Source organism: Lathamus discolor, chromosome 3, assembly GCF_037157495.1.
Source record: "Lathamus discolor isolate bLatDis1 chromosome 3, bLatDis1.hap1, whole genome shotgun sequence".
In the NCBI taxonomy this organism is placed as follows: domain Eukaryota; kingdom Metazoa; phylum Chordata; class Aves; order Psittaciformes; family Psittacidae; genus Lathamus; species Lathamus discolor.
In genome coordinates, this window is record NC_088886.1 from 106,186,918 (window position 1) to 106,754,569 (window position 567,652).

Below are 567,652 nucleotides of genomic sequence, written 5' to 3' on the forward strand. Positions count from 1 at the left end.
TGGAACCATGTCCAGCCTGTCAGTTGACCCAGTAGCATGTGCTAGATGTTAAATGCTTTCTTTCATTGTACAGAGTGGGTTCAGCTGCTGTGGGAAGTATATATGTCTCTATATTTGCTTCAGACATCATTACATACTTGTAACTGCCGTGGAGGCCCTGTTGGAAGTGGTGGAAGCGTGTGGTTACAGTTCTTGCGATGAATTGCATCAACCTGGAGGAGGGAGTGATACACCAAGCTTGAGACAGTATCAAGGGCAGTCTAGCCTGCCTTAAGAGTCACCACTCAGTGAACTTACTCCCTTAGATTTCAGCTGAGCATCTGCTTCTACTGCATCTGCTTCGACCAGCCTCGAGAGTGACACACTCACAGGAGGACTGTTTTCAGGCTGGCAACCACCCCTTCTTAGACTGCTGAGAAAGCTAAAGGTTGGGCTGTGCTCAACTCAAGGAGTGACACGATGGCTCCACGTGCTGGGGCTCATCGCTGAAGGCAGCTTGTTTGGTGAGCAGAGCTGCAGACTCAACACGCACGGCTGGCTCAGGTTCTTAGCTAAATTAGTCGATTTGTATTGGCATGGGATGACAGGGCTCCTTAATGCTTCATGGATAGAAAAATTACCCTCCCACACATCTGCAACTAAATTTCTGCATGAAACCCAGCTGAGTGCAGCTCCCCAGCCTGCAGCAGCTATGATATACCTCCTAAATGAACTGATTAGCTGGAGAGGAGCTGGCGGAGTGGAAGGAAAAAGCACTTACAGAGTCATTCAGGCGATGCTTGTGTCTGGACAGCAGGATCTCTGTCACAAATCAGAGCAAATGAGCAGAGGGCCCTCCCCAGCCAGTGTGGGGAAATGAAATGTAGACACCCAGCAGATACCTGTTTTCAGATTAGAGGGTGCATTTTTGTGATTGTAGTGCTTGGACTGGTGTAAAGGAGAGAGAGAGAGAGTCCAGTGAAACTATGTATAACACAGCCAGGTAGCTGTAGTTATCAGTAGTACAGCCCCAGTCTTTAAGTGGCTTACTTCAGAGCTCTCTAGGATGCCCAGTATCCCAGTTGCCAACTGTTACTTATCTGCATAGATTTCTGCTTCCCAAAAGGCTGCATCAACCTCTAAGCGTCTCCCCTTCATTTTTCACTGCCTGTTTATTTGCTGTGATGGCAGATGGTGTCTTAGGTAACTTCATGGACCATAGTTTCTCTCTGGCAGTGCTACAGCCTCAAATACTCCTTTTCCTTTCACAAAGAAATAGGTTGCTAACATGGGCATACCTGGGAAGAGACCGAAGAGGGTGTAGGAGATTGGGGTTGGCTGTGCCTCCCAAATGAATAGACACTCTACATGCACTGGGTCTGTGGGTTACACTGCTCTGCCCCACTCATATGAGAAACTGTTGAAAGGCTGTAGCCATCAGAGGGATGTTTTCCATGCGTGCCAGAGCAGCAATGTGAATTTGAGCAGTGAGATGACAAGAAACCTGCTAAGAGAAATAAAGAAAGGATTTCCTGCCTTGCAGACTCTAAAACTCTGTTTTGGGAAGCGGGTGGCTATGAAAGACATGAGGCCATTCAAAGCATTGGGGCTGTGTGCTACTGGGCCCTCCAAGGATTTGTCAGGTGGAGAAGAAACAGCTTGTGCTTGCTTTAACTGGCTCCCAGAAGGTCTATTTCTTGTAGCTCTCTGAACCAGAGACCGGGTGAGAGATGAATATGAGTTTTCTCTGCCAGTAACTTCCAGCACAGACTGCACGCAAAATCTTCATTTAGAATGCATAAATGGCAGCAAAAGAGCCACAAGGGACCCAGATTTTAAGAGACCAGTTTAATATCCAGGTTTTAATGACTGCGCACCACAGTGGGCCCTATGCTCCTTTGCTGCTGTGTGCTCTCAAGAAGGGGATCAAAGGATGGACAGACAGACAGGAAGGGGCTCAGCAGAGCCTGCATGTCACCCTGGAGGATAAAATATTGTATGTCATGCTTGGAAAAATTGGGAGAGGTGGACCTCCCTTGCTCTGGAAGAACAGAAAGAGGCTTTGTCCTAAGGCACGTACTGGGGAGACTGCTCCCTGACAAGGGGGGTTTCTGCCTGGTGTCCCATGCCTGGAGGAACATGGAGGAGGTGAGAGGAAGCTCTGCTTCACTAGAGGGCCTCAGCAGATTAGTTCCTCTAGCACCCTCAGTGCCTGCCAGGCTTGGCAGGTTATATGCCCAAATCGAGCCTAAAAGATTCCCTCCTCACACTGCAGCTTGCCTGCCTGGGATGTTGCTCCTTGCTGTCCTTTGCTTGTTTTTTGCAGAGCCCTCGGATACCAGCTCCTGTTTCCAAATGTTTCCCTCTGGTTCTCACTCTGCCTGGCTGCACTCCTCAAAATATCTCTGTAAAAATACCCCACTGCTGGTGCCCTGGACTGCCCGGGGGTCTGCCCAGGGGATGTGACAGCCCGTTTGTACCATCCCGTGAAGAGCCTTTCTGCTGTGGGAGGAAGGAGACGCAGGCTGGTGCGAGCCCAGCCTCTGCTTCACAATCTCTTTCCTGCTGCTATAAATAACATAGGCGAGAGTCACTTCAAAGGGAAGGGCTGGCGGCGGAGAGGTGCTTTGGGGACCGAGCAGGACAGGGGCGTCCCGCTGCCAGATCCCACCCCGGCGCTTTGCATAAATAAATAAATCATGCAGCTAGGGAGAGGTGGAGAGAGGGGGCGAGCAGAGGAGGTTACTCTGGAAAGCCGCACAGCTCGCTCATCCCAGCTCCGTAGTTCGGAGGGAGTGTGTCATGTTACAGGGGAGCCGCGATCAGCCAGAGCACAACGTTGCCGGAGCAGCTGAGAATTACCTCTTTCTAATGGGGACTTTCATGTGCGAGCTCCTGGCCAGTCTGCGATGGAACTGAAACTGGCAGCTTAGAAGGAAACAAAACCCAACCAGCGAACCAAAAGACTGAAACACAGAAGGGGGAAAAGAAAAAAAAATCCTGATCAGATTTTTTTTTTCCTCTCCCACTCTTTGCTGCAGTTGGATTTTTTTTTTCTTCTGCATCCCTTTTATGTGTGTGTGGCTTGTTTTTATTTTTTAAAGATCTCTCCCATCCACTTTTGTCGTTATTGCTGTTATTTATCATTTGCTGGCACTGGGATCTCCCCTTGGACGCTCTTTTTCTATGCCTTCTGGATTGTGCTTCTTGGAGTAGGAGTGAGGCTTTATTTATTCTATTTATTTATTTATTGTTCTCAGGACAGGGAGGGAATGTTGGAGGAGAAGAGCTGGAAAGGCGTCAGCGAAGCAGCTTTTGACAGGGCGTGTGTGGCTACCCCCAGGACCGGCGACAGGGAGAGATGCTGCCGCCTCCCTCTCCTGCTGGGCTCCGGGCTGCCCGGTATCTCCCTGCTTTCTCTGGTGCTGAGCCTCCTGCTGTACTTTCGGACCTCTGATCTGCAGTCCCGAGTGTCCCACTTGGAAGCGGACAGACCCACACAGATCCCTGCCTGGCTCTCAGCAGACCAAATGGAGACCGCTATTTTGGGAAGAGTTGACCAACTGCTTGATGAGGTTGGTGTCTTTTCATTTTGCATGTACTGCAGATTTTAGGCACGTGCATGCTTGCATAGTTGCATTATCTGGTTTTGTTTTTTGTTTTTTGTTTTTATTTTCCCCTCCCTTAAAAATATACTTCTGCACAAGCGATGATGCTATGTTGAATTTCACGTGCCTTTAGGTCCCTCCCACCTTTCAAACCTGCCTGGTGTTTGCTTCCCTCTGCCCCAGCTCGTGCTGTGGCTGAGTCCCAGCACTTTGCAAAGGGGAAGGCCTCATTCCTGCTACTGGTAGGGAGGAAAGAGCCTCCAGCCTTCTCTGGTGACTGGTGACATTCCCCGACAAAAGGGAGCTAGGGGTTAAACCTGGAAATTCAGTGTGTGTTTGAGTCCCTGGAAGAGGGACAGGCAAGACATGATACTGCCAGTGTGGCTACAGAAGGAGGTAACTACAAACACAGTAATGTCATGATGGGCTTGCTTTGCTGCCATGCCAGCCCTGACCTCTTCCACAGTTCCTGGCTCAAGAAAGTGAGACACACTGGCACTGCCAGAGCATCAGTGTAGAGCATATGGCTGTGCTATGCGTGCATGAGCCCCGTCCAAAGTCCACTGAAGCCAGAGAGCTCTTCCTCTGAGGATGTGTGAGAGCTGCTGTTGAAGAGTTTCAGCAGGTCAATAAAGAGGGTCCACAAGCAGATTTTTTGTTGCCTACACCTTCTAATTTGCTATGTTGGATGCAGGCTGCCCAGGTTCCTCTGCCCTGGACAGGATGAGTAGCCTGTAGTATTCCTTGCCACATTGGGGCTTTAAAGTGATTTTGATGTGTCAGGGAGCAGATGGTGTCTTACATCTCTGAACTCTCCAGGCTTGTCCACATTGACCTGTTCCCACAGCTCTAGGAGAGGCTTGGGGCTGAGATTCATGGCTGGGGCCCATTTCTACCCACCTCTGCTTTTCTCAATTTATTCTAGCCTCGGCTTGAGACTGGCTGGAGATATTTCTCAGCTATCCCCAAAATTGTTTGTTTGAAAAAAATCTTGTGCGCTCCTATTTGCAAATGAAGAGAGGAATGGAATGAACAGTGTAGCAGCTATTGGGACCTGCCTTGTGGCAGTACTATTTGGCACGCAGGGGGACCAGGAACACCCCTAGCCCCCCAACCCTGCTTTTTAGGAGCAGTGAAGGTCTGCAGCAAGGAATTTAAACCTACAGCTGACAGGCTTAGCTACTGTTTGCAGGTGGTGTGCGAGCAGCTCCTGGATCAGCTGGGGTTTGCAGCCAAAAGTTGTGAACATCAAGTTAGCAAACACCATAGGAGCTGAAGGATGTAGTTTTGAGTGCCCTCTTTGCATGAGGGATAAGGGGGCGACAGGGCCCATGCGGCAGTAACCCACAGAAAAAAGGTTTTTAGGGAAGCAGAAGTGTTGCAAGTGACTGGACCTGTGTCCCCTGGTTGCACTCTTGCACAGGACTCCTTCCCTGCCGTGGACAGGGAGTAACGTGCAGTGGTCCCCTTGTTGCTGCTGGCACGAATCTCCTGGGAAGTCACAGTTTATCTCTACCAAGTGATTTGAGACGTGCCACAGGATGCCTCCTGGGACTGGTGCCCAGGGCCGGATGGCCCCCTGTGTCCTGCTGGCTGCAGCACCTTTCCGCCTTTTTATAGCCTGGCTTAGCAAGGAAATGGGGCTCTCATGATGCCCACATGCCCTGTTTTCTGAGCAGCCCCTCCTGAGCCCCTGGGGGTGGCCCCAGCCCCCCTCACAAAGGAGCAGCCGTGGGACAGAAACTACTGCTTGAGGAACCAGCACTTGCTTCTGGGTACCACCAGGGTTACCATCTCCCCACTATGCCACAGCTTCAAAAATTGCTTAGAGAAAGGTGCTGGAGCCTGTGAAGGAGCAGGGATGCCTTGCCCAGATCTCCTGTCTCTTTACACCTGGGAAGGTCTGCTACTCGGGAAGGAAGGAGAGCTGTGAACCCGGGGAGGGGAGACTCCCTGACTCCACTGCCTGTTTCAGCTGAGCTCCTAAACCAGCTGCTTCAGACCTCCACAGCTCAACCAGAAGCACTGGTGTGGGCCAAGTGGCTCAAGGTGCACAGCAGGGGGCTGCTGGCACACAGACAGTGGGGTGGCATATGGGGCTTTTCCTTAGGAAAGAAAATCAAATCCCCCTGGTCCTTCTTTTCATCAGGTCTAAAGTGGGTCTAAGTTGGATGGGTCTCCCAGACTGGCTTGTGAGGAACAAAGATGGATAAAACCAGGAAAGATAAAAGAGAGCAGGGAAAGGACAGGAGAAGAAAAATGAGGAAAGCAAATGACGGTGCTGAGCATGACTGGGGGGAGAGGGGCTGCAGCCGGGTTTGCCATAAGTGAACATGAAAGTGGGATATTCATTTCCCCCCCTGCTTAGACCCTCGCTGCATCTCCCTGTCACATCCTCACAGTTTCCTGGTGTTTCAGCCGTAATGGGTTTCACAGCTGCCAGCTCCGTGTTATCCACCACAAAATAAAGTAGCAAACTTTAAAGAAACCCTGGCTTTGGGAAGAGCTGGTCTGAGCTTGGCAGGGAGGTGGGAGGTTAGAGCAGCCCAAGGGCACAGGAGCACATTTCTAGTTCTCGTGGCTGTGAAGATCAGCTGGAGGGACCTGAAGAAGCAAAGTCTGCAAGAGCTGGTAGAGGAGCACTGTGGTTATGTTCAGAACTTGTACTGCTTTGTGCTCTGAGCTGGAGCATGTGATGCCCTCCAGGCTGTGCCACATTTTCTGCTCAGGTGTGGGCCAAAAGTTTCCAAGGATCTGCGAGCAGCCATGGGGGTGCTGTACAGATTGCACTGAAAAGTACAAAATGCCAAAGTCCTGTTAGGTGCCCTTCTTCCAGACAGGCAAAAATAACGCAGACTTGCAAGGAGAGGAGCTGGGTTGGTTTGCTTAGAATTTTAATTTTAAGCCAGCTGGTGGGGATGTTTTCCTGGTCTTGGAGCCCAGTTTTGGATCACCCACAGCTGACTGGGGCAGTGTTTCCATCTCAGCTCTGGATGAGCAAGGAGAGGGCAGCAGATGCTTTCCCAGAAGCAGCCTGACCACTGCTGCTTCACTCACTACTGTGTAAACCTCTGGCTGGTGTCAGCGAATACCAGAGCGGAATTTTCTACCAAACACAATTTGACTAAGTTTTCCCACAAAAACATCTGTGGGGAACAAACCAGGAGCAGGTAGTTCAAGGAGAACTTTAACTGCACGTTGGAATTCCTCTGCATTTATGGGATGTCATAAAATCAAACAGAAAGCACAAATAAACTTACTACTGGCATTTGCAGGAGAGGCAAAGCTTTCCAAAGAAGAAAACAAGGTCTTTTCCCATGCTGGCTAACATTTGGTGGTATTTCATTTGCCAAAAGCTTGTCAGAGTGGAGAGCAGGATGGATTCAGTGCTGCTGCTAGGAAGAAAAAAAAACAACAGAATTTGTGTGCTTGTAGGTATAGAGGTGTATGGTAGGTATAGAAGTGTATGTGTGTAGCACAACAGCAGTCATCCTGTAAACCTGGGGTAAGATCAGCTGCTCCTCTGCACTGTGCTGAGTGTGCTCAGCCTTTCAGGGGCTTGTGTTGAAGGTATTTGTCCTATCTTTTGTGATGCTGAAGGGATTCAGGGAGTGCCATGGATGGAGAGGGCACACTGATCCTCAGTATTTTCTGCTTCCTCACAACTTTCACAGGCTCATTTCCCTGAGACTCTGTCCTTATTTATGCAAGCAAAGGAGGCACACCTGAAAACTCCCTTTCCCTCCTGACTTAAAGCTGCTTTTTCCTCCTGGTTCAATGTCTTAAAGACACTGCTCAATTCTGCTTCACAGAGTCAGCAAGATTGCTCTGAGCATATCCCCTGCCTTGAATTTTAGATTAGAGTTTTCCATCCCCGAATTATGAGATTTTTTTTTTCTTCCAGTATCTCTGGTAGCTAAGCCCCATTTCCTTTCAGCTACTTGCAATCCTTGAACCTAGATGGTGTAACTTCCAAGCTTTTTGCTCCATCTGAGAAGGTTCACTGCTTGCTTTTGCTCTATGCCACTTGGCCCTGTGATTCCAGGAGCCGGGCCTTTAAGAAAAAACAGTGAAATTGGAGATAAAACAAGAAGAGTTAACAAAACCACCCGCCCTTGAAATCCTCCTGATGGTTGTAATAGATTATCTATTTGAGACATGTTTCTTTTAGCTGTTGGAGATAGTGGTGGGAAATGATTTCACCTCCCCGGGTGACTGCAAACAACTACCTCTGCTAAAGAGCTATTAATCTGCCTCCTTTGAAGAAATACCTTCTCTTTCACCTAATCTCAAGTGCCCACCCTAAATTGACAGGCACTTGCAAGGTTTAGGAGGCCACAGCCATGGCCCTTTAGTGTCAGGAAAGGTCTCTCTTTCACTGCTGTGTCCACCCAAGCCATCCCTGTCACGTAATGCTAGGGGTGAGTTAACTAAACTCATGTGAAAAGCCTGCACTGGCATTATTGCCTTTTTTCCAGCAGTGTTTCAGCCCAACCCCTTCTGGCCTTTCCCTCTTGCAGGCAGAGAGTTTTTCCCCTTCTCTGCACTCAGCGATGCACAGAGGTGCACAGTCCCCATGTCAGAAGTGATCAGCCCTGGGTCCAGTGCTGGCAAAGGGTTTTTTGATCACTTTCATACATGCAGGGGAAAGTGCAGCAGCTGTGGCACTGTAAAACACAACAGGCAAGAGCAAGAAGGCTATGCTGACAAACCTCTCTGTAAGAAATGTTTTCAGCATTTCTGCCAGGGCAAGAGGTAGCCAGTTACTGCTCTGATGTTTCATGATATAGGTGTTTCACAGGTGAAAAAGCAAACTCCAGATCTTAAAAAGGAGATCGTGAACACTGGATTCTCAGAGACCACACTCTTATTTTTGCTTACAGAAGTCAGCCTTGCCCTAGAATTGAATGGTTTTGTGTTGCCTGGGAATGAAAGCTTTCTCTTGGAAAGGCCAGTTTTAGAGGAAAGACCTTTCTCTTTGCTCTCCTGAGCAAAGCCAGCTTCTCATATTGGGCCAGGTGGTATTTTGCACACTGAAAATGAGGGAAGGAAAAAATGCCAGGAATACGTTGTGTTTCACCATCTCAACCCAGATTTGGACTGAGGTCTCCAGAAGCCAAGGAGTTTTTCTCTTGCAGTCAATGTTTGTTTAATAGACTGTGCAGGAAAGTGAACTCCAGTGCTCCTGAGTTCCCGGTAGGTTTTGCCTCCCACTGAAGGCAGGCAGTCTCACAGCATCATTGCCCTTTGCATTCACCAGGGATGTGCAGAGCTCCTGGGATCTAGGGAGGCACCATGATAGCCAGGGATGGGGAAAATGCCTGATTCTCGCACAGTACCAATGTTTGGGGCTGTGTGCCTAGCCCCGCTCAGCAGTACCCGCACCTTCCTCACAAGGGGGTTGCGTTCTTGAGAAGGCTATTTCAGTTGTCCCAGGTGTTTCCACTACACTCACCCGGCAGATAAAGTTGTGGGGAAATGCCATTGCCCCCATTCCTCTCCCGGTCATGCTCAAGTTCTGCTGGGTTATCACTTCCCTAGTAAGTCCAATTATGCTGCTCCTCTCCTTGCTCACCAGTAGAGCAACCCAAAAAAGTCTTGCAGCGTACCATAACTCTGGCTTCCTCACCTTGCCATTTCCCCTTGGTCCCTGGGGTGCCTCTGCACTTGACGGGGCAGGGATCTGTTGCATGTTTCTTTGCAGATTTCTATCCTATAAAGGGCCCTGCTGCAGCCAAGGGTGTTCGGACCTTCACTGGTTAGGAAATGAACCATCACCCCTCCCCTGTGCTAAGCGTGATTCCCAATTATGGGAACCCCACCCAAACATGACAGGCTTGTTGTTTTCAGACATTTTGGTTGGCACATGTGTAGATGGAAATGGGAACGCGCATATCTACATACCAGTGAAAGTGCCCAAATAAAGGCTCTGCTGTCCTATTTGTGCCCATGTTTGACCATTCGCACAAAGTATTTGAAGCTGGGCAGTGCTGCAGACCGCAGCCATGCCATCTGGGGGTTTCAGCTACATGGGAACATGCCCGAATGCAGAGATTCGCATATCTGTGATTCTAAACTGTGAAGGTAAACAGAGATAAAATGCTGTATGGGAACTGGCAATTCTCCTTGCCTGAAACCCTCTCCTTGCCTTGATATCAAATCAACTCACTATCAAAACATTTCAGTCTACCATGCAAAATAAAAAAAAAACCCTTTGAAAATATTCAAGTTCTAGTCAGTCACAACAACCCTTACTGATTTTGACTTGCAATAAGAAAGCCAGTCCTTTCAAAGTGAAAAAATGGAACTGTTCCAGCTAGTTCTGCCTTCTCTCATCCCAGACAAAAATGTGTTGCTTTATTTTTTTCCTTACTAAAATAAATTTCCCCAAAATGGATGCCTTCTTGCTGGAAGGTGCTCACTTACTTGTGAAAATCAAGTCATTTCTATATGATCCTGAGCAGGGGTTTCTGTTGAGCCCAACATAAGCCTGTCTCATTGACAATGTTGGCCCTGGTTGTGAAGTAGGTCAGACAGTAAAAGGGTGCAACTGGGATAAACCGTTGGGCTTGAGAGTCAGAAGGGAAGAGTGAATGACTCTTTAGCACAGGCACCCCGGCAGCTCAGTCTTCTCAAATCATCTAAAATCATTAACCAAGTGCAGTTCACAAGCATTAATGAATAACTTATTTGGATTGATTTGCATTTTCTTCACTTAATTGCAGTTATTTTAATAAAGTCTATGACTATTGGTGTGGATGCTGTCCCTAAAATATATTTTGCTAAGGACAAAGGTCAATTTTAATGACATTTCCAGTGAGGGAAGATGGGGTGGCCTCAGATAGACACTTATCTCCCCTTAAAGAGATATGCAGACAGGGCCAGAACGCAGACGACTGACACACCAGTGCCGTTAGAAATCCAAACACACTGAAAATTAATATTTTGACATCATTCCACCATGTGGAAATTCTTTATGGATTTTTTCTTGTTCTGCACTTGGAGAAAAGTAAAGCTTTACAGCTCTGAAGGTTTCAGGAAATGCCACTGCTGTTTTCAGGCCGCCTTCAGCCACAACTTTTCAGTGGGACCCTTCCATCTGTCCAGGTGTCTCCATGAGCATAAGGAGTCTGCTGTAGGGGGGAAGAGTACCTGCCTCAGAGCTCCATTTTTCATTTGTTGCAGGGGTCTTCTGAGAAGTGCGGCTTTCTCATGAGGACACAGTCACCTCTTTATTCCCACTGCTGGCTCTTGATTTTGTAATGCCTGTCAGGAGGACCACATTTGGAGGCCATTACGAAACTCCCCCAGCCTGCTTCCAATCAAACCCCACATTTCTTGTTCAAGACTATGAATTTTAATGCCTTTCTGTGTTCCCAAACTGTTCTGCTCTGTCTCTCCCATCTCTGCTCAGGCAGCATCCCCTAGTCCCACTTTTCTAAGAATTTGAGGCTTTGGTTTCAATGGTATTGATGAATCTTTTTGCTCCTTTTTCTCCCTTGACAGAAATTAAAGTTCCATTTGCCAAGGTTTCGAGAAGCTCGAGATACACACCAGCAATGCAACTGCCCGGCAGGTAGGGATCTGGGATGGCTTCACTTTGGAAGGGCTTTTTTTGTCTATAACTTGTTGGAAGCTTTTATAATGCTGTGGGGCATACAAACATAAATTTATGCATGCTTGTATAATAGAGTGCTTGATGTATAGGAAATCAATATGGAGATGCGTGTAACAAGTTGGGTGCATACGTAAATGCTCCTTTCTCATATGACAGACACAGCAGGAAAAAAGATAAGACATCCAGGCAGATATTTAGGTAGTCAGTAAAGAAAGAAATATACATGTAGAAGGCAAATATTCCCATTAATTTCAGACGTGAATTTTAAAGTGGGCAGAATGGCTCTTGGGAAGTGCATCTTTCTTGGTTGACTTGAGAAGGTTTGAAACACGTAGGCTAGACCCAACACTAAAGCTTAACAGCTAAACTTTGGTGAGCCAAAATGCCTCTGGGACGAGAAGATTTGAATTCCTTGGTGTTGTACAACTATCTGAGGCATCTTGCAGAACAACAGCCTTTTGTTAGAAGCAGCCATTTATCAGGGGGTTGAATGAAGTGGTCACTCAAGGTCCCGCTCACATAACATACAGAAATATTATGGGATTGCTTAATTGCATTATGTTTTTAATCATGCTAATATCAAAAGGCTTTTTGAGACATCTTCAGAAGTGGTTTCAATACAATAAATGACAAAACATTTGTGAATGGCATTTCATTCCATTACCATGAATCATACAGCCTTCTCCATTGCCTTTTGATGCATTTGACTGTGTAGCAAAACCAGAGAAGTAGCAACTACCACTCGCATCCAAAGTCAAAGTTTTGGGGGTGTTTGAATATGTATGTCCAAACTGAGTAGCTGAAGCTCATCTTCAAAAAAAAGAAGGAGGGATAGTTGTGTCTGGATGAGCATCTGAAAGTGTCATTTCCATTTTCTGTGGTTTCTCCTTTGGTTCTCTTTGGTGCCCCTATGTGAGGTGTTTGACAGTGTCTGGTGGTACACATATGTCCTGGTTTTGAGCAGCAGCAGTCATTTTTCTCCTTCTTAGGAGCTAGTGCAGTGCTGTGTTTTGATCTTTTGGCCTTGGAACAGTGGTGATAACGCCGATGTTTTCAGTTGCTGCTCGAATGTTTGGTCTGGCCAAGGACTTTCTGAGCCTCATGCTCTGCCAGGGAGGAGGGGAGGCCGGGAGGAAGAAGAGACAGGACACCTGACCCAAACTGACCAAAGAGGTATTCCATACCACAGCACGTCATGCCCAGGATGTAACTGAGAGTGACCCGGAAGGGGGTAGAGGGACTGCAGGGTTGGAGGAGGTATCGGTCGGTGCTTGGCTGGGGGGAGTGGGGCGAGTTACTGGTTGGCTGGTGTTGAGGTGTTGTATTCTTTCCTCTTGTTATTTCCTTTAGCATTATTATTATTGGTGGTAGCAGTAGTGATTTGTGTTATACCTTAGTTACTAAACTGTTCTTATCTCAACCCGTGGGAGTTGCATTCTTTTCGATTCTCCTCTCCGTCCCTCCAGGAGCAGGGGGAGGGCAAGAAGGGGGGGGAGTGAATGGACGAGGTTTGTGGTTGGGTTTAAACCACGACAACATATCAAAGTGTATTTAAGTATGATCAACAGTGGGATAACGGTGGATGAAATGATGAAGGGGGCTGTCTTTGGTGTAGGTAATGTTGTCTGGAAACCAGTACATTTACACCTGTGTACAGGCATAGGAGGTACAGTCTCTTGTCAGACTAAAATGGATTTGTAAGGTAGTAGCTCTTAAAAGGAAGAGGTAAAGCTGTGCTGGTTTGTGATGGAAAGGAACTAAAATCCAGGATCCAGACTTGTAGATCATTGGGAAGTGCCTGATTTGACTAGTCTGTATCAGGACTGTTGGATTTTTTTTTTTAGTACCAGAAAGAAAAAAAACTAAGGAATTATTTTGGTTTAAATTTAGAAGACAGTACAAATGAAATGTCTTCCTAGTATCTTTTCTCCAATGATCAGATCAAAACTGAGTTCAATTGTTTTTAAATTTCAACCTTTTTCCTTCAATGGGAATGCAAATCATAGCACTAATCTGTTTTCAAGTTCTGCCCAGACTTGACATATAAATGCCATAAAACCACAGGAATGAATATCTTCCTGGTGTTTCTGAGCCAGCTTGGAGAATGAAACTTAGACCTTGAACGCAGAGCAGGGAAAAAAGATTCACTGATTTTTGATGCCATCTGAATATGACCCCCTACACCATGAGTGTGATGGGTCAATTACCCAAGTGTTTCAGGATAAACAACTTCATACTTGCTTACAGGTACTCACAACCCTTGTGAAGGCCTCAGCACTGGCTGGTGCTGTATTTCTCATAACACTTAGGTTATAATGCTCATTTCGTTAAGCTCATAGTATTTCTGAAAGACAGCTTTGATTCAGGAGAACAATAACAAAATGTCTCATGTTCAGGCCTCCTTTTTACCTGTCAGACTTGCTTGTCTTCATCAAATATGCTATGGATACAGAAACTACTTGTAAAACTTTCCCCCACCCTGCCAGCCAGGGGGGATGAAGCTACGTCCCAAAGGTGATGTTGTGGCAGATGAAGTCTTGATTGGCTTTGGGCAATGCAGCAATGAAGGCACCCCGAGTCAGCTGTTGTCTCATCTCAGACCCTTTGCCATGAGGTGTTTCCTTTTGGTCTCCAGGCTGATGCAACACAGGCTACCTGAAAGCACTGTTTTGTTGTTTCAATGTGGCCTCTCTTCCAGCCCAAGACCTTGGGAATCCTTTTCTTCAGTGTATTTTTCCCGTGTTTTTAAAAGGCCCTAGGGACCAGGCAATGTGACGCTAGCAGAAGACCAAGGTATTCGGAAGCACCGAGAAGAATCAAGATGTTGCAAGATTTGGCACATGCCCATTGCTTCTAAACACATTATGTTCCTCACCAAAAATAAATGTTTATCAGAAGTGACATTTGAGTTCTTCCCTAACTGTGAGCTAGGTTGCTGCACGGCAAAGTAGGGGAAAAGGAAGACAAGTTCATTTACTGGCCTGTTCTCTTCGGATGTGGAGGTCCTGGGCAGTGTCACCCATTGCCGTAGAAGAGCTTCAGGAGATGGGGGGTTGTGAATATAAATGGTTTGGAAAAGGTCAGAATAGAGGAGCAAGAAGACTGTGAAGCGTGTAACTGTGTTTTGGCTATCTATCTGAGTGCGTGTGATAAGGACTGTACCAATAACATGGTCAGGAAAACAGCGCAGCTGTATTTATAGCAGATGATAAGGAAATGTAAGTTTCCTTCAGCTAGGAAGTTGCTGCTTCAGATCACTTGGGCTGGGGCTGGGTGTGACTACATGTGAGCGAGATGTCACTCCTCAGCACTGTGTTTTTTGAGCTCAGAGGTCGCAACAGGCTTCTCTACTGGTCTCAGCAGAGAGGACACAACCCCCAGGGTTAGCATAACCTTCCTGGGTAATTAATGATGCAGTTCCCTTCGTCTGATAGTTAACCTGTGTGATTCCTTCTGTCCCCACTGTCTGCCAGACTGATCTGCAACAGCTTCATACAGATTGGGAAATGGCCCCAAGGCCTCAACAGCACCAGTGACCGTACCCAGCTCTTCGCCACCCCAGGCCATGCACCACATTCGGGTCAAGTGTGGAGAGGGAGCTCAGCACAGGTTTTGATCCAAGGTCATTGTGAGCTGGGGTGAGACTTGGGGAGTTTTTCTGGGTGTGAGCAGATGCTGGTGAGACCATGGCTCTGATTTCTAGAAGCGAGCCTCCCCTTGTGACTTTTGCTCAGATGAGGGAAATATTTCTTCTTCACATGGAATTTGGATGTGGCTGACAGCTACCTGGGGCTGGAGGATCCTCTCACAGCTAACTGCCCTCCTTTGATTTCTGCTACATAATAACAAAACGCTGCAAGGGAAAAGCCTCATGTTTCAGGTTGACAAAGTGAAAACCTAACTTCTGCTGGTCTGATCCAGACCTATATGCAGATCCAGACACTGTTGGCCTGGATGGTCTCAAACGACCAGGGATTACCACCAGATCCCTCTCCCACAAGCCTTCTTGGCGGAGGTGGGCGCTTGTGTATTTTATATACTGTTACTCTCTTTATTAGACCTTTCCCATCTTCCCCTCTTCAGCTCCTATTTTCACAGTCCCCACGTGGCTGTTTTTCACTCTGCTGGCTCTCTGCTCCAGTCTTCAATATCCCTTACAAAAAAAAAAAGTCAAAAAAGTTGGCTTCTTTCCCCCTGCCCCCGCAATGCTTGTTTTGGTCCAGTTTCTCCTCCGGCAGGTTGGGAGCCTGCAGGGCTGGAGGCGGTCAGCCATGCAAGCAAGGAAGCAGCTCGGAGGGATGCCGAATGGCTTTTCCATCCCTCCCCGTGGCAGCACTCGGGGGCAGAGGAGGGACCTGGGCTGCGGGAGGAGGCAGCTCCGGCCCTATGGGCTCCTTGGGAGTGGGATTGGTGGTCAGATGGAGGTTGCACAACCCCGCCACAAATCAATGTACCTTCTGCTGTTACAGGGGCTTAGATGGCGGTGTGGGGCAGCTGCTAGGATTTTGGTATTGATCAGGAGCTGGGGTCTTCCTGGCATTGTTTGCAAGGGAATCGCAAAGGGAATTTGCAAGAGAATGTGCCCTGGACATTGTTCTACAATACTTCATCCATGTTCCTTATCTGCCCCAGCCCAGGACTCACGGAAAGCTGCTTGGCCATTTTCTTCAGTTCCAACTGACCTGACAGAAATACTGGCAGGAGCTGCCACATCTCACAAATGCTGTTTCCCTTCTTGCAGGGTGGTCAGCGAAAGCAAAGATGCAACAGTGGCCCCAGTTGCTCCCTGCAGCTGTGGGCCACATGGTGTGCACACTCAGTCCAGGCATCCTGCTCATCCTCTGCTTGCCCCTTTGGGTACACCCATCCCATGCTGGCTGGACCTCTTGGCACAGCTGCAGCTGCTGAAGGAGGCCAGCAAAAAATCAGTACAGGGCTGCAGTGGGTCTTTGGCTCCCACCCAGGAGGTGTCACCCAGAGCTGGCAGGGCTATTTGGCAGGAGGTGGCAGGATTTCCGATGTCCTGACCCCTGCCTGGCCCCGCAGGCAGCCAGCAAGCAGGAAACATTGGGAAGGGCAAGACACAGGCTGGCGGACAAGGGGTTGGTGGGGATGGCTGTAGCAGGAGAGACCTCTAGGCAGTGCAGGCTGAGCCCTGGCCCTGCATCACCCGGGCAGGAGGTTGCGTCCAAGTGGATACATCTGTTTCTCCCTTGGAATTCTTGTCTCCTCCCCAAACACCTCTGAGGAGATGAGCCAAAAACATGGGCAGCACTGGAGTCCTGCCTCCTCCCCACTTCCACACCTCAGCCGGGTGCTCTGCCTCTTGCCAGGCTGTTTTCCTGGCTTTCCTGTTTTCTTGCTGTCATTCTTAACACAATCCTTTTTCAAGTTGCTCTGACAGATCTGAATGTTCCTGTGAGATTAAAAGCCTGAACACACTGGTGAGCCCTGAGAGGTGAAGGAGATATATGGGAAGGTCACCCCAGCTATTTAAACGCTGGCAGCCATGAGCTGTGTCAGTGGTCCTGGCTCAAAGCCATGAGGAATGTGAGGTGGGAGTGTGCAATGAAACACCCGTTCCCGTGGCCCTCCTGTCAGGAGGTGCACTGAACTAATTGAAGAGTTGTGGGGTTTTTTTGACCCCCTTTCAGGATGATAAGTCAGCATGGTTTTCTATGCTGACTATGCAAAAGGTGTTCTCTGTTTTAAGTGTCTGAAGGCAGTATTTGACAACGTCTAACCAAAAAATTGGAAAAAAGGACATTTGTCTCAAGCAGTCACTCCTTGCCAAAAGCTTTGAGCTTTCTGAATTGCCTTTTTCCTTTGAATGCACTGGCAAAGCCGGACTTTGAATGCACTGCAGCCGGACTGGCTGGAGAGAGCTGAGCAGTGGAGATAGCAGTGCCTGGGCTGCTATGAATGGGCATCCGATACCACCGCAGCCAGAGCAGCATGTTGCCATGTCAGAAAATGTGTTTTGCTGGCATGGCATCCCCATGGCATGGCACATCTGGAAGAAAAATTGCAGCATAATCATTGCTTAAATACTTCTCTTTTTTCCTCTCCTTTGTAAGAGATCTCCCTGGGAATTCCGTAATTCCCTGAAATTTAAATATGTTCCCCCATCCACATTTTTTGGGCCCTCCAGAGTGTATACACAGACTTCATCCTCGAAGGTTGCTCATGCACCCTGGCCTGCTGGCTGTATTTTGGGTTGGGGTTTGTTTGGTTTAGACATACTGTTGTTTCATTTGTTTTGAAGATGCAAACCACACAACACATTCCACAGATTCTGTGAGCAGTTATGAATAGATGGGGATGAACAATTCAGGAAAAAAAAACAAACAAAGAGCTTGTTTGGTCACTTAACTCTCTTCTCTGAACACGTAGGCAGCTGTGGTCTTACACAACTGCCTGGAGCTGCCTGAGGAAGCATCCCCACCTTGGCTTTTGTCACCTGAAGGTGACTGAGGAATAGTAAGAGGGAGCAAGGATGCTCCTTACACGTCTAAGCATCAACTCATCCAACTTAGTCTGTATTTGGGATCTAAAGTGACTTTGTTAAGGAGTATTTAATTGATTTTAATGAGCCTGCTGTTGTTGCTGCAGTGCAGACTAGGAGGGCTCATGTAAGCCATTAATAGAGCTGTGAGCACTGCTCAGGCTGCAAAATGGCTGTAAGGCTAGGGCATACTAATGATGCTACCATTCCAATAGAGTTAGGAAGGCAAAAACCTCTGCCTTTCCTTCTTTATCCAAAGTATGGTTGGAAACATCAATGCATTAAAAAGGGAAGGCGCTGAGGCACAGTGTTGGGCACAAATGCTCTGCAAGAGGGTGGCCTGTTTATTTACACCCATCTGCTTGTTTGTATTATTTCATCTTACCATGTTCAGGCCTGTCTCCTGCGTGCCCCATGGCTCTTCTCTTTGCCCTTTTATGTGCTTCCTTATTTCAAACTTCTTATTTTAAGCTTCTTCTTTGTGGTTTGGTTTTTTTTTTTTTTTTTAATTTTAAACTGGCTGGAAGGTTGGAGGAAAATCTCCCAAGCTCACAGAATTGCTGCGGGTCTTTTCCTTTGGAGGCTGAGCTCTCCCCAGAGGTGTGAACAGTGAGCATTTGTGTCCAGGTATGCATGAGTCCTGGTGGTACAAGCATTAACTTTAATGGTGCTTGTATGTTATATCCCAAATGTTATATCCCAGTCGCGGATAAGCCTTGGCTGTTTGGTAAGGCCATCCTCCATCCAGAACCAGGGATAAGCAGGCCTCTTACTCATGATGCAGAGAAAGACATCAAGTGTTAAATGTGTGGAAAAGATGGAGATCTTTGAGGAAGGAATAGATGCTCATCACTGCACAAGAGCAGATACCTGTCGTAGTGGGCTCCAGCTTGAAACACTGATGCAAGAGAAAACTGTCATGGCTGTGCTGATTTATATCAGGTAGGAGTCCCTCTGTGACCTTTACCACCCCTACTAGGACACATCCGAATAACTGGTCCAGTGGTGAATGGCACCCTGCACACAGACTGGGGCCTGACAGGTTGCCTGTGGGGTGCCTGGGATGCATGTTGAGGGCTGCAGCAGGGAGCTTCTGCATATTTCACGGGTTTGTGTACAGATGTTTTGTAGAAGTGTTTACACCATTGCGTGCCTGTGCTTACAATGTATATGGTACATATGGGCATAAATCAGCGCCTTGACAAAGCAAGGCAAAATCGTCCCAGCTGGCTGGGGAAACCCGAAGAGCACATTGCACTGCTACTGTACGGCAACGGCTTTGATTCAGTGCGAGTGCGCTACCGGGGTGGAGGATTTTTCCCAGGCCTGAGCTGTGTGCACATGGCCGGGCTGGTTTGCGTCAGCTGCTGACGCATGTCCGGGCCCTGCGACGTGAGTCTCGCGTGTGCTGCCCATCCTGGCAGCTTTGTGGCGGCCAGAGGAATGAAGGCGAGTCGCACCAGTTGCCGGGCTCGACGGCGGGGCACGGTGCCTGGCGGCGTCCAAGCCCCTTGCGCAAAGCATGGGCGCCCGCCAGCCGGCGGAGAGCACCGAAAATACCAGGGACAGGACAAGGGAGATGTTGTGGGCGCCAAGTGGCTTGCTTCAAAGCTGTTTGCAAGGAGACTTCGCTCCAGTGCTAATGTTAGCCTGCGATCGAGGGAAATGGTGAGGCAAAAAGCAGGCTGCAGGCCTGGCTGGTGGCGGGGATGGTTCTGTCTGGCATTTCTGTGGCAGTGCTGAAAGTGGAGTTGTGCAGCAGGATGCAGAGGCCCAGGAGGAGCTCTTCTCTCTGGGGCATTGGGTTTCGGTGTGGTGACACCTGATTCCCTCTTGGCTCTTCCGGGCATCTGCCCACGCCTTCTCCCCATGGGGGCCAAGGGCCAGGGAGATCTACCGGTGCCCAAAGGGTGTCCCAGGGCACAGGAAGAGTGGAGGGGCGACTTTCCTCTCCCCCTGATCTCCTTTCAGTCCCTGTGCCAGGCTGGGAACACAGGTACAGCTGATGGTACAGGGTGAGAGGCAGAGTTTAAAAGAGAGAGGTTGCATCATGCGGGGCTGGGCGGGCTTTGGGAGGCAGAAACCTCATCTGTTAAACACATACCAGCCCCCATGCCCTCCCCAGCCAGGGAACATTCAATCCTCTCTTTGATGGACGTCCAAGAAAATACTTCTTCCACATCCTAAACTTGTTAGCACCAGTTAATCATCTTAACCTTCTTCCCCTCCAAACACACACTCCAACGAGTTTCCCATCGCTGGCAGCTGTTAAAGATGCAGCGACACTTTAAGCGTCAGCCTTCGCAAGGAAGCGTACAGCCATTAATTATTAAACATCCAGCTGTCCCCCAGGTGGAAGAGGAGAAACCCATATCTCATGCTCGAACTGCTTTAACGTGACTGTCCAGTGAGTTACTTTGAGGGTGGATGCACTTGACGCAGCTTTCCCCTTCCAGGAGTGGGACCAGGTCTCTGCTCCTCTGTGCACTGCCTCTTTGACATTCATAAGCATTGTGAAACATAAGCCCTGGAAAAAATTTGCCTGCATTGGAGTGATGTTCTGATGTGTCCCAGATTGACGTTGCAAAATGCTGGTGGCATGACAATTGGAGGGTTGGAGAGGCATGCTCACATGTGGAGTCTGTGCCACGCAGACACTGAGGGAGAGCTGGTTGTGGCATGATGCCTGCTTAAATGGACATCTCCCCTTCACTTTGTCTGGCTATTTCTCTGTTTTTCTACTTGGAAATCCACTTGTTGCCCGTTGCATATCTTTGCTGCGTTTTCACCAAAATAAGGTTGTGTTTCAGACAAGAGAAGGATTACTCCTTGATACATCTATCCCTGCTGCTGTGCCGGTGGCTCTGGTGGGGTGGTGATGTGCTCTTCGATGCTGTCTGACTCTTACACATATGGGTTCGTACCACTTGCACAGCCTCCCCAGACCAATTCATCCTCTGCTCTGCAAACCTTCCTGCTCTCCTCGCCCATTGTGTTCCAACCTGGCTGCCGAGGCTCGGTGTCTGTTTCTTCTTCATGCGATGTCTTGGACATGCAGCATTGCAGCCGGACTGTGCAAGCAGGAGGTAATTAAATCAGCATATTCCCAGGGGGGCGGCTGATTAACAGCACATTTTCCCCACGCTGGGGGGCTGAGACACACACGGGCTGTATCAATCCATCTCTTGCCTCACTCCTTTCCCTTAGGATGCCTGTTTTATAATTTTTGCTTTTCTTTTTTTCTTTTAAAGAGAAGATGAAGATTATATCAACTGAACTGGAATCTGAACTGACAGAGCTTTGTGCGAGGGACTTGTTTATTATGGTTCTGTATTACTCAGCATGTGTGCTATGCTGGGGACCACCCAGTAATCCCATCCACACCAGCCTTCCCTTGACATGTGGCTCACCCAGCAGCAGGTAGAGGGCCACGGGCTGTGCTTTGCCTTTGGGACGGGGTCTTCCTGAGGCTGAACCCAGTACTGGGTGGTTGGATGTAGCTGGATCCCAGTGGCTGCTCTTTGCTTTTCCTCCTCTGTCATCACAGAGGATGCTGTTCGAGGGAGGAGATGTTGCTGGAGGCGATGGCAGCTGGTAGGAGTTGTGTGTTTGTCTCGTCCCTAAAGTAGCTCAAGCACAATGGGCTGGGATTATTCCTCTCCCCCCCCCCCCCCCACTTTTTTGTTTAAATTTGGTTTTTAAATACTAGCTCCCTATTAGAGGGATTTTGTCAGAGGGAGTATTTGTCTCCCAAAACAGCAGTCATTGCCTACAGATTAACTCTCCCTTAAACCCTACCATATACAAGTGCAACGCAGATGAAAGAGGGGTTGAAACCCCCAAAGCACCCCATAGAGCTTATGGTTCTGTGGCACTGCCCTGGCCACAGCAAGGGAGCCATGTTTTAGCCCTCTGTGCACCAGGCAGCTATACACCCAGCCCTGACCTGTCCAAAATCCAGGGAGAAGCTGTGGAATTGTGAAGCTGTTGGTATCCCCTGTGCAATGTGAGTTAACATGGGCTTAAAAACAGAAGGAAAGGAGAGGGGGAAAGAAATGTGTTTTTCTGAAAGATGCAGTATTGTGTTTCTTAGTTTACCTCCAATTCATGTGATTTTTTGCTTATGGATGAACTGTGTGCTTATAGCAATTTTTTTAAATTTTTTCTTTTCTGGAAATCCAGGAGGGGATGGGGGTTATCAGGTGTGGTTGCAAATATTTCTCTCCCTGAATTTCAAAGCCATCCTGGATAGATCCCTGTGCTCTACTGTTGCATTAACCCGACTGTTAATGGGCAGGGGTCCTGGAGTTTCTTGGGATAGTGATGGGAAGTGGCTCTCAGGTCCTTTAGGAAAGGAAGCTACAAATGTGTGACTCTTGGATCGAGGGCTGGTGCAGGGCATGCATTGTCCCTGGTCACACGTGGTTTGGCATGCATTCAGCCATTGCTGCCTCCTCCATGTGGGTTTTGACATGTGCCTTTCCCATGCAGCAAGCTGCTGCAGCCCTCAGCCCTCATTCCTCTTCTTTGCTCTTTTTTCCTAGAATAGAGAGGGCTTGCTATTTTGGTAGGATGTGGGGCTCTTTCGCAGTGTCTAAAGCCCCACTAAAGCCAGATGTATGTCCCTGCAGCGCATATTCAACATCCCCTCCGTGTATTTAGAAGAAGTTTCTCTGTAAATACAATGCCTTTTTCCCCTTGTGCCTTTTTCCTTTTATCTGGGAGGAAGAGCTTCAGAGTAACTAGTTTCTAAACTTGATTGGTTTTCCTCCAGGTTACTTCTCTGCTCCAGAGGCAGGGAAAGATATCTCTTCCACTTTCATTGTAATCTCTTTTCTTCTTGAGATTATAATGGGATCTCTCTCTACCTTAAAAAAATAAGCACCTGTATGCCTAAATAAGAAAAATCTTTGAGTCTCGAACAAGACAGAGGTCCTTACAGAGTTTAGCAAACTTATTAATTGTGTCAAATTTGCCACAATGAGGAGACGAGAAAATACAGGTGCTTTCCAGACTATGCTCTATAGGGAGGCAGCGGTTGTTTGGGCATTATTTTTTGTCCGATGGCTTTCTGTGTACTGTGTGCTGTGCAAAGCATCTGGTTTGGCGCCAGATGCTTTCCTTCATTCTAGATAAAGAAAGCCATGAATCCTTTTGTCCCTGTTAGCCAACATAGGTTGCCTCCTGTAACATATGTGCATGCTACCCCAGCCTGTCTCCTACTAGGCAGAGCCCTGTGTGGGGGTAGGCAAACTAGACAAACCTCTCAGAGTTCAAGATGTGCTAAGAAATTGTCTGCTAGATTTGGATGAATGAATGAAAATTCTTCTCTTCCTGCACAATAAAACATGCTGAGCAAACCCGCTTGGGCTCAGAAACCCCATTGCATTGTTCCTTTTGAAAGGACTAGCATCAGCCCTGCTCTCCTCCACACGCTCTGTTTGGAAAAAAGGCAACACATCAGGAAAGAGCCTGAAGGAGGAGTTTATGGTGTCTCTAATTAGTCAGTTTGTTCCATCCTTGAAGAAGAGGATAAAGAGTGACAGGGATGCATTGATGGCCTCTGGAGGAAGAGTGCTGTGGCTAGGCTTATGTCCAACTGCTGATAGGGTAATTAGTGGTAACTGGGAGCTATCAATCACCTTGGGTGGAAAAATGTCTTGGTTAAAGGAAAGACCCTCCCAAACATTTAATAACTCAAAAGGGTGTGAGACAGGGTCTGGAAGACAGTACTGGCAGTCTGTGAGGTATTTGAGGAAGGAGTCTATTAAAAGATAAATTGAACACAATGGTCTTTTGTTCTTCCCCGGGTAGGTGACAGAATTTGCTGTTATAAAAGCTGCAAAATATTTTGGAAGGAGGAAGGAAGAACAAAAGAGTTAGCAGATGGAAAAGAGGGAAGAATAACAAGAATTGGGGAGGGGTGCAGCAATGCACTAGATATTAAAATCAGCTGCTAATTGCAAAGATGATAGAGGAAGAAAATGAATCTATGCAATCTGAAAAGTAAAATGTATAATCTACATTTTAAGTGCATGATCGGAGAATTTATTTAAATATTTATTAACTATAGTATGCTCCAACTTTCTACTTTTCCCCAACAAGCGCGTTATGAGAGACTGTAATTTTCAGCAGGAAGTAAAAATGCTGTGGATTTTTTAGTTTTTTTTTTTTTTTTTGTTTACCCAGCCATGATTTACTTTGGCCCATTTTTCACTGTGATTCCTTCCTAATTCTGCAGCTCTCTGAGGAATAAGACTTGTACATGGCCTGACTGAGTGCTGAAGAAGCAGTCAGCTCCTTGACGGAGAAATATCAGACTTCTTAATGACTAGCTGCAGTTTTCAAACTGCTTTGGATCTCCAGAGCTTTCAGACACCACCTTTCATATTCTTGGCATGGAATAGTATGTGTTAAAAGATGTATGGTGGGAGCTGCAGAGAAATTATCAAACGTCTACTCTGCCAAGAGTCAGGTTTTACTGGAGTGATAGCTTGTTGCATTGGCATGTGTCTTCAGACTAAGAGTTGACAGGTCTTGTGGAAATGTCCAAGTGTTTGAGGTGTACTTCAAAAACACAGAAGGGGCTGGAGGTGGGACTATGAAGGACACCAAGAAAAGCTGAAGAAGTTCATTGTGGATGAGAAGGAGACTTTTCTCCTCACTGGACCACGAGAGCTGGTCACACCAGACAGGAAGGACACCAGGTTCCTAGAGAAGCAGTGCAAGAAATCTCTTAGCCTTTGAGGGCTGATAGAGGACATGCGACATTTCAGAAAGTAAGGGCAAGGCAGAGGTGGTGATGGGCAGGGACTCGGTATCCTTCTGTGATAAGCTAAATAGACCCCATGTCTTCTGCCTTTACCAAGTTGTCTACTGTTGACTTGTGCAGTGAGCCGGAGAGCAGGTTTCTATTTGAGAACTACACTTCAGGAGGCAAATGGGCCCCTGAGGGGGACCAGTGAAAATGACCAGAGGTCCAAAAAACTTGGCCTTTGTGGAGAGACTGGGAGAATTAGGTTTTGTTTAGTCTAAAAACAAGAGAAGACTGGGGAATGGGACAGCAGACTTCAAACATATAAAAGGTAACCGCAAAAAGGATAGAAATAAAAAAAGCTGTTCTTCGAGTTTGTTGTGCATCAAAGGTCATTGACTGTCTTCAACAACAACACTGGAAATTTTGGGTAGTCTCTAAGAAAGATAATAAATATGACCTTATGAGTCAGGGCATGGGTATCGCCTGGGTCAGATCACTAGGGAAGAGTGCAGTGTCTCCATCCCCAGAGGACAGCAACAGGTTAGGGAAATATTTGCCCAAATGGGCTAGGTAGAGACGTTTTTCTTTTGGTTGCTTTGAAGATGTTCCCTCCTCAATTTCATGTCTTTCTCATTTCCCAGGAATCCTTTAATCTCTGTTTGGTTTGCTCAGGGGAAGCAGAAGGGGAAGGGAAAGGGGGATAGTCAAGAGCAGCAGTTTATGGCTGGCGGTTTGCACAAGCCTGGGGGCTCACTGGCCCTTTGGCAGAAGGTGGTGGAGTGGAGTGAGCTTGTGACCATCCATTTTTAATTTACCATCCAGGGTTCTGCACCGCTACTGGAAAACCCCGAGGGGGCCTCCAGATCTAAAGCACAAAATCCCACTGGGTGTGCTGACCCTGTGCGCTCTTCCCAGCCCTGACTTCTTTGCTTTCTGTGGTGCTAAGTGCTTCAGCATGACAGGGACAAATGCGATTGTTTGCTGCCTGGAAGGAGCTTGCTGACCCATGGATGCTTGCCAAAAATAAGTATTGTTCTGCCTGGTGTCGTCCTTCCCACTGTCTCTTCCCCTGGTGGAGCCAGGGGTGCTGTGTTTGTCCTGGGTACAGCCAGCACCATGCAGGCCATCAGCTCTTGGCCCTTTCCTGCCCTTTGTTTTTTTGTATTTATCAGATTATTTCTGTTTATCTATTGTTGAACCCTTTTCTTTGACACTTAAATCTGCTTATTGGGCTTGCTGTGGTTATGCCAACAGTACAGGTTTTCCTTACCAAATTCTTCTGGCTCTGGAGGCCGACTGGCTTCTGTTGTCCTTGCAGATGCTTCTTGAAACAAGTGGATGCTTGGAGATGCAGTTGGAGTCTATGGTTTAACTCCAGTATCAGAACCTCTTTTATTTTTTGAGAGTACTGCTTACTCAAGTTAATTTTTCTGTGAGGCTCCATCTCATTGTTTGCTTTGGGCACAGCTTCCCATGGACTTCTCCTCTTGGTGCTGTGCTTGAGGTCTTCTCCTTGGCAGGAGCTGCTGCTGGTGGTGGTGCACTGGGATGCTCAGAGTGCCTGAGCAGTGACTTTTATCCTCAACAGCTGCTGATATTAACTGCTGAATCTCGGTGATGTCATGGGTTTGATTTCAGAGGCAAGCTTGAGTGACTGGCATAACCTGGTGCCTCAGATGAGCTTTGGTCACATTTTTTGGCAGTGAAATCCAAATAGCCTTTTCCCTGTCTAACATTTCTATGATCCTTTGAAGAACCTCTTGCTGCTCCGCAGGGTGTATCTGAAAGGCCGAGAGAGAGATGTTTTGGGGACAGGGCGGCCTGGTCTTTGCAAGGGGCTCATGCTCTCTGGAGAGAGTTACACAGTCAGACTGTCTGCTGACAACACCTGAAGCAGAATTTCTGGAGGGTATGTTTTGGGTAATCACTGTTGTTTAAGATTTCTCCTATTATTTTGAAAATTTCTGTTGTCTTTAATTTTCCTACAACTAATAATAATGAATTATGGTAAGGCACACAGCAATTTTGCCTTTCATTTGCAGTTCTCCAAGTTAATGATCCCTTCACCTCCCCTTCTATCATTTGTCCCCTAATGGAAGTAGGGAAGATGTCTCTAGAGGACTATGAGTACCCTGGATTTCTTGTGTGAAAGCTGCAGCACAGACAGCCTTTAAAAAAAGGTGAAATCTACCATCTGAGCTCTATGCACCCAAGTGGGGTCTGCTGGCTCCAAAATAGGGTCACGGTGTGCTGAACGTCCATGAAGCCATGAACAAGGGGATCTCTGACACCCTGGGTAAGGTTATGCTTGGGCTGCTGACATTTTAAGCAGCATTTCAAAACTAATTGCCTGGCCACAGCTATGTTATTATCAATTAACATAGTCCTGAATGTCAGGAAGTAACTGTATAACACTTTAGGGCTGCCTTCTGGGTCTGTGAAATGGCTGGATTTCCTCACAGGGATGGATTACATGTTTACATCTCCCCTTCTGCTGGAGTGTGTAGTGAGGATGACCCAAGTGAGCGACAATGACATCTTTATGTTCCCTCTCTGTCCATCTTGTCTTGTGTATTCTACAGAGCAGAAAAAAAAAATCCTCATATGTGAGCTTTTGGAGCAGGGTGGAAGACAACCACACTATGGACACTGAGCTGCCTGAATCCAAGAAGTTAGAGAAATTAAGCAACAGCATTTGAGATCCTTTTAAGAACAGACACTTTTCCAGATGTCAGGAAATGCCCTTAAATGGATGGGATCATTTCAGCGATCCTATCAGTCCAGAGAGCATTGCAGTCTCAGAAGCTGAGGATATCTCTACCATCAGAAGGTCTCACTCCACACAGACCCTCTCTAATACTGTCCAGCTTTTAAGATCTGATATTCTGGGGTATGGGACTTTCCAGTTTAGAATAAATATGACCCAGTTACAAAAGAAGCATCCCTTCTTCTGTGCCTGAAGAGGCTACAGCAGGGAGGGTGGCTTTTTATCTCTTTGTGGGGGCGAGGGAAAAAGGCTCATTGCAGTTCTGTTTTAGTTAGTCACTGGCTGAATGGGCCATGGTGGAGAGCATGTGAGCAGAGGGCTCTGTGGCATGGCCCAGCTGTCCATCACAAATATGCCCCCTCTATATGTGCAGTAATGTAGACTCATCCAGTCTGCAGACTATGGCTGCTCATTTGCTTACTTGGGCTTCAGGAAAGGCAGAGCTTCTCTAAGGAAAGTTTCTATCTGCATAAAAACCAGGGCAACTGAGAAGGGACAGTGCAGATGGTGCTAATTTCCAGAGGCCATATGTTTGGAGGGACACTTGGTACCCCCACAAGAATTCTTTGTTTTCTCAATGTTCATTTTCAAAGGTGCTCTGGAGGTCTCCTCTTTGCAGGAGGCTGCTGCTTCCTCCCACTCCTCTACTCCTGACATGTTTGCTCCATCCCCTCCTCCGTACCCTGCTGCTCGATAAGCCCCACAGCTGGATAAACAGCAATTTCAGTTGCTCACAGCCCTCCACTGCCTTTCAGTGAGGCATCGGCACGGAGAGAAGCTTCCCGAGCTGCTCATCGTGGGTGGATGGTCGTGCTGTAGCTTACATGCCAGCACCAGCAGGGCTCTGGTCCCATCAAGATCAAGTTCAAAATACACAGGATCTGGAGGTGCTAATTACAAATGTGGACTCCCTGTTCTGTGCAAGGCAGAGGAATTTGGTGATCTGGGAGCTCTGGGTCTGTCTGTAGGCTGGGGGCTTAGAAATGGGCTTAGAAATGTTCATGCTAGCTTTGATTCCTGCTCTTTTGACTTCTTGTCCCTTCTCTGCTTGCTATTTAGAGAAGGGGGAGTTAACTCATCTCCTAAGCAGCACCACCTCTATCTCACCCAAAAAGAGTCTGCTGTAAACACAGGAGAGTAGGAACCCCCGTAGATGAAGTTAGCACTTGTGGCTGTTGAGGTTGTTTGCTCTTCATCATTTGTGGGGCATTTCGGAGTTCACCACCATCAAGGCCTGCCCCACCAAAGAGGGCAATAAGGTCTCTTTCTACACAGCTGCCCCAATCTGCTTGGGACTGCAGGGGCCAGAGAGCATGGGGAACAGCATGCAGTGGTGTTGCAGTGATTCTGTTACAGTTCATGTTGCTTTTATGAAGGGTTCTATGCAGTCTGGTTGACTTCTGTGTTTGCTCCCTTGGCTTACACAGGATTACCAGCATCCCTGACCAGGCCAAGGTATCTCTGCCAGCCCCTGTGCATTGCATGAGCGCAGCTGGTGCTGCCCGCAAGAGGCTGTCTCAGACTGGCCATCTTTGGTTAGAGTGGTTGAAAGCGGAGACATGAGGATCCCCTCTCTCATTTGCCTGCCCTCTCCTCTAATGTGCATTAGGTTACTTCTTGTTATGTTAAAGACTGAGCCTCTTTAGAAGCTCTGCTTGGCCTTCTCATTAATCACTGTGACAGAACATGACAAATCCACTTTGCTGAAGCATTATTTCACTTTGTAAAATCCCCAGTGCTTTGCAATAGCTTATCCAGCAGCACCTCCTCCCTCCCCACTATCCTTGGCACATCTTCCCTCCTCCTCCTTCAGCCTATGCAAGATGATGTTGCTTTTACAAGTGACTGTATCCGAGGGCTTCTCTGTCGCCTGGGTCACATGGATGGTCTCGGCATTTGAAGCCCAGTCCCTGGATGGTCTCTACTGATTGACTTATTGTAGCCAAGACTGTGCGCCTGCAGCTCACTGAGCTGTGTTTATACAAGACTGTGCAGGCCCCTCCACATAACCGTTAATTTTTATAGAGGGCATATAAAGAAGATGGGCCTCCAATATGCCTCCTGCCTTTGATCTGTGTGGGCTGTGTGGCTTGGTGAGACCAGAACTGCCGGCATTGCTGATTTACTCTGCTCTGTGGATGTAGATTCTGGAGCAAGCAAAAGCTTGTTTTTTCTCTCAGCGGTATTACAATACCATTACATGCTGTGTTGCTGTCTGGTCACATTTGGTCTGGAAGTGTAGGGTGGCTCAGGGTTTGTTTGCCTTTAAATTTTTCTTTCAGTATTAGCTAAATGGTTTGGTTCATGCAACCCACGAGTGCCCCAGTCTGCCCCCGTGCAGACAGGTAGGCGGGTTATTATGAGTCTATAGTGTTGCTAATGGAAATAAAGTCCGTATATTGGCAAGTTATAAGCATTGACCTTGTGACAGGGTGCTTACTCTGAAACAAAATCTCTCCAAAACAGTCCTCACAGAACTTTATTGCCATGCAGGCCAGACTTGGAAAAATTACTTTTTTTTCTCCCAGTCTGGCATAAATTAGGATTCCTGTATCCGAGTCTGACCTTGCCCTCCAAAATGAACTTTCTGATGAGAAACACTTTTGTTGTTTAGACTTGGCATACCAATCAGGACAGTGACCTCAGCACCAACACTGGTGACAGGCAATTGCTAGATCCAGCAAATCCGGGTCCCCCTGAGCCCCTGCCCTAAATTTGGGTGGAGATGTTTCGAGCTGTTGAGCTTTCTGGCTGTGAATGTTGGCTTTTTAGCGCTATCTGTCCGCCACCACGAATGTGCTAAACATTCCTTTTTTTTTCTTAACCAAAAGGTAACTTTTGGAGGTAGCCTTTTTCGATCAACCATAATGAAAGCTGAGCAAAGGTCTTCAGAGTGCCATTCACAGTGCAGTTTTAGGGTACCAAAAGCTTGATAGCCAAAGCATTTGCTGAAGTCCTCGGTATGAAAGAGTCATGCTAAGTGGGAGATTTCCAATGTGGAAAATGTTTGTTCAGACAAAGTCTCCAGTTTCTTTTGTGGACTTTCAGCCAGGGGTATTTTCAGAATGACGATGTATTCTGCAGGTGCTCACCGTGACACCCACCTCCCATGCAAAGAAGAGGTTGCTGCCTGTTATCTGTCAGCTCGCCTGTTATGTTGTTTAGTCTTACTTCCTGGCACTTCACATAAAGAGAGGGGAAAAAAAAGGAAAAAAGAAAACAGAGTGTCTATAAAGTATGGAAAATGTAGAACCCCCTGACAGTTGTACAGTGTGTCTTGCTTCTCTCACAGAGAGGAAACCACAAAATAGTCAGGACAGGGGTTTCTTTCCACACACACGCTGTATCTGTCAGGATTTTGAGGAATTTTCTGGGAACTGATGAAAGAGATGTGCTGTTTAAGCCTTGATATATACTGTACAATAGTTCTGTATGAGGGAGATGCAGTTCCAGGTTCCAAAAATCTTTCCAAAATAAAAGAAACCCAAAGGATTTGAGGAAATTCCTTCCAAGAGGGTCAGAATGGCTCCTATGGGAACAGAGCAGAAGCAAAGGGGGAAATAAGCTTGCACTAAAGAGAAAAGGTACCTGATGTGCTTAATAGCTGTAGTTTTCTCATTAACCTTTTCATGCCTTTGCAAGATCACCAATACTGATGGGAAATGCATAGGCATTTTAGCAGGAAAGGGGCTCTTTTCCTCTCCACTTTCAACTTTCTCAACCCCAAGGGGTGGGCAGGATGTGAGGGGGAGTCACACAAATAACAAGTCTCCTCGGCTCAGTGGTGTCACACTCATAGAGGGGACCCCTGTCTGCCGAAGGACAAAAAATGAGTTTAACAGTGCCAAGAGCTTGACTTGCATGGCCTTTCCAACACAGGACTTTCAGAGGCTGCCCTGTACTCCTGGTGACTGTAAAGCAGTGCTGCTAATTTTGGGGACACTAAAGTAATGAATAGGGAGTTTGTGGATGTGCATCAGCAAATGTGAGCAGCATCAGGATCAACCCCAAAAGATGGTACAGTGTGTTTATTTAGTCCTTCTTGTTAGGATTTATTGCATTAAAACAATATTTATTGGTTTTTTTTTCTTCTTCTGTCTTTCAGGTCCACCTGTAAGTACCAAGCCTCCGTGGTTTTAGAAGCTGTTGACACAGAGTTTGCAGGCCATGAATTAGCAAAGTCTTCTGTCTGTGGTGTCTGATGTGGTAGCTGCCTTCACAGTCCTGGCAACCTGGGACCTCTCAAACAGCAAGTACTGTGGGTGTTCAGGACCCATGTTATTGTGGGGTTGCTCTCTGCTGTATTGTAGCTTTTGAGGGTGATGAGACAGAGGGAGCACAGGGACAGGGACATGGCAAACATGAGGGGCACATGTATTTATTACTAGTTGGCCCCACATACCCTGGAGGAATCAGCTGTATGTGCTTCAATCCATCGGATGCCACATGCTGAATGAGACGTGTTTGCAACAAAGGGAAAGATAGATCACAAACACATGGCAGGAGCTGTAGGAACTTGTTCCCTGCTACTCTCGTGGGCTTGCTGAACTGATGGGCCTTGAAGTATAGCTGCACAATTATCAGTTTCAGAGGAAAAACTGTGTTGACAGCTTCCTTTTTAAATGTTAGCTTATACAAAACCTCAGTGCGGATGATTTAGGCTTCAGGAAAACAACTAGGTTATTGCAGTATTTTCTTACAGCTACTAAGAGACCCACAGTGAACCAGAAGAAGCAATGCAACAAATGAGGCCATGTATCGACATCTCTCAGGATTATAAAGTAATGCTATATTGTCTCTAGCACGATCCTTCCAGAGGAAATGGTTTATATTCGTGTACAATACAGTAACTATGCTGGGTTTCTGCAGAGGAACATGAGAAGTTAAACATACGGTAGTCATCTTTTGTCTGTTCATGCAAAAATGTCTTAAACAGTTTGCAGATGATGTTTTGAGGAGACGTAGTTGCTGCACAACCTATTTTCCCCTTTCATCGAGTCAAAATGCTATAGACTGAACTCCCACAGATATACAAGCACATCCCTATTTAATGACAACAATCTTACAAAAAATTGCACCTTCCAGGCCAAAAGGTCTGAAAGCATTTTACAGCTGGAATCCCTGATCCGTGCAAACCTTCAGCAATAGTTGATCCTAGGGGCTTTCAGGACTGGCTGCTGAAGTGGATGTATTTCAGTTTTAGCTTTGGGTAATTGGGAAGAAAGCGCTGCTCCAGAGGAGCTGCAATTGAAGTCCAGCTAGATCTGTCCCTACCATTCTACCCTGAGCAAGCATAGGTCAGTGCTAGAGAGATATAGGCCAGGCACAAAATTGTTGGTGGTGAGGCATTTCTATTATTGCTAAGAGAAATTAGAGAGAAAGCACAAGGTCAACACAGACGTCTCCTGGAGAGCAGTCTGCGCCTTTGCAGGGTGAGGAAGACACGCACTCCAGGCTTCCTCTGCAGCAATAAGGGCTAGAAACTTAATATCGCAATGAAAGATTGAAGCCTGGCAGAAACACATGGGACCACCAGAGAAGTGCTGACAATACGTGCTACCGTATCCTGGCTTATTGCAACCTCTGAACCTGTCTCTGCATGCAGACTTTCAGGACAGGCTGCAAGGAATACTTCAGCCAATGGAAATAACAAGAGGAAGTCAGGCAGACCGAGCATCATTAGCCAAAGTGGAATGTCTTGGGTTAACAGCACCCTTGTCTCTTGCAGGACCTCCGGGTTTCCGATCAGCTCAGTTCACTGCCGAAGAGTAAAGCAAAGTCCTCCATGCCACCATAGGAAATATTTCTTTCCTCTCCCTGCCCCCAACTCCCCCCTATATTTTTTGTGATTAAAACTGCATAGAAAAGTTTATGAGCAACAGACATGGGCTTCTGCCTGCATGGTTGTCATACACATCATGCTGGATAGTAACCCCAAAGCACTGATGACCCCACTACTCTCTCCTGTTCCTGCCTGGCAAAACACAGCATCTTGGGCAGCAGGGCTTAGCCCCCAGTGTCAGCTTGAGTTTGGGGATGGGCAAAAATACTCATTAGAAGTGCACTGAGCCCTGCTTGTAGAGTAGGATGACCAGGAGAAAATACATGGAAATGGCTGAGCAGCACCCCAGTGGTCAAAGAGGCCTTCATGCTCTCCTCTTGCCCAACAGATGCTCCCACCGTTGTTCTTGAAATCAGTGGATGCTTTGGTGAAGACAGGGGCAACCCGCAGTCATGTAAGAAATTTGGTGAGATTGGGACTAAAAGGGGCAAAGGAAGGAAGGAAATGATGAAATGATGCAATAGTCCAGAGGTTCCCAGACTCAATTGCCGTCTGGACCACATCCGAAGGAAAAGATCCCCTCACGGACATTTTCTCTCCCATTTCTGAACATGCAACATTTCTGTGGCAACTGCAACAATTCCATACATGAAAAAATAATATTTAGCAGATGGAAAATTAGGAAAAAAGTCAGGGCCCTGTAATTAGCTTGTTCTCTGTGGACTTCCAGATACCTTCAGAGCCTGCGTGGAGAGCTGTGAGTAGAGCCATGCCGAAAGGAGAGAAAACTTCGCAAACAGGAGATTAGGAAACCAAAGCAATCAGAGCTCATGGTCTAGAAGCTGTGGGGAGTTTTTTAACCATTCTGTTTCCTAAACCCTTTCATGTGATTTCATCTCTTTATCATGCCCTTTCTTCAGAGTTTGAAGCTAACTTTTGCCATTTCTATGTACTTTGTTTCAGGGCCTTACAGGAAGACCAGGGCTCCCGGTAAATACTTCATTCTTTCCTTTTTCACTCCCTTGTGCTCTGTATCTGGCAGTACTTTCATGAGTAGCCCTCCAGGGTTCATAAACTGGGAGAAGGTAGTAATCTTGCATAGCAATCCTAATGTGGAATACCAAATCCAAACAGCACATGAGACATGTCTTGTAACAGAGTAGGGACCACAGGAGCCTTGTAGGAGCAAACCTAAGGGTAACATAATCCCTATGAATCCTCCTGCATGTAGGAAACATATTATGTTTGAAGATGCCTTTGTCAGCTTGAGGGTCTGGTTGAAGAGGCACAGTGTGTAGTATTCTTGTTGGTGGGGCTTGCTAATTGCAGAAGGATTTAAAAGGCCTACGTCACTCTGTGACAAATGAAGAAGTCTGTAATAACAGTGTCTGCATCTGAGAGAGATAGATAGCTATGAGTGAAGAAGGAGCATAGGGTCTGGTGTTATAGCTGTGTGCTTTCCTGGCTATGGCTTCTTGCTCCCTGGGCTGCAGTTCACCTGGAGAATGCAACAGCCATAACAGGCAGTTTCCTAATGAGCGAAACGTAAACTGTGCTGCTGGCTCCCCCTGACTCAAGTCAGAGGCTGCTGCCTTTCGTGCTCCTCTGGTTCCAATGTGGGAGCTGCAGGCAGCTTTGCATGACCTCGTAACCAACTTACATGGTATCATCCACCTTGGAGTGCTCTTTTCCTGGCTCCCTGTCACAGACAACCTTTCATTATAAACATCTGGCATTTATTTGCTGTCCTACTGGGAACTCTCCCTTTGCTATTATTGCTTGGAGGGCTGCAATGCTGCGCAGTCACTTACCAGACACAGTACTGTCATGTACCCCTCCAGTACCAGGTACTCGTTGGAGACCTGACACAGCTCTGTCCTCATCTTAGGCTCTTCCTGCCTGGGCACCAGCCACTGCAAAGAAAGGAGAAATGAAATCAGCTTTTACCTCAAACTATGAGGGAGATCAGCCTGAGCTCAGCTATGGAGGAAAGCAGCATTTAAGGGACAAAAAGCACAGGAAAACTCAGTATTACATCCTCCAGCAGCTACAGATTAACCCCATGGCAAGATGCTGACACCAGGAGTTTTGCTTGCTGCCAGCACACAGACACAGGCAAATATTAGTGGGATTGAGAACCAACCTAAAACCCTAGAATAAGTAGCTTCCTACAATATTTCATCTACAAAATTTACAATCAAGCAGCTGCTTAGCTTTTCATCCATCTGCAAGGGATGCTTTTGCAAAGCATATGCTGCTTTTCAATTTATGAAAACATGCACTGCATGGAAAGGAATGCTGCCAACACTCAACAGCCCCCCAGCTACACAGAAGGAAGTGGCTAAAGTTTCACCAAGTAATGGTTTACCCTAGGCAATAATGTCTGAGGTTGGGATGGATGGCCAAAGGAGCCTCTGCGCATACACCCGGCAAAACAGAGTTGCGTCCATTCCCTATCCAGAGATTTCACACTACATTCACGCATTGGGACTGAACAGGGGGAAGGCACAAAGAAATGGCACCAATGGAGCTGGTGTCTCTGGCTGCAGAAACCAGAAAACCAGGTTTACAGCTACAGGGGGGCAGGCAGCCATTGGCAGGGACACTCTGTTTTATATAAGGAGATCCCAAACATTGGTGGAAACAGAACTGAGAGATAATTATCACATCATTTTTGTAAAATATGGACCAAAAGCTACATAACTGCTGAAGCTATATTTGTCAAGATCCTTTAGCAGGTAGCTGCTACCTTCCAAATCTGCACAGCCTTCAGTTTTGGTGACCAGGAATGCAAAGGGAATTGACTTAATTCTTTTTTTTAATTTTTATTTTGGCAAATCGCATAGTTAAATGTAGGAAACTGCCTTGTAGGTAAGTGGCCAAAGAAAATTGCCACCAGTCTTGTGTTCATGTGTTTATGAGGCTCTGCTCAGTGTCACCTGACCCAAAGTCATTCCCCAAACCGCTCTTTGGATTGTTCACACCATGACAATGCACTGAGAAGTATCTCAAAAGGGTAGAGGACACTGAACACAGCTGCTCATATGTCTTCTTCCAGACATGCTTTTTCCTGTGTCAGCTTGTTTTCCCACATTTTTCTTTTGCTTCTGGACAGGACTGTATTTTCTAGTCTAAGCGAATCCTATTTTAACGTGATAACTCTATAAATAAATAGCTAACACCCAGATGACTTTGGTAAAGAGAGAGTAAAATGTGACAGTTTGCTACTGCAGGAAGCCCATTCCCAAGATCTGGATTTTATGAAGCACTGGAAACTGGAATTATACTTTGTTAGGCTGAAAACTCTCGCTCTTTTGCTGCCTAAATCACCAGGTGCAATTTCTGTTGTGAGATGTGCTGGTCTGTCATATGCACATGTCAACTCGTGGCTTATGCATGTTCTTAAAGACAGGTTCAGCTACACCCAAACACACTTTCTCTCACTTGCTGTCTCACTCTCTCAAAATCCCTGGACACTTGCACTGCAATGTGAAGCCACATCTGTGGCATAGTTCATTTGTGCTGTTTCATAACCTTGCTTTTGGTCAGTTTCCAATCGCCTCTGATTTTGCCTTAATTGCCAGGGAGACAAAGGTGCGATGGGGATCCCTGGACGGCCGGTAAGCGCAAACTTGTTGTATGTGCCTTGTTCTCCTCATCCTCTTCAACTCCCAAGGTTTAGGGTGGGACTTTCAGGGTGATCCTCGGTGGATGTCAGTGTAGCAAAGCCATCTTCCCTGCCCCCCACACCTGAGGGGCTCTCCTTGTCACAGCAGGGTGGCCACTCCTGCAAACTGCATACATGCATATGGGGGGTGTTCCCATCCACTCTGCCATATTGCTCAGACCCTCCTCTGGTTCAGCAAGCACCATCCTCCCATTCCCCCAGTTGGGTGCCTCTTGCTGCCACCTCATGCCTTGGCTGGGCTTGCTAACCGCGGGCTTGCTAACACACCCCGCTGCTGCCACAGGCAGCTGCCCTTTCCAAACAGCTCTGCCCTGAACAAAAGGGGGTATCCCCTGCCTGTCTGAGAGCTATATTTTGGAACTGATCTTTGCTCAGGCATCCCAGGGTGAGGATGGGGAAGAGGGCTGGGGCAGGAGCTGAGGCCACTTTGCTTATTCCAGCTCCATAACCAGGGTTTTGGTGTGGGGTAGTGTACCCTTGCCGCTGACGCCTGTGTTTGTGTGTCTGTCTGTCTGTCTGTCTCTCTCTCTCTTCCCTCTGCACCCTCTTGCATGTGGCTGTGACGGGTGCCACTGACCCAGGGATTAAAAGGGCAACCCGGAGAGAAGGTGAGTCAGCTTCTCACAGCCCTTAGCATCCCCGACTGTCCTGATCTAGGGCCAGCCAAAGCCCCCCAGTCACAGTCATGGCTGCTGCAGCCAGCTTTGGGCTTTCACCCCCCGCCCCCCCAGCCTGCCCCTTCTTCCCCGGCAATGTGAGTTTATCTCCCAAATTCCTTCCAGGCCACTCAGCCTCCAAAGATGCTGTGTTTCTTGTTTATGACAGTTTACTAACAGTGTAAGAGCCAGCGGGCACACGCAGGGCTCCCTCCAAGGCTTCCTGGGTTTTAACCCTGAAGTTTCTTCCTTGCTGGCAGCTCCACTTGCCCTAGGCAACCCGCAGCTCCCTTCCACCTCCCAGGTTAGCCTGATCCCTGGTGCAAGCTGTGACAGGGAAGAAAATGACACAGCACACTCTTATTTCTAATAAAGTGAGATGTCTTCTTACCAAGTAAAACTGGTGGTGTAATTTAAGTCTGTGAAATGCCATCTCACAAGCTGTTTGCTGTCCAGTGAACTGCTGTTTTATACCTGCAAAGAAGTGGTAGTTTGTAAAGCATCCTACTACTTGCCCCCATATTTTGATGTGTTTGACATTTCAGCATAGTCTATTTTCCCCAGAGCTGAGTATTCCCCACCTATGAGAGTAGCAAAATAAAAGTGTTTGGCGTGTGTGAAAAACAACGTGTAGAAACTAGGAAAGGGATGTATAGTCACCTCATAAGGGGATCATCTGCTCGCTGCCATATCAGGTCCATTTGCTCCTCTTCTTAGAAGATAAAAAGAAAAACACGACAAGAAGGGGGCAAGGTAGGACAGAGATTCTCCTTCCTTGACTTCAAGCTACTGCTTGCTCATTGAAGCCAACCAACATTACCTAACAGACCAAAATTTCACTGCCTGAAGCTATCCTGCTTTTTCTCTGTGCGTCCTTGCATTTCTCTCTGGCCAAATTTTTCAGCAAGAAAGAATAGCAGATAGATACAAACAAACAAGGGAAAAACTACTCTTAATTGCCCATGCTTTCCCAAAGCCCTCTGTGAGAGTCCTAGGTCCCAGCTGTGTTTTGAAGAGAGCTCTGCTTCCTTGCAGGCCGCTTGGTTTATGGGATGCTCCATCCCAAAGCTCCCCAGGCCTGGGCGCTTCTGGAACTGCCTCTCAGGAATATGCCATGTTTTCCAAAGACAAGGACATGCCCTGCACAGTGCACGTCGTGGGTGGCTAGGAGCTGCAGAGGCAGTTGTTTTCCAGCAAGGACTTTGCTGTTTCATCCACATCACAACTGAGTTTGAGAAGCACACGAGCGAGGCATTTCTGGAGGCAGTCAGTGAAGTCCTTGCAGCTCCCATTTCTGTGGAGCCCAACACATCCCTTCTTTTCTTTCTTCTGCAGGACACAGTCCTTCTGGACTTGCAGGAAATAAACAGCAAGGGTTTCAGGCCATCTTTTGCATTTGCAATGGAGCTGAACCTGAGTTTTGCCAGAAAGTGTTTTACGTGTTTATAGTTTTCCTTGCTGTGCAGCTTCCATTTTCTGGCACATCTGAGTAGCTCCAAATGACATCTTTTCTTTCAAAGTGTGGGCAAGAGCTGGGGGAGGCTGGAACAGCAGCTACCCTTTGAGCCCTGAAGGTCTCACACCTTAAGCACCCTTGTTTTACCCTAATCTTGATGGGAATATAATTGTCTTTGCGTTTTACTCTCCTCAGTTTTTCACCCCTTTTCCTTTCCCTTGTATATCTGCAGGGTGCTCCAGGAGAAGCAGGCATGTCTATCATCGGGCCCCGTGGTCCACCTGTAAGTGGATTTCTCTCTGTTTTTGAAAGATGCAAGATGTGGGCAAGTTACAAGGAAATACTTAGGAGGGGCAGTAAGACAGCATCAGCTGGAAAAGCAAAAATTCTGTGTCATGTGGTTCCCATGCTGAGCCAGGTTTGGTTTTATACTCCTATTATGTACTATATATAATGAAATTACAGCTCATGCTCTATGGCAAATGAGGAAGCCTTCCCTTGAAGGAAACCATATTCTTGTATTTAAAAGGAAGAAGCGTATTTCCTTCTAGCAACAGGGCTGCTACCACTTTTGGAGAAAGTACACCCTTTGCCTGGCTGATCTCAGCCTTTGCTTTCATTGGCAGAAGACAAAGCCACTGATTTTGCAGAAGAGCAGGATCAGAGCTAAGCTGGTGACTTGGGAATTCACAAAGACGGGTAGTTCAGGGTTCTTCAGAAATCCTTGTCTAGTATCCAAAATCTTGGGAACTCTTCGACACCACAGTTACTGCTGGCTGGAAAGCCCCTTAGCTGGCTGGGGACCTGAGGAAAGTGTAGGCAAGATTTTGCACCCTCTTACAGCAAAAGCACCCCTGCAAGGTATAATGAATCAACCAGACAAAGCAAGAACAGGGTTATAGAAAAAGACCAACATGAAGGGTTGGAGCATTTACTTTTGAATGAAGCCTCTGCTTTTGAATGGGTGCAGCCAGTCCTCTCCACTCCATCCGTGCACAGTCTTTCCTGGAGGTTTTCATGAAAAAAGACCTAGAGGCTCAATTCTCTCCCTCTCAGTGGGCACTTCCCATTTTGATTAACCTGCAAAGAGCACCATCCTTGACCTGCAGAGAGGATGGGCCGCCAGCAACTTTTGTTTCACATCAAAGGTCAAGTGAGAGAGCCCTGGGCAGTGCAAACACTTGTCTAAGTCTGGCTTTCCAATTAACTCTCCAAAAACCCCATGATAAATGTTTCTAATAACAAGCAGGTGTGCCGGTTCCCAGGCCCACCTGCTTGGCACTCTGGAGTTTGAGAAGTGACAGAGCCAAAGCCCAGGACACAAACAGGTATCTTCAAGTGTTTTACATCCAGCAGACAGGCTCTGACCATGTGGCCAATTGAGGAGGAAGGGCTGCCAGATCTCTCAATGCCGAACTCTGAGCAAGACCACCCTGCTCCACAAAGAGCAGGTTTTGGAAGGTAGAAGTTTTTGCTGTAGCTCTCAGCCTTCTAGATAGTGTGGTTATAGTAACCGGAGAGAAAAGTCCCTGTCACTGTAGGTCCTGCAAACAGGCAGGCATCGATATTTTCTGGAAGGACACATGCCTGTTCTGCAGGGCATTTTTTAATGTCTTTTTTGGTCCTGCTGCTTTGCCTCATTGCCTTTTCTGCTCTTTGGGAAAGTGCACAACACAATGCATCTCCAAACCAGTGGAAAACTTAGATGGCAAATTATACTTAAAGTGGGCTTTTGCCTACACCAGTCAAAGCCCTGAGGTGCCAGCACTGGCACAACTCCACACTTCCACCCCAAAGTCTACTGTGAAGATGATCCAGTTTCCCAGAGAGCTGCTGATAGGTCAAAAGGATGGCTGAGCACTGAAGACAAACAAGGAAACCCTGGCCAAGGGGCCACTCGGAAAGATGTGGGATGACAAATAGTTTCCAGATTTTTGTCTGGAGGTTAAAGCTTTCACTCGAGCTCAGAGCTGCTTAAATTCTGGCCAGAGAGGGACAGTATGCCGATAGTGACAGAAACAGACGGTCTCCATGATTTGGCAGCTTCCGGGATTACATACTTCATATGATCAACATTTTAAAAAGAAGACAAGGGAAAACAGCCACCCAACAAAAACAGTCTCTTGGAATCACTCGCTGCTGAACTGTTGTTTTGGCCTGATACCGTGCAAATCACTCTGCTGTCCTCCAAGGAGAAAGAGTCTGCAGTCTACAGAGGAAGCCAAATTGTCCCATTTCCAGGTTTTCTCCCTAATTCTTTTTTTAGCACTTCTTGTCCAGGGAGGTGTCCAACAAGGAACCAAAATTAATGAATTGTAGCTAGTCTGCTTCTGGTTCTTGCCTTTTCAGAAACCAGCAGTGGACAGATCCTTTAATTTATAGCCTATCTTCCCTCCTGGTCACAGGCCAACAGGACCAGCTGGTTTTATATGTATCTTGCAAAGCAAAGCTGACCAAGTTCAACTTCGCAGAACTAAAGAAACAGTGCAAATGCGATTAGGTCCTGTATAATTTGATATAAGAACAGAACTGTTGAGTGCAACATGAGGCATTTTGTGGTAGGGGTATCTCTCAGACTCTGCAAAGACGTTATTTGGCCCTGTCCTTTGAAGGGTAAACCTCCATTGAGTCTGCAGATGGAAGAAACATAACCTGAAGGTGAAGGTTTTCCCTGCCGATGTGGCTCTGAGCTCTCTCCCAAGGGATTTTCATTGCTTCGCTGTGGCAAACCTCAGCCTTGTAACCCAGCAGGTCTATCCCCTCCTTCCCCTTCCCTTCCCCCACATGGAATCACTCTGGTTAAGGCAGAGTTGCACCCATGTGCATTTCTTTTCAGAAGTGAACTCTTTATATCCAGGTCTGTCCTAGGAAACCCTTGTGAGGCGACATGAGATACCAGCCATGGTATCGCCTATTGCCTAAGAAAGCATTTTATTCCCCCAAATGAAGCATGAGAACACATAAGAAACCTGGGCTTTTTGGCATTGTAGCATGGCTTTTGGGGAAGGCAAGATGCCACAGTGGTCACTCAATGAGCATAGTACAGGATTTACCTCCTCCTGCTGTTTCCATCTGTATGGGTGTGCTTCCAGATCTGCTGAATTCTGGTCCATATTGCTTCCTGACTTGGCTCACACATTTTGGGGGGAGATTGAGATTAAAAAATCCTTAAATAAAGCTGTATCTTTACTGGATATCCACAAACCTAGGTAACAGTGGCCTGGGATGTCACAGGTCCCAGAAACTGAAGAATTATGAAAAATTAACAGCCAAGATATTTTCCTTTTTCAGTGCTTTGAAGTGGTGATGAAGAAGCTACCAAACACATCTCAAGACAATGTTTGCTGTACCTGATTCCAAACTGATAGCCAAAACTGGGTAGTCAAAAAGAGGCAGGGGAAAGGACTTGGTGCTCATGTTACTGTCATTACACTACCTAACTCTCCTTTTTCTCTTAATTCTCAGAAGAAACAAACAAATAATCAAAACAGAAGAAAAAAAATCATCTCTTCTCCAGAATTATTTGTGAGGAAAGTGAATGCACTGGGACATGAGATTAGGGGAGGAGGAGAAGAGGGAAGGCTGTATTTAGACACTAGTGACCTGCAAGGTTTGTCTTGCACAGAGCAGCACCCTGCATTAAACACCTCCAGTTTATGGCAGCAAGAATTGCCATAAAATGAGCTCAGCCTCTGGAACATACTCCAAAAGCATAGCATATGGGCTAGGGACACCCGTTTAATTAATGTAGAAACTTCAAGGAAACTGCTTGCTGTCTAAACTGGACCTGCTCCAGCATATACTTGGCCCTGTACAAATTGGAGTGGGGATGAGAAACTTCCCCTCCTTCCCAAGGTGCTTTCCCATTGAAGGGGAATTGAGCCTTGCGTAGCTCTTCAGAGAGCTGCCAGATAAATGGGCAGAGGCTGTAGGGAAGGCTCCATAGGGAGGATTTATAGTCCATCAAAACCCACTTCAGTTCTTCTGAACTGCTTTCTCTGCTTCATCCTTTCCAGGGACAGCCTGGAACAAGAGGTTTTCCTGGATTCCCGGTAAGTGTAACTGCTAGTTTATGAGGTACGGGTGTGCAATAGCAGTAGGAAACCACATTAGTGCTTGCTGTATCTCATAATTTTTGTCTAAAATCAAGTACCTGATCTGATATCACTGGACAAAGTAATTTTTTCTTCATTGTTTTTCTTCCTCTGTTTTTTCTTTTAAATGATACTTAGGGAAAAAACCCAAACCCCAAAACCAAACAAACCACACAACTCCGAAAGGAAATTAATTTAAAAACCCCAAACCCCCAAGTGTTAAAATAACATAGTTGAAGCCAGATCTGTTCAGTAAAAGAAAACCATCCTAAGAAATATCCCCAAACAAAGAAAATAACCCTTAGGTAAGTGAAATTCCAACCTTAATTGAGCCTTTAGGTGATATTGCAGTATTAGTAAGCACCTGTGACCCAAATGGGGTCCTGCATGATGCAGGTCAGCTGTGGACCTTGCTAGGCAGAACACCCCAGTCATACCAAAGGGAAAGGACAAAAAGCGATAGGGAATTCTCCAACACTGTTACAGAGGGACAAGGGAACAGAAAACAAGCCCAGGCGAGGACAAAGCAAATTTCATTTCAGTCCTAGAGTTGCTGGCAACACTCTCTGAAGCGTTGAGGCTGCTGGAGAACTCAAATGGTTGCTATTTATTCTTATGCATTTATCCTGGACAACTAGGAAGCCTAAAGCAAACACAAACACCCCCCACTTCCCTGCTTCTGCCAGGCAGCTCAGCTGCTGCTCCAGGACACACGATGTGCCAGAGCAGGTCTGTGAGGGAGACTCTCACGCTTGGAAAATGGGAGGAATTGGCAGCATCTGAACTGTCTGACTGGGCCCCATGGCTCTGCCCTTTACAGAAAAGGGAGCTGTGAGCTGCCCCTGGGCTGAGGAGAAGCAGATTTCTCTAGGCCTTTGTGGTCTTTGGCTTTTGGAGGAACAGAAAACAAATCAGCTCAGCTCATGAGAAAGGGCTGGCTGGGACAATGTTCTGTGGAGCCTATTTCTCATCAAATACTACCTTCAACATGCTGCTGAGCTGGGTGTCACCTTTTCCCTGGGACACTTTTATTATTCTGTCAGTTTCAAAAATTCATTTTCTCCATTCCCCCAAAAGGTGGGTGCCTTTTAAAATCAAAGTCTCAAGAAAACTGCTGATTTTCAACTAGTTTACAGGATGTGGCAAAACATGAAATGCTGAGGGGTTCTTGCAGATTTCCATGAATTCCTCCTCCTTCGCCTCCCTTCTTGTGTCCAGTGTTGCTGTTGAAATGGGGTGACAGTGACCAGGTCCCTGCAGAAGCAGTTGGGAAGCTGGGCAGGTACTCAGTGGGCCAAGGACCTTCCAGGACTCGGTGGGAGGGCAGAGAGGGTCACCTCTCCTCTATGTCCTTACTCCAGTCCATGCAATCTTTCAACACATAGTGCTTCCCAGGGCAGATGGACAGAAACCCCAGTGAAAGCATCTCTCATAATGTTGTTCTTTTTTCTTTCAGGGCCCTATTGGCTTGGATGGCAAACCGGTAAGCAAACAGCTTCTCTCAAGGCTTTCTGCCCTGCCTTCTGCTAGGTCCCTCTGTCCTGCCAGCCTGCGTGTTACAGAGGATGTTTTTAAGAGGATTATTTTGCAATGTCATGCACATGCATGGATTAGAAGAAAATTAGAAGGTTGGCAGGCAGAAGGATACCACAGATGCCTTGGGGGAGATGCAGAAGTCAGGAGATTAGTGAAGTCAGAGTGTGGCTGCTTCCTTTCTAGGCAAATCTATAAAATAGCACTTCACAAGTGCAACAGCCTGGCTGCAGCAGGGAAAACCTTAGCAGGCACTCCCACCCTCAATCAGAGAGACAGAGCAGATCCCCAAGACAACAGCCCTCTGCCTAAGACAGCCTACAGCTTCATCTGATGTCGACCCTACAGCTTCTTTCTCTTTCCTGTTGTACTGCAAAGAGTTGCAGTAGAATAGGAAAGGACTCTAAAGACCTCCATGCTGTCCTTCAGGCCTCCTTATAACCAGCTTTGTAGTAGAGAGACCTAAGTTCTTCTCGTTCTTAGAGAGCTAAGCAAACTGTAGCTACTTCCCTATGAACCAAACTCACATGAAACCCGTAGCTCCAGACAGCCACTTAGGCAAGTTGACCATCACACTTCTAGCCATGCTGTAATGGAGAAAGAGCTGGTAGCGCATATCTCTCGCACCTCATTTCCTATAGCAGGACTCTGTTTTTGCCATGAGGAACATCATTCTCAAAAGAGACCCAGTAGCTTCTCTCTTGTACTGCCCTGAAAATGTACACTTGAGCCCCAGTAAGGTGCAGTAACCTGCACTCAGCCAAAGGTAGCTCTGCCAGCCCAAGGAGGGAGTTAACATCCTAGCCATGCCCCAAGGAGCCTTTGCACCCCATATTCATCCTCTAGAACTTTGTCCTCAGCATTGTGGGTAGCAAGAAGTGTTTTCCTGTTAGGTGTGGAAGCAAAGCTCTACATGCACAGTGTTGTATCTTGCTTGACAAGGTATAGTAACTGCAGGCACCTCCTGAGGCAAAGGGTTAAGTGGGTTAAGTCAGCATCTTCTAGAGACTGCAGTGGTTGAAGCTGATGCATGTTTTCTTTCTTTTGCAGGGTTACCCTGGACAGAAGGGGGAGATGGTAAAAAAAAATATATTTTTGTCTCCTGGTTTGACATGATGTTGCCTCTCAGCAGGAAACGAGCTCATAGGCAGGGTAGAGATCTTAGTTCAGCTAATGCACTAGCTGTGTCCCTAATTCTGTAACTTCGTAATAGCAGTGCTGGGATGCACATCTGTAATTTTTACATTATAGCTATCAGATTCATCATGTCACAACAGCTACTCTCTAGTTACGCATGGGATATGTTTTCCTTGCAGTTAGCAATTACGTTCTTTAAATATACTCTGGGAGCTGACATTTTTCGTGGTTGGCCTCATAGCAGAAGTAAAAGTTGATGGAAAGATTTCTGAAAACCCATCTGGCAGTTTTCAACTTATCTAACAACAACAGAAAAACACCATATTTTTTGTATTAAATATTTATTTCCCCTCTTGAAGATCTGTTTCATGTGTGCATCATACTAAAATGCTTTCGGTTGAAAATGATAAACTTAGGCTGCACTCAATGAAAACCTAAATGAGGTCTTGTTCCTCTTGACATCTCTGCTGATGAAATCCCCAAACATGAGTATGCCAAGCTAGTAGCTCTGTAGTTACCTTTGCTCACTGAAATGCTGAACTTTTTCTTCTGCTAATTGTGGTTTTTGAGCTTGAGTGTCAATATAATCCTCTGGCAAATGCACGTTGAAGATCCCCTCCCTCGGTAGAAGGGTGAGCTGACATCCCCCCATTGTGCAATCCTAGCTCAGGCGGTTGCAGCTCAGGCTTCAGTCCTGACTGCTTCTGTTTCAATCCCAGCGCGTTGACCAAGGAGATACGCTGTCAACTGAGGTCTTGGGAAAAATAAGGGTGTGTTTTCCTGGTTATTTTTCCCCTCTCCTTTTAATAATTCCCACCTGTGGTGCCGCCAGAACATGTGTGCATTTTCACTCCTCCAGAGTAACAAAGAGAACCCAGATCTCTTGGGACTTTTATCCACAATTGTTTTTAAAAGCTGAGTTTCCACCTACTCCATACACTGAGAGTATTTGTCTTCTTGTCACTGTAAATGGGAATCCATCTCGCATTCACAACTGTGTTTCTTTAAAGGGTGCTGCAGGTCCCAGGGGACAACCCGTAAGTATCCCATCTCTTGCAGTCACACCTCCTCCTAATCCCTTTCATCTTGCATGAACTGAACTTCCTAATTTACTGAGGACTTTTTTATCACTTTTCTTTTATAGGGACCCCCAGGACAAAAAGGAGAAAAGGTAACCTTAATGAGAGATATGTTGAAAATTAAATGTAAAATGTGAGGAAGGAAAGGGCTCACTGGAGTTGCTGCTGATCAGTCTGAGTGGCTAAGAAATGCAGCAAGAACAGAGGGCTCTGGGGCTAAAGGGACAAGAGGCAGAATCCTTGCTGGGTACAAATTGGCATAGCTGCACTGAATTCAGTAGAGTCACAATGATTTACACCATCTGGGTCTTATCCCCTGTGTCTATTTTGGTGCTTTCTGTTCATGGTTTAAACTTGTTCCTTTTAATCCCATTCTTTCACAGGGTCAGTGTGCAGAGTACCCACACAGGGTAAGTCATTAGCGTTATTATCATCTGTCCGCTGCCTTCCTGCATGTAAATCCTCCTTCGTTTGGATGGCTTTTTTGTTGGAAATATAGATCGTTTCATTAACAAGATGCGTCACCTGGGCCCTGAGGGCAGTGCTTGGCTGACGTGTTTCATGGAAAAGCAGCAGATGAGGTTTTCTGGGAGGGGTGTTGGTTCTTCAGTCTGTTCCTGCCCGATGGGCTCACCCCCAGTTAAATGCTGCTGTTGCTGCTTCCTTGAGACCCTCCCATGGTTCTGTGCCGGAGCAGGGAAGGTCTGTGTCCTCACCCCAAAACTCAACAAAACCTGGGATTTCTGGAAGAGTGAACACACTCACACCTTGTGCTGCTGCACCATCTCTGTCCTGCTTCCTCAGCCTCCACTGCAGGTGTGTGGCCAGGAGCAGTACGTAGTTTGCAGACCTTGGGGAAAATCTATCATCATTACTTCCTTTTTCTTCTCTCTTGTGCTGGTTGCAGCCCTCCACAGAGACAACAGGAAGCGTCATGCTTCCTTTCCAAAAGTAACTATGACCACCCCTGACCACAGTGCTCTGGCTGGTTCCTGATGAGCTGGTGCCCATGCCCAGTCCCCCAGCCTGGTGGGCTTTCTGCTTGCAAAGAGAGAAGGAGGGTTGATGCTGGCAACAGTTTAACAAAAGCCAGGATGTTGCCCCACTTGCCTCTTTGTCCTGGACTGGCTGGCATGTACCACAGCCAAGAGAGGAGAAAGTACATCATAGGGTTTGAGGGGATTACAGTGGTAAAATTTAACCAGCTCTAAAAACAACCAGAGTGCTGAAAATCCACTGGAAATGCATTGGAACAACATCATATGAAGCATCTGGAATTTGTAATCTGGGTGTACAGGGAGATAGGCTTAAGGGCTTTCTGTTTATTTTGATGGGCCTCTGAACAATTAGGTGGGCTCTGGTCTCTGGCCCTGAGGGAGCAGGGCCCTGGATGCTCCAAGTAGCAAAGACAGGAGAGAGAGCTCAGCTGGCAGCAAGACAGAAGGGAGCCATTGGTCTGTGCCAGTCCCAGTACAATAATAGCTGGTCAGCTGTGTTTATTTAGGCTAGTGGGCTCACTCGATTGTTATGTTAAAAAGAAGCTAACAACAATGCTCACCGGAGTGGTGTCCTGGCTTCCTGTTACAGCCCTTGGCCTAGGCTGTCCTCGGTGCTCAAGGTGAAAAGCAGCCTCAGGACCTGCAGCAACACTGGGAAATGGAGATGCAGCTTGTGCATCACTGGGAGTAGCCAGGCTCATGCCTGGGAGCAAAAGCATGCTGGTTTGGGGCTGGGTTGTAGGCACGCGGGGTGACATACTGCAGGGCTGGGTCAGTGAGGGAAGGATGAGTGCAAAGCCCCACATCCCAGCAAAGCCTAGCGATGTTTCCTTGGCTCTCATGGAGATAATTCTGGTCTCATGAAGCAGCAAGCTCAACATTTTAAAAAGCCCATGAGTTGTTGCAAGGCAGAAACATGCTCTCAGGAAGGGTGACTGTCCTCAGGTCAGCTCAAGGGTGGGCAGTTCTGAAGGGTCTTGTCACAGACTGCAAGTTCATGGAGCCTGAGGCACAAATGAGCCAACAGAGATGCAGTTCTCTCTCTTCCTCCCAGAATGAAAATTAGGATGAGCTTTGTTGTAAAAATCTACACATTTGATTGAATTTCAATTTGCTCTTGCTTTACGGGCTGACAAAGTCCTTTGTCAGATATTCTGAGTGAGGAAATGAAATCTCGCATCCAGGGATGTTGATTTGGTTTTGTTTTGTTTTTTTTTTTTCTTAGAAAGGAAATATAAGGTTAGGACATATGAATTGGCTCTTGTTGTGATTTCCTATTTTTATTGAGCGAGCCTGTACAGCCTGCACTGCTGTGAGGGATGAACCTGGTAGTGCACCTACATATTCTGTGTGGCTGTGTGAGGTGCTCTGAAGTGCTGCCCTGACAAAGGGCGCTCAGCTCAGGGAAATGGGGGACCAGACATGCTCTATTTGCTCTCAGAAGTGCTGTGTGTCTAACTGACCCCATTTGTGTCATGTGTCTTCGCTGTCCCCTAGGAATACCTAAGTACCACCCTTGCAGCCCTGCGCTCTAACCAGATCCTTACGCTGAAGGTTTGTGGGTAACGATCTGATGGGACCCAGTTCTGATGCAAAGGCTTGAGGATGCGGATCCAATATTGCATGCTGTCTTCTGACGAAAACTTGCCATTGAGACATAGAAGGGGCAGGGCAGGAGCTGTGTGGAAGAGGCTTCAGGTTTCTTCTCTAAAATCTCCCACTTGCACCTGAATCCATTGCTGGGTCTTGTCTCACCTCTGTTTTCAGGACGGCTTTACTCCACTTTCCTCCTTATCCTTTCCAGCATCCTCCCTGCTTCCCTGTAAGCTGCATAGTATTTCAGCACTTGAGGAGACAGGTAAAGCCAGCTCGGCTGGGTCTGGGTAGCTCGCACAAATGTGCTAAGTACACTTAGCACAGAGGTGTGGGGATTTACAGCAGCATCTCCCTTGAGAAGATTAGCACAGTCCCACATTCTCTCCTGCGCTATGGGGCCTCCTGCACTGTCTTTTAGAAAGAGAAGGATTTCCTTCAGATAAAATCAGAATAGCTGAATTTCCAGCAGCTTTTGTTGTGATAGCTTGTGGCTGTCTGGTTCATCGCATTTGAGCACAACTGCCTCATCACAGGGCAGCAATGCTGCAATATTGGGTTGCCGCTTCACTTTGCAATAGGACTGGGTCCTTACTTTCACTGCAAACATGGAGAACAGTGTTTAAAGTGATTAATGTACACTTCTTCGGTGCGTTTATTTGCTATGGTGGGAAACCTGTGGGCACACCTCTCAGATCTGAGTGCACAGCTCACATGGGGAAACATTGCATGCAAGGGCACATTTTTGTGTCTGAGCATAGAAAGCATCTTTTCCCTGTGTAAATCAAGAGCAGCTTCAATGGAAAACTGATAGGAACAGGAAAGTGGATCTGGCCAGAGGAGCATTCCTGGGCCTGAAGCCGGCATGGTGGGTGCCAGGGTGACAGCAGCATGCGTGTAAGTGGAAACTAGATACAGCAGAAGGATGAACAGATGCTTCTGAGCTTTAGTGCATTTGATTTCTGTGTGTCTAGGTCAGCTTTGTGCCCTAAGGCAGCATTCCTATCTATAAGCAGTCAGAGGATGGTATTACCGCTACACAAGGAAAAGCAAAGCATAGGCTTCAAAAGCAATACCCCGCTTAGGACTCAGGCACCAAGGCCTAGTCTTTTCCTTTGGCCATGATAAAATGAACCCAAGTAAATGAACCACAGTAAGACCTGGTTGCTGGCCCTGGTGCCTTCTGTTGACCCTTTCTACCCTTTCTCCACTCCTACCCCTGGAAGAAGGGTGATGCCTGGAGATACAATGTGTTTTTTGTAAGGAAAGATGGATAGAACTAGGAAATCACACTTGGAAAATTTGAAGAAAATTGCCATTTTGATAGTTGCCTCAAATCTGATGTTGAGAAATTAAAAGGAACAGTCCTGTCAGCAGCGAGCTTAGCAGAGCCTGTAGGGGGATGCCATGTAGTAATGCCTGAGGAGATCAGTAGAGATGAGTCAACCCCCACCCCCAGGCAAGTTTAATTTCCAGAGAAAGTGGTAAAAGCTCAGTGTGGTGGGAGCATCAGGTTGGCAAGCACAGCATCACTTGCCGGTGCTGGCACGTGACAGGTCCCCCTGTGAGCAATGAGTGGCACGGAGGAGCTCAGAGGTCTGCCGGCAGGTACCCGTGCTGTGCACCCTCTGTGCGCGGCTCTTCTGGGCGGGTATTTTTACAGCAATCTCTCTGTTCCCCTCTTCTCTGTTCTCTCCCCTGCCTGCTCTCTGACTCTCGGTGCCCTAACGGCCTCCTTTGCGCTGCGATCTTCTGGTTTGATCTTCTTCAGCTGTTGCCTCTCCTCAATTCAGTGAGGCTGGCTCCACCTCCGGTCATAAAGAGACGCACTTTCCAGGTAGACTTCTCTTTGCCTGTTTCTAAGCTGACCCCAATGCTTGCAATTAATTAGCTTGTTACCTGTCTTTCTTACCCTACATGGGCTTTCCAAGAGGTTCAGGCGGAGCTGAGGGAGTTTCTTTGAAGCAGGGGAAATCTTTGATGTGATAATGTGGCTAAAAAGAAATCCAGTGAAGCCAGTCTTCTGAACTAAAAGAAACGGGCCATGAAACTGTTCTCAGGACTGTCAACAAGCAGCCTCCTACATTATGGAGTCAGTTCCTGCATATTCAATCTTCAGAAGAGGTTAGAAACCTCTTGCTGAAATGCAGCTAATGTCTGTGAAACTTAACTGAGATGAATGAATAGGGAAATGCTTCTTCTATATGGGCTAGTCTAGTCTGAGACACTTGGGAAAATGTGTTTAAATAAGCTGTTATAATGGTTTCATTAAGTTGCATTAAATCTTTGTGTAAACACATTTATTTTGGTTTCCAGGGCCATAATTCATGTTTAGTTTAGTTTATTTTGGGAATGAATTCATAAGATGAATTACAGACATATGAAGAGTGAATAAGAGTGTCCATAGTCAGAGTTCATGTGGCTTTTAATGAGCCCACTTTGAGCTCCCTCGTTCATCAATTGGGATTAACTTTCCTGTGTGGACAAACCGCTGTAATTACCCCAGTGAAGTGTGCTGGGCACCCTCTATTAAGTGGCTTGGTTTTGTCACCCTGCTGCCTGTCTAGACAGTCAGATGCTAGCAGGGAACTGCCGTCTGCACTACAGGCCTTTACCACAAGGTGCCTAGTCCTTGCCCAGTGCTGGCAAAATCCTGACCTTATCACTTGAGCCCCTGGTCTCAATTCAGTTTCTATCGATTCAGTGTTTGCAACACACAAAGCCCCATGGATTGCTCTGGTCGGCCTTCAAAGTGACAGTCTGGAGAGCCAGGCCAAGGACTGACCTCTTGGGAAGGCTTTGAAAGCTGATGTTAGTATCCAGGATGAAGTGGGAAACTTGAATAGCTGCCCTGTGTCCTGTTCTCAGCCAGGGCTGCAAATTCCCGCTGTCCCCAGAGGCTAACTTCACTGGAGAATTTTGCCATGATTGGTTTTGCTGTTGCTGTATTCATTCTCTAAGTGTAACAAAGTGTAATCCACTCCTACAGATCTGCCAGCACCTGGCAATTCCAGGAGCCCAACATATGAATACCAAGAAAATATGTGAGGCTGCAAAATAAATGTTAGCACCATGCCTGAGAGGGGAAAATCCTGCTGCTGCCTCTGAGCACATCAGCAAGAGGGCTTTGCCCAAAGGCTTAGGCTTAGCAGAGACATGGGCTGAGTGTAGACCTGTGTTAGGAGGCTGAACAAGCATTGCATTGCTGAGCCCCAAGCAGAGTTGCTAAATGGTGTTTAGAAGAACTGAAAAATAGCTCCAGTTAATAGCTAATAGTATAGAATCACAGAGTCATAGAATGTTTGGGTTGGAAGGGACCTTAGTTGGTTGGACTTACAACCATCTAGTTCCAGCCTTCCTGCCATGGTTACTGGTCACTTCCACTAGACCAGGTTGTTCAAAGCCCCATCCAGCCTGACCTCAAACATTTCCAGGGATGGGGCAGTCACAGCTTCCCTGGGCAACCTCTTCCAGTGCCTCAGCACCCCCATAGTGAATATTTTTTTCCTAATATCTAATCTAAACCTACCCTCTCAGTTTAAAGCCATTTCCCCTTATCCTGTCACTACATGTCCTTATAAAAAGTCCTTCTCCAGATTTCTTGTAGGTCCCCTTAGGCACCAGAAACTTCTCTAAGGTCTCCCCAGAGCCTTTTCTTCTTCAGGCTGAACAAGCTCAGCTCTCTCAGCCTGCAGACACCTGATGAGAATGACACCTGATCTCCAATTTACTGTATCCATTTACCATCCGGTTAGACCTGTGGTGGTCTTTTTGTGCTGAATGCATTAATAAGAGTATAATGATGTGATAATAACATTTTGCATGTTTAGGGATCTGCATGGACAGGCACTCACTTAGACAAAGCACACTCTGTCCAAGGCAGCAAAGTGAAGGCAATGCAAATGGGAGTTTGGGTGAGCTCCTTCCAGCTGCTCCCCCTGCTGGGGCAGGGCTCCTGCTCTCCACATCTCCCCGTATCCTGCCAGGGTGCCAGCACCCCTTCACAGCCCCGTGCTGTGTTATAATGTCCTAAAATCCGGAGCATGGACTGGGCTGACAGAGAGTAGCTGAGATGGGAATAGAGGAAGGAGAATCAATGGGAGATGGGCAAAGCTCCTTTGTGTTCCCGTGGTGGGGGTGCTGTAATATGCATGTACTCTTTAGTGCACCCGTGGTGGGAGTGATGTAAGATGCAATGGGAGTGAAATCTCTGAAGCTGGGCTGCAAGGTCAGGGCAAGAAGAAATCTAGAAATACACTCCAGTGCCCCCCAAGCCTCTTGCCTTCACTGAATGCAAATTCCCTCACAAATTTAAAAGCAGTGAGACCATTTACAGGACAGTTAAATACCTGAGTATGGAGGACAGGGAAGCTCAGGAAGGATCCTGTGTCCCCTTGCATGTGCCGCAGGGCGAGCCAGGATCCACTTACTTACAAAACAGGGAAAAGAGAGGGCACCTTTCCTGCCAGGCCCAGCAGGCTTCCCAGCACAGGCTGTGGGTTGTCGGCAAGGCGGTGTCTCTCCCACGGAGAAGGGCTGTTGCTCCACATGACTGAACTTCCTATGAGCCTAGCCTGTGTTTTGGAAATTTTAAATAGAACTCATGGCAGAAGGGAGGAAATTTGCAGCTTATTACTTTCATTTATCATTCTAAAGAGAGCAAACATCCCTGTATCTGTGTATTTTACCAAAGACAGCCAGGATAAAGAGCACACTTGGTAGGAACACACATAGGGGCAGATTTCATGCATTCTCCTGCACACGCAAGTGCATGAGAGCAGTCTTAGTTTTACCCAGTAGTAGTGTATAAGGCTGTATAGAGGATAAATGCAGCAGAGACCCAACTGCACACCCATTGATTTATAATTGAGAAACAACCATGTTTGACTTCCAGCTTCCCGTGGATCCACCAAGGAGAGGTTTTCAATTTTAAATTGGGTCTCCACCAGTAGGATGTCATGGTATTTTATCTAGGGAGGGGGAATTGGAGGGGAGCCCACAAGACTAACAGCTTAGCGTGGGTGCCACAGTGCCTTAGGATTTTGCTGGATTCATCAATTATAGATCAGCAGTCTGGTATTCAAACGTGGCGCTTCCAACCCACTGTCTCCTTCAGCGCCGCTTGATCCCAAGTCGAGGTCCTTTGGGCCAGATGACATTGCTGAGGCATGAGCCACAGCCACCAAATGGCTACTAAGGGGTCTGGGGAGCAACCGGCTGAAACAGCTTTATTTCAGGGAGCTTAAAATGGCAGGTGGCTCTGCACGCACTAGCTCGTTAAATCTCACAAAACCGGGCTCTGCCTGGTGTACATAGGCCTGTTCTGGGCGGGCTCCAGAAATACCGCGAAGATCGTGTTATTTTCTTATGGTTTTGTGGCATTTCTAATTTTAGTCCTTGGCAAAACAGAGGGATATATTTGTCCAACAAATATAGCCTAGGGAAAAAAAATAGGCTGAGGTAAGACACTGTGGTTCTGCCTGGAAGTGCCAGGGTGGTCACGGGAGGCTTTGCTTCACATATGACTGTCAAGTGCTTTGGAAAGCCTCCTGAGAAGCTCAAGAGATGTTGGTCCATGACTTATAAATTGTACTTGACTGACTCAATGGAGAAAAAGATCTCTTTGAACTGCTCAGCCATCTGTAGATCCCTTTTAAAGAGAGGTCTAACAAGGTGGCCTCAAATGTCTTTTGAAACTGTAGGGTAGTGGCTCCTGCTGCTCAGGCAACCTGGCCATCCTCAGCAGGACTCTCGCTCTTGGAAACCTCTTCTAGCACTAACCTGGGACTTGTTCTACCTCTTCTGCTTCAGCCGAGCTGACCTGCTTTGGGCCTCTGGGGTGGTGGTGTGAAAGGTTTGCTCTGCCTGCTCATAACCTGTTGTTTTAACAAACCACAGGGTGAACAAGGACAAGCAGGAATCCAAGGTCCCCCGGGCCCCCCTGGTCCACCAGGGCCTACTGGACCGGCTGGACCTGAAGGAATCCCAGGGCAGCCTGGGCCAATTGGACCACCTGTAAGTACAATTACAAAAAAGCCTTCTGCTTCCTCTTTCCCTAGGGCACAATTTTCTCTGCCCTTTGTTGCCTGTTCTGAAGCCAAGATAGCCACAGACAGGAGATATGTAGGGGATGTGGATGTGTGTGGAGGAAGAAGTTCTCAGGAAGGAGGGGGAGCGGGAGGGAGAGCGGAGGTGTGCACCCAGTATTGTTGCTATCTGGACACACACATGTGAGTGGGTGACACCAAGGCTCATTTCCTCGTCCTCAGGCTCTGCAGAGGGACACAGGGAGGAAGTAGCATGAAGGGTGTAATTGTCCTGCTCACAGCAGAAACCTGGCTGATAAGCATCCCTGTGACCCCTTTGAAGCCCTGCCTCTGTCCTGTTCAGGCTGGTAACAAGCAGCCAAGGAGGGCAAGACCAGAAGCACTCTTTAAAATAATGCCATTGCTGAATGGCAGGGTACAGCAGAAAATCTTGCTAAGGTACCTCTCTCTTGTGACAGGGCATAGCTGGAGAACCTGGGAAGCCTGGCAGAGATGGAAAGGTGGGTACCAGAAACCGTTCCTGGGAGCTGCAGGGAGAAACATGACATGCTGGCCCAGCAGTTGCTGCAGCATGAAAGGAGTTTTCACCTCAGAGTTTTCAAGGTCTGCTAGTGGGACAAGCAAGTCTTGTCCCCAAAAGCACCTCTCCACACACAGTATAGGGGTCAGGTATCCTGTAAGCATCTTCAACTCTCTTTGAGCTCTGAGGAGCCAAGGATGTGATTACTAAACATTTTAATTACTATAAGCAGATAACATCAAGGGTGGTATAGAGTGGTTTTCTCCTACCTGCTCACATCAAGAAGGCAGCTCCTCATGGATATTGTGTTTATTTACATTTACATACACATGTATCTGTTATGCTTTGTGGTGCATATCAGGTGAATTGTTCAGTTATTTCTGATTTGAAAACACAAGTGGTTTGTTAATATATTCTCTCCATTTAGCTTGTCAGAGATAGCTGCAAACACCTGATTTACTCCAGAGCTGCACAGTGGGCTTGGAACAAGTTTCCCAAGTAAATGCAAAGAAACAGAAAAGATTCTAGGGCACAATGAATAAGGCAAAGCAGCTTTTTGGTCTTTGGATTCAGCAAGACCAGGCCTGGGGGGATGGAGCACTATGGGCATGAACTTATTTGTGTATATGGGTTAAGACAGTATTCATCTACATGAAGAACAGATGGGGGATGTTTGTGCTCACCAGTGCAAATCATCTCTGTAAAGAGGCATTTCAAACCAAAGCAGTCATCATCTCCCGCCACCCTGCAGTCCCTATAATGTTGTGTACATTTGCCAACTCCAGTGTTTGTTTTGATTTTATCTGCAGGGCTTACCTGGGCCTCCTGGACCAAAGGTGAGACATCTCACCTCACTTAGAGGTAGAAAAATGCTAAACAGAGGTGGACACTCCTGGCAACAAGATATGTGTACATTTTGTTGGGAGGAGGAGGGAGAAGGAGGTTACATCAAACAGCTGAGAAAGATTTCTAACCCAGCTCAGTATTGCCTTTGGGGCCTGGCCCATTGCTGACTCATGGGTTTTATCCAGGCAACACTTCTGAGTTGCATCTTGACTGAGCAAGGCACGCCTCATCAGCCCCTCTTGCAAAATTGTTTGCCACACACAGCTTTATTGGCTTCTTCCATTCTCAAAGCGTTTACCAGCGCTTCAGGAACTGATTTTGCAATGCTATTGTTAACTCCACCACAGTTTCCCATTTATTCACTTGCCAAAATGCGAAGGAGGGGGTGTTTGTTGTTGTTTTTCAGCTGCAGCCACCCACCCCCATTTGTTTTTATTTGAGATATGTAGCCAGGGTGAGGAGATGGGAAACACAGAGCTGAGGCACAGAGCTGGCGCTGGTTGTTCAGCTGCCAGTGCTTGTTGTGCCTTTCCTGCTAGGGCTCAGTCCAGTGCAGGTAACAGTGACCCACAAGTCTGAAGGGTCAGGAACCTAGTGGAGTCACTCTGAGCAAAAGGTGAATTTTCCCCATGGAATGCCCTTCCATTCCAGCATCACCCAGGGAAAAGGGCATGGATTTGACCATCTCAGGCAGAGCCTCACTTTCTTCTGTCTTTTTGCCTTTTGTAGGGGGACCCTGGGATTCAGGGATACCCTGGCAGAAAGGTAAGAGGGGAGCTGCAATATTGTCTAATGATTTAAGCTGTGTCGATGCCTTGTGGGGTCACAAATGCAAATCTGTGGACTCCTCTGGAGCCCTCTTCTGAGCTCTCCTTCTGCTGGACATAGGGCTGTAACTGGTACAGAGATCCCCTGCTGTCATCCACATTAGGAGAGGCTGGACCCAGTGATACCTTTAGCTTTCTAGTAGCTATGGGGCAGGCATCTCCCCATCTGTGTGCCTCTTTAAACCCACTTCCAGGCTGAAGGCTGTTGTGCATCCAGACCTGAACAAGAGACTGGAAAGGGCCAAATCCCTGGCTATGTGTTGCTCTCGAATACAGAAGAAAAGTCAATCCTGCTCCAGGTTAAAAGGCAGAAGCTGGCAATGCCCAAATATCTTCAGCAGCAGCTAACCAACAGTACGGTTGTCAAGTCCAGAGGGGGACAGAAAGGGAGACAGTGAAAGGACACAAAGAAAGATCAAAGGGGAGAGAGAGAATGGAGAGATACTACTAAAGAGATGTCAGCTGGAGAAAGGAAAGGCGAACGTTCCCGGCAGGCAGGAGTCCTATGCCCCATGTTACCTCCACATTGCTTTATGGGTGCTCTGTGAGCAAAAGGCAAGACCTGAGAGCTTTCTAATTAGTTCTGTATAAACTGAGAAGTTTCTGTTATGTCAGGAAGTGGAAATTATAGCCCTCACAGACCACAGCCCGCTCCTGCAGACAGACACGATTTATTGCTTCTTCTTCCAGTGAGCCATTGGTTTTTCCATTAAGAGCTCATCCTGTCCTGTGTGTGCTGGGGTGGGGGGGTGGCTCTCAGCACACAGGAGCAGTGAGGGGGTCCCTGTGATGACCTTGCAATGAGGGCCTCTCCTACTAGCTCCTCTTACATGAAACAACTTGTCTGCCTAATTTATTTACCAAGCAAAGAGCCTGCGCTGATCCCAGAGGAATGAGCCTGAGGTTGTGACCTTTCTCTGGGAAAGGTGTAAGGAATGGATGAAAACAGGGGAGAAGATCTTCCCTGACGAGTGGGTCAGGGGAAAGGGAAAAGAGGGTAAAGAGCTGAGCAAAGGTGTGATACAGGATTGTGGGACCACTCCCTTCAATCCATTTATTTCTCACCCTAAGTATCTTGATGCAGAATGGTGCTCCTCCCCCAGAGAGACCCACATGGTAGGTTGGTGTGTGGTGGGTGCCCCTGTGTGGGACATCTTTGCTGACCTTTCAGGGAAACCACAGTCTTCTTTTCTTGCTGCTCACTGCATTTCCTTCTTCCTCCATTTTCTTTCTTCTCTTCTTCAGGGTGAGGTGGGTGAGTCAGGCCTGCCTGGTGCACATGGCCTCCCTGGAGCTACTGGCCCCAAGGTAACCCTTAAACTCAGAGTCGTTTGTGCCATCTCCCAAGAACAGATAAGTGGCACACAAGCTTAGAGACATGCTAAAGGAATAAAGAAGTTCAGGGCCTGGAGGCAGTTCTCTGGAGGCAGTTCTCTAGAGGCTGATATGAACCATGTAAAGAGAAAAACTCTCCTATGTAAAAAGTGTGGGCAATTTTGGCCAGAGTGGTTGCCTGCTGTCCAGAACCAGGGTCAGGTTCAGCCCTGCACAGGCCCCCATTAAAGAATAAGACTAACCCAGCCTTTAGGGGCTTTGCATTAAGGCTGGGAGAATGCAGATACTCTGGTCCATGAAATAGTTTGATGGTTTGTCTACAACTCAAAACATGCGGGAAAGCATTAGTACGGGTGACCTCCAGCATCCAACAATGTAAATTGCCTTGCATTCCCAGGGAGGAGTGGGCTGCAGCCAGTGTTCAGGCTGGTACCATGTTATTATCAGGAGCCAGTTCTCTCTGGAGGCCTGGGTTGTGTTTGTCGCACACTCCAGCTTTCAGCTACTTTCTCTTCTGCTCTTGTAACAATTGTACTGCTTGCTCAATTTCTCTTTATGCTCACCATCCTTCTCTGTTTCTTCTCTCTCTCTCCTTTGCGGGGCAGGGTGAAAAAGGGGACACTGGCATAAAGGTAGGCATGAGAAATATGGTTTTCTAACATGGTAGATCATCTGGGAGATACTGCTCCTTGGGCTGATGAATTGTAAGGGGAAGTTGGATCTAAGGCAGCCCTGTGGGGTATTTAATGGAGTACACATCTGTGCTCTGATTAACCACAGACAGACACTCCAAGCTCAGGCAATAAAGGCAGCCTTTATCCATTTGGTGGAATTTGATTCTTACCAAAGGCATTTCTCTGACTATGAAGCTTGCTAATGATTTGTTACATCTCTCCATTTGATGGGCTAGGTTGGGGTTTCCTCATAAAATCTGGTTAGCTGACGCATCAAATCCACTCAAACTCTGCAACTCAGGCTGAGGCTTGGCACCAGGCTTTTCTGTCTGTTTCTGGACACTTTTTACAGGCTAGTATGGACTATGCCCAGATGTTATCTATTTGACTGAAATTTACTGTACCCGTATATTTAAAGTATATTACTCAATGTAGGCTGTACTTAAAACATTACAATACTGGCAAGTGTTCATGACAGTCAGAGCATACTGTGTCATGCCATACATTTTAAAGAAGAAAGACTGGTCCTGTAATATTTTGAAAGGCATTAACACTGACACATACATTTCAAGCATTTAGTACATGGCATGCACCTCATTTATCATGCAGCATATACATTTTCTATATTTTTTCCATCTGGGTGGACTATTTGAAGGCAGAAAAGGTCCCTTCCAAACTTAACATGGATGTGTTACATCAAGTTTAAAGAAATGTTTCGAAATGCAGGCTCTGGGTTGAATAGAACAGCAGCGATTGTCTTCCTACAAGAAAGCAATATCTCCTCAGAAATACTGTGGTGCATGTAAAGTCTGAAGGTTTCCACGTGTCCGTCTTCATATCAGTGTAATTCCACTGAGCACAAAGGTGTTGCTTCAGGTTTGTGCCAGTGTAAGTGAAAGCAGAATTGCACCCAGAACGCGTGTGTTTTGAGACAAGAGTTTGCTGCTGTCTCAGCAGCCAAGTGCTCTCACATTAAGCTGAACTGGATGGAAGACTGAAGTTAGAGCATGGCCTGGGAGGGAGAAAAGGCTGGAAGGAGAAGCTGTGTTCCACCCCTGCTTGTACTATCTTTTTTCACTGCTAGCTAACACAAGGACTAATCAACACTTCATTTGGGCAAAGGGGTAAGTCTCCAAAGTCTTCCACTGATGTCCCAGGGTCATCCACAGGTGAGAGCCTTCCCTGTTCTATGTAGGGAGTAACAACTTAGGGTGACCCTGGGCACATGCTCTCGCTGCTTGGGCCCTTACTGTCCCACTTCACAAAGAGTGGAGATGAAACCTGCCATGCCTTCTGTGATACTAAGTCAACTCCAAAGGGGCACCTCCCCAGAGCCAAAGTAGCCTGTTCTTTCACAGACTGACTTTCATTTGTTGTTGTCAGGATCAGTTTTCTCTCGACTTCCTTTCTTCGCTCAGATGAATGGAAAGGGATGTGCAGAGGTAACCTTAAATCAGAAGCCAGACATCACCCAGTAGCTGCTCCTGGGCATCTAACAATGCACGGATTTGTTGTCTTTGGAAATTGCTTCTTTCTGTCACCCTCCCACCTAGGAGGATTGCTTGGGATTCTGGAAGGCTCTTAATGCTTCCACCTTTGGATCCAATTACCTGGGCTAGATTCTGCCTTCTCTGAGGAGCCCCAGACAAATACTATGATTTGTAATTTAGCTGTAGTGACCAATTTTGCACAGCGTATCACTGCTTTTGCTGGCAGTGAAGAACATTTCAAGCTTGAAGAAGCTTGCTAGTTTCACACAGACCCATTGTTCTTCAGGAGCTTCCCCCCACCTAGTGTCAGATGCAACACAACATAGTTTCTCTCTTAGCTACTTTATTCTGTACTTTGGTCATATTGAGATCTATATCTGTGTCTCATTAGACAACCGGTGAATGTGACCACCTGGGTAATTGGAATAAGCATTTGACTTGCTGCCACCCAGCCCAGACATCACATTCAGCTTTACTGATGTTTTCTTTCCTTTTTTTCTTTTGAAGGGTCCTTAGGATGAGGCTTTTTCTCATGCTCTGAGGAAAGAGCAATAAAGAAACTGCCCACAGCCTTGCTCGATATGCCCCATCATAATGTGCCCTTTACAGCAAGGAGCAAAAACGGAAGGGTCTCTGTTATAATTGGCAACCCATAGCCAGTACTGCTAGTGAGCTGATCAGCATGGGGCATGCTCTGTTATGATTGGCACGCGGTGGGTATAAAGCTGCACACACCAGGTGTAAAGGAAGAAAATATGAGGGCTTTCTGTGTTGGATGAGAGGGGTTCAGCCTAACTCTTGTGGATAGACTGGGTAGTATTTCCTAAATCAGCCTAAAGCTCAAGAGACCTGGACGGTGCTGCTGAACGCCTTCCTGGAGCCCAGTGGGGACCTGTGCTGGGCATTTTGCCTTTCACATCCACCTTTGGTGGTGTTTCCCAGATTCTGGCTTGGGTACACCACTCCAGTGTTGGTTTTGGTGGGTTGCTGCTGCATGTCTATGGCACTCTGTGCAACCCAAAGGGCAATGGGGGATCCCAGAAGGATCAGACCAATAGCTACTTACTGTATTACAACAGCTTTCAAATGTGGAAGGGTTTAAAGATGTTCTGGAGAGTTGTTTTTCCTGCTTAGTCTCTGGGTTTGCCTCTGAGGTTTTCTTTCTGCTCTTTAATGGTACAGTGTCATGTTTGATGGTCCTGCTCTCTAATTAGCATTGTGTGATCCTGCCGTGCCAGTGGGGGCTGTGCAAGTGAGCTGAAGCCATCATCGGAAAATGCAGAGTAGGGTGGTTGCTCTGTAACTTGCCCCCTGTAAGGGGCTACCTCTCTCTGAGGTGGCTTTGCTTTTGCAGGGATAAATAATTAAACAGCTCTTCAGGCAGGCAATTTCTTCCAGGCAAGTTTCTGGGATGGGGAATTACTTTCACATGCAGGGCTGCTCTATGGGGCCAGCCTCTGCAAGCAGTGGGGGTGCCTCCCGGCAGAAAGCACTGATTTTCCTTGCTTGGTCTCACTTGAGAGAAAAAAAAACAACCCAAAAAAAAACCAAATCAGGGAACACAATTGGGAAGGAGGGAGGGTCCCCACTTCTCCGGTGCAAAGCATTCATAACCATAGTTTCATTTTTCTTACAGATAAGCATACCATAGTTAAGTATGCTGCATAGGATAGGAGATGCCCACACTGCCTAGGTCATGTATATTGTGGTGTTATACAGTATTTTACAAAATGCAGTTTGCAGTGTGACACAGTTACAAAAAAGTGCTTTTTTAAAAGCATATACATATATTCCTACTGAACAGCCCTTCCAAGCAAGGACTAAACACCCAGAGCAAAGTAACAGCAGTATGAAGATTGTCTGAAGATATTTTATTTTTCAGTTATCACCAGATAAAATTCAGGCTAACAATACAAGGCAACCATTTCTCCAGATAAGTTTGTTTGTCCTATAGTCACTGCAGACTGAGTGACTCCATGCCCTGCAGAATACCGTGGCATGGGATGTGGTAGGAGGATACAGAGGCAGTTGGTACCCAGCACTGCTGCTGTGGCACTCCAGCAGGGTCAGTCCTGCTGTACACAACAGGCTTGAGAGGTCTCTGCGATGGGAAATGGCACTGGTCAGAGCAGTCAGCTTGGTGAGAGTCAGGTGGGGAAATGGGCTGTGCCTTATCTCACCCAGGAGGCTTTCTCATCACCTATGCCCTGGGCACTCCTCACAGAGCCATGGGGGAACTCATCTCCTGTCTCTTTCTCTCTTTCTCTGTGATTCTTGCTCTGCTTCCAGGGGGAGAGAGGCATGCCAGGGATGCCAGGAAGACATGGCACTAAGGTACCTTGTAAACAGTGGAGTGATGCTTGTCTGCCTGTTCTCACCTATACCACTTGACTGTCCCTGATGCACAAGCATCACCTGGGTTTGTGTGTGTGTCTGTCAATTACTATCCTCAGCTGAAATCTTTCTGCTTCAGAATTGCAAAATAGAGGGCTTAATTTACAAAGGAGGTGTTGGGGGAACTGTTTTACAAAGCAAAAGGCATGCCCAGTCTGATGATGTCTTGCAACATCAGGATCTTAATGCTTTACGCTAGTGAGAGCGGCCAATTGCTGATGTTTCTAGGGAATTGGTGTTTTGTAAACTGAGGGTCCCAAGCAGCTGCTACAGCCTTCAGCAGTGTGTGTTAGCCCACTGCCACTGGTAGGGTTATACAAGTGTGAATGTGGACTAATGTAGCAACGAATCAGGGTCAGTGTGTGAGCAAGCCTGCATGTGTGTGCACTGCAGTTTCAAGATAAATACTAGAGAATAACATCATCCACATTGACTGCCATTTAAAAGCTGAAGAGTAAGGAACAGGCATCCCAAATGCACTGTGAAAGCTTAACCTAAGCCAAATGCTGCACGTAATTCCTTTCATGACTCTAGCCTGTATTCACTAAAAACCTACTGACCCCTGAGAAAATCTGGAATGCTTTTTTCCCCCTGTTTATTGCATAGAATCCCTGATTTCCATCTTCTATCCTTGTGTTTTTTAGCTTTGTCCCTGATTTCTGTTTCAGAAAGCTGAGAGGTATGATCCTGCTGCTCTCTGGCTCCCCACTCCTTGTTTGAACTTTTCCAAGCTCTTTTCACTATGAACTTGGCTCCCAGTCCTCCCCTCTGCCTCATGTGCTACATCCCAAGCGCTCTCATTTCCCAACTTCTAACACTACTTCACCTCCTCTCCTCTTCTTAGACATTTGTTATCCTTCGTATTTGTTTTTATAACTGGACCTTTCACCAGGATCTAACTAATACTAACACAGGGCATACAGAGATTTCAGAGCAAAGGGCTGATAGGGAAGACCTGTTTTTTGCATCAATGCTGTCGAGGGAAATGTGACTGTCCCTGTGGGAGCAGCTGCCTCCTAAGTTCTCAGATTGCTGGACTCTGTGGTTTCATGGTGGCGGCTTGCTCTGCACTGCAGAGTGACACCTCAATTGCAGTGCTTGGAAGTCTTTTTCTTTTCCCTAAGGTGGCTGGCTTCAGAGCTTTGCTGAAAACATTTTACTGCAGGGTTTGTTTAAAACAGAATGAGGGGAAATAGCAAGAGCAATGATCTGGGGTACAAGCTGGCCTTTCTCAGGGTGCTTGAACTGATGTGTCTGGGATCAAGTGCTGAACTAGTTGTCTGGGCCTCTATCTTTGCATTCTTCAGTTATTTGACACTGTTCTGCTTGTTGGCCTTTGCTTCACTTGCAGGACTAAAATGGGGGGCGGTGGGGAGGGGTGGAAATCTGGTTGTCTTAACTGGGTTGTGCTCATGATGTCTGCATTTGGAGGAGCTCTTTTGAAAGCAGAGCCACTGCCATAGGTGAGCGACTTACACAGGGAAGGAGGATGAGTGCTGTGTGGTGTTAACAGCGTTACTGCTGAGTTTTGGAAAGGAAAAGATGTGGATTTCTCCTTTCTACTTCCACTTGGCTGATACTGTTTTGTTTTTAAAAGCTTGTGTCCGATTAATTTCAAACAAGGTGTTCCTGTCTTTTGTCTCTGTGGCAGGGCGCTCCTGGGGTGGCCACCGCAGGGATGAAGGTCAGTTTTACACTCCTCTGCAATGGCTTAAGTAGGGCACGCTTGAAAGCAAGGGCTGGAATTAGGAGATCGTAAGGCGCAGGAAAATGATCGGACAGCTCCCACTAAAGGGGAGTATCAGAACTGCTATTGGGTTTGGCAGAGATACTAGCCCGGTCTCCAGCAGCACCTCTGTAACTTTCTGTAACTCCCTAACTTTCTGAGCAGAAAGACTGGTGAACCCGTGGTACTCCGCAGCAGTCTCAGGATGGCAACAGAGCAAAGGGCCAGGTGCAGACTCATGGGGCCAGAAGTTATCTGGGGATCAAAAATGTGCAACAAGACAACAACCTAGTATCCAGATTCCTTCCAGCTGCTGGGGAAAAAAGGACACAAATAAGTTATTTCCAGGGCTGGTGGGGATGGTTTTCCTCCTTTGTGCCACATTGATCACGTATCAACACAGTCTCCCCCTAACCCCAGCTGCAACCACAGCTTTGCTCTGCTCCTGTGCACACAGAGCTAGGAGTAGGCAAATTCCTTAATGCTGGAGATGGGTCTTGTCTTACTATGCTCTCTTGTACCTGGTAAACCTTCTCTCAAAATACTGCAAGATGGTTACTCGGCTTTATAAAAGCCACTTGTCTGAGCCTTGCTGGTTTCTTACAGCTGGCTAATGAAGATAAACTAGGCTCCAGGCATAAATACTAGTATGCATTTAGAGTATCCTCATGCCTTTATTTAAAACCCAAGGCCTCCATAGATGAATGTTCTTTCCTCCCCTCTGATAGCTCTAGCAATATTTTTACTCTCTCCTCCAGTTTTTTCACTTTATTTTCCTGTTTCTCCCCGCCAGGGTGAGCCCGGGACGCCAGGAGAAAAGGTACTCGGAGAAGGTTTTGCTTTGAGCCTGCACTTCTGGTTGGTTTGTGTATTTTTTTTCCCCTCCCAGCGCAGCTGAGGTAGCTGAGCAATGGCTCTGTAGTTCCCAGTGCCCAAATCCAGGTCCTAATGATACCTGCCAGTGTAGGCAAAATGGTAGTAGCATACAGTGATGACAAGTGAGAGGGGGGCAATACTGCAAACAAATTCCCTTCCTTCTGCCCATGTCTGTATTTATGGGAATACTCTCCATCTGACTTCTTCCTTTCCTCGCTACTCCACAAAAAATGCACAACACACTTTGCTTAGTAAGTATGTTCCTCCTTCTTTTGTCCCCTTTTGCCTCCCGGTACTTCTGTGTCCACCAGGAGTCTTCCCAAACAGGGGGGCTGTTTATCTGTCAATGTACCATATGAACTGCCCTGCACAGCCCCTCTGTCTCAGTTTAGCGTGACCTGTTTTGAGTTCCCATGGTGGGCACAGTACAAAAATACCCCATCACTCTCCATCACTAAGCAGCCAGCTTGGTTTCTGAACAGCTGGTACCTCTTGTTTGAGGCTTGCTGGGTTATGTTACAGCATGCGACAGCCATATAACAGACACATTCTCTGTCTCTTTTCTTCCCCACAAAGGGAGATCCTGGAGTCCCAGGGAGGATGGGCCCCCCAGGTTTGCCAGGGAAGAAGGGGCAGCGGGTAGGACATTGTGTGTTTGGACTTGATGTCCTGGCAGTGCTGTGCTGTGTTCCCTGTGAGCAGGAGCTGGCGGGAGCCTGCTTTGTGTGGCATTGTTGTGCTTGCAGGGGATTATGTGTTCTTTTCTGGATCTTGCCCCCTTGGTGAAGTGTGTTTGCGTGTTCCTGCTTGCAGGAGGTGGGGGTGCTGGTGCAGGCAGGGCAGCATGAGATGCCTGTGATGTAGTCTTGCTCTGGGAATGATTAAGGACAGTGCTGCATCTTTTAACTCCAGAAATAACAGCCTAAAGAGGGATTCAGTAATCTGGCCTCCCTCTTAAAGAAATCTGCTTCTTTACACTATTGTTCAGGCAGCACAAGATGCTTTCAGTAGCCAATATGGACATGTGTATGGAAAACTAGTCCTTGAATGAAAAGTAGGATACCAAAAGGAGAGCAAGGCAGGATCAGGGACTCACAGAGGCCTGAGACAGGATTAGAGACCATACCCTTACAAAAACACCAAAGACAAACCCTTTTCTTTGGGTACAAGGTCCTGCAAAAGTTTTCCTTCTTTCCAAGGAGAAAAGCATTAATTTATGGCAGCAGTGTGCATGCTGTGGTAGCGGAGGAAAGCTGAGTAGGGGTCTTACAGGTGGCTGGAGGCCAAATTACCTAAAAGAAATGGGTCACTGCACTCTAGAATTGCCTGAAAAAATAAGATTGCTGCTAGTTGATTATTTTCCATGGAGCCACCAGTGCATATCTGTTCGTGGATCATTGATGCAAGTCCCCTGCATGTCGGATGTGTGCCCTTGAGTTCTAATGAGACTGGTCTGCAGCACCAGCCTCTGCAGGCAACAGGAGGAACTCTTTGCTAACCTGCTGATCCATTGTGCTGCTGTTGTAGAGAGCTAGGCACCTGCTGGGGGAAAGAGGTTTGACTTGTTCTATGTAATCTGTATAAGATTTTAAGTCTTGGAGGTTTGAGGATTGCAGTTAAGAGCACACCTGTTTCCAATGATCCATTTGCTGTTCATGGTGGCAGAAACCTCTGATAGCACTCTGTCCTGGCAAAATGCAGACTCCCAAACAGGACACTAGCTGAAAACCATGGGTTTAGCAGCTTGATGTAATGGGCTGAATAGAATTTAACTTCAGCACAATTTAGCTCAAATATTCAAAAGATAACCCAGATGTTATGGCAAACTATGCAAAGTCACTTCATCAAGTGAATGCTGGATGCCCTCTATTGCTCCTGCCCAGTGGCGTCCTCCATACTCCATGGTGCCCCATGCAGCTCAGCCTGCAGGCCTTGCTCTCCGGGCATTGTTTTACGCTGTCATCTCCTGTCTTTGCCATTTTTGCCACTTCTGTTTTAACTGCTTTTCACAACTGGTATGTGTCACTGAGCTTGGCTGCTAACTAAAACACCACACTGCTTTTTCTTCCGAGTATGATGAGACTGGGATTTAGAGTTAGGGAACAGGAGCAGGAAACGCCCCTTCGAAGAGGTGTGGAAATGTTGTTTGTGAGATCGTAGCCAAAGCAAAGCAGTGTAATTCACAGTGGTATAAGGAGGGGTGAAAACTGGGATGGACTCAAGCAGTGAACAGTTCCTGTGAAAAGAGCTGAACTCAGGGCAAGGAAAAAATCCTGCCCTCCCACTAGAATTCACCCTGGGCAACAATATGTCTGGGTATACGGAATGGGGAGAGCCTGTACTGAAGGACTGACAGGGAAAAGGGTTTAGCAGACCAGAGTTATAAGAAGATGCACGGTGAGGGATCCTGGACCCCTCTTCCACTGACTTTCCTTCGGAGAAAAATGGCAATGATGTGCAGAGATAGTCAAAAGGGTAGGAGAAGACATTCCCTATGCTAAGCAGGTATTGCTGCAGGATGCCTTATCTATGCCTAAAATAAAATCCCCTGGGGAAGAGAAAGAGGGTTTGAAAGCAGAAGCAGCTCAGCCTTTGGCTGCTCCTCCAGGATGGAGAGTCTGCAGTCAGACCCAACAGCGTCTGTTTTGCCAACAGGGTGAGAAGGGACGAGCTGGTGACCCTGGGCTGCCAGGACTCCCTGGCATGAAGGTTTGTATCTTCTCTGATTATCTATTTTAGGAGGGATGGGGGTGGAGGGACTCCAGAGGGGAGACATATCAAAAAAAACATTATCAGGTGGTTTTATCAGCTCAATTTCAACAGTAAAAGAAAAAAGTTGTGTTCAAACTGGAGGTTGGGGGATGAGGTCTATCCATAGGCAGCTTTATGTGGCCCCGGGGAATAAGGGCCACTAAACAGCACTGCAGCCAAACGGATGACGATAGCTGTGACTGCTGGCAGGGCTCTTAGGTGGAGGCCCCAGGCAGAACAGTATTGCCCTGGTTCCTGGACAGCTGGTGGCTCTGGGGCAAGTGATGTTTCTGGTCTGATGGACCTTGTCTTGGACCCTGTCTGTCTAAGCCAACAGTTTGGCAAGTAAAATTATGGAGATGGAGAGACTGAACTGACACATGGCTTGGTCTTCCTTGCAAACAGGGAGAGAAAGGAAATGCTGAAAATGCTTTGGTGGGAGGTAAAGGAGAACCTGGCCCTCCAGGTCTGCCTGGGCCTCCTGGACCAAAGGTGAGTGGTTTTTTTCTTCCAGTGAGTTGCGTGTTGTGAGGGACTGTGCTGAACACAAGGTGTATAGGAAAGGACGAAGGTTGCATTCATCTGTGATTACCTCTGATTACATTCTGAAGGGATATCAGGTTCTGCAGAGTGTTTTGGTTCTGTTGTTTTAAATGCTGAAGGTGAGAGAATTTGTGAACTGTATTTCTGTGCGGAAAATACCCTCCTTGTACTCAAATAACTCCCCTCTAGGCTCTGTGAGAAACCAGTTGCTCAGAGTTAATGACAGCCTCTAGTCTCTGTGTCACCTGAGGCAGGATGGACACAGGGAGGCAGGACAGAGGCCCTCCAAGTCTCCTCTCCCCTTCCTCTTCTACATCCTTAAGGAGCAGCAACAGTTAAATCCTGCTCCTTGGTGAAGGACGCCAAGAACTTCCAGTCTCAGATGTACTTGGAACAACCCTCCTGTCCACTTATTTGGTTCTGAATTGGGTGCTTTCCTTTACGCTGGATACTCCTTCTGTACTGGGTAGAAGAGAAGGGCACCTAGTGTGAAGTCATGGCAGGAGATTTGGATTACCGAGGAGAAAGGGACACATGGCAGGGAGACTTAGCTGAAGCAGTTCTTCCTCCTGGAAATGCAAAGCCAGCAGTGGAATCACACCCCTTCTACACAATACAATTCCATTCCTTTCCTTTTCTCTTTCCCTCAGGGAGAAGCTGGTGACATTGGCCGGCCTGGTGCTGCAGGGTCACAGGGGCAAAAGGTACAGAGTGCTTCCACACAAACCAGCTCCAGGCTCTGGATCTGCAAATTTGTTCCTATGTGTACAAAACTTAGCTGAAAAGGACTGGCAGAGAACAATGATTCCTGGAGTTCAAGCAAGTGAAGGGATAGGCTTTGATAACAGCATGTTTTTCTTGTTACAGGGGGAGCCTGGTTCACCGGGAGACCAGGGACCCATGGGCCCAAGGGTAGGTGTCCCTGCAAGAGCACTCTTCAAGAGTTTTGGCCCTTCAAAGGGGTCTAAGGATAGTGAGGCCACACTGACAGTCTAGACTGGGCTTCTGCCTTCTTGACAGGTGGTCCCACTGTCACTAAATGTTCTTATAGCTGGGCATTGTCTAAGTTTGAGACAGGACATTTCTCCACTCCATGCCCTCATCAGAAGACACCCCCACCTTAGCGGATAAAAGTCTTCTGAGCCACTTCAAGGTGACTGCTCCACTGATTTGTAGGAGGATATGGATTTGGACACCCCAGTATGAACTCAGGCCCTTGGCATATCAGGAAAGGGCAGCAGGAAGGTGTTTGGTGCATGCTCACATCTGACAATCCAGTTCCTGGATTCTGGCCTCTACCAGGTTTGATGATCATGGCATAGTGATGGTCTAGGCTTATCTAGCTACACTTCCGTAGTGTTTCCTCTATAAAATGTGATTTTTAAGAGCTTTGTTTAATGAATTAAAAACTGGAGGCTCATGAAACAGGCCTTTGTAAGAACCCCTTCTTCAGAGTGAACCAGCTTTGAGTAGCCCATGGGAAGGGCAATCACCAGGTCTTGACTAAAGAGCTAAATTTTGCAGGGCCCCAAAGGAGAGCCTGGGAAGGATGAAATGATGGACTATGATGGTAACATCAGTGAAGCTCTCCAGGTGAGCAACTGCCCTTCTGTGCCATTAGGTGTCTGCTGGCTACTTTACTGTTTCCTAGGGGATGCAGACAACTAGGAACAATGTGGATTTGCTTCCTTGGCAGTGGCAGCAAAGGGAAGTACTTGGCTGTTCCATAGTCCTCTTTATCCCACAGCTCACTGCAAATAGTGTTCCGGTAAATACTTGTTCACCTTACTTTGCTGATGCATTAACACTGGTGGATGTAGAGGTTATGTGAACCCTCTCAAGAGCGGGCCCATGACATCAGGTAGATGGTGAATGAAAGGACTGCAAAGCTTCCTCAGAAATGTGCACTGATGATGTGTGGTTAGCAAGCCTGTGCCCAGCTCTGGATTAGCCTGACTTCCACTGGGAAAAAGGTGAACTTGTAGTATAACAGCTCCATGGGACTCAGAGCTTCTGGTTTTGCTTTTGTTCATTCTGTAGGCTCCTTGCTCATTTGGGACAGTGTTACATTAGTGGAGAACAAATGGCATCTGTGAAAAAGCTTAGCTTTCCAATGGCTGTTTTCCATTCTGATTTTCTTTTTCTTCCCTTAGGAAATACGAACTTTGGCCTTGATGGTGAGTTCTGAGCTTTGCTGCGTGGTTTTAAACAAGTAGCCATATGTCCATCCTAAGCAGATGGCCAGACAATTTAGGTGCAGGTAAAACATTTGGCTCTTGCTTTTGGGAGCTGAAGTTGGGACAGGTGACAGCTGAAGGAAGAGCTCATCTTGCCTTCTGGTCTTGGCACTTGAGTTCTTATCAGGCACTTAATTTGTCTGCTTTAAGAGGTAATACATGCTGCTCAGAACTGGGAGTGACCAGAAGGAGCAGGGAAAAGCAAAGTGGGGCTGACTTAAACAGATTAAAAAGAAGCTTTGGGTACCTTGAAAGAAAGCTTATATGAGCAATCTGTAGTGGACACTTTCTGTGATGGGATGGGAGGACATGTCTTCAGGGTTGATAGGAATAATTTGACATAACAGTCCTGCACAAAAGGGATAATTTAAAATAGAAGTGACTACAAGCCTTTTGAAGACAAAGAGAGACAAAGTAGTTATTTGAGCCAAAATAAGATAAAAAGTGTCCCTGTGTTTTGCTTCTCAGGACAAGAAAGGTGGTTAGGAAAAAAAGATGTATTTCTAAAGGGCAGTATGACAAGGTAACACAGGTGTAAGTAGCATCACTTTCTAGACCAGACTGTTCCCTAGGTCTCCTAAAAGTGGTAACTCCCAAGACTGATCAGGAGATCTGCTCAAAATACTAGGCCATCTAGCTCTGCTTAATCTGTGCTTGACATCGATGTAGTAGTGTTTCCTATGACCTTTTTTCTAAAAATATACCTTTACAGATAGGAAGGGAAAAACCTTGTTCAGTTCATCTTGGTTTCAGGAGCAGAGAGTTGTGGTCATTTTCATTTTTTTTCAATGGACATGTAAAGAAATACATACATATCAACAACTCACTTTGGACTGGCCTGCTGCTCACTCAGGACTCTCCATTGTTTGGCTTTCCAAGCAAATACAATTTTAGGAGTCCCTTGGAAAATTCCCCTGAAATTTCCCCTTAAACTCAGAAGAGCTGTTTGGTTTCAAAACACGAAAATGAAAGCCCTGTTGATAATCTGAAAATGAGTTTTTCTTTATCTAGGGACCCCCAGGACTTCCAGGTGTGGCTGGGCCTCCAGGGCCTCCAGGACAGAAGGTATTTGCTCAGTTCAGCACTCTTAGAGCTAAGGGAAACACAGGACCGGTCCAGGCATAATCTCCCATCCCAGCCCTCCCCAGTATTCCTGCTTTCCCTGTCCAGCACTATCAGACCGTCCTGCTGGCCTCTCCACTCCTCCTCATGCACAGTATCATGAAGATCTCTTTTTCCTATAATAGTAATGATGTGAAAGATGTGGAAGATGAAGGATCATTTCTACGTGTCCTTCCATTTAGGAAGAAACTATGGGAACTGATCTCTGTGCAGGGATTGTGTTGGCTGGGGACTATGTTATAGCACTGGTGCTGTGAACTGTCAAGAAAAACAAGGCTGGTGGAATTCGTAGGCAGTCACACAATGTATTGTTTCAACAGGGGTTTCTGTGTTGGGTTTTTTTTTTCCCTGTGAGTATTAGTTACCAGAGTTCCTGCAGACCATTTCTGTAATGGCCACCCTTCATCATCATAGTGCTGTGCAGAAGGAGTCAGAATAGCTGCTTTCAAGCTGCAAAAGTAACTATTCTGTGTTTCAGGGTGAAATTGGCTTGCCAGGTCCTCCAGGCCATGACGGAGAAAAGGTAAGGCGTGGTGCCTCTGTGGACTGCTCTTCTTCAGTGGTCTCATCTGGAGTTAGTATGTTCTATCTCTGTCACTGACACTGCACAGTTGCTTTTCCCACAGGCAGGGGGACAAATTATTTTGATTGACAAAAATGAGCATTAATTTATCAAAGTCCTAACTTATAAGGAGTGGCTGCGATAGCACGGCAAGTCTACTTTGTTCTGCCCATGGCTCCTCAAAGGACATTACTGTGAGTGAGAGGATGAGCAGCGAAAGAGGAATCACTTAGCAAGAGTACCTTTTATCTGTAAATGTTTCACTTTGTGTTGTGGGGATTTCTTTTAGGGACCACGCGGCAAGCCTGGAGAAATGGGCCCCCCTGGCCCTCATGGACTGCCAGGAAAGGATGGACCCCCTGGAATAAAGGGAGAGCCAGGCCATACTGGGGTCACAGGAGAAAAGGGCGATAAAGGAGAGCCAGGACAAGCTGGCTCACCAGTAAGTAAATTGAAGCTTCTTGAAGTATTGCTGGCTATCCAAGGTTATGGGGCAGGCCCTGGAACTTCTCAGATACCTCAGAGCCCCTCTGAGGTGGGTGCTAGAGGCACCTTATTGTTACTGTATGAAGTGTGCCAATACAGAAGTGAGGTCATAGCTCCCTGGCAGATGTGTTGTGCATCTTGCTGGAGTGGCTGTCCCCAGCTGCCTACCGTGCTATTTGGGCACTGTTGTCACTTCCCCAGCTTGCTACCTGGTATATTACGTAAACTGAAATACCACTATAAGCAAGCAGGCCTGACTGTCTGCAAGACAGCTGAGGTGCCAGTACACACACCCTCCTAGAAAGGCAACTGCGTGGATTAACCCCTTACCTCCCTGCCACTAACTGGGGCAGAGTGCCCAGTCTCCCAGCTTCAGTCTGTCACAATTTCTGTGTCTTCAGCACTAGTCATGAGCATTTTATGCAATGAGTTTCTGCCTCTCTTAAAGATAACTAAGGTAACACTCTTGCTGTCACAACAGCTGGCTACTGGAGAGTCACTTCAAGCACGGACTCCAGCAAACTGCGTAACTGAGCAGAACATGGAGGCAGGAAAGCAGTACTTCATCCCCACTGTGGGAACTGGCACTTCCACAATGACAGGAGGGTGTTCAATCATTTGAACATCCAATTTCAATACTAGTGAAGTCCTGCACTTCCCTGGGGTTTTCGGCATGTTCTTGGGATGACCAGAGCCAGTCTCAGCTCTTGCAGTGATGTCTCTTACGTCTGCCTGACTTAGTCTTGCAAAAAATCCACATATCTTTCTTGATCTGTAGGGTCTTGCTGGCTCCACTGGAGAGAAAGGCGAGCGGGGTTATCAAGGGATGCCAGGACCATCAGGATTGCCAGGTCCCATTGGACTTCCAGGATTAACAGTAAGAGTGAAAAAGACAGGCTACTCTTTCCTGCTTGACAAGCAGAAAACAGCAGAGAGCAACACAGAAGGGTTCATTTCCCAAAGTGCTGAGTATCTCAGGAGCCTCAGACTACTACCCTTTGGTTAGGTGCTTAGGTGTCATTGAATGTCTGCAGAGTCTCCAGTAGCAGGCAGGGGACCAGCTGGGCTCCTGCTCCCATTGCTGTTTGGAGGTGCTGGCTCTGACAGCTGCTAGAGCCTCTGTGGTTAAGTCAGCTGAGACACCCAGTTTGCTGGCAGCATGACACTATTGCTGACCTGCTTGCCATGCCATCCCTTCCTTAGAGGTGGTAGTCCAGCAGAGAAGCATTGGGCCACTGTCGCTGAAAGGCAAGCAAAGTCCTGTAGCACTCTCCTTGCACAGCCAGAAGGTACCATTCCTAGAGCCCTCCCTTTTTGTAGGGTGTCTGCTCTGGAAGCAGAGGTGCAGGAGAGCTGCAGGGAGGCTGTTTATGAAATGTGTGGTATGTTCCTACTCCTCCTTTGAGGAACTGCTGCTTGCTAGCACATGGGTGGTTCACAGAAGGCTTCCGATGGAGTGAGACTCTAGAGGGCAGCTGGTGGTGACAGGATCTGTTGTTGTGTGCAGGGAGAGAAGGGTGAGCCTGGGCAGCGTGGAGACAAAGGAAATCCAGGAGAATCGGTAGGTCATCTTTCTCATTTTTCCTTCTGCAATCTCAGCAGTAGGGGAGGGCTGATTTGGCAGCAGAGCTACTGAAAACCAGCACATCCCACCCTCTTATGACACACCCTTCACTGAGGACAGCAAGCTTCATCTTGTGGGTCTGACTTGCCAGCTACATCTAGCTCCTGATGCCTTTCCCTTACACAAGAACAGTCTTACTCATGACAAGCAATCAATAATGAATACCTAGGGAAGAACAGAGGATCATGGAAAGCATAGCAAATACTTTCCTCAGCATTTGCAGTTAAGGGATTTCCTGAACAACACTTACGTGTATCTACATATATATGTATTTTGGGTTCTTGAATTTGTCCGTCCTCCCCTCAAAGCTCACCCCTAGCTTTTGAAGCATCCTGCTGCAAGGAATCCCACAGGATATCAATACACTCTTCCACATGTGTAGAACCAGCCACCTTCTTTCCTACGTTTTGAAACAGCTGCTAGCTGTTGACCCTCTGCTTCCTTGCAGGAATGCTGGTAGAGTAGTGGAAGTGGACCTTTATCTGAAAAAAAATCACTGCTTTCCCTCCTCCTAAATATCTGCAGCTGCTGCCTAACACTCCCCAGAGTCCTGCTGCTGCTTCTCAGCCATTCTGTCCTGGGCTGCTGCCACTTCCTAATGCAGTACTTAGGGAGAGTCCAGGTTTTCAAGCCTGGTAGAGTTCTGCTACACAGGCTACCCTGTGCCCCGCTACCCCTTTGAGCAGTTCCCCTTCACCTCTGAGGGCAGCAGATTATGACAGTGACTTCTCTTGCATTGCTTTCTAGATATCTGGACCCCCTGGACCCCAAGGCCCACCAGGACCTCCAGTAAGTTCTGAGTGATTCACCTGAGGTGCAAGGCACTGGGGGAATGAGGATAAAGCAGAAACTATCTGGGGAGGATTCTGAGTGGAGAAAACAGCCAGAAACACTGCAGCCTTGAAACAGGAATGTGCTTAGTATCACTTCCAAAACCACCCCCCGGGGTAGGTCAGAGCTATGATGGGCTGGGTAGGTTAAGAGAAAAGGTTATGTTAATCTGAGATGAAAGGGAAGACAGTAGCGAGATGGGATGGATGGGATTAAAGGGATCAACTACAGAAATGGTTTTAATAGCAAGCCTGGCCCAATATCAAGTTGTTCTTGGCGAGAGCTTCCTCATTACCAGAGGAGAACAGTACATGAAGTGCCCTTTACACAAATCAAGAGGCCTTCAGGCTAAGCATTTGTGCCCTCACTGTGACAGAAAGCAAAAACTCTATACTGCACACTGAACTGTGATACCTGGATTTTAAAGCACATCCTTAAACATTACTCATATCTTGTCTCTCATCTCAAATACAGGGTCTTCAAGGTCTCCCAGGACCGAAGGTAAGGCTGCAAAACATTAAATGCTGAAACTTTACTAGAATTGTCCCAGCTGCAAGAATTCCCTTCAGTAATCACTTCCCAGCTTTCAAACGTTACTTTTCTTCCACCTTGGTTAAGAGGACCAGTCTTTCTGGATATTTCCTTGAAGGAATTGGATTAGCAGCTCTCACTTTAGGACCCAGAAAACTGGTCATTTGTAGTTTTCACCCAGAGAAGTGGGAAGTCACTGGCCCTTGGAAATCTTCCCATGAGAACATAGTTGAAATTGTTGCTGAAGAGTGAAGGACTGTACAGCGGGATGAACAGCCTGTCATATAATCCTAAGTAACTGAGCTCTAGCTTAAAATTAGCCAAGTTCTACACCCTGTAAATTCGGCTGTTAAACCACTCAAGAACTTCACTGTTCTCGCTGATGAGAAGCTTTTTCATCTCCATCTAGGTATGTTCACGCTCAGCCTGCACCATTGGTTTGCCTGCTGTAAAATGGTACCTAGATAAAAAAATACTTGGGTGGAAATGCTCAAGGAGAGCTGCAGTTTTCCCATGACACTCTTGAAAAAGACTGGAAAATCTAGAAAGTGTCTTAGTTCCTCTGGTTATACTTAGTATTTGGCTACCAGTGCCATCTGGGTGCTAAGGGGGTGGTATATTTATCCTGATGCATCTTTTCTCCAAGTGTTGGTTACAGATAGAGTTATCTATCTTGCTCATCTGTAACTCACTAGCCACTGCTATCGAGTGTCTGGGAAGCTTCCGTAGGATGCAGTTGTCTTTGGGCTGTGGGCCAAACAAATACAGGTGAAAGTCTGGCACAGCACGGGCTGGATTATAGGCAGAGGAAGTACTGCACCAGTTTCTCCTTGAACAGAGGATCTGTGTAGGCTTAATTAACAGGTGCAAGGAGAGTCCTGTGTGTGGAAGTTTTTGTCCCATCTCTGTGACCTGTAATAAGCCTTTTTGTAGTGAGTTTTTCAGTAGTGGGGAGAAAGAGCATTTTATACCCTTTGCAGATATGTCAGAAACAAGTAACTCTTCCAGGTATGTGCTCAAGCCAAACAGTGCTGCAGGGCAGTGATGCATGGCTCTATGGAAACTGGAGTCCTGTTAGAGTGAGCCAGCAATGTGATGTCTTAGAGTTGTAGAAGAGTACAGCAAGCAGGCTTACTGTTTCTGTGTGAACTTGGTTCTCCTAACACTGCTGTTTCAAAATACAACCAAGATAATGTTATAAAATGTTTTATGAACAGGAATGGGGGGAAAAAGCTTTGGGTTGCATTTTGAATTTATGAAAATAGGAGTATTTTGTTTAATACTGTATTATATGTATTATATATACGGTAATATATAAAACAAAACCTGCTTTATAATTTATAATACAGAATTTTACGAATACAGTTGGAAAAGGAATGATGAAATTATTTTTCCCCAAATGTTGAAACTGATGCCTTTGCATTACAAAAGTCTTCCCAAAAATTATTTCAGTATGATTTTTCTTCAAAGCTCATAGACCTCTATCATTCACTTCCAATGAACCCACATCTTAAAATGTAAACCCACCCTATCAGATAACTTCTGGTTACTTATTTTTATCTGACACTCCCTGCAGTAGCAGAGAGAGCAACACAGAAGTGAGCTCAGTTCCCTTTTGAGCATCTTTACCCACTGGGCCTGAATCTCCTTCTACTGCCATGGACCTAAAACACGTGCTCACACAGAGGTCATTTGACTGATACTGGGTTTCTTCAGATTGGGCAGAGAATCAGGCTAAAGCATTGCCCTGCTGTCTCTTGTATTCTGTCTGTTGTTTCAGCACTCCCTGAAGGGAGGGATGTTTGTTATATAAGTGGTGTTATGGTGGGTTTATTTTCTGCTCCATCCTTCCTTTAGGGGGAAGCAGGGATTGATGGAATGAAAGGAGAGAAGGGTGCCCAGGGTGAAAAAGGAGACAGAGGGCCACTGGGATTACCCGTAAGTATCCAGGAAGCAAGCAGCACTTTATAAGCCAGACTTATATCAGCTGTAAAAAGATCCCTCAATAGGAGACGCACGCAGGGATTTGATATGTAAAGTCAAAGAAAAAGTTGAGCTATAAATAACTGTGCCTTTGCTTTTTAAACTTAAAGCCTCAATTTCTTCACAGACCCTTCATCTTTTAATCTGTTAAATAAATCAGTGATTAATTCTTCCTGCTTCTGGCAGGAATTGGAAAAACAAGCAGTAGATTTGCTGTGGGTTCTTTGCACTTCAAGCCAATGGGGCAAAACCAGAGACAGAAGTCAAAAAGACAGGGAAAACACCTTCCCTGCCATTTGTCACCTGGGCTAAGCTTTGTACAGAAGCTTGGAGGCTCTGAATGCATCCAGCTTCTTCACTAGCCAGTACTTTCCTGTTACTTCTGCAATGAAATTGATGCTTTCTCTGACAGAGTAGAAGGAAGCTGTGTTCCCTGCTCTATGTGAACTCAGTCACATGAGACTAGTGTTGGTGCGCTGATCAGCTTAGCAAGGAACAGCAGCTTTAGACACAAACTGGAAGACTTTGTGAAGCTCTTAGCTCACATCTGCTAAAACCCTCTTCACCCACTGTCTGAGCCAACAGCTGACAATGAATTAGTGGTAACTCAGTCCCACCCAGTTGCTCTGCCAGCCCCCAGGTTCTCTCCTGGTGACAGGAGAGTCTGGTGGCAGAGCACACGGTCTCCCTCTGCTGAATGTGCTGCCTGGAAATAAGCACCACAAAGCACATCTGTTGTACTGTACGACTTTGTCATCCTGGGTTCAATCACCCTGATCCCTTTTCCCTGACATTGGCTGAAATGTGCATGTCTTTGTTTGTAAAATGTTTTCCTCTTTTAGTTGTGCTATTCAGCAGTTACCTTCTAGGGCCTGGATGCATCTCATCTAACTCTAGGCACTCAGATGAGGTTATCACAAGTGTATTCAGTGTGGCTCCATGCAGAGCCAGTGGGGAGAAAAGGGTGCTTTTGGAAGGCTCGAATGCAAAGATTGTGCCTCTGTGAAAGAGTGAGAAGTAAAAATACATTTCCCATTTTCCCCTGAGAAATGCAAATGGAGACTTTCTGTGTAAAGTTTTTCCCTCAAGCCTGTGTGGTATCAGGATACAGGAAGGAGCTCCTTTTGACATGCTGAACAGAAGATGCCCCAGCAGTTATCCTGACAAGTTTACCAGTGTGTCAGGGAATGTACTAGCTGGTTCTCCTACAGCAGTGAGCCCCATGAGAAACCAGGGTCCCTTGGCTTTTTACGTAACTTTTCCTGAGCTGTGGAGGGGGCAAGACTGGCTCAGAAGTGCCCTCTTAGAAATGCATTCTTAAGGGGATCTGAAGTTAGTAGGTTACAGGTTGCAAGCTCCAGGTCAACATTATATGTATTCGGTGTTGTTATGTTTTTGTTGGTTTGCTTGTAAGTACCATCACCTGTCCTTGAGATCTTAATTTTTGTTTATTGCAAGCATATGTTTGTCTCAAGTCACTGCTTCACTCACCTCTCCCCTCCCCTCTCATTTCCCCTTCACCCTCCTCCCCTCTCCTCTTGCCTTGTTTTTGTTAACCCTCCCCCATCTGTTCAGGGTGCTTCAGGTTTAGACGGCAGGCCTGGACCACCGGTGAGTTCCATTTCTCCATTACCCTATGTTCCTCCTCCCCAGTATTGTGATTTGTCTCGTCTCTTCCACCAGAGTCTCGTTTACACCAGGAATAACCTTCTTTTCTCCAAAGCAGGCTTGGGAGGGGCGGGGGCTAAGCTTAGACTGAGAAGTGATGTCATATACTTGTCTTTTTTGATGCTATGAGTCTGCATGGATTCTGGGATCACAGCCTACTTGTTCCACTTTATCTCAATAACAAGATGAATGAAACATCTGCATGGTTCCATGATGCTCTGTTCTCCTGTCCTCTTTATTCTTCAGGGTTTCCATTCTGTCTTTCTCCACAGTAATCTTGCTTGCCACCTTTTCACACAGTAGCTCTTCAGTTTTGTCTGAGGCATAATAATACTGTTGTGTTTTGTCCTGTCAGCAAAAAGCTTTGTGCGTTGTTTTCACACACAGCACTTAAGGCTGCATTGCCAACGGTTGCAGGTATGCTTACAGGTATTTCTCCATAACCTGGTAAGCGTCTCACCACGAGGAGAATTTGCATCCAAAAGACCTTCTGCAAGCAGGACTAGCCCTTCATCTCTTGGCAGCAGAATGCCATGCAACTTCAGCAACTCTGCCCATGCTTTCTTTAGTCCCACATACCTAGGAGTGCATGGTGGAGTGTGTTCTGATCTAGTACAGACATTTGATGGGTGGTGACACCTAATAGTGGAGCAGAAAGATGCAGGATTCCCACTTCTTGTTGCTAACTGACTGCGAGATGTGAAGGAAATAAACTCCTTGTGCCTAAGCTTCTCAGCCTGTCAAACTCATTCTGAGACAAGTAATGCCAACCTGGTTCTGCAAACCATTCTGATATTCTTGGATAACACCTGTTAAAAAGGGCCAAATATTTTTAATCCCTCTTGGGAAGTCACGCATCACCTATGTACAATCCATTTCACTTTTTAAAAAGAAAAAGCAATTTCTCCTCCTCAGCGTAGCTGGAAACAATTCAGCTGCTCTAACTTCTGAATCTGAACGGCAGCTTAAACACCAACTTGTTATGGGAAATTGCAAATTTATTTGCAGGTGAGATCTTGATGTATTTCCTGGCACTAAATGATCTTAAAATGATGTATATGTGCAGGCAATTAAGATTTCCATGATGTGCATGAACCTAAGGAGCGTCTGATTTTTTTCTCTCTTCCTTCACTACACTGAAGTTGTGTGCTGTATGAGCTACTTCTGTTCTGCAGATCTTAACTTTTCTGAAAAGCTCTCCTGATCCATGAGTCATCTTGCTCTCACTGGAGGGGTTACTTTAGTGACTAAGGATTCCAAGCTTATATTAAAACATGCAAGACCTTTTTCTTTAAAGCTGTAAGAAAAAGACTTCCGTGTTCCTGAAGCTTCCTCCTTTGTTCTTCCTAGAAGGCAGGTAATTGGCCCCCAAAATATCCCTCTACTAAGGCTCTGTGAAGGAACTGTAGAAGGACTTTTTAGCAAAGTTCTCGCCATTTTAAAAGTATGTGACGTAGGGTAAGGAAGGCAAACACCTATACCATGTAGCTAGGTGGGTGCACTGCACACTGCAAATTTGAAAGCTATACTTTATCTAGACTGCAGAATGTAGTCTGGGAGAGTTGTAGGAGACCCTCCAATGGGGAGTATTCCACAACAAGTTTAAGGGGTCTATAAAGAGTTGAAAGTGCCTGAATCTTTTTCTTAGCCAGGACTATTGTCTAACTGCTATATCACCCATATTAAAGACAAGCTTTGACTGGGCTAATTTACCAAAGTCAAAGCAATTCTCAGCAGCACTAGGAAGTAAGGTTGGTATGCTTGTGGGAGGTGGCCCCTGTGTCAAATGGTTAGCAAAAAGACTAGCTTTTCCCATTAGCACGATTGAGAGCCTGGTGGAGGGACATAAATGGCAAAAAGCGAACAGGAGGACTAGGACTGAATGATACCCCTCATAGAATGCACCTGCATTCAACTCTGCAGCATGGCATCTTTCAACTTGCATGACTGACTGGCTGCCTGCCACCAAGTAACTAAATTCTTTCATTTTTGTTCAACTCAACTGTCTCTAGGGGGGAAAGAAGGTAAGGAGATAAAGAAAAAGAAAAGGGCTTATTATGTATCTAAATGTCCTTTATTGTGCTACAGCTTTCAACCTTGTCTGATACAAACTAGGGAGAAAAAAATCCCTCCTGTAGAACTGGTAGAAATGTCTGCTGTAACAATTGTCAAAAGATAGCTTCAAAATTAAAAATAAAGCTCTTTAAAATGGTGCTGGTGTGATCTTAACATAGCAGTTCCCATGTTCTTCAAATTGCCTGTTACAACTGCTTCAAACCCATCACCACCAGTACTGAAAGCTGTAGTGGTGCTAGATGTCTTCTATTACCACTGTCCTTCCCAGCTGTGCTTTTTCCTAAACGAGCAGCAATGTCTCCTGGCTTTAATGAGGCCCTGAAATAAAAATGTCCTGATGTGTTTTCCTTCCTACAACTACAGGGTACTCCAGGACCAATTGGGGTTTCGGGACCAGCAGGACCAAAAGGAGAAAGGGTGAGTTTGCATCAGAACTGACCTATGCTCTGTAATTTCTCTGAAGATACCACATGTCTCTGGGATAGAGAACCTCTAGGTTTTTCTAGAGCTGGAAATGCTCATTCCTTGTGCATATTAGACCATCAGCTGGGCCTCCTCGATTTTTGAGTATCTCATCCTTGTGGGGTGTTTAGGTGCTTTAAAATGCATGTCTTCCATAGTGCTGCTGTAGCCACTGCTATGCTGCCTGTTTGTACTGAATAGGAATGTAACAATTTCTACTCTTTTGTCTTCATTTCAGGGTAGTAAAGGAGATCCTGGAGTTGTAGGACCAATGGGGCCAGCAGGGCTTCCCGTGAGTAATGGAGTACCAGGATTTGTTATCTAAAGTGTCCATTTCCTTGCTGTGGTTGATAGCTTCAGATACAATACAGAATTTGCCATTTCAGCTAGGTTAGGTGTTAAAGAACTAAAGTTACAAGCCTGTGTACCCTATGGGAGCAACAGAAATTGCCCTGTAGCTTCAGAGCAATGATTCACAATGAGGCAGATTAAGCTGAACAGAAGAAACTGTCAATTCACTTTGGTTCTGGAACTACCAAAAGAAGCTGCATGGGACTCCCAGGATATGTATGCTGCTTTTGAACACATCTGCTCCGTTTATCTTTGCGCAGCTTGGGTGCCCGCCTTCTACTTGTCTCAGAGGGCTCTGTCTTGTCATCGCAGTGACAAAAGCTGCCTTCAATGAGATTAATTACACTCTCTGGGATTACTTTTTGCAAAATGCGGCTAGTGCAGGAGCTCTAGTTTTGTGTAATTGGAGCTGCTTCGTTGCTTAACACAAAAAAGGAAGTTTGCTGCTTTTTTCAAGGAGTGAAAAAAGTTTAAGAGAAACTTTTTACACACAGCACTTGATGCAGCTTTGAAAGTGCTGTGTGTGAAAACTTTCATGAGAAACTTAAAGTTTAGAGAACTGCATTCTCTAAACTAGTTGGGTTTTATCTGAAGAACCCATACAGTAGTAATAGTAGTGGTATTACAAGCCGGATGGTCTAATGGGGGACAAGAGGAGGTTGTCTGCTGGAAAAGTGGGGGTTTTTTTACCATAGAGCAATCAGTACAAATGGAAAAAATAAACTCCCGGTCACACATCCTTCTTTTTGAGGGGACTGCTTGTCTTAAAATATTTCTTTTTGTGCTAACTCATTTCAGGGTTTACAAGGCCTACCTGGGGACAAAGGAATCCGGGTAAGATACCAAGCAAATTTCTTGTATGTAGTTACTAACATCTTCACACAATAACAGACTCGTTAACACCTGAGCAGCCTCAGGTAGCCAGCATGCAATTCTGTCTGCTAAACCTTCATATAAGTAACTTTACAAACTTGTTTTTAGAAGGCGATACCTGTAGCTCATATAATCTCCTGGGACATTGCAGTACATCTCTCTGAAAGCTATGGGGTAGGGGTTTTCTAACATGCTCATTGTTGTCACAGCTCTGTTCTCACTGAAGCATGGGACTTCATGTGTAGTAGAGCTAGGGCAACATGGCTTACTTTAGGAAATGCTGCTTATCTATTTAGTGATGTGTGTAGGGATTCCCATGAGAATTAATTGAGGCGAAGCCATCAAATCTTACTGTGTTAAATTCCCCCTGAAGCATGAAAAAGAAGGTTGCTCTCTAGCAAATAATCCTCCAGAGAATTTGGAAGATGGAAATTTGGAAAAGATGAATTAAATTTGCCTACATTAAAGAATCAGACATAAAGTCTCCTCAGGCATTGTCCTGAATGTGATGGTGAAGAGTTGGGTCAAAACCGACAGTGTGAATGGCTGCTTTTCTGTCATACAACCTGTGTTGTAGAAAAATACACACTTCTAAAAAGGGCTTATTGAGAAACTCCTAGCTTTTTCATCAGGTTTTCCCAAGGAACTTTTTGGCTGTTAAGGCTCAGAATCTTTTTGATAAAAACCATTTAAAGCTATAGTTGAATATAATTTATATTTGGAAATATAAATGACTTCTGGATTTGAGTCTTTGTAAGATTACAATTGTATAAATATGTCAAGCAGTTCAATGTAGCACCCATGTATATGTCTTTATGCATATAGTCTCACATACATATGCACCTTCTCTTCATAAGAATCTGGTATCACCTAAGTTTATCTGAAAACGTAAAGTTTCACAGTGCATGTGCCCGTGTCATTTCATTATATGAATTTGCTTTTGATACACAGTGGGTGTTCTCTGTCCTTTATCTGCAATGTATTTATGACCTGACTCTGCACAGAATGGGCAGTTTTGGAAAGCAGTAGCCAATTGGCATCTTAAACTAGGGGAGAAAGATCCAAGTTTCATGGGAGCTTAAAAGTTCTCCCCTATTTTAATCATTGCATTTCTGGCTTTGCTCCTTAACTTCCTCTTCACTAAGATGTACTTTGTTTTGTTCATGTGGCTTCTAAACAAAAAGTAACTTTAACAGAACTCCTAGACTTTTTCAGTTGGTTTTTCAACTGGGTATCTTATTTATTAGCTGTAGATAGGATTTCTTTGAGCCCTCAAATAAAAATTGGAGAAACTGCATCTCCTTCTAGAGGATGATTTGGAAAGCATGAGTGGGAAACTCTGCTGGCCCCTTGAAGCACACATACATTTTGCCTCACTGCAACAAATATTTCGAAACAAAAAAATGTGAGAAACTTGAGACTGTAAATGGGCATTTGCACTATCTTTGCCCGTGGAGCCTAGAACATAGCACTTTTTTGTACAGGAGCTTCCCCTCTCTCCTGCCCCTCTTCAAAAGTCGTGAACAGGCCACTGCTAGTCACAGGAGTTAAACAACAGTTTTGCTGAGTCCCCTTTATACAGCTGTTCTGTCAGCATACCACTATCCCTTTGAAGTCATTAGAGACATCTGACAAGTACCATTTAGCAGAACTGGACACAGTGCCAGTTCCCTAGGACTGGCTCTGCAGTCCGGTATCCCCAGCTGAGCTCCAGGTCTCCCCTACAGTGGGACACATGGCTTTTGCATCAGAACCTCCTCAAGAGCATGGGGCAGTCTCTCCCAAATACAGGTAAAACTATGGTGGCAATTCAGCCACTGCTGACCTGTTCCATAGGGGGGTGGGGTGCAACACTGGCCTCTTTGGAAGTGGGAGATGTGTTCATCTGAAATGCCTCTCTTTCTTTTTGACAGCAGCAGTATGCGTAGCACTTTAATCTAAAGATTTTCAGTGTTGAGGACATTAAAAATGAGGATCCACTTTGTTAAGCTCCCAAACAGTTTGCCAAAATCCTCTGTTATTTTAGGCAGAGCAGTGCTAAGTCCCAGAAATGCTCCTGCTGCCCTTTGTTCAGAGTGAGAGATGACCATAGCTGTATCTGAGAAAAGGCAGAGACAGCACCGTGGCACTAGGTAGAAATGGGAGCAGATAACCTTTCAAGTAACCCAGCTGAAAAAGTGTAAACCCTGAACTCGTGCTACCAAGCTGATATCTTCACTGTTATTTTAATGCCTGTGTTTTTTCTTGTGTGTATGTGCGTCTTCCTCGCTCCTACAGGTCCACCTTTGTCCCCTTTATCCCTTCCTCCTCTTCCGCCATTCTTCCTGGTTCCTTCCTCCGTCCTGCAGAGCAACCCATGCCACATTTTCCTGGATTATCCTCTGTGTTCCAGTGCTTGGTTCTGGGTGCCTTCTCCTCATTGCCTCTCCTCTCCCATCCATTTCTCTTGCCAGCTTTGGGTTTAACACTTTTAGTTTTTTGAAGAAGAAACAGCAACCTGTGCTGTCTGATTTTATCCCTTAATTCTTTTAACCCTCCCCACAAAGATCCTAAATTCAGTTCCCTGTGCTGCAGCTCCTTCCCATTTTATGCTCAGCAGCTTTAAGAATTTCTTCCGTTATATGTAAAGATTTGTTATAGATATTACTGACAAATACCCACGCAACACCCTGCCTTGGCTGACCTGCTGCAGGTGGGAAGTCTCCTCCCTTGGTGAAGAGGGGCAACAGGGCAACTGGGCATTCTCTCAGCACCTTTTATGGCTGGCTTTCATTGCCTTAATGCTGCCCCTCCACAAGAGAGCAAGTCTCCTCTTTGGCTGTGATTCTTTAATTGTTTCCTCCCTGTCCTAGCTCTGGTGTAACTCAACCTGGAGCCTGCAGAGAAATTGTGATATCAAACCATTGTAAGAATAGCACCTTCCTCGGGGTATGTCAGTGCTGCCAAACAAGAGGGCCAGGGACCAGTCGCTCCCCTATGGTTGTACTGCTGAGGACCATTCCTTTGGCCAGAAGGTTTTTTTTGGGAGCAACAACTCAGAGCATCCCAAAGGACAACCAGGCTGTGCAGATGCAGACTGTGAGGGCTGAGTACTTCCTTCCTGCATTCTCTGGCTCTTTTATTTAGCAATGCTGATGCACCCCAGTGCACAAACCACTGTAAGACTCGGGCAAGCACACCTATTCAAGTTAAAGCTTTGCTGCTCTGGGATACAGAACTAATTTTAAATCCTAAAAAAAAAAATTAAAACTCCCAACCTTCCTTCCCCACGAGAACCCACCCCCCAAAACAAAAAACAAACCACGCCAGCTTTTAAGGAAGAGCCAGCAACCACTGGTGGCAAAGAGTTTAATTAAACAGTTTAAGGGAAAGCTTCTAAACACTCGTTTACATTACGGATGAGAATTCAGAGCAGTAAGAAAAGTACAGTCAACACAGGGCAGCTGTGCCAGCAGAGCCTTCTTACTGCAGCAGGAGAGCCTGCTTGGGGTCTGCTTCAGGCATTGTCTGAGGCACTAGGCATTGCCCCTGTGGCATTGGAGGAACCCAATGAGACTGAGACGAGGTGGCACACTGGTGGCCAGGAGTCTTTTCCCAGGCTGTGTGCCTAGGGTCAGCCAGTTCTCAGAAGGTACGTCTCTCTCTGAATGTATACTGTGCTGAACATAAAGGCAGCCCAGAGAAGCAGTCTCATAATGACGGTATTGATGGAGGAGTTGTGCTCCTCTGGCTCACTATAGGCCTGTCCTTAAGGTTCAGACACACTTGTAATCCCTTTGATGCAGAGCCCTTACGGTCTATCAGTGTGGGCTTTTAGCAATGACCAATGTGTTTATGCAGCTAAGTAACAATTAGTAGCTCCATACATTGTTTTTCACTTAACATCTCGAAGGGAGATTTCTCTTCCTTTAAAATGTTTCCTACATGTTTATCTTTTTTTAAACTATCACTGACATTTGTTTGAAATGGATGATCCTAAAGCTTTTGTGTATTCTTTTTTTCTTGGACCAAACTATTATTTACAGGGGGAGAGGGGCAAGAAAGGCTCTAGAGGGTCTAAAGGGGATAAGGGAGACCAAGGAGCGCCTGGATTAGATGCACCCTGTCCGTTGGTATGTTCTGTTTCATCAAATGTATTGTTTTAAGATTCGTTGATGGGGAAGAAAGAAGGAAATCATAACATAAATAATGGTCTTGCAAAAGTACAACACTCAGATAAAGCCCAGCCTGGTTCCCACTGCAATCTGTGGCAAAGCTGCTTTCTTCAGTGGGAAACCACTGATCCTCTGGGCAATCAGTCTGTTGAGTGACCATAGTTATATTCCTTCCTCTTCCAGAGCACACAAAGGTTTGGGATACACGGGGGTGTCCCATGTGTGTGCTGGGAGACCAGGTCTTTCTCCTTTGTGGATAGAGCCCTGTGTCTCCTGTGCTGGCTCTTCTCTGGAGATGTTTAATGTCATCGTGTCTATGTAATGGCAAAACCTGAATGCTGTTTTTCTTGCCTTGGAATAATGGCCAGCTGATGTGGTCGCCTGGGAGTGATACAGGGCACTTGAGCTGCATTACCCAGAGGGAAAATAAATATCAGTTATTTTTAATGGGATATGTTTCTGTCAAAATATATTGTCTATAAATCTAGACAAATTAATAAATATAAGAATATGTATACATTTTCATCTAAACTCATATGCTGCAGCAGCAAACACTGCCAAAAATCATAGGAGTACTTGTGAATCATACATCTAGAAATCCAGCTGCTGGGTTTTCTAGGGAGGATAGGGAGAATGGATGATTTCAGGATAGGCGAAACACCATTCCCATCCTCTCAGATTTAACTCAGAGAAGTATCTCCTGACTTGCAGATTACAGAAAAAACAGTAAGGAACACACTACTATTGGTTCAACAAACACAACTAAAACTGCAAACATGGGCCATCTGTGTTACGGGTATGCAGCAGAGTGCCCTGCGACAGTCCCAGATGGGGACTTGGCCTCTCCTCCCATGACATGGAGGTGACTGGCATTAACTGAAATAACGATAGTGGTTGATTTCATAAACAGGGTCTCCGAGGTTTTAAAGGCGAGAAGGGTGAGCCGGGGTTACCTGGGCTGGACGGCCTGGATGCCCCATGCCCATTGGTATGGTGTACCTTCCCTTTCCTACATGCCTGTTTGCTTTTTGTATCTTGGTTGTCACTTTCTAATACCTCTGAATAGGTGCATGCCATAGAAACATCTGGCAATTCCTTCTTTACCTATTCCCACCCAAGCTGCATTACGCTTCTGTTGTCAGAAACAGCCCCTTCCCTTTGTGCTATGATTCACAGCTGCTGCCAGCATTACCTTGTGGCATGAGGAAAAACATAACAGGAATGTGAATTTATTTACAACTGCCTCAATACTTTCTTTGTCTTCGCTTCAGTATCTTTCAGTAGACTAACATACAAAGAACTGCCTCTGCACTGGCTTGGCTTTCTAGCAAGGAGCTGCCATGCTCATGTCCTTCATTAACTCTATTTTTAAATACTTGTACATGGCTAGCACAGCCTGACACTGCTCAATATTATCTCAGTCAGCCTATGCATTAATATGACTGAAAAAAAGTTATCCTAAACATATTAACTGGATACTTATCTCCCTTGATTTCTGCTAGATGATTCCTATTTGTGACTCTCCCTAGAAGTCCAAATGGTCCCATAGCATCCAAGAAACTTGAATGTGGAATTGCCTGTTCCCGTAATACATTGGAACTTGTACTCCCATGCCCCTTGGGCCCTTGTTTGGCATGACTATGTTTGCTTGAGGGTGGGCATTCCAAGCTTTATGCTTACTTAAAAGTGTTTGACGCCATTTGCAAGGGATGGGATATCAGTTGGTTCAACTAACTGGAAAAATATGTCCCAGATGAAAAAAGCCATATTCAGTTGGGAAGGTTTTCTTGGTTTCCTGAGGAAACTACCCCTGAAATTAAAAGTCTTTGTTGTTTGACCTTTGTGAAGATCTAACATTGGTCTTCCTTCCAGCACTCCATCCTTTCGAGGAGTGCTGTTGTCTCTTTGGTAGACTACCTTTCTCTTTATGTCTCTGCTCTCAGGATTCACCCCACGTGGCTGTATTAGAACGTACACTTCTTTTCATACCCATTTTTGTTAGTGGAAACTTGACAAAAAAATTTGTGAAATAGAGATGCCATTGTTTTTTCTATATATATAGTGTTCTGGCATGCAAGCTAGCTTGGGAACGTGAATAAGCATGGGTTTAGATCCAGTATGGTTAAAAGCTTAGCATACAGCTGACACATCCATGTGTGTAACTTGTGGAGGCCGTGAGCTCATGCTTTACACGTCTGAGATATGTGGAAGGAGATACTTGGTACTAATAAGCACGTTGCATTTCCATTCTTGGCAAATTCGCCTGCAACAAACACTTCCTTGTGACCCTGGTCTTCCTTTGATCCCTGAGATGTAACCCCCTGGCCTCCCATTCCTTCATACACCTAACTTCCTATCTCCTCCTGCAATGCACTACACAATCATTCCTACCACCACCAGAGTACCAATGGGAACACCACAATTTACCTGTAATTCAGTATTTCCACAGTGTGGGGGGTGAGGGAGGAAGTAGCACAAGGAGGGCACAGTCCAGAAAATGCATTTGAAAAGCAGTATGTTTGTAGCATCATGGCAACAGTCAGTTCATCAGTCCCTTGAAGGTGCATCTCCTTTAAATAGTTTATTTCTTGATACAGTACCATGCATTTGCTTTTCTGTTTGGTGTTTTTTCCCCTCTCGCCTTCACGAATGGGATGATATGCACTTCAGATCTCTCACACAGTACTTGAAGAAGTGACAACTAAGTTGTTTCAATAAAGAAATGTGCATGCATTGTGCGCTGTACAAGTTCACTCCCTGCTCCTGAGTTTTCCTGGGGAATAGCAACAGCCCACGAATCTGACACACAGAGCAGAATTTTGGGGCTTCTCATGTCAGAGGTGTATCTCCTTACATCTGACTCCGTCTCCTGCTCAAAAGCAGGAGATTAAGCGTCACTGACATAATTCCTCGCTTTCTCACATCAATTTAGGCTTCACCGAGATGAAATTAATGGCAGTAATTCACAAAAGCATTTCCCAACAAAACAGTCTCAGTCTTTCAGAAGCACAGCCCTTAAAGCATCCAACCCTCTTTAGCATTCAAATGAAACAGTCACATCCCCACTTTGGGATGTGTAGTCCAAGACTTCAGGGTTGCAGAAGTGCCAGTGGAGTTTTGCAGAAATCTCACTGACTTGGTTGAGGCAAAAGCCCCCTCTCAGGGAGTCAGCTGAGACCTCCGCAGCCAGCACCTGGTCTGCCCTGCTGCTTGCCTTCCTAATTTCACTGGCGCAAGATCTCAGAGGCAAGAGGGGGCAGCTGGGCAGTCTCTCACATGATAAATCAAACCCTTTAACAGGGCAGAAAAGAAATGGAATTTTTCTCCAGACTCCCCTTGGGACCCAAGGTCAGTGCTGCCTGTTTGCTATAACCTCAGCATTACAGGGTCAAGCCCGATGACACAGATCAGCCATCTCGTGCTTTCCAGTGCCAACTTCCTGCAGTATTTTTCTAGCTGAATGGGACCTCCTGTGTTCCCCCCTACCTTCAGGGGAGCCTAGAAAAATACCTTCCTCAGTGAAGAATGAGAATGAGCCTACAGATCTCATGTACGTAAGTCCTTGCATCACCTGCAGGCAACCCCCCATCTTCAGCCCCAGCCCCTGCTTCAAGCTACACTGATTACCTTAGCCAGAAGACAGGGTCATTCCAGAAGGGTGAGGAATATCTTTCAGGCTATTCCTCCAGCCCTGCTCCAGACTGTTTGTTGCAGCTGTAATAGTTAACCCATGCCTTCTTTCCTCAATCTTAGTGCTATTTTCTTGTCCTAAACTGCTATTTCATCCATTTTTTTTGCAGGGGGAAGATGGCCTTCCAGTTCAAGGCTGCTGGAATAAGGTAAATCCTGCAAGTGGTGTGCCTGTGCTGAGCTGGCAGTGCTACAGGTCCTGCTGATGTTTTGCAATGAGTCTTGCTAAGATCAAAAGAGGTGTGGAGGCATGCCTGAGATTTCCAGGACCACACCCCTGAAAGCAACAAGCAGAACTTGTCCTCCTTTGTATATCGCAGTTTAGCTTTATGTGCTAAAAAAGAGAGAACTGTATTTGCAGCCTTTAAGCTGCCTGGCCTTGAAGTGCTCCAATACTTGCCAAAAGATTTAGTTTCCACATAATCAACTCTATTACTAAAGGCTGGGAGCTGGCATACCCTAGGTAACCTGGGTGCCATGCAAGGCTGGTGGGAGCAGGACAGAAGTTCACACTTGTTTCATAGAGCCCCCATGGGGCTTTCAGCACCAGATCCCTCTGAGCTCCTGCTGAGGCACAGGACTTAGCGCTGCTTAGTTCGATTCTGGGCTAGCACTGAGAGGGGGTGTAATACCTGTCCCCTCCACTCTCCCTTTGTTTCTGACGGTTCAGCTATGTCAGGAGTCCCCTTCTGAGGTGCCACTCCTCAGGGTCTAGCCCACCTTCGGTACCTACTGTGTGCATTAATGCCAAAAGTCAAGCCACAGTGGTAGGAAGGAAGTGGAGGTAGACAGCCTGAATTGAACTTCCCATCCCCACTGCCCAGGGCAGTGAAAAGGATCTCTGCTGAGATCCAGCACCATTTCTTTTCCTCCTGGAAACCCCAGAGCCGGCTTCCCTAACACTGTCCTTCCATCCCTTGAAGCAGTCCTTTCCCCTGCTGAGCTGTTGCTAACAATTGTTGGTGAATTGTCACTAACACTCATTTATATTTTCTTTTGCAGTGATGATTCTAACCCTGGACTGGCCTGTGTGTGTGTTACTGTACATAGAATATTTATTTTTATACAGTGTTCTTCTCTGACATGCCAAAAGTTATGCATTTTTACAAATTATCAAAAAGCTGCATATTTTTTGTACAGAAAATATTAGATCTCCCTTCTTCCCCATGTGTCGGTTCTCTGTATAATTCCATGTCTTGCTTTATGCTTGTTTTGTCATGGAGTACAGCTGTAATATTTACATGATATTTGTGCACACATGATGAATATAGGAACTTAATAAATTATTGCATTAAAAGTGCCTGAAGGAACTGCCCTGTATAGATTTAAAGGTCATTTTCATTTTCCAAGCTGGAATCATTCATGAGTATTTCAAAATATTAAGTATTTTTTATTAAAGCGAAATAGTAACAATTTTGTTGTGACTAAATTAAGGTGTTGCTGCAAACCTCCCAGTAGCCACTGTACACTGGGAATGTAGAGATTCCATGATTAATAACTATCAAACAAGGCCTGCTTCTCGATCAGATTCAGAGCACCAAGCACAGCCCCCTGCCAGCTCCTCAAGAGGCTTCTCCTTGGGCATGCAGGAATGCTAACACCTTCTCCAGGAGCTGTGGAGTTACCTTGTACAAAGAGAATCTCTTAGTGTCTTGTTTCTGGCTAAAATGGAGCGCTTCCCATGAGCAGGAATAACTCTCAGGACAATGAGCCCTGGTCAGCAAGAAATTCTAAAATCTGTCTAAATTGCAGGCCTGCAAGTAGCTGAATTAAAGCCTATGGCAGAATACCTCGATGAGATCCTAACGGGTGTTTACTGCAGAAATCAATCCACATGGCTCTTTAAAAATGTTACCCACAGGTCGCACGCAGATTTGCAGTGTCAGTAATAATTTGTATCTGTGCATCTTAATGATCCCTCCTGACCTCCCTTTGTTAATGCCTCGAGTCTGAACTACCCATCAAGAAAACTTATACTACTAGACCAAAGTGAACATCACAATATACTTTTCTTAGAAAATGAGCAAAGGAGTGGAAGGCTAAATGTATTCCCTGAACCATGTCCCCTTTCCTTGACCCTTCAAGTAAGGGGGAAAGACAGTTTGCAACCCAGAAGTTTCTGGGTGATAGAGAGAAGTGTCATTATTTAAAGATCCCTGCAGAGACCAATTACCTACAAGCGGTAATTCATTAGTTAGATCGAGACACTGAGGTCCCGCTCTTGACACAGCCACTACAAAAGGAGCTAAGCACCCTCTCCCACAGCACCACTGTATAGCTTTTACCACCAGAGTTCCTGCAGTGTTGTACATACGGATCACAGGCTGTGCTCACAACAGCTTCCCCTGGCTGCAGCTGTGTCAGCTGAGGGGGTCACCACCACAACCACCTCCTGCACTCTGCTATTCATCTGTTTACAGACAATTACTTTTTCCCAACTGATTCCACGCAGCCTTTTAGCACCACCAGCGCGTGATGGAGGGAGAGATGTGCTTCTCTTGTCCGCAACAGCCTGCAGGGACTGCCTGTAGAAACGAGCCCAGCCCCTGACTGTTGCAATCCATTTGTCACTTTGCCCTTTCAGAAATTCATTGGGCTTTCTCTAAACACCAGTGAGGTTTCTACCAAGCTGTGTCTCTGGCCTCCCCTTCCCACAGGCTGTTCTGACTCAGATTGCTCTCACAGTTTGGAAACTCCTTGCAACTTTCAACCTAAACTAATTCATGGTATTCACAACCATTTCTTCTCATGCCGGCATTGTCCCTTGGATGAAACTTTTCCATGCATGATATTCTCATGAGATGCTTGGAGAAGCTGAAATGACACAGAAAGAAAAAGAACTGCAGAGCCGTGAGGGATTCTTGTTTGGTTTCTCAGTAATGTATCTCATTAATGTAAGACCCAGCTCCCTGTTATAAGTCTTTGCAGCTGTGAAGCTAATTGGAACAGCACTTCTTTAAATGAATGCCACACAAGTCTGGTGTTTTAATTGGACACCTGTTAACTATAAAACAGATACTAAAGACCCAAACAGGCAGCCTGGTGGTGTCTTGCTTTTGGAAGGTTATGGTAGTAGCAGCAGTGAGTTTCTACCCCAGTCTTATAGCGCTCAGCCCACAAGGTAGGTGGTTTGGATGCTTCAGCTCCTTCTTAAAATGCTGGCTCTCTTTAATCCTCAAAAACTTACAGCTCCCTCACAAAACCTGTCAGTATTTCCTGTTCCCTTTGGTGTTGGTAGTGTATTTGTAACTTACTTGTGATTGCACTGTGTGGGATTGCCTTTACTTGGGTTTGCCTGAGCTAAAAGCAAATGGAGTGTGCATCTGGTTATGTTGTCTTGACACTGCTACTGAAAGGTAAAGGAGTCTTAAGATGATATTGTACCTGGTTTATTTCTTGGGCTGGTTTTCAGCTGATATATTGGTGAGAAAGCTTTTACCTGAGGCACAGGGGACCTTGAAATGCAATTGCCAGAACTCTTGAAAGTACCTGAGTTGTGTCAGCAAAGAGGCAGGGAAGGGGAGGGATAGGTTGAGCAAAAGAAGGTTGAATTTTCTGTGCTTCCAGCTTTGCCCCAGTGTAACTCTTCTGTTACCACTGGGGATGCTCCTGACTTACAAGACATAAGAGGCTTTGGTGCCACAGCTTCTATAGCACTTACCTACTTTCTGTCAGCAAAACACAGACACACACACAGAGTGTCAACACATACTGTTATCCTCACGTCTTTTTCCTTTCTCATTATCTCAGATCATTCTGTCCATATCATTGGTTTGGTTTCAAATTAGCTGCTGGACTCTAAAGATGCTTTATGTGGGCAGTAGAATCCATGACCTTCCAAGACTTGTTTAATGCTTCCTTTGGTACACCCTGAAAAAGCTGAACATAATTCAGCAAGAAGCATTTTTAGACCTTTCTGAATATGATAGGTTGGAGGACAGTCTGCTGACTTGAAAAACTGTTTCATTTTTACTTTCCTTTGAAAACCAGCAGCTCCTTTTCCATCTTGGCAAAAGGAATTGTTAGGCTCCAGCTGTAAAGAAAACTCAGCTCTCACAGCTAATTCTCAAGGGCACTGAGGCAGCTGATTCACACTGGTTTCTTTAGGAAGCAGGTACCTAAGTGGGAGTTGTACACCAAAATGTTTCTCTGAACTCGGCCTCTGACACTAAATGCTGATAGGTGCTGCCTAGTGTGTACAGGTATTTCATCCATCCCACAATGCCTCTCTAAGTTATGCCTCTCTAAGTTTTGCCTCTGCTGGGCATTGAGTTGTGTCTCACACAGCTGACTACCAAGAGGACACAGCATTTTAGGCAGCATATACAGAGGGAGAGGGAAAGGACCTGAGATTATTTTCAGCATTTGTTTAGTAGGTGAAAGATGACTGATCTAGTGCTGGGGAAAAACTATATGTAAGATACCTGCTCACCTATCATAAGGGTCAGAAATGGTGACAAACGTTCCCTGTGGCTGCTGCAGATCATAACATGTTGTTTTCACTGTATTAGATAACCATTTCAGATGGCTGTTCCTATAGCCCCTGATACCAATGTAATCTCATTGGCCACTGGTGATGCACCAGAGGTTGTGAATCAGTGAAATTTCCCTGATCAGCTGCTCTTTCCAAACATGAGTGCTTTGCATTTCAAGAAGAACCTGAAAGGTAAAAGCTGGGCTTGCACCACCCTGAATGTGACAGCTCAGTTTCAGGGTCCGTCTCTACTAAAGCCTGTTAACTGGGTTGCTGTCACTGGTGATTATTGCTGTTAATTCTGCCTGGCCGCTTTCATGTGAAACCATTTGTCTGCCACTTCAAGGGTCAAACTCCCTGGCTGATAGCCAAAAAGTGAGACAAGTCTGAGCGTGGAGAAGCTTAGGAAACGACAGCACAATGGAAGGAGAAGAAGGACCTTCCTGAAGATTTGCTGGAGATGTTTTGCAAGTTCCTCCCTGGAGCTTGGGAAGAGTTCTTCAACTGCACCCCAGGAATCTGTGCCAGATGCTGCCTGCCGGGGCTGCAGGAGCTTGGCGTGCCAACGCTTTCTGTTTTGCTTTCTGTACTCTCCCAGAGGCCAGAGGCAGGGTTGGAAAATGACACCATTTATATTCCTTTTCTTTGGTCATTTTCACTTCTTTCTATTATTGTGGTCAGACTCTTTGGATGAAGAATTGGGCTCATTTTCCAGCAGCCGCTGTATAAATGAGTGCAAGACATGGACAATATTTCAGGGGGGATCCTTTGATGCAAGAAAGAAATCCTTCTTGAACAATTATCTTCAGAAAAGTCGGTGAACCCCCACGTTAGTTCCGAGTGCTGCTCAGAGAGGACGTGGAAAAGCTTTTTGCTACCGTTCTGATTGCAGACTTTCACCTACATCATTGATGATTCCATCTTTAACCTTTTCATCACAAACTTTCTTCTCCTGTTAATTATAAAAAAGCGATGGTTTTGGGGTTTTTTTTTTGCCAAAAAGGGAAAAAGCACACTGGATTTTGAAGGCATGAAATACTTTGTCAGAGGAGGAGAATGTGGAGCGTGGAAAAAACCCTGGTTTCACTGAATAATTCCTTTGCTTCCTGTACTTCTGCTTTGGTTTCCACCATGCACAGTGGATGCATTTTTGCCTGGAGCCCTTCAGAAATGTGATTTTGCTGGCCCATTAAAGCCCTTTTGTGGGTACATCTAAGCGGATGTACTTCCAGATGGAAAATGAGCATCCTTGAAGTCTACCGTTTCATACATACAGCGAAGGAAAATAAAGATCGGGCAAAGTGCTGAGGGGTGCAGAGGACGTTTCCCAGCTGCCTGAAGGGCAGAACATACAACTCTGGATACTTTATACCAACTGCTGCGCAAATCTGGCGTCCCTTGCTCGGCTTCCATTGCTGAAGGTTAAATTCTGTTCACATGTAAGCTATGGGGTCTTCCCACCACAGCTCTTGCAATTTATCTTAAAAAATGCTGAAATTAATTCTTAAGTGCATATCTTATGGACATGACTCGTAACGTTTCTTCTTCGCTCAGTGCATTGGGAATCCCACTTGCCCAAGCACTAAAAGGCATATTTAATTTTGAACGCGCGATTCCTTTTGGCCTAACTGATGCTATTTGCATAATTTAAGTACTCTGGTGAACCGGGGCCATTATTATTAGAGTTAATGAATGATATTATCCAAATCATTAAGCAGAACTAAATGATACGCAATTCACATTACAGTTCAGAGAGAAAGTGCTGACTCCGAGTTAAAAGTGATGTCTTTTAAATCAGAGCAAGTCCAGGAGGCAATAGCCTTCCTCCAGCCACCTCTTGTCAGCTCGGCTGGAATAATCCTGACCTTCTGATAAGGACAGCTGTAGCTGGCACCCATCTCCTCTCATTGGCGAGGGGAAGGCCTACTGTTAAATAATTCCAGGGTTACAAAGAAGTTCTACTTTCAGTTCAGCTGAAGAATTGCAGCTCTTTAGGACTTCTAACAGAGGTATTCAGCAAGTGGAGTACTGAGGCACGAAACTGTTTCAGTTAGGAACCAGGCTGATGAAAGGGTGAAGTTACTTTATTTGTATCTTTAATTTTTACCTTTTTTTGTGAGGGAAGGAGGGAGAACCTGACCAGAACTGCAGGCAGTAGGTGCGCTTTTTCCTTCTTTTTAAATGAAAACAACTAGATCTATAGTTTGATAATGTGACTTTTTATTAATGATTTTTTTGGGGGCGGTGATTTGTTTGCTCTTTAGTGTTTTCTTCTAGGTATGTTTTTAACGGGCTTTTGGAATAAGTGTGTAAAAATTCCTCACCCAAAATGTCCTAAGGACATTCCTACTGTGTTTTCTCTCCCCGAGTTCAGTAGCAAAACGGTGCTTTCTAGAGGCGAACCAGTTTTCAGTGGTGATAATCCATCCACGCAGGCCACCCCCAGGGACCAGGTACCAGCGAGCTCTCCCAGACAAAACGGTGTCTCCCAAACGCTTTTACATTTACCCAACTGAAAAGGGCTACGGCAGGGACCACTCCATTGCAAGTGGTCTCCTCCGATCTTGGGTGGTCTGTCAGGAAGCAGTTAGTCTGGCAAGAGCCGCTGTGTCCTCCTCAGCAGCGTTCTACAGCCTGAGCTCCCAGGTTTAGCTACAGAGCTCGGGAAGAGCAACTGAAAGAAACGTTTTTCCTTGAGAATGGCAAGCTCTTGGTAGGTACCTATGGAAATGGTGTTGTCTCTTCCTGTTGTTTTCCCCTCCTCTAAATCCAGCAATGCACCCCCGTTACCTTTGGGCTTTGCTTCATGCTGAGTCTACACTCAAATGCTTTGCTGGATGAGCGTCTCCTTTCACACTTTTTTGGGTTTGGGTTGCTTTTACGTGAAGGGTTTGGGGTTTTTTTCCCCTGCTTTTGTCCCTGTTGCTTCCAGATCTTTGTCCCAGACAAAACAGCTACTTTCTTTCCTGCATTTTCAGAAGACCTGTTGGTCGCATTTGGATCACTTTCCCACTTTTATTATCTGTCCTTCCTGCTGTACTTCCTGCCTTCTTGTACCCCTTTGTTGTCGACCATTTTGATCTGATGCAAACATCAGGGCAAAACATGCATTAAACCTGTGGATGTTTGCGGGTATCTTTTGGAGTTGACTGTAAAGCTTCTACTGTTTAAAACGCTAGGTAGCCAGCCCAGTTTAGCTTTGCAGATTTCTCATGACTTTGCTTGTTGAAGTTATTAAATAGATTTGTTCTTTTTTTTTAAACAGACTCGGAATTACTCAAAATGCTGCAGATTTTTTTCTTTTACAGAAAAAACTGCTAACACTTTTTTGCTGCAAAACATGACTTTGTTGACCTGCTGTCACAAGGTTTAGTAGGTCAGACATGTTAAGGATAGGTATGAGAGGACTGGTTGTGAAACTTACGGGGTGGAACTAGCATTCTTGCTTTCCAGTGCATGCTGTTTGTCAGTCCATTGTCTCTGGTGGGGGTGTGATGGGAGTGTGAAATTCCATTTTATGATAATTCCATTGTTTTTTAACAGCAATGTTTCAAAATATTGCTTCAGTAAATCTTCCCTTCTACTCTCCTGCAAAGACTTGCTTTTACTCTCATGTTGCACACCACCAGAAGTGCCACAGACCAAGCAGTTTCACCCTTTTTGGGAGTCTTCCAAAGGGACTGTGCTAGCTCCTGAAATTCCACAGCTGTTTCTGCGGCGGTATTATGTCAGTGAAAAGGAGAAATGGACGTTTGGCAGCAACACTGGGTAGGTCACCATAAGCAGAATCCTTCTCTGAGCCTGGCTCCTAGCTATTCACTTATTACCTTCTCCATTACTAATCCCTTCACTGTGCCAGCAGAGCTGTCTGTGTGGTCACAGAATGACCCTGCCAAGACCTGATCTACCTTAAAAACCAGCCCCTCAAAACAACAGAGCACCTAAAGTGAGAAAGCAAGAGGGAAAGCTTATGGCAGTGTGGCCACAGAAGCGTGCGTGGACCAGCAGCCTGTGACTGCCCTAGGGGCAGAGGCATGCAAGCGAGCATGAAGAAGGGAGGTGGAGCAGAAGCAGCAGACAAGGCACCACAGGAGAGGCCTCCAGTGGCCTTATCTAGTCTGTTTCTCAGCTGCAGCATGCACTTAGGCTAAATCATTCTTTCCTCTTTAACCAAACGGGATTACTCTGTTATTTCTTCTTGTCCCTCACAGTTTAAATTTAAATGTAGGGTAAATTGAGGCAGAATGTTGTCCTTGCCATGTTCCCTCCTGCCCCGGTAAAAGGAGGACTGGGAGCATCCGCTTCATGCAGGGTGTGGTGGCCCGACTCCATAACAGACTCATAGCTCTTCATGATGCAAAATTGACTCCAGATGGGGAACAGCACAGTAATGGGAGGGAGTTTCTGATTTATGGGGAAAGCCTGCAGATATCATGGGCTCTTCAAAGGTACAACGCACAGTGCCAGAGTTGCAGGCTATATCTACGTTACTAATTGGCGCAGTATGAGAAGAGTAGGCCTAAAGAGCAAAACAGGTCCCCACCAAGGAACTGTCTGGTTTCAGGAGGCTTAATTTTTGACTGCTCTAGTCTGGCTTAGGGGTTAGTGAACCATTAATCACTCCCATTAGCGGCTGGGACATAGGATGTGTGCTACTGGAGCTCACCTTCTGGTTCTGTTTTATCTAGCGGGAATCAATTTGGTGTATTCAGAGGCTGTTTTGTGCTGTGATCCAAAGCACAACATGTGGACACGATCTGGAGATTTGTTTTGAAGGTATGGCTCTGATCTGGAACGTGGTGCCAACACGACATGCAAGGCTACAGCCTGCAACGTGCTCTGAAGCACATCTACCTGGCACCATGCTGTGCCATGTGGAAGCCTGTCTCGCCAAGTGGGTGGGAGCAGAATGTTGTCCACCCTTGTGAGTTAGCTCTACCAAGCAAGCTGTGTGGTGCCAAGACACCCCCTTAGCATTTGGAGTCCTCAGAGCAACAGAAAACTGCTTCCCTTGTGTACTGTCTGCACTCCTGGAATGCTTGAGTCGTTGGCACTGCCCCTGTTTCTCATCTTTATAGAATCTGGACACCAAATTCTCTGATACAGGGACACTTTCTGTCAAAGATCGGTGCATCAGCCAACATCACTCAAACACGAATGGCCTAATCCCTGCAGGAGAAGGATTTCTGAAGCAATATATTCTTGCTACATACCTGGTTTCCTTGACTTTTACAAGCTGTTTTACTACTTTTCCCCCTTTGGCATAGAATGTACAATATTTAATATACCTGTAGTGAAGTGATGAGTCACGAGTAGATCTTGTCAGGGCATTGTTTCTGCATATCTCTTACATACACTGATTGTTTGAGTCATTTAAATCTGAATACACTTTTTACACTTTTTTTATATTGAACTTTTTAGCCTGTATATTGAATATCCAATACTATTTAGCATTCATTAATGTAAGTGCTGTAGTATACTTTGTGTTACCAGTAATTATTACTGTCATTGTATTGATTCTAAGACATTATTTTGACTTCTTTTGGTAGAGTTTAGCTACTTGGAATTTTTTGGCCTTCAAGAAAATTCCACAGTAAATAATTGCTAGAATGAAGAGAAGAAAGGGCTGTTCTTTCCCACCATCTTTTTACCCTCAATAGGAGCTTCTTCAGCTAAAATGAGCATTTGCTTTCTCTTTTCCACTTTTTCCTTGCTAATGTGATAGCATTGATTTGCTTTGCCTTTTAATCCTGGGAATTCTGAATTCCATGTTGACCGTTTCTATCAATATTGAAGAATCAATATTGTACAATATTGTAGAAACAATATTGTTTCTATCAATATTGTACACTGTAATTATTTTGTTTTTCTCTACTAATCTTTTCCCACTATTAAGTTTTTAGCAAGTGATATGTGTGATAACAGTTGAGAAGACATTACAGGATTAAACACTTAACATGTGCAAGGAAAGGGATTCGGTTGAACTATTTCCATCTCTATGAATGAAAAATAGCTTATGAACTTTTACGTCAGAACAAAAGCTGTGCTTTGGATACCTGTTTCTTGTGTCTATTACCTAATCCAGTGGTTGCAGTGAAACCACATCTGTCCTTGGAACTAGGGGAAATTTAAAGAACTCCCTGAATCACTGCTCAGTACTAAATCAAGTTCAGCTTTGTAAAAGCAAACTGCTGCTTAATTATAGCATCCTTAAAGCATTTCCACCTTCTTGTAAAAGATGGAGAGTTTGTACGTTTAATCAATGAGTATCCATTCATCAGGTACAGAAATAGTGCTCGTCTTATTCAGAAGTGATGTTTTATGTTATGATGAAAACTGCTACGCAAGAGCTGTATATTGCTATTTAAATACCTTAGCCTATTCACTACATCATTATGAGAATACAGATGAGAGATTCCAGGACAAAGTTGATTTAGGAAATGGACTTCTGCAAAACCAAAGGAGGGATTAAAAAACCAGACAGGAGGTAATGAACTTGTCTTGGACTGGATGGTTTTTACAATGGTAAATGTGGCACTGTATTTAAAGTGTCATCCCATCACTTTCCAAGAGGAGTCTGAATTCCCTGTGCCTTGTGTTGAAGCTTTACACCTTTGTGTTAATGCTTTAGTAAGGTTTCTATTTTAATTTGTGTGCCATACATATTCCAGTACAATCTGCATTTGTTGCATACGATGTACATACTTTCTTCTCCCTTTTGTAAAGATACCTGTTTACTTACATAGTTTCTGTCTTTTGTAAATGACAGCTAATGCAAATAATAAACCATAAATTCCCTTACTCATCGTCTTTTCACTTGGAGATGGGGTTTGGGTTAATATCCTAAGGCAATCACGCCATCTGCTGTTTGCCAGTCAGACCCAGTAACGACGGAACGAGGTGGCAGTTTCAACCGGCTCGGCAGAGGGAGAGGTCTCAGACATACTGTTACACCGGCGCTATGAAAGCAGACAGTCCCAGCCAGTGCCTGTGCTGAGGGGAAAACAGCAGTATCAGCCGAGCTCTGGTACTGGACACTGGGGAACCTGCATGGCAATAAGAGAGCCTGAACCCCTCCATTCTGTCAATAGCATTATTGGAGCTCGCTCTTAAGGTATGTATTAATCAGCCATAAAACACAAAGCTACACAAATCGAGCAGCTGAAAGAGTGAGTGCAGAGGGAACAGAGCCAAGATTATCAGATCGTGATTATCAGCTGTGTCTTTCTTGTACTGTCTTTCTTTCCTCAAAATTGACAGAATCAATAAGGTGGTGTCCGTCTACCCCAAAACCCAAGAGTTAACAGCTATTTGCTAAGGGATCCTACCTAAGGTAAAATGTTCACTCAGTTTCTGAGCTAATCCCCTCCTAATAGAGGAGGTGGTGGAGGGGAACAAATTGAATGGTTGAGCCTTTGGTGAGTGATCTGGGGATAGCAGAATCTGTCCTGTTGGCTTGTTTTTAGCAAGGCATGGCAATACAGGAGGAAGGTGACTTTGGTTTCAATTGCCATGACAGTGATTATGATGATGGCACTATACCCCACAGTGATATATTCCTCTCGTCTAATGTTAGGTATCAGAAACCTAGACATTTACATTGGAGCAAGTTTCCCTTGGCTCCTTTTTCAGCCAAAGGGGGGAATTGGGCAGCCTCAGGAGCATCCATCTCTCCCTCCCCACTCTGCTTAGAGATTAGAGACTGATAGTTACTCCTCTCCTGTACGTGTAGGTCTGTGCCTGTGTTAGCCCAGAGGGCACACATGCACTGACAGTGGTGACTCCTTGAAATGAAAGTGATTCGCTGAAAAACCTTTAGCTCTTGAGCTGCCAGACAGGAAAAGTGCATGCCTCGCTCCTGATCTCCCTTGGGTATGTATATCATGAGGCAAAATCCTCAAGCAGCCGAATGTTTGCATTATGTTAGACAGAAAAATGACCATGTTTGTATGCTCCAACTATGAAAGGCAGGGGTGTTTGAAACATATAATTTCTACCATTCTTTAGGGCTGTAAGGTCACTTTTGCTTCGTAAAACTGATGGCTCCTGGATGTATCCTGTTATTCCCTGGGAGAGTAGTAAAATTTTGCACTTGTGCAATAAATAGATGTTTTGGAGGCTTGCTGAGTACTGCCTCCAACAAACACGAGACCCAGAGCTAGGCTTATTTCAATGCAGCTTCCTTATTTATAAGTCACATTTTGAGATTTTCAGTTATTCCTGTCCTTCCCCTTCCGAGGACTGTCATAAGCAGGAAAATAAAGTCTGTTATTTTAATGATGTAAGTGAACTGGTTTAAATCAAACCCAGGAACAATTCTGAAAGCAGACAAACCAGCAGGGCTGTCCTAGGAAGTTTCTCTGGAAAGAACTTGGGAGCTTAATGGTCCCATCCAGAAAGACAATGAGCTTGTAATCCTCACCAGAGAAAGGAAAAGTGTGTCACAGCTCCAAACCATACCAAAGAGCGTAACTGCAACGGGACAAAGATCTTTACTAGCACAGGAAAAACTGATCACATGTAACTACGCAAGATCCCACTGCAACATTGCGAGAAGTGGGAAATGTGATTTAGTTTTGTGAGTGAGATGCCAGTTTGCTAAGAAAGTATCCTGCAGTACAGATCTGGAGTGATCTGTAGGAGAGCGACTTGATGAAACGGTGCAATGACACCATGTTACATATTTGCTCCTCCAACAAAGAAATGTAGCTCTACACAATGCCAAAACCAAAACAGGCCTGCATCAGAAGCCTCCCAGGCACCTTGCTGGGATGTGTCACTTTCTGCAGGAAAAGACTCTGCTATAGTAAACCCAACCATTTTGTTGCTAATAGCTTGCTTCAAGAAATTCACAGGTGTTACAGAGGCTTTTCTGGCCCTTAGATTGGCAGTGTTTGGTTACCATATTAATCTGTGGCCAAATGCATCACTCACAAATGTATTGCTTTATCCATGCACCTTTCCTTGAGCTCAGATTCTGACATAGGTTTTTTACCAGTTAATAATCAAATTTGCAGTGCCTTTGAGGCACAGAGCCTCAAGGGAATCAGCTGTGTCCTTTCTCTTACCACCCTCAGCTTCCTCAGCTACACATGCTGACTTGTTTAGTTCTTCAGAAAAGCCATGCCACATGTGCGATTGCCACCCCAGTTCTCCCTGTACCTTACTTGGTTTTGGCTACTGTTTCTCAGATGAGGAGAAGAATTTCTCAACTGAACACGATGTTGTTTTCTGGGTTCCCTTATTCTTTTATTTTCTGTGATGCTGACAGACTCGTAAATCTCCATTGACAAAAAAAGGACATGATTATTCAAATATTTGTCTTAAATTAGCATTTTTATGTGAATGACTAAGAAATAATTGAATCAAGAGAATGATCTCTGCAGCCTCCATTGATGCATTTAAGGATAAGTAGCACAGATGAAAACACTCCTTTTTAAACAATAAGGATGAAAACACTGGGGGTTTTAAGCTAATAAGCAGCATTTATCTTCTAGAATCATTGGTGTTTGGACAGGAAAGACCTCTCTCCTTGTTTATGCGTTAGCTAATCTGCGTTTGAAGACAGCTCAACCATCAGCCTACCTTAAACACAAAAATGTGTAATTCTGAAGTATATGGGATGCTCTAATTTTAAAAACATTAGTATAAGAGAGTTCTCCAAAAAGTTAGGATTTAGCTTTTCTGGCTTCTTTAAGAAGAAAAGCTCATTGTACACAACCTACTAGCATAGTAGCCCCACAAACAGTATAGAGGAGGGATTAAAAAATAGCTTGGGGGTGGGGGTGGTGTCAATACAGAAATATGGATTATTTGCAAAATTCAGCTATTACATCTGTTATTTACTGACACAATCTACACACACATCAACTTTGACTGTATTAGGTTATCCTAATGACATGACAACACTTACACTGATTTGATAAGATTCCTGGATTATATATGCCCTTAAAATAGAGCTTTCAGAGTACTTGACATTACTGTACTGTGAGGGCAACCCTGGATGCCTGCCAGCCTAAGCAAGAGTAAAGCTGTGTCTCTTGGTTCTGAAGCTATGAAATATTCATTACAATGTTTGAGACTTAACAGCTTCTGCCCAAAAGCGCGAGTGCCATAAACAGGCTGTTTTTTCCAATAGCTGGAGAATTAGTCAGTCTATAAATGCTCCATCAATAGCTATGTTGTTTATTTTGACAGACTTAACAGATTGTATTTGCACTTGGAAGTCAACCGGCAGATGGTCTCTGCACAACCTAGTGAGGGCAGGCTCCGCTCCTGCTGATCGGGAAAAGCTCTCTTCTAATCCAGCATCACAAGTTTTTGTTTTGAAGAACTAGTTAGTAACGATTCTTCCCTAAACAACTGGATCGAAGTGGCCAGAGCATACAGCTAGGGGGACCTATCTTGGACTTCTGCATTACAGGATTTGCAAAGATACCCACCCTGCCAATTCTCACCATGTGGTTTAGGTGACCTACTGCTCATCACTTTTCCATTGCAGCCTTAGTGTTCAGCACTAAACTTGGAGCTGGAGTGAAAAACCCATGCATCTTGGTGGCTCTAAATAAGCAGGTGGTTCCAAACATGCAGTTACTGCAGAACAACTCACACGGGGTATCTCTCTGTTTGAATCCTGCCTTACTCTGTTCTCTTCTACTCAAAAATTGTTTATTCTTGTGTGACAAAGCAACTCACAATCTTCCAGAAATACTTGAAGCACTTGAAACATACATGTAATGCTGTTAACATTTATGTTAAGATAAGCTGTATGCACTGGAGAAAGAAATAAAGAGGTAGAATTTACCTTACAGTTGGACAATTAAAAAACACGAAGGCAGGAAAATTGGTATTAAAATCCAGACCTCTATGATTGACTTGAAAAAAGGTGGTACACTATGAAGGTCTTTGCACTCCTCCTCTCTCACACTTGTCCAGCACTCCTGCTTCCTTCAGTCTCCTGCGGTGGGAAGGCCCAGATATGATTTGTGTGTCAATGGCGATTCCTTGGCCATTGCAAGGGCAGAGAAGCATCTGGGTTTTCTCCATCCCAGTGCTGCTTCTTTGAACACAGATTCTTCCCAGGCAGCAATAACAAACAGCAGAAACCAGCTGCAGAACAGGAGATCCCTTCTCTCATAGCTGCTCTACTGAATTAGATTCTTATTTGAAGGAACACAAAAGCTGTGTTAGGAGGCCACAGCCCCATACTCACTGGATGTGGTAAGCCTCTTTGAAATCTGTGACATTTGATGACCACGTTACATGAAAGTCAAATGTGAAGAGGAGGCCCACCTTTATACCAGTTCATTTCATCTGATCCATCTGAATGGGACATACCTACGTGGTGGATCTGAAAAACACAAAATTAAAGCTGGAAATATGCCTGAATGGAAGGGAAATGTTGCCTGTAAACAGAGAAATGATCTTGTAAACAGAATGAGTGGTCCTAATGCTGAAAGTTTGTCTCACATAGAAGACAATTTCTTTCCTTTGAAGACCTCCTACATGTTTGTGTTGTTAACATACAGCAACTATCTGATGTCAATCTGAAACAAACTGGGAATGCTCTCAAAAATTTATATCTATTTTGTCTCGCCTCAAACTATTTTTAATTACAAAGCTAAGCACCACAGGCATAACTGCTCGGATTATTGGATGCAATTATTTGTATCTGGAAATATAAAAATGTAAACACTCTCCTCCTTTTCACAGGGGTTTTACATCGTCTTTCTTTTTTATGCTTAGTACTCGAAAATCTTCTTTGTGTTCCTCTTACCCTCCCAATATGGTTCAATACACTTACATTCTACAGATATCTTTTTTCCTTGCTAAGTTCAAAGTCTCAACAGGGAAGATCCAAGCAAGACTTCTCCTTACATGTAAAATAATTCAAACTCATGCACGTGAGCTTTTCTCCTATGGTTTCAAAGCATTTTGACCCATTTTCAAAAAAGAACTGGGGAAGAGAATAGACTCTAAAGCATTAATCCACCAAAGTGCATTAGATCTCTTACTCACTGAATGGACTGCTTAAAACCAAAGTATCTTTATTTCCATTTTAAGTGACAGTCAAAATACAGCCATGTTTAGTGAAATCCTTTACCCAGGGTCACAGAGCAGCTGAGAAAACCATAGGTCCTCAGTTCGTGCCCTCTTTCTCTGGGAGATGGTGTGGTCCACAATTAACATAACCTGAAGAAATTCCTCATTGCTTTTTTTTCCCACCAAATGCAATTCCATACAGACATAAAAGTTTCCTTTGGCAAAGCCAAAAACAAACTTCGGGAAGCCAGTGAATCTTTGTGACTTTTCTGCAGGGACAAAGGGAAAGCTGAAAGCATGGATGCCTCTTTATTGCTCTGTTCTGTTGTTCCCAGACACCCTCCTGAACACTGCATGTGAGTTATGCTGATCTGGGTTAATACTCATCTCACAGTGCATTAGAGCAGCTCCCAGATATTTTTCAAGTGAAATGAGTGCAATGATGCAAAATGATTGTACAGGAATGACGATATAAACCCACTTGAATGTAAAAATATCCCTGAGATCAGTTTAAGAGGTGTAGCCCTGCGCTCTTCTGTTCGCATCAGTCTGCATCACATATTTGGCGCTGCCAACAGACACGCTGTGAGGCTCGTAATACAATCACTTATTGCGTGTCTTGGAGCTCAAGCTCTTGAATCCGTGCAACTGTGGGAAAACAAAACCCACCTCAGCTTTCATTTAGAACGCAAGTTAAGTTTGCAGCCCTCCTGGCCGAGTTGAAAAGCTTGTGACCGCCTTAAACGCTCCAATGCAACAAGACACAAAGAGCTGTCAGTACTCTTTGTTACGGTCGTTTTAAGCCAGTTCGGGGATGCTGGAACACTTGGATTAAATGCAGCGCACCAAGACGAGCAGGTCACCTTGCCTTGGGATACAGGGATGGGCGGCTCCCTTCCTAACAAAAACCAGGGAGGGCGTGCGGAGTGCGCCTCAACACCCATCCCTGCGCACCAGCCCAAGCTAGGACCCCCTAGAAACCTCTGCGCCTCCTAACTCCTTCGCCCTGTGAGGAGAAGGATGGCAAACGGCGCATTTCCCCGTTATGCTCCCGAGCACTGCAAGCCCCGCAGCTCCCGCGGACCGGGGCCAGAGGAGCCCTTTCTCTGCTGGGCGTGCGTGGGGTGGGCAGCGATGGAGGCGGCGGGGCGGGGGTGTCAGTGGGAAGGCGGCGGCAGCAGCAGCAGCCCTGGGGCCCGGGCAAGGAGGAGCGGCGCGGTGTCTGGGAGGGCGGCAGCGACAGGGGGGTTGTTGCAAGCCCGGGCTGCAGTGACTCCTCCTAGAGGCGGTATGCGGAGCAGGAGGAAACCCCTTCCACCCCCCTCTAGAAGAGCTGCCGCCATCTCCATTGAAACATACAATACGGGAGGAGAGCCGGCGGCTGAGGCGGAGCGAGGGTGCGGGCGGGGGGTGGGGGAGCCGAAAAGAGAAGGGGGAAGCGGAGGGGGGGCGCAAGGAGAAGAGGAAAAGAAAGGGAGGAAAAGAGGAAGGAAACAGCAGAAGGCGGCGGCGGGCGCCGGCAGGTGAGGGGAGCGGCGGCGCGGGGGGCTCCGGGGCTGCGGCGAGGCCCGCTCCTCTCTTTCCCTCTCCCCGCTCCCGGGCGCCCGACCCAAGTCCACCACCACCTCCTCCTCCTCCTCCTCCCGTCGCTGCTGCCGTTGTCCGCAAGCGCCCGGGGAGGCCCGGCCATGGCCGGGGCGGGGGCAGCGCCGCGGCCGCTGTGAGGGCAGGGGCGCTGGGGGGAGGGGGCGGCGTGCGCCCCTGGGGAGGGACCGCCGCGGGACGGGCCGCGACGCGACGGCGCGCCCGGGGGCCGGCCCCGGAGGGCGGGGAGGGGGGGGACGCGAGGCCTGCCCGCGGCCTCCGTTGCTCCCCTTCGCCCCGCAGCCAGGCGGGGCTGCGGCGCTGCCCGTTCCGGGGCCGCGCTGCAGGACGGCCCCGGCGGCCCTCCGCGGCGGCGGCAGCCAGCTTGCTGAGGGGAGGGTGGGGGGGGGTGAGCGTTTGCGCGGGAAAGCCAACGGCCACTCCCCCCCGCCTCCGACACGCCTTAAGGGCGCTTGCGCGGCCGGCCGCGGAACGCGCACGCGGCACGGCCGCGTGTCCCAGCCCCTTCGCCGTCGCTCACCGCTTCCCTGCCAATCAGCGCGCTCCCTCCGAGCCACCGGGCAGGCGGGGTTGGCGCGCTGGCCAATCAGCGGGAGGAGAGGGGCGGTGCCAGCCGAGGCCGGGTCGCGCTCCCGGCCTGGAGGGCTGGTGGTGGGTGCGCCCCTGGGCTCTGAGGAGCGGGGAGCGTGCCCTGGCAGCGGCGGGCTGTGCGCGGGCCGTTAACGGGCGCGGTCCTCAGCGGGCGGCACTGGGCTGCCGGCACGGCTCGGCACGGCACGGCACGGCACGGCACGGCACGGCACGGCGGGGGGCGCGGGCTTGAAGCGGCTCCAGCCGGAGGCCGGCGGCGACCGGGTCGGCCCCCCGCGAGCTGGGCAGTTCTGAGGAAGGTCGAGGGAGTGGGTGTGTGAGCCCCCCCCCACGGGGGGGACAGCCCCGCCGTCTGCCAGGACACCCGGGGCTGGGGGCTTCAGGGTGCCCGTGAAGCTCCTTGCAGTGGGGACATGCTCTGTTTGGAGTAGGTTGAGTCCAGGAGACATCCTGCTTGCCCACTTGTGCTGTGTGTGCACGTTGGTTGTGCCTTGCCAGTTTATTCGGGTAACAGGCTTCGCTTTAGCTCTTCTGAGTTGTTTTCACAACGTGGCTTTTGAATATGAATGCGCAAAGTTGGCACCTAGATGCAGCGCCTTTGGGTTACTTGTCAACTCCTAGCTGTTCATATAGATCTTGAGATGGAGATGAGGAAAGTGCAGGCACACTGATAGTCCTGCATGTCCTTAACTTCAGCCTTTGCCTGCTGAGTTCAAGTCTCCTGAGTATTTGGAAGTTCACATTTCCAGAAACCAAGCACGTGTGAATCATCTGGAAATCATGCCCAAGGCATAATTGGTGAATAAACTTGGTAGGAATGGTTCTAGTACAAAGCCTAGGAAAGATGAGGGGTGTTGGTTCTGTGGGCTAGGCCACCAAGGCCTGCATCCAGTTATGGCCAAGTGTTTAAGCCTGTCAGAGCTTCTGGTGTGGCTCCTAGTGCAGTGCCCGCTTCTGAACCTGTAGTTGTCGCAGGGAGGGCACTTGGCACACTGTGCAAAATTCACCCTGCCAAATTACGTTGTAGCTACCTGTAAAATCCAGCAGGTTAAGCTGTAATGCCAGCTGATTTGACTGGGTGTTTCCCCAGCCCTAGCTCAAATATTTAGCGATAACTGGTTGCTGGTGTGCATTTGGCAGTTGGTGTAGCTGTTTAGCTTGCCTCCGTGGTGTGTGTGTTCTGGGATGGGAAGAGGAGCAGTCTGAGTTTACTTTTCTCCTCCAGTGTTGCAACAGTTTTGGTTCTTTGACCATTTTCTGTGATTTCATTTTGAGAAACATTTAGATTCCATTTATCTTAGGCATTTTGTACTGTGCTGAACTTTCTGGTATGCATTCATGCTTTCTTGCAAGACCTTAACATATTAATGTCTGAAATTGTTTTCTGGCTAGCTTTTCAAGTTCAGTCTCGCTTGGAGGCTGCAATCTGTTTCTGTCTGCAAGTTGCTCTTAGTTCTCTGAAAATTATGTGCCTTTACTGCATAAACATGATTCTGAGATTTTGCTCTTCTGCGCTTGCATGTAGGAAGGACTGGAAAGGGATTTTAAAGTTGCTTTGGTAAAGCTTGATCCATTTGGATGTGGTGTGGGATGCAAATTGCACAATGGTGAAAGGAATATCCCAGGGCCCTCTGTTGTTTCATTGTCCACATGGAGCAGTTATTACCCTCTGCTGATGGTGGTGGTGAAAGGAAATGGAGTGGTAGTGTCTGTGATGAAGAGACCCTCCAAGTTGCCCAAAGCAGACTGCCTGAGAGAGGTGAGGAGGTAAAGCTCTTTTCCAGCAGGCAGAAAGAAAATGTTTCTGGATTCTTTGGGATCTGAAGATGATACAGCTCAACAGAGGAAAGCCAGCTTGCAAACGTCTACCCTATTTTCATGCTATTGTAGAGCTCTGTGAGATCTGGTAGCTACTAAATCCCCCATAGCAACACAGGGATGTTGGAGTCATGGCAGAGTGGGAGTGTGCCGTGACCAATTAAGAGGTTGGAAAAGTTAATTGCTTTAAATTGCCCAAGCCTCATGATGTCATGGTAGCCAGATATAGATGCAGTTCTACAACACAGCAAGGATGGACTTTTCATAAATGGCATGGCTCTATTTTTTAATGGAAGCTGTAGCTTATAGGGGCAAACTTGGAGATGATGAATCAGCTAGCAGTGAGGGAACTAATGTGGGTAGGCTCAAGTGCTTTTCAGCTGATAAGCCTTTGGAGCTTAGCTGTGTCACCCAAAGAGAACAATCAGGACAGCAGTGCTCAGCTTGTAGCTCTTCAGCTGTTGGCAGCTTCAGGGCAGTTTAGGTGAGTGCATCATGTAACTGTGTCAGGGCTGAACTGATGTCCCTCCTCCAAAGTAAACCAAATCACTGCCTGTGGAAGGAATGATTCAGCAGTATCTGAAACCCTGGGCCTTGCTGCAGACCAGGTATAGATAGCTGTTCTGTGCAAGAGAACTTGGAGATCCCAAAGGCTGACAGTCACCTGAGCTTAGTGTCCGCCGTTCAAGGTGGCTAGTGTAGATAGCTGGCAACCCCGGTGTACCACATTTCTTTGGCCAGATCCACAGGAGCTGTATTTTAATAGGTGTGATTGTGCCATAGCTTGGCTTTCTACCAAGAATTGCCTCTCACAGCGTTCAAGATGAGGCAAGAACACATTGTTGTGTATATGACTCCTGAGTACACCCTGGTCCACATGAGTTGCAAAGAAGAGAAAGAGTGTTAGCAGAGTTTTGAAACTTCTTTTGTAATTAGGTTCTCATGTAATTCTGCAAACATACCTGATCTGTTGCCTGCAGTGTGTTTGGAAAAATGTCTGGGATTCCAGAGGTTGCCTTGGCAGTCGGGGAAAAAAGCTGAGACTTGCTGTGAGAGAGAAGGGAAAAATAAAGGGGTAGACAGGGGTAGAAAGTTCAGTGAGACAACAGGAGTGATTAATTAAACAAAAAGTTACATAATGCAGTAGCATGCCCCACAGTGGTGTGCTTAGTTGTACAAATACATTTTGATTCTCTATCACAGAGATCAAGTGCAACTACTGTATTTTCTGTGGATGTAATCTAATCTCATGATGTTTGCTTTGGGGTTTTTTTTCCCAATTGATTTACAGGCAATTGAGGTTTGGTGCTACAGGAGCGAATATATCAGAGGTCAGCTTAAAATTCTTTTGATACGTGGTTCGTTGTAGTGTCCCTGCTCCCTGTAGGGATTTCAGCGCTGGACTGAACTCTGGGGTGATGAAACTGCCCTGCTGGAATTGCAGGAATCTTATCACAACCTAGTACATGCACTTATTAAGTTCCACCTTAAAATGAGTTAGTGTTGCACGTATTACTCATGAGAGAAGTCTGTTCCAGAAGTTTGCTCCTCTGATGGCTAGAAACCTAATTCCCAGTCTGCGTTTAGTCATTAATTTGAATGTCAGTTATCACAAACTGAAAAGGACACTTTATAAATGTTAATTGGTAGCTTAATATGAAATTGAGAATTTATAACGGCTCTATCACAAATTGCAAATCTCATTTAGCAAGGGGGCTGGGAGGAAGGAACCTCAAGGGACCACCTTGGACAGCCTCCATCCCCAGGCAGATCAAGCCCTGCCTGTGCCATTTCTGACATACATTCTGTAACTGTTCCAAAGTTGTCTTAGTGGGAGGATTCTGGCACCTCCCTGTCTGACCCAGCCCAGTGCTGTGCTTTCCTCCCTGCTGCACAGCTTTTCTGAGAGTCCTGCTCTTCTCCTGTCACTTTCATAGGGAGCACTTACTCCACCTTCAAAGCAGCATCTCTAAAGACTATTATCATGTCTCCCTGCTTCTTTTCACCTTCCGATTGTTCTTACTACCCTCCTTTAGATTCTCATTGCTTTTGCATGCCTGAAGTGTGATACCTGTGGTTGGACACAGCTCCTCAGTTTACTGCTGGCAGTCTCCTTGCTTGTACACCTTGATGCAAGGTTTGCCTTTTCACAACAGCTCTTTCCACCTTCCCCTCTCTGCCCTCTCCCCTGCGCCCCCCAACTTGCTGGTTCTAATGAATGGAGCTGCTTCCTAGTAATCACTCTCTGTCCTACACAACTGGTTTCTTCTGCATCAGTGCAATTAATAGATTTCTTGGGATTTTTTTCCACTTGTGTCTGTTTGAAGTGGCCATTGCCTTTAATCAGCACTTGCAAGTGGCAGTTCATGAGCTCTTTTACCACTGCTCATGATTCCAGGCTGACAGTTTGCAGGAATGGGATGATGAGCAACACCAATTTTGAGGTATCCGTGTCTGATAGGTTTACTGGTATAATCTTTTCCAACTTTTGTTATCATGCCCAGATGATATGATTGCATGCAGAAAGAAAACATTATCTGGCTGATGGACCAAGGACACACCAGGGTTTTGTAGATCCCCGAGGCCCTGTGATGATTTTATTTCCTTGATATCATAAGTGAAACCAGTGTTGAAACCAGGTTCTCTTAGTGACCAGCCCTTGACTTTGGGTGTTATGGATGAGCTGGTTTCTGGGAATGTCTGGCTTCGTATGGGACAAGTGACACTTTATATATGCACTTGATTTTAATAAGCAGATTAAGAATGAAACACAGATTTCTGTGTGTTTCTTGGTTGAATGTTGATTGTTCCCAAGGGCTTGCAGTGATGTCAAACAACTTTTCTCTTTTGTTTTTCTCTATTTTTTTAAGGCTATTTAAAATGCAGATTATGATAACTTTAGGGGATACTGTTCCATTTTATCATAATGCTTTTCAAGTCTTCCTTTGTTTCATTGAGGTGGATGAATACAATTAAGTAGCTATGCCTTCATTGACAGAAATACCATCTGTGACAGATATGCTTTTTGTTTACTTCAGAGGAGTAACCAGGATCATAAGTAGGCCACCAGGGCAGCTACTGAAATGGAGTTAAAAACAGTTTTTGCAAACAGAGTTCAAACTTCACCATTATTTGACTGCGAGTGATAGCTAGAGGTGTAACTAAAACCCATGCACACCGGAGTGGCTGACACCAGGGTTTGTTACCAGCAATCTCACTGCCAGAAAAACAAGGAGAAAATGAGATTTGTTCTATTTGCTCCTACATATAGACTAGGCTGGCTCTTAATGCAGGGAATAAAACCCTACACCTTCAGGGAGCTTCATGGACAGAAAAACCTGGTAGTCAGTCTTTTTAAGATGAGGGATTAAAGACCCCCTCTCTGTTCTGTGGAGGAAGGTTCTGGGCCTCCCGGGAGCTGCTACGAAGGTGATCCGGGGAGAATTACAAAAGTGGTGAAGTCTGTGAGCTGGCCCTCAGTTCCTGAGACCAGAGCAGCGCTAGGAGAGGTGCCTGAAGCGTAGCTGCTTGCCTGCTGCTCTGCTTCAGCCATGCGTGTGAAATTCCTCGTATAAAAGGCTTGTGAAGAAGCAGTGTGTTTGTAGGTAGGGTTTATCTTCTGTGCAAGTGTCCTGGGTTGAGCAGCAGCAGTCATTTTTCTCCTTCTTAGGAGCTAGTGCAGTGCTGTGTTTTGATCTTTTGGCCTTGGAACAGTGGTGATAACGCCGATGTTTTCAGTTGCTGCTCGAGTGTTTGGTCTGGCCAAGGATTTTCTGAGCCTCATGCTCTGCCAGGGAGGAGGGGAGGCTGGGAGGAAGCAGAGACAGGAGACCTGACCCAAACTAGCCAAAGAGGTATTCCATACCACAGCACATCATGCCCAGGATGTAACTTGGAGTTACCCCGGAAGGGCTGGTGGGACTGCAGGGTTGGACGAGGTATCGGTCAGTGCTCGGCTGGGGGGAGTGGGGCGAGTTATCAGTCAGCTGGTGCTGAGGTGTTGTATTCTTTCCTCTTGTTATTTCCTTTAGCATTATTATTATTGGTGGTAACAGCAGTGATCTGTGTTATACCTTAGTTACTAAACTGTTCTTATCTCAACCCGTGGGAGTTGCATTCTTTTCGATTCTCCTCTCCGTCCCTCCAGTAGCAGGGGGAGGGAAAGAAGGGGGGGGAGTGAGTGGACGAGGTTTGTGGTTGGGTTTAAACCACGACAGCAAGCAATACAACTTTCTCCACTTAGAGGTGGCACCAGTGTCTGGTTTTCAGCTTTTTTAATGCTGTCCATTGTGCCAGTACTTCTCAGCTGTTTGTAACTTGCTAAACTTGACAGTCAGAATGGAAATCTGCCCTGGGGTGATTTGGTTTCGTTTTGTTGGGGTTTTGTGTGTTGGTTTTGGTTTGGTTGTTTTGGTTTTTGTTTTTTTATTCATTTAATGTCCATATTATTTATTGGTTTTTATACATATATATAATCCAAGCCACTTTTCTGTGATATTGCTACACTGAAAGAGCAGTAATCAAAAGTTACAGCAAATGTTCGAGTTATCCAGGTTTTAATGAATAATGCCTCAGCTTGAACAAATACTGAGAATGGTTTTGGATTTTTTTCTTCTGGAAGAATAAATAATATATAAAGCTGTTTCGCACATGCTGAACTCCCATCCTGTTTCTTTTGTCTTGCAGCTTTTGGGTTGGAGCAAGGGGTTAAGAATCACCAGCAATTGAAAAGCACAAAGCTGCAAGATGTCGGGCCGAAGTGGGAAGAAGAAAATGTCCAAACTCTCACGCTCAAGCAGGGCAGGTGTCATTTTCCCTGTGGGGAGAATGATGCGCTACTTAAAGAAGGGAACATACAAGTACCGGATAGGTGTTGGAGCACCAGTTTACATGGCAGCCGTCATAGAGTACCTAGCAGGTAAACCAGGAATCTGATCCTGGAAGTGCTGATCACACACAAAGGAGCCAGGGATATCCATGGAATGAGATACAAACGTGTTCAGCACTTCTGAAACTCAGGCTCTGCAAGTGCAGCACTGATCTGTTGAATTTCACTTCAAATGTTCAGAAGATAAATTTGCTTCTTGAAGAGGCTGAGGATGGAAATTTTCTCCTTGAGAGGCACGATGCTTGCAAGGATTATTTTTTTATTGCTTTGCAGAGTGATGAGTCACATCTAGGTAGTTTCCGCCCAAGAGAAAACTGATGTGAATTAGGCTTTTGATACACCTGGATACAACAAGAGAAAAGAGCACAAACTCACCTTGTGCACCTGTTGTGCTTTTTAAGTGAGCAAACTCTGTTTCTCTGTCTGCATTTCTCCTTGCAGAACAGTGTTAAAGTGTTATGAAATATGGAGGTTGTTCATTTGGCTTGCCTAAGTATATAAAAAAATGTTTCAGGGGTCAAACCTTCCCACATACCCTGAGGTTTCCCTCCCTTTCTGAAATTGACCTCAGAGGAAGGGGCAGACGTCACATGGTGATACAATATACTGCATTATACTGTGATGTATATTGTAATATTTCACTGGCCTGTGATCGTATCTGCTCTTGTCTCTTATTTAATTGTGGAAAATAGCATCTTAGCCAAATGTTACAAAGCCCAGTGCAGAGAGGATTCTGGTTCAGGTTGTTTAGGTGTAACAGATTAAGACTGAGGTGCATTAGATAATCAATGAGGAGTCACAAGCCTGGATGAAATTAGCTGAGTAAATTGTGTTTCAGAAGCATAGTTGTTCCAGAGTGGCATGGAAGAAGCTTGCGTGGAGCCTGGTTGGCCATATAGCAGCATGCAGTCTTTATGTAAACATTGCTGTCTGTTGTTTTTTTTCACACATGAAAGCCTGTTCTTGTTACCAGACAATAAAAAGCACTATTTTCTTTCCAAATCTGAAATAGTGATAATTTCACTATTAAAACTAAATTTCTGACAGTGCCTAATAGCATGTTATGGAAACATCCATGTTTCGGCTGATTAACTGCAGGATGAGAATTGATTTATTTTTTTTGTGTGTGTGAGGTTACTTCTGGAGTTGGAGTAAAAAAGTGAAGTGTTGCTTACGTGAAAGAAATGCAAACAAAATGTTTAAGGTTGCATTTATGTTCACCTGCAGCTGCTTCAAGAGCTGAGTCCAGAAAACAAGCTGGTTTTAAAATAAAACACCACTGAAAAGCAGAATCAGAAGATGATGAGTGCTTCTCCCACTCATTTGATTTTATTGTTTTACTGTGTGAGAAGAAACACTGATATTAAGTTTGTTTGATCATAGAGAAAGATTAGTTCTCAGTGATTTTGGAGAAGACATTTTACTTCATTAAGAACATACATGTATTTGCACAATCCAGTTTCATACATTAAAAATGAAGTCTTGTAACTGCAGAAGTCTCTCAGTGAAGCTGGTGCAGTTGTGCTGTACTGGGGAAGTCCTTGGCTTGCAGAGCTTGCTGCAGTTTGCACCAGAGTGCTGCTCAGCAAGGGTGATTCAGGAGTTGCAGGGACTTAGGGGGAAGAGTGGAGATGGAGGATTCATCTTGCAGCTGCCCTGTTCTACCACAGTGATTTTTTTGATCTTGTTTTTGTTGCTATACCTTTCTTATATTTCCTAGTGGTGGTTCAGACTTTTTCAGGAATGTCATAAATATGAATTTCTCTATAATAAGGTGTGTTTGCTTTACTTTATCATCAATTGTGGATCGCTTAGAAGTTATCTTTGCAGACTTCGGGATGTCTGGGTATTGCAAGACGAAAACCATGTTGGAAGGGGTTTGGAAACTGCAGTAATTTCTATAACTGAATAACATGCTGCAGAGTGACTCTGCTGGCCTTCAGTCTGTAGAGGAATACTATTTTTTTTCTTTCCCACTCCACAGGCATCCATAGCATTCAAAGGGGTTTCTAGTGTAAACGTTGGGAGATACTTTTTCTGAGCTCTGGCAACTATTACAAGGTGTAATAAATTGTCAACAGCACATCTAGTATGTGCAGCACTTTGGTACAGACTGAGTTATAGTCATCGTTTTGTAACACACAGTGCAGCACTGTTTACCTGTTATCTGAACTAGAACAATGTATGTCTTGGCTCCATTTCTGGCTAGTAAGTGTGGTTTGAATTAAATCATTAATATGGTAAGGGCAGATTATGTGTGGGCCTACACTTTGCTTTAGAGAAAAAGAATGTGTAGTCAACCAGGCAAGCAAATTGCTAGATCTGTAGGCTGGAGGCCTGTATAAATTGTAAGGGAATGCTGGTTTAAGCTACTTGGCTCAGCAGAGAGAGACCCCCATCTTGTCCCAACCCTGTATATGTTGTAATAGGATGGAGTCATGTTTCTGAGCAAACACCTATTGCTTGTGGATAGTGGTCTTTCCAAACCAAAGTTTCTGTGCTCTACCCAGAGTTTTGTTTGAAAAGATAACAAAGGTGGATAGTTTCATTAAAAACCACTGTTGCAACATCAAACCCTCTATGTTTGTGTGAATATAGTCTTTGGTTTTGTGAAGCCTTTAGAAACAAAATGTGCTTTCCAAGGCTATTGTCAAAAGGGGTATTATATGCCAAATGGGTAACATTTGTTAGCTTTATCTGATACTTCCTATTGCAAATTCCAGTTTTCTGTCACGGAGTTGCAACTATGAAATGGCTTCTCAGGCTGAAAGCCTTCCTGCAGGAGAACTGCTTCAGCCTAGACTGGGGAGGGTGGGAGTGAGGGTGTCTGGTGCTGTAACTGTTTCACAGATGGAGGTTAAACCATGTTTTTCTACTATGTTAACACATTACTGAGAACTTCTCTAAATGCCTGTGTGCTTGTCTGTGTTTGAGCAGAGACTTGATGCTTTATGAAAGGGGAATGGTAGTCTTTGCCATCTCAGAGAAATCTGCTCTCTTTGGCCAAGCTGTAACTTTGGAAAAGCACAGGTTGCTTATGCTCAGCAGAGACTTCTCTGATTTTAACAACTAAAATCTCCCAAGACTTGGTCCTCCCTGAGCACGTTCCAGCCTCTCTCAGCGCCCAGTGCTGCCCAGACTGTCTATTCATTGTGTCCTTAGAGTGACAGAGCATGCCTCAACCTTTCAGCACCAACATGTGACAGGATTGCTCATGGAACATGCGGTGGCTGAGCATGCTTCAGCCCATGGCTGCAGGTGCTCAGAAGAACTTTATCTCTCACTGCTGTCCCTGGCTGTTCCTGGTCGCAGCAGAGAGCAGGGAGTGGGCTTTCTGTGGTCTCACTGGTACTGGGCAGACAGGGGAGGAAGCTTTCTGATTTGAAGACAGAAGCCACACAGGTGGGTGGCAAGAGGGTCTGGGACTGATGGCAGGGAGTATGTGAATAGGAAGGAGTTGAAGGAGAGGCTAATCCTACTTACTGTTTGTGGGGTGGGAAGGGCAGGCTGGAATTAACTGAATAAGCAAACTAGGAGACTGGGAACAGGTTCCACACTGGTGAGAGAAGGAAATGGAACAGATCATAACCTTCTGGGGAGATGATGATGATGATGGGAGAAGAATATTGATGCTGGAGACAGAGCCGTGAATGGAAAGCTGAACTGATGGCCAGTGGGAAGGAGTGTCCAAAAATCCTGACAGGATGCTGGAGGGTAAGTTGGAAAAATAGGGCATAAGTGAAGGACTGAATGGAGAGCGTGCTGAAAATGAAGAACCTAGGAAGATTGAGCCTGAGTATTACTACAACTGAGAAGTGTAGATAGGAGAAATTGAGACTGTCCAGGAAAGGCAACTGAGAAGTTTCAGGTGTGGATTGTCAAGGAAAGGAGACTAGTCTATGGAGCTGGGAAAGCAAGTCATGTCTGGGTGTATGAGGCTGGAAGGGTCAAACAGGACCAGAGCTGTCCAGGGCGTGGTACGGTCCAGCAATTCTCATGTGAGCTATCAACTGTGCATGTGGTCAGTTGATGGCCCATAGTTGTGTTGCCCTGAAGCACTGAGTCTTTTGACTAGCATCATCCGGGTGGTGCATATATGTCTTGAGCATCTTTATTCAGGATGCCACGTGATTCAGCCTGCCTCTTGGCTTATGTACAAGTTCTTTGTCACGAGCCACTGGAGCCCCATTTTTAACCCTTGTATGCAGAATTGATCGTGGCAGCACCACATCCATTATCAATGCCAAATCTGGGCTTTGGCTTAGCAGCCCCATTGTTAAAATGCCAGCTGTCACCACAATGTATCTCAAAAAGAGGTGCTTTGACCTCGACTGATGAGTATGTGAGGAAGATCTCACCAGTGTTCTAAGGCTTTTTTTTTTTTCATAATCTCTCTATGCTATTTTATATCTCAGGCTTGAAAATCATATTGCAAATGTGCAGTTTAATTCCTATCCAGAAGGTTGTGTTTGCTGGAACAGTGTTGGGCTCCATGGCCTTCAGAGTTGAAACTCCATGAAAAATGGGCCTCAAACCCATTGGATTTATGGACTTTGCAACAGACGCATGCCAGGCTATACTCTTGAGTGTGCATGGGGCTAACTGCAGTCCTCATCATCTAAATCAAACATCAACTGCATGTCCCATAATGCACCGTCCCAAAATGTAGGCAAAGAATGCAGATGCCTCTTGATTAGGAAGCAGAAGACATGTGAATGGTGTGCTGGTCAGAGGAGCTTATGGAAGGTGTCAGTGGTAAGCCATCTTCTCTAAATTAGGACAGAACACAATACCAGCAGATACTTCCTCCTTCAAAGGGTATCAACTGCTATACTCTTCTGTCTGTTGTGCTCATCTGCCATCAAGAGACAAATCAAGCAAATACTTTTCCACTTGCAAATGAAGGACAAAGGACCTCATCTTTTCATAGCAAAGGTATTACTGGTAGATTTGTATGTGGTAGTGTAACAGGAACCGTTGCAATTTAACCTGATGGAGAAGTGGAAAATAACCTGTCTGCAATCTTTCCAATTCTGCTATCGGTAATTCTCGTGCATCTTTCTTATCAGTTCAGCTGAGTACTTCACAAAAGCAGGCAGAGCTAAGCTGAACAAATAGCTTTGGCCTGGCTGGGATACTTTCAGTTCCCAGATACTGCCAAATCTGTTGATCCATCAGCTAAAGAAACCTCTATTTTTTTTTCTCTGTGTGTCACAGGATAACAAATTGTAATCCCATTCAGGTTATAGCTTGGCTGCTGCTTGGGATAGTTGGAATACAATTATGCTCTTCCCTGGTCCCAAGTGCTTATCAATCAGGAGAAAGGCTCCTTTTAAAATACCATGTGTCGCGTAGAGACACTGTCGAGTAGAGACAGTTCTGGGCATTACCCTGTTGACCAGCATTTGATATCTATCTGAGGCCCAGGTAAACTGTGGAGTGTGTAAGATGAACTAGTTTGCTTGTAACCATCTGCGTTTAAGAGGTCTGAACTTGAAGTTATGCTTCCAGTGTGGAAGGCATTTTTGTGCATTTTGAATCTTGATGGAAGTAAGATTACTTTAAAATTTTATTTTAGTTTTTAATGCCTGCTGCTAAAAGCGTATACAATAAAACTGTCTGAGAATATCAAGATGCCTGATTTCAGGATAGCTTGATATAGTACAGGACTTTATTGGAGGACCTATATTCTTATACATTCACATATATTCTTATATATGAGTGTAGGTAACATCAGCTGGAGCTACTTGAAATGTAAAGCAGTTTCTTTAGGGATCTGTTATTACCAGTAGAGGCTGTGAAAAGTGAACCCTCCAGATTTGATGTTGAACTTTGCAAGTGCCATTTTGTATTCTTAAGACTGTTAAGTCCCTGCCTCCAGCGTCAGAAAAGCATGCATATAAACCAGTCATTTGAGGGAGGTAAGGCAATTATTCACCTATGCAAACAATTGGCATCCTTTGATAAGTTATGGGTATATTCAACAATCTGCCATACATCATCTCTGCCTTGGATTCCCTTCTTTCTGGTGTCCTGCGGTAGATGGCTGGCATTTGAGTGTTCTGCGTTTTTTGCTCTTAACATTAGGCAGAGGACATTTGAGTGCACCATCAGGATGCTGCTGGCCAAAGGACCCAGAACGTGGGGGACTGGGTTGAGCGCACAGGTAGCAGGATGTGTGTGTTTTTGGCACATCTGAAAGAACTTCAGTTACTGCACAGGTAAGTATGTGTTGCCTTTTTATTTCCCTGATGCAATTTTCCTCTGCTATCAGCGCACACCTGCAAAATCCACTGGAGAAGTCTGGGTCTCTTTTCTTGCTTTATGCTGGTCTGCACAATGGATGGCAATCTGTTACTGTTTGCTGCTGTATTAGCTCCACTGGCAGAGGTCTGGGAAAAGGGTCTGAAACTTCCAGCCCTGCAGCCCCGCTGGGGTGAATATAGCTGGCTTATGCGGGATCTCTGTTCAGTCTCCTTTGAAGTCCAAGTCAGATGCTTCAGAGTTACAAAATGCTAGAGCCGAGGTTGCTGCCCTAACTTTTAATGTAGGCAGAGCGTGTGTTTGTGGTGTGATACTGTTTCTGACTGTCCGATCACACACTGCTTTTTCCTCATGGCAGTGCCCTTGCTATCATAACCACAGTTCTGTTATTTTGTACCATTTAGAGTCTTGTCTTTGCAAATTTGATAATGTCTCTTGGAAATTTGGCATGAATAATTATCCAAATTTTCAACAGACTCTGGCTGTTGCTTAAATAATTCACCACGAATATGCACATGATTTTAAAAAACAGCTTTTGCATCTTCAACATTCAGTTAAATATGTATGCTGTGTAGTAGTGAAAGGTGGATGACAAGTATGTACTTTTGTCATTCCAACTGAATGAAATTGAAAGCTTGTATGAACTGAGAGCTAAACCTCATATTGAATCCTGTGAATTTTAGCCAGAGAGCATTATGTAGATTTCAGCTAGATTTTTCATCAAAGTTCTTTTTAAGAATAGGTACAGTTCTTTATTTAGCTTACAAAAAGGAGTGAGATATCATTAAAAGGACACTGATGGGCTGTAATTTTCTTATCCCTGTTATGTAAATACAAACCCCAAAAACCAGAAGACAGGGACACTGGATACTTTTAAAATGAAAGAAGGTGTGAATAATATTTTTATGATTATTTGGAGCAAAACATTCCCTTCTTCCTTCTCAGTGTTTCAGTAGAGTTCTTACATGAGAAATAACTTCTGAGTAGGAGCCAAACTATGTACGTTAATGATTATACTGCTACGGATCAAATAAACTCAGAAAGATGTGGCTGTGTTTTTCTGTAACAATTAGAAAAAGCTCAGTGACTGTAATCACAGAATAAATATTACTGCAAATTCAGAGAAAATGCTTTTGAAGTGACTTCCTGTTCTCAGAGGTGTAAAAGAAGCATTCTACCAGTACTTCATGTTCTAAAGCTCTTACGTTGTCTCTGCTTGCATCTAAGTCAAACCTCTTATATCTTGTTCTGAAATGAAGCTTCTCACAGATTTTCAATGCCCTTTAATGCAGAATAGCAGCGTTGCCTGGCTGGTTTGTTGGCTTTCCAAGTCCTTTTTTAAATGCACCTCAGCCTTTGTCTTACCTGGTCCTGAGAATCCTTGCTGTTTTGTCAGAACTGTCTGTACTAGGTTTGGGGTTTCATTGCATGCTTTACTCTTTTATTGTTTACAGACTGTTGCTCAGTTGTGGACTGCTGATGTATATTTGTATAGGGTGATTTTTTTTTTCTGACTTGGCACTTGTAAAAACTTCTGTGACCTTAGCATATTTTCTGCGAGCTGTCCTTTAGGGAATTAGGAAGGACAAATGATTTTACAGCAATTTACAAATATATGGAGTGTGGTTTGGTTTCTGCCTTTCTGTAGCAAAGACCATTTAAAACAAGAAACACCCCTGCAAAGGCAAATGGATATGAAGAAGGAATGTAAGATGTGTATAGAGGGTGTACATAAACTGCATTTTTGTTACTTATGTTTATCTCGATGTGTTTACAGCTGAAATTCTAGAATTAGCAGGAAATGCAGCACGAGACAACAAGAAAGGAAGAATTGCCCCCAGACACATCCTTCTGGCAGTTGCAAATGATGAGGAACTGAATCAGGTACCCGTTTACATTTCAGTGCTGTGGCATGAATGAAGCTGGTATCATGGAAGTTTAGAAACAGTTTAGTCTGACACATGAATAAGAACACAATTAACTGTAGCAGAAGACAACAAGATTGTGCCCATTTCAATAAAAGCAGACAAAAAAAGGTTTTCTGATATCTCATCTTAAATTCTCTGATACAGATTTTGCTTCTTTCGTAGCCTGTGAGTCCTGCTGAAGTGGGTGAACTTGATGCCTAATTTTTTCCTCTGGGAGATCCAATACTTAAAGAAAATGTGCCATATGGAAGACCTTTTCTCAAAAGTTGTAGAAATGTGTGTTTTGTTATGTTGGCTGAGAGGCCCGTCTTGGGTAGGGGTCTGGCTCACTCACTATTGCTCCCTCCAGGGCTGCCTCCCTGACTGTATGCCCAGGCCCCATTAGCAACCAGACTGTGGTTTACAGTGCTCTGACTCTGCAGATCACTTCTGCTGAACTTAACTGTGAAGAGAGATCGTGGCATGGGCTGTGAATTGCAGCATTCAGGGATACTGGAAAGGTTCCATCAGCATCAGAGTATGTCTTCTTGTTTGGCCTCATGTGAAGATGTATGACATCATTCACAGCTTAAAAGATTCCTGCACTTTATTTGACTGCTTTAAATAATGAAAATATGGTGCCCATGAAGTCATCTAGCCCTGTTCCCAGTCAGAGGGACTGAAAAGTCAGACCAGAGGCCAAGAGAGAGGGAAAAGCATGCTAACACTACTAGCCTACTCCCTGCTCTATGGCACTGGTCACTGGCCTCTAAACTGGGGACTTGATCTAGTGGTGTCCATTAGGGAATTAGCCAGACTTTGTCCAGTATGTAATATCACAGCCAATTCCTGTTCACCTTTGCAAAGCAGGTTCTTGAGACTCATGCTTGCTTTCAGAGTCTGTTTCCCTACCAAAAGGATCTACAACCAGTCCTTTGAGTAGGACTGTGGTGCAAACATGGCTTTTCTTTTTGTTGGTTGGGTTTTGTGGGGGTTTTTTTGTTTGGTTGGTTTTTTTTTGGTTGTTTTTATTTTGTTTTGGTTTTTGTTTGGGTTTTTTGGTTGTTGTTTTGGAGGTTTTTTTTTGGGGGGGTGGCTTTTTTTGTTTGTTTCTAAGTAGCCTGCAGGCACTTATCTTCTCTTACCCTCACTCACTGCGTGTGAGGAACTGAAGACAGGTATGCAGAAAGACTAGCAGTGGAAGAGAGACCAGTGAAGTAATGGAGTTCTCAGTGATGTCCTGGCTGATCTCACCATCACTGCCAGGTTTTTTATAGTTGTGGATTTTCCACTTAATGGTTTTTGTACGTTTATTTTCTTCATGATAAAGGGGCAAGGTGCAATGCTGTAGGAAGTGTGGGGTCTACTTGCGTATGTGTAATGTAATCAGCAAAAATAGCTTGAGTGCCAACTAAGAGAATCTTTAATGTGCTTCTTTACACTGCTGCTCCTTGCAGTTGCTCAAAGGTGTGACTATTGCAAGTGGAGGTGTCCTGCCCAGAATTCAGCCTGAGCTTCTAGCCAAGAAACGGGGTGCGAAAGGCAAATCTGAGACCATCCTTTCACCTGCTCCTGAGAAGAAGGGAAGGAAGACGATGGTGAACAAAAAGAGTGGCAAGAAGGCAAAATCTACCAAGGCCCGGACACCCAAAAAGGTAAGCATGAGGCAGACATGGGATTCCAGGTGTGGAAGAGGAAGTAAATCAAAACTGACTAAGATTATTAGGAGGAATAAATTAGTGCTTCAGCATGGTTTGGGACAGCTAGAAACAGGAGGTAGGAGTTAGGAGTTGATAATAGACACAACAGGGTTATTTTTTTTCTAAATTTTAGAAGTAAAGGCAAACAGTATTTTAATCAATTTTCATAACGAAAGCTTTTAAAGCTTTGAGGGGAACTTTTTAGATTTTGCGTGTCACCCTTTGCAATAGTTTCTTGATAACAGTTTAGAATCTTTTCATCTCCGCACTGTGTGGCAGTGAACTCTAGCCTTTAAACAAAGGAAGCTGTATTTTAAAACATTTTCTACTTGAGACATGTCACACCTTCAGCCTTGTACAAGTACTGGGTTGCTGTTGAAGATTTTTCACTATCCAGAGAGCTTGTCTCAACATGGTACGTAAATGTCATTTTGACAAGCTCTTTGTTTCATGTGTTCTTAGGTGTGCTGTTGTTAATGTTTTTTTGAAAGAGTTGCAAGAAGAAACTAATCAGAACTTGACCACTGCACCTTCCCTTACAATTTGCTAATCCTCTCTCACCATACAAATTGGTTTGATTTGGTAAAGCAGTAATCAGATCAGTGCTCCAGTGCATGCATCTTGAAACACTACTCTTTTAATTAGGTAGGATTAAATGATATTAAGCTTTGACCTAAGATTTTTAAACTTGTGTGTGTGTTGATCTCACCTACCATCTTACTTTGAATTGTGCACATGAACTATTAGGAACTTGTTAAGAAGAGTTAGCTTCCCAACATACCTTAAAGCAAATACTGAGAGATGTGTGGTGTTTCTGCAGTCCTGGTAGAAGCAGATTTGCTACTCCTGGAGCTAGCCTGCATGAAGGGGTATGTCCCACAAATGGGATTTTGCATTCAAAGTTCAGTTATTAGTTATTTTGTTTTGTCATTCTTGTCATGCTTGTATGTAGGTATGATGGCTTGCTCCTGTCACTATGGATTCAGATCTATGATTTATTAGCTGAAACTTATGGGGGGTTTTAGATCATGAAGCTGTTTTTTTTTCCTTCAGATTGGACCATTCGAGTGGGTTACTAAGTTACTAAGTTTGTTTTAGTACAAACTCTGCGCTGTTAGCAGCAAAAATAAACCAGCACACCCCCACCCATAAATAAAACCTTAATTGTTAATAAAACCCCAGATGGATGTGGATGCAGTGACTCTTAATGAGACTACAAACATATGTAATGCCTCAGACGAGCCACTGATGTTTTAGCATTATATAAACAGGAAAGACCTGTTGTTACATAGTCTTTGGGGATTAAAAGGCTGTGAATAATATATTGATCTAAAAAGATGAGTTGTATAGTAACTGATAAAATCTATCAATTTCTGAATAATGGTGAAATGTTGATTTTTATTATTTTTTCCCTTTGAGAGTTCTTGTTTTTTAATTCCTTCAAATAGAACAAACAAAAGGACAATGAAAAAGAAGGAGCTTCAAATTCAACATCTGAAGATGGACCTGGGGATGGCTTCACTATCTTGTCTTCCAAGAGTCTTGTGCCAGGACAAAAGGTAATACAAAGTTATAACAGATTGAGATCATAGCAGTGGAGCCTAGCATAAATGGAAGTATGGTTTTGATATAACACCACTACAAAACCTCTACATTCTCCCTTAGTGGTCCCAGATTTATTATTTATAAAAGAGTATTTCTGGGCCAGGTCCCAGGATCACCCAGAACTTCCACATGTTGGTTTGTGCCAGAAGCCTAGGAGCTCCATCTGAAAGTGAGCTGTGGGGTGCTACTCTCTCAAATTCCAGTTCAAATTGAGACTCTCACCAGAGCTGCAGGGCATGCCTACTTCTCCATCTCAGCACAGACAGGGACACCTTAATCAGAATTAACAAAACTGCCCCACCAAAATGCCTGCATGTCGTTGGTGTCCAGCCTACTGTATGTCCCTTTGTTTTCCTCTGTTCTCACCAAGAAGAAGAGGGATTTTTGCCTTCTTTAGTTTTTGGACCCTCTGAATGAAACTGGAGCTTTTCTTACAGATCTAACTATGGAGGTATAGTCAAGATTTTTTAATATCATTATTATTTCCAATAGTAAGGTCATCTGGAAAAAGTATTTTTCCGGAAACTGCTTCTGTAAGCCCCCTCTACTGATGTCTGCCCTGTTGTCTGAAGCAGAGCTTATGGAATCAGGTGGACTGAACTCTTCTTTTGCTGAAGCAGTGGTCTAGAATGAGCCAGACACATACTAAATCCAGAAGACTGCTAAAAGCAGTTATCTGGCCAGGTAGATGAAACTTGAATCTCCTCTGTTCAGTTCTGTCCCAAGTTCCTCTAAAATCTGTGTACTTTCTTATCTAAAATGGGCAGTGCTTATTGTTCTGGTTAGGATTTAGATAGTGCAGTATACCTTGGAAGAAGTGAGGTGTGCTGGGCACATGTTTAGCAGCTGTAAAGTCTTATTCATTATTTTTATCAGTTGCTATATCTACATGCTTGGGTGGGTAAAGCATTCCTTATTTATGCCAGGAAGTGAAAGGGTAATTAATTACTTGGGTTGTAAAGCCATTATAGATCAGGATAGTGGTCAGCCCTTCTTCCAAGCCCCCAGCAGTAGTTTACTGGGGGCAAATGTTTTGAAAGGAGAAAAGCTTTTTAATATTACTATTTTTTTCCTTGAAGCAAAAGCATTTCCAGAGTTCCCCTTTTCTTTTCAAAGTGTGATGCTAGAGCATGAATTTTTCTAGCAGTCACTTCCTCTGGATGCCCTCCTATGCTCCTCCTGGGGGCATATCGTGAAATACTCTTAAGTGGTGTAAAAATTAATTAATTAATGGCTAAAAATCAGAATCACACATACTGACCATGATAAAACTACTGATCTCTGAAAGACTGAATACAGCCTTCTTTCATTTTAGTGTTTTTGTATGACAATGATTTCACACTAACATTACTTCTGTTTTTTACTCCCCCATATTATTTTACAGCTTTCTTTGACACAGAGTGACATCAGCCATATTGGCTCCATGAAAGTAGAAGGCATTGTTCACCCTACAACTGCTGAAATAGACCTCAAGGAGGAAATAGGTGAGGCTTTGCTACAAGCAGAAAAAACAGATCTAGAGTTGGAACAGTAGCTGGTCTACTAGCTGCCTGCTGAGATCCCATCCTGTTTCATCTGAATCTTCCCCAGGCCATAAAATACCACTTACAACACTTCTGAAAATCAGGCTGGATATGACTAGGTATAACAGGCTAATCACTAATTTATCTATATTTAATGATGCCTTACAGCAGTCAAAACACAGATAATTTGTTGAAGCACATGAGCAGCAAAGGTGTAAATAATAATTATTATGGTCTTTATTGGATTATTTTTACATTTGCCTCTGAAAATTCCATGTCAAAAATTAGGTACTAATAACACTTCTAATTATGTGTTTCACTGTAGGATTTTACATAATTTAGAAATACTTATGCAGAAAACCTTATACTGCTCATGTGAAATAATGAAATACTATTACTGTTGGTATACAAATATGGAAATTGAAGCAATAGGGAGTAAAAAGGATATTCAGTGAGTTGCAGAGTGTGAGGATAGAAGGCACGGACCCAGAGGTAGAGTACAAGCCGGATCCTTTATTGCAAAGGTTACACGATATTTCTATGCTTCCAGGCAATTAGCTAAGCACATCTGTGTTTGCCTTGCGGTTATATCAGGTGAAAGGTCTAGAAATCCTCTTTCCAGTTCCAACGTCCTTGTTCCTTGCCAGTTCCAACATCTTCCAAGTACCAGTCAGGGATGGGTCACTCTTAATTGCCTGCTGTAGTTCCAACCCCTACAGCAGGGAGAGGCACAGAATCTCATAGCAGGCTTTTGGAACAGTGTTTTATACAGTCAGTCATCAAGACATTCAGTGGCATCCCAGTTGTGTTTATTTCAGAAAGTAGTGGGGTGTGTATGTTAAGTTCATTTTGGAGGCTGAAAATCTGAGTCCTGAAAAACCCTTTCTTCACTGTTTTAGCCTGTAAGTCAGAGTAAGATAGTCTTCTTACAGAGAATTATATTAAAGTGATTTCCGGTAATAACATACCGGGGTTTTCAAAACCAGTAAAAAGTAAACTTCATCTATGGCTGGACAGAGTGGTAAGCATAAATAACAGCTGCTGCTGATAGAGGGAAACAGGATAATGTGCGTGCAGTGTTCTTCTTTTGAATAGAGTTTTTTCACTTTGATACTTTGAAGCCAAGGCCTTTTGCTCTGTGTCCTTGCAGGCAAGGCATTGGAGAAGGCTGGAGGGAAGGAGTTTTTAGAAACAGTGAAAGAGCTTCGCAAATCTCAAGGACCTTTGGAAGTTGCTGAAGGTAAAAAGGACAGTACTCTGTCTTTTGGAAACAGCCTATTTCATATGTTCTTTTGTCTGGATGTTCTGATCTGTCCTTGATTATATATGTGCGTGTAAATGTTCCTGTTTCGGAGCTCTTGCTGATATGGACAGCCTGCCTGGGGGAGGAGAGAGTTGGATTCCTGTGTCCTGTGCAGATTATGTCTTTGGGCTTCTAGGTGCTACCATAAGTTACAGCAGATTGATTATTTTATCTTAGGCAGTTTCTGTCTGTGGGAGTCCAAAATTTGAGGAAAACTTGTACTGCCACCTATGTGCCATCTTTCCTGTCCTGTTCATGCTGCATTCTGTAGTGGCAATCAGAAATGGCTCTCAGTCTAACATACGAGGTATAAGAACAGCGGTAGTTTATAAATTACCTTGCTTTATGCATATTTGATTATAATTCAAATAATTACCTTACTTTGAAAACAAATAAAGATGTGATGTGGTCTTTGGAACTGGCATGGTTTTTGAAAGAGCAGTTGCAGCACTTCTCCCAGGCACTACAGCTACATTACAGAAATACAAATTACCAAAGAGCTCCCTTCAAATATTTAACACATCTGTAGCACTGCATCGTTTGGGACTTGAGATTATACACCTTCCTCCTTCCTTTGTGGACAAATTAAAGCAATTAAAACAAAATAAAGGTGTTGAAGGTGGCTGGAAGGCAGGTAGAAAGAAGTTACAGTGTATCTTCTACTGCCTTATTTGGCTTGGTATCTCAATACTCAAGAAACTAAATGCTTTAAATAGTGTAGTTTTGGATATTTCTTAAGTGAGTAGCCTAGTTTTGTAGTCTCAGATGACATGGAAATTTTTGTACAAGATGTTTTGTTTCACTTTTGCATTCAACATCAAAAGTAAACTACTTTTCTCTGGCAAAATCACTACCTAACTTGGTAATAGATTCCTATTATGCTATTAAGGCAGTCCCAGGAAGGAAGATAATCTCAGTTTAATAGATAGGAAAATGTACTCTCTCAAGCACTGCATTTTGTTGCTGTATTTGAAACGATCCCTTCTGTTTTCTGGGGCAAGTGATAATAAATGGTTGTTCATCACTTCAGGTCTGCTGCAAACACTTGAGCTCCAGTCAGTGGGCTTGAATTCAAGTGCTGCTCACAGGATACCTGTGTTGTTTTCAGTCAGTTTGCTTCCTATCGGTAAAGGCCTGACGTTTCTCTTTGGTTGAAATTTCAGTAGCACAGTGAAGCATTAGACAGAACTCCTCTGTGCCTGCCACAGAATTCCTGTGTGATGGTGGACAAGTGAATAAATCCAAGTTTTTCATCCTTAGGCTTTAATTACACAGTTAATTTTGGGGTGTTTAACCTGGGATTCCCAAGACCTACATTTCCAGAAATGCTAATAGTCACAATTGCAACAAAAGCAAACTGATATTAGGCTTTCTAAAAAATTAATCTAGCTTCCTAATTGGTCGTAACTCATGGAGACTTTCAGCAAACATCTTTGATTTTTCATGTTGTTGTCTGAAATTACCCAGCTGTGAAGTGGGTCTGAGTATTACTTCCTAACACTCTGGAGCTGTAATGCTGATGCAGGTATTTGTGGAAAGCATTCAGATAAGGCTGTGACAGCACTGCAGAAATGCCTACTGGGGGATCAGTGTTACCGTGTGCAGTACAAAGTTTTGATACATTGCATAAAACAAATCCAGAGGTCATGCTTAATGAGAAAGCTGAAAAATATTATTAACTGTGTGTTAACCAAATGAACCCTATGTTCTTTGGTCTCCAAAGAAATAATGAGTGATCACAAAAGCGATGATGAGACAGTCACATTATGATTACAAGTGAGCCATTGTGGCATATTTTAATTCCTAATGTATTTCTTTAGAGAAGTGATGTAATTAGGAAAGTACGTTGGATTGAGAGGTCATTGCAGGGTGGTTTCTATTCAAAACTAAATGTTATATTTTCGTTTGTGTTAGCTGCACTTACTCAGTCTAGCGGCCTAGCAGCAAAGTTTGTCATCCACTGTCACATCCCACAGTGGGGCTCAGACAAGTGTGAAGAGCAGCTTGAAGAGACTGTAAAGAACTGCTTAACAGCCGCAGAAGACAAGAAGTTGAAGTCCGTGGCGTTCCCCCCGTTTCCCAGTGGCAGGTATGACTCTTTCTGCATAGGAGGATTCTGTGTCAGGTAGCAATGGTATAATTCACTGTCAGAGCTGCTGCTGTGATGAAGAGGTACCCTCTGGTCTGTGGCCTCCAGAGAGGGCTGTTGCAGGTTGCTGTCTGACACCATGCTTCTCCAGATTAGAGGGGCTTGAAGTGCAGTGTTTGCAAGGAATGACCAGAAAGCCTTTACAGAAATTAGCTAACCCACAGGAGAGCTGGGTGGACTTGCTGCGTTTTCTATTGTTGGGCGGTAACTTTCATTCTTCTACTATGGGCCTGCACCACCTCTGTTTTTAAGTTCCTTCATTTTGCTGTGGGGAATCCTACTAAAGCTACATTTGTATTAGTAAGTTTATATCAGCATTATACTGAAGGCAAATAACAGTGATGCAGCCTGTGCTAGGTAAATGTGGGGTGTTCACTTAAGTCATCCTAAGGATGCATATTAAACAGGCTAGTCACAAGAGATGTTCTCTTTACAAAGAAAATCTTCTCTTTGAGAAAATGTTTCTCAAATATAGTTCTGCTTTAAAAAGTGAACTATGAAACCAGCTATGAAATTACACGTTTCTTTCTCAGTAACTAGCAAATAAAATGTGCTTTACTAAGAAATTCAAAGCATTTATTCATTTATGTATTTATTTATTTTAAGCTGACACTTTGTTAATCTTGCTTGGTCTCTGATCACAAGAAAACTTACACAAGCCCTGCTAGCTGCAGAATTTGTAATTCCATATTGTAGTTCACACACATTTAATTTGAAATGTAACTACTGGTTTTGTTAGTAATGCCCAAAGAGTAGAGTATGTGGTATAGTGCAGTTGTGTTGGCCCTGTAATGAATCAAATGAAAGTAAAACTGCATTTTGACCAGTGAGATCGCACACATCACTGCATACACAGGAGGTGAAAATACAATTTTTACAGAGATATTTTACAAGTCATAATAATATTTTTATGGGTCAGGATAAAAGAATAAATAGATGGGCAGTGCAATTTTTAATGTTTTTTCTTCCTTCATACACACATCTTTTTTATAATGTTGTCAAAGCAAAATGTGATAAATGGTTTTACAGCTCTTTAATAATAAAGTTCAGCTTTCAAAACTGAACTATAGTTTTAAATGCCACTAGAAATAGTCTATACGGATCTCATGTCTCCTATGAGCAATATCTAAGAATAATCCAGTCTTGGACCATTAGTCTTAGCAGAGATCCTTCTGCTGCTTAGTTCTATTTCAGTCTCTGTTGCTCTTACAATTACTCCTGCTAACTGAAAATAGAGTAAGTCTTACCAGGTGCTGCTGGCTTACACTTTATCAAAGAACCTTAAAGTTGTCTGAAAAAAGGCAGGTTTTTTCAAATAACATGACAGCAAAACCATGAAGTATTATTCCACCTACATGTCTGCACAAGAAATCACAGAATCACAAAATGCTGGTTCTGGTGGGATACTCGATTTTGCCAGGAGTTTTCACCTTTATGATCTTGTCAGTAAAAAGTAGAGCAATGCAGTTTAGATGAAATTACTTGTGCTGTGAAGCAGATATAAATTAACTGAAAAACATTTTCAAAAAGTCCTTTTTGATAGCTTGATAGCTTGCTGCCAGAAGGGCATACTAGCTGGGTTGGTGCAGATGCTGTCCAGAGACTAAAAAGAGGAAAATGTTTGCTAGTACTCATTTGGATTACACTGGATATGGATAAGGCAGTTATTGTTGACTAGTTTACAAGCTCTTTTTTGGATGTTTATATATACATATATATATATATATAAAATATATATATATACACACACAAGTATGATAAGTATCTGAAATGAAATCACTAGCATAAAAATGAGTTAGAAGTCAGTGGTACTAACCTTAGAAAAGAAAAAACCCACATGCACATGACAGTGGTGAAAAACACTGCAAAGGCTGCTCTGGATGCTATTAAAAGCAATGCCATAATTTTTTAAGTGTAAGGATTGCTAGGCACTCGGATGACTTATCTGTGTATTCTGATGTAGACCCATCACTGAAGATCTTTAAGTATAGGTTAGACGAACTTTTTTCAGGATCAGAAAAGTTATGTGTAATCCTGCCTCAGAGGAAGGACATGGGCTAGGTTGTGCTGGCCAGTTTTTTTGGGCATGGATCTAACTTTATCTGGAGCATTATCATGCAGTAGAATCTAAACAGGAGGCATTAAACTCAAGAACAGCCAGCAGAGTTATGCCCAAAGACCCATCTGAAACCTCAGCTGTGTCTTAACTCACCTTCAAGCAATTCAGTATGTCCCAGTAAAGTCTCACATAGCAAGCACTGCATTGACACTCTTCAGTGTTGTACAAAATCAGCAAAACTACTACAAGCATTGTCAGGCAGCAGAGAAACTCCAGGAGGAGATGCAGGAGTGTGTCCTTCTCTCCAGATGTCAGTGGCAGACACACACGTGGATCACTTCAGGAAGTGATGCTTTCTAACTCAATAAATCTGTTTAGTGTTAGGTAGAAGAATGAGGAGACCTTCCTAAGTGTGAGCATACTGTAAGGCAGAGTATTTCATTAGATGAGCATCAAGTCCAAGCTGTAGAAAAGTTCTTGAAATTCTGTCCAGTATTATAGCAGTCAGAATTTTATGTAAAGAGATACACCTCTCTATAAAAAGGGCAGGAAAGAAGGACCCTGGAAACTACAGGCCTGTCAGCCTGATCTCAGTGCTGGGGAAGGTCATGGAGCAGATGATCGTAAATGGGATCATAATGGGTTAATGAAGGGCAGGTCCTGCTTGACCAACTTGATCTCCTTCTGTGATAAGGTGACCCACCTGGTTGATAAGGGGAAGGCATTGTCTATTTGGACTTCACTAAAGTGTTTGACACTGTCTCCCACAGCATTCTCCTGGTGAAATTGGCTGCTCATGCCCTGGATAGATGTATTCTTCACTGGGTTGAAAACTGGCTGGATGGCTGAGCCCAAAGAGTGGTGGTAAATGGTGTCACATCTGGTTGGTGACCAGTCACTAGTGGTGTCCCTCACCTCATTGAGGTGTTAGAGCCAGTATTGTTTAATATCTTCATTGATGATCTGCATGAGCGGATTGAGTGCACCCGCAGTAAATTTGCAGATGACATCGAGTTGGGTGGGAATGCTGATGTGCTGGAGGGTAGGAAGGCTCTACAGAGAGACCTGGACAGGCTGGATTGATGGGCTGTGGCCAGTGGTATAAGGTTCAACAAGGCAAAGTGATGGATCCTGCACTTAGGCCACAAGAATCTCATGGAATGCTACAAGCTTGGGGCAGAGAGGCTGGAAAGCTGATCTACAGAAAAGGACCTGGGGGTGCTGACTAAGAGCTGAACATGAGCCAGCTTGTGCCCAGGCAGCCAGGAAGGCCGACAGCATCCTGGCCTGTATCAGCAAAGGTGTGGCCAGCAGGGCCAGGGCAGTGATCATCCCCCTGTGCTCAGCACTGGTGAGGTGGCACCTCCAATACTGTGTTCAGTTCTGGGCTTCTCACTACGAGAAAGACACTGAGGTGCTGGAGCAGGTCCAGAGAAGAGCAACAAAGCTGGTGAAGGGTCTGGAGCACAGGTCTTATTGAGGAGCAGCTGAGGGAACTGGGGTGCTTAGTCTGGAGAAGAGAAGGCTCAGGGGGGACTTCATCACTCTTTACAACTGCCTGAAAGGAGGTTGCAGTGAGCTGGGGTCTGTCTCTTCTCCCAAGTAACAAGTGATAGGACAAGAGGTAATGGCCTCAAGCTGCACCAGGGGTGGTTTAGACTGGATATTAGGAACAGTTTCTTCACAGAGAGGTTGATCAGGCATTGGAACAGGCTGCTCAGGGCAGTGGTGGAATCACTGTCCCTGGAAGGGCTCACAAACCGTGTGGATGAGGCCCTCAGTGACATGGTTTAGTGGTGGTCTTGGCAGTCATGGGGTAATGGTTGTATCTGATGATCTTAAAGGTCTTTCCCAACCTAGCTGACTCTATGATTCTGTGTAAAGCACTGTGCTCTGTGCAATCCACTGTTGTGCAGTTTCCTTGTAGCGTGTAGATGAGGATGAAGGAACTGTGTTGCAGCTGAATGGTTTTGTGACTTGGGTCCTGGGTTCACCAGCTACTAAGAAGGAGAAAAATGACTGCTACTGCTGAACCCAGGACAACTTGAAAAAGGAGCATGAGAATTATTAAGATGGAAAAAATGCTGCTGCCAAGAAATTAGAATCTCAAGGATGTGGGCCAGGTGGCCCAAGAGATGTCAACACAGTTGAAAAGTCCACTTACTGTAGAGACTGGTAGCTTCTAGCTTTTCAAATGGTAGGTTAGAGATTATTACCATCAAAATGGATGAATTAAAGAGACTTGATCTTAATTTGGCTTGGGGTTATATTTCACCTGTTTTCACTGAAGTCTCAACCAAAGTGGTTTTAATGACAGCATGAGGAAGTCAGCTAAGTAGTTGATGTATTTCTGTTTTTCAATTTCCAACTAAAAAATAATCATCCCTTGATTAAAAATTAATCATCCCTGTAGAGAGTAACTCTGCCAGCAAGGAAACTAATACAGCAGCAGATGAATACTGCTATCGAAACCTTGGGCTTTCTTCTAGGATTTACACATAGCAAAACTGCAAATGGGCCCATCTGCCTGTAGTTGGTACAGCTATGGCTTGTTCCTTTCAGCATCACGCGTGAATAATGCTTGCACAGGTGACTGACACTCACTTGTTCTGTTTTCTTCCCCTACCACATAGAAACTGCTTCCCAAAACAGACGGCAGCCCAGGTGACTCTAAGAGCTATTTCCACCCATTTTGACGGCACCAGCTCTTCCTCCTTGAAGAACATTTACTTTCTGCTCTTCGACAGTGAAAGTATTGGCATCTATGTGCAAGAAATGGCCAAGCTAGACACAAAGTAGCAATGACAGCCAAATGAAACTTTATTTTTCAACAAACTTGAGTAGCATTAAAAGCATTAGAGGTGGGTTTTATTTTTTCAATGTGATGAGGAGGGGGAGTGGTAGTAGTGTGATGTGTTGTGACTTGATGAAGAGCTGTGACTAGAGATGAGAGGGGCTTAGTCCGATTTCTTCATGCTATCAGCATCCTCTAGCCATTTATATCACCTTAAACAATTGAGTTACCATCTCTTTTCAGGACTTTTAGTGTCCCTTGTTATTTTAGTCTAGAAGTTTTTAAAGAGTAACTTCAATTTAGATTTATAGTGCTGATTTTTTCACACACACACTTTAAAGAAAGCTCTTAAAAATGTTCTGCTCCTTTTTCCCCTCCCTTGAGGGTAGATGGTAAACTTCTGCCTCCAGCCCACAGAGAGGGGAAAAGGATCTGGAAGTGATGCATGAGGAGCTTCTGTTTTGCTTTTGACTCACAATAATCTCTGTAATTACTGAGAGTATTTCATGGTGATTTTGTTTGTTTTATAAGAAAAAAAGAAAAAGATGTGTCAAGTGTGGTTATTGTTATAAAACCTACTTCTGCCTTGGGAATTGTTCACTTTTAAAACCAAAAAAAGGCAGCAGCATCTGTAATGGAGTGCTTGCTTTATCACACTTAGCATACAACTAACCAGCTTATTTTGCTGAAGTATAGTCCTGTAAGCACAATCATTATAGCTGCCATGGAGTTGTTAACACAAAGCTGCATTATACTCTGCTGAGTTCTAGGATTACCATAATGCTTTCAAGGCTTTAGGCAGGCTTTCCTAGGCAGTGCTGCAAGCCATGTTTCCTGCATTCTGCAGAGCAGATTCCAGATCTGTAAGAGGCAGGTGCTTTTTAGAAGAGCAACAGTAGAGAAAGCCAGGGAAAAACCACATAACAAACAAACCGCTGATTTTGAAAACCACAATGTTTATTGTTACAAATCCAGATAAACCACATTTCTTGCTCAAAGCTGTCTCCACAGGGAAGTAAAAGAAACATTTGTTCCCTGATTTTTATCATGTGAACTTCTGCACACTTCATTTGCAAAGTGCCTCCTTACCCTTTACAGCAAGGCAGGGCACCCCTTTAATGCAGTATGCTAGTGGGTATCTTTTAGTGGTGGTGGAGGAGAGAGTATCAGTCTGTTCAAGCAGTAAAAGTGCACCCTCACTCTCTTCCTGTTGCTGTATTCCTTGCCGGTTTGTTACAGATCCCGTCTTAAGAGGGCATTGTCTGTCCCATTGTCTTCCAGCTCTTGTAGACAAACAGGTCCCGGCTCTTAGCAATGGTCACTATGAGACGTCCCACGTAGTAACCATTCACCTGGCCTACACCATCATTCCTGCCCATTGAAAGCAGGAATGTTAGCGACCCTGGAAAGAAGATGTAGAGGTTTAACTTAAGCAGCTTCAAACCTAAGTATCAAGCCCTACTGTGTGTAGGTGTTTCACTTTGTCCAAACCCTCCCTTCTTACCCACACTTACTGCGAAGCACAGGACTTGTGCTGTATGACAAGGGAAGAGGCCAAAGGAGAACTACTTACAGCTCTCTCCTTTCTACAATCTGCGCTACCTCTCAGTAATGGAATTGCTGAAGGATTGGGCTGTATTTGTACATACATCAGGAAAAGATTTTTTCCTCCCAAGAGGAAGTCCAAGACATAGACAAGAAAATGTAAGTAGAAAGAAATTTAAACAGGCAGAACAGCCTTTAAAAACCAAACTGCTGTCCAGATACCCATGTGGAACAGCTTTCAACATAGTTACGGTAAGTATTTACATCAGTTGCTTATTAATGAAACCCATTATCTAGCTAGATTTTTGAGACTAGACTGTTCAGTTTGTTTGCTGTATAGTTTAAGGGGAGAAAGGAGGAGAAAGTAAAGTCATCTCCTTGTTCCTAGGATTCAACTGAACAGTAAGCAATTCAAAGAAAAGGAAGTGAATTTCATGAATAGCAGACATCCACCAGTAGATTTATCAGGAAGACAGTGAAGAAAGGACTCGTAGCCATAGACTGACACAGGTAATTAACATCTGGAGTGTCTTTGGCAAGGACTAAGATGAAGCCTGAGATTCAAGTTTATATGGTCAACTCCAGTCATGAGTTCCTTCACCTCTGATCAGTGTCACATGCAAGTTCTGATGTGTACATGTTAAACAGCTGTTCCCTGCATAAAAACAGCCCTAGATCTAAGGCAGGTGCTAGGAGATAATCTTACCTGGTTTGTAGGTTTTAAGAGGCTTATGTGTCAGGCTGTTGATAATATTTGTCACTGCGATGTTGGCATGGAGCCCAGCATGGTAAGCCATCTTTGGTTCGTTCAGATCTGCACAGTCCCCAATGGCATAGATGTTCTCATAGCCTTCCACCTGGAGGTGTTTGTTGACTTTCAAAGCACCATTACTTGCCATTTTGTCCCCTGTTTTGCCAAACAGCAAATCTTCAGAAGGAGCTTTGTGTTGCCTGTGGCCCGAGACCCCAAAATGCTGATGATGTTATCAAACATGCCATTAACTCAGAGCAAGGAACTGTAAGTTTCTGATGGTCACATTTCACAGTTACGTATTTAATGTGATGTTGGAGCATTTGCTGTATCATGGGATAACCACTGCAAGTTGCATACGGTTGACTGCTAACCTCACAGTACTCAACTACAAGACACTGAAGAACTGTGTTGCTTCTCCCCACCCGGTGTTTTTTTCACTTACCAAATGCAGCAGCATATGCTGAAGAGTTAATCTTTATACCCGTGCACATAACCACCATGTCAGTAACCACCTCAGTGCCCTTTTCTGTCCTTACTACCATGTCCTTCTGGAACTGGTTTGTTGTGAGATCTTCCACATTGCTGACCCTTTCACCTGTTGCAACAGAGAGCCCTGGGTCACAAACCTGTACTAGGCTGCTGTTGCCAGCTAACCCAGAGATATCTGGCGAAACAGGAATTCAGGAGAGCCACACTTAGTCAAAAAAGTCAGAAGACATCAGAAGGAGATGCTGTGGCTAAAGAATAGCAGCTTATAAAGCTTCAAAGTCTAAGTACGTACTTAATAATAGGCGCACTCCTTTTCTGAGAAGAATCAATTTCACCTCCTGACGGACACTAGCTAGCAGCTCCACATCAGCTAGTGCAATTTTTGAGTGAATGAGGGTGACCTGTTGGGGACAAAACAGCAAACAAGTGGACACAAAGATGGAACATAGGGTATGAAGTGAGGAGCAGATACAGCTAAGCTTCCTGCCACCCTGCTTTATGCCTAAGGAGAGTGAGTTGGTGAAAAGCATCTAGTCCCAATAACTGTGGTGGCAGGGTGCTCTCAGAAGAGGAGGCAGCAGGGCTGAAGGCTGCCATTGCATGGAAACTCCTGATCTGCAGTGGTCTCGGGTACCTCAGCAGGACCACTACAGAAGAACAGTCTTTGAAACCAGGATGAAGTTAATCGTGACTAATACGCTACTACCTCTTTGTCTGGGTACTCTGTTTTGATCTCTGCAGCCATCTCTACTCCAGCAGCACCACCTCCCACTACCAGGATGCGCTCAGATTTCTCAATCTGGAAGTAAAGAGGAAACTTGTGTTATAAAAGAACTGTTCAGTGCAGGAAGTCAGATACCTTCAGCTAGTCTCTGGATAGACCTTCTGAGATACAGTGCTGGCCCAACAGCAATAAACCACCTAGTTCGTTAAGAGGAAACAAACAATAAGAACCCCATGCACTCTTTCTGCGTACACTGTAACACTGTTGAGCATTTCAGGTTTCCCCCATGTAGACAGTTCATCTTCCCCTGGGGCACAAAGACAGCTAGATGAGCTCCGTGTCCTGGCCTCTCCCTGCAGGTATTGCAGTCTCTTGTCCTTGGACACAGATGGCTCCAGATACCCATGGTGGTTGTCCAGGACAGAGAAGCTGAACAAGGGCAGGCAACACTTCCTATGAGTAAGTTGATTCCTCACCTCTTTAACCATGTCTTCATAGGTCTGGATGGCACTTTCCATATCAATGACTTTGTTGAACTTCCCAGGGAATGGCCCATCACTGCCTGTTGCTAGAATGAGATGGGAGTAGTGAAGCTCCTGGGAGGGCAGAAGATGGAAGAGGATGTTAAGACTTCATGAAAACAGAGCATAGAACACAGTTGTTGCCTCCTAGGTACTATTCACTCATTCCCTCTCCTCCAGCCCCTGCTGATAACTAGGAAAGCACTTGCCAGTGTTAGAAAGTGACCTGATCCAAGTGACACCAAGTAACTGCCTGCCTCAGGGTCTGAGAGAAGCACCATTCTTCAGGTAAGCTGAGACCTTTAAAGACATTACTGTAAGTTTACAGAAAATGATCTGATATTTGTGCTGGACACTGAAGCTACCATCACAGCTGGCTCCAGAGACTTAACTTCTCTCCTTCACCCTCTTCTGTACAGAGATAAAGTGCTCTGGCTGAAAAGTTAGTAGAGCTGCTGCCCTTGTTTCTTCCTGCAGTTAGATAAGGATCTGAGCTCTAGGGTTAATTGCTGAGCTCTAAATCCAGCTCTAAGAGTAAAAGCTCATCTGAGCACTAGATGGGGTGATTTATTTGCTGCACAACCACATCCCAACACAGCTGTAGACCACTTAAGCATGGTTAGGAGGGATGGTGCCATTCAGCACCTGTGGGTAAGATGGTCTCTTGCCAAGCTCTTCAGGGTGATTAAATGCTACAGTCTTTCCCAACACTGCCTCCTGGTCTTAGAAGAGATTGCTGGGGGTCTTCTCTAGGGCAGCATCCCATAGAAGCAAGTAATTGGTTTTATTCTTCTCTACCTGCTGGAGTTACAGGGCCAGTATTAAGCATGATCATTTGCAGATTTGTCCACTGATGGGAGAAACCTAGAGGAAAGCAATCAGTGCTTCCCCCAAGGGCTTGCGTTGTGGCTTGTTTGGGGTCAGCTATTTCAGCCAAGCTGCAGGTTACATCAGAACAGGAACCCTGTATGTGTGTGAGCCTGGGGTAACTGGATCGGTCCAGGATCTGGGGACTCAGCTGGCCTGCCCTGCAGGAGATACAGGGTGTTTGCCCCAACTGGATAGCATTCCCAGCTCTCATCCAACTCAAGGGCAAGAGTACAGTTTGTTTTTACCAGAGCACAATTCTGTTCTGCAGAAGCACACTCCTTCCTTATCTGGCAGATAAGGGTTACACTCCTCCTGCTCAGAGGCACGTTTTCTGTAGGTGCCCTGTGGTTGTGCTCATTTCTCTTTCCCTTGAGGACTCCAGCATGGATAGCAGTCTGAAACCTAAATTCCAAGCCAGTTCTCCAAACAGACATCACCAGTCGAAGCCAACAGAGCCTAGATTTGGAGTACTGCAGTCTCACAGCCATGACACGGCTGAAGGAAAACCCCTAAGGAGGGGAGATTCACAACAGCCTCCTGAAGACTGGCTCGCCACATCAGCAGGTGATCCCATAATGCAGCCAAGCTACTCATTGCAAGTTATTACACCACCCACCTCGCCATCACTGAGCAAGACTTGCTGCCTCTCTGGGTCTATGCCAACAACTTTGCCTTGGCGGAAGCTGTCCCCAAAGGTGACAGAGTAGGAGATAAAAGTCTTCTTGGCAAATCCTGTGGTAAGAAGAGAGAACAAGAGATCTCCCTCTGTGGAGGCTAACAGACCCCTCTTCCCTTCTCCCCCTCATGTCATCCTTGCCGAGACAAAAGCATTGTATGCACCTGGGACCACAGGCTAGGCTTCTGCTGTACATTATCTCTGCCCAACAATGAGCTTTAGGGTCTTTGCCTTGGTTTTGACAAGATCAGCTCCTCAGAGGCCCCATGACACCCTTGGCTAGATTGCTTTGTCTCTGCTCCCCATACGGAATTTCCTGTACCGGTTTGCGTGGTCTGGGACATTTCAGGCAGGATGTCAGTGGCTTTTTGTCACATTATCTGCCCCTCAAACCAAGCTTTTTGAGAACCTTTGATGCTTGTTCCCAGCCTTGAACGTGAGATTTTCTCCTCCTAAATCCCCAGTGACTGGAGTAATGGTGTTAGTACAGCCTCCCAAGTGTGACCCCAGACAAGCCTGAGCAGCTCACGGACAGAGTTTTATCATCCAAGGCCAGATACAGAGAGGTGTTCATTCACCCCTTCCAACTGCTGCTTAGTTTTAGCTTAGTCATCTTCTAAACCCTTGAAATAACAAACAGGGACAATCTGAGTAGTTTTTTGCTCAGGTTTCCCAGCAGACATGCAATTAGCTTCACACAGACCGTCTGTGTGTCATCCCAGAGCCAAGCATTTGTTTTCCAGACAAAACATCAACTCTTCCACCATCAACGGGGTGGCAGAAGCACTTTCAGTACACTGTTTCTCGTTAACTCCCAGAGTTCCCCCGAGCTGCTGCAGTCACTGGTGGGGATAGGAGCAATGACCCACGGGGACCCTCGGAGGGGAAAGGTCGTGGGGATGAGCTGAGCCCTTACCGCTCTCCACGGCGGCACGGAGGGCAGCCACGTTGTGATGGAAAGCATCTCTCACGTCCACCAGCACGAAGGGGACGGCCCAGGACTTGAGCAGGCTGGCGGCCGCCGCGCCGCCGAACCCGCCCCCGACCACCACCACCCGCACGGAGTCGTCCACGGACAAGCGGGAGCCCATGGTCCCCCGGGGCTGTGGAAGCCGAGCCACCAGCGGAAGAGAGCGCCCGGGCCGGCTCGGTACGGGGCAAGTCCTTCCCCCGGCGGGAGCGCTATGGCCGCACAGCCGCCTGCCCCCGCGGCGGGCGGAGTCTCGTTTGCCGGCTCGTAAGCTGCGGCTGCAGCCGTGTGAGCGGTGGGGAGGGATCGGGCGGGTTGAGGTGTGGCTGCAGCTCTCGGACCTTGGCCCCCCCGGGCAGCAGGGCAGCGCTTCCTGCCGGGGTGCGGAGTCCCAGGTACAGGGTATTTCACTTTTCACCTTCGGCGAGCCCCCCCATCCATCCTCCGTGTAAGGATCTTTCTTGCACACCGAGGGTTGTGTTTTAAGGGTGTACCCGGAGACCAGGGAAACTGTCCCAGCTGAGCCAGTCAGCTCAGGGAGCGCAGCTGCATCTTGGCAGTGGGTAAGGATGCTGTGTGAGACAGGAAGCTCGGCTAATGCTGAGGATGTGGTCAGGCCTGCCAAACCCCAGCATTAAAAAGTCATGAGCTCATCTTTAAACAAAACTCAAACACACAAAAAAGACGATTTTGTTTTGGAAAGGTCACATGGCTTCGTCTACTCACCTTGGCTTGTCCTTTTGTCAGCTATGCACGTTGGTTAAGTGCATGGTCCCTCTTCTAGAGCATGGTCCCCTCTTCTGAGGGCTGGCAGCAGAGGGGTGCCCTGCTCCTGCCCTTCTGGGGAAGAGTTCATGTTTTGTGGCCCTCAGTGACTTCGAGGGGCTCATTGGGAAACCCACAAACTGGCTGAGACTGCAGGCTGGGTGAATAATGCAGCCAGAGGATGGCCTGCTCCCTTGGAGAGAGAAGTGAAGATATGTCTGCTCCAAGTGGCAGTGGGAAAGGGAGCCCTGAGAGGGCTGTGTGGGAGGGACAGAGTGAAGATGAGCCGAGCATCACCATGGTAGAGCTAGTGGGGTGAAAGGAGGAGCAGAGAAAGCTGAGATGGTAGTGAAGGCCCCTGGAGCAGGGAGCAGAGAAGGTTTGCAGTGAGAAGGGCATCCAGATCGTGTCCTTCCGCAGCACGGAAATTACGCCGCAGACTCTTGGCTCCTGTGGCATTCCAGATAAATATAGCTGCTGGCTGCGTGGATAAATATAGCTGCTGTGCACACTGCGGTGTTGTGAGCTGGTAGAGCTGCCCCTGCGCTCCCCTTCCCCTGATCGCTTGGAACTGCTCCGCATTATTCCTTCAGCAAATGCTGGCCCGGTGCCGAAGCTCCCCCTCAGTGGGGTCCCGAGAAAAACTCCCCCCACCCTCACGGGTGGGAGATGACGAAGGAATTTGCATCTTTTCCACGGAAGGCAGGGCCCGGACCCAGGGTCGCCGCCAGAGGGTGCAGCCGGCTCGGCCGTGGGGCCATGGGGCCATGGGATGCGGGTATCCAAGTCCGCCGCGCGGCAGCGGACACGCTCCCCTCGTCGCAGGAAGGGCTGGGGGACTGGGGAAGAAGGGTGACAAAGACGGTGAAAGCAAGGGGTGTTCCTGCACCCTCTTCAGTCTGGAAGAGAGCTGAGAGAGGAGGGATGAACAGCCGACAATAAAGCCAGGAGTGGAGGAAAGCCCTTGATGGGAAAGCCTATGGCCTCAGCTGAAATAATCCAAGGGCAGGTTTGTGCTTTGTGTTACACAGGACTTGGCTGGAGGATGCTAAAATTTTCACTGGAGGAAAATATTTCTGGTTGATCCAGGTGCCTACACACAGAGACACCCATCCTGGCCAGGAATCTAGGAGTTCCGAATGTCCGGAAGCTGGGAGGTGTCCCCAGAGTAACAGTGCTCCAGGTCTGCTGCCCGTCATCTCTCCTGGTACCTGCACGGGTACTGATCTGAGGAGGCTGCTGGGGTAGCCTGGCGATGGCTACCTTTGGGAAAGGATAATTCAGTGCAAAAATTGTACAAACCTCAAACCTGCTTCCATTTCTGAAGAGATGAACTCTGCAATCAAATCCTGATTTAAGCTCTTCCCTTAAATTACAAGGACAGGCTTGCTTCACACCCAGTGTGTGTGGAGCCATTCCCTTCCTGGCTGGATTGTCCTTACCTGCATGATTCCCCTGGCATTTCATCCCGCTGGAGCTCAGCTGGATCAAAGACCGAGTCGTAGAAGATGGGCAGGCTGAGGAAGAGTCACCCTTCCCGTGTACTCCTGTCCTCTCCCCCTTCCCCTGCACCTTTGTGTCCAGCTCTGTCTCTTACAGAGGAAGTTTTTGGCTTTTCGTGCCAGGCATTTGAATACATTTCACAGCACATATCCACTGCTGGGAGAAATCAATTAATCCAAGAGTACTTTCCTGTTTTCCCTCTATCATGTGGTGCTTTCCCCCTTCAGGGATATTTGTACCAGACCTGGCACAAAGATAAAGATCCTGTTCCTGCCCTCAAGCTCACAAGGCAAATGTCTTCATCCTGCCTTCAAGACAAAGGCAAAGTGTTCCAGGTATGCGGTGGTTTGGTTGTCCTCTGCTTGCCTTCAAATTGAGACAAAATTGCTGGGGGGACAGCCCTCTACATCATTGCCTCTAGGCAACGAGGGCTGCCATCGGGTGAATATGGTCATACAACACAAGATCAGGGTCACCTTTCACAAAGAGGGTAAGCAACCTCTGAGCTGGCAAGTTGGAGATGCACCAACGAGCAAGATGAAGTCAGTGGCCAGAAGAGTACCCAAAGCAAACACGAGGGGTAAAAGGAGCCTTTGTGAGAACCTCGCATCCACCTCCAGGGAAACAGGAAGAAACTCTGAATGCTCAAAACTGTGGTCGGAGAGAGCTTTCTGCGTGCAGGTGCGTGCTCAGCATTGGTAAACGTGTTGTTTTGATGGTATTTCTCCAGCGGGCTGCAAGCAGACCAGCTGCAATAAAAGCTTGTCAGCTTTAGAGAGTGTTTTGTCTTCTGCTGGTGATCTGCACAGCAGAGGCACGTGGGGAGGCTGGGTGCAGCAATCTGCCTGCCTTGGCTTCTCCCAGGCCTTCTCCCTGGCCTTTTCATCACAGCCCCCACCTTTGGAAGAAAAAGATACAGGGAAGGGTCTCTGTGGGATGCTCCTGTCCACTTCTCCAGCTCTGAGACTGTCTCTGCGTCCTCCCCTCACCAGGTTTAATCCAACATCAGCCAGAGTTAATAGACATCCCTCCAAGTGTGATTCATCAGAGGTTGGGTACAGGGGTACTGCATGGGAAGACCTTAGGATACTGCAGTGCCCCCTGCTCTGTGCTCATCTGAACCCCGCTAAGCCTGTGCTTCCTTACCCTGCCCACCACGAGCACCAGAGCGGGTTTAGCCTCTTATAAGTTTGCAGCAGCCCTCACAGACTGGCAGAGCGTTAACATCCTCCCCTGCACTCTCCTCTGGAGTTGCTCTCCCTCCTGGCCCAGCCTGAAGGCTGTATTCCTCCTGGCCAAGCCTGAGCTGCTGGAGGGATCTGCCCCTCACTGACAATGCCTGTGTTATAAAACTAAAGGAGACTTGTCCCAGCCACAGCTTTTCCTGGCCCCAGTGCAGGAGGAAAAAATGTCCCTTGCAAACACAAAGTAAACAGATGATTCAGGACTTCACAATTAATATCATCAAACTTGCTGCGGAGTAATTGCTCCCAAGGAGACTGTTACTGTGTGTCTGGCTAGCAGCTATCTCTGCAAAACCAAAGGACAAGCGTGCTCCTCCTCTTCTGTGTCAGCAGCCTTCTGCACCACATTCCCTTTGCTCTGCCTGCAGACAGTGCCTGCGCAGCGGCCTGCGACAGCCCCAGCGGCAGCAGCATCACTGCAGCCCTCCAGCTGTGCGGCTCCAGGCTGCACTTCAGGGAAAGGGGGTTTTGTGTCTTCCCGGGGGTGAGGTGAGGGATTGCTCTTCACTGGACAAACCTTGGCACCCATCCTTGGCACCCGCTCCAGGGCTCCCCGTTTTCCCCTGGTGATACCCACATGCCTCAGGGGCCTCTTCCCCAGCCAGGATGGAATCAGGTCAGTCCAGGGCAAAGAATTGCTGGGAAAAACCAACTCAGACCAGTTCCTGGCTGCGTTTAAACATCAACACTGACTATTTTATACCTTGTAAATAAAATATAGCAAAAATGAGCTAGGTCTGTTCTCCCCCAACCAACCTCGTTTTTCATTTCCAGTTTTTGAGTGACACCAGCTTGAGAACACCAGCTGCTGGCCGCTTCCCATAAACCACAGCACCAAAGTCACCTAATTTTGGCCAGGCTGGACCAGACTTGTATTTACAGGCAGTGCCTCTGTACGTGCCAGCCCATAAACTGGTAGCAGATCCCACATGGAAAAGGGATTCAGGACAACTCCAAAGGTGAAATGCAATGGTCTCTGCTGATCTTTGTATCTGAAAGAAGAGCCATGGAGGACTGGTAGCCGACATCCACCCTGTCCCATGGCTCTGCCACTGCGCTATTCTTGTGTTCCTGGGATTGAAATGGGCTCGACATGCTCTGGTGGCAGGCCTCATCTCCCCTTTCATCAGGCACCTACAAAGGAGGGCTCTGGAGAGGCTCACCCCCATGCAGGTTTCAGAGAACCAAAGTGTGGCAAGGTTGAGCAAGGACAGAGCCAGGGCTCTCCTTCCCCTCGGAGGAAACCACTGCTCAAACAGCCCCAGCAGCCGCCTTTGGTCTGCATGCGGTACAAATCGTCCCTACCCCGCCGGAGCCAAGCATGCAAGTACCGCTTTGTGGGAATTTGTCCCTTGTGCTGTGATCCAGGCAGGTGCAACAAGGAGCTCAATCAGCTTTACCCAGCTTAGCCGGCTGGCTGTAAGGGTTGCAAAGACCTTTCTGGCAAGGCTTTGTTCCTGTGGCAGAGGAGGTGGCACCTTTCTCTTAAGGAGCAACATGAAGAGGAGTTTTGTGGCATTAATCCTTGTGGGGTGGTAGAGGTGGAGTAGAAAGGAGGTCAGCAGCTGGGTTTTCCTTGAGAAGAGGAGAGGGCTTGGGCAAGCGGCTTTGGGCTTGGGGCAGATTTTGAGAAAGAACAGCTTTTACTCCCAAATTGTGGGGAGCTTTCTCTTTCCTCCCCTCCCTCCTCCCCAGTATTTCACTACACTGAAAGCAAAGCGTATAATAAAACTGTGTCCTTAAAAAAAATCAGTCTCACAGACAGGCCGCCTTTGTCCAAAGGTGTAATTACAGGATAAATATGGGATGCAGACCAAGAAATGCGGTCTGGTCAGGCATGCAGTCTCTTAAAAAAAATGCAACAGAAAACAAGGCTGTATTTAAATGCTGAAATGTCCATGTGTGCTGTGGCCCTCGGTTCCTCACTGACCCATGGGTCCCACTGCCAACCAAGGCAGTGAAGGCATAGCCATGCTCCATGCGGGACCCATACTGAGCCCCACAACGGAGTGAAGGGCAAGGGCAGATCTGTCCCAGCGGGGCTGGGTGAAGGCACACAGTTGCTTCGACGATGAGTTTCGCTCCAGCTCTGGTGCAGAAATCCCATCTGATAGAGCTGTGAGGGGACACGGGGGATTAGCTCGTCCAATCCCATTAAATGGAGCTACAGCAAGTGGGACAGGAGAGCGGGACAGGGGTCGGGATGGCCAGCAGAGCAGCCTCAACGTCTGAAGTTTGGGACAAACCTCATCCCAAGCTGCGAAAAGGTTTTTTTATGCATTTCAGTGGGCCTGCCTGGCGGCTTGGCTTCGTGGCCCAGCAGACATCAACCGTGCCGGCTGCTGGTAACGGTTTGCTGCCTGTGCCATGCATTAAACTGCACAGCATCTAAGGTGGTATTTCAGACCTGCTTGCCTCAGTGTGCTCTCTTACTTGGTGGCAGCAGCACCTTCTGAGTCAAGCAAGAACTGCCTCTCACCAGCAAGGCCATCCATGCCAGCACGGCCCCAGTGAGCCCTGAGCGTGTCCAAGAAGGAGGCAAAGAAACAGCAGGGTGTACCTGCCGTCCAAAGTCAAGTCTGGATTAGACCAGCGGAGGGAAGCACTAACCAGAAAGATCCTATTTAGAGGAGAGCAGCGCATACACAATTTATTAAAGCTTTCAGTGGTGCTACATCATCTTGTGTCACCTGCAATAACCCTAAGGAGAAGCAGGCTTCAGCTCTGTCCCACAGGGCACGTGTCCCCTCACTGCTCTGGGCTATTTGCAGCAAATGTCTCTTTGGTGGCAGTGAGCATCACAAGCCCAGATTTCCCCCCACATACAGCTGTGGCTGAGTGGGTGAGCCCAGAGGCAGCACAGCTGCAGGCACTCACCCATGCAGGGCAGGTTATAGAAGAGCCCTGTGTTAGGGAAGCAAGGGGTTGGAGGGTGGGGTTTCTTTTGTTTGTCTGTGGTAAGGCAAGCTTGGCCCTTCTGGGAGTGGTTTCATTTCCGAAAGCTTGGAGCCCTGGAAAAGAGGATGGGGTTTTTTGCCATTGTTGTGCATGAAGGAAGGATGAGGCTGCATCTGTTCTCTGCCGTGGGTTTCCTGTGTGGTCCACCTGAGTGCAGGTACGTCCTTGCTCTAAGGCATTGCTTCTTGCTGAGGCTTTCCCAGTGCATGTTTTTAATCCTAGATCCATGCCTTTCCTCCCATAGGGAAGGGGCAGGACAAAGCTTGTAAGTGGCCAAAGCAGGGTGAGTAGGGGGGAAAAACGTCCCCCAGTCAGCATCAGAATTCATCTGCTTTGGTGTCTAAAGGACCTGCATGTTCCTCATGGCTTCCCAGTGTGTCTGGCATGGCATGGGGGTCACGGCTGTGTGGGTTTAATGGGAGCAATTAGCCCCTGTGGTAATCTGCATAGGTTGGGGGTGAGTTTCCTTTCTGCCCTGTGATGTTTTTGATGGGAAGCTGGAGGGCGTCCAGGAAGAAATGCTCATGCTTTGCTAGGAATGACAGGCTGGAGCCTGCCAGCGCTGGGGCAGTGCCTCTTTCCTCACCTCTTTCTTTGTATTTCTTTGTTTTTTCTTGCTCTGACCAAGCCCCAAGGCTCCTCCAGTCACGGTCAGATGGGACGGGGATGCTGGGCACCCTTCTGACATCCCCTTCCTGCTCTGGCAGCAGAGCAGCTACTTACCCCTTGTGCTGTTTTGCAGAGCAACAGTTAAAACTTTATTTGCTCCTCAGAAGCCAACCCCATAGGTACTTCTGCAGAAACACAGGAGAGGCATTTGCCTGTAATCATTGCCCTGGGTCCAGTGTGTTCCCCCTCATGCTGGCCAAGCTCTGCGGCCTTTTTCCAGCACGCAGCCGTGGAGCATCCATCCGACCTCGGTGACCCTGCAGCTTTCCCAGCAGGAAGCCTCCAAACAAAACCCAATTCACTGTTCTAACCCAGGGCCGCTTGTGATGAGGAGAGCTGCGTGCGAGATGAGGAGGGAGCGATGGCTCTCCATTGCCTGCAAGGGGTGAGGGCATCGCCCATGCTGCTCAGTGCAAAGGAAACCCCACTTCTGTGCGCTCTCCGCAGCCGGACGGTGTCGGGCACCCTGGGCTCACACCTTGAGCCCAGATGATCCCTGGTGTGCGAGGCGGCTGCACTCACAAACCTCCGCAGCAGGCTCATTGCGGGCGGCTGCTCGGGGCTCCGGCATGGCTGCTCCCCACCCGCCGGCCCCGCACTCCTCAATGCTGCCTCTGTTCTCACTCCTGGGTCAAAAATGCAGCTTGTGCGAGCTGGGCCCCGGCAGCGCTCATCGCGGCAGCGCATGCCTCCTGGCCAGCACACACAGCACAGCCGTGGCCAGCCGCTGGCTCTGCTGGTGTAGTTTTGCCTTTGGCCGGCAGCTCTGGCTGGGAGGAGGTGATGCGTGGCTGCTGGCCGCACCTGGAGGCTAGTGGTGACCCCTCAGGGCTCCCCCAGCTCACGGAGACAACTGCTGCCCTCCACCGAAACGCCTGGCTTCTCCCATGGGTAGCTGCTGGAACCCAAAATGCAGGGAGAGTAAAAGGATGTGCTGCACATTGGGCTAAAAATAGTCATTTCCATTCATTAAATGGGAATAGGAGGGGGCAGCTCAGTGCCAGGCTATTGCTGGGTGGCAAACACCCTGAACCCCCCCACGCCTGTATATCATCAGTACACAGACCCCCGTGCTGCTGACAGGCATTCGTGGGGCTCTTCCCAGGTCACACACAAACACCAAGGAGACAGGAGATGCTTTGGACTGCGTGCTGTTGTATTTTTGTTTTTAATTAAATAAGTCCAACCCTCTTCCAGCAAGTGCCGGGGTTCACAGTCGCTCCCGCACCGGGATGGCCGTGTTCCACTGGGAATATGGGGGGTTCTAGCCCGCTGGTCCCTGGCGGCTCTCACGGGATCATGCAGCAGGACATAGTGGACTCCAGCCAAAATCTGACCTCCACCACCTCCGCTGTGGGTGTCTCTCCATGTCTGTGAGGTACGTTGTGCTGCTCTGGTTTTTGGGCTTAGCTCCTTGACCTGCCTCCCCCTCTTCTTCACGTAATAAATAAATAAATTCACCTGGTGACCCTGGTATGCAAATACACAGGGAAAACCGGATAAAAAGCAAACCCCAAACCCCTCAAACCAACTTTGAAGAGCACCAAACCACAAAGTCATCGCAGTTCACTGCAGCCCAAGTGCCAGCCGGGGCTCCGTGTGCGACTCCTGCCCCAGCATGCCTCGGGGGCAGTTCAGTCTGTGCTGGTGTATGAAGGCACTAAACCAGTAAGGCCACTGGGGTCTGGGTCCTTGCTGGCACCACAGGGGTCTCATCCTTGCCTTGTCCTAGCTGGGGTGGTGGCAACGGGAGAGTGCTTGGTCCTGTTGCCCTCTGCTTCCCCTCACCCTCCTCTTCCTCGCTTCAGCCCCTGAGCCAGGGAGGGGGCCCTGGTGCCACCCTTGCAATTTCCCCGTTCCTGGAGGAATTGTGTAATTCAGGCTCTGCAGGACCCCGGGGTCGGCTCTGCCAGGACGCTTCGGCTCCTGGGGCTGCCCATCTCCATCCGGCAGCAGCTCCAGGAGCAGGAACCCCTGGGTCTCCTCCAGGCCGGCTGGGAGCACGGCCACAGCCCCTTGTTCCCCCCCGCTGCCGTCCCCTCCTGCTGTTATGTGACCCAGGAGGGCTGTGCCTCCTCCAGCAGGCTGAAGGAGCGGTTAGCCAGTGCGGCAGGGCTGCTGGCCAGCTTGTAGCCAAAGAGGCGCATGGCCGGGGCGCAGGCGTCCTGCACCACCTGCGCCAGCTTGAAGGGGATGCTGAACCGCCACTTCTCAAACTGCTCAGAGGAGTTCTTGCGGGTGGAGTAGACGCCGCTGCCGTCACGGGGCGCCTGCGTGTTTTTGCCGATCCACTCCTCCACCTGCGGGGTGAGGGGCAGCCCGGCGAAGCGGTACATCTCCTCTGCCTTCTGCAAGGGCGCCCGCGCCACGTCCTCGTAGCGAACCAGCATGTAGCGGCCCCGCAGCCAGCCCGGCCGCTGCAGCCCCAGCTCAGCTGACAGGCGGATGCTCTCGCAGTTGCCCCGCAGCCGCTGCACCTCCTCCTCGCGGAGGGGAGCCTCCCCTTCGGATGCCCACTTCTTCCAGGTCTCGTATTTGCCAGAGAAGGCCACCATGCGGGAGGCCAGGACGGCCCGGGGGTCCCGCACCAGCTGGATGATGCGCACATCCAGCCGGGGGTCCTCCACCAGCGGCTGCAGGAACTCCAGCTGCCGGATGCGCACCGTCTTCAGGGCTATGTGCTGCTTGCGCCGGCACGCCTCGGTGGCCAGGGTGATGTTGAGGGGGCCGCAGCGGCGGTTCTTGCAGTGGTACTTCTCAAAAACCTTCTTGGCGCTGGGTGTGCAGACGGGCTCCTCGCAGAGCGAGCGGCTCGAGCCCCGCCGGAACATGAAGGGTGTCAGGTGGCCCTCGGGTGCCGGCGAGATGAAGCTCTCCAAGATGTAGAGGTCACAGAGGAGGAGCTGCTTGAGGACATCCCGGTAGACCAAGGCTGAGCCCACCGCGTTGGCTCCCCCCGGCTCGAAGGTCACTGTCCTCTCGATGTGCCAGAGGGGCTCGAAGAGGTAGAAGATGCTGCCTTGCTGGTTGAAGAACTCCCCCACGAAGGAGGATCCGGTGCGGGTGGTGGCCATGAGCAGGACGTGCCGCCGTGGCGTGGGGTCCCCGTCTCCGGACAGCTGCAGGGTGATGTTGCGCAGGCGGGACCTCAGCTGGGAGAAGGCGGCGTCCAGCTCTCGCAGGGAGGCCAGCGAGCCGTTCTCGGCTGGTGCCGGGCTGGCCTCCGTCCCGTTGGCCTCTGCCAGGGCCTGCGGGGACTGCTTCAGCTTGTCTGACACCCTGCGGGGAGAGCCAGCACAGCCTGGAGGGCAGCGGGAACACCCCCATGCCCTGGCGGAGGGCTTCGGGGGGGCTCCCGCAGCACAGGAGCTTGGGATGTCGGGGAGAGAGAGGGCTGAGAGCATGGGATGCTGAGGTACGCACTCCCTACCTGGAGATGAAGTTGTTCTCCTTCTCAATGATGATGAGGCCAACTACGAAGACCAGCAGGACCGCGTACTTGCTTCTCATCTTCAAGCAGTGCAGCAGCTCCCGGAAATCCTGGGGCAGAGTGCGTCGGAGCTCCATGGGGAGGACGCGCAGTCCCTCCCGCCCGCCGGGGAGGTATCCTGGGCTAGCCGCCTGGCATCCTCTGCCCCGCTGGCCCTGCGCGGGCCGGCCCTGCCTGCGGGGAGAAGGAGGGTGAGCATGCTGATGGCTCTCTGAGGGCAGCAGGGAGCAGGCAGAGGTCAGAAGCTGACCCTTCCCATAAAGGACAACCAACAATGTATTGACAAGAGCAGTAAAAACTGGGGAGTTCCTCCTGCTGCTCTGTCCCATCCATGAGGAGCAGCTGCCCAAAGCCTCATCGGCTGCTCCTCCTCCTTCCCCAAATACATCTGCCTGACGGGACCCCTTCCCACGGCTCCACCAGCTGCCCCTGCCAGCCCTGAAACCCAATCCCCACCCCCCAACAGCTGCCTGCTCCCCGCTGGCCAAAAGCCTGCTGCTGGCAGAGCGGCAGCTCCTCATCCTGATCCGTGGGGCGTCGTGGCTCCCAGCCTCTGGAAAGAGCTACTTGTGGGGAGGGCTGCGGGCTCCCCCAGCATGGGGCCGCACGGCTTCCGCCTTCCCGCAGCACAGCAGTGGTGGCTGCTCAGCCATGAAACTGAAAGCCAGAGGGTTTCCAGGAACAGGGGTGGGACAGAAACGCTGCTGCTGCTGCCGACGGTCAGCCTTTTTCCAAAAGGAAAGTGCGATGGCAGGACCCTCTCTGAGAGGCACTAAACCAGCGTCCCAAGTGGGCCGTGGTGGAGATTCGGGGGGGCCGTTCACAGCCCCAGGGCAGGTCTCCAGCACATGCTGCATACGCAGATCTACACACGCAAGGCTTGCCAGTGCGTGCTAACTGGCTGCTGGTTTGCACACCCAGCATCCATCCGGCCACGTGGGTGATGCTGTTTGCTCGTCCCACTTTCTTGGCCAGACTTTCGGTGACTCAGGGAAAGTCTATTTAACTTTGGTTTGGCTCCTGCCAGCGCGACCCTGGCAGCCCATCCTGCCCCTGCTTTCAGGGGTGAAGGGGGGGAGCCTGGCAGAGCCCCGTCCTATGGGAGGCCCCTGGGGTTTGCCGGAGGGGAGATGCGCTGGCTGAGCCACGGTGCCCGCAGCCCTTTGCAGGGTGTGGATGAGGGAAGCCCTGCCAGGCATTGCATCACGCCCAGCACCGTCCTCAGCCAAAGTCTGCATTTTTCGGTGTTGATCGCCGTACGCCCCTCCCGCTGGGAAGGAAGGAGCATGAGCGGGAGGAGAGGGATGCGCCCCACAGCCAGGGCAGCATCACAGCTCACCCTGTCCCTAACCCTCTCTTGTGGGAGGACCAGGAGCTTCCCAGCTTGAGCAAACCACTCAGCTCCCAGGGTCTGGCTTTGAGCCATCTCCTTCCCAGCAAAAGAGGCTAAAAAGAGACACTCACGCCCATACACCCAGCAGACCAGGCCTTGGTAGGACACAGAGGCCCTGAACAGCTAACAGCTCCCAGCCCTCTCTGAACGTTCCCTCAGCTCCCTCCTTTCCCTGCAGCGAGCGGCACTGAGGTCCCCCCGCACACGTACGTGTGTGTTTAACAACCCTGTTAGTTTAGTTTGTCAGCACACAGCTCCATGGGGACAGGCCACCGGTTGGGCAGGTGCCTTTTGACACGCTGCCCCCCCAGTCCGCCCTCCTCAGTCCTGCTCAGTGCCCCTGTGACGACAGGACTTGTCGGAGCATTTGAGCAACCCAGAGAAGAAATAAAATACACAAAGTCCTTGGTGTGTGGCCGCATCTCTCGCGCCTGGCAGAGCTGCTGCCTTCACTGCTGCAAAGGACTGTGTTCGCGGCATCCTGGGGAGCAGTGGCAGCAGCCTGCATCCCTCCACGGTGCCGGGGACCATCGCCTTGCTGCCGAGAACACGCACGCGGAGAGGGATGGCATCAACCACTTGCTCAGACAAAATCCCCTGGCAAAGCCAGCCTGGGGTTTTCCTCCTTTAATGCCCCCAGCCAACCGACCACAAATGAGCCACAGACCTGGGATTATTCAGGGGACTGACACAGAGAGCCATTTCCAGCAGTGCTGGCAAAACCCTGATTCCAGGCCTGGGGCAGACAGAATTCATTAAATAAACAGCCGGCTGCAAACGTCCTGCCTGGGACCTGCAGGGTGGCGGCGACAGGCGTGGGGGCCCTTGTGGGGCTGAGCCGTGGGGCTGGGGGACACATGGGGTGACCTAGCACGGCTGGCTGGGGCTGCTTGGCATCCTAAAGCTCTTCCTCACTGGGGCCCGCGAGGCGCAGCCTGGCCGGGGCAGTGAACAGGCCACAAGCGTCCCTTTGTGAGCAGGAACAGAGGGGCTCTGTGTGCCCCGTGCGCTCCCCTCCAGGCGCCCACCGGGGCTCCGCCGGGCCGGGAGGTGCGAGGAGAGCGAGGCGGGGATGGGGCTGACCACCCCGGGGGGTACCGCCAGTGTCCGCTCCCGGGGGATGCACGGCGAGCAGACAGGCAGGCAAGCGCACACATCACCTCCGGTGACGGCAGGCAGCGGCTGGGCAGCGCTCTCTTACTCTGCACATCTCTGCACAAGGCAGAATGATCTCCATGAGCACTAAACCGAGGAGCCCCAGAGGGCAGAAGAACTGCCCTGCTGCCGCTCCCTGTCTTTTCCTATCCCTCAGGCTGGAAATGTTTCTCAGTTCAGCAGAGATGGCTACAGTTCCCACTGTCAAGATGATAAAAGGCTTTGTGGATCTCCCAGCTGAGTCAAAGCCAGCAAAGGGACTTTTTCTTTTGGGTGGTGGCGGGGGTTTTGTTCCAATGCGAAGCTTGGGCAGGTATCTGCCACTACTAGCAAGTTAACCTGCCACAGCAAGAAGGACGGACTCAGCAATGGAGATGCCACATCATTCAAGTCTGCTGCAGCAAGTTGGCACATCGGATGGACGCTCCCACTAGTGAGAAGAGCAGTGTAGCCCCAGGGCAAGGATGGCAAGGCCCTGTCATGAGAGGAAGGAGTGAAGGGAAGCTCTTGTTGCCCTTCTGCAGTGCTTCACAGGACTGCCTGCCTGGGAGAGTGGAGCTGGGGTTTTCAGCTCAGTTTTGGGGAAGGAAAGGTCTTTCCTGAAGCCTTGGGGCTCTTCTCTCGTCTCCCTCCTGCAGCTGCCCCAACACCTACCGGGTGGGATCCAGGAAAGGAAAGACGCCTGTGGGCTGGTGGGGGGAAGCCAGCTGGAGGTGCGACTGGATGAAGTCACATTTTCCTCCAGTGATTCAACAGGCAACAACTGAGCTCCAGACAAGGAACGGCAGTGAAACATCTACAAGCTCCCCTTTGCCTGAGATCCCTCTGTCCATCCAGCCCCCATATCTGCTCTTGTGCATCCTGCCTGGCTCCCGTGAGAGCGGAGTCCGCAGGGACCTTTGGCTGAGCTTGCTGCACCCGGCACTGCTGCCCTGAGTAATTCCCTCCACAATGCTTTGGATCATCAGATTTACAGCAGCAGCGTGGGGCAGCTAAACACAGGCGGAATAACAAAGAGATAAGGTGAAGGGGCTCATCTGATCTCCCTGCTGCTCTTTGTCTGCAACCTGAGGGAAAAAACCCTTCTGTATTTATCAACTACTTCCGCTCCCGACTTCCTCCTGAGGTTGGCCTTGGGAAAGGCACCTCTGGCTCTTCCCACTTTGCTTTCATCTCCCAGCAATTTTCATCCTGCCCCTGGCTCTTCTCCAAGGCATGGCACAATCGCCTCACCACTTCGGTTTGCCCCCTGGCATAGCTAAGGTGGCTGCCTGGGCAGGTAGTTCTTGCTTAAAAGTATGCGCATTCGAGCTAAAAAAAGGTGAAGAAAAAAGAAGTCACCTCCTGTGATGTTTATAGAGAGCTAGAATAGCCTCAAGCCTCAGCAACTTGAAGTCAGAAAACTGTCCATCAGAGGAGTAAGTTGGAAATGCCAAGTCCTTCTGGCTCGGGCAGAGACAGAGCTCCAGTGCCTGCGGCAGCCCCAACCTGTCCTGCCGTGGCACAGAGAAACCCCAGCGTGAGCAGGGGCCATGGCCCCCAGGGAAGACAGGAAGGGCAAAGATGCTGTCCCCCTGCCTTGACCAGCCCTCTGGGGACACAGCCAGGGGTTTGTTCCTCCACGTGTTCGGTCCCTCAAGTTAATGCAGGGGCCACATTCGTTTCTCTTTCCCATTCCCTTCCCGGCTCTGCCTCTCAGTCCTTCCACCTGCCTTGGATTGGTCCTCTGCTCTGCTCTGTACTGGGCACACAGGGCAAAGCCACCCCCAGGAGCTGAAGCATGCAGGTGAGGGCACAGGCAGGAGGTTAGGCTCAGGAGCGGCAGCAGCGGGTACTGGCACAAATGAGCACCACTTAGCTGGTTTTTCACTGCATGTGCTCTCAAACTCCAGGTGCACAAGGTTGTCTTTTGTCCACTATTTATTTATTATCCCCCTGAGGGGGCATGCTAAGCTCTGGGATGACCCAGATGAGCTGTCCTTGCTCCTTGTGTCCCAAAAAGTGCTGCCCAGAATAGATTTCAAGGCTGGTATTAGGCATAGTAATGCTAGTGACAGGACCAGCCCAGGCGTTGTGGCCAGCACAGACCAGTCTTTGCTCTCCCTCACCTTGGGTAGTGCCCAAAGAGAGGTGTTTTCTCCTGACCCAGCAGTGGGGAGAGCTCCTGCTGCCTGAGCCTCTAATGAATGCAGTGGGGCTTCCAGACACATCAGTGCTGGACATGGGGGTAAAACATGCACATCTGCAGGTGTGCCATGCTGCACTGCCAGGCAGGGACCGGCCTTCTGCGCGCTGATCCGGACCAGGAGTCAGCGGGACCAGCTGAGGCAGCTGAAATACCCACAGCCTTGCTGGAAGGCACGGACACCGGTGGGGTGGGCTTTGGAGCACCCCCCGCAGCAAAGGTGTGTGACTGAACCTGCCAACCATCCTGCCCAGCAGCGAGGGCGTCCGGACGGCGGACCACCAAGATGGGCAAGAGGACTGCTCTGCTCTGGAGGCACAATGCTGGTCACTGTGCATGCCATCCCCGCCCGGCCGCGCTGGGAACTGCAGATGCCCGTCCCTACTTCAGTGACCCTTCCTCTGGGGTGCAGAGCCCATGGACCCCCCCGCTGCCCCACGCTCCTTCTCCCCACTGCTCCATGCTACCCTGGAAGCTCCTCTGTCAAACCCACCTCAAAACCAGGGACACTGCTTGCTCTGTGCCCCACTCCGCTCCCTTTCACCCCTAGGCAGGCGTCTGTAACCCTCAGGGGTCTGCAGGAGGGACTGGTGGTGAGAGGTGTTCACTGGGGGAACACTGGACCCCTGCCACCCTTGGGAAAATGCAGACCACGCCTGGATCCTGGCAGCACAGGGACACCGGGAGTGTGAAGACAAGTCCGACACTGAAGCAACGTGGAATATGTGGGAAGTTGTGGAGTTGGATCCCTGTCCTGGCATGGTGTTGTAAATCCTTGACTGTGGAAAAGGAGACACTTTCCCCCGGGGATGGAAGCCGGGCTCAGGTCCTGCAGTTCAAAGGCAGTGGGGTGTGGGCAGCTCCCCCAAACGTGGCTGGGAGTGACTGCCAAAATCCTCACAGGCACTAAGCGGGGACTCTGCTCTGGCAGCCCTTTCCCCGGCAAGGTAACCCCACACCAGCCAAGTCCCGTTGGGCACCTGGGGCCATCAGGGTATCAATGCCCCAGCTCTTGCAGAAAAGCTGCTGGGTCCTGGTGGCCGGAGCCGGCAGTGGACCAGGCTGCCTCAGCAGCCCTCGGGCAAGAGGGGAAAGGGTGAGGACAACTTTCCAGTGCTCCTCGGAGAGGCTGACAGGCCGGATGATGCAACTCCGGGATAGCTCTGAGAAAGTCTCCTTTTCTCGACCCAGACGCGCTCCGTTCCGCACGGAAGCTCAGCGCTGCAGCTCCAGCGCTCGCCCTTATTTCATTTACTGGGTTTTTCATCTTCTTTTCCCCGACAGAAAGCAACGGGCCGAGCTGCTCGGGCGGTCATGTCCCGACAGCGCTTTCACAAGGCGAGGCGCTGGGATCCGGCCGCCCCGCCGGCGGGGAGGCATCTCCAGCGCTGCCCCGCTGCGGGCGCGGGAGGCGGGGGCCCCGCACCGAGACAAAGGAGCGGCCGAGGCCGGAGGGAGCACAAAGGAGCCGGCGGAGCCCGGGGCCGCCCCTGCGGAGGGATGCGGCCGCGGAGCCCCCGGCCTCCCTGCGCCCCGCAGCCCCGGGCCCGGCCCCGCTCCCCCTGCCCGGGGGGACCCGCGGCGGTGGCTCCTCCTCGCACGCCCAACTTCCCGCAACTCCCCTCCGCGCCGGGAGAAAAAGGCCCGACCCCCGCCGCCATCCTGCCCCTCGCCCCCGGGCGGCCGGGGGCTCCCGCTCCCGGGGCTCCCGCTGCCCATCGCTCCCGGCCCCCAGCTGCGCTCCCGCTCCGGCCCCGGCTCCGGCTCCAACCCCATGGCTCCCGGCCCCCGTTGCACCTACCCGGCGGCGGCCGCTCCGCGCGAAGAGCTCGCCTGGTCCTGCCGTGCGTGAGGAGGGAGGGCAGCGGGTCCCCTGCTTTTCTTCACGGCGCTGTCATCCTCCCTCCCTCCTTCCCTCCCTCCCCTCTTCCCTCCCTCTTTCCTTCCTTCCTTCCTCCCTCCCGGGGCGGCGGCGGGGGGAGCGCTCCCGGCCCCTGGACGCCGGTCCCGGGGCGGAGCTGGGCAGGGTCCCCGGGCCAGCCTCCCCGCTGCCTGCCCGCCACCTCCGCTACACGCCGCGGCTGGAAACCGGGAGCTGCCTGCCCCAGCCCCGGGTGCCCCGGGCTGGAAGGGGCCGTCTGGGTGCGGAGGGGAAAATGGGGGGCCGGGAGCACACAGACGCCCCGCGAAAGAGTCCCACCAGGGCAAAGGGGAGCTCCTTCACGGGCACCGCGGGGCGATTCGGGCCGTAGGTTCCTGTACAGCCTCCTGCCCAAAGCGGGGGTACACCGGCGTGGTCAGGGCTTCATCCTGCAGACCTCTACGGATGGAGCCGGCGCATCTTCTCCAGGCAGCCTGCTGACTGCCGGGCTGTGCTCGTGGGGAAAATGTTACTCCTTGTATCTGCTCTGAACCTCCCTGGTCCCAGCTCTCCATACTTCCATCACCTGAGGACCCTGGCTCCATCCTCTCTCCATGACCACCTTGCAGGCATTGGAGGGCTCCTTTTCCTTATCCTCAGCCAAAACTGGCTCCAGGGTCAGCACCTTTCTTCCCAAATCCCTGAACTCTGTTTTCTCCCCACACAGGAGCTGCGGGTGGGTTTACCCCATGGGATGGCCATACACTGTGGTGAGCCATACCAGTAAGCAGGAGCCTGTGTGCCCTGGAAGGGCAGGGAGTGGGAGCCTCTTACTGGGAGGAGGCAAGAAGCTTTGGGGGACACCAGCTGTCACTGTCCCCGCAGGGCAGGCATAGGGTTTAAATCATATAGAAATGCCTATTCTGGCTTATGTGCAGAAATTCACACAGCTCCCTCAGAGCTCTGTAACATTAGACACCAGGGAGCTGAAAGACATCTGGCTTTGCAGGCAGAGAGAGATCTGAAAAAGTAGTCCCCATAAAAAGTTTCAGCCCTCTTAAACATTCCTGGCATAGTTTTTCTGCTGCGTATGTGACACAGGCAAAAAATGCAGGTTTTCTTGGCATTCATGTGCAATGACCTGCATAGCTCATTAGCGGCTTCCTATTAGCAAAGGTAGTATGTACGGGTTTACATACAGAGTGCTTGCAGCAACAGTGTGTGTGTGCAAACATGCGTGTGTATTCATACATATGTAGAGACATACATTAACACAGGGATGTTGTGGACCTGCCTAGTGTTGCTTGGAGGCATGTGGGGCTGGTGGCACAGTTTGTGTAAAGGCAGGAAAGGCTGGGTGTGATGTTTACGGTATAGCCTTCATCTGTCCATACTTCTTTCTGCTTGAAGTGAGCATCCCACTGCCAGTAATTCTGCAGTCCAGCTGCAGACGGGCATGCTAACTCTGGTACACCTCCTGCAGCATCAGTGGTGGAGTGTCTCACAAGTTCTGCCTAACTGAGTCAAACTCAGGGCTTGCAGGGTCAGGCCTGTGGAGGCTGTCAGGTTAATCATATCAAACAGCGGATAAGTCTGACTGGTTGCACACTGCAGGAGTTTCATGGGGTTTGGAAACATGGTGAAGAATTTTTAAGCTCTTCACTTGTTATTTCAATTGAAACAGGGAATTCTGCCTCAGATGTTGTGGGCAGAGGAAATCTTGGAGAAATACATTTGTAATATGGAAATAACTTTCAGATGAGGGCAAAGAGAGGCTGGTGGGGAGCGGGATGTCACTGCCTTTGTAGGATGCTTTTGCAGTGGTAGCAGGGGGGGTGGCAAGAGCAGAGCAGGGTCCCTTCCCCATGCAGCTGTGGTGCGCGGCACAGCCTGAACTGAAGCCCACCCACCTGAGCCCAGGGTCTGCTCCCTGCCTCCTGTACACACGCATGTGGAGCTCCATATGGAGATCACCTTCCTGCTTCATCAATAAGTAAAGCTGGCACAGGGAAGAATAAAGTGCCTCTTCCTCCCCACAAACTGCTGAGAGAGGCAACGGGAGAGGCAGGGAGTTGTGTTTCCTCCGCCCTTCACTAGCTGTGGGATCACATTCCCTTCGTCACCCACTCCTCTTCCCCCAGGGATAACAGACACTGTTCTCCTTGCTCCTCATGTTGCACATGAGCGTGTACGCAATATACACATGCACACACGCCTGCCACGCGGGAGGAGGGAGGGGAGCGGTCCCCAGAATGACATCAGGAGCAAGGAAAGGGGGACGTGTTGCTATAGCAACGAGGATGCTCTGGGTTTTCGGGGAACAAAGGCATCTGACGCTCATTTTCCACCCAGTCCAAGCTGAGAATGTGGTGGTGACTGGGTCAGGCTCCAATTTAAAAAAGCGTCCACTGGTCCTTGCTCTGTTAAAGCCAGGGCAGTGTCTGTCTACAAATCTGCCTGTGGGTTAGATGCTACCAAATTCTGTCCCCACATCCCTTCATTCCCTGTCTGGTGGCATCTGGCAACAGGAAGGACATGCTGATGGGGCACTTGGAAACAGTCTGGCAGCTGCAGCGCAAGGGAAACCCAGTTCTTCTCTGCTTTTCTGCTTCCTACAGGTGAGATTTTATTTCCCAGGAGGTCAGGACGTGCCTTGGAAATGAAAGACAGTGGAAGGATGCCTGCTATCAGATGTTATGAGATGGAGAAGGTGCCCTGGCTTTGTTTCAAGGTTGAATCTGCAGGGGCTTATTTCGGATTTCTCCCCCCTCACCTCTCTCCCCCCCCCCCCCTTATTTTCTTTATGTCTTTGTTTATTTCCCTAGAAAGCTGGAAACCTGTTGGTAGCCTTCCTTCTGCTTTTCCTGGCCAAGTGCCCATGCCATGGTGAGCTGCTTTTCGGTATGTTCCTCAGAGACGCGATGGTGCGTGGCAGGAGGACAACCAGCCAGCTGCAAAAGGAGAGACACAAACACCCTAATTTCCTTTTGCATGAAGACCTTTGCAAACATAACCCAGAAAACAATCTCCTCCAGCAGCCAAAAGGACTGGGGTGCAGTGGTTTCAGGGGACAGGACAGCACAGGCACCTGCAAATGGCAGGATTTCCTCCCAGGAACAGTGGACAGCTGCTTATGGGAACTGCTCCTAATGGGGCTGGTCTAAGGACCTCTTATGGCTACATCAGCTGGTCTAGGGCCCATGTCAGAAAAAGATCTCTGCCTCCTCTAGCCCCTAGTTCCTCTGGCAAAGGGGATGTAGAACTGAAAGCCACATGGATGCTCACGCTGAACTAAAACATGCAGCATTGGTTGTAGTGCAGAGCCTCAGCTGGCCAGCCAAGATGTACTTCTGAAGGGAAAGGTTTGCCTCAGTGCCAGGGTGCACATATATCACACTCAGAGCTGGGAGCAGTGTGTGTGTGAGTGTATGCATCCCAGAATATGAAGGCTTCCTGTGCCCTGAAGGAAAAGCAGGCAATTTTCTGCTCAAGCTGAAGGAGAGCCCAGTTTTCCAGCTGAGTGCAGTGTGCCTATCCATAGGCACCTGACCTTCTCAAGAGAAGCATTCTCAGGTGCTTTAATGACAGCTCTAATGACACTCACTGACTATGGGCTGGCACGAGGAAGGCATCAGTATGAAAATCCCATTCTGATTCCAAGGGCCGGATGCCATTTTCAGTTTCAGAGCCACCTGTCCTTGGACTTTTCCTTTTGGATGGCCTTCCCACATAGACTTTGCAAGGGTGTTTTCATCCTCCCTGCCAAGGCTAGCTTCCTAACCAGAGTGAAGGGCTAACAGCTGAAACGTTTTCAGCTCTTATTTGGATGACCTTTCGATGACTGAACACAAACCCACCTATCGGGAGCACCCTCCCCGCGTGACTGTAAGCGGGTGTCTCAGCCTTTCTGCCTTTCCAGCGGCAACCATGCCCAAGACTGCAGAAAGCCAGCTGAAGGGAGGCGCTCCATCCCCGTTCCAGACCCGAGGGGATGCCGCTGCCCGCGGCGGGCTCCCGGCGACACCTGGCGGCCGCATGCCGGCGCCCAGCCTGCGCCCCGCAGCCCTTACTGGGAGCAGATGCCACCTCAGCCGGCTTTGCCTTGGGGGTTCCTCCACCCCGGCTCCGCTGCGTGCGGCGAGGCCGCGCTTCCTGGTCCCGCGAGCTGGAGGAGGAAAGTGAGCGTGGCCACAGACCACATCTGCTTTTCCCCTTCCTCCTTCCCCCTCTCTTTTCCAGGTGAAACAAAAGGCCTCCAGCTCCTTCCCACTCCTTGCCCAACATCTGCTTTTCGCCTGCAGTGCCGGTTCCTCTCTTGGCATCTCAGCTGCCGCCAGGAGCCCTTCTCTTAATTTCTTGCTGGCAGACCTCCCTCAGCCGGGTGTTTCAGGCCGGAGCAGTGCACCTGACACCACGATGTGCAGTGTCAGTACACCACCTTTTGAAGGAAGATGCTGCCTGCAATCCCAGTGAAGAAGAAAAAGCAAATTGCCCACGAAGTAGAACAGGGCAACAAGTCCAAACAGCAGTCCTGTCCAAACAGGGCCCAAAGTCTGGGGAGATAACAGCCAGCAAATAGCATGGAGAGGGGGATCCATAAACCAGGATCATCTGCTGGAGGCTAGGCCTAGCTCACTAAGAACATCTGAGCCTGGGTCCATTAAAGAAACTAATTATTGGCTGCAGGGGCAGCAGGCCAATGTCTCTGCAAAAGAGACAGCAGCTCTGCACTCACTGTCCAGCACAACAGCACTTTCCCATGGGCAGCTATTCAGGCCATCCTCTGCTCAGCAAATGACTCAAGGAAGGAGTTGCTGTTGTCCACAGTGAACTGATACTTGGCCGGTTTCTATCCAGTATCTGTGGCCATGGCTGCTTTCTTGTGTTTGCTTTCCTAGATGTCCTCTGTAGGCAAATCGGCTTGTGCAGCCTCAGCAAATCCCATCCTTGGAGCTCCCCAGAGAGATTTTCAGTTGATCTCTTTTTCACCCCCAGCAGGTATGCTTAAAACAAGAGGGCATAATCAGCACGGGAGCTTGGTGGGAAACTCAGCCTTCACAGCCAACGTGCTTCTGACTGACCTCCACACATCGTTCCCTTGCTGCCTCCTGCAGCCCCCTCACACAACATGTGCAAGAGCTTCAACTGACCCTGCTCTGCATTTTCTGTTCCTGTTTCAATTCTGCTTCTCTAAAACTACTGAGGGTGAAATAAAGAAGTTAGTTTATTTTTAATCATCGCAAACACTTTCCAAACCTGCAACACAGAGATGCACTTTGATGTTATGAGAGCAGCCGAGCCAGGGGGACATCGAGCAAGAAGAGAAATGGGCAAACTTTGAAATAGTGATACCAGTAGAAAATGCCTCTCATACCCTCATCCAGGAGATGGCCAGCAAGGCCAGTTTGCTGCTCTCCCAGATGAGCAGGAAGCCTTGTGCTTTCTCATTTGGCTTTTTAAGCGCCTGGCGCACAGTAAAAAGGTGAGTGTGACAAGATCACATGCAGACTGCAAGCATGTTTGTACCACTGCCGTTGGCTTTGGAGCTGCACTGCACTGAAAAAAAATGCCATCAGGTCCTGTTAGCATCTTAATAAGGTCAGCAGGACCCTCAGCTGGGTAAAATCTGTGTCTCCCTGCTTTCTACAAATGTAGAAACCCCCCCATCTGAGCACCCCACTCTCCTAACACACCATTCAAGGCAGGGAACTCTATTTAGAATCAACTAAATAAAGCTCCTTTTGCCCAATGTTCATATCTGGGAGACTGATCCTGTCTCATAGCAGGATTTTCTTTCTATACCAGGTCGCATGTGAAGACCAACCCCCTGCAAAAGGGAACCGACTCTGCTAAATGGCACCAGTTACTTACTCTGAGCCTCAGCAGGAGAGGAAATGTTTGAAAAACTATGACTTGTCCCATTTTCTCTCCTCCAAAAGAAGGAAGTGAGAACCACCTTTTATTGAGAAGTGCTCAGCACCAATAAAACCCCAGGGGTGACTCAGGTTTTTGTGTGCTCAGCACCCAGTGTGTGTTGAGCTGTTCAGCTGTGTTGCCAGCTGGGTTTTCTTCGGGAAGTTTCCACAGCATATCGGGTGTTTTGCAATGGGATTTGCAAGGTTGCACCAAGCTCTCTCCATGCTTCTCTGAAGCCTGTGCTATAAAACTAGACTTAGCTTTGCTATGTGGTGGGTTAGCTGCTACCTCCTCTTAAAACTCCCACTCAGGGTGTAATATATGGGCACAGGAATACACCAAAGTGTGTGCCAAGGATGCTCTCTGCTGCAGGGTGTCCTCTTCTGCTCCTTGCTGAGAACATCATGATGACATGGTCTTGAGAGTATGAAAACAAATTCTGGCTCCAGTGACTTATTAATATCTCAGCCAAACCCTTGGTGTCAAGATGTTTGTGAGACAGTGTAGTTTTATCAAAATGTTCCCAAATGTTGATGAAACCTCTAAGAAACCTTAGGCCAGAAGAGGGTCCTTAAGCTGAGTGCTCTCATCAGTGAGGTTTATCAATGCAGCTTATATCCTTACCTTAATGTGTGATTTGTATCTCATCTATTCTATTGCCCTGCAATTTCATGATGTGCTTAAATCTGCCCAAAGTCAAGGAAGAGGTCGTCCTGTGCTCTCTTTCTGTCCCTGGCACATGTTCGCTCTCCTGTCCTTTGTGTCACTTGCAGCAACATGAACCTGAAGACTTATCTTTAATTGCTTTTTCTTTGCAGGGTGAATTTCTAGTTGAATCAGGAGCTGGCAAGAGTGCATGGCCAAGGTGCAAGAGAGAGCAGGGCAGCCCCTTCCAGCATCAGTTCAGGCATACGCTTTCACTCTGAACATCACTATGGACCCATAGAAACCTGATTTACCTCAGTCTGGTCAAGCATATGTTCATCTTATTCTGAAAGAGCTTTCAGGTTTGAGTTTCCACAGCCACTGGCTGAAGGATCAGAGCTTGCTCTTGCATGTGACTTCTACTAGTTTGCTTGACTGCCATTTTTTCTGGGGGGGTGGTGGTGGTGGTGGTGGTAGTATTAATTTTTCCTGGAGCTCAGCCACTGTTTGCAGAAGGTCAGAGGGAGTCTTCTGACAATCCCCTAGTAGTCATGCTTTTGCCGTGTCAGCCTGCTTACAAAAGGAAGATAACACCCCTGCCTGGAAACCTTGCCTGGCCTGATCTGATGATAACCAAATCCTTGCTACTTAACACAAAATAAGGATACTGTGACCTTTGAAGCCTTGCTCACAATGGGAAAGGGCCTTTACAAAGAAGAAGCTGAAACAAAAGCCCCAGAGCAGATAAAGAACAGAGAACTGATATCTCCTCAGAAGTCAGAGGACTTCATTGGGATGTCAGTGTCACTAAGGTCAGCCAAGCCTGTTAGCTGGACCTCTGGAAGATCCACCTCTAGGAAATGGCACTGCTGCATCCTGGCAGCCTGCAAGGATGAGACATGCTTCTCTGTCTTGGCAGCTCTGAACATGGTGGGTCTCATCTGAAGAGTGTATTGTGGAATGAGAGATGGTATGTGACACAGGGCAAGACCCTCCTAGTGTAAAACCTCAAGAGGGAGAAAGACCAGGTCCACCTTGGACTGCCTTGTGTGGACACCTGTAGCAGGAAACACCACCACTACATGATGGTCCTTGAGTGCAGCAAGAGAACAATTTGACCTGCTGGTTGGGAGGCTGCCATCAGACCAGCTTTTCAAAGCAAGCTAGGAAAAGGATACGGGGGGAAACCAGATCCTTTTACTAGAAATCACTACAAATTCCACAGATCATTTGACTGCCCCAGGCAGCATCAGGAAAACCAAGTAAGAGCAAACCTGTTTGCCTTCTAAGCCTTATGGTGAAATAGGAGCAGCTCAAACCTGATAATCCCCATTTTTAGGGAAAAACAGTTTCCAAATCTCTCAGGGTTAATTAACTCTAAATTGCAGATGTGTTAGCAAGGGCAGGACATGGCTCTGAACCTTGTCCAACTAAAAGAGCACAGAGAGAGATCAGCTGCAGCTGAATAAAAACATTACAACCTGAGGGGAAGCAGCTGTTGGCTAAGTTTTAAAGGGCATCTGAAGCATGGCTTGATGGAGGGAATGGGAAATAGTGAGATTGGGCTGATGTAGGCTTTTGAGGGGGTGTTGGGTCAGTTTGACTTCCAGAAGTGGTGGATTTGACCCAGTGTGTTAAGCCAGGAACTGACATTTGCTGTTCTTTACAGAGTGGTTTCTTACATTTTTCACTTTTCTATGGGCTCAGCCATGCTTTTGTTCTGTAGCTGGCTGGATCACAGTGCCCAGGGTTGAGAGCTAGCTCCTACGCCTCTCTGCCCTTCCCTGGGGAAAGACAAGAGGGGTTTTGTTTCTTCTCTAACATTCACCATGGCAAACAAAGCTCAGCAGAATGGTAAGTTTTGATCTAGCTTTTTCCTGGCTGTAGCTGAGCTTGTGGGGGTATGTGGTGTGGACTTTCTCAGGCCTGTGATTTACAAGTTGGTGATTAAAGTAAGCCTTCATTGAACCAGTTCATCTCTGGGAAGAGGTGAAGAGCAAGTCTCAAAGGCACACATTAGATAATAACCATGGAAATTGTGATCACCATGGAAAAACAGGCTGCAGGCTAGCAATACTGCATGAGTCACAGCACTATCCATGGAATCCATAAAACATCTCTATTGCCCTGTTTGCTGTTTTGAAGAGATGCTGAAATGTTTCCTCAGCTGCTGTTGGGTAATGGTGTGAAGGACACAAGTGGGGAGGTTGCTAGCAGGGAAAGGTGCTGCTGAATTCTCCTGTGAAATTCAGAGGTGCTGAATTGTAGCTGTCTGGCCTATTTGTGCTGCAGTTCAGATGGCTTTTTTGTCCTGGTGTGAAATATGCCTTTGAAACTGAGGGTGAGGAAACAGTAAAAGAGGCTCAGGAATTGTGACATGGGATCTCACTGTCAGACTTGGAGCAATGAGAGATGAACACTGCAGGGGGCAACTTGCTCCCAGCCATTTAAATCCTGGGCTTAGCTGGGACAATGGAACAGGAGGCTGAGTCTTTGACTGTATTTTCAGTCTTTTGTACAAGAGGGCAGAGAGCAGCTATTCAGATGCCCACAACTCTGGGTGTGGGTTTTGTGCCACTGGTGGAGGCAAGGTGATGAAAGACCTTGTTGTGGTGGAAGCTACAAGCAGCTGAACTTGCCGCTTCCCCATGTCCTTGTGACTTTGATTAATACAAACTCATGCCAATTTTGGCCAGTGGTTAGCTGCTGTTGCAGACTTCACTGAAATCCACTCTCTGGCTTGTCCTCAACTGCGAGTGTGCAGCGGAGGCGAGATCACACGTGAGGAGGTGCTGCCTGATGCCTCCTGAGTGTGATCAAGAAAAGGGATTGCAGACTTTGCAACAGCATAGCAAACAGTGAGCAGGCAAGCAGCAGTTCCTGTGTGATCCTGTCCGAGTTTTGGGGCTGCTTATTAAGACCTCGGGCTATACAGTCTCCCTGATCTATTCCTACTCCTTTCCCTACACAGCAGCTAACACCCCGTTTGTTCATTGTCATTTCTGAGGACAGCTTGCTTGGGCTTTTACTTCCTGTCCACACTCTTGCTTTGTACCTTCTTCCCCAGATAGTATGTTCAGTTCAGAGCCCTTCCTTATGCTGTGGATAATGAGGGAAGAGAAAGCAAGTACTTCAACAGCAAAGGAAATTATATGAAGAAAGTCTGGGGGATGGGTGTCTTCTCAGTCTGGTTCCCTACAGAAGCCCTTGTAGCTTTTTCTCCCCTGCCAACTCTTACTTTTTTTGCAAAGCCTATAATACTTTGTGCTTTTTCTTAAAGCCGTGGCTCTCGGAGGCCCATGGTTATCTAATCACTTCTGTCTGAGCTGAACTGAATCAAAGCAGATTTTCCATCTGTTGTGAAAGGGCTGGATTGAAATAGTGTGTGCTGCTGAAAAAGCCCTTAGAGCTTCTAAGCATAATCCCTGAAAACCTGCAAAGCAGAAAGCAAATAAAAGCAACTCGGCCCCATGTTTTGTAAAAGCTTTTTGGTTTTGGCAGGTAAGTTTTGCCAATTTCTGTATGGCACTGGCAAAACTGGTGGTGGCATTTGGAGCTCCTGGTCCTGTGTTCAGAGCTGAGGTAAGCCCAGAATCAGTGGACAGGTAAAGAAGGAGGTGTTGACAGATGAGGATGGGGAATATGTTGCCTTTTACCTTGGAGTGAACACATGGAAAAGAGGGATACCTGACTTCGCTCTGTGACATCTGGGTGATGCTCAGCTTTGTTCCCAGAGGAGACAGCCATGTGGTGCTAACACTTGCTCTTTGAAAGGAAGATACTCTCCACTCTACACCAAATGCTACAGTGAAAGACAGACTCTACTCCTGTGTACTCGCTATTCCCATCAGAGTTAATGCCAAGTCCTGGCTGTGCCGTTTGGTATTTGCTTTGGAAAATGCACACCCTGCTTGACAGCATACTCTCTGGGGTGCACATAAAGCTCCTTGCAAGTGCCTCCCCTGGGAGGCTGACAGAGCAGTGGTCTTTGGTGCCATGCTTCCATACCACCTTGCTGGTGCCACAGCAGTCTACCAGGGTGTGTGCAAGGGACTGCCAGCCAGAGTTGGGTGTGGTGATTTTTTTTACCCTTAGGCTCTGAAGACCCAAACTAAAAACTTGCTTACTTTTGCAATGCTGCCCTTTGAGAGGGGCCAGCTCATAGAAGTGGGCTGGGGTGATTTTTGAACAGTTGGGAGCCTTTGTTTTTTTTCTTGGGTTTTTTTTTTTCCTTGTTTTTTTTTTTCTTTTTTCTTGGGGTATTTTTTTTTTTTTTCCCCTTGAGAGAAGTGATACCCTAAAAGCACCTTCTGGAAAGGGGATCTTCTGTGGGATAAATGAGCCTGCAAAGGCCTGGCTGCTCTAGGAAATGGTGACTAAGGAAGGTGGAGCGGTGACTGGCCGGAATAGGTAAAGGCACTTTTCTGTTCAACCGTATCTTTTCAAGCCTGCTTCTCTTACTGGAGAGGATCTTAGCTCCCAGTAAGCAGCCCAAGTCATCTGCTTTGAATCTTCATAGACAAGCTAGGAAAGAAAAGGGATAATGCTTCTCTGGGGGGCTGCTGGAGAGCTTCTCTGCTGTAGTATGAATGGGAACCAAAGGTGTCCTAAAACCCTCCTCCTCTTTTTGCTTCGTCAAAATCACAAATTCTTGTGATTTCTGATATATATTTTAAACTCCATTATTTATTTTCTTCATGGATAACCTAGATATGTATTTCGCTTTTTTTTTTTTGAGGGGTAGGATTTACAGAAAAACATATGACTTAATTCTTCTTTCCATTTATAAGAAGAAAGCTGTTTCTTCTTCAAAGGTTGCTATAGAGGTTTGTCTGGCTGCTTTCTTACTGCTTACCACCCTGAAAAAGATGACACAATGAGAGCAGAACAAGATTCTACATCTTTGTGCATACTCGTACAGCCCATGCTTAAAAGAAGTGATGATTCCCCTGTATTTCAGAAGAATCATCTGTTTTTCTCGTGACTGCTGTTGTTCTAGGTCTTGCTAGCACTGGTCAGAAATCCCAGTTCATGAGGAATAAGCATTTATGGCTGCTGACTCTCTTTGTGTTGATCTACTTGGTATGAAGTAACAGTTGCCCTGAATATGGTCTGCCTTGGAATAGGGGTCTAATCCTGCTAAGTAGTACCTAAATGCTGAGGAAACATTTAAACAGAATGCAGATTGTAACTAAAACGTAAAACTTGTGACAGCTGACAAAGGAAATACAGAAATAAGAATTAGCTGCAGTGATTGAAGGCTTTATGTTCGCTTTGCTCAAAAAATCCGGTGCACTTGATGTGACCCCTTCTGATAATTGTGGCTGTGCTGAACATGGGAAGGAGCTTGGCCTGTGATTGTGCCAGTGTAAACTGAGCTCTGCTGCAGTGCAGCTCCCAAAAGTTGGATGGTCATCAACTGCTTTCCCCCATACTGCCACAAGCATTCAGGCAGCAAACTGGATCCAGGTGGAAAACTGCCCAGGGAGAGGCACGGATCACTCCTAAAGCTGGACTGGTGGTTGGGTGGGCAGAGTGCATGGCTTTTTGTGCTGATGTGGGGCTCTGAGAGGCCGGAGAAGCATAGGGTTGCTGATAACTCCCTCAGCCTTGCTGAATCACCACTGATCACTGGCTCTGCACCCTGGGCTGACTCAGGCCACTAATCCAGTAAGAACCATCTGCTTTTTTTTGCTGCATTCGGGAGCTGAACAAGCCTGGCACAGGGGCTGATGAGCAACAGTGCTAGGAGGAGAACAACATGCTGCTGTCCCACTTGTCTTGTGCACTCCTGGTGGTGCTGAGCTGCAGTATTGCCTTCCCATTTGGAAAATGCTCTGATGCTTTCTTCTCAGAGAAGTATGTCAGGGAGGGAGCTACTTCTCTGCAGCCTGATAGTGGGGAGGAAGGGGGTGTGTGGTGAGAGTCTGTCTCTAGTCCAGCTGGGACCCACAAGGCAAACCATTTGGTGAGTCACAGGGAGGCTGCTCTTGCTTGGGCTGGAACAAACTTCAAACATGTCCAAGGCTCTTCTTGAGGCTGCCAGGCTATAATTTGTGGCTGACTTTGCTTCCCCTCTGATGGCTTGCTGCAGTCTGAGTGGAAATGCGAATGGTCCAAAAGCTAGGCTGGTGCAGAAAATGCGTTCATCTATCAATCTATCTATCTGGCTGGCTGGCTGGGTCAGGCTGCAAAACCAGAGCCTGCAGGGGCCTCTGGCTGGCTTCTCAAGATTGCCAAATAGAAATGCCTCACGTGCACCACTTATGCAAACTGGAGAATTTGGCACCAAGAGGGTGAGGCCACGGTGGAAGGAATTTGTGTGCCGTAGGCATGACAAAACTGAGCATCAGGCTTTCTGGAGCCAGCCCTGCTCTGGTGCCAGCCCAGTCCAACTAGTTGGTAGGGGCAGCGCTCCTAGATGCCAGCCCATGGCAAGTGAGTCATGTGTTTGGCTGCAGGAGAGTCCCTCACTGAGCCACAGCTTTTCAGCCTGAGGGAGGATGGGCCCTTCCTACTCCCTTTCTCTATGCAGAGCATGCATCTCCCTGAAAATGGGGCCAAAAATCAAGTTTGGGCTGGGAAGGCCCCCTCCCAACCACTGCAAAGTGACTCAGCTGTATATGACTACTGACAGGCCATGGCCCTTTCTTGAGAAGCCTCATCTGGCACCTTATCTGAGAGGTTTATCTTCAGGAGAACCCCCAAATCTGAGCAGAAGTTCAGCAAAAGCGGAACGTGGTAGGCTGATGGCAAGACTGCTGCAGTTCACAACCTCAGTGCAAGGTCTCTCTTGCAGTTGGTTCTCACATCTGTGAGCTGAACCTGGTTTCAACAGGGTGAGCTGCCCTTGGGGGTTTCCCACTCTTGCAAACAGTGCCATTGTCAATGTCAGGCAGCAAGTGCCTGAACTCTTGATGCCATCTTAGGGTTTTTTAAATCCCATTTTTAAGTGAGAGAACTAGCAGGCAGTATGGCTGAACCAGGAATGCTATGTCATGGTGCCAATTTTTCAGGAAGCTGCTGGCCACATATTATATGCTCTGTACATGGGGGGGGGAAGTAAATGCCCCAGATCCGCTAGACTTAGCGGAGCTCTGGGGAAAACTGGGCTAACACAGGTAGTCTCGTTGCCCAGACTGAGAACAGATTCATAGTAGTACCCACTGGCCAGATGCTAGTCCTTCCTTACCCTGAAGCAAAACACCTTGCCTGCTGAAATGGCTCTCCTGTCCCAGACAGTCTTATTTAACCCCCCTCTTTTAAATATTCTTCATGAAGTTGGTTTTTTTCTGTGTACTCCTAAGCTAGTAGCTGACTGCTGCTTAAAGTCAAGGTGCCTCGTCAACAATTTATGTGCACCCCGGAGATAAGAGAAGCATTCTCAGCCCTGCCTAGGCAAGGTGGCTTTAGCACCAGAGTAAAGGTTGCTTGTTTAGTCTGGATAAAATTGCCCTTGAGGGTGGTTTTCTGCCTCGTTGATTTGGTCGGGGTGCATCTGGCTTCAGCTTGGGAATTACCTAAGAGCCCTGGCTCCTCATGGGGTGGGGGGATAGCAGAGGCTTGGGAGGCTTGGAATGAAGCTGTGCTGACTGCCAGGGAGCAAAGGCCCTGTGTAAGCATCAAGCTTCTCTGCTGCATCTTGCAGACAGAGGTAACAAGCCTGCCACAGTGTCTTTTAAGAGTATAGTAAGAAGAGAAACGTGCATTACCCTGTCTGATACACACTGGCAAAGTAAATCAGAACAGATCCATTTCCTCCTAACCTTTAAACTGCAAATAAGCCTTAAATGTTATCAAGTCTGGTCCTTGACAAATGAACATGTAGGTAAAGACCTAACATGGTAATACCACGTAAACCCTTAGGTGAAGGGCAGTACCATGTAGATCCTCATGAACAAAGGAGAATGAGCCTGTGAGTTACGTTGATGCTGCAGAAGATACCCAAGCCAAGCTCTGCAGGCTGTGAGAAGTACCTAGCTTAGAGGGACCCTTTCTCCAGCAGCAATGCCCTGTTGGAGAGAGAGGAGCTGTCTAGCAGCCCTGTTGAGCCTGCCTTCTGCTTGTGAGGGACCAGCTTTGGCCCTAGGCTGACCTGGCTCGGCTTGCAGCTCCTGTAACAAAACACCGCATTTTGTTTTCTGGGTTAAGTTTGTTGCTCTAGTTGGCTAAAGCAGTGCAAAGGATGTGGCAGCAGTAAGAGGCTGGCAAGTACGTCAATTCAGGCTGTTTCTCAATTTTACATGTTAACTCCCGTTCCCTTAGACCACGCAGATACCTGGCAGGGCTGTTTCACCGACAAGGGACTCGCTCCCCGTTCCCAGGGACCCCACCACACACACCACAGCCATTTCGACCCCTGAGGCGACGCGGCGGACGAGCCATGCGCCCTGGGACGACATTGATAACGGCTGAGGCGCCCCTCCTCCTTCCTGCGCATGTGCAAGAGCCGGGCGGGGGCCAGTGCGGCTGACGAGCATGCGCCGTGGCGCCCGGCGCAGCCTTTATCTAGGGCGGAGGGAGGGCTGCCGGCTCCGCATTGCAGACGGGCGCTGGCAGCATGGCGCGGCTGCTCCTCTGCCTCCTCGGGCTCCTGGCGGCTGGTAAGCGGTGCTGCCAGCCCGGCCTCATGCCCCTCCTGCTCGCGTTTCCCCTCACGCTTAGCCCCGCGGTTCTGGGGCTGTGTTGCCTCGTTAGCAGGGAAGGAGCGGGCTGAGGGCGGTCGGCGCTGTGAGGACGCGGGGCTGGGGTGGCCTGTCCTTAAAGCTGTTTGCCTTCTCTCAGCAGGACCTGCCGGGCCCCGGCTGCCCATAGGCGGGCAGGGAGGCGAGGAAGGCTTAGGGAGGGAGAGGAAGCAGTAATAAGGGAGGGTTGGGGTCAAAGGGAGCTTTCTGCCGGGCGTGGTGGCTCAGCCCGGTGTGGGGCCTAACGGTAGCGCCGGGGGAGCAGGGCCGGCGGCGACGGGGGGGAGCGAGGGTGTTAAGGGGAGCGAGGGTGTTAAGGGCACCTTCAGGGTGGCTGTTGTGTTGGAAAAAGCTGTACGGGGGTGGGGAGAAGTCGCCCAGAAATAGCGATCAGGTAAACGCAGGGAGAAGAGGGAAATCCCTGTGAGAAATCAGCCTTTCCCACTGCTGGTAGGAAAATGACTTTCTCATGGCACTGTGGTAGCCATGATCAGTTTGCATCCATATCTGACACTGTAGTGCAACCATATAACCTCATAGAGCTAAGTAAGAGCAATTGGTAGAAGTTGTTTTTCTGCCAGCAGCTCTGTTTATCCTTGGCATTTCAGGCATAGATGGGTGTTAATCCTCTTTCAGATGGCAGGAGGTAGCTTTTTCTGTTGCGTGCTTTTAGCAGCCTCATTTCATTAAGGTCTCCCTCTCCACGTAGAAAATTCCACTATTGCTGCCTGCTGCCTTTTTACATATTGTTGCTGCGGTGAAAATGGTGGTGGGAAGAATAACTGATATTTGTCTTGAATGTCAGGGCTGGAGGTTAAAAAAAAGCAATGCTTATGTTTTGTACTTTGCAGAAGCTAGACAGAGCTGCAGAAATTATTCATAGACTGACTGGGGAGGGTAATACACTTTCAGGTTATGGCATGGAATGGCTAGCAACCCTGAAATTGGAAGGTTTAATACAGTGCTGCACATTATTTTTTGGAGAATTTTTCTTTAAATAAGATTTTTAACCCTAGAGCTTATTTGCTTATGAGTTAAACCTGCAGTATTTCACAAGTCAATTAAAAAAAAACCACCAAAAACTCAAACACCAAACTAAAACCTGACTAGCCTTTTTAAAAGCCATAGGAATAATCAGTTGGCAGACTACAGTAAATTATGGCATTGTGATCTTGTATGACTGTACACTCGGCATGTACTTAAATTTTAATATACTGATATGTACACGGTTTAATGGAGAATCTTAAATTTTTGGATCTGGAAACAAGAAAGCGAATGTGAGCTTTCACGCTCTGTCTGCCCTGCACTGAATTGACCGCCATTATTTATAGTTTCTACTGGGATTGTTTCCAAATCACTAAAGTCATCGTCATTTCTTGTGCTTTGAAAGTGAAAAGGATTTGCCTTGAAGTATTCGCCAGGTTTCCTGTTAGTGTATTTAAGGAGATAGAAAAACCAGTTCAGCAATGAGAGTTAGCTTGGTCTGCCTGTTAAAGGCATGTGTATGCAACTGAGCATAGCAGAAGACTTGTTAGGCCTGTTTTTCTTTAGGAAGTCACTGTTTTTTACACAAACACCTGTGTTTTTCACCAAGGTTCAGTTATGAATGCCATTTGGCTCGCCTACAATAGTATTGTGCAAATTTTTCTGAAGATTTTGCTGTAACAACCTAAAGCAATGTCTTTGTCTACTAAGCTAACTCATTAGCTGTATCGAACTCCAGCCACCCTTGGTGTATTCTAATAGAGTTACTTGGCTGGTTTACAGCATGGCTGGTAGGCCACAAGGGTTTTTGATTGACCTACTTACAGCACTTCTCTGCATCTCTCCTTTAAGGGAGACGCGAAGGAATTAAAGCAGGGTATACAGGTCTCAGGATCTCTCCAGACTACTGATGCGCTCTTTGATTGCTTGTCTTTGAGACCGGGAAAGAAGGAAGGCTGGGTGCACAGTTAAAGTAGAACTCCATTTCTCTTGACTGGACTTTTTTTGTGGGTGTTTTTGGTGGTTTTTTGGTTGGTTGGTTGGTTTTTGGTTTTGTGGTGGGTTTTTTTGTTGTTGTTGTTTGGTTTTGGTAGGGTTTTTTTTCCTCCTGGTAAAATCGAAGTTAAGCTGGGACTAGAAAGTATAAAGTTTGTGATTATTTCACACACTTCCACTGCTAAAATAGTAGACTTAATCTTCCCTCCTTACAAGATTTCAAGCTAATTTATAATTCATCAAGCAAACACCTGTCAGAACATCTGAGGATAGGAAAAGTGAAGGCTGAGTTAGTCTGACTTGAATTTTCAGAAGGATGTGGAGAAAGCAGATAGTTGGAGTATGTTCTGTAGTTTGCAGGCTTGTTCTGGTTGAGAATGTGGTTTCTAGCAAAAACGTTAGGCTGATGCAGCCCACTACTGTAGTTTAAATTTGGCGAATGGTGGAAGATACCTGTATCTCAAAATTATGTCCCGGTTTTCTAAGAGGAATAACAGGGAATACTGTGGGTGTGTGTCACCTTACAACTGTAGCATAATGGAGTGGTGCTTCACTAGTGCACCCGTCACGTGGCTTGTGTAAACCTGCCCTTGCACAATCTCCTTCTTGTTTGCAGAAGTATAAATAGAGTTGTTCTTGGTTGTGTCTGGAGGAGCTGTGTAAGCTGTTCTGCCTGGTCATGGTCACGCCCAGCAAAACAGATTGCATTTGCAGAGATTCCAAAGTCTGATGTGGTCTTTTTACAATCTCAGTTTGTGCTATTCAGCATACCACAAAGAAGCAGTTCTGAGAATCTGAAAACTGAGATGATGTAGAGGGTGAGACGAGAGCAGGAGCTTGTCAGCAGAACTGAAAGTATCTCCATCAGGTGATGGTAATGTCAGTTGTGATTCTCTGGGAGGTTGGACTGTGCTGTTTCAGGGAGGGTGTAGTAACATGTGGGAAGGTTTTTACTTTTCAGGAGAAGAAGGACCAGTTAACTGCTGGCTGCCAGTGGGTTTTTGTTTGTGTCTCATGTGGAACTGATTATTCAAAGCAGGTTTGGGGCAATGCCTTGGACCTGCATGACAAAAGAGGGTTTGTTTTTTCTTTTCATATTTACTTGGAGCTTCTTTTCTGTTTTCTTTCACTTTAAGTTTTTTTTTTTTTTGTCATTCACTTCATGTGGCAGCTTTTGTATACAATTTGCTGCTATTAAGATCTCAGAGTTTCTATTACAAGTTAAAAGGTGTACTTCTGTGGACTTTGAAGTGTGTGCATTTATTTCGAGGCAATGCTTGTCTTTGTGTTTGGTCACAGAGCAATGTTTAATTTCAGATACCAGTATTTTAATTCCTCTTGGAGTGAGGAGGCTCATGTTTACACTGTTTACCCTGACTAGTTTTAAATTCTGTTCTCTACTTCTGTAGAAGACTGGATATAGAGGGATTTTCTTGAAGATGCCGAGTAAATAAATCTTGCAATGAGATTTTAAAGCTTGTTTTTTTTTCCAGATGTAACTGTTTAAAATCCTTTGGCTGTTCACATTGGGATGCAAATCATTAGTATGAAGAGATCAGGCCATAACACTTCTTTCCTGCTGTCAGCTGCTTCCATCACTGTACTCCTGGGAACATTATTCTTTCACCTTGTGCAGTACATTTTGCCTTTTCCAGGCTTTCCCATCTCTAACTGCTGTCATCCCTGAAGCTGCTGTTTAACACGTCTCTTTTCTTCCCTCTGGCATACTTTATCTGCTCAGCTGTGGGGGTCTGATGTCTTCCCTTTTCCTAAGGGAGCTTCCTGTTGGGTTGTCTTCCATGTCTGGCATTCATTCTGCAGTAAAGCAGTTCTCTGGCAGCAGTGTGAAAGAAAAGTGTTACTCCCAAGATGACTATTATGTTTGTTACTGGCAGTGTCCTGAACTGCCGTTCTGTTTTCTGAAGTGTCTAGATGCTTCTAGACTTCACCTGTGCTTTGCTGGGACTGCATTGTAATCTGTGGCCAGGAACTTTGTCTTCTGATGCAGAAGTGTCTCTCTGCATAACTAGCAAACTTTGCCATTCTTTGTGGCGTGAATATATTTGTCTGGAGGAAGGGGGATGTTAATACAGAATTTCCAGAGACTTGCCTGAAGTCTGCCCCCCTTATCTGACCAACCAACTAATCAAGTAAAACCCAGAAGGCATGGATATGGACAAGTATGTTCAAAACATTTGTACCGGGATCTGCTGCAGGGAGAAATGTCTCATAGCTTCTTGGGAAATACCTTAACATACTCCATGGGACTGCTACTGCTGATGACTGCCAGATGCCCTTGAGCATCCAAATATCTCTTCTAGATTCTATTATAGAAAAATCTCAGGCTGAAGTTGGGGCTTGCTTGTCGACTTGGTAGCAGCCTCTAGTCAATGTGGAAATTACTCTTTTGCAGCCTTTATAGTAACTGGGACAGTAGAGCTGTTTTTACTGTCTCTGCTCATCCTGTTCTCTGCTGTCTTTAACTTTATGATTATTTGTACATACACATACTGCTGCTTTTACCATGAGGGAAGCAAAGGAGCATCTGAGGTAAGAGCAGTGTTTTATAGCAAAAGTAGCATACCAAAAAGAGAATGTGTTTCCCACTTTGAGGAAGACCCCAGTCATGGTGTTAACTCAAAACTTGTGAATTGTGCTAGTTACAGATGTTTAGAGCTTGATACTTCATCAGTAGATACTGCACAGGAAGATTGATTTTTAACTAACATCTGAAATTATGGTGACAGCTAGCCAGATTTCATCCATTTCTTCTGCAAATTGCCTATAATCTCTCAAATACCTTGGCCATTTTACTGCCTCATTAATTTACTATGCTAAGAGGCATAGTAGATGTTTGGCATGAATTACTAGTGTGTGATGTGGTTACAACTTTTGAAATTCTACTGAAACACGTGAACTGACCGGAGAAGCTGGGAGTATTTAGCCCTTCAGATAACTTCAGGTTGAGGTCAGTCCTTGACTTGTTGACACTTTGTAACATTTGATGAAGAGAAGTTGATCCCTCTTGACTTCTTTTAAGTTAAACACACTTCGCTTTTGCAGTTCCCAAAATAAATGGGGAAAAGTCAGTAACTGAGAATGGAATGGCAGAGGTTGGTGCATTCATTTGGTCTGTGAGTATTTCTGGGACATAATGAATGGTCAAGTGGGAGAGCCTAGGAAAGTGCATCCCTTCTGATGAATAAATTAATATACTTGGAACAAATTAGACTGTCATAAAAAGGCATGAGGGCTGACAGCTCCTCAGGTTATCTTTCACATTTGAGTTCACCCTGTTAAAGTTAAGAGCAGGTCATTGCTTTCCTTTTCTTGCCAACTGCAGATTTTGTTTGTAAAAATGCTGTTTGCACCAAATTTTTCCTAGCAGTTTGGTTTGCAAGATGCTTGTGTCTTCAATCTGCATTTGTTCCGGATGGTAATTTTCTGGTTTATCCTCTGGCTCTTTAGGGAGCATATAGAATCGCTGTTTGTAAGGCTGTAACTGCTTATAGAAGGTGTTAAATTTTAGTGTGATCACGAAAGTCTCATTAGTAGATACAGCACAGCTTTGGAGGGGATTGCTTAGGATGCTTTTTCTGAGAATTTCAGGAAGAAATTCAATCTGGCTCTTGCTGGAAGAAGAGTAACACAAATGCTTCAGGGAAGGGAAGGCTATTTTCAGGAAAGGTAATTACCTAACAATTTTCCAGTAGCTGTCCTTGAAGACTGGTGATTCAGCCATTATAAGCTTTCTTTTAGGTTCCTGTTTCCTGAAGAGGAGAACTGAACTGTGCTTTCACATGCAAGGCTCTAAGCTTTCCACGTAGAAAAGGTAGTATGGTCTGAGGGGGCTATCACCTCTACTTCACTAGCTTCTGACCACATGTTAGCATTTCCATTCCAGATGCCTAGTGTCGAGGAAGGAAGTGGTAGTTAGCATTTGAAGAAGTTTCTGGGATACACAGACAGTTGCTTAAGTATATAGGATAATAACCACTGTTGAAGTGAGTTTCAGGCTTCTCTTTATCTTCACAGCCTTTAAACTGTATTTTGTGTGAATTCTTGGCAGAGTCCCATGTGATGTTCAGTAGCTGTCACTTGTCAGGACTGTGTTACTGTTCTGGCAGTGTTAGGTTGCTGGCCTGGGCCTCAAAGAAGAGGTTTCTCCTTCCTTTTCTGCTGTTACCCTTCAGCTTTTGGAGTATTTTGATTGTGTTGCTGAGCTTCAGGCTGTGTTCCTGTGGCAACACTTATTCTGGGAGATCACTTCTTTTGTCAGACTCTGTGTCAGGATGGGTATGAATTGCTCTTATTTTTGTTTTGTTTTGACAAGCTGCAAATATGCACAAGGACTCTGGGGTGCCTGTGGGCTGTCAGCTTGGTTAGAAGCCCAAAAGCTGAAATCTTACACATCTGAAAGATGTACCCTTTATACATGGATTGTGTTTCTATGCCACCTTCTCCTTCCTCCTCCATTTTCTTTCTCTGCTTAATTTAGAAAAAACTTGGTGGAGCAAAGACCTTTTCTTCTGAAACTGAAGAAACCACATCTCTGAAGTGGTTCAAAAACGGACAACCAGTGAAGAGGACAAGTAAAGAAACACCCTGGTCTTTACAGATAAACTTATTTGGTGCTCTAAAAATAGTGGCTTGCAAGAACATCAGGGAAGGGGGGAAGTTTGGGTGAGCATGACATGTGACTGTTGAGAGCTAATCTACAGAGAAAGGAGAAATCTATTTAAAAATGGATGACCTTAAAATAAAGAACAATGTATAAAACAAAGGGATGCCAGAGATAACTAAGAAGGTAATCCCATTTGGTTTATCCAGCAAGCATTAAGAGTTGTGTGAGATTAACTGACAGTGCTTTGTTTTCTCTTGGGTTGCTGCTGTGGTGGGGATGTGAAACACTACATTGAGGTGTCACTCTTCTTGCAGCAGAGGCTATTTTGAGAGAACGGGCAGGATAAATGTAAAGACTCAAAACTTCATTCTGTTATGAAACAGCACATGGTCTTAATGCAGTTCACTGGTGTGTTTGCTTTTGTTGTAACAGAAGGAAAAATGCTGTTTCATAATTAAATAGGAAAATAGGCTGAAGACAAAGTTTTGGGAGCAGTAAAGGGTTTCAGGTTATTCTTTACTGAATCTGAAAGATCTGAATTAATGCAGAGTTTTCTAGTTTTGTTTTTCTTTCCTGGGACATTCAGAAAGGAAGGGCGGATACTGTTCAGTGCAGGTGCATCCTTTCATGTTAGACACTGAGTTATGTAATACAAATATTTCAACATAATATAGAATAAGCTAATACAAGCTCAACTATATTTGTCACTGTAGAAGATAAAAAGAAAGAAGCCATGCTTAGTTTGTGTTGTCTTTGTTCAGTAGCTGCTTTCTAAAACATGTGGCCCTAATAAATTTGCCTAGTCGTTGTTTGACCAGAAAGATCTGTATGGATGACATCTAATGTAGAGCTGCCTTTCAGGAGGGAAAAACTTCCCCAGTGTCATTTGTAACTGAAAGGACGCTGCTGTTCCTCCACTTTCTGTAGATGAATGTTCATCCTCGTGGCATAGGTAATGCAGGTTTCCTGAATTTGTTGGCTTTTTTAATGGAAAAGTTACGTAGGCATATTGGAATTTCATAGAATCATAGAATAGGTAGGGTTGGAAAGGACCTCAAGATCATCTGGTTCCATCATCTTGCTCTGATGTTGTGCAGGAGTGAGAATTTCAAGTAATACCAGCAGGAAGGTGTTTGGGGTGCTTACCTGCATCCTAAAACTAGTTTTCTGTGTTCACTGACTTAAGTTTGATGCTGCTTATTCTTTGCTGTCCTTGCTGGTCTCAAGCTCTTCTGAGATTTTTGTCTTTGGTCCCCCTGTAGAGGTTTACAGGTAACATCAGTGTCCCTGTTCTCAAATAGAAGTGACTGTGTGCTCAGTGGTAGTGCTTTGAGCAGAATCTGAATGAAATATGGCCATGTATGGTGCTTCTCAGAAGCTGCTGCTTCTCAGAATCTGCTCCTTCCAGACTGGCATGACATGATGCAGCAAAGCAGTGCAATCACTTGTCAAGTAGTTAACATACTGTCAAAAATCAATTAATTTTAACCCTTCCCCCCACACCAGAATTATCTGCAACCTGCACTTTGCTCACCTTAAAGATTTCAAGAGTACTGCCTTGCTCTTTGGCTTTCTTTTGCCTAAGTCTTGTAACCTGACAAAACCCTGCTGCTCTACTGATATCGCTTGCTGTGTCCTGGCAAGTCAGCCTTAGTGACTGACTCTGTGTAAGCATTGATTTGATACAGAAACCACACAGCAGAGAATTTGTTAAAGGCACAAAGCCAGAAAAGCTGGTAAGTAAGCATAGTTCAGAAGCATAGTATTTCTTTTGTCCTGCACCAGGTCAGATGCTACAAGAAAAAAAAGGAACTGTTAGACCTTCTGCTGAAGCTGGTAGGGATCTGAAAAGTTACACAGTGACAGGATCTTAAAAGTAAAAAGCCAAACAAAACCTAAAAGTTTATTAAGAGCTAGGTAAAACCAGTACAAGTTATGGCATGAATTCCTCAGTTTGTTTTTTAAATGGCCTGCTAGACTGAGAGTTTGAGAAACTGCTTAGAGTAACTATTGTAGTTTTATAGTTTAGTTTTATGGTGTGGTTCAAATAGGGGAGGGGCAGTAATTTTTGCTCTGATTTACAGAACTAAAGGCATAGGTTAAAAGCTAGACTTGCAAATACTCGAAAGCCCTTAATTCCACTGTTTAAAGTCAAGGTCTTGCTTGACTGTAGCCAGAGCTTGACTCTGCTTGCAAAGCCTTTCTACCACAGTTCAATACCAGTATCTGAAAGGGAAGAATAACTTTCCCTCAACGAAGTGTATATTCGGTTATTGTCATCCTGCCAGAGCTGACAGCTATTTGGCTGACCAGTCTGACTTGAAACTGAGCTATTCTTAGTGCTTCCAGATAAATAATGCTGTAGTTTAGAATAGGCTGTCTGTAAATATTTTGCTAACCATACATTATTAGGAGTTTCAAAGTCTTATTCCTAGTCTTATAAGCAGCCCTAGTGTGCTGTCTTGCTGAAGAATAATACTCAGTCTAGGCTTTTTGCTGGGAGAGTGGCAAACTTCTTGTGTAGGAAATTTAACATGCAAAGCACATTTTTCTTAAATGGGTCATTCCTCTGAAATCCAGTGTAAACACGCTTTATAAATTGACAGCTGAGAGAGCTGCAGAATGCCACCTATAAGGCAGTGTTTATCTTCTGTTTGTGCAGTGGCTATGTACCTAGTAGATGCACTGGTAATTCAGCCATTAAGTTGATCCTCTAATAACTACAAACTAATAAATAGAATCATAGAATAGTTAGGGTTGGAAAGGACCTTAAGATCATCTAGTTCCAACCCCCCTGCCATGGGCAGGGATACCTCCCACTAAACCATGTCACCCAAGGCTCTGTCCAACCTGGCCAACACCCCCAGGGATGGAGCATTCACAGCTTCCCTGGCAACCCATGCCAGTGCCTCACCACCCTTACAGTAAAGAACTTCCTCCTTCTATCCAGTCTAAACTTCCCCTGCTTAAGTTTTAACCCATTATCCCTTGTCCTGTCACTACAGTCCCTAATGATAGTCCCTCCCCAGCATCCTTATAGGCCCCCTTCAGATACTGGAAGGCTGCTCTGAGGTCTCCACACAGCCTTCTTTTTTCCAGGCTGAACAGCCCCAGTCAGCTTTCTCAGCCCGTCTTCATATGGGCGGTGCTCCAGTCCCCTGATCGCCCTTGTGGCCCTCCTCTGGACTTGTTCCAAGAGTTCCATGTACTTCTTATGTTGAGGACATCAGAACCGTACACAATACTCCAGGTGAGGTCTCACAAGAGCAGAGTAGAGGGGCAGGATCACCTCCTTCGACCTGCTGGTCACGCTTCTTTTGATGCAGCCTAGGATACGGTTGGCTTTCTGAGCTGCGAGTGCACACTAAAAGGAAATAGGAAGGGGATTGTTCTTCTGTCATAACCTTCCTAGAAGCTTTGTAGGAATGAAATGGCCTGATTCCTGCTACTTGCTTGGCAGTGTAATTGTACAGCATTTTGTGATGTGTAAACAGCACTGATGTGAGGATAATGGCTCCTGAACAGCACCTATACAGCTAATAGGTTTTAGTGTTTTGGTTCTGTTGTTTGGGGTGTTTTTATAAACTTTGACAGCAGTGCCTTGTAGGCATAGACTATGACAGGTTTCCTTGGAGCCTGTCTGCTGTAAGACTTTTAGGAGTTGTATCTTTATTCATAGGTTAGTGCAACATAGGAGACTGGCTGCTGAAGAATTTGAGCCTACTGACAGATGGGATGGTTTATAAACATAGGGGAAATTCAGTGTCTCGCTGTCCAGGCAGCACAATAATTAAAGCCAGTTAAATTAAAAATTAAAATTAAAGCCACAATAATTGAAAAGCCAGTTAAAATGTGCAGTTGTGTTTTAAGCCTAGCTGGTAATTCAGAGCCATGCAGCTGCTTGCTCACTCCATTTTTCTTCCCCCCTCCTCCACTCATGGAGGGATGGGGAGGAGAATCAAAAGAATGTAACTCCCACAGGCTGAGATAAGAGCAGTCCAGTAACTAAGGTATAACACAGACCCACTATACTCCTGCCACCAATAATGATAAGGGAAATAACAAGGGGAGAGAATATAAAACTAAAAGTGGAAAGCGAAAAAAAACAAACACAAGTGATGCACAATACAGCTGCTCACCACCCGCCAACCAATACCCAGCCTGACCCAAGCAGCGATCTGGGCCTTGGTAACCCCCCCCAGTGTCAGTACTGGGCATGATGTGCTGTGGTATGGAATATCCCTTTGGCTCGTTTGGGTCAGGTGTCCTGTCTCTGCTTCCTCTTGACTTCTTGTGCCCCTCCTCATTGGCAGAGCATGAGACTGAAAAGTCCTTGGTTGGCGTAAACATTACTTAGCAACAACTAAAAACACTGGTGTTATCAGCGCTGTTCTCAGACTAAAGTCGAAAACACAGCACTGCATCAGCTATGAAGAAGTACTAAGAAGACATTTTACAAATTGCTTTTTACAAAAGTTGCTACAGCTTAACCTAGGACAAGTTGGTTAACTTGCCCTATGACTTACTAATAGTTCATATCTACATGTCTTTAGGAAGACTGTCCGGAAATGGTATTCTGTGTTTTACTTCAGAACTTTGTAGTTTGCAAGCCAGTTTCACATTTGCACTGGCAGGTAATGTCCAGACAAGGACCTGATGTGCGCTTTTCTTTTTCTTTTCTCCTCCTTTCTCACCCCACAGTTTTTTCTGTACGTAGTTTTGGAACTGACGAAAAGGAAACAAAGTCCTAATAGATTTAATGGGTTTCAAAACTGTACCATAGAACATGTCTCACATTGTTTTCTGTCTTTTGCTTCTTTTGCCTGTCTTGAAACTTTATGGTAACTGTTTTGGTCTGCTCCTGGCTTGTAAGTCCTCCATGTAATGTGTGTTGTTGTGGCTTCTGATCCAGTTAGTTTCCTGGAGCTCACTTGTATGAGGAAAAGGGTGGTTCACCTGGGAAGACGAATGCAGGCAACAATTACAGTTAGACTGCTGTTTCAGAGTGGAAGTGATGCAAGGGCAGTAGGACAGGAGAGCAGAGAAGTTGTAGCTTCGGGAACCAGCTGTCTGAAGTGTAGGTCTTTGCAATGAGCATTTTCTCTGTTTCATGTGGCAGTTGTATGCTAAGCAAAATTCTTTGGATTTTCTTGTGGTTCTTTTTTTTTGTTTGTTTTTGTGTGTGGCTTTTTCAAAAGGTAGGTAATGGGGGAATGGACTGCTGAGGTGCAGACTCAAGCACTTCAATAGAGAAGTTCAACTGTTAAGGTTTTTCTGAGTTCTTTGGCTGCATAGTCTTTATTTTGGACTCATTCTTACATTTCAGGACAGAAACTACTGGGTTGAAATGTGCTTAAAAATGTTAGTGTACTGGAGAGGTGGTGGTTATACAATACAGCATTAACCTGCTTGTTTTGCACTGAAATCATTCAAATGTGCAACTGTGAAAGAACAATTCTTTTTTTGGCAGCTGTGGCAAGCCCTGTTTTGTGGCAGAAGGACTGTGTGAAGGGTCCAGAGGTATGGTGTCAGAGTGTTCGCACAGCATCACAGTGTGGAGCGGTGAAACACTGCCAGCAGAATGTCTGGAACAAGCCTACCGTAGTAAGTGTTGACTACTGAGACTTCTTCTCACCTGTAGTTGAGTTTCCATATGCTGATGAAGATTGTTTAAGTCTCTGATCAGAGTTAAGTGCTACATCTGTCTATGTCTTGGATACGATGCCTTAATTTGGGTCCTAGGTAAAGGTTGCTTTCTACTTCTCTGACTTGCACAACTTGTCTGCTGACTTTTCTTGTGACCTGTTGCACAATCTCCAAGTGATGTGTGGAAAGGAGCTAGTGTAATTGAGACTTGTTCCTCTAGTAAACTGGCTCCTAATTCATAGAGCCTTTTCTTATCCTTCATTTGAGCAATGCCAAACTGGTAGGCTTATTACAAAAAAATATATGCTACTTTAGGTCTTTTAAGTTAATGTTCCACAAAAGATGCAGCATATACTAAGTTGTGAAAGCAATAACAGTAAATAATACATTTAGTGTGGCTTTTTAAGTTGCATTTGTATTAAATATGAGTGCTGCTTTACTAGATGTAGCTGTAGTTTGCGGTATTTGTTCACAATTTTCTAGGGGGCAAAGGCATTGTACTTAAAGATGCATTCAGTCTACCTTGGCTATATCTGCGTCAAGATATGTTTCAGTTTGTGGAGAAGTAGGGAAAGGGAGGAATGTCAATGGCAAAGCACAACTAAAATGTGTGAAATATCCTGAAAAGTTCTTAGATTTCTAGTAAGTGTGAACTCTGAAGAGTAAGGCAAAAGAGGTTCAGGAGAATGATTCTCAAGGCAGTATACTTTATACTTCATGGGAGGTGGGACTACGTAAAATGAGCAAGTGGTAGCATGCCTGATTCTTCATACCATGCTTATGTACTGAAGAAACTGGAGCTGAACCCAGCTGCAGCCCTTATTTCTTTCTTAATTTCAATTCCAAACGTGATACTTGTTCTTTACATTGTTATTTGCACACTGCATTTACAGGTACTTAAGTCTGTCTTAAACTAACTCTACTTCCTTTTCCAGAACAGTATCCCCTGTGACTTATGTAAGGAACTTGTGACAGTAGCTGGCAAGGTTTTGAAGGATAATGGCACTGAGGTAAGTACAGCTCCCCTTCTCCTTGCCCCAAGGCATTGTTTAATTTCAGTGTCTTAAGATCACAAGGTGAGGTGATGGAAGGGGGGTAGGCTGTGTGATTTTTTTTTTTCTTATTTTTTTTTTTCCCCCAACCTAAGCAGCGGATGTTGAGAGTGGCCAGAGCACACGGGGGGAAAAGGCTTTTAAACAGCCTTTTCTGCCTTAGAAATTAGCAAATCCTCTCATGGTCTAACATCCCTGATTGACTGTAGAAGCTTAATAAATTTTTTCTTGTGCCAGTGGGCCATCAGTCTTCAAAGCTGGGATACTGCAGTCCCTAGACTACACCAAGTAGACTTTATTCTGGTTGTGGGTGCTTCTTCCCTTTTTCTCTTGTGAACCTGGGAGTACTTTATATAAACAACTCACTGTCCCATTGGTCTGTAATTTCACTTCCTCTTCTTAAATGTAAGTGGTCTGTGCTGGCAAGACCATGTTGTGCCGGCCGTGCAAGCCGTATTTCATTTTCACTTTGTCAGGGTCTCATTGACCCAGGCTCCAAGGCTAGGGAGAATAGAGCTGCAGTGTAAAACTGCACCCTGGTTTTGCTTCCCAGCTGCTTGGACCTTGTGTGAGTTCAAGGTGCTTTTTTTTTTGGGGGGGGGGAGGGGTTGTTATGCGTTTTGGGAATCAAAGAGCATTTGATACAGACATAAATATATATTTTGATAGTCTATAGTCCACCTGATCTTTTACAGGATGAGATCCGCTCTTACTTGGAAAAGACATGTGAGTTTCTTCCTGACCAAGGCCTGGTCTCTGAGTGCAAAGAAATTGTGGATTCATACCTACCTGTTATCATGGATATGATTAAAGAAGAGCTAGTAAGTAGATAAGTTTGCAACTGTTGGAATTAAAAGTTTTGTTCCTGTCAATGCCTGAATTTCTCTTTCATAGAATTTCTCTTCCAAGATTGTGCATATCACTTTTCAGTCTTGTATGGATCACTGGTGTTGCAATTAATGGTGTAAGTTTGAAAACTGCTTCCTTGCTGTGAAACACTCCATGTTTCAGCTGAATGACTTTATGCTCTGAACTTCATGTAAAAGTGCCGTCAGTCTAGGGCTTTATGTATGTATTGTATCTCCCCTAGGATAAACCTGAAGTTGTATGTAGTGCCCTTGCACTGTGTCAGTCTCTTCAGAAGCACCTTGCAGCAGTGAAACTTCAGAAACAACTCCAGTCAAATAAGATACCAGAGCTGGATTTCTCTGAACTGGCATCGCCATTCATGGCTAATGTGCCTCTTCTCCTTTACCCTCAAGACAAACCCAAGCAGAAGTCAAAGGTAAGGGTGCAGTGCTATTCCAGTGTGCAATTGAAGCTCTGAAGCAAAAAACTTGCACTTCAGTGCTACTTTGCATAACAACTTGTTGATGATTCTCAGTAAGAGATTGCTGTACTGGGTACTTAATAGGCTGATATTCCTCACCTGGGTAACTGTCTTCTATTGAATTTTGTGCTGCTCCATGAAGACAACTACCTTTTTCCTTGACCTGTGGGTTTAAAGCTAAGTAAGATGATAGCTGTAGCCCCTGTGGACCATGGGTATAATCCTGGATTAACAATCACAGTTTATAAAGACAAGTCTTGTGCTAGGCTGTTCCCATCCAGGACTGTATAAGTCAAGCAGGCCTTACTGGAAAAAATTTCTTCTGTGAGCAAGTCTGACACCAGTGTTTAAAGGAGGAAGAATTCTCTGGCATTCTGAGTAATCTCCTATATGTCCCCTTTGGGGGAAGCATGGTCCAGAGGTGACAGATTGAATCAGGACAGAACAAATAGTTGACAAAGGGGAGTAGATGAGACAATGAACTTGTGAGTAGAGACTGCATCTTGATAGCAAGTCTAGATACAGGAGTTAAACAGTCAAGTGAGTGGAAAGCAAGCTGCAGTGGGTGGAGCATGTAAGATACATGCCAGACTTGGAAACCTTCCAGCTGTGGTCTGTAACCAAACAAAGAGGTTTTGAAGATTGGATATCTTAACAGGTATCTTGGGTTTCAGAGCTAAGTAGGTACCTAATCTCCATCTAGTGGCTGGTGCAAATACCAGCAGTAGCTTGTCTATTTGTGTTAACTTCTGCTTTTAAGTATTCTATGGAATATTGATTAAGGTTTGTATATAGTTTAAAATAGCTTTTAAAACTTGGTAGTAGCAGAAGCTTCTAAACTGTGTTATGTGAAGATATGTCAACTTGTTTCCTTTCACTCTTTGTCTAGGGAAGTGGGGATGTATGCCAAGATTGCATTAAGCTGGTTACTGATGTTCAGGAAGCTGTGAGGACAAACTCATCTTTTGTGAAGTCTTTGGTTGCTCATGCTAAAGAGGAGTGTGACCGTCTGGGACCTGAAATGTCTGATATGGTAGGTGCTTTTTTTGTTGTTGTTTAAAAATGTGTTCCTGTGTGCACACATTAAACAGTTTGTTCAGTGCTTTCATCCTCTCAGCATAATCTCTATTTAATGTAACTAGAGAGAGTGTGTCACATGTAGGATATGTTACATGGTATAACAGTAACAGTGAAATAATAAACTTTCCGGTCAAGAAAGCTGGGCGGGGTGGTGTGTATGGGACTGGGGAGGAGGAAAAAGACTTGAGAGTCCTGCTAGCCCTTCAGGGCCTTTGTCATAAAAATGATCTGACAGGGTAATGTGGTTGTATCAACGAGGGGGAGTGCTTTTGCCCTAAGAGGAAGAGAAAAGGACTTATCAAATAAGCAGCCATGTGTGCAATGATTGTGTAACCTGAAATGCCATCTTATATTTGGGACAAGGTCTGAAAGACAACAGGGTAGTTAAGTAGGTTAAAGTTAGTTAATACCTTGAAGCATTAGAAAAATCTAAATTAACTTTACAGCTTAAATGATTTGATACTTACAAGACTTTCTTTTCTCACTTCCTGCAGTGCAAGAACTATATCTCTGAATATTCTGACCTGGCTATCCAAATGATGATGCACATGGTAAGATCAGTAGAACATAATATTTTTTTCTTGGTTCATTTTTCTGCTTTGTGTAGCTAATATATGGAAACAGGAAATGTTTACTGCAGTAGAAGTCTGAGGAGAACCTTTGCAATATAAGTCTTGGTGTTAATACTTTGGACTTGGCATTTAATTGAATAGTAAGTTCAATCTTAGAATGCTTTCTTTAGTGCTTTCCTCTTCTTTCACAACCGCTTTAGTGGTGCAAAAGCAATTTTATCTGTTGAAACACAGGAGATGCATGACATATGTTCCTTGATACTCTTATCTCAGTCCTGTGCTTACACCACTGCCCTTCTCCCCACCAAATACTGTTAAGCATATTAGAGTTGGTCCTTGTCACAGTACAGAAAAATTGGTTCTTGTCTTAAAGATAATGTGTCTATTTAAAGCAGGACTAAATGCCCTTCTTCTTGAATTGCTGTCTCTAAACTCCTTATGGAAAGGGTAGGAGCCATGGAGAGTGAGTGGTACTGCACCAGCTCGTCTCCTGTAGCAACGTGTAAAATATTTTATCTCTGACCACCTTCATAGCAACTCTTTATACAGTGATCTCAAAGCCTTTAAGAAAAAACGTTAAGCCTGCCTTTAGAGAGTGCAGTGCCTGGATGCCCCAAGTAACATAACAAATTATAGGTGAATTTATTAATAGAGGATGCGACAGACTTGAACCTGAATTTGGCAACATAGTGGCTGTTGTTATTGCTTTTTTTTGTGGAGTTTTCTTTTCTTTTGGTTGGTTTGTTTAAAGTTTCTAAAGGCTACTTAGAATTTTACACTGCTTCTTAAGCATTTGGAGGAGAAGCAGATCTTCGTTCCAAATACAGTTAGTTTCTCATTTTAAGCATTGCATTGCAGTGTGGTGTTAATACCTGAAACTGGAATGTGGCCCCAGCTTGCATCTGGCTGAGTGTTCATACTCTTTGGAAGTAGTCTTGCCCATGGTGCTTTAATAACTTTGAATGGATAATGCTGGTTAGCATTGTGCAACTAAATGAGTTGCTGTAGCAATGCTAAGGATCTTTCGGATGGGGGACCATGTTGTATTCCATCATTTTCATGGACAGTATGTACAGTTCCAAGTGCCTGACATTTTTTTTCTCTTAACTTATCTTTAATTTCTCCTTTCTTCCTCTGTCTCCAATCTTCCCTGTCAACAGAAGGATCAGGTAGGTGAGCAACTTGCCTGTGGTGATAGCCTGCTTGTAGTTCATTTCTTGCTCTCAAAGGGCTTGTAGTTCACTTCTTGCTTGAATAGCTGTTCACATGGTGTGATTGTACTCAGTGTTGACAGATACAAGGGATATTTATGTAATTAAATAGGAAAGACTATAGATTTCTCCTCCAGTGGTCATTCCTACTTCCAACTCCGGATACCAGCTTGTGCTACTAAGATTTCAGCTTGATTAGGCTTTGGGCACCAGAGCAGAAAATATGCTCACTCTTGTACAAGAAGGATAGATGTAGAAGAAGCATGCCAGTGGCTCCTGTCAGCTTCTGGTTTGAAGTCTGGGCTCAAAAGGCCTTAAGTGAAGCTGTCCCCAGGTCTTTTCTTGCTTAACCCTTAAATCTTGGAGAATGGTATAGATGTTTGGAGTACATGAATTGAAAAGAAGATGCGGGAGGCCTTTAGGCTCCTACTTTCTAGAGCTGTTTGGGCTTTTAATTTAACCAGTCCTGGGAGACCTTGTGTCTGTCATCTCTCTGTGAGAAAGCATGCTGTGTGTATGTGGGTGTTGCTGTAACATTAATATCTGTAAATGCTTCTTACAGTGCATGAACCAAAGGGCTTGACTTAAAGATACTGCCTGGAGTAGCCTGAAGCAGCACTGTATCTTTGACATACTGCTTTTGCCTGTGCATGAGGTTGTGGCATGATGTATTAACTGTTGCATAAGCTTCTGCTGTAAGAAGCTTGATGCCTGAGTGACAGGTTATGATCTTCTAATTATTTGTAGGACCAAAGGTAACTTTTTTAGCTTAAGTATTCAGGTGTGAAAATTCAAGTTTTGCATATTAGTTTGAACAGCCTTTCTCACTTTGTGTAGGTATTATGTGGCCTCCTTAGAGCAGTTTACCTCATGTCCGGCATTTACGTTTTGCATTTAGTAATTGTCTAATTAGCTGCAGACTGAACCTCCACTTCTGGGGAAGAAGAGGGGGCAGTGAGTGAGTGGTTCTGAGTTACTGCCTGGGCTTAAACCACAACAGTAGTATGTTTTTTAAAACCTTTGAGAGAGGGTTTGTTTCTGTTCACTCTTTTCCCTCTTACTGTGATAAGAACACTTGAAATAGTTACCTCTAATGCTTGTAAAAAGGGTTAAGCTTAGGTTTTAACATGGTTAATCTTTGTTTCTTATAGGCTGTTTTCAGTAATGCAGAAATGTGTTTCTTTTTGCAAAATGTGATGTTACTGGATGCTTTAAAGAAGGTAGTTTGTGGATGAGAAAAGGAGTCCTTTCTGCTGGCATTTCTTTCAGCTTTTGGGTGAATTCTGGAGTCAGGATGATTAGTCTCTTCTGTGATTACTTTAAAGCTTTCAGGGGAGCAGCTTCGTGGATGCAGATCTAATGTGATGCTGGTGGCCTGTTCTGGTGTTGGTAGCTCTTAAGTCAACTCCTTTGAAGGGCTTGCATAGCTCACGATAAATGGGGTTTTCAAATGAATGTGGCCTGACCTTTTCCTCATCAAGGGAAAGATGCTAAACTTCATCTGGTAGTTGTCCTGCCTATAACCATATCAAATGCTTTGGTGATACTTGAAGTAGAAGTAGTTATTAAACTTCTAGTTATGTTGGAGCCTTTTAAAACTTTGTGCCTACTCATAGGCTCCATAGAAAGGGCAGAGTCTTCTAGGCTTTTAAAAATTGCTTATACATCTCTTTCCAGCAACCAAAAGACATTTGTGCCATGGTTGGGTTCTGTTCTTCTGTGAAATCTGTTCCCCTTCGGACTCTGGTACCAGCTCAAGTGGTTCATGAAGAAAAAATGAAAACAGTGGAGGTAAGGTAGACTTTCTGTGCTCAACATCTTTACCTTCCTTTTTGCTTTAGTGTAATGACATAGGTGAAATAGAAGAATACTAGCTTTTATGTGTAGAATAATCTGAGTCTCCCTGCATATAAATTCCTGGCTGCCTCTTGTTTCTGATGCTGATCTGTGAAGTAGGAGAGCTGATTAATTTGTTAGAATAGCAAAGCCTGTGTTAAATTGAAGCTGTATGGTGATGGTTAGGATTAAAATGGGAACTCCTTTTCCAGTAGTAGTGTACAGTAGGCATTCTAAATGATACCTCAAATGTTAGAGGGAAAACTACTGAATTTTAATTTTTCTCTACATTTGGAGTTATGCTTTGATAACTTTTAAAAATGGGGTAGCATTTTGCATGTGCGGATGAGTGATCAATGTTTACAAATATGTAAAGGGTAGGTGTCAGGATGATGGAGCTAGGCTTTTTTCAGTGATATCCAGTGATAGGACAAGGGGCAATGGGTGTAAACTGGAACATAGGAAGTTCCACGTTAACATCAGGAAGAACTTCTTTACTGTAAGAGTGACAGAGCACTGGAACAGGTTGCCCAGGGGGGTTGTGGAGTCTCCTACACTGGAGATATTCAAGGCCCGCCTGGACAAGTTCCTGTGTGATGTACTGTAGGTTACCCTGCTCTTTCAGGGGGGTTGGACTAGATGATCTTTTGAGGTCCCTTCCAACCCTTGGGATTCTGTGATTCTGTGATTCTGTGATCACAGAATGCTGAAGCTTTTGAGCTTGGAGGAGCACCTTAGCTTCCCATGGCCTTTGAGCAAGACTCGGGCTGAGGGTTTTTAGGAAAGAGGAGTCTCTTGAAGTCAGTTAACTTCTGATTAACAGGCTCTGAACAATTTCCCTCAAGTCCCTCAATTTCTGTGTTTTTTTTCTAGAAGCAAGAGTTGTGTTACCAGTGTATTCTAATAAACACTTCACATTTTCCTTGACTCCAGTCACTGTGGGGATGTTTATTTCTCCATGTCTACTAAATTCAGCTCCCCTCCTTATAAAGCCTGTGGATTGCAGTCTTAATTGTCATGACTGTTCATTCAGAAAGGGTTTTTACTGAGACCTTTTAAGGTTGGTTTTGGGTCCTGTCTGACCTTCTGAATCCAGCTCAAACTGGCCAGCTTGGTAAATGAGTAAGTGTGCTGCACCTAAATGTGAATGCTGTTAAACTGATCTTTTACAAATTGTTCCTGTCAAATGGTCAAGTGCTGATTTATTGTTTTGTGTTTCTTCTGTGTGTGCTCAGAAAGTCTCAGTTCAAGAGAAAGCTCTTTCCTTGTGTGAGATATGTGAGACCATGGTGAAAGAAGTGACTGGCCTTTTGGAGAGCAACAAGACAGAGGTGTGTAAGTGGTGGAAATGGTACTTCTTCCTAGGCTTTGGCTAAAGTGGGGCTGTAGGGTGAAGGAAAGTTATTTTCATTGTCTGCTTTCATGAGAGCAAGATTTCCATCCTGGGTGGGACAGAGGAAGAAAATATACAGTAATGAATTGAGTGAAATTTTTGTTCCTCATTTGCCATATATGCTTGATTATGCTTCAGGAGGAGATTGTACATGAAATGGAAGTGGTCTGCTACCTATTCCCAGCAAGTGTCAAGGACCAGTGTAAGGACTTCATTGATGTCTATGGCCAGGCTTTGGTCGACATGCTCTTGGAGGCAACAAATCCTGAAGCTGTGTGTGTTATGCTGAAATGCTGTGCTGTCAACAAGCCTCCTCCACCACCACCAGGTTGGTAATGAGGAGTCAGTGGTGTTGCAAAATGAGCTGATTCACCCATGATGGTATCTCATTTGAGAACATGTGCTTTAGTACTTTGCTGCCTCCTTTCTTCTGTCTAGGGGAGCTACCTAACCACTAATGTATGATTTTGGTGGTGTTTTTTTTTGTTTGTTTTTTTTTTAGTTGTAGTGAAACCTGCAGGTGGCTTCTGTGATATCTGCAAGATGGTGGTAGCTTATGCAGACAAAGAACTAGAGAAGAATGCCACAACAGCTGAAATTGAAGCTTTACTGGAAAAAGTCTGTCACTTCCTGCCAGAGTCTGTCAGTGATCAGGTAAAAAACTTTGTGCGGGAGGCAGGCTAAGAAACAGTGGTCTGGTTGATGGTTGGGAACTGTTGTGATTGATTTTGTTTGGTTTACATAGGCACTACAGTGATGATGTTTACATCAGTTTTCAAGTGTTTCACCTGATGGTCTGTTGTGTTTACATGTGTGCTAGTGATAATCATGCTTATTTTGTTTTCTGAGTCCTTCACCTGATACTCTGTCTACATGCTAATTTTAGGTGCGTCTCTCAAGTGTGTCTACTTCTGCTATAAATGTCCAGGTACTCATAATAGAGGTATCTGTGTTTGACCAACTGCCTTGGTCTGTAGCTGGAGACAAACTGTCCACAGGTGCAGCCGGGACTAACTTATGTTCAGCAGCCTGATCTTACCTAGGTTTCTCTCTTTACTAGTTAACGCCAAAGCATAGTAGCTTCTCATGGGCAGCAGAGCGAAAAAGAGGGAGCAGGCTTCATCTGGGGCAGTCAGGTGACCACACAGGCCTTGCTGTGTGGCAGCCTGCCTTCCAGTCAGGACAGGGCAGATGGAGGTGAACGGAAGGACAAAGCATCCTCTAGTGTATTTTATGGGAGTAATCAGCCTTCCTCTGCTAGAGGCTGAAAAAAGTTTGGGGTGTGGGAGGTTTAGGTTTTTGCACTTCCCATCTGTGGCTGTTGGCAGACCTTTGAATAGATGGAGACTTCTAAGGGACTGAATTGGCTGGATGGGTTGTTGTACTAATTTGCAGTCAGTAAAGGTTTGCCTGGAAGTGTTCTGAGAGCAGTGGGTGGGAACAGCTGAAAGGGTTTTTTGGTTTTTGGTTGGTTTTGTTTTTTGTTTTTTGTTTAATCAATACTGATCCTGTTCAGGGGATTAACAAAGTAGTTGGAAGTAGGCTGGCATAATTTAATTCCAGTGAGACAGCAAAAAGCAACACCTGTTAGGCCAGCACTATCAAGATTTACCTGGAAATCTTTCTGGTGGTTGCTGAGTGTCAGCCAGTTGCAACTGCTTATATGCATAACTTAAAGCAGCTATGAAACAGCTATTCCTGCTAACTGCTGTGAGGCTGTTTAATAGCTGTGGTTCGCTTATTAATTGGTGCCGTTAGTCTCTGCTGAGAATGCCAGTATCTTCTGTGCTGTGGAGAAGGCCTCTCCACTAGAGGGCTGACTGTTACTCCCGGGAAGCATTCCTGCTGCTGCCAGGTCTGAAGTGGATAGTAACTACTTGGGCTAAAAGTGCTTAAGAGTCATTGCTGCATTGCTGCTGTCCTGTCCAGGATGTTTGTCTCCAGCTTGTTCAGTGTGCTTTCCTCAGTACATTTACAGCAGTAATGCTCACAAATAGAGACTAAGCTTTGCAAATCAAAGCCTGTCCTGTCTGGTTCTTTTCTGAAAGTCTGTCCTGCTTGGTTCTTTTCCTTTTGACCCCTTTCTCATCATAATGTATACAGTTGCAGGCAGGTATAAGGTAGCAACAAATGATGTAGTTGTGTGACTAGTGCAGTGCTGAGTCCTTTTCAATCTGCAGAGCTCCAGCCTCTGCTTCGTTAGTTTGCTACTGGGATGTTTAGGGTAGTGTACAGGCCTGCCTGCTGAAGACCGTATCTTCCTCTTCTAAGGCTTTAACAGAATTTCTCAATCTGTGTTTTGTTACAGTGCGTTCAGTTTGTGGATCAGTATGAACCTGTGGTTGTGCAACTCTTGGCGGAAATGATGGATCCCACTTTTGTTTGCACTGTGAGTATTGCATATAGTTCTATTGAGTATAGGCTCCAATAGTCTTGCCTGCTCTTCTGTATGCCTTTCACTGTCTAGCATGCACCAACTCTGCTGAAATAACAATCGTCACGCTGAATGCTTGGAGCAAATATGGTTGTGCAAAGCCTAAGGCTTACTGAATGGACAGCTGTCTGACTGCCAGCCTTGTGCAAGAAAGGATAGAGAAAAAGAGCTGCCAGTGGTTATCTGCTGTTGAGGTTCAGTAGTGGTGTGCTTTCAGTGTGATGAGAAGTTAAATGACATTTATTGAGAAAGCTTCCTTTCTAGAAGCTCTGTTTCTCAGAACTTTATACAAAGAAGCCTCTGTGGTAACTTAATTCTTCCTTGTGTCAGATTACTGCTTCATGTTCAGCTGCAAACATTACCGCAGTTGTCAGTGGAGCATAGTGCTGTGGGAGCTCCGGAAGCTCAGTCAGGTAGAAGCTCAGATGTAAGGCTGGAGCTGAGATCTCTTGGTGCAAATAGGAAGATGCTGACCACTGCTGTTGTTTTTGCAGAAACTTGGAGTCTGCGGATCAGCTAAGCAGCCTCTCCTGGGGGATGATGCTTGTGTTTGGGGTCCAGGTTACTGGTGTAAGAACATGGAGACTGCTGCTCAGTGCAATGTATGTAAAGCAGGATTTTGCCTCAAGTTTTTTATTGGTCCTTGATAGCTACTTATAAGTGACTTTTCCAGCTTCTACACCACACTTTCAAGTGGATGAACTCCAGCTTCTGGAAGCAAAAGGGTACTAGCTAGAGATGGTTGAGTTTGAATAGAGGGTCTTCCATAGCCCTTAGCTTTATTAAAGGTGGCTTCCACTTACTTTTGTTCTTATCCCCCACCTGTCTGCTAGCATTTCAGAATCTATAGTAATGTATAGTGTGAGCTTTATATTTAGTCTGTGTTCCTGTGTCCAACAGATCATGTCACCACCTCTCATCAGGCTCTAAAATTTGGCTTCCAGTGTTGTGGTCTGATGCTTTCTTTGTCACGCCTTAGTGGCTAAGGGTCATCAGCATTCTTTCCTGAAGCTTCTAGGTGGGGAGGAGGATGTTGTTCTAGTCCTCTCTGGAAACACTTATTTTCAGAGAAAGAGTTTTGCCCCCAAGATCTTGGCTCAGGACAGGGTGTTGGTTTGCATGTGTAGATGCACACTTGTTTGCAACAGACTTTTTTTCCACTAATGTATGCTATTTCTTTCCCTTTAGGCTGTTGATCACTGCAAACGTCATGTGTGGAACTAGAAGAAGAATTTCCAGTTCTGAAAGTTTGCCATGGCTCTTAAAAATGTGGGCCGAGGTTGGCGGAGAGCTGTATCTCAAATGTCCCTCCTCTCTGCCTCATTAACAATTTGACCTTCAAGTTCTTTTATTGTAACTCTTCTGTAGCAGTGCTGCCCTTGAAGGATCAGATCTTCATTGTCGACTTAACAAAGATATTTTTGATTGTACAGTTTAACTCTATGCTCCTAAAAAATAGTCAGTGTGTTGTAGTTTTTTAATTGATAGGCTGAAGTGTTTTTTAGGTGCTGGAAAGAATGGCAGAGAAGGTGAAATGAGACAAGGCTATTATCTTTTAATTTAAAAAAACGGTAAGATGGTGACTAAATTTTAATGTCTTTCTATAGTCAGCATTGGGAAGATTACATGCTTTGCATTTTTAACATCTGGCTGGAATGGTCATTTTCAGTGTAACCCTAGGGAACTCTTAAAGGATAATGCTGAACCTGGGAATCTGTTCGGCTGGAATTTTCAAAGCTCTGCGGATGCAGAGAAGGGCCTTCTTGTGCCCAGCAAACTTTTGAAGTAACTGGTACCTAAAAAGATGCATTTGCATTTGAGTGACCATGCTTATAGCTTGTTGTAGTGCTATAGTTAAGGAAACCCTCCTTCAACCTTTGATCATGTCCTTTTTATTTCCTTGGACTACTTGATATAAGCATGGGTGTGCTACTGTCAAGCCCTGTGGGATTTCAGTCTTTTGAAGCATGCTGATGTACTTAAGGAATGGCTCCCTTTTTTCTTACCCTTGTTGCTCAATTCTGCTTAGTCTTGCAGCTTCCTACATGCAGCCAAATGGGTGCCAAGGAGGTGGAGTGAGCTGGGTCGGTAGAAGATGGAGGTGGGGAAAAAGTAAGCAGGGGCTGTGCATATGTCAAAAGCGAGTTCAGCATAGAGGGCAGAACGCAGGGAAAAATGGGTTTTATTGTAAACCACCGGTGTGTTACTCAATCTGTTTTTGTTCTTGTGGCATATTTTGGTTATCTAAAATTTCAGAGGCACTATGAGGCTCATGGGCAGTTTCCATTGCTGCCACCCATTCTGACTTGACATTCACCTTTCTGAGTAGTCTAAAGTATAATTTTTTTCCCCCAGAGCTTCCATGTCTGTTGGGAAGTGTGTCTGAGTAGCAAGTGGAGATGGCAGAGTTAAGAGCACTGTAGTAGGTATTTGGCAGCTCTGCTGGCATACCTGACAACCTGCTTTTCACGCCTCTGCAGCATCCCACTGAAATGTCCTGAACTTCTGAACAAAAGCCTTTTGAGACAGGCTGCTACCCTGGAAACAAGTCAGGCCCTTGAGGTGTGTAGGGGCCTCGAATGAGAATCATGCTTACATTGCTTGAGATGGACCTTGTACTCCTTAGGAGCATTTAGTACATGGTTCTGGTCAAGTTAACCACCAAAACAGAGGCACCACAAAGTAGCTCTGAGGAGGCCTTTCAGAAGGAGAAGCTTGGCAGAGGTGGAACTTTGAAAATTCCAGTCCTGTTCAGAAAGGAGCTGGCAACTGCTGCTGTTCTCTGTGGTGTCTTGGGTGAGGCAGGAGCTCCGGTAACTGCTTTAGAAGCAAGCAAGGTAATTTTCATGCTATTTTAATGAAAAACCACTTGACTGCAGCTTTTTTAGTTACTACATGTACATGCTAAATGTCTGGGCAGTGTTGACAGATAGCAGTACTGGCTTGTCTTTCCTGTTTGCATTTGTACAGAACACTGAAGCACTCGTGGCTCTAAAAAGGAAAATAATTTACCCTAAAAAAGTAAAATATCTGCAGCTTTCTGTCTTGGCAGGCTTGTGCAGTGGTTCTAGTGGTGTATCCCAGATGGGGTGGATATGCCAGATAGGAGGAAAGGGGCTCCCTTCAGCATTGCTGCCCTGAAGGTACAGGTTGGGTTACACTACAGCATGTAGTATGGTATTTGATCTTTTAAACTAGATGGTGTTCTCTTAACATGATGGATTGAGACTTGCTCTTCCATGATGGCAAGGTTTTAATTTTCTTGGGTTTTTAGTAGTGGAGGATTATGCTAGCAAGCTGATGGTAGGGGTGAAGTGGGAGAAATCCTGTGCTACTGCTGGGAGTCTCTTTAGTCTTGTTTCCTGTGGACCGTGGCACCTGACCTGCTTGAGTTACTCTGGGGGGACACGTGCTTTCTAAAGAACATTGTCTTGATTTTTGCACAAAAGCTTCCTTAATGAACAATAAAAACATCTGTAAACCGATGTGTTTCATTTCCTTACTGTGTGCTAGTTGCTGAAGGGTCTTGCTGGCTTCCTCTTTGCTGCAGAGTCAGGAGGAGGCACATCCCGAAACATCAATAGGAATCAGTCTGAATGATAGGACTCTAATTCCCATTGAGTTGCCATTGCCTTGCAGTATGCATGTCCCATCAAGCCTTTGCTATATTGAGCACAGTTGCAGGTTAGAGGCTTGCCAGGGATTGCACCGCTGTTCTCTTCCCTGGACAAACACAATGCCTGATGTGAGGCAACAGCCCTGTGTTGCAATTCCTCTGCCTGGTGTGGGCTGGAGGGAGTTCTTGCTGAAGCTGCTTGATACCAGGCTTCAGTGCTGACTTGCATTTAATGTGGCTGCTTCCCTTTTGTCTTCATTCCTTGCTTTGTTTTGAATAAAATGTGACTTTTTAGATGTTTTAAGCAAACTATGAGGCTACTGCTCAATACACAATTAATTCAGTTGTCCTAAATGTAATGGTCTTTAATATCTTCACTACTGACTTTTTTCTGTAAGGGCAGATGCATTCATCTCTTATGAATGCATCATAAGGGTGAATTTTATGAAGAGCATGGGAAATAGCTGCATTGCATGGTGTTAGGACAGTTCTCTCCCTGGTTGTGTCTATGTTTTGCAGGCAGGAGTGGTTAGTGTTGAGCAGCAGGTTCTGGGCTGGTTTTGACTTCCCAGGAATACCTGCCTTGCTCTGGTCCCTCCCTCTACTTGCAGGCTGGTGATGGTGATTTTATAATCAAGCCATAAGGAGAGGGGTGTGGTAATTGCCCTGTGTGGGTGTGGGTTCTCACTACTTCTCCCAACCCATCCAAGATTCCTCAGTCTGGGAGCAGCACAGGAGAGGAACCAGCCACTGAGGACTATCTTAGGAACAGCATGGAGAGCAAATGGAGTGGCTGGGTGCTGCTGATCCTTTCTGTGTGCCTGGGCTCCTACCAAGGTAAGGCCAGGCATGGGGGTAGGACTCAATGAGAGCCCAGAAAACCCCTCAGAACCCCAAAGCTGTTTGCAGCTGTGGTGTTTAAGCTCCATAGCATGCTTCCTCCCACCTCTGTAGTGATGGAGTTAGGCTAGAGGAGAGTTGAGGCTGGTGGCACTGCTGGCTGCTTGACCTCTTGCCTACTTGGACATGAGCACTGCAGCTTCTGCCCTTAGTGATGATGTCAGGGCAAAAAGTGGTCTGTTCCCTCCCTTTGGACAGCAGGGCTTCAGATGGAGCTGGTGTTCTGCAGTGGTATAGAAGGGAGGACACTTGATGGGGTGTCTCGGCAGCAGTGGGGGAGAGGGCACTGGGACCTGGCTGTCTGTGTGTGATGTGGGAGAAACTCACACCAGACTTTGTTCTCCTCGCATGATGGAGTGACCATGGTGCCACCTGAAACTGTCCCCCTTGTCACTGGGGCTTTGAGTATCTGTGAGCAAATCCTCCTGCAGATGATCTTGTGCTGCTGTCCCCTAGGCCTCCCACAGAAGAGCGAGGAAGTGATACCTGGCTCACTCCCTGCCCCTCCCCAGCAAACAAGTTGTGAAGAGCCTGGTTCTGGAGCTCTGGGCCTTGCTTGAAGGGAATTCATTTATTCCGGGTCCGTTTACCCAGGGAAGCTGTGGAGCTCTGCTGTTGTAGTCAAAAAAACCCAACCTTTTAGGGGGAGAACCTCTTTTGCGCCCTAACTTACCCGATCTGGCTCCTCTGGCATGACCTGCCTGGGTGCTGGCTTTGTGGTGGAGTCGTGACTGCGCACACGTGGCCTGGCGGCTGGGGGGGGGACATGCCGAGGTGCACAGCCAGCAACAGGCGGAGCAGGAATGCGCACCTATGCTTGGCATGTCCGTGCTTCGGGCGATGCCTGCCCTGGAAGCCGGTGGAGGCTCCTGTGGCAGTGGTTGGGCTGCACAGCACTGTGTCTATGGGACCGGGGCCCACTGTCAGCCTTGGAGAAGGATTGTGATGCTGGGAAGAGCGTATTTACGATTTTTGCTGTAATAGGGGTGTGCACCAGGGCGGGACCTGGGGCGCCGGGGCCCACACCGCCACCCCCATGCTTTACATCACAACCTGCTCGCCAGGCTCTGCCGGCTCAGCCAGTGTGCTCCGGGGTTCCATGTGATGCTGGCACAGCTCTGCCAGATGTGGAGCTCGGTGCCGGATCCCCCCTGAGGAAAGCCCACCCCACTCTGGGGGGCTGGCAGCTGGGGATAGGGTCCTCCTGGCTGCCCTGGGGACACTGCATCCCTGCTTGCCTTGTGTGCCATGCTGCGGCTTCGCCGAAAATGGCATCAACTGGTGTCCTGCTGCCTGGGTGCCTGTCAGCATGAGGCTGCTCCGGTGCAGCTCTGAAATGTGGAGGAGAGCTCACAGGGCACCTGCTGCCCTGGTTGCTTGCCCTGTGGTGATGCTTTCCACCTGGAGAAGCTCCTCCTGCTCTCAGCAGTTGGGTGTTGTGATTAGTATTAATTATTTTTGTGGCCCATCGCTTGCCTGAGTTTCATCTTGAGCAGGGCAAGGAGTAAGCACTGAGCTGAGAGCCACAAAGGTGTGGGTCTGAACCACCAGTGTCTTTTAGGACACGTCAATCCCCTCATGCTGTCACTGGCAGCATCCTTATGCTGTTGGTCCGGGCTGTGTCTGTGGGTCAGGCAGGGCCAGCTCAGAAGCAAGTTATGGGGTTGTTGCCTCCCCTCTCCTTTTTTTTGGTGCTGCCCCATCACACTTCCGCTGACTCGCCATTCCTGTTTGCCCTGATGCTGGTGCCAGGGTTAAAAACCTAAATGTCTGTCTCTCAGCTGATGCAGCGACCACGGCATCGCGCTGCTGGAGAGAGAGCTGTGTGGGAAGGCGTGCATGGGAAGCAGGGGGGACTCGCCCTGCCCCTGGGCTCACTCCTGCCCCAGTGCTGCCGTCAGCCCGATGGGGTAATCACTGCCGGAACACCACGGAGGCACCCTCTGAGCTGCGCCAGCGTGTTTGGGAGCGGCGGGGCTGGTAGGGGGCTCAGGGGGACCCTGCCCACAGCTCCCACTCATGGGGACTTGCTGGGGTGGCCCCTGGGTACCTCAAGCCGCTGTCCCAACGTGTCCCACGGATGAACCAAAGGTGTTGCCAAAATCTGGCGTGCAGGAAAACAGCTTTTGGGGAGAAACCTGATAAGGGCAGGGTGGGTGGAAGGAGCAGTTTCTGCCTTCGGCTTTATTCCTGCTATGCAAGATCATGGGGCCAGGGCTGGGTGATAAAAGCTGTACGCAAATGCTCTGGGGGAAGAGGGGATGTTCGCTTAGACAAGGGTATGCAGCAGGGTCTGTCTGTCTGCTCATGTGCTGCTCCCCACGTGCCCCCGGGATTTGCAGGGCAGCTCCGGCCAAAGCAGGATAGCGAAGGGCCTGGGTTGTGCTGGCTTCTTGCCTCCTGTCCAGCTGCATCCTGGGTGAGCACAGCCCCTGGTGGGAACAAACCCTCGCCCCATCCCAAATGGATCCTGACACACAGAGGTGGCGATTAAACCAGTGGCATTGTGCCGTAGCACCATGCTGCTCGGGCAGCCAGGGTGGGCGCTGCTGCCGCTGTGCAGGGGTTTGCAGCCAGGAGAAAACGCTGGCGTTGGGAGGAAATGGAAGAAAAGTAACAACCCAAAGCGGGGTTGCTCAACCATTGCTGGGAGCCGCGGCGTGGCCGGCACCCCACGGGGCTCCTTCTGCAAGACTTATGGCCTTTATGGGAGCAGCCGCCTCCCCAGCGCGTTGAAGGGTGCTGTGATGATCCCCAAGTCCGCTCTGCTTTCGGCACGGGCCCAAAGCTGCTGTGACACACTGGTGGTAAAGCTGGCAGCACGCGCTGGCCCGGCAAAGCCTGCGTTTGCTGGGCTTATAAAATCATGTGGAAAACCCAACAACCGCACCGCCATTGCGAAAGCTGAGGGTGAATCACAGTGGGAGGGTGAAGAGCATCGCCCCAGCTTGCGGGGCAGGGTGGTGGAGCGGTTGGTGTAAGGCAAGAGATGGTCTTGGGGCGCTCTTGGGGCACTGATGGTTTTCTTTCCTCCCCCCCAAAGCTGGGGCCAGCCCCCTCCACGAGTGCAGCGAGCGGCCGGAGGACTGGTGCCGCGATGTGGTGACAGCAGCCAAGTGTGGGACGCTGCAGCTCTGCCAGATCTCCGTCTGGGACCAGGCTGTGGGGGTAACTGTGCCAGGAGGCAGGCATGCAGGGGCATGGAGTGGTGTGTCCATCCTGACTCCAAACGTGGGGCTGGGGGGAAAACCCCAGCCTGGCCGGCCCAGTGCTGGGCACCCAGAGGAGCACTGGCTGACGGTGTCAGGCAGCAATGTGTCTGCAGAGTGAGCAGCAAAAAGGAATCGATGCTCCAGGGTATTCCCAAGTGCCCCTTGATGGGGTGTTTCTGGGGGGTCAGAAACAGATCTGGCTCGGGATCTGAGGAGCAAGTGGTGGGTCTGGGCGCCGTGGCAACATCCGCTGTGTCCCCTCTCTCAGCAGAAGGGAATCCCATGTCACCTGTGCCAGATGGCAGTCTCTGTGGTAGGCAAGATCCTGCAGGACAACCGCACTGAGGTGGGTCGCAGCCTGGCATGGAGTGTGGGTCTGGAGTGTCACCCCCACACTGGTGGGGGCCACCCCCGCCTGACCTCTCCCCTTGTTACCTAGGAAAAACTGCGGCTGTTCTTGGATAAGCAATGCCAGTACCTGCCCTTCCAGGACTGGTCTGTGAAGTGCAAGAGGATGGTGGACACCGGCATCCTCATCCTCGTCCAGCTGGGCAAGCAAGTGCTGGTAACTGGTGGGGGACCCCTTTGGGTTTGTGTTTGCCCGTGGTTTGGGGTATCTTGTGGGCTTGGAGAGCAAGGGAGGTGCGTGGAGCCTGGGACAAAACCTCCATAGGAACGAGGTGGGGATGGCAATGACCCAGGCTTGGTGGCGGGAGGGAGGAGGGTGATGGGGCAGACGCAACCGCAAGCCGCCATCCCTCTGCTCCCCAAGGCTGACCCGAAGGTGGTGTGCGGGACCATCAAGCTGTGCCAGCCCCGGGAGAGCCCCACAGGAGCCCTGAAGTTTCAGGAGCCGCCACCAGCCCCTGCCGGCCCTGCTCAGGACTTTGCTGACCTGGTCACCCCCTTCATCGCCAACGTGCCCCTCCTGCTCCATCCCCAGCAGCTGCCTCGTGGTGAGGCCCAGGTACTATGGCACGGGCAGGGATGCCATTGATGCCGCCCAAGGGTGAGAATCAGCGGAGCACCACCCATTTAACCATCATTTTTTAAAAGCATTAAGCTTACTGTACAGCTGAAACAGCATCTGCTTTGGGGTGTCACCGCTTTGGGGTTGCGATATTGCAGGAGGCAGGGCAGGGACCAGAGAGATGCTGGCCAAAAAGCTACCCCAGATTGAGACAGGGCATTTAAACCCCGGCCTAGAAAATGAAGGCACCGGGGCCACTCAGTTTTATTTCTGGGATCTACTGATGTGTTGCTGCCTGTGTTATCCCGCAGGAGAAGGAAGAGGTGTGTGAGGAATGCCTGCGGCTGGTGGCTGCTGTGCAGCTGGAGCTGGGGACCAATGCCGCCTTCACTCAGGCGCTGGTGGCCCGCACTGAGTGGGCATGCGAGGGCCTGGCACCCGACCTGGCACAGCAGGTAAGGGTGCTGTCGTCGTGCTGGGCATGTGAGCATCTTCTGCAGCTTTGGGGCATCTCCCCGGCAGACTGTGGTGTGGGCAGGGGGGGTGTCCGTCCACCCCTGGGTGCTGACGCCGTGTCTCCCCCGCACAGTGCAAGCACTACCTGGCCGAGTACATGGACACGGCCGTCCGGCTGCTCCAGTACATGGTAAGTGGGTGAGCAGCTCCCTGGGGCTGCCAGGGACGGGTGGGTGCTGGTGAGGGGGTCCCAAGTGGCACAACCAAGGGGACCTCATCAGCGAGTGCAGGGCCCTGCTCTTGTCTTTTTACTTAAACCCCACTGCTTTATATCCCTACAAATAGTTTTCCCCTCTCTCCGGCTCACAACTGTTGTAATTCCTTTTTATTCTCTCTTTTTCTTGCCGTTTTCTGGTCCCTCCACCGGCAGCTGGCTGAGGTAAGCGAGGCCCATGCCCCAACTGGCTGAAATCACCCTCCATTGGCAACTGAGGGCACAGACTCACCCTCCTGGGGGGGGTGATGCCCACCCGATTTAAGACGTCTCTCCCCAGGACCCCATGGAGCTGTGTGGCCAGCTGGGACTCTGCTCCTCTTCCTCAGTGCTGCCCCTCCACACACTGCTCGCAGAGAAGACGATACAGGTCCTGAGCATGCTATGGGTAAGCGAGGACCTCTCCCGACTCAGACATGCTCCTTCAAATCCAAATGCTGGGAAGCAGGAGCCTTATTCTGCTTTTTTTGTTTTCCCCTGAAGCATCTCCATTTTTCCGAGGTGGGGAATATCTCCTGTGGGGGTTGATGGCTGGGTGGGAGGGGGGCAGCGCTGGGGGGCTCGGTGTGCATCCCGCTGCCTTTTCCCCACAGGACAGGGAGGGGACCACTCCGCTGTGTGAGATGTGCCAATTTGCTGTGAAGGCGGCCGAGAGCCTCCTGGAGAACAACGTGACGGAGGTGAGCCCCGCTGCTGCTGGCCAGGGATGGGGGCACTGGGAAAGGGGGCAGCAAGGAGTGGGGTTTTCCCTCTGCCTACCTTCTCCCGGCAGGAGCAGCTGGTGAACGACATCGAGAAGGTGTGCTACATGCTGCCCCACAGCGTCATCGGGCAGTGCAAGGACTTCGTTGACTCCTATGGCAAAGCCGTGGTCATCATGCTGCTGGAGGCCACCGACCCGGCGGCTGTCTGCACCATGCTGCGCTGCTGCCCCCGGAGCGGGGACACCCGCCGCGGTGAGCTGGGGGGCCCGGGTGGACCGGGGCACCATGTCCCCGGGGAGAGGGGTGCTAACACTGCTAACACAGGCCCCGCTGTGTCCCGCAGGACCTGCCACGCTGGAGCAGCTGGCAGCGGGCGCAGGAGCGTTCTGCAATGTCTGCCAGATCATCATCACGTACTTTGACAACGAGCTGCTGAAGAACGAGACGCTGGCGGAGCTGGGTGACATGCTGCAGAAGGGCTGCGAGCTGCTGCCCGCACCGCTCACTGGCACGGTGAGCTGCGGGGAGCGCCCGCCCCGGGGGGCCCCCCCGGCACCCCTCGCTCTGCTCACCCCTCTCTCCTTCCCAGTGCGAAGCGCTCGTGGTGCAGTACGAGCCAGAGGCTGTGCGGCTCTTCGTGCAGATGATGGACCCCACCTTCGTCTGCACTGTAAGTGTTCCTGGGGCAGCCCTGACACAGATGGGCATCCTTTGTCCCAACCTGGGGGTCTGGGAGAGGGGCAGTGGGCTCAAAGTGTGCTCACGGGTTTTCTCCTTCCACCTCCCACCCTTTTCCTTTGCCATACAGAAAATAAAAGCTTGTGACTCATCTGAGGAGGGTCTCCTGGGCTCAGACCTCTGTGCCTTGGGCCCGCAATACTGGTGCAAGAACATGGCCACAGCGATCAAGTGCCAGGTAAGTGCTGGCCACATCCCCTCCCCTGGGTTTGCAGTGAGCCAGGAGGCCCTGCCTCCCACCACCCTCCTTCCCCGTCTCTCCCGCAGGCCGTTGAGCACTGCCGGCGTCACCTATGGAACTAGGAGTCACCTCCCCGGCTGGCTGCGCTTGCCCCGCTGTTTTGGTTCAGGATCCCAGATACCCTCCCGTGGGATGCGCCTGCACCCATGGATGGCAATGGCAGGAGCCCACCAGCCTGACCATCCCGGCAGGGGCTGTGGGGTGACCCAGACACTTCTGCCACTTCCATCCCTGCGGTCTGGATTTCTAAATCGGGTTAAGGGACTCATTGGTATTTTCAGGACTGCGGATTCAGCCTTGTTGTCTCTCAGAGTCCTTGTAAAATCCCCATCCCCACTTCTATCCCCATCCCCCTTGTAAGACCCAGATCCTACAGCGTGAACAGGCTGGGATGGTTTCTGCTGCCCAAATGCTAGCCAGCTCTGGGCGGCTGGCAGCCAGCAGCCTCATACCACAGGTCTTGTCAGCTTTTGGCAAGCCCAGCACTTTGCTGGTCCCTCTTCAAATTGGTGTGGCTTTCTTTTACACCTCCCTTCCCCTTCTTGCCCTATAAGGAAACACAGTGGATTAAATTTACAGATATATATACCTTAAGTATGCCCTGAATAAAAAACGAGTGAGTCTGGGGGCAAAGAGTCCCTTTCATCCACACATCCTTGCTGGTGCCCCTGTGCTGACCCAGCTGTGGTGGAGAGGGGCAGCGGGGCACTGGCTTGTCCTGGCCCAGTCCTGAGCGTGCACGGGAGCATCTCACTGAAATAAACTCTTCCCGTGAGCGCAGCTGGTTGTCTCCCTCCTGCTTTTCCTGGTGTGTAAGATGGGGCAAACCTGTGGGAGGTTTAATGCCTCCCCCAGTCTTTGGGGTGCAGCAAAACCTGGGGCAGCATCTTGTGAAGGTGATGGATTAAGGGGTGAACTAAAGGGAAAAGGGCGTTTTCTCTTCAAAAGGTCTTTTGAGTAAGCTGAATCCGGGAATGTGATCAGGGAGGAAGGACGACAGACAGGTTACCCAAAGCCATAGACAGTGTATTTCTGAGTCCCGTAACAGACCGTGCCCGAAACTCTCCACAAGGTTACGACTGGAAACAAATCCCCAAACGAACGAACCCAAAATTAAAAGAGAAGGGGAAAGAAAAGGGCAAGAAAAAACACGCACGAGCACTCCACATCCAGAAGCCCCAGTTATTGTCAGTCTCTTTCAACGTCGCAACATGTTTCGGTAAAGCCAGCAAAATGGAGAAATGCTTTCGGTTTTGGTTTGGGTTTTTTGGGGGTCTTTCCTTGCTGGAAAGGTGCTGTTAATGCCAAATGGACTTGGCCTCTCCTCACGCTGCCTGGTCCTCCCTGTGCCTGTGATTGAGGTATGATGGCTGCTTGTCCCCAGTCTGCGCCCGGGGATGCAGCACATCATCTGCACCTCTGCTGCACTTTCACCCCTATCCAGCCTGGACTCATTGGATTCATTTTGCTTTTTTTTTCTTAAAAAAAACCCTTTTTCATAAGAAAAAATAATTAAAAAAAACTAATGCTTTCATGGATAAATGACAGGCGAGTAAAAGCATACCAGTCCTGAGAGCCCTTTCCTGGGGCCAAGCTCTCCAAGGCTGCTGGAGCGATGCGCACTGGTTGGCCTGGACTCGTGCAGGGGAAGGGGGGGGCAAGAGCTGGTCTTGGGGTGCCCCTGGCCCCCACCACAACCCCCTGATCTGTGCTTCATCCCCGCCGGCCCTGGCTTGCCTAGAGGAGCACAACCACCAGCACTGCTCGTCATAACTCAGTGATCTCCAGAGGGCTCTCCATGATCACCTCCCGCATCTTGTGCAGGGGGGTGGACTTGGCCGACTCAGTGCGGGCGTTGTGGTCGCTGTAGCCCCCGCAGTCAGTGGTCAGAGTCTCCAGCGAGCGACCCAGCACCTTCTGGTCGTCCTCGGGTAGGCTGTTGAGGTCAGAGGCGAGCAGCGTGCCCGTGCTGCCGTGCACCACGTGGATGCCGTCGGGACCTTTCAGCTCCACCGGCTGCTTGTGCCGGAAGCGGAGGCTGCCTTGGCTGGGGCTGCGCTCCTCCTCTTCTTCCTCCAGCTCCTTCTGGATCAGCTGTAAAAAGTCCATGGAGCAGAGAAATCACTACCGTGTCCAGAGCAGGTCCTGCTTCCTGCCTCCAAACCGTCTGCAATGCTGGAGCTCAGTGGGAGGGACAGTACCCTCCTCTTCTGAAGTGTGGTGATGAGGATCACCAGCGCGCTGATGGTCTCCAGCCAGATCGCTCATTCATCTGGTGGGTGCACCAGCTGCCAGCCAGGTGGTGTGTCCAGCAGCAGCCCCCGCAGCAGCCAAGGGGGAGTTTGGACCCTGGTTGGGGTTTGGGGTTGTATGGGGCAGAAGGCAGACAAGGAAAGGAGTTGAAGGAAGGCTGGAGGCAGATAAGGGCGAGGAGGGATAAGGGGACAGAAGGGTTGAAAGGGTGTCTCCCATCCTTCTGCTCTCCTCTGCTCTGTTTGCCCCATGTTTTGCCCCCCATGAAGAGTGGAAGGCTGCAAGAAGAGTTGCTTCTCCCCTCACCAGCCCTTCTGTACCAAAACCCTCTGTCCCAGCCTTTTTGCCTCAAAACTTGTTGGGTTGATAAGCTCAGGAGGAGCACAGGGGAGAGAAGATGTCCCTGCATGTGCATAGGGACCTGCAGCTTCTTGGCCACCTTTGGCAGAGAGACAGGAGATGATGGACAGAGCCTACTCAGAGACCAAGGGGTAAGGTGCTGCTGATGCTCAGAGGGATACGAAAGCTGGAGCACTGTGGGGAACCAGCAGCCTCAGTAGAAACCCAGTGTCTGGCTCGTTTTGGCCAAGCAGAGAATGGAGACACCACTGAGTGATGGGGGCACCACTGAGTGATGGGGACCACAGCTGCAGGGAGTGACTGAGAAGGGCTGAGAAGACACACTGCATCCCAGAGGGCACGGCAAGCATCTCCCCATGCCCATGCACACCACGTCTACCTCTGAGACCGAGGAGCGGTCCCCCTGACTGGCGGTGGCCTTATGCACCATCCGCTGGGCAAAGAGTTTTTTCAAGCGCATGTAATCATCCAGGACCACCTTCAACAGAGAGCCCTGGGTGGAGGGGGAAGAGATGATGGGTTACCTGAGGGACACGGCTTGGTTGGAGGGAGGCTGACCCCATCCCAGCATTTTATGAAACAACATCACCCTCCGGCACCGCAGCTGTCAACCTGGAAGCTGTAGCAGTTGGAGAAGACCCCTGGGTGGAGGATGCCCATGCTCAGCACTCACCTTGATGGGTCCCTCCCGCATGATCTGCCCCAGCTTGGCGATGTTGTCGTACTCCTGGATGGCTGCCCGCAGGTAGCGGTCATCCTCAGGCTTGGCTGCGGAGGGCTCTCGCCCGAAGGTCCCCTGTGGGTGGAGAGAGTAGCTGAGGAGGTGGCAGGGGCCCCGGGCGCAGCAGGGAGGGTCCTGTGGGGGCCATGTCTCACATGGGTGCGGGCAGGGCTGTTCCAGAGGTCAGTGATCTCGCTCAGGTTCTCCGGCAGGTCATCCTCGTGCTCTGCCTGGGCTGCCAGCTCCATGTTCCTGCAGAAGGGGTCCAGCCATACCGGGTTGGCCCTGCCCGGGGGAGAGGAGCACCTCTCAGCACAAGGAAGGAGCCGCAGCATTCGTAACCCCATCCGAAGCCCGGATGCTGAGGTTGTGCTGCCTCCTCCTGCCGTGTGGGGGCATGAATTCGGCTGATCTGGATCCAGAGGTGTGTCGACACCCACTGGTCATCTCTGCTTACCCCAAGGCTGGCCAGTATTGCCACAGGTGGAGTCACAGGAGAAAGCACAAGGTCTTTTGGCTTTGAAAGCTCTCAAGGCAAGCAGCCATAGCATGCCTGGCTGCATCCCTCTACAGAGCAGAAAGGTACAGCATCTCCACTTCCCAAGCATCTCTGGCTACAAAATACAGGCATCCCTCTCTTGGGAGCAGCATGTGATCTTGCAAGGTGGCAAACCAGGGAGAGGAAGGAAAGGGAGAACTCACCCATCAAAGGAGTACTTGTTGGTGTTTGGCATGTCCATGATGTCCATGAAACCTCTGTTTCCTGAAAGAAGCAGGGACGAGAGTTAAAGAGTGGCATGTTGGTGGGCTGAGCAGTAAACCATGTGGCAGCACTTCTTTATCAGGGACGGAAATTCAGTGACCAGAAAGGCACTGGTGGCATGAGAAGTGTACTGGGATGCAGCTGGTAATGCGGAACCTGGAAGCTGAGAAAAGCTTCCCACCAATGGGCCTTGCTGGGCAGGATCACTTCGGATTTATACCCCACAGACATCCCCCACGTCACCCCCTCTATGCTCTTTATGCACCATGTTATCTCATGCATCTGGAGAACCCCAAACACTGCTCACCAGTGGAGCCAGCCACTATGGCTTTCAATTTCCTTTTGTGCCTGTGAAGGAAATACAGCAAATCAGGGACGAAAATAAAGAAGATGCTCCAAAGGAGAGGGGGACACAGATTTGCAACAACCCTGCAAACAGCCCCTGTATCTATAAGGATGGCATGTGTGCGGGGGGAGTGCTGCTATCAGTATTGAAGCCATTACACTCTGGGGGAAGAGGGGCAATTTCTGAACTAGGCTGAACCCTGGCACAGAATGTGTCGGGAAGCTGATGACGTCCCTTGCTTACTGGCATTGTCAGGGCTGGGAGCAGCTACATGGGTCCCCCTGGTCAGTGAGGCAGAGCCTGGGGGCTACTCACACTGTCCGGTAGTACCAGTTCATGAGGATGAAGAGCATGGCAGCCAGAAAGAGCAGGATGGCCAGCACGATGATCGCCATCTAGGAGAGCAAAGGGGTAGTGGCAATCTCTGGCACCCAGTGATGGGCACCCTCCTGAAATTATTTGGGTGAGGCATATCTCCAGATCACAGAGGGCCATGGAGGATGGGATGGGACATCATTGCCCCACCTGCAAGCAGCAGCCATCTCCGCTCCAGCTGGACCATTACCTGCAGAGCTGAGAGGTCGTCTGGGGCCTGGGCAGTGATGGCGGGCTGCACGTCCAGCACGTTGTAGTTCCTGAAGAGGTTCCTCAGCTGCTCCTTGTTCTCATCTATCATCTGAATCACCCTGGGAAGAGAAGTGCTGCTTGGGCATCTTGACATTAATGAGGCTCCCCAAGGTCTCAATGGGCCAGGATATGGGCTGGGTGATTGGCCGGGTTACATACCGCTCCACGTCCAGGATGCGGTTGGTCTCCCTGTTCACTACATGGATCAGCAGCTCTGTTTGTGCAAAGTTCACCCGACCTTTCTTGTCAACATGGAACTGGGGAGACACAGCAAGGTCTGCACTGTGGGAGAGGTGTCTCCTCAGGGGGCATCTCCCATACATGCCCTGAAGTGTGCTCATGTGATAAGAGACCCTCAAGCATGACATGGGTTTGGACCCCTTTGATATGCCCCAGCCTCATGTGTATGCGGACCTTTAGAGCTCAGGGGTTTCTATGGTTTATACAGGCAGGGCACCCTCAAAGGACACCTTCCAAGCAGCTTGCGGAAGGTCATCTACCCCTCAAAGCAACCTCAAAGGTGGATGGTTACCTGCACATCATCTGTATTGACAATAGCACCCGTGATGTTGGAGAGCAGGCTGATGAACTCCTCCTCAAACTGCCTGACTTTGTCTGGGATCTCATTGATAATGATCTTGACTCGCTGGTCATCTCGCAGGATGTAAATCCCCACAATGGCTGTGTCGTTGTGGCCCACCAGGTCAGAGGCCATGATGTCCACCACGAAGTAGCCAGGGTTGTAAGCCGTGAAGAGGTCAAAGGTTCGCAGGATCCCATCAAGGGTTCCTGGGGGAAGAACGGTCACAAACCCAGGACTAGTGATGCTGGCCATGGGGATGTCTTTGGCCACAGGGATGTCTCTGGCATGCAGGGAGCGCACCTATGGTGAAGATGTTGGCCACCTCCTCAGAGTCATTGGAGTGCTGCTTGATGTAGCGGATGCCCAAGATGTTGTACAGGACCAGGCTGTTATTGCCTACATCGGCATCCACTGCAACCACCCTGATCAGCTCTGATCCCACCTTGGCATCAGTGGCAACCCCTTTGAGAGAGAGACAGGACAGGGACCTGGGGCCAGGCTGGCTCTCACTGCCCCTTCATATGGCTGGATTTTACCCAGAGCACCACTGGCTCCTGGTTCCCCCCAGATCCCAGCACCCCTTACCCGCTGTGTACTCTGACTTGGTGAACTGGGGGGATTGGTCATTGATGTCGTCCAGGAGAATGCGCACCTCCTGGAGGGTCAGGTCCCCACTAAGATCCCAGGGCTGGGCTCTGCCTGCTTGCTGGCCTTGGGGAGGGGTCCAGTTCCTCTGGCTGGATGCTTTGACGATGATGGAGTAGTATGGCTCCTTCTCCCGGTCCAGGTCTTGCAAGACCTTCAGCTTCCCCTCTCGGCTCAGCTGGAAGTTGTTCTCCTGATTCCCATCTGAGTGCAGAAAGGGGTACCCTGTTAGTCCTCTTTGGGCTCAGCATTTTTGAAATGCCACCTCGCCTGCTGACCAGGGCAGAAAGGCAACGAGGACACGATGGAAATGACAGAAACCCTTGGTGAGGACTGTACAAGGAGGTAAAGAGCTGCCCATCCCCTCCCCACTTGGCACCCACCTGCTATGAAGTAGTAGACGATGGCATTGGAGCCCTCATCTGCATCCACCGCCCCAGTGACGTTCCCCACCACAGTGCCTGGCCGTGAGTGCTCCGGGACGGAGAGGACCTGGTACTGGGGACTGTCCCTCTACCAGAGACCCCAGGAGAAGGGAGGATTATGAGAACTGAGGTGGCTTTAAAAACAATTGGACAAATCCCATCATGCTCTCCACCATGACGATGCCCAGAAGTGCGTGCTCTACCACACACACTCACTGGCACCCCCATCCCTGCATCCCCTGTATTCCAGCCCCTCCATCCTGGCACCTTACAGGCGGCCTGAGGAAGAGGGGCTCGTTGTCATCGATGTCATCGAGCGCAACCTGGAGGGGCTGCATGGTCTCGTAGGCTGGCTGTCCCTGGTCGCAGGCCACGATGATCAGCTGTGGAGAGAGGCAAAAGGGCGATCCTGGGCACAACCATGCGGGGCAGGAGACACTGCTGAGGTAGGAACAGTGAGAACAGCTGGGGGACAGAGGATTCTGGGGGGATTTAACAGGGAATTGGGAGTGGGCCCACCAGGATTCAACTCCCTGATGGCACTTGATAACAACCCAATTCCTGCTAAGTTGTGGCACCTTCACAACTGCGGTAGCTGACCCCATCCCCACCACATCATTTGCATCCCGCCGGTCCTGCACCAGACCCACCGCCTCGAGGACCTTCCCAGCCACCCTGCAGTTGTGCTGCCGCCCGGCTCACGTTGTACACCGCCTGCTTCTCCCTGTCCAGCCGCATGGCCGTTTGGATCAGCCCGCTGACTGAGTCGATGCTGAAATACTCCCAGTCTTTGTTCCCTGCCCCAGTTTTCAGCAGGTTGTAGAGCACCTCTCCGTTGAGGCCCTCATCTTTATCCGTGGCGTAGACCTCGTAGACATTGGACCGCAGGGGGATCTCCTGTTTGCACATATGCAGCCTTTCAGCCCCACCATTGTATGCAAGCCCCCTGCTCCCCCTGCCCCTCCAAACCCCCTTGCATCAGGATCAGCAGGCTCCCACTGCCAAAATCTAACTGGAGGCTGGTAACATGAGGCTATGATTCCCTTTTGTGTGGTGGCTGCTCTATGTATATGTTGGGGACTTGCTGAGCCAAGCCTGGCTTCCCAGAAAGAAGAAACATCTTAAATGTCAGCATTTTGGCCCTTGATTATAAACAGGCTTGTCCCGCAGTGACCGTCTGTTTACTTATTTTGCATGCTGCTGGGGTTTCTGTTCCCCAGAGCTGCCCCAGCATCCCTGCTCGCACGTATGGAGAGGGGCTGCTGCTGACGGTCCAGCCCCATGACCTTCTTGCCACGTGTTAAACCAAGGTCTTGTTTCACCCCTGGTGGAAATGGAGGTTGGATTTTGCCACTGGTAGGCAGGAGGACTCCTGGGAATGGTCTTGGCATGTCATTACCTCCCTTGTCTCTCAAGGGATTTACCTCCTTGATGTGCAGGATGGTGCCATTGGGTGGGCGGATAAAGACGGGACGGTTGTCATTGATGTCGATGACCTCAATGTGGAGCATGGTAGTCCCCCAGAGAGGGGGATGCCCCTTGTCCGTGGCCACCACAGTCAGGTTGAACCTCTCATAGGACTTCAAGCGCCGCCGGGACGTGACAAGCCCGGAGTCTTTATTGATCTTGAAAGCCTCTGGGGGAAAAAAAACCCCACATCTCTGGCTCAGGACACTTTGCACCAGACAAATTATAGTCAGAAACCAGTATACCAGCTGAAGCACACCCCTCACTGTTGGGAAGTCCCCATCAAGGGGTGATGCAGCAGAGCTGCCCGTCTGAGGCCAGGGATGTGGATGGTTTCAGGGTTTTCAGAGCATCCCTGCCTGTTGCCACATCCCTGATATGCGCCAGTGCCAAAGGCCCTGCTCTCAGGCCACCCCTAGCTATGTTTCACTCCTGCCCAGGCAGTGGTCAGAGGAGCCTATGGGTCTCAGGAAAGTGAATGTTCTGCCATTCCCCTCTACATTTATGTTGGCTTTTGCCTGGCTCCCATCACTCCTCAGTGTGCAGAGATATACTGCATTTCAGGGACTATCACTATCCACCCACAACCTTCTAGCCTTTTTAGTTTTACTCTGAAGTGTGCAGTGAGTTTGCTCCAAGACACATTTGTGTACAGAGAAAGTGCTGCTGTGCTGGCGGAGACAAGAGGATAAGGCAAGGGTGGGCTGCAGGCTGAACCCATAACATGCCACGCCATGAGGAACTGCGTACTGTGGAGCAATACCGAAAGCTCTACCCTTTCGGGTTTTCTCCTGGGAGTGCATGCACAACCTTGCTTCAAAACAGCTGCAGCACATGGGGTGTAGGCTTGGTCCCTATGTCTCCTCCAATTGCTCTTCACCATAACCCTCCTTCCCGGGGAGGAGCACCCCACCACCATTACCTACCAGCTCCGGGGCCCTCGATGCTGTAGGTCACGATGCCATTGTCCCCTTCATCCAGGTCTGTGGCAGTCATGGTGATCACTGATGTCCCCGCTGGCTCATTCTCATAGACGCTGGTGCTGAACTGGGTCTTGCTGAACTGGGGCCTGAAGTCATTGATGTCCAGGACTGTGATCAGCACCTTCGACAAAGCACAGCCAGCTGGTGACGTGAGGCTGGAGATGGCTAGGCAAGCTCTGGAGGCTGTACCCCTGCTGTGACCCAGGGCTACACTGCCAGACTGTGGTGCCCTTCCTGCTATTTGTTTAGTTCTGCTAGCTGAATTCCTGCCTCCAACAATGGGGGCTGTTGCGGCTGGGGCACCCATTCACACTAGAGCACTTGCAGACAATAGTGTCACCCTCCCCTGCCCCTCCTGCAGACATGCTGTCCCTGCAGCACAAATTCCCTTGCACCATCCACCCCACAGCCCTGAGGCCATCTGTTCTTCCTTCTGCCTGGCTCCTCCCAAAGACCAACTAGCCTGCTGAGGAGGAAAGCCTGAGGTCTAACACCTTCTTGCTGGTGGCCACCTCACAAGGGGTGGTGGGAGGAGGAGAACTCCACCTGCACAGAGTTCTCCCGACGGTTACTGGAGATGTCCCCAGGGTTGTCTCTGGCCACGGCTGTCAGTGTGTAGTGATCCTTCTTCTCCCGGTCCAGGGCTGACAGGATGTAGATGTCACCCTGCAGCACATAAAGACCTTCAGGTGGACCTCATCTGGCAGAGCTGGTACTTGAGAAGGGGCAGAAGGTGAGCGGTGGGAGCAAGGAACAAGGTGAGACCTTGTCAGCCTCCCCTCCCTTTCTCCCCTCTGTTCCAGCCTCAGTTGGCTCCTTACCGTATTGGGATTTATCCCAAACTTGCCCTCTCCATCTCCCAGGCTGTACTGGATGAGAGCAAACCGCCCAGAATCTGCATCTGTGGCCTTGACCCTCAGGATGACTGTACCCAATGGCACGTCCTCAAAGACAGCTTTCTGCAAGCAAAGGGAGCAGGCAGGACTGGCTGCTTCATCACTTATGCTTTTAGCAGGAAGTAACCAAGGGCACAGAGGGGCACCCAGGGGTGGGCACAGAACAGGATTTCACACATTCAGAGTACGTTGGTTGGTTGATCATCTTCTTCACATGGTTCAAGCACAGGCAGAGGGAAGAGAAGGTGACCATGGAGAATCCCCCAGCTCTATGCCTGACTTCTCCAGGCAGGCACTGCTCAGCCCCACATGGACTTGAACAGGGGACCCCAGCTCACCTGGTAGGATGGCTGGCTGAAAACGGGATTGTTGTCATTGATGTCCACTATCTGGAGGTACACAGGGATCTCAGCAGATCTGCGGGGGGAGCCGTTGTCGGAAGCTCGGACAGTGAAGTTCAGCCACTGCACCTCCTCGTAGTCCACCGTCCTGTTGGCCACAACCTTCCCTAGAGGATGTCAGACCCTGACATGAGACACCTGCCCCAGGCCACTGACCTGCCTCAGACTCCCGCTCCCCAGGCCACCGACCTGCTGACTGGTCTTCAAGACAGGCGTAGCCTTCCGGGGAGAGGTTCAGCAGCTCGTAGGTGATCTGGCCATTGGCACCTTTGTCCGGGTCCACTGCTGAGATGGAGATGAGTGTGGTGCCCTGTGTGGCTCCCTCCAGGATCTTCTCAGTGAAATAGGTGACGCCAAAGGGGCGGAAGCGGGGGGTGTTGTCATTGACATCCAAGACATTGACTGTCAGCTTGGCTGTGGCCCATGGTGGACACCACAGGTGAAGAGAACAGGAAGAGGAAGTGAGAAAAAAAGGGAACAAAACATGGGAGAAAGGAAGGTTGTAAAGATAGATACAAGCATAAAACTAAATGGTGCTGGTTAATCAAGAAAAAATACAATCAGTAAAGCTGCTATGCCCTGAGGTGGCTGTGGGACACCTACTTCAGACCTACTCCTGATTTTTGTGTTCTTTCTCACATGCAGGCCTCAATTTACCAGGAGCAGGCAAGACATGATGGAGGTGGTAATGAAGAAATGGATGCCTCCTATGGCACAGTTATGGGCACACAGCCCTCTCCATCCCTAGTGCAGCCCTGGCTTGTCAGGGCCATTCACTAAAGGAGAACCTGAAGCTGATGGGAGCTGGTCCAAGACTGGTCCCACTAGAAATGTTGCTGTTCAGAGTGGAGAAGGAGGTGGGAGAGCGGCCAGCTACCCAGAAGCTGCACTGGGAAAGGCTGTGCCAGCCCTGGCCCTGCACTCCCTGGGTAGAGCCCATGCTTACCATTGGGCACGCTGACTGAGCGGTCGATGACTTCACTGGCATTGTCATGGACAGAGATGGTGATCTCGTAGGTGGCCACCAATTCCCGGTTGAGGGGACTTTTGATCTTCACAGCTCCTGGGAACCCCAGAGAGATGGGTGTCACAGGTGGTGCCTGCACCCCCCCACACTGAGGACCCCCAGCAGGCTGGTCTGTACCAGCCAACTACTGCATTCTCTGCTGCACTTGCTCTCCTGCCTCCCCGCAAAGGCTAAACAGGGAAAACACTTGATAGCTACTGGAGGAGACAACTTCCCTCCCCCTGCTTTTCACCTCCTGCCTTCCTGCCTGTTCCCTGCTGCCCAGCTAACAGGTTCTTATGCTGCCTTAGCCAGGTAAAGGGTTTGGGTTGTGTAGAAGAGGGGCTTGGGAGCAACTACTGCTGCTGCCCTGCATGACCCCATTTATGTCAGGCTCAGCATCCAGGCACCTTTAAGAGTCTTGTACTATATCACTTCCAACAAGGGTGCTTTTCTTTCATGAGTCAGCTCTGTGCTTCCAAAACAGACATGAGGAGCTCCTGGACCTCCTTCCCCGAGGGTAGAGCCCACCACCTACCCCCAGAGTGCCCCTTCTGCTCCCCCAGTGAGGGTGCCTACATCCGGTCTGCCAAGGCTGAGCAGCCCCCAGCCCACTGTGGGGCTGCCTGCCATGGAGATGGGTGAAATGGAGGGAGGTGACGGATGGCACACAGAGAGAAACAAGCACAGACACAGAGACAAACCTGGTGGGCTGAGAGCCGGAAAGGAAAGAAACAGGTTAGTTAAGTCAGTCGACTGGGGAGAGAGGACAGGGCAGGGTGAGACAGCAGTCAAAGGAAGAGAGTGGGGAGGCAGGAGGGGAGCATCACCTCCCCATGCCTCAGACACCTACCTCCAGGCAGAGAAGAAGAAGCAGCAGAAGCAAGGAGAGGGGTCCGAGCTGCCCACACTGCCCTTCCTGCTCTCCTACCTGTCCTAAAATCCACTGCAAACACTCCTTGCTGTCCGGGAACTATTGCGTCTGTGTCATCGCGGGCCACGATCTCCAGCAAGTAGTACTCCAGGCGAGGGTGGAGGTCCCGGTCAATGGCAGTCATCTCAGCCACCACGGTGCCGGGCGCGGCTGACTCAGGGATGCTAACCGTCTGGATGGGGTTGATGAATTCGGGACGGCAGTCGTTGACGTCATCGATGAAGAGGCTGACAGTGGCAGTGCCTGAGAGTGCTGGTGTGCCCTGGTCCACAGCCACCACCATCAACCGATAGGCATCCCGCTCCTCCCGATCGATGCTGATGTTAGCCACGCGGATCACGCCTGTGGTGGCATCAATCAGGAACTTGTCTTGGCCACCACCTTCAATCCGGTAATCCAGCTGCTGGTTGAGGCTGCTGTCAGCATCTGTCGCCATCACCTGGAGGACAGAGAAGCCTGGAAAGGGGGGACACAGCCCTCTTAAGAGAGGGTAGGAGGGCAGCAGCAATAAGACGCAGTCCCAAGGCAAATACTGTAAAGTAATGTAGAAGGTTACTTTTAAAATTTCCCTTCAACCCCATCCTGGCGAGCCCTGACACTGGGAGCTGGATCTTCACAGTCCTGGGGGACACCCAAGTCTCCCTGTCACCCACCCTCACACCCAGTCCCAGCCCTCTCCTGACCTGGGGGGCTGTTCTCCAACAGCCGTGCAGTGATGGATGCTGGCTGGAAAACGGGGCGGTTGTCATTGTCATCCAGGATGGTCACTGCCAGGCTGGCGGTGCTGTTCAGCCCCCCTACATCACGAGCTACCAGTGTGTACTCCAGGCAAGGGTCTGGCAAAGCCTCTCGGTCTATCACACTGCCGGGCTTCACCGAAATGACACCTGGAGAAGGGGAAAAGCCCAGTGACAGACCCCATGGCTATCTGGTGGTCCTGGGCTGGGGACAGGGACCTGGTGAGCCACCCACCTGTCCTGTTGTCAACAACAAAGAAGTCTGGGGATGCCTCCAAGAACTGGTAGGTCACTACGGCATTGCTGCCTTGGTCACCGTCCAGAGCTAGGATGGGTCCATTGAGCACCGTGACCAGAGTCCCTGGATGGGATAATAAGGGTTAGGGAGGGTATCAGCTCCCTGTGGAGCCTCCCGCAGCCCCCTCCCATCCCGGTGGTGCATGAGGGACAGAAATGAATGGATGGAGGAGGTGACAGAGTGGGGCCTCGAAGGGCACGAGGCAATGGGGGCGCAGCTGCTGCAGCCTTGCAGACCGACTCGTGAGGCCCAGGTGAGGCAGAGGGACATCCGGCTAAAAACAAACAGACAGACACATCCGTCAGATGGGCAGCACCAGCACCCTGCCACCGAGGGCATCACCTGAAGGCACCCAAACCCTTTGCCTGGGATGTCCCTCGATGGTGGGAAAGGGAGGTACCTGAGGCCTTGGAGCAGGGAGTAATTTAAATGGCAGGAAGGCAAAAAAATAAAAGAAGAGTATTTCTAACTCTTTGGCTGGGAAATGTCTGCCTTGACAAGCTGGACTGTTTTATCCCTAGCAGCCAGAGCAAGGTGGCTCCATGTACTGAGGATGGAGGGATGGCACCCCATCACCTGCAGGTACGCTGGGCAGGGTGATGGCCTCAAGGCTGTCCCCTGGGCTCGACTCAGACTGCAGGTGCTTCTTGCTGTCTGAAGCCAAGCAGTTCCCAAATGGGGACAATTTCTTGCAGGGTTGTGCCTGACCTGCGCCAGGAAGGTTTTCCACCAACAGCAAAGCTACAGTGTCCTCAAGGCTGACCTCCCTGGGTGGTCAGCAGGACCCCCTCATACTCAGCAACCCCATTCCACTGGTGCGCAACTTGTCCCTGATCAGCATCATGTCTCCTTCATGATGTCCAGAAGACACCTCCCCTTGCCCATCCCCAAAGTGAGTGTCCAGGAGCCACACAGGGAGGCAAAGACCTACCCGGGGATGAGTTCTCCATCACCTCGGCCTGATAGGAGCTTTGGGTGAAGAGAGGGCGATTGTCATTCTCATCTGCTATGGAAATGACCAGCAGGTCAAAATCCTAAAGGAAAACAGGGACAAGAGGGTGATGACTGCAACGTCCTTTCCTCGAGCTCACCTCCCACCTCTTCCACCTCCTGCTTAGTGCTGGTCAAAGATGGAGTCCTGTGCAGCCATGATGCTGTGCTCCCTAGACTACCCCTGGAGGGTCTGCAGGGATCCTCCCCCCAGGACTGGGCATCCCTTCCCAGACTGCATCTTTAAGGGTGATGCGTGGGACATATTGGCAGAGTCAAAAGGTGCTCCGATGTCATTGTGGTTGTTCAGCTCTCCAGCCCAAATTTGTCTGACCTTCTCTGATGTTTACTGCTGTTGCATGGAATCAACATGGGATGTTGGACTTGCCCTAAATCCTACTTATCCAGTTATCTGCTGTGGAAGGCTTTGCAGCCCCATCTTTGTGACTCCCAGGTGTTTTTTAACGGATGTAGCTGCTATTGGAAACATTGGGGGTATTTCCTGCCTGTTTCTGGCCACGGCAGGAACCCCTTCTCCCACCTGCCCTGCCACCTGCGCTGCTGGAGGCCCTGGCAGTGTCCATAATTACCCGCCTGGCATTGCGTATGTTCTCAGGGTTGTCCTTCACGGTGACGGTCAGCCTGTACTCTGCCACCTGCTCCCTGTCCAGTGGGCGGTTTACATAGACGATGCCACTCTACCAAGAAAAAAGGGAGGAAATAGGCACAAGGGACAAGAGGAGTGCTTCCCCAGGACACCTCTGGCTGGGGCAAGGATGCTAGAGAGCATCCATGGGTGCCCAGGGAAGGCAGGACTTTAGGTACAGGGGTGCCCACCCTCCATGTCCCAGCATCCCACCCCCCTGGGGCCATACAGTGCTGTTGATGTAGAAGGCATTCTCTGTGTTGCCTGCTGTTATGTCGAAGGTGAGGAGAGCGTTTGGCCCCTGGTCTGCATCCCGGGCAAGGATGCGGGTGACGAAACTGGAGACAGGGGCGTTCTCACTGAGGGTGAGGTTCATTGGGAGGTTGAGGAGCACAGGGTCATTGTCATTGATGTCCAGCACGCGGACACCCACCAGGATCTGCCGGGAGAGAAACAGTGCAGCCACATGGCACGTATTTCCATCCCTCCCATCTTTTTTTGCCCCTTCCCTGGCTAAGAGGTGGGATTCCCCACTCAGCCTACTATGGTCTGGGGGAGGAAAGCCCTAGGGACAAGAGGAAGGAGAAGGAAGGGAGGAGAGTGAAGGAAGAGACCAGCGGGAAGGAGCTGAGGATGGGAGATGGTGCCCTGCAGCTCCTTACACCGCTCCAGGGGACTCACTGTGGAGCTGAGGGGGGGCACCCCCCGGTCCCGGGCGGCAATGGTGAGGTTATAGAAGGGGATGTTCTCTCGGTCCAGCTCAGCATCCTTCCGCACCCGCAGCTCCCCTTCCACTGGGGAGATCACAAACTCCCCTGCCGGAGACAGAGGGGCGCTGCCTCAAGCCATGCTGCTGCAAGTGACCCTTTTTTTAAGGGAATGGCTTATTCTGGAGTCAGGGGACAGGCACCGCGGCAGGTTTGGCACAACACCATACCCTGTTATTGCAGATCTGAGAGGACTGTGGCAGCCAGGACTATCCTGGCTGCACCCCCAAGTACCAGTAGGAGCAGGGGTTGGGTTGAATAGCCAAGTAAGACATGTCTGTGCCTTGACTAAGCCTTTCTGAAGAAGCCAACAGGCTCCCAGGCACCTGCCTATGCCATAAGATGGCCACAGCAGAGTGGGCTACATGGCATGGACTGCCCCAAGCCAAGGGGTTGTGTCCCGGTTGTTCTGGAAAGCTCTGCAGCTGGGTCAGGCGGCAGATGGGACTGGGTTCTGCCTTCCAGACACCCTGGGCTAAAGTCATCACCTGCTCACAGAGGGACAGCCCTATGTCCCCATGGGCAGGGATGCCCATGGCTCTGCTGCCACCTCCTCTGGGATGCTGGTGGGCTACAGCTTCGCCAGGGGTTACAAGGCAACTCAATGCTCAAATGCCCTGCAAACTCCACAGAGTGAGGGGATGGGGCTGTGCACTTGCAGCTCAGTTTCTTTTTCTGCATTTTTGCCTTTTAAATTTTGTTTGCCTTTATTATTCAGCAGATTTCTCCCTCCCTTGCACAAGCCCCAGCCAACCCCTGGCTGGCCACGAACAGGTTAAGTTTCCTGTTGCTCAAAATAGGATTTCCTGGTGTTGAAAGGCTGAATCTGCAGAAGCGCTGGGAGGGAGGATGGCTTTGCTGAAACACTTCCGCCCTCGCTCCTGCAAGCCGGGTTCCTCCATGGGGTAGCCAGAGGAGTGGCGGTACCCCACGTCCCCACTCACCGAGGGGGTCCCCGGTGACGATGCTGTACTCCACTTGCCCGCTGGGTCCCGAGTCACCGTCGTGGGCCAGGAAGGTCCAGACACGTGGGCCGGGCTGCCCCTCCGTGACATCGAAGGGACCCTCGTAGGGCCGCGGGAAGGTGGGACAGTTGTCGTTGATGTCGTTGAGGTTCACCAGCACCTGCAGTCAGGGTGAGAGCATGGAGGGCAGTGAGAGGAGAGCGATGGAAGAGACCAGCCTGCTGGTCAGGAGCATGGGAAGCCATGGACAGATACTCTTCCTGTATTTCTGGCTTTGCTGGGTTCACCAAACATCCAACTCACAGTCCTCGAGAACAACTCAGATTCAGTTACTCCTGATTCCTGATTATGCCCTTCCTACAGTGACACTATGAAACTCCAACTGTGCACAGGTGGGGCCCTTTTCAACCACGATGGAGAAGTCAACACAAAAGCCAAATGTTCCCCATATCCACATCCCGAAACACAGACTGGATAGAGAAAAACCACAGACATGGATTTGATCACCAAAGCCATGAGTTCAGAGAGACCCAATCTCTGCAGCCAGCTGCACACTTGCTCACTCCCTTTCCTCCACCAAGGGCTTCATTCCTAGTGCTGAGTAAACTTCAAAAGATTTGCAGCTTGCATCTGTATTCCAACACAAACCACCACCGACACAGCTGGCATGTTTCCCCGCTTAGTATCCCTTCCTGTGACACACTTAGCTGGCTATACATCAATCCTACAGATCTCAGAAGGGGAAAGTACAAAAACTTTTAGGACAGAGTAGACCTGCTGGTGAAGCTGAGGATCCAACGAACTTGAGTCTTGTTTTTTAGCTGGGTCACACTACATAAAAGATATTATATAGCCCTATACTACACTGTATTGCAAAGAGGGTTATCCATTTGGTTTCAGGGAACTTATACAGTGGAGAAATGCTGCCTGAGGATGAGAGTCTCCAGTGTCTAATAAAAGGCTGAGCTTTGGTGGTTACAGGCAAGATACTGGAAATTAAGAACTTTCTGACCTCCTGAGTTAAAGGATAGTTAAATCCACCAGATGGGCATTTGTTACTGGCGAAATCTAATCTTTACAGCAGAGTATATCTGAGTCTCTGCTGTTTCCTAGCAGTGGAAAAAACAAACACTGACATTCCTAATCAGAGTGATGGATTTCCCATCACTTGGGACCTTAAATAATCACCAAACCTCCTCCTAAAAGCTATGTTTTCATATGGTGCTGGCACAAACTCCCTGGGCTGTGTAGGGAGGGCGTTTCCTCTCCCTTCTAGCTTCAGTACTTGTTGCTCACGAGGTTTCCAAGTTCATGTCTTTTCTTGGGCCAAGAGCAGGGAAAGCTCTGCCTTCGCCTTCAGCACGTCATCAGCTGCTGCTGTTCCTGTCGGCACTTACAACCCAGGTGTCAAGGTTTCCACTGCAGTTTTCCTGGGCCAGGAAAGCAGCTCCAGCAGCATCAGATGCGCACATCTGAAGGCTTCCCATCTGCCCAAGCTGGAGCACAGTGCCGCCTGACTTGTGGGGACTTTATCCGTGGAAATCTGCCACACTGGCATCTCGCCTTAGAAGTGAGAAAAAACATTTCTCTTTTTATCCTTCGCACACAAGAACTTATCTCCTTTCAAGAACTTATCTCCTTTCAAGAACTTATCATCTCCTTATTTGAGCTTAGCTTAATATCTGGGTGAGGTATAATGGTCCGTAATAGACAGCCAGATAGATAGAAAATCTAACCTGTCCCTTCCACCTGCAGACTCCAAAATCAGTCTAGGCATGGACAACACTTGCCATATAACCTGTCACATTTTGGTTTTGGTCACAAAAACACAAACAAAAAAGCCCCAACCAACCAAACCAAAAGATCGGTTTATTCAATTCCTGCAAAACATTAGTTTTGCACCTGCTAGTCTGAGCTCCCCACACTTTGAGCACCATGATCCAGAAAAAATGGAAGAGCTAGAGTGGAAATCAACAAAAAAAGGGCTAGAGGAATGAAAAAGGATTTTTAAAAGCAGATAAATAATCTGAGAGGCTAAAGATGAAACAGAACTTAATGCAACAGCAATGCTTTACTATCTACTGTCCATTCAAGCAAGAAGGTCCAAGAAAACACAAGGCAGCTTAAAAGCAGTTTTGGGAATTTCTCCTGTTTGTGTGTCTGCAGGATAAAATAATCGGGCTAATTTACCCCGGAGCATCCTTTGCCTGCATGCCTGCAACTCACCATGAGGGAGTGAAGCAACTGTGCAAACCGGCTGCAGCTGGGAAAAGCAACTGGTGACCACTGGGAAGATGTGAAACTGCTCATGTGAAGAACTCCTCAACCCTGCTGAGGCTGTGGTGTTGCAATCCCGCTGGCAGGTCCTTACCGTGGCGGTCGATGTCAGCCGTCGTGAGATGATGGGGCACTGGTCAGTGGCAGTGACGATCAAGGTGTAGCGCCCATGGCTGATCTCATAGTCCAGCTCCTTCACTGTGCGAATCTGCCCCTGTAAGGCAAGGGGACAGCGGCCAGGAGTGAAGGGAGTGGGACAGAGATATGTCCAGGATGGGGCTGGTTACCTTACTGACCGTGGCACTGTCGATGTCGAATGTGCCCAAGATGTTCCCTTCAGTGATGGTGTATGTAACTGTGCCGTTGGGTCCTTCGTCCTGGTCCAGGGCCTGCACAGTGATGAGCGTGGCATTGAGCGTGGCAGGGCCTTCATCAAGGGTCACCTCGTACAGCTGCTGCTGGAAAGTGGGTGCGTTGTCATTCTCATCCAGGACGGTGACGTACACTGTGGTGGTAGCCTGTGGAATACGGGGACATCACATTAAGCACTGCAATCCTTGAAGCCGGCTAGGAAGGCGGGATCTGTCAAGATCAATGACCAACATGGGTTCAACCCTGCTAAGAGACACAAACAGGATGCAGGGCTCAAAATGAAATGTGCCATGGCTGCAGATGCATCTTCAGGTAATGGCTTGGTACAGGGATAAGCATGCAGAGATTAAATCACACCCTTGTTCCCAGGCAAAGCATGTCTCTGCAGCATCTCTCTCCTTTTCACCCAGTTTTTACCATTGCTGGTAACAACTGGGAGCAACCCATGACAGACAGAGAGCCAGAGGCTGAACCTCATCATGCCTCACTGCCTTTGGAGGAGGCATGATGAGTCCTCATTTTGACATTAGGGACACCTTCGTTGTTCTTACTGGTTATGCCAACATGGTAGGATGGAAAATACCCAGAAATGTTGCTGCCATGGCTCAGGGGAGGAGCAAAAATGAACATTTTGGACAACCAGACTGAGCTCTTGCAGGCCCTGCCATCTACCTGCTGACCATAATTTCACTGCTGGTCAGGTTCCGCCTGTCCTGACCCTATTCCAGCTGTATCTGGCCCTGCATAGGCAGTGAAGTCTGTCTTCTGGATGTGTCACTATGGCGGCACACCTGGGGACAGAGCGGTGACAAGAGCATGCCACCCTGCCTAAGGGCTCAGATTAGATATGGGGTCTCAGGATGATAAACAGTTTGGGGTCTCTGGACTTTGTGCCTACATGTTCCCCAGCAACAAATTTCTTCCAGCTAGACAAGGGTTATGTTTTTGATGAAAGCATCACAGATGTGTTTGCTGTAAAAACCACAAAGCCACGCAGTAATTAGCTACTTTTCTATTTCATAGCATGCTCCAAATTTAGAGCAGGTTAGAAGCAAAGCTTCCTGTGGCTTGCAAACCTCCACGTGTCGCCAGGCTACGCTTTCCAGGGAACACTGTTTTGAAAAGAGCTGGCCCTTAGCTGCAGATGGAGATTTTGTTGGTGCCTTCTGAATTCCAGGCTCAGCTCTGTGAATCAGCCCACAGTGCTCCTTTGCTCATCAGTGCTGCTTTGCAATTTGAGGGCAGAGTAAAGGCCTCCCCCTGTGTAAACAGGCTGCAGGAGGGGGATGCTTTGCTCCCCTTTTTACTGGGAAAGCTCTGTTCTCTTCCCCCTTACCTCTCTGAGTTACCCTTCCCTGTACCTGCCTTCCCGTCATCCAGGAGCGTTTCTGCCCGCTTAATCCTCACAAACACAGAAAAGCTCTAGTTACAAGCAAAGTGCACTTTAATGAAGCGAGCCGGAGATTGCCCCCAGGGGACCGGCTCCCACCGGGAAATAGATGGGAAGCAGCACCCAGCCCCTTCTGGCTGAGCACCTACACGTCCCCGGCACGGTGAGCATCCTGCTCAGCTACCTCCTGTGCATCCCTTGCTCTAAGCTACCCCCTCCGACTCTGTAATCAAAACCCCAGCAGACGCACCCGCTGCGGCCCAAGCGGGTGGGACCGAAGTGTCACCCCCCCCGCCCGGGGCCCTGCCGCATCTGACCTCCTGGGGGTGCTCGCAGCTCTCCGCAGGGCTGCGCGCAGTGTCCCAATGAAATTTCCTGTGTGTGCCAGCCCTGCCGGCGCTGCGAGGCTGCTCAGAGCGGGCGGGCGGCTCCGCGGAGCCGAGCGATCCCCGGCCCCAGCCGCGATGGAGTCGGCAGCCCCCAGGCTCGGGCTGCTGCTGGCCGCCCTCTGTCTGCTCGCTTCCTACGGTAAGCTCCAGTTTGCTGCTTTCCTCGCCTCCCCGCCCAGGGAAACTCTCTTCGCTGGCGCGCCGCGCTCGCCTGGACAGGGCTGTACCGGCACAAGGACTTTCGGGCGTTTGGGGGGTTATTTGCTTTCGCACCCTGTAACTGTGGGCTGGAAAGTAGGGGGAGGGAGGTCAAGCCAGCCTTTCACGCGATGATAAGTTGTGTCGGGGGAAAGGGGCCACAGGGCAGCTGCTGCTTTAAAACTCTGGGACTGGTTTTCCCCTCTTTCCTTTGCTTTGATCTAACATGTGTGGAAGGGAAGCAGCCATCCCCCTGTCCCCGCCAGCCGCCCGCTGGGGACTCCGAGCTGGTAGTGCGCCCCGTTCCCTCGCGGCGCTTTGCCCCGGCACGGCGGTGCTCCTGCTCCCCGGGCGCCCCGCGGTGAAAGGCGCCTTCCACCAGCCCCGGGGAGCGGAGAGAGGCGGGTTGGGCTGGGATGCCCTCTCTAAGGATACTCCGCTCGGGGGTAACCGCTGCGCCGGGCCGGGCAGCTGGCCGGGCCAGGACCACTGTGTGCGGCTGCCGAGTTTCCCTTCCCTCGAGCGGGCGGTTCCCGGCGCTGGAAGCTCGCCGGCCGCTCGCCAAAGGAGGGATGCTCCACGCCTGACTCCGCACCAGCCCTGGCGGGCAGCGTTTCCGTACCGGGGCTCCGGGGCCGGACAGTGGAACAGGGGCCGTGGCAGTTAAAACTGCAGTTCATCTGTGGAGGAAGGAGCAGAGAACGAAGCTGGGAAAGACCGTGGTTTCGCCCTGCCCTGCGCAAGCCTGTTGGGCTTGGCTTCTCCTTCTGCCCTGGGACGACAAAGTGATCACCTCCAGGATTTCTGCCAGCACATCCCCAGGAAGAAATGATACCCCCACTGCCCCTTCTCCTCTGGGACAGGAAGGCTAATGTGGATTTGCTTTGCATCTCATTTGAGCATCTCTCAACATCCAGGAGCGATTCTCAGCATCAACGTGGGGCTTTGGCTTATTTCATTTATCCATCTAGCGTGCTGGGACTGAACATCAAGCCTTCTGCAAAGCAACAGCCTCGGACTCTGATGTTCAACATGAGCTTGGTGCCAGAATTACTGAGCTTTGTGCAACTCTGTGCCTGCCAAAACTTTCTGAACCCCCAGCTAACTTTAGCAGGGCTTAATGGAGAAGTAGAGTCCTTAGAGGCATCCAGCTCCTATGTGGTTTGGGGATGCTGGCAGGTAGGTGGATGGAGAAGTGGCACCTCTTCACCCGAAGGATGGCAGCTGAACCTGGCTCTCCAAAACTGCATCCCAGCATTATGATCCCATCCCTGAGCCAAGCCATGCTGGAAGAGGAGCAAGGTAGGACCTTCCAGTGAGTGCAAGTAGCTCCAGGCTGCTCTCCCCATGCCCTGGATGATGCACCCAGGGTGCAGCTCTGCAGGAAAAAAGCCATTTGGCTCCTCCAGGTACAGGAGATGAGAGCCATTAACACAGGTGTCTCAAGCATCTTCAGTAAGTCTTTTCTCCTTTTTCTTTCCTGCTCTAAATACTCGTGCTGAGGTATGGATGCCCCTGCGCATCTCACCTGGCTGATAACTCTGAAACATAATGACACCTTGTGGCACGTTCATGTGAGGCTGCTAGAAAAGCTCCCACAAGAGGAATTAAAGCTGGGTTCCTCACTTTGACACTGAGCAGTCACTCTCAATCTGACAGCCCCTTCCACTGCTGTGGCTGGGCTCCCCCAAAGGCTGCAGCCCTCCAACCCAGATTTCCCTGGAGTGGAAAGAGGTGGCATAATGTGGAAATCACTTCTGTGAGTCATAGGAGTGTAAATCAACCACCTGCTTCTCAGAGCAGGGGACCAAAGTCAGGAGAAGCAGCCGGGAGAGGGTTTTGGTCACCAAACCCAGAATTTGGCATAAAATCCTGTTTTATTTAAGCTGTTGGCTGGCAGAGCAACACAGGTTCCGCATTAGCACTTTTTTTGCACTTCATTTTCTCTGGAAGGAGAGTTCACAGGTTTCACGCTAGGCAGTGATGCTGGTACTGGGCATGTACCAGAGCTGCACCAGGCTCCATGCTGCACCGATGCAATGCTGCTGCTAGGAGCCAAAGACACTGAGGTGCCAAAGAGGAAGGGGGGCACTTTTGGCACCCATTTGAGCCCTCCTCTGTCTTTACCAGATGGTGACAAGACAACAGCTCTCTGCTTGGACCTTGATTAGTCCAGGCTCTCTCAGCTGGAGACGTACAGTGACGGACATCTGGCTTTATTTTGGCATTTGCCAGCAGCACTGACTTGAAAGGGAATGGTGCAACCAGGAGGGGATGGAGCCAGACCTGGGGTCTGGGCATGGAAGAAATCCACAGCACCCCAGGGGAGATTAAGATCCATGAGTTTTAGTGCAAAGATGCTGATGGAAGACACTTCCTCCGGGTACCATCTGGCACCAAGCACAGCTTTAAAGCCTCTGTTACATTTTGGGGAGGGAGCGACCTTCCTGGCACTGCAATGGGGCAAACTGTGCCTTGCCAGCTCTCCTCTCCCAGCTGTTTTCTCCTCCGCTTGACGTCTTTTGGAAGCCTTCCCCTGCCCGGGAGAAGGAAGGGAAGTCGGTAATGCTGAAAGCTTCGCACACGTGGTTAACCTCTGCCCCTGCCCGTGGCTGCGCGCCGCTGCCGAACGCGTGGGCTGTGCTGACTTTCTATCCAGCCGGTTCCCATCAAGCCCCAGAGGTGGAGGCTGCATGGTTCAGCGAGGCAGAGGTTTGCAGGCGGTGCGGGATGCGTGGGATGGCCCCGTTTTATTTGAGGGGGTGTGTGGAAAACACAGACTCCTGCAGATACTTTTGCAAGGTGTTGGAAGTGTGGCTTCCTCCAATAGAGCCCTGGCTTCCCTTCCTCTGGCTCCCTGGGGAATCCCGAAGTGAATGGGGCATTTCCCGTTGTGGCAGGTATTGAGAAACACATCTGAGGTGCCTTTTGTGCTCAGTGCACTGGCAAGGAGGTGGGGGACCCCCTCTGCTTCGTGCCAAAACACAGCCAAGCTAGTCAAGCATACTGGCCCCAGCAGCATCCGAGGATGAGGAGCAGCTGGGGCTTGAAAACAAGCACAAATTAGGCAGTGTTGAGCTCAGGCCACACAAACCTCTGCCCCAGCACAGCCCTGGGGACATGCTGCTGCACGCACCATGGGGAGCAGGCTGAGGTGCCTGCAGGAAGCCGGTGTGATTAGCCGGAGCAATTTGGCAAGTGTCACACTGTCCTCAACTCCACAGGCCTCCTCGGCACCCTGTGCTGCAGACCAGGGGGGTCTGATGGGGCAGATGCCATCCCTACAGCACCCTCTCCCTGCAAAGCACCCTCAGGTAGGCTGCTGGGACTCTGAGCCTCCACAGCTGTCCTTACACCGTCACCCTAACACCCATAAATATCCACAAGAGGTGGAAGTCATGGGGGACATTTTCAGTTTCATTCTCACAAGCAGAGCCCTGTGCCGGGCGGTGACACAGTGACCCTGCCCTGAGGAGGATGCTCTCCTGGCAGCCCCGCGATGGAGAGCCTCTCACCCAGCTGGATGGCTTGCAAGGCAGGCGCAGCACACCCTGCCTGTGACTGATGCCCGCTCAGTATAGCAGCAAGTGAAAAACCTCAAAGCGAAACAGTGGCGGAGCTAATGGCACAACAGGATGTTACCAAAATAAAGAACATTTGCTTCATACCATCTTCTCTGTTGCAAACCAGCCCCAGGAACTGTGTTTTCCCAATAGTTTAAAGAAAATGAACCCAGAATCTGCTTTTACTTCAGCTTTCGAAAGTGATGTTTGCATTTCTGCAAACACAAAGCAGTAAAGGGGACAGAGCACCAAAGACGCGCCTGTCTTTGCTTTTTTCTCTTGCCTGATGAACAGCTTCCCTTTCCCACCAGTACCCTCCACCAGCATGCTGGGATGGGACCAGTAAGCCCCTGGCTGCTGTGTCTCTGCCAGGCCTCCTGCCTGTGTTTCACAGTCAGCAGCGGTCAGGGATTTCTTTCTGCAAATTGCTTTCATTTTCAAGCAGCTCCTCACAGTCAGCATTGGCCAGTTCCCCCTTCTCCTCCCGAGGGCTGAAAAACAAGCAGGGTGGGACCTGCTCCCCGCCTGATCTCAGGGGGGTGAGCTCCTCCGCGCTGTTTTCCTTTTTATTTTCTCCCCCCCTTTTATTATTCCTTAGCAGCTGGCTCAGCAGCATTTGTATTTCCTCATTCACGAGCTCTGCCCTACTGCCTCGCTCCTCATCCTCTGCATGCTTTGCAGAGGTTCTGGTGCCCCTTACCTGCCTCCCTGCCCCACACCTCTGCCAGCTCTGCTGGCCCTTGGTGAACTTCAGCTGCTGTCATAAGGCTGATGCTCAGATATATTTAATGCATGCCTCTCTCCCAGGGCTTATATCTAAGGTGAAGTTTTGCTCTCAGCCCTGCTGGGATGTTGCTACAGAGAAGCAAAGGGCTCACACTGTGCTTCCCACCTCCCTTGTCTTGGGATATGGGGAGCTCATGAGTTTTCTTGCCCTAAGGGCATAGGTGAAGTTTTTTTCCCTCTGCCTGCAGGCTGGTGTTGATACTGATTGCCCTCTGCAGCCCCTAGCTATCCCTCTGCCAACACAGGTGATGGGTTTGCAGTGCGTGTCTGGGGAAGGATCCCCATTTTGCTATGAACTGAGAGTAAACCCAGGACTGTAGGGTCTGACACATCTGCTGTGCCTTCTTCCTGGCAGGAGGACCAGCAGCTTTTCTCATTACCACCCCATATTCACTGTGCATCTGCCCTGAGGGCCAGAACGTCACCCTGACCTGCCGGATCAGTGGTCCCCTCGCCGACCGCCATGACCTGCTCTACAAAACGTGGTACTTCAGCAGCAACGGTGACCAGAGCTGCTCTGAGAAGAAGCACATCCGCAACGTCACTGAGAAGGAGCTGCACCATGACCTGGGCAGGCACCATGAGCTGCCGGGCAATGGCACCCAAAAATCCCCTGGTGGGGGGCAAGCCAGCCATCATGGGGTAGAGTTTGTGCCAGACCACCATGGTGCCTTTCACATTGTGGTGATGAACCTGACGCTGCAGGACAGTGGGAATTACTGCTGCTACGCTGTGGAGGCCAGGCGGGAGCACGGCAAACCCCACACCCTGCAGGTCGCTCACGGCTTTGTGGAGCTGCAGATCCAGCAAGGTGAGGAGGGCAAGGGGAGCCCCTAAGAGCCCTGCATCCATGCCAGGGTGTGTCAGGGCGAGGAGGCAGATAAGGGCTGGTGGGGGATGCTGGGGAGGCAGGGTGAGCTGATGCTGAAAGCCAAAGCCATGTTGCAAGAGTCAAGGAGCAGCAGATGTTGAAGGTTTGAATTAGGGCCAGAGAGCATTGGAACATTAGAAGGAAAAAAAAAAAGAAAGAAAAAATAAATCAAGAGGCTGGAACGCAATAAAATCCAGCTACATAGTTTCACTGATCTTCTTCAACCTCTTTCTGGAAGAGAGGAAAACAAACCTCAACATAAAAGGAGCTGGCTGGTCATCCAAGCCTGAGTGAGGGCTGCAAGCATTGCTTGGGATGCAGGGCTTGTGGGTAACCTCAGGGCAGCAGCCCAGTGAGGAGAGCTGCTCAGGAGGTGCGAGATGGAGGGGACAGCACCTCCTGCCCTTGATTTGCAGCGTTAGGAGAGAGAGTTTTTCTTTTAGACAAAAAAGAAAACCCAGAGCCTGCATGGCCAGGGCCAGGCCCTGCTGCCATGAGGAAAATGGGGTCTTGCAGCAGGAATCTCGGTGTAAGCTTCCCAGGATTGAACTCTTGCTTTTGGGATGCTCTGGGCTGATTTTCTGAATACCGATGAGCAAAGGCAAGCACAGCTATCAGGAGCAACGTGGGACCTGGGCAAATCACTTGAGATTTAACATGCTTTTCTCCTCCACAGGCAGAGGAGGGCTTCAAAACTGCACGTTTCATACTGCCACCAGCAAAGGTAAAGGGAAAAAAACACATCTCCAATGCTCTGCTCACCCATGTTATTTCCCTAGGGATGCCTGCTTGCTGTAAACACACCAGTGTCCAGATGCAACCTCACAGTCAGGTGTGGGAGAGTGATTTCTGAGGCTGTCCCCATGGGTGCATCTGACAGGCACATCCTGAGGCTGAGGAGAGCCTCTTCTGGCCCATCACATGGACCTGACTGCCCTGAAGCCTGTGGGGATCATTCACCCTAGAGTGATCACCCAATAAATCACCTGAGCCCTGCAAAACATGATTGGGGATTTAGTGGCTGCTGCCATGAGCAGATGGGCAGGGACAGAAAGGTAAAGAGTTGCAGGAACCTCTTGCAACTCCCTGCCATCATCACAAGCCCATGCCCCCTCACCCTAAGCAGAGATGCTCCAGCAGGGGAAATCCAAATCTTGCTTGAGTGCAGAGACAATGTCTAAATGCTGAAGGTGCCTAGGCAGGTGATGCCTCAGAAGGTTGCTCTATCTACCCCTGTTTGCTGGGGTAATGAATGGGCAGATATTGCTAAAATTGGTTTGCAGCACAGTTAAGGCCAGCCCAGCCGTGGGAAACTGTCCCCTGCTCCCCATGGGTAGCAGTTTCTGCCTCAACCCCTCAGCACTGGGACACCCTGTCCTGCCAGGCAAAAAGGAAAAGGGGAAACATCTCCCCCACTCCAAACCACACACATGGAGCAAGAAATTGCTTCCCCACATGGATGTGCAAGAAAAGGGCTTGAGCTGAATTTGCTCTTGATTTAGGAGGCCCTTGACCCTGCTGTCCCACACTGACCTTGATGGCCACAGACATGCCTGCAAGGCCACCAGCCTTTCTGGGGAGCCTCTATGGGTAGTACTGTTAGTATTTGTTAGCAGAGGCCTTGGGTAGCAAGCCCTTTGATGCCTCAGTAGTTTGGGGCAGCCTGATTTTGACGAGCTGGCCATGGGTTGAAGTCAGCCCTCTCTGAAATTGCTGGGAGCCTTTCTGCTGACTTCAAAGGGCCTTATCAGGGCTCCTGCTTCTCTCCTCATACCTAGAGGAACAAAGAGAGACCTTGGGATGTCCTCCAGGAATGGAGGATTTTGGTAAAGGTCCAAAACTGATGCCTCAGGGCTTATCTCCAGAACCAGCAATGCATCCCAGCATGAATCCCGGCTAGGAATGGACCACCCATGTGTGTGGAAGCCTCAGAGCACCAGGCGTGGGGCAACACCAGTCCTGCCCCATGCTTCTGGTATGGCTTGAGGAAACCAAGGCAGTGTAAGGTGAGTCCTCTCCATCACCCACTCCAGCTCTGCCTTCTTGCGTTGCAGATATCACAGCCGCTGCACTGGCAACAGGCGCCTGCATCGTGGGCATCCTCTGCCTGCCCCTCATCTTGCTCCTGATTTACAAGCAGAGACAAGCTGTCAGCAACAGACGTACGTACCCCACCCCTTGCCAGCTGCCTGCAAGAACACCCATCTCATCTGGGTTACGTCAGCATGGCCTTTATGGGATGGGATGTGTCCCACTGGGATCAGCTGGTTCAGCTGCCCATGAGCACAGTGTAAGGTGGTCCAAAGAGAGGTCCCTGCCAGATGTCTCCTGCAAAGCTATTCTCTTAAGGGCCAGCCATGCCTGCTGGCTGATGGTGAGGAATGTGGGATAGGAGGGGTAACTGTGAAGCCTGCAAGGCACCCAGGGAGACTGCAAAGATGCTGCCAGGCTGCTTCCCTACTGAGCCCTTTCCTCCCCATCCCCTGCAAAAGCTGGTTCATTTACTCACCTGTCCTTCCACCATACACCTGAAATAGAAGCTTTGCCTTCTAAGCAATTGAAAAAGCATTATTCATGCTTTTTCTCACCTCCTTATTAAAAAGACCCCTTATATGTCTAAGGCAATAGGACTGCAGCAAGCCAGCTCTCCCCACACTGCCTCAGCCCTAGAAAACCAGACAGTTCCAAGATGGTACCAGCTCTTGCCCGTGCTTGGCTCCCAGTGATTTCAGTAATTAAGCAGAAAGGGCACCACCTTAACCAGCAGAGCCATTTCATCAGGCCTTGGGCAAGCCAGGGGCCCTGTGGTTTCTCTCACCAAGCTCAGTGGGCGGCTGCGTGCCATTGAGCAAACCCTTTGGAGAAGTGGGTTTGGCAGCAGCAGTGGGTGTGATGCCGGCACGAGAACGGGAACTGTGCTTTCGACATCCATCTCGGGCTGAAAAGACTGGCCACATGCCTTCATGCACCCATTTTGCTGTGGCTGGGATGCAGCTTCCATCCTATGCTGCAAAGCATCACCTGGATGCTATTTAATCCAAGAAGGATGGCAAATTCCCAGGGAAATTTACTTCTGGGTGTCTTGGACTAGGTTAGCTACAAGTTATTTTTACCAGGTGCTTTCCATCAGCACAGTCTGGGTCAAATCTGGTGCATCTCGGCTCAGGATGCTTTCCATGCAGACATCCAGCACAGCTGAGTAACATAGCCTGCAGGATCTGCTGCAGCTGTGGCAAAAGGGGCGAGGGGATCAGTAACAGGGTGCTGCCTGGACAAACACAAGGGCAACCAAATGCTGGGGTGGCATTTTGCAGAGCCCTAGGACGGTGTCACTGGCAGGTGGTGGGTGCATCCGGCACGAGCAGGACCAGGCTGCAGCACAGATGCTGCACTGTGCTCATCTCACCCTATGCATTGGCATAAGTGCCTCCTTCCTCCTCCTTCACAGGCTGTGGTTTCAGTCCAGGAGGAGGCCAGGTTGGGGAGTAAACAAGGTGGGAGATTGCAGAAGGAGATTTGGGAGCAAAGAAGGGGCTTATGCTAAAGAAGGGGGAAAGGGTGTGAAGGATGTAGAGAAAGAGGAGGAACTGGATATGGATGGGACCACCAGAAATGCTGCCAGTGGGTCTGGGTTTGACACTGGGCTCCATGCTGCCAGCACTCACACCAACTGTTTTGTCTTCGGCAGGTGCTCACGAGCTTGTCAGGATGGAGAGGTGAGGAAACCCATGTGCTTCCAGCTCCCCTCAACCTCCTTGCACACCCCTCTGCCTGCCTCCTGGACCTTGCAAGGGTTTTGTCGTGTCCTCTCCTCCCCTTGAACCTAGCATGTATCTTCAGCCCACTAGGAAAAAGGGGATGCTGGTGGCACTTATACCTGGAATCCTGTCCTTTTCCAGGCAGCCACTGTTCCTCTTCCCTTCCTTTGAATGGGAAGTGCCTCCTTTCTTTTTGCCTGTGCCAAGGGCACACATCTTCCCAAGCTCCAGAACTGGAAACCAGGGTGCCTTTCAGCTAAGCTTCCTCCTCTGCAGCAGGCTTCCTGCTTGCTCTCACCGGAGGTGCCACAGTCTCAACCTGCTCCCTGCCCTGCCTGTTGTTCCAAGCGCTTAGCTTTATCCCCCGGGATAAAAAAGGCTCCTGAAATAAAGACGCAAATCCTCACCTCTCACACCCTCTCCTCTCCTCTCCTCCAGCAATGCCCAGGGCATTGAGAACCCTGTCTTTGAGGCGGTCCCCTCAGCCAGCATGGAGCCACGGCCCCGACCCCAGCTCTCCTACATGGCCAGCCGGCAGCCCTCCGAGTCTGGCCGGCACCTGCTGTCTGAGCCCGGCACCCCCCTGTCTCCCCCCGGCCCCGGGGACTGCTTCTTCCCAACACTGGGTGAGTGACAGGCAATCCTGAGCCCCCACGGAGGCCACGGCAGGAGGGGTGGGAAGAAAAGGGGCAGCCAGGGGGATGAATGGGAAAGGAGGGGGATGTTAAATATTGACTGCAAACTTTGCATTATGTGGGATGTCAGGTCCCAGGAATTTGAAGATGGGAAGGACTCAAAGTCTGTTTTCCGTACAAAAGCAGAGTTTCACTGCTTGCCGAAACAGACCCCCACAGCTCTCAGCTGGACTAATACCCCTGGTCTGTCCTTTTCCAGATCCTGTTCCCGACTCACCAAATTCCTTGAAAGAGTAAAGACCCCGGAGGAAACCACATCCCCCAGTTGCAGCTGGGAGAGGCTGGGCAGCCACTGCGCCATGCGCCCAGCTGGGACCCTGCGGAGGGCAGCATGGCCATGGGCAGCAAAGCCTTACACAGTGAAGCTGGGAGCAGGAGCCCAGACCTCACCTCCTGTTCTGCCTCTGCCCTGGGGCTGGAAGTGAACCTCTCTTGCCCGGATTTCAGTTTTTAACTACTTCTATGGAGAAGAGCATGGCTTTGTACTGCTCACGTTTTATAGGCTAGCTGAAAACTGGGGACGTGGGGAAGGAAGGATGACCTGCACCCACAAACCTCCCCAAGGACTTAACTTATTGCCAGGGGTTTAAGCTCTGCAATATCAACCTGATTCTGCATCTTTGAACATCCTCTCTGGGAGCGGATGGTAAAGTACTTTATCCACCATGAGACAAAACAAGGTCACTGGCCAACCTTGTACTACCTTTTTCTTTGCAAAACAGGAAGGGGAGAGGCTCTCTGCTGCTGATGGAACCCTCCTTCCCTACCAGCCCTTTGAGATGGTTACGGACAGGCAAGGCTGCAACCTTTTCAGCTGGACACATGTTGGGAGAAGCCTTATTTCTGCTGCAATTTTATCCTCAGCTTGGGATCAGGGGAATTTATCTTTCTTTCATTATCAGTGCTGATTAAAAGAGGGAAAAAAAAAAAAAAAGGATGTTTATGGTTTTGTTTGGTTTTGGGTTTTTTTAAATGCTTGTAAATTAGAAAGTTTATCTGGAGGGTGTAGGAGGATGTTCCTGTGACATGGCCGAGAGCCCTTGCAGAGAGGCAGAGGCACAGGAGCATGCAGTGGGTGCTGGGAAACGCTCTGGCTGACTTCCCCTCATCCTCCTGGGGCCAGCGTGGCCAAAGCACACGTCCCTGGGGCCACTGCTTTCATCCACACTGAAGGACCCTGCAAAGCCCCATGGGATGCAGGTGCACCCGCAGCATCCTCTGCCTGAACACGGCACCCTGGCATTGCCTACCCAAAAGAATCCACGGGTCAGGCTCCAGCATGACTCAACCGCTGGCGAGGACATGAAACCTTGTGGTAGACACTGTTACTTGAAGGGTGTGTTTCTGTGTTTGTTTTGTTTTCTGTTGCTTCTGTTTCTGATGTAAAGTGTGGTGGGGGGAAATTTCCACTAGACAAACATAAACATTAGTCGTACCAGAACAGTGTCAGACCTGAGCAATAGCTGTACCAGGCAGCATGCCCGGGCAGAGCATCCCAGGCGGCACACTGGATTTTCATACTACGTGGCTGCAGGAAGCAGCATTTGCCTCTGCAGGGGGAGGGGACATCCCGGCCTGCTGCGGGATTTGATTAATCCTGTACTGGTTACAGCAAGAGGAACTTTGAGATGGTCTGGCCGCAGGCAGAGGGATAAAGAAGCCAGCACCAACGCCCCCCCCTGCAGACGTAACTTCCTGAGCACAGGACTTGTGCTTTACGGCCAGCCACAGCTCAGCCCCTTTCCTGGCTTTGATGGGGAAGCTGGCCCAGTGCCTCTGGCACTTCCCTCTCCCTGTCCCAGCAGCTGCAGCTGGAAAGGCACACAGGGGATCTGCCTGCCCGTGGGCCCTAAGTGCTTTGAAACCCTCTCCAAGATACAGAATCATCACAAAATCATAGAACCATTCAGGTTGCAAAGCGACTTTATGATCATCAGTTCCAAACATTCGCCTAGCACTGCCAAGTCCACCACTAAACCATGTCCCTAAGCATCACGTCTACACATCTTTTACATACCTGCAGGGACAGTGATGCCACCATTGCCCTGAGCAGCCTGTTCCAATGCTTGACAACCCTTTCAGTGAAGACATTTTTCCTAATTCAATCTAAACCTACCCCGGCACAGCTTGAGGCCGTTACCTCTTGTCCTATTGCTTGTCACTTGGGAGAAGAGACTGACCCCCCACCCCACTACAACCTCCTCTCAGGTAGTTGTAGAGAGTGATAAGATCCCCCCCCAGGCCTCCTTTTCTCCAGACTAAACAACCCCAGTTCCCCCAGCTGCTCCCCAGAAGACCTGTGCTCCAGACCTTTCATCAGCTTTGTTGCCATTTTCTGGACCGCTCCAGCACCTCAGTGTCTTTCTTGTAGAGAAGAGCCCAAAACTGAACACAGTATTCGAGGTACGGCCTCCCCAGTGCTAGGTACAGGGGGACAATCACTTCCCTAGTCCATTTGCTAATGAATGCACTGTTTGATGACAGAAAAAAGCTTTGCTGGAAACAGGTTTCTCTCTGTGTTGCAGGGGTCTTGCTTTTGGTATGCCCTGTGCTGCAGGCAGCTGCGGTGGGCAGGCAGAGGTGAGATGAGCAGCCACGTTCTCCGTCAAGAGGCACTGCTGCAGCAGATCGGGGCACTAAGTGGCATCAGGGGCCATTTCCTACCCAGTCAGCTTGTCAGAAGGAAAACGAGACTTTTACGGGAGAGAGGCGATGGCCCTGCAGGCATTCAGCAGGAGCCTTGGCACACTGGGTCCTGGCACTCCACCTTGGCCCCAACAGTGGTGGAGAAGATGGTATGGTGCTGTACCTTTGGGGAGGATGCTCATGGTGAAGGTGACCCAGCAAGATGCCCTTAAGGACCTTGATGGGTCCCCCACCTCTTGCGAGTGCCTGGCTTGGGAACACACACTGAGCTAGTGCCGTGCTGCTGGCTATTTTCCACTGCATCAGCACCCGCGGCTTTGCTCATGAGGAGAGTGAGGAGCTGCAGCACTTCACCTGAACTCTTGTTTTGGAGTGGGTGGACGGGAACAGAAACTGCAGAGGCTGGAGCAGCCCTGGCTCAGGGTGGCTGTGAGATAGGCATCTGAGGAGCTTTACTGATCTGCTCTGCCTCAGGGCACCACCAGTGCCTGGGGTCTGTGGATATCAGCAGGAGTCCAGCTCCAGCACATGTGGTTGATGCAGCACCCTTGGCCAGGCATCCTTCCTTCCGCTGCCAGAAGCATCCTGAAGACTCTGGAGCAGGGCCAGCCCTTGGGGAGGTGCAGCTGCAGGCTTGCACCAGTGTCAGCTTGGGTGACTCCTGCTATTCCCATGTAAGGACACCAGGACCTGCCAGTTGCAGCTCACCAGCTTGTGACGGATTTCTTTCCTGCAGTGCTTGTTGGGGTAAATGCTTTCCTTTCATCAGCAGCATTTTTAGCCTTTCTCCCCTACATTTCTAGACTGGCCAAGAGGATGGCCAGTCTTCCATGCACCCTTGCTGTCCTGGATATCACAGATCATCCCAGGACTTCCAAGTCCTCTTCCAGCTCTGTCTCCTCTGCCTCTCCCGTACTCAGAAGGCCAAATCTTGAAGTACATGAAGTACGTGAAGTACATGTACAAATTATAGACAATAATCCCCTTTTGTGCATCACTGCATCAGCCCAGACTTGTGAAAGCAAGGTAGGCGACAAACTCCTGACAGACATCATTTCACGATCCAGGCATGAGGCCAGCAGTCCCCAAGTGACATGCGGGACAGCCTTTCACAAGACCTAAGCATCCGCAAGCTCTGAAATGGGCTGAAACTTCCTTCCACTCAGGAATCGGGTCACTGGACACTTTGTTTTGCTTCAGCATGGCAGGATTTTGATCGTTGCTGCTGGCATAACTTTCACCGGTGATGTGGTGGTCATGCAGCAGAAGCCCTGAGGACAAGCGAGGCTGCTGGGACACTGCTTTGCACCAGTGTGAATTGATAAGCTGTGTCACTCGCCTTCTTTGGCACCAGGAAGGGAAGAGCGCATTGCCATGGCAATGGGATTTGCCAGTTTAGCACACGGCATTCCTCACCACAGCAGCATCACCAATGCTCCCATGGTGCTGGGGCGATGGGGACAAGGAGGAGCTAGCAGTATTGGGTGCTGCAGTTACACAAAGCTGCCTTCTTTCATTCTGGGGGAAGAGACTGACTAGGTTTAAGCCACAGTGGCATCATGGCTTAAGAAAAAGATGGCAATGCGCAAGAAGGTGTGTGAACTACCCAGGAGGGAGCAGTCGAGAGTGTAAAGCCTGAAGTGAGAATTGCAAGCCACAGTTCACGCTGCTGTTTGCAACCTGTTTCCTCAAAATGTACAGCAGGGCTTTGCAGCGAGAGCTCTGCTGGGAGATCAGAGAGATGGCAAGAGATAGCAGGTAGGGGCTGGGGAGAGGAAGGATGGCAGGGTGTCATGCAGGGTGTCACTCCTCCCCATCTCACAATTTGGGCTTGCTTTCTGCACACAGTTGCTCGCTCACGTCCCTGCAGAGCTGTGGGGTTAGGAGGGACTCAGGGCTGGAAAATGCCCCAAATGTTATTTGCCTATTTGACCCTCCCAGGCCAGAGTCCTCTTTAGAGGCCCAAATAGTGAAACTTGTTACTTGTGGAGCGGGGAATGCGCGAGTGAGAAAAGCCAGGCTGCAGCAAACTGAGTTGCCGGGCACTGCTGCAGGCTGGTAACCACAAAGCAAGGTGGCCACATCCCCAGAACAAAGTATGATGGACAGGATATTATATCAGGCCGCATATGCAAGCTCAAATCCTGCTCACCATAGGCAGGGCACTCCAGGTGGCAGCAACATGACCAACAAGCTGCCCAAGTGTCACAACAGCTATAGTAGTAATTAATGGAGCTCTTCTCATTTGCCGGCACTAGAGCAGACACATGGTGAGCTGAACTGTGGTTCAGATGCTGATCCAGTGACCCCCTGCCATGAGATAGGTGAGCAACGTCCAGAGACCTTTCAGACTCGGAGTGTGAGAAACTGGTGGGCAGGGCAAATCCTGCAGCTGCCAGCACACTTGTCCTTGGGACGCTCATGATATTTTTGGCATTTACAGATGGGAGACAGCAGCTCCCCAAGCGACTGCAAGAGACGGTCCTGCAGGACCAGGTGCCAAAGAAGGCTCTGAACCAAACCTATACTCAGCAGATTTGGACCCTGAGTCACAACCCAAATGGCCAGATCACCAAAACATCGCACCCTGTGCTGTTCCACCTTTCCACACTCAATATCTAAGCTCAGCCCAGGCTGGAAGTCAAAACACAGGGCTTGCACCAGTTACTAAGAAGGAGCAAAACAGCTCCTGGTAAACCCAGGACAACTGTCCACAGTGCTGCCCAGCTCCATCCCCTTGGAAAGCACATTTTGGTGGCTCACCGACAGCGAAGGGTTGCCCTCGTCCTCAACAGTGACCACCAGGCTGTAGAAGCTCTGCCGCTCGCGGTCTGGTGGGGAGGGCCGGGTGGCAATCTCGCCGGTGACACGGTCCATGCGGAAAGTCAGGTCCTCGTTCCCGCGCGTGATGTAGTAGGAGAGGACGCTGTTGAGGCCAATGTCCCGGTCGGTGGCACGTACCTGGGCCACTGCTGTGCCACCACCAACATTCTGCAGGGTGAGATGGCAGGGTGAGTGGCAGAGATACATGACATAGATCACATGCACCTCATAACATAGAAAATACGCAATTCATAACATAATTCTAATATAGAGGGTTTTTCCCAGGCATTGCGGTGCTTGAGGTTCCAAACTTGCTGCTCCAACACCCAGCAGCCAAGCAGAAGGCTGCTTTCCTTCACAAGTTCCTGGATGCTATTCTTTTTGGTGCTTATTGCAAATGATGTTTCATTAAGCCCTTATTGTAATCCTCTTCCTGTAATTTATATATGGCTTGTACTAGAAATGGTTTTGTTTGCTTTCCAGGTTAGTTCTTTCTCCTACTGTTGTGGGTTTTGACTGTATTACATTTAAGATGAAATTACTCTTGTGATCGTATGACTATAAGGCTGGGTGAGGTACTGGAAGAGTAAGCTGTGACTGCCCCATCCCTGGCAGTGTTCAAGGCCAGGTTGGAGGGGGCTTTTAGCAATCTGGTCTAGTGGAAGGTGTCCCTGACCATGGCAGGAGGGCTGGAACTGGATGAGCTTTAAGGTCCCTTCCAACCCAAACCAGTCTGTGATTCCGTAATAGATGCAAAAACTTCATGCAAAAACTTAACAAGGTTACTTGCTCTCCCACTGCTAGCTCAGCTGAGAATCAGCCACAGGCTTAGTAAGGGAAGGCTCTGCCATTTGCTTGAGTGCTCACATAGTTTTTGGCTTGAAATTCTGAAATTAAATGTATTTTCTACATTAACTTTTAAAAAGAAATGGAATAAAACTAAGAGGTGATATTTGCTGCTAAGTCACCAAAGCCAGCTACTGCTACACATCAACGTTGTACCTATTTTTCCTTACATTACCGCATCTCCCATTTATTGCAACGAATGAGTTTGATTCCCTGCTGCAGAAAGCTAAGTGCATTAGGTCCTATGTCGGCTGGCACAGCCTGGAAGAGTGTAGAAACCAGTGTGTGTGCAAAGGTGAAGGCTGTGGAATGGACTCGGAGCTCAGCTAATTATTTTTGGATGGCCCCATTACAGGGAAAATCAAAACAGAAATTCTGTTCTTCAACCAGCTCTGAACATGTATTAAATAGATAAGAAAACCCTAACAGGGCAATAACGTTAATGCAAAGCTATTAATCATGAGCGGCAGTTCCTCACAGCTAAGTGTCACCGGCTATTACTCATATTTCATTCTTCATCATCAAACTGAGAACCCCCCGGTCCAAGAATGAAACTGACAGGAAATAAGTTGTCTTTTCTCACGCCTGATTGTGTTTTATTGCTTAATTATCTAGCTCTTGCCGAGCAGCTTCCTGACAGCAATTCCTATTCTGTGCTGCACCACCTCCTGTGTCACTTTGGTGGCATTTCCATTGGTGTGTAGCCACTTCTCCTCCCTGCTGGTCCCTGCATCCTCATGGGCTTAAGCTGACTGCAAAGCTGTCTCCTATCCCAAAACTACAATACCATCACAGGGGAGGGCTTGCAAGGGGCCACCAACCCTTAAATCATCCAAGGTGAGGTCTGACCACAGGGCAGGTGGGGACAATGCAGCTGGGAGGATGGAAGGAGAGAAGCAGGGCTGGGTACTCACCTCACTCACGCTCACATTGTAGCCGAAGGGGCTGTCGATGATAGGGGGGTTGTCATTGACATCAAGGATGTTCACTCGCAGGGTGTGCTCCTTCCTCCGGGGAGGCACACCACCATCCGAGGCTTGGATCTGCAGTCGGGGATGGATTTTCAAGAAAAACATTATTTGTAAGATCACAGCCCCAAGAAAACAGCCTCAGTGCTTAAACCAGAAGAAGCCAAAGGAGGCAAGCAGGCTAGCTTGGTGCTTACTCGTAAGGTGTAGTGATCCAGCAGCTCCCGGTCCAGTGGCCGTGCAACAAACACTTCTCCATAGGTACTGTTGGTGGTACGGATCTCAAAAGCTCGGCCTATGTTCCCTGAAGCCAGGGAGAAAGTCACCTGGAAAAGAAAAACAGGGAATGTTGTGAGGAGGAAGGAGAGAAAAAGACCCTACAATAATAAACCCAGCATCCCCTAGGGAAGTCTCTAAGCATTTTAAAAGGTCCAACATGTTGGGGTCCACAGGTATGGTGGCTGATTGCAGCCACCCCAAAGCAAACACCCATGTGCCAACCCAGATCTCATTCATAGCTCTTCAATGATGCTAGCAACTTTTGGTATTAAGGGTGACAGGACCTCATTAACTTCTCTCTATATGGTAAAGAAAACAACAAATGTCAAAGAGCTTCCTGTTCAGCCTGCCAAGGGAGGGCCTCGCTGCCATTCCCCATGGCAGGAGACGCCACAGCTGGTTTTCCAATTGCCAGACTCATTTTGACATGTGTCCCACAGAGCCCTTTACCCCAGACAGCCCAAGAAGGATGTTTTTCCTCTCGTGCTGCATGCCTCTATTGGGGAGTGCTGGTACCCACTTCACAAACAAAACTCTTGGCATCAATGTCCAGTTTGCTCTTGCAGGGACGCAGAGGAGGGGAAGGGATTGGGAAGATGCTGATGGAGGCATTTTGCTTCAGTGAAACACTATCACAGCATTACAGGCAGCTCCAGCCTGCTGTGCCAGGCTCCCTACCTGCCCGTTGCTGCCTGCATCTGGGTCACGGGCGAGGACCAGAGCCACACGCTTGCCAACAGCACTGTCCTCTGCCACGCTCACAGACGAGTCGGAGGTGATGTCGAACTGGGGGCTGTTATCGTTCTCATCCAGGACCGTGATGGTCACCTATGGACATGGCACAGGGCTCAGGCAGGGCCAGGGCAGGAGCTGGCCCCCTGCCCACCCGGCATCAAAAGCCAAACTGACAGCTCCGGCAAACTCTCGACCCATTGTACCCCTCTGAGGTGCCAACAGTGTCAGTGTTGTCCATCCCATGTGGGAATGGGTGCAGGTATTTGAGCCCAGGAGCTGAAGCTACTTCCCTGTCTACAGAGGAGAAGAAGGGTGAGATGGAGGGATGCTTAGAGGTTGGAGAAAGTGCAATGGTGCTGCAGCTTTCAGTGGTGGATTTTTCTATGGAGCATCCTCTGCTTTTTTATCCTCCAAATAGCTGGGCAGAGCAACTCATGCTGCTTCAGGGTGAACCTTTCCTGCTAAGCTTTTCACAAGCAGCAATTTCACCTGTGCTTACAGCCCAAATGTTGGGTAGTGTTTGCTTTAAAGCTAAAGTGGCACAAAGAAGACAGAATTGCAGATATTTAAACCAGAGATGGGCATTAGAGAAGACCTGAGCTTCCTCCTGGGAGGAGACATATGAGTGAGTGACAGACCAGTCGGGAGATGCTCAGAGAGGCACCCCAACTGCAGGTGATGGGGGACCAGGCTACCTTGGCCACAATTAGCCAGAGGAAATGCTCTCATCACATTTGTAATCCAAGAGCTGCAACACGACACAGAAACGGGAGAGGAAGAGCCTTTCTGTTCCCGGGGCTCTATTTATGGGTGCCCCAAGCCCCAGGTGTGTCCAGGCTGAATGAAACAACATCCCAGAGGAAGCTGGGGAGTGAGTTGTGTGCTTCGGGGTGATTCGGTTATTGTTGCCACTGAATTAAAAGCAGAGAGCCAGGAGCAGGGAGAGTCCATTCAGCTGCTGTGATGGATCCGGCAGCTGCTGTCCCAGATGCCAGATCAGGGTGTTGGGATTTCTGCTCGCCAGCAGCAGGGTGTCACAGAGGCTGGTGCTGGTGGGATGGGCTGGGAGATCTCCACCGCGGTCCCTCCCCACAGCTCAATATGGAGTTTGGGATGGATGCTGGCCCCCACGATGGTGCCGGTGTGACGGATATGCTTACCTTCTGTTGGAGGACAGCAGAGCAGGAAACAGAAAAGAGAGAATCAAGAGTTAGTGAGGGATAAGGAGGTGCAGCTACATGCAAGAGGCAGTCCTGCATCCTGTTGTAGCAGTGTTGGGGTCCACAGGTACCCGCTGCAGTGATTCAGAGGCTCCTCTGTTGGTGCATCCCTTTGTTTTTAATAGATAAACTTCCTGGCAGTGCACCCTGCATGCCTCCTGCCCCAGCAGAGAAATGCAAATCACCCCCATACGCGGCTGCCTTTGAAACTGCCAAATATACCCCTCTTAAATATAAACCACAGTGAAGTATTTCAAGGCACTCAAATTTACCTCTCTTAAAACAGTTTTAGCTTGCAAACTCTACAGTTTGGGATGGGTTTTTTCCTTTTTGTTCTGAGAAATCCCAGCCTGTGACATGCAGAAGCTAAATGGAGGGTTTCCCCAAATCAGGGTTTCCAGCTGGAGCAGAAAGACCAACTAGGACATGCTGTCCCATGCCAGAGAAAGAGGGAGGTGACTTCAGGTTATCAGAGGATGGTGGGGAAGTGGGTAGAATCTACTCACCACTGTAGAGTCAATCTTTGGTCCTCCATCATCAGCCACCACTGTCAAGGTGTAGAAATCCCCTTTCTCTCGATCCACCTGGCCTTTGACCGTGATCACACCCTGCCAAGGATGAACAGCAATTGTGTCAGCCACCAACACTGAAGTTCATGGTGGACAACCAAGCCAGAAGGGCCCATGCTGTAGCTACTTACAGTGATCCCATTGATTTTGAAGAGGGAGAGTGCCTGGGCATTGGTGTTGGGGTCAAACTTGTAGGTGATCTGGTTGAGGTTGTCAATGGAGCGAGCTTGGACCCGCAGCACCTCAGAGCCTAAGGGGATGTTCTCCATGATCACGGCCTCATAGCTACTGTTAGAGAACTGCACAGCCTCATCCAGCTCGTTCAGCAGGCTGACGTATACGCTGCAGAAGCCCTGATTGTAGGGGGGCGCTTGGTCCGTGGCAGAGACATTCATCAGGTAGCTGGTTTTGGTCTCATAGTCCAGGTACTCGATCGTTGTGATGAGGCCAGTGCTCTCATCGATCTCAAACTTCCCTTCTGCCCCTGACAGGATTCTGTAGTTCACCAGACCGCCATTTCCTGGGACAGAGCAGGAACCATGGTGCCAGCTGGATCAAGCATCCTGAAGAGGTTGCACCACCAATGCTGACCCCAACCACGGAGCAGAGCCCATCCCACCTGGGGATTTCAACCTAGCCAAGCCAGGATCTGCGTAACGGTTGATTTCACCACTTCCCCACCAAGTGGGGTATTTGTCACCTCCAGCTTCCTACCTGTGTCTCGGTCAGTGGCCCGGACCACTGCCACCGAAGTCCCTATCCCTGCTGTCTCCCGCAGCCCCAGGCGGTTGTACTGCCGCTGGGTGAACACCGGCACTTCATCATTGACATCTTCCACATAGATGATCACCTGTGAAACACCCCAGAGAAACCATGGGTGAGCCAGGAAGGCTTGTGAACCCTTGCCAACACATGGCACGCGTCTGCTGCACAGGAGAAATGTTATTTCTAGTACAAACATCATGTAATGGAGGGTGAACATAGAGTTTAACATCATAGATTTAAGCAAGCCCCATGGTTAGAGTGATTCAGGATTTCCCTGGCCAGAGGGAGATAACAGTCTGTATATTAATTTCAGTGTGCTTTGGGATCTCCTGCTCATAACCCTGCAGTTAGAGACCCCGCAACATGGGAACGATGGTAACTTGGTGGGAACTTTTGCTCAAAGTTCAGCAGGTCGAGCTGCTGTCTCTCCAGGGAGCACCCTTTCTCCTCCTGGTTTTCTACTTGCTGCTGGTGCTGTGGGCATGTCACGCTTGGCCAAAGCCCACCCCACCAGTGGGTCTAAAAATAGATGCAGAGGGCTGGGTTTGTGGGAACCGTGGGAAGCTAGTGTGTCACTGCTAAAGATTACTGCCACCGGGTCCTGGCTTATTTAAATAGATGCCTAGCCAGGAGACACAATTTTCAACAGGCTGAGGCTCAGCTCTTCCTCCTGGCAGCAGAGCCCCATCTCGCTGGGCAAGCAGGACTCCCTCCGACAGTGGCTGCCACACCACTTAGCAGCATTACTGCAATGAAATGTCACAGGAAAGAAGAAAAATAAACAACAAACCAAACAAAAAAAGATCCCACCAGCTCTTCTCCACTCACAGCCCCCGGAGACTTTGCATCAGCATTTCCATACCAGATTCCTCCAGCTTCCTGCATGCCTTCAAGGGCTGGAAAGGACTGCCCTCTGATGAAGGATCCTGAATATTCTGCATTAACTCCTCTGCAGCCCTGCCCTGCTGTCCACCTCTGGGTGGTTGCGAGCTCCTTACCCGCACGGAGCTCCTCATAGGTCCCTGCTCTGTGTTGTAGGCCTCCACCTCCAGGACGTGAGAGGAGTTCTGCTCCCTGTCAAGGTGCCGCACGCCTCGCATCACCAACCCTGTGCTGGGATTGATGCGGAAGTTGTTGTGCTCGTTTCCTGGCAGGGGGAAGAAATGAGATGGATGCTGTCCAACACCACTGCATCAGTCCTGGTGACATGCTGAGGAAGCTCTCTTGGAGGAATGTGACCCAGCAAAACCCAAGTCCCATCACCTCCAGCTACATCAGGCTCAGCTACATCAGGGTTTGGCCCTGGCCAAGCCAGAAGCTACGGCATCTAGGTGTCCATCCATGACAAATCATCCCCCAGAAATTAACCCTAATGTTAACACGTTGTCTAAGGGTGGAGAGGATGTTTTTGTGGACTGAAAAGTGCAAAAGGGTAGAGAGTGCAACCTCTTGAGGCTGTGTGCGCAGCTGGCCAGAGTTTGGTGCAAACTCGCCAATGCACGAAGGGGCATCTGGACTTACCCTTGACAATCCTGTACCACACTCTCCCATTAATGCCTTCATCCGCATCTGTGGCTTTCACCTTTATGAGAAAAGAAAAGCACTGAAGGAGAAGTGCAGAGATTTCCAGACCATGACAAGTCCTCCCACGCTGCCGAGGCTGGACATCCTGCTCCTCCACCTGAGCCAGGAGCTTACCAGCTGCAAAGCAAAAGAAGTTACCCTCCCCTTGTCACCAGACAGCAGGAATAAAGGGCTTGGGAGCCCTCAGCTGCCACGTCGATGGGCTTGGGTTGGGAGCTGGGCCTGAAGACCACGCCATGAATCCCATGGGTCAGTGTTCTGGTGGAGAAGCCTCTATTGATCCCGCTTCACGTGCCAATGCTTGTACCACTGGAGATGCCGCTGGGGATGGAGCCTCCCTGTCCACAGGGATGGCTTGCGCTGGGCAGGGAGAGTTGGTCCTGTGCCTGTTGGGCACGTAGCCCACAGTATCGGGGCAAGTCAATCAACAGCAGCATATGTAAAAATTAAGGAAAGAAACATGAATACGACCAGCCTAGCGCATGCTGGTGGTCCGGACACCGCTGAGTCTTCTCAAGACCAGGACCGGAGGGTTGGGAGCACCCCTTAACAGCGTTGCACTGCACAGTGCGTGCACGTACCGAAGCAGCCGCCGGCCGGGGAAACCCAAGGCACGGGTCCCCTCTGGTGTCGCTGAGCAACACTGCAGCTCTCCCCGCAAACCGCAGCCCGCTGGCCCCGGCAGCTGGGAAGCGGGAGATGGTGAGGGCCAGCGGGGCCGGGGCTTCCTCCCCGGCTGGCACTGAGCCACTGCATCTCCCCTCCACAGAAACCGCTTCCCACAGAGGATCCAAAGCACAACCGCAGTGGCGGCTGCTTACAAATCACCACGGCGAGGACGTGGGGAATGCCTTAGCCTTTCTTTTCCACCTGCTTCCCTTGGCGAAGCATCTGCTGCTGCATCTTCTCCCTACAAATACTACCCAGTGCTTTCCTTTTCTCCCGCAGGTGGGGGTTTGCACCCAGACTTGCACTGAAAAGAGGAGGGGATGCTGCAAAGGGTGCGCATACAGCAGGAACAGTGAGGCCATTTATAGGGGCTCAGCTTTAAAGCTCTGGGCTGGCTTTCATCAACAGCCCCACACAACACTTGCACGCATATGAGATACTCTTCTGAAATGCAGTTTTGAGATGCCTTTAATGGCTCTTGTGCCCTTCCACTAAGTCAATCTGTGTCAGCAGAAACCTTAGAACATGCTGACCCCTGTACTTGCAAACTAACTGGATTCCCCACCCGTGCCACATACACACTGTCTCTCTCTGTCCCACACCAGTTCACACCTTGCTTATGGCTGGACACAACCCTATGCATGCCTCGCTCCATGTTTCACAACGGACCCAGCACCTTCCTTTCACAGTAGAGAGCTCTCCCTCAAACACCATCTCTTCCACCCTTGGGTCTCTCCAAGGCCATTTCTGGGCAGGAACTGGGCTGTGTGCTCTCCCGTGTGGCGGGTGGGCCCTGCACCCATCGATGCCTAGGCAGGCAAGCAATGCCCAGGCAGATCCGTGGCCTTGGCATGGGAAAAGCTATCCCACCAGCCTAAATGCCCTGCTGAGGTGGCAGTGGTGGCAGGGAAACCCTAAGGGATGGGATGGGAGACAAAACTTGCAGCTTTTTATTCATTTTCTGCCCAGCTGTGCTGGGAAAGATGCATTTCAAGGAGAGCAAATGGAAAGATTTTCAGCTTGATGAGCAAACTGCACCCTGCAAACACCCCCTTAGCCATCCTTTTCCCAGCTCACCCCAAGCATTGGCTGCAGGCAGCTCTAGCACACAAACCACACAAAATGTCTTGCCCAGGTATTTGTTTCTTACTTAAAAAAAAAACCCCAGGCAGTCTGCATTAAACCAATGCATGCTCCTACCAGCCTGCAGACTGGGAAAAGCTCAGTTGCTGCTGGTTTGACTCACTGAGGTCCCAGAGGAGATGCGGTACTTTGACAGACTGTCCCGAACTTGGGAAAACAATTGCACTCGAATGCAAGTGGTGGGAGAAAAGCTCTTTCTGCTGCAGGTGCAAGGCACCTTGTGCACCTGAATGCTGGGTGCCTCCAGCCTGCTTTATCCCCCCCCCGCTAGTGAGAGTGGGCTGCAAGCAAAGCCAGCCTTTTAAGCCTACCTTACCCCACAGCTGCAGCAAAGGGGTCCGAATCGTTAGAGGAAAGAGCGGGGAAATAAAAGGATGGGAAAAGAGCAGGCAGCTTGTTGCGGAGCTGCTGGGGCGCGGGGAAGCAGGCTGCGGCGGGCAGCCCGCAGCCCCCTCCCCTCGGCCCACCACGACTGTACCATTCAGCGTTCCCGCAGGGGCAAATCGCAGGAAAATGCATCCCGGGTGCTCGACCCCTCGTGCCAGCGGGGCCCAGCCGCAGGGCACCGCCGCACTGGCAAAGCCCGGGAGGGGGCTCAGTGCCCCCCTTGGCTTCGCACACTCAGGCTGCTCCCAGCCTGGCTGCCAGCTCTCTCCCACCCTCCCTTGCCCTGCAAAAGGGAGGAGGGGGCTGGCAGCGGCGGAGCGAGGTGGGAGAGGCGGCAAGGCAGGCGTGCGGGAGCTCGGCCAGCCGGTGAGAGGTAGGGAGCCCAAACCCCCGTGGCAAACCCACCGCTGGCCGCTCAGGCTAACCCCGAGGGGCGAGTGAGACACCGCGGACGTGCCGCCATCCCGCAGCCGCATGGGGAAAGGGCTGCGTTTGCAGCAGTGGAGAGGCGAGACGCGGAGTTTGGGGTGGGTCTGAAGTCAGGAATCCCTCCTCCCTTCCCTGTCGCGTTGCTTTGTTTGTCCCAGTGATGGGAGAGGGGGAAAGTACTGCGGATGCAGCACTTCTGCTAAACAGTGAGGGTGGTGGGGTACAGCATAACTTACAGCCCTTTGCTTTCAGCACCCAACTATCCGGGTCGGTAAGCTGTGTGTTTGGTACCTTACAGCATTCCTGCAAGTGAGCGGAACGAGCTAGTGACTTGGGAAAAGCTAGGAAGCTCCAGAAAAGTGTCTCTAAGCAAGGTGGGGAGGGGCAAGAGAGCTGCTTTTCATCTGAGCTGTATTACAGGCACAGAAGTGCCTAAAAGCAGCCTCTTCTTTCTCTGCAGGAGTTAGAGAAAAGAGAGGGGGAGCATATGGAAAAACTCCTGCCAAACTATGCAGCTGGGCCAAGCCAGGCAGGCAGCACCCGGTGCTGGGCAGAGTAACGCTCTTTGCTGCTCACACACAAGAGTAGTTTCTTCTTCCTTTCTACTTTCCTCAGGAACATTTTGCTTTTCACAATTTCTCTTCTTTCCCTCTGATCCCTGGCTGCCTCTTGCCCAGTAATGGGTCCTAAGCACTCGTGGGGACATCTCCTGATAGAGTAGATCAGGCAGCAATGATCCTGTTGTGGGGGCTTGCCAGGCTGGGCAAACCTCTTCTTAACCCATCTGGTTTAATAATGTGGGGCTTGGGTGGGAACGGCAATGCTGGGAAGGGGCAATGGTACAGGGATGCAGGAAGCAGCTTGGCCCAGCAGGTACAAAATACTGTGGGCAACTGATCCATTGCCATGCTTCAGAAAGGCACGAAGCTCCTACCCTGCAGGAGGGAAGCCCTCATTCCTACATGTGCTGTGGGCAAGGGGAGTGCTGCTCTTACCGTGCCCTGACCTTTCTGCTGGTAGGACCACAGTTTTGGTGGCCTTTCTGAAGTTCTGCTGAAACAGCTGTAGCTCTGTCTCAGGCAGGAGGTGAGGGGGAGAGCTGTGTGCACGTTAATACATTGAAAACTTATCAACCCCAAAAAGGAGTCACTGCTCACATGTACTTGGCTCTTCTTTTGAAAGGTCTTAGAGATCAGGTGAGGAAAAGCCTGGACCTCCTCTGGAGCCTGAGCTGGGTGTAATGAGAGGGTGGCTCAGAAGCTAGAGAAGAGGGCATAGCTGAAAAAGCCTGGGGAAACATCAGTGTGATCTGTTGTGAGGAGTTTCTAAGGGACAGTCAGCTGGATGTAAAAGAAAAACCCTACAGCCACCACTGACAGAGCAAAACACTACCTGAAGAAATTGCCGAGGCCTCCCAGCTTGCTCTTAATGAACAATATAAGGTAACAAAGCCAAACCACATGTGGTCAGTAAATGCCAGAATTAAGGTAGCTGTGGTAACCTTGATTCAGGCTGCCTTTGGTGTGCACAGTAAGCAGGAGCCCTGCCTGCTGGTTTTCATGCCCGGGCAGTGCACAGGCGCAGCCTGCCTGCGGGGCAGAGGGGTCCTTGGGATGGCTGAGGCTGCCAGGGGCTGCTCTGCTCCAAAAGCTGGGGGGAAGTGGCTGAGCCAGGCAAGAAGAGGTAAAAACATCACTTTAGGGGGAGCGACAAGAGTCTTGGTCCCCTGAGCCTGCCTGCAGTATGCACGGGGAGGGTATGGCTGGGGCACAGACAACCCACTTTCAAAGACTCCTTAACCTCTGAGTGCTTGGCCTGGCAGCTCTCAGAGTGTTTGCTTAAGGTTGTTTCCACCTGCGTAATGTGGACAGTGAGAAATGCTTGCCTGTTCTGACGCAACACCTCTCTTTCCGCCAGGCTCATCTCCACCGTGGTGTCTCATAGTTTCCAGTCAGTGATTAAAGACATGTCACTGATGTCTCCTGTCCCCTTTTTTGAACGCTTTGTGGTGAATGGCTGCTGCCTTCACAAACCCGTGTGGCTTTCGGATGGTGGCTGCAAGAGCAGACCCAGAGACCCTGGCAGTCTCTGCAGCCCTTCTTTTCCCCTCCTAAATTCTCAGTTTTAAATGGTCTCTGTAGAAATCCATACTTGCCAGGAGACTGCCTGGCCACAGACCAGTCTAGCAGCTCTCCATCACTTTTCTAACTCCCACCCCTCTGTAGGAAAGTCAGCATAATAAAGCTTTTCCTCCAGCACACAGACTAGAGTACCAAGAGCCAAGCCAAGCTGCCGCACTGCAGAGGGTTGATACAGCAATATTTCCCCAACCCTCATCTCCAAGCTGGAGAGATGCTGGCCCCTGGGAACATATGTAAGAGAGTGCATGGGAGCAAAATGATAGGTGCAGACTGCTTTGGGGATGCAAGCTGGGGAGATCTGACCTGGTGAGTCAGCCATCAGGTGTTCAGTAAGAGCTCTTACTGATGAGGCTTTGGTGAGCTGGTTTGCAGAACTGGCTGAGAAACCCGCAACGTGTCTGAACGTGAAACGAGGTCAGCAAAATGCCTAACACAAGAGGGTTTTTGGGCACAAGCATGGTGATGGTGTTACGCTTCACCCCTGAAAAACCCAACCAAACAACCAACAAAAGAACAACTAAAAAGGCAATAGTGCAGTACAGCTTGATGAGGACTTAACTGGGCAGATGTTCAACCAACTATCCATTTTCTCTGGGGAGAGTGTGCAATCATAAAAGGCCAAATGACAGTTCATTCAATAAACCCACATTTCTGGAGAACAGAGAAGAACCAAACCCCAGCAGCTCAGAGGGGAAGATTTTGGACTGTCTCTAGTGTATGATTATTTATCTCTTTCAGAAAAGCATCATGCAACATGTGTGCATGTTCCCTACGTGTGTCAGCACTGGGACCATGGTACCATATGTACATAGTACTACCTGTGCTAGATCTCTTTACCAAATAGTTTTGCTCTTCAATTCAGGTCAATGTTTGCAAGTATAAATCCCACCTCTGTGCTTTGCCTCCTGGCAAAACAGACAAACTCCTCCTATCCCCACTGTGTCACAGAAAACGCAGCTTGGACATCAAGGCAAGCCAAAAATCCATCAGGCTAGATGGAGGGTGGCTGTCCGTCCAGCTTCTAGATGGTAATCACCCATGTCGCTTGTCTGTGTTACCTTATGCACTGCAGGGAAGATGAGCACAGAGGACACTGGCAATGGGACCTCTCCTACCACGCCTCTCCTTGGGCTTCTGGTTTCAGCCACTGAGCTGGTCCCTCCCAGCTATGCATCCCCTGAGACAGCAGACCCACTGCTTGTCATTGTTGCACTCATCTGCATCTTCCTCCTCCTGGCAACCTTCCTCATCTTTGTTACCCTCTGCAAGCCAGCGGCGCTGGACCAGGCCCGCTCTGGGCCCCATGAGTGCATGCCGCATCACCCAGTGGATGCAAGTGAGCCCCAGCTGAGGTTCTGGAAGCGGCTGGGCTCCCTGCGATGCTCCATCAACACCTTCAGGAGGAGTCAGCCAATGTCCCAGAGACAGCTCACTTGCCCCAGAAGCTCCCTTGCCGGCCAGAACTGGAATATCATGGAGTCCACCAAAATGTGACCCTCCTCTGCAGGAACTAACTCACCCCACACTGCTATTCTTTCCCAAGCTTTTGGTTCAGCCTCAGTTCCCTTCTGAGCATCCTGGCAGAGCCCCTTTGAGCAGCTCATTTCCAGGCAGTGACTCTGCAAGGCGATGAGAGATTTTGCTATTTCAGGTTCAAAATGCTTTCCAGGTTACTGTTTCCTGGCAGGAAAGGTGGAGGCATCTGAACTACAACCACACACAGCTACCACCAGGCAGTCCAAAAGACACTGCCACTTCATTTCTTTTGGAAAACATTGTGCAAGTTGCGAGCCACCTGAACAAACAACCTGGGCGAGAGAAGAGCAAGCTGGCTACCCAACAAATACTGCTTTGAAGAGAGGCATCCTGGGGCAAATGCGCTTCACAAAAAGCAGTCTTCAGCTGAGATTGTCCCTGAGTTGTGGTCCTAAGAAGGCAGAGGAAGGCTTGTGCCCCCTGTGTGCCACCCGGTCCCTGTCTACTCTCATTCCTTGCAATGAGCCGTGGTTGCTGCAGTAGATGCTTGGAAGGATGTATGCTACAGCTGTCTGCTGGAAACCTGTTTCAATAAACGAGCAGTGGGAGCAGGTAAACATGCCTATAAATGCATTAAAGAGAGCTTTTGAGGCTCGCAGCCACTGCCAGCTTGGAAAGGCACTGTGCAAAGCTGAGCTGCTCATTTCTGCTGGGAAAGGGTACAACAACCAGCAGGTAAGCTGACGTGCTTAGAGGAATCAGTACAAAACACAAAAAGTGGCTTAATTCTTCCAGGTCTGCAGCTCATGCTATGTTCAGCTATTGAGTTCACCCCTCTGGGTGAAGTCTCCATGCTCAGCGAGGCCCCACGGTGAGCACCAAAGCCCATCTCCCTGGGTTTCACTTGGTCATCAGGTGCAGCTCTGCATCAGGACCTCTCCGGGCTGCTGGGGCATTCCTGCTCTCCTCTGGCCCTGGGCTGCCTGGCTTTCAGAGAAGAGGATGGGGAAGCCTTTGAAAACTCTCTTGTTGCCACAGGGATGTGGGGATGTATTTGAAGGGAGAGACTTTCAGTAGAAATGGCTCACACTAAAGGTGTAAATTAAACTAAACCCAGGTGATTGCCCATTTCCATTTCCCTCAGATTTTGTTCTATGGAAGACAAACTTCCCCCTAAAACTGCCTCTCCTTTGCCACACACTTCCAAGGGCATCCCCTCTTTTGGGAATCATTCTCTAAGAAGAGGGACTTTGTTATCAGACTTGGGTTTCCTCCATTCTCAAGTCTTTTGATTTGAAAACCAGGCTCAGTTTCAGGAGTCCCGTGGCAGGGCTCTTCTCTGCCTGCACATCTCCCCTACACACCTCTACCCCAGGGGCAGGGACTGCAGGCAGATGCCTGACCCCAGAGGCAGGCATCACGTACCATGTGCCATGGCACAACAGGTGACGAGGAGCTGCAGGGCTCACGCTTGGCGACTGGCTGCCCAGAGCAGGGCTCCCAGCAAGCCTTTGTTGCAAGAGTCAAAAGGCTCCTTTCTTCTCCTGGTGACTCACCCAGCCTTGGAGAGCCAGGGACAAAGCTGCCCCTTTCCCTGTGCCAGGAGAGGTATTCAAGGCAGGAGGAGCCTTCCCAGGGCCCTCTGCAAAGAGCCTTTGGTGCCTGCTCCAGAAGAGCTCTGGGTTTGAAGAGATGCTGGAAGCCCTTGGAGGCTGTGTGAATGCCAGCATTCATTCAGGGCTCACTGAGCCATTCAGCTCTGCCCACTGCTCCCTTGAAGAGGAACAAAAATGAAAGCAAAGTTCAAATGCTTTTCTCCCTCAGTTCCCCCCTCCTCTCAGAGCACCTCTTTGCCTGCACTCTTCTCCCTTCCCCTTGAGATCTCCGCTCTCAGCCCCTTCTCTGCTGGGAGGAGGGAAAAAATAGGGACCCAGCCAGGCAAAGGGGCTTCACCAGCACGGTGCATGGGTTTTCTCCTCTCCCCCCTGCAGAAATGGGTGAATTTCTTATTTTTGCCTTGCACTTTTGTGTCTTCCCCCTGGTGCTCACAGTTTGGGTTACCAAAGGTGCAGAGGAGCACACAAGCAAGTTCACATCTTGCCCTCTCCTGGGGCAACAGACCACCGAGGGGAGAGAAAATCTCTGCCCTGGGCTTCCTGCAGATGACAGCCAAGGTGCCAGGGCATGGAGAGTGGGGGACCCCCTTCACCCACCCCTTCACCCACCCACAGGCCCTGGTGGAAGAAAGCCACATGCCTGCACTATACTGCTGGCAGCTGGGATGTCCTCGGGGACGCTGACTTCGTAGCTGCTCTGAAGGAAGATGGGTCGGTTGTCATTGACATCCAGGACAGTCACATACACCGTGGCAGTCCCAGTGCGCCGGTTCCCAGTGGGGCCATTGTCTATAATGGGAGAGAAAGGTGAGGGGAGTTCTGGTCACCTCCATCTCCTTACACACAGGTCATAGTCAGCCCTCAGCTGCTGAAATTAACAGGATCAGAATTTTTAAACTAAAATCCTGTCTTTTTTGCAGCTTGCAAATCCCACACTGAACCATGGCGTGGTTTGGTTTTATTCTGCCTGTCCTGAAAGAAAATGGAAAAGCTGAACCACCCCTAAGCTCTGCCATGGAGCCACTGCCCAGGGAGGCTGGAAACACAGCTAGTCATTAAAGCAGCTCCATAGACTAAGAGAGTGATGTATGCTGGAAGGGACTGCTGGAGGTCAGGTATTTGGGAGATGAAGGCAAACAGGGGTCTGATGGGTTTTCTGTAGACCCAGCTCAGCTCACAGCCAAAGAGCACCAGGACCGGTTGATGTTCAGTAGATAAGGACATGGCACAAAAGGTGAGGCAGTGTGGACCATAAGTGTGCTTGGCTTTTCCAACATGCCCAGTGCGAGTGAGCATTAAATCCAATGGGCTGGAGCCCATGGGATCTGCTGACTGGGAAAACACAGGCAGTCTGATACCCATTGGAGGGGCAGAACAGATCCTTTACCACTTGGGATCCAGTCCTGCATGCCCAGGTAGCACGGCATCCCTGCTGCAGACCCTGTGGCACCTGCAATGCCATGCCCCCGAGATTCCTCACCAGGCCACTTACTTCTCCTTTCAAAAGGGATGTCTAAGTCTTCTGTAATCAGGCACGTCATTATAAAACTCTGGGGATTATGGCCAAGATGTGTTTGGCACATAGGCCCTCGACCTGTGCCAGGTGGCTCTGGATTAATTGGCAGCCACTGAGCCAAAGGCTGGCATGGCATTAGGTGAATGATGCTGTGGCTCTAGCATTTCTGGGTGGAGGTCTGCCCCAGATAGTGTGGAGCTTCTTGGGAATGGGTGGCCTTGCCTGCCCTGGGGGAAAGGGAAAGCCCCAGAGCTGGGTGAGCCTGAGGGGTGAATTTACTGTCTGCAAGTCATGTTGGAGTTATATATTAATGTGGGTTGTGAAATGCTAATGCCAAACTCTGGTTTACAGAGTGCCTCAAAGGTTGCTGTCTGTCTGACTCTCCATTGAGGCCACCCGGCACATGCGCAGCCACCCTGTGTGGCTGTGTGTCAGCAGTCCTCTGGGAACAGTGGGAAATCCTTACCAATGGCCTCCAGGATCAGTGTATACGATGCCACGGTCTCCCTGTCCAGACTCACGACTGTCCTGACCACCCCATCTCTGAAGCCAACGCTGAATTTGCCATCCTGGTTCCCACCTGCAGCACAGGACAAGGACTAAGTCACCCTTTGTAATGGATGCAGAGAGCAGAGTCCACGCTGCATGGGGTGCTGCAGCCTGGGCATGGGGTCAGCCCAACTGTGGAAAACCCAAGTGCTTAGCCTGCCCTCCTGAAGGGATGCATTTCACACACTTGTGAGCAAGGCAAGCTTGTAGGACGAGCTTGTGTCTTGTTCTAGACAAAGCGTCTCTGCAGTAGAAGTGGGCAGAGCATCTTCTCTGCCACACCAAACGCAGTGCCTGCATCACAGCGCAGGAAAGGAGAGATGGTTGTAGGAAAAGCTGAATCATGTAAGAGCCAGATCATTTCCTGAATGCTTCGGAAGCAAACTGGGGTAACTTTGCACATGGCCTGCGGTACCTGTGGGACAACACACACCGTTTCTCTTGCGAGGGAAGCTGGAGCGGCTGCGAGATGAAGAGTGAGGCTGCTATTGTGAGAAAAATGACTCTGGTGACACTTCTATTTCTGCCCTCTTCCTGAGGGCTAAATGCCACATGTGCAGTTTGCAAGTCAAAGCACGTCCAGGGGGTTCCCCAGTCTCCTGCTGCAGGTGCTGCAGATGCCTGCTTGCTCCCTGCCCGCCCAAAACCACCTGCATGCGGGGCTATGAGATACCCTAAAACTCTAGAGGGGCTTCCAACCATAAATGCGCATGCTGCCCCAGCCCTCGCTCCCCAGCGTATTCTGCCCATCCTCATGCTTCTCCTGGCTGTATCTCGGAGGTGGGAGGGCAGGGGATGCCTGGGTTCGCCCCGGGCAGGGCACAGGCCGTCTGCAAGGCTGGAGCCAAGCGGGGCTGTTCAGCAGAGGGCGATACCGTACAAGGTTTGAAGGGGCTGGAAAAGGCCGCGCTGATGTGCAGAGCACCGTGGCTAAGGTCTGAGGCAGCCTCCTCCTTCCCATAACCAAAGACCCCTTTGCAGTGTTTTGCAAGGTTGGCATACCTGTGATGAAGTAGCTGAGCTCAGCGTTCAGCCCAGCGTCAGCATCCGTGCAGTTGAGCCGGACCACTTTGAAATCCCGGGCCACATTTTCAGGCAGCGACACGTTGTAGACGGCCGGGAAGAAGGTGGGGTTCTCATCATTCACATCCAGAACTGAAAGGGGAAGCAGATCTGTGTGCCCCTGATCTGGCATCAGGGCTGCAGATGCCAGGCATCTGCATTCTGTTGGGCTTCCAAAAACTGCTCCCTGCCATTTGTGTGGCAGGGGTGCCTGAGCACAGGCTGTAAAGAACTGTCCCCACTGCTGCGGGCTGTATTTTAGTTGCTTCTGAAACATACAGATGCCTCCCCTTACATCCAAAGAAACCTTACATAAATGTAATTAAAGTTACTGTTTGGACCAAACTGTTTTCCATCCCCACTCAAAGGAAAATCTGGGGCTTAAATATAAGCTCAGTGTTTCCTGGTGTATGGCAGAGGGCTCTGGAGTTACAGGACCAGAAACTTCTTTTTCCGAGCCCAGGCCTGAGGATAATGCAAAGTCAGTTTATTTCCAGATGATGCTTATCCTCAGCACTAGCCTTGTGTGAAGGCCACTAAATAGAAATGTATTAAATTAAAGACAGACCACAGAATAAAGGCCCAGCTCTGAACTGGGATTACTTGGGCTGTCCAGACACGCAGCTGATGCAAATCACATGCTGAAGCAAAAGGCAGGCCAAAAGAAAAAGAAACACTGGGAATGGCAGAATGAAAGAAAAACAATACAGAATTTGGGGGCTCTGCCAGAAATGCCGTATTTTCCCCATCTCTGCACTATGCTGACTTCACATTGGGCAAGATGTAAGGTCTGCAGAGATGGCAGTGCAGTGGGCTGCCCTCCCTATGTGTTGCTGTATATAAAAACAGGCATAATGGGTCAAATCGTACACCCATTTGACTCCTCAGTGTGTCTCCTATATAAACTATATTTCCTCTGGTGAGGTGTCCTTGTCACCCATCTTTTTGGGACCAGAGGGGGCTCTGCAGCCAGGCAGGGCTTGGAGGGGTCTTGATGCACCCACCTTTGACAGTCAGGGTGCTGGTGGAGCTCTTGGAGGGCACACCAGCATCACTGGCCACCACCCGCAGGTAGTACTCAGCGATCCTCTCCCTGTCCAGCACTGTGGTGGAGGTGACGAGCCCGCTGGTGCTGTTGATGAGGAAATCCATGCGGGGCATCCCCACCTGCATGCGGTACGTCACCTGTCCGTTTGGACCCTCGTCCAGGTCGATGGCCACTACCTGGTGGGGAGGGTGAAGGGAAGGGAGCAAAGGGGTGAGCATTGGGGAGCCTGATCATCTCCTGACAATGAAAATCACAGTACATAAATCCTGAGTGTTTCTTTGCCCTCAGGGATGCTGGGCTGAAACAAAGGGGCCTTGGAGCATCCCCTCTGCTGGGAGCAAGCACATGTAGTGGGATAGCACAACCCCTTCTGCATCCTCCCAGTTGCATTGCTAGAGGATGGACAGGATGTATTGCCCTCTTTGCAGAAGCAATGGCAGTGACAGCAGCTCCCAGCGCGGGGCATTGCAGCAATGGGACATGCTCACCTGGAAGACAGAGGAGCCTGCAGGAAGGCCCTCAGCGATCTCAGCAGCGAAGGGCAGGTTTTGGAAAGTGGGGTCATTGTCATTCAGGTCCAGCAGGTTGACGAAAACTGTGGCGCTGCTGGTAGCTCGCAAGGGTGGCCTCCCACCTGTGGAGGCCGGGAACCGGGTCTCAAGGTTAATGCCTCCAATCGTTTCCACCCTTTTCCCCAAAAAAGGAGCCCTCACTTCCTATGCAGACAGTAATGCAGGATGGGGCTGTCCCCTAGAGGCACTGACTTGTCCATGTTACCCCTTTCACTGCTGCTAGTCAGACTAATGAGCACAGTCCCCTGGCAGGACAAAACTGACCCTGGCAGCAGGCATGCAAGGCAGACCAATGGCTACCTGTGCATGCAGCTGGAAAACAAGAGCAACACCAGCCTGTGCTTATCGCTGTCTTTCTGGCAGGATGAATGGGACAGTGGCTTTAGCACAGTGCTGAGTGGTGCAAGAATATAAAGGGACAGAAGTTGTATGTGCCGCCTGCCTCTTGGAAACAGGCTGGATAATAGAAAATTTACCTTCATATCCCTTTTTTTTTTTTTCCCCTAAAAAAGTTTCCCTAAGATCCTATTTCCAGAGAAGAATACATTTCACCATTTGGTCAGCTCTTTTCCACCAGCTACTCAATTGACTTTCCTAGATACTGATGGAGCCAGACTGAGAAGAGGGGGAGTTTCTGCCTCCCAGGCTCCTTGTCAGGGCTGCTACAGAAATGACTGTGCTCGCATTTTGAAGGTTTCTGGTTTGTTTTAGTGGACGGTTTTAACCTACTTTCATTTTCTAACCTCAAAAACATCTTTGCAACTTGTGCTTAAAATAGAAAAGAAAAAGAAACTTCATCATAAAGGAAAAATCAGGCTGAGAATATTCAACACGTGAAAACCATCAGGGAGGGAAAGCGGGAGGTGAGGAGGGTGACGCTTGCACAACCTGAGCCCCAGCAATTTCCAGCTACGGTGGAGCAAGACACGGTGGCAAAGAGAAGCAGGAAGGAAGCGGGGCTTACAGTCAGTGACCGACACCACGATCCTCCGCATGAGCTGGGCCTCCTGGGCGTTGGGGTTCTCACGGTCCAGCAGCACACCGGTGGTGCGGATCTTGCCCGTGGTGCTGTTGAGGCTATAGAACTTGTTAGGGGGTCGGATGCTGTACACCACCGTGCCGTTCTCCCCCAGGTCCGGGTCGACAGCCACCACCTGCCCCCAAGAAACAGCAAAAGTTAAAGACGGCAATTAGCCCCCACAGGGAGTTCTCACGTAGATCTACCAGTGTCGAACAATGAGGCTGAGCTCATATGAGAGGCTTCCCCATACCAGCAGCAGCGAGAAGTTCTTTCCCCATACAGCTATATATTTTCATGATACTTGCAGAGATTTTGTACCTTTGAGACTTCTACTGTGGTGTTAAATCTCACTAAAATTGTTCTGCAAGCCTGGGAGGTAATGACACGGCAAGAAAGACACAAGCACGCAGCAATTCAATGGGCTTTTCACTTTCAAATAAAGACAGCTAGAAAACAAGTCTCCTTCAGGAAAATGAAACGAACAGGACAAACAGGCACGCAGAGGAACTTGTGCTGCCACATCGGAAATGCTGGAAATAATTCACTGGTGGAGTTCTCCATGCCAGACATTTTATGCTTTATTGTCTTCCCTGTGACATTTGCAATTCCAGAGGACATCTACATTAAAAAAACCCCAACTTCATCACACTCATAACTTCCCCGGCCCCTGCTGCTTGACCGGCAGCTGAATTTACATCATATCAGTGACACAATAATTATTTTCCCAGCAACAAATTGGGATGTCAAAGGCAAGATGACATCAAACAGGTGCTGAGCAGTGGGGCCACTCAGAAGAGAGGAAACTGCCAGGCTCCGGCTGCGCTACTAGACCTTTCTTCCCAACTCCCCCCTCCCCACAACTCCTTTTCTTTCGCAGCCTTCCTCCTTATATGATCCTGTGGATTCTCTTCACTTTTCTCTCATTTATTTTCTGTTTCCTGCCCGTCATTTTTCTCCTGGCGTGATGGAGTACAAGCCTCCCTCTCTCCTCTTTTATTTCACCGGAGGGACTTGAAAGGCTGTAAATCAGTGTCTTTCAGAGAGGTCCTTGAAGGAGGTCGCAGGAGAGGCTAAGAAAAGGGGAATTTGGGCAAACCTCGCCAAATACGGGGATGGAAAAATGAAATCCCAGCAGAAAGGAGAAACACATGGGACAGGCGGCAGTGAGGAGGCTCAGACGGTGCTTGACTGAATGTGACACCAGTTAGGAGGTGACTCCCTGCTCCAGCCAAGCAGGTGACAAACTCACCAGGTGAAAGGAAGAGGCTGCAGCGAAACAACCACCTTCCCTTGTACTTACTGTGGTGACGTCCGAGTTGGGGGGGGTCATTTCCACCAGGTTAATGAAGTATGGCTCATCCTTCCATGTGGGGTAGTTGTCATTGATGTCCAGCAGTGTGATGTTTACCTGCAAGAGAGAAAGCAAATGATGTATTAGTTCCTGGGGCAGCACGGCATGTCCCCTGGAGGTACAGCAGCACCAGGTACCCAACACAAGTTCACCCTCCGGAGGGAAAGCCTGTAGAAAAACAGCTTCTTGCATCTTCACAGCCAAGGCTCCTTGGCATATCTGATTTTGGTTTGGCTCCTGTGGGCTTATTGCTTTGCCGTTAAAATAACTGCAGGGGCACAAGGTGTGTTTTCAAGCAGCTACTTCACTGAAGGGATTGCTCATGGTGGTGGGGGAGACGGTGCAGTGGAGCACAGCTGGAAAGGAAGGAAAAACTGACTGGTAAAAAGAGAACAAATAAATGGAATAAATGAGAAATCAGGAGGGTATGGTAACAGGGGGTGGGAGGTGCAAAGCCAAGAGAGCAGGGGAGAGGGTGGTGCCCTGAAGTGTTACCTAGCTTCATTTTCAGTGTGAGAAATGGCATCTAAGTGACAGCAGTGAGCCTGCGGGATGCATCCTGTTGTCTATGAGTCTCTCACCTCCCCAGATCACCCGTTTCAGTCCAGCCTGTGAATCTACACGAGTGCCTGAGGGAAGAGCTGTAGTTCAAGGGAAGGATGGCAGAGGGGCAGGATGGAGCCCCCCGGTGTCTGGCCGGGAATCTCCTGCGGTCCCCTCTGCTCCCAAGTAAGCGGGTCCTGCCGCCGCGCCAGGCTGAGCTGCTGGTGCCACCCGGTGGCAGAGAAGGCGAATCTGGACACCACAGTCCCCGGGCACTAGCCAAGGCACAGAGGTGGTCCCTGGGGAGGTTGGTGACCCACCACTACTCTGAGCACCCCAAGCGCTTGTCTGACACCCAGGGACCTTGCAAAGCCCGTGAATGGACTCTTATTCCCAGATCAAGAATGATTATATGGAACAGCTTTGAGTCCCTGGTGTATATCCTTAACTGAATTGACCACCCACTTCTCACCAAGTTTTAATTGTCTTTAAATTGTTAGGAACTATGATGGCTTTCGTTTGGTTTCTTTGTTGTTGTTGGTTATTGGGTGTTTTTTTTTTGGGGGGGTGGGGTGGTGCTGGTTGCTTGGTTTTGGTTTTTGGTGTTGTTTTTTTCCCCCCAGCTGTGCTGCAAAAACTTCATTTAGCCTTTCATTGAAACTATTAGGAGAACATCATCTCGTCTGGAGCCCCAAAGGGGAAGCCAGCATCCATCTTGCCACGCTGCCTAGCCATGGCCATCACGTGCCTCTGGGAGGCTGCACAGGGAGCTTCTGGTCTGCTATCTGGATCATACTCCTCCTCAAGGCCCTCAGCAGTAGTGACAATTATTTTAGGGATCTCCTCAGCACAACTATAGTATTTCTCTGCATCACCCTCCGTTGCACGGGAGATTTCTCCTGCAACCCAATTGAGCATTCCAGGGCCAAGGGCACCCAAATGTTATGAAATGTTCAAACCAACATGGTGCCATGAGCAGTGAGAGATGGATCTTTGGCTTTCGACCTGATATTTCCAAAGACTTTTACAAAACCTCTGTGAACAGCTGGCCTCCCTGATGTCTGCAAAGGGCAAGGCAAAGCACTGGGCTTCAATCCGCACAGCAATGGCTTGTGTCTCCACTAGAACTGTCTGAGGAGCCTAGGCATCACAAACTGGCTGGAAACCCTTGATACAGGCAGTATGTGAATAGCAATCATCAAGAACAACTAAGCTTGCCTGCAGGCTCTCCAACTAAGCATTTTCTCAAGCGGCATGGACAAAGGGAGACATGTTGCAGGTGGAATAGGTACCTGTTATCACCTTTGCATGGAGAGCTGGACACGTAAAGCTCTGGAAGGTCAAGTGGCTCCTGAGGGAATGGCTTGCCAGGAAAGGGAGACTGATTTCAAGGTCTACATAGCCTGGACAGTCACTCTGCAAGGGCTGCGAGCAGTGACAGGAGTAGCCCAGAGGGCAGACGCCACTCTAAGCTCTTTATCCATTCACACAGCTAAAATTAAACACTGCTAGCATGTAGAACTGAAGCACTGGTGCCTGGGCAGCCCTTCCCAGTGCCAGCCCCAGGCAGGCACCTATGGCTTGAGGTGATGGGAATTGCTCCTTCACACACTCACCATAGCAATGCCTGTCTTCTGATGGTGGCCCACGCCTCCATCCACTGCCCGGACAATGAGGATGTATTCAGACTTGGCCTCCCGGTCCAGCAAAGATGTCGTTGTGATTTCTCCTGCAGCCACAGGGGATAAGAGAGATTAGAGATGCTGTATGGTGAACAGGGGCACTGGTGAAAAAAAGGGACACTCAAATCCAGAAACAGGATCCTTCACAAATGGGCCCTTTCTTCTGATTCATTTTCAAATAGATGGATCCTGGAAAGGTCAGCATGTGAGTAAGCTCCTGCAAACTTCATTCTGTAACTTCCCATGGGAGCCCATCTAACAACTGCCTGAGATCCCTCACACTGCTTTCTGCCCATAACGAACTGAAAATGATGTCAGTGGGGGAAGGTGGGCAGCAGTTCCTTCGATAACGTCAGACCTTGCAGCCAAAGCTTTTTCTTAGGTGTCACTCCCACTGATCCCTCAACCAAAGCTCTCACCGTGACCAAGCAAGTGGTGGTATCTGAAATCCGGTGAATCCCTTGGATTGTGTGTCTCCTAAGCAGGCTGCTCCAAGGAGAGGATGGGGAAGAAAGACAGGGGAAACTGAGGAGAGGGAACTGAAAGGAAAAGCAGGAGAGCACGTGCAAAGCCTCACCTGAGCGAGCATTGATCCGAAAATGCGAGGAGCCCTCCAGGGAGTAGATGATCGACTCCTGCCCGTATTCCCTGGATCGGTCCATGTCAGTGGCATTGAGAAACAGCACCGTGGCTCCTTAGGGGAGTCAGAAATGAGGGCCAGGATGAGCATCTGCAGCCTGAAGCCGCTCTACCCAGCTGCCCTGTGCCCCCACACCACTCCTGCAGGTCACCCACCAAGGGGTCCCCTCACCTGTATGCACAATGGGGCCAAATCCCCAGGCCCCTCAGCTATGAAACTCTGAGATGTCTCTGCCTTTTACCTCTCCAAAAAGCCATCACCCACCCAATTCTGGCTGTAAGACCCCCAGGGCCCTTTTGCTAGCCTAGAAAAGGAGCAGGGGTGTGCTCTGTACCTGCCATAATGTCCTCCATGATGGTTATAACGTAGGAGGCCTTGCTGAATGTGGGAGGGTTGTCATTTTCATCCTGAAACAAAGACAAGAGGCTGGTTTGGAAAAAGGCAAAATCAGCAGGTAGCTGCGAAAGTCTGGTATGGGGGATGCTCCTGGCTGACTGCATCTCAAGATGTGACCAGCTCAAGACATGAGCATGGGAAAGGTGGACTTGAAGGTAACGCTCCAGAGGTCTGAGCACACAGTTTCGCTGTGGAGACTGCTGAGGTTGAGGTAAATGGATTGCCAGTGACTTTGCTAAGCTATACAGTGAGGAAAATACCAACTATCTCATTACCGAACACCCTGGGCAACAGGTCTGAAACCAAATTGGACTGGCCAGTGTAGCTGCTTAGCTTTGGCTGCTTTTATTTAAGAGGACTGCTGTGGATGTTTGCAGAGAGATCAGCTACAGTATCTTTTGGAAGGAAGCTGTTAGCATACAAATGCACCCCCTCCAAGCCTGTCTTTGCCAGCAACTATGGCCAGCCTGGTTAAACCGGGCAGGAGTAATTGCTTGAAACATCCCTCAAAACAGATTTTGGACCAGTTTAGAGCTCCCCCAGGGGGCCTTTAAATGCTACTTAAACAATGTCAAAAATCTGCCTTAAATGAACCAAACCAAACCGCCTATGGAGGGAAGGATGGAGCTGCCAGGACATTAAAACACCGTTATGGACTTTGCTGTTTCCCTGGGGCTCCTCTGGAGACATGCTCTACCTGGAGACTGCTGGTGGATATGCAGGCTCAGCTGCTCCTGCTGCCACCAAACTTGATATTTGAGGCAATTTCACATGCCACCGATGCCCATCGTACTGCAATTAAATTGCCATCCTCTGCTCTCATTGCTGGAAGCAGGTGGTCTTTAATCAGCCTTTGCATCACTCAGCTTTCACCCTGCCTCCTCCAAGGCTAATGAGAAAACTGCTGGCTGCCCAGGGTGCTGTCCTCACCTTCCCTTCTCAAACAGCAGGGTTGGGGTCATCACCCCAGGGCAAACCCAGGAGGTCTGGGCAGTTTAAAAGCAAAGGAAATGTAGATGAGCATGCATCCACATGTCACCTGCAGCCAGACCCGGGTAAGCTGTGCCTCGGTTCAGGCTGGGTAGATGCAAGCCAGAGCAGACACCATGCTGTTTTGTTAGTGGTCCTGACTCCATCAGGCCGTGCTCAGCACTGCCACAGCGCAGCAAGCCACCTCCCAGGGAGACAGGGGCTCGCTTATGGCCATCTCTCCATCTGGCTGGAGCTGGCGTGCACCTGCCTGCAGCACAGTGCATGACCTTCCTACTTGAAGGCCGTTTTCCACTTCAGCAACATGGACTCCAAAGCTCCCCACTGCAAACCTTCCCATGTGCCTCCCGTGGCACCTGTAATGATGCGAAAGAGGACCCAGCACGCTTCCTCCTCTCCCACAGTAGAGGGCATCGAGCTGAACACCGAAAACCAGCTTCTCTTGTTCCCTTGTTCCTCTTGTTCCTCAGCCTTCCTCCCTACACCCTCACCCTCAGACAGCGTTATATCATCTTCAAGCATGCAGAGAACCGCAGATGCTCACGCTAAGCACACAGCCCCCTTTCCTCCAGACATACACACTCTATAAGTTGCTAGCTCATCGCCCCGAACGGAGCAGCAACGGCAGGGAGTGAGGCAGAAACTTATTAGCAGTGATATTTCCCCGGACCCTGGCGTGGTGCGCGCTATTAGTTCTGATTCGGCAGCTCCCTCTACAAAAGCGTATTGTCCCCTAATGGGAAATCTACAAGGCGAGTTTGACTTCTTTATTAAAAACCAACAACCAAAGGATGAAAAAAAATTACCTCCCTCCACACTCGCTCTTGTTCTGCCTTTTCACGGCTCTTGTTCCTCAAGTGCCGTTGTGGAACACTTCCTCCTCATTTTCCTCTTATTTTTGGGCTTTTTTTATTTTTTCCTTTTCTTTTTCCAGTTGAGAGAAAATCCCTTCAGTTGAGAGTGGGAAAAGTGACAGCCACTTAAAACCCACCAATGTACAGACTCAACCCGGAGGAGATGACCCACTGGAGTGTGGTCTTTAGAAAGAGGTGTTTATGCTGTCTGAAGCACAGTTTGGGAAGGATGTATTTAACGACCACTAACCCTCCCCACACGCCTTCCGGCCCCCCCCCCCCCCCCCCGAGCACGCTGGGGGAGCTGGAAGAGAGGCACGCTCTTGGGACTTCACTCCCATCCTACAGCACTGTGGACTTCATCTTCTTCACCTTCTCAGACTGATGCTGCTGCCAGCCTGGCTTAGATCCCATCACTGCAAGACTGACAGGTTATCAAGCAAACTGTCTCCATTGCCAATACCTCCCTCCAGATGTCCTCAAACCACAATGTGCCTCAAAGTGACAATCCGATCTAATCTTCCCAAGGAACGCTGTGATGCTTTACCTCTCCTAATAGCAACCTCTCCTCGAGCGGGTTTGCACATGGGAAGCTCAGCAAAGCCCGCAGCTGGGCCAGGACAGCCAGTGTTGGGGAGATAAATAATCAACTGCCCATGATTGATTCAGGGACTGATAATTTCCAACATGACAAGTGTGAACGCACAGCCAAAGCTCTCTCCTCTGCATCCAAGCTGCAGCGAGTGCCTCTTGGCTATGGCCATGAGAAGCATTCCAGCCAGGATTCCCTGTGACACGAGAGAAGGGCTCACCAGGTGCTCAATGAACCTCTCTAGTCAAAAACAAGAGCAGAGGGTACATCTCCATCCCATCTCCAAATCTTCTCCTCGCCCTATGTTCAGCTGCGGCTGTTGCCACATTACTTTCAGTGGTTTCCCAATGCATCGTGCATGACCAAGGAGAGGGAGGAGGTGCTTGGGGTCAGGACAGCCCTCAGAGACACTCTCACTCACCTTCTGCCACTCAGACCTTATCACATGACAGGGACAGTATTTCTTTAACCAGTATGTCAGGGACACATATGTACATGACACAGGACACATATATACATACTTGAGACATGGGTAATCACAACCCACATGTACGCATCCAAGGGCAGAATAGGCTTGCTGGGTTATTGATGAGTTAATGGCACTGCTATGGAGGAATTGTATGGCAACCACAACAGACTGGTCAGGCACAGTACTTACAAACACCTCTATGGTGACGGGGACGGTGCTGTTCAGCGGTGGGTTCCCAGCATCCTTGGCCATCACAGTCAGGTAAATAACCCCATTGGCCACCTGCTCGTAGTCAAGGGGGTGGTTCACGCTGATCACTGAAAGGATGCAAAGTGGGGCAGTCAGGGGGCATTCACGCACTGAGCAGGACAGCTGGCAGGCTCAGAGTGTGGCCCATCCACACCAGCTCTCCAGGCCCAAGTGTGACTGCTTGAGGTGGGAATGCCCCTAGAACATAAGTGCGGGGCATTACTGAGCAAGCATAACCCAAAGCAAGCTGTACACACACAGAAACACAGCTCTGCAGTGGCTTGGCTCAAGTCCTGCTGCAAAGGAACATGTTGCAGGTGAGTTCAGGTCAGGACAAGCAGAGGAGCTGCCAGAACAACTTCCTAAAGCCTGCTGATATGAAGTTTGCAGGAGTATAAATGCAGCCTGAGCTGCTGCTTCTGCTTGTCAAGGGCTCCGTGGTCCCTGGACCAGGGCTTACCTCCATACCCTTCTGACACTGCAATGTCAAAGTAATCTTGAAAGGCAGATGCCTGCACAATGCTGTATGTGATCTGGTTGTTTGGAGGGGAGTCTTCATCAGATGCCTGGGGAGCAAGCAGAGGAAGTAAATGAGCACGGGAGCTGTGATGTGCAACAGTAAAGAGACGAGGGGATGGGAGATGTAGGCTGGGCCCAAGAAGAGTGAAAAAGTGATGGAGGAAGATGCACTCGTTGGGAAAGATGCACCCCGAGGAGGCTTGTAAACCAGCCTCTCCTCCCATCTTGAATCCCAGGAACAACTCACTGGGTCCCCCCCTCCTGATCTCCCTGCATTACTCATCCAGCCTAGCCCTATGGAGGGAAAGAAAGCCATGCTTTTGCATCACGGCAATGTTTGGTTTTGTGCTGAAGAAGCAAACAGTCTTCTCTACCTGCCTTCTCTCCACAGCAGATGCTTACAGCTCCATCAACAACAGAGCACCTTCCCCTCGGTGCCTGCTGACTTGATTGAGCAGAGCAAGGTGATACAGAGGTAGTGCCTGTGCCCTGGGAGAAGCCCCAGGTCCCGGGGATGCTGCATAGACACGGGACTTGGAGGAAAGGAGAAGGAGGGAGGCAGCTCCTGGCTGCAGCACCGCACCTAAGTGCACTTCACAGTAAAGCACAGAGCATATTTTAGGAGGAACGCAAGAGGGATGGCAGCAGGGACGGCAGCAGGGACAGCAGCAGGGGTGGATGGGGACATAACCCACTCCTGTCTCTCCACAGCACATCCCAAGTGGAGAAGCTGCTCCAGTGCCTCACCCGGAGCCGGACCACCTGGGTGACAGAAGGCTCGTTCTCCCGCAGAGCCCCCAGGTATGCCTCCTTCTGGAAGGTGGGGACGTTGTCATTAACATCGAGGACATTGATCCTGACACGTCCCGTCGTCTCCTCCCCACCGCCGTCCCGGGCAATGACGGTCAGGGTGTAGCGCTGCATGGTCTCAAAGTCTAGCCGAGCTGTCAAGAGGATTATGCCTGTGTCCTTGTCCAGTGAGAAACTGCGGGGACAAGAAAGGAGAGGACAAGCCCTGGTGATCATATGGTGTGGGTAGAGAGATAGGGTGGCAGCAGCCTGAGAGCTAGCACCACAGCAGGTGAAGTTCATGGCTTTCTTCTGAAAAATATTCAATCCTAGAACATCTCCAAGAGCTTACCACAGGTGGTGGGGTAGAAAGCCTCAGTACAGGCAGAGAAAGGGGGCTTGGAGGCCCCCATATCCTTTCTGCTTGGGCAGCCCACATACCTCCCCCAACTACCCACCATGAGTGAGTAACACACGATGCTCCAGGGCCAACAACTGTTGGTCTCTCTAGGTCCCAATTTAGCAAAGTGATTAAACGTGCTGAGCATCAGGCATGTGCTCAAGTTAACTCACCCCGCTGGGAGACACCATAGTGTGGTTTTCATAGGGTGTATCACAGGGATAATATGTATGTAGGACATAACAAATGCCCTTAATTGCCATCTGGCTTCTTGGTGAGGTTAGAAGAGGATTTGAAGAATCAAAGTCATACTGGTGGGTTCGGTCACACTTACCGGTCAGGGTCATCACTGAAAAAATAACTGACTTTCCCGTATGTGCCCACGTCATTGTCAGTTGCCTGAGAAGATAAAAGTTTATTGATAAATGAAGGTATTTATGGGAATATTGCATTACACACACTAGTGAATCCATTATATCCTATTTACCTCCTTCTACCCAGATGCCAGCAGGCAATGCCAGTGCATACCTTATGTGCTGCCATTTATCACCTGAGAGATGAAGGGCTGGGCCTGTCTATGCTTGCCTGGGTTATCCTGCGCGTCCCTGACTCTCAGCCTGCTCCAGGTAACAGCCCTCCATCAGCATCTCTCAGCATCACTCCCCAAACCTTTGGCAGTGGGAAATTTTATGCTTACTTCTTTTCCTGATGCACTGAGCTAATCTAGGAAGCGCAAGTGAAATAAATGTCTCCATGGACCATTTTTGTGGGCCACCCATCCTGGCCCCATGAAGCCAAAGAGCCAAGACCCATAAACATATGTCCAACCGTTCTCTGTGCATTCAGGGCTGGCAGCATGCTGGGGCTGCTGGGTGAAAAAGAAAAACCTATCCCACTTCAAAACTCCCCCCACCAGGCTAAAATACAGACCAGGAAAAGCAAGGAAAGAGATGCAGATCCTGGTTTCCACAAGCAGATCCCACCAGACAGCCCTTCTGGGAGTGCAGTCTGCTGCAACCCCACTGGAAGACTGACACCTCTAGGGATGCTGCGGCATGGGCATGCAGTGCTAGCTCTCATCCAGTCCAGTGCAGAAGTGGCTGCATGTACACCACCGCCAGCTGCTGATGCTGGAGCAGGCTGGTCACGGCTAAGCAACCAGCACCTTCTGGGGAAGGTGTGCAAAACGCAGCGTGTCAGCTCCGGATGAGCAAGGCGAGATTTATGCATGTTTTAAAGTTTTTTCTCTAATGAATACATAAAATATGCATGAGCAGCGGCAGGAAAAAGGAACAGGAAATTTTATTTCTAGGTGAGCAAAGTGGAATGCAAGCCCCAAATACTCCTTTTCTCCCCCACTATATTTTCTAAATGGAGGCCTGTCTGGATTACTTAGACACCAACAGGTCTGTGAAAAAGCAGGGTCAAAGACACATTTTATGTCCAGATACCAGCAAAAGGCTGTATTTTAGGACTGGCATGGAACACAACTGTTCCTGAAACCTTCCTGATTTATTGATGGCTTTGATTACCCTGGACAGTAGACTAGGAGCTTGAACACACCAAACTGCTTTACCCCTGTGTGCCGCTTACCTGCCACACCACGGGGTGGCAGAAAGGAAAAGGCGTGAAAACCAGCTAGGATTAACTCATTTTTTCTCACCCCTGATGCTTTCCCAGCTTAAGTGTTAAAGTCCTGCTGCTTTACACCAGCTGAGGGGTGGGCTGGTGGAGCCAGCCTTTCAGACCTACTGATTTTGCCGATTTTCCTCTCCACTGCTAAGATGCGTTTTACTTCTCATGTTCATTGCAATTGCATTCAACAAAATGGAACAAGCCTGCCAAAATCTGCCTGGAAAGATGCCCAGAGAGTGAGCAGCACCTGCTTCTGGAGGGCAAGCCCCTCTGGGATTCATCTCCCTCCTCAGAGGACACCAGGGAGGACACTTACGAAGGTGCACTATGCCAGGCAGAGCCTGCCTGCTTTTCCAATGGAAACACCTGGGAGGAGGGTCATTAATCTACCATCTGCCCACCCCAGCTCCCCTCAGCCTGTTAATACTGGTATAAATTCCCCATCCTAACACCTGCCACCAGCCCAGGTGGCTATGAGTCGTGGTGGCAAACCCCCAAAGCGTTGCTGGGGCTGACCAACAAGGGCCCGGGGCCTTCTCTCCCCAGAATCCTTGAGTGCTTTGAGCATCCTCAGCATTGCCTGGTACAAGCCAACCCTCAATCTTCCAGCCAGGATTTTTCCCAGCTATTATTTCTGGGCCCACAATCTCTGTGAACCCCTAGATCCCATTAATCCCTAAGTGGCTGGTGTGAGACCAAAGCCCAGAAAGGCGCTTTCCACGCATCTGGATTGGCTGCTGATGAGATAGTGATTTACAGGGGGCCTGACAGTGCCACGAAGCACAGGCAAAATGAATTCCCTTCATTTGGCCCCGTACAATTGCACTTGTAAGTGCTTACTGCGGTGACAGACAACACTGCGAAAGTGTAATTTTCTTCTGATGGGGAAAAAAAATATAGTGAAGGAGGAAGGTTAAAAGAAGGTGAGCACAGAGCCTCTTGGTGTGGGAGGTGGTGAGGAGCCAAGCCAGGAGGGTGGGCTGGACCCCGAGCTGTGGGGATGCCATGCCAGCCAAAACTGCCAGCAACACAAAGTGACCCTCTCACGAGGAGCCAGGAGGCTGGGCAACCTAGCTCTGCCCCGTACACCACCTCATAAGCCAGGCTAATCAATTACCCTGATTTACACTAGGGGAGGTGGGAGGTGATGCCTGCTTGATGGCTTTCCTGGCAACTGAACATCATGGACATAATGCAGGGCAGCACAGCAGCTTACTTGAGCGTGACAGGGAATATGCGAAAAGCAAAACCATGCACGCTCAGCATATTTAATTTTCGATCTACACTTGTTTCTGCATTACCAAACTTTTTCCCTCTAAGGGTAAAAAAGATGTTCAGATGCTCGAACCCCTCAGGAGGTGACATGCACCCCATCTGCAAAGCAATCCTGAGAGTTCCCAGGGAACACATGCAACCTGCATGCAGAACACTCCAAATCCCACCGAGACAACAGCTTTTGGGGCCTTTCACAACCCCTGGGTACCAGCTGTTTTCTCACAGCTCAGCCCCTAGACTGACTGGTCGTCCCCCCCAGGCATGCACGCATCCCTCTCAGCAGCCGGGGGAGGAAAGGCATCTGGCTGGAAGTATCCCGGGGTTCCACCTGGAGAAGCAATCAAATGGCTTTTACGTCTGCTTCTCTCCTGCCCAGAATATTAAAGTGGGATTTGCCCACTGGAGCCTGCAAAAGGGCAGGATGGAAACGTGGGTCCACATCTGTACTTTTATGAGCTGTCACAGGCAGAGACCATTTCTGAAAAAACACATTTGTGCAGCTAAACTCTGGGAGAGCGGCAAGAAGAGAAAGTCTGGATAACCCAGAGGATTAATTTACTGAGCTGCAGGATGGTGTGGGCACCCGGTACGTGAATCCCAGGTGCACAAGAATACCCACACCCAGTTCTCAACCCATCTTCATCCCCCAAGCAAGTATTTCGGACATCCCCCTTCTGTCCCACCAGGGGCCATCATGTTCAGCTTTCCCTACCAGTCTGTGGGCCCACAGAGCCAGAGGCAAAAACGAAGAGCCAGTGGGCGGTTCTGGTCCCGTGGGCAAATCTGCAGGAAAGGGCATGTCGTCCAATTTGTTCAGGAAACAATAGCAATGTTTGACATGTCATCAGGATTGATGGAGCAGAAATTTACATGGGAGAATTCAGTTTTAAACAGCTCCACGGAGCTTCGCCCATAATGGTTTCAACATTCATCATCCACCGAGCTCACGCAATGACTCCTTAAACTGCCCGAGATTAACTCTACTCACAGCAGCTTCAAGGAGCATGGCATGAAGAGCAGGGAAGGGCTGAAAGAGCCAAGAAGAGCCTTTGAGGGCAACATTGATCCCCTGCGGAGCCCCCAGTATGGAAGTCCTCCCCCCAGATCTGTCAGACAGGTATAAGCAGCTGGAAGTTGGTTATAGGGGTGAGCGAATTTGGAAGGATGACTGTTACTGTCTGGATGAGAGGCTGCCATGTCCTGCCTGCCTGAAGATGGCTCCATCAGCACCAAGGGAGCCAAATCCTTCCCACCTTTCCATCTGCATGGGGCTGCTAGTGCGGGTCCCAGCACAGTTTGCACTTGTTTGCCCTCTTTGTTTTCCTTCCCCTACGTCACACGCAGAAACCAGAAAATTGATGGGGAGCAAATTGCTTTGGGCAGAAGCTCTCTGCTTAAAAGAGTTGTAGCACGAAAGCAATTACAGGACGTCAAAAAGCTGTCAGGGTACTGGAATGACCAGGCATGAGTCTCGTCCTCCTGCTGCCTGCCTGCTCCCCTGCCCACGGTGGGCAGGCAACAGGGAGACCAAGGCACCAGTGCTTGGGGTATGGGAGAAAGCTATTCCTGTCTGCTTCCTACTTGTTTGCAGTTTTCTAGGAAAGAAAACGAGATGAGTATGGTTGCTCCTTGGTGCAGCCTGGCAGTCACAGGCTGCTCAGACCACGGTACAAGCAACCCAGAGCAGGGAGCCATGACCTGTAGTCATACTGATTTTTGGAGCCACCTAAACCTGGATGTCTTAAACAGCAAGCATCCCTTCTTAAATGCAATCACTGCAGTCTTCAGGTGCCAGAGGAATAACAGCTAACCTCTGGTATCCACCCAGATTGCCATTTGATTTGTGATTTGGGGAAGAGAAATGTGACGGGTCAAGAGCTTCCATGAGAAGCAATCGCCGGGCTGCAAAACCACATCAAGAAACCCAATGGAAAACCTACTTAAAGTCATTATGCCCTTCTCAGATGGAAAACAGCTCTCTTGCTGGCATCACCTGCCCTGACCACGCTCTTTCCCAGGCCTTTAAAGAGCAGCTGCCTGGTGGGAGGTGGCAATCAGGTGCAAGTGGAGCTCGCGGCTGGCCAGCATTGCCAAGCTGGAGCCCAGTGGCATGATTAGCTGAGAAGGAGGGAGGTGGGAGTGGGGAAGCGGGGCGATGCTGAGGTGCCGAGGTACCAAGGTACCGCCACTGCCGTCTTCCCCAGCAGCTCCAGACGGCGTGCAGAGCCGGGAGCTCAATCGCCACTAACGACCTTAGAGGGCTGTGCTGAACCTGGCTGGGTGGGAAGAAATAGCCAATCAACCCCCCTGGGAACTGCAGAGCTTTTCCCCACCCGTTCTGCCAGCCACCGGGGGAAAACAACAGCCTCCTTGATTGTGTTTTATAACAGTGTTCCCTGCAACACCAGCTCCTTGCAAGAGAGGTTAACACTTGCCTGGACAGCCTTGATTTAACGGGGAGTAATGTACTGTAGCTGGGCTGCTGCAATAGCTGGAGACCAGGGTTTAAAACATGAGCGGACGGAAGACACCCTTGAGTGAGAGAAGCTGGCATCTCGAGCACGTGTTTCCAGTATGCAAGGTGACACCCAGACCATTTAGAAGCCTGTCTTGGTGTTTTTACTGGAGCTCCATGCTGGAGCTGGGCACAAGTTCTCCACTAACGAATCGTATTGATTTCATATTCTCCTGTTGTCCACCTAAATGGCAAGCAGCACATCTGATAGATTAAATAACCACACAATTGCCTGGCTTGACATCTCAATCACTTTGCTGTTGGGTCTCTAATGAATTTTACAGCCCAGCAAAATGGAAGAAATTAAGGTCAAAGTCCAGTGGAGGAAATATAAATCCCCAGTGATCCCTGAAGTATTCACAAAAGCTCCTGGAAGCCAGTCATGCCTCCCATCATCTGCAACTCTATTTCATTCAGGAGATGAGCATGAGCATCATCTGAGGCACATCAGGGAGAAGGGTACTAAAGGCAGAGGAGGAGGGAAGAGCCAAACTGGTCCTCACCTGGAGATGAACATGTAGTGGTAGAACAAGGGATAATGGCTTTAAAACGAAAAAGGAGTAGATTTAGATTACATATAAGACAGAAGTTCTTTACTGTGAGGGTGGTGAGGCACTGGAACAGGTTATCCAGAGAAGCTGTGGAAGCATTCAAGGCCAGGTTGGATGGGGCTTTGAGCAATCTGGTCTAGTGAAAGATGTCCCTGTCCATGGCAGAAGGCTTAGAACTATATGATTGTTAAAGTCCTTTCTAACCCAGACTAGTCTATGATTCTATGTTGAATCCTGGTTTGGAGAAAAGGAATTACAAAGCCCAACCTTTGAGCAGAAGCAATGAAGATAATTCGCTCTGAAACTGGATGCAGCTCTGAGTGTGAAGCAAATCCAGCCAGAGAGTGGACTTTTTAGTTTGTCAGCAAGGGGTAGTAAGCCCAGAGCATATACCTGCCAGGCAGAGGCATTCCCAGAGAAAGCAACAGGGATGCTCCTTGTTAAGCCCAAAGAAAACCATGGTCCAGAAACTGTATGGCGCAAATGATCTCAGGAGATTGATTTACACATCTCATGGCTCCCAAATGCCCTGTTTAGGTAAATTAGCCTCCCCTTAACACCTCAACAGCAGCTGGTCAGCAGCATGAGGCTGCACAAGATCATCTCTCCATGGAGTGAAGTTGCTTCTGTCATTGCTTCAGCTAAGGCACCTGCTGGGTGCTGATTTGCATGGGAGCTCTTTGCTCAAGGAAACAGAGCCCTGGCTGCTTTGGGAGAGATGTGGGTGCTGTGGGTATGGGGGAGACCAGCTTGGAAAACAGATTAAAATCCCAGGACCAGTGGCTCTGTTGGAGCTTTGCAGGTGGGAAAATGATGCATGATGGAGTTGCCCTTGCTCAGAGCTGCTAAAGGTGGGAGAGGACATACTGAGGTGAAGATGGTTATTGCCCTAAAGGGACTGCTGGGAAGGATGTGTGAAGCTGAGGTGTTCACATGGCAGCAAGCAGCACCTTGGCAAAAAATTCTCCTTTCACCTCCCGGACACCTCCCACATCACCATCAAGAGAAAACTACCCAACCTTATCTCCTACTGGGAACACTGGGAAGGGTCAGGGGGAGTCCTCCTGCCCATCTTGTGCTTTGCAGAATGCAATTTGGACAGGAGCAGGTCTGCATTTGCTCCGCATTTTTCTTTCCCATCTCACAGGCTGAAATGGCTTTTTTTTTTTGGGGGGGGGGGAGGAGGGGGAGAGGGATATGATGCATCTGTGATTTTGTTTTGGTTTTGCCACCTTTGCGCTTTAACTGTGCATTTATCCTGACAGCTCCATCAGGACAGCGAGAGGCTGCGAAAGCTGCAATAAGTGTCTCTCTCCTCAATGCTCAGGCTGTCATGATTCCTATTCCATCCCATTTCAGTCTTACGGATTGATATTTAGATTAAAGAGATAAACACAGCCAAAGAGCACTGGGCTCTGACAAACAGACGAGGACTTCAGATCTGTCAATCATGCTGCTACCTGGTAACTCCCTCCTCCCCTTTCCTTCATTTTACAGAGCTGGATTGATAAGAATAGTTAACAGGAACAAGGAGAGCAAGCATATTTTTAGGTAGGGTTTTTGGGTTTTGGTTTGGGTTTTTTTGTTTTCAAAAAACAAGAAGCATGCAGGAAGAAGACAAGCCATTCATGTTTAACTTTCTGGCAATTTGGAATCGCCTGCTTTGATTATTTAACTATTTACTGTTTCATGTATTTGCAGTTTTTCTCTCCTCTTGCAGATAAAGGATTCAATTTTCTTTTAAGCGGTGGGGAAATTGGAAGAGATTTTGTTCTGTTTAAGCACAGCTGGAGTCGGAGCACTCAGGGGGATTGAGAACAAGATCAATTAAGATGCTAAGGGGAGGAAGATGAGGTGTGTGGGCCAGGGGAGGGGAGAAGGGCTGAAAGAAGGGACAAAGTCCATGCTTGGAGGACATCAGATATGTCCAACTGACAGTCCCCCTCCTTTCCCATCCTCTATGAGCTGCTGCTGAGCCATGCTTTCATGCTTTCTTATTCCTGCCACTGTCCTTTGAACTCCCTCTCCTGCTTTCCTGAAAGTCCTCTCCCCATGCCTGAGCCTATCCTCTGCATCACCCCGCTCACCCTGGATGTTTGGATGGCAGTGCCTCATTACCACCTCCCTGGTATTCACCTTCTTCAGCAAGGGCTTTCCAATACATTTTCCATTTACTTCAGGCAGAAAGAAAGGATGGAAGCTGACCTGCAAGTCCTCTTCTCCTAGTGGTTGACCACACTGTACTCCCCAAACCTATGTAGGAAGGCAAAGAAGGTGCAAGCTACTTCTAACATAGGTGCAGTAGGCACAACGCAAACTCAACCCCCTAAGTAAAGTTTAAAGCATTAGTCAACCGGAAAAGGTTGAGAAGGTCTGTGCTTTCCTCATGGCAACATCCAGGAATGCTGTACCACTGACCACCAATGCCCCATGAGATGATAGGCTGCACCACAATCTGGTCCTGATGATGGGAGAGCACCCCAGGTGCCATGGATCAGACAGGGGATATTTTATCTCCCAGATGGTTCCCTGCAGAAGCTGAAAGTGTGGTCATCCCTGGAATCCTTTTCATCCGTCCACTGATCTGCAAGGTATTTCCTCACCTCACTCCCTGCTCTGACTGGCTGTGTTCCTTACTCCATGCAACCTTTCCAAAATCGGAAGCAATATAGGCTTTCCCTCAAGGAGGGTCTACAGAGTCACCGTCACCATGTGGGACAGAAATACAGCTTGGGGTGAGCCCCTTGGCACAGCATGTTGCCCACCAGCAGCTCAAAGCTACAGCCAGCTTCTTCATTCAGCCTCTACAACTGTTGCCTTTTATCTCAGACTGTTTCTGCCCCCTGCATTCACTTTTTCTTCAAGAAAAAGAAGGGGAAAGAAAACCTTTGGAGATCATCTAGGAACAAAAGACAGTGCCAGCTACCAGATGTTAGGGGACAGCAAGTGCCCCTGACCAAAGGGATGGAAGGGCGCAGGGTGGCGTGAGACCTGAAGGCTCCATCCCCAGGTTTGCAAAACCCCATATCACCTGTGTCAGCCACCTGCACTTGGATTTGAACAAACCCAGAGGGGTGCAACCCCAAAGCTGCCCCAGTACCACTGCAAGGCTCCAGGCCAGGATGCGGGAGCCCATGGACTGTAGCATCCCTGTGCTGCCCACCAAACTTGCACCAGTGCAAGCTGATGGCGGATTGAGAAAGCGATTTGCATTTTAAATAGGTGCTTATTGATGCCTGCAACTCTCCTTCCCAGAGTGGGAAAACTACATTATTACTTTCTTGTTGACTGGCATTTACAGCTGGCTGGAAAGAAGGGGAAAGAAAATCAGGCTGGGATCGATTTTCCCACCCCCAATGTGAGGCCAAACACAGATCGAAGAAGCAGAAGAAAAGTGACAGCTGGATGGTAAAGGGAGAGAAACTTTGCCAACCAAATTAAAGGTTGCCTTAATGAGGAGAGTAATGGAAGGTTAATTAGTGCATTTACTTCATTAGGCTCTTACTAACAAGGCTTCTCCTGAGGAAGTGCAGTGCCAGGGAGGGGGAAGATGAAAATTCATGTGAAAGGATGTGCTGGGGACAATGATCAGGTTGAGGGCAACCCATGGGGGGTAGCAGAAAGGGACTATCCAGGAATGTGAACCAGAATGCACATACACACGCACATATATAATAATACACACACACATATATAAGAATACATAGGCTAAGGCATTTGCAAAAAATGACAGAGGGACCTTCCTTTCTTCCCTCTATAAAATTATCTGAAAATTATGATCTGAAACTCAAGAAAAAAAGGGAAGGTGGTGTTTTTTAAAGCACAGACTGTCTTACAGATTCAGGTTATCAAGACCCAAGGAAACATGGTGCCTATTTTACCTGCCTTGCTGCTTACCACAAACTACAGAAAATCATTCCCATGCTGAAACTGATGTCTGATGGTTGATTTGGGCACCATAGTTTATAGTTTGAGGTCTGTGGACTGCTGGAGATGCTCAGACTATTCCTGAGGGTCTGCAAAAGATAACTGTGGAAAGCACACCAGCAGGCTTGCCTGAAAATGTCGCTATAGGGCAAATATTTCAGAGCTCTGAAAAGTTCCAGCATCACCTTCAGACTTCTTGAGGGTGGCTGTCGTGGGGAAAAACTCATCATGATCCTAGACCAGAGGTATTTCTGGGTAGGGAGGACAGCAAGGCAAAGCAAAGAGCATAACGTTGCAAGGATGTGGGTGGATAAGGTCACAGGGAGAAGGCAGTCACTGATTCAACAAGGATTTGGGACAAATTGCTACGTGCTCATCCCAGGGAGGTGTTGATGTTATTTTCATAAGCATAGCTCATCTGCTCTATGTCAGAGAGGTGCCTGAATGGGTGACTGAATCATCTGACCTGGCCTGGGTAAGGAAAAGCGGCAGAAGAGCACTGGGAATCACAGGGATCAATACCTCTGCTGGGAGATGCCTGTGGGGGGGTTGAAGGTGGTCAGCCAGGTAACGTACTTCCTGCAAACTCCTTCCTCCTCCTCTCCCCTTCTCATCCCAACCATTTGCCAGGGAGCCTGGGCAGGGAGGGGGCCACCAGCAGCCTCCCCAGCTGGCTCCTGCTTGCTAGCTGGTTGACAGAGCCTGCAGCTACGGATCCTAGCCTGCACTGCCAAGCCAGACCACAGCAAATAAAGCAAAGAGGAGGGATCACAGAGCTAGGATTACTTTCCACACTTCCCTGGAGAACCATTTTTCTCCAGACCCTTCAAGGCAAATCAAATGCATTGTTGTGTTAAAAACAAGTTACTCTTGGTTTGTTTAGGCTTTAATGATTTTGGTTATCAGAGGTTTTCAGGAGGATTTTGCTGCGCAGCTCTGTAGTGTATTGAGGAGCTTAAACAGACCTCCTGCCCCTTAATTCGTACCTCCTGCTGGGTCATCCTAGGCCCCTTCCCCATTCATCAAGGTCTAGCAAATACATCAGCAAAGGAGAACAATGCACAGACCTTTACCACTGTGCAGGTCCCTGGCTTTTGGGAAGTCGGCACCACACTGACTCATGGCAGCAGCTGTCAAAGCAGCAGTGTCCAAAGACAGGTCTGGAGGGATGCTGTGCTCTCCGCTCCATCCATTATAGTGCTCAGACCCTGCAGCCTTGCAAGGTGGCAGGACCCGGACACGCCACAGGCTCAGTGTGACAAGCGCAAACACACGCTTGCACCTTCCCTGCTCTTCCCAGCCAGGCATCTTCCAGCACACGCAAGGGGCATGACTGTGCCAGAAAGAACAAGAGGGGCTGCTGGAAGGAACCCTCCTGCTGAGGGGAGCTTGCTGGAATCCGGGCTGAGTCTTGATGACCCCAGAAGCAAGGCCACACTTTCATAGCTTCTTCCCACACAAAAAATTTCCCCACTAAAAGCTTTATCTAGTGCCAATGCCTCTCCCCCTCCCCAGGTCACAGAGGAGCTCCTCGTGGGGGCCCCACCACAGCTAATGGGGTGTGAGGCTCTGGGACCACTGTGAAACACTCCACACCTGAGGAAGGAAGGAGCAGAGACCTGAGCAGCTAGGTCTGATGCCTGACCAGCTGCAGTCCTCTTCACAGCATCGGGCATGGGACCCTGAGACTTTTCTTCCTGCTCCTGTCTCGGCTGACATGCTACATGGTGGCTTGTGAAGCAGCAATACTACTTCCTGCTCCTGGCAATGATGCAGCTTGGAATATGGAGAGTAGCAGCAGCATGGGGACAAATACGTGAGGGCTTCTGCTGCGTGTGGTCTCAAATAGAACTAATGGACTGGCCCCACTAGGTCTTCACTAGTCCTGGACCTCAGCCCTTGCCTAGCGCTTTGTCCCAAAGCAGAGGGCATTCCTTCTGGATCTCCCCCTCTCATCATTCCCTGCTCCCACATAATTGCTATTCCTCTGTAGTGGGCATTTGCTCTGGCAATGTCAATATTCATGCCAGACCTTGTTTCCTCAAGACTTGTCCTGGTGCTGTTAGATAGAGGCAGGGATGTTGGACCATGCCCTTTTATCTGTTCCTCCCTCATCTGCCCATTGGTTTGTCCCTCTGCAGCAGATTTATCCTCCATCTGGTCTGAGATCAGGGGATGCGACTAACTAGCAACTCATCCTCTCCTCCAGCTACTGGGCTTACCAGCTCAGAGAGACAGGGCTGAAGATACCTTCCTTTATCCTGCTCCTCTCACCCCAGGACAAAACCAGTTGCTGGGACCCATTTTGGCAGATGTTTGCTAAGCCCATCACAGACACTGATCATGGCTACAGCTGAACATTGTCATTCTTGCCGCCTAGCACCATCATCCCCCAGGGCTTCCTATTATAGCTTAAAGCCCTCTGTACCATGTGGAGGTGGCACCCTTCCTCAACACACGTCTCCAGAGCTCAGCTTTCCAACCCACAGCACCCATGAAAAGCTACCAGCTGCCCAGGCAGAACTTGTCTGGGGGTATCAGAGCCCCAGCTCATTTAGGGTGCAGTATATTGCGCTTGCTGCCGCTCGTTCCTGGAAGGCATGAAGTTACACTGGCTGACTGCTTGCTCAAGAAGTGTGAAATTCTTTCTCTGACCTTTTCTGTTGTGTTATTAAAAGGTTTCATGGCCAGTTGTTTCAGAAAATAAAGTATTTCAGTATTTGTTGGTAGCTGGGGCAGAACTTGCCCATATCTTCAGGATGCGCTCTGGCCACCTCCCTGCTTCACCCCGGCCTCGCTGAAGGAACGTGCCACTCTGTGGCCTCTCCAGTCGGGCTTTTTCATGCACAGCAGGGCCTGGGGCGGGGGAAAGGGGAAGTTCACATGAGGAGAGGATACTAACAACTGCGGATCCCTGGGCAGCCTGCGCTCAGCTGTTGGGTTGCATTGTAACTCCAGACTGCAAGGATATATGTTGCAGGGCAGCCTGGAAGCTTTGAGTAAGGACCTCTTCATGCCAGTCTCTGCAAAAGCAAACAGAAGAAATCTCTGGCCTAAGGGGCTTATCAGGTGGGTAAAGAGCACGGAGGCAGGAAGGCTGCCTTTGGGTGTATTGCGCACAGGACAAAAGCTGTTCCTGTGAAGCCTGGACTCTCCAGATGTTCTCATACAAGCAAACAACTACCAAATGTATATGATAAATGCCTTTCATGGACGGAATTAAACAGATGGATGAATGGACGGATGAATGGACAGACAGGAAGTGAAGGGAATGCAAAATAAAGAACAAAGAGCAGACAAAATCTTGGAGGGCAGAAAAGGCTGTGCTGTGCTAGAGAAGTAACTGAGATCTGCCCAGGAAGCCACAGGGGTGTGTAAGAGGGCATCTCTGGGCAAAAAGAAAGAGGCAGAGAGCAGAAAGCAGGCAGTGGCACCGGATGCCTGCACTTTGGGTTGTTTTACAGTTGATTTATACGTGTAACAGGCAATGTTTCTCTGCTGTCACTGACATTAGGAGCTGAAATGCTACAGAAGTGAGTGGCCATTTGTCACTGCAAATGAAGTCTGCTTGCTCTGGTTTTTGCCTTTTCATTTCCAGCTGGCGAATCAGAGGGCAGTGTGGGAAGGGTGGCAATGAGGAGCATGCTTGCTCAGCAGGGTGGGATCGCTGCTCTTCCCAGGTCATGAAGGAAACCCCTTCCCCTCTCCAGCACCCCTGCAACCAGGCGCAGCAAAGGGGTCTAGCAGGGAAGTGCTTGCTGGAAGGTGGGTAACCAGCCCAGGGTCTGCTGGGCTGCTGGGAGTAACTTCCCCAGCAATCTCCATTTGCCTCAGCCCCGTGGTTTTAGCTGCTTGCCTCCCTGCTGGGAAGGAGCTGCAGGCACTGCTCTGCCCTGCCAGCTGTGCTTGGCCATTTCCAGCAGTGGCTGGCAGGAAGCCTCCTGCCATTCTTTGACGACCGCTTGCCTAGCCCACACACTCCCCTGTTGATCCTGATCTCATAAGCCTCCTGATTTGTCCTTAGAACCCTGGAAATCTATTGCCCCTCAAAACACATGGCTCAAAACCTGCACTTATCTCTACAAAAGGGCATTTTGCAGCACTGAGATCCCTAACCGCTGTGGGTGAATACCAATAAAGAGCTCCCAGGCAAGAGGAAAAGAAGGTAAAAAGAAAAGGAGGAATTTATTAGCAAGGAAAGCAGACTTTTTGTGTGTGGCACATGGGACGGTTGGAGAGGCACCACGCAGAAAGGCAGTGGCATGGAAGCAAGCAGAGGGCTGCATCTCGAAGTCAAGCAGCAGCAGCAGGAGGAGCTGGTACTTTATGAGGGTTGTTAAAAGTCTGGGATCAGCTGGGAGGGCAATCTGGATTTCAGTGCTAATTGCCTCCATTCTGATTTATCATAGAAGATTCAACTCCTGGCATTTTGCGTTCACTCTGAAATGCTGGCATAGCTGGAAGTTGGGAAAAGAGAAAACACAGTAACAATCTCATTGTTTAGTGTCTGACGGCCTGACTAGCTAAACATCTGCTTGAAATATTAATAACTGTCAGATGGGAACAGCTCAGGGGCTCTATAGTTTCACACCATCTGTTTGTAAAGTAAACACACTTATGCACAGGCGCATACACCCAACCCTTTTGTCAGGGCTTTTATTCTCTGGATTGGCGTGTCTGTGTCAATGGGACACCAAGGGCTGTGTCCTGGGAGAGCGGGGGCCATAGGGAAGTCAGGAGGGCAGCCAGAGAAAAAGCCAAACAAATTCATGTGTGACAAACCATAGCAGTAGTAATGCACCCAGGGCCTAGCAGGGGTTTTGATGCTCCCCCCCACTTCATATTTTCTGTCCCGAAGGAGCTTTCCTTCTTACTGCCATTATTCAGCACAGGTATTTGTTCTGATTGTTGCTACGCCCCACATTGGCACTGACCTCAACTAACACTGCCCTCATGCCCTGGGAAACATATCTTCTTGCCAGGGATTTTGAGTGCTTCCACCAACCCACACAGGAGGGACGAGCCCTATGGAAACACTCCTTGATCATCACCACCTCTGTCTGCTGCACCACCGTTCTGCTCTCAGCCATTCAATACCATGCTCTGCTAAATACAGTCATTCTCCTCTTTTTCCATCCTTCAACCTTTTTTTGGCTCAATTGACCTCGATTTTGTTGAGGAAGATGATGCTTCTAAACAGGGCAGTGAGAAAACCCACACTGAAACATAAATATTGGGTATTTACTCTCACTGATAAAGTGACTGAGGTCAGTAGGTACTACAGCATCTTTTCCCATAACAAGATAAGGCAGGGAGAGGCAGTGCATATGTGATGGGACACAAACTACGTACACAGCTGAAATACTCGTTGGATCCCATGTATTGAGGAGGAGGGAGAAGCAACACCATGTCTAGTAGGATCAGTATCTGCAGGACAAGCTGCTGTCTGCAGATAAGACATTTAAGTGCAGGAATCTCCTCAAGTTTCTGGTGTGGTGGGAACCACATACATGGAGACCAACAAAAGTCAAGATACATGTTCCAAAAGCCCATGGGATGGCTATACCTCACCCTACTGCCAGCATCTCCCACCACTCCCTCACTGGGCTCCCCAGCCAGTCCCTTGGAGATGGGCACCGTGGAGCCACATTCATGCCAAGGACCTTGCAGAGAGAGCCAGGATGCTCCTACTCACGTGGACCTGGAGGACGGTGGTGCCCACGGTGGTGTTCTCAAAGAGGCTTACATTGTACAGGGCCTTGCTGAAAATGGGGCGATTGTCGTTCTCATTGATGAGGTTAATCTTCACACGTGCAAAACCAACATGGTCCGGAACGCTCTCATTTGCAAAGAGCTGGGCAGAGACAGGAAGCAAAGGGAGGGTTGGAGACATGATTTGCAATGCTTGGGAGAGTTCTCTCTTCTTCTTCAATGAGAAAACAATGCTCAGCTGAGCTCCCTCACTAGATTATCCACCTCAGTGCTAACCACCAGAGCATAGACACTCGAAATATATGAGTCTCTTCCCTGCGAGCTGCTCAGCTCTGGGTGAGCCAGACACCCTGCCCCAGCCTCTGCCTGGGGAACCAGGACCTGCCACCCCACCACAGCCTGAAGAAAGGGCAGGAAGGCTTTTGCTCATCTTCCTCCACCAGTGGTATGAGAGCCTCTCTGTCAGGATGTGTATACACATTGCTGGTGTGGTGTAAACCTGCTTTGCCTTCCTTGCGAATTTATAGCTCAGGTAGAGAGCAGGGCAAAGCTGGAGCAGGAGGCTGGAGAGAGCTTTGGTGCCTCATAGATGTACCTTAAGTTTTATGCTCTATACAGCTTTTATGCTTTGTGACATAGCAAGGGGAGTACCCTCTGCTTAAGCTCTGGCAGCTGTTTTCTTTAGTATTATTTCCATTTTTGGCCATTTTGTAATGCTCCAAAGTTCTGTAGTCTGGAGTAGAGAGAGGAAGAGAGAAACCTGGTTAACGGTCACCCTTAGAAACCTGGACATCCCATAGAGCACAGGGGTGCAGTCCTACCGAAAATTCATAGCGAGGAATGGTCTCAAAGTCGAGAGGCACTGCCACACGGACGCGGATGTCTGCCTTCCCCTGGATGGAGGTTGGTGAGATGATGAAGTGGTTGGAGTTGTTGCCCACCAGGTAAACCTCGAAAACACTGTTGGGTCCCTGGGAAGGGAGAGAGGAAGGTTAACAGTGACAGAGAAGAACTGGCCCTTCTGCAGGGTAAGGCAGCAGGCACCTGGGGCCTGCCCAGGGGAGAGCACAGGACAAAAGCACCAACCTGACTGCAAAGCCTGTGTATCAGCTGTATATCTACCAATGCCCTCAGCTTGGCCACAACCGTTTGCCTTCAAACATGTAAAAATGCAATTACCAGAGATGCAGGGGAGTGGTTTCTCTCTTTGGGTTTGGTTAACTGAGCCATAGGGTTCGACACTGACCTTAAGCACTCTTTGTTGCATTTTATTATGCTTACTGGGTGTACAATGCATGCAGTTTCTATAAATCTTCTTTTCATGTGCACCCATTTTATACAAAATCCATGTGCACATGAAAGGAATGCATCCCTGGGATGAGCCTGCAGAGCACACAGCTGGAAGGAAAATCTCTTTTACTGTTGCGAGATCCACATATCGCACAGGCTATCATACAACGGGATTTCATTGTCTTGAGCTGGGGGGGCACAGTGTGAGCACCTTTCTCCCAGTCAAAGGGCTATTTCCAGTAAGACAACTCAAACTGGGAATGGGAAATCTCCTGCTTTCCCAAGACCTGGCCAGCAGAGCAGTGGGACCACCAACATACCGAAACCAGCACTTTAGGACCCTCGTTCTGGGCTTGGCACCCCTTCCCAAAGCACAGCCTAGAAGAGCACGTGAGAAGCAGGTTCAAAAGCTGCCAGAGCTGAATTTCCAATTTTCCCCGAGGGAATGACCTCCCTCCTATCAGGAAAAGGGACCAATTAAATGCACGAAGGGGCACTAATAGCAAAAGCTGGCCAAGTGTGACTACCGAGAGCCGGTGACATGAGCAGAATCCCTCCTTGCTCTCCTCCCTACACTGCCCAGCAGCCTGCAGAGCAGGGTGCAAGCCGAGCATCTCCAGCAGAGCCACACAGCAGGAGCAAGCACCAAGGGCACCCACTGCCCAGGAGCCGAGCAATGCTCAACTGGTGCACAACAGGGGAGTGAATATCCCTCCAGGGGAATAAAACTGACCCATCTTAGGGCAGACTTCACTCCTTCCAAAAGATGCTTTGCTGGCAAATGGAAGTACCTGGCATGAGTGAGGCATGGTGCTGGTACAGAGCCTGGGAGGGAGGGAGGGAGGGAGGGAGCAAGAATATAGAGAAGGGCAAGAGGAAGGCATCACTCCCCCAGCCATTATTTGGTACCCTATCCTTAAGATGCCAATTTATAACAAAGAACCATTTTCCACCAGTGACAAAAGCCGTTCCATTGAGGAATTTCTGCCCAGCTCCTTTGCTGAGCCCTCGGTGTCTCTCTCCCAGGGGCCGGTGCCCACCCTGCAGTACACAAAAGCACCTTTCGTGGTGGCAAAATGTGAGCGATTTTCTTGGAAGCCGGAGAGGAGCAACTTTGTTGGAGGCATGAGATAAAAGTTGAAACATCAAAAGAAATCTAAGTATTTGCTGGAAGAGAGCTGGGTGGATTAATTCCCCTCCAGCTGGGGAAGGAGATGAGCCTCCAGATACCCACCATTCCTAATTAGCAGCCCCTTGAGTGCCTCAGTCTCCCCTTGTGAGGTCTGGAGAAGGGGAATACATCTGCCTCTTGGGAGGGCTGCTGCGAGTTGCCGTTTGTATATTTATTCAGCTATTTATTTTTTTGTTTCTGCCCCCATGCTGCTTTCCTTGCTCCTGGTTCCCGGAGACTGTGAGCCCCCTGCGGATGGCTGAAAGCAAATCTGAATATTCAAGTTGTTATCAGCTGCCCAGCAGAAGGGGCTGGCTCAGCCCATCTCACAGCTAGTACCCCCTGCTCCAGAGGAAGCCATGGGGAGCTACTTGCATTTTCCTCACCCCTTGCTACCTGCTCCTGCCACCCAGAGCAAACAACGGATCTGAAATGTGTTTGTGAAGAAGAAAGACAAGTGCTGTCTCCCCGGGCTCACAAAGGTCCTGGTGTGCAGTGGTGGGCTTACAGCAGAGCATCATCTCATTGTGGTGCTGAGGATTAGCACGGGATGCATGGGTGTGGTATCGACGCACAACCTTCTTTATCTGCTTGTTTCCTTCCTCCAATCCCTTACCCATCAGCTTCTGTACTGCTTGAGTTTTTTCCCCATCACTGAAAACAAATCGTCTCCTTTTCCTTCCTTCAGAGGCATAAATTAATGAGCAGCCTGCCAAAGCTTAGCAACCCTACAATAATAAACCCGTCTGCATGTACCCTCCATCCGAAACAAATTGAGCCATAAAGAAACAGGCTTCAGAGGGAACTTTGCTATTACACAAAGCTGAGACACAGCCTCTCTTTTCCAGCTTGTCTCATCTCGTGCCAGTCCACAGGGCCAGCATTCACTGTGGCTTGAGGCTGCTGGCCGCTGCCTCCTTCCCAGCAATCACACCTCCTCCCAGCCATAGCCAGCGTTGCAACTGATGGAAATTTCATGTCAATTCAGCTAAAAGACAGTCATAGCTGCAGTTCAGCATAATTATTACTTTGTTCTTCGTGTATGTATTCCTTGGAACATGTAACAGGAGCTGCACCATGTCCCTGCTGCTGGGACACGATGCTACAAGATGCCACAATGCCAGGATCAACCTCATGCGGATAGCCAACTCCCAAAAAAGTGACCACTAACTGATCTACCCCAAATGCTTTGTATTTGAACAATTTGTGATGGGCCTGTTTGCCAGCCCCACGTGCCCAATATCCCTCTGAAATTCCAGGGGACTGCAGCAGAGGGGATACCATCCTTTGGCACAGCCAGCATAGCACAGACTGTCAAAGCAAGGGCAGAAGCTCAGATGTGAGGCTGTGACATGCCAGGAGGTAGGTACATACATCGCTTCAGAGGTCCTGAGCACTTACATGGGACCTGCTCATGCACTTCCCATGAATCATGGCCAAAGTCTGCTCTCACAACCTGCAAGGCACTCTCACAGGTCTCATGACAAATCAGGGAGCCCTTTCTCACATCAGGAGGCCAGAAACAGCCACATCAGCTGTTCCAGCTTTGACTGAGGATGGATCATAAGCTTTATCCCAGCTATTTTACCCAGCATCACCTACTGGCTTCATCCGTCAATCCTGCTCCCACCCAGCCCCTTCCTCAGGGGGGTGCACATGGAAACGCTTCAGAAATTATTTAACCTTCCACCGGTCAAAGCAAGCATTTAGCATCACTTACCAATGGTTACACAAGAAATAAAAGTAAAAAAGCAAGTCTCCAGACAAGCAAACCGTCCTTCCTGAACCATATCACTGCAGTGCACAGGTTGGCGGCCCGCAATAATTTTCAGCCCAAAGCGAGCTGGATTTGGGAAAAGCAGCCTGGAGTCCTCAGTTCTCTTCACAGTGGCTCTGTAGAGGGCTGCCTTTGGCTCCCTTCACCCTAGCTCTGGTACAGCTTACTTTTCCAAAATGGTGAGCTTGCCTTTCTGAAGCACAAAACCCAGTGTAACTCCAGCTTTCCTCCCAGCCACTTTCTAGGCAAGGGCTAGTACCTACAAAAAGCCGAGGAGTGTTTAATACCCCTCATTGTGGCAAGTTTGCAAAGACAGGAGAAGTGCTGAGAATTCAGGAGTGGTGGAGGAGGAAGGGGGAAAAAAAAGAGTTGGGTGGGTTTTTTTAAAAAAAGCAATTAGTGTCTCTTTGTATGGCTTGGATACCTTAGCCTGTGGTTCTACCTAGTCAGAGATAAATAATGCTTAATCCTTCCTTTGAAAACACAAGGCATAAAGAGGGTTATTCTCTCCACCCACTTTAAAACATTCAACTCAAGTGCTTTGAATAGCCTCTCTGGAGTTGCCTGCCTCTCTCCTACTGCCCAGCCAGCCAGCTCAGACTCCCAGCACCCATTGCCCACCCAGCAACCGAGCACAACAGCACCAATAATCATTTGAGGGCTCACTGAGCACAGGCCATTGTCCCCTGCATCCCTAAGGACTTCACTGGGGCTGTGGATGATACAGGATGCCTGGAGCAGAATGCTCCCCAGCTATTCGGATCCTCTTCCCCACAGTGGCAGCCCTTTTCTCCTGCCTTTCTGTCCACCTGAAAGTGTCAGTCCTTGCCCACTCCCCCCCTGCTCCTGGAGGAGTTTTCTCCTTCCCCACTCTCCCCAGGTTATCTGCTGAATTCCACACACGCCTGCACAGACGGGATCAATCCAAGGCTGCCTCGCCTTCAGCTTATCTCTGCTCCAAATGATTGATTTTCCCTCTTTAAGGGTAATTTGCTGGTGAATTCCATGTATTGCAAAAACCCCTGTGAAATCTAATTCAGCCCGACTGGCAGCTGGCACTTTTGGGAGAGAATACTTGAGTGCCGTCAATTCCCCCTTACAGTTCCTTGCTGTGTAGATCATATTTATAGTGCACGTGTCTGTCATATGCATATATATGCTATGGATGATTCATATATTGCACCTGCACACACATGGGCACATACGATATCCCTATGCAGTTTTATGCAACAAATACTGTGTATTCCCACGGTCTGGGTTTTCTTTCTTTAAATTCCCCATTTGTCTTACTCCATATGCTTATTTTGGAGAATTGTTTCAAAATTATTTTGAAATGTCAGCCCATCATACTCGTGCTTTATACAGCCTCTGCCCTTTTCTTCCTCTTCAGTCAACCGCATCAGGTAAAATCAAATGAAAGCCACGGCAGAAGAGCTGGCTTCTCTGATGTGCCCTGGGAAACTATGCTGCTGTTTCTCTTAATATACCCCTGTGAATCTTGCAGCGATAGGAAGCTCAAATAAGGAATACCCTGAAGGATGCCCTGATCCTTTTCCTGCATGGCCAAACCCTTGCCTTCACCCTAAAATACTGCTTCAAGCCACCAGGCTTTAAAATACCAGCATATCCAGAAAGGATACCCATGCACCCTACCTAAGCCAGCCTTGGAGTAGATGAGCCTGAGCTTACCAGCCCTCTGAATTAACGCAAACATATTTCACTGCTTGGGGCTCTTGCTCTCAATCTGGAAACAAACCTTAATGCAGAAATGGATTCAAGGCTTTAACCTTCCATCTCACGCACAGGATTTATTCTTCCCTGCTGATCTATCGCAACATGAATGAGAGGAGAATCCAACCCCAGTCTGAGAGTGCATATGCATACTGGTTTTCTCTGGTGTCCAGTTGAGCATAGGCTCAGTCTAAATACTGGGTAACATTCACAGGTTTTCATAAACAGCCTTCAGATGTCTTTGGAAAGGTATTCAAGTGGTTTGCTGTCTATCTGACAGAGAATGAAACTCAGCTGCACAGAGGTTAATGCTTTTTTTCTTGGTTTCTAGAAGGCCGGGTCCAAACCCCTGTGCAAATGCTGTGTACTAATTTCTCCTGTGTTCGACTGTTTTTGGTAAGCCGTAGAGAATGCAAAAAAGAAAAACCAGCACACCTGGTTGAACACCTTTTGGCTGCACCCCAAATCCATGTCTGGGGTCGTCTCAGCTCAACCTGGGTGCTGTTCCACATCTCACACTGCACCTGCAAGCCAGCTCCTCTTCGAGCAAGACCATGACCATGTTTGAGGCACAGCAGCTGGGATTTTACAAGGGACAGACTCGGAGGACTGGGTTTCTTCTTGCAGGCACCCCACTTAGGTACCTCATCTGAGACATTAATGCCAGCCAAGCTCCAGAAAGGCACTTAAACACAGAAGTAAATTCAAGCGTGGTCTTGTGTGCAATGTAAATACATTTTTAAGTGCTTAGATGAATTGTTTAATCCATCTCATTCAAAAAGCAATCATGTAAGTTTGTGCAAAACACACCGGAAGAAAGAAAGAGCAACCCCTACCATTTAAAAACATCACGTGGGTCTGGTTGCAAAACTCTTTGTTTAATGGCCCTGGTACCCCATGCAGCGTTGTAAGGGCCAGGCTCACATGGCACCTTTTTCCCCAGCTCTATAAAGACACAGCCAGGTTACAGTGGCAGGCAGGTCCATCAAAGCCACCCAACCCTACAGAATCTGTAGGTGGGACAAGGTTCAGGCATGGGCTACGCCATCCAAGTAGGACCTCAACAAGCTGAAGGAACAGTATCAAAATTTGCTGTAGGGGCCAGAATAAGGCTTGGCTCAAGAAGGAAACCAACCTGCCAAGTGCTCTCATAGGACTTTAAGACATAGGCTGAGAGGCAGGAATCAAAACACAAGCAAAATTATCTTCCTGAAGACTCCAGCTTTGACTTCATGTGCCTCTATCCATCTGCTCTTGTTAGTTTATTTAGCTGCTCTCCCTGGAGACATATGTAATGCTCTTCTTGTTTTCCTTTGCCCCTTACACAAATGAATCATGTCATCTCCAGCATGAAGGCCATGCTGACAAAATAGCTCTGTCAGCCATGTCCTCAGTCACATCCCTGCCTGAAGTCCTTGCTGTCCCATCCCTCTACCCCTGCACCCACAGAAAGCCAAGAAAGCCTGGCAGCATCTTGGCTACCTCAAATCCAGATGGTTTGCAAAAGCCTTGCAATTCTCATGGGGTACTTGAGCATTTAAAATGTCACTGTAAGGCAACTCTCTTCCCCTTCTGTAAGTTTTTTACTGGAAGTTTGGGGGTTTTGGACTTCTGTAAATACACTGCCTGGGAAGCAGTGCTACAATAAGCCTAGCTACAGATGCAGTCCCATTCCTGTCTCATATTTACAACCTCGGTCTCTTTTTCACGACCTGGGTAGGCTGTCCCAATTTTCCTTCCCCCAGAGTGCTACCTTGATGGTTTATCCTGTTGCAAGCATCCACAAGAGGAAATAATAAAGATCCACCGCAGGAAAACAAACAAACAAGAAACAGTTGCTTATAACTTTCCTCCCTCCACATATTTCAAGACATCATCTCTCCTGTGCTTCTTATCAGTGAAAATAATGCTATGGTTAAATGAGTCCATGCTAATATGATGGTCTCCAAAGACGTGTACAGTAAAACCCCTTCAGACTCCCTTAGCACGTGAGGTCCTCTCTCAGCAGTTTTAAAGACCTCAGCCAATTCTTGTGGGGAAATCTCAGGAACTTAAAGAAATACATCACAAGAATGAGTCTATTTTTTGCTGGTGTGATCGGGTAGGCAAGGCTATTTTTTATCGTCCCATTTTAAAATTAGCAAGGCTGAAAAGTGAATTCTTGAATGGGAGTCACTCCAGTAAAACGAGCTTTTAACCAGAAATAATGACAGATCCTTCATCCTTGTGGCACAAACAGAAGTGTTACAATGCCCTTCAAGAACGGATCTGCTGACATCTCTCAGAAAGCACGACAGCAGCTCTATTCAGAAACTATCCTAAGCATCTGTCATATCCATATCTTCTTTATTAGCAATTGACATTTTCAAGAAAAAACAGTCTCTTTATCTGCTTAATACCTCACCTCTTCGGGCTGAGCTCATAACTCTTGGATGGTGACATCATGTCACAAGTAGATTATTAGTTCTGTGTCATAATCACTTCCCGTGGAAAAAATGGGGTTTCTGGATGGCTTAACAAGACGCGGAGAGCTCCACCCAGGACTGGGGAAAAGCAAATCCATCATCTCAGCCAGCAAAGGTCTCTTAGAAGATGCACAGTTTTAATTGACCCACCAGGGTTCTGGGGGGGTGAGGAGACCAATTCTGTTTCATATTCCTTGGTACTATCACATCGTTTCCCTGAAGCATCAGGAAATCATCCTGATGATGCCGTTTGCTCTGACAGACCCTCTCTCCTCATCTCTCACTTGGGATGGCACGAGCTTGTAGCCAGAGCTTTTCCGAGGGATTTTGGAAAAGTTCACCATGTGGTGTCAGCACTGGTTTGAAGCAGACACCGCACAGTGTGGAAGGGTTGGAGGGTACTGGCACACAGAAGCAGCCAGGCGTGAACTGCACAAGTCAAATAATCAGAGTAATTGAAGGCTGCAAGCCCAAGGCTGGAAAACATGCTGCAATCCCTACATGGCATGGACCAGCGCATAACAAATAGGAGCTCCATTAACACGAGGGAGGAACAAGCCTCCAGCGCTCCTGGCTCTTTTGCAGTGATGAACTGTTATCCCAGTGTCCAATGCTTCCTCTAGCCCCAGGATAGCAGGTATCTCTTAATTCCTCCCAGGTCACAGCAGTACCCATCCCTGCCATAGCAGAGAGCATGGAGGTCCCTTCTTTCCCCTCCCGTGGGAGCCCACCAGAAAAGCTTATCCCTTTCTAAAACAGACTGGCAAAGGACTGCCCAAGAAGAGCCCTCAGAAGCAGGCAAGAATCAGCATCCCACACAATCCTGTTTTCTGGCTTTCAGTGACCGTGCAATCCTGGCTGCATTAAAGCACATACCATGCCTGCTCTCTGGGAAGGGCATCTATCTGCACTCAGTGTACTGAACTAGCAGATCAATGGCAGCAGTAAGAGATGAAAAAAATGGTTATCAGGACATAACAATGCACCTCATCACAAGTTCATCAGTGGCTTATCCTTTACTGCACCCCCAAACCCCACATGAGTGCTACCCTACAAAGAATGGACGGAAGTGCCCACAGCAGGGGATACCTCACCTCATCTTTGTCCTGCACCTGGATGAAGAGGGGAAGGGCAAAGCCCACCTGGGCCAGCTCTGGGATGGCCACACTGTACTCCGAGCTGTTGAACTCAGGCGCATTATCATTGATGTCGATGACTAGGATGTTGAAGGTGGTGGTGACAGTGGCATTGGAGGGTGTGCGGTCATCATTCAGCTCTGTCCCCTTCAAGGAGAGAAAACAACAGAGCAGCCTTTATTTTTCAAAGAATAAATGTAATAGGAAGTGTGTACGCTGTGATTAGAGACTTTTGCAGCTTCTGCTTCCTCCCCTTTGCCAAGGAAGTGTGCTTAGTTGGTTGAGCCATTGCCCCTAAAGCTTAAGCAGCTTTCCACAGTGCTGACCCATTAACACATGTATGTTGACCCAGCTCTTCCATCACCCATGTTTCAGACCCATAGTACTCTTGAAAACCTTCCGAGGGGTTTAACATTTCCCTTAAGATGCCTGTGGCCAAGTTCTCACTTGCCCCCACCATGCAACAGGTTGTCGGGACTCAGAGTCATGCCAGGGGATGAGTAGGCAATTCTCCGGCCCCAGGCATTTGGACAAAAAAAAAAAGTTGCCTTTTGAGATGTTTGGAGCAGCCCCCAAAGTAAGGGAAGCCACGATGGAGAAAAGAGTACTCCTATTTTCTTTTCTGCCATCTCCTGGGGTGGAACCAGGAGCAGGGAACTAACCCACTATAGTACTACTGAAGGGAGAGAAAACTAGGGCAACAGAAGAAAACAAGATTTAGACCTTAAAATAGGTTTGGCAACATGTGTCTAAATACAGAGCTGAGTCATGACTCCAAATCACACCTCTGTCTTAAGAAAGACTTTAATTTTGCTTTCCCAAAAGGAAAAAGTGCAGATTTTGTTGCCAGAGAAGCAAGACTTGTGAATCAGCCTTTTCAAGCAGAGTCCCTCCCCTTGTCCTTTGGATAATCTTGCTTTGCTGTGGGCACAGAAAAGCAGCACTAACACGACCCACATGGCTCATTGCTATTCACTGCTTCTGCACACAACAGCAGAACAGGCTGATCCGAACAAGGAGCAATCCAGCTGTATTTTCCCTGCGTGCTCCAGGACAAGAGCAGCAGAGAACATTTTGGGTCCTGGGGGTGCAGGACGTAGAGAGTTGGCGTTTGCAGGAAGATGCAAAGTTTGTGGGGAGAGGAAATAAAAATCTATCGGATGAATGGAATGTAGCTGGAACTCCATTATCATGCAGGCAGGAAAACGGGCAAGTTTTCAGATTCACGAATCTGTCTAAAATTAAACTGATATTTTGTCCTTGTTAAAACCAGACAACCCTCCCTCTTTCCATTTCTGTGGAATTGATACTATAAAAGCCCAAACCAAGACAAACCACGGATGGGTGCATAAAGACATGCATAAAGCCCCACAGTATGACCTGTGTCTGGGACCTAGAGGGGTAACTTCTTGTCCCTTTGCACCCCTGACAAAGCACTGTACTTGCCAAAATGAGAATGTGACTCGATGGCTCCTGCCCTCCCAATCAATGACCCTTCCTACAATCTGATTTTTCCCCACACCAGCCCAGAAGAAGCTATACTGCTAAATGTGTTACTAATCAGCTGCCCAGCTTGGTATTGATTTCAAGTGCAGGGCTGTGAGCAGGGAGCCTCTCTCAGGTGGGGCTGGCAGGGCTGGAAGAGCATGCTCCAGAGCCTTTTCTTGAGGCAGCCTTCAGCATCACTACCTTGCCATGCCTTTCTGTGCTGGGCAGTTGCAGATGATGCCCTGTTATACCTCTGCCCACTGCCTTGACAAAATATAACTGTTTCTCCATGGGTCTGGGGAGGAAAGGTAGGAAATAGGCACAGCGGACACAATCCAGGTGCCTGAATGTAGGTGTCTCATACTATTTGCAATCCCAGGGCACCTGCCTGCTGCCAGTAGATACAATCGCAGGCAAATCTAGTTGAAGACTAGGCTGGGCACCAAAAATTACCTTATTCATCCGTATAGAGGCAACCACATTTTGGGCCACCATACAAGGGGGCTGCATTAAACATCTTCACTTGGCTTGGCCAGGGAATAGCGCATCATGGCTCTAGATGCCCATAGGAGCAACATGTCCCGGTTTTGTGCCTCCACCTCAAAGGAGTTGTCCCCAGGCAGGATGCCCTCCCCATCCTGCTCTGCCAGTCTGCCTCCCAGATGATAGAGGTCTCACCTTCACTGTGAGGATGAATCCAGCACTATAGAAGGGGTTTTCCCGGTCCAGCGGCCCGTTCAGGGTTAAGGCCCCGCTGATGTAGTCCAGTGCAAAGATGCTGTTGGTGTTACCTGAGGAAAGTAATAGGCAGTGTGAGCAGAAGCGGCTCATACAGCTGATGCTAAATGGTGCTGTGGGTAACACAGAGAGGGAAGTGAGAGGACACAAGCCTCTTCCCCTGACAGTCTCCATGCATGACTAGACCTGGTTCTTGAGAGGTTTTACAGAGCATATCTATTGTCAGGCCAGGAGCTCCAAGCTGGGCACAGGCTGGTCTCTGCAAATCCTGCACATTATCTCAATGTGCTTTAAAATGTCATGGCTGTAATGGTCCTCTCCTCCTCTCACCTGCCCCAGCTCAGGGCTCAAAATGGTGCTTTCCCTCCAACAGCTAATAATGTTGTGAATGCTGCAGACAGATGAAGAATTTCAAGAGGGTTTGGTTATTAAAATATGCAACAGCACAGCCAAAACCAGGGCCAAATCCAGGTACTCCCCCCTCTGAACAACTGCCTGCATTCTCGAGGCACCATGTCTCTGAGGTGGGCATGGCCTCTTTCTTAAAATACAAGAGTCAGGGAACATCAGTCCAGATTAATCAGAGGAAGGTGCAGACAGACTAAGCTCAAAAGTATCAGCTTCACATAACAAGCAGTATTTTAACTGTGGGGCCTCTTGCCAGAGGATAGCGAAGATGATGGAAGTCCACACGTATTCAAGGAGAGACTGGGGAGCTAATGAAAGAAAAAAACATCTATCAAGGAACAGAAAAGCCACACACAGCTCAGGAATTTTCTTAGCTGGACATATTTGAGCCAGGGAGAATACTAGGGTGAGTACTATAAGCACTTGCCCTGCTTTTATACTCTTGACAGATGTGCTGCCCCCATGCAGTTGCCTTTTTTCCCTCTGCTTGAGCCAAATTTGATCACTAAGCTGGTCCTCACATGCAGGCAACCAGACAAGGTGCCATGGAGGTCTGTGCTGCACCCTATCCTCAGCTTGACTCCTACTCTGGAATTAGGCACCCAGAGAGGATTAAGACAACACCTGAGTCTCACAGCCAGCAGATGCTAAAAAGACAAACATCCTGCACTGGGAACGTTATTGTGTCAGTCCTGGGTGCTCTCTCTGTCAGCCACACAAAAGAAAGCAGTTGGTATGTGGAGCCTGGGATACCTGATGCCGTGTGCCAGGCCAGACACAATACCAGAGGAGGCTGTTGGCTGTTGAATTAGTGATGACCAAGGAGGTTATATACAGGCATATGGTCACCCACACCACTCCCCTCATCATCTCAAGGTATGCAGAAACCCTGATCCAGCCCCAGATGGGAACAAGGAAACTCTGCAGGTATGCTATATTCATTCCAGTCAAAACTAAAAAAAACCCCTGTCTTCTCAATATATCTCAGCACAAAGGAAACACACACAACATTTGTCATTTCCCTGGAAGGGAGCTTGGAGACAGATCTGCTGTCGCAGAAAGTTGTTTCCATCAGTCAGCATCCACCTCACACCCTTACGATCCCCTGTTTAACCACAGCTGCACCTTTCACAGGATGGCCAAAGCCACCATGTCCAGCTCTCCCTCCCTCCCAGCCCCAGGAGCCACCCCGGCCTTTATGAGCGGCTGGCTGCAAGCATCTCCTCTCTCTCACAGATCCCTAAGTGCCAGAACACCTTTCTCCCCCATTACGGTGCCTTTACATCCTCCTCTCATGCTGAATGCCTCCCATTTCTGTCCTTAGTCTTCTCTGCCATCTGAAATGGCCCATTGACTGCTAGCCAGCTTAATGAGCTGATGCGCAGCTACTTAAAACATCAGTGGCAGCTTTGCTTTTTTTTCACCTAACTTTCGCTGCCATACATGAAGATCTCTAGTCTCCTCCCTTGGACAAGTGCCCTCTTTTCGTCTTGACTTCACACCTTTTGCTCTGTAATTTACATCTCTTTAGGAGACTTCTGATACTAGCTTTGGAGGACACTCCACAAGATGCACTGAATTGTGCTGCAAGGCATTTAAATGCTCCAGGTTGCCATGTTGCCATGGTAAAGTTTATGCATCAGGGCAATCTTGGTACGCTCCCCTAATACAAAGTGTAATGCTAACAAGAATCTGTAAATGCAGAGACCAATGTGTTTTAGTGGAAATAGGTCAACAGGGCAGAAATATGACAAAAAGGACTAAACACAGCACTGAGGAATGGCATGCTGCCTCCTAACACCTCCAGTCACTGCATCTTAAGAATGGTTATGCATTTCATATTTGACCATAGTCATTTTTTGAAGGATGGATGAATAAATCAGGGACACAAATACCCTCCCAGGCTACACATCAGAGCCTTTTCTGTAGCTCAGCCTCCCCAACAGAACAGAGACAGCAGATATACATCAGATGCCCTCTGGGGGGCCTTTCTGCTGGCAGAGAATTGGCAGCTTTGCAAATTAGCCTCAAAAGGGAAAAAGGTGCCTCCAAACTCGTCCCTCAGAAGCCTTTCCTCATTTCCTCTACAATGCTTCTTCAACTACCACTTCATTATTCCTCTGACCAGTGATCCCCGCTGAAGCACTTGCACTGCCGAACAACGCACATTCCCTGGAGACTCTTTCTTTGCAAAACTCTCTCTAATCTTCACATGTCTTCAACTTCCTCAGAGCAAGGAAAAAAAAAAAAGGTGGGTGAAAAATCACCGGTTTTGTCTTTCTCTCCCCCTGGACTTTTACTCTTCCCTCCTTTGCACAATTTCTCCTCCCTCCCTGGTCTCCCATTATCTCTCCATCATCTTCGTGACCCAGGAAAAAGCCAAGTTTGGGTTAAGCACAGCTTAATCTGCAGCTGCTGGTGCAGACAGCCACACTGGCTGATGGCTTTCAACCATCGCTCCCAGCGCTTGCTCCATCCTGCTCCCAGTTGCACTGGTCGCGAGTTCTCAGCTGGCCACCCATAGCCATCTGTGGGTGCAGGTGGGTACTGTGAGCTGAGCCAGCTTCTCATTACGCTGTCCCAGTGCTCCAGCCAATCACTTGTGTGGCCCATGGCCAGCACTGCCTGCTGGGCATATCAACAGAGCAAGCCTTGTTTTGCTCATCACTGGTTTTGAAGCGATACCACAATGCACAGATGCATGATGGAGAGCACAGGGGATGGAGCACCTTTGCACCAGTTAAGATCCCCAGATAATCCTGTTTCTCAGAAGATGCAGAACAACACAAACCTTTCCATCTCCAACTTTGCACTCTACAAACTGTTTTAATGACACAGAAACTGTCATAGGGCTACCCTTGACAGAGAAGCTAAGTCGCCTTCAAGAAGGTACTCATCTCCCCACCCTTGCATGCTCTCTCACAAGCAGGGCTCATGCTATGGCACACACAGCCTTCTGCTCCACACCATGGCACATGCAATCTTCTGCTCCACATCAGGCAGGCAACAAAACAATCACTCACTTGGCTCAGGTGTTACCAGCTGCTGGATGTTTCCCTGCTTGAGCCATCTCTTGCCTAGCTTGAAGCCTGGTCTGAACCACCAAAGCATTCCTAGATGGAAACTAAGGACTTAATTTCCATGCCCCTGTTTGAGAAGGGAGCCTATGCTCTGGTTTCTGCTAAATAGAGGCTTACCTATCCTCCACCTCCTTCTGCATCCAGACAAGGATGTGGCATGTTCACAGAGAACCTGGCAATCCAGGTCCATTAGATGGAGCAGGCAAAGCTAAGGAATAAATGGGTCTTTCATCAAGCAAAGAAAGAGTTCTGCTTTCAAGTGCTGGGAAAGCAAAGATGGCCTTAAGAAAAGCAGGGTGGGGAGCAGAAAATGAAAGTGAGGCTGCCTAGGAGGTAGAATCCACCAGAAAGGGACACCCTGCAGGAAGGCAGGGTCCAATTCTACCTTTCTGCTACCACTGCAAACCCGCAGAGTCAAACACAGCACAAGGAGGGAGCAGGAGAGAGACACAGGGTAGGAATCAGAAATAGGGTAAAAACTAAATGATGGGAAGGGAAAGGCTGAGCAGGAAAAGGGAGCACAGACAGAAGAAAATCAAAGCAGATGTTTTTCAATACTCAAAAAGAGGAACAGCGAGAACAAAAAAGCGTGAGGACATCAATATGAATACATTTCTGGCAGACTTGTTCCTTTCACCTGGCAAGGAGCAGGCTTGCTCATGACATACAAGCCCAGCTTCTTGTTATGGCACAGGTAGAAGGAGAACTTTCGCATTCCTCTGTCCATGCATACATACAGGGACAGCAGCAGCTGCTACATACACCATGTCTGGCCAGGGGACCAGGAAGGCAGGGACCAATGCGGCGCAGGGTTAAGGGCAACGGGATGGATCGCACCAGCCCATTCTGAGTGTTTTTCCAGGCTCATTGAGGAATGGGTGGTGGCATAGGCATCCTTTTGGAGAAACATGGCTATAACGAAGGGTTTTATAGATGGGGCCCATAATGTTTAATTGCCCTCGGCCAACACTCTCACAGCTTAAAAAGGCCATTAAAAATGCTGGCTCAAACCCAGGGAGGAAAAAAAAAAAAGAAAAAAGAAAAAAGACATTGATGTCTCCTCCTTCCTCCCACCCCTTTGGCCTTTGAGCATCATTCATATCCTTAGGAGGGAGAAATGCAGCTATTGCCCAGCTGTAGCCAAGAGCTACCTGTCAGCCAAGGGAAGCCGATTCCCCCACGCAGGAGAATTTTCCAACACATCTCTGCATGAAGAGCCGTTTGTATCAGGGAGCTGCATCCTCAAAAGGCATGGGGCTTGCTAAGCTGCTGAACTTGGAGCGGGTGACTTTCATGAGATGTGAAAGGGGAACCCATCACACACCTTGTGCTGGATAATTTATTAATCAAAATGTGCTCTGTCAGGGCTCTTCAGCACTGAAATAGATGCTGTTGGATGTGGTTCATAGAGTCAGCAACAGACACAGTTATTACCGCATAAATAGTCCATCAGCTGCCATGACCACCTCGCTGCTCTTCACCTTGAGTTTTTGCCCCTGCATAATATGCAGGGAAGCATGCCAGGGCAGATACATTGCCCCATGCTTAAATTCAAAGGGAAAAAGTGATTCCCAAAGGAAAAGGGGTTACAACCGGAGCTTTGTTTCTTTGCTCTGCATGAAATCAAGATGCTTTACAAAACTGTACCTGTTTCTCCTGCCCTGGACTTTAGTTTGCTCTTCTTCCCAGAAGATGCAGCTTTCTCTGGGACAACTGATTGAAGCCGAAAGCTGCGTGCAGGCACTCCTCCACACATGCCTGCTCTGCAACCAGGCATTTTTAGTATCTTCCCCAAAAGATTTAATTGCCCGTTCTAGCATAACTGGCAGAATTTTTGATCTTGCAGAGCCACAGCAGCAGCTCAGATTACATCCTCACACAGTTCCCTTTTTTAGAACTGAACATACAGTAAGAGAAAATAAAGGGAGAGTTTTATCACGCAAGGTGCAGTCCCCCTCCTGAAGCCCCCAGGAGCTGCAGCTGGGTACCAGAAAGAACAGAGACAGAAGAGTTAAAAGGTTCCTGCTCTGAGTGTAATTAATGACACGAAAGGATGCGGAGTCTTGGACCACAACCACCATTCCCCCACATCATCTAAAATGTGCTTGGTGGCTCAAAGGGAAGGCAAATCGCCAGCTCTGCCTGGCTTGGCCTTCTTCCTCACATCCTCTTTCCATGAATCTAACCCTAAAACCTGCAGGAGAGCAGACAGCGGCTGGATCGTGAGTCAAGAGGGAAAACCACTGTAAATATTTATTTCACTCATTTCCATAAACGCAACACTTTAACCCTCCACCTGAGCTCACAGAGGATTTTGGCCTAACAAAGAAGGCACAGAAGGCGGCATGCGTTCCCAGAGAGAGCTGGCTGGTCTGGACTGCCAGGCATCACCACCTCAGAGCAGCAGTTGCAGAACGCTCTCTCAGCCTGCAGTCAAAGGATGCATGCACATAAAATGGCACTTCCTTAATGGCTGCTACAACGCCTGGGCTAGACGGAGACCCACAAATCACATCTCCTGCCTCTTCCACAGCAGTAGGCAGACTCATCAGGAGACTATGAAAGGAGTACACTGTAATATTCCCAGTCTGAACCAGCTTTTAACATAAATCCCATATCTCCAGGCTCAACACCTTTCACAAAATCTTCCATTAAAAACCATCTCAGAACTGATTGCTTTCCCTAGCCCAAACAGAAACAGAGATAGCACAGGTAGATTCTTCTCCAGAGATTGCCAACAGCTTGCATACACATTAAATCCCAGGAAGTTAAATAGGAAGTCTCAGAAATTAAACAAAAATTATGCTTTTGTTTCATATTTACACATAAAAGGGAATGTATAGTTTTAATTACTGAAGGCCATTTGCTGGGAGACCACCTGCCATGCAAACCATTACCACAACCATATCTCTTTTCAGTGATTTCTGGATTGCCAGGGAGCCAAAGCAAGATGCCAGTGTGACAACAGAGCATCATTAGCAGTGGGGAGGAAGCAATTGAGCCAAGAAAAGAGGGGCTGCGGCTGCAGCCACCATCTCCTCTTTGTGCTGTCTCATCCTCATGCATTGGCAAGGTGGGGAAACCAGCCTTTGATGAATAACTTGACGTGAGGCACTTTTCCACCCATCAGCGTGTCCTCCTACAGAAATGTTCTGCTATGATGACTGCCTTTAAATCACGCTGGAAGGCCCTCCCAGCAGGTGTAATTTATGAGGACTTTAACACCCTAGTAGTTCACCAAGCGCTCAAACCGTGGGAAGAAAGACAGCATGATGTAGGCCAACCGGCAATGGGAATACTAAAACTAGCAAGTCCTTTTTCCAACGCTCCTCCCTGATGTCCCGTTTAAGGGACTCGAGGAAGTGGTTCACTTTGCCATGCCTTTATTAAGTCAGGTCAAAATACTAAGAGGGGTGACAGCAGCTGAAGGCTGGGAGACCTCTTTGGCCATTTAACCTTACCTCAAGTCAACATACTGCACTTTCAAAAGGAAGGCAACTCCAGATCTGTTAAGACTAGGTGAAACATGTTCTGAGAGCTACTGCACTGGTTTTTACATTACACACACATGTATACGACATTTTATTCCTTAGCAGGAAAACCAGAAGAAAAATGGAGAGCAATTCTTTTCAGACACGCTTTCCACTTGCTTTTGTAACTCACACTGCTATTACATTGCTCAAATAATGATTTTTAATTCATGCTTCCCTTGGGATGCACCAGCTTTAGGAAGAAAATGCTTTGCCAGAAACTGTATCAGTCTCCTAAAACAATCAACTTGGGGAAACAAAAAAGCGCCCTAAGGGTTTTTGAAGAGCCCTAAAGACCAGCTCACTGAGTGAGAGCCCTGCACACACACCCCTCTCTCCTGCAAGACTTTCCAAGCCACAGGAAGGACATATGGATTGCCCTTGTGCAATCTCCTGTTGCCCATCCATCACTGCACCTGAAATGTATCAGACAGGCAGAGACTGACATTGGAGCCCCGGGACCCTTTCCCCTGGTTTAATCTTTCAGTGCCTGCGCGAGCAGCACAGGTCACCTTCATGCCAGGACATACAAAGTCTTCTGGCTGTCCTGGAAATACATGAAACCCAAAGTTTACTGCTGGTGAGCAAAGCACAGGACTATAGTCATACAATACATTTGCCTAACAAAAGCTAGTGGGTCAGAATCTCCTCCTGCCTATTAATTAAATTGTTATTTAATTCACAATAAAAATCCTTCTCTTAAAGAGCCAAAGGATTCCCCTTGCCCCAGGTGATGTGCAGCAGCAGCAAATGTTAAAACACACTGCTGTCTGCAGGCCTGATCCTGCTAAGAGCACTGGGGCTGTCCGATTTCTACTAGGAAAATCAATCTCTGTTAGACCAGAGAGTTCCCTTAAATGAAAAGCCTTATCTAGAACAGGTCGTGTTATACAGCAAGTCACTCTCTTTGCCTGGGAAATGAAAGATGATGAGCCAAAGTCCCCGGTACAGAGGCTATCTCCATAAATCTGCCAAAAAGGAACTGTGGATTACTTTGCTGGATTAATTATCTGTCCTTCAAACAGAGTCCTGACCTCAGCGGCTGAGCATCTCCAACCTGTCAAAGCAGCTGGGAAATCAGGAAGGGAGGGCCTTTGCAAGGCCCTGGCCACAGGCTACCTGCACCCTCTTTTTCGCATGAGAAAAGCAGCAGAAACACCCATCAGAGCGATGAGTGCCCCGGCACTGGCCAACCTGTCAGCACAAGGGGCTTGAACTGCAAGATCTCAATCTGGATTTGTTTATCAAATGGCCTTTTGCAGGGCAGTGATCCCACTACTTGCAAAGTATGGGACAAAAAAGTGCATACCTTCATGGGGCTAAAACATGGAGATTGGCAGGGAGGCGGAGAAACAACTGAATGGCTTTTGTCCGTAAGATATGGAAATGATTCTCAGTGCAGGCAGGCAGGAGGCAGGCACATCTACCCTATCACAGGACAACTAGCCAAAGCCATGACACAGCTAGATCAGAGCTCCTCTGTCATTTCAGGCTTAACAGCTTTGTAAGCTGTTGGTGTAAAGTTAGAGCTAAAGCCTTTTTTTATGTGGTTATGGTTAATCTTTTAGTTTTATTGTTTTCCTGTCACAGGAGGACCTTGTGCTGGAGATAGCTATATAAATAAGAGCTGCAGTAGTATATCCCAAGGCACAGCTACCTGAGGGATGGAGCTGAAAAGGACACCAGCAATTCCAAATTAATTTTTACATCCTGCCTCCAAATCATACCAGTGCTTTAGATATTAATACCAAAGGAATGATAAACAGCTATGTCACTTTTCAGTCCTCTCACTGCTGTATATTCAACCCCAGCTAGTAAAATCAGACCAGGTACGTGTGAACGCTGTGCCTGAAGACATGGGAGAACCTGGGGCAGGCATCACCCATCCCTGCTGTGAAATCAGAACAGCATCACTGCCACCTCCCCTCGTGGAAAGGAGCTGAAGACTATAATTACAACCTCCACTGGCCATTTTCACTTTTGCTTACGGTCGGTTTCTAATTTAATTTGCTTCCCTATTCCCATATGTTAAGCTGGTTTTTTGCAAAATTGCCATAAAAATTTACCAGCTCAGGCACAAAATCTGCTTGCTGACCTTTACCATTGTGATTGAGGATAATGACAAATTAATTAGGCTTTACCTGCCTGCCAAAAAAATCGCTTGCCTTGAGCGAACAGGATTTTGGAGGCATGCTAGCTGCTGGTTCCCATGTCTGCACTCTCAGGCATCAGGAAGTAACATATTCTTTCAAAAGCAAGAATCAAATAATGTAAAGTATAAGAGAGTGCCTTGAGCAAGGCGGGGTGGCACTCACACACTTACGACTTCAGGGAAAAACTTGTCTGCTCCATGAGCATGTTTTCTTTAAAAGCTGTCCTCAGCCATGCGCCTCAACCACCGTCTGGAAGCTGACAGGAATTGGCCAATTCTCACTCTGGCAACAAACACAACCCACAGTGGAAAGAGGGCATCCTGAAGCCTGGCTTCAGGGATCTTGGAAACCTCTGCCTTAAACTGAAGGCAGGGTGAAGATGGGGAGGAGGCAGGAAGCAATAGCAGGTGCCTGCAGTTGTCCCTCAGTCCGTTCATGGGCTGATCCTTCCCAGCATACCACTCTGGAAGATGCTGGTGCCAACAGAAGGAGGACTCATCCTTGGCAGTTTTCAAAGCCAGGTTAGGCAGGTTGCCTGGTCTAGTGGGAGGTGTCTCTGCCCATGGCACAGGGGGTTGGAATTAGATGATCTTAAGGTCCTTTCCAACCCTAACCATTCCATGATTCTATGACTCCTGTCCAGTTATAAAAATACTCTGCAATTCTCATGTTTTGGGAAAAAAAATATATATATAATAATGCAAAGCAGTTTAATCACTCTTTGATGTGTTCTGCCTGATTCTCTGATATGAGAGCTGCCCCCCACCAGGCAGGACTGGGGGCAGGGATTAAGCTTCTGGCATATGCAAGCAGATGTGAAGCTGTATGCATTGATCTGCCTGCCTGTCACTCTGCACACCCCATCCTCCCCAGCCAGGCTCCAAGAGCATGCCCGGCTCCCTTCCACCATCCCTCCATCCAGCCATAATGACCAGACTGATGCTACCGTGGCATTGAGCAGGGGACACTTGCAAAGTGACATCATGACTTCTTTGCAGGAAAACCTCCTGCAAAGATAGACATGGAAAGAAGAGCACACATGAACATTCCAGGTAAAAATCCCAGGTCCAAGGTTTGTTTCCTTGATTCAGTAGAGCCGCTGTAACCGTCCAATGAGCAGAAAGGCTGACATGACCATGAATGGATGGATGCATTTAACAAATTAACCCCCTATAGATTACACAGTTGTTTCTGTAGGTTTAAGCCATCAAATAAAGGCTCTCAGAAACCCAGAGCTGTTTGTATTGCATCTGTGCTGACAAGGGAAAATTAGATACCTACAGCATAACCCATACTCTGTCAGAAAAAGGGTCTGTGGCCATCAACCGATGCCCAAAGGAGGGTGGATGAACAGGACAAGGGTGATTTCCCAGATGCTGGCTATCTTCAGACTTTGAGCTGCATGGGGCTTCTATAAGCTGAATCTTTTACCATCCTCACAGCAGTTCAACAGCCCCTGCAAAATCAGGGGTTTCAGTCCAGTCTCCAGAGAGACAAAAGCAAGTCCCTGCTGCACTTTAGTCTGTTGATACATGCAATCTGGGGGAATCTTTCACTTAATTCATGCCAGGGGGAACATTAGAATAAATTGCAGAGGAAATTAAGAGGAATAAATAATCCTTGCATCTTCAAAGGCACACTAACCAGGGTACTTGCAGTCAGGATCCGTGGACTTGAAAATCAGGGTGAAATCACCTTGACCCTAAAGGTTGATTAAAAGAGAATTTGAAACGTCTGGGCTTTGAGGAACTGGGAAATTATTTCCATGCATGTAGCTTGAAGGAGCTGCCAACCAGCACCTGAGGCATGTGGCACAGCAGGGAGAGCAGGCACTACAGCCATTTCTTGCTCTGAAGATCTCTCCAAAAAAAAGCAATACCAGAAACACGTTACAACCCAGACCCACCAGGCTGGTCGCTTGCTCCTGGGTTAACCCAAGTAGTCTGTCTGTCCCCAGTGCACAAAGCAGGGTCCAAGTGCAGTCCAGTGAACATGAAAGTCTGCCTTGGCTATAGCAGAGGCTCACTGACCTCAAGGCATCTTCAGTAAGATGGGTCCAGTTCCCAAAAGTTACCTTTACAACGCACAATTGTGTTTTATCTGGAAACACCTGCCCAGACTGCCCTGCCCGTGGCTCTTTAGACATCAGAAGAGATCCACAAACTACGGGCCCAAAGGAGACAAGCACTGCCCAGCCAGGATCCTTGGGTGACCAGCTGCATCACTTTCAGCAAGGTACCCACACACCCTGGGAGGAGTACCCTGGGCTTCAGAGTCCCCTAAGAAAAAGGGATCAAGCCACATGCCTGTCAGAAGGCAGAAACCTTCCACTGCTTGAATTAACCTTAATTCTCTAGCCCTGTACCCTCGTGGCTCCAGCCCTGTACCCTCGTGGCTCCAGCCCTGTACCCTAGTGGCTCCAGCCCTGTACCCTAGTGGCTCCAGCCCCTGCACCCTTGTGGCTCCAGCCCCTGCCTCCCAGCTGGTGAAGCTCTGGCAGTGCTTTGGGAGGCCAGCCCTTGAAGGGGTGGGTGGGGGAAGCTGTGGCTTTTGGGAAACTGCAGAAGCTGCCAGGAGCCATTCAGCCCATAATCAGTCCCATTCTCTCCCTAAACAATAAACACCGCACTGCCAGCAAGAGTTTTATGCCCAGCTCTTTGCAGGTCTCCTCCACGACGCTGCGTAAAGCAGAGCTGTTTGTAGCTCATCATTAGGACAGAAAGATTTTGCTATGAGATATTCTGAAATCTGTTAAAAATAACGTCTGCTGCTTGAGGAAAAAGGGGATGCCACAAATGAAGTGCTCCAACAGCGCTGAAAGCAAAGAAAGCTTTTCAGGGAGGTAAAAGCTTTCGGTTGCAGCAGTAAGCTACAGTAATTAGTGATGTTGAATCAAAAGAGCAAGCAGCACAGTCAAGGAGATACTTAACCAAATATGATTTCCCAGGCACAGGATGTACAAAGACTTATTGCAGGGCTAGGTCGTCTATCCCCACTAGGCTCCCCACCACAGTCTCTCCACAACTTACCTGAGACAATGGTGTAGCCGATGCCCCGGGGACGGCCCTTGTCCTGGTCTATTGCTGTTATCATCCGCACGGTGGTACCCTGGGGAGGGAGAGGAGACATGCATTACAGTCACCCCAGATGAGCACTTCTGGGGCTCCTGGGGTGCCCTCCTAAGGCCTTGCACTTCTTACCATGAATCATGTGCTTAGGAAAAGGACAAGCATGTCTTGTCCAGACCTGTCCAAGCACAAAGCATGTCATGGAAAAGTCCCATCACCTGCTTCTTGGGGCAGTTCAGGCTCACTACTCCTCACTCCTGTGCAAGCTGCAAAACTTGCTAGCCACAGTAGGATGTAGCTGGCAATGCTGAGAGCATGACCAGGGGAACATGACCTGTAAAAGAAGCACTGAGCAGGATGAGTTTGACTTCCTAGGTTTATACCAAGGTAAGTGTCTGTAGGGACTGGAGAGAACACCACTAGACACATTCCTCATGCTGCTCATCTCCTGCCTAGAGGGAAAGGATTTGAAGCAAGGTCAGTGTGGTAAGCACAGCTGTGAGTGCTCAAGGAAGAAGAGGAAGGTGCAGCAATGGCAAAACCATGCCTCCTCATAGCATTACAACTGCACAGGCTGTGGCTGACAGGCAAAGCTTACACTCCTGCACCACAGATACTTTCACTCTTCAGGCTCTAGATAAACAAAGGCAACAATTCACCCTCACCACAAGCTTCAGCACAGGTCACTATGCTACTTCTATCTACTGTTGGCTTCCCAGTTTCAACTGGTCCTCTTCTTCCCCTGCATTCTTCAAACGAGGCACCCAGGCAACAAGGAATGCTCTGCTGGCCATTGGCATCCAGCTGTATAACTTACTAGGCAAGCTGCAGAGAATTTAATTGAAACCTTTAAGGAGAAGGAGGGTTGGACAGATGCTGAGAACAGGGATTGCCCACAGGCAGGATCTTCTGCAACTGTCAGCTCACCCATCTCACCCTCCATCCTTCAGGACCGACCTGTTTCCTACAGCCTGGGAGACAGGTCCCCGAGCCCAGGAATCCCCCAGAAGTGATGAATAACATAATAGTCACCCAAAATTCTTGTTTAGTGCTTTAAATAAAACCATCATGTGCTTATGTCAAGTCCATAAGCTGTACTTCTCCACTGCACTGCGGTGAGCCCATGTGAATACAAACACATGCACATGCACATAATTAATGTAGTGTGAAAAAAATTACAACTCAGCTGTTCTTGTTTCCATTGGTTTATTAACAGTGGGAAAAAAAAGCTGCTTTTATTTTTTGCCCTCAAAGGAAATGTCAACAGAGGCGTTTGCATATCTAACGAGGGAGCACAGTGGAAGAGCAGTGTTGCATTTGCCATGCAATCCATCAGTGGAAGGCCAAAGGGAAAGCTGCTGCAGAAACATCACCAGTGGAATGTAGGGACTTGCCATCTTCCCTTGCTTTCACAGCCATGCCCCTGTGGGATCGATGGAGATGCTTAACCACTGCTGGCCATAAAGAAGGCTCCTGGGACCAGGCAGACTGCCCATGCCCTGATCTCTGAGGGCATTTCAGTGGACTCCTTAAGTAAATCCATGTTATTAACCGATAACATTAGCCATAAATCCCAGGTCACTGGCCTTTGAGCAGTACTCGGCTGGTGAGGCTCAGCAGCCACCGGAGAGCCTCTAAATCACTGACAATAACTGTGCTTTCCAAAGGAGCAAGGATAGATAAAAAGCACAAGAAAAGCAGGAAAGAAGCAGGTGGAAAAGCGGAACAAGGGACATGGAAAGGAGGGCAATGCAAAGTAGAGAGAAAAAAAAAGGGCAGGCATGCAGTGCAGCAGTTTCCCCCAGCATACTCTGTTTTAAGCTGCTGTCCCCATGGGGAAGGTGTGAGCCCCCCTCTGCTCCCTGGCAAAATGAGAGCTCCTCCATGGCAGAGGCGGTGGGCGAAGGCTCTTGGTCCACCTTACAGCTTGCTCATCACCTGTCAAAAAGTGAGGGAGCAGCACAGAATGATAAGTGTCGCCTGCTGTGCAGCACTTTCAAAGGGAAGGCAGCTGCGGGAGAAGGCAGGGCTGCCACGATGGCTGAGGAATAGCAATCGGCCCACCACACTGCGGCCGCTTTATCTGTGGGAAAGGTCCCTCCTGTAGCAGCCAAGGGGAAGGGCTGTTGGGAGAGATAAAAGGATGAATGCAGATGTTGCAGCAGGAAAAGTTAGGGAGGGGAAGAGGGGGAATCTCATTCTGATATCTTAGCAGCGTGTGCCGTAGAGACATTCATAGGAGAGAAATTATGTAGACATCTGATCACAAGAATGAGGGCTGTTAGAGAGCACTCCAAGGTTCAACTGCAAGGCCTTGGCAAGCCCATGAGGATGGTTTCCATGCTCCTGGTTTTTGAGTCTAGTCTCCCCCGTTCTCCTTGCAGACCTGTGTGTCTCTTCCTTCTTCACAAACCCCTTCACCAGCCCCTTCTGGGGATGAGCAACACTTCACCAGTGACAGAGAAATACATGCCAGAGTGAAGCTGACCTCCTTAACATTTGTGGATGCCATCTCCTGGAACCACAGGAATGACAGGAACCTGGGCACCTCTTTGCATCCTCCCCGGTTTCCATCCTTCCTAATACCTCTTTTACAAGAGTCTTCTAATATCCACAAAACTGGTAGATCCCAGCTCCCGAGAATGAATGATCCCTCCTCAGGCATTCACATTTTATGACCTTGTTTATGTGTTTATGACCTTGATCGTTCTGGGGAAGAGACTGAACAATTGCCACAGGATACACATAATGTTTATCCACATCACTGGTGGCAATTATTGGTTTTGTAGTGAGTGGTAAGAACTGATGAAGATAGCCTCGAAGCATGATAGGTCAACATGGCCAACAGGAAGGAGTATTCCATTCAACATGTGTTGGAGTAAGATGATGAGATGCAAAACATGATTGTACACACAGGCTATACTTATCTCTTAGTTCCTCTGATGATCATGAAGCCTTGCCCAGAGGCTTCTATACCAGCAGAGGTAACTAAACAGAGAGGAGAGACTAGAAACAAGAAAACACCCAAACCAAACCAAACCAAACCAAGCCCTTGATCACAGTCATACCACAACAGCAAGAACTGACCTCTCAACAATCACATCTCAACAATTTCCAGTTTTTCTTCCAAAATCCTATCAGACCTCAGCAATATTCATTTTACTGTCTAGGTCTTAGCACAGTAAGGGCAGAAGATGCTGTGCCCTGGCTCCCTGAGGCAGCCAACTGCACCCCTAAATTGGAGGGGACAGTCTCTAGTCAAGCACATCTGGCAAGGCTTCTACTTACTCATGGACACACCATGTTGACTTCCAGTGCTAACAACTCTGCCTAGGTCTCACCCCAAGTATTTGTCACACAAACCTACAGCTCTCCATCTCTAAAATATTCCTGACATTTCTTAAAACAAGCACCAACTTGCCTATCATAGGCAATGGTGGCTGCAAAGAAAGCACTCTGCTGGTGGGTATAGACTGATGCACCAGAACAGAATAACTCTTCCCTCTAGGGAAGGAGGAAGAAGGTTTAGAAAAGTAATAATCTGGAAAAGCCTATGCTTAAAAAAAAGGCAAAGAAAATAAAAAATGGCACATTATCCAAACAAAATCTGAGGGTTTTCTGAAGAGGGGCAGGGGTAAATCAATCCTTTTTTAATAAAAGCCTGAGCTTTTAATAAAGTGCTCACACTGATGGGCTGGAAATATTGTAAGAAAGAATTAACTCGGAGCTATTGAGACTCTATGGCAAAAATAGCACTGATTCTACATTATTTCTTCAATCCAAGGACTTTCTGAGGAGTAGGGGGATGGTGCTGAAGAATTAAAATTGTTTTAATGATATTTGACATGTACTATCCTATTGCAAGGGAATACAACTTCTCGTCTTGGAACCAAGCATCAATGGGGTTTGCTCCTGCTCTTGCCTGCACTTGACTCTCTGGGATGAAGCACACTCTCATAGACCTCAGCTTGCCTTTTAGCAAGTGGATTCCTCCTCTTTCATCCCCAAAGTGAAGCTGCCATGCTGTATGGACCATGCCCTGGCAGAGGTCTAAAAACAGGGGGTCATCAGGCCAACAGAATCTCTGCAAGAGGAAATGGCCCCTCTCCTCCAGCTGCTATTGAGTTGTCTGGAGAACATCAACAATGCAGTCCGGTCTACAAACACTGTGAGGATGCACACCCAAGAAGACCCTAAAGATGAAAAATACAATGTCACTAAGCTTTACCACAGCTACAGGCAGCTTTGGTGCACTTAGGTGCCCTGGGAGAGATGTCTGAGGCATGCTGGGAAGATGGACAGCATCAAGAAAGAAGAAACAACACCTCCAGGAACCTCTCCTCACTGCATCTTCTTCCTTTGCCTGATAAGAAATTCCTTTATCCTCAGTGTCCGAATAAGCATGTGCCCAAAATGCATCTGAATCATGCTACCAGATCCCAGCCTGAGAAAAATCAGAGCTACAATGGCACTTCTCTCTCCTCTCACACCCCTCCACCCCTTTTTCTTCTTCTCTTACAGGATTAGGGACTTGAAAGGCAAAGCGCAGCCCAGCGCTGCAGCAGGAGGAGGAGGGGGGAGCGCTTCAGAAAGCTGCCACGGCAAAAAAAATCCCATTTCTCACTTCTTAATTCCAGTCAATTCCAGTCAAAGGGCTGATAGAGATCTGTTTGCGGTAATTTGCTGCAGTTTATCCACTCTTTTCACCTTCTATCGGCTCTTCACTGACGGGCTGGCTGACATGCTGTTACTCGAGTGAGGAAATTAAAATTTGATGCAATAATCCCAAATAAGAAGGATTTTATTAGGTAATGTATACACTTTAGATGAGGTATTCTTGCCTGATATATTGATAGAGGAACACAGACATGCTGTGCACCACAGATAAAAAGAAAGGCAAGAGAGACGGAGAGCGGGCATGTAGAGCAGAAGCAAGTCTCTGCTTTGTAGATTTAGGGCTGGGATGTGATTTCTCGAGCACATTTTGACCTGCTGAGCCTGATGGCAGGGCAAACATCACCCACAAATGCACTGCAGCCTGTCTGCTTGACCTGGAAGTCTGCTTTTGAACAGAAGTTGACCAAGCCCAGACTCCTCATCCAAATTTGCTATTATCTTTTCAGTAATCAAGCCATTCTGCAGGGTGACAGTTGCTACTCTGCATGTGCAACTGGTTCCCTCAGGTGGTAGGGCAGAGCTGATGAGAAGACTTCCCATGGAGAGATGATAATGCATGTTAAACCCCAGGTTTGCAAACCACATCCTTGTTTCGGTAGTGATTTCTCCTGGGAAAGATGGGACTTTGGGCCCAAACCAGAGAGCAGTATCACTCAAAGTACTGCCCACATTCAGCAGTCTTCCTCTTCACCATGTCTGATGACACCTATCCATCTTGGATACCTCAGTGCCTTTGGAGATATTACACAGGGTCAAGAGAAATTAAAATCCCTAAACCCTTCAGAAAACTGACAGTTTCGTGAGCACATCTTCATTCATTTCCGATTTTAGGTTACACAGCTATTATTTGCTGCTTTGCCTGCTGCAAACTGTATATTCTGGGAATAACGCTGGTACACATCAGTGTACCAACACAAACAGATTGTTGAGCTTCAGCTGATAAATATTAACGATGTCTACCACTAATTTGAGAGAGGTCCCCTTTCCTGGGTACCAGGTCACTCCACGAAGGAGATGCAGTCTATAATTATTTATACTTGTGAGTCTTCCATTTCTGCAATTTCATTGAACGCTTTTTTTCCCCTCAGTTAAGTGTGATCTAAGTTGTGGTTTTTCTTCCCTGCCAGCTCATGTTGCCCCCCCACAGAAACACTCCTTAATCTCAACAGCACTGAAAGGCATTGAAACTTTCAGTTCATGAAAGTAATTCATGAAGCCATTTTTTGGCCATTGTCAGGCCAACAGATAGGTTGTGTGCTGTCTGACCATGGGATTTGTGACAGTAGGACTCAGCCCTATTGATCCAGCACTCTGCATGCCATAAGAGCCAGCGTTTTGCTCTGAAGTGAATAAAAAGGAATGAACTGAAGCAAGCTGGGGTTCCCCCTAGCAGTGCATGAACTGAGCCAACAGGCGTTTTGGATCCAGTGCACAAGAGGTGTTGCAGGACTCATGTGTGGTATTGATTTTAGGGCAGAAGGTTTTTCCATCCATATACAAAAATACTTGCCCTATAGACAAAGAGGTGGGATACACAGCCATGCCTTGGGAAGGCGGATACTGCTCAGTACCGGCTGATCTTTGGGCTGAAGGTCCTCAGGCTAAAGACCCTGGGCATGCTTGCTGCTCACAGAGCAAACAGCTCCCAAAGCCAAAGCTGCCTGCCACGCTCCCCGTCATCTGCTGCAGAGGACAAAAACCCTGCTGTATTTAGAGACTGGGAGACGTTTTCCACAAACAGTGAGTTTGCTGACAAACTGGGTTTCAGAAGAACTAAAATGATTGGATCAATTTGGCAAAACCTGGGGAAAAATACTCAAAGTGCTGAAATGGCTGATGATTCCGGCACTTTCAAAACTGGCTCATTTCAGGAACGGTTAAGTTTTTCTTCAAGTTTTCTGTTAGAAATGGCACACATATACACTGTGGGGAGGAACTTAGGGTTACCAAGAACAACATAAAGCCTTTTTAAAATGTAAGAAAAAAGTGCTTAGGAAATCGTCTTATTTGAGCTTTAGGCTTTCTAAACCTCCTGGCTTAGGCTCCCTTTTTTAAAGAGGGCAAAATATTTTGGGGTGACTTGAAACGTATTGTTTCGGAAAGAAAGAGATCTGCCTATGTTTGGATGCCATTTGTATCTCATGATTCAGAGCATTTGTGCTTTAGCATGGAAACAGGGCACCTCTTTGCACCCAAGCCACAAACAACAGGGCAGAGCAATGCATACCTGTGATAGATGGAAGGAGAGACAAATATCTCTGCAAAGAGGTATTCCTCCAGCTCTTTTGGGATACCTTGTGCTTTCTGTCCCATAGCATGCTCCATCCTCCCTTGGCCCCCAGTGCATCACCGTGGTCATGCGCACTGGAGCGAAACAGCAGCCCTTACCGGAGGCGAGTTCTCGTAAATGTTCGTGCTGTAGGGCAGGTTGATGAAGATGGGGTCCATGTCCTGCACATCCGTGATGGTGATTGCCAGGTTGGCCAGAGTAGACAGTGGCTTGGTTTTATCTTGGTCCTTGAAAAACACAAGGGTCAGGGTGAGGGAGAGAAAGGATTTCTATTAGACAAACAGAATTATTCAACAGCTTTAAGTTTCTCAGTTGTAGTTGGGTCAAAATTTCTGAGTAGTCCAGGTAATCATCTCTTTTTCAAGCTACATGCTGAAATTATTGTCCACTGCTCCTCCCTTTGAGTTTAAATGAAATGCAATATGCATTTCACTGCAGCATTAACCCCTTAAAAGAAAGCAAGCACCAATTCAGTTTTCATGATATTTCAGTTGAAAAAGAAACGCTGTTCAACAGTGCAGCTACAGCCTACAGTACCTCTGCACCATAAGACCTGAGTGTGGCTGCCAGCAGTCTCATACCCACACATCACAGCAGGGCATCTCATACCCCCCAGCACCAATGCTTCTGCACAGCTTGGGCTCCGTCAGCTGGAACATGACAAAGCCCACCGGCTCCCTCATGTTTCCACTGCTCTTCGTCACCCTGTAGGCTGTGTTGCAATCCCAGCTTTATTCTTTTCTGTATTTGCTGCTCTGAGCTTTGCAGAGTGTATGTACACTAAGTGCTGCTTCTGTTCTCATAAGATGCCTCAGCTCTCACACAGAAGGCAGAGTGGAAACCACAACCACAGAATACATCCTCACAGTAGCAACCTCCTTTCCACTGGGCTAATGACTTCAGCTCTGATAAACTGCAAACCTCCTCCCTCCCACCTTGCATGGGAACTGGCAGGATAGGGGTAACCAGGACCTGCTTTTTGACGCAAGTCAAGCGGCTTCCATAGTTGTGGGGAGATGGGGAGCCATCCTACCTGCTCTGCAAAGCAGGTCACAAGCAAGCAGCAATCATACAGTGAGTGTCAGTGGCTTATGAACAGTTAAATGCTTCCAGTAGGAGCATCGTCGCTCTTACACCCTCTCACAACCCATCAGGATGGAGCTGCAAGCACTTTCCCAGTGCAAGACCCTTCTCTGGCAGCCAATACAACAGCAGTACACACTGCCACCAGCTTTGTCCTGGCAGTGCCCTGTTGACACCATTTCTCTTGCTGCAGCCTTGTCCCATGGATGCTCAAAAGTGACCCCAATGCCCACAGCCCTTTCCTAAAAAGGCAGGAGAAAACAGATAACACATGAAAGGAATGAAATAAATCTCTCCTTACTCCCTAAGCAAGCACCGTGGTGAAAGGCAACCATTAGAGGTTACTGCACACTTCTGCAAACTGGCTCTGAACAGCAGCAAGGACTGATTGCCAGAAGATTAATGTTAATTTAAACCGTATTCAACAACACAGCTTGCACATTATCCTCTTAACCTGCAGGCCTCAGCGTTTATGGCCTGGATGGATGCTTATTTCTGACTCACATTCTGCTGTTAGCGTTATCAGGTTGAAGTCTTTTGTTTCTTCAGATGCTAGTTTTTTCCCCCTCCCCCTTCACCTCTTAAATTTTGGTTAAATGTTTACAGATAGCACTGAAAAAGCAAGCAAGTTTCATCACCTGCCATCTCTCATGCTGCCCTTTCCAGGCTCTTTCTGCTTTTGCTGCCCTGCATCATTGGGATGACATGGTTCCTGCCTTGAAGCAAGGCTCCACAAATCTTCTTCCAACCCTTACAGCCACTGCAAATTCACTGTCACCCCAGTACCCATTCCAGACCATGCAAACTCTTCATCAAGCAGGCAAAAGACTCCATTTGCTCTTCCAGCTCCTGCTATACTGGTGCACTCTTGTTCTTCTTTCCCAGACTGTGCTGCCCCAAGGTTTCTTGTTGCCCCTCTGCTAGAAATTACCAGTGCCCTGTGACCGAGCTGAGGAGAAATTCCCACAGCTGCAACCAAGCCCCATTCAGAGATTTAAGTCTCTGAACTCCCTGAGCTGGAAATGACTAAAAGCCAGGAGTGTATTAGGTAGCAAGTACCAGATGTGCCCCCATTTTATCTTTGCTCCAGGTGGCTACTGCATCTGGGATACAGGGAAAGAGCCGGATGGACCAAAGTGCATCCATGTGTTCTTGAGGAAACCAGAGTTGGACATGTGGATAAAAGGCATGTTTCCATCAGGGCTTGTGTTTGGTCCCACATTTGCTAACCTGCTAGGTAGTTCAAAAGCACATCCTGGGAAAGGGTGTTGGTGACAGAGACTGATAAAGAAACAAGCAATGCAAAAGGCCTCTTATCAGTGGAGTATTTAAAATAAAATTAGGTACATTTCAGAAAAAATAAGCTTCTGGGAAAAATTCCACAGCCTTGGACGTGCAAAGATTGGGCTGAAAGGTTGAGCCGTTTGCCTGTGGCCCAGCAGTCTGCGAATGTCCAGTCTCTGTGCCCATGACGAGTAAAGCAGCCCTGTGCAGCCCTCTCTGTCCTTATGACATTTGTGGTTCTGCATCAAGACAATGATCTTGATTAAATCACATGCTCCAAGAGCTCTAGCCGGCTGCCTAGAGGGGCAAGTAAGGGTTCTCTCCCCCTCTTCTGAATGCGGAGTTGGTCAGATATAGTGTAAGGCTGAACCTCACCTTCCTCTGCTGCATGTGAGATGGGAAAGGAGCACCTGCTTGTGGGGTGCTCCTCATACACATGTTCCCTATTCACACATTCCCTGCCAAGATCTTGTTAGATTTCACACCAGGAAAGAAGTTTCCCATTCAGGCAGGGCATAAGTTTGCCATGGTGGCCACCTGGACATACATCTCCCAGGGGTCCCCTCCCAGTACAGTGGTATTGACTGTAATTATATTAGGACCTTGGTTTCTCTCTGTCCACCAGAGTTTTAACTCTTGATACCTGAACTCAGCTTTTGCTGAGTGGGCTCAGGGGGGTTAATACAGGTGAACCCACTTGTATACACATCATGATGCTTAATGAATGAGACCAGATGGTTTAATGGTTTGTATGCCCCATACTGGCTCTCTTCACCAAGGGAGCTGTTTGCCTTTACACAGAAGCCCTGACATGCATGAGCTGCTGTTGGAGACGTGCAGCTGTGCCCCATGAGCAGCACAGCAATGATATGAAACTACCCAGGTAAAATACTTTTAAGTTGAAAATGCTGGATGTGGCCGAGGAGATGCCAGAGTAGGGCAAGACAATAAGTAAGAAGCAGCTCCTTCCCCATTGCAGTCTCTCTAGAAGATGCCTCCTCTCCTGTAGCCACCAAGATAAGACTCACCGTTGCATTGACCTGGAGCTGGTATGCTTGAGTCACTTCATAGTCCAGCTCCCGTATCACCGACACGATGCCACGGCCACTGTCGATGGCAAAGAAATTGGAAGGAGGCTGGAAGGAGTAAAGCACGCTGCCTCCTGCCCCCTGATCGGGATCTGTGGCGTTCACTATGAAAATCGGGGTGCCCACCGGTGTATTCTGAGAAAAAATAATGACAAAAAAATCAGTGAAATTGTGCACCAGCAAACACAGATCAGCAATTCCCTTTGCCCACCAGAAGGAATATCTGGAAACTCAAGAATTTCAGTCCTGTATTTTCAGGACATTTATAAGTCATACAGCTGTTTTCTTTATTACAGTATTGCAGCAGCTATAATAGTTGTTACACACTTATAATAATAGTTATACAGCTGCGGTCAAGATGGCACTCTATCACAAGCCCTCATTTTCCCAGACATTACAACTTTCCAGAAAAATTACTCTCTTTACTGAAACTTGTTTTCCGCCCAAAGGCACTTTTATTTTCAACGCTGATTCCCTCTCCATTTTCGCCATACGGCATTTAATATGAGAGCCTAAAAAAATGCATTCAATGCAACACAGAACTTTACGCAAAAGTCAATGTTACAGTTTCCACAGCAACTACAACCTGGCCCCATTAACACAGACATTAACAATTAAATCGTCATAAATCTGGAACTAATCTACATGCATAAAATATGCAGCTGAGTGCACAAAATCAGCAATGGCAAATGCAGTTTGGCACTTCTTATTGTTTAACTTCACAGCAGGGAGAACAATTATCCATTTTTGGTGGAACAGCTGCATGTTCCTATGCAAATCTTTAATGCATATTCTTGTCTCTCTAAAGGCAGAAGCATAGACAGCAAGCCAAAGGATTTTGCTGGGGACCTAGGCTGCAGGTAAACACAGATCAGGATGGCTTGGGCAAGTCCATATGTTTGTGACATGTTTACAGTCACAGTAAGGGTTGACGAAGCACTAAAACTTGAAAGGGAGGCAGCAAAGGTCAGAAGTGAGATGTGGCAGGGGCTGGTTGTGGCCAGTTGGGATAATACAGATCATTTTTGCAAACCTCTTCCCAAGCCTCTGTGGTTTATTGTTAATTTCATTCATATTAAATTTTTTGTCCTTAGCTCATACAGGAGCATCACAAAGTGCTGAGAAGGTGGAAAGGAAATTTGAGGAGAAAAAGACCTTAGAAGACAGGCACTGATTCCAACTACAAATCCTTGGTCGCAGCTTAGCAACAAACTGAGTCATTTTCAGGTTTCTGGGAACCACAAAGCTTGCAGTGAACCATGGCTAGGGCTTCATCAAGGCTGTTCCAGACCACCACCTCTACTAGAAAGCGTGAGAAACCAGGGCTCCATGCTTGGAGATCTGATTTAACCAGCTTAGTACCCGGTGATGGCGCCAGAAAAGAACCAAAACATCTAAATTTGCCCCAGTGAGGTTTAGCAGAAGGCTTAGGCCAGCAGAAACTTGCCCTAAAAGACAAAGTGGCAAGATTTGCTGTGAGATTAGTCAGGCAGAGTGGGTAACCCAGCACATGTCCTGCAACCTACATTCATGAGTCCGTGCCCTGGATGCTCATCCACACACATCCCTCACACCTCCCTGTCCTTGCGTCCAGCCACACAGCACTGCAGGCATGCTCTGATACCTAAGCTCGGGCTCCAGCGAAACTCTGCTTTCCTTACTTCAGTGTCACTTCTGCAGAGGTGCGAGAGGTTGCAGTTCCCACCTAGATTTTTCATTTGCTTTCTTTTCTCTCCTCTCTAAATCAAACCCTAGCAGCTCGCAGGGCATGGCCTGAAGATTATTTTTTAAAGCACCTTCAAGTTTTTTTTCTGAACAGCAATCATAAAAGCATAAAAGATATAGCTAGAAGGGACCTCAAAAGAGAAACCCGTCCTTGTACTACACCTAAATCATTCCCATCCTTAACGCTTTCTAGTGATGGAGGCACCACATCCTCCCCAGCCCATTTGTCCCAGCAGTTTGCTACCCTTTGCCTTACAACTGCTGATTTTCTGTCAGGCTTAGCCTGTGTCTGCCCTGCTGCCATGTAAGTCTTTGACTTTGTGCCACACACAGAGCATGTTAATCCCGGTTTGTGCATTTCGACTGCTCAGGAGCTGGGACTTTGTCAGCTTGGGAGGTGTCTTGGGGTGGAGAAGCCCTTCATGAGTGGGCTGTGATTGGTGTTTTCTTTCCAAGCACTCCTAAGAGACCTTCTCAGACAGCGCTAGAGCATATCCCCATCCTTCTTTGGGCTACCACCCTCCCCAAGCCATCATGGCCAGCCGGGAGCAGCTCCAAAGCATCCCGCAGTCCTCCCCTTGCTGCTGCTGCTACAGGGCATTGCTCTGACCGTTGAGGTCTACATGCTCCAACAACTACCTTCTCGAATTCCTCCCCCAGAGCCACTAGGGTATCAATGTCAGGACAAAGAGCATTACAAATTAACCATTAACGGGGGGAGGAGAGGCAGTGAAAAGAGTAGATGCAGGGTTGCACCAATGAGGTCTCGGGTATATTGTCCCCAGGAGTAATAATATTCATAAGTATAAAGCTGGACTTGATGAATATGTTTTCCCTTCTTTTTAAGTGCCCCTAGCCACTCCTTTTAACATGCAAATCCGCTCTGGTCACCCGTGATTATGGGGCTGTGAGGCTGGCTGTGAAAGAGGAGAGCTTGATTTCCCTGGCATTGTATTTCATACAATAGCCCGAAAGCAGGCTTTGAAGTGAGTTCATCTCCTTGTCCTTCCAAAGGAGAAGCTGCCTGGAGGAACACAGAGGTCACCAGCTTTGGTGCTGTCAGCTCCAGCCCTTGCAGACACTGCCTGAGCTCTGATCTGGCGATTACTGTATTTTTATCCTTATTTTACAGCTTTGCTGACCAGGCCCCTTCATTGCCCTGGATAACAAAAACCATACAAGCAGAGTATGAGCTCTGGACAATTTCTGGCTGGCCCTGGGAAACAGCCATCTACACCGAAGAATCCCAGGGGCTGTAAGGGATGCTGGGGCAGGACCTCAGCGGGCGGCAGTGGGCATCTGCAAGCATGAGCAAAGCATGGTGTGTGGGAATTTAGTAGGGGAGCAGAAGGGCCCCAGACAATGGGAGGAGCATTACAGGAGCCCGGAGGAGAACAGCAAAGTCTCAAAGGGGGAAATCTCTGATATTGCCCAAAGCGCGCAAGTCAGTGGGAAAATTTCACTACCAAATGCATGCCCTTATTCCCAATAGCACACAGGTCAAAGGATGCAGACCTGTAAGAAGTGCTTGAGGTAATGCATCCTTTTCGCCCAGCTCAAACTTGAGCAAACACACCTCAACTCTGGAAAAGCAAAAGCAGCTGTGGAATGCAGACATCCCATATTGACAGTCCCATAGGAAAAGATGCCCCATGTTCAGTGTTCATGCCCAGGCAGGATGCAGAAGTAATTTCAGACCATCAGTTTTAAAAAGCATAAGTATGTCTTTAAAATCCTCTTGCCATTTTTGGGTCAAACAGGCTCAAGATATTCCTCAGCGGGAGGCTGATGTCTTTATTCCTCAAAAGATGCGGCCCATCATCTGAACAATGGAGCAAAACATCTGTATAAACAGAACTGGCTAGGGTTTGTGTTTGATGGTAAATAACAGGCAGAGGGCACGTCCCAGGGAGATGCGATTGTTAAGCCCTGAACCAGGCCAGCTCAAGACAGGCCATGTTTCTAAATATTCAGCATTTGGCCTATTTATAGGACTCTTCCGTGTGTCCCTCTTGGCTATTCTTCCTTAGCAAAGATTAGTTGTGGTTATGCTTAGTTGCCTGACAGGCAAAAATAACAAATTCTATCTTTTCTATCCAGAAAAGAAGAAATGCAGACAGACAACAGCCTACAGGTACTTATGGCAAACAGGTGAATTTTCTACACGAGTCACCAAATTCTGTCATTTTTAAAGCTCTCAGCTCTCTTCAGCAGCCAGTGATGAAGCTTCACTCACTCCAGAAAAAAGAACTGGTGACAAAACTATGTCATATCATTAAATCTTTGTTATGATGCCAGCAGATGTGAGATAAAAATAAACATGCAGACAGATGCCTCCCACGGAGGAGAAGGATGGCAAACAGGAGTGGGACCTGCTCCTGACCTGTCTCCAGCACCCCATCCTTCATCAGGCAGTTCAGCAGGAGTGGCTCAGCATGCCCTCCAAGCAGCTTCAGGAGATAAAGGGTTCTGGTGAGCCAGCTGCAATAGCACTGAGCTGCATGGGCTGGGCATGCTGGGGTGAGAGGTAGCAAGGCCATTTGTGCCCCTCTTATTTTGCAATAAATGAATAGGAAAGGTTCAAACTGCTGCAAAATCTTATAGAAAGAAGCTGATGGGGTCCTGTTTGCCACAAAGAAATACTGAATGGTAACAGCATGTTATAAATTACCCCGAAAGCACCAGGAAGACCAAACCAAAAGCAGCAAGGTACAAGAGCCCAAGGTAGAAGGAGACTACACTGTTTCAGTGGAGCATCAATAGCAAGGGTAGACTTGCTTTAAAATAAGGAATGAACAACCCTAAAACCCCTGTATAACCACAAAAAGGATTGTGCTGCACAAGGAAGAAGCACAGGAGAGACCAAGACTTTACCTCTCTCACACCAGTGCAACCATACACAACTTACATAGGAAATACACACCTTCAAGTGACCAGAATTGTATTTCCACCCAAAAGCTTTTATGGTTATGGACCAAGTGTGGCCCGCCATAGCGAACACCTTGCCTAGCATGGGCTGTCACCTCCATGCAGCCCTCCAGCAAGTGACCAGACAGAGATGTGTCCTGTGTTAACCCTGGCACATCGACAGCTAACACACCAAGGCCTTACACATTATTCTCTGCAAAAGGGCACCTAAAGCTGAAGAAAAGGTTACCAGAAAAGGGCCTTTTTAAAATATTTATACCTCACTCCCTGGCCACACCTATAGTCTTTAATATCTTATTATGAATCCTGCTATAAAATGCATTAGTAATAAAATTTCTGATGGATGCTGCTCTGACACAACACGGCAATACAAGGTGGATTACAAGCTGGAGGAGGCAATCTCCGGGGGCACAATTCTGTGATGTGCCCTGCCAGGCGTATTACACGGCTGTGCTCACTGTGAGAGGCACTGGGTAGGGCTCCCTTTAGGGAGCATCAGGACACAACCTCACTTTGTCCACCACCAAATGTTCCCCACAGGCTACAGAGCCAGCTGGCATTACAGAAGCACTGGAGACCAAAGCAGCAGCAGGACCACACCAGCACAATGAAGAACAGATGTGGGCTGGGTGAGGAGCTCCCAGGGAAACGGCTCCCAGATCAAGGAAAACTTTTGGGTGGACAACTTTTAAGGCATATGTGAAGCTATATGAACAAGCTCTTCCTTCACAAAGAGCTAAAATGAAAAGACTGTTTGCAGAAAAGCCAGCATCCATGCCATTTCACCCGGCCCACAGTGCCTGCTCCCAGAGAGTACAAACCCCTCCGGCTGTCAGACAGCTGCTCACCCTGCTAATGGAGCAGATTTGCATGGTGCCTTTGAGAGCTCTCCACCTTAGCAAAACCATTTCACGGGCCACAGACCACCAACACCTCAGACATGCCTTGATCCATCAGCCTTGTCCAACTGGCCTGACACCAGGCACCCTGCGGGCAAAGGGCTGAGAGAGGAAATATGTGGTGCTGACTATTTTACAGCAGGGTCAGAGCTGTATAGAAGTACAGGTGGGAGATGACCCAGACAAGATCTGGGAGTTAATCTCTCAGACACTCCCTTCCCTTAAATACATCCACTTTTCCAGCCTACAGACAGATCATTACAAGCTTTGGATGGGCACTACAAATGCTCATTTGCATTAATTTAAGAATGCTTAAATAAAGCCTGCTCCCCATCTCCAGTGGCTGGCCATGGAGAGGACTTCCATCTGACCTCACAGGGCAAAGTCACCCAGCAGCGCCCCAGCAGAAGCTGGTAGAAATGATTAGGATGCGGATGCGCACATGCTGTACCAGTGCAAATAATGTGGAAAAACGGCAGGCAATCTGGCCAAACAGCTGTCTGAAGGTCAATGAGATGAGGCGACGCAAATGGACTGGGGGCATACAGCGACGGGCACGAGGGCCTGAGCAGCAGGCAGCCTACCAAGCTGCACGCACTATGATCTCCACATCAGCACTTGAAACAGTCTTGCCAGCTCTATTTTGGGTCCTGCTTTCTTCCCCCAACCCTCACGCTGCCCCTGCATCAAGGCGGGAGCTCAAACCTCCCATCAGGAGAAGCTTCCCGCTCCTGTTACATCTCAGGTCAACCTATTACTCTTAAATAATTCCCTGCTGCTGTTCCTGGCGGCTCTTTTCCCTCTCCCTGCCTCTCACCACCTCACAGCAGGGGATGAAAGGAGCTTTGTGCTTTGCTAAAAGCCAGCTCAGACATCCCTCTGCTCAAGTCAAAGGAGCTCCCACCAATCCCATCTCGTTGCAGGGCAGGAAGGAGGGTTTGATGCCTTTTGCTCAAGGCAGGGCATCTCAGAGGTGCTGTGTAGCAGAGCTGACACTGGATTCAAGTGCCTTCTGCTATAGCTGAAATCCTGGTTCCCTTAGCCCTGGACTGCCCAGAACAGACTTAACTCACCCATTCCTGTTTGGGGCTCATTTGCTGCAAGAGACGGCTGCAAAAGCAGGGCCAGAACAAGTGGCACTCCTTTTTCCAGACTGTGCTAAGAGCAAAACAACAGTCCCAAGTTCTGGTTCCCCCCCAGGCTCCATCTCAGATGCAGCCCGACTGCCAGACTGGGTCCCTCGCTTGCATGCCAGCTCTAAATGTTCACACGGATGTGTGCAGACTTACAATTCCTGTATTCTTTATTACACTTTTAATTACATTTATTAATTGTATCACTGCCAGTCTGAGCCGAGCAATTTCCAATTTCAAAGTTTGATTTTAAAACCTGATAATTTCCTTTTTTTATTTTTTTTTTGTTGAAATTCACCCCACCTTTCAATAAGCTCTCATTAATATGTATCTCTTGTTGCTATCTCTATTAAGTGACCTCCCTCATTACTGGATGACACTGGCAAACGGCCACCGCAAAGCTATAATTCAATTGAGGGGCTTTTGAAAACACCATAAACACAGCTGGAATAGATGCATTATAGGAGCTGGAGACTGAATTAGCTGCTGGATAACTGCACTCGGAGCTGAGAGCACTTATTCAAGGCAGATTCAGCCTGACCCAACATACGGTGCTGAAGAAAGGGATATTGTAACCAGCAAGCTTATGGGGGAACTCGCCACACTGGCAGGACAATGGTGTTCAGCAGGCAGAGGGCAGGCAGCCACAAATGGGAAAGGATGCTCTGGTATCCTGTGGGATAAAGCTGCTAGGTTTTTCCAGCCCAGAGCTGCCCCATTTCCCACCAAAGGTAATTCTGCCCTTGTCAGCATGGGGCTCGGATAGCTGAATTATGGCACAGTATCCCCAAAAGCTGGGTGCAGAGGAGCTCTGCACTGTGTGGCACCCATAACTTCTGCAGCACAGGTACTGAGGGGCAAGCCCAGGAGAGGCAAGAGAGGGTAGATGGCAGAAGAAGGAAATGGTAATAAAGAAACTCATAGTATTCCCCTTAATCTTCCCAACTGGCTCTAGCCACTGTCTCTTCCAGGCAGCTGTATGGTAAGTGGGATATGTCACTTCCCTGCTCTCTACTTTGGGAGCAGTAGAGTGTCCATGTAGCTCAAGCACTCTTCCAGAATGGAGTTATACTCAGAAAAGAAAGTGAGGAAAGGGAAAGCATCATATGGCACAGCTTTAATTTGCAGCTTCAGGGGAAAAAAGGTGCTTGCCCTAGACCACAGCAAGCACAAGGCTTGGGCTTGCACAGGTGCTGCATCATGATGTCCATCATCCACAGCCAAACCACCAGAGACAGGGAATTGCTTCTCTCCTCCCTTCCTCCAAACCTTGCCTTCTTCTTTGTGCTTGGTCTCTGCCCATCCCCAGCCAGCCCTGCTCAGCACAACCACCCACCACCCATGCCAACAAGCAGCCAGAAGAAACAGAACACAGAGAAGAAAGCAAGTTCCACACCAGTTTTGAAGAAGCCATACCACCCATGCTGTTACCGGTTGTTTAAGCAGACAGCCAGCTTTATCTGTCGAAGCTCATTTCCTTTGACAGCCTCTATTTCGAGGTAACTCAGGCTATTACACTGCGCCCTGTGTTTGCTGCCCCAGATCTCAGGAGAGCACGAACAGCTCTGTGAGAAGTAATGATGAGGAGCAAAGCTAATGCCAGCAAGCTTACATTGCTCTGTGCAGGGGAACCTTTTGGGAACCTTTCCAGCAACTGAGATGGACCATTATGAACATGGAGCTACAGGAGCGTAAAGTCGTAAGCACAGAAGCAGAGTTTGAGAGACCAGAAAACCCAGGTGGTGGAGTGACTCATTTTGTCTTTGGGAAGAGGTGGGAACAGGACAAAGCAGTCTACCTTTTTGTTTCCAGCCTTTTTCTTTTCTTTTAATACAACCAACAAACACTTTTTATATTCAAAATAATTTTGACCCATTGTTTAAAAACGTCTGTGGTGTTTATATGCACATCTGCAAGGGGACACAACTGAAATTCCAGAATAATTGGAATTAATCAAAACAAGGTATTTCAATCAAGTTCTCTCTCTTTTTTTCTTCTATAAGGAATATTTTTAAAGGGAAAAATAAACCTTACAGAGATTGTTTAAAATGGGTGACGGTGGCAGGGATGGTTCCTCTGTGCCAGAAAATAAAAAAAAATTGCAAATTTTGAATTCTCTACCACTCCTTAAAAAAAAAAACTCATTTTCCTTTTCCATCCAGGTCTCTTCACAGACTATTTACTCTGCCTCCCTTAGCAGGTGAGCCAGAAGGTGCTTCCCTCCAAGACCTCCCCACAAAAGACACTATGGTCTCTGCTTTGCACAGGAGCAGCCTGGGGGCTCTGGTGCCCCTTCTGCTTTGCCAGGGCCACCACCATCTGCACAATGAGAGAGGCGAAAGTGCTGGGCTGGCTGCCCTTTGCAAACCCAACCTCAAAACGCTCACAGTACAGCGTATACGAGGATGCAGGTCCATCAGGCGGGTGTGCGAGTATACACTTGGTCATCTGCGAATAGAGCATCAGTGTGTGACATCTGCTGCTGGACAAGGGCTACCTGAAACTGGCTTGCACATAAGCTACCAGGCATGTACAAACTCATGCAATTAAAGGGTACAAATTCCCAGCTAAGAGCTTTCCAGTTTCCAAGCAATAAAAACCTCATTAAATATAGCACTATTCTACTCTCAGCGAGAAATGGCAGAATCGTCAATAATAATCAAAAAAAGGTGTTTCTGTTCCATGCTTGAGGAATAAAGAAGTGACAGAGGAAGCCTTGTTCAGGCCACCCACAGCCTCATCAGGTGAGGTTCACACATCTCAGTCAGCAGGTGTGGTAACTCCTGCCAAAGAGTGTTAAAGGTGATGGCCAAGGTGCTCGCTGGACCATTCCTGATGATGTTCAGCAGCCCTGCAAACACCAAGCAGCAGCACTGGAGCAGGCAGAGCAACCAACATGCTGTCAGGGTTTCTTTCACAGGAGTGGCTTCAGACCTCTCAGCTGTATCAATTCCAGGCAAAATAATGAAACCCTCAGCGTAGCTCTTGGTTAACAGGGAATTAAAGGTAGGTAGCAACATTAACACCTCCCACAAGACTGACAGGCAATAGCTCCTGTTCTGTTCTCTCTTATCTTTCTACCAGAGAACAATCATGGTTGAATAGGGTGATGCGGTTAAAATCGCATACATCATCTTCTCTAAGCCATGTGACTTAGTGCTCTATGACATTAACACTGAGAATAATTCAAAATCAACACAGTTGGCTAGCATGTATCCCTTAAAATACAATTGCAAAAAAGGAATATTAACAGGAAGTGCATTTTAAACAGATTCCTGCTGCCCATTATTTGACATTTTTACTAATCACCTGGAAGAATGGAAACACAGAGGTTGGGAGATAGATGGGTAAGCAACAAAAGGCACAGACCATTGACATCAAGCAGATTGCTGGCAGCTGGTTTGAACCAATATTCTTTTTTCAATATGCAAATGTAGAATCCTATATCTGAAAAAGGAAGGGGGATCACCTGGTAAAAAGCAGTCTGTTTCCCACTGCCCTGGAATGGGACAGAAGAAAAAGGCAGTGAACCAGCCACCACTAACTCAGCACCTGCAGCCAAATTTTGATGGAGAAGCCACATTTCTCTCCCATTTCTGTCCATCGTCCATCTCTAGACTTCAAGGATTAGGGCAGAGCAGAAGCAAGATCTGGAAGGAAGCCTGTGCTGCCCTCCTGGACTGATATTATGTCAATCCGAACTTTGGAGACGGCAGATGGGAGCACAGGAGGGTCTAACAAGATATTTGAAAGTCAGAGGCAAATGCTGAGAATGTGAAAACCTGTCAGTCAGAGAGTTCCTGGCCTCGGTGGCACCACTTCACTCCTGCTGGTGTGATTTTCCTGCTGGAAGAGGGCATCTGGAGCATTCTCCCCCTTTACAAGGGCATGCACCCCAGATGGCCCTGCACCCTTTCAGCTATAATCCTGCCAGAGACAGTGGGCATGGACCATGTGGATCCAGGTGGCCACAAAGTCTGTGCTCCTGCCTCAGTTCTCGGAACCAGCAGACACAGCTTTTGCGCAGGGAAGCAAAGGCAACCCTGACCCGCAGCAGTCAATGAGATTTTTCACTATGCCTCCCCTCACTATTAAGTAGCAAAGTCAGACCACCAGTGTGATTTACTGTTAGCAGCCAACACACATTGTGGGGTGAGAGAATAAATCCCCTTTCTGACTTCTGCTTAGGGCTGATACCATAAACAGAACAGATTCTTTTTATATCCCATTTTATTTACAGTTCTCACTAACTTTTACTTTCTAAATCCAGGCAGAGGTCAAGAGCATGAGTTAAGACCCCAGCCTTTAAGCTGGTGACAAAGGATGTCTGGAACCAGCACACCAACCTCCAGCAGCCACCTGTGTCAGAACCAGGGAGGACAGGATCAGTATAGACTGCCATGCTCCGAGCCCAAGCAGTAACAAGGCTTACTCTTAACAGCAGCCTGTCCCCATGGATTTGTCTGGGCAAACCTTGCTGCAAGAGCACAGACTGGCACCCCTGTGGCAGCCCATCAGGTGACTATCCCGATAGCAAATTACTTCCATTAAGGCAGAGCACTAACACAATGCATTACAAATGAAACCCTAATGACAGGGCACTGGCAGTATTGCTTCCACTTGATATTAATTGGGTGACACTTTCTTTTAATGGTACATTAATTAATGTGGAACATCAACTGAAGTCCATGACACCCGCATTAATACAAATGAATTCATTATCATTGCTGTTACGACCAGAAATGACAAATAAATCTGTAACAGTGGGGCCCTTCAAATAATAGCCACGAATCATTAGGTACTGCATTCATTTATACAGTATAGTGCAAATACATACGTGCAATCTGTGGGTGCTTATCTGTTCACACATTCCTTTCCACACCAGCCTGGTATCTGTTCCTCCCTTTCTCTTGAGCTGTCTTGAGCCACCCTGGAGGATGACCCAGTGCCCAGCCCAGCTGGCCAAGGAGAAACTGGGACTTGCTTTCACATCAACTCACCACCAGGACTTCTTGCTATCTCCTTCTATCCCACAGGCACTCAATAACCATGTCGAGCCTTCAAAAAACCCTCTGATCTAGCACATGTACTCCCGTAAAGAGGATCACCTTTCTTTCCTCCAGCTCTTGAGCTACCATTTTAGCCAGGCAGACAGAAGCCCACCTGCTTTAACAACTTACTCATTTTACTGCTTATCTTCTGTTCAGCTAGAAAAGCTAAAAGCACCTTTCACACACAGAGTGGCCCACATTTGACCATAGTTGGAGCATGTAATTTGTCCTCAGAAAAGTAGGAGGAAAAAGAAAATCTCTCTTTGAAGTCTGGGATTTGTAGCTCCCAAAGATCCATCAAAAAGAAACTCCTGCGAGAGCCTCTGCAGCAGCCTGAGAGCAGGTATTGCTCTCAACACAAGCAAAAGCAAAATCCATACAGCTGTGCTGATGCAAAAAAATGTTTCCTTGTCTTCCAGCAGATGACTTTATTACCAGAGGAATGGTCAATAACAGATTGGCTCAGGCCCCACCGGGCTTCGCTCTTGCAGAAACACTCATGCTAGAACAGCAAACTCCAGCACAAAGCGTTTCTGTCGAGCCATGTTGTGACATGGCTCACCTGCAGGGACACCGGCAGGGTGGATACCACTCTCCTATGACAGCTAGTACCCCAGTTTGCTGCCTGCCAGCACCGCAACAATGCTCACAGGCAGAAAGAGCACTTACAGACCTGGGACAAAGGAATGTCTGGGGGTATTTTTTTACATGCAGTATACGAAGACTGACTTGCCCTTGAACTGCTAGAGAGGGGAAACCCAGTAAAGGAGCTAGACTAAGACATATACTAAAGACAGGGAACCTAGCAACCCAAAGGAGGAGGATATGGGAAGAAAAGCATCAAGTCCCCAAGTTCACGCAGCATCCCAGTGTGACAGCATAAGGAATGGCATACGTACCGCATGCTTCAAACTCATTTCTGCTAGCATGCATGTCACACAAGACTGGTTTATCAATATAAAACACTCCACCTTTACTTGCCTTGACCTGAAAACTCCCTGCTTTGAGGCTACATTCTGAACCTATGTGCAGAGAAGCTTTGTCTTGCTGTTACACTCGATGCCTCCTGCCTGCATTGAGGATGAGGCACCCTGAGGACAGAGCCTGCCCTCTGCTACAAGCAGAAGATGCTCATCTTACTCTGCATGGCACAGTAGGTTTTTTCACACTTTCTTATGACGGTAAGGTTTTCCCATCTGGTAAGATCAGAGGCAAAGACCTCAGCTGCCAGGAAAAATTGTGCAAGAGTTCCGAGGTACATGGTGCATAAGCTTCTGGTCCCAGAAGAAGGTTGCCAAGCACGGAGCATTAGAAGCCAACCTGCCCCAAAATGAGAGGAAAAGGGGCAAGTGGGAGTACAGCAAGGTCTGTACAGGGAAGCACCACCTTGTGTCAGACCAGACACTGATGTTCATCTCTGCAGCAAGAGCATCCTTCAATGCTGAGCAAAGACCAAGGACTAATGCTCTGCATTTACAGTGACTACACTAACCATGCAGATCCACGCAGCAGTTGCTTAGCGGAAAGGCAATATTAGTGTGAAAAGGGCCAATAAAGTCATCAACCTCTCAATGACAAAGAGAGAAGCAAGTAATCCTTGCCTCTGGCTACAGGTGGGGAAGTTATAATGCATCATGTGAGAGAAACAGTGTTGTTTCCGCATATTGCAGATGGGGCTTTGCGATATTAAGGCTTCGCAATATTGGGGCTGGGGATAAGTTACTAAAGAAACAAAACCAAGGGTTTAAGATACCATAACTTAAAAAGACACACTCTGTGGTTAAAGACATTATCATCTTTTGGATGAAAGACACACTCTGTGGTTAAAAAGAAAACTATCTTTGTACAACCTATGAAACTAAGCTGGGGCAGGCTGGTTAAACAGTAAGCTGGGGTAGTACCCATCTGCCAGTTATGAAATGGAACCATAAAAGGAGATACATAAATAAGAGGAAGGGGCAGACAAACCTGGGTAAGGGGAGATGTAAACAGAAGCGGGACAGTTAGCATGTAGGTTATACGTGTTGGATAGGCATAAACCTTGGAGTACCCAACCAGTGGGGAAACAAGGGAGGGAACTTGCTGACGGGATAGGAAATATAAATCGTAGTTCTGTTTTGCTGTGTGCGCCTACTTGCTAGGACACCAGGATTTGCAAAAATGTTAACAAATAGCTGCTTCACTGCTGTGTCTGCCCTGAGCTTCTACAAGAAAAGTGATTATCTGGAGACCATTTCTCACATCACACACCCAGGAACTTTACCGAGGCTGTCATTTTTTGGCATCAGATTAAAATTTTAGATACTACCCTGAGGAAAGGATGGACAGATCTGCTCCCAGCACTGCCGTCAGCGAGGCCGAGGGTTTCTGTGCAGCTGAAAACTCTGAAAGGCGTTTTTCCAAGGTATTGTCTTCCTGGTTTCACAGTTCTCAGCTAATTTCCTTGCAGCGGTAAAACTGCGCTACAGGAGCATCCTGTGTTAGGGGCTGCTCTGCAAGAGCAGCCAAGCTCCTGGAGCTAGAGGAAGGGATGCAAACCATCAGATGCAGCTGCATAGCCACATCACTGGTACATTTCTTTCCTATCCTGGTCAGCAATGCCCCCCGAGGTGTGATTAAATCATAGAGGGCTCACATACAGCAATAAAGCTCTTTGAATCATTCTAACTTCTGGGTTGCTTTGTTTCAGCTTTGCTTTTCTTTTAATTTCGGCTGGGATCTCGGTGCATCAGCTGGGATGACTGTGTTCACTTTGTGCTGTTTCCTGGTCTAGCAGGATTCCTAATGAAAAGGATTTTCCCAGAGGACTCAGCTCACTGGCTGCACTGACTGGCATGTGGGTGAATTAAAGAAGCAATATTTTGGAATTCTCTTCATTCACTCTAGGCCAAAACCCTTCAGAGCCCAGGACAGCATCTGTGTGGTGGGAAACAAGCACAAATCCAGCTTAATCCCCTCAAACATTGCCTGAGGAATGGGGTTAAGTCTATTCTTTTCACATGGTCACTTCAGTTCTCCTCTCAGCTTTGCCCTCATTCACACCTGAGAAAATGGATTACTTGCCCAACTTTCTTTCATTAACATCACTGGCTTATAGGTTACAAACTTAAAACTTACAATTATAAATAAATCAGTGTTTCCCCTCCCTTCTTTTGCCGTTTCTCACCTTCACTCACTTCCTTGTCATCACCATCGAAAGCTTATTGCCAGTATCTGGCAGGGACCCACTGTCGGTCAGTCTTAGGTGAGCTTAAGTTTCTAAGCTCACATAAGTTTCTCTCTCCATTCCCTTCACCCTAGACAAGCTACAATAAAGCAAAAGCAAAAAGCCCCAAAGCTAAGGTGTGTGCTCTGTATCACAGGCATGCCCAAACTCTCAGAATTTCAAGTCAGCTGGAGGAATAAGGAAAATCAGCACAGGCACTGGTCAACCTCAGCTTCCAAACATCACCCCTTGAAGACCTTCAGGTGATTCATTTTGACAAAAAGCAGTACCCAGGGGAGAAGGGCGGGATATCTCTCTCAGCATGATGCTGCTACACCAGGAATGCCATCAGCCAGCGTAAACCCAACTCATCATACCACTGTTCATGTAGAGCAGGGTGGTCTGAAGATGGGGATAAGCCAAACGATCCCTGCATTGGATCTACTTCAGGAATAACATTACCACCCCTTTACAAGGCTGAGTACTTATAATACTGTAGCTCAGTAATGCTACATTAAACACCATCTAAATTTTCAACACACTCCATGGAAGCTCCAGAGAACATCCTGCAAGGCTCCTGTGTTATCAGCCAAAGGAACAGCATGAGCCTTGCATCTAGCCTTAAGAGCCCTCTCCTAAAGCCTTCTGTCTCCTTTGCAAGCTCCTTCAGTTCCAGTAGTCCTGCCCTCTGCTGTCTTAGGCATTTGGCATTATTTGGCTTTCAAACTCCCCAGCCATCAGAAAGCCTGAGTGCCTGCAAAGCCACTGAATTTGCCTTCAAACTACTCCCTAACCTCAGTTTTGGAAGGGACGGTAGCAAAAGCAAACTGCCCTCTGCCTGTGTGTTATAATACAATCTGAACCAGCCCTCAGCCAAGCAGGAATGCCCTGAGCCCTGAGCAGCAAGGCAGCCCCCAGTTTCTTGCTCAGCACCAATGGTCTCTGACTGACTCCTCGCAGCTGCAGCCTCTCGCTGCTACGTTATCAGCTTCTGGGGCAAGGACAATGCTGCTTGCTGCAACTCTGTGCATCACCCTGAGGCCTCATAAACTCTAAGCTAAGACAAACAGTTTTTCTCTTTCATTTCTAAGAAAGCCCAGAGACAGCCCAAAGCCCAACACAGCCTGAAGAACTGACCGAGCATGTTGTGAAGCTGCATCAGAAGAGGGATCAAAGCAATCAATCTGTGACACCAATTGTGCCAAGCGGATTTTAAAAATACCTTAACTAGCTTTTAAAAATACCTGGTGTTTTATTATAAAACTGCTTGGGATTGGGTTTTATGTTTGGTTGTTTGGTTGTGTTTTTTTAAAGGGACTCCAATCTCTGAACACCCCCGGGAGCATCACAAGAACCAAGGCAATTGGGTCCTACCGCCTCGCTCATAACATCTCCTGCAGAGACAATATACCAGTAAAACGCTTAGAAAGCACAAGTGTGGAAAGCATGTTCCAGCAAGGGATCTCTATGTTAAATAACAGGGAAAAGGTGGAAAAAGAGAGAGAGAAGGAAAAAACCCAACAAACAAAATAACAAACAAACAAACAAACAAAAAAAAATCTCTCCAAACTAGCAGAAAGTAAAAAACCTGCATTATGGCCCTTTTCTGGACGTAGCGACAACACCCTCCTTCCCTCTCTCTCAGTTCATCATGTCTTCTTTCAACCAGCAGAGGAGATCCCAGCTCTGCCAGCATCCTTGCCGTGTCTGAGGAATTAGCAGAGCTTAAACCTTTGGTATTACTGGGAGGAGGAATGGGGGGAGCAAAAAGACCCCCACAAACCAAAACTCACACAACCCTGCAAAGCCTGCTTTGCTGAACCTGCTCACTTTTTGATGCTGGCTGCAGACAACATCCATTTCCTGAGCACGAGCATCTCTCTGGAAGAATCATCCTAAGCATTATCAAAACGACTGTGGCTGTGGACAAGGGCTGGGAGAGGATCAGGCTCATTTCTCAGGGCAGGGAAAAACAACTAACCCTGCAGCACCACAGACTCCTGAGCCCTCCTGCTATGGCTCTCACTCCTCTTTCCATGCTGATTGCAAAAGCTTGCCCTTCTGCTGATTACAGCTAATGGTTCTGGCTGGTTTTTGCCCCTCCAGACCAGACCCTCTATTATCAAGGGTCTGGTTTTTTTTAAAGGTTTGGGGTTTTGACTGCTTTTTCAGTTCAGCTTCTGAGTTCATTTTTTTGCTTGGGCTCTTTCCTACCCTGTCTGGATGTGGTGATGGATTTTGGTGCTTGCCAGAAGTCCAGCAAACCAGGCTCGCTGGGTAGTATTAACTTCTAACCCCCGTGTAAAAATAGCTGCAATAAAGCAGAGTGAATAATATAAGCTTCACCTAATGTAACTTTGACTAAAAAGTGCTGCCCTCTTCATCACTCCTGGGTGGTAACTCCAGAGAAATGTCCTTCCTGAGGTTTGGAAAGCCTGCTAAGCCTGAAGAGAGAAGAGCCAATACGACACCAGCACATAGCCCTGGGCTGGTGCTGAGCCCAAAAGGGAAGGTGGAGAAGGAAACTCAGAGGAAAAGATAACGACATGAAAACCACAATAGATTCCTCCTACCACTGGGTAGCAGAGGCAATTGAAAGGCAGCTAAGCAGGGCAGCCCACAGACCCTCCCAATTTTAGCCAGGCTGCAGGACCAAAGAACCCCACGGTCTGCAGCAGAGAAGCATCACCTTTTCCCTCAGACGCAAATATCTCTATGTATTTAATTATTCTTCTCTTCACTCCCAGTGCCGGCAGACTGTGGCAGGAGCTGTTTAGTTACAGCATGCAGGAGGAGGCAGAAAAGGTTTTAATTTCACGCCTTGCACCAGGCGCTGCAATTTTGGACACTGTTTGTTATCTGACTTCTGGCCCTATCTCTGGTCCCGGTGCTCCTCAGGCAGCCGCGGCCAGTTGGCTTTTTTATTTATTCTCTGCTAGGATGGGGATTCTGTTCAAGTGAGAGCCCTCACCGGCCAGGCATGCCGTTTTAATAACAAAATGCCTTCAAGTTTGGAAATGCAACTTTGTGCCAGGTTAAGAACAGCACTTGCCAGGTTTAGGGCGCTGTAGCTTCCCTACTGCAGCAGATGGGGCTGAAGGAATCCCCACTGCTGTAAATCACCACTTCCTTCAACTTCCATCCACCTGTATATTAAAATTATCACCTGGAACTAAAACCAATTCTTAAATCTCCCCTCTCCCCACGCAGCTCAACCATAACCCTGAATCAAAGCACCACCTTCCAGAAAGTAAGAAGCAGCTTAGACCCGCTCCACCGATACTTTCATCGCCATCAAAACTACCCAAGACCATGAAATTCCAGCACAAGAGCTTGAGGCCGAACCTTCCTTGGTCTGTATTTGGTTTGCTGGGGTTTCACTTTGTTTGGAGTTTGGTATTTTTGTTGTTTGGTTGGGTTTCTTTGTTTGCTTGGTTTTTTTTGCTTGTTTGGTTTGGTTTTTGACTACAACTGTGTCCATGCCTTTAGGAAAAGCTGCTGTGGTACAAAAGGCCTCCATAACGCGCACATGCAGACATTTGCTCTCCCTGGTGACTTTTAGGACCTAGACATGTCAGCATGAATCTCTGCTTTCGCTTTTTAAAGGCATTTTTAGCCTTTTTCTTTGTAATTCAGACTGGAAACATAAACAAATCGCAAAGACTGCAAGGTGCCCACCCTTTTTGCATGCAAAGCTGTTGGTCCATGAGCACTCACTCTCCAGGGCACTGCTGCACAGCCCCTGTACACCAGCACACTCTGTAGAGCCACAGCCTGACACCTTCAACACTTGACAAACCCCATCCCCATATGCAGCTTCTGGCAACATCTCACCCAGGTGCTTGTGGAATCCTTTGTGCCCAAAACTGAGCCACTCTCTCAGGTGAAAAGCCAGAGTCACCTCCATGCATGAGGCACCAGTGCATTATCACAAGAGAGAGCAAGCAACCCAAAACCCCTGCCAGCTGATACCGACTGCTTGTGTTGAAGTAGAGACATCTCCTAAACTTTCCACCTTGCTTTCTCCTTTAGCATCCCAGATCTGCTGCAACCATGTTTGGACCCAAGCTCTTCAGAGCAAGACCGTGGGGAAGCTTTTGCCCCCAAACCATCAGATAGACACAGCTGTTCTGATACCGGTCTTTGTTATGATGCACTTTGGGTTTTTGTCTACCTAAAGCACAGCTTGCTTGGACACTGGTACCTCTCCATAGCAGGCCACAGCTCATGCAGGTGGGTGCTTATTTTTCAACAGAGGATCGAGGACAGCCTGAAAAACCGCTTCCCCTAGCTCTTCAGGCTGACCCTTTGCACAGCAACAAGGCAAAGAGCTTCCTGGTTTCAGCATGAGCAAAAAGCAAGGCATAAAGTCACATTTGCAGACAGACTGAGCACCTTTGAGATGATCACGCCCCAGGGGAAACGCTCCCCAGAGTTTGTGTTGTGCAAAACTTTTGCCCAGACCTCGACCCCTCTGTTTCTTCCAGGGTGGTTTGTCAATACAGGGTTTAGATCTCTGGCAAAGGACTCAGGATGAAAGAAATCAAGAGTAGGTAATTGCTGCGTGAAAATGACAGCGCAGCGATTTACACAGACAAAAGTGGACTGCGGAATACCAAGAGGCAGCCAGCAGCGGAGAATCAATACCTCCCAAGAGGTGGGATTATTAGGGAGAGAAAGGGGCTTGAAAGATCCATAAGTGCCTGATGACTGACTATTTCCAAACCACTGTTCACTGAATGAGAATTGCCTTCGGAGGGATGCCAGGCCCTTTCCGAGGATGTGCGCTTAGCCTGGGGATGCTGCCACATCTCTGTGAGGGTAGCGAAGGCAGGCAGTGACACACGGCTGCCCCATCACCCCACCACCTTCCCTGCACCTTTCCAGGAAAAGATCAAGACCCCCTGCCACAAAATGGAGCTCTTCTCTTCCTGGGGTGCACCCTGCTCTCAGGGTGGAAGGTGCCAGATAACATCCTCACAGTGATTTTAGGTAAACCAGGGTCTGGCATTTTGGCTCATGCACTGGCATTTCTATCAGAAGTACAACAAAAAGAGGCAGAAGGAAAAAAATGTGGATTTACAATTATTTTGGTTTTACCAGCGTACCCAAAGCATCCCTGCGGTTATTAAATAAATCAGATTTGTCAATTCCCCTTATTTCCTATAAAAGACAGTCATGTTCTATTACCATCTTTTAAATAGCAATTCCCATGCTTTGCTCAACTCCTCCACGCTGTAGCCACAGGCAAGGTCCACCCTACAGAGCCTCTGACATCCTGAGAAAGCGACGAGTATCTCTATTTTACAGCTCTCCATAAGCCATGGGAAGCCACCAGGATCTCCTCCAGCACTCCAAAGCAATGATTACTTCTGTTTTCAGCCCCACAAAAGCCTGTTACCCACATAAGCTATCCCATTCTCCAGGGACAGACAAGCATCCTAGCAGCTAAGACAACAGTATCACTTTGCTTTTCCCTGATACAGCAGTTGTACACCTGCAAAAGCATCCTTAGGATCAGTCTCTTGGAAAGCTCATGCATCTCCAGCTGAAGATCTGCCTTTCCAATGAGAAGGGAACTCATTTTTAACAAGCATGCCTTTGGGCGTTTCACTTTTTCATCAAGCACTGGTTTCACACTCCCAACAGCTCTCTGCCAAAAGCAGGCTGCTGAAAACACAGGCTGCAAGCTACCCTCAATGGCTTAGGGGAAACTTGTGTTCGACTTAGTGCTAAATACACTCAAAATACAAAAGTTCCCCCTGGATGAAAGCATCCAGGAGACCCAGGAGTCTCATTTTCTCAGGGGATAGCCAATTGCTCACAGCATATCTGGGTAGGAAAAATGAGTAAAAGCCGGAACAGCTATCTCCTCTCTGACCACCATGCAGCTCCAGTGTGCGCACACCTGGTTTTGCTTTGTTTATGTTTTGGGTTGTTTTTTTTTCCCTTAAACCATTTTCCGAAGGTGAGAAATATATAAGATTTTCTTTTAGGAACAGAGAGGAGGGAGATCACAGCGCGAGCAAGAAGGGACTGAGGAGGACCCTAAAAGAGCAATTTGGGAAATGTCAGCAGGCAAGAGTTTGTCCAGGGACAGCCTGGATGTACTATTTATTTTTCAAAGGAAGGTAAAAAGAGCTGTTACATGTCTGGTTTTGCACAATTTAGTTCATCAGCCTGCACGGGAGCTATAGAGCAGGAAAAGAACAATGCATAAGATACGTTCCCTGGACCATTCTGCCAGCAGAGTTTCTTCTGTTACTATTTACTTTCTATTAAATGCATACAGGAGGAATGAAAAATGAGGTGGTGGTTTGCGTTTTTGTTTTAAAGTGGAGGAGCTGTTTGCTAGCACTTAGCTCAGGCCAGGGAAGGCAGGTGGAAAACTAAGAACTCATTATCCCTCTTGGACAGGAGTAGAGAGGAAGCATCTTCTGGCTTGCAGGAGATTTTACATGTCCGGCTCAGCACCACCAGTGCCACAAGCAGCCCCTGAAGCTCCTATGCGGGCTAGAAGGATGGTGAAACACAAGGATGAGGGGCAGAGAATAGCAGATGCCTAGAAAGGGGAACGGCAGAAGAAAACTCCTCCATCTCATCTCCTGGCATCTTATGCTGGCTGAGCCAAACTTTTTGCACTACTAAACCTTGCTGTTTCTAGCATCCCTTCCCTGCAGGCTTTCTAGACAAATGACCATTCTTCACAGCAAAAAGCATCATGACCCCAAAAAAGCAGAACAAAGAAAAAAGGGCAGCTCAACCCTTCCATTTTTGAGTTTCACAAGAGGCATGGGACCTAACCTTTACACACACATAGGAACTACCCAGTGTCTAGGGAGGGTCAACAAACTAAAACAAAACAGCAATTAGAACTAAAAATAAAGCAAGCTCAAGTGGGAGCAGGAAAAAACCCAAGCTTTAAGGAAGGGTCATTTCATACCTACACAGACGTTCACAGCTTGTGATACTCTGCATCATCTGACCATGAGCAGATATTGTGCTCTCCTAAGCACAAGAGCTAAACAGAAAAAGTTGGTGCAGTGGTCATGGTTGGAGAAAGCATGCATTTCGTAGGATTTACCTGTACCCTCAGCATGTCCAGTTTAGCGACCTGACTCTATACAGAAGAACAGCTCACACTATAGTATTTAAATTTATAATTAAGAGGAAAAAGAAAATAGGCTTACATTAGGTCCACATACCTTCACTGTGAGCTTTGAAAGCATGGAAATCAACAAAAGGCCCTCGAATCAGAAAGCCAATGAAGGAGGATGGAAGCCCAACAGTCCCAACAAACCACCAGGTATCAGGTGCTCCTGAGACCCTAGCCCTCCCGCAAAGCCTGGATGGGAGGCAGTGAATGAACACTTAGCAGCAACAGGTGTGGGCTCTTTCGGACCGAAAAGAACAAATGCCAGAGCTGGAATGGTGTAACAGTGTCAGCCAAATAACCACAGTGATGTCAGCTCTGGAAATGCTGCGCTGGAGGCAGGACTTCACCACCCAGCATAAGCCCCCAGCACAGAGAGTGGTAGCAGATGCCCAGCAACAGCCCACCAATCTCTCTGGCCATCTCTGCTTTGACCTCCCAGCACCCCAAAGTGAAGATGATACAGACCAGCCACCTCAATGGTCCCAGCTGGAACAACTTCACAGTGATGAAAAATCACAGAATTATAGAATCATTTAGGTTGGAAAAGACCTTTAAGATCATTAAGTCCAACCCTAAACCTAACACTGCCAAGTCCACCACTAAACCGTGACCCTAAGTGCCACAGTCAGGTAGCAAAAGGGTAACAGAAGAGAGACAGAGCAACAGTAAATGCTATAAATGGTAAGGAGCTGTTCTTAGATTTCTAAGAATAGCCACCGAAGCAAAACACTGGTATCAATGAAAATTTCACCTGGATGAGGATAACCCAGAAACAAATATTCAGGTTGCAGCCCAAAGTGCACATACAGCTATATATAAAAAGAAGAGAGGGGACTTTTGATATTCTGATGTAGTTCATGATAGCTACACATTCACTCAACACTTGGTTCAAGTCTTCACCAAGGAAATCAAAACAAAGCACCCTGTCAAACTCATAAAGAGGAGGATTTGGGAGAATGAATGGTGCCAAATAATCATTAGTTGTAGCCAACCCCCAAGAGGTGAAAGCAGAAATGCCAGCTTGGCACTGGTGCAGTATTTAACCCAATTGTAGACCTGTGCCTGTGCGCTGTTGGTGCCCACCTGCTCTGCCAGCAAAATCCCATTAAAATGCAACAAGGAAAATAATGTTTCAAGAACAGATCTACTTCAAAACAGCTGCACCCGGCAAACATTATGTGGCCTAAGACACAAATGCTGCTCTTCTTCCCATCAGTCAGGCTCAGTGAAGGATTTGCTGTGTGGGTTTTGTTTTGTTTATTACTTCTAATGACTTTCTCATTATCATTTCACTGTGAAACATAAACGATGGTTATGGGAGGAATCATATTATTTGGATGGCTTTATTAAATTAGAGAGCAAATCTGTGCATATTTCTGGCTCAGGATAAATGTTTGAACTTTGAGAGGCCAAAATTCATTTTCAGAGAAAGCCATTTTCAGAAGCTCTGGAATCAGTGGTTAAATTTGCCCTCAGCTGCAAGGGAGATGTATGGGGGTATTTCTCAATTTAATCCCTCCTAGCAATTTAACCAAATAACCAAACCAAAACCCGCTTCTAGTTGCATTTATAAGAAAACTTGAGACTGGTGGAACATAACGGAGAAATAAAGGCAAAACAGCACAGGGCTGGGGGCTAAGCAATCATCCTGTCTCCATGCCCCTATTCTCCTAGTCCTCACTGGGGGACTTCATTCGGCTCACACATTTTCTGTGAGTTAAAACACTGTCTTCACACCTTCACAACAAGATCCGAAAAAGTGCTTATTTCTACAGATACTGCTATGGCTGGTAACACCGGCACAGCTCCCTCAGAAATAGTAACAGCAGCCAAGAGACATGCAAACAGCCAGCTGTGCCAGTATAGGTTACCTGCAAGAATTAGAGATGTGCCCCTCAAAGTATATAAGGAGATGTCTGGTGCATTATCTGCACTAGGGTTCCTGCAGGACCACCGGCAGGACTTAACTCATGGAGGCAGTGGAAGAAAAGCGAGTGTGAAATACAGACAGGATAAGAAAGCTGTTGCTAAATGGGTGGAAGTGGTTGCTATTTCCTCCTCTTTTCTATCCATCCCTCCCTCCTGGCCCCAGGAGGAGACCAGAAACCAAATATATTTTCCAGAAATCAAATCAAAGGGCCCTCCAGCCTTTTAAAACCAGTATCTGACACTGGAATAAACCTGTTAAAAGGAATAAATTCCCCCAAGCGCACCCAAAGTGAAAAAACAATAGAAAATCGACCCTGATAAGAGAGCTGTTAAATGAAAGCACTTCTGGCATGCCAACCCAGAATATATGGCCCACGACAGCCAAGCTTTGTGAGAGAAATCCCTGCTGGAAAAAGACAGCAAGAAGTGGGTGGGGGGAACGTTTGGGGTCCTTCATTCATCATTACAGCAGGGAATGTGATATCACCCACAAGGAACAGGCTCTGAAGCAATCAGCCATGACTGTGGACCGAAGACAGCCCGAGAAGCTACCTAGGATGAGAAGAGACAGGGGGCAGGAGTACACCAAGCTGGGATCTATTCTGCTGTAATACTTGAGAAATTGGGAGCAAAATGACATTGGAGTGAAAAAAATAATTAAAATACAAGGAAAGGGTCAGTTTTTCCAAAAAGCAGCATGGTCCATGAGCAGCCGGTCCATGGTCCCCAGCATGATCTATGAGCAGCCGGTCCATGGTCCCCAGCATGGTCTATGAGCAGTTGTACTCACAGCTGCTGGAGGGTGGAAAGCAGGATCCAGTCATTTTTCCATCTTCCTTCCACCTTCTTGAGCTTGAGACAAGTAAAACTGCTGCCTTGGGCATCTCAGCCAGCTCTGAACATGCCTCACCCCCTCTGCTCCAATGTCACACAGCTGTTGGGCAGGAGGAGCTGCTCCACCAACTTCACAGCCGATGGATGCCCACCTCTTGCACAAGGCAAAAAGAGGGGAAAGAAAGAAGATGTCTATAGAAAATGAGGCAGGCACACCCAGAACAGCTATCAATTCCTCTGTCCAATCTTTCTTTAAGGAGCTGCAGGAACACAAATACTCTTGGTTTTTTAATGGTGCAGCTTCCTTAGGAGAGACTCTGGTTCATTCAGGAGCACACAAAAGGAAATGCAGGACCACCGTCTTCTCTCCAAGTCATCCTAAGTGCCCTGGGCAGCAGCCCAGCCAGTCATCCCAGAGACTTGGACACAGCGACCATGAAGGAAGGAGGCTAACACATACCTGGTTGAGATTTTCCTGCCAGCTTGAGTTTAAGTTCATGTTAAATCAGCGTTCATTTAACTTTAAGTGTTAGATGTGCTAAGCAGATGCAAATTGTTTCTAGTTCATCTGGTCTGATTCCTTCTCACCTGGCTGCAGTCACTTTTCTGCAGGACTGTGAGTCAGTCCCAAGGATTTTGGAGGGAACTGTCATCTTCTGTTGTGTTATTTTATCTGAGTTATTTTAAAGCTTGGTCCTCTGCTGGAACAACAAGCTCAGCTGAAACAGACCTTATTGCAGGTTGTGAAATACACGGCCACAGAAGCATCTTGAATAAGCCCGTGAATATCAAACCTGTGGCTATTGTTTCACTTAACGCCAGCCTACTGTCCTACATGGACCAGAAGAAACTGGAGTCTTCTCTCCCAGGAGCTGCTGTCTTGCCAGGACAGCTGGGCAGGATCCAGCTCCCCTGCCACTGACCCCTCTTTCACTTAGCAAACATGTCACACAAATAAGCGCAGAGCAGCTGGATCTGCAATGAACTAAAGTAGCACAACACCCACAAAAGGACAAGTTAATTGAAGCCTCCTTCTATCAGACCTTCTGGGAGCTGCAGGCCATAACCACTAACATTTAGTTAGTGTCACCACTAATATTTCCCCTCCAAGGTCTCCCACTAGATTGCTGAAAAACCCCAAACAGTCAAGACCACAGTGCTGCTTCTCTGCAAGTGAGGTCCTTTGGTACTTGCAGGCAGACTGTTTTCAGTAATGCCATACAGCTCCTCTCTTTCCTCTTCTATTTTCTCACCCCATGCCAGGGCTGGTGCTTGCTGGCACAACACAGCAGCTTTCTGGGTTTCTGACACCTGCCAGCCCCACCGAAGGTATGATTGCCCCTGGGACTCCAGGAGCAGCAGCATGGCACACACATAAAGGGTTGGAGGCTCGTGGAAAGAAACTTCTTCTTAAAGATCCCTTGCTAATTAGCAATGAGACCCACTCCGCTGGAGCACAGAGTAATGTTAGTTTATCCGCCCCTTCAAGGCAAGGAACTTTTCTGGGTAGCTGAATGGCTGGAGATGAACATCTTCTGTAAAGCATCTCTGCTTATTATTTGAAGGACATTGCTACAAACAACTGGTCAAAGGAATGCCAGGAAGTCTACAAACTACACCATTTCCCCAGGTGTAATAATAAAGGTGTGCAAAGAGGAAGGAGGTAACGGTGTGAATCCTCCTGCAGAAAGACCTAAACCATTGGAGACCTCCTCTGTGCGTTAAGGCTGAAATGCCCCAGCACACATTCCAGCATCCCCTATCCTCCCATGGTATTTAATCTGCAAGTGGAAGAAGAGTGCTTGCATGAAAACACTGGTTGTGACAATTTCTTGCCTTCCCCATAAATGCTTTAAGACAAACCTTAAGCTGAGACAGGGATAGGAAAAAAACAACCGCATCAACTCTGACAACTGCTTTTTATTCTGTACATGTCCAGTTGTATCATATTTTTAAACCCACAGCCAGGCAGACGTTTCAGCCACTCAAACGTTAAGCTATGGACACAGCCAGGAGCATGCACATCAAGGCATGGTGCCTGAAACCAGCTTCCCAGTGCCCGTCCAGAGCCTGCACGGAATAAAAGGTTCAGTTGTAGTGAATGGCAATAAGCAACACTATGTTTTGCACGCCACCTGCATAGCACACCTAGGAACAGGGTTGCAACATGAAACATGTTGATGAAGAATTGATGTGACACACTTCTAGCAAACTCCCATGCCCAGAAACAACGTCCTACTTCTTACAACAAAAGGAGAGAAATCCTATAAACACATTTACTCTTTGAAAAACATCTCTTGACACCAAATCAATGGAAATAATCTACACCCTTTTCCCCACAAGAAGCTGGTAAAGCACTTGCTTCAAGCACAAGGAGGGATCCATGTCCCGTTCTGCCTCTCACCCAGTGCTCATCATCCTCTTTTTTCCCCAGAATCAAGAGCACCCTAGAGGATCCAAACACCCCACCAAATGGATGGGGAGATAGAAGAAAAGGACAAGAGCAGCTTTTGGCAACTGCATGTTTTCAAACTCATAGAAGGTAAGAAAGAGAAAAGCCAAACCTTGGGAGGCAAAGCCTTTAAGTGAAATGTATCATGAAAAAGAAAACTTCTGGCACTGCTTAAAAAGGTTTTTGACAGGTCTTCATTTGTAACCTGCAAACAAATGCAGTTTCTCATGCTCCATGGACTCCAATATCGCTTCATAACAGACATGAACACAACTCTCCATTGAAAAGCTAGGGAAGCGGTCACATTAAAATAGCTCTCTTCACTGCTTTTGGGCACACCAGAAATCTTTCATTTCACAAGCTGAACCTAAGTGTCTAGGAGCACAACCTGAATAGATAGAAATGAATGCTCAGAATCATTTCAATAGCTTTGGGTGGACTAGTTGTGGTTAAGTCAAGCCTGACAAACAAGGCATTATTATACTAGACAGAAAGAAATAGTACTTTACCCTATTTAAGCTACAGTCAAGTTTCAGAAACCTGTTTTGTGTCTTAGTTGATGAGAGACACTGATGATAACCCAACAGCTGAGACCTGCACAGCCATCTAGAAACCCCCACTGCCTGGAAGAAGGGGTACAGGTAGCAAAGAGTCATCCACCACACACTAGGATTAGGGAGAGAGGAGAGAAATAAGGACCCACTCTAAACCTAGGACATTAGACAGTGTGTGATACAGCAGTTAGGACAATCTCCTTCATGCCTTACTCTGCAAGCAGGTAGTTATTCACGGAAACAAACCAAGCAGTCAAGGCAAGAAACTTTTGCAAGCAGCTTCTCAACACATTTGGCCATATCATCTGCTTCAAAAGCAACGTCTGATACAAATGGGTATGATGCCAGAGTGGCACCACCACAACATGATGCTAAAATGCAGCCTGTTGTCAAAAACAGTAAGTGGGAGATGACCAACAGTCATAGGAATGCACAAGTCAGGCCTCCAGAACAAGCTTTCCAGATGAATGGAAAAGAAGGCCATCTTGTAGATGACAGAGTTGCTGAAAGACCCAAGTCACAACAGCCCAGAAGGTACCCACAATACATCCACTCGTCACAGCCTTTTCTCTCAATTTGAAACCTCAAAACCAGCTACAAAAGCAGTGACTGAGAAGCAGTCCCTGAATACCACAGCTCACATCATTTGCCCTTGCTCATCCATTTAGAAGTTTAGACAGCATGACCTATGTGCCCAGAGAGTCCCTTTTTAAGAGATTCACAAACGCAACCACACCTGGAAATCCGTATTTCATCTGCATGATGTGAGCAGAGCATTTTTTACCTCTTCATTTTGTGCTAATTTCGGTTTCTCGCTTCCTTTCTGCAGAGTTTCCAAAATTTCATGCCAGCTACTAACTCATCCCTCCTCCCGAAAGTGGGAGGAGCAGCTACACAGCCTGGGTTTGTCACCAGCCAGAGGAATCCTCTAGAAAGAAAACCTGCAGGAGAGAGATAAGAAGCATCTCCTCCAGTCATCGGAATTCAGGGAAAAGTCCAAAACAAATATTAATGAGAGGCACTTAACTGTGCCTGTTTGGCAATCAATAATACATGACAAGGTACACAATAGGGCCGTGAACTTCATGCTGTCGCTGTGCTAGAGATCCAAACTTGAGGGGTCTTCTGCTAATCCCCTCCTTGAGGTCATGTCGGCAGCTATCCAAGCCCCCATCCACTTCTACATGCTCCCTCCATTAGAGAGGCAGGGGACCAGGGTGGTGACTAACATCTCGCAGTTATGCTTAATGATTACATTCATCCCAACCAGCCTTATTCCTTTCTATAATGTTAATCTAGTTGTTCCAGTTATTAAAAAAATATCACCTGTTTGGCCATGCTAGTGAATGCTGTGGAGCATTTCTTCATCTGCGGGTGGCATTTGCACAATACGTGTCAAGCGAAGGGAGCGTGGGGCTGCCTGATGGGGCTCGGCTCTGATGTCCTACATGGGGAAGGGGTGCAGTGAGAGGACATGACCACAGATGGATGCAGGAGATGCTGTCCAAGCTGCAGGGACTCATTCAGAGAGCGCACAGATGCCTGCAAGCATGGAAATTGCAGTTCAGGAACCCATTTACCTTTCTGTGCTTGTTTCACACAAAACCTTCATCTGTCACTACTCTGGTTTCTCCTCCACATCACCCCTATAGCAGCCATCTCCTACCCCTGCCTGCGAGCACTAGGCACAGGAGGGTGGCTGAGAGGACCCAGCTGAGGGGGTGCTCCCACCACCTCCCTGTCTTCCAGCAGGATTCCCAGGCTGGCATTTGAGGGTGCTTCAGCAGGTCCTGCAGCACAGGCTGCGGGAAGAGAATGGCTTTCAGCTCAATTACCCTTCACATTCCAATTCCATAACGCTCTGATGAGGCTTTTTAACCAATGTCCATTCCCCTACCCCCTGAAGAAAAGCATGCCTGCCACAGCTCGGACTCAAGTGCTAACATGCAGGAGGGATGTGACTCGCAGCCCTTGCAGCCAGTGTAACGCTTGGCTCCTCCTGTCCCTTCCAGCCATCTTTCCTGAAGGTCTTCTCTAAGCTGCCTTCTCCTCACCATGCACCCTCCTACCAGGGACTGGACTCCTTCTCACTCTTTTTCCAACCTCCACTTGCCTCTTGAGCTCCCAAGCCCAAAACACCAGAGGCCTAGAAATCAGTCTTCTTGGAGATGCATGTTAGGCGCAAGCAGAAAGCACCATCACTGCTGCTTGGGCCACCAAACATCCCCATACACCCTGCAGAGACAGGGGCGGCTACTTTTGTTCTTCTTTTAAGAGGTGCTCACATGAAGAACATAAAAAGGATTCACTGCTTCATACTACTAAAAGTAAAAAGTAAGTCTAATGTCTTCCAGAGAAAAGCTGACCTTCTCCTGACATCATCTGAGCAGATCAAAGATGATGCGGGAACACACAGCAAGACACCAGTTAAGATGATGATGATGAGTGACTCATGATGAAGCACAGGCTCTGGAGACGCAACCTTGCTGAAAAAGTACCATTTGCCCTGCAGACAGGGCTAAGTCCTGTGTTCAAGGCCCTCAGAAGTGAAGTGATCAAGAGAAAGACTTGTAGAGAAGGCCCCCTGTGATGTGTGGTGGGATACCAGGCTGGCCCACCCTCAGTAGGAGGATGCAGACTTCCAGCTTTCTCGCAGTACATCCACTGAAGCTCATGCAGCCCTCAGACCTGAGCAGGAGTTTGCACACCATGCACGTGTGCTCAGAGGCAATGCTGCAGCTATGTCCCACAGGGCAGAGACATCCCCACTTGCATGACATCCATTTCCCTGTTGACTGCAAGAACTGGGGTCAGCTGGAGTGCCGTAGTCCTCCAGTGCTCATACCAGAAGAAACAGTCTCTTTGCAGAATTTCCTTCCCCAAATGCACAAGTTACATATAGGAAAACAAAATATCCACCCGTCCTGCTACTTCACCAGCCAGCTGAAAACGCCTGTGATGCTTCACGGGCCATCAACTAACCACTGCAGTGGAACAGCTTTATGCTTTAACCCTCTCAGCCTACATCAAAGGCAAAGCCTGGGCAGCACATCTCAGGGAGGGCAGCTTTTTCTCCTGGGATGCTGAGAAATCTGCACACACACATCTGGCTGAGTGTTCCCAGCACCTTTAATAGAATGATTTTCCAAGTTCTGGCTCAGTAGCTCCTGACCTATGTAGGTTTGGGGTCCTCCAAATCACACACACAGCAGAAATCTTGCCCTATTCAGGTTGCCCACTAAGGGCTGGTTATGGTATGGAACAGAAGTAGGTCCTTCTTTCTCTAAGGCTCAGAGAGCTGCACTCTCAACTTACCTCTAAATAAAGATTTACTAACTAGAGAAAGATATTTTTATCTTCCACTCCTGATAACAAACTGAGAAGTGCTAAAAAAACCTGCCTTGGATGAACCTACCAGTTACAAACTGATTTTTTCTGCCTTAAATACCAGTAAGAAGGTAGAGCTGGTGGCCACCCTGGTACAAACTGCCAGACCCCAGGTCATCTAAGCAGGAGATGCCTCCAAACACATATGAGCAACCAAGACTCATCACATGTCGGCTGAGCAGGAGGTGGCCGACTTTATTAATATCTCCTCACTTCCCTCCTTCCCATTACCCTTTCAAGTCTGATTTACAGTTGCAGGCCGAGCCTAGCTGGAAGTGGCATATCAACATAATGAAAACCAAGGCAGGTTTGAAAAACAGAGAGGCTGTCAGCATAACCATTGCTTGAGCTCAGAGGAGACAGACAGGCTGTGGCCGAACACACTTCACTGGCACCCCAGTGAGACCTCCTGGACCGCTCTGCTCAATCCCTGGAAACAGAGGGGCAAACAACCGCCGTCCTACACAGGGTGACAGCTGCTAGCTGGCTCCTTCCACCCATGCACCTCTTCACACTTCACTTAGTTATTTGGAAATGTACTGCATTAGGACACAGAGATGGCTTGCACAGCTCTTTGTTGAGACCCTTTGCATGCACGTGTGAGCACATGTGTGCACAAAACCACCTTGTGAGCTGCTCACACCGGAAAAGAGAGCAGGGCCTGACATTTGGAAAGCAAGGCAGAGCAGCAGAAACACAGCAGGAGTCAGAAAAGGGCAGTGGGGAGGAAAGAAAATTGCACAAGTGCATTTGCAAAGCTCATTTCCCGCACATTTGTGCAGTTCTGCTGCTCAGAAAGGAGGGGGCCTGATGACAACATTGCAGCGGTGATCTCCATAGATGCCCAATGGCTCACTATATGCTGCCCCCGGGTCAAGCCATCCCACACAATATCAGCTGTCTAAACCCACACCCAGCCGGGTTTGGTTTGCATCCTCATTTAGGAAGGGAAAAAAAAAAAAAATAAGGAAAATGCTTTTCCAATCTCCTGTAAATCAAATCCTGAAACTTAAAAACTTTGTTGTTTTCTTTTTTGCTTGAAACAAAGCTGCCTTGAACCTTATATTCAATTTTCTTGCTCTTTTCATTATTCACACTGACAAAAATAAATCAACCACATTTTAAGTTTCAACAGCAATTAATGGTTGAAATTAAGTAATGGCTGCCTAATACTGATTGAAACGCCCTCCTGGATCAAATTTCTTCCATTTGTAATGAAAATAGTTTGAAACCAATACAAACAGTTCAGTTCACCCATAAATATTTAAAAATTTGCAGGAGAGACTGATTTAGTCTATTATTTTATCACAAAGTATGACCAGCAGTAGAGAGCTTATTATACATGACTGTCACTGACACATTACAAACTAATAAAACACAAAATGCAATTCTGAAGACGAAATTGGAATGAATCTATTGCAAGAGCGCTTTTTATTGTTCTTTTGCGACGCTATTTCTGCTCAGCTTTGCAGTCAAAATGGCAACATTTTCCCCAAGTATTTCCATCTTAATTAAAAATGGCATTTTTATTGGAAAAAATGGCTTGACAACCTTCTTCCGACAGCTCTACCTTTCCTAGATACACTGAGCGAGGATGCTACTGTGTGCCCACCTCACAGGTCTGCTGCTGAGCTCAATTCTTTCAGTGAAAAGCCTGTATCCTAAAATGGCAGCGGCTGGGGCACCGTCCCCCAGCGCGGTACATTTCAGTATGACCTTAATCATACCTTAATTTAGGTGGCATGATTGAAAAAGGAGCCCAAACCAACAAACTGCATGATTATATGGGTAAAAAAAAAAGAATAACTTTCAGTGAAGGCTCTTTTGCTGCCTTGCACCAAGCAGTTGCTACCCGCACACTGCCTTCGCAGCCTGCACATGTTAATAAACACTTCTACAGCCAGGCATGCTTCTGCTGCTGACTTAAAAGATGATGTACAGAGAGGGAGGTAAACAAAACAGGGATTCAAAGGGAGGGGATGAGGCTTTTTCTGGCTGGCACAAGATAATAAGTTATATCCCAGGCTTCTGGGAGAATATTGTAACCAGAGGAAAGTAAGATAAAACAAAACTAATTGCTAGCAGGTCAGATTCATTAGCTCCTCTGCCCCTTTCTGGCAGCAGAGAGCCCTTCCTCCTGCCAGGACAAGGAAGAGACCTTGAAGCCATCTGCTGCTCAGATGTGTAAATGTAATTATACCGAAAGGGCTGCGCTCAAACAGCCTGTGCTGGTACTTCCAGCCCCCCTGGAAAAGAGCAGCCTTTCAGCCCAAACCTAAACTGCTACTGCAGCAAGAGATGCTGCAGGACCACAAACCACTGCTTTTGCTATAGAGGAAGCATGTCCTGTCAGAGCCACCCTGTCAGCTCCTGCCAGCAGGGTCGAGGGGATGCGAAGGAGCCATCACTTGACAGTGGCCATCCTGAACTCAGACATCATCCTGGCCTCAAGGATGGGTCTGGGCCAGATACCTACAGTAAATTCAGAGCTTTGGAAAAATCATCAGGGGACAGGCAGACATGGGGCCTCAGCACCCGAATGAAATAACTCCTACAAAGCACCCAAGGGCATGCCTGTGTCCTGCGGCTGCTCAGAAGCTCAGCAAGTGAGATGTTTTCTCTTGTCCCCATTTCTTCCAAGAGAAACTGTTACTGATTTGTCTAAGGTACCTTTCCCCTCTTTGTTTGTGTGTTCTTTGCTTAGAGAATGCTTCTATATACTTTCTCTTCCTCTGTCCCAAGAATATTCCTTTGGCTCCAGGAGTCTAATTTTCCCAGCACGATGGCTCCTCAAGAGAGGCACCGAATTGCTTGATGCTCCATACTAGCTCTCTTTTCAGCTCTAAATCTGCTGTTTTCTCCCCTTTCTGCTTTCCCCTGTCCCCCACGTCTACCCCAGCATTACGCTGGTCAGAACAGCACGACTATTTCTAATTTTCAGGCTGTCCCCCCTCCTTCCTGCAGTATTCTTCCAGAAAGAGCCAAAGTTTTGCCTGGTGGAAATGACTGTTATCTCCAGGACACTTTACACATTACTTCCACACCATTTGGAGTTTTCCGCCCCAGTAGTTTCTGTTGCATCTCTCATTTCACTCCTCAGGCACGTGCTTTAAAGGACCAGGGTCTCCTATTCACCTGTGAAGCCATACAAGGGATGGGACCGCCAGAGGTGGAGACTTTCTTTCTCCCTAGGACATCAGGGCATCACTCAAGATCCTCTAATGCTCTCCACCTGGTGTCACTGTATACACATCAGCAATAATAGCAAAAACTTGCACACAGACGACCTTAAGAAGGAAGGATGTTTCCAGGTCTGAGCACTTACTTCCTCCATGCACGGAAAAGAAAGACCTCCATAAGCCTTCCAGCCCTCTTCAAACCCCATACCCAAGCCACACAACTCAAATCCTCCATGTCTTACCATACAGACCCAGCATAACTCATTAATATGTACCTCGCCCAGATGGGGACATCTCTGATCTCACCTGTACAAACCCTTCAGCCCAAACACTATGTTTTTCTCAGTGCACTGTAGCCTGTTTCATTTAAGTGCTTTTCTTTAGTGCTGGAGGAAAAGAGCAGGGAGAGGATGGCAGCTGTCGGCTGATGTGTTTCTGAGCTCTTGCCCAAAGGAACTGCCAGCATCCGAAAGCCAGAACAGATGCCCAAGACAGCACCCATACTTCCCAGCACTTAAACAGCCTGTTTATGTTTTGCTTGCACGTGGAAAGTGGGGACCTTTATGAATATTTACAAACTGGCCCCAGAGCTAAACGTACCCAGCGTGCCAGCACACATGGCATCCCACCCGTCAGAGTAAACTCAGCCTGATGACTTGTGCATTATTCACATCCCTCAGTCCCTATCCACTTGCTACTTTCTCAGCTCCTTTTTGCTCTTCCATGCCAGGGCTAGCTAGGAGATGGGCACAGCCTCTTGATTACTGATGAAAAAGGGTGCCCAATGGTACTGATGGTAAAATCTTGACTTGGCAATTTTCTCTATGTAAAGATATGTTTTAACATTTGATCTTCCTGAGCAATATAGAAGTAGACCCATCTTGGCAGATCATGCAGGCTGGGGTTGAGAGAGGAGGGGAGAAGACATGATTTCTTTGAGGGATATTATATTCTACCTAGTGATTAGAGAGCAGATGAAACCCTCTGAAAAGGATTATCGCATCCAGCTAAGAGATGGCTCTTTAATAGATGGACAGAATGCCTGCACTTAAAACTATTGAAGGGAAGGCACAGCATCTCTCTGCTTCCGTGAGTTTGCTGGACAAAGTTGGAAAGTAATTAAAGGTTGCTAAAAAATAATAATTAAAAAAAATATGGAAAGGCAAAGTATCAAAACGATCTCATGATGACCAGCTCTCTGAAGCCAGAGAGACAATATGGAGATCTAACCTGTTATTCTGTCAGCCAACTATTCCATCAGGGCTGATGAAGGCTGGCTATGAAACCCAGCAACAACACACACAGTTAAAAATGAGGATGCTTAGGAAGTCTGATAAATGCTTCTTGTGATGAAGATTATCACTACATGCCTGTGCAATAGAGACCATCTAGCTCCAGCGAGCACCAGTTGAAGCCTCACCTCCCACTTCTCCAGCAGGCACAGGAGGTGAGATCACCCTCAGTCCCCAGCACCAGCCATGCCGATGGAATGCCAGGGTGGAGGGGAGACAGTGCTGCTTACCTACCTAGGAGAGAGAACTGGCTTGCTTCTGGCCAGTAGTGTTTAATGAACACAGCTTGAATAATTCACTAATTTGTAGCCTTTCTAGGAAGTCTGTTTTTGAAAAAGCACACCAAACCACCATAAATAAATAAAGTTGCATCTGAAGTGCTGCAGAGGAGTTCAATATGCTTGCAAATTCTGTTTGCACAAAAGTGACGGAAGGAGGGGAAGGCTGGATAAGTTATTCATTGTAAATTATTTGTTCAGGTCTAAAATCCACACAGAAGCATAAGCTCAGGGAGAGAAGAAAAACAGTGAGTGGGGAGAAAGGGGGGGGGGGGGGGGGGAGGGAGGAGGTAAGGAAGGAATAAAGGAAAGAAATGAGAAAGGAGATCAGCCAGCAATGATTATAGGCCGTTTTGCAACGTGGCAGGAACATCTTTCTTACCAGCTCTGTTATCATCGTCTTCAATGTAAAGGTTCTTCATTTAAAGGAAGGGGGGGAAAAACCCCAAAAGGTGCCTGGAAGCATGCAAGGGAATGGCTAATGCAGCTGAAGCAGGAACTAACTCTCATTGCAGCTGCTTCATATGCGTAGCATCAGGCCTCAGAGCCATCGCAATAGAATTATATGAGCCCCCGAAGACACCCGGGCAGGATGGCATGGAAACTGATGTAATTACAGACATTATTACCATTAAAACAAAATAATAATTTTAATTACAGCTAGGGCTTTTAGGGTTTTCTCTGATCCTCCCTGCCCCTGGTCACCATCTAGCATGGTCTAGTTCCAGGCTGTTTAATGGAACAGGGCAGTGACGGTTCCCTCCTTTCTCTCTGCCTCCCTGCCAAACACTTTTCTGCACAATTAAAAAAAGTCATAAAATTCACCATTTCAACTACACCATCATATTAAGGATGGAAACTGTGACCAACAGCTTGCGAAGGCTCAATCCCAGAGGCTGCTCCCTGAGCAGAAGAGACTGCTGTCAATTGCAAGTGCCTGGCTGCCCCCCAATTAAAACAAATTGGTAAATCAGGGTTGAGTTCAGGAGATGCAACACCTGCAAGCTGGGCTACAGGTGCCTAGCCAATGTTGTGAGCGGCACAGAAACTTTTCATTTTTAAACTCCTTTCCCAGAGCCCTGCCTCTTACTAGCATTTGCTTGAACTCAAGATGTGAGCAAATTCCAAAGGCAGATAGGTGCAGTTACAGACGCAGTGGGTGCCTTTCAAAAACAGAACCCCGTTATAGTTAGTATCTCCTGTCAAGTTACAGATAGTTCAGTGCGGTGCAACTGTCATCTCATGAATGTTCAGGGCGCTAAACAGCAGTCTATGGCCCAGAGCCTGCCAAGGACAGCTTTTTGCTAGAAGATGGAATCCAACAACACATATTACTTTATAAATCATTGTTAAATGTAACAGAAGAAATGAGGTGGGGGAGGCAACAAAGAAGATAAAACCCCACTGGAAACCTCCTGAGGGGACATTCAGTGAAGAAACCAACAATTAAGTGACCTTTCTGCCAGCACGTGAAAACTGATGATGCTCCAGGCCCAGGAGAAGGCTATGGGCAGTTTGAACTCGATCAGCAAGCTCAGGATATTGGGGAGTCATGGGCGAAAACAGATCTTCACAAGAAGGTACTAGACTTGGCTATCACACCACGTAACAGCCTCAGTGTTTGAGGAACCTTCTCTGCAGGACCCAAGATGTGCTCCTGTAAACAGCGTAGCACCTGGAAGTAGCAGATGCAGAAGAGAGAGGCTTGCAGAGCCATGCCTTTCAACCATAAGCTTAAAGGCTGTTCACTTCAAAGGTGAAACAGAGGGCTGTGTGCCCCAGAAGGTCTCATGCCTGGAAGCTAGGACTGGAAAGCCTAGCAGGCACCTAGGGAAAACAGTCCACCCACATCCCAACACCACACTAGATGCCACAAAACCAGTGAGGTGCTTGGCTCCACTTCATTTGCTTGCTTCACATAAAAGCTCTGAACCATGACAATCCAACAAGACTGAGTTTCCTAGAGATCCAGTGAAATGGAAAAATAGATTAGATAAAGCAGATCAGACTTGTCAGAAACTGAGGCATCGCCACAACAGCCTGCCATGGGCTCAGCAATATGTCTCCTGATTTGAAAGCCAAACCCTGAGACTCTCAGAAACATGGTAGCCTGGGGCTGGGCGAGGATGAAGAGGGTAAAAAAAAGAGTGTGTGCAAGAGGTGAAGTGCAAGGGATGCATCCAAGAAGAGAACAAACCCTGAAGGTCAGAGTAGCAAGCACATGAGCAGCTAACTAATGTACTACAGCAGCACCACAGGGCAGGGACACGAGCACACACGTCCTAGCAAACTGGAAAACCATAAAAGTCTATTATAGCAAATCAAACAGCAGTCAGCATGACAGCCATTAGCCTGAAATGAATACACGAGAACTTAATGAGCTCTGTCAAGGCCAGCTTGGTGAATTAAGTTGCCAATTCTAGCAGGATTCCCCTTTTCTTTATGGACTTGAAAGCACTCGCACTGCCTCGTTGCCTTTTGACAAGCAAATCATGGGGTGCCCTTGCCCAGACGGGACGGACAATTACGCCGGAGCAATATTCCTCTCCGGACACATGGGCCCTTGGTCAGCTATTCCAGGCAGGTGCTGGGGATGTGATTAAGACATGACAAGCACAAAGGAACAGTGGCATTAGCCCAACACATGAACGATCCCCTGTCTGGGTATTTGGAGCTGCTGTGATTCAGAGGAGTCCACAGTTAAACTAGGCATCCTCTCCCCTCTCCCCATGCTAGAGAGGAATTGCAGTCTCCATGGCCAAATAAATTCCCATTCTCATATCAAGCAGACTGCGTAAAACGCCAGGACGGGTATTTAGAGGCAGTATTGTTTTTAAAGGTCAGTTTACTTCATGTTTCATTTATTTATGCACACTCTTCTTTTGACTTTCCCAGTGCCACACAATAGCAGTGAGGTTTAAATAGCCTTTCTGTTGCTGGTCCATTAGCTAGGACAACTGCAAATCGATACATCCATTTATCTCAAAATTAAAAAGAGAGAAACTCTCATTAGCTGCCAATTCTGCACAGAGCCAGCCTATGCAAAGCCACACTAGCACTTCTGCTAGACTCTTCCCTGTCCCCAAGCTCCAGCCCCTGTTTATTCATTAGCCATAGGCTCTTTGGCTTGGGCTGGTTAGTCTGAGGCAGATTTTGCTACCCACTCTAGGTGCTCACCCTGGCCTGAGCTATCTGGATGTTGATCCAGGGACACTGTCATCACCTAACTCATGAACGGTTCCCCAGCCTCAGCTGCACCCCAGGTGTCCCCTGGCTCCAAGAGCCTCAGCTTCTGAAGGCACATCTCCATGCTGTGTCACCTCCAGCTTTGAGTATTTGTGGAGAAGCAACAGGGAAAACACGTGGCCCAACAAAGCAAGCGGGCATCTCTTCCTTGAGGGCCATGCCAGCACAGGCATAAGTTCATTGCTTACATCTACTGTGGGCACTTGGAGGGTCCTCTTTAGATAGTGGGACCCCATGCCCTGCTCTCACATTGCCTGACAAGGAAAGGCTCTCTCCTCAGCAGAGGAACAGAAGTGCCTTCAGGATACCAGCTGGGCAATGCATTCGTGGCTCATTACCCTCTGATCGGTGCCCTTGGTTAAAGATCACAGATAGAAACTGGAAGCTGGCACATGGCATCTTATAATTAAGATGAGGCCAGCCTCCAGAAAAACACAGCTCTAAAGGCCAATTGACAAAGCAAGAGCACTGGGGGAAGCACCGTGCTTGCTAAAGCCCATTTTCCATCTCTTCATGTGGAGAAGGAAGCCCTCTGTACCAGGTGCAGTAAATAACAAAACCATAGCCAAATCTGGGGGCAGGGAAAAGAAGACCGTTCTCCTTCGGTCCCACTGACATTCCTTTTGCTTTGCAGACCTCTGCAGACAGACCATCACCAGAAGAAGCAGTAGCAAGGCAAGACAGCCACCATCAGCTTCCAGAGTTCCAAGCAGAAAGACAAAAGCAGGGAGCAGCTCGTGGATGTTTTGGCAAGTCATTTCTGCGCTGCTCATGCTTTAAAGAGAAGAAATGACTCTGACCCAGTGTCATTCTCAAAGGGAGGTTTCAGATGACTTGGTGCAAAGATGAGACTAAAACTCCGGCTCATACATCACAAGCAACTTAATGAAGAAACCTCATCCTCACAGCAGAGGGAAAGGGAAAGATCAAAGCCCAGCACGGCAGGGCACCAGCAGCCAGCATATTAAATAAACCATTGTAACACAATCATTTGTACCTCTCAATTACCGTAGACTGCTTGATTTCACACACACAGAAGAACACTTGACCTCATGCACACAAGAGGCATGCTCTGGGGGGAAACACGCTCTGTCCTGGCACGAGGGTGCAAGAGGGAGAGGTTCCCTTCACTGGATGACATGAGGTCCCCTACTAATTCCCTATTTCGAATATAATACCCTGACCTTGTTGTCCTAGCACTAGCAAGCACCTTTTGCTCAACATCTTTAAAGCCTAAATTCACATTAGATCTCTGAGTTCCTGGTGTATTTCTGCCAAGCCGGGTTCTAGGTGCAGAAGCTCTCCCTGACGGTATGACTAGTATCACCTTCCTTGCAAGGACCAGCATGGAGAGAGAGCGGCAGAAGCCCGGGGAAACTGTTCTTGGAAATATTCAACACTTGGCTGGATAAAGCTGTGAGCAACCTGATCTAACATGAAAACTCTCTCTGCAATAATGGGAGGTTGGGCCACCAGAGCAGGGAAAGGTGGTCCTTTCCTACCTATTCCTAGGACATGATGGGACAATGATGGTCTCATGTTAAAGGCAACCACTACCAAAGACAGAAGCCTTTGGGCAGGACTCTGCAGAAATCAGCTGTTTGGAAAAATATTTATCCCTGCCTCAGGTTGCCTCTGTGATAAGAGCTGCACAGAGATTCTCCCCGGCTCAGAAGAAAAAAGAAACAGAATCCCATTTACAGCTATTTTCGAAGTTCATATTTGTCACAGGAAAGACATCATCAAAGCTGCAAAGACCCCAAATCCCAAATCCTCTCCCACCTGCCTTCCCAACACCCAAAACATGGGTCACCTTGCTTCTGCGTATTTTCAGAAAACAATAACTTCCAGATGTTTAATCCTGCCCCCAACCTCAGTGAGGATCCAGGGCAGGAGGACAGCCCTGTGGCCTTCACACAGCCAGATCTGTGGTGGCAAAGGCAGCAAGCATGGCCACTGCAGGAAGAGCCATAAGCCAAGCTGTGTGGAGAGGCTGCAGCAATCCCTACCTCTGGGATTCGGACACTGTAGGGCTGGTTGTGGAACCGCGGGGCATTGTCATTCACATCTCCCACTTGGATGTTGACTGTCCCTTTGATCACCTGTGGTCACAAGGATAAACAACAGAGAGCGGTTGTCAGCTTTATGCATGGATTTAAAACCTAAAGCAAGCCTGCAGTTGTTCTCTGATGTGGGCTTTTGGTGAGCAATGGCCAGGGATGGCCCTGCTCCCCATACCCCTCAGGGTGATGCAGAAAGTCCCCTGGAGACCCGCGTGCTCATCCTCCCTGCTCCTCTCCACCCATGCCAGAGACCATGAAATGAGAAATCACACTTACCCCTTGGCTGTCACTGACAGAAAATTCAACCGTGAATTCTGACTTAGTCTGAAAGGGAAAGAGAAGAAAAACATATAATTAAAGATACTGTAGTGTTTATCTGCAGATGGCAGGCTTGGGACTTTTAGCCAATATTATTACATGCAAAATGCTTTCAGGACCTTCAAGAAGAGAACAGGCGCTTGAGTGCAATTACCTACATTGAGTATAAAATGCTGAGAAATATTAATGCCGGTGGGGCTCCAGTGTAGTTTACAGGCACAGAGAGCCACTCTGCTCTGGGTCAGGAGGATGCAGGGACTATGGAACTGACCCCCTGACTAGCAGCTGAGCACTTTAAACAGACAACTAGGCTGAAGTAGATGAGAGAAGCCCACTGTTTAACCTTCTGTAGCATGCCAGCAAGCCCTAGCTCTCTTTGAACACCCGCCCGGTCTCCAACACCAGAGGCTGCCTGCTTGTATCGGCAAGGAGGAAAGTGCAAGGCTGAGAAAAGCAGTTTTCTACCCACAGTGCCATCTCCAACTGCAAGATACAGGGACAATGCAAAAAGAGAAGAAAATCCAAAGAAAAAGCTGTGTAATCAGCCTTTGTTCAATATGACAATACAACACAGTCTCACTGAGGACATCTAAATGTTGCTGCTGCTTTCTCACTTTACCTGCCATGCAGTAGTTCTTCATATATCACATATCTGGGAACAGTGGGATAAGCCCAGGGTCTGTATTAAGAACTGCCTGAAAGCCCTTAAGCCCATTCAAACAAATGCCTGTGCAGTCCTCTCTGACTGTTACTGCTTTAACTAAATAAACAGCTTGGTCTTAAACTGTAATATATTAAAGTCATTGGTTCTGAGGTGAGGGATAAGTGGGGAAGAGGCAATTACTTTGCTGTCAGGGCAGGGGAATATTGCTAGTGGAGGCAGACTTTCTCTTCCTGACCTTTCTTTCCCACCAGCAATTGTTTCACTCATGTTTTGCCAAGGAATCACTCTGGGATGGGCAGCAGGACTTGGACCACCCCACCTATCTGGTACCTGGGCACCACCTGGTGTTTCAGTTCCCCCAGTTCCAGCAACCTCTTCCTCCTCCAGCATCCCTTCACATTCCCAGTGCTCCTGCCTGAGCCGACAGAGCACAGCAAGTCAATGCTTCCAAAGCATCATGCAGGAAAGTCTAGAAAGCAAGCTTGAGATGGCTCTTTGTGCTGCAGATTGGGTTGATTTATTACTAATAAGATCAGCTCAGGGACAAGCAGCAGCCACTGGTGCCCAGAGCAGGAGCTCTGCTTGCACCAAGGTAGCAGTTCATCTTGGGGAAGGGACTGGGGGACAGCTCACCGGAGCATGCACCCTCCTGCCCCCACATCCGCCTATCCCAGGCCTCCTTTCCAAACAGCTGGGGAACTGAACCTGAGAATGCCTTCCCTAGCACTTGCCTTGCAGCAGTGCTTGCAGGCAGAAAGAAGAGCTGAAATACTGATGGAGAAGAGAGCCTCTTCTTGTGACATGCCACCCTGCTGCATCAAAACCTTGCAGCCCTGTTTCCCCCTCCCATCAGTGCTGCCATGAGAGGAAAAGGAGTAGGGAAGAAAGGAAAAATAAGAGAAAAGAAACAACCAGTTGAGTACTGAAATGCTAAAAACCCAACAAAATAAATCAGAGAAAGCTGCCGCATGCTAATTTCCATCTCCACCCTTCATGTTAGCACATACATCTTCTATACTTGGGGTCTGTCTTTTCTTTAAAAAAACCCCACAAGCGGTTTTCCTTCTAATCTTTGTGGGAGTAAAAAATATTTTACAATTTGTTTTGCCTCCATACATTCTCTCCTTCCTCTTTTTCTCTGTTTTCCCTTCTCCTGCATCATTTACCTTACCCTGACACCCTCTCCCTTTCAAGTCTCCCTTCTTTTCCATCGTACCAGAATTGATCTCCTGCTTTTCCTTTCCCACTGATTTTCTTGTATGGCTTTCTCTCCCCTGACTTTTTGATCCCACACATCCAGGCCAGCATTCTCTGCTCCCAGCGTGCTAGCCACCTCCATCCCTTGCCTCCTATGCTGTTCTGCTTCCTCCACCTTCCCAATATCCGTACCAAGCTATGTATGTGTCCATCTTCACCCTTTTCCATGTATTGCTGACTTTGAGCCCCTGGGATCAGTTGACGGGTGCAAGATCCTCTTCTGGTTCAGCCTGACCATGCATGAAAGCTCTGCTCAGCTCCTCCCCTTCCCATCCTACACCAGAAGACACCTAGAATCTATTGATCTTCCTCCTTGGCTTAAGGCTGGTATCATAAGTATTGGGAAACAGTAGGTATTTAAATCAGGAAAGATTTATGACTCATGCCAGCAGCTGTTGGCACAGGGAGGCGGAGGGGAGAGGGATGAAGAAAACCACTTCATTTTTCCAGAGTCTCACTCTTAACACTGTGAAATCGGGTTTGCCCTCCCCTGCCTGAGCTGCATCCACCATTCTGCTCCTCCAGATCCCCACATCTGGCTGGCTCCAATCAGGACCGCCAGTGCCTGAGGTGTGTTAATGAGTTTTATCTTCACAACACTGCCCCTGGCCAATGAAGTACTAAGCACAGGCAAGAGAAGCACAGAGGAAATGAAGCACATTGCCCAAGTCATGTAGTATTTTTCCAGTATGACCAAGATCCTGTCCAAGGGCCTGTGCCATCCCTTTCTCCTCCCTCCAGAACCAGAGCAAGGGCTAGGGCTTTTGAAAACAGGCACCTGGATGAGATATCATCTTTGCACACCAAAGCTATGCTTGAAAATAGGAGTGTGAAACAGATTCAAGGCAAGAATCTTGCCAAATTTAGCATCCAGCAGCCTAAATCCACAAGATGATGAAAAGTCATGATGGGATTGAATAAGCAGGGATACGTCATATCTCTTCACACACTGTTCTAAGTAGTAAAGGATTTAATCAGAACAAACATTTAAAAAGGGAACCTGTAGATTTCCTTGAATGAATAAGCATCCTGGCTCTTTGGTAAATCATGTTCATTTATAATTTTCTTTACTTCCAGACTCACAGATGCTATTCTGGGATCCAGGAAAACCAACAGGCCAGATCAAATCAGAGCACCCTGTTTATCCCCTGTGTCCTAGCTCAGTGGAGGCAGTGAGAAGGTGGCTAACACAAGGAACAGACCTTGATGTGAACACACCTGGATTCCACATAGGAGGAACACCCAGGCATCATTTCAGCTGCCACAAAGGGTGGAGAGCCACCATTTATCTGAGCAGAAATGTTTCTTCCCTGCCCCTCCTTAGCTGACGATGCTCTCAGCAGCAAGCAGCATTACCTCTCTGTCCAAGGGCTGCCGGAGCCAGACAACGCCAGTCATGCTCTCCACAGCGAAGAACCTGCTGGCCTCCTCACCAACCACACCAAAGACCAGTGGATCGTTGTCCAGGTCCCGAGCCAGCAGCTGAGTCACTGAGGAACCTGGGAGAGACCGAAGGGAAAGAAATCATAAGCAAAACAGGACAGAGAGGAAGAAATCCTGAAAACATTTGGCTTGCCAGAAAACGCAGGTCTTCTGCCTTCCTCCCTTAAGTCATCCACAAACCATTTTCCTGTGGTGCTACAATGCCTCAAGCAGCAAGGGGAGTCAAGCTTCGCATGGTCTTACTCTTCTCTCTAGTATAGATGAACCAAACCACAGTTCCTCTCCTCCCTCTCCCTTATCAAAAGAGAAAGTCACATTAGCTCAGCAGCATAGCCATCTCGAGCGCTAGAGATAGTGGAGGAACCCACACCTCTTCTGAATAAGCACCCACCAGCCTCCCTCAGTCTCCCCTGCCGAGGGATGCCACCAGCAGATATAACAGCATTTCCAGGTCAAAAGCAAACAACCCAGTGCCAAGGGTTGATGCAAACAACCTATGATGCCCACAGGTGCCTCAAGGCACAGGGATTCGGTAGGGCCTGGAACGAGACAGAGACCTGGGTTTTGTTTTAACCATGGCAGCTCTAGCAAACACTGGTCATCCTAGTGCATGTGGAACCCATAGAAAATGAGAAGCACTGGGACTAATCCACCACTGCCTTCTGCCAAATTATATTTAAAACCATCTTCTGCAGCATCCTGCAGCATAGTCCAGACAATAAAGACCTTATTCAGGCATGTGGTTGTAAATGTCTCTTCGTAGGGGCACACAAGAGGCAACACAAAGCCTCTGAAATTGTTGCATGGGGACCATGAGTCCTCTTTCTGATATCCACACAGCTCCCAGAGCAGGATGACTTCTACTGCTCCAAAAGCAAGGGATGGACACCATCATTTCAGCCCCATAAGAACCTTCATTTTGGGCTTCTCCATGGCAGCTCTGAGCACATTCAAAGTTTGCTGTGGCAGGTCAACCATGGCTGGCTCCCTGTCACATACCCAGCTGCTTTCAATCCCCTTCTCAGCAGGATGGGGGAGAAAAATAGGAGGAAAAAAGCTGGTGGGTAGATGAAATGGTGGGAGATTCCCTTGGCCACCTGGCCTCCCTCGAGGACTGGAAGGGAACACATCATCCTGTGTGTGAGCCATCTTCGGCGGTAAGAGAGTACTCCAAGACTCCAAATCATGTGGCCGAGGAGAACAGATGCCACAAGTCCATCCATCTGGGAAAAAAAGGGAACCTCCAGCAGACCCCAGGATAAATGCAGTGGCACAGCTCGGCAAGCAGAGCAATATGGCCAATTACCAACCAGTTGGCCCGCCATCAATCACAATGGAAATAATGGAAAAAGCTGATATGAGATTCCATTAATAAAGGATTAAATGATAGGAACATAATTACTGCCAGTCAACATGATTTTATGGAAAATAGGCCTTGTCAAACAAACCTGATTTTATTCTTTGATGAGATTACAGTTTTGGCAGATAAAGGTAACTGCAAAGAAATAATAGACTTTTGTAAGGCACTTTGTGACTTTCTGATTAAAAATATAGTGCTGTACATTGACAAAGCACACTGGAGTGATGACCCAGCTGCCTGGCAGGTTCCAAGGCCACCAACCATGGTCACGGGGACATCCTAGTGTGACATAAAACTGCTGTTAGTACAAACTTGAGTGACAGTATGGCAAATAAAGGGGAGGATCAAGCAGCCAGGTGAAGTGCTTGGTAATTTGGGCTTGTTTGGTAAAAATCTGTTTTCATGACCAAAAATGTCTGGTGGACCACATCTGCAGAGCAGCTCTTTCCATGTCCTAGCTGGCAGAGCCACAGCTCTCTTTGGGTACTTGGAGGAGTGACTTTAGGGCTATATAGCTGGTTCTGCCAAGGCTGCAATTCTGCAAGCTGCTCAGTTGGCCACATCAGCACTGGATGCAAGAGGAAGCCAGAAATGACTGAGAGCTACCAAAAATGATTTACACTTAACAAGGGCTTTAAAATCTTGAACTGCTTCACTCATGACTCAGGCCATGTCAAGCACATCCATAAGGAGGACCAAATATAATACTTAAAGATTACTATTCCAGAGCACGAAAGCACAGCAAGACTCAGTGCCCAAACCCAGACACATTTCTATTTGGAGAACAAATAGCAGTTGTTTTAAAAAGGACAACTACAATTAACTACTGGGAAATTCTTTCCTTCTACCAACACAGGTGCAAGTGAGTGACAGGCCACAGTCAAAGACATTTTGGACAAAGACCCAAAACCAAGAGACCTTATCCAAACTGCGATCAGCCAGTTCATCTGCAATGTTTCCATCTCTTCAATGAAGCCAACACCAGAGATAAGAAGTAACCCTACACTTTCTTAAACATTGGAGGCTAGATATGAAGCAAGTTACTAGCTTGGCTTTAATTTGGAGGACATCCAAAGCCATCCTTAGCAAAGGCTTCTTTGCCCCAGGAAACAAGCAAGACTGTGACAGTCCCTATGGCACTGAAAGCCAGTAACTAGGACAAGATAAATCCAGGATCATGCCTCTTCGCTTTTCCTATTAAATTTGGCAGAATAGACTTTCCCCCTCTACATCTCTTTCAAAAGCCCTAGATCCACAGGGTATCTGCAGTTCCCTCCAGAATTGCAAATACTTCAAAATGTCTCAGTTGCATCACAATGGAAGGGACATGATCTTAAAAATCCTGCTGCATAGGAAAATCATGTCCCACCCACTTCTACTCGTAGTCACATTCATGGTTTGTGTGCTGCAAACCTACTCACACTAAAAACAACTCCAAACCAGACCAAAAAATACCCCACAATCACCCAGCAAATGAGCATTTAACTCTTCTCTCTTTGCATTACAGCTACTTCCCACTTCAGGGAATTTGGCTCCTAAATTCAGAATAACTTGGAGAACAAGGCATGGCATTTCTGGGCAGAATGCATCCTCCCACCTGCATTTCTCACTCTGGTCAGTCTGCAGATGTGCAGTAGATCTCTGTAAAAGAACATGCTGCGCTCAACTGCTCTTTGCTCCCAAAATGTCAAAATCAAGGACAGATTTAGAAGGAAAAGAGGAAAGGGAAACAAGAGCGGAACATTCAAAGCCTATTCCCTTCTCAAGTTTTCTTTCCTTTTATTTGTTAGCAACAAGAAACTTCAGTAAGACATAGATAGGACAGCTCAGAATGTTAAATTATAAGCAGCAACGTGTTACAGGAAAATACCATTTTAAACCAATCCTCAAAAGTAAAGCACCAAAAGCACTGCCTTACCTGTGCATCAGTCAGTAATCACAAGCCTAACTCAAGAGCATGTCTGCACCCATTATGGAAAAGAAAAACAAACCCAAACCACCACCATGCATAAAATGCAGATCAAAATAACAAATTAATTAGAATATAATGAGAAACAGATCCCTAAATGAGAAACGAGACTTCACAGTTGCTTTGTCATTTGTTTTTTCATCACCAGGACAGAAGTTTGTATGAGCTACCTTCCATTGATTTCTTTAGCACAAATTTATTTAATACTACTTCCCCCCCACCCCCTCCAATATCTTTTCTCCCCTCTTTTCTGCACCAAGGGAAGAGGAGCAGACTAACTACCTGGATAGCACAGAGCAAACACACAGCTGGATCACCTGTGCCATAGTCACCACTCAACAGGCCACAAGAAATCCCATTTCTTCCTCATCACTGGAAGGGTTCTATTGTCCCACCAATAGGTGAAGCCAGACCAAGGCAAGCACCCAACCCGGTAATAATTAGCTCTGCATTTGGACTCCACACTCTCTTTCATGGAAGCAACACAGGAATTGCCAAAGGATTGCAAAAGCAATGCTAGCACCTCCACGTAAGTGTGTCTGCATCACTTGGAAAACATTAAAAAAGCAAAGGGTCCTGCTTGGACACGGGGCGCCACATCTGACAGGGCACTTGCAAAGAAAAACAGCCTGTCCTGGCTCTCCCTGGAGCTGCACTGAGGGTGCTGTTTGAGCCGCCACAAACACAAGAGCCGACCATCGAGGGCTGAGGAAACAGGGACAAATTATCTTTCTGCAGTGCAAAGTTATAGGTTCCATTTGTTTCCCCTCAGGAATCAGACAGGGCAGTTAAGTGCCTTGATTCCGCCAGATAATCACAATTTATCTTGTCTCCTTTTGCCTCTTTTCTCTCAATCATGCCTCCTTCTCCCTCTTCCTCACATAGAATTTCCTTCTTTCTCCAAGTCTTGAACTTCAGTTGACCTCAGGAGCTTTTTTTCTTGTAGTTGTTGCTTCTTTTGTTACTGCTAGGATTCTGTTTGTTGTGGGTTTTTTCGGTTTGGCTGCTTTTTGGGGTGTATTTTTTCCCCCTGCATGCAGGAACTCCTGCCTCAGCTTGTAACTGTAGCCATGTATATTTTTCTTGTCCTTCCACTTTGCCAAGGAGGAAGGTAGGCAATAGGACTGCACCCTCCCAGCTCCTCTCATTTCGTTTTGCTTTCAAGAGGGGGATGAGAAAGGAGAAAAAGCAAATTCTCCAGGAGGATCTCAGAGCTCCTGAAGGGTTTTGGAAGCTCTGAGCCCCTGGGCAGGGGAAAGAGCCAGAGGATGAATAAGCTGCCAGAGCATGATGCTGACACAGGAATGGCGTAGGGTGGGGTGGGATAGAGGGCACTGGGGTCCAACAGAAGGGGCAGGTTTCTAATTAGATGCTATGCTATTCTATTAAATGCTTTCTTAAAAGGTCTGATCCATACCCAAGTGGAGTTAATAGGAATCTCTCTGCTGACTGCACTGGCTTTTGGGCTCGAGAATTCAGGCATCAGCTACACTTCAATATTAAAAGCATTTTAATCCCTGCTTTTCAAAGCCAGTGCCTGTTTCTCCTTGGCTTGTCATTTCTCACCCATCTGAAGCTCTGGATTGTATCTGTGGGCAGAGTCACCACGTAGCTTCTTGGCTCCTCATCTTCTGCCACTACTACTGAGCGTCGTCCAGAGCCTGCCAGCACCACAGGCTTACAGCAAGGGGGGGTTGCAGAATAAAAAGTCAGAAATTTCTAAGCAGCAGCAGCAAACGGATCAGAGGCACTGGGCGCACTGGGGAGGGAAGCAGCAGGGAGACAGCCTTTATGCCAAGAGCAGTGCCTATGGTCCTCAATCAAGGTCACAAGCTGGTACAGAGAGACCTCAGTTGCTATTCAACTTCTTAAACCAGCACAAATTTATTTACATGAAATAGTTTCAGCACCCACACCCTGCAGCAAGGAGTCCCCTTATGTGAAAGCCACCACCACACTTCTGCTCCAGAGTAGCTGCTACCAGATTTCTTTGGTTCCCACTCCTTTCTTCCTTGGAAGGGAGATTGGACAGTCACATCCCATTCACTTCTCGCATAGCACTCTTGGTGTTAGCTGTTAGCCAGCAGCCCTGCCTTCCTGGCCCCAGTCAACCCAGCACAGGCACCTCCAATTAGCCCAGTTCATCACAGCAGGCCAGCCTCTGATGCGCTTGGTGTCAGAATTTGATGAATCTGATCTCAAAATTCAAACCCTGTTCTTCTCATTCATCGCCTGCTTCTTTTTCTTTGCCTGTAATTCACTTTCTCTGTCAGCTTTCATGAAAAAAGAAAAAGAAAATTAAAATGAAAAGAAAAAAAAAAACAGAAAATAAAAGCTCTTTCATGATGTTTTCCCAAAGATTTTTTTTTAAAGAAAAGATGAAATGCCAGTATTTCTCTGAGCAATGTGAGGAAGAGGGAAGGACTGTGACTTCCTAGCAAGGAAAATGAAGCAAAACCTAGTTTCAAGCAGGAGGCCACAGCAAGTGAGAGCAGCTCCCATGTTTGGACTTCCCAGAGAGGATGAACCCAGAGAGCTGGGGACAGAACGTGCGCAGGGGACCCCACCTGATATGAAGAGGGCATGCAAGTGTGTGCACAGTGCAGGACACTAAGAGAGCAACCAAAATACACTTGTCTTTGCTCCTTGCAGCTGGAGTATGGCTTGGGTGAACAACAGTAGCAAAACTCATGCTACGCAAGCACGCTGAGATTAAACCCTGGCCAGCAACATTCAGATACACCTAAAAGCAGATGGCTGCCAGCTCATTTCCTAAACACAACCTGAACAGATACCCACTGGTCTCCTTCTCGGAAAGGGCTCAACCACTTGAGCCAAAACTTTCCAGAACAACTCAGCAAAGGAAGTTTCCACTCCTACAATTCAAGTTGAGCTCAGCATTACATGCTTCTCATTCCAGGTGCTAATGGAAAGCATCAACTTACCCCACACCAAGGCTGCCTTTGCTCCAATTATTATGCAGAATGAAGAAGGGCAGGGAGACACTAGCACCTTTTAAAAAGGGTCTCATAATAAATAAGTGAGAAAAGGGCATGTTCTACCATCAGAAAACAGGAGGACTTTTCCTTTTATGGGGGAAAAAGCCCAGGACAAGCTGGTCCAGGAACCATGTGCACTACAGCCATCACCCATCATGTTCATGAGAGAAAGGAACCAAACATAGAGGTGGCAGGAGAGGGAAACCAAATCTGTGCGGTCAAAAACATTTCTGGGTTTGTTTATCAAGCTGGGAAGCAAAAGGCAGTGCAGAGAGTTTTTCCTAGCTCCTCAAATATTGGAAGCCGGAGCAGGAGACAGAGCCTGTAATTTCTATGCTGCATTTAGTTATTTTAAGTGGGCAGTCTGTGTTGAGACGGAATCCATAAGCAGACTTGACAGCCAGTGGTAAACTTTAGGAAGAGGCACTGCCTACCTTCATTCCCCCCAGTTCTCACAGAGACTTCTAAAAAGGTGTTTAAAGCTGTTTAAAAGGAAGAGCACAGCAGCAGGTAAAGAGCAGCCAAGTGTTCACACCAAGAGCAGCCATAACACAAGGCTTTTTTTGGTTTGCTTTGCTATTTACCGAGCACTTCAGTTCACTTTACAAGAGAACTGGAGGGGGAATGCAAAAATCAATAGTGTGTTGAACTTTCTTGGCATTACCATTAAAGTAAACAGAATACATGAGGCTCTCCTGGCAGATGCTGTGCATGCAGTCACCCTGCTGCTGGCATGCACGTGAGCAGATAAGTGGCATCTTTCCAATTAAAGACAACACTTACAACAACATGGTTAAGACAGAGCAATTTCCGTCAGAAAACAGCCTTCAAGCAGCTTTTACAGCAACCCAGATATCAAGCAAGCTCTCTGAAAACCACTTAAAACATATGCTTTCATGCCAGCGCTGTGTCTTTGCGGTGGACGGAGGTCACAGCCTTTGCTCACTCACTGGCATCTCTTCAGCTTGGAGACAACCGAAACTCTCGAGTCAGGCTGGCACATTGCTACTGAGATCACCGATAAACTTTAGTATCACTGTGGCATCTCCAGATCTACCTGGGAAAAAAGGGATTAAAAACCTGCTTACCCCTGGGCAGTCCCCTGCAAGCAGCCTGCCTGCCTGTCCTTGCTCCCTGAGCAGGCATCCAGGAATTCCTGCCCTCTTACAAAATTCACAGCCCTTCGCTGTGACAAGGGAGGACATGGGTAGTTTGCAAAAACTGAAAGGACTTCTGTTTCCATTTGGGGGAGAAGGAGTATTCTGTATCAGCATGAAAGAGGTAAGTAAATGTAACTGCATCAAAAAAAAAACCAACAAAGAAACCCAAAACACCAAATCAGGAGAGTAAGATAAGAAAAGAAACACTTGTAAAAGGAGGAGTCTGGGTCTGTTAAGATATTCCCAGTCTAAAAAGGGTTCCCATACTTAAAAAGCCCTCTTAAAAATAATTTCCTCTCCAAACTGCCTGGGAGCCTCATAATTACCAACAATGATCACAGACCCATTCATTTCATCCTAAAATTAATACATCATGTTCGGAATGATATCGCATTAATTTATCACAAGATTTATGAAACTTGTACTTTTTTGTAATGAGTTTTATGCAAATTTTTCTCCATCCATTGTTTTTGTGCCATAAAAAAAGAAGGTCCCTCGCAGAAGCTGCTCTGTCAAAAAGTCTCTTTCACTTTTATTGATATCTGTCCTTCCCTCTTCATGCTCACAACAGGAGGGGGAAGGTGAGGAGCTGGTTCTAGCTGGGACGTGATCCTGTTCCCAAGCAGAGCCCAGAGAACAGGTGATCATCACAAGGATGAGGTCTGCACGTGAGCCAACCATTCAAGGCACATAGTTTTAAACTAATTTCAAAGGAAATCAACTGGTGGCTCACACATGCCTTTGTCTGAGAAGGGTCAGAGAACAAGAGGAGCAACAGGGAATTGTGAAATTGAAGTATTCAGACTTTCCAGAGTGGAAAGTCCATGCTTGGTAAACTTAGGGAATAGGTAACAAAGGAAGGGTGGAGGGAAATCCACCCCAAGGGAAGCATAAGCACTGAGCACCATGGGCTTATAAAGGGGGAAATCACGTGAAACTGATTGATATTTTACAACAGAACTGTGGTAAATTATATATTTGTGAATTAAAGACAGGAATGCACAAGATGTCCCATCATCCCACGAAAGCACTCAGTGTAGTGCCTTACAAAGCCTGAGGTTTCCTGAAGACCAGGACAATTCTCAAGAGCATAGGCAAGATGGTACAAAGCAGGCAAGACCATTTCCAATTCAACCATGCAGGATTATTGCCTTCATTTGCAAGCACTGCAAACTGGAAACCAGACTGAGATCTTCATCAGTACCCACACAGCTTCACTTAAGAGCCTAGAGAATAGGATTCTTGAAGAACCCTAAATACTGGATGCAGCCTTGCTCCTTGGAGCTGCCCTCATGCGACTACTAACAACTATTCATGAGACATAAGTATAGGGGTGGGAGGAGGAAGGATGAACTGAAAAAGCAAAGAGAAACACAAATCTGGGGCTAGCAGAAGCATCCCAGCTGTGAAATCTACTGAGATGTTAAATAATAGTGAAAAGATTCAGCATCACCTGGGGGCTTTTAAACTGGCCTAGAAAAGATGCTACAAAAATGATTCTGGAATAGCCCCAGAAGCATTGACTAGAGATCCAAACCCCAATTTTAGCAGCTCTGTGAAGCAGGAAGGAAGGTGTTCCCCACCTCTGAAGGCAACCCCTTTGCTCTGCATGGCTGTGCTGCCAAACATCATGAGCACTGCTTCATGGCACCTCATACCTGTCTCCAAAACACCCCACTCTGTACCAAACCTCCTTACTCAAGTCTAGATAACGCAGCCTTGATTAACATTTCTGACACCAAGTTTAAACCCTAAATCCATAGAATATCCTTTTCTAATTAATATTTGAAATAAGAAACCGCCAGAAATAGTGTTTCTTTTGTTCCTTCCTTCCTTCTCCCAAACTCTCCACCTCCCTCCAAAAAGAAGAGTTTGGGTTTTAATTAAACAAACACTGATAGGTCAAAGGAAACTGTCACAGGTATCAGCATAGAGGGAAACACCACCCAGTTCTCCTCTGCACGAATATTATGGCTCAGTAAAAGGCAGAAAAAGAAGACCATCAGTAATGGCAAGACCTTCACCCTCACTTTGGTTTTCCATCAGTGCCTGGGCACTGGACAAGCTCTAAGAAGGAGGTGGAGACCACTGAGGGGACTCAGGACACCTAGTCACTAGTATGACATTTAACTGAGTTTACACAATGCTGGGGAGAGACATTCACCACTAAACCTGCCCTAACACTCACACTTTCCTACCTGATCAGAAGGGCCCATGATGCACACACGTCCATCCCTACAAATCTCACACTTATGCAGGCTGGGTCACTCCCTTCCCCAAATGCCATTTTGAAAGCAGCTCTTTGAGGTACCAACATCCACCTTGATAGCCAGCTTTTTCCTTTGAAAAATGGACATGTATGTGGATGTGAAACCCAGTTAATTCAACAACCCACCCACCAGAGGCTGTACGAGTTACAACTGTGACCATCCTCTCCCCGGTTACCCAGGAACCCCCGTGGCAAATTACAGCCAAATACAAGGGAAGGATTTGCGCCACAGAAAATACCGCATTCCTGCAGTTTCATGAAAACAGTAATTGAACTAAGGAATGCTGAGTGTCCCACCTTAGGGTTGCACCCCAGCTCTTCTGGGACAGGTAAGGGTCCTCAGGGACATAGTGAGGAGATCTTCCTCCCAGGAGTTTTACTGACTAGACACAGAGATTAGGTTTTGGGAAAAATTCTCCAACGCAATCACTAAAAGCTCTTCCTTGGGATGAACTCTAAACCAACGTGGATGTCAGAACCACATGGCTGGGGGATTTCTGTGGTGACTGATGTTACCACAAAGTCACTGTGCTCCCAGAAATGAGAAATTATGCCAACTGACCAAGCAAGTTGTTCGAGGAAGCACAGAGACTAAAAAGCAGCACCACAGTGCTGGGGTCAGCCCTGTGTGGGAAGCCAAAGGGCAGAGGACTGGTTTTCTAAACAGAACCAGGCAACCTGGCATTTTGACTGCCAGCTGGCAAGAAGAGAGATAACAAGAGACTCCCACTCCTGCCAGAGAAACCATGACACCGTGCAAACAGCTTCACAGGACAGAAGAAATAATTTTAGTAGGTGACCTGTTGTGGCCTCCCTTTTTGACTGCTGACAGGTACCTTGCCAGCTAAAACCAAGTAGCAGCAAGGATATTGAGCACCCATATTTTCAGAAGCATCTGCTAGTCGGACATAAAGACTGGGTAGCCAGCTGAAGCAAGCCATGCACCCTCACTAAGAATGATTTGACAGTGCTTGCCTAGGGGATAAATCAAGCCAAAATGTGGCATCAAGACAGACAAGATGTTGCCATCCCTCCCAGAAAGAGAGGTTCAGAGCAGGTGGAAGACTGAGAGTTACCATATGTCCAGAGAGTACCAACCAGTTCCTCCAGCTGAGACAGTAGTGAGGACTCGAATCAAATTCTAACTCCAGGGATTAGCTTCTACTTAGTGGATGCAATAAACTAATAGGAGCTCCACTGAGATCATTCAGATGGGAGTACTCTCTCCTCAACTTAGAAAAACAGGGATACGCACACCGCTATCTCTCTCAGTGCAGAAAGCAGTAGGACAAAGGAGATGCAGCTGACCCATCATCCTTGAGTTCACTACTTCTCTCGGGCCATACCAAGCTTTCTAGAAACACACAAGGGCAAACAGAAGAAAAGCAGGACCCCAGAAAGCTACTTAATGAGGTGCTTTGCCAGTTGGTGTAAGTAAATTATTTATGAGTAAGACGGCCATGCAATAGTTTGCATCTTACCCAGACAAGGTAACATAGCTTTGTGTTAATTAGAAACAAGAAGCTGTTCTGCAATTAATATGAGGTCAGAGATAAAGCTGTTAAATTGCAACACCTCTAGGCCAGATCCCAGGACTGTCTTGGCATTGAGCCTATTAAGACACCCCTAGAACAGTAAGGCAATGGCACCAGCAAAGCCAACAGAGAAGTCCCCCGAGCACCAGTGCTCAACCGCTCCATCAGCGGTGCATCGGCAGGACACCAGCTGCGCCCCAGTAACAGGGACAAGCCACAGTGTAAAGCACCACCTCTGAAACACTGCTGCCTCAGAGCTGCTTCCTCCACCCGCAACCCTGTCAAGCTGAGAAGCTGATCAATATGAATGGGGAAAAGAAAAAAACCTGTCAGCAAATTTTACTTGCGCAAGTGAAGCACAAGTGGGATTCATTCACGTCTTGTTTGAAATCTCATCTGTGCCTTACAAAAGATGAAACATCCCCAAGGCTCTCAGTCTCACAGGGAATACAAAACCTTTAGTGCTACAGCTTGCCTACGGCCCAGCTGCTCTGCTCTCTGAATGGTTCAGGGGAACAAATAAATATAGCCAACCTCAGCCCAAATATTGCGGGGTATTTTGCTCCAGCACAAGCGTGCTTTGGTATGTGTGTCAAAGTCCCAAAGCCAGTAGGAAATAGTCAGATTTTTGTCTGCAGACTTCAGATCTCTAAGTAAATTGGCCTCGGACTGTCACCATAACTCTCTGAGGTTTCAAAACATGCTCTGGGTGATGAATTCTGCCTTGTTATAATGAAGATGAAGTGAAATCCCTTCTTGATTTATATCTCTGGAGTTGAATTAGCAACTCTTGATCTCCAAGATACGATTGCAATAAAATCGAGACTTAGAGAAAGGGGCCAGAAATTTGAAGCCCATGGCAGCCAGTTTCGGAAAGTTTACATTTCCTGCTCCTCTTACCCCTTGAACAGCAAACAAAAGCTTTAAAGGAACCAAGAGGGAAAAACAAGATGCTTGGAAGACTCTCCACAAAGGTGACAGCCTGGGGAAACACAACATGTGCAACTCATCAACCCCTTCATCCACTGGTCCTGACCTTGAAGTTGCTTTTCTCCAAACACAACCCAAGACCTTGGGGCTGACAACGACTGCCACATCTTGGATGGAGCATTTCCCACTACGCCTCCCTCCCTCCCTCTCAAATGCCAAAGAGAAGCTGTGGAGAGACTTGGCAGGTGGTGCCAGGGTATCTCAGGCACAAGCTTATCTGAGTCCCCACCACTGCACCGCAGTAAATTGCTTGTTGATAAATGAGGCTATTTAGGAGCAAGTGATGCCAGCATTACGGTTATTAATGATGCAGACGTGGAGAGACATTCAAGAACAGCCCCATGTTCCATTGTCCTCTTGCCTGTGAGTAATGGGGCACCTCAGTTACAGGGCTTCAAAACCAGCTTGGGCTGCTCAACAACAGAAACAAAATAAGACCAAGGGAAATGGATGGAGCGCACTGGACTGATGACTAACGTAGTGATAAAGCCAAGCTCCTTCAGCAGAAGTAGGGCAAAGCCTCAGTCTTTAGATTAAACTGAGAGCATTCCCCCTTTCCAAACACCGACAGCCTTCCACTCATCCCTGCAAGCTCCTAGAAGCCATAAGACAACACACAGCAACTCGTTCTGCTGATCTATGGTCTGTGCGGCAAACCCACCCAAATAAAAGGGAAAAGTCAAGCTGCAACAGCCTAAACTGGAAGCAGCAAGCTGTATTTGCAACATGTGGTACACCCTGGAGCACAGCAAGGGTGATATTTGTTGAAGCCTGGGAGATTTTCAGAGGGCCATTACCTCACTTTGCACGTCACAGATGTCTAAACGTGGCCAGGAGGACAATGAACAAGATATAAAGAGGCTGTTTATTGCAAGAGGAAACCTTGGAACAGAGCTCTACAGTGGCTGGTGGGAGTGCAAGGCAGAGCACACAAGCACACAGCTGTAAACTTGTTTCTGAGTTAATATACACACGAGTGTTTTTCTTTCCCTATGAAAGCATACTCTTCTGAAAACAAACATCTGGAGATCTCCATTACAGCTGGACCATTATCCCTAGTGACTAAAGTGTTCAATTAATTTAGCCTTTCTCATTTGTGAGTTGCCTGCAAGTACGATTGGATTTGCAGGAATTTTGTATTTGAATATATCCAGTGAATGGTTTATTAAAAACATATTTCAGACAAAGGATTTCTTGCTAAATGCTCCTACAACTGTTGTTCTGAGTGTTGGCAACTGGCTGCTCGCACCATGTAAATGGTCACTGTGGTCAGGTGGGAATGCCTTTGCATCTTGACAGACTGCAATGTACTGCCAGAAAGAACTTTCCAAGGGTCTGTGGAAGCGCCTAAACAAAAACATATCCTCACACATATACACAATACTCAGCTTGCCTGAATTTCCTTGGAAAACACAAAACAACTTGCACTGAAGTTGTCACAAAGAGAACAAGAACAGAGGTGACTGCCAGAATTAATTGACTTCATGCAAAACACCAGCAAAAACATCTCTTGGTAGCTTCCACAAGCGTCCATGTGGCTCCTTATTCAGGATTCTATCTACTGAAGTGCTTTTTGTCTCAAAACTTCAGGGAGGGTTGCTGCAGGTATTTCATCACAGTGGCAACAGAAAACTGGGTGAGAAGGGAAATAGGGAAGCACCATTTCCAAGACTGATGTAATCCCTCGGGTATGCAACAAGCCCAGAGTCCTCCTCAGCGGGTAGCCTATACAGTACATACGACATGTCTGAAATCACAAATCCTCCTACAAGACCAGTTTTAATCTTCTACACCGCATTGCTCCAATGCTGTTATCTCCCTTGCTTTCCCCCCAAGCTTTGCTCCAGAGGTTGCTGTATTTTGGCAGAGGGTAAAGGGCAACACGACATCTTCAGTAAGTCTTAACTTTTTAAGAACAAGTCAAATTTTTGTTTTGGACAAGTGAAACAGGTTTTTCGGTGACCTTTTTCAACACGTTAAGACAACAAAGAAGCAAATGTTGCCCAGGGAAGCAGCAGTGCTTGCAAAACCCTCATGCTGCAGACCTAAAGCTGCATGGGATGAGGTAGGTGAACAGTATCAGGCAGGACCCTGTACTGGGGATGTCAGAAGAGCTCAACTTTCATCCACCACTTACTTTAACAAGCTCCCATTTCTCTGTAGCGTTACATTCACTTTAGGGACATGCAGAATTGCAGCTAGATCACCTACTATTAAGAGATACCAAGTGGAAGACCTTGTGCTCTGGTCCTTTACTCCACTGTGCTGCTATGTTCAACAGTAGACTTTCGAAGAGCTTCCTCCAAGTCACCATGTCAGTCACCATAGCAGAAACACCACCCTAAGGGGACATTTCCCATGGCCAAAGTGACCTGTGACAGCCTGGCTGGACACAGCTCTTTCTGCAAGCTGGGTGAGAGCTGCAAGGGGTGCTGGAGTCTATGCACCCCTCGCCTGGTGTCCAAATGAGCCAGATCTCAAAAAACCACCCCTCTCTTAGTCATATGTAAAAACAACTAAAATCTTAAACTCCAAACTGAAAACAAAACTCCATGCTAAAACCCAGCTGCCGGGCTGTTTGAAGGCAAAAAGAAAGCAATCACTGAGGTTTCATAGTCTGTTCTAAAAGTGGAAATGTATGAAGAGAAAAGTGATCCAGTAAGTCACAATTTTAGGCTTTTTTTTTTCAATTGCTCAAAGTAAAGACTTTCAATGCTTTGCTTTCCCATGAAGCCCTGATTGAGGGAAAAATAGCTATTGACCACTGAATTTAGCATCTACTTGCCAACAGCTACTTGTACACATCAAAGACAAGTCCCAGCCACCTCTGCCCTGACAGCTGCGTCATGTACACCGAGTACTTTTCCAGCCCCTTTGGCAGCACCAGCCTCTAACTCACATGCAAAACCAACCCCTTCACAGCGTCTCAGGAACCTCCTGTGTTTCAAGTGCTCTCTTGGTGTTCCATGCTTATGCTGTCAGCTCCTGCAGGCAAAATGAGCCTGCTTTTCTTGAAGGGCGTTGCACAGCACTGCACAGAATAGCATTGCACCACAAACACATGCTAGAGGGGCCGAGGACCCAGTCTAGAAGCCACACCTGCTCCTGGGCAAAGCATTCCCATGAGGAAGAGCTGGATCTAGACACTACGTTGCTTTGTCACCAGGGTAAAATGGAAGCATGGACAGGGTTGCTCAGTGCTAAGGGTTTTAAACAAGGAAGTCTATTTGCTGAAGCTGAACATTTCCTATGCTATTTGACTATTTCTTGGATGAAGAAAACCATTCTACTTCTCACTTTCCACCTGAAACTGTGATTTAAGACTGTGAGTCCATGGCCAGCCATTTGGCCCCTTAGCTCTACAAAAGTCCTCATGGGGTTGCGAGCCACTGCAGCAGACCTGAAAGGATGAGTAGCTGGCAGGTTCCGGCAATCTCCACAGCATGAGACCCAGCTAAAAACCTCAAATAAAACCACAAACTCCACCACTCAACCATGCCCCAGACACATATGGTGCTTCTTTGTGTGCAGTAAGCATTTTCTTGCCATCAGCAAGAAATGCACTTCTTTTCCTCCTTCCCGTTAAAGGATAGCCATTCTTATTCTGTTTTGGTTGTCCTTCATTCTACCCGTTGTCCTTGACAGGATGGAGAGAATACCCTGGCCCTGGTAACTCCCAAAATTTCCTCAAATTTCAGCTGAGATTATATCTGTCATTATTAAAGATTGCTAATAAGCCTTATTAACCAAGAGTGAAAGCAAAAGGAATAAGGAAAGGATTTTCCTAGGACCCAAAGTGCAAGAAATTCATAACTAACTTAATACCTGTACCAATAAAGGATACTCATGCTGAGTCTATTTTAAAACCAGCCTGACTCTTTCCATGATGGGGAAAAAAAATGCACTAAGATACTCTTCTTCTGTCAGAGTTATTCTTGAAGACAGACACAAAAAATCCCAAACAAACGAGCAAAGAGAAAACAAAACAAGTAACCAAAACAAATAAAATAATGTCACCAGATGCAACAGAGTTGTCCTTCTGCAGCGGGCGGCAGCTGGATGGATGCTGGCATTATTTACCACTAACATGGCATTGAACCTGCAGCAACCCCTGCAAAGGCAGACCTGGTTTGGGTGTGCACAACTGTACAGTGAAGGAAGATGCATGGCTTCAAGCGGTACCTGCAGCCTGCTCCCAAAAGGCATAGGGCAATTTGGGGTATAAGAGAGAGACCAAGTACTGAAATAGGTAGAGGACACTTGGTTTCATCCACCACAAAGAGGCGGCAGATGAAACTCTATGCTGGGCAGCTGTGGGACTCAGGACTGCCGCGCAGCTGCCGTCAAGCCATGAGGATCAAGCCACAAGGATCAAGCCATTCAACAGTGATGAGACCTGCAGGGCTCCAGACCTGAGCCTTCTCACCCCAGATATTTTCAACCAGCTAAAGACCTCTTGCAAACCTCTTCCTTCCCTTTCAAGCTGGTCTCTTGCACATGACGTACTCACAACCTTCTCAGGTTTTGGGATACTTGTGTATGCTCCTAGCTGAGGATGTTCTCCCATCTGCCCTGTGTACCCCCACAGAAGCATGCTCAAGGCCTCCTTCAACCTCCCTGCCTGCAGTGACAACTTTCTGACATGCCTCCGAAATGACTGATGAGTCGGTATGTTGTTTTTGAGCAACTCGCGTGCCTCACAGGCATGCAGGATGACAGACCTTGGGAACCTGGGCATTAATACTGGAGATTTATAGTCAAATCTGTCACGGTTGGGGAAGCTTGTTCCCCAAGAACTACTCTGCCTGAAGGTCACTTTTCCTGGGCAATAAGCACAAAGAAACTTTCTCAACCACCTTGGCCCCCACCAAAGGGTACAAAGGAGAGCAGGGGAGGGGGACAGCCAAAATCAATTGTGCTCAGCCTCAAGCTGCCCAAGTAGTCCCAAAGATCCCATCTGCTTGGTGGGGAAAGCAAATTATGCCAACAGAGCCCCACTGCAGCCTCCTCCCACCAGGGAGCGAAAGTACACCCTGGTTTGAGAGCCCCCCCATCCCAAACTCCACATCCTCAGTGTACTGGGTAGACACACATGTACACAAAACCCAGAATCCATGCAGCACAACAAGTCATGCCTGCTCACGTACAGCTGAGAGGTTTGCAGATTCTCTCCAACCCTTTCTTTTCAAGGATCAGGAATCTATTGCCATAAGCCATTTGATGCATGAGTCTACAGCTTTCTATGAACAAATACCATCAAAGAGTTCATGGATGCTGCTGTTTGCTTGTATTTCACTGTCAGCACCACACTATTATTTCTGAGGCATGACTGGTACTGCAACTGCAACAGCCAACAGGTGCTGTAGAAATTGGGGTAAACCTTGAAAATACAACTTCATACAGCACATTAACAAAACCCCACATATTTATCATCCAAAGACAGCACAGTCATACTGCATAATCTCTCTAGGACGGGCTTTCCCCTAAGATTTCCCAGACATAACCTCTGGTACTGGCAACATGCTAGTGAGCTGTATCTTTTTGCCCAAAGCAGGGTCAATCACATTGGTTGTATAGAGTACACACTGTTTTTCGTCACTGTTGCTACCAATGCTGCAGATAGCTGGCTTGGTGATGGTGGGAGATTTATTTGAAGGAGGGGGGAAGAAGCCCTGGGGTTGACACAGCAGAGGAATATTGTCACTAACTACTGCTTCTCAGATTAGAGATGACCGGCAGGGATCAGCCAGTTTGAGTAAGAAAATGTTAATGGGGGGCTTGCTCTGCCCTTCAAAGGTTTGTGTTGCCAGTTTCCCAAGCAGACCCCAGACGTGATCAACCACTGGGTTTACTCTGGCCAAAGGGAATACTGGACTGCGTGTGCCTCTGGGCAGGCTGCACATGTGTATCACAAGCACATAGAGAACCTAGACGGAGACTTATTTTGTACAAGTAGCTGGTCACGAAGCACAGGTCCCATCAGTAGTACTGCACCACCAACGAATAGGCTGCCTTTTCTTCCTTTCTAACCTCTTTCGAAAACAAGCACTTGGCTGCAGTGTCAAAGTCTTCATGAAGAAGGTAAAGAAAGCTATGTGAAAGCCTACAGGTTCACAGTTTGTTCTACAAGCTATAAAGTTTTTTGGGACTTGCTTACCCGGAAGTTGCCCTTGCTCCTGTTATAGACCAAATTATTTGGGACAAAAAAAGGAGCACTAACTCTATCATTTCTAAGCATGTTGATAACATGGATATGGAATCATTCGCAGCCTTTTTGCTGCTACGTTCCTCTCCCCACCAAGGCTGATAACAGACACAGGAAGATCTGGTGAGGAACAAGTCAAGAATCCAAACCATTTGCGGGTGCAGCAAGCCTTAGAGTGGGTAGAGGCAAAACACTTACCAGGGGCTGGGTGGCAATTTCACAGACCAGCAACTCAAATCAAATAAACTGGCCCAAGCCAGGACTAGCTGGGGAGCTAGATATGGGCTGGCAGCAAAACCAGCTTGGTAGGCTGCCAGAGGCAAAGCCCACCTTGCATACAGATGAGAGCCAGGACCATAAGCAGCTTCCACCTGAACCTCATGGCATGTCCCCCCCTCCCAAATGCTCTCAGTGAGATGGTTTCTAAGAGAGGCTCTTCTCTGCATATCACTTTCCTGTGCAAGTTTCTCAGGGCATGCCTAGAAGCCAAACCTTTTTCTCAAAGCCTTGAAAACCCTAAACAGGGAGGTGTCTGTTAGGCAAGCTGCTTCAGGCAAGGCAACAGCTCTTCTGTCCTCAAAGTGCACATCAGATGGGCTGATGGTGCTGTGTTGCTCATCCATTTGCTGGCAGAATAGATCCAGACAAGGAAGGCTCCCAAGGTTTATAGTCAGGGCAACACAAAACCAATGAATCATTTGTTCAGTCAATTTTGACCATCCTAACAATGAACGAATTTTGCCAGTGCATTCCAATTTAAAAAATAATCTTTGTGCATAAGTTTTAGTCTCCAGCTTGTTTAGGAAGTACAGACTATAAAACCTCAGCCATTTTAGAAAGATACAACAGGCAGTGTACCCTTTCTTCCCTTGCCCAAGTCATCAGATCAAGTTTACAGGACATACAGGGCTAATTCCAAATAAGAAATTCACTTTCTATTAGTACTGTTGGCAACATCATGGTATACTCCTGCCTGTGACCTGTGCAGGAAGCCAACCTGCAAGGCACACAAGCTACCCGGTAAAAAAATTCAATCCCCAAAACATGCCTGTCTTTTGCAATGCTTTGTCCAACTTGTCACAAAATCAAAGACCCACAGCAATACTCTAGCAGAGAAAGAAACTCCCTAAAGCGAGTGAGAAGACTGTACTAATGTTGACAAACTGCTTCACCGTTTCGCACAGGGTGTTTTCCAGTCTGATTTGTGTGCCCTGGCATACAGCAGTCACTGGATAAAAGGTATGGAAGAGAACATGGATAAAACGTACAGTAAAGGCTTTTGAAATTAACTTTAGAGTTCCAAGAGCAAACATGCTTTACTGCAACTTCCTCTTCAAGACAACAGTCATCATTTTCTTTCCCAAAATTTCCCTTGCAAATCCTTCCAAGCTCTTTTTTCTCCCTCACTGCTTTGAGCTGAGCTCCAGAAACACTCTTGCACTCTCTCACGCAGCCAGCAGGTCACCTGCCTACCTCCCCCTTGGCACCAGCCTGCTCTGCCCAGCGCTGCCAGTGGGGCTACGCCATGATGCCATGTCCTTTCCGCCTCACCTGATCAGTCACTTGCCTGCTCATTCCTTTCAGACTGGACCAGACAACACCTGCTGCAGAGTGCATCTTCCCATACACCTCCTTCCCTGTCTCCCCAAAGAATCACCCCATGATGAAGGCAGTGGGGACCACACACACGACCATGTGCCTACAGACAGCAAGCCACCCAGGTGATTAACATGTGCTCAGCCAAGAAAGAAAGGAAGAGGAGAGAGTAGGCAGATTTGCAGGCTCTGATCCTGACCCCTTCCTCTTCCTCGTTATGGATGAGGTAAATTAGCTGTGACATTCATTAGCTGCAGCTCCCAATTAGCGAAAATTAATATTGGTTTTGATAGAAGCGTTGGCTGAAGCTTTCCCAGGCAAAGGCATTATTGACCTTGTTATCCTGTTTAACAGCAAGTTACATCACAGAAACTACTCATGGAATCGACAGATTGCAGCCGCCTCCCACCCTCCGCATCTCCCTTGCCTGCTGCTCAGAGAGACAGCCACTGCCCCTGCCAGAGCACACACACCCCCACTGATGCTTGTGCCCATCCTTGGCAGCACCCCAAGCTCCCTCCTGGCTGTTTCCCATGGCTAGCACTTTTCTACTGTAAGGCAACAGTGTTTTGAATAGTTCTCCCTTTCGGCCAGGTGACAGTAAGTGGTGCAAACCTATACTCAATTTTTAGGGCCATAAAAACCTCTCTCTGGAACAGTGCCAGCCATCCCCCCTCTGCCCACAGACATTGCTACTCCTCTCTGGCCTTTGGGAAGGATGGTGCCTAGCCCCCATGTCCCATCCAATCACCCCTCCCATTGGTCTGAATAACTCCAGACTCACTGGATGCCTTGCTTGCCACCATCCCCACTCACAGCTCAAAATCTTAAATAATTTAGAATAGCTGCAGTGCAATGGCAACTATCATTTAATAAAGAAAGAAACAGATGCAGCATCCCTTGACTTCAGAGAACCCTGCCCTTGGAGCCTGGGAGTCTGAAAGTGGCTAACCAGCAGAGTAACAGACACTGCTAAACAAAAGGAAAACATTTGCTACCAAAGTTATGTATTTAAAAATGCTGCACTGTATTATTCACACATTAATAATAATAAAGGTGTCAAACTGCCACATGAGAAGTTAATCTCATTCAGAGCACAATTAAAGATGCCATTATCCAACCACCTGGGGCCACTTCCACTTTCACAATGTGGTGGGTTTAACAGATAACAGGGATGACACCATGCCTGGTGAAGCAGCTCATCCAGTGAACTCCCTTGTCACCACTCGGCACAACCCTACCAGCCAGGGCAGCCAAGTACTGGTGTTTCTTGTTCAAAAGAGGCTGCATGAAGATCTGTGCTAGCGAAGTTTATTGGTTTTTGTTTGGTGGGTTGTATTTTGGGGGGGTTAGGGGCTGGGAGAAGGGGAGAAAGTTTTGGAGAAAGAAAACCTCTCCGGATGTCCTTACTGAAGAGATCTCTGACCCTGTCAGCCCAATCATTGCCCTCGTGCTGTCTGAGGGATGCAAAATCCAGACAGGTTGCTGACACAATGTGCCAGGAAACACCATCTAATACAAAATGCCCCTGTTCGCCTTGGGCCCAGAGACTTTTTTAGCATTTTAGGGAGCAAGTCCAGCAAGAGCATGGAGATGCTGAATGCTATTTACACTGCAGGCCAAGCCAGCCTTCCCCACCTCAGCGTAGCCTGCAGGGCTACGTTCAGTTCCCATACGCCTTTCCAGCTCAGCAGCCTGGCAAGGTAGACCAGGTTTCTGTATTTAGCACCACACACCTGCTACTGCCATGCTTTTTCATTCTTGGGTAGGCAGCCAGGATTTTAAATTTGGCCATAAAGGACAAGGTTAAAAAAAAAAAATGTGCATAGTCAAGGGCTGTCTTAAAAGCAAGAAAATTATTCTCCATCTTTATTAACTGCATTCAAGACTCTGCTGCACACGTCTCATACAAGCCCCTCACAGGGTTTCCTTTTCCACTTCATAACATAGGAGACCGTGCCATGGACTGGGGGTGAGACACAGCAGAAGCAAAGCAGAAGACAGAGCCCCCTTTCCCCCACCCAGCAGGATCCCAAGGTGACGTAGAGGGGGTTCCCTGAGAGCCAGCGGTGCTGCACCAAGGGCTGCAATGAAGCAAAGGTGAACGCTGGAAATGGAGACATAAAATCGCACAGCCAGCTAACGACTCACTCAGCCCAACGCCCCAGTGGCATGCTTTTGGGTGAAATTGAAAGAATCCAGATTTTTCTAACAACATCAAAACCAAGGCAGATCAGCAAGTTGTATTTAAAACGTTCCCCCTCTGCACCTTGCAAGCTTGCTCTGCAACAGGACCAGAATATGTTGTCTGTTCCTCCTCGAGGTGTGAAACAAGCATGTGAAGTAAAACAAAAAACACACCTCCAAGTTACAAATTGGAGTGCAAACCCCAAGCTCATCGTTTAAAACCCAGGGAGGCAACAGCTCCGCTGCCTCCTAGGAGACACCTTTTCTACCTGCCATGTGCCAGAAAACGGCTGTGAAGCACCCCAGCACGCTTGGGGCTGACCCTCCTATGTCCCTTGCTGTCAGGGTTGTGTAAACTTGGAGCATCCTGCCAGTTTGTATGGTTTCTGTGAGAACACCCTCTTGCAGCATGATTATGTCAGCTTGGGAGCTGTTTTTTTCCCTTGCCCTCTCCAGTACACAGCCTTAATTTACGACTATTTCCCCTACACTACCAAAGTACATGGGTAATGGGTTCTGGTTAATGCGCTTTCTGCAAGCTGTCACTCCCAGCTCCGTACCTGATGGGACTGCAACAAATTTTCCAAGACAAAGAACAACTTGCAGAAGCGAAGGAGATTTTTTCCACATTCCTTTATGCTTTTTTCCCCTTTCCTTTACGCTGCTCAGAAAGCTGCTTCAGGGATGGTGGGAAGAGATGCATACACACGATGCTGCTTTCTACATGATCCCTTCACTTACTTGCCTTCCTGTCCCACTACACTGAGTTTTACATCAGTGCTCTTTTTGTACAGAAATATTGTTTTATCTGGTAGGATGTATCTAATTTGATGCGGCTGTCATATGGGAAAAGGTACGTTTCAAGAGTCAAGGTTTTCTGCAGCGCCGTTACTTATTTTACGGTCTTCTTGCCGTATCTATTTCTTCCCCTCTATTTCCCAAAATCATTAGTAACAACCATTAATCTCTGCCTGTGAGAATGCTCCTCACTTCTCCCCATATCCTGAATTGTTAGTCTCCCTTGGACTTTCTGCATTTTAAAAGTCTTTTTCCCCTCCTATTTTCAAATTAACTGCTTGAAACTGAACAGTGGAGCAAGAAACAAAGCCACATCACTGTTTGTGAAAAGGTATTACGTTCCATAATATGATCTCTTGCCTCAGACTTAATCAATTAGAAAGAAAAGAGAAAAAGGTTCCTCCGTGTTCAGGTACCGAATGGCCCTCCTAATTGCACACATGCAAAAAGACAGCCTACGCAATACAATACCAGAGCCCCAACAGCACAGGCATTTGACAAACCCATGCAGATGAATGGAATAAAATTGAGTTACTAACCATTAAATGTCAAGTGTTTGAAATCTTTCCCCCTTGTGTAAAGAGCAATATTAATAAATCTTTAAGAAAGGGACCGCACAGAGCTTATTCACTCTTCTGACCACCGCTGCAAATTGAACAGATGTTTTCATTGAGTTGTCCAACAACGCTGTCTCCAGCTTTTTTTTCCCCCCAGTGGTTACAGTTAATTCAAAAGCCATCAATGTACGGGAGCAGTTTGACAGGAGGAACCAATTTATTAACTCCCCCTGCCAATCAAGCACATTAAGGCATTCAAAGGCAGAAAGGTACATTAGCACACGCCAACAATAAATCGGTTTAAAAGCCGGGAGATGGGGAGGGGGATGGATTCGTGCCACAACACAGAGGTGAGCACCCTGTGTGTCCTGTGGGCTCCGAAATTGCAGTAACTGTGATAAAACAAGCTTCCCAAGGGGCAGTCCTGCCACCCACACAATCAACACAGTCAGGGCAGCGCAATGCCTGCCAACACCCTGACCCCAAATAGGGGATGCTCACCAGGATAACAGCAGTTTTCTGCATAGATGCTTCCCAGCAGTGGGAGTTTTATCCCACAGTCTTAGCCCCATGGCACGTTTCCAGAAGGGCTCTCTTCTACCTGCTTATTTTCATACAGCAATCTGGTGGTTGTCTGTAATGAGGGCTACCTGGGTAAGTTTTGACGGTTTAACTGCTCAGATGATTTTGATGCGGGTGGAAAGAAGCTGGACCTTTTTTTTGGGGGGGGTGTGGGGGAACATGTTTTTTGGCTTTTTAGGATTTCTTCTACACCAGGAAGCTGCAACCACATATTTACAGTGGTGGGGAAATTGTCTGAATCTTTCATTTCTTAAAGACGAAGTAGCACTTCCACAGCAACCAAGTTTAATTAAAGGGATTTTGTAGTTCTTTTTTAATTTTCACGAGGTTAGAAATCTGAAACCTGTGTAAAAAGAGTCACGGAGACTACCACAGGATACCTTTTCCAGCAGCACAGCAAAGCGCCTGGAGTTGTTTTCCCCCTCACCCAGCTGCCTTGGGAGCTGGATATGTGCCTCTGCAGCATTTCATTGATAAACTCTGAACTGTGCAAGTGACTGGATTCCAGCCCAGCTCAAAAACATCTAACCCCAGCACTCTTCATGAGACGCACCTGCGACTTCACCGCAGCCCCAGGCTAAATGGCAAAGCATGCAGGCTAAATGCAAAATGTAAGATGTAGTATTTCATCCCTTTCCTCCAAGGCAGCATGAAGTTTGCCTGAGCGTTGTGTAATGCAAAGGAATCATCCTGCCTCTTCTTCTCTTGGTTTGCTCCTCAGTCAACAAAATTAGGTAGAGTAGTGAAGCAGATCCAGATTGCAGACATCCCAAATTAAAATGTGTTGTCCAAACATAGAAATAGGAGGTAATGGGGTATATTCCCCCCTCCCCCCTTTTTTTAAGCTCACATAATCCAAATATAACAAGTTCCTGCTCTGGCAAAATGCATAAATTTGTTTATCACTGTTTGCAACCATAGATTTTTCTAAAAGGTCCCACCAATAGACTCAAAGTGAAATCACAGCTCACCTTGCACACCAAAAGTAAAAATCATGAGTGCATGAATATGCAAACATTACAGTACAGGGAAATCCTCTTGGCCCATAATACATTCCTTTAGAATATTAATGCCTCCACAAAGATATATATATATACACACAACCTTCTACTTTGAGAGTACATATACACATATACACTCATATATACTTTCTCCCCTTCCCTGTGTTTTTTACTTTACTAAGCTCAACTCACATTGTTATCGCTGCTTTATATCAGGTTTATTACCCATGCTAATGTTTCTAATCAGCCAGGAAAAAGGTCCAATTTAACCGAGCTGAGAAAGTAGATACATCCAAGCCTGGAAACTCCAGTGTAACTGGGAGCACTCTGTTGAGCACCCAATATCCAGCAAGAAGCCAGCACACAAACAAAGCTCCTGCAGACGGTGCTGTACAGATAATTAATGCTAAAGTCATCTCAGACATAAGAATCACCCCAGAGCTCATTACCACAAACGCACATTTTTCTCCATCTCTTTTGCAAGGGCTCAGCCCCCATGCAAGGCCTCACACACTCGAACATGAAAGGTGGTGAGATCAAATCTTCAAATGGTTTGATGAGGCAGTAACCAAAAGCAAGGTTACCCTGACATGTTAATTAGTCCACATTGCAAATATACTTTCTTCCTTCTGCCTCTCTCTCTCTTTCCCTTCTTAAACATAAGCATTAACATTATTGCCTATTAGCAAAGCAGATACGAAATTTAAGTGATTGATGAAGTGATTAATTTAATGATGCAGGGTTAAGGGTTTGGGTAAGGGAGAGCTTTTTTCCTTAAGTTTCCTGATGTTGGGAATAACTAATTTTCTAGCCTTAAGTTTTCACTAACGATGCTGTACTTTCTACAGCTCAACAAGTAATTTCATCAGCGAGCCTTCTAATGACAAACGACAGAAAAGGCGGTTGAGTTATGAGAACTTAAATCCCCTTCTTAAAATACTCCTCAAATACTGCTGTTCATTAGGGACGCTACTACACTTAGAAACAAGGCTGCTCCTTTACAGAACACTCAAGAAGCCTGGAAATTCAGCTTTAAACAGTAAGTAGCCATTGGATGATAACAGCACTTTCAATTAATACTAGAAGACTAAGGTGATGTTCCTACAGCCTCCATCTCTAAAGGAGAATATTCACACCCACTCTCAGCGATGCCCGTAATGAAGCTTGCAAAGCAGGTTTCCTATTCAAAAATATCTCAATCTCTCTCACAGTCAGAGACTAGCATATTCCTCTGAAATTATCTTTTGTAAAAGGCCAAATCAATTCTGCTAGCTGCACACACACGCGCACCCCGCTGGGGTGATGGACACATATATGCTCATGCTATCAGCCCAAAGGGGCACACTCATTCCTGCCATCTCACGGAAAACAGGCAGCACACACCTGCTGCAACACCAGCCCCAAAGCTGCTCAGAGCAAAGGCCAGTTAAAATGGCTGGGCTTTGCACGCCTGCCATGGAAGCACAGCCTTTTTGCTGATGGCACCAAATTCAGTCCAGCTGACTTCTAAAAGCAGAAAAAGCAATGTTTCCCCAGACCCTACCAAGCGTAGCAAACTACTTCTGGCCCTGGGAAGATGAGTTGTTCCCCTCACCCTGACTGCAGGGAGGGCAGTAATGCATGGCTGGAGCTGGTGAATCACAGCAACCCTGGATGGAGCACCTCTAAAGGGAAGGCAGGTGGTATCTAATTAGACCAAACAGGGGCCATTCTCCACAAATTCAGCCAAGTATGCAGCCACAGGAAGGAAGCTCCCATACTCCTTAACACACATTTCTTACAAACAGGTAGGCTTTCCCAAGCTCTCCATCCATCCTATTACTAAAGCCACAACATTTTCCAGAAGCATCTTCCAACGTGCCAAATTTCACTAAAAGCCAGCCTACCTTGTATCATTCACAAAGGCTCTTGCATTGCTTCGGGGTCCCAATGCATCTTGTGGTGCTTTGCTGGTTTCAAGGGGTTAACCCCAAGCTTTGCTGGTTTCAAAGGGTTAACCCCAAGCTTTAAAGCCATCCTCAGTGCCCTTCTGGGCCACACCTCCTTAGTACCCAATTACCACCTCATTAACAGCCCACAGTGCTTTCTGGTCTTGCCACTGTGACTTTTAACCCCGGGGTGCACAGAGTTTAAATTACTTTTCTCTTTTTAGCTTTAGTATTTAATTTTGAGCAAGAGGGACACAACAGTGTATGCTAGAGCAGCCTCCCCTCCCCAGCAATAGCTGTATGCCCCTGCAAAGTGAGGAGAGAGGCCAGCAGACACCAAAAGGAAAAGGGTCCCATGATTGCACAGCACTCTTATGCCGACAATCCCCCCCTCCAAAGCTGTCCCCAGCAGATGGCCCACAAGCTTCATACATGGATATCTGGCCCAGACAGCTCTGAAACAGTTTTATCAGTCCAGAAATATGAAGAGATCAGAGAGCCAGCACTATTTTTGTCCTTCCAGTGATGCATTAGGCAAGCGCCATTCCGAAGGAGCACAGCCACAGCAGTGGCCAGCAGATGCCTACAGCTGTGGGATCAAACGAGCAGGCCAGGGTTTAGCTGAGACAGCCCATGCTCAATCACACAAAGATAACCATATCTTCAGCAGCAGCTTGAATAGCCCTGCACCCCCAGGGATCTTACCCAGATGCCAAAGCATCTTGGCTGCCCAGGACCAGAGCACTGCAGTGAAAGGCTGTGGCAGAAGAGGTGATTGCTTTGGAAACTAGAGATACAGCATGCAGAGGATGGCAGCCTTCCCTGCCTAGAGAAGAAAAGCCCTCTAGCCCTCTCATTGCCTAGGATAGAAAATCAAGTCATCCACAAATATCAGAGGAACATGCTGCCTCAGAACCATGTGCAGTTACCAGTGAGCACCCTGCCACTGCCTGCTAAATACGAAGCTCCTCTTCCAGTCTTCTTGCAAAATAACATTCTGCCCCAGGAGGCCCTGAAAAGCAAGAGGCGACATGCACCAACCTGATTACTTTAATCACTACCAGCCAACAAAGTACACCTACACTCCAGTGGTTCTCCATTATCCCTGGCCCCTCTTGGGATGCAACAACTTGGGGGCACAGTAAGAGCCACAACTCCATGGGAAATGTCCACTACAGCTCATTTTGGTGACATATGTCCCAAAGAGTAAAGTTCAGCTCTGCCTCTCAGAACTTGCTAGAAGAATATCCATATGTTTCAAAGCCCATTTGACTGGTGTGGGTTTCCCTGGTGGAGGGGCACGGGGTGAAATCAGCTTTCACCCCAGATTCTTTGTGCCACCTTCTACAAGTGGAGGAGGTGGTCTGCTTAATATAGCCTGCTCTGGACGGGCTCCAGCTTGCCCTGGGAAAGCGTAATCCAAGTTCCCCACTGCAGAAAGTCAAACCACACCATCAGAAATTTGTCGGACAGCAAAGCTCTCCTATTCAATGCCAAGAGCCAGACGGCAATACTGAAACATCCAACAGCACAGCCAAGTGCCCAAGCAAGACTATTTCCGTATGCGTGCTTTCTGACATAATTTGTGACTCTGTCAATACCACCAAGAGATTTGGGCGTCTCCAGCAATCACCCTCTCTTCTACTGCATTTAACCAAAATTCCTGCAACAGCATTTGGAAGTCATCATCTGCAAGTCCCCAAACAGGCTTTTTTGTAAGCTCACAGAGGCATGCCCCCTGTTCCTGAAGCATGAGCTACTTATGGTGCATTTACCAGCTCAGCAAAAACTACATATAACAGAAAGGGCAGAAGAAACCCATAAAATTTGTCAGTCATCCACCTTGCTTTCTGAGCACAGTGAACCCAAAGAATGGAGAGCACAGCCCATGCCTCCTGTGAGAGGCATAACACTGAAAAGACAGAACAAGGGGGCTTTCAGCAGAAAACATAGCCCTATACATTGCACACATGCTTTTATGATTTCAACCTACCCTCTGCCCCCTGTCATGTGCATGTCCTCACCTCCTTGCAGGCACGAGCTCAGTATCCCCCTGGCCACCCATCCCTCCACATCACAGTGGCACTGGGCTGCTGAGTCAGGGAGCAGACAAGGCCTGTAAGCCCAAAACCCCTGCACCCTGCCACCCTCTGAGTGCTGAGCCAGCACCACTTGGGTATCACTCATCAGCAGCCCTGACCACAGGACTTGCTGAGCTAGAGGTTCTCCTTAGCCCTACACTGTCATGGGTTAACAAGCAGGAGAAGATGCTGAGGCAGCCAACTTTGGGGGACCCAGGGCATCCCACCAGGCAGTGGAGGCGTCATCCTGGTTCTGCTCACAGGAGAGCATCATAGCAAGCTGGTGAGGCAGAGAGCAGAGAGCCTCAGCTGCACACTCTCCTGCCCAGAAATAACTGGAGGAATCAAATAGCAGGCAGCCTTGGCAGGAGCCCTTGGGGAGCCCAGCCTCACCACCTGCCAGTTGCCTCCCAAGCACCTTTCCCAGCTTCACCAGCATCTTCTCACACTCACACTGCCCAGGGAGCGGTCAAGCTTTGCAACTACATCCTGGTGGGTTTCCCCTCCAGATTTAATCCCCTCTTGTAGTTTTAAGTGGGGCATGCATGACCAAGATCTGATGGTTAGGATGGAAGCACTGTCCCCAGACCACACAGGTAGCCATGCCCCTGACATGCAATAGCAAAGCCAAGTGCATGTTTTCAGCTCTGGAGCAATGATTAAAGCATTCCCCACTCTTTTAAGACAACGTTATTCCAGTGATGCTATGACTTATCACTAGGATGAGGGGAAAGTAGAATTGCACTCATCTAAATTGCCTCTTTTGTCATGCATTTTGCAAGGCGTTGAGGCATGAAAACTTTCAGAGAAACTGGGTGAATCCAAGCTAGGTGGTTATCAGGCTAGTGACAGACCCGACATGATGGATCATCTTCATTTTCCCATTCCTGTCCTGCATACAGCAAATCCATTTGCTGGGCAATTAGACTCCAGTCATTACATTATGCTAAAAAGACATTCCTTTTGCAGCACAGGAAACCCCAATTCAAGAGAAACCCAGAGCACTGTCTGCCCATCCCCACCTGCAGCAATGCCACCTCCCCAGCACACCAGTGAGCACCACACTTTGCCAAAGACCTCCAGCAACTCACCTGGTATCAATATCCATGCCACTCTCCCTTACCCACAGCCCTCAAAGGTTTGGGATTAAATGAAATGGCCCTTGGAATGATTTTGCTAAAGGCAGTGAGCAGCACAATAAAGACAGACAGACCTTCTCCTGCAAACTCTTTTTATAAGGGCTGTTAACCAGCCAGTACTCCTGCTTTTGGAGTAAAACACACAGTGATCTAGCTACTGTCAGCTGATATGGGCTCTGCAGGTTCCCCATCTCTTTCATGCCACCACAGCCCAACAAGTCATTACCCCTCCTCCTCTTCTCCAAGCATCTCCCCCTTCTCCTGCAATTTCTTTTAGAGCCCCTTCAATCGCTTCTGCCTTCCTCGAGCTCACGTCTCCTATTCCCTTTGTGTGTGTGCACGTGTGTGTGCGTGTTTCCATTACTTCTGGGCGAAATAACTGACTAGAGGGTCAGTCCACCTGAAAATTGCTCTCCCCAGACCTAAATGAAACAGATGGGCATTGATGATGTTTTGGGAGAAATTAATCAGCCTGGACCAGCGGCAGCGCCAGCAGCTCCCTTGGCCCAATCTCACCTAATGAATTCCAAGCTCTCTGTCTTAATGGCTCCTGACAAGACTAATTTACTCTTGTAAGTGATTAGAGGGGGAATGATCTCTTAATTGTTGCTTAAGATTCCTTTCAACATGGCAGGCAGCAAGCAGGGACTGCTGGGTTTGGTGCTAGGTGAGGCTGCCCCCCAGGGATGCCTTAGTGAGGGGAGGACAGGACTGCACAGGGGTGTTCACTCAGTGCCACGGTGATGGGCACTTCTAACAGATCTCCAAAAAGGAGATGCTGGGGTTTTTTCCCCCCTAGGAAAGAGGCACCACATACTGTTCTGCTACTTAAACCTCAGTCAGAATATACGAAAGGTGTTCCCAGATGATGCTTTTGTAAAAATAAAAATAAGCTTAACTCAGAAAGCATCTACCAACAGCAGAAAACACAGAAACACTGTTTTCCAACGTTTTCAAGGCTGACATTTCCCTCTGGCACATTTGGAAACAAAATCCCTGGGTACCAATATTCTTAAGAGTGAATTTCATTTCTGTACAGTGTAATACAAAGTTTAAAAAAAATAAAATTCAACCCCCAAAGTAATTCCAAGAACAATTTTACTCGCACAATATCTCACTGGAAAGCAGACTGTCAGAAATCTTCCCCCATTTTCTGTCAAAATAGGAGTTCAGTCCAATTCCCATAAGGTATTTCGAGCTGTACTTTCAGAACCACGTACTCAGTGAGGAAACATTTCCATTAAGCTGCTCCCAACCAGCTCTCACTCCTGCTCTTGCACAGCTGCTTCCTTCCCTGGGACTTGTCCGGGACACATCCAAAACTAAGTGTATTTGCAGGGATACTGGCAATTGAGGGGCAGGGAGCGTGCTGAGAACAAAGCAAAGAAACCAGGTGTGAAGTAACTTGTAAGGGGGGGCTCTGAAACACCATGGAAAATAACGTGGATGGAAGCCATGGGGGATGGAATTAGAAAAAAATTACAGTGAGGTCAGGTCCCTCCTTTCCTTACAGTGTTTGCAGTTTGCCTTCTGCTGTGAGGAAACGCACCCAAGCGACGGTGTTCAGTGTTATTACACTTTGCAAATAAACCTGAACATCACCGAAGGCAGAACTCCCCAGGCAGACTGCTGCAGCTCCAGCAAGCCTTCTCCTGGGGATGCATCTTTGCGCAGAGCTCAGCGACCACCCAGGAGCTTCCACACCATCCAGCTGAAACTCACCACCAAGACTCCACATCCTGCCTACTTGCTCAGACATCACAGGCCGCAAAGGTGCAGCTGAGGGGTCCCCAAAGAAGAGATAGCTGGAAGCTCTGACTGAGCTAAGCAATCACTAGAGGAAACCTCTCCAGAGTCCTCAATCCTTGAAAGCTCCAGCGTCAACTTTGGTAAGGCAAGAGCCCTTTTTTAAGGAGGTTGCTGTTCAGGCTGCACAGTTGAAGGAGGCATAGATGCAAGAAAGGGCCACCGTAGCCTCCTTCCCAGCCACCCTCCGCTCCCAATCGATTCCTCCCACATTAAAAGCCAGTCACAAACCCTGATTGAAGACCGCAAGTTTAATGGACTGAGAGCCTGGAAAGAAGCTGAGAATGACCGGGTCGATTTCTGCATTTACTAAAAACCAATCCCTAGCTAAATAAAGTAATGTACATCTGTCAATCAAAAGAAAAGCATTTCTTTAAAGTTCTTCCATCAGAGGGTTGGCAGCAGCAGACCCCCTATCCATTGGCACACCCCCACTTACCCACAGGAGTATCCTCATTGATCAGCAGGTAGGTGTCAAAGAAGTAGTTTATGAAGTACGGCAGCCGATTGCCCCAACCTGGGAAGAGGACAAAAGCAAGGTGTTATTTCCCTGCCATGTCATGCACAGGCCATCATGGCTGGGAGAGGTTCAGGGCACAGAGAGATATACATGCCACTTGGCATCATGATGGCGAGGAGTAGCTGTGAGATGAGGGCTAACAGGACAGAAACCACCGTGTGGTCCCCTATAGAAGCTGGCTGGGGAGCCACTTCCCTCTGCCAGCCTTTGTTTTTTTGGTATTTCTTTTGCAGAGTGGAAGCAGAGGGGAAGGGGGAAGCCAACAGCTTGGGGACCAGGAACATCAATTATTGTTTTAGCGCATGATTAATACCTTTGCTTCATTCCCACGGTTGAGAGCCTTTCGCCTTGTCAGCCATCCCTGCAAAACCCAGTGTGCCTCTCATCACCCAATCACCTTTCCCTCTAATTGCCTCCTTTCACCTTTAATAACCAGGCTCACTTCTTTCTACTTCCTCTTTTACAGAGCTGGAAGCTCAGGAGCCTGCCCCCGGACCGCAGCACCCTCCACCTCAGCCTCATTAGGTAACAGAGTTAAGTGCAGAGCACGTAGGAGAATGACAACTGCAGCCTGAACCAGGGAAAAAAGTCAACCAGGAAAGATTTACCATTAGAGGGATGTAGGAAAAAGAGTGGTGGGAGAGAAACAAAAAAAACCCAATTTTCCAGAAAGGTTTGGTGTTGAGCAGGCTGCGTCCGAAGAATTTATTTTCCTTGATACACAGCCAGAGCTGGCCAAGCCTGCAGGCTTTAAGAAATGCATTTCAGCTGCCAGGCACCAAACCCAGGGCTGTGCATGGGGAAGCAGAGGTTTGAACTGGTCTACCCAAAACAGCTCATGCCCACTGATGGGGAGTCTCAGGAAGGGAAGAGGGAGGACCAAGGTCCCAAGCACAGCCCCTGGCAAAGAGACTGGCTGGAAGCGATGAGGCAGCATTTCCCCACTTGACCCCTTGTAACTGCCTTTGGTGTGAGCAGAGCCAAAACTCCAAATCATGCAAATATGAAAACAATTGCCAGCAGAGTGGCAGGGTGACACCCTCTCACACCCCCCCCCCCACCACCACCACAGCAGTAGCAAATCCAGCCAGGTTCTTGTCAATACAGCCATTACAGAGGAACACCTCCACCCTTACCCCAGCTGTGCTACAACCAGGAATGCACCACTTCAGGCAAAGGCACAGCAACCCCCAGATGAGATCAGCTGTCTAGGTTTCCCTGCTGACGACACTACCGTTTGCCACCACCCTCCTGCCCTGCTCTTCAGCATCCCACCTTAAGAAACAAGAACCAGACCAAGTTTCAGAGCCCTTTTTGCCTGCCCAAGCTCCTAATGAAGGAACATGTTTCTGACACTTTTTGAGCACAGGTCCCAGCTTTGCTCCCTCACAAACCTGTTCAGCACCCACAGGAAACACCCTTAGGGGGAACATGGGCACAGGATAGGGGAGCAGCCTGGGGTCCTCCAGGGCTCTTTCTGGAATAAGACAGGTATTTTCATCACTGCCCTCTTCCCCAAGGCACCAGGTCTCTGTTAAACACCCTGAGAAGTGAGAAAGCACTAGAGGCAGTGCTCTTGCAAAGGCACATTTAAATCTCAGCCTCTGGAGTTAAGTACCTGGAAAGAAAATGAGAAGGACCTCCACAAAATGGGTTATTTAGAGCTAATGGCATCTCCGGAGGCTTTGAAGCACACTTGTAGCTGGCTGCCGTGCCAGGTCCAGCAGGCTTTGAAGGGGGCAGATGAAGCTAAAACACACCAAGCAGCCTTACTGCAGGGAACTCAATTCTGCAAACCCCTCTATTCCAAAATACATTTGTTAATATTACCAGTATACTAAAAATTAGTTGCAACTTCCAAATCCAGCAGCTGCATCAGGTGCTGGGAGGCATTCAAACTACCAGTCTGAGAGCACAGAGAAGCTATGTGTTAAGAGAGGAGAGCGACTGGCACCTGAGAGCTAGGGAAAGCTGAACAAGGGTCTAGAGGCAGAACTCTGCTTTTGGCTGCAAATCTTGGGATAAAGATCAAGGCTGTCACCCCACTGCCAGACTGTTAACATTCAGAGGGGCAGTGCACATTGGGAGGGGATGGAGGGAAAGCATCTGAATGATACAAAAATGTGGGTCAAAAGATACAAGCTATGGCAAATGGAAACCATCCCCTTAAAACCATTATTTCCACCATACGCTTTATTCCTTCTTCACATGCTACCAACAGGCTCCGAGGGATCATGATCAATGGTGTTTCAATGTGCTAGGTGATTTTCTTCCACATTATTCCTGTAAAGTCTGCACCCACTTTGCCCTTCAGAGTCAGTACTCGCATCCTTGACCACTGCTCATCCAACAGCGTGGTAATCATGGACCCATTTTTCTGGTTAGCATCCCTCAGTCCCTCCTAGCCAAGAGATTATGAAGGTCTTTGCTCATCTCCAGTGACTGCAGTACCTGGGCAGGAGCAGGCAGACTCCCCTGCCCTGCCAGAGCTAAACCCTCTTCCAAATGCACCAAGCCCACGTAGCCTGCATTGCTACATTTACCCTCGCTAATTGCTTCACCAACCGTCTGAGAAGAGGCATTCCATCACCTGCAGTCCCCAAAGCATACGGCAGGGTGTCCACACACTTCTCCCAATTCCAGGCTCAAGCATTGTTCCAGCACTTGTTTATCAAGGCCAGGCACTCCTCAGAGAGATGACAACCAAGATCTGGGCAGGGCAGGATGTAGGATACACTGCTGATCTGCAAGCTTCCAAATCCCCATTTCCCTGCACTGCCTCTCCAAGGGTTTACAGCTTGCTGTCACCTACCCACTGTGTCCAGCCAGGCACTTGGAGCAGGACCATGAACACACCAGCTACGGGTGCTGTGACCAGCTGCACAGGGAGAGATGAAGGAGCAGGTCCCCAGTCAGGCAAGCAAAACCCACCGTCCCAGTGTACTTCAGTGGGATGTACTGGACCAGTCACATAAGCAGTATCACAGGAGGGCGAAGCAGGACGCAAATTTTAGGAGGCTCAGACTGGGGTGAAAGACTTACTGGGTTGTCTTCTTATTTTTTCCACTTCCAGTGGAATGGCAGGGCAGTTAACTAGTGAGGCTATACTTGATCCAATACAACACCCGGGGGAGACTGACTGCACTTGTCAGTCACAGCTAATGTCATCCCTCGACTGCTTAATCAGGCTGCCAATCTGGGCAAGTCATCTTGAGGCTTTAGCAGGGGGAAAACCTGCCTTTATTTCAAAGGGCACGGTGCTATCAAATGGACACATGCTTGCTATTGTTTATCAGCAAGTGCCACACAAGAACACGTCCTCCGGCCTCCCTCTTCCCCCACCAGCACCCAGGGGCTTTAGCTCATTCATGTAACAATCCCAATTTTCATGGGGCTTTGCTGTGCATTTACAGCTCACCCTGCAATACGCCAAAGCCTGGCGCGAGAGGCACATTTTCTACACCAGAAGGCAGCTGTCCCACAAGCTTACACCCAGCAGCTGGGCTGGACCCCCAGCCCACTGTCAGAAGCCCGTGTGCCAGGGACAGCCAAGAGCATCATGCTCACAGGGCAGAGCCTGGCAATGGGAGGAAAGCTGATCATGGAGGCTCTGCCTGCCCAGAGCCCTGCCCTTCCCTCCAGCTAGAATTAGAACAGAGGTTTTGCAGCTCAGGGAGGACTTATTTCCCATACAACATACATTAAAGCACAGTTCAGGTAATAATTTTGCTGTTGAAAGTGCAGGGAGAACCCTGACAGTAATATCTCTGCTCAACAGCTAACAAGCCTCTGGTTTCCATCCTCGCCTTTTATCTGCTCCAACTAATTCCCTTTAGGTTTTACTGACACAAAATGACGTATCAACATGTCTATCTCTAGGTCCACCACCACCTCTGACTTTGTGAACCCGGACCAGCTAGCCCCACCAGTGCATCCTCCTCCTCCAAGCATCTTTCCAGTCCCACCCTATCTCTCCCAGGAAGGACCACCTAATGCTGCATGTGTCCTTTTACTGACTGCAAGAAATGTGGCTGCATGGGAGCACAATACGCAGGCCCCTAGGCCCACATGTGATAGAGATGGGCTATCTGCTTACCCATAGCAGCCATATCTCCTCTTGACCACAACAATGCTGCTCTGCCTTCAGATATTCATCAGGAAACCACAAACACATAAAACAGTACCCTTGTACCTTGCAGACATGAAACCCAAGCAGGGAGAGGAGGGGAGAGAAGAGCACAGCACTGAGCAAACAGTAAGATGACTTACCCAGAGAGACCAGCTCCAGGAAGAAGAGGAGAAGCAGAAAGTTGCCGGCAGCAGAGTGACGCTCCATGGCTCCTGACAAAGAAGACAGGCAGTGTCAAGTCCAGTGCTTTATGGATATTACCTTTTCTCCCCAAAGCAGACTTGGGGATGTAGTCCTGCCCCAGCTCGTATCTAAGTGCCCCTGCACCAAAAGGGGACACTCAGGACATCAATATTTTGTCAACGCTTGCTTTTTATACAGGGCACTTCACCAAAAAATGCTGCCACGACTACTTTCCTTAGTTCATGCAGCTCAAACCACCCTCTTGACAAGTGCCAAATGGAAACCAGGATTGACCTGGTGTAGGTGATATGCTTTTTTATTTTCCACTTTCTAAAGCATATTTACTCATCTTATGGCAGGGGACAAGCCACGGTGGCCCTTGCAGTCAGGACTGGAGGAGAAGCAGCCCCAGCTGAGACAAGCAGCTAAAGCACCAGGTGAGGTGTTGTGGACAGCAAAGAGCTGCTGCAACCCAGGAGCAAAACAGCAGTGAGCCATCAGCACTGGGATTTAAGATGTTTTGGCAGGGCTGTATGGGAAGCTTGACCCAGAATCACTGAAGAGGCACCAGGATTTCAGAGTACAAAGCAGAGCCCCTCAAACCTCTCAAACCACCCAGGCAGCTGCAAAACAGGCACTGGAAGCAGACAGGCTTGCAAATATGCCTGCATCCCACTTGCCTCTCAAATTTCCCTGGCTTCGTATTCAGCACAGGAGATGACTCCTCACAGCGAGGCAGCAGAACAAAACAGTAACAGAGAGCTGCTTAGCACGGCTACATCCTTGCACGGTTTTCAGACCATTACATACAAAGCTCTTCCAGAATCAAGCCCACAAAACCTCAAAGTCATGCTTTATGAGGAAATTCATGCATGTGATATTTTAAAACACTCCACCCCAGAGGCAAGTATAGATTGTGTATGTTACACACAGTACATAGGCACAACAGAAACCCCCAGGCAGCTCACACGGAGTATGAGGCAGACAGCACATCTAAGTGACCTGCCTCTGAAGCTCTCCATATTTCTGCAGGTGCTGTGAAAGGTGTGGGGCACAGGAATATTTTCCTACCAGCTCAGTGCATTCCATGCAGCAGCAGACCCAGGGACAAAAAAGGCAGGGAGCATACATGACAGGCAGTCTTTTGGACAGCAAACACTGAGATGAACTCGTAGTTGAATGCATAAGCAGCTCCCACTTGAGATCAAAAGCTGACCTGAGCCATAAGAGCTGAAATGAGTAATAAATCACATCTTCCATTCACCAGCCTAAGGAGTCTTGTTACACTTGTGACTGGTCACGTGCACAGCAAATTTTGGTTCACCCAGCACTTGGAGAACAGCTCACTAAAGCAACAGACCTGAATAAGCTGCTGTGATATGTGTGATTCCCACCTGGGGAGCACCCAGACAGCTCATTCATAAACCAAGGGTGCACCTTCACCCACCATCACTCTCCATTAACCCCAAAAGCAGCAGCTCAGCCCTTTCCAGCATCCTGCTCTATACACACTAGACACAATGACAGTACACAGAGTTACCCTAAAGCTGGCGCTGTGCGGGGCACAGGCTGCAGCTCTGACTTCAGGTAAGGGTGGAGGGGTTTATACCCCACTGCCACCCTAAGATATGCATGGGCACCCCATGGGGGGGTCCTTACATCTGCAGGGGAGCCTGCATCCCAGCAGGAATGAGTGGATGCTCCTAAAGTTGCTTCAAAGCAACAGCTACACACATTTTTGCTGATAGGTGTGTCAGAGAAGTCAGTTCATAACAACTCTGTCACCATACAAAGGGCCCTAAATTCTAATTTCTTCAGCTATTTTGCCACAGGAGAGTCTCTGGGAGGAAAAGGTTTGCACCTAGGCAAGAAAAATGGTGCTGTGGTCTTTTTTGTGCATCTTCAGGAAATCCAGCACAAGCCCAAGAAGACTTTTGGGATCAGCGCTGCTTAACTTTAAGGTGTACCATGCCAATCTCCCCAGAAAACACAGACAGGACAGGAGAGTTCAATCCTCCAACTCCCAACAAGTTTCTGACTTCTGAGCATTCAATATCAGCACAGCATCCAAAAACCCAGTTTCTAAACTAAAATTACCTCTTCCCTTGGAGCCAGGGATCCTATCAGGACCTTTAAATCTTCAGATTTGGCCAAAAGCAGAATAGACTCTTATAATGACAAAAACCACCAAACCTCTCAGTTTTCCTCTGCTTTAACAGGTTTTGAGGAGGAAAAAAATCTCAGACATATACAACGCCACTGTTTCAGGCCCCTGCATCCCCTCAGGCCAGCATCAAGCCCAGGGTGCAGAGCCAAAGCTCACTGTGCTGCTGCCAGGAAGGATGCGATGGAGATGAGCAAGGCGGCCCAAGCCTGAGCTCTTCCTCTGTCTTCTGCTGTGCCAAAATGCCACCGAGGAAAACGCTAACTTTCTTCTAAACCAGCACCACTATCAGCCCAAGTGAGCGGAAACATTATTTTCCAGCTTCACAGACCATGTTTAAAAAGCAACAGGGCAGTGGAAAAACAATTTACGTGATGTAGAAATAAAGGCAGTTGACAGATCCCCTTTCAAGTGTCATGATAAATCTAAATATTGTATATTCCAAGTCAGTCACTTCATTATGTAAGTAATTGCCTGAAATGTCATTTTGATTTTGTCTGTCTTCATTAATATTGCAGCTCTTCACTGGTTCTCTGAGATGGTTCACTCGAATATTGCAAATTTAGGAATGGGATTGAGAAATCTCCAGGGAGAACTTAAAAATTGTGACTAAGAGCATATTAAATTGCACCTTCTGCCTCAAAGAGGCTCTTTGTAGGAAACATTCAGTGCAGTTTCTAGCATAATAATGTCTCTGGGCAAGCCATCTCAGGGAACTTAACTGTTGTCTTCTGGCTGCAAAAGCACTAATGTTAAACCAGAGATTTCCCAGTCCACTGGCAACCGCTCCCCAAGGCACGGGAAGCAGCAGACAGAACTGCATTAAATGGTGATGGATGGGAACCAGAGGAGCCTCTACTGCTGAAACACTGCTTTACAAAGAAGTCCAGGGCTTGAAAGTTTAGGAACAAGCTCAGGTCAAGCAGAGGCTTTTCAGTTCACTCGCTCCAGCCTGTACAAGCCTGGGAGGTGGCTTTTTAGCTGCTTAAGCAGCATCGGTGCATCCCTAAATGTGGCAAAGATCCCATCTGTTTGGCTACACAGACAGCATGCTCCAGTCCTTGGCACACGTTAATCCAGCTGAAGTTGGCAGCAAGGCTCCAAGAGCCCTCTAGCCTATCACCTCTGCAAAACATTGGAGTAGAGATGCTCCTGCTTCTCGAGCCCGGGCCACATACTGCTCTTGGGGTGCTTAAGCATTGGCTTCCAGGCTTTGCACCTGTATTGGTTATTTTTAAATGCACTATTGGGGCACTTGTACATGAGAATGGCTTGCATGTATACAAAACACAATTGCCTCCATCAGAGCAGCAGCAGTGGGCTCTCTGGCGGCTGTCTTGCTGGCTCTCACATTTGAGCTGCTGCTGGCATCTTTAATCACTCTGCAAACCCCTCGCCTCCGTCCCCCACCTGGTCTTCCCTTCCCCAAACAACACCGCGACACTTATGCCTCAGAATTTATAGTGTCAGCCTCTGTTTGCTCTGAGCTGTTCCAGGAGCATAAAGAAGAACTGAAAGTGTAAATCAAGGCATCTCCCAAATGGCTTCCATGTGAGGAAACTACACTCCTTTCCAAAAAACCCCTTCTTCAGTGATGCAGCACAAATTATGTCCCCCAAAGAGGGGAGCCCATCAACCAGAGCTGCCCACCAGCAGCATTTGCTCTTTCATAGGCAGAGTGGAAGGCCATGAGATGCTGCCAGGATCCCACCATACCTGTGGCATCCAGCCAGCAGCTGGAAGACTCCTCTCCCCCCAGCTCAGCATCCATGCCCTCTCTCGCTCCCCAGCTTCCTCCATCACATTGGCCACCTCAGAAGAGCAGCCAGGAGGATGCTCCAACAGAAGCCATCACCAAGTGTGCATCAGAAAAACCACCCCCATAATCCTCTTCAGCAAAGCACATCATGTGGCACCAACCCTCACGCCAAAACACAGCAGGCTGCAGAGGCACAGCGGCTCCCGGTTTCCCAGGCCGCTGCTCCTCAAATGGAAGCACCACTAGAAATTCACCTTCTCTTCTTATTATTGCTCCTTGGCCAGGTCTTTACAATAAGTAGGATTCAAAAGGAAAAGAAGTAAAAGTTAATTTTTATTTCTTTTTCCTCCACATATCGGCATGAGCTATACACAAATCATAATTCCTAAAAATAACAAATTGCAGAACAGGGTAATCAGAAGTAAATTGATATTGATAAATAAGCTTTTCTTCCATGCGGTAGGTGGTTTATTTTAATCTAATGAGTTTTATATTTTCTGAGCTTTCAGATTCCATGATGAAGAGCCGTCCGCGCTAGAATTACGAAGCACTTTGAAATATTGTAATTTTATGGCTCATTTTGTCAGGACTCTTGAAAATGAGATTTGTTCCCAGTGAAAAAATTTGCCCTTTTTTTTCTTCTATTCCCCGCAGTGAAGGAAAAAATTTCCTTGTTAAATAAATACAGGCCAGTGTATTTTTATGCAGAGGCGGGTGGATGGCTGCACACAGAACAGGGGCAAAAGGGCACAGCTGCTGGCGGCTGCCACAACCCACCTAAGCCCTGAGACACTGCTTGCAGGAGAAAGAGTGAGAGATGCTTTCTCCCCTTTCTTCACCCCAAAAGCAAAGCTAAGGTTGGAGGCACAGGTGTTTTCTCCCCATCCAGCCCATGGTATACCCACAAAGCCAACAGCGAGCCCGAGTTTCTCTGTTCTCTGCTCCCAGCTAGCACCAATCAGTGGTATTTAAGCCTTTATTCTAGGAAGGAAAAAGCTAGAGCTGTTACTTGTTAACAACAAATAACACCAAAGTCTCCCACATTTTCAGCAGTTTACTCCCATTTCAAAACAAGGACTGGAGTGAAAACATCTTGTTTGGGGCTGTGAGAGCTTTGCTTTCCCATAGGGAACAAGTTTTAACTGCAAGATGGCATTAACACATTGCTTAACCAAAAGCCTGAGACCAGAGGAAAATGTCACGTTTGAACTTCTCAGTCCATGCAGGAAAACTTTGTCTGGATTGGAAGTGAAATTGGTTTTCCAAGTCATTGCAACTGCCATAAAATAATCCTTGATAACTGCTCAGCTCTGCATTAGCAACATGCAAACCCTCCACCGTAACTGCGGTATCCCCAAGGAAAGTCATTTAGTGTTACAAGTACAAGCATCCAATTCACTTTTTCATTCATGCACTATTAAAATAACACCCTGTGAGCCTCGGGAAGGTGGACCCCCATTCCCTGATGCAGCAGTCACTGCCCCCCATCCCTCCATGCCAAAGGCAGCATCTTTCTTAGGTAAGTGGAAAGGAAGATGGCTTGTTTTTTTTGGGGTGTTTTACTTGTTTGTTTCGGGGCTTGGGGGAGAGGGTTAAAGTGTGGCAGCACTGGCTCTACCGAGTCTCCAGCACTGGTTGCTATGATGTCTATGGTGACTGGCAATCATTTTTCCAACACAAAACCTCACTTAAACTGGAATGACAGCTTCTAAATTAGGAGACAGCCTGGGACAGGGTATGGAGAACAAGCCGGCAGGCTCCCAGCTCTGCTGGTTCCCAGGCTGCACCAGCACAGAACCCAACATACAGAGGTAATGCAGCAAAGCTGCAGAGCAGGTGATGTTAACGTGGGATTAAGAGGTGGAAAAACAGCCAACAGCAATGGAATTTAGCTTATTGGAAAAAAAAAAGATAAGGGGTAAAAAGGGTGAGAATTACTACTTTAGGAGGCGGTAGCTGAAGTCGGTGAAATTACATGCACAGTCTGGTCTCACAAGACAGGAACCTCTATCCAGCCTCTCTGAAACATAACAGCAATGGACAAAGTGGCAAATGCAAAGATGCTAAAGGCCTGACTGAAAGCCTGATGGTGAAGGGGAGGCCAGGTGCTTCCTTCTTGTGCCCTTTCTGGAAGAAGGAAGTCTTGCTTGCTGACCAAGGCCAGGCAGCAGTCTGGCTGGACTTCCAAGCACCACCATCAAAACAACGCAGAAGTGTCCAACATTCTCAGGCTCTCACACATTTCTGAGCGAGTCTGTAATGCTGCCATGCAGCCTGTTACTTGCATATCCTGGGGCAGTCCTGTCTGCACTGCCTCAGATGCATGCAAGCAGCTTCTGTTTGGTTTGGGGGTTTTAAGGGTGGGGGGGAAGGAAAATAGAGAAAGAACATCTGTGAAGAGGAGTTTAAAAGCGTTCATCTAAATATTGCCCACTGCATTTACAGAATAGCAAACACTCAGCAGACATGCAGTGTATGACGATAGCTCAAGCACCCTGGCTCATGGTGGCCCCTACAGCACAGGAGCAAAGCCAGGTTCTTGGCAGGGCTGTGCACTTGGGGTGACAGGGAGGGACTGGCATGGCACCTCCCTCCTTGCCACCCTCAGGTGCAGCTTTGGAAGTGAACATCACCTTTCTGCGGCAGCAGGAGGAAGCATGTTATATGCTTCACTTGAAGAAGTACACCTGTGACAGTGTGAACAGTGCAATAAAAAAATTCAGCATCAACTTCAAGAGTAAGCCATCAGCCACACAACCAGGAGCTCTTGGCAATCAGTAACCAAACTACGTTACAAAGCCCTGCCAGAGAAGATGGGTTAAATAACTTCATCTTCCTTGACAAACACTCATCACAGCAGGCACCACTCCAAGCCCCATCAGCACAGGGCACCAGGTACATAGGATCTCATCCTGTCTCTATGCCTCCAGCTACTCCTAAGCTCCAGGCTGGATGCTCGCATCACTAGAAAGAAGCAACAAGGCTATTTGTTCAGTCCTCTTGTAGCTCAAACTGCAGGCTGGAATGGTAGATCTTAAAAAGAGAGAGAAATTGGGGTGCTTGGGGTGGGAGAGAAGACTCAAAACACATCCCAGGCAAAAAAAAATCATCCTCACACTGAGCGCCCTGAGCTGCAAAAGCTCTCAGGCCATTTCTTGCTTCATCCAAATCAAGAGAAAGTGTCCTTGCTGCTTTCGCACAAAGCTCACTTAACTTTCAGCGAGAGGCACTTTGCTGCAACAGACCTTTTCAAGGCCCACTGGCTGTTTGAGCTAATAAAAGCAAGGCTTTGCCTGATGGAGTAACACCATGGGCACGCTGTGGCTAATCACTTGCAAGCTGAAATTTTAGGAGCAGGGGGGGAAACAAAGTGGAAGAGACAGCAGAGGGAAAGGAAGATGGGGCTACTTAGGAGGAACACCTACTCCCCACTCCCCCCTAAATCACTTGATCCCAAACAGCAGCCCCCGGGAGCAGTGTGTCAAACTGGATGACAAAGGCTATCAGCACAGATGAAGTTATTTGGATTAATGACAGTAGTTCATTACTCATGACAGGCTTGTTCATGCAAGCCCTCCTAGGACCCCAGCTGTGGCTGAGCACTCTCTAAGGTGTCCAGACCCTCTCCTACATGCTCTTTTCAAAGCTGCAGCAGCCTGGGCACCAGCATATCCCCCTATTCCCATGAGGATTTTGATCCCACTCACTTTCTCCCCATAGTACTCCAAGAGAAGGACATCTTTCTCCTCTGGAAACCAGCTGTTACATCAAATGCACACATCAGTGCAAAGCAAGTCAGTCTTAAGGACTGAAGAAAGCCCCAGTGCAACACTGGCTCTAGCAGAGGCTGGAAAAGGAACACTACAGCCCCCACCCCCAGCCAGATCAGAGCTTCCATTGCAAGAGACATCCAGCAAGGTCCTTAGCCCTGGGGCACAGATTTAAGTAGACGTTTCTTCTAGGCTGCCTAGCAGGGAGATCATGCACCTGGGATTGCCCTTCTGATCATTTATGGGGCACACTATAGTCAGCAAGCACCCACCGTAGCCATGTGCCAACATCTTAACAGACTGAAAGCCACCAGGCTCCGTAACCAAAGATTTCCTGCTCTCGTTGACCCAAGCTTTGAGCGCAGCGTGCTGCATCTCACAGCACATGCATACATGTTATTCTAGCCCCTGCTATAGTGTCCCGATCATTACCCAACTACAGGTAAGATCCAGGACATCTGTGAGATTTGGGAAAGTCTTAACCACTGGGATTCCACATTTCAGCTACAGAACCTGCATGCTGAAATAGGGTCCAATAGCAACTCGAGCATGAAGGCATGAATTTCCACATCTGTAGGTTTTCGGCCATAAAAAAACTCAGACTAACCCTCATCCTCCTGTAACATTATTAAAAGTCTTATTGGAGGAAGCTAGACACTGTAGTGGGAAAACACACACGTTTGCATTTGGGATGTAGTTTGAACTATTTATGCTCACAAAGCAAACCTTCAGCTAAATTAGGCTGTTGCCACCTTAATGAGATTTTTACACCCTAAAAAGACATTTTGCACTGTAATGAGAGGCCACAGGCCAGCCCCTCATCAAGCCAACCCCATATCCTAAAGCTTCTTAAATTTAAAAATAATCCCTTCTCAAGACCATCTGCATAGAACATCTGAGAAACTTCATAAATCAAATCCTTTTTGCGATGTCCTCAACACTCCCGGGGCGTGCTCCGAAGAGGATGGCAGTGCCTTTTTTCTTTGCATACCTCCATCAAGTCAGCAGAGAAGCTACCATACCATGGACATTATTCTGGGTATTATTGCATGTGAGCAGCAGAAAACATTTCTGATGCTACCTCCCTGCTATGTTCAGGAGATGCCTCTGGAAGGGACATGCAGCCTCTTTGCACATGGGCTGGATACCCTTCCCAAACCCAGCTACAGCAAATAGCCATGTTGCGCAGCTCCCATGTCTTGCAAACATTGTGTCTCCAGTTATCAGTGGGAAAAAAAGAGAAAAAGAGGAGAACATCAATTTTTACAGTTTCCCATAAAGGGAGCGTTTTACAACTTGGTCTTAAACCAAAACATTGTATTTTCATATCACAGTCTTGACTTGGTGGTACAAAACCTGCAGTTTGCCTTCTGAAAGAAAGACAGCTTTGTGCTGGGGAGGGAGGGGAGTGGAGAAGGAAAGTTGCATTGCAAAAGGGTTTCATCGCCTCCTTCCCCGGGATAGGGGAAAAAGAGATAATGGTAAAACTCCCTCTCTCGAAACACCCACCTGGATTTTGGCAAATGCAAGTTTCCCATGGGAATACCTTATCCTCTTCCCCTCTCCCTGCCCAACCCCCCCTTCCCCCCCAAAAAAAACCCCAAAAAATTAACAAAAAAAAAAAAAATCACACACCAGCTCTATCCCATAGTGCTGTCATGCACTGAGGCATCCCAGGCTGCCACAGTGTGTGCTAGGAAGACCCCAGGAAGGAGCCAGGTTTGTTGCATGCAGCCTCGCCACCGCAAGCGCCAGGAAGCAGCAGCTCTGCCAGCCCTGATCCCCTCGACGACCGTCATGGCCAGGGAATCTGCCACCAGACAGGGCATTTCCCCCAGCACAGAGGGAAAAAACCCAACCAAACAACAATAGGAAAACACGCACCAGCACAGAAAACTTCCCATTCCAGCATCACTCCCCTCAGAAAATACTGGTGGATAAGAGAGGAAAGACAGCTTGGGGAAACAACAGTGGTTAGGAAGAGGGTGCTGGCAGCACCCTTGGGCATCGTTAGCACAGGACTGGTTTTGGATTTGCGCTTCCCATGCAAGGTACCTGTGGGAGAGTCCCGCGCTGCATCCCCATCCCAACCAGCTCCATTAGCCACCCGTGGACAATCGACACATCGTCCCATCCTCCACATCCTTTTAGGTGGTCAAATAAGCTATCCCAGCTCGGCTTTCCCTGCTAGCCTTTTTCGTTAATTATTATTTTTTAAAGAACTGTTGCCTTTTCTATCAACAGCCTTACTAGTTTCTTTTTCTTCTTCATTAGGTCTTCACTACCAACAGGACAGATTTTGTATTTTCCCAATTAATTGCCAGTAATGAAGCCCCACACATGTATTTCTAATTGCAAGGAGCATGGGCTATTTACCTTCGCGTAGCATCCAAGTGATTGTGGATCAGAACAAAGGGACTGGTACTGGGTAGACCAAACCAAAGGGGAATGCTATCTCTGCCACAAAGAGCTTGCAGCCAAGACACACCTAACAAACCTCAAACTCTGCGAGTTAAAAGGATGGGTAACGCAGTTTGGCTGGCTGGCTGGCTTTAATAGGGACCAGACGCTTGAAGTTTGAGCGTTTTCTTTAAATAAAGGCTCCGGCAACGACTCCTGGCAGTTCAAAGCTAAAGATGTCCGGCCAACGCCGAGTTGGACGTGTGCGGGGGTCGGTATTTGAAGTGATCAGGAAAGCATTTACTTAAAGAAAAGAGGATTCCGGGTTTTGTGAGATACTACGGAAAAGAGGAGCGAGCGTGTGAACTCTCGAAGTGCTTTCTCGAGAAACAAACGGAAACCGCTCAGAACAAGTGCGCCGTTTTCCCATTTAAAATGTTTTTGAGGGGATTAAGCCCCCCCACCTCCTTCGCTGCCGCGCAGCCCCGCCTGGCCGGGGCCGGCCCCGCATCCCTCTTCCCGCACATCCGGAGAAGTTCAGCCGTGGCTCACCCGAGAAAACTTTGCAGCTTCTCACCGCCTCCTCCTTCCAGTCCTAACTCAGGATCAGAGCCGAGGATAGGCTCGGGGACGGGAAGGCGGGGGACAGCGCTTGCTGCTCTTTCTGGGGCAGGACAGCAGGCACCAACACACAGTATTATTTTTATGTCTGCTAAAGGGGAGAAAGGTTGGGCTTCCCTTCTCCTGCCATTGAAACCACCGGTCTGAACGACATCCACCCCCCACCCCCAGCCCTCCCGCAAAACATCATACAAATAATAACGATGGCAGCGCTCACCCCAAAGTTGTCCCCTCGGTGGAAGCAAATAAAGGAGCTTTGCGAAGGAGGGCTGCGAGTAAAGCCGCCCCCCGGGCAAGGGGGAAAGATTCCAGCGGCTCCGCGCATCCTCCACGCAACCCCCGTAAAGAAATAAACGCGGAATAAGGAAAACTCGCGGGGCATTACCTGTGGCGGCGGTCTCGGTGCGCGGTGTCAGCGGCGGTCCCCCATGCCCCCCCCGCGGCTGCCGGCCCTCGCCGCCCTGCCAGCCGAGTGAGCCGCCTCGGGAGGAGGAGGAGGAGGAAGGGGTGGGGAAGGAGCCCGAGCGGCGGCTGACGCGGGCGGCGCAGCGCCCCTTGCCCAGGTAACGGGTATTTCAGCTCCGGCTCCGCCGAGCGCCCCCGGGGACTCCCGGTGCGGCAGCCGGTCCCCAGCTCCCGGGATCACTCCCAGGGCTAGCTGGGGGCACCCCCGAGGCAGCGCTTGGTCGCCTCTTCAAATACAACTTCAGCCCGAAGCAGATACCGGCCACATGAGGTTTAACTCAGCCGCACAGGTTTTAGTGATTTTTGTTGTTGTTATGAGTATTACCACGATTTTTCTGTCCTTTGTGCACGAGCAGCTGGCAGGCCCGGGAGCACGTAAATCATACATGAGCAGGAAGGCGATACGGGTAGCCCGCTGGCCTCTGCGCCGTGCTCGCAAACATACTAAGAGAGCCGCATGGCGGTTCTTCCTGCCTAATGCCTCTCCCTTGGGCACTCGGTTTCTACAGACACGGCATTGCATTTGCCATGCCATGGCTGCACGTTTCCACCTTATCCTTCACATTCTTACCACTAGACCCCTTCAACCACAGGTCGTCACAGCTTTCCTAAGCCCTGCTGGACAATGCAGGGCAAATCCTTGTCTCCAGTCCAAGCTCTCGCTACAAGCGGCTTTAGGGAAGGCAGCCAAATCCCACCACTTCATCCCAATTCTTGCCTTCTTGGAAACAACAAAATCATAGGAAGCAGCCTGTAGTGACACCAGCCCCTACACAGTGGGAGTGGTGAAGCCCCCAGCAACATTCCATGTCCCTCAACCCCAGGAGGACCAGGGCTTTTGGTCCTGCGCTACTGCGCGCGCACACACGCACACACACAGAAGTCTCCAACCACTTGTGGCTTGGAAGAGCTTCACCTTCCTACCAAACCCCATCATGAGCAGCCTTAATTAAAACACTAAACAAGTACAGATCATGCTACTAAAGCCCCTCCTGGAGCCCTGGCTAGAAAAATCAGAATCCTTCCCATCAACTCACCTATATATCCCTCCTCCTTGAGGAGCAGTGAGCAAATGCTTCTGTAAGAGCAGGAGGGAGTAATTAAGGCCTTGCCTCTCTAAAGCAGCTTCTGCTAATTATGCAATTACCCCAACTCCTGGGCTGACTGGAATTGGGCAGAGGCCTGTTCCTGGTGCCCTCAGTTTTGCCCTGGTTAAGTGGGCTCTGCAGTGGTCCCCTAGCCGCTGGAGTTCCCCCAGGATGAGGGATCCTCTCCCTGTCCTGGACAGGGGCATCTGCCAAACCTGGTTAAGCTGCAGGCAAGAGCTGGACCTGTTACTGCATCCCAGAGTCAGACCTGGCAACCTGCAGCTGCTTTGGGGTTAAAAACCAAAGTCCCTGGCAAACAGCTGAATGTGATGAGCTATCTGCAGTTAACAAAGGTGCTGGGAAGTAATCTCCTTGCATTACACCTGGGGTGTATAGGGTTTGCCAAGGATTTGCCCTCGGCACCTGAGCTTGTCCTAAAGTTGCAGGTCACAAGGAGTGCAAATGGTGCAGGTATAACCAGTGTGGGGCTCCAAGCACCCTGCTGAGCTAAGCCTGTGCAGGTCCATGTGGTTTATCTCTCCCAGGCTCTTCATCCCTCCCTTGTCCCCTTCATCAGCACAAGGCAGTGTGTATCAGCTAGGATACCTGCTCAGTGAGGATCCCAGCTGCACCCATAAACTCAGGAAACTAGTTAGAAGAATTAGGAGAAGAAACAACAGGAGGAGGAATGACCAAAGCAAAGCCATATGTTAAGTAACTTGAAGCCACATTTCAGGCCCACTTGTCATCTGTAGCCACTCTGACTTTGCACAAGTGATATCTTGATAACTGATGATAAATTCAGGTCAGGGTTTCTACTTATGATAGAAACACACCTCTCCCCGGCTTAATTGCTGCCTGGTTCCTATGCCTGGGCTTCACACCGCAGCTTTCAGTGTGCAGGCTGGGTAGCTGACTTTCAGCTCATATCCTGACCGGTTTGAAGACCTGTCACCTGTTTTACATAAGTCAACTCTAATGAAGCAGGGTTCCTCCTGGCCTGTGTGTCTTGCTTGGACTCCTGGTCCAACTCCCAGTTGAGCCAAAGTTGCAGCCTTTCCCATTGGGAAGGAAGACTAGTGGGATTTCACTGCCTAGGTTCACAAAACTCACAGGAATTCAATATCTTGTGACCTGTATCTCCCTGTCAAACTTGGTTCAATCAGGCAGCAACAGCAATAGCTGTGTGCAGGCTGGACTTCAACTTATCTAGCTGGTGTTCCCAAGCTCCTGTGTGAAAAAAACAATGTCGTTCAGTGATGCAGCCCATGGGGGATGTGCCATCACAATTGCCTTTTAACAAGTTCATAGCTAGGAAAAAAGGAACTAAAATGATGCACTGCAAGCAGCGGGATGCTCCCCGTTGCCATTGTGATTAGAGGCTGCCACAATTAGTGCCAACCTGTGGTGGTTAGCAGGAAGGCTCAGATAACCTCCCTGCTACCCCAGCCTTTCTCCACCAGGATCATTACTGGGAAACCTTATGTTTTTTTGAGCCAGATTCCATCACCTCTCTGCCCTGCCTGCAAAAGCAGAGCAGCTAGACAGAGCCTTTGCAGCCTCCTGGCACCACTCACCCAACCTTGAAATTGTACTGCAGGGCTTCTCCCCCTCTCATTTTCTATCTAACCACAGAACATTTCTCCATCCAACTATCCCTATGGTGTGTCACTCCTCTCTCTGCCCTCCCTGGCCCTTCTGCTGTAAGAGGTGGGATTTCCATTCGTCTCTAAATCTTAAATAGATGAAAATAGAAAGCAGGTAAAATGTAGGCACGTGCAAAACCCTTCCCAACTAAGGTACTGAATTACCTGTGTTTGCTGTGGACCATATACTGCCATGGACCTCAGGGTCTGCACAGATATCAGCTGCCTGTCAGCCAGCGCGTGCAATATTGTACCATCAGTCATTTTTTCATGCCTCCTTTTCCTAGGAGTCTCCCACAAGAATCCCTGGATGTCCTTCCCCAAACACATCCTTTTTTAGTAAATAAAACCTGTGCAAAGGTGCAGGAGGGGTTTTTGCTCAGGAAGAAGCAGCCTCTGTGCCCTGCTTTCACTTCTTGTTGGACGTGGTGATTTTGTCCCCCACACCACAAGCCCCTTGGGGATGATGGCATCCTCTATGTCCCACGGCTTTCCAGCACCCCACATTGAGGGGTGGGTTGGGACAGCAACACAAGGGAAGCAGCTCCCCCACTGCCCTGCCCTCTCACCTGAGTCACAGAATTAATTTGTACAGCAGTGGCAGGGTTTTCTTTTTGACCACCTGTGCTGTGGCTGACGGTGAGATGGGTTTTCCGGTGTGAAATTAATTTCCAGGTCCATTTCACACAGAATTTTAAGGCCAATATTAGGATCACGTTGTTTGTTTAGGAATTTATGAGTGAAGGTTGCTGGAGAGGAATCTCAGCAAAGTTAAGGGATTGCTCGTGTTTCTATAGAAGAAAAGCACTGAAAGAGCAGCTGGTTCCCTTTTTTCCTTTAGAAGCACAGAAGTAATGTGTTTCAAATTATGTCTTTGAAAGTTAATAGTCCTTATGGAGAGTGAAGCAACTGTGTTTAAAGATAGTGGGGAGGGCAGAAGCTGGGGACACATTTGCAGCACATGCTCAATTCATATGGCACACTTCCCTGAGGGTCCACCATCTCGTGTTTACAGATGTATACAGCTGAGCTACCCCTGGACCAAGCATCCCCAGCCAGGCCAGGGCAAAAGGAGCTAGGAAGAATCATAGAATGGTTAGGGTTGGAAACGACCCTAATATAATCTAATTCCAGCCCCATAACACCTCACCCTAGACCATGTCGCCCAAGGCTCCATCCAGCCTGGACTTGAACACCGCCAGGGATGAAGCATTCACCACTTCTGTGGGCAACCTGTTCCAGTGCCTCATCACCCTCACAGTAAAGACCTTCTTCCTTATATCCAAAGAGGTAGCCAGATCTGCAGCACGGTGGTAACACGCAGCCAGAAAAATCAAGGTGTGAGTTCCAAAAAGCCTTAGAGGACCACTCCAAACAGACCTGGCTGAAACCCTGAAGCTCTGCCCTTTGCAGACCCCAAAGCAGCCTGCTTGCAAAACACATTGTCTCACTTTGTAGGCCAAGCTGGGAGCAGTTATGCCATGTCTCCTGCTACAGACACTGAGTGCACCCTGTGGCCCCTGCCTGGGCTTGTTAGATCCTGAAGAGGTGAATGAGGAACGAGGTCCTTCATACCAACTCTCTGAGCAGTTGGAGGTGCTTTTCACTGGCTTTTGAAACAGCCCGTGGAGTAATTTCCTACTGTTATGGAACGTTAACAAATTCAGAGAGTAGCGATGGTTCGGTGATGATTACGACCGGCAGTCTTGAGCAAGAGCTGTCGCAGTGAGAGGGGGCAGCTTTGGGAGCCGGGTCCTTTACTCCCCCGGGGATGACTGCCATGAGTCACTTCGTGCCATCACCTCCCAGCTTTGAGCCCGACCCGAGCAGCCGCTTTTCCCCAGCCCTCGGTTCCGATTTCCTCCTCAGCAGAGTAGAAGGTGCCATCTACAGGCACAGCATCCGCACGACAGCCCTCTGGGTCTCCGCTGCCCGGAGGCCGCCGGACGCGCTCTCCTGCCATGCCATCAGACCCTCCGCTGTGTTCCCTTCCCTGCGAGGAGGGCTCGGAGCTGCCTGTCCCCGTTGTTCACTTCTCGGGATCAGGGACTTCCCAGAGCGCTGCGTCAGGTACAAGACCGGCTCCCTCTTGGGGACTCCTGTGTGCAACCTTGATGGTAACCCAGGAGAGCAAGACAAAAACACAGGGGAAGGTGATCACCCTTTGTACAGCTGCAAGCCAATGAGCAAGCAGGTTACAGGGTAGATTTGTTCACACTGTTGCCACAGGGGAAACCTGGAGGGCACAGGTGATGCTTGCCCAGTAGCCCAAATTCCAGCCCTATGGGTCTGCCTGAGCTGCTCTTTTGTGTGTTTCTTTGCTCTTCCAGTTGCCTTTCATTTAATCCATTGTGGCTGGGTTCACATGCCTGTAATTTAATGGGGAAAATAAGAAACCGTGGGAAGAAGGACAAACAATCCCTAACAAGTTCTCTTCTGTGTGACTACAGGACAGTAAGGGATGACTCCTGACCAGATGGAGTTAGGGGGCATGCAAAGGAATGCAGGCTCACCATGGAGGTGCTTGCACTTTGGCTGTGAAGAGCTGCTGCTGCTGCTAAGGTCAAAAATAAGGCTACAGATCTCTGAGGTGATGTATTCAAAATGGGAGCCAGGATCTAGAGATGAAGGTCCAACAGGCCAGCCACACATTGCTGTCAAAGCTCCTGAGGTTGCCCCACTAGAGGTGCAGGAAAGCTCTACCCATCTCACCAAGCTGAGCGCTTGCCAGCGTAGCAGAAAAAAGGCGATGCTGAAGAGTGGAGCCAACACCAGGCATGCATGCTGGCTCCTCGTACACAGCCGCAAGCCTGGCACTTGCTCCTGCTTTAAAGGTCCTTCTCAAACCCAAGCCTTGTGCTTCATATTAAAATCATTTGTCAAAGAAGACACTGCAACATGCGCTGTTGGGTAGCTGAGGCTGTGCAGCACAGAGTGAGGGGGGGGGTTACAAAATCTGGAAGCAAAACTGACCTGGAGGGGTGTGCGTGTGTGTGTGCACCCCACGCATCAGCAAGCTGGATGGCAAAGGCAGCAGACCCGCTGGCTTGCTCAGCTTTGCCCAGCCTGCTACAGGCACACCGGAATTTGCACTCAGCCAGCCCCAGATACTCTACCCCCCACACGCCATGGCATGATAAATTAGAAGGAAAACTTTCTCTTCTCAGTTTGTTCTTGCAGTGCCGTCCAACAGAGCACAAGCCTGTCTAATCAGAAGCTACAGTCCTTCACCATCTGTTTAGAGCCTAATTACAAATGCAGAAAAATAATGTGCTTTACAATTGCACCAGTAAATGCTGTAAATGATTTAAATGCATGCATATGTTCCCCGCAGAATTCAGCATGCATCTGCGACTTCTTCTTCTCACATTAGGCACACAAATCAAGGGAAAAAATACCCAGATCTGACGAACAGCATGTCCCTAGGATAGTGATTTTTATCCCTTTTATTCCCCCTGCTGGAATGGCAAATGGGGCTTTTTTGTAACAATTCATTCAACAGCGTTTTCTTCGCTTCCATTTTAAAAACTGTTTATCACCGTTGTGTAAATATAGTACAAATTACTCCATAAAACATGTAAAATGAGAACAGCAGCCGGGCAAGCCTGCAGCTGGCTGGTGAGGTTTCAGAGCTGAGTTTTTCTCTGGGGCACCTATGAAGGGGCAGGATCAGCTTGGCTCCTTTGCTAGGCACTGTGGCCCTCCCCAAGCCCCCAGCAGAGATGCTGACCGGTGGCACTTCAAACCTTTGGCTTGCACCTCTCTTTCCAGGAGGGTGCTTACCACAAAGCCACCAAGGTTGGCAAGCTTCAACCCTGCGCATGCAAGCGTGAATACCTTGAAAATACCTTTCCATAGCTGCAGAGAGGAAGGCAGCAGCATTTTGAAGGGGTAGGTATCAGAGAACATCACCTCATCTGTGATGGGGTGAAGGCTCTCCGCATGCTGCCCAAACTGCCATGCAGAACAGGGTATTGCTCAGGGACCCCACTGCCCGCAGAAATGAAGCTGCCACAGGGTGGTAATCAAGAGCAAGGTCATGCACACTGGCTCCTGGGCTCGTTAAGAGTTTCGTTGGAATGCCAGGGACAGGCACAGAAGCAGATGTGCAGGGATGCTCTGTGCAGAGAGATACCCTTCCTGGTACCATGTACCACCACTCTAACAGCCCCTGCTCCCACAGTGAAGCCACCAAAGGCGATCCCACTTCATCTCTCTTAGGTTTTTGCCCTGCAGTGCATCACAGCAAAACACTGAAAAGGTGACTCCTGCCCCAAAACACACACAGTGGAGCCGCTGAGAGGCAGCAGAGCTTCTCTGGTCATCACCAAGGTGATGCTGAAGGATAAGGAGGTTGTTTTAAAGATGCTTCCACCTCCCAGGGGTAATAGTGCTATTCCAAAGCCTCTATAATGCAAAGGCTGGTATCACAGATGGAGAGGTGGCAGCATTTCTACCCTACGGGGTACTCCACTGGGTGGGCACAGGCTAGAAAGGCTTTGGAGATCAGAGAGAAAGAAGGAAAGTCACTTGCAGCTGATGGGAGATGAGAATCACTCCGTAACAGTTTCCTTTCCTCCTAGAGCGTGTGTTTGTTGGCTTGAAAGCCCCAAATACCTACACTTAAATGCTTCAGCTCCAAAAAAGGGAGGACTAGCTGCACCACTAAGCTGAGAGAGGACAAAAGAAAAGGTTGGGCATATGCTCACTTAGCCTCCTTTGAGCAGAAGCTGCAACAGATGCATCTCCTCCTGTTTCTGCCCTTTCATCCAACCACCTCCTGCTCCTCGTGCCCTCCTGTCTTGCTGGTGTTGCTTTGCCAGTTCACAGCTTTTGTCTCCGCTCCACCAACTGGATTTAAAAACAAAGCTCATTGGAGAACGCAACATGGGGCAGAAGCAGCATTCTTACCATGCCAGGCTGCCAGCTCTCAATTGAGCTGGGAGAGCGCAGGGGCTCTCCATCCTCTGGCTTGTTTTGCCAGTGGTGCTGGCCTCAAAAGCTGGGCAAATGGCAGCTCTGCCACTTGGCACCATGCAGGGATTCATGCCCATCTTGTATTTAGTTTTACTTTGTGGGCCCACCCTCCTGAATTTTGCAAGTGCCTGCATCGTTTTATACCCACTGGTGAGACAAGGCCAAGCCCTGCGGAGAGTACATGGTCCTTCCTCTGCCAGCCACCTCACAACGCGTTTTCCTTGCCTGAAAGATGGTGTAAACATTAACAACCCTGCTAGGCTGTCTTAAAGAGCTGAGGGGATGGTGTTAATTAAATCAATAAAACCCGGCAATGTGGACAGGTGATGAAGATCAATGGGTCCAGCTTAGCTCCCAGCCCTGTGCATAGCTGAGGTCCTCCTCTGGATCTCAAGAGTCCCTGGTCCAAAGAAAGACCTGGGGAGCAACTCCCTCTTGTAAAGCTCATTGAGACCTAGAAGGAAAAATGTAAACTCCTAGCTAAATACCATGAAGTAGGTTTTGACCCCCACAGCATTTCTGCTGGCTGTCCCACCTTGATTCTGGTGTAGAGCATGGAGCATGCATCATTCCTGAACTGGAAACCACGGTCGATGGCTGCATTCCTTACCAAAGATACAGTATTTAAAACCATCAGGAAATAAACTGTCATTGCATTTCAACTAACACATCCAAGATACAGCATATTTCATTCTGCCTTGCAACTACTGTTACTCTTGTCATTCTGCATTTTCTTACATGCAGGAAGATGCATCAGATGCATCTTCACCCAGGCAGTATATGGCAGTAATTACTTCCCTGTTACATGCTCTTATATGCAACATCCTATAAATTACCCATCCCATTTTGCAGTGGGATCACCCACACACTCATGGCTGCCTGTCAGCATCCATCCTTGTACCATACATCCTTGTACTCCACCAGTGGTCCTTGCTTTATATCCTGACCTGATTCTTGCCCAATTTGAACCTGTACTATTTTTTCTTCCCTTCATTTCTCTACCTTTACTTAGCTGAATACTATTGAAGACAAAGAATATATTCCCTTTTTGCTTGCTTCCCCCTGCAGATGCAGTAAATATGCTCTCCACACTTACCTGCAGGTCATTTGAAGATATTAAATCAGAATAACCGGGCAATTCTGTCAGGGCTTCTTCACCTGGCCCCTGTCAGTGATTTCTCAGAGTTTACAGCCCAAGCTGGGCCAGAAGGATGACCAGAAGGAAACATGCAAGCTAAAACTTCATGCATCAGTGCTGTCTTCAAGAGAAATCACTCCAGACACCAGCAGATGATAACAGTATCAAGAATTAACTTTATTAGCAGTGGTACTGGATAATTAAGTTCTGTCTCAAGAGGTATTTGGTCTCTAACATGAAGTAAAGGATCAGCAGAGGTGCAAAGCAGTCAGCAAACGAGCAGAATCTCATCACACCTGGGACCGGGGGTAAAACGTATGAGTTGAAGAGAGCAGACCACATGGCAAGCTCTCAAGTGGGAAGCACTGAAGGCCACAAGGGGATGTTTCTGTTGCCAACAAGAGGTTGGCTTGGACTCTTCGGGCACAACAAAGTAACTGCATTACTCCAAGTAATGCTCCAGCACCCACAGAGGTGATGGGGGTGCTTACCCCCATGAGCAGCACCTAGCTGGCTGGCCAGCATCACCACCCTCAGCCCTTGGGCTGCCCTTCAAGATGATGTGGACCTTCACCTGGGTCAACACTTTGCCAAAGCAGCCCCTGGCCAAGTGTCAGGGGCTGAAGGGCTACAAACCTGTTGAAGCAACAGGATTAGAAACCCACACATTCAAAGTCGCGTGCTGTAAAGCTGCTCCTCGGTACTGCACACCCTGTAAATTTTCTACCCGTGTCTGGATTTTATGTTTAAATAAAAAATCAGCCGTAAAGCAAAACTGTGTCTGTATTGCCAACAAGCCCAAACTAAAGATTGGAAAGGATTTATATAAAAGCACACATCAAGCCTACACATCACCCCATGGCAACAACCACCATTGATCCCTGCTGTTCGCCCAGCAGAGCCAGGGCAGGCGCAGGTGGAAAGGCACCAGCCCTGCATCCTTCCTCTCACTAACTACCGCATCCAGCACAGCAAAGAGACAGCCTGGCAACTCAAACCAGCAGCTTCACTGCTATTCTGTCAAGCAGAAGATGCTGAGAGCATCCCATTAACAGAACATCTGCTAATAACCCAGTCTTAAAGGAAGTATTTTCCATAGATAGCATCCTTGAGGCATCATCCACAATGCCAAGTTATGCCATTACATCCTTGCTTCCCACTTCACCTCTCCTAGACCACAAATCTACACCATTTGAGAAAATAAATACAATAATTGCCCCGGTGTACTTGCATGGAAGCTACTTTAAAAGCCAGCCCTCTTTGTGTGGGCCATATTTTTGGGTGTCACAAGTAGCTCACCCCTCTGAAAACATCTGGAGACCATACACCACCTAAGTAAATTGATCAGCTTTCTGCTGCGAACATCACATCAATGCCTAATACTTCTCCCTGGCTTTTATAGACCTTTCTCAATGCAGACTAAAGGCACCTCAAAAACCTTAGGTTAGGGCCACTTACCATTTCGCTTTCCTTGGGGTTCAGCTGCAGACAGGTAAGTTGGTGTCCACAACCATCACACCACAGTCACAGCTGAAGAAATGATCTTGGGTTGGCCATGACACACAGCCCTGGCACTACTAGCACTGTGGTGGGAGTGGATGATCCCTCAATTCAATCTCGTAAAATTAAAGCAAGCACAAGTCCAAATGGAAAGGTTTCCCTCATATATGCTTTGTTGTGGCACAAATGTATGACATAAATACATACACCCGAAATGGTGCCCTGCTCCCTGGTGTGGCTGCTATCTGCCCTCAAAGTTGCCTTGAAGGTGCTCCAGGGCTCAAATTCCCTTTAGTTCAGCATCCGAGTTTGACAAAGGGGGATCCCCCTGAGATCACCAAAACACTGCAGGGGTAAACTCAAAACGATAAGGCAGCAAATCCCAAGGTGCCATCAAAAGCCTTGGTTTCAGTTTAAAACCAGCGTGGTGGCACCAGCTAGCCACCCTTACCCACTGGCAATGGGGTGAGACCCAGGTTTCCCTGTGCCCCCCGTGCTTCCCTGAGCTCCTTGGGGAGGACAAGGCTTTTTTGGTCCATTTGCTCCAGTCAAGATGGAGAATGATGAATGTCTGACAGGACCTCCCAGGCACAGAGGACACTCCTTCCCAGAAGGAGGACTTTCCTCTTGAATGCAAACCCCTTCTTCCCCCAGCAAGACAGGCAGCATGGTGGGCCTGGCTTTTTGGGGAAAAAATCCTAAATACCTCACAACTTTACCACAAACCAAGGGCATTCCCCCCAGCTGCTCCTCTAAATGAGGTGGACAATGAGAACAGAGAAGGCAGACCCCACAGCCAGCCCCACCATGAGGTAAAATGTCATCACCACCCCTGCCGCCTCAGCCAGCTCTTTTGGCACGATCTTGGGGCCGTAGATGATGATCAGTGTCCCCAGGTAGCCATTGCTCAGCCCCAGCAGTGCTGTGAAGACCACTGGGTAAACATCTTGGTTGAAGACCACTGTCTGGATCTGAGCCCGGGGCTGGTAGTTGCTGAGGATAAAGAGAGGGAGGAAGATGGTCCTGAGGAGGACAAGGGTAGGCAGCAGCTTGCTGTTGGGACCAGGCATCTGGATCCAGGCAGTGATTTGCCTCCCACACCAGTCAGCAAAGTTGTACAAGAGGAAACTGGTGAGCGGAGCAAAGTACTTAGTGCTCCACGGGCTTCCCGAGGACTTGCTGACCGACTCAATGTTGGAGGAGAGGGAAGGGAAGATGATGATGGAGATGAAGAAGATGTAGAAGAGGCAGAAGCCAAGGAGAGCAGTCTTCTGCAGGATGGGGCGGAGCGGGGGAATAGCTGTGCTTTTTGCAAGGAAGGAGGTACTTGTGGTGCCTTCTGGCTCTGCCTCGTCTTCCATAGAGCTGTCAGGTGGCACAGTGGCCAGAGAAGGGCTCTCCTCCTGCCTGCTCATGTAATACCTGGAGAAAGAGAAGGAAGGAGATTATTAGCCAAGTGCATGTGGAAGGAACACACACTGAGATTTGGAGAGAGCAGGAGAGAAGCTGACTATGCAGGGATGTCTTGGACCCAGTGAAGGTGCTTGCAGTGACCCCTATCACACATCCAGCTCTCACCTTGTAAGGGGAGGTGACACTCAGGGATCCACCATCCCCTCTTCCCCACTGTGGTATCCCTTTCCACCCTCAGTAGCTCAGAAAGAGGACCCACTGTAGCAGGCATTTGAGGGGGGCAGGTGGTTTCAGGGGTTGCACACATAAACAAGACCGATGGGTCACGCACATCATGATGCTGCATGATGTTGTAGATACAGATGCCCTACAAGGACCCACCTAGCTGGCTGATTCCAGTCTAGGACTCTCTGCTGACTTCATGCATTTCAGAAGCCCCGGCATCAGCACCCTCTATCCCCCAGTGAGGCTTGCCAGAAACTCAGCACATGCTGGGCCAGATGCCCAGTTTCAGTCTGTGGTTTCGGTCACATGGGGAAGTGTGGCTGATGCAGCCCAGCGCTGGAGCTGAAGCATGCAGGATGCAGGATGGGATGCTGGGGGGGTGACGGGGCAGAGACTGGCACAGCAGGTATCCCATGGGTGCCCCCAGCAACCCTGCTTGGCATCGACAGTCGTAAACCCTCTCAGCCCATGGGATGTGGGATGCCCACAGCAGGCACGCGCACACACCTGGAGTACTCCAGCCTGGGAAGGAGGAGGTACATCATGATGCAGAAGACGATGAAGATGTCAGCAGTGAGGAAGTAGGCCAGGGCGCTGTCAGTAACATTGGCTGCTGCAGCCAGGTCTATCACAGAGGCAACGGCGCTGATGGTGCCACCCATGGCCTGACCTGTATGAGAGACCAGAGAACTGGAACTCAGTGCCTATAACTAAGCCAGCCTGACTGAGATGAGCACAGCTGGGAGACATGGAGGTGGCAGTGAGCAACCCACAGCAACTCCAGTAAGGAGGACTTAAATGCAGAGGGGAAAATGAGAGACAGCAGCATCCTCTTACTAATACCTCCTGGTATGCACAAACCCCTCAGGAAAAGCAGCTCAACCCCTGCTGGTCCCAAACCCAGCACAGGATGCAGCTGCACGTACCACCCTGTCTCAATTTCCATACCTTGCTGCAACACAGTTATTTGTGGCACTACATCGCAGGCAAGGTCCCATCCTGCATCCCCTTTCAACACAAACATGGCAGTACACAGGGGTCAGGATGGGACCCAACCTGTTGGGCTTGCATGTGCTGAGTCCCGCAGAGAAAGTCCAAACCCTGCCCACAGCCTAAACCTTGCCTTCCACCAGCACACATATAAACACCTCTTAAACACTCCCCCAGTCAGGAGTTCAAGCCGCCAGCAACAGGTATGCCATCTCGGGGATGCAGTGACTTCCCCCACTGGGCTACACTCATTAAAACACTCTTGTCTTGGCTCCAGGAAAACTCCCATTTTGATGTTTTTCCCCTTCCCATCTTAGTTTGTCAGCTGTTCTGCAGCCCATTTATAATGTTATCGAACCTCCAGGGAGCTCATCACTCACAGCTCCCAACATGCCTCTCATCACTGATGGAAACACATGGAAATGCTGAACAGAAAGGAGGAAACAATGCAAAGTCAATGATTCCTCCAGCTCCTTCCTGCCTTCTCCCTACACAGAACAAATAATGAGGTCAAGCTGTCATGCTGGCTGCAGGGTGTTCACCCCCCAGGCAGGCATGGTAAAGGACCACTGCTCTCCTCTCTGATGAGCCCTCAGCACTTTGGTTTATGGGTATTTACAGAAACAAAAGCACCAGCTCATGTGATTGAGTATGTTTCTTCCTCAGAAACTTCCCTTTATCCTTAAGGCAAAGTTACATTTCTAAAATAAACCCCATGTGACAAAACACCAGATGCAGGAGAGAAAGAAAACCAACTACCCAGCCATAGGATTGTGAAAGAGCAGAATCCCACCAGGACAGCGTGGCCGAGGGACACTAACCCGAGATCAGCGCTTGCAAGTTCCTCATGGGGAAGCAGCTGCTCAGACCAAAGATGCTGCTGGTGAAGACAGTCGAGGCACTGCTGACGATGGCCACACAGCCGACAGTGAGGGCAAAGAAGCAGGTGGTCCAGGCGGAGGTGTCGACCTTCACCAACACTGTGATCACCAGGAAGACAGCCAGCATGACAAAGAGGGAGGACAGGATCCGGACACTGGCGGGCACCCTGGGGACAAGGGGACGGTGACATTCCTGTGTTTAGAACTATAATGTGAAGGTGTGATGAGAGGACACCAACCCCTCTGCTGTGAGAAGGATCAAAGAAAAGCGAGGGGAGATGAGGAATAAAAAGTAACTATTTTTCTCGGAAGCCTTTAGATGTCAACACTTTTGCTACCAGCAACACTAAGCCTGTAAGCCCAGCCGAGCTGTAAATAACCATTTCTCCCAGAAATTAGGGCCTGTCTCCATCACCGGAGCAATGAACAGCAGCAGCGATAAAGCCTGCCTGGGGAACACAGCAGGCTGGGTGAAAGCAATCCCAGGCAAGATAATTACTTGTTTGAGCAAGAAAGTTGCTTATTACCTAGCCAGGAGAGTGGATGGGCTGGCCGGGGGGCAGGAGAGAGGAGAGAGAGGCGGGGAGCTGGACCTGTAGTTGAGATCTAGAGACTGAGCACACAAACACATTCCCCTTTGCCCACAGATGTGCAGGAATTTGATCTGGGATAAAGAAGGATACAAACAAAGGGATACAGCTATGTTAGACAGAAGTTAAGCTTGTGATGTGGCACAGATGATCCATTTCTTAAATCAGTGCAGTAGCTGGTAGGACTAGACCAAGGTGTTACTCCTGGCTTGGGTGAGCTCAGCAGTCCTTAGCCAGTCCCCTGATGAAAACGATGGCAGTTTGAAGATGAAAGAACATTTGCCAAGCAATTAACCAAGGAATTTATTATACATTTATTTACAGTGGTGCAACTCAAAACAATTCCAAGCATGGGTGCTGCTGGTACGGTGCACAGTGCTTCATCCCGCTTCATCTCAGCTGGCTGCGATTCAGGCAAGGACACATGAGGAGATTTTGGCCACAAAGAAGGCTGCCCTCACGATGCCCTGTGTACCCCAAAGCTTCCCTTCACAAGGGAAGCGGAGGCTGAGCTGGGAGCCACAGCTGAAGCCAGAGAAAGGCAGGAGCGACACAGGCAAAGCTGGGGAGAGCCACAGGTAACGGCTGACCTTGGAATGGAGCAGCACTTACTTGTTGATAAGCAAGAAGTTTCCGATCAGGCACAGCACTGAGGGCACAGTTGAAGCAATGGAGATGTAACTCTCAAAAAAGTCCTGCCAGGAAAACAAAACAAAATCAACCAACCAAACAAACAAAACCCAAAAGCAACCAACCAAACAAGGTGTGGGAGAACAACACATGAATTCAGTTCCTAAATACAGCATGGTACAGCATGCATGGGGGGTTATGATGCAGGTGTCCACCTTGTTGCATTTTAGCACATGCTACAAAACTGCTCAGGCCAACAGCAGGAAGTGGCCCCCCGGGCTTTTTCATCCTGCAACAGCCATAGAGCCTGGAATATTTCAGGAAATTAGGGACATAAATTCAGAAGCAAAAATGGTGAAGGAAATCCCTGTCTTACTGCCGCACTGCCCACATGGGACAGCACTGAAAATGAGGAGGTCTGAATTTCTCCTGCTGGCTCCAGCATCCTGGACAAACCTCATGAACATTCTATCCTATTCTCTGTGAGGGCTGTTTGTTATAAATCAGGACACAAAACCACTAATATTTTTAGCCAATTGCTTTGAAAGTCCACAATGGCTAGCAAACCTGTGCATCTCTCTCCACACAGCATGACTGGGACAGCATGCCTGAGAACATGCTTGGGCAAAAGCAGCCAAAGTGGAGACACACGGACATTATTTTCACACCTGGTCTCCCTCTCCGTGTGCATAAAACTCATTGAAAAACTATATTGAGACTCAACACACATTTACTCCAAGGATTTGTGTATCATTCAAGCAAGCTGGCTGCAGCATCAGTCGATAGTCACCAGCCCACCTCGCAGAGAGTTTAGGCTGGGCACACAGAAAGCAATAACCACAGCAGAAAGATTTCTTTGCCAAAATTGCAGCCAAATGCTTACATTTCCAATCCATTTTATGTGTTATGCTGTTAAAACGTGTCTGCTCCATCGTCTCCCTTGAGGTGCTAAATCTCCTCATTTTTTTTCTGCAGGAATCTCAACCAGCAGGTAGGACGATGCTTGCAAAGAGGGTGACCTACATATTCACCCCCACTGCAATGGGCTTTCATTTTCTTCAGTTACCTAGCTACAGAGAAGGGGCCACATTGCATCTGAGCACAAGAAGGTACTTTGGCACGTTTTCTCTGCATGTAACTCTCTTTTTTCAGCTTTGCATCGTAGTAATTTAATCGGTTTACAATCACGTTAATTTATTCTTCCCTATTAAGAGCTTTACTGTAAGCAATGAGAAATCTAATAATCACTCCTAGAGGGTCCATATAGACAGAGACATAAATGCCTGCACTTAACAGCATCAGTTTGGCAAAGCAGCAGGCTCAAAGGTCTACGGCCATACAGTGAATCACAGGAGAAAAGACACAGCAAAATGCAAAGTTGGCTGCTACAACTATGACTTATTTAACCAACCTACTCAAAACAAACCACCAAACCAGCCTGGGGATATTAAGTATACTTCATAGTTAATTTTCTTTTGAGGACGAAAAAAGACTTTATAATGTTTTCACAAAGCAGAAGGGTACACGAAGTAATCTGGCAGAGATGCTGCATTTCAAGCACCCCTGGGGAGACCTTCATTCATTCCCAGCAAACATGCTCACATCAGCGGTGGGAAGAGAACTGGTGAAGTATTTGAGAAACTGAGGAGCTTGCATGGCACCGGGGATTTTTATGCTGCCTTAGCTACAGTCAAACCCTGCTGGAAAAGAAAAGTCGAGTAGAAAGGTTTCAACTACATTATTTTTGTGAAGAAGGAAAGTCCTCACACCACATTTTTAATGCAGCAGCTGAATGGCAGTGACAAATTTAATCCGTGACCAGACCAATGGAAAGTATCAGGCCCCATACCTATCTCACCTCTTTGCTCTTGCTTATTAGGTGTTAATCCAGCTCAAACGGTAACTCTTCTCCTGATATGGGTTATTCCCACCCATCACAGACGTGCTTTCAGAGCAAATTTTTGGCTATGCAAGATATACCTAGTTCTTCTCTCTGCTGAGCCCTCCCTGACTGGCCAGCTCATCTCCTCTGGGCATCCCTTGCTCACAAGGGCTGAGCTCCTTATGGCCAACATGGTTTTAGAGGGGAAACACAAACACTGAAAGACTGTCACAGCTTCCCTAGCTAATAACAAACGATGATCCAGAAAGCCAACCTGACATCTTCCTCCTTGCCCAAAGCTGCCTTCCTGCCACCTCTGCTTCTTATGGGTGAAGGTGTCATACCTCAGGCATGGAGCCGAGGCACATAATGGAAGCGTTTGACCCTATATTAACTATAGCACCTTCAAACACATGCCATGATGCGTGCCATGCACTTGGTACCTTAAAGGAAAAAACTAACAAGAACAAAGCACTGCAGTGGCAAATTAGTCATCAGTGGTGGTCAGCACTTCCCACTGTTGCCAAGGTGCTTTTGCAAAGTAGTTTTTAGTCTACTCTAGCCCAGACTCGGCAGCTGGGCTCTTGCCAGGCTGGGAAAGCAACCCAGGCCCATGGTGGCGGCTGAAGGCACCGGAGCGTTACCTGGAGCACAGGGCATGAAATTAGCAGCAGCGAGCAGGCTGGAGCCAAAAGCAGGCTGCCAGTCACAGGCGCGTCTTTACAGAGCTGAGCTCGGTTTGCAGGTAAGCCCTCCTTGCCGCAGCACTGTGGCTCGCCATCCCAGGGGCCAACTGGTTTATTTTTGGTCGACTCGACTGCCATGGAAAAACCAGGTTGCTTGTCTCCAGAGAAGTAAAAAACATTGCACCTTGGCCACACGGAAAGAGGAGAAACAAAGTAGTATCCAACAAAGTAGTATCCTTCGAACACCTTTTGAAGTGATGATCTGACCGGGAATATAGCTGTGCAAGAGATTTTAGAAAGAATACACCTTGTGATACTTACGCTACTTGAAACCAGTTTTTCGAGAATTGCCTCACATAAGCACGATGTAGAAGCAATGTGGAGAGGGTGAGATACAGGGACTGTGGGAGGACATCATGCCACGTGGTGGCAGAGCACCTTTCACCCCCTTTTTGAGCACCCTTGCCAGCACAGGAACAGCCTATTTATGGTCTTCGGGCACCACAGGCACTTGCTCGCCATCAGTTTCATCCACCCAGTATCTCAATATATACCAGCACACTGGTACTTCAGCATCCTAGTACAAGTACCGCTGGTGACACTCTGCTTCCTCCCCATCAAAAACACAGCTGGCTTAACAACTATTAAAATAAAAACAGCCATGGATGCCATATTAAGAAATCATAGAGAAAACCTGAGCGTCACACCTGGCTCTGTGTTTATATAAAAATAAAATGTGCCCAAACCACTTGAACAAGCTTGGTAACAAGAAGAGGATACAATGCAGCCTCATCATGCCAATACTTTTTCCAGCCCCAAAGAAATACCCTTGCTTTGTCGGGGGGGCACAGGGAAATAATCCTGTCATGGCAGGAGGAACAAGAGAAGGCAGCTTCTGGGGGGAGAAATAAGAGAGGCCATCAAGCCTGCCACCCCAAGGTCAGCTCATCAGTGACCCCGTGACAAGCTGCTCGTCCCATATGTCAAAAGCCAGATGTTTATCACCGCAGGAGATACTCCGGTCACATGTGCCAGATCTTGAAGGAAGAGCAGTAAAGCATCCAGGGGCACTTGAGACTATCACAAGCCATGTGGTCCAGGGCTGGTGTCCCTGCAAAGCCCTGCTGCTGCTTCCAATAAATTACATGCTGCACCAGCCAGTGCAAGGGAGAAACTGCCTAACGCATGCTTGATGCCTTGCCACTGGGCCAGAAGCTAAAAGCAATTCATCTCCCAGCCTGCAGGGAGTTGCAGCTGAGTCCACTGGGAAAGCACAGAGCCCCATGGGGCTTGGGTGCGCACCAAGCGTGAAGGACAGATAAAAACAGGAAGAGATTTTCACCTCGCACCACAGAAATCATCCTATGAAAGGCAGCCTTGCTTAAGGGGCAGGTTAACCTAGATTTTTTAAATGCACCTTAAACTTAGCACTTCAAATACAGGGAAAAGACAAAGTGCTATGCTTTTTGGTTTTAAGCGTCTATCTCGTTCGCCCCAAATACACCTCTACCCCTGGTTTGCAGCAGGCAAAACCCCAGAGGACGTTCACTCACCTTCTGGGAAAGTGGAAGAGGAAAAAAGAGCAAGTTGGGAAGGAGCTGAGCTTTTTTTAAGGCCTTGAAAGCAGCATACTCACCTGCAGATCCGACGCCTGCTGTCCCACAGGGCCTGCCCGATCCGAGCAGTTTTGCAGCTTGTACATCCAGTAGTGCTTTGCTGTGATGAAAAAATTCCAGGGCAGCAGTGACCCGACGCCCAGGAGGAAAAAAATAACATAGGCCCCATGTAAGCGGTCGCTTGGCTTTTGCTGGCTGTATCCACCCAACAAGGGCTCCTCTGTCACGGGCTCCTCATCCGGGTGCATGGTTGGTGCTGGCACGCTGCAGAAAACAACCACCAATAAAGATATTACCCATGACGGTTGCAAACTGTTACCTACAAGCTGCTGTGTGTGGTTCCCTGCTCCTTTGGCCTGTGATCACCCAGCAAATGCTGGATGAGCGCGCTGAACCAGCTCAGCCCAAGGACGAAGATATGGGAGGAGGGAACTAAGACATGGCAGAGACAGGCACTGCCACCACAGCACCCATGTTGCCACCCATAATTAATAACTAACCAAGCCCTTTGGCCTTGCAAAGCAGGAAACCTCAGCTCATGCAAGGCTCCAAAAAACCTAGCTTGTAAACTACCCACGCCATGGGGGTGTGCAGGGAAACGCATAAACCGCAGTACCACCATCAGGCTTTCGAAAATGACTTGTAAACTAATGCACCACCACCAGGCTTTGCAGACCGGCTTGTAAACTAATACACCACCACCAAGCCTTTGTAAAATGACTCATGAACTACCATACCACCACCGGGCTCTGGGAAACGACTTGTGAACTGACGCAACGCCAGCAGGCTTTGCAAGGCGAGCGTAAACTACCACAAACTCCCGCAGCAACGCCGGGCTGGACAAAATGACTCGTAAACGACTACAGCACGGCCAGGCTCGGCAGAACGGCGCCGCGGCCACGGCTGAGGCAAGTGCAGGGCAAGAGAATAATGCCGGAAATGAGGGATTCTGCAAAGCGCGTTCGATTTCAGGAGGAGGAAGCGCCGCATCCCTCTGCGCGCCCAGCCAGCCACCTACCATCCCATCCCATCCCATCCCATCCCATCCCATCCCATCCCTCCCGGCACACCCGGGACCCCCCCGCCGCAGCACTTACAGGGGCACCGCACGGCCCCGCCGGCTCCTTCCCCGCCGAGCCAAGCGGAGCCGGGTCAAGCCGGGCCGGACCGCCCCGCTCCGCCCCGCCGGGGGTGGGGTAGCCCCGGCCCGGCCCTGCGGGCGGTGCTGCGCGGCGCGGCGCGGCGCGGTGGGGCGAGGACGGGAGGCGGTGCATGCCGGAGGTACCCGGGCGCAGTAGCCCCTAACTCTCCCGTTTAGGGGTTTTGTTGTCCACTCTCCCTCTTTCCCCATGTTTTAAAACAATCATTTATTTCACTTCTTGCGGGTGCACGGCAAGCAGCACTGCCCTCCCCCCCCCCCCCCCCCCCCCCCCGTGTTTAAATTAGAAACGCTCTCTCAAAATCAGTGTTAATCACGGCCTAGCTTACGGCATAGCAATAGCAACATTCGTCAGGACTTGTTTTTCGATGGAAGTCACCAAAGCACGAGTGCATCATCCCCTCCTGAGGATGTGAGCGTGGGGAATGGGGAATTCTTCTGTAGAACGAGGGGCCTCTTACCAGAGCCAGGACATTTTACTCGCTTCACTTCCTGCACTGGCCCGTGAGGATGAATTTCACTATAAAGCCCTCAACTTCCTCCGAACACTCACCTTTAGGGCATCATGGAACTGTGAAGGAAAACTTCATTGGCCTTTTTCCTCTCCCCCACTCTTGATTCCTGTATTCCTTCCCTAAAGATGGGTTTGGCTCCTTGGCAGGTGGGCAGCTGCATAGAAAAATTATAAACTGGTAGGACCCCAGCTTTTGTGCAACCCCATTACAACCAGATGTGCTTCGCCAATTCATTTGCACTTGTGTTGGCAATTAGTGGAGTTCTTTATTTTAGGTTTCATGTTGCTGTTTACCCTTAGCCTTCCCGTCTCCTCTATCTAAGGTAATGCTTTTTCCTCCATTGCACACATATCCAGCTTCTCTTCACCGAAGCTAAATAGTCCCTGTTTTTTTCAGAAGGCCCCAGGATGGTCTAGTCTGTACTTTTTTCCATGTACAACTGCCTACGGGACAAATGCAGACCAACCCAGATACCTCACCTCCCAGCAGCACCAGTGCACACAAAGCTGGCCACCACCTGGGAGCCAGGGCCAGCCACCACCCAACTCCAGCCTCGCTGAGCCTTCAAGGAGAACATACCGGACAGCCCTGGACATGCAGATGTCAAAATAGCCCCAGACATATGCACGCTCTATTTTTTTTAGATCTTTAGTGAGCAAAACAAGCAGAAGCACACGACCAACCCACCGGCGATGTGCTGAAGTGGAAAGGCTTGAGAGGAGCACATGGGTTTCCCTCCAGAGGTTTCTGCTTGGGATTTTCATCTGCACTGACATGCTAGTCTGGGAAAGCACCTGAGGAGATGGCACAGCCTATCCGAGTCAGTAACCCATCAGCTCAGAGAGATTCGCCTGGTATTTCTGACCTGCTGCTGTCTATCATGTCAAAAAACCCACTGCTGGAGAAGAGCCTCAGATCGTATCAACACAAGGGACCGTGACAGCTGAGTAGGGGAAACAAAGACAGTTCACATTTAACTGGAGCCATGAGAAGCCCCCTGAGTCAGTACTACTTGAGAGACCCTCTGCAACACAGACCTCCACGTGGGCTTGGTGCAGATTTTAGGGACACTCCTGTGCTCAAAGTGGGGTTCCAGCTGTTTCCCCTCCACCCCAACCCCACATACAGGTCCTGCGCTGGCCTGGAGTCAAGGCAAGCTTGAAGGAGCAGGGAAGGTTTCATGATTATCCCAAAGGACTACCAGGCAAGCCATAGCACTGCTTGCCCACACCATGCTGGAGGTGTAATGCAGCAAAGGGCATGTAAGTAATGGTTAAGAGATTGGAATTAACTGTTAAGTGGGACTTACAGAGGAGGTACCTCCACTCCTTGGTACAGCTTGCCACTGTATGGGGCAACTCATGGTGTAGGTTAATTGTAAAATCCAGTGGGACTGGCCTAAAGGAAATTTCCTGAACATGCAATAGGAAATTCAAGAGACCCTGATATGGGCTGCTCCAGTGCTTCCAGGCATTCAGCAGGATAAATCTGTCAGCACTTAGTGATGGCATGGCAGTCACTTATGAACCTGTCACGGGGACTGAATTAAGTGTGTCAGCTGCAGAGAAGACTTGGGCCAGCTTAATTTTACAGGGAATTAGAAAGCTGTGTGTTTCAGTAGGAGATGAAATCAGGTACTGGTTGGTCAAAGCTACCCACAGATAAGCCCTTGGAAAGATGGGTACAAAAGGTGCCCAGTGAAAGCAACTTGGAAGACAGAGGTTAAATGAATTAATACATAAACAAAAGGTTATTACTTCTAAGAAAGTATCTGCCTCAGCATTGTATTTAGAGCTAGAAAGCCCAGCTGGGAGGGTTTTGCATCTTTGCATGGCTCTGGTACAATTGCTGCCGTGACAGGGCAGCAATTTCCTCCCTATTTCTTTTCACTGGTTGCAGAATACCCACACCTACCTGGAGTAGGAAAAACACTGTCATCTCCTGGTGGCACCTTGTCCCCACAAGCTGAGTGAGGCAAGTGGCCCAGGCAGAGTGGGCAGGGGCAGCAAGACCTCACCTCTCCCTGCAAACCCTTCTGGGTTTGCTTCCTCTGGCTTCACTCTGGCAGAGCCAGTGTGATGGAACTAAGGCAGGGAAGCAGCATGGCAGAGGTGGTCCCAAAAGAGGGGATGGGGCAAGGCAAGGAGGCAGAGGAGCAAGGCAGAGTTTGGAGGACAGGATGCCCAAGTTACAGACTGCAGCTCCATACTCCTTTTCCCCCTCTCAAACTAGGCACCCTGGTCCTAGTTCTTGCTGGAAGGGGCATTGCTTTCTGCAGGATATCCCACAAGGAAGAAAATGAACTACTTGAGAGATGGTGCCTTAGCCCATAAGACATGGTTGTAGCACTAGTCCCTGCCTTGTAATCACCCATGCGAGTCCAAAACAAACCATAAATCAATTGCTACAGCTTACCTCCATTAGGGACTCCGACAGCAACAGCCTCTGCTGTTGCCACTGGCACGCCTGCAGCATCCGACCCAAAAACAGGTTGAAGGGATGCTCACAGAGATCCCTATGCTGCAGCTGCTGCTCAAGCTGAATCCAAATCCCTGGAGATGCCAAACCCAGCAGGAACTCATGAGTGATGAACACAAGAGAAGTGAGCAGATTGGGTTTTGTGGTTTTTGGTTTGTTTTTTTTATTAGACTAGGAAATATAATTTATTGCATAAAAATTAATTTGTTACAATAGGAATGCTAAACTTTATTTACAGTTCTTTAGTTTACAGAATAAACAGATGCAGTTTTAGAGGATGCTGCTAGGCCCATCCCCGGACATATAAATATGGAAACAGATTGCAGAGCAAGAGACGGACACTGCCAGCATGACACAGATCATGGGATTGCCTTTACCAAAATGCCTGGGCAGACAAACCCCCAGTCACGGAGGGAGGCATGGAGGGCTCCTGGGAGCTGGCTCCCATGCGAAATGGGCAGCAGGCACTCAGAGGACGAGGGTGAGGAGCAAACCCTGCCTCCCCCTGTTCTGCAGGTTCCCTGGTCTGAAAAATGGGGAGAACCTCCCCAAACACGCATGTCAGTGAATCCAGGAGGCTGCTGCCTGCCAGAAGAAGGGGAAGACGAACACAGACAGATGGGGATGGAGGCAGAGGCACCCACGGGTGGGATGGATGGATGGACGGACGGATGAGTGCACATGCCAGCGCAGTGATCCATGAACCAGAGACAGTGGGAATGAAAGCGAGAGAGATTCAGACACAACCCAAAAGAAGAGCATCTCATCTCACAGAGAGCATCCCAGCACTGAGAAAGGAGCCCTATAAAATGCCAGCAGCTGGTTTGATCCATCAATTCTTCTTTCAAAATTTGCTTATTCCGCCTCAGCTCAGAGATGGGGTGTCAGAAATCGGATGATCAAATGCAACCTAAAGGACGGACAAAACCCTTCCCACGTGACACAGGAGCTCACCCAGCAGAAGTCTTTCCATCTAGCACAGAGGAAAGAGATCCCCTCTCTCCCACAACCTTGAAAACACAGAAAGAAAGGAATCCCAGAGACCCCAAAGTACAACAGGGTTCTACGTATCTGATCGCTGCTTCAAGAGCTGCCGAGAGGAATCATCCCTGTGCCCAAGCAATACTGAAAACTCCTCCCGAGCCACCCTTCAAAGGTGATGCTCTCAGTCACGGCATGGCTCCCCAAGTCCTGAGTTTGCTCCAGTCCCCAGTGTGATGCAGGATGCTGCAGGCACCCTGTAACAGCATACCAGGGCTTTGCAGCCAGGACACTGCTCATCACAGCCCAAAGCAGGACCTGCTCTCAGATCCTGCTCTTAATACTTCCACTGATGGAGATTCCACAGCCTTGACGTGTGATCTAGTCTAATCCTTTTATTCATTTATTTATTTTTAAACAGACATTTCTAAGATATAGCACTCGCTGAGTAACTATTTCTATCTGCAAGCAATCTAAATTTTTACCTTCATTGAAACACCGTATCTTTTCAAGGAACCTTGTTCCTGCCTACCCCTTGATGACTTTCTATTCATCCCACAACTTCTCCATCATTATAAAAGGTCTATTACAGGGGAGAAAAAAAAAAGGAGCTGCAATGAGAGGATGGAAACCCTATCACTTCTTACAATGCTGTCCCTTGCGTGAAAATGCTCAGCCTGGCTTGCAACTTGGAGATACCAAGGTCTCCCTCCCCAGATTCCTGCTGAAATACTGCATCAAAAAACAGGCACGAGCACACGGACCCAAAACCGACACAGCTTGCACGGGGCTGCATCCTGGCCTGCCAACCCTCTGCTCTCCCTGGACCCCTGGCACAACCTGCTCATCACCTCCTTCTGACCACCAAGCCCAGATTTGGGGTGCTCACTGCAAAAACCCTGGTGGGTTTAAAACATCTGGCCTTTGGCCTGTGGGTTGGTGCAGGACTGAAATCTTTGGTTTGTACTGAAGTTATGTAAATGAAGGTGTAGTCATCCTAAAAAGCTCCCCCAAACGATGCCAGGGAAGAATTCATTAAAAACACCCATATCCAGATGCACTTCCCCCCTGAACCCTAAAGGCAGGGCAGAACCCCTCACTCATCCTTGCAGGCAGAGACAACCCCTTGCTCCAGGCACTGCTGCTGGGGAAAGGGGAGTTTGCAAGGAAAAAGTCTTGTGGAGGGTCTCAGCTGGCCCTGAACCAGAGGGGCGTAGAGGCACTTTACCCTACGGACTCCCCGGGGGTCCCAGGACATGTAAACATGTGTTGCTCCATGATTTTCCCTACAAAAGTGTGTTCATTTAAATCTCTTTGCCACCCCAACCATGGCAACGCTCTTGCTCTCACACACACAAAAAAAAAGATTTATAAATCTTTTTTTTTTAATTTTTTTCTTTTTTTTTCTTAAAAAGGACTCATCCAAAGATCTGGATAATAAATTATTTGCGTTTCCTAAGAAACTTTTTTTTTTTCCATTTTTTCTGTCTTGTTTGCCTGTTAAGCTGTCTGAAGCTTTTGCCAGAAGCAAGCCATTCGACTAGATTGTACTCATCTCTTCAATGCAGAAATGCTATTAAAGGAGGAGCAGGGGAACCCAAACAAAGAAGGAGAAGGAAAGCCCCCATCCCAACTCGAGAAGCCCTAATTCCTCCCCATGCCATGAGGAGAAGGAGGAAGAGGAGGAAGAGGAATGCTGCGTAACACTGGAATTCCTTGTAAACGCTGAGGATGGGTCTCTAAGGCTGACAGTGATGCGGGGAGGGAGGGAGAAGCGATGGCCTCGGCCCTTCCTCACTCAGCTGCTGCCTGGGGATGGATGTGCCTCCCCCCGCTGTCGGGAAGGGTCCCCCCTCCTCACCCCCTGTTTCATCCTCCCGGCCCGCCAGCCGTGGGGAGCATCATCAGCAGTCTCCCTCTGTGGCCATGACCACCAGCATTTCACTCTTGCCCATCTCTTCTAAGGCACTGGCCAGGGTGTTGAGATCACCATCGTCTTGGTGCTTGGCTTCCCATAAGTCCAGGAGCACCCCAGTGGGGCTGGCTTTGGTGGCAAAATAGTTCAGATACCTGCAGAGGGGAAACAGGGAGAAAGTCCAGGTTGGTGCAGTGCCCTTCAGGGATGAAAGGAAGGAACACGCTAGAGCAGCAAACCTGTTTGCAAGATGAACGCTGATGGAAATGGCATAACGCAAATGCCAAAGCCCTTGAGAAACTACCCTCCATTTTTACACAGAGCTGGCATTCATGCAAAAGCAATGTAACCTTTGTTTTGCTGAAATTACCCTCCCTTCCTTTGGTCCTCGGAGTTGAACCCAGACAGGAACAGCACAAGCATGGTCCCAGATAAATTACACAAGAAACCCATGACAGTGGCACAGATTGATGCACGGATATAGATGGGTATAACTATGGACATTAAATCTGTATTTATGGGCAGACCTATATAGCTGGATGTAACCTAGCTGGATGCCTTCAGCAGGGAGGGCAAGGTGAAGCACCTCTGCCTAGGGCACAGGACAGGAAAGCAAAGCATGCAGAGACCCACCGGTCCATGGAGAGCTTCTGGGCGAGAAGTCTCCAGTCATTTCCCCTGGAGTTGGGAGCATCCAGGCTGTTGCAGATCTTCTGCCGGATGGAGAGGGGGATCTTGAAGGCATAGGGTCCCAGCTGGGTGGTGGTGGTGGTGGTACCACTGTGGTGGGAACGGAGGGTGTCGAAGGAGCTGGCATGCTGCAAGGCGAAGAACAGGGTGAGATGTTGCAGCACAGAGCGGCTCCTGAGCATGACCCTGTGCTGTCCCCCTCCTGCCCACCACTCACCTCTCCCAGCATGATGTGGAGCTGGAAGATCTGCCCTTCCCCTTCCACCTGCCGGACGCAGATCTTGCAGGTGAGCTCCGTGGAGGCCTGGCTGTACCTCTCCAGGGTGAAGGTGCAGTGCAGGGCTCGCTGGCTGCCACTCCAGATGTGATAGAAAGGGATTTCCTGAGGACCACCAAAGCACAGGCTCAGTGAAAGCTCCAGGAGATCCCTTGGGAGATCCCACTCCCTCCAGCCACCCCATGCGGATAAGATGGGACAGAGGGACCCTACAGACAGCATCCCACCAGAAAAGACCTGAAAACCAGTCCCACTTCCTCCATCCCTGTGGGAGACAACTTTGGAGACAAGACCAGGGCACTCACAACCCCACGGAGCCTGGCTGAGGATGGTGTCCCCAGTCTGGGACCCCAGCTGGACTTGCCTCTGCCCCTTACCTGGTACTTGGCCAACAGCTTGCTCCTCCATAGTGCATGGGGGATGTCATGGATGGAGAGACGCAAGTTGTGGTAGCTATCCTTGAAGGGCAGGGGCTTGGGCTCCTCCAGCAGGTACCCACCCAGTGTGCGCTCCAGCTCCAGCACCTCCTGGAGGCAATACGACAGGCAGAGTGAGACCATATGAAAAGCAGGGGCTGCTCCTCTCCTCCCTCCATACCCAAAGCTAAGTATGTTCCTGACAAGAGGAGCTAGCAGCAGCAACAAGCCCAGACAGGAAAGCAGCCTTTGCCACCCTGACAGCTGCTCTCCAAGAACTTGCCAACTCATCTCATGTGCCAGTGCCACCTACAACTTGAAGTTTATAATGTGAGAATCAGGATATGCCTCTGTACTCCTCAGACAATGCAAAGGTCCAACACAAAGGTCAGGCACACTTTTCACGAGTGCCATCCTATTTGTTTTTAACACCACCCCACTATTTTACCAGCAGCTCTTAGGAGAACAATTCAATCCAAGAGCCAAAGTGTTGCCTGCATCTCCACCTAGAGGCACTAAAGCAATCCTGACACTACAGAACAAGTCACAGGGAGTTAAACAGCCACTGCACCAGTGGTCCATATACCTTAAGGATCAAAATTCAAGCTTCCCATTTTGCACTCGATGTTACCTATGTCACAAATACCTCCCAACTAGGAGAGAGACACGTCTCCATGCAGGAATAACAGGATCTATAGAAAAATGATGCAATTCACAGCAGCGTTTTCTGTGGGGGGGAAAGCTCACCCAGCAGCAGCAAAACCTCTTGTGTAATCTCTGCAGAAAGGGAGCCCAGTAAAGGAGCTAAGCAACACCCTCATTGTTTCCTTTGGAGAGGGTGAGGAAGGACAGGGAAAACAGTAAACATGCTTATTACTTCACTGTGGTCACTTTGCAGGCAGTTGCATCAGGATGTCTGCTCCCTGGGGCCAGGCCATCCTGAGAGGCACCAGGTAGCATCTTGCCACCAGCACAAACAGCTTTGGGAAGCAGGGCAAGCCCACACCAGCATCACAAGGTAAGGTTACCTTCAGAGCATCTGGCGTGTCCTCTAAGCAGTAGACCTTGAGGCTGTACTCCAGGGAAGTACAAACAGTGGGGGCAAAGATCGCCAGCTGGAGCCTCTTGATGGCTGACCTGGAGTAGGACTCTCCAACGAAGACATAGGTGCCGAGCTGGTCTAGCAAAATGTGGCAAGACTTGGCTTCCAGCTGGCAGTAGCAGGGAGTATTGAGGGTCTCTTCATCCAAGGTCACAACTTCCTGCAGGGAAAGACGGGAAACCAAAGATGGGGGTCAGCACATCATCCAGGGGGTTGTGTCCTGCAATGCTCATGGTCATTACTGACTACAGGGGCTGGCTTCCCACCACCTTACCTCCCAGTTTCCCTGGTTGGACTGTGTTTTCAGGTGGTAAATCCAATCTGAGGAGCCGACATCGGCACAGTGGGGAATGGTCAGGACAACAGGGCGACACAGGAGCAAGCCAGTGGGTCCGCAGGTCACCGCTGGGCTCAATACTGTCTGAGTGCCTTCAGAGGGCAGGCTGGGGAGGGGAAAGGGGATACCGGTTGGAAAGAAAGCCTCACAGCAACCAACAAAAAGCAGAAGCATGGGCGGCAAGTTGTGACTTACAGGGCACTCTCTGCCTTGTTGAGGACCAGGTACATCTCGTAGAACTTCCCCTGGGGAATGGCACCATGGGGCACCAGCAGGCTCACCCCTAGCATGGAACACACAGGCATCAGTCACAAAACAAGGGAGAAACAACCAGGGAGAAACTACCCCTCTACCCCAGCTGGCAAGCACAAGGACAGAAATGAGATAGGGCTGCCCAGAGCACCCCAGGACAAACATCTCTAGATGTTCCTCAGCTGCACTGCTTACGCAGAGGAGCCAGGCCACTGCAGTAGGAAGCAAAACCACAGGTTGCGTCTTTTTGCAAGGAACTGGCCCTGGGTCAATGGTAAGGCCAGCCAGCAAAGTCCCGAGAGACTTTGACCTCTAGCTTGAGAAGCCTGGCTTGGGAATGGCTTGCTGCCTTCCTCCCCTGAGCCAGCTTTGGGGTAGCAAAGGGTTGCTCATGGCAGGCGAGTCTGCTGGGACAAGAACAACTCCTTGATCATTCAGCAGCCAAACATGCCCTACTCCCCAGCCTGTGGCTTACCAGTGCCCGGAATGGTGAGCCTTCCCCCCAAGTAGCCAAAGGTGCCACTGGCGCTGTTGCCATGCTCCCGAGGCAAGCTGAAGAGATGCTGGGAGCCCAGGGCTTTGCTCCGCATGTTCACAAAGTGGCTGTCCCTGGTGCTGTCCCCGGGGTAGGTGCCGGTGGTGGGGAGCCCTCCGAGCAGGTCTGTCCCCTCATGGAGCCCTGGCGAGGAGGCGGCGGTGGAGGAGTTGTACACCTTGATCTTAAGGTTGGGCAGGGGGTCTAGCAGGGGGGAGTTGGTCATGGGGATCTTGTCTGAGGAGTCCTGCAGGGCGTACATGGGGCCGCGGTACACCCCGGCACTGGCCGTCAGGTCTGGCTGCATTGAGGGGTGCAGCAGCTGAGGGTTGTCTGTGGGAGGAGGAAACACAGGTGGGATGAAGATGGCAGTGGAAACAAGAGGACATAAAAGCATTGCTTGACTAGAAGAGATGCCTCCATGCCTAGGAAGGGATAGAGGTGTGCACAGGAGGTACAGTGGGTGAACTCCTGGCTACGTCTGCCTTCCACCACTTGGAAGGGAACTGCTGAGCATCATGATTAAGTGAGAAACACTGAGTATCCTACAGTAAATATCTACCATATTTGCTTCGCAGATGCTTTTCCCTGGCTCCCACCATCAACACCTGACCACCTCCATGGCGTCCTCAGCCTTCAAATACCAGCATATTCCCTTAGAAAATTCAGGCTGGCGTCCGCTGAGGACCTGCACCCTACTGTGATTTGCAGCATTACTTTCCTTCTACCTGGGCTTGAGCTGGTGAGCAGGACCTGCCTGGAATGTAGCTCTTACCGTGCCGGGAGGTCTTGAAGTTGACAGGGTGGAAGCCTCCGGTCAGAGCAGCTGATGAGTCTGTGATGTCTGTGTCAAAATCCCGGCATCTCCTTCGGTACACCACCACCCCCACAGCCATGAGGATTACGATGAAGACAAAAATGGCCACCACCAGCCCGGCATACAGGGCCACATCGCCTGTGGCCTCCAGCACTGGAAGAGATTCAAAAAATGGAGGTGAAAAAAGGAGCGCCAGAAATGCACATCAAGACCCACCAGTGCTCCTCAACCCTACCACTAACTCGAGACACAGGCACAAAGGGGAAGATGTGTACTGGGCCCGCCCGTAAAAGCTGTGGCAGGAGGATGGAGGGTGTTTCCTAAGAGCAGTCCAGAAGTCAAGAGTGATGCCAGAGAATGAGATGGAGGAGAACCCCTCAAACCTTTGGAGGACACTTTGCCACAGCTCATGCAAACTTTACCGGAGCACCAAGAATCACAGAAACATTAGGTTTGTGCAGCTCATGTTTGTGTAGCTATCAACCCTCATATCCCACACAGAGACAACCCTGAGGAGTAAATGCAATGCCTATCCAATGCATCGCATAGATATGTACTTGAGCTATGCATCCAACTGGAATGATTGAGTGTCACTGTATCTATATAGACACCTCTCAGCTTTCCCACCTTCCCTTCCCCTGCCACAAGGCTCTTGATCTTTAAATGCCTGGCATAGCTTGAATATATTTGCTCAGAAAGAAGAGGGATGAAAAAGGAAGGCAGAGCATTGTAAAGCCTCCAGCACCAGGAGCTGAGCATGCACAACCCATCCTCCTCTCCTTCTTCCCTCCATGTTTGCTCACATCTCTTGGTTTCTATAGTTTTGTGCTGGAGTGAAGCCCAGTCCTGAGCTTGATGATCTCAGACACGTTAGGACTATGCCATTTCTGGGAAGTGTCACCTTGTCCCTGAGTTCATCCATGTGGATGCAAGAAACAGGAACCCTGATACACCCTGGGAGCCCCCCAGCTCAAGGAATGGAGTCCTCATAGTGGGGTGACGATGCCCGGAGTATCTCTGGTGCAGGACACTGTCTGCATTGTGGTGCACCCAAGAACTGCAGGCAGCAAAAGGGTGATGGGAGCAGGGATGCAAAATGGGTCAATTTATAGCTTCAAGCAGAGCACATGATTTAATATACACGGGAGTTCTGGGGTGGCCTTTAGTTGCTCCCTCTTCCCACCCTGTGCTTCCATAGCTGCTGAGGAACCCTACCATGGATGCAACAGAATAAAGCCAAAGCAATGCCGCACAAAGAAACAAAATGGCCATGAAATGAGCACTTACGGTGGCTTTTGGGTTCGCTTAGAACTCTCTTATCTGTTAGGAAAAAAAAGTTAGAAAACAAATGGTGAAGGTGGTGATGGTGTGATGGGGATGAAATGAAACAGAAGGCTGGGAGGGTAGAAGCCAGCCCAGGGAGCATGAGGAGCCTCAGCATAGTGGGGAAGAAGTGGAGAGCAGCATCATTCCCTGGGGCATGGAGAAAGCCAAGTAGAAGTGCGGTGATGAGGATATACCCATGCCCAGCCAGCCCCTGGGATGCATGATCCCACTAACACGACTTTGGGCATTTCTGGCCATAGCAACATTAAAGGGGACCGTGGTGTCACACAGCAGCAGGTGGCAGCATCAGCTGCTCAGCTTTCAGCGTGCCCACTCAGCGCAGCAGCACCATTATCATCATTACTGAGTTTTTTCGTAGCTGCTGCTGCAGAGCTCCTACCAAGCAATGACCCAGCTCAGATGTTTTTATGGTGGGGCTGAGAAACCCTCCTAGCTTGCCCCCACTAGCCACAACCAGCCTTATTTCAGCAGAGCCCCCAAAAACTTAGAGCCATTTCAGAAGGCTTGGTGGGGCATTTAGATCCCACAAAACTCCCCAAACCTTTCTTGACACCAGGTGAGAACTGACTTTTGAAGGGGTGAGTGTGGTTAAAAAACTTTGCTAAAGGCACAATTTAAAAACCAGGTGCCAGCAATGCTGCTGCCTGCCCCATCAATTTCGGGGCACAACCAACAACAACACAGCCAAGTGCCAGGGCAACACAGCCCCCAGCATCATCTACAGCACCGGTCCCTGCACTCCTGCCCACATACTCACTCTGTAGGCAGAGCCCATCGGTGCAGTTTTTGGAGTCAAGCAGCACGCCGCTGCAGTCCTTGCCACCGTTGCGGGGAGCCGGGGCGGCACACTCGCGGCTGCGCCAGTGGGTGCATTCGGTGCTGCACGCTGACCACTTGCTCCACTCTGTCCATGCACCATCCACTGCAGGCCACAAAACACAGGCACATCAGTAAACCCCTTGGCATGGCTTCGGGGCTCATTCCCCAGAGCCGGAATGTCTCTGTTAGTAGAAAGGTAACCATGCCCCTCTCAGGGCTTCCAGAGACCTGCAGGGAGCATTATCCCAGCAAACCAAGACCCACTACTATCTGAGGCAATTAAGTTGAACCTCTACAAATATCTCCAGGTCTTTCAAGTCTCAGCAGACTGAAAGATGCTTTGGACTGATCTCCTGCACCCCTGTCTCCTTGGGGTGCACTGGGAGCACAAGTGGACCGTGCAACCAGCGGGACAGGCAGTGTGGGCAAGCCAGTTTCCGAGCCCCCCTTACCTGGGCAGAGAGTGGTGCAGGTGATTTTCTGGAAAGGCTGCCCATCACAGAAGGAGCCACCGTTCAGTGGTGCGGGGTTGGTGCACGTCCGGGTGCGCTTCTGCCAGCCCCGGCCACAGCGGTTGTTGCAAGGAGACCACTCGGACCAGGTGGACCAGCCACCATTCACTGCAAGAGGAGATGGACAGCGTTAACACATCAATAGAGCCCTAGCCCATTTCATCAGCGACTGGAGGTAAGCCTAGGGTTCACCAGGTTCTCTGTTCTTACATCTTCCATGACACCCTGGAACACCTCACCCTCATGGAAAGTAAATCATGAGACTCCTTCTCATGTCACACACCCCATGTACAAGGTGCTCAAGCCTGTTTGGTCCCTTTTCCGCTTTACATTTGGCCACAGCAGATCTTTGGTTCTGTAGCAAAGTTTAGCCAAATGCAGCTTTCCAGCGGGGTCTAACCCCTACTCACCTTTGTACACAAACGAGAAGGCTTGGAAATACCTACACCTAATAAACTCTCCTAACAGCCTGCACAAGCTAGTAGAGGTTCCTGTTTTGCAGATATTGGATATTGCCTACTTCAGTGAAATGCCCTGGTGGGGTTTGCTCCTACCACTCCCAGAAAGTTCCTGTATTTCCCCTTGGCTTGGGGACATGGCTAGCAGCAAAGGTCCCCTCCCCAAGAGCAAGGGCCAGTTACCGTAGACGATGACGGCAGCTGTGGTGCTACGGCGTTTGGCTACAATGTTCTTGGCCATGCAGGTGTAATTAGCAGTGTCCAAGAGCCGAGCCTGTTTGATGATGAGGTTGTGATCGATGGTGATCAGGAAGTTGGTGTCCTGGGTGGGATCGATGACATCTTCATTCCTCAGCCACTCCACCTAGCAGTGCAAAGGAATGAATGGTTAACGATGGTGATTAAGCTGATTAAGAACTGAACACTCAGCCAGGAAAAGCTCATAATGAATTTTAGTGGAAATGTTCATCCCATGTACTCACCGCCACCAGGGTCTCCAAGAAAGCTATGACATGACTGCTTAACTAGGCTGTTTGCGAAGGGCATGAGTCAATATCACTGAGCATGGGTGAAGGCATGAGCAAGGAGAAACACCAGGGAGGAGGGGCTGCATTCACGAGCCCTGACAGAGAGCAAAACCCCTCAGACCAGCCTATGACCTGCCCCAAAGCCCTCCCCGTTCTCATTACCAAGACCACCAATATCCTCAGCACCACAACCACTGATTGGCCAACCTTGCCTCTGACTGCATTGATTTCTCCCCAGAAGCTGGGCCAAACCCAGCCTGACTAGGACACACTACTGCTGTTTTGGCCAAGGATGGAACACTGTGGCTACCAAGAATGCACAGCTGCTGGGGGCTGATAGAGCTGTGGGCAAGAAAAGCACCACCACCATGCTAGGGAAAACCATCTGTACTGACTTTCCCAGCCCTTGGCTCCCGATTTTAACTGCTCCCCTTCAGAAAAGCCACAGGGTGCCTCCTGGTTAGGTCTTCCCTCGAACGGGTTAACAACACATCAGGAAGCATGGGAGAGGTAGGTTGAGCAGGTGCCGAGGTTACATATGTTATTAGATGTCAGAATAACAGAGCCACTACCCAAAATAAACAATTTGCTGAATAATGAAAGCTGACGGACTCGGCACGAGGCCATCCATCATGGCAGCAAGCCATCTGCAAGGACATGCCCCGCCTCTCCTGGGGTGGGAGGACACCCCACTGGGCATTCCTTCGGGTTGCTGAGCTGCTCACCTCTGCCTGTGGCACCCCCTCGGGCGGGCGGCACTGCAGCAGGACCTCGTGCTCCAGCGGGACCTCCTTGCCCAATGGCTCCTGGTCAAAGTTCTTCCGTAGGTCTGGGAGGGAAAGGAAAGCCCAGGTATTACCAGCCCACCTCAGAAACCAGGCAACCTGCGAAACCTCTGTGGGGAAACAGCACTGCCTTGGCCCCAGGGGTCCACAAATAGGGAAATCCCTCTGGCATAGCACAGCTATGGAAAAACATGTCCTGGAAGAAAGAATCTGAAGAAGTAACTTTTCCAGGACGAATTCAGGGCAGCATATGGTGCTCAAGGACGATGCCTTTCCTCCTTCATGTGTTTGCAGGTTCATACCCCCCTCCTGTCTTTTCCCTTTTGGACTAAATCTCAGCTTAACTCAGAGGTTTCTTCAACCCTCTCATTTCTTCAGTAGCAGGAGCATCACTAGATGGTGCTGCAACCCTCTACTACAGCACCCAGCCCTCTGTGGCTGCAGCTCCTGCTTGTGCAGGGCAGCGAAACCTTGGTTCACCTCATCTGCTTGGCTCCCAGAAACACCAAACCCTTGGCTGGGGCTGAACAAACCAGCTTCCTCCATAGCCATCCCTGTACCGCCTTAATTTCCCTGTTAAGACTAAATCCTTCAGCAGCATAGCTGAAACACCAGCCACCGCCGTTTTGAACAACGTTGGATTATTAGCCCTCTAATAGCAAAATCTGTTTATGACTGGGGAAGCCTGACTGTTCTACTATAGCTTTGCCATCTCATTTGCTAAGAGAGCAAACTCAGCTGGGTAACAGCCTGATTAACTCGCCCTTAATCAGGCTGACACCCACAAACAGCAGCTTAAAGAAGTGACATATGACAGCAGGGACTCCAGAGACACAGAATCGCTGATTCAGGCAAAGTGTGCAAGGTGCTAACTGTTGGTTTATTAACGATAATAAAGCACTGGGAAGAGCTGAGCATGCTGACGGGCAATGCGGTATTAACCCAGGTAATGCCACAGCCTCTTACCTAGGCAGATAGGGACAATGCCTGCTCAGAAGCAAAGCTCAAGCTGGGATGGGGAGCTAAGACCAGGGCTACCCAGAAAGGATGGGTCATCTCCAACTGATCAGAAAGCACTGCTTTCAACATGGAACCAACTTTCGGAGATGGCCAGCCCCACTCAACTGCACCTACCGTGTCTTGGGGAAGCCAGGAATGAATGACCTGGCTGCTATTTCAGCTGCCAGAAGCAGCGCACACCTGGCTTGGCACTATTGCTTTTTCAGCCTGGGATCCAGGGTCACACCTCAGGTTTTGCAAACAATTTCTAAATTGGTGGATTGTGCCCTCTGGAAACCTTTTGGGGCCCCAAAGTGGAAAAGAAGGTGGAAGAAGGACTCATTTAAACTAAATCAGTAGACTGTGAGCCGAAGCAGTGCAGGTAGGTAAATGCAGCTCCTGCAGAGGGACAGGGAGCACTGCTGGGAGCGTTGTGTCTGAGCAAGCACTATATGTATTGGGTACTTACATGCTATGCGGACGTATGCCCTGCGGCTCTTCGTCGTGCCCGCGGAGCTCCAGGCCACACACTGGCACCAGTAATCTTCTAAGCCGAAGAGCTCCTCTACCTGCTGCCGGGAGACCTCGATCTGTACCTCCCGCACCAGCATCCCTGGAAGAGGACAGAGGGATGGCACCGGCTTGGCAAGAGCACCCAGGAGGAGGTAAACTGAGGCAGCACCCAAGAGGGCTCAGAGGCTTACAGATGCAGAGAGCTGGAGGCATCTCAGAGGCATCTTGTTTTGGCACCTCTGTAAATCAGGGAGGCTGCCCCCTCCCTTTGACTTCGAGCTGAAGCCAGGGCAATGGCTGATGTGCAGAAGTCTTCTTTTCTTTTTTCCCCTAGTATGGCTGGGCAGGACCAGAACCTTTTGACCATTTCACCAGGCATCACCCTCCTCCATCAGCCCTCTCCCCCAGCACTGACATCTCCATCCCTGCCCAAACGCTTTCCCACCCACTGGGGTTTGAAGGATGCCTCCTCTGAGGCTCTGCTGCAGGGAAACCATCTTTTGTCAGCTGCCATTTAAACACAAATAGAACAAGACAAATAAAAGATCTTAAGAAATAATCCGGTGATGGTGGCGTTTCATGCCTACTGACTCCAAACAGAGTTACACACCTCCATCAACCCCCAAACACCTCTGTGAATTCTGCCAGGACACCCTGGCCATGGCAAAGGCGCAATGACAAAGGTGGCACCACCATGTCCAGGACACAGTCCCCTGCACCGCAGGATGCTGAGGCTTGTCCAAAGCATTGCCAAGGGTGGGAGTGACTGAGGACTTGCTTTTCCTTATTTTAAGAGATACCTGCCCTTTCTTTTTGCAGCTTATATGTATAAAAAGGCCTCAATTTCACAGCGATAGAGAGCCGCTTGCTCCCCAGCTGTAATGTTGTTAGCTCACTCCCAGTGCTGCAAGGAGCAGTTACTACCTCTCTGCCACCTTCCCGCAAAAGAGCTGGCAAACGTGCACCAAGGAAATACAATTTGCCTTGCCACTAATAAGGGGAGGGGAAGGGGAGGCATTTTGGGCCAAGCAGTTTTGGAAAACTTAGGGCTTTTAGAAGGACCCAGGACAGAGATGGTGCAAAACCATCTTGTCTCTCTGGAAAGCACCAGTGGGGTGGGTTGAGCAGCCCTGGAAAGGTGGGGAGCATCCCGCAAATGCCCTGCTATCTCTGTAACCCCCAAAAGCAAAGATTACCCAATACCATAGACCAAGCTTATAGCTCACAGAGTTGACTATTTAAGGGGCTTACAGGCATCCAAACACAGCCGCTCTTACTGACTGTCCCTTCTCACCCAGCTGAATTATCTGACTTGGCCTATTTTTGCTTTCTTCCACATGAAACGCTTTGGATCAGACGCAGTCAGAGCATTACTAAGCCCAGCTCATTCAAGACACGTCATCTTAAAAGTTGCTTTTTTTTTTTTTCCCTTTTTTTTTTTTTTTCCTTAAGGTGCCTTTTTCCAAGCTTTTAACCAAGGACACTTAAAAAGCCATGAACGCCTAACTGTGTTAACCCATCACTTTGTGGCCAGCTCTCCCCCATGCCCTTTGTGGCAGCTTTCTCTACAGACAGCAGGCATTGCAAACAGAGATGTTTTTAGCACAGTAAGCCATTGTGGTTCTGGCTCCTTTTTTCTTAGGGTAGCTGCTGGGCAGATATGCCCACGCTGGCAGAGTTTACATGCACAGCATCACCTCTGCACTGTCAGTTTGTTCACTGATAGCAGCAATGCCATCTTTGAAGCCTGGGTGAAGAAAGCGTGCAATGTTTCCTCCCCAAATGGATGGCACACGTTCTGCATCTGCAGACTGGGATCTGAGAGGGAGGTGTTGGCCCAAAGCAAAGGGGTCCCCTACTAAAACAGGGTAAGCTCTTGCTGCACAGACTTTCTGCTCCCTTACTGCTCTGTTTTCTCCAGCCTGTTTTACTCAAGAGTTGCGTGAAGCAGGTTATTCAGACAGGGGTATTCATTCTAGGGGTGGAGCAAATGGGGAGGCCAGAAATACAGTGATTTTCCACATCACTAAACCATGAAACTCCCTGCTACAGGATGCTGGGACGATCCAGAGGAGAAATGAATCCTAACAGCATTTAGACAAATTAACAGAAAGGAATCCATCCAGGGCTGGACCACACTGCTAAGATATTGTCACCAGACCAGGGAGTCCCTTAATCACACACATTAGAAAGCTGGGAGGTAACAGAGCAGGGTCCACCACTCCCTCCTTGTCCTGGTTCAGTGCTCTTCCTCTAAGCATCCACCATGGCCACACGCAGGGTGCGTGAACTTCTGGCTCAACCCAGTGTGGCCACGTTATAAATAAATGACTAACCCCTCAGTGAAGGCTGCCCAGTCACTAATCTGCACTGGCTTTGCCCTAGAGCAGTGAGGGTTGCAAACCTGGCCTCCGCAAGAACTGGGAGGTGGAGATGGACTCCAAAACAGTGCTTCCAGTGCTCCCAACAGCCTCTGTTGAAGCAAGGGGAAAGACTTCCCATGCGTGTTTGACCATCCTTCAGACAGAGATCTTCTGGAGGAAAAACACTCCAGGAACAGATGAAGCAACATTAGGAAGAAAGACTCAAAAAGCCGCAGAGAAAAGGAACAATCTTCCCTTTCCAGAGCAGGTTCAGAGACGCACCCAAGCAAAGACTGGCTCGCAGACAGCACTGGATGAAGAGCTGAGGAGATGCCAAGGAAGGGCAAGACTGTGTTAAAAAATCGAAGGGATGAGAGGAGATTCTATAAAAATACTTGTGCTCCAGGCTGACAAAATCTCTCCTAAGCTCAGCCTGCCTTCTGTGGCCAACACCACAGCAGTTCAAAAGGCTATGTTGGTTTAAAGCCCTCTAGAGATGAGGGATGCTACACGTTCAGTGATTTGCAGAGAAATGTGACTGTTTTCTTCCTCTTCCTGATCAGGCTACAGGTACCAAAATTGGTGCAGACAAGACAAGAGCGGAGCTAAAGCATCCCAATTTTAGCAGATCTGCTTTAGTACGTGATATATGTAATCCCACATCTTGTTCACATGCCGAGACATTTCAAAGCATGGGGCAGGAAGATCTGTGGAGCCCAATCTCCTGCAATAAGAAACCTCTTAGAATGCCTAAACCACATTCTCAGCCCTCCAATTTCAGACAGCCAGCAGCTGACTTGTCCTCTGAGGCAGGGAAGGACTCATCTGCCATTAAAAGGCATTTCAAATCCTACCTGAAAATGTTCTCATCGCCCATTAAACATCCAATCCTGTTGTGAACTGGAGAGAGCTGCCAGCCTTCGCTACCCCTCGTGGCAATGACTCCTACATGTTGATTAGGCATTTTGTAGCAAAGCGTTTCCTTTTTTTTTTATCCATTTTAAAAGTGCTTCTTTCAAATTGCATTTAACAACCCCATGTCCTGCAAATGGATAAGCGTGCAAGCACACAGGCTGACTTCCCCAGGCTTCTATGAGGTATGGTGACCCATACCATCATCATGCCTTCATCAATGGCTGGGAAAGGGGCAGCTCCTCTGCTAAAGTTCACTGATGATGTAGAAAGAGAGACAAGCTGGGCACAGACCAAGGAAGTGGGAAACATACAAAAGCAACCTCATGAGATTGCAATCACCTGGGGAATGATAAACATGAATCACAGACCTATTGGTCTCCTTGAAGGAGAAACATCTACAGCATGGATGTGCAAGAGAGAAAAGGGCAGAAGTGCCTGGAAAGAAGAGAGGGGAAGGGCAGACAGGGGGATGCCAGGGTGGGTTTGCTCACCGGTGGCCTCATCCAGGCTTTCCTTGGTGACGTGGTCGTTCTGGTTGACCCACTCCCCGTTGCACTTGAAGTAGATCTGGGTGGCGGGGTTGGCGCGGCAGACAAGCTCCACCGGCTTGTTCTTCACGATGTAGGCATCCTGCGGCTCCAGCAGAAAATAAGGCAGGGTCTCCGCCGGGGGCGAGGGGAAGGAGTCGGGCAGCACATCGCTGTACTCCAGCCCTGTCAGGGGAGCGAGAGGGTCAGGAGGTGCCCTTAATCCCATCCCAGCAGGGACTCAACTCCTGTCGCTTCATCCTTCCCAGCTCTGCCCTGTATGCAGTGGTGTTACCAACAGCTGTTGCCGAGGATGCTCAGAAAAGCAAAAGAGGGCTGGAGAGTCCCAAAAAAAGAGAAAAGCAATTCTCTGCTAGCTAGACCTGCTGCTGCTGTGGAGTGCATCCTGGTTTTGCCTGGGTAGCAGCCCCTCCATCCATACCCCAAGACCAGGCTGACTCCAGAGCCTGAGTGATCTCGCTAAAGGACACCACAAGGTATAAAGGAAAACAAACCCAAGTCCAGGGAAGGTGACAAGGACACGAAGAGGCTCCAGAGGGGCTGGTGTCCCCCTTCCCAAGCCTCCCTCCCAAGGCCCTGGGGAACGCAAGGGCATGCTCCAAGTAAAATGCTGTCAGGGCTTGTGCTGGGAACGCAGACCACGACCCCAGCACAAATCTCACACATCCCGCTCTTTGGTGGAGTTGTGTGGGGGATCTCAGCCCCCTGCCAACACTTGAATCTCAGCATCACACAACACAGGGGGCACCAGCAGCCCCTGCAAGGGCAGACTCCAAGGACCAGCTATCTGCCCATCACAGGTAAGCAATTGCTTCAGCCCAGCCACCTGGGGAGAAATGCAATCACCCAAAATGCATTTCCCAAAATGCAATCCCACCCCAAAAAACAGACTGGGTCATTGCCCTGGTCATCTCCATCTTCCTGCTTGTTTGCTTTCAAAAACCATCTAAATGCAAAAAATACTAGAAAAAGAGGTCGTGTCTGCTCAGGTCAGGCCAAGGAAAGCCTTGAAAAGGGACAAGCACATCAGCGGTTACCCAGGGATGTAATTCCTGAGGATTGGGAGCCTCAAGGTGACTCACACCCCCAGCACTGGCTTGGAAAGATGCTGTGACCAACACTGAGGATCATCTGCAGTATCCAGCATAGGAATGTTTCCTGTTTCCAATCAATTTGCCCATTAAGATCAAATCCAAGTATCACAGGACTGATAAAAAGCCACATACATGCACTGGGATGCTACTCCTTAACCTGTTGTTACTGGGCATCTCGCTAGCAGTCAGGTCACATCACAAGGCTTTTCTTTACACCTAGTAGTGTTATGAGCTTTTCCTCCTCCTCTCTTCCCCGAGTGACAGCTGTGATCCTCAACTCCAGGCACTGCAGTGAGCAGGAAAACAGCAAATATCCCCAGCCCCGTCATAACATCTCCAGAGCTGGCAAGGAATAAAGGAGCCCACTCCCTTCATCACCCTTGGCAAGAGCAGCGCTGCACGGTGAAAATCAGAGTCCCAGGATGCAAGGAGAAGCAGCAAAAAAATAATCAGATGCATCAAGAAAAGAAGATGACCAAGCTGCCTCCCGAGCAAAAATCAGTGAGGGAAAAAAACACACGAGGTCAGTCGTTTAAAATCCATTTAGGAAAATTGACTTTCCATTTCCATTTAACACAGCACTAAGGGAGAGCGGTAGGACATTTGTCATAATCCATTAACCGCTCTTTTGGAAACAATGAATTAAACTCTGGGCTAATTTCTCTCTCTCTGGCTGTCTCTCCACCACCTCTCCACTGCCGGCCATTTTCTCCCTTATCTCATTTGCAGACCTGTAATTTTCCCAGCACTCCGCCGCGGGCAGAGGGATGGGGGCATGAGGAGGTGCCAGCCCCCACCCTGAATGGTCCCACATTTCTATGCCCACATCAAGCCAGTGGTCCTGCTCCCCTCTTCTGCTAAGCAGCCTCTCACCTGTATCACTGCGGCAAACATCACTTACTCTTTCTTTTTTCATTTACTATTCAATTTTGCACCGTGTTGTTTTGCTGTTTTTTCGTTGGTTTTTTTAAAACCGCTTCGATGCCACAAATCTAAATTCCCTGGCAAAGGGGGCTGGCAGGAGACAATCCAACTGGCATCGGAGGCAGCCAACAAAACTTCACTCATGCGCTCATCTGAAAACCTCTCTGAAGTGATGCTCCTTGCATCCCTGCTGCGCACAGGCTGCAAAGTTGGACCTGCACTCTGCTGCCGGGAAAGGGCACAGGTAGCACGCGCTGTAAAGCATCCTTAGAAAACCTGTGATGCCTGTGGGGCTTGCTTGCTGCCCATCCCCAGGGCAGGGTTGGCTCCTGGGCTCTGTTTTACAACTGTAAAGGCAGGTGGGTTTATAAAGCAGGCTTGCTGTAAGGAAGGTAAACACTTGTAAGCCCATGAGTCTCTTGGCAGAGCAGTCACCCCCACCTCCCAGCCCTGCCTGGGGCCAGGACCAGCCTCCCCTAGGCACTGCTGAGGGCAGTGGCAGAGATGATAACCACTCCAATATATACTATCTTTGGCTCTGATGTGGGCCTGAGGTTCCCCATTAAGTTTTATTTCTGTATCTATGCCAGTAGGTTTTTATTTCTTCTCTTCCTCCCTGTTTTGTTGTTTTCTCCCCAAGCCAGGTGCAATACCCCAGGATGCAGGCAAGGAGACCCAATGTCACTGAAAAAGCCAGTTTTCAGAAGGACCTTCCCCTATGGGGGTGACACCCTGAAGCGCATGTGTCTCCCCTGAGCCAAAAGCGCAGGCAAGGTGAGGTCTTCCTCCAGCAGCCAACGCTACAGACACATTTCTCCCACCCCACTGACACTTTGGTGATGCTAAACAAGACTTTAGGTCATCCAAGAAGATCTTGGAGCTGGGAGGGGATGAGTCACGGCCCGGTGAAAATCACAGTTTTGTGACTCACCCGTCATCATCTGCAGCAGGATGGGTGATGTTCTGGGCTGTGGTGGGAGCAACCTTGGTCCCCCAGCACACTGGTGGTGTTTGGGGCTGAAATATCACCAGTGGTACTGCCAACCCTGGCAGTGATGGGTCCCATCCAACCCCCTGCCTTGACAGGGGGTCTTCCCAAATCCGTGATGGCAGTGTCAAGCTCACCACTTTGGGTTTCTTCTCCAAAGGGGCACAGTGACTTTGGGGATGAGGATGGTGGAACAGGATGATCTCCCCAGCCCTGGCCAGATCCAGCATCTGCTTTTGGTGGCTATAAAAACCTGTTCGGATTAAGGTTTGAACCAAAGAAAACACCCAAACCTTTAAAGCTAGGAGCATCCTGGCTGCTGGGAAAATTTAAATCCTGCAAACTCACAACAGCTGAGAGATCTTTTATTTCTGGCCAAGAGAGAGCTGAGGCCAAAAAAGCAGCTCTAACAGGAGACAGGGAAATGGTGTTTTTTCTGTGGCAGGCTTGTAACCAGGACCAGGCCACAGAGCCCCAGCCCCACAGCTCCCCCAGGCTCCTGCTCGCTCATGAACGGGAGCAAAGCAAGTGGGAGGCTGATTTCTCAATCCAGAAAACAGCCTTATGTGGCTGAAAAACAGCATTTGCAGCTGGGCAGGGTGTTTGGTTCCAGCACAATACAGTTGCTGGTATTTAAGCGCACTGGGGAAGAATTAAGGCAGAGAAACAACAGGGACTTTGGATGAAAAAAGGGAGGAGACCCATGCTGGGCATGTTTATCATAAGCCATCAACCCAGTCTTTCATCCGCCTTCCCAGTGCCTGGCCACCCGCTGCATGGGAAACATCTCACTCTGCTAATGCTCAAGGGGGACCCCCAAAGAAACTCCACATACAGCCGGCGGGGGGAAAGCAAGCTGCTCACACCGTGTGGAGGAATGGCTGCTGCTCCCGCTGCCCTGACTATCCAGCACAAACTGCAAAACAAAGGACACAAAAGCACCTTCCCAGTGGTGCAACACCATCACCTCCATCTGGACACTTCCGCTTCGCCCAACACTGCTCTGATCCCACTGAGATGACAGTTTCAGCCATTGACTGCAAGAGCAGCACATGCAAGGGAGACACTTTAGCATGCGGAGCCAGGGAAGGAGCCCTGCGCAGCCGGGATTTCCAGTACTGTAATCAGACAAGCAATAAAGCTCCCAGCAACGACAAACTAATAAATATTTGAGAGTGCGCTACACTGACTGTAATCATTGTCTCCCCGGCAGACGTCTACAGGGGGTTCCCATCTGCCAGCCTTCCTCTTTCCCGCTGGAGGTGGGTGCCTGTTTCCCAGCTCCCTCTGGAGGGTTTTGGAAGTCCCAGGCTGCCACCATGCCACAGTCTCACACTGCTTGGGGCATGTGGCTGGGTGCTGAAGTGTATTGTGCTACAGGATGGGCTGGAGCACTGGCTTCAGCACTATATCTGTATCTGGGGGAGGAGAGACACAGAGGGGCAGCTTCAGGGCTCGAACCCATGGGACCAAACCCTGAAGCTCTGAGGATGACTGTAGTAGGAGCAGCGAGACAGAAAAGGGAGGAGGGGAATAGGCACCGACCACTTCTTTCCGCTCCAACCTCCTCTCCCCCATCCCTCATCGCACATTTTAATCTGATGGGGTTGATCTGGATTATCCACAGCATCTGTTCCCCGGAGAGTGACTTGCAGATGCTTGAAGCCAGCTTTTGCAACTTGGTTGAAGATCAATGACCCCAACCAATACCACCAGCCTGCATGGGCAGCAGCACCAGAGCTGGGGTTGAGCATTGACACCCCGCCCACACACACCCCCCCATCACCCCAAAAACACAGCACAAGGGATGGCAAGCCCAGAAAGCTGTTCCCCTTGCAGCAATGGCCAAGTACACCTCTGCAGGAAAGCGTTAAAATCCTCTCCTGCAATTGTTATCCCTCCAAATATTTGGAAGATTACAGGAGCATTAACAGCAGCTGAAGCCCTGTGCCCATCACTCACGTCCACGCATCCCTCCCGCACAGGGCAGGCAGGAATTTGATGTAAGGATTAAGCCAGGATGCAGGGTTTCTCTGGCACTAAATTTCAGTGGTGGTGGGCGCTTAACCCCTTCTGCCTCCATCCCCCTCCATTCATGCCTGTCTCAGGGTGAGCGCTATTTCATGCGAAGGCCTGAGAGGCAACAGTTAAACCCATCCCTGCCTGCGGGGTGGGTAGAAATCCTCCTGTAGAAATTAAAAACAAATAGAAATGACAGCTTATCTCCAGCATTGGAGGAGGAGAGCCGCCTGCCTGCCCAATCCCCCGGCAGGGATGGGGACAGCTCAGGCTCTAGAGATGGAGCTGACAGGGATACTTCAGCCACCGGCTTGGCTCAAGGAGGTGTCTGAAAGGCTGAAAGTCCCCCCTCCTATTGCCTCCAGGGAATATGTATGAACAGACTCATTTAAGGATTAGCGTTGCTGCCATTTAAGATCAAGCAAACTGCCATGCCAGAGCAGTGGCATGGCTCACTCCCATGCCAGAATGTCTGCCATACAGAGGAAATCCCTGCTGCAACCCTCAGAGGGATGCAAAGGCATCCCCGCTGAGCAGGCATCATCACATGCAATGCAATCCTCATCTCACCACATTTCAGTCAGTCTTGAGGCTCAGGGGAAGCCGGCGTCACCAGTCCAGGCGTGCCCCTCTCCTAAGGGCCTCCCATCACAGAGTGCCCTCCTCAGGTAATTTCAGGGCCAGCAGTAGACCATAGCTCAGCTTTTCCTCCTAAAAGCACCCTGAGCATCTTCTCAAAACACCATCCTCTCTTCCCCAAACATCCCCTTCTCCTCCCTGCTCCGCTCTCCATCACACAAATTCAGCCTCCTGCACTCCAGCATGGTTCCCCAACATGAAACTGCATTGCCGAGGAGATGCCAGCAGCTCGTGGCATCTCCAAAGGCAAAGTCTCCATGAGGCCAAGCAATGCCAAGCAAAGCCATGGCCCACTGTGCCTCCTCTGGGGATGCGTCCCATGGGAGGCAAAGTAGGGAAAAAGGAGGATGACCCAAAATAAAGGGTGTCACTCAGGATGGGTTTGGAAGATTCGAAGACACTTGTAGTGAGTGAAGCTTCCTCCCCAGCTCTCTCCCCGCTACCTCCTTGCACAGAGCCCACAAAATCTCATGCCTTATAAACCCTCTGAATTGTTTAAAGCAGGCTCAGAAACATGCTGGGAAGAACTGAAAGTGAGATGCAGGGGATGTACCAGCCCCTCGGCACTGCTATCCCTAGGGCTACAGCTTGCTGATGTAACCCCTGGCCTCATTAACTCAGCTTGGCGCTCATTAACCTCTCCCTCTGCAGAAGGATCCAGGGGACAGGATGGGACAGACACAAACTGCCTGCAGAGGCCAAAGAACTGAGCATGGAGCCTTCATAGGTATGGAGGAGGAACACTGGTACCTGGCATCTCATCTCCAGCCTGGAGCAAAGCCACGGGATATCCAGCTACTGACATGCTCATGGTGTGCCCATCCCTGTGGCATCTGACACCTCCCACAAGCACAGGCAATGGCAACTCAGCAAAGGCTGGACCACAAACCCACAGCATTCAACATGCTGATATGTTCAACCCTCACTAACAGCAGTGTTCTGGGGTCCACAGAAGGTGTTGCTCCACCTTGTATGTATTTATAGGGTCTTCCTCTCTGCCCCCCAGAGAAGCAGAGACCACCCCTTCTGCCAGCCGGGACAGCTCCTGCAAGCCTGGCTGCATGGGCTGCGGTTGGGGAGCAAACACACCCCCCCCACACTGCCTCCACGTGGAGCAGCAGGACTCATTGGCAACACGGAGAGACCGACATGCTGCTTCCACAAGCACCGCAGTCTCCAAACCCATTTGTCCCCCCTCTATGCAACACAACAGAGCCCTTCCATCCTCACCAATCTTTTATTAAGAACTACATTTGGGAAGAACCACTTAACCTTTCCCCGAAAGCATCTCTGACAAACCAGCTCATTTTCCTCCATCAACTGCCCTCTTCCAGGAGTTTTACAGTCCCTATGCACACCCTTCCTGCAAAACCTGCCATCAAACCCTAGAGTAAATCCAGCCCCGTGCAAGCCCTGTCCCTCCGCCCCCATCACCTCCAGCTCCTCCCGGAGCCCACCCAGCCCGGGACAGCCGGACACCGGGACAGACAAGACATTTCGCAGCGGCATCCCAGATGGGTTAGCAGTTCCCCCCCGCCCGGCGGCAGGCAAACATTATAATTAGAGAGCATTCCTCCCCAGCATGGGTAATGAGGGGGTGCACCCAGCCAGCCCTAATTACACCCTTGGAAAAAAACCAAGCAGATTCCTCTCCCAGCCAAATGAAAAGCCTGCAGCCGGCCTCCCTTGCTGTGCACCTTCATTAGGCCAGGAGTGAAGGGGAAGCGGGGTGGGGGGAACACAAGACAAAAACCAGAAAGCAGTCTGTGCTGAGAAAAGGGTGGGAAGAAGGAGCCAGGCAGCACCGAGGATGTTTTTGCATGCAATGGCCTTATCAATCAATAACCTGACTGAAAATCACATCACCTGACTGAAAATAAATCAATAAATGGATAGTTAGAATCGTCATCTCTTTAGCTAAACCCCCAGGTTAGGCTTTTGCAAAGTAGCCTGAGAGGAAAACTGAAAGCAAGAGAAAACCCTTGCATGGGGTGGTGCCCCACCACAGTGTCCCTGTGCATGCCAGGGACACTGCAAGCCACGGCTCAAAGTCCAGCCCAAATCCCAACCATCCCAATGCCCCAAGAGGAAACACCCAGTCTCTGGCTGCAACTTCCCTTTCTGGGACTTCAGAGGAGAGAAATTTCTCTCGTTGACTATGCATTATGCTGGAGTATTTATGGAGCCACTACTCTTTTGTTTATCTTTATGATTATGATAATCAAAGGCGAAGCCTCCTGAGAAGTGTAAACAGCTGAGATCCCTTATGGTACAAACCCTCTTCATTTTTCATTATATAGATTTATAACAGGGCACAGGCAGATTGGAGTAAATTGTTCCTCATTTCTAGTTTTAACAGGGCAGAGCTGCACGCCTCACACATCCCCGTAAATACCTACAGAAAGGAGAATGAATTAAGGAAGAAAGAAAAAAGGAGGAGGAACTATGTAGCAAATCCCCGTTACACGCTATTGTGCTTACTTCTTTTGTGCTATTTTATACATTTCCTTCAGGGAAGCAGTTATGTTTGAAAAATATCTCCACATTTCATCTAACGCTGGTTCTTGTTATGGGCACAGTCACTTTTCTTTGTGCTATTTTAATTCCATTGTCATGGTATTGTTGTATAGTTTGTTCTGTTTACTGAGCTACAGCATTATTTTTAATGGATATAATAATTATGTGAACTTATATTTATTTGCTTTGGCTTATAAAAGAAAAAAGCCAGCAGCGGATAATGCGGTAATACGCCGTTTATTCACATGTATGGCGTGTAGTGTGTTTCTGTTTTGAAAAGAATAACAATTTCAACAAGAAAAGAGAGAAGGGAAAAGAAAACAAGGAACAAACAGGGACTTGTTGCCCCAGTTAACACCAGAAAGTCCGAGGAATTATTAATTATCATTCAAACTGTGGTAAATCAAGTGCAAGATGCAACCTCTCCCTCGGGGGAGGGGGAGGAAAGGGTCTCCCGTTCAAATGAGCAATGCAGTTTTAAAATGCTAACTCTGTGAGAAAGAAAGTTGCCGGTTTCGCAGACAGAAAGCCATTTCCCCTTCGCCCAAATTACATACATATTTAAAAATGTAAATTCCCCAGCATTCCCCTTGAGAGTGCAATTTCCAAGCGGCTGTTTTGCAATGTTGGTTGTTTTTTCACTTCCCTCAACATGCAAATCCAGAGGCGACTGCCTTGGCTTCAGGCATGAAAAGCAACTTTAAACTGGCAGCAAGCAGGGCTGCGAACCACTCAGTGCTCCTTGGGAAGAGAAGGATGCTCTGCTGCCCACCAGGCATGCCACCTTCAAGCATCCCTTCCTGGACACGCACACCGCAGAAGGGCCAGGAGCAAGGGGAGCAGGTTTCACCTCTTAGCATCCAGGTGCCAACTGAGGGGGCGACAACCTGACCATACCCTCTAAAAGTAGCTCATAACATTTGATGGTCCTGAGTGGCAAGATCCTGAGAAGCAGGACTGTGCATGTTCCACCCCAACAAAGCTGATGCAGGAAAGCGAAGGATGGCATAAGCCCAACAAGGTAAAGCAAAAAGTTCATGCAGCTGGCTGCAGAGAGGAGACATGCAGGGCAAAAGGAGAAACTGTTTTCCCTCACCATCGTTTTGGTCTTTTTCTCACCCAGTCTCTCCTCCCAGGCAGCTCCTGCAAACCCTGGGAAGCCGAAGCTGGCTGTAAGGATGCTCCCCACCTCCTCCAGCAAGCCTCTCCGCAGGCCCTTCGCCAGATGCTGCCCTACTTTCCCCACTGCTTTTCCCACTCTCCTGCAGCTTGCCCTGTAGCAGGGCTGGGAGCATCACCCACTACCCATGCCAGGGCTCTCACCACCAGACCCACCAGCCAGGGTCATCTCCCACCCCATGGGCATTCAAATTCAATGCAGGAAGGTGCTTGGTGCAATGCTGCACTGATTTTAAATCATTTTAATCATTGCATCATTTTTTAATTATTAAAAAAAAAAACAACAAAAGGTCCATTTGATGCCCCAAATTTCCCATTAATTCAACGGGGGGAGGAACATCACAAAAGCGGCTGATTAAGGTCCTTTTATTAAAGTGTTTAAAGTTGCCCTTAATCTTTCAGATTTGTTACTATGATAAGAAAAAAAGCCCCCAAAACAACAACAACCAATCACCACAAATGGGAGGCTGCAAATATTTTTGATTTTCATTGTCCTTTCTCTGCCCTTTTCTTCCCTTCTCATTTTACTGCGACAATAATGGACAAACAGAAGGAAAAAAGGGGGGAGGGGAAGAACAGGGATAGAAAAAGATTTAAGAAAAAAATTAAATAATCCCTGCTGATGTTGAAAATTAAGACTTTTCTCTCCCCCCTCTTTCAGCAATATCCCTTTTAAAGAATAAAACCCCCCAAACAATCACCAAGACTGGTGTAGAGGATGACGCTTCCCATCCCCTTGCCCCGATTATACTTTAATCCCCACAGCCAAGCGCAGGTAGGCAAGCAGGTACCCGAGACCTGAGCTTGGCTTTCCCATTGTAGCACCGAGAGGAGCGGTCTCTGGCTGGTTGAAAAGGATTTTAGCAACCACTTTAATTGGTTTTATTCCTTTCCCTGTAAGCCAGCTGGGCTCCTAGCACTTCACATCTGCTTTTACAGGACATTAAAACTCGGAGGGTCTGCATAAGGGGGTTCTGGGGGGTGCCTATTTTCAGTGCCTACCTTCACCTGGCACTGCTGGGCATTGCTGCCTCCCCACCCGCATGGGGCTGGGGGGAGAAACACCCCATGCTCCAGCAGAAGGAAACCCCTACAAAAACAAAGCCTTTTTCCTCATGTTCCCATTTCCATCAGCAGTGAGGTAGGAAGCCTTCAGGAGCTTCCTAGTGTTGTTTGGCACCCTCCTCCCCTTCTGTGGTCCCTGGCATTTAAATACCATGGGACCCCAAGCCGCCACAGCCAGTTTCTTCCTTTCTCACCACTGGGAATTTCCACCTTTTCTTCTCTGGACATAACCTGTGTTTTCACAGAGCTGAGTTTCTTTTTCCTCCCATTGTCCTCCAGCACGCTCTGCCCCCTGGACCAAATCCCAGCTCCCAGGTAGACCAGCCTTTCCACAAGCATCGTCTCCTCAGCTCAGGTGCCAGAGATGCCAGAGCTGGAAATGCCCCAGCTTTGGGGGGTCTGTGCCACCCCACATGGCAGCACCCCCACTGATGTTGCAATCTGTATGGACCTACATGCAGTGAGTGATACACTGACACACAAATCGCAATCCCTCCCATGCCTTCCCCTCTCTCCTTTCTCACTTGTTGCTACAGGACTGCGAGGTATCAATAAAAATTGCCCTAAAAAAATAGGATGCTTGCTAACAAGGCACAACACTACCAAATTAAGTCTGGGACATCGAATCCCAATGCTGGATGCTGAATTAGGGTGACAAATGCACTGAGCATCTCCTGCCTCAAAACTGGAGCATAGCTAGAATGGATGTAGGACACCCCAGGCATAGCCTTAGCCAGGCTAGCAGTGACTCTTGCAGGGCTCAGAGGCACCTCCAAGGGATGTGCAGCAGGAGGGACCAGAGATGATCCAGAAAGTTCTCAAGGGAACAGGGGCAAAGGATCATGCACACTGAGCATCAAGCACACAGCACATGGAAAAAAGAGAAAAAGAGCACAGTGCCCCCCAGTCCTGTCCTCTTCTCCTCTGTCCCCCAGCGGCTGCATTTCCATAAGTGATTTGCACTAATTGCTTTAAATACCACCATGCTGTGGGTAATCAGAGTCATTAAGTGACCTCTGCTCCAGGAGGGCAGGCAGGGCTGGTGCAGAGCCCCACACTCAGGGCCATGGGCCAGCATCCCCCTGAGCAGGGCATGCTCCCACATCCCCAGCGGCCCACAGTGATGGAGTTCAGCTCCAATTTGCTCTTCCCTGGAGCCCAATCAGCAAATGGCCTCCCTCCTGCCCTGGAGTGGGGGAGTCTAGATGCTGCCCAACGCCTGTGCCGCAGCAGGGATGGATCCTGATGATGCCTGGCTGCCCCTGCCCTGGCTGGACTAGCTGCCTGCGAGCTGCCAGCAATGCCATGGTACTGTGAGCTGGCCACCATGGCTGCCAGCGAGCCCAGGGCTGGTGGTGATCAGGTTGGGTTCAAACCAACCACGTACAAGCACCTACCCCCCCCCCCCCAAAATCCCCCCAAAATGGTATTTCTGAATGTAGAAAATAGGTATTGCTCCATCTCTGTCCTGATGTAGTGTGACAGGAGGCAAGGTGACAGCTGCCATCCCCCAGGGGACACCAGTCTTTAAGGCTACAGTCACCTATGAGCCCTGCTTCCCCAGCATCCCCAAGGATGGCTTTAGCCTGCAGCCAAGGGGCTTAGCCTCAGAATGCCCCCGCAGCCCTGTCCACCACCATGTGACACATTCAATCCTGGCCAGGCAGCCTCATCTACAGGTGAGGCTTAAACTGGGGCTTACAACACATGCACTCGTCAAGGAGGTGGCAGACAGGGTTGAGGATCCTCCAGCACCTTCCCACATGTCTCTTCCTGCTCCTAGATAGACGAGTTTTCCTGGAAGCATGCCGAGCTCCTCCAGTTCAGCTGATTGGTGCCTACTGGAGCCCTCAACCGGGATTCCTCAGTACCAGCAAGTAGCAATCATAAAATGCAGACCCATGCAGCAAATATAGCTGTTCTGGTTGAATTTAAAGCCAGGGTTTAGTCTCAAATCTAGTGCTAAGTATAAGCCAGAACCTGCCAAGAACATTCCTTCTTGCAGCTGAGATCAGAGGGGGATATTTAGGTCTGCTTCCTATAGTACAGGAATTGCACTGGGCAGTGCCAGGCTCTTGCAAGCACAGCTCAAGCTGGAAAAGAAAGAAACAAAGAGAAAGAAACAAAACCAACCCACACACATCCAAACCCAAGCAACCCTCTCTCAAGAAGACAGGGTTGCATTTGCCACCTGCAAGCGTGCAGGAGCATGCCGGGCTCCGCTGCAGCCTGGCCCCGCATGTGTGCAGGCAGTGGGCTCCCTGCCACACGCCTGAAATAAAGGCTGGGAGGTGTAAAGAAACGGCTGTGCTTCCAGGAAAACGCACTGCAGCACAGCTTCTGCCTGTCCGCGGGGACCCATTACACTAACAGTGTGTCCATTCAGCCTGATATATAAATTACTAATGTAAATTAATGGATAATTGAGGCCCTTTAGTCCTAAATATTTAAATTATTTAACAGGCAATTAAGAGAGAAGGAGAAAGAAAAGAGGAAAAGGGGCCTTAGCCCCAACGGGCAGGAAAAAAAACAAAGCACGAAGAGACCAGAAAGAGCTGAACATACACATTTTAAAGGGATGCTAGCAGCTTTATTTTGTTTCCCCATGTTTGTCTGAGCCCAGCAGGTAGCATAGTGGATGCCCGAGACCCAGGGGGACAGCTAGGAGAGCATCCACTGAAAAAGCCCGCTAAGCAGCAGGACCAGTTCTGCTCCGGGTTCTTTCCAGGAGAGGAAAACTCTACGGCTGCCTTTGTAACAGCTATTGGTTATGGCAATTGCCGGGACTTCTGGACATGCCAGAACACACAACACTTTTAGGCAAGTTTTTTTCTCTCCTCCCTACCCCTAAGCCGACAGTATTCCCTTATGTAATATCACTCCTGACATTTTCTTATTTTCTTTTCTTTTTAACCCCTGCCCCACCTGATCAAGTACAAACACCTTTAACTCAAGTGTTTTAATCCTCTTTTCTTTAAAGGTGGTCTACATGGCTATTTCACTCTCTCGGCATTCCCCTTCCCACCCCAACCCCCCCCCCCCCCCCCCCCATCCCTCTCCAAACAGTAAGACATCCCTCTGCCTCAGTAAGGCAAAGTTCTGGCACAAGAGTAACCCATCAGCATGCCGGATACCATCAGTGCAACGAGTTTCCCATCCTCAGATGTGTACAGAAGAACCCTCCTAACAGTACAGCCCCATGGCAAGGAGAAGGTTAGACTGAGAAACACAGTGTTTCCTCCTCCTGCCTCCATCCCTAACTGGCCAAGGATCTTCCCACCACTTCCCTGAGCGACGAAGGGGGTCATAAGGAAAAATGCCCGGTGCTGTGGCCCGTTGAGAAAAGACGTCATGTGGGAAAAAACGTTTTTAACAAAAGCAGCGTGTGAGTTTGTGCGTGCCCGGGACAACACCGAGGGCAGGGAGAGGGATCAAGACAATAGTGAATAGACCTCAGATTATATCCTGAACTCACAGCCTCATGGGAACAGGGTTATAAAACCCCTTTTTATATTTTGTTTGTAGTCCAAAACAAACAAGTACATAAAAAGCTAAACACAGAGGAGCCAGACAGGAAGTGAGTAACATCTGGGAAACATCTGCCCCTGGCCATTCTGCAAGCCCAGCCCCCAGCACAGCTCCGGGTACCTGCTCCTGCAGTTCCAAAGCAGAGGTACCCCAAACCCCTTCCCAAAAGGGCACTTCTTGAGGAAAAATTGTGCCCATCGCTCAACTCATCTCACCTGCTGAGCAATGCAGTTCCTGAGCTTTCCATCCCTCTCTGTGCTGGCTGAAATAAGTAAACCCCTCTGCTATTCCCACATGGGTGCCCAGCAGTGCATGGGTATCTCAGCCCACTGCAGCAATATGCACAGGCAGCACCTCTGGCAAGAGGAAAGCCCCAGGACAACGTCACCACTGAGCAGGACATGCTGGTGCAGGACACTCCGTGCACCACAGAATGCCTCTGTGCAGGGCTCTAAGCATCACAAGACATCCCTCAACAGGGCTCTGACGTTAAAGGGTGCTCTGAGCATTGCAAAACACGCTGGTACAGGGCCCTGAGCATTGCACTACAGAGACAAGCTGATCAGCTGGCACAGGGCACATTTGCCCAGCACTCTGAGTTGCCCCACATCCTTCTCCTCAGGAGAGAGGAGGTCCTGCCCAGTAGACACAAGGACCGGAGGTATTTTCTCCTTTCTATCTCTCTTCTCCTGCTCTTACTCCTCCAAAAGACCTGCAGAAAGAGCCACCTGGCACACTATCCCATGCGCAGGCCCGGGAAGCCTGGGGAAGTTGCAGGGCCTGATGCCTGGGCAGGCTGCAGCCTGGCTGTGCAGGAGGAAAGCTGGCTTGGCAGGCTCACAGCCGAGTCCCTCTGCACAGGGGAATTCCCCCGTGGCTGCCAGCCCAAGCTGCCATCCCATGTCTTCCCTCTCCATCCACCCACAGAAAATGGGGTGCTCCAGGGGTGAGAAAAGACGGAGGCACAGGGATGCAAGCAACCCCACAGAGCTATAGAGCTATTAGATAGAAGGGGGAGTTGTAATGAAAGAGCAGCGATGCTCAGGACTGGTCTGGATCACAGAAGGAGTCACTTCTGTCATCTTGGTGTACCCCCAGCTGCATGCACAGTAACCACAGAGCAACTCTGCTGCATTCTCCGCTGCTACACCAACTGTGTCAGGGCATGGGGCAAAGCACCAAACTTCTGATGTATCAGCTTGACTCAGCTGCTTGAAGAAAACCAGGTGCTCCTTGCAGGGGATGGAATCCCCCAGCTCACCGGATAAAACCAAAGCAAACCTCAGTTTCCCCAAAACAGCTCCTCTGCATCTCCTACGCAAGCAGAGATGTACTTTCCATTTGCTCTGGCAGAACCCAGGATTAGCACCTCATGCTTTCCGCCAGGAAGGATTAAAGCTGGTCCAGCCAAGGACCACATGGGCAAGGAAACAGCAGCTGGATGCGCAGCATCTGCTGTCCACTGCTCATTTCTCATAGTGTACATGTGGGCAGTGGCATATAGGACTGTTGAGGGCCAACAGCCATAATACTCATGGTGCTGGAAGAACAAGGACATCTCTTTTGGGGTGTTTTGTACTGGCAGCCTGCCTGAATTTGGAGTATCTCCCCTGGGAGAGCCAAGATGAGATGCAGCAGACTTGGAGAGTGAAGGGAGACATTAGGGATGAGAATGGGGATGTCACAGAGATCAGCAGGGAGGAAAGAAAGCATAAAATACCAGAGAAGGAAGGCTGGTGGTTTGGGAAAACAAGAAAAGAACCAAGGCACTTTAAAGAAAAAGTATCCATCAGGCTGGCAAGGTTAAAAAAAGCAAAAACACTGGGACATTGGGGGATATAGAAACCTAGATAAAGAAGCGTCACCCAGAACACGCCACTAGAGAAAAGCATCCGGTGTGTCAGGGACAGAGAAATAGGATGCTGCATGCCTAATCCCATGCCACTGCATGCCCTGCAAAGGGTACAGCTCCCAGACCCCAAGCACCATACACCCCAAGGCAGTGTGGCAGCAAGGGTGCCGCAAAAGCCCAGTCCTATTTTGCGCCTTGATTTCTGGTCATCTTTGTACCAGCTGATGCCCACCTGTAGCCTTTTCTTGTGCTATTATTATCATCTTTTAAAATAGCTAAATTAAAAGGCTACAGCAGCAAGCAGCTGTCCAGACAAGCTGGGCGCCATTGCAAGAGGTGGTTAGAACACCAGACAAGTCCCCAGTGTGCAACATCACAGCTAAATTCAGCACGGCTAGCAAGCAGACCAGCTCCTGAAGACATCCGAACACATCTGGGCCTTCGGGGTAAGGAGCGTGATGCACAGGAACTCACCGGAGCCAGGCAGCCTGTTCCCACCATCCTTCCCACGTGCCATTTCCCTGCTTTTTCTTTAAAATTCCCAGCCTCAATAAGGCTTTGGGGAGGAAATTAATGAAAAGCAAAGCTGATTACAAAGAACAATATAATGACTCAATCTGTTTCTTTTACCTCAATTGTATAAAGCTTTTACATTTATAAAGGTTTCTCTCGGTACACAATGAAATGGCCTCCAAGGGAAGCGGTAATGGCCCTGGAGACTTCTGAGCAAGACTGGACAAAACACCACTAAAACAATCCCTAAGGAAGAGCCAGATGATCTAAATCTTTAATTTATTGCCCTTTTCTTTCTCCTCCTGTTTCAGGCACCTTTTTTTTAGCTGCTGCTAATTAGATGTTAATGTGAGAGCAGTTGCATTTTCAGCACATGGTGTAACCAAGAGAATAAATACCAGGGCCCTCAATGACAAACAGATCACAGGGACGGGTGTCCTTATTCTCAGTGTGAAAATATCTCTCTGGAAGAAAAATAGGCCATAAAATATTGATACTCTTTCCACACCAGGATGTATTGCTTCTGCACCCACAGATGTGATGGGTCACAATGGTACCTGCTTCAGATCTCTTCCCTCTCCATTCCCACACCCAACCCCTTCACCAGGGCACTGGATCTGCAAGGATGTTTGTCTAGTTGCAATGCAGCCAGAGAGTGGAAAAGCTACACCAGAACAACACATCTCAAAACAACCTCCATTTAGAACAACCACCAGCCACAAGGCCAACCAACTCTCCTGGCTGCTCCTAAGTAGACCATCTCCTAGAAGAAGGCAACAGGATGCTCTTCACCACCACCTCCTCCTACTCCTCTCTGCTGTTTGCTGGGCTGTTTATTTGAATCATCTCTAGCACCCACCTCAGCAAGCTGCAAGGAGCTGAGCCAAGCTGTTTGCAGTAAAATCAATGAGGTGCTGCAGAGGCAGGAGTCTGTGCCCTTGCCTGAGGCGCCTGCCCCTGCCACCGGACAGTCAACAAGAGCCACCGCTCATCATTGTCAACATAACTGTAAACCCAACCATGCTCAGAGATCCTTGGCAAAAATGTCCCATCATGATGCTGTCCCCTTCACCCCATGCCCAGCTCTCCATTACCACAAGAATTTATCTAATTTCAAAGATTCTATTGTCTTTTATCACCCTGCCAGACACTTTATAAGAGAAGCTGAAATTCCGCAGGCCCTGGTCAGCAGACATGGCTCTGACTCTACACCAACACACCAACAGGCAGAGCGAGTGCAGAGTTTGTTCTTCACTGGAGCACCATCATACCTAGAGGTGATACTTCAAGGTCCATGTGGAAGACCAAGGCACAGGTCAAGAATGGATGCGGAGGCTCAAACCTGTGGTGGTGGGATGTTACTCGCTTCAGTAGTGCAGTCAGCCTCCCCTCCCCCCCCCACCTAGTGTTATCCCTATGAGCAGTGACCTCCCTTCAGCCCCATAGGGGACCCAGTACCAGTGCCCCAGTGGAGACTGGAATGAAACACGCTGCTAAGAGACACATTTATGACCTTCCAAGAGGGAGCCCGCTGACAGCTTAACGAGCTTTTTGTTTTTCAAGTAGTGGTTTTATATTTATGACCTGAAAGGGAAAGATGCAAGTAGGCAGATGATCATGGGGCTATCTGCTCCTTCTGCTCCTGACCTGCTGCTGTCCAGCCCACAATCAAGCCATTCCAGGAAGCCATAAAAAACGATTGCATTTCAGCTTTTCCCCCCTCCTTCTTTCTCTCGCCCCACTAAAAAAACAAAAAGCACTGATTTTGTTGGGTTTTTTTTTTTTTTTTGGTCATAGTGGTCATTTCTTTTTAATGTTCACCCCAAGGAAGAGCATCAAATATTAATGCAGGAAGCTTCAGAGAGATCACACCGGAAAGCAGAGGCCCTATATGTCGTGGAGCATCCCAGTGGATGCAAGATCCCACCAGTTCATCCCAAGGCCTGGCTCTTTAATGCCTGAGAAGGAAGGAGGAGAAAGGAGAAGGCCAGAAGCTGGGTTTTACAAGCGGGAGAGATCACATTCCTGGGATATCAGCACAGAGTTACACTTGGAGAAAAAAAGAAAGTTAAGAAAAAGAAAACCCAAACCCCACCACCCCTCCCCAGGATGCTGCACTGTTATTTATAAGCTTAATAGCGAAAAGGGAGGGCAAAACTCGCCTGCTTTTTCTCTCCAGATCTCAGCATTAGCACAGCAGAGAAATGCCTTTGGGCTGCAAGAGCATTCCAGCCACCAGCAGGAAGATAAGCCTCTTCCTTCGCCTCCAGATTCCTTGGAGGAGAGGAGACACATGGGGTTTAATTGCACACATAGATGCCACAGCTGGGACACAAGCATGATAAGAGCTTTTGTCCTGTTCTGGATTCATCCGACTGATAAAGGCCCTGCCCTATTGCTCAAAATTCAGCATCTCTGCCAAGCCTAGCTTGAGGGGCTAGGGGGAACCTGCAAGATCAAGACAGACAACACAAGGCACTGGTGAGGGACATGCAATACTAGATGTGCAATACAACATCTGGCAGAGGAGCAATGTCCAATGGCAATGTCCCAGGCAACACAGTGCTTGCAGCACCATGGCATGTGATGTTGGACACGCATGCCCTCCCTTCCAGAGGAAAAGAGTATCAGCGTGCGCTTTGTAGTGCCATTCTGGTGCCAAAACCTCACACAGCCATGGGCAGGAGGCAAAGCACTGTGCTGGGAAGCAATCTGTTGCTGAGCAAGGATGGAAAGCGATGGACCAATCTGCTGAGCCTGGGACACCTTCTCCCTCATCCCTTTCCATTCCCACACAGGCCTTGTCTGCAAGCCATGGCAGCCATGAGGCCCCAGGAGCCCCACGTGTGCATGCAAAAAAAATAGAAACAATATTTAAAACACCCTTGCAAGTGGGATTAACAATTTTCTAAGTGCAGTGCTGATGCTAAGCGAGGTCGGGGGGGCTGCGGAGCGGATGGACAGCGGGGCAGGGCTGGCGGCAGCCCTCACTCCCCGGCAGCCCCCACTCCCCTTTCCCTCTTTATCTGCTGCCTGGGGCTCTGCCCCGGCGCCTGCTGATAATCAGGGAGCACATTTGAAACCCCGGCGCCAGACAGGATCCTTATCTCCTCCAGAAGAGGAATGTGGGATGGGGGCAGCCCCTGCAACAGCTCCAGGAAGGGGGTAGAGGGGTGTGGGGAGAAACCCCCCTCCCCTTGTGCCCTGCACACACGAGGGGGAAGGGGCGGCAGGCACGGACACCCCCCCTCTCCCAGGAAAGTGGCCATGAGCCGCCAGCACCCGCTGCCGGGGCGGCCAGAGGGGTCGGAAGCACCCACTGCCTTGTGCAAGGCCCGTGTAATTATCCCGGGGTAATTGCTCTGCTTAATTTCTCCATAAAGTCAAGTCCTGCGTAAGCCGGCTCCGAAAAAAGCCGAGCGAGGAGCCAGGGCCCGGCTGATCCGGATGGGAAAAGCCCAGGGCATGGGCCCAGGGGACATGAGGCGACAGCCTGGTTTCCCGCACCCTGGCTGGCAGGCGGCGCTCCCTCCTCTCCCACCATAAACGGCACCCAAAATGACGCAGGGTGAGGGCTGCCAGCCATCCCACAATAAAGCCCAAGACCCTCAGGGCTCGGCTTGTGGACCCTCAGACACAGGAGCAGTCTTTGGGGTGTGAGAGAGAGGAGGACTGTGCCCCCGGAGCCTTCCTCCCCAGCGAGGAGGCGACGGGCTCTGCTCAGACGCCAGCGCTACAAGCTGCCCGGGGGCTGATCTTCATTACCAACAGGACCGACAGGATCTTCAAGCAGTCTAATAGCTGGGGGGAAGGAGAGGAGGCAAAAGCCAAGCTGCTGACTGCTCTTCCGCCTGCTGCCGGGCAGGACGGGAACCATGGCTCCAGCCCCACGCTCCCTCAGCTGCCTCCCAGTACCAGGGCTGGATGCTCCAGCACTCAAAAAGAGCTTCGAGTGGTTATTTTCACAGTTAGGAACCCAGACCTTTCCCCTCAGCGGCTGGAAAGCATCACACCAGCACCTACGGTGAATCTGTACTCGCCACGTTGTGGCGTAGCTGCCATGGACATCTGAGTCCCGGCTCCGTGCCAGGGGCTCCATGGGCATCCACCCAAGAAGGACCCTGTCGATGCCATCAGAGCCTCAAAGGATTTGCATCCAATTAAAGGGATATTTAAAGAAAACATAATAAGGGGCTAATGAAGTTTAGAAGCTGCCGACACCAGCCATATGCCTCAAATATGCACAGTACAGTTGGTGCCTAGGTAATGCAACTGCAGGTATCGGCTCGCCTAATTAGCTACCAGAAGAAAGTCTAATTTAAAACAAAGCTCTTATTTTATTTATTTGCTGACAGTAGCAGAGCAGCTCCCTCCAGCATGACGTGAAAGCAAACACACTGTCCTCAAAATAAACCGCCACGGGCTTTTTAATTTTATCCTTCAACAAGTGTTCCCTGGTTAGTCTTTGGGAAGGGGGAAAAAAAGGAAAAAGAAAAATAACCTCCAGGGGAGCGCCAACCTGCAGCTCCCATTAGCATTACAGAAGGCTTGCATTGCAAAGACAGCTTCCCACTTGTCACCTCCCTGCCACGGAAAAAAGCCAGCCCGCACACACACACACACCATCGCAGCTTCTCTGCTGTGCCAGAGAAGGCAGGGAAACTGCCTTTAATAAAAGGTCCGTAAGAAAATGTGTCCTCCCCTCTCCACTGTCATTATTTGGAGCGATGAAAGGAGCTCAGCGCATCCCGGCCCCCTCGCTGCTATCACCCTGCAGTTGCCCATGAGACAGGGCTGCTGCTTGCTAGAGGCACAGGCAGTGGCACAAGTTGGTGTCTGGCTCCAGACCAATGTTGCAATGTTCCATCCAAACTAAGAGACTCCTGACAGTCCTTATCCCTTCCCTGTCCCTTTTGGAAGAGAAATCCTAGAAGCAAGGAGAGAGTACAGAGCTACTGTGATTTTATATAGTATCTTTATTTATTGAAGTGCTTTAAATAGATATGGATTGACTCTCTCAGCTCTGGCTATTACAGCTTGAAAGGGGAGCTGCAGGCGGTTCTTTGATTAATGCACACAAGGCTGCTTCCATAGATGCTCAGAATCCCAACACCACGTGGTACCTCCTCATGCCTACCAAACTACAACAGGAACCCCTGTATCACCCTACGTGTAGGGACAGGAGGGTAGCACAATCCCCCACCACGTATGTTTTAGCTCAAGTGCTATGAGTTTGGGCAGGGGTTGCTTCAGATGTGCAACATCCTCATTTTGCCCAAGCAAAGTTGCCCCAAATGGCCACTTTGATAACATTTTAACCCACAAAGCCCTGCAGAACCACTCAGGCACATCCCGATGTGTGGTCCAGACAGTAATTTAATCGCTGAGCAAATGATCAACCAACCCACACCCCAAATGCAGTGGGTCCTGGGGAGGCTCCCCTCAATCACAGCACTGGAACCACATCCTACCTGCAAGGCCCAGGAGCAGGATGGGAAGGGAAGTGGCGAGACCCTTCTCTTTGGGCATTACACTTTTCCAGCTGTCAGAGGATGGTCAGAGGACATCATAAGCCTATTCAAACTGATGCTTCAACATCTCTCCTCTTGCAAATGCAATGTCCTCGTCCCTCCACTGCTCCCCCTTTATGCTATTCACATAAAATCATCCTGCCTTTCCACCACCAATTCCCTCAATCATCTTCACATCCAAGATCGAGCTATCAGCTCCACAACCCACCAAGACAAACCCTTCATCCTTCCCCTGCCACTTTCTTTATACAGTCCAAGCTTACCCAAATAATCATGAGATTTATTCTTTCCTAACTGCACATTCTGACACCCATCTATGAATTTATGAAAGCAGGGAGAAGCATTACAAGCCTTTATGGACAACGCTGGCTAGAGCATGCATTTTTCTTTCCACTGATGAAAGTAATACCGTTAAGTTAAAGAGTAAGTAAGAATCACACTATTCTTAGGCAGCTGGGAAAGAGGAGGAAAATCTATTGCAGTGACCCTGAACAGGCGCTTCCCCAGGGCTTCAAGGCAGAAAACTTATCAGACACCACACTGATAACATACTCAGGCTGAACCATTAGTCTTCAGTGTATAAAAGGATTCCTAACTGCAAACTGAATGAGCAGGGTAAATAAGGTTAAAAACCCACAGAGGCCAAAGGCCGGGGGGTGGCAGCAAGTCTGGGTCTTGTCTGCAGGACAGGCAGCATTCGTGGCTCACTCTCCTAGGGGAAATGCAGAAGGATGCTGATGCTGGGCACCCATCTTCTGCCACCAAGGCACTCAGGAAAAGTTTGTCTTCTGCAAGTCTAAAGCTGCAGAGAATTGGGAAAAATAAGCATCCATGACCACCATCAGGCTGGTGAAAGATTCCCCCCGAGCCAGCATCCTCAATCATTCCCAACAATGTATTTGTTCATTACATCCCCTTTTGCTTCCTTCACTTTGTCCCAGTCCCAATACCTATCTTACAACACCTTTCCCCCCCTAGCCTCACTCCTTTTCTTCTCTGTAACTCCAAACCAACTCTTTGTCCCAGGCACAAAGAGCTGTGAGGTTTCTGCTGTGAGTTTCTCTCTCCACTGGTTTCCCATCCAGCTCTTTGGGAACACCTGGTCAAAGCCAGCCAGCTGTATACCTGCTTTTTTAAGAAACAGCTCTACCAGAGTTTCCTCTGAGCCCTGTGCAATGATGGAATTTGCAACTCAGCCTCAAAGGGGTCCCCCTTTTCCTCCTTAGCAATCACCTGCTCTCCCTTTACCTGTTAAATCCCATGAGGATTCCAGGCTGGGGAAGCCAAGCTACACAGAACAAGCTGGAAACAGAACCCTGTCCTATTTCCAAACCACCTTAGAAAGGCATGAAGCAGAACATAATGCAGCTGTCCAATATCCTGGCCTGCAGGAACCATATCCAGAAGGGAGGCTTTGCAGCTCCTGGCTGCCCTGCGTATCCTGTACCTACCCACAGGTTGAGTTAGTTATTCTTGTTGAAGAAAAAATGTAATCCCATTTTTTAGTACTCCCAATGCATGGATAACAGGCTTATGGCACAAACAAGTAGTGACCAGAGAGCTGCATTTGCAAGCCCCTCCTTCAACAGCTCAGGCTCAGTCTTCGAAGTAAACCCCAGGCTCCAGCCAAACCGTTCCACAGTTCTAAGGGCAATGACCTCCCCCCCACTCAACAACCCACCAGCTCTGCAGCACTCCAGTCCCTATTAACGTTGAAGGCCATCACCTTTCCTAGACCTGCAAGTCTGTGTCTCATCCAAGGTCCACCCTCGGCACCATCACCACCAGCCTGCACCCACAGCACATCCTGCCATCACCCAGCCAAAACCATTGCTCTCTCCCTCCGAGGCTGGTTTTCCAGGCAGAACAAGGATGGGAATTACTCAGGCAGCATGTGACATGACCACCAGAAAGAGGACACTGCGTTACTGGAGCTAAAACTGGATCCTGGTTTCTATTGTCTATTCTTTTGTAGTGATGGGAAGAAAGAGCTGCTGCTCTGTAATCAGGCCTCTTCTGGCTGGTTCACTGCTTTTAGGACCAACCAGGATAATGCAACATTGCTTTCATGTGGCAAGAGAAGCTTATAAACAATGCTATTACACTGATACACCGCTGAAATTAAAGCCCTGCTCTGAGTCTCAGTTGCTCCCAGAGGCAGCTTGCTTGCCTCGGACTTAATATCTTCTCCAGAAGTCTGTAATACATTGAACAGACTAAATTTCTTTCTAAATAAGCATTCATGAAATTTAATTACTCCAAAAATAATGCCTATTACCTATTTCTGAAAAGAATAGCAATTCCTTCCAGCTTCTGCTGATGCTCTTTTAGCAAACACTCTGCATTTCTTGTTTCACTTATCTGTATGTGCAAAATTACAGCAGAGCAGCTCCAGATCACAATTCATCCAAAAACCTGAAAGTCTTTTCTTCACTGATTCTTCTTCGTATCTTTATTTTACGTTTTGGTCCAAAACTATTGAGATATCCCCCCCCCCCCCCCAAAAAAAAAAACCCAACCCAACCCAAACAAACAACTAGATTCTGTGTTCACCCATACAGACAGATTGAGACTAAAACCTCCAGAGTGGATTAACTCAGCCAGAAATGATCTCAGCTGTGAAACATCACAAGGGGCAGTCACATTCCCAGCAGCTTCAACATAGAGGTTTGGGGGTTTTGTTGGTTTTGTTTTGTTTTTTAAATTAAAAGGGGTGCCATCTCTCTGCATCTGTGATGGAATAAACATCCTGGTAATGCAAGAAAACACACTTTGGCTTCCTTAACTCCAGTTTCTCATTTTCATCACCTTCCTGAGCACCTCTTTATGGTTTCTCAAGCCTTCTTCCACACTGCAATATGAGAGTGCCTCTGCAAATAACATGGTTTAAAACCTGGGGAATTCTGCAATAGGACAGGGACTCATTTCACCACCCAAGTGACCTGACTCCAGAGCAGCCCTTCTCCAGGCTCAGCACCTCTTGGCTTAACGCATCTCCTGGGCAGCTTGGTTGGTATGAGCCAGGAGGCCATCCTGCCAGCAAAACAAGGGCCAGGCTTATTACAGCACTTACCTAGGGACAAATGCCAGCCAGATCGAACCCTGCAGAGACCCTCAGGACCTGCAGAAGCAGCTGGCACCAAGCCTACAGGAAGATGCTCTTTTCTACCTCATCTTTCCCCATAATATTCTAATTTCGGACAGGTCAGAGACTGCTGCTCCCCAAAAATGTGAAAAGCCAAAGATGCAGACCCAAAGTCTATGATAATCCAAACTCCCCCAACCTTTAGACCCCACAGTTACATAAATGTCTATTTAACTCTTTTTTTTTCTCTACCCATGCTGGCAAAGCGAGCCCTGAGAAATTGCCACATCCAACATGCCAAGTGATTTCTTCCTAAGCATGTGTGTAGGATACAAGAAAGCCCACACTCCCCTCCCCAACTCTCACTGGCTGACCCAAGTGTAGGATGCTCCCCTCCTGCTTCCCCTTCAGCCACTCAACCATCATTAGTGAAGGACCATTTCCTTCACAACAAATAAAGGTCATCTGCTGACAAGCGTCTTTTGCCATGACCTGAAGGCATCCTTCAGCACTTCTCTCACCTTGCATGAGTTTTTTCCTCAGTCCTTCATGTATTTCAAGGTACCCGTCTCAGCTCAAACAACACGCTCCCTTAAGCGACAGAACAAAACCTGCTTTCCTATAGATCTGTTGCTCAAAATACATCCATGTGGTGTTTGTGTTTCCCAATAGTAGGTGGCAAGCGTTATGCTGTTGGGTTTTTTTAGTGGGATATTAATAGATCCCTCTCACTGGCTGACCAGCTCGCCTAGATAAAAACTTTTTTTGCTAATTTCCTAATCAGGCAGGAGCTTAATTGCGAGACATCTACTTCTGACTCAAAGAGGAGGAGCGCTGCAGACACACAAACAGCATGCAGCAGTTTGTGCTCTCTTCTGCATGAGTGCAAAAAGGAAAAAACAAAAGAAGTCTGGATTTTTTTAGGAAATCAAGCTAAAAAAAGAAACGCCCCTCAAACAAAAAACAAAAAAGCCTAAATAAGCCAGACAGCTAAAAGATAAATCCATTGATACTTTTGATGTCTTAGGCACAGGAGCTCCTCTTGGCGCATGGGCCAAGGAGATGCTGTGCCCCACGATCCCTTCCTGGGGAGGGGCAGGCCACGGCAATGCCTCTCTTCTCCAGCATCCCATATATAGCATGTTCCCCGCGGGCTGTGAGCAGATGGTTACCAAGCTGACAGGTTGCAAACAGCTCCGGTCAGGGAATCAGATATTGTCTCCATGCCTTTGGTTTTGGAAACAAAAGGTGTCTCCCAGCTGAAATCTGCTGTGGGACCTCGCTGCTCCCCCTGTTTTCAGATTTCTTTTTGGAAGCACTTGAATCCAGCTTGTATTGCTTAGGTTTGAAGTCTATACAACACTCTCGGCTGCTGGCACATAACTTTTCCACTCCAAGAAGGGAAAATGGATCTTTTCATCTGCCTCTCTTCTCCATAGCTGGGAGAGCACAAGGACAGCATGGCGCAGCATCGACCTTGCTTTTCCAGCAAGTTGCAGGCACTATCTTCCCCACAAATATTTCTTCCCTTGACTTCCTAACAAACTTGCAAATGCTATGAACTCAGGGCAACCCGGAGAAGCTTCTTCCCAGCATCTCTGCTGTTTATTTACAGGAGCTTAGTGGCTTGGAAACCGTCCTGGACCCCAGCCTTAAATACACGGGACAGCAGTGACACCACATAGTGCCAAGGCAGGGACCCAAATCACTTTTTTAGGGTGGGTTTGTTTAAACTGTCCTTCAGGAGGCCACACGGGATCCCCCCTCCCAACACCTACCAAGATGCAAAGCGCAGCCAAACTGCAGGACTCCGGCTTCTTTTGCTTCCCTGCTGGTTTTAGCTCTGCAACTTGACCCTCACAGAAACATATGGTTTGCATTCTCCCCCTATACTTTCCATAGACTCACACACGCTTTCCTTCCCCTGCCTCCCATAGGCACACAAATCCAAGCCCTTTCCTCTTTAAGCGAGAAATCGTGCCGGCAGCCCTCCCCATCACTCTCTAAGGGAAGGAGATGCGCAGCGGCAGACAGGGAGAGGCTGCAGTAAAACCCCTCGGCCAAAACCGCTAAGTGGGCTTTGCTATTTCATGCAGGGGTCATTAACGGCCTGGCTGGATCTGCAGCGTCCCCTTATAGCCAGTCCATAAATACTAATGAAAACAGAGCCAGTATGCCATTGAGATATGGAGACAGAACGGGGGAAGCACAAGCATGTGCACAGCAAAAACCTGCTCTGCCTTCCCCAGTCATCCAGGGACCACAAAAAAGCTGCCCTGCTCAAGCCTCCAACTTCATTCCTCTCCACTAGCATGAGAAGGGGGAAAGAGCAGCAAGCCTTTGGGATGCAGGGAGAGCACATGGGTACAGCAGAGCCAAGGCACTGCAGGGTGCCAGTGGTCAGAGGGTGCTCGAAGGGCAGGCGCCAGCCACCAGCAGGATAAAACAGCAACTTCACCTCCTCTTTTCCCCTCCGTGTGCGCAAAAATCATCTTTTATTTTCCTGTTAGGCAGTTTCCATCTAATTTTCTGCTTCATCCAGCGGCGGGGCTTTTCTTGCAAAGGGACGACAGCAGCCTAAGCCGGTTTATGTTCAACCCAGAGGACGGATCCATGGGGAAATGGCGAGAGGCATTTTTTACAGAGCATTACTTTGTCCAACCAACAAGCAAGGCATTGCCTTCCTCCAGCCCACATCACGAGATGAAGTTAAAAATTCACTAAGGCACTCATACCTGCTTCTTTTTTCTAGTGTCCTTAAAGCACCGCACTCGAGAGGAGCCTTGCAGAGCCTGGGAAGGCTGTGGGATGGATGGATGGATGGGTGCCCCTGGCCAAAACAGTACAGGCTATGATAGAAACCAGAAGCCTTGCGGTCCACAAGCCCGACTGCCTTTGCAAAGCATACCGAGCATTGCTGGCGCGCCTGCGTACCCGACATCATTCTCCCGGCTGTGGCCACACCACAGCAAAAACCCCAACGATCCTTTGAATTTATATATTTTCAGCAGCACAGGATGAGCGAACCCGAGAGTTTCTTGAAGCCGAGCACAGCATGAATTCCTCTTTGCAGGTATTAGAAAACCACACATTAAAATCTATTTTTAACCCACTGTGTTTTTAGGATTGGCGTTACTCAACGTTTCAGCTGGACAGATGAGGCCCTGCAGTAACCTGTGGCTTCCCCTACCACTTATCCCCCAGGAGCCTTCCTGATCAGCCGGGACCCCATCTGCAAAGCCGGCGTGTGGGTTTTTCCATCCCCGGCAGGACCAGCCCCAACACGCCCCAGACTCCGGGGGTTTTGTTTTAAACTACAAAGGAACCTACCCAATTCGCCCCAGTTTGCATAACCAGTTTATCCCAAGCATTTGTTTTAAAAACTCAACTCTCGTTAGTCACTGTTGAGCCCAAACAAAACCCAACCCTCTTCCCAGCTTTTGGATCTTGCTTTTCCAGCTTTGGGCAGAGCCAGCATTTTTATCTTGGTGTATAAACTTTAGAGTCTGAATACATGCCCCAGTACAGTGTTTTATACAGATATATAAAGCGTAGCTGAAGTACCCACTACAGGGATTAACTGTGGGGCTTTAACTCCTGGAATGCAAAGCTGGGATCCCTGGGCTACATCACCACAGGATTTTAACGTACAAAGCCTCCACAGCCATGCATCCCTGCCTTGCTTGCCTCGCCCAAGTAGACGAGTCATTCACTAATAGCAAATCATTTAGCATAGACCTGGAAAAAGAGGGACTGCAAAGGAAGAGAAAATAAGTTTTATAGCCCTTGGCAGCCCACACCCTGGCTTCATCACACTCTGGACCCTGGTCACCCAAGCAGCTCCGTGCTCCACAGCTGTGCAGCCAAATCCCCTCTCCTGAAACAAATCCCTTTAGAGCAGATGCCAGAGCACAGAAGGAGGCATTTGCAAGGCTCTCATAGCAGAAAAGCAGCCAAAATGATGTGCATCAGACAACACACGTCCTCGAGGAAAACGTGTTTGCACAACTAAGTCAAGCATCTCCTCCTAAAGACAAGAGGAGGACAAGAGGAATCACAGAACCCAGGTGAAAATGCAAGGGTGGAAATGGCAGGGGATCCCAAATTGCCATCTCTTCTTCCTTCCAGTCCAAAGCATTAGCCTGCAGACCCAGAGGTGCTGACGGAGCCAGGCATGCGCCTAGTAGTGACACTCACCAAGCGCTTGTCCCCAACACAGATAGACCAGTGCAACACAGAGGAGTCCCTACAGAGCCACATAGGGATGCTGCAGCCCCAGTGAGGAGCACTGGGAAAAGCTTGCTTCCAGCCTGATGGGGATTTTCATCTACACTTGACCTGCTCTAGGAAGGTGTCGTCTGATCAGGTCCCAGAAAGCAGAAGAGACAGGGCACTTAAGCTTCTCCAAGACAGGCTGGAAGAGAAAATGAGCCTAGTCTCCAATGGGGCGACCCAGACCAGAGAACGACTCATAATTTTTAATTGCTGTGTAATTGGGCTTAGGAACCATGCTTTCATTTCGCGCACTTCTCTACATTTCACATTTGTCAGGAGGGAAAGAAAAACCTTCAAAATAATATTCCAGGGCAGGAACACCGTACCACCATCCAGCAACTGTAAAAACAGCCAAGCCACGCGGGGAAGCAAAGGTACTCACAGCCTGAGCAGCATCCCCAGCCTGCTGGGGATAAACAGGGGTGGAGGGAGGCTGTTGGGATCTCACACCTGGACAGCGGCCATCCGAAACAAGGCGATGGCCCCAGGCCAGACCACAGCAGACAGCATGGCCACATTGCAAGACCCACCCTCATGACCAGCAATAATTACTAGCTTCACTTACAGGCCCTGCAAAGCCTTCAGAGATGCCCCTCCAGGTGAGGGCGGGGATGCTTGTTCGGCTCCATTTGGCTCCATGGATGAAAAGCAAGCAGCAGACCGCATTAATTTTTTTTTCTTTTGGTTGTTTTAAATAGCAACCACTTTCTGGCTGCTGGAAAACACCCTCCTTCTGTTCTTCAAGCCAGATAGAAGAGATAGAGCCAACAACACAGCCAGGTGACAGTGTAGGATGGCAAGGTCTCATGGGGAGATCAGCTCCCACTCACAGACCATGCAAGGCAGGGATGAGGTACACCCCCCAAAGGTGTCAGAAAGGCAGAGGAAATCAGCTCAGTGGAAGAAGCTCTGTTCACCCACCTACATAAAACTCTTCGAAGCCCTGTTCCTCCACCCCAATTGCTCTTGGTTCTCCAGCTAGCGGTCAGCATCATCGGAAGGAAGAACTACAACTTCCCAGCACATCACATGGGTCCACCAGGAAACTGGACAGTCAATGAAGCAAGGTCTGCTGAGAACCTTCCTGGTGCCTGCAGCCACAGCTGGGTGTGCCCGTGTGTTCCACTAGCCATGAAAAAGCCCAAAACCTCACAGCCTGGAAAGCACTGATGCTCACTGACAGCAATCTCAGACAGGCGGCTGCAACACCACATCCCAGGCGTGTCCCTTCTTCCATTTAAATCTGTCCTGAGGAGTTTCTGGGCTCTCTAACCTCCTGCCTAAGGAAAACTCCCACGCTACACAATGCAATGCAACACTTTCAGTAGCCTCCTGCCTCCGTGAGCCGTGCAGCCTGGGTTTGTCTCACAGTATATTGTCCCTCCAGCCTGCCACCGCCCAAGGAGGTGCAGATACACCAAGGAGTCCACTCAGAGATGGACAGCCCATACTGCTCCTGGTTCAAATCATGCAGGAGGACATGGAGAGCCATTTAAATGCTGCCAAACAAGGAGGAAGCATAGCAAGAAGGGCACAATCAGGAATAATTTCCAGGCCAGCGGCGGGTCTCATGGGGGAGAGTTGCTCCGCAAAACGGAAGACTCACAAACCAACAGGATAACAAAGTCAGGGTAGAGAAAGATCATGCTCTCATCCCAGCCAAACCACCATCTCCCTGCTCAGTCCAAGCCTCCCCCTTGCAGGGCTCCTGTCATTCAATAGCTAGCACATCAGTCTCCATACAATTTCAACAAGGAGGGATGCCTGGCAGGGAGAAGCATCATTGTGCCTTACAGGAGTGTTCCCCACACACCATCCTGCACTCAAACCCTCTCACACACATTATACCTGCATCTGACAGATTTGGTGCAATATATTAAGGTGGGCTGCATCCCATACCTAGGGTAAGCCCCAAAGCATCCAAAGTAATTCTGCACCTGCAGGCACTGACATCAATACCAAGAGCTTTTCTCCACCTCTATGGAAGTTTTGTGGGGTCCACCTCTTTCTAGCATCCTGTGCTATCCACCTGTACAGATGATCCAGTCAAGGATGCTGTCCACAGCATCACTCCTGAAGAGCCCCAAAGCCTGCCTGGGCACCAGGCATCTGCACTCAAAACTCCTCATCTCTCCTCCTGCGGTGGCCTCTGCTCGAAAGGCAGATGGATCTAATAGGCATTAGACGTCTCAAAATGAGATTTTCCACGCTCTTTCAAAGGGAAACAATCCCTCAGCTTTCACACTTGGTGTAGCCTTGTGAAGGAGGGGAGCCGGGGGGCAGCAAAGGTTACTCGTGGGACTTTTATGGAAACCACACTGGCAGGACCCCCTGGAAGCGTGAGAGATGCCGGGATCTGACTTTTGTGTCTGGTTTGATGAGGGATTTATACCCATTAGGAGGACAGCCCATGCTCACAGCCCCTCATGTTCAGGCAGATGAAAGGATTGTTCATGGGGCAAACAAGCCCTTTTCCTTCCCCTGGATCATATGGGAATAAATAGGAGAGAGAAGCAAGGACAGCTGTGCTATGTCTATGTATTACATATGTGTATTACAGACTGCTACTGATGAGATTTGTGGGGCAAAGGAATGGAGACGGAGAAGGAGACCCCCAAAGATGCTCTGCAAATCTATATAGATCTTCTTCCTTACCTGAAAAGACTCATTTTCCCAGAGAAAGGGACATCACAGTCCCTGTAGGCAGAGAAAAGCTCCAGAGTTTGAGGCTAGAGCTCTGCTCAGTTTGTTTCTTGTATAACTGGATATAACACACTTTAAAAAGTGTCTCAGCTTTTGTCCTTCATCTCCCAGGGTAAAAAAAAAAAAAAAAACAAAAACAAAACAAATAAACAAAAAAAAAACCCTCCCCAAAACCAGAACTGCCTTTAAATTAAAACACAAGCAAAGCCAAAGGGGAAAGAATAGCCCAAAACATTTGCTTTTTACATCCGGTCAGCTCCATCCATCCAGACAGAGCCCTGAGTGGCAGGCAATAGCATGCACCTCCCCATACATATTTCACCTGCACAAATCCAGCTCCAGGAGGAAGCAGTGTCTCATGGTCACAGTGCAGCTCAGGGACCCCTGTGACACTGCCACTCTTGCCCGCAGCCCGCCATCCCAATGCATGTGCAAAAGGCTGCTCTGCAGCCACCCCCTTGCAGGCTTGGAACCTGGTAATACCTCCTCTGCAGAGGAAAGAGTAATGTCAGCAGTGTATTAGCTGGAAGGGGGTTATTTCCCAGCACTTAAACCATTGAGTGCTTGGCCATCAGTCCCCTCTACAGTGGGGCTGAGGGCTGAAGCAGGAGGAGGGAACACGCAGCAGCCTCCATGAATACTCCAGGCAGGCAAGGGACCTGGCAGAGACCTTTGGACTGAGGAAAGGTGGGAAGCAGAGCCCACACCAAAGATGAAAACACTTTCTTCTTCCTCAGATGCAAGGCATCCTGCCTGCTGCTGAGCATCGTGGCAGCATGTGGCTTGCTTTGCTTGTATGCTTATCCCCTTCCCCACCTGAACATCTCCACGGAGCCCAACATTGAGAAACCTAGGGAGCCAAGCTTGTCATCGCAGTCCCTTTACCAGATTTACCCCAAGGTACACTCCCAACAAACAAAAGTCTGGGTTAAGGCCCACAGCTTCCAACACCCGCCCAGTTACCCACGCCTGACTCCCCACATTGGGGGTGAGGACCAGGACCCACCGCCCCAGGTGTTCCACTACAAACCTAACCAGGTGTAACACACCCCTGTGGGTCTGGGGGGGGGGGGGGGGGGGGGCCCTCTGCAGTGGGGATCAGCCCTCCTAGTAACTGAGCCAAGCAGCATGTCTGGGAGAAGTCACCAAAGGCAGGAGGGGGCTGAGGAGAGCCGAGTGGGGCCGTGCCGGGCTGCAGTGGGGAGGGACCCGCAGGAGATTAAAGGCAGTGTGCAGGACACGCTGGAGCAAGCCCCGTGCTAAATAATTCCTGTTTCCCTTCCCTTTCCTCGTTTTCCAGCGTCGCTTTGCCCAGCCTTTCCCAGCTTGGCTCCTGTTTGATTTCAGTGCTCGCTCTGCCCTTCTCTCACCTCCAAGCAGCCAAAGCAACCCAGAGGTGCTCTGCTACGGCCCGCCAAGCTGCCCCAGCCCCATCAGAAAAGTTAAAAACAAGAAGCAGCCCCTATGTGAAGAAGCAAATAGCAAAGGGAAAGGGGAACAAAATCCCCTAAAAATCCAAGCTCAGCAAACATGCGGCTGCTACCAGCCCAGCCCAGCGGTTTGGGAGGAGAGGGGCTGCGGAACGGGCTCTGGAGGAGGAGAGGCAGCTCTTCAATCCGCCGAGGAGCAGGTCCGGGGCTGCCAGCCCAGCGCATTCCTGCGCCGTGAGTCAGGCCTCCGAAAAACCAGGAGGCTTCAAAAATAATACTCTGTGCAGCCGGGATGCTTCGCTTGCCTTCTGGCTCCCCAGCCTCCCCCTGCAGCCCCTGGTTTTAGCGCTTTGCCCCCTGAAGGGGCCAAAGCCGATTTAAACTAAAACCCAGCTGGGACCCTCAAGAACATCACCACCCTTCCGTGCTGGGACCCAGCGTGAAGCTAAAAGAAAACCCACACTCCCAAGCTGCCTCAACAGTAAAAAGTCAAGCGTCAGCCAAGCCTGCAGGGACAGCGAGATGGAGATTTAGGGAGTGTTAGGGAGGGTGCTGCATTCAGCCAGGGGCCTCTAGGCTCCCACCAAGAGAGGTCCCTCAGAGGGTGGGAGAGAAACCAGGCATCAGAGCAGCTTTATGAGGCTTTCTGCCCCTCCCAAGCCAAAGCTCTGTATTTCCCAGCCCCAGTGCAACCCCACTGCAGGTCATGCAGGACTTTCTCCAGTGCCCCAGCCTGCTGTGAGGAGCCACATCGCTCAAAAGCTACCAGTTCAGCACTCCTGGTGCACCACAAAGGCTCTGCATTGGGAGGAAAGCATCTCGCCTAACATTCTCCTCAGGTCCTCGGCTCTGGCAGAGCCAGGGAAGAATCACCCCAGGAAGAACGAGTCTTCATGCCACCAGACACAGACGCACACGCTACACTTCCCCCCCCAACCAGCATTCAAAGGGCCGGGGCTGTGTCAGCTCCATACTACCGCGCTCTGACTCACAAGCAGGGGTGGCTTGCACAATACTACTGATTACAGCAAATTACAGCTCTACGTATTAAAGTAAAACAAGATCAGAGCAGTGGGCCTTTAAACGCAACAGTGGAGCTGATGGCAGCCAGCGAGCGGCTCAGGCATCCCTTGCACCCGTATTAATCTCCCCACTTCCCGCAAGTGGGAAGTCTTCATGGCAAGACATGCGGGTGGGATAGCAGGAAAGAGCAGAGGGAATGGGCTGGTGATTTATGCTTTCCCAACCTCCCCCTCGCTCCAGCAAATGTTTTCACTCGCATTAGCATTGCTAAAGCTGGGAGGATATAAGTGAATAGGAAACAGCAGGAACCTGTGGCTTTATGGCACCAACATCTGCTGTAATGAACTCCTCGCAGACTTCATACAGCCCCTTCCGTCTTCACCTCGCAGCCCAGCGCTTCCTGCCGCCTCTCTGGCACCAGCCTGCAAGCCTGGCTTTTCCCGAGCACAGCCTAGCTTATGGATTCTCCCTATACCCTACAGGGCTGGTAGGCTGATAGCTGCAGCCCCAAACACGCTAGGAGGGAGAAAACCACAGGGCTGAGGACTTGAAAGCACTGCTGGTAGAATGGAAGCAAAACCAAATTCCTTGCATCATCTTGGCTCACTTAACTGATCCAAAATATATTTTTTTTATCATTATTCCTGTACAGCTAGGACAGGGACAGAAAAGGGATCCAGTGTACATAGCATCAAAAGGACCCACGGGACCTTATAAAGGAGAGGAGATAAAAGACACAGCTGGACCCTCCACGCTGCTTACTAGGTCAGTAGTGGTGCACTTCTGATTTCTAAGCAGAGAAAACGCAGTCTAGATTTCTCCCCTACCCTCCAACTACCACTCCCAAGAGAGTCTGCCTTCTTTAAAGTAGTATTTTTGCATTTCTCTCTGTTTGGGGTTTCTTTTAGTTGTTGGTCTATTATTTCACTCTGCCACTATCATGCACAGAGAGCACCCCCTCCTAAGACAGAGGGCTCCAAAACCAAGAAGCTGAAGAAGGAGACAAAAAGCCAGAGCAGAATCTTACACACACACTGCTGTCCTCAAGTGAGCAAGCCTCCACCTCCTGCAAGGACAGGCTTTGCTGATGAGCAACAGGTCTCAGAGCATGTCTCTCCCCCTGTTAACCTGCTCACGATGACAGTACGCAGGATGGATGCAGCCATGGAGGTGGGATCCTAAGGGGCTTTTTGCTGTGGGAAGTGCCCTCCTGGGAGCAGGGCTGGCCCCAAAGAGATAGGGATGGTGCTGTGCAGGAGCCCAAGACCCATGCTACTGGGGGACAGCAGTGCCAATATCCTGCTCCCTCGCTCCCCAGGTGTTTCCCTGATATAGGTGGTACAGCAGAGGGATAGAATAGTACTTCACCAGGATGGCAGTGTCACAGTACCTGCAAACGCCCTTGTCAGCTAAGCCCCCCACCATCATAACCCTTTAATTTCAGCAGCCCTTCTGCAACCTCTGTGCAGTCAGCTTTGTCAGGAAAGGCTCTCAAGCAAGCTCAAAAATCCTTGCACCAAGTTGTTTTGCTATGGAGGGTAGCACACATGAGCAGAATGAAACATGGTGAGCAGCCTGGCAGGCAAAGCTCTAAAACTGGGAGGCAGGGATGTGGGTGGGAGCTGGGGCTCCCCCCAAAGCACAGCACCTGTCCTGGGGATGAGTGGGATGACTGCTTCTGGGTTTCAAACCTCAATCCAAAACAACGCTTCTCCCCGCGCCCCTCATTGCAAAACCCAACACAAACAACATGGACCATCTCTGTTATTATAAGAGAAAATTATTTTCTGGGTGATGCCTCCCTCTCCTTTAAAACCAGGCAAGGATGGGGAAGGGAAAGCTTTATCACCAGGGCTGAGCACCCATCGCTGCTCTCTCCTCTGCATCATCACATGCAATCTCTATGCAACACTCCTGGAGAAGCACTAATTATAGCTCTACAGCTAAAAACTTTTATATATGTTTACATACGCCAGATTAGCAGTGTGCCTTCAGAAAGCTCCCCAGACTCAAACTGATCCAGCTTGGTCAGGTTTAACTTGTTTTTTCTTCTTCACTCCCTCCATCCTGCCAGCTTTAATTCAACCCCTGCATGAACTCGGTGCATGCAAAAATAAAAAGCACGGCATGGGACACAGCAGACACGGGGGTCCTGCACCACCAACCCAGCTGACATGCCTCCCCCCCCAGCATCCCCAGCAGCTCCAGGCTGCCTTGGCCACAGCCAAACCCTGACCCACAGCAGCCTGGCTAGTCCTGCCTTCCCAATCCCCTGCCATGTACAGCATCCCATGCCATGCTGAGCCTCTGTCCCCTTGCTGCTCACCCCTCTACAACACAGCACTGCTCTGGCCAAGCCAGACACCAGTTGCCAGCTCTTGAACCTCTCCCTTTCCAGCAAGGGAGAGTTCCTTCTGGCTGAAGGATGTTGCTGCAGCGACATCCAGGCCACTGAACAACTGAATAGTGCCATTTCTGTTTTCCATTTGCCGAAAAACATTAGATCTTTGTGTGGCGGAGGCGGAAAAAAAATATTAATCTAATTAAATTCCTTCCCCAAAATTCCTCATCACCTTAATTGCGCTTCAGAAAAGAAGGCTTGGTTCATTTTCCTAGAAAATCAGCTTGTCAGGAGATGCTTTTCACTACTAACAAGACCAATCTGTGCTGCGCGCAGCTTCGCAACGCATCCTCAACCCCTTGCCAGAAGCTGCGGGAAGCAAGCAATCGGCTGTCCTCCAGAGTTCCCACGGGGATAGCGACCTTGCCCATCACCAAAGCCCCAGCAGTTACAGCTACGGTCTCTTCCAGCCTCTAAAAGCCATCAAACTTTATAGGGCTCCACTTCTGAACTCTATACTTAAGGACATCTTTTTATACCTGGAGGATAAACACCAGCACCTTTGGTTTGCCACCGCCGGAGGATGACAAAGGACAAAGTCCTGAGATGCAGAGGGTTACTCATGAGTTGGAGGGTGGGTGGGAAATACAGCAGAAAGGCTGAATTTGATCACAGGAGTCCTAACGAGAGAGGGCAGCAGGAGAGACGTGCCTCTGTTTATTGTCTGTGGCAGGGATTACCAACGGAAGGGCTGGATTTAAGTGCATCTCAATCACAAGATTGGGTTGCGCACAGGAAACTTTGAAGAGCCATAGGAAAAGACCACTTAGCTGCCCGGCCATCAATAGCTCTGTTTATGAAAGGGCACATAAAAAAACCCAAAACATATCCAGACGAAATAATTACTTATTTGGCCCGCCGGGAGATCACAGCCAGCGACACTGCAAAGAGGGCTGCGTTTGTTTTGCTTTTCCCAAGAAAATAATAATAATAATAATAATAATAATAATAATAATAATAATAATAATAATAATAATTAAGCAAGCGGCACGGCGGGGCGGGCCGGGAGCGGAGCTGCCAGCCAGCATCCCCCGGAGCATCCCCCGGCGCGGAGGGCAGCTGAGCTCCCCCCGCTCAAACCTGTGCTCCCCTGCGCATCCCTCAACCTTTAGATTAAAGAAAACAGAACGGATGAAGTGAATGTCCCGAGCTGCCCCTATTAAGGGGTAAGCCGCACTGAACCTTTTTCTGGGACACTGCCCACCGCCTCTCCCCCTCCTCAGTAAACTTCTGCTGCTCCCCGGTCCCCCTTACCTGCGGCGGCCAGCGCCCGGCGGAGCAGCAGCAGAATGAGAAGCGCGGCGGGGCGGCGGGGGCCGGGCGGAGGCATGGCGGCGGGGCCGGGAGCCGAGCCGAGCACAGCGAAGCGGAGCGGCGGTGCCTGCCCGCCCGCCTCGCCACACTGCCGGGCTGCCCGGCGCCGAGCGGGGCGGAGCGCAGCGGGCGCGGACCGGGGCGGGGCAGGACGGGGGCGGCACAGCCCCCCCTTCGCCTTGCCTGCGATGATCTGCTGCCGGCCTCAGCCGCCCCCATCGTCATCGCCACCACCTCCTGCTCCCCATCCCGGGCAGCCGGAGACGGGGGGCGCAAAGCTGAGCCGGGAGAGCGGCTGCGAGGCAGGGATGGAAATCCACGTTAAACAAGAGTCTGCGGAGCTCTGCAGTGGGGACGTGCGGGCACAAGGGGGAGCCCCGCAACGCGCTCTGCTCTCGGTGCCTCAGCGGGACATCGGCCCGGCCCCCGGGAACCGGCGTGGCGTTCCGCGCCGCGCCCGCAGAGGGGAAGAAGCATACCGACAAAAACACTTCAGCGCGTGAAGCAGTGTGTCTAACGATGCTGCTAACGGTGTGAGTGCTGTAGGATCATGTAATGGGCTATTACTTTCCTTTCCAAGAGCCCGCATTGAAGCCCAGGCTGTAGAATATACCCGCAGGAGCACAGAAAAACTCAGACACACATACAGACAAAAATAGTAAAAAGATGTGATTCACCCACTGGGGAAGGTATCCTTTATCCACTCATCAATAGCTGTACATCTTTCTTCTTGCAAAGAATGGAAAACGAAGTTACAAGCTTGCAAGCTGCGAGTGGTGGGACTGCAGTTTTGCTGATGGGCAAGTCTCTCCTCAGGCTGGATTTAAACCCCACTTTGCCTCCCTGCGTTAGGGGGGCAAAAGTTTTCAGCTGTGCCCTTTTGAAACAGTCCCAAGTTCAGCAAAGTTGCACCACACCACAGCACTGCTTCTCCTACAGCAGCATCCACACAAGCAGGGCTGCAAAGTTTTGGGTGACAGCATGAACTGCTCCCTTTCACTGAGGGAGAAGGAGCTCCCACTGCTGCCTGTAAATGGTTAAAATAGCATGGGAACTGCTAACTACTTTTAATTGCTGGCAGCTGCTCAGGTCCTCCGGGGTAGGGCAGTGGGGGTGAAGAAACCCTGGCAGGCAGGCAGTAATTACAGCCTGTGTTTCACCGCCAGCCTGGTGGAACCGGGGCTGTGGGTTTGGCACTGCCTCTCTCCGGGCCCAATGTGCTGCTGCAGCCATGGGTTTGCTCCTTGGCCTGAGCACAGTTGTTGCCTTCAGAGGGATAGTGCAAACCCTGATGACATGGAGAAGCCAGAGGATGGCTTCTGCTGTTGCACTGGGGTGTTGCATGCACACCATGGGGTTCTGACTGGGGATGCAGGAACACCAGGGGTGGCCTTTGCACTTGGGATGGGGCTTCTGGGCGTCACACAAGAATGAAAATCAACCTTTGGAAACCTTCTAGAGCCATAATAAGCTCTCCCCACTGCCCAGTTGCCTTCTTCCAGCTTTCCCACCCCTCCCTCGGCCAGTCCTGTGAGTATCCCAGCAGACCACAAACAAGGGATACTCATGCTATGCTGCTTGGGCCACCTGCACGTTGCCAGCAATACAGCTGCCTTGCACACTACTTCAAGCATCCCACACTCGGCTGCACTTTAGCCTGTATTTACAGAGCAGTGGGACGTGCCGGAAAAGGCTTAAGAGAGAAACAAAATCTCATTTCCAGTTGCTGTCAAGGGGGTGAAGCTGTAAGAGACGAATGTAGCTGGGCAGCAAGGGCCAGGGATGCGCCTAATGCAAACCCAGTGGTGCCAGAGTCAAAAGGGGCTAGGGATGAGCGATCTGGGGAGATAAACCAGAAGAAAAAGACTATTTTCCAGTCGGATCAGGACACAGGCCAGGCTTGTGCGGTTCATGGCAGCATAGCACAAGTGCGCATCCACACTTAGCTCTGGCCCTGCATGCAGCCGTGAAACCCAGGCACTTGCACCAGAGCCCAGTGACCATTTGTGCAAGAGAGGACTCTGTGCCTGGGTGGGTGTTTATTCTTTTAGTAAGTAATACCAATAAAACTTGGGCCAGTGTGTAAAGGACTTGGAGGGGCTCTGAAGGGTGGCTTGGAACCAGTGCAGGTATTGGTATTGGTATTAAGGAGTGGAGGAAGCCATTGGGTGCCTGCTTTTGGTAGCATAGCATGCCTTGTGCACGGGGGTTTTTGTAGAAATGAGTGAGAATATGGGTTAAATCAAGTGGCATTTAAGTCATTGTCTGGTATTCAAAATATGAATTAAAGCAATGCAAATTAATGGTTAGGCTATCACTATTTCTCAATTTTAGAAACATATGACATGACAAACTATCATTAAGGCAAAGGGCTGTTTTTCCTCCCAGGTGTTTACATATTACCCCTCGTTTTCCTCTAATGGCCTGCCGAGAACATGTCAATCAAAACCCCAGCTCAGCGGGACCGCTCCCAGCAGCCGGTCGGGAGGTGAGACGAGTTAGACAGGACTCAGCCGCCCAGCCGCAGCCCTAACTGGCAGGGCAATGGGGCCAGATGAAGCTCTGACCTCTCTGGTGTGTGTCTTGGGTTGGGCATTCCGGTCTCTGGCACAGTGGGGAGTGGGGTGCATTAAAGCGTTAAAAAAGACGGCGATCGGATGAATAATAAACAGAAAACTCCCAAAGCATAATCAGGAGGTGAGACAAAGACTCGCTTGTTCAGACTTTGAGGTCATGGCGCCCTTCAGCTGTGATCACATTGTCATGGGAGGGGTGGGTATTTTTCTGACCTAGACTTTAGAGTGGACCTTAGGTGGACTGAAATGTCCTCTATAAGTGCCTTTTTCTTTCAGATGGTGACTATGCTTCACACTAAATATCTCGGCTATCTGGCGAAGTGCTTTGTTGCACTGAGATGTCAAGACATCTTCATGGTATAAAGAATTTTCTACTGGGGGGAATAGATGGTTCTTAGGGTTTTTTTTTTAAGAACATTTTCTTTAAAGCCCCCACATTCTATTTGCTGCTATTTGGCTGGAATGGCCACAGGCAGCTAAGCATGGGGGCAGCCAGCGGTGCTTATCTATTTGGGGGTTCATAGGTCTTCAAGTCAATTTGCATAACATTATCCATAACTATGCTATCGGGCCAAACCGTCCCACCAACCTAATTAGGCATTAGTAAGAAGAGAGCGTCTGAAGACATACACACAGGGAAGAAGAGGGGATACGCAGCAAAGCTAAAGATAACATGGGATCAAGACACTGGGAAGGGCTTCCCCAGCAAAGAAAAGCCACTGTTATACAGAGTTTTGCTTTCCCTGGGATGCTGCAGCCTAAACACTCTGGCATTTGCTCCCCACAGGCTCACCCGCAGCAGCAGGGACCAAATGTGGAAAATTGCATGTTTTCAGCTCCGGGAAAGCAGCCGCCACGGAAATCTGCTGGTCCCGCTGCCGCAGGAGGCTCGGCCGTCTTCTGCCACATCTCCCCTCACTCCACAAATAGCCACTTCCCTCCTCCAGGAATCCCGCTGGGCTGAACTCCCCCTGCTTTTTTAAAGGGGTGATTTTTCAAGGGGCCTTGTTGTTACCGAAAGAGCCCCGGCAGGAAATAAACACTGAGTTTAGTGGTTGTGCGCTTTTTAACTTCCCTGCTGCTGACAGTTTCCTCACCTGTGTGCTTTGGGTGCACTGAAGGTGGCTGCGGAAATTGCTGCTGACACACCTGCTGCAAGGATGCTCTTTACTGCCACAGAGAAGTCCCAGCTGCTGCATGTAAAGGATGGAGAATTTGCTTCTTGCCATAACATGAGGAGAGCCAGGGCAGAAAAAGGGCTGGAGGAGAAGAGGGCAGGGTTTTATGTAAAATAGGCAGACCAGTGTGTTTTGCCGGGTAGGCTGTTGCTGGTGGGCACCTCAATGGAGCCAGCCTGTCCTCTCGGTTCAACATTGGCCAGCCTCCATGCTAATTTTACTCTGTGCACAGCTCCATGGGGATGCTTGGAGGCAGCGATGTACTTGGTGCTTGATGCATTGTCAAAATCTGGCTTTTACAGAAATGTCCAACAGCTCCTGTGGTCTCTGAGGGTGAAATACCCAGCACTGACCCTTCTCTCCGCTGCTTTGTAGGCTCTCCCACCCCACGCTTAGAAAGGCATCCTGTGGTCCTCAGGTTACCCCTTCAGCTTAGGCCAGGAAGGTGAAGGCAAGGGACTGTCCTCCTGCCCCTCATCTCCAAACAGGGTGGCTATATTCTGCACATCCCATGCTTGGGGGCTAGCCGGGACTCATGAAGGGGCTGAACAAGGCACAGCAGAAGATGCAGTAACTTCAAGGAAGCAGAGGATGAAGAAGACCAGCTGGATTAGCGAGACATGATTGCATGCCCAGTGCATGCTTGGAGGGAGACACCCTTGCCAGAGAAATGACAAGAGAGGGCAGAAGATGAAGACCAAGACCATATAGGTCCCCAAAACCCTTGAGCCCATAGGATGCCTCGCGTGATGGCCCTGCACAAGACACACGGCACAAGGTGGGATCTCTGAGCCACTGCCCTGCCTCCCTCACAAACTGTGCTCAGGGGTGAGAGATGGAGAAGAGAGGCAGGATGCCTGTGGAGGAGCTGAGGAGGGAGGAGGTGTTTGTGGTTCAGTGGCTCCCGAGTCCTTTCTGCTTTGCAGAGCTTTACAAGTGACACTGGCGTGTGATTCGATTAGGGAAAGCGCTTCACTTTCTCCTGACTCCAGAGCCTCTTCGCGTTCAGCTTGAGATGAAATCCTGCTCAGCAGGGGGAGAGGCTGACCCCCCTCTCTTCCCATCCCCCAGCTCGGACCCTCTCTTCTCCATCCTGGGTAATGCTTCATGCATTTCTGTCCCATGGATGTGGATGGAGGTGGGAGCCACTCCCCTAGAGCCAGAAAAGCCTGGTTAGATCAGTAATTCCCAAGGTGGCCATAACCTCTGTTATGAGCCCTTCTGCTAGTGAAGTGCTGGGCTGGGTGGCCAGGGAAGGGTCCACATGTGCACACATGGACCCAATGAGCAGGAGCAGGCACCCCAAACCACCAGAAAATGCTCTGGGGTTTTTAATCGAGCTTGCTCCAGAGGGAGCCTGTCGACATCTGGACCAGAGTCAAGCAGTGCCTCCCAAGCATCTCTCCCACACCTATAAAAGAAGGGAGCAGGAGAGAAGTGGAGATCAACACAGCTATGAAGCAAAGCAGAGACCTTTCCAGCTCCATCCTCCACCTGATGCCAGGCTGGGCTGTCAGGGGAGTTGGAAATTGCCAGGAGATCTGAATGAGGGAAAAACGAATGAAAAGCTGCTATGGGCCACTATAAAAGCACCAGTGCTGTGGAGCAGGTGCAGAGACAATGATAATTCTCCATTTCTCCCAAAAGAGGAACTAGGAGCGTCCAAATTGAGTTATTGGGCAGCAGATTTAAGGACAAACAAAAGACAGTGCTTTTTCCATGCCACCCATGATTAAATTGTGGAACTCATTGCCATAGGATGCTATGGATACCTACAGCCTAAATGGGCCCCCAAAAGCATTTAGGCAAACTCAAGGGGCACACAGGTCTGTCAAAGTCTGGTCAACATGATGGAGCAGCCACATCAGGGAGCCCCCAAACTCAGGACTGCTGGGAGCATGCGTCAGACAAGGGGCTCAGCAAACCTGCCATCCCCTGACAGGGATGCTAGACCAGCACAGCCTGGAAGATAAATAAATAAAGTCTCATCACCTAAATAAACTGTTACCCAAGTCCTCTTTAGAGCAAGGGAGAGGTTATTTGACTTCAGAACTGCCCAGGCCGATGGTACAACATAGGCAGAGAGGGATGTGGGGGGACACCACGTTTTATGTCCATGTCCCAGTGCAGGGTGGCACTGATCCATGGGCATTGCAAAGCTGCACTGAAGTGGCATGAGCAGCCCTATAGAGCAAAGCAGCAGAGAAAAAAGTGTCTGCCCATCCTTCATTGGGACCAACCCACAGCTCTTCTTCATGGATGAACTGAGCCAGGCTCAGAAACCACGGGGTGGCTCCTTCTGCTGCCTCCTCCTTCTCCAAAGTAGATGTGGGGGTGATTAATGACCACTTTAGCAAGGTATCAAATCCCCTGTCCCCACCAAACTGCTGGTAAGCTGCTCTGTGGAGAAAGGGCAGCAGGGGAGCACAAGCTGTCTAGGCAGAGCCAAGGCAAACTTTTGGACCAGGCTATGCTCAAGCCCAGCACTGAAGCTAATTGTACAGCTTCCTGCGAAGACTCCTCTCCCTTCATGTAAGAAAGATGAGTGCCAGGCTGACGAAGTGTGCCACGGTCCCCATTAATCCTTCTTCTATGATATTAGTTGGCTAGTTTCCTGCATCTGTGCACACACAGTGATGTTTGAAAGGCATCCTTGCATTTGCAGAATTGGTTGGCTTGCTTTATCTTCCATCTCCAACACAAATATTATGCAGCCGACTCTACTGAACAGACTAAGCAGAGTTTTCTGTCTTCTGCATGGAAAAGTAGAAGTGCTATGGAGGGGGAAGAGACTGGTGTTTGCAGTGATCGCTGGCTTGGTGCTCTTCTTCCTGCTTTGGGGTGAACATCCCTACATCTGGTTTTAAAGGAACCCATCTCATTTCCTTTTGCAGACCAGTGTTACCCCTTCCCAAACCCCAGTAAGACTGCAAATCCAACAAAAGTGCAAGCAGGAAAACCTCTGGTATTGGGGAGAATCCCCGCAGACTTCTTCAGGATCCCTTGCCAGGGATTTCTGTTTGCAGCTGCCCTCATGGGTGATTCAGTGTGTTATGGTGGGCAGAGCCCTGCTGTTTCTGCAGCTTCAGGCAGAGATGCTCTTGCTCAGAAGGAATGGGAGAAAAACATCCCCTGGTCCCTGCAAAGACACCACGTGCCAAATCTGCCTGCTGTAAACACGGCATCAGCTCCTCACTCTCCACCCAGCATGTCAGCTCAATAATTTATCGTCCAGGAGGTGCAATAACCATACATAATTCACGAGCAATAATGTTCTACAAGTTCAAACTGGCTCTTTGGCTCCCTGGACCATGCACCATCTTCCTAGGCCCGCCTTGTGCCCAAGGTCTCATTTCTTGCCAAAAGACATGAAGGCAGCAGCCACTTCCAGGACATGACCATGAGGGGCATCCTAGAAGTGACAGGTTTTGGAGCCGTGTCCATCTGTCCCTGCTCCTCTGTTTTCCAAGGGATTCCTCATGTGTTGGTGGAAATAATTATGAAGAGCTCCTGTTTTTTGGTCTGAAAGGCTGATAAAAAACACAGGTTATGGGACTCTGTTTTAGCAAAGCAATAGACGGAGGTGCTTGGGAGGAGCAAGATAAGGTTCATCCCTGATACAGAGACCTGGTATCCACCAGCGACTCATTGTAGCAGTGCCTGGTGTTCGTTGGTGAGCCCTCCAGCAGGGAAGGGATTCCTGTTGGCAAGGGAACCCTGTGCCATGGAAGTGTGCAGGTCCCAAGAATGCCACAGAGCAAAACATACAGCAGCATCTTAACATCCAAGGCTGATAAACAGCTCAAACCCACAAGATTCAAGTGACGATTTGGGGTGTGGAGTGAGTAAGGGAGTGGCAGAAAGGGCTTTTGATTTGCAGCAATGGGTTAGGCCCCAAGAGATAACACAAAAGCATCATGGTGTCAGCCTTTGAGACACAGGGAAGTGAAGCAGCTTCAGGGAGAAGTCTGAAACATGAACCACTGAGTTCTCAGATTAGAAAAACACCTCTTGCTCTGCAAACTGTTAGTCAGACGTAAAACATAGTGAAGCAAAGCATGCTGGAGCTCCTTCTCTCCCGGGGGAGATGTTTATTAACTCGTCAAAATATAATGTCTGTTGTTGCCAGCAAGAAGCTAGAACAGAGAGAAAAAAACCACGACAAAATAGAAAAAGAGGAGGAAAAATAAAAATCACACAAGAAAAAAACATATTCTTCCCTGTGCTTGGCTGGAGATGCCTGGTCTGCGGTGTGTGCCTGAGCCTCAGCCGTGGCAGGAGTGCCTGCAGCATCATCCCAGTGCAGCAGGAGGAGACCCAGGGGAAGAGGCTGTTGCAGCACCCAGCTCTGAGTCACATGCTGTTTGCAGGAGCCGCTCCCCGACCTTCACGTAATTGGGCTGGTTGGCATACCTGGCCTGACATAAATTAAAGCTTCTAAAATAAATAAGGTGATAGCTGGAAATGAGATACCAAATTAATGTTGAAATAGCACGGGGCTGCGCTGCTGCAGTCATTACATCCTGGTGACACTCCACAACAAGAAACAGGAGAGCAGCCACCCAGCTGCAGCAATTATTTTAATCGTATTTGTTCAAGTGCTACAGATCGGGGAATAGCTTTCCTTGCAAGGTATTTGCTGTTGCTTTGCTCACGTTGCAGTAGTGACCAAGTGCCCAGGAGATTAACCTGGGGTCTTGTACCATTACCCTGGTTCTGGCCAACTGTATCCCTCTGAAATGGTGCCTCATTGCTCCCGATAATCATGATCCTCTATAAGTTACACGTCACAGGCAGCATTCAAGTTTATTATTATAAGCCCAAGTGCCTTTGGCCTTGATTTAGCCAAACAAAAAGGGGCTTTTTATTTTCCAGCCTGTATTTCAGGAGCAGGACCTCAGTTGCTAGCTGTCCCTGGGTTTGCAGGAGACTGAAGGTGGAAGATGCTTTTCCAGGTGAGAAGGCAAGCAGTGAAGTCCCCACACAATGAGGATGGCCATCACAGAGTGGGCTTGAGGTACCTTCTGTGATCACTGTAGGGTTTTCCCAGCCATTTCAGCCTCTGGTACTGATGATAGATACTGTAAGGAACAATTTACACCTAAAAATGACCCCCTCCTGTGAAAATGCCACCATACAAAACAGCAGATGGTGTTTGAACACTGCAAAATGAAAAGTATATCTCTTTTAAAGATATATAAGAGGTTTTTTGGTGCTACATGGATGCCTCAGGGTCTCAATTTGCCGCTTTCTGTGTGAGGGGGAAAAGATGGCAAGTGCCAAGAGATAACATCGGTGTCAGGAAAACACTCTTCCTGATGGGGCCTTGGGAATTGTGGCATTGGCACAACCCAAAGGGGCTGTGCAGGAAGGGCTTGCTGCCCAGCAACACCAACAGCCCCCAAGGGCCACCACACATGTCCAGCAGGCTTTTTCCTCCCTTTTTCCCCCTCTCATGCTTATCCTGCTTCTTCAGATGAAATGTTTTATATGGAGAGGCAGTGTAGGGGATAAGAAGTGTAAATCATCCAGCTCTGCTTCCATTTGGGGCTGCTGGGGATAAGCCCGTCCTGTTGGGATGATGACCTTTCCCGGGTACCAGCCCCAGGCACGAGCTGCAGAGTTGATGCAGCAGGAGGTCCTGTTCTGGGAAAGGCACACCCAAGTGTTACAATAACACTGGTTTTCCACATCAAACATCAAAACTGATGCTTAAAAAAACCCCTGCTGCTTGCAAATCTTTCTTCTCTCCCTGCCCTGGATGCAAAACTCCACTGAATCCCCATCCTCAGTGATGTTCCCTCCATGTGATAAAAGCCCTTTTCTTAGAGGTTTTACTAACAAAAAAGCCTGAGCGCTGCTAATTTCTAAAATAAACAAGAAAATCTCTGGAGCAGCAAATGCAAAGGGCCCCCAAGGCATCTTCTAAATGTCACTGAAGAGCATTAGTCCTAACATGTGCCCAACTGCCGCTGCCTCCCCAGCCCTTGCTCTGGGCACAGGGAAGATTGGTTTGTGGCAAGTTTGGTTTCGTGGGGGCAAAGAAAACCCCCAAACTTGGGCCACCTCGCAGTTGCTTTGAAGCCAACAGGCTCTGCAACAGGAAAAAAAACCCACAAGTGGGTTCGGCTTCACTCTTAGCAATGACATTTTGACAGCTTCTATTTCGGGGATGGCTTTATTATTTTCCCTCTGGTCCTCAATTAATGCCTTACCTCAAAATAGCTACAAACCAGCAGGACTTTTCCGCTCACCACACTGTGAGCTGCTCTGAGCTTCTCCAGTGTTGTAATTGCTCATGGCTTGGTCTAACTGTCCCCAACCAGAGCCCAAGTCTCCAGTTACTCTCCCTCTCCTCTGAACAAGGACAGCCTCCCTGCTGAGCCAGGTGCTGGTGCTTGAAAGCCAACCTGGAGGAGAAAGCATCTTGCAAACCTGTTTTCCATTGGTCTGAGGGTGGTGTGCTCAAGCCTGTCAAGGCTAGGATCAGGTCAAGCTGCTGGGAAGCAACTATAGCTAGTGCATGGTAGAGCTGCAGGCTAGGATGCTCTAAGGGCTGTAAGAAGGAAGATGGAGCCAAGGCTGACCTTTATGTCCTGCACTTGCTTTCGGAGCCAGGAAAGGTTCGGCACGTGCTGGCCTTGAGGATTTTCCCCATGGTGCCAGCTTAGCTGGATAGCTCTGTGCAGTGGGATATACTGAACCTCACACAGGTTATCATCCTCCTCCCTGAGGCAGCATACCCTAAATCCCCTCAGGCTTCCTGCTCCCCTTACCACAGAATAAACTTATAAACACCCCTCTCAAGGTTATCCAACACTGGTTAAAGATTTAAGAAAAGCACTGTACAATGTGTACAGCTCCTCCTGAAATATTCATCCCGACATCAATGTTTCATCAATTTTCTGTCATATATCACCCTTGACACCAGCTTCAATCATGGTGGTGCAGATCGTGAAAAATAGATACGTGTACAGAACTGCCCACCTTCAGTTTCCTCTTTTCCCATGTAATTTAGTATCAATTAGCCCATGAGGGTATCACATTCCCTTCTGCTCTAGGTGAGCCCCTATCTTTCCTGCTTGCCTTCAGGAGCAGGTGAGCTGAACGGGCACCTGGGGCAAGCAGTGGACAAACTGGACATGGCATGGGAGCTTCTGGGAGTTCAGCACTTAGGAGCAACCCTGCAGCAGAGAAGCCATGCCAAAGCCTCTGCCTTATAATTTATCTGGAAGAGCCTGTGTGCCCCATGGCAAGATGCCGGCTGCTTTTTCAGCCTGCCTTGGTGCTCCCAAGAGCCCCGTTGTTCACACAGCAGCCATGCTCCAGGGCACCTGCTAGACAGTGGGTCCCAGGGCAGAGAGGCACCCTGGCCCCAGCTCCCCAAGGGGCCCCAGCTCAGGGCAGCAAGGCACACAGCAGGGTACATAGGCTTGCACAGTCCCTGGCTGCAATGAGAACACTTCAGCTCCTTTTGAAAGCCCACAGAGGAAAGCCTGCTGCTGCTACTGCCCACACCAGTGGCCAAGCAAGCACGCCTGCGCACAGCAGTGTGCAAGCCCAGAGTCCATTAGCAATTTGTGCTGCTCACCCAGAAATCCAGCCTGGTCCTTTGATCTCTCAGGTTTGACCCATCGCTGGCACAGGCAGAAAGGCCATCTAGCCTTTTTTAAAACCGTATTTTCCTTTTTAATTCCTGTAAATTGTTTAACCTGTGTTAAGTGCCTGCCTGTGCCTCTCTTGGCTTCCCTAAATGACCAACAGGCTCCTTCAATCTGCCCATCAGTCTCTGCCCAGCTGCCATGGCAAGAGGGCGAGAAAGCACTCTCTTGCCACAGTCATCTTTTGAACCGCAGCATTTCATCGTGGCTAACAAAGTTAAGGGAGACTTTTCCTCTCCCCATAGCCTTAGCTGGAGGAACCAGAACATCTTATCCGTTATCTGATTTGATGCGCAAAACAAAAAAAGCCCAACAGAATGGGAGGGAGGGGAAGCCAACAGCAAACCAAAAATCACTGCTGGCTCCTTCTCGCCTTTAATCGCAGCATACAAATGCCAGGCCTGGTTTTGCTCTTTCTGTAATTCCCTCTGCCAGTACAGGGCTCCCTCCGGTTCAGGACAAAAATTGACTTCATGTCATGAATGAAGTAATTATTTCCCTGCTCAAATGAATATGGCGGTTATTTTCCCTTTTGAGAAGTGGGGGGTGTGTGTGAGGTTTAAGCTGCTGAGCAGAGCTGCGCTCCCTACCTGGAGCAGGGCAGCTCTCGGTCTTTGCTCACCAGCCAGGCGCGCAGACCACTGCATGCAGTGCCTCTGCCCCCTCCTCACCGCGCTGTAGAGCCACCTCTTATCTTTCCCAGCTCAGCCTTGCTGCCTTCCAGCAAAGCTGAGGGTCCCTGCCAAGCACAGGCACTTTGCTGGATCAAGGGAGCTGCAGAGAGCTATAGTTAGGAGGGCAGCTCTGCCCTTAGCCTAAGGCGATTTGCTTGAGCCTAAAGCAACTTTCCACCTCCATGCTGTTTCCTCCAGCTCAGGAAGAGGACATTTCCTAACATGCCCATCCTGTTTCCTTTCACTGAGGAAGAGCAGAGATAAAACACTGCCTTGGGTATGTGCACTGGGGGAATATTAAAGGCATATATCCCAGTTACAGAGGTGACTGTGGGAAAGCTACTTTTCTGCTTCTCCGTTCACTAGTGTCCCATTCCCTGCCTGGACCAGGGTCTTCCTTCTCCAAAGAAAGGACTGGGGTGATGACCAGGAGAGCTGGATTAGCCTGTCGCAGGCAGATGCTACCTGCCATCACTGCTCTGTGGTTCTCAGCTGTGAGGCACCATCCGTGCATGAACCCTACAAGAGACCAATGTTGAGCGAGGACAGGGTCTTCCTTCTCTAGCAGCAGGGCCGTGTTTTGAGACAGAGGTCTGCCACACATACACCTTACACTGCCTTAGCTCTTCTCTTTTGTGGCCATTCGCTTCATGAATATCCATTTCCCAACTCTCACATGAGGGGTTTACCAACTCATAAAGTGTTTCTTCACCGGCTCTCAAGCATGTTGTAGCTTCTACAGGTGTTAAAAGCTGCTGGAAAGAGCTACACAAAGAAAGCTATTTGTGGCACACGCTGAGATCTCTGAACCCTGCAAGAACACCGAAGGGATGCAGCAGTGTGTACCAAAGAGTGATGAACCAGCACTGTCACTATTAACTATTTGCAGAAGCACAAACCCCAGTCAATCCTGCAAGAACATGCACTTTCTGTGGCAGAGCAGGTGGGCCATCGTGAGGTGCGTGTACCAGCACTCAGAAATCTTGTCTTCACATCGAAACCTTCTGGGTAGAGGCTGGAAGGAGGAGTCTGAGCAGCTTCTCCAGAAAATCACACCCTACCACCACGGCCGGCCCAACTCCAGCAATACAAGAAAAAGAAAGATGGTAAGAGGCAGAAAAGTGGTAATAAATACATTTTTTTTAGTGGCTTTCCTGCACCATGCTGGGTCCAAAGTCATAACAAACCTCTGCTGCATGCCAGCAAGCACCGAAAGCTCCATCCTGCCAGTTTGAATATAGGTCTTTGGTGGCACTTTGTAATTTGGCTAATGCAGAAAACAAATCTGGAGTGTTCTGGGCTGCAGCATTCCCTGCAAATACTGAATAAAACAACAGTGGCTTTGCCCTGTCGCATCATGTAGTCCTACTCACCCTTCCTAACCAAGGGGCTACTCAACCTGCATGTGAAACCTCCAAGGACTACCCTAGGTTTTAGAAAGATTTGCATGGACCACCAAGGGCAATGTTTCCACAGGGTTTCACCTATAAGGAGGCAAAAACCTGATGTTGGTTGTTTACCTGCACATATGCACAGAATTACATATTTATTTTACTGCAAGCATTTCGTAACCCATCATCGTGTGTCCCATGTGAGCCACCACCAAGACCCAGCCCCAGCACTCCCAGCAAGACCCTGTCTCCTTGCTCTGCGAGTTAAAACTGTGGGATGAAAGCATCATTCCCCAAGCAAGCTTGAAAGTGACTTGAAGGTTGTGAGTGACCTTGAAGGGAACTGGACATTAGCTTGTTGGCTGCGGTGGCAGAGGCATGAAAATGTATTGCAGCCCTTGGGCAGCCTTCAGTTCTCATTTAAGCTGTTGATCAGAGGGGGAGAGGAAGGAGAGCAGCAGCGGCAGCCTTCCCCTCACGAGCCTGACTGTAAAAGTGTGAGTGGCACTGGAGGGGCCTTCAGGACATGGGCACGGGTTGGGGCCGGGGGGGGGAAATCAGCTCTGCCTTGCTGCAAGAATGAAGGACTCTAGGAGCTGAAAACACTCATTTCGCTTGTTCTTGTTAGTCCTTTCACAGATAGAGTTATTCCAGTACCGAGTTTTCCCGTGGTTTGTTCAGTTGCTTAGGTGTGCACAGGAGCAATGTGGGTCTCTCCTCTGAGGGTGGCATCACCCTCATCACTCTGCCATACAGTTCAGGGCCACCTTGTGATGAGGGTGATTTCCCCCCCCCCCCACCGGTGGACCAACACAGCTGCCCCAGAGCATCTTGCCATCTCTGTGACACGGTGAGAAGGATGTGTCAGGGAGACCTTTCGGCTTTTAGTCCACGTGTCACTGCACCCAGACTGCATTTGCTCTCCCAGGCATCCCTGAGGAGCAGCACAGCTCCTGTGGGTACCTCAGGCCATGAAACTGTTGGAAAGGGACAGAGAGGGACACAGGCACTGACTCTGCTTCCCAGAGGAATGGTGCTGGTGACCTGCCCTACTGAGGGGATCAACTCAAATACAGGTGGGGTGCTCTAAGGCACAGCAAGTAGAGTTTGAGCAGAGCACCAGAGAAGCCCCCTCCCCACTCAGATAGTCTGCATACCCTTCTCCAGCACTGCAAGGGTTAAGATGAGTCTATTACTGTTTGCTTGTCACTTTGTCGCTGATCTAATGACCATCGATAATAGCTGAATAAGAATTGATGGAGAGATGGATTTAATTAACCCTGGTGTCAGCAGCTAGCATTGCTGTCTGTTTGTGTTAATGGAGCAGCTCAGGAAAAAAACTCTCTTGAGCTTTGCATGGCTCAGCCTGCGGCAAGTGAAACAGTCCTATTCATCAGCTGTGCCCTCCAGGTATACCCAGGGAGTGCCACATGGCAATCGCTTCCTCCTTCCACCAAATTATCACCTACTCGGTCAAACTCTGAGTCCCCGGCTCACCTGCAACCCCATCTCCTCCTCCTGCTGCTGCTGCCTGCTGCTTCCACAGCAGAGGCAAGGTCTCAGGGGAACACGTTAGAGCCTAGGAGTGCCTGGGAAAATGATACTGGGAGGCCAGAGATCTTTATTTAGCAGGGAAACAGTGCAAGGGGACTTGCTAGGAGAAGACCGGCATGAAGGCAGCAATCACTTGGTGCTCCCTGAGGGTGTGGATGCCAGGTCAGGGATGAAAGCAGAGAAGGGAAGCCCCAGCCAGCCAGCCAGGCAGCTTTGCATCCTTTTGAACCCTCCTACAGTGCCCCTCATTCCAAAACCCAGGCTTTGCACTCCAGTGGGATTTATCCTCCTGGGTTTCAAGCCAGCCGTTTGAGAGCCAGCTCCCAGCTTGCAGGGTTACCTCAAGTTCCTCCGACCGCTCTGTCTGTGTTGCAAGTTACTACGTGGTGCCGGCACAGAAGAACTGTCCATAAGGAGGTTAGAAACTCAGCCCAGACCATTCCAGCCCCAGTCCCACTAATGAGGCTGGCCCTGCCTGTTTCTTTATTGCAGCTGGTAACTGAGAGGGAGAAAAGTGTGTGGGCAGCCTGGCGCATAGGACATGTAATGTCTGCCAACTCCTTCCCTCTCTTCAGTCAATCTGAAGGTACAGCAGATGACAGCTTGTATTGCTCCCCATCCTCCTGCACCCCAGCTATCAAGAGGATCACAGAGGACTTGCCAGCTGGAGGGAGCGTGGGTGCACGGCCCTTCTCGCTCCGTGGATACTCAACCCCCTTTATGCATTTTCATACGCTCTGCAGCCATGGTGGTGTGGGTGAGTGCCCGGCAGCTTGGGGGAAGCAGCTCAGCACGATGCCACTCCCCACGGCAGCATCCAGCTTCCCCTGGCCAATTTCCTGGGGCAGAGCAGTAATGCAAGCGTGCACGCTGAACAGCCCCATCCCCAGGCACTTTCCAACGTGGAGCCCCCTCAGGGCAGGCACGGGGAGGGGCTTGTCTGACACCTGCGAGGTTTTGTTCACACTTCCCCTTCCTCTCATTTTCAGCTGGGATTGCTTTTCATGTTCTAACACATGTCCGGCCTTGACCTATGCTGGCAGGCGGGCAGATCTGGATCCGTCGACAGTGCTGGGGATGCACAGGGATGGTGCCAGCACAGCCCCCAGCCGGCCGGGCTGCGCCCCTGGGCACTGCAGCCAGGGAGTCTGTGCACTTGCTCTGATGGACTGAGGTACTACTGTCTGAAGGAATAAGATTCCTAATACAATGCCTTGCCAGGCTAAAAATATTCCTTCCAGTAAAAATGCTGGCTTCTGCTACAGCGTTGTCTCATGGCTGGCATTTCCAGGTATGATGGGACACAGATCTTTCACGATATGAGGTCAGTCAAAATACCAGTTGTTGGCAAACTTATTTCCTGCTGAGAAATGATGAAGTCAGCTTTTGGCTTTGGCACCTCATTTAGCATTTGCAGGGAACTCCGAGGAAGCAAATGTCTCAGCCAGGATTCCCACAGAAAAGACAGGCATGGAAAACATGTGCATGGACAAGTGAGGCAGAGAATATTGCTGGGGAGGTGAAAGCCAGTGTCAACACAGATTAGGGTTTTGTTCCTACCCTTGGGCTTCGCTACTCCAGCTGCAGAATGAAGATAACATCACCTAGCCACAGTTTAATGCAACAGTGGCTAATCCAGAGTTTCTAAGCCCTTAACACAGCTCTCTGAGCAGCCCGTGGAGCATTTTGGGTCTAGCGTGGGAGAGCCAGTCTTGGCGATGCAATGGGGACACACAGGTCCCTCCCTCCCTGTCCCAAGATCTTTATTCTGCTAGACCAGCAGAGAAGAGCAGTAACTAAAGGAAAGCTGGCAGTGCAGTGCAGAACTGAGCCTGGCCTCCTGAACACAGTCCCTGAAGCAGCAAAATTCATGCTGCCATGGCAGGAATTGGGAAGTCTGGGAAGAATCCCCAGGGCAAGCAACATCCCAAGTTCATCCTAGCCTGGCAGGGCTCCCAGCTTCCAAGCTGGGTCTGAGCAGGAACTTTCCTACTCACCCTTCCCCCCCCAAAAATACCGAAAGTAACACACATCTTCTTCTTTTGGTCTTATCCGCCCAGTGGAACTTCTAGTAACAGCCCACAGCTCCACTTCACCCCAGCAAAAGATATGCCAGGCACAAGCAAGATCTGTCCTGCTCTGGAATAATTTGAGCCCTTGGAAAGATGCTGATTTAGAAAGAGGCAGGCTTCCCGTTTTGCTCATCCCCATCCCAGACAGAAAGTGCCTTTGCCAAGTACATCTTCAAATCCCTGCCAGTAACCTGCAGTCATGGAATACGTGAGGCTGGAAAGAAAGAGCCACCACCCAAACCCCAACAAAATTCAATTTTGAAGACCCAGCTAGTGTTAGAGCTTTTCAGCCACGAGAGCAGGTGAGCCAATAATAAAATCAGCTGCCCAGGAGGAAATGAATATTGGGTTTTGTTCCAAACAGATGAGTTCAGCCAGAGTCAGAAAAAGGGGGGAAAATAATAATAATAATAATAAAAAAAAGAGTAGGAATTGTTCTGTGACAAACATATTTTGACAATGCAGCTGAAAGGGCTGACAGAGTTATGAGTGAGGGGGAGGAATTACTGATCGCTGAGTGTCATCTCACTTGTTTTTCTTGATTCAGCCTGGCCTTGCTAACAATGTGTGTCACTGCCCAGTGCTGGGAACATCCTTTGCTGAATGACACCCAGTGCTCCCCAAGGCAAAGCCCAGCTTCCTCCTGCAATATACCTGCCAACAGCACCAGCATCAGGGGTGCTGCAGGGGGTATCCGCCAGATGGACCAGATCCGGGAAGGGCATGGAGTGGAAGGGCTAGGGTCTCCAGCCATGTGTCCTAGTGCATTTCTATTTGCAACAAGCCTCAAATCGCATCTGGTCTTCCAGCTGGCTGAAGCCATCCAGTGCTTGAGAATGATGCTCTGTGATGCATCTTCGGTGGTGTTGACTGCTGCTGGTCTCTGCTGTCAGGGAAATGAAATGTGGTTTTCCAGCACTATGGAAGCAAATGAATAAGAATCTTGCAGCTTAATCCAACATGCTTTGTGTTACGTCCTACATGACCAAGTGAATGGTACTGAAGTTAAGGGAAAAAGCAGTTCCCATAAATGCTGTTCTCATTGTTTTTATCCTCATGTGCTGAAATGGAGCTTGAGGTCCCCATTTACAACCACAAACCCTTCTTTGGTAAAGGGGAGAAGCATAGGAGAATGGTGGCTGCTTGGTTTTGGGCTCATCACATGAAAATAGGAACTTCTCTGGAGGGGTGGCTGGCACAAAGCCTCCTGCTGTCTTTGCCAAGAAGGTGGGTGAAAACTTACTGGGCAGCAAATGAGATCATCACAATAACTGGAAAAACACCATAACAGTTGACCAAAGCTGTGGTTTCCTTGTGGTGTGGAAGTGTGTGCCCATTGCCTGCACCTGCAGTTCACTATTGCCAACACTAGCCTTCTGAGTGAGTCACCAAGGATGGTGCTACGTGTTGCTGGTTGGTGTAGAGACATCGCTTCCCACCCTAAAACCAGGGCAGCATGTGTTTAACAGGAATAGGTTTGATGGACTGGAGCTGTTCCTGCTGATGATAAATTAACACTGTGCTTACATTGACCTACATCTGAAGTCTCGAAGTACAAGGCTTTGGAGGCTGCCAGAGTCTGACAACTCTTTCTGTGAGTAACAGGGCCAAAGGTGCCTGGTTTTGAATGGAGTTTATGTTTCTGCAGCGGATGGGTGTTGGTGAGGAACCTCTAATGTTTACTACCGGCTCTGTTCCCTGGCTAAAGGTTATGTCTGGACTGGGGACCTTGGGGATTTTAAATATCCTTCCTTGGTCTGAGCTGTGCAGCTCAGGAAGCAGCTCATGCAGTGACCAATCCTCCCATGGCATCTAGTACCTAGGAAAACCTGGATGGAGACAATACGTAAGAGCCCATTAGTTTTAATTAGCAGAAAAGCACCTCCCTTTGGAGCAGGACTTGGTGCCGACATGGGCAAACCTGGTGACATTTCATGGCATTCAGAGAGGTTCCCTCTGGTTAAAGGATACCTGTCAAAGGCTGCGTCAAGCCAAGCTGTGACCACACTGGGAGAAGGATGCTTCCTGTGACTCTTTATGAGTCAGTTTGAGTCACCTGCCTCTACTCGCTGCTGCTAATTTACTACCCACAATAATTTTGAGACGTTTGGATTACCAACTGCTTATTCTTCTCCCCCTAGAAGCCAATGTGAAAAACATCCAAACTGGGGGTTCTGCAGCAGGATTGGGTCTTACAGCAGCTTTCTCCCTGGCTCTCCACTCTTTGCTAGGACTGTTATTGATGCTGGTGAGAGGAGAACTTGAGATCTTCATCCACCTTCCTGGTGTTTGTTTCCCCAGCCTGATCCCACAGCTTTTCAGACAAACACATTTATGCCTTGCTTCCTACTGAGCGACATCTTTCAGGACATGTTTTCTGAGGGTCGGAGCTGAGGGCAACCTCCCAGAGAACAGCACGATGCTTCTGAGATAAATAAAGTGCTTGGAAAAAATCCTCCTGTGGGAGGGATGACAAGGGCAACACAAATTTCTCTCAAGGCCTGGGGGATGGCTCAGTGTTTCCAGGAACAACTGGCTTGCGTCTGCACTGACAACCATTAAAATCGTGAGATGAAGTTCAACAAATTGAAGGTCAGGTTGTCCAGGATGGGAAGAGCTCCAGAAATCTCCAACAATATATTTGTACTCTTGAGCATTTGTCCATGACTGTCTCTTGCAGATCTTACCCGACTGGCTTAATGTCTGTGCCCCGGATGGCCCTGGAAGAAATAAACCCATCCACTCAGGGTGTTTTGGATAACTGGGAGCAAAATAAACAAGCCCGGACATTTTCAGCTGTCTTTGTTGCTCCATTCGTCACTACAAGACAGACACTGAGGTGCTGGAGCATGTCCAAAGAAGGGCAATGAAGCTGGTGAAGGGTCTGGAGCACAAGTCTTATGAGGAACAGATGAGGGAACTGGGGTGTTTAGTCTGGAAAAGAGAAGGCTCAGTGGGGACCTTACTGCTCTCTACAACTACCTGAGAAGAGGTTGCAGTGAGCTGGGGGTCAGTCTCTTCTCCCGGGTAACAAGCGATAAGACAAGAGGTAACGGCCTCAAGCTGCACTAGGGGTGGTTTAGGCTGGATATTAGGAACAATTTCTTTACCAAAGGGTTGTCAAGTACTGGAACAGGCTGCCCAGGGCAGTGGTGGAATGATCATCCTGGAAGGGTTTTAAAGAGTGTAGATGTGATGCTTAGGGACACGGTTTACTGGTGGATTTGGCAGTGCTAGGTTATGGGTTGGACTTGATGATCTTAAAAGTCCTTTCCAACCTGAATGGTTCTATGATTCTGCTCCCACTATCCTGCTTTGTGCTATTACTCACCAGCCAGATGCAGGGAAGAAAGCAAAATGAAACCAGGGGTCCAGTTTGCTCACCTGATGGAGGTTATATGTTAAAAGTCTTGTCATTTCTCTCTCTGCTGGTGGATAGTGTCTGCTCACAATAACATTAAGGCTGCCCAAGCTTCTAAACAGCAGCATTTTGCTCTAGCTCTATGTTACAAGCATCCTAAAAAAGAGCCCAGCTACCCCGCTGGGCACCTGGCTCCCCAAGGGCTGCTGGAGACAAGCACTGACATCCAGCTACATCCTTTAGTTACCCCGGAGGATAAATGGAAGTGGCGCTGCTAGGTTTAATAACCCCTCATGCCCCACCAGCCGCTTCACAGGACGCAGACCTTGTTAACATGCAAAATAATGTAAAGATGCAGGTGGGGTTCTGGCTGGTTAACCAGGAGATGCTTCAGTGAGAATTATCCAATTAAATCTCCATCTCTCCCTGGCTTTCATGGTTTTTTTTACACGCAACCCCCCCTCCATTGTAGCGGCATTATCAACCAAAGCAATAGACACAAGTTCTAATCAAGTGTTGTCCACATTAAGCAATCACCGCGGGCACTGGGTACGCCTGCATGTCCCTGCAGTGCTGGCTTGGGTCTCCAGGGCACTACGCTGGGGCTGTTGGGCGGTAAGGAAGGTGAACCAAAACCTAAATATATACACTGCATGCACCACACAGTCTCAGGAGGGGCTGACCAGTGCATTTGTTTCTGATAGCACAGCTCCCCTTTTATTCAGGCCATCCTTTCTCCTTTGCCACAAACAAGTCTGAGCACAGCAGAAGTAGGTGCTGCTGCTCTCCTTAAGTGCAGATGCTAAACCCTGCTCTGCAGAAAAAGCAATAACAAAAAAAGCCCATACCTTTCCATACCTTTCCAGTCCTGCCTTGCAGCAAGAGCTGTGGCTGTCACAGCACCATCACCTGGCCTTAGCCTGTCCCTGAGGAGGGTCATCCCTGTGATGCTCTGCCCAATGTGCCCAGACGGGTGCAGGAGCTGGTGGGGTTGCACTGCCTGGTTGCTGCCTGACTTCTGTGTCACCCCTCAGCCCCAAGTATTTCTGATATCTGCTTTTCTTGACAGCTACTGTCCTTAAAGCATTTCCAATGTGTTTTTATTGTGGGCTTTCTGGTGAAAGAAGAACAAAAGAAATAAGAGCAATAGCAGCAGTTACCAGAGCCCTCGGAGCTAAAATACTACCTGTTTGCCCACAAAACACAGATTTCAGATGTGAATCTGCGAAGTTTTAACAAGCTATTTCCGTTCCCACCCATCCGCTGGAGTGTCTGGCTATGTGTCTGGACAGCTCAGCATGGTGGTGGGATGTCAAGTCCTGCAAGAGTAGGCTCGGTGGCATAGAGCCAGCAGCTGATGTGATGCTCACAGGACAGAGCTCTAGGTGCAGGCGCGTCTGTCTCTCTGTGTCCCTGTGATAGCACTTGGTGTGGTACAGATGCGGCCCACTGATGTATCCACGGGAAGGTGGTTAAGCAGAATAAGCATCCACCATTCCTCTCACTCTTTCTAGTCCCCTGCCAGGAGCTGGGATTGCTGCTGAAGCCTTTTCCATGGAGGCAAGACTGGTAGCCAGATGGAATGGGGCTTCTGCAGGCTCCATCTCCTACTCCCTGCTCTGCCTTGCTGCCCCATGAGAGCAGCCCATGCCAGGGGATTTCCTCCTCTCCTGTCCTTGACAGCAAATCCCTCATTGCAGGAGCTGTAAGAGCGTCTAAAATAGAGCTTCGTGCCTGGGGGGACCCTCTATCATCTCAGCTCCCCTCCCCTGGTGCCAGCACAGCCATGCTGCCTGTGTCCTGCTGGGCACTGAGCACGGCTGGTAAAAGCAGCAGTAAATGAAATCACATCAACCTCCCCAGGCAAGGCGATAATTTGTTTCTGAGAGGCCATCTGACACCCAGCAAGAGCCTGGTCAGGGTGCCCAGCAGGGGAGCTGGGGCACACAGAGGTGGAGATCGCTGTCATGCTGGGGACTTTTTCCCCCCATGCCAGCTGCTGAGCCCTCCTGGGGAGGTCTGCACCCCTTCATTCTGCCAGGAGGGGCTGAGCCCTGATGGATGCTACCAGGCTACACCAAACCATGCCAAAGCAGCCCAGCACTGATGCATCCCAGTCTTTGCATCCCTCTGCTCTGTGAGCTTTTGCTCCCTGAGAAGTCTGCAGCAGAGAGAAGGAATCTCCCTTGGCCAAGAGTCAGAGCAGGCTGAGCAACCCTGAGATCCTTTTCTAGCCCTGGGATAAGAAGGTACTGCAGGCTGAACACTCCATACCCATCATGCATTATAGGAAACAGAGCATCTGTACTCAGTGAGTCCTGGCATGGGCCTGTGTTCTAAGCACCAGGTCATACTACCCAGATCCCAGCAAGCAGCCCTGGACACCTCTTGGTTGTGCAGGGGAAAATGGAGGTGACCAACAGAAATGCTGGTTCCCATCCAAGCTTAGCCCCCACTTGACTTTATCCCATGCAGAAACCTGAAACGTGCCTTTCCTCACACCCAGCATGTCATGAGGATGAGGCATTTGAGTTGTAACGAGCAACAAGTTTACCCAGACAGATAACAAAGCCAGGCTCAGGAGCTATGTTGAAATAGGATTGCCTCTGATGGCTGGGCAGGCAGGGAAGATGGGGCTTTTGGAGCAGGTAGCTCATTCTGAGTAATTCTGAGCTTATCTGGCCATGATGGAGTATGAACACCACTGGGTGCAGAGCTTGGTTTTACCTTCTGACAGGAAAACAAAATTTAAAGGGAACCAACCAAATCAAAGGGCTGGGGAACTGGAAGGAGAAAGCAGGATTCAGAAGTACAACAGGCACCTTCAGCGTATGATTTTTTTCCCCACCTGCTTGAATGTGGGACGGGAAGAAGACTTCTTCCCCCACCCATACCTTTGCTTCTCTGATGCAGCCTTTGAAACCATCCTGCCAAGGAGAGCAAGGGCTTAAAGAAAAAGCTGCACTATCTTATAGGAGCTTGCTTGGTAGCTCAGAGCCATGCTGGGGTTGCTGGTGGGTGCTGCCGAGCCAGACCACCTTCCTTATGGAGGCAATCCCACGCCAAGCCCTGGCCAGCAGGCAGAGAGCATCCTCAGCTGTCCTGAGAGGAGCTGGGACACTCTCCTGCTGCAAGACTGTCTGTCTGGGCAATTCAGTGGCCATCCATCTTGGAAGACAAAGGGGTCTTATGCCAAGGAGCTTACTGCAGACTGCAAGTGGAGCAATGAGTGTGTTGGCAGCCCTGTGCCATCAGCCCCTCTTGCTTTGGTGACTGTCTGGTGACCCCAGACTGTCAGGTGCTGAGACCACCATGGTACCTGGGTTTTTCCCAGCAGATTGACTTTGCACAGGAGCAGATGATGGGAACCCCCTGGGGTGCAGAAAGTTGGTACTTGCCATCCAAGAACAGATTTGTCCTCGCTTTTAGAAGACAGTGACCCATACCTCCCAGGTCTGCCAGGCACATACACAACCTTCCAGAGGTATATATCCTAAAACAGAGAAAAAAATTGGTGTACCTTTTGAATAGCAAATTAGGAGATATTTGCTAGATGTAAGGCAAGGGAGGAGGTCTGCCATACAGCATTTACATTATACACAGGTGTTCACCTTGCTTCAGGCTCCTCATTTCTTTATCCTGGTCAGGTAAGCACTGAAAATGTCACCTTCCCACGCCTGTAATTAAACCCTGTGACTTTTGTTCTGGCATGAGCATGCATGTGTGCATACACACGCTCCCAGACACGGCTTCTTTCCTCTTTAAAAACTACCCCAAAAGTTCATTTTTTGCTCTATATCAGCAATGCAGATGTGCATCATGTAGCTGGATATTGCCATGGCAACGGAGTTTGTCCTCCTGCCCCCCAACCCCCTCCCACAGACGAAGAAAGGGAAAAGAATTAAAAATAAGCAATTTTAATAATGTCACAAAAAGCAGACAAGGATATAAAAATCCACTAAGAGCTGGAGTGGTCCTCGCAATGGGAAGTGCTCCAACTCCTTCCCTTTCTGTCACTCGCTCTCTCTTCAACCCCCTGAAAGGTAACCTTTAAAACACACTCAGCAGTGTGGTACTTAAACCTCTGGCATTTACCTTCATTTCACTCTGGCTTTTATTTCTTTCGAGGGGAGGAGGGCTTTTATGTTATAAGAGGACAAGTTGATTTTTTCCTTTCCCCTCGGCTTGATTATTCTCCCCTCCTGTGCATGTGTTTTCTTTTTTTCCTCTAGTTTTATGGTCGCCACCAACCATGCACACAGCCACAGAGTGCCCAGACCCCAGTGCCCATCGCAGTACTTAGAGTAGGAAGGGGGAGCCAGCCTAGCATCCAAATCCTCCCCAGACAACCCAAACTAGCATTTTAACATCCTAAATGCAGGATAAAGGAGAGATGGGTGATGCTGGAGAGGGAATGGTGGCCTGGGGTCCCCAAGGGACTGCAGAGGGGGACCAATGCCAAGAAGGCTGTGCTCCACAGGATAGATGCTCAAGCTGCAGCAGCTTTTGGAGGGCTTTTCCTTTTTACAGAAGCATGCATGCATTCCTTAAAGTCCCCCGGAAAAAGAAAACTCTGCAACCTCTCCTTAATATTCTTCTCCTCAGCATCTCTGCCCACAAAGTAATCCTTCCTAACAAGGTACCTGCCAAATGCGCATCTTCAATGTGGTCTCAGAGAAACACCACTTCTCTTGCTTCTCTCATCCATTTGTAACAAAAAGCTCAGTGCTTGGATGGGACACTGAACCACTTACACTGCGCTGCATTGCAATCAGGGCTTTGCTTCAGGCTCCCCCTTGAAGCCTCCCATTTTGTTGCCCATTAAGACCTGTTAAGAGCTAGACCCAGGAAGCCGTCCAGCAGTGAATGCTTTGCAATGACTTCATTACAGCCCTGTGAATCATGGTGCGGGCTTTTATGGCTGTTACTGTAGGATATCTACATGTGCCAGTCACACCAGATCATGATTGTATCACAGGCTGCTTACATTTGCTCCTTCCTCACTTCTCCACAGCTGAAGACCCTGCTTCAGGAGTTGTGTGATTACCTCCGTATCTTGTATTTTCTAGGTTGGAAGAAGGTTTGAAAGCATGACCTAATTGTGCCCAGATACCTGCAGGCAAAGAAAGAGTTCAAACTATAAAATAAAAGGAAACTTGCCCATTTTTCCAAAGCCATTCATTAATTTCAAGTGTGACCCAGGAACAGAGACATGAATTATTATTTCTTTCTAACCCAGCAACACCTGGGATCCCAGGCTGTCCCTGTGCAAGAAGAGGAAAGCTGAGCAGCCCCAGCTCCCAGACAGACACCCCAAATACCTGGGGAAGGTTCCCCCACCCCACAGCTGCACATGGAGGGCAGGAGCATCTTGAGGATACGCAAAAGCTTCTTGCCCTTCCCAGTCTCCCCTCTGCACCAGAGTTAGTGCCTGGGAACATCTCCTTTCTTGCAGCCCAGGCATAGGGAGGTGGTGAAGGACAATGCCATCAGTAAAAAGACATGGGTGTGTATTTGCTGGCTCCTGATAGAGTCCCTTTTTTTTGGGTCCTCATCTGCCTGTATCTCCTGACATAGCTACAGCCACAGTGGCAGTGCTCAGGTGAGGCAGATTTTTGCGTTTTCATTAGTTACAGCAGATTATTTTTAATAATACTTTAAAATCGTTATTAAAATGGGCTCTGAGGAGCCCAGGTAGCTGATACTCCTGTCTCTTACATGTCAGGCCTCCTGGGAAGTTAAGTGGGGCTTAGCAGGTAGGTCTACAGCAGCAAGAAGTGTTTGCTGTGGTACCCTGACTAGTGTCAGCCATGCAGTTAGCAAGAGAGGCTCAGATCACGTGCATCCTAGGAAAAACAGGACCCAGGAGAACATGCAGAGCAAGGCTGGTGTCTCTACATCATCACCTCTGAATGCTTTCAGGCAATGCCGGTACCCTCCAGCCTTCTCCACTAACACAGTCACACCAGTTCCTGCAGACAGACAACACTGCAAGTTCCACTGAGGATATGCTTTACCTCCCAGAGACAAATTTGCTCTTTTAACTTATTCATCCACTACTACTCCACGAGCAACACAGAACAGATTTGCGAAACAGCTTTCAACTCCTTTGGGGTTTTTTTCCCTCCCGAATTTTCTGAGAGCAGGTTCTTACACTCTTTGGCCTGCAAGTCTTTTCTGAACTGGCACGGTCAGATAACTTCAGCAGGAACAAGCAGTGGTGCCTTCCTCCTTCTGCAGTTGGCAGCCTCATGGAGCAACCCCAAACCTTACAGCTCTGTGGACCACCATAAAGCATAAAGTCTCCTGAACTCATACAGAATAGTCATTCCTCAGTTTCTCAGTGTAAACCGGACCTGAAGGAACCAAGCATTTCAGTCAATGAGCAGAGGCTTTTCTTTTTTCTAATGGGTAGAAAGGGTTGTGGGGGTTCTGGAGATTTCGGTTTTTAGGGGAGTGATGCTCCAGGCTGGCAAAGACCAAATCTTCATCTCTTCATGGCTCTGAATCAAACTAAGTAATCATAAAATAATCTGCGCATTAGTTCGGTGCTCTGACCAGCTTCAGGTACCAGCTGGTTTCCAGACTGCTGTTCTCTCTGGCTCAGGCCCAAAGATATATGGCAAACAATCAGCACTAGAAATGGTCATAAACAAAACAGGGCTTGCTAGCTAATTGCAACAGAGTAGAACACCCAGAAACAAGTAAAATACAAAATTATGCAGATCAGTCGTCTCACAGCTGCTATGTGGTGGACTTTTCTGCAGCTTTGCATGTTGGAAAGGGCAGACAAACCTCCTGGTAAATGAGATTTCCTTGGGACACATAATGCTGGCTCAAAGGGCTGTGCTATATCTTGGACTTCAACCAAATTAGATGCTTTCAAAACCCTTCAGAGCAAAGATCATGGTCCCAGTCCATCCTCTAGCTAGGCAGGCAAGTGCAGGAGGGACAAGCTGAAGTTTATGAGTCTTGAATCAGAGAGCAGTGCCACAATGCAGTTGTGAGTGGAAGAGAGAAACCACCAGTGATGTTCTTCTCAGCAAAAGTGCCCAGGACAGCCAGGTGACCTAGATGACAGATAAACCCCTCTTGGTCGTTCTTCCCAAACCCTCAACCAGGGGAACAGGATTTCGGATGGGTTTAGATGGCACAACTGCTGACCCTCTGGACAAGGAAGGAACTTGATCTAACAAAAGGACACAAAAAGTGGAAAAGCATGAAATTACCTGAAGATTTCATCTGAGTATGATGGGATGGGGCTCTGGTGGCACTATAAAAAAAAAGATAACGAGAAAAAGCTTTGATTCTTCAGTATTTACGAGATGAGGTTTGACCCTTCTGGTCTGATCCATTGATTGCATTTCACTTCCAGAAACAATTGTGTGGCAGTACAAAGCACAGAGGATGCAGAGTGCACATTTTTCAGCCATCCAGCAATTTTCTCATTTATTTGCAAGGCTCTCTTTAGAGTGAGCCATGACAATCAAGCAGAAGGCTGGAATCTATAGGAATTCAATCCAAGGGAAAAGCCAGAAGTGGCTTCCTTCCATTGCGCATGGCCTAGCTGAGAATTTCTCATATGTTATGGATGTGTCATTTCAAACCACTCTGGTAGGTGTCTAGCAGTGCCATCAAGATGAACTTGAGTATACAGTAGCTCCTTAGTCCTGAGCATCTGCATTTCCAGAGAGCCCACTCATCACATTCCCTAACTCCTCAGAGGACATATAATACATGGCTGCATTTTAAATCCAAGAAAAGACATGGCAGAAACATAAGAGGCTCTGAGATTAGTGAGTAGTAGAAGCCAGCAGAGACAAGGAGAGATTGATGGGTCAGGGGCTGGCAGTTTCAGAAAGCAGCTGAATAAGGGTGCCATAATAGAGCACAGACATAAGTAATAGTCCTGAGAAGGTATTTCCCCTTTCTAACAGCATGAAAACACACAGGGGTGGAAGCTTTATTTAAATTTAAAAGGCAAAAGATGCCTTTTGTGGGGAGTGGTGGTGTGTGATTTACTGCTGGAATTCACTGCCTTGGGATGCAGTGCCCCATGACACTGTCTTGCTCTAGCCTTAATGGCTTCATGTGCAGACCTCTTGCCAGCCCTAGCACGACCACACCTGCCTTTCTAACTCCCAGAATTGCACAGGTATTAATGCAAAGGTTAACAGAGAGGAGACGCTGGGAGGATGATGGCAAGAGGAGGAGCAGACAAGGAGCACACAGCCTTCTGGTGAAGCATCTCTCCAGCGTATAACCAGAACCTCCCTTTGGGAGGTCTAGTTGCAAGAGTCTTTCCTGCCCTTGGCATTCAGGCTTAGAAGTAATGGTGAAGGCTGCATGAGCAAGATGGCTGCAAAGGAGCTCACCTAAAAATATCAAAATTGGCAAATATCTCTGAACACTGACTTCTGCCAATAAATACATTCAAATTAGCCAAAAGGAGTAAGAACTGGCATAGCTACCGTTATGCAAGCTGGTATTCAGATAAGGCCTTCCCTGCTGGGACTTGCAGTTCAAACTTCAATGAGATATTTATGTGAGCAAGTGTTCCCATTGGCCAGTTTTTTCTACTCCCTTTGATCAATGGCTTATCCCACTGAAACAGTGTGCTGCTGGAGATGCCCACTGGTCCCCGTCCTGGAGTTCCCCATCACTTCCCTGAGCCAGTTTTAGAGCTGTCTTTTCTGGTGTTGCAGGCGAACTTCTAATGCAGTGTTAACATCTTGTTTTCCCTTCTCCAAACCTGAAAAGCCAGATTTTAAGTGAAAGCTCAGGTGTTTTACTGCAAAAGGTGTCAGGAAGGGTGACAAGGCACTGTGAGAAGTGTTCTTCCAGGTGCTACTAGTGTCATGTCAATACCTTACCGTTTCTTTTTATCATGCTAATATTTAATTTCACCCACTTTTAGGAGCTGTTAGCATCCTGGAAATCCTCAGCCGCATGTTGGAAACCCAGAGTCACATCAGAAATAGCCGAGAGCAGTGATAGCTGCTTGGAGGGAGAGGACCTTTCCAGAGAAGACCAAAGTATGGATCACCCTGTTGTCAAGCAGGAAAGGATCACAAAGCAGACAGCAAAAGCATGTAGACCGCATAACACAGTCTACCTATTTGCACACTTTACCCCACAGGGGACAGATTTAAGGGCCAGAGTGCTTCTCCTTTAGAAGGAGAGGCAAAGTCTGTTACTATTGTTGTCATTATATTAGCATCAGCAACACAGGCTTTTAACCCTTCACCTGAGGAAGTAGAAGATACCTATGGTACCAACTAAGATTTAATAAACAGAAAATCATTTCTAACGGTTTAAACTACCTATTAGACACAGGCAATCTACTTCTGCCTATTCCCTGGATGCCAAAAATTAGCACAAGACAGCAGTGAAACACGAGCTCTGCATGAGCCCATATAACTGGTGATGCTGAATCTGAAGGCACACTTTGGCCGAGCAGAAGAGACTTGGTGTCTCTCTGGCCCTGCTCAGGTCCAGAGCTTTGGAGGGATTTCTAAGGGATAGAGGCTTCAGAGAGGATCAGCTTTCTTTTTTCTTTCCATTGCATTTGTCCAGAAGGCCTAGGAGAGCACAACAGATAGACAGGATAAGGGAGCCTTCAGTTAATTCCACTTTAAACCCAATTTCATTTCCTTTCTAATTAGAACAGCAGGCATGTTTTAACAACTGATTATCTCTCCTGGGCAGTTGTGTGTATTCTTCTTGGCTACTTTTTCAATTTTCCAAGCAAAGCTCTGCTGTGATTGTAACATAAAAAAGGGAGCAAGGCAGAGTACAGGCAGCTTAGAGAATACTCTGCCAGGAAGTGGGACCGAGGTTTCCTTTTCCTTCCTAAAGGCAATAACCAGAAGGCGCTCACATGGCTCAACTGGTGGGGTGATAGGGAACAGCAGAGGAAAACATGCACACCTACCAGCATTGGTAGCAGAGCAGGGGACCCAACAAGTTATTATTAAGGACTATCTGTAACAAAAACCAACCAAAACTCTTTGTGGCAGGCTCTCAACTCCCATGTCCATGCTATAACTGCCATATCTCCTACCTGTGCATCCCACAGTGCCCAGGCAATGCAGCTTCTCCCAGCAGCTCTAGGACCCCAAGCAGCCACATCTGCCACCAAACGCTGAAGTTAACAACAGCAACTACAAGCCTCCTTTAAAACTGAGTGCAGGGCCAGGATAAGATGAAGGAATTACAGCCCTGGTGTGGCTAAAGCCTCTGCAGATGGACCCAGTTATCCCTAATAGGCAACAAAAAGGCAGGGGTGGGGAGCTACCGCTGTCTCTCTTCAGCACCTGGCTATTTTTCCATCCCATGCGCTGTCTTAGAGAGCAGCAAGTGCTGCCAAGGGTTAAATGCTGTCATTCCTTGTCTCCAAATCTGGATCCTTGGAGTAATTTCTCTGTTGTGTTTCTGGGATGTGTCATGCTTCTACTTGGCTTGCTCTTCTGACTGTGGGTGCCAGCTCTCGGTTCCTGCTGGAAAGCTGCACTCCAGGGAAGGGGTAATGGGCTGGTGCTGGAAAGTGAGCCCCAAGACTCCCACCCTGCCTTGGCATAGGGGTGCACAGTGTGTGCATCAAGGACATGGCATGGCCAAGCCCTGCTCACAGCCCTCCAGTTTGTTTTGCACATGGAGATCAGGGCTTGGTGGGGGCTCACAGTCCCACACCAAGTGGCAGCTCGCTGTGTCAGTCTCCTGTCTGCACGCTGCTCCACTGAGCATGGTGGAGCGGCAGTGCTGCAAGCGTCCCCCAAACTTTCCAGCTTCCTGGCATCTCCTTACAAGATGTGTTTTTCTCCAAAGATATTTTTCCCCTTTTTTTTTTTTTTTTCGTTTCTAAGTAAACTCGGGCAACAAACTGTGGGCAAAACAGGCTGGCACTGCAGACCTGAGCATCCAGCCCCTTCCCCATTCACAGGGCTGCCCTGAGCCCTCTGCTGCCAAAAGGCTGGGAAGCTGCGAAGTCCCTTTTTCCACCCTTCTTCCTCACTGGCAGCTGATTCCCAGACACAAGACGTAGTTTGTTTTCCCTTGTCCATGACCTCACCTCCGTTTCCCTTGGCAATGCCTCTCTCCTTGCCCAAGGGCATGCACCAGCCACTGGCAGCACCCAGGCATATTTTTACAGGAAAAGCTGCTTTTGGCACAAAAAAAGGTCTGTGTGCAGGGATGTGCCACTATCGCAGACACTTCATGTTGCCGGGATGACACTTACTATTCCCATCCTCTTAATTCCTGGGTCTCAGATGAAGTTCTCAGACTCTCATGCACACAACCCACAGTAAACACAAGGACACTGTCCTGGGTTCAGCTGTGACAGTTATTTTTCTCCTTAGTAGCTGGTGCAGTCTGAGAACAGCGCTGATAACACCGATGTTTTTAGTTGTTGCTAAGTAATGTTTACACCAATCAAGGACTTTTCAGTCTCATGCTCTGCCAGTGAGGAGGGGCACGGGAAGCCGGGAGGAAGCAGAGACAGGACACCTGACCCGAACGAGCCAAAGGGGTGTTCCATACCACAGCACATCATGCCCAGTACAGACACTGGGGGGAGTTACTTGGAAGGCCCGGATTGCTGCTCGGGTCAGGCTGGGTATTGGTCGGTGGGTGGTGAGCAATTGAGCTGTACATAACCTGTGTTTATTATTGGGTTTATTTTCCCTTTACTTATTACTTTTATATTCTCTCCCCTTGTTATTTCCCTTGTCAGTATTATTATTAATATTAGTTTTATATTATACTTTAGTTACTGGACTAAATAACAGTCATTATAAGACAGGTTCTTATTTCAACCCATGCGGTTTACTTTATTTTGATTCTCCTCCCCATCCCAGCTGGAGGGGAGAGGAGAGAGAGGAGGAGAGTGAATAAGCAGCTGCGTTGTTCTGAGCTACCGGCTGGGCAAAACCCACGACAGCCACAAAGAGAAAAGAGTGTGAAAATGAAAAGCAGTGTAAATACTGCCATTCCTTATTGATCCATCTTTTTCCTCCCCAAAGTCCTGGACTGGTGCCTAAATTTTCTGCACCCCATAAAAACTCATTAAGCAGTTTCGGTGCGACCGGAGCGGTCATCTCGATGGCATTTTCCTCCCTCAAAATGGGATACGACAGCTTAGAGTTAATAAGTCCGAAAGGAATACTTATAAAAGAAGATGGTGTCACAACGTGTTGTTAAAATAGCAGGTGAGCCGGCCCATTTGGAGAGCTTAATGGACCCACGTTTTAAAAATATCTGTGCTACATTTCTCCCAACAGCTAATAAATCCGCAGCAGATATGGATTTTCCTGCCTGACTGCTGCACTGAGCTCCAGCTTGGGCTCTATACCCTGGGGGGATCTCACTGCCTGTACAAAACTCTCCTGCTTCCCCTGCCTGTCACCTTTGCGACTGTTTTTGGGGATGGTGGCAGCAGGGACAGTATCTTGTGCGTGGTTGTGCAAAGGTGGTTTTGCTGGAAGAGCAGTGAGCGCTGTCCCCCACTGTCAGATGCTCCTTCTTCCCAAGCATCTCTTCTTTACTGCGGCCAAACTTCTGGGGGATTAGCCAGGGCAAAGCTGGTACCACCCGGGCCTCCTCAACTCCAGGGATCTTTCATGCTTGATGCCAAAACATTCCCCTGAACATCCCCATCCCCAGGGATGTACTAAAACCAGTATTACTGTAAACAGTTGCCTCAGACAACAGCCAAACATGGCTGGTAGGAAGGATCCTGTGCTGCGAACTGAATATATAACCCGATGTTGCTGCTACTGAGTCCTGGGGCAGCACTCAGTCCCCTGCCAATCCCAGCTCTTCACATCTGCCTTAGAAGGGGGCTGGTGATGCCCTTGCAAGAAGAAACCATCACAAAATAGTTGCAAGTTTACACCCTCCTGCAGCACTGAAGTTGGTACAAGGGGACAGTTTCATGGTGGGCATAAACCAATGCCGCTGCTGAGAGTGGGAAATGTGAACTCTCCTCCCATCCGGACACATCCCGCTGATAGCACAGACCAGAGACCTGGGGGATGGGCGTATTTTGTTTTTATTTTTCACTTTGCACTATTAGCAAGAACTTAACGCACAGCATGAGATCTTCCAACTGACAAGTGAGATTTCGTAATTTCGTTAGCAGAGCTTCTATTATTCCCAATTTATTACTCCACTGGAGAGATGTGCAGGCTTAAGGGCTGGAGAAAGGAAAACACTGGCGCGCGTGCACGCACTGACAGAAGCCAGCAAACCAAACCCCCGGCTCCCGCTGAATTATGATTCACAATTTATAAACCATTACGTGCAATGGATTTGAACTATATTTATTGCAATACGACTGCTAGCAGTTCAAAAATCAATTTGGTAAATGTGGAGGGAAAGGGCAAAATTATTAATATGTTTTATATAAATGCTGTGGCTTACCCTTTCCCTGGTAAATAACTGACAGCCCTCTGCTTGCTAAAGGTAAGGAGTTTGCCATAAGGGATGGGATTCACCCCCGGGTACCTAACACAAGGGGACAGGAAGAGAGGGGAGAGAGGCATAGGGTATAATAAAGACAGGGTGCTACAACAGATGAAGACAGAGGAGCCTAGGTGTAGGGACACGAGGACATGACTTGTTCAGTGAATAGTTGAGGTAGGGAAGGTTCACTGCGGGTGAAGCAGAGTGCACCTGTGTGCAACATCCACAGAAGTGGATGGGTTTGGGGTTAGGGATATGGCAGAAATGTTTCAAAAATCCTAACTCCAGCTGGTGGGTGAGATGCCTCACCCTAAATGGGTATGACCCCCTCCTGCTGCCCAGCGTCGTCTGGCCCACTGCCTCTATAGGAAGATGCTCAGGTGGGGAAGACCTGGCATGAAGGTGACCTGGCATGTTAGGCAAAGCAGTGGCTCTACATCCAGCCAGATGCTCTGCACTGCAGCACAGTTGATCTGCTGTATCACACCTGATCCACTTGAATGCCTGAGTGGCTTTGCCCCCACGTCCAAGCTTGGTTCTGAGGAAGCTTGGCTTTCTTCTGCCTGACTGAGAGCTGCCGTAGCACTGGGAACCCAGGCAGATACAGCACATGCCATTAGGAAGCAGCAGGACAAGAGATGCTCACAGACGCACCTGCAATGGGGATGGGGAAGTGTATGCATGGGAAGGGGAGGGGACTGCTGCGGTCACACTTAAAGTACAGCTGCAGGGAAGCAGTCTGCAAATTTACAGGAAAGGCTTTCTTGGCCTTAGCAAGCAATAAGATGTTGCTTCAAAGTGTAAGACTGGAGAAAACAACAAAATATAGACCCGTGGTTAAGAGGTCCAATCTGAGATAGGCACAGGGAGACTCCTCCACATACCTGACCAAAGGCCATGCCTTTCTCAGCGCTACACAGCAGACGTGAAGAGGCCAAAAGCTATGAAGTGTAAGAAAAGACAAGCTCGTGGCTATGGTGAAGGTCCCTAAAAAGTGACGTTGTCAGATATCCTGAAGAAGTAGGCTATATCATCAAGGCAGGCAAATAATGCGTAGACAAGGCACCCCAGACAATGGCTGGCAGCAATTCTCCTCCTTGCATGCAGCCAGAGGAGTGACCAGGAGGGACTGCTAGGTGGGAAGGGTGAAGATTCAATTTATACGCAGTCATCATCCCCAGCCCGCATACCTTGCTTACTGCTTTGGGAAGCACAAGCCCAACTTTGTCATGAAAGCTCTCAAAAGATGTATGTAAGGTAGTTGCTGTGTGCCTGTTGTTGAGCACCCTGCCTGCGGGAAACCAGGGCATCTGCTTCTAAAGGTCGGATGATATCAACTTTTCCATTTTGGTGATCTGTGACCATATGGTGCACTCCAAATGAGAGGGTTTCTTCTCCAAATTAAGAAATGGAATGAAAAAAAAATGAGATTAGATGAGAAGCGGAGCAGTGTTTTACATTTCCTTAATGATGACCTTTTCCCATCTTTTTCCTGTAACGTCAAGAAAGAAACTTACTTCTATTTTAACAGAAAAATTGGGTTTCTCATATGTTCCCATGATTCCTGATGCTGGCACTTTAAATTAATCATTGCGAAGAGCCGCCGCGAAAATAGGGGTAGCAGGACTGAATATCCTCTGGGTAAATGTTGCAAATGCTGCCTGATGTGTTCACATTAAAAACTCATTCCTCCCCTTGGCACCTCTTCTCTGGCTCGTCTTATGCAAAACGTCTAACGAAAGAGAATTTCCCAGGCCTCAACAGAGGCTGGTCAGTGGGGTAGATCGAAGAAGCAAGTTCACAGGTAATTATTTATGTGTGAACTCAATACAGCAAGATTAAATCTGAACTATGTTCTCTGTAAGGGCCCATTTTCCCTTGGAGTGATGTATTACACAAAGCTTAATTGCTCAGGGAGGCAAAGGTTTGAAATGTTCCAAAATTTGGTAATCCTATGTGTCCACGGTCTCTCTCCAGGATGCATCTCAGCCCACTGACTTCTGGCATGTTCAGGATGGAGAGGAAAATGCCTCATGATTTATGTGACCAGCCGCTGCCAATCTGCACAGCTCGCTTATTGCGCGCCATAAGCCCAAGAGCAAATTTTGAGTGGCGAATGATTTCCAATAACTGGTTTACCTGAGGACATCGTGGGTCACAGCGTGGTCATGGGTGGTTTGTGAGAGGCGAGAGAAGCTCAATTCATTTAGCAAGCTATTAGCGTGCCAGTCTATACTCATCACCCAGCAAATTTTGATGGCTGAATTTTATCTGCGTGATCCAAAGTCATACTGGTTCAGCAAGATTTGTTCTTGCAAGTGGTCCTCAACCAGGGTGGAGGTATTTTGGCAGAGCCCATGGCATGGGGATGCTGTCAGAAGAGGTTAAGTGATTTTCATAAGATGGAGGTAGTGTTGGAGTGTGAGACTGCATCCTATAGGATGTCATGGATGCCATATGTTGCATAGGTTCCAGGAGAGACAAGACAATGGGTAAGGCTCTGCTACAGATTGTTAAATACACATAAGTTGTACTTGGCTCCCTGGGCTGATGATGAGAATCACCTCTCACCCTGATGGGTGAAACAGAGGAGCAGCAAGCAGTGGCTAAGGAAAAAGAAGACCCACAATTTCATCCCCATCCAGATTTGGGACAAGGAGGCAATCACTCAAATCAGAATCTGTCTTACAGAAAACACACCTGCCTCTTGGGACGAATATCGCCATCGCTGCCTGCACCTGCCCGCCTGTGTAGCACAGCACTGCCTGCTGTGCTGAAAGTATTTTCTTGGCCTTTTCCATGTGAAATTATCTGGTTTTACAGGAACTGTTACTCACCATTAAGCTTAAACTACCTGGAAGCTGGGAGGGAAGCTGGGCTTCCTGGTGTATCTCCTCCCCTTGCTCTAACCCTTTCCAGTCCACTGCTTTCTTACACCTACTTTGCTCATGAGCTGCTGGCATGACTTTTGTTTTGTAAAAGCAGAGCCTGCTCCTCTGTGCCCAGAATAAGGAGGCTCTGCTGGGGTACATGAGTTTCCTGAAGACAGCAAAAGGGAAGAAAATGGACGTTTCAGTACTAAAGGCTTTCCTTGCACTCGTTCCCTTGCGTGGAGAGAAGAACATGGTCCACGGCTTCTGGGCTGCACAGAAGGACCTGTGGGGTGCAGTTGATGGTTGCTAAGACGATGGGTGCCCACCTGGTGGGCTGTTAAGGTACGACTTCATCCAAGAAAGCAGACTTGTGAGGCATGGGCTTGTTCAGCAAATATACCTACGCCAAAAATGAGCAGGCAGCTTCTGCAAAGTGGGAGGACTTTTAGCCCCTCTAGCTGGTCCTGACCCCTGGGGTCCACCACTGCTTGCATTCAGCAGTGGCTTGCTGAAAAAGCATTTGTTCAGTGAAGACGGCAGGTGCTGAGTTTGTGCACAATCTCTGCAGGATTTAGTGTTGTACTGGTGCCTACCCATCCAGACACCAACCTATCTACCTGCTTTGGCTGCCTTTGCAGTGCTTGTGTGGTTGCATACCTTGTTTCCCTCATTTTTACACACGCATTTTTCTATCAGTGCTGACGGTCCCACCCAAGGGACATGGGAAGCTTAGGAGGATTCGCAACTCCCTGTTGCCACTTGCCCTTCCGATGTTTTCCCTTCACCCTCCCTCCCTCGCTCCAGAGCGGTTTCACCTCAGCACCAGGGAGAGAAAAATGTGCCTTGTATAAGCCGTGACGGCTGATGACTTATGACATTTATCTTCCCTCCCAAGGAGGATGGGAGAAGTCACTTGTGGCTGGTTTCAGCGAGCCTGTCAGGTTTCTCAGTGCTGGGTTTAGCCTGGGGGTGACAGTCGCATTTTCACAGGCCGATGCAGCGATGTGCTGCAAATGCTTTAACAAGGGGCTCCCTGAAGTTCAGCCTCCTTACGTGTTTTTTGCCTACTAGCATCACCTGTAGGTGCTCAGAGACTGGTGAGGGACACAGGCTGCCGTTGTCCCACCAAACCAGTTTCCCTTTAATGATGAAACCCCTTCCAAATCAATTTGTCAATCTGCCCCTTCCTTGAAGATGTGATAGCACATGATTGGAAAGATGGATGGCACATGTGGTATGTAGCACAGCGTTCATTGCACAGGGTTGGAGTGAGAGGGAAGGAAAGCGAGACACACGGAAAAAAAACATTGCCAGTAGGAGCTGGATTTCCCAAGCAGAGTTGTCTCCTGGGCACTAAGGAAACTGCTTTTCAGCTGCCCCAAACCAGACACAGAAGTGATGCAGGTCTTTTCTCAAGTACCTTCAGTGCTGCAAGGTCAGGATGCTCTGCTGGAGCAGAAAGTGCCTGGAGAGGATTTTGACAGCAGAGCATCCCCTGAGCAGAGCATCAAAGGTTCTGCAGAGTGGTGTTACCTGGTTCAGTCCCAAGTGGAAAGCAGCATTTTTCAGGGTCCCGTGAGACTGCTCCCTGCATCACTCAGCACCAGAAGATGTTTTGGAGGAGAGAGGGGGGTTAACATCCTGCAAGCATCAGGAATAAACCTCAATCTCGAGTACAAGAGGGGAAAGGCAGGGAGGGCCCTCCTGCTCACTCCAAGCTGGAAGTGCTGTGCTGGAGAACAGGACAGTAGTACGTATCAAGGTAAAAGGCTACAAGGAAATTTGACCCTGTAAGGAGTTCTTTTCTCCCCCACCCCATGCCTATCTACAAACTTTGACGCCATTGCTCTGCACCTCTACCATCTTTGGAAGACGTTTGTGTAGGCTCAGGGGTGGATGGAGTGAAGGCAGGGAGGGAAATCTGTTGTGTGTTACTAGGCAGAGAAATCACATCAGACTCAAGATTCCCCAGAGAGCAAAAGAGTTGGAGGTCAGGACAGCCTTCATGGTAAGTACAGATGCACGATTCTGCTGAACCAGAAAGGCTTTTTGTATGTCTTTGCAGGATTTTTCCTACTGCAAAGTGCAGTGGTGTTGGAAATCTGCCTTTTTGTGTTGTAATGTGCTTAGTTGCTACAAGCTCCTGACTCCCTCCATTGAGTGTTTAAATACTTCTGGCATTCTCCAAAATCCGTTTTCTGGCTGTCCCTCTGGTTTCCCCCCATTTCTGAAAACAATGGAGATTTAAAACTAGCAAACTAACTGGCCTTCTTCTGGCTGGTTTTTCATGGAGGCTTTCACCTGAATAATTCTCTACTGGCTTCCCATCAGTGGCTGTACCAACAGCTACCAGAGGTATTGATCAAGTACTGAGTCACTTTTGAGCCAGCGCAGACACTTGGAAATGATAAAAAAAATCAAGTCCTCTAAAGGAAAGTCTATCTAAGTACAAGAAAATAAGGAAAGAGAGGGCTAAAAGCATACGTATTAAATGCTATACAATCTGGCTTTATAGAGAGTCCTTTGTAGGTAATTCCAGGTTGCCTTACACGAATTTAAAAATGATTAAAGGTAATACCTCCTTGAAAGGGCTATTCCATTTAGGGATGGTTATTCTTTCTTTATTTGTAGTATTAATGCAGTGCCTAAAAGGCCTATTCACAAGTCCTATTGTACTTAGTGGGATATTAGTGCAGAACAAGAGGGTCCCACAACACAGCTGTAAAAGACCCACCAGATAGATACTGATAGCCAGGGGAGAATGAGACCTGCAGTCCAGCTGATCCATAGCAGCTTTAGTACATCAATGCCAACCTTGCCCATTGCTGAGGGAACTGGCTTTTCTGTCTCACGCACAGGGGAAAGGGAATAACTTCCACTGCTGAAGGAGATAACAAGCGATGGCACAGGGATGTGAAGATGAGCAGATTAGGACCAGTCACATCAGCGTGCTTGGTTTTATTCTTCTCTAAAAATATGCCTATAGCAACTGTGGAGGAAAATATAGTGGTCTAGATAGACCTTGATTTCACCCTGTTACAGTCTTTACAGGTGAAGCTGGTGTTAAGAAGCTCCCATAACTGCCCTTTACTATTGCCTCTTCCCACCCTCCATCAAGTTCCAGGAGTTTCTTTAGATTTGGGGTTGTGCTAGCAAAAACAGTCAGGTGGAAAGGGTAAAACGGCCCTTATTGATAGGCTCCAAAAACACACTGCCCAACTTCGCTTTCCAGGCACGCAGCATAGCCCTTGCAAGCAGCAGAGTGACTTACCCCTGGGCACAGCCATCAGGAAGAGACTGCCAGGCGATGCTGAACAACAACTGCCCCACGATGCCTAAAGGGGGAGATGCATTAGGAGAGCTCTCCTAACGGAGGGGCAGCAGCCAGTATTTTCTTTTTTGGTGATGGTAGGTGCTTGGTTTTGTTCTTCTTCTTTTTCTTTTCTCTTCTTTTTTCTTTTTAAAGATTCTATAGTTAATTCAGCTCTAGAGGTAATGTACCTTGGAAATGAGAATGTGATTGGTGAGCTATTAAATATTGCCTTTCCACAATTTTGCGTGTGTTTATCTCTGATGCCTGCAGTTTTTCTGCTCTCTTTTCTCTTCCTGAAAGCATAATAGTGGCTTTCACATTTTTATTACACAGTGCATCTGTTGCCACTTCTGTTCAAATCTCCCAAACAAATGCATTGCCCCCAGATCACCAGGGCTAAAAAAAACCAACATGGAGGCATCATTTGGGTAGCTGTTACCTACCTGTGCCCTTTGCTGGTTGCTTGATGCAGGGCCAGTACCCCTGGTGTTCTCCCTGGCATCACTTGTGCTGAGGGGGCTTGGGAGTGTCCTGAGGAGCAGATTAGGAGCTGGGTTTGTTCCCTGACAATTTTCCCATGCAAAGGGTTCCTGTGTGCAACTGGCAGGACACCTTGGTGAGAAATGAATGGCCACATCTTTGCCACTGCCTCCTACCCAGATGGGCTCCCATTTGGCCACCTCTCCTGCTGGTGCCCAACCGTGCTCTGCCCTGGATTTGGAATAAAAAGGAGAGTTTCACCACAAGCTGCTGACTGAAAACCTCAGAGGACTGTAAGGGTGGGCGCTGCGTCGGCAGCGGAGTTTGCCCATCCATTCAGCCCTGATACTAATTAAGATGTGTTCTTCCCATGGAGCAGGATGGTGCGTGTCAGAGTCACCCGACAGCTCTTTTCATCAGAGAACATAGGATCGAGATGAAGAGGGCCCTGATAAAAGCATAGTCAGGTTGCCTGCAAAAATTTTCCCCTTTTGTTGTACTTTCTTCTTCCAGACCATCAGGACTGCTGTCTCTAGCAGCAGCTCTTTTTCTCTATTCAAGGATTTTTGCTTCTGCTCCTCCATGCCCATTATTTTCCCCTGGGCTGACATTCAAACACAGTCATACAACACACCATTAGCTCCTGCCCCAAGGCCCAGTGTGGAGAAAGGGACATCGAGGTGGTGTCCAGCTGCTGAGGGTCCAAGAGGTGGAGGGGAATGCTGCTCTTGGGAAAAGATGTAAGTGGCAGGCAAGATCAAATCCTCTGGATTTTTCCCTTTCATGCCTCAGGAGGCATTAATTTCTGTGACTAGTAAAGGAAAATACTACCTGATTGCTTGTGCATGCTTTTCTCACACCTGGTCTCCCTCCTGTCCTTTCTCACTCATTGCAATGTCATAGGTCAGTGTTTCCCATGCAAGCAAAAGTGGGTGGCAAGCATAGGCAAGACTATCTTCTCAATGAGATGCCATGATGGCTGTGAACGGGGATGGTGTGCTGCTCCCACTTGCTGCCGCTCCTCTTGCTCTATTATAATAATAAAAAAGCATAAAACAATAATGCATTTAGGATTTACATGGCACTTCCAATTTTCAATGCAAACTATTAATGAGTGAAGGATGCACCTTTGTTTTCCTTGAGGTGGCAGCAAGCACATCAACATCTGCATGCCAGCTGGTGGAGAGCAGACCCACGGTGCGAACCCTTTCCTTTCCACAAGTGCCTGAAGCAGCACGAAACTAGTGACTACTTCTACAAGGCTGCTTATTTTATTTACACAAATGTACAGGGTGTACATTTAATTAAACCCCTGGTTTGTGTACCAGAGGCAGTCCTGTCCCAAGGAACTTACAGCCTGAACAAAGCACAGTTGCTGAAGTGTAACTGTGATGGGTTGATAATGGTCCCAAAAGAAAATGGAAAATAAAAATAAAATGGAAAATAAAAAATAGATTTTCCACCTGCATTTAAAATTAATGTGTTGTGAGAAAGCATCTGCTTTCCCTGAATGAAGTTTTCTTTTTCACCTGTTTGGGGTTTAATTAAAAAAAACAAAACAACCAAACACAGAAACCCACAAAAAAAAAAAAAAAACCAAGGGAAGAGGAGAGTTTCCATACTGTGCCTGCTGTTCTTGAAGACCAAACTTTTGTGAGATGCCAGGATGTGGCCAAAATGCATCTCCTCCATAACAGCTGCAGCCCCAGCACCATGCAACTGGATGCAGCCCACCAGAAGATTTAACTGAGCCCTCACATTGGCAACTTCATGGTTGTGTAAACCAACCCCTTCAATCTCACACTGCTTCAGATCCACTGGTAATAGGATCAGCACTTCATTAGACAGAAGCTGGGCAAGTGCTGAGTACAGACTCGGATGGATTTCCCCTATATGTGTTGAGGTCCTCCTTCTTCTTCCTTCAGCTGACCTTGATTTGACAACTGATGGCACAGCAAACCCTTGCTGCCTTCTGTTCATGGCATTTTCATACAAGAAATAGCAGCCTGAAGCTCGCCTCTGTCTTGACTGGAGTTTGAAAACCTCCTTCATAGCTGGCTTTCCAAGGTTAGGCAAGCCCCACCAGGCCCAGAATTAGGGTTGCCTTTCTTCTGTACAATAACTGACTGGCAGCATCTCCCTCTGTGTTATCCAGAGCAACCCTACAGAAATGGGACCTCTACAATCTGCCATGCCAGAGTACTCCTCATTTTGTAGTATCCCAATGCATGGTTAGTTAGCTCTTCAGACGGCAGAAATGTCGATAGACCTCAGTATTTTTCTTCTCTAGCCCAAGATCCACTGTGGATACTGGAGGCACATCAGTTACAGCACAAAAAAAGATGTGTGCTGATGGTTACCAGATCTGGTCTACTCACTAGCACTGCTTGTCCTGCCTTGGAGCAGGAAGCACTATCTATTATATCTTTTCACTGTTTCTAAACACAATCAACCATTCCTTGGCATTTCATCAAGGATAAATAGCCTGATTCCTCTTCCATTCAACATAGAAGGAAAAACTCCCTTTGGCTTCTTCTACTGCAGCATGAAAGCTCCCAGAATATAAGAGCTGACTGTCTTAAATGTATTCCTACCTTTTTCTCTATCCTTTCTCTGCCAGGAGATTAGGCTTCAAGTATAGGCTTCCTTCTGGGGTCAACCATCTCCCCTATCCTCTAGAGGATCACTTCTCTCAAATTATTGCGCAACACTGCCTTGGCTGCAAAGAAGGAGTTGCAGCATCTAGCAGCGTGGCCCTGAAAAATTTAAAGCTTCATGTGCTAAATCCAGAGCCACAGAGCGATGGGAGAGAGGCTAATGGCACAGATGACGCCTTCTGAGCGGCACTGTCGCACCAGCCGAGGCAGAAAGCGACAGTGAGAGTGTGCTGGGGACAGCACTGCCATTGCAGTGAAGCCTGCTGCAGAAGCAGCAGAGAAGCAGCATGCATGGTCAGCTCCCTTGCCCCACTTGTTCAGCAGCTAAATAGAGGGTTTCAGTTTCAAGAGCCATTAACATGGCATCTTTCATCAACTTCAAAATGAAGCCAAAGAAAGAAAACAAGCCAGGAGAGAGTGGAAGTGGAAGGTTCTTTCCCCTTTTAAAATTGGTAAGCATGTGTATTTAGTGCTCATGAAAATGTCAAATCATCGTGCATCATCATCTGTCAAAACTGCAGCTGGGTTTAGCAGCTCAGCATGATATTGTAACAGAGCAACATGGAAAGGGAAGAAAACAAACCTCAAGAAGTGTACAGCCCAGCACGAAACGGAGAAGATGAAGGCCCACCTGCCATATCAGAGGTCATTAGGAAAAAAACTGACACAGAAAACAGACTAAAATGCACAGTAAGTTTGCAGGAAGGAACATACTGTCTTAAAGGCTTTCTGTCATTGTCTCATGCTACAAATAACCCTTTGCTATAGGACACAGAGCAGTGCACATGTTTCACCATCTCTCAGGTCTGTGGCTCCTCTTGTCTACATCCTCCTTTAGCCTTCCTCTGAATAACCAAAATTACTATCACCACAGGTTCCACCTGCAGAAAGAGCCCCACAGCCATGTTTTCCCCATCTTCAGGGAAAGGGTAGTGGAAAAAAGCAAATGAGGTGGTGGGTGGGCCTCAAAATGACAATGCTGCATCAGCCTTTCAGTGCAGACAGACCCACATTTCTCTCCCTTTTATCTTCTGGGTCCCAAGAAGCCTTGCTCAGACCCATTCTCCAGCAGCCTTCTCATTTGCCTGTGCTCCTGGAACCTCCTCATCTCTCCAGGACCTTACCACTTCTCTGAGTTTGCTTTCTCTCAATGTTTCCAATCGCTCTGGGGATCAGGACCTTGTATTTTTAGCACTTGTGCCATGAAATGCTAAGCAAATTCCCAGTGACATATTATCAATAGTCAGCGCTATTAAAAATTTCCCCAAACTCCAGATAAAGCCAACCAAGCACTGAGCAAAAAGCAGTCGATTTTTAGTCACTCCAGCCCCTGTTCCTCAAGTGTTTTAAGAGACATTTAGATGGAGAGGCACAGAGGGCCAGCGATAGACACCTGGCTGTCCTGTTCATTTTCACAGATTTTGCCCCAGCACTGAGCAAAGATCTGGGCTGGCAAGGCTGGAGGGACAGCAAACCTTGTGGTCAACAGCAGTTGTTAAGACTTGCTTTCGATAGGGATAAAGCAAAGAGCCCTTTGCTTCCCAGGGATGGAGGGACTACTTGCTATACATCTGCTATAATTACAGGCAGATGCCCTCACGGACACCCATCCTGCTGCTGCAGCAGTGAAGGGGAAAACTGGGTGTGAGACCTGAGTCTCTCCCTGCCACTGCCAGCCTCTGTCCAGCATCCAGGGGTCTTGCTTGGCCAAGTAGAGGTGAATGGCTCTCTGCTGCTGGCTCAGCGCTGTCATTTAGAAAGAATTAAGTAGTGTAATCGTATCTCCTGAAGCAGGTAATGCCGCCTGAGTATGAGTAGGGGAGGGGGAATTAGAAGCCAAGGCAAAGACAGAGCTGTTTAATGGGCCCATTAGAGGGCATTAGCTGATAACGACAGGACATTGCTGGCATTTTAAAGAGAGGCAGCACACAGACTATAGCCTGAGCTACAGGCTTGGGCTATGCATGCTGTCTCTGGCCAGCTGTAGTGCTTGTCGGGTCTCTGAGGGAGTGATTCCTACATGGTCTTTCAAGCCTTGCTGGGTGCTGGAGGCTTGAGGAAGTGGAAAAACAGAAGCTGGCAAGGTGACCATCCCCAAGGTGCACTTCTGGCTCATGGGGCCCTGTGGAGCCGTTCCATCATACCCATCTTGCAGCAGGCATGGGAGTCCCAGTGTTGCAATCCCAGGACTACCCTTACCATGGGTCATCACTGCTTTCTCCTTGGTGACCCTTTGAGTGACCCATGCCACCACTCCCCTAGGATCCATCCTTGCCTTTGACACCTTACTGCAGTGCCAAGAAATGTCAGTGACTCTGGGAATGTCACCCAAACTGCTTTCTGCTTCCACAGCTTCCATCACTCTCCACCTCCGACACCCAAGATTCATCATTACTCACCAGGTCTGGGGCAAAAGGAAGGCACAGGCTGGCAGTACTGCTGGGAACACTGGCATTGCAGTTCCCTCTGGTTCTGTACAGTCAAAGAGCATCAGCTTCTCCAATTGTTGAGGCAGATACACTTAAAGCCAAAGAAACAAATACAAGCCAAACCACAGCTCTACAAATAGGACCCAGTTGGTGGGGAGGATGACATTTAAAGACTCCAGAGAAATGGAGACAGCAAATTCGATACATATGGGGTGAGAAGGGTGGCAAAAAAAGCCCAAACAAAATTTCTTGTGGATCTAGTATTCATGTGTATTTTAGTCCAGGTTCCTGATAAGAAGAAGTACTCCCCTCCATGTGCACTTGCCAACAGCTTTGCACATGGGTACAGGCCAGGGCTGATGCTACCTGAAAAAGAGCCTGCCTGGCCACAAGGCAGTGTAAAGCAACCCCAGCCAGCCTTGCTTGCTGGGGAATGGCAGGCATAGGGGGGACAAATAATCTGGGGTGGATGGGTAAGTCAGGGTGGAACCCCTCTCTCTGTGCCTCAAGGAAGCCATGGGTTCAGCTGATGCTTTCCCAGCGCAGAATGCAGTTATCCCTCCCGGGAACCAGAGAGGGACCTTGCACAGGCAGCAACCTGGATGATTGATGCAACCTGTTCAAGGATGAGTTTCTTTCTTGCTTTCTTCTTTCCTTCTTTTCCTTCTCTGCCCTCCCTGCCACATCCCCCGCCCCTTCTTTTCCCACTGGGTCTTTTCAGTCGGTAATTACAGCTGAAGTGGACAATCTGTCTTTTTATTTTTAGGCTGGATGCACTGCCAACAGTCACCAGGCTGCTGAAACGAGGCAGCAGCAATACAGCAGGGATGGCTGCATGGGGAGGGGGCAAGCTGCAGGGTACCTCTGTCCCTGCACAGGGCAGATTTACCACTCTGGCAAAAATGTGAGAGTAGATTCAGGGGTGAGTGCCCATGCAGATGCTTTCTGAGCATCCTTTCACCCACACCCTGAAGCTTTTGGGGCACTGTCTGTGCTGGGACGACAGCTACACCTGGGTTTGGCAGGACAGGGAAAGTTTGGGGATATTTAATTGTAAAATCACAGCATGGCAAGATCCAGCCATGGCTGCTAGCTGACCTTGGAGTATGATCTGTCTTGTTTCATGTGTGCTGTCCTTCAGCATCCCACCTTGGGATGCAGTCAAGACAGGACATCAGTACAGCCCCCCAGAACTTACTTACACTGGGAATCCTGCAGGCTTTCCTCCTTCACTTCAGGTTAGTTGACTCCTGCCTCCCAGTCTCTTCAGGGTGTTTTTCTCCCCCTTGCTCCATCCTTCTTGCTCGTCTGAGCAGCTTTGTTAATAAAATCTTGCACCTTGATTGATGGGAGTGAGGTGGGAGATACTGTTTTGCACAGGGCACAGGTGGGAAGGGAGGGTCCTGGAGGTGCAGAGAGTGGCTTGGCAGCAGCATCAGCACCTACTCACTTGGCAGGTGTTTTGCTAGACAACGCTGTCTGCAGTAGCCCTGCATACATGTGCCAGTGAAGATAAATCCTTGATTCGAAGGGAGGCAGTGAAAGGAAAAGGAGAAAATAGAAGAAGAAAACAATTAGAGTGACTTATGATTTAAGGGAAGAAATTCAAAGACTCTCTCTCTTTCCCTCCTGGACTCCTCTTCCAGCTCTGTGAGATGGACAAACTCCAAAGCTCCTGTTTCCAAAAACACAGGCATGAAAGGGGCTGGAAGAGGGGCAGCCTGCTCCTCCAGCTCTCCCCTCTGCAGATGTTTGTCACCTGACAGACACAAGGCAGACATCTCACTTAACCCATGCTCAGCACACCAAATTGATTAGTCAGGTTTTTCATCTCGCTTTGGCAAAGTTGCTCCAATGCTGGATTTAAATCCCTGCCTCAGTGCAGGAGAGGCATTCAGCAGCCCCCTGGGTGCAACACTGGAGACTGCAGCCACAACTGAGGAGGGGAGCGACGGGGGAGGAGAGACAGAGGGGAGCAAATTTCATGCTCAAAAATTATTTCAGTTGCTTAAAAACAACAAAAACAAACAAACAAAACCCCCAAAAAGCAAAACAAACCAAAACAAGGAAACCCAAACCAAGGAGACAACCAGTGGAAGAGGGTCAAAGGCAGCCATGTGGGCTGCAATGCCTTGGTGCAGAACAGCCTGCTCCTCCACAGCACCCTTACTGCACTGCAGAGCCATGGGAGCAGCTGGTGGGAGCAGAGCATCAGGTGTGAGCAAGCCAAAGCACCCTGCACATTGATTTGGTGTGGCAAATACACACAGTCTCCACGGAGCCAAAAGTATCCTTGCAGCACAGCACACGAGGCTACACTCAGGCTGTAACTCAGCAGAAATGCTGTACTATGACTTGCTCTATTTAGAGGTCAGGAGAACAACCCAAAGGGCCTTTCTCCAGCCCCCAGAGCCAAGATCTGAGAGGAACACAACACGTTTCTCACCCCATTTCAGACCTGAAGTGACCTCATGTCTTCTGGTTTTTTTTCTCCTTCCTTCCATCATCCCCACTTTGCAGACAGTTTTGCGAACATGAAGAAGCCCCAAAAGACAAGAAAAGCAGGAAGGAGCCCTAACACAGGGCAGGTGCAGAGTCAGAGCAAAGAACTTGTGAAATACAAGGTGAGCTATTTTGTACAGCAAACACTCGTTAGTAAAAGATATTGTTGCCTGCAGGGAGACAGTTTCTGGGTGATTGAATGTAGAACCGTTTGGAACAAATTCAATAAAACTCAGCATGCCTTTTGCTTTTAAATATGCTGTTTTCTCTAAGATGGCGTTTTTTCATGGAAGCGCATTGATTGGGGCCAGGAGTTCACCAGGGGGGTTTCTGAGGTGAGATGCTGGGCACAGCGGTCACCTGAAGCCAGGGGGAGGTGGTGACCCACAGCCTGACCTGTCTCATCTGGGGGCAGACGTTTCAACACAACCTTCCTCAACAATCACCTGAAGGGCTTTGGTTGTGCTCCAGCATGAAATGTAGCTGTGAAACTTGATGTCGGAACCTCAAAAATTGCTGCAAAGCCTACTTTGGGGCTTTTGAGTGGTCCAAAGCTGAGGGAAGCCCTGGTTTTAATTGCCTCAATTTTCTATGCCTTTCATCTGGTTGTCACACATGCACATAGTGCCAGGCTGTCAAGTAGAAGATTCTCAATGGATTCTCTCTTTATTTTCGTTTATAAGAGCCTTCAGGACAGATTTAATTGCTGTGGTATGGACTAGTCGTCTCCAGTTATGACTACAAGTGAATAAAATTGCTGAAGTCTCTGTTTTAATTAAAAGACATGATATTTTTCCCTACCTAGTGTGCAATAGCAACAATAGCAGGTTATTAGGAGGAGTAATATCAATCTAATCTGATCTGAGTAGTTATTAGGCCTAGCTAACTACTGATATTGATTTTATTGTTAATATCACTGCCACAATAAGAAATCAACCACAGTGCATAGTTTTGCATCATTCATCATATTGTTCATTTGTTTGGCTTGGATCAGATGGTTGTTTTTCTCTCCATTGCCCCAAATACGTATTTCTTTCTTGTGTTTTACCTCTTTTACATTCATCTTTATTTCTTCCTCACTACATCTTTTGCTTCTCCCCTCTCTTTGGCTGCCCTTTGCCCTCTATAAAAGAACTTCTTGCATGATCAAAGCCAATGCATATATTTTTCTTACTCTGAATTCAGCCAAAGAAGCGTGCAGCAGTTTATGAGTCAGCAACACAAGGCAGAGCTGCTGGTCATTGAGAGAAATTGCCAGGAATTTGGATCCTCAAAATGGCTGAAAAGAGAAACAAAAAGAGAATCTCTTATCCTTTCTCTTCATCATTCAGCTCATTTTTGTCCCAGGTTTGAGCATTGAACACAACACAGGAATTTTCTTCTATCTCCCCATAAGGAGCTTGGAGCTGAATAAGCACAGGGCTGGACAAATTCCCCCTGTGAAGCCACATGTGGTGAGCTGGGAGGGTGCTTGTCCTCATGTGCTGCAATGCACAAAACTTGGTTTTGGCTCCTGATGTTCCCAGGGAGTTAAATTTAACTCTGGGTTAACTGCAGTTTCCTTGCAAAGCTGTCTATCACCTCTCATACCTCCCAGCCTCTTCCTTGTTCTCTCAAGAAAATAACAGCTCACACCACTCGCAGGCTCTGAAAAAGCCCACGTAATTGGTACACTCTCAGCAAAGTACATCTCAACCAACAGTGTGGCTATTTGGAGCACTAAGGGTGGCCTCATCTTTTCAGAAGGGTCATAGGTTGACAACCTCGTTTGTTTTCCTCAGTGTTTGTCCAAGGAAAGAAAACACATCCCATCTCCTCAAAGTCAAGTCTGGTAGCACCGGTTTAGAGCAAATCTAGAGGAAGAGGGCAGTGTCGTGGTTTAAACCCAACCACAAAGCTCGTTCACTCACTGCCCCCTTCTTGCCCTACCCCTGCTCCCGGAGGGATGGAGAGGAGAATCGAAAAGAATGCAACTCGCACTGGTTGAGATAAGAACAGTTTAGTAACTAAGGTATAACACAAATCACTACTGCTACCACCAATGATAATAATGATAAAGGAAATAACAAGGGGAAAGTATACAACACCTCAGCACGAGCAGACCGATAACTTGCCCCGCTCCCCCCAGCCGAGCACCGACCGATACCTTCTCCAACCTTGCAGTCCCAGCCCTTCCGGGTAACTCCCCGTTACCTCCTGGGCATGACGTGCTGTGGTATGGAATACCTCTTTGGCTAGCTTGTGTCAGGTGTCCTGTCTCTGCTTCCTCCCAGCCTCCCCTCCTCCCTGGCAGAGCATGAGGCTCAGAAAGTCCTTGGACAGACTAAACCTTTGAGCACCAACTAAAAAACATTGGTGTTATCAGCACTGTACCCAGGCCAAAAGTCGAAAACACAGCACTGCACCAGCTCCTAAGAAGGAGAAAAATGACTGCTACTGCTGAACCCAGGACAGGCAGGTTTCCATCCAGCACCTGTGCAAAAGCCTTAGGACCAGCCTTGACCTTCTGGTGATTAACCAGCTCTCAGCTTTCTTTTTCTTTCTTTTTTTTTTTGTTTTGTTTTGTTTTTTTTTAGCTCCACATCTAGGTAGGATGAAGGATTTTAACACAAAACTGCAGAGATCTGGGAAATGTGGAGTCTCCTGTGAACCTGCCTTTACATCCTCAGCCCCCTCTCCATTCACAACTGAGCAGTAAATTGCTACATCATCAATTTAGTGTAGGCAGCATCTTGAGGACCAAAACCACTTTATTTTGCTTCCTGACCTGGCAGCTTTGGTTGGGTTCTGCTATTGGCTACCATTAGCATCTCTCTCTCTCACAACAGATAAATAGCAATACTAAGAGTCATACATACTTATAAATAAACATAAAAGGAGCATCCATTCAGCCATGAATACAAAGCTTAAGGATATCACATCTCATTCTTGTTTGCTGCCTCAGGCGGTATGAACCGACAATCAAAATTCACCAAACACCAAAAATATTAGTTTAATATTTGTGCGTGCTCAGCTTCTTCTTGTGCTGGGATGACAAACAGCCTTGCGAAGGCATTGCCGGAGGCACTAACACTTCCATTCTCTCTCTCACTGATTCTGGCACAGAGGGATCTTTTGAAACCAATAAGTGCTTTCATTTTTGTCTTTGCTGAAGGGACTTCTTCTATGGGGTGATGTTTTGCTAGAGGAAATGATTTAAGAGCAGAGATGGTTGTGATTCAATATCATGCTCGGGAATTCCTTGTAAAGTCAAGAGAGAGACAAACTCTGACATTACAGCATTATTTGAGCCTTGTTTGAATTTCTCAGTCTTTTTTGAGGGAGGATCGGGCAACAAACCTACAAAGACTGTGACACAGTTTCATGTTGCAGCTGGTAGCTTCTTCTCCCAGGTGGAACAGCAGAAACATGATCATTCTTGTGGGTTACATTCTGGCCCACATGAGAACATGTGGAAGTAAGGGAAGAAAAGGAAAAAAGGAGAATGAGCTTTTCTAACCCCTCTATTAGGGTCAGCTTAAATTGGAAGGAGTTCAGAGCAGCTGTAATGTCAAAGTTGGTTCCTCACATCCTTCTCTGCTGATCCATCCCTGCTTTGGAAGCACCAACCACCAACAAAGAGTTGGCAGGTTAATACAGTAGGAAGAAAAAAACAAACCCAAACAACCAACCCAAACAAAAACACAACCACGGGGATCAGATTTACACATTTTCTCTTTGCTTTCCCTCCTCATGGCCTTTTTATTGCTGAAAGGCAGGATGTCCTGAGCTGATGCACACCAGAAACCCAGACAAACAAGAAATGGCTGTCAGAAACCCTCTACAGAAACAGACATGTTCATCTGCTCTTATTGCAGGGCGAGCTCAAGCACAGCAATTTGATTGAGTTACCTTCTTGCATTACAAGGGGATAGGTCAAACCCCACTCTGGTGCCATGAGGGCATCCCAGATTTCCCAACCCCATCCCCTCTAAGCTAGCACGAGTCAGCCCAAAGTCAAGCCTCAGGTAGCAGCTCCCTCCTACTGGTAACATACTTATTTCTGGCCACAAGCAAAGATGTTTTGGACGCGTCTCTCAATGAGCTGCAGAGAAGAACAAACAATGCTGCCTCTGTCCCCAAGGTGGGCTGTGGCAAGGCAAAGTCCTGCTTTCACTCCAGCACTACACTGAATCACAAAGCTTTGTATTTGCCTGTCAATATCCCAGTTGGATTCTGCTTCTATATATTTAATTCGAGATGAGTACTGCAGGACCTCTTTTGTTAGCTGGATACCTCATGCACACTGTTATTATTCCTTTCATAAAAAATCAATAAAGACTTAGGAACAACAACCACCAATAATAATAGTACATCTCTCTTTGTGTTGCAACTTCCTGAACAACTCAGAAAAGCAGCAGACAACAGTCCAAACAGAAGATTAAAAAAATAATTAAAAAAAAAACCCAAAAAAACAGAGCCTGGTTTCCAAAGTAGACCTGGTCTACCAATCTGTTGCCTTTGGAAAAAGGTTTCCAGCCAGCTAAAACTGAAGCACCATACCAGCAGCAGAGGGAGGGAAGAAAAACTTAGTAGATAAGGCATTGTCTACTAGATACAGTAGATGTGTCCCAGTCCTCTTGCCTATGAAACGTAGTCAAAAACACTGACAGAAATTTGAGAGCACCACTTTGAAAGCCATAGGCAATCACTGCTATTGATGTGCCTTCCTTGGCACTGACCAAACTCAAGGAGACACATTCCCTTGATCGTTTCTATGCTGCTTTGAAATGAGGTAAGATAAAGAAAGATTTCCCTGCCTTCCACCTCTAGGAAACAGCCGCGGAAGCAGGAGCTGAAATTACCCAGGACCTCTACAGTTCAGCTCCAGAGTATCATTTAATTACCATCCATGAGAGGTTAAAATAATAACCACATACCTGCAAGGCAACACTTTTTCCTCTCCTTGTACTCTCATGAGCTGTTCTCTGGATGGACCAGAGAGCAGCCCTGGGTACGGCAGGACCAGTGCAATCACAGGGTTGCTGCTGCAGGGGCCCTGATGGCTTTGACTTTGCTACACTGGTTCTCACAAAGCCCTGGCAGGACACAGCACAGTTCCCTAGGTCAAGAGCTGGCCATCTGAGCTCCAGGTCAACACCATCTTCAAGTGAACTGCAGCAGGCTGAGTGCTCCTTCACAAAGAACCCCCACAAATATTTCCTGAGGGACCACTTGCTCAGGCACAACTTGCACGTCACTTTTACCAGGTTTTCAGCATCTGGGTTAAAGAAAATATATAACATTTTAATACTATTGTTTTAAAGGTTAATATATTCACAGCCACAACTCCAAGCAGAGATTTCAGTTCAGGAGCAATCATCTGGTGGCAGGGTGGTATTGAGTAGATGACCTAGGTCTTTTCCATCTCTAACTTTCATGCATGTTTGGCTCCTTTTTTCATTTCTTTCCTTTTCTGGTTCATCTATCCAAAGTAATATAAAACTAAGGCTAAACACAGCTGTGGTTTTATCCACATCCCAGCACATATCATACCACCTATGCTCCTCCACTATGGAGGATTGTTTCTATTACTACACAGAAACAGGCATCTTTCCTGACTTCCCACTCATTCTATGTGCAGCTTTCATACACCAAAAGACTGCTCCAAGCACTACAAGATAAGGAAACTCAAGCACCAAAATGAAAGAAAAGCTGGTGCCCTTGGCTGTATTAACAGCTGATGAAAAGACAGGCTCTACCTCCTCAAAACCTTCTCCTGTGTTACTAAAGAAAAGGTGCAGAAAGCACAGCCAGAAAGCCTTTTAGCTCTCAAAATAAAGGAAAAGTTAAAACTCAGGAGGGTAGTAAACACTAGCCTTAAATACAGACAGGGGTTATTTCTGGAGAAGCCTCATAACAGAGGCCCAACAAAGAAGAGCCCTCACCATCCCAGCAGCACATCACTAACATACTACTGCTCAGGTCTTCCCTTTTTATCCTCCAGCAGCAAGATCCACTCAATTAAATGGCCTTAGCTGGAATTACACCTCACCTGTTGACCCATCCTGGCTTGCCTCTGTGCAGCTGAGCAGCAAATGAAGGCTGGAGACAGGACTGACCCCAACAGCAGTTGCTTAGAGACCCTCAGAAATGGATGGTGTTTACAGCAGAGATGAATTTATTAAAGAGAGTGCTTTGCAGAAATATTCATACTTTTCTGCATTAGAGGAAGAAGTTTCACTAGACCCAGAATAGCACTCTTGGGTGTGTGGAAATGTGCCATATTTGTTTAACCCAGGAGTTTTTTAATGACACATATAGGAATGTTATTAGTCTTAATTTTTAATTTGAAACCCAGGTGTTAGTTTTTCTACAACTCTGCTGATTCTGGGAAAAAGTGAAAGCCCTCCTAAATGTTACACCCAGGCAAACCCATGGTAAATCCTTCCCTCCTGAGGAGCATAGGGAAGGGGCAGGGAGTGCTGGGAGGAGGACTCAGACCACTGTGTTGAAGGCACTACAAGAGGAAGCATCGAGTGTGCTTGGAGAGGGTGTGAGACACTCCAAGGAGTTTCACATTGTAAGATAACATTACCCTCCTTTGTGTGCTCTGGTTTGCTAGTCTTGACTTTATCACAGCCCAGAATGATGTGAGCATCCAGCCTGGGCAGACCTGCATCACATGCTGAATTCCAGGTCAGCATGATCCAGGGATAAAATTCAACCCTGCGCCAGAACCCAACATAAAATGTCAACAAGATCCTTTGGAGTCTCAAGCATGCTTAATACTGGCCTTTACCCAAGGCTGAGTTACAATGGGAAGTGCAGTAGCAGGCACTATAACAAAACAGGAGCAAATTAAAGAGAAGAAAGGCACAGCTAAGGTGACTCAGATGAAATTTAGGCCATCAAAACACTGCCCTGTTGTTTCCTACTGCGTTGGTGATTTTGAAAGCTCAGTGTTTGCCTGTGGGAAATAGGAGAGGTAAGGATGTAGGTTGTGTCACTGTGGCCTCAATATTCATGGCCCAATTGTGCCTCCTGGCCTGTGCTGGGACTGGGTGCTTTCCTTTTGGAGAAGGAAATACAGACACCATCAGAAGCAAAACTGGGCAATATTTCTTTTTAAAATTGTATTCAAACTACCATTCTGGGGGGAAAAGCAAAAACCTCTTCATCCAAATGCAATTTTCTCTGGGAATTACACGATCTTGAGGTTTTCTCCTGTTGCCTCTTACTGGTATTGAAGAACTGAAATGTGCAAAATTAAAAGAAAAAAAGAACACATTTTTGTGTAGGACAGCTGAGAGCTGAATGGTTTTGATCAACTGGATGATAGCATTCAGGAAAATTCCAGATCAAACACAGTAAGTTGTGCGAGTGAAATGGTGCTTTTTGGCACTCGGGGCTCCTTTCTGAATAAAAATGTTGATGCCGGGGGGAAGGACAGAAGGGCAGAAAACCTGTCCCAGCAAACTCCACTCCTAATTCCCCTTAAAATTGCAAAATACATAGTTTTTCTCTCTCTCTCTTTTTTTTTAGGTAGCAAATGTGGTCTCACCAGATTATGACAACGGGCGGAAGGGAACCCCCATGATAACAACTAGTTATTCCAGTATGGATAATCAGAGTTTAAAAACCCACCTCTTGTGCCTGGTGCAGCGTTGGACAGGCAGTCTTGTTACAGGTCTGACACTTCTCTACGCTCACAAGAGGACAAACTGGCCAACGCGGTCTTTCCCATCACCCTAGGATTAAGGGATTACCATTAATTAATGCTGCAGCTCCGCCAGGGCCCTGCCTGCGTTGCCTGCGATACACTATCTTTCTATCAGAAAGAAGCAGATGGATCCACATTTCCAAAATCTCTGGGATGGAAAGAGCAGGTATGAGGCAGAAGGTGGGGGTATGGAGAGGGCAGGGCTGTGGATCATCAGAGAGGAAACTGAAATCTCAGTAATTTAAGTTTTTTCTTATTTCCTAAGCCGAAAAGGCATGTGGGATCTGGCTCCATGTTCATACATCAGCACCTGTCTGCCTGTCCCCTGCCATTAGGTTTGTACTCTTGAAGTATCAAATCCCCCAAATTTTGGGGCAAACACTGCAAGAAGGAATTTCTCTATGTCCCCCTCTAAAGGCAAAACAAAGGTTCTACCACAGGAGGGGGTCTATTTCGAAAGATGGTTGAAGTGGCTCAGTTAAAGGCAGGAAATCTCAAGTCAGTTAAATGAGGAGAAGCTATCTCCCCATCTCCTTGGTTCCTCCAGGGAGATAGCTCCTCTGCTCTCCTTTTCCCATCAGATATTGAGCTTGTAGCATCCACTGCTGTGACACTGTGAAAATAGCAAATCCTCAACCTCTCCCGGCCTTTGTGAGATATGGGGACTGAGATCTTAACAGTGACTAATGAAAGCAAGCTGTCTCTGTCCCTTGGCACTTAGGATCACCTTCGTTTCCAAAGAACAGGTGCCTGGCACTACTCAAAATGCCCATCTCTTCAGCTGGATTAAACATTGTCCTTGCAACGGTGAGTCACCTCTGGAAGTGCAATACTCCAGTAATGGGGTCCAAAGAGAGAAACGAGCTGCACTGCCAGAAAGAAGAGACTTATTTACCCAAAATAAGGGGGTTGCTATTGGTGTCCCGCACGTGGCTCCTGTGGTGTGGAGGCTCCACTTCAACCATCTTTCAAAATGCCTTCCCAGGTGTGACACCCTGCGCTTGGCCGGAGGCAAGCATCAATTATCCCAGCACATCTAGAGAAGGAAACATGAAATATGTTTACCAGACAGTCTGGCCAAGCAGCATCAGGAGAGGAAGATGAAGGTGTCAGACATAGCAGGAGCCCAGCTGATACTGTGTTCTCACTCTTTTTTTTTCTGCATTAATTAAAAAATATAGCACTTTCCTGAGGACAAACTGGCTAAGTTCACTTTGGAATCACATCACCAGCAGCATAAAACAAACAGGGACGGCCCACAGAATTGTTAGATCTGAACTGTGTCCAAATCCAAGTATCTCAATGTATCAAATAGGTCTGTCTATAGACAAGAACCCTCCTGTAGAGCATCCCAACCTGCAGGATGCCATATCAGTTGCCCGGAGACTAAGAGTGCTCTGATACCACCATGGCATAAGAAGTTCCCTGGAGTGGTTCTTCTCCAGAGTTTGCCAATCCTTTCCTCATTGTCAGAGGTATTTCACCTGCAACATTCACATCTAAGTGAACACCTTAGCTTAGAGCTGCCCATTCTCTCTCCTCTATGCCCTTTTGAATCTTTTCGAGGTGCCACAGCCCACCCCCATCAGTAGGACTTGCTCCATGCGTAGATGACTGTATGCCGCTGTCCTGCATGTGTGGACACAAACACTGGCACACCATGAGAAAGGTGCTTATATCGTGGTGCATGGATGCTTTTGGCACATGTAAGAGCAGGGAGGCCTCCCATGCCTCTCCGTGCCCACATTCCAGAATGGCTGGAGCAGGGATTGTACCAGTCAGCCTCAGTTAGCTCCTAGCCTGCAGCCCAAACATCCCTGTCTTAAGTTTGGCTTTTTGCCTTGCTGCTTTTTTTCCCCAGAAATCAAGTAGATGAAGAGTGCTTGGTTAACAGCTGATTTCCTTGTTCCCTTAAATCAGCAAAATTAAATGCTTTCTTCCTGTTGGCTGCTTCATAAAGGACTCAAAGGTTTTTATTCATGTATTCCTTTAAAAAGGAATGCATAACCTATTTTAAAAGATGTGGTTTTGTGGATAAAATCCTCAGCAAAGCTCCATCTCCTGAACCTGCGCTCCACTGATTTTCTCAACAAGCCACGGCTACACAAACCCACCTGAGCAAAATCAGAGGTTTTGGCAAACTCCAGTCTTACTGTGCAGCCTCCGAGACTTGTACAACCCACCTTAGAAACGTGGGATTTCTGATGGTGAGATGCTTTCATCCAGGCGATGCAGTCCTTTCCTCCTTGGAAAGGTTATAGCTGCTCAGAAACCGACACTTTTGGAGCTTAAAGTCAAAGTATTCTTGGGTTTGAGTGCTGTAGGAAAGGAAATACGATATGCACAGCCCTTTTAATATGTGTTAGCCAAATAAATGTTCCTATTTCAAGGCAGGTGAAGCAGTAATAAATACCAGGTAGGAGAAGTGAGCCGAATGTACCTTCTCATTTGGATGCATGGTATTTTTTTTATTATTATTATTAAATAAAAATTCACTCTCCAGAAATGCAGCCCAGACCTGTTAGCTCAGGCCAGCTCTTGTTAAAATGATTATTAATGGTAGTGTACCTCTTCATAATGGGAATGAATGGTCCAGCCACCTTTCACTTCCACACGTATTACTGACTTATTCTTTCAGCCTCCTCTTGGTCGCAATATTCCCCCCACAGTCTTTCCCTCCAGCCCTTGAAGATCTGTGTGTGGGCAATCCATCTTGTAACTTTTAATGCTTATTTTCCTAAACAGATAAAAATAAACCATTCCATTTGGATGAAAATACAGGATGTAGCACCAAAACCACCAAGGGAGACAGGGTGGAAGGGGAGAAGGAAGAAGAATCTTTCCTCCCTTTTCCATTTATTTCAAACACAAATGCACAATCTATCTCCTTAACAGTCCCTCCCCTCACAGATAAATAATTTCCTCGCCATGGCAGACCAGGGGATGACAAGAGGAGGATTGTAACTCATGGAAAGGAGGAAAAGGCCGAAGAGGCAGAGATTTCCCAGCACTCAGGGAGTTTCTCAAAGTGCACTGTGTAAACCCCAAGAGGACTTTCTACTATAGCAAAGGCAATTTTGGCATAGCAAAGTCTTGCAAAAGCAATTTTTGAAGCAAGGGCTGCTTCAGACCCCTTTGTCTGGCTCTTCCCATGGGAATCCGTAGGGCCAGCAGCAAGTGCATGCCCTGGATGTCCAGGAGAGCAGGGAAAGGGGTGGGAAGGAGGGAGAAGGGGGGTCCACACCTTTGCTCCTACTTCTGCATGACAAGGAAAGGTTGCTGTGATTTCACGCCTGCTTAATCACTTGTAATCCTGCAGGAGCAGGCTGCCAGGGATGGGCAAGTGTGCCAAACCATGCCAGGATGAGTACAGGTTTGGCGATACAAGTTCTGGCTGCCAGCACAGGGTCCTTCCCCCGCCAGCTGCTCCAGGCTGGATCTGGTTATTTCATACACTGGAAAAAACACTGATGGCTTCAAACCTCGGCCTCTGTCTCTAGACAGCTTCTGGCAGCATTAGTCATGCAGGCAGTTGAAAGCGCAGGCTCCTGAGCAAGCCCCAAGCTCCTCTCAGGTCGCTGTAAAGCAACTGCTAATCGAGAGCTTACACGTTGCTGCAGCCAGCTAAAAGAGAGAAAACAGGCAGGTGCATTTCGATGCATCAGGATAAATAAACATGGCTGGAGTCAGCAATATTGGAGCTCTTGAAGCCTTCTCAAGGGGTTAACCCCCCCCCCCCCAACAGCTCTCCCCAAAATCACAAGCTCTTTCACACCTCCCAAATGTGAAAGCACACATCCCACCAAAATTCCCTTTGGTACCACAAGTGGGTATCGTGTACCAGAAACATCCCAAATAACACAAGGTGCTCTCATGATACCCCACAAACATTGCCACCACACATTTCTGAAACATCTCACAGCTATGTGCTGCAGATCCCCCCAACCCCGCCAGCTTCTGACATGCACCCCAGAGCTGTTCTCCAAAGTCTTCAGCACTTCCCACCGTTAGGCGGATATTGAAGAGGAAGTGTGTTTGTACTGATTCACCAAAGTATGTGGGTTAAAAACATGATAATTACAGGTTTTGGCTGAAGAGCACTCATGCAGTGGCAGGGGCAGAAGAAACACTGTGGCATGCAGCTCTGGGACAAGGTTTGCAGGGACTAACCCTGAAACCGCTGGAGCAGCTACATGGCACTGCTGGATGGGGCAAAAATAGCCAAGGGGAGTATGGGTTAACTTCTCTACTCTCCCACATTATACTGCTGAGAATTTCAGCTGGAAGTTTTCAAGGCTGGTCTCTTTACATTTTCTGTTTAGTTGCTTTCCTAAAAAAAATTTCCAAACTCCAGCCAACCAAATAAAGATTCCAGCCGCCTGTCTACTGGCTCAGTCTCCACCTGCAATGTGGCGAGCATGGATGGAGAGACATTTGCCTACACGTATGTAAAAGTGATTACAGGCAGAAGCCTGGGGGATTTGTTTCGGAACAATGTTGTAATGAGCCCAAGGATTATCTGCTGGCCAGATACAGGTCTTTTTCCCGGAGGGGTGGCAGCCATAAATTAGATAGTCACAACACATTATTTCCAGTGAGTTAACTCCCAGCGCTGCACCTCCATCCCACCAAGGAGAGCGACAGCACAAATTGAACCATCCCCAGCAGATGCGCCCCAAATCAAAGACGTTTTGGGTGAGGAAAGGGGCCAGGGAGGATTTGTAATGGCCCAAAGTGGTGGAAATTCATTACTCTGATAAGGCCCTGGGAGTTGTTGGTTTGAGCTTCAGCCATGGACAGTCCCTAGAGAAATTTCGTCATATTCAAGCTAATCTTCTTATAAACATTGTTGTGGGGGGTTTTTCATTTTACCCAACATGTGTCAAGCAGGCTTACTAAGCCTATTACATCTCCAGGGAGGCTGGTGTTTTCTCGTTTTCCAACATGCCCCCTCCTCCCCCCATTTGGATGCTGCTTGTCTCCTTCTTAGCTCCTCTGGACATTTCTCTATCACTACAGACAAACGAACAAATATCTTTTATAATTAGCATTGAGAAACAAATCTCGGTGGGTTTGCAGGCTCAGGTGAGATAAACAGCAAGGTTCCCGCTATGCATCCAAAATCTTTTGGAGCTTGTAGGCTTCAGATATGAGCTATAAAATTTGCTGGACAATCCCTTCTTGCAGTGTTCACTTATTTTTCTTTCCAGCAAACCCTCAAAATACATAAACAGTTAACTAGACGTTTTTCTGTGCTTCTCTGGTACAAAATAGATCAAGCTATTGTTAAAGCCCCAGTGAGTATTGCCTTTAATTGTATTATTCCCTCTGAATTTACAAGCATAAAGAGGCAGGGATTGCACCCCTCAACAGGATGGGTTTAAATTACATGAATACGAACCTGTCTTTGCACTTCAGACTGAGAGATATGCATTGAGGAAGGAGGTTGGGCGAAGCCTTGGGTGAGATGGTTTAGTGTGAGGTGTCCCTGCCTGTGGCAGGGGGGTTGGAACTAGATGATCTTGAGGTCTTTTCCAACCCTAACTATTCTATGATTCTATGACATCTTCCCTGAGACCTCTCTCCCCACGCTGCTGGAAAGCTTGTAGGAAGCCAATAGAAAGGAGGAAAAGGAGGAGAAAACAAACAAGTAAACAAACAAACAAACAAACAAAATCCAAACTAACAACAAAAAACCAAACACCAAAACCCACTTGTGCTGTAAATGACCATTTTCTGGAGGAAGCATTGAGTTCTCGCCACTCAATGGGAGACTAGAAGTACCCAAGGAGCAAGAAACATTCATGCATGTACATGCACACACACCAACACGTACACTCTGGAGACTTCACTACAGAAAATCAATGTAAGCTTATCAGCCTGCAACAGAGTCAGGACAATTAAACATTTCCCTCTCTGCCTTTATATACTGGATTTAAGTTTTGCAGTCGTTTTCACCTGTGGATGGAAAGAAAGAAGCATCTGAGCCAGCATCTCTTATGGAGAGTTATCTCTGATACAAGGAGTAGCCAAAATTATTTTCATGGCTCACTGCTGCCTTCTCTGCCCTTAAAAACAGAACAAAAACAAAACACTTGTCTTTTGTTTCCTAGCTATGGACCAAAAAAAAGGAGTGTAGTTTGCATTCAACATCAGTTTCTTTGCTTGAATCTCTCTTTGTGCATGGACTTCCGCACTCATGGGAAAAGTCCTTTCCTAAATGCTGAGCTTTGTCACCTGGCACAGTGTAAAACTTGCTGGAGGAGGCCAGCAGAAACCAGAAATGGGGCCCAAGTGGCAAAACTGAGCCTGAGCTGCCCCCCATGTCTGCGCACAGGTTGGAACGAGGTGGTGGATGCAATCTCCTACAAAACCAATGTATAAAAGCACTAGCTCTTAATTCCACTGGAGCCAAAGGGTGTTTGAAGCCCCAGAGGAGTCTCAATCCAACATCTATACAGATCCTCCTATTTTTTTGCCTGGTTTTTACTGAAAACCAGTTACTCCAGCTCTAAGTCATTGGAAGAATGAAAAAGCACCAAGATTAACCAAATAAATCATAAGCTAAATAACTGACAAGCCAGTGATTGTTCTTCCCAATGACTGCTCCAACCACCTCCATGTGGAGGTTCGGGTGGATCGCCTAGGAGCTCTGCATGGCACAAAACCTTTGGGAAGGACATCAGCACCCCCAAACCCCTGGCTGCTAACTTTGCATCCTACAAGCATCCTCCATCTCCTGGGAATCCAGGTTTGAAGCAGCAGCTTCTTTTTCATTTCTTTCTTTTACTCTCCCCCAGTCAAAATGGTCAGAGTAGATAATCTGGGCTTAGATCCCTTTGAAGTCAACTGAAAGACTTAACTTCAGCAAGCATCTGAGCAGGGACCCTAGGCCTCCACATACCTGATGTGCAGGCATCGCCAGAGATTTGGGCAACTCAGGCTCCATTCACACGGACATGCTTTAAAGCCATTGGGTCCAAGCCTTGCCTTGGCAAGAGATCAAGCACAGCAGATTTGCCTACAAGCCTCCTGTTTTATCACACGTTAGCCCTGTCCAGATGTCAGGCACTATCCCTCTGTTAACAATCCCCTTCTCCTTCTTCTTTTATCTCCCCATTAAATTGCTGACAAGACCGTTCTGTCGGCCTTTTCAAAAGCAGAGAAGATCAAAAAATCAACAGAATATTTCAAAAGCAAAAGTCCTTAGGGAAAATAATAAGAAAAAAACACAAAATAAGAGGGAGAAAGAGCCTGCAATGCTGTTATAGTGCACAGAGCCAAAAGCAAGAGACTGGTTTTGCAAGCACTTTAACTCACTCCTAATAGGAAAGATGCTGGGGGTGGCTTTTCCTTTCATGGAGCTGCTTGCACGAGCATTACTGGTACCTCTAGCCTTGCCCTTGCAAACACATGTGCTGTGCTCAGTGCTGCAGACAGCAGTAGAAAGGCACGTCTGATTGCAGCCACAGCAAAACCCTAGCGTGGCATCCTAGCCCTATCACATGCTGACAGTAAAGCTCCTGCTGGAATTGTGGGGACCAGCAGCACGCTTCACAAGGTGCAAGGATTTCTCTGCAGGAAGCTACCTTCCCTTTGAAGACAGCAGCCAGCACAGAGGAGGAAAAACCGGGAGGAATGGGGCGGAGGGAGGTGTGGGGGGTGTGGAATACCATTCCCATCCATGCAGAGATGTTCCTTTTGATGGGCAGGTGAAGGCAATTTATCTCCCCACTTGGTCGACTTTACCTTTACTGCCACTTTTCCACAGAGTTCCAACAGAGCCTTAGAAGAGCTTTAGATTTATTGCCAGCATTCAAAGAACGCCGAAGCAGAGGTGATGCAGGAAGGTGACTCTGAGCAGCTGACAGCAGCAGGCAGAGAGCACCAGATGAGAAAATAAATATATAAATATTCTAGCCTTTGCTGACATGGCCAACACTATGCCAGCAGCGGCAGTCCACGTGCTCCAGGAGAAAAAGGCAGCCAAAGAAAGCAGTAACCTCAAGCAAACTCAGTCTTTATTTCATTTTTCTACCTGGCTGATCTTATTTGATCCTCTATTTAACTGGTGGCAGAAAGCTGATGGAACAAAAAGCATTAGAGTTGGGTTCTTCCCCCCCCCCCCCCCAGCTTTGTATTTTTTTCCCCTTCTCCTTCTCTTAAAGATTTTTCACTGGATTCAGAGTTGGCCAAATTCTGCCAGCCTCCCTGGCTAATGCACGTTCTGGTTGCAAAGAGCTCTTTGCTTCAGCAAAACCTGAATTGTTGCTGGGCAAAAACACACCTAAACTCATTGCACTAATAAAAAAATAGCAGGCAGAGGAGAGCAACAGCAGATAAATCCCCATTTCGGCATGCAAAGAAGGACACCTTGGCACAAACAGAGGCACTTGTTATTCACTCCTCATAATTTGTTATTTATTATCCCACTTCTTCCAAATTTGCAGGAATCTAATCATTGCAGAAGCAACAGTGGATAATTCCAGTGATCAGTCACACACTACCAATAAGGAATAATAAACAGCTGGAGTGACCACTTGAGATGATCCATGAGCTAATGCTGGCTCGCACAAGCTGCTCAGTGACCACTTCTGTGCCATGAATAGGATCTCAGGCTGAACACACACTTAAGCCAATCCTTAACACCAAGCCTTTAGCAATCCCATCAATGCCTGTAGATTACTTTACATACTCATGGTATAAGCACGTGCTTCTGGATCAGGGCCGAGGTTCATCATATGCCTGCCAGCATGTCGCTTAGGAGACGAGAAGAAAATGTGTAAATATAAAAGAACTCTCCTGCACCCTAGAATGACATAAAAAAATCATTCTGAAGGTAATGTTTCCTTGTCTAAGAATAAAGTAAACCACTATATCACAAGATGATGCTATTTCATTTTATTGCCTTACTTCCAACCCGCTTATACAACCCGAGCTTCTCTTGTGTCATTGCAAACCCATTTAAAGAAACTGGGAAGTTAAGAGCCCCATCGCACAACCGGGAAACAACAGCAGAGCCCTGTCAGCAGAAGCAGCAAGAGGAGCAGTTAGACAAGACCTGATCAGTGCTGCTCTAAACTCACTTTTGCGCCCATGGGACATCAACTTCTATCCTAATATGCTTTTATAAATAAGTGGTACTGGGCTACTGAGGGATAAGGGGCCAAGTGGTCTGGCCCCTTGCTCTGCTAACGTCTGTGTCTCCTGTAAGGGCCTGCCTGGTTCTCATCTTTGGGAACATACTGTACAGTTGCAGCTTCACCTGCAGCTTCACGATGGCAATGCTTTGTTCTGCCAAAATGCAGTATCACATTGCCTTTATGTTACCTGCCACGGTGTGCTGTAGGTCATCTTCCCTTTCTCTCTGGAGCTGATGGGCTATATGTATATGCACATATATGTATTTCCTCCTTTGCTTTTGTTTGTCTTCTTTAAGGTCTACCTGAGCTGCTATGTATCTGCTGCTTCCAGTGCATGGCATGGCATAGCAAATTTTAATAAATACAATATTATTTCATTCCCTAAGTGACATGGGGGGAGACTGCTGAAAGAGGCCCACAGCTTTCCCAGCTGACCATTGTCCCTGCAACTGTGACTGGCACCTGGCATTGCCTCAACTGGTCCCTCGGGTGGCTGCTAGTCCCCAGGCATCCCACCTGATACCCCAAGCTGACTTGGGGTGTTCTCCCGCAGTGCTGGCTCTGTGCTGGTTTATGTCCTGGTGCCTTCCAGGGCACTGTGGCTGAAGGGTTTCTTCCAGTCCCTCCTGGGATCATCTCTGTCATCTTTAATGACTCTCTTGTCTTACACATCTGACCTCTGCAGGACCTGATTGATCCTTACACCATTTATACCAGTGCAGGAAGAGTGGGGAAAACTCTGGCTTTGCCCCCCTTAGAAAGCTGGAAATAGCCTGTAACATCTTTTCCAGCAAGTCCTGCACCAAGTTAGGGTTTTGCATCTCAAGCTTTGGAGAATCAAACGCCTCCCCTACTGAAAATAGTACCAATAACCCATGACCAAAGAAGCCAGTGGAACTTGCTAGTGCCACCAAGCCAAGACAGCCCCCATGATCTCCTCCCCACAGGACCAGCAGGGCTCTCTTGGCTCCAGAGGGGCCAACCTGCCACCAATTTATTGAGGGGGGGGGGGAAAGGGGGCACCTCTTCTATGTGGGGCGCAGGTCTTTGGGTGTCGCTGGAGCAGCGCAGAAACAGAAATGTGGGTGAAAGACAGGGGAGATCCCATGCAAGCCCCTGCAGACTGTTTGCTTCTGTGTGCAGTGCTGCTGTGTCAGCTCAGGGCAAGCAGCAAAACCACAGGGAATATGTTTCAACTGAAAATAAAAGGCTGCTTTCACCTCTAATTAACCCAAGGTACATTCAGGTGATACAGTTAGGCTCTCATTAGCCAAGCCACAGCAGAAATGCCTGCGCAGGCTGTGTTTCAGTGTGATCGCCTACTGCAGCTGGCAGCAGGTGTGAAGGGCAGCAGGGAAAGGCAAAGGCAGCTTTTTAGGCTTGGATTACAATATCAAGTTATAAAGAGAATAGACAGGAAATGGTGAAAAGGGAACGGATGGAAAAGCCACAGATGAGGAAACAATTCTCCCTTTGCTCCTGTGGGCAGGAGGGCATCCATCAGAGTCTGACTCACAGGAGAAAGAGGAGTCCCCTCCCTGGAAGGGGCAGCCAGGACGGACCCTTCACCTTATCTCCTTGCAGAGGAGTGACCTGTCCCTGAAGTGAAGTGGGCAGGAAAGAATAAAGAGACTGAGTGGAGTTTTTATGGTGGCGAGGGTCAAGAGCAAACATATATCTTGCAAAGGCTCCTTCTCTCAAGAGTGACACTGGACTGTCCATCATCCTTTTTTAAGAAAGGATATTAAAAGCAGCATGAGCTTATGGGTGGTAAAGGATACCTGACGATCCATTGTTATTTACACCACTAATGAACAGCTGAAGAAAACAACATCACATTATCCCCTTGCTTGACAAATACCACAGTTCAGAAACCTGCAGCTGACTGAAGCAGTTCAGTACCAAGCTGAAATCTCTGCCATATGAGGATTTCTCAGATGCAATCCCTTTACACTTGTGGTTAGCACCAGGCTTCTTATTTTTCCCTTTTTCCATTATTCTTTCATTTCTGAGTGGCATAAAGGAGTTCTCTCCTTGACATGCACCTTGAGATAACACCTTGACCATCTCCTGCGGTGCCATTATCTCATGTTAGATCATATGGAAATGCTTCAGACTAAAATGTGGCAGCAAATTTAGGCACCGACCTGATAATTAACAAAACCCATAGCCATTGCAAGGGAAAGCAGGTCAGT

The 567,652-nt window shown here is 48.4% G+C and overlaps 12 protein-coding genes and 6 long non-coding RNA genes across 40 annotated transcripts; 9 read left to right on the forward strand and 9 right to left on the reverse strand.

Annotated features, from left to right (window-relative positions):
* Positions 1–2,602: 2,602 nt before the first annotated feature.
* LOC136010194 (collagen alpha-1(XIII) chain-like) lies at positions 2,603–14,767 on the forward strand. 2 transcript variants are annotated; one of them, XR_010610784.1, is made up of 3 exons: positions 2,603–3,554; positions 11,094–11,163; positions 13,958–14,074. XR_010610784.1 is itself a non-coding variant. In XM_065671014.1 (3 exons), the coding sequence occupies exons 1-3, from the start codon at positions 3,252–3,254 to the stop codon at positions 14,681–14,683; spliced, it is 378 nt and encodes a 125-aa protein (XP_065527086.1). In that variant the 5' UTR covers positions 2,603–3,251; the 3' UTR covers positions 14,684–14,767. The 2 variants fall into 2 exon arrangements, 1 of the variants encoding a protein (XP_065527086.1); XM_065671014.1 differs by lacking the exon at positions 13,958–14,074 and adding an exon at positions 14,679–14,767.
* A 16,781-nt stretch (positions 14,768–31,548) lies between these two features.
* LOC136010190 (collagen alpha-1(XIII) chain-like) lies at positions 31,549–98,614 on the forward strand. The gene is made up of 43 exons (XM_065671006.1): positions 31,549–32,015; positions 33,980–34,006; positions 36,601–36,636; positions 37,286–37,312; positions 39,049–39,099; positions 42,833–42,868; positions 44,367–44,393; positions 45,494–45,520; positions 46,591–46,617; positions 46,725–46,751; positions 47,043–47,069; positions 49,155–49,211; positions 55,149–55,265; positions 55,756–55,797; positions 56,627–56,653; positions 57,393–57,428; positions 58,736–58,798; positions 59,431–59,457; positions 63,279–63,323; positions 65,035–65,067; positions 65,903–65,929; positions 66,562–66,624; positions 68,641–68,694; positions 69,142–69,228; positions 69,930–69,983; positions 70,147–70,191; positions 70,804–70,872; positions 71,433–71,456; positions 72,528–72,581; positions 73,117–73,161; positions 73,490–73,642; positions 74,465–74,563; positions 75,194–75,247; positions 76,058–76,099; positions 76,616–76,642; positions 78,530–78,610; positions 80,231–80,266; positions 82,763–82,816; positions 83,100–83,153; positions 84,011–84,046; positions 88,111–88,197; positions 92,040–92,078; positions 96,750–98,614. Exons 1-43 carry the CDS (start codon positions 31,971–31,973, stop codon positions 96,780–96,782), a joined length of 2,121 nt encoding a protein of 706 aa, XP_065527078.1. The 5' UTR covers positions 31,549–31,970; the 3' UTR covers positions 96,783–98,614.
* A 10-nt stretch (positions 98,615–98,624) lies between these two features.
* On the forward strand, positions 98,625–103,204 carry LOC136010196 (uncharacterized). Its single transcript, XR_010610788.1, has 2 exons — positions 98,625–100,171; positions 101,092–103,204. It is a non-coding gene; the product is annotated as an uncharacterized LOC136010196 (long non-coding RNA).
* Positions 103,205–107,135: 3,931 nt separating this feature from the next.
* Positions 107,136–110,273, reverse strand: LOC136010195 (uncharacterized). Of its 3 annotated transcripts, XR_010610787.1 has the most exons (3): positions 110,068–110,273; positions 107,616–107,753; positions 107,136–107,512 (listed from the first exon to the last, which is right to left on the reverse strand). It is a non-coding gene; the product is annotated as an uncharacterized LOC136010195 (long non-coding RNA). The 3 variants fall into 3 exon arrangements; XR_010610786.1 differs by having other exon boundaries at positions 107,136–107,753; positions 110,071–110,273; XR_010610785.1 differs by having other exon boundaries at positions 107,136–107,753.
* LOC136010191 (core histone macro-H2A.2) lies at positions 109,872–139,696 on the forward strand. Of its 4 annotated transcripts, none has more exons than XM_065671007.1 (9): positions 109,872–109,968; positions 117,146–117,377; positions 125,389–125,495; positions 126,976–127,173; positions 128,667–128,777; positions 130,208–130,307; positions 131,497–131,586; positions 133,564–133,738; positions 138,491–139,696. In XM_065671007.1, the coding sequence occupies exons 2-9, from the start codon at positions 117,206–117,208 to the stop codon at positions 138,654–138,656; spliced, it is 1,119 nt and encodes a 372-aa protein (XP_065527079.1). In that variant the 5' UTR covers positions 109,872–109,968; positions 117,146–117,205; the 3' UTR covers positions 138,657–139,696. The 4 variants fall into 4 exon arrangements, with proteins under 4 accessions (XP_065527079.1, XP_065527082.1, XP_065527081.1 ...); XM_065671010.1 differs by lacking the exon at positions 109,872–109,968 and adding an exon at positions 110,865–111,068; XM_065671009.1 differs by lacking the exon at positions 109,872–109,968 and adding an exon at positions 116,322–116,397.
* AIFM2 (apoptosis inducing factor mitochondria associated 2) lies at positions 139,588–145,748 on the reverse strand. Its single transcript, XM_065671011.1, has 8 exons — positions 145,147–145,748; positions 144,171–144,286; positions 142,640–142,759; positions 142,146–142,238; positions 141,732–141,840; positions 141,393–141,545; positions 140,903–141,103; positions 139,588–140,053 (listed from the first exon to the last, which is right to left on the reverse strand). Exons 1-8 carry the CDS (start codon positions 145,319–145,321, stop codon positions 139,899–139,901), a joined length of 1,122 nt encoding a protein of 373 aa, XP_065527083.1. The 5' UTR covers positions 145,322–145,748; the 3' UTR covers positions 139,588–139,898.
* Positions 145,749–153,474: 7,726 nt separating this feature from the next.
* On the reverse strand, positions 153,475–162,492 carry CHST3 (carbohydrate sulfotransferase 3). Its single transcript, XM_065671013.1, has 3 exons — positions 162,364–162,492; positions 155,770–156,003; positions 153,475–155,618 (listed from the first exon to the last, which is right to left on the reverse strand). Exons 2-3 carry the CDS (start codon positions 155,904–155,906, stop codon positions 154,388–154,390), a joined length of 1,368 nt encoding a protein of 455 aa, XP_065527085.1. The 5' UTR covers positions 155,907–156,003; positions 162,364–162,492; the 3' UTR covers positions 153,475–154,387.
* Positions 162,493–177,478: 14,986 nt separating this feature from the next.
* PSAP (prosaposin) lies at positions 177,479–204,311 on the forward strand. The gene is made up of 14 exons (XM_065671024.1): positions 177,479–177,587; positions 189,743–189,876; positions 190,854–190,928; positions 191,666–191,791; positions 192,061–192,255; positions 193,190–193,333; positions 193,875–193,931; positions 196,841–196,954; positions 198,235–198,330; positions 198,531–198,720; positions 198,895–199,046; positions 200,701–200,781; positions 201,321–201,428; positions 202,015–204,311. Exons 1-14 carry the CDS (start codon positions 177,545–177,547, stop codon positions 202,048–202,050), a joined length of 1,551 nt encoding a protein of 516 aa, XP_065527096.1. The 5' UTR covers positions 177,479–177,544; the 3' UTR covers positions 202,051–204,311.
* A 93-nt stretch (positions 204,312–204,404) lies between these two features.
* LOC136010200 (prosaposin-like) lies at positions 204,405–212,717 on the forward strand. Its single transcript, XM_065671028.1, has 15 exons — positions 204,405–205,279; positions 208,386–208,510; positions 208,823–208,900; positions 208,994–209,119; positions 209,327–209,521; positions 209,836–209,979; positions 210,114–210,170; positions 210,411–210,419; positions 210,535–210,642; positions 210,848–210,934; positions 211,027–211,210; positions 211,302–211,471; positions 211,548–211,628; positions 211,767–211,874; positions 211,964–212,717. The coding sequence occupies exons 1-15, from the start codon at positions 205,216–205,218 to the stop codon at positions 211,997–211,999; spliced, it is 1,572 nt and encodes a 523-aa protein (XP_065527100.1). The 5' UTR covers positions 204,405–205,215; the 3' UTR covers positions 212,000–212,717.
* A 225-nt stretch (positions 212,718–212,942) lies between these two features.
* CDH23 (cadherin related 23) lies at positions 212,943–423,157 on the reverse strand. Of its 9 annotated transcripts, XM_065671023.1 has the most exons (69): positions 422,863–422,903; positions 410,604–410,675; positions 406,254–406,331; positions 373,566–373,708; positions 370,247–370,294; positions 369,917–370,009; positions 328,600–328,794; positions 325,303–325,431; positions 318,199–318,277; positions 305,939–306,051; positions 303,731–303,919; positions 295,024–295,173; positions 294,186–294,344; positions 278,922–278,986; positions 278,146–278,383; positions 277,340–277,445; positions 276,820–276,947; positions 273,664–273,736; positions 273,267–273,383; positions 272,624–272,736; positions 270,414–270,521; positions 269,057–269,246; positions 268,009–268,154; positions 267,477–267,696; positions 266,413–266,565; positions 265,328–265,441; positions 263,986–264,134; positions 255,422–255,482; positions 254,899–255,047; positions 253,850–253,985; positions 253,267–253,655; positions 253,073–253,174; positions 252,507–252,509; positions 251,290–251,439; positions 250,530–250,658; positions 250,279–250,407; positions 248,459–248,686; positions 231,324–231,545; positions 231,122–231,241; positions 228,730–228,910; positions 227,700–227,833; positions 227,248–227,457; positions 226,963–227,070; positions 226,314–226,416; positions 225,320–225,445; positions 225,031–225,234; positions 224,345–224,803; positions 223,354–223,470; positions 222,597–222,821; positions 222,345–222,514; positions 221,932–222,069; positions 221,657–221,776; positions 221,054–221,231; positions 220,085–220,296; positions 219,363–219,557; positions 218,933–219,043; positions 218,619–218,748; positions 218,176–218,439; positions 217,891–218,052; positions 217,540–217,796; positions 217,167–217,264; positions 216,946–217,066; positions 216,696–216,775; positions 216,342–216,382; positions 215,974–216,034; positions 215,427–215,556; positions 215,224–215,346; positions 214,930–215,043; positions 212,943–214,031 (listed from the first exon to the last, which is right to left on the reverse strand). In XM_065671023.1, the coding sequence occupies exons 2-69, from the start codon at positions 410,668–410,670 to the stop codon at positions 213,705–213,707; spliced, it is 10,080 nt and encodes a 3,359-aa protein (XP_065527095.1). In that variant the 5' UTR covers positions 410,671–410,675; positions 422,863–422,903; the 3' UTR covers positions 212,943–213,704. The 9 variants fall into 9 exon arrangements, 8 of the variants coding, with proteins under 8 accessions (XP_065527095.1, XP_065527087.1, XP_065527088.1 ...); XM_065671015.1 differs by lacking the exons at positions 214,930–215,043; positions 252,507–252,509 and adding an exon at positions 423,129–423,157; XM_065671016.1 differs by lacking the exons at positions 214,930–215,043; positions 252,507–252,509; positions 272,624–272,736; ... (17 more) ...; positions 410,604–410,675; positions 422,863–422,903 and adding an exon at positions 270,602–270,761.
* Positions 233,140–243,986, forward strand: VSIR (V-set immunoregulatory receptor). 2 transcript variants are annotated; one of them, XM_065671025.1, is made up of 7 exons: positions 233,140–233,317; positions 238,081–238,536; positions 239,273–239,320; positions 240,651–240,758; positions 242,285–242,312; positions 242,793–242,980; positions 243,249–243,986. In XM_065671025.1, the coding sequence occupies exons 1-7, from the start codon at positions 233,155–233,157 to the stop codon at positions 243,284–243,286; spliced, it is 1,029 nt and encodes a 342-aa protein (XP_065527097.1). In that variant the 5' UTR covers positions 233,140–233,154; the 3' UTR covers positions 243,287–243,986. The 2 variants fall into 2 exon arrangements, with proteins under 2 accessions (XP_065527097.1, XP_065527098.1); XM_065671026.1 differs by lacking the exon at positions 233,140–233,317 and adding an exon at positions 233,850–234,678.
* On the forward strand, positions 257,680–261,843 carry C3H10orf105 (chromosome 3 C10orf105 homolog). The gene is made up of 2 exons (XM_065672825.1): positions 257,680–258,056; positions 261,326–261,843. Exons 1-2 carry the CDS (start codon positions 257,810–257,812, stop codon positions 261,745–261,747), a joined length of 669 nt encoding a protein of 222 aa, XP_065528897.1. The 5' UTR covers positions 257,680–257,809; the 3' UTR covers positions 261,748–261,843.
* Positions 423,158–432,638: 9,481 nt separating the features above from the next.
* Positions 432,639–442,294, reverse strand: SLC29A3 (solute carrier family 29 member 3). 2 transcript variants are annotated; one of them, XM_065671029.1, is made up of 6 exons: positions 442,185–442,294; positions 441,108–441,351; positions 436,886–436,968; positions 435,624–435,850; positions 434,320–434,482; positions 432,639–433,596 (listed from the first exon to the last, which is right to left on the reverse strand). In XM_065671029.1, the coding sequence occupies exons 2-6, from the start codon at positions 441,333–441,335 to the stop codon at positions 432,927–432,929; spliced, it is 1,371 nt and encodes a 456-aa protein (XP_065527101.1). In that variant the 5' UTR covers positions 441,336–441,351; positions 442,185–442,294; the 3' UTR covers positions 432,639–432,926. The 2 variants fall into 2 exon arrangements, with proteins under 2 accessions (XP_065527101.1, XP_065527102.1); XM_065671030.1 differs by lacking the exons at positions 441,108–441,351; positions 442,185–442,294 and adding an exon at positions 436,211–436,347 and having other exon boundaries at positions 436,886–436,972.
* Positions 442,295–445,377: 3,083 nt separating this feature from the next.
* UNC5B (unc-5 netrin receptor B) lies at positions 445,378–500,552 on the reverse strand. Of its 2 annotated transcripts, XM_065671031.1 has the most exons (17): positions 500,368–500,552; positions 462,291–462,512; positions 458,478–458,621; positions 456,950–457,053; positions 455,881–456,061; positions 455,180–455,347; positions 454,666–454,830; positions 453,849–453,881; positions 452,520–452,714; positions 451,685–452,077; positions 451,153–451,240; positions 450,895–451,063; positions 450,547–450,780; positions 449,480–449,629; positions 449,043–449,207; positions 448,769–448,953; positions 445,378–448,290 (listed from the first exon to the last, which is right to left on the reverse strand). In XM_065671031.1, exons 1-17 carry the CDS (start codon positions 500,441–500,443, stop codon positions 448,125–448,127), a joined length of 2,838 nt encoding a protein of 945 aa, XP_065527103.1. In that variant the 5' UTR covers positions 500,444–500,552; the 3' UTR covers positions 445,378–448,124. The 2 variants fall into 2 exon arrangements, with proteins under 2 accessions (XP_065527103.1, XP_065527104.1); XM_065671032.1 differs by lacking the exon at positions 453,849–453,881.
* Positions 500,553–502,914: 2,362 nt separating this feature from the next.
* Positions 502,915–503,911, forward strand: LOC136011168 (uncharacterized). The gene is made up of 3 exons (XR_010611250.1): positions 502,915–503,001; positions 503,280–503,360; positions 503,791–503,911. It is a non-coding gene; the product is annotated as an uncharacterized LOC136011168 (long non-coding RNA).
* A 14,366-nt stretch (positions 503,912–518,277) lies between these two features.
* LOC136011169 (uncharacterized) lies at positions 518,278–531,033 on the reverse strand. 6 transcript variants are annotated; one of them, XR_010611251.1, is made up of 6 exons: positions 530,958–531,032; positions 530,829–530,878; positions 529,806–529,910; positions 525,882–526,007; positions 524,293–524,387; positions 518,278–520,253 (listed from the first exon to the last, which is right to left on the reverse strand). It is a non-coding gene; the product is annotated as an uncharacterized LOC136011169 (long non-coding RNA). The 6 variants fall into 6 exon arrangements; XR_010611254.1 differs by having other exon boundaries at positions 524,214–524,387; XR_010611253.1 differs by lacking the exon at positions 530,829–530,878 and having other exon boundaries at positions 530,958–531,033.
* Positions 531,034–540,185: 9,152 nt separating this feature from the next.
* On the reverse strand, positions 540,186–541,137 carry LOC136011170 (uncharacterized). Its single transcript, XR_010611257.1, has 3 exons — positions 540,988–541,137; positions 540,503–540,732; positions 540,186–540,220 (listed from the first exon to the last, which is right to left on the reverse strand). It is a non-coding gene; the product is annotated as an uncharacterized LOC136011170 (long non-coding RNA).
* Positions 541,138–541,513: 376 nt separating this feature from the next.
* On the reverse strand, positions 541,514–553,867 carry LOC136011171 (uncharacterized). Its single transcript, XR_010611258.1, has 5 exons — positions 553,532–553,867; positions 549,787–549,891; positions 547,313–547,629; positions 546,081–546,153; positions 541,514–542,053 (listed from the first exon to the last, which is right to left on the reverse strand). It is a non-coding gene; the product is annotated as an uncharacterized LOC136011171 (long non-coding RNA).
* Positions 553,868–567,652: the final 13,785 nt, after the last annotated feature.

Bases quoted from the DNA above. Each gene is read 5' to 3' on its own strand.
- LOC136010194 (XM_065671014.1), top strand. From the start codon at position 3,252: ATGTTGGAGGAGAAGAGCTGGAAAGGCGTCAGCGAAGCAGCTTTTGAC. The intron at 3,555-11,093 runs GTTGGTGTCTTT...CTCCCTTGACAG, and splicing joins TTGACCAACTGCTTGATGAG to AAATTAAAGTTCCATTTGCC.
- LOC136010190 (XM_065671006.1), top strand. From the start codon at position 31,971: ATGCAACAAATGAGGCCATGTATCGACATCTCTCAGGATTATAAA. The intron at 44,394-45,493 runs GTAAGCAAACAG...TTTCTTTTGCAG, and splicing joins TTGGCTTGGATGGCAAACCG to GGTTACCCTGGACAGAAGGG. The intron at 69,229-69,929 runs GTGAGTGGTTTT...TCTTTCCCTCAG, and splicing joins CTGGGCCTCCTGGACCAAAG to GGAGAAGCTGGTGACATTGG.
- LOC136010191 (XM_065671007.1), top strand. From the start codon at position 117,206: ATGTCGGGCCGAAGTGGGAAGAAGAAAATGTCCAAACTCTCACGCTCA. The intron at 127,174-128,666 runs GTAAGCATGAGG...TCCTTCAAATAG, and splicing joins AGGCCCGGACACCCAAAAAG to AACAAACAAAAGGACAATGA. The intron at 133,739-138,490 runs GTATGACTCTTT...CCTACCACATAG, and splicing joins CCCCCGTTTCCCAGTGGCAG to AAACTGCTTCCCAAAACAGA.
- AIFM2 (XM_065671011.1), bottom strand. From the start codon at position 145,321: ATGGGCTCCCGCTTGTCCGTGGACGACTCCGTGCGGGTGGTGGTGGTC. The intron at 142,239-142,639 runs GTGAGGAATCAA...CTTTACTTCCAG, and splicing joins ATGAAGACATGGTTAAAGAG to ATTGAGAAATCTGAGCGCAT. The intron at 141,104-141,392 runs GTAAGTGAAAAA...TTGGCAAAACAG, and splicing joins AGCATATGCTGCTGCATTTG to GGGACAAAATGGCAAGTAAT.
- CHST3 (XM_065671013.1), bottom strand. From the start codon at position 155,906: ATGGAGCTCCGACGCACTCTGCCCCAGGATTTCCGGGAGCTGCTGCAC. The intron at 155,619-155,769 runs GTAGGGAGTGCG...CTCTCCCCGCAG, and splicing joins GAGAACAACTTCATCTCCAG to GGTGTCAGACAAGCTGAAGC.
- PSAP (XM_065671024.1), top strand. From the start codon at position 177,545: ATGGCGCGGCTGCTCCTCTGCCTCCTCGGGCTCCTGGCGGCTG. The intron at 193,932-196,840 runs GTAAGATCAGTA...ATCTCTTTCCAG, and splicing joins TCCAAATGATGATGCACATG to CAACCAAAAGACATTTGTGC. The intron at 196,955-198,234 runs GTAAGGTAGACT...GTGTGTGCTCAG, and splicing joins AAAAAATGAAAACAGTGGAG to AAAGTCTCAGTTCAAGAGAA.
- LOC136010200 (XM_065671028.1), top strand. From the start codon at position 205,216: ATGGAGAGCAAATGGAGTGGCTGGGTGCTGCTGATCCTTTCTGTGTGC. The intron at 208,901-208,993 runs GTGGGTCGCAGC...CTTGTTACCTAG, and splicing joins TGCAGGACAACCGCACTGAG to GAAAAACTGCGGCTGTTCTT. The intron at 209,522-209,835 runs GTACTATGGCAC...GTTATCCCGCAG, and splicing joins TGCCTCGTGGTGAGGCCCAG to GAGAAGGAAGAGGTGTGTGA.
- VSIR (XM_065671025.1), top strand. From the start codon at position 233,155: ATGAAATTTCCTGTGTGTGCCAGCCCTGCCGGCGCTGCGAGGCTGCTC. The intron at 239,321-240,650 runs GTAAAGGGAAAA...CTTGCGTTGCAG, and splicing joins TCATACTGCCACCAGCAAAG to ATATCACAGCCGCTGCACTG. The intron at 242,981-243,248 runs GTGAGTGACAGG...GTCCTTTTCCAG, and splicing joins CTGCTTCTTCCCAACACTGG to ATCCTGTTCCCGACTCACCA.
- C3H10orf105 (XM_065672825.1), top strand. From the start codon at position 257,810: ATGCATCCCGGGTGCTCGACCCCTCGTGCCAGCGGGGCCCAGCCGCAG. The intron at 258,057-261,325 runs GTAGGGAGCCCA...TATGCACTGCAG, and splicing joins GCTCGGCCAGCCGGTGAGAG to GGAAGATGAGCACAGAGGAC.
- CDH23 (XM_065671023.1), bottom strand. From the start codon at position 410,670: ATGGAGCGTCACTCTGCTGCCGGCAACTTTCTGCTTCTCCTCTTCTTC. The intron at 406,332-410,603 runs GTAAGTCATCTT...TCCTCTTCCCAG, and splicing joins CCTGGAGCTGGTCTCTCTGG to GTTGGGGCAATCGGCTGCCG. The intron at 218,440-218,618 runs GTGGGTGCCAAG...TTCTGCACTCAG, and splicing joins CGTCTACTACTTCATAGCAG to ATGGGAATCAGGAGAACAAC.
- SLC29A3 (XM_065671029.1), bottom strand. From the start codon at position 441,335: ATGCACCCGGATGAGGAGCCCGTGACAGAGGAGCCCTTGTTGGGTGGA. The intron at 436,969-441,107 runs GTGAGTATGCTG...TTTTCCTGGCAG, and splicing joins AGCAGGCGTCGGATCTGCAG to GACTTTTTTGAGAGTTACAT. The intron at 434,483-435,623 runs GTTAGTGTCCCT...TCTCTCATACAG, and splicing joins CTTGCAAGCGCTGATCTCGG to GTCAGGCCATGGGTGGCACC.
- UNC5B (XM_065671031.1), bottom strand. From the start codon at position 500,443: ATGCCTCCGCCCGGCCCCCGCCGCCCCGCCGCGCTTCTCATTCTGCTG. The intron at 448,954-449,042 runs GTGAGTGGTGGG...TTCGCCTTGCAG, and splicing joins TCCACATCATGCTGGGAGAG to CATGCCAGCTCCTTCGACAC. The intron at 448,291-448,768 runs GTGGGTCTCTGC...TCCCCTCTGCAG, and splicing joins CAGAAGCTCTCCATGGACCG to GTATCTGAACTATTTTGCCA.